This window comes from Perissodus microlepis, chromosome 5 (assembly GCF_051167445.1).
Source record: "Perissodus microlepis isolate ML-2025 ecotype Zambia chromosome 5, ASM5116744v1, whole genome shotgun sequence".
Lineage (NCBI taxonomy): Eukaryota > Metazoa > Chordata > Actinopteri > Cichliformes > Cichlidae > Perissodus > Perissodus microlepis.
Genome location: NC_140465.1, coordinates 3,884,146 through 4,460,861, shown reverse-complemented (window position 1 = coordinate 4,460,861; position 576,716 = coordinate 3,884,146). Strand labels below are relative to the sequence as shown.

The 576,716-nt window shown below is 41.0% G+C and overlaps 11 protein-coding genes across 23 annotated transcripts; 4 read left to right on the top strand and 7 right to left on the bottom strand.

Annotated features, from left to right (window-relative positions):
• Nucleotides 1-76,380: 76,380 nt before the first annotated feature.
• cldn19 (claudin 19) lies at nucleotides 76,381-89,426 on the bottom strand. Of its 2 annotated transcripts, none has more exons than XM_084927456.1 (5): nucleotides 88,640-89,426; nucleotides 82,330-82,494; nucleotides 81,232-81,316; nucleotides 79,892-80,038; nucleotides 76,381-77,792 (listed from the first exon to the last, which is right to left on the bottom strand). In XM_084927456.1, the coding sequence occupies exons 1-5, from the start codon at nucleotides 88,860-88,862 to the stop codon at nucleotides 77,756-77,758; spliced, it is 657 nt and encodes a 218-aa protein (XP_084783582.1). In that variant the 5' UTR covers nucleotides 88,863-89,426; the 3' UTR covers nucleotides 76,381-77,755. The 2 variants fall into 2 exon arrangements, with proteins under 2 accessions (XP_084783582.1, XP_084783581.1); XM_084927455.1 differs by having other exon boundaries at nucleotides 76,381-77,301; nucleotides 88,640-89,425.
• Nucleotides 89,427-109,269: 19,843 nt separating this feature from the next.
• p3h1 (prolyl 3-hydroxylase 1) lies at nucleotides 109,270-121,925 on the bottom strand. The gene is made up of 15 exons (XM_084927453.1): nucleotides 121,315-121,925; nucleotides 119,004-119,156; nucleotides 118,377-118,566; nucleotides 118,088-118,219; nucleotides 116,626-116,765; nucleotides 115,723-115,812; nucleotides 115,564-115,616; nucleotides 115,341-115,468; nucleotides 115,123-115,250; nucleotides 114,888-114,983; nucleotides 113,842-113,992; nucleotides 112,536-112,653; nucleotides 112,338-112,413; nucleotides 110,583-110,723; nucleotides 109,270-109,828 (listed from the first exon to the last, which is right to left on the bottom strand). Exons 1-15 carry the CDS (start codon nucleotides 121,777-121,779, stop codon nucleotides 109,349-109,351), a joined length of 2,541 nt encoding a protein of 846 aa, XP_084783579.1. The 5' UTR covers nucleotides 121,780-121,925; the 3' UTR covers nucleotides 109,270-109,348.
• A 1,218-nt stretch (nucleotides 121,926-123,143) lies between these two features.
• c5h1orf50 (chromosome 5 C1orf50 homolog) lies at nucleotides 123,144-126,884 on the top strand. Its single transcript, XM_084927454.1, has 5 exons — nucleotides 123,144-123,358; nucleotides 124,327-124,442; nucleotides 124,543-124,629; nucleotides 124,708-124,839; nucleotides 125,654-126,884. The coding sequence occupies exons 1-5, from the start codon at nucleotides 123,310-123,312 to the stop codon at nucleotides 125,837-125,839; spliced, it is 570 nt and encodes a 189-aa protein (XP_084783580.1). The 5' UTR covers nucleotides 123,144-123,309; the 3' UTR covers nucleotides 125,840-126,884.
• On the bottom strand, nucleotides 126,581-131,981 carry ap5b1 (adaptor related protein complex 5 subunit beta 1). Its single transcript, XM_084927452.1, has 3 exons — nucleotides 131,269-131,981; nucleotides 130,114-130,908; nucleotides 126,581-128,978 (listed from the first exon to the last, which is right to left on the bottom strand). The coding sequence occupies exons 1-3, from the start codon at nucleotides 131,404-131,406 to the stop codon at nucleotides 127,080-127,082; spliced, it is 2,832 nt and encodes a 943-aa protein (XP_084783578.1). The 5' UTR covers nucleotides 131,407-131,981; the 3' UTR covers nucleotides 126,581-127,079.
• Nucleotides 131,982-132,329: 348 nt separating this feature from the next.
• On the top strand, nucleotides 132,330-144,616 carry nuf2 (UF2 component of NDC80 kinetochore complex). Its single transcript, XM_084927451.1, has 13 exons — nucleotides 132,330-132,551; nucleotides 137,109-137,183; nucleotides 137,610-137,686; nucleotides 139,853-139,914; nucleotides 140,094-140,191; nucleotides 140,527-140,600; nucleotides 141,193-141,286; nucleotides 141,372-141,434; nucleotides 141,521-141,658; nucleotides 141,743-141,883; nucleotides 143,852-144,027; nucleotides 144,157-144,292; nucleotides 144,364-144,616. The coding sequence occupies exons 1-13, from the start codon at nucleotides 132,429-132,431 to the stop codon at nucleotides 144,469-144,471; spliced, it is 1,365 nt and encodes a 454-aa protein (XP_084783577.1). The 5' UTR covers nucleotides 132,330-132,428; the 3' UTR covers nucleotides 144,472-144,616.
• A 2,178-nt stretch (nucleotides 144,617-146,794) lies between these two features.
• Nucleotides 146,795-159,391, bottom strand: cfap57 (cilia and flagella associated protein 57). Its single transcript, XM_084927449.1, has 21 exons — nucleotides 159,098-159,391; nucleotides 158,639-158,952; nucleotides 158,298-158,551; nucleotides 157,592-157,766; nucleotides 157,365-157,517; nucleotides 156,252-156,391; nucleotides 155,945-156,110; nucleotides 155,552-155,665; nucleotides 155,259-155,471; nucleotides 154,939-155,112; nucleotides 154,584-154,745; nucleotides 153,058-153,213; nucleotides 152,801-152,894; nucleotides 152,527-152,717; nucleotides 152,270-152,443; nucleotides 151,972-152,130; nucleotides 148,641-148,784; nucleotides 148,249-148,365; nucleotides 147,544-147,678; nucleotides 147,313-147,456; nucleotides 146,795-147,153 (listed from the first exon to the last, which is right to left on the bottom strand). The coding sequence occupies exons 1-21, from the start codon at nucleotides 159,252-159,254 to the stop codon at nucleotides 146,980-146,982; spliced, it is 3,510 nt and encodes a 1,169-aa protein (XP_084783575.1). The 5' UTR covers nucleotides 159,255-159,391; the 3' UTR covers nucleotides 146,795-146,979.
• A 3,185-nt stretch (nucleotides 159,392-162,576) lies between these two features.
• On the bottom strand, nucleotides 162,577-181,949 carry efcc1 (EF-hand and coiled-coil domain containing 1). Its single transcript, XM_084927448.1, has 8 exons — nucleotides 180,973-181,949; nucleotides 179,085-179,500; nucleotides 168,148-168,296; nucleotides 167,539-167,674; nucleotides 167,004-167,160; nucleotides 164,052-164,210; nucleotides 163,503-163,572; nucleotides 162,577-163,341 (listed from the first exon to the last, which is right to left on the bottom strand). The coding sequence occupies exons 1-8, from the start codon at nucleotides 181,648-181,650 to the stop codon at nucleotides 163,208-163,210; spliced, it is 1,899 nt and encodes a 632-aa protein (XP_084783574.1). The 5' UTR covers nucleotides 181,651-181,949; the 3' UTR covers nucleotides 162,577-163,207.
• A 1,448-nt stretch (nucleotides 181,950-183,397) lies between these two features.
• On the top strand, nucleotides 183,398-202,634 carry cfap92 (cilia and flagella associated protein 92 (putative)). 3 transcript variants are annotated; one of them, XM_084927446.1, is made up of 17 exons: nucleotides 183,398-183,477; nucleotides 183,566-183,658; nucleotides 186,053-186,292; nucleotides 186,446-186,627; nucleotides 186,804-187,020; nucleotides 187,547-187,666; nucleotides 187,759-187,854; nucleotides 187,962-188,146; nucleotides 188,282-189,117; nucleotides 189,239-189,433; nucleotides 190,044-190,308; nucleotides 190,390-190,554; nucleotides 191,132-191,314; nucleotides 191,624-191,774; nucleotides 200,495-200,712; nucleotides 202,297-202,448; nucleotides 202,544-202,634. In XM_084927446.1, coding segments are annotated over exons 2-17 (3,297 nt in total). In that variant the 5' UTR covers nucleotides 183,398-183,477; nucleotides 183,566-183,657. The 3 variants fall into 3 exon arrangements, with proteins under 3 accessions (XP_084783572.1, XP_084783570.1, XP_084783571.1); XM_084927444.1 differs by lacking the exons at nucleotides 202,297-202,448; nucleotides 202,544-202,634 and having other exon boundaries at nucleotides 183,566-183,653; nucleotides 200,495-200,935; XM_084927445.1 differs by lacking the exons at nucleotides 183,398-183,477; nucleotides 202,297-202,448; nucleotides 202,544-202,634 and having other exon boundaries at nucleotides 183,487-183,653; nucleotides 200,495-200,935.
• acad9 (acyl-CoA dehydrogenase family, member 9) lies at nucleotides 201,002-215,815 on the bottom strand. Its single transcript, XM_084927447.1, has 18 exons — nucleotides 215,517-215,815; nucleotides 214,393-214,486; nucleotides 214,165-214,266; nucleotides 210,791-210,897; nucleotides 210,608-210,708; nucleotides 209,083-209,161; nucleotides 208,826-208,997; nucleotides 208,665-208,738; nucleotides 208,509-208,584; nucleotides 208,350-208,420; nucleotides 208,143-208,262; nucleotides 207,933-208,061; nucleotides 206,482-206,561; nucleotides 206,203-206,329; nucleotides 206,051-206,128; nucleotides 205,028-205,156; nucleotides 203,346-203,418; nucleotides 201,002-203,052 (listed from the first exon to the last, which is right to left on the bottom strand). The coding sequence occupies exons 1-18, from the start codon at nucleotides 215,694-215,696 to the stop codon at nucleotides 202,952-202,954; spliced, it is 1,893 nt and encodes a 630-aa protein (XP_084783573.1). The 5' UTR covers nucleotides 215,697-215,815; the 3' UTR covers nucleotides 201,002-202,951.
• Nucleotides 215,816-219,989: 4,174 nt separating this feature from the next.
• iqsec1b (IQ motif and Sec7 domain ArfGEF 1b) lies at nucleotides 219,990-452,000 on the bottom strand. Of its 10 annotated transcripts, XM_084927433.1 has the most exons (17): nucleotides 451,420-452,000; nucleotides 396,384-396,413; nucleotides 372,084-372,191; nucleotides 326,378-326,431; nucleotides 240,267-240,546; nucleotides 236,837-238,098; nucleotides 236,170-236,331; nucleotides 235,155-235,277; nucleotides 232,049-232,215; nucleotides 231,418-231,557; nucleotides 230,819-230,848; nucleotides 230,531-230,656; nucleotides 230,338-230,437; nucleotides 229,297-229,458; nucleotides 229,007-229,183; nucleotides 227,882-227,931; nucleotides 219,990-225,796 (listed from the first exon to the last, which is right to left on the bottom strand). In XM_084927433.1, exons 1-17 carry the CDS (start codon nucleotides 451,698-451,700, stop codon nucleotides 225,242-225,244), a joined length of 3,807 nt encoding a protein of 1,268 aa, XP_084783559.1. In that variant the 5' UTR covers nucleotides 451,701-452,000; the 3' UTR covers nucleotides 219,990-225,241. The 10 variants fall into 10 exon arrangements, with proteins under 10 accessions (XP_084783559.1, XP_084783560.1, XP_084783561.1 ...); XM_084927434.1 differs by lacking the exon at nucleotides 396,384-396,413; XM_084927435.1 differs by lacking the exon at nucleotides 372,084-372,191 and having other exon boundaries at nucleotides 451,420-451,999.
• A 64,510-nt stretch (nucleotides 452,001-516,510) lies between these two features.
• Nucleotides 516,511-574,746, top strand: hdac11 (histone deacetylase 11). Its single transcript, XM_084927432.1, has 11 exons — nucleotides 516,511-516,748; nucleotides 517,214-517,273; nucleotides 517,381-517,529; nucleotides 522,950-523,050; nucleotides 529,207-529,323; nucleotides 532,285-532,327; nucleotides 543,108-543,184; nucleotides 543,519-543,581; nucleotides 555,347-555,443; nucleotides 559,123-559,301; nucleotides 572,708-574,746. Exons 2-11 carry the CDS (start codon nucleotides 517,239-517,241, stop codon nucleotides 572,948-572,950), a joined length of 1,104 nt encoding a protein of 367 aa, XP_084783558.1. The 5' UTR covers nucleotides 516,511-516,748; nucleotides 517,214-517,238; the 3' UTR covers nucleotides 572,951-574,746.
• Nucleotides 574,747-576,716: the final 1,970 nt, after the last annotated feature.

The window sequence follows — 576,716 nt, the reverse complement described above, 5'->3', positions numbered from 1 at the left end:
TGTGTGCGTGCGTGTGTGTGTTTTATTTCTTTTTTTTCTTTTAAATGATCTGTACTCACTGAAGGTCAGGGTACACCAGGTCATGGTCAAAGAGTGGAACAGTCCATGTTCACAGTCTCTGTTGGTTACCTCCAAGAAGACTGTAGGTATCAGATCTTAGTTACACGGTCAGTGTTTGGATGATTGGAAACTGGGAGAATCGCTACCTTGTTGAGGGAAAATGGTAAAAATAAAAAGTGTCTATGATCAAATATGTCCCAGCTTTAATAGCTACAAGTGTTTTCAGTGCTGTAGCCACAGCACTCAAATATTTTCACCTTTTAAAGTAATGTGGTTAATGGGTTCACAGTTGTGTTTCTGAGCACCTGACAAAAGACTAGTAGTCACCGTCAAGAGCACTTCGCTCTCGCGAGTATTTAAAAGTAGAATGGGAGGCAGAGCCTTCAGTTTTCAGGCCCCTCTTCTGTGGAACCAGCTTCCAGTTTGGATTCGGGAGACAGACACTATCTCTACTTTTAAGATTAGGCTTCAAACTTTCCTTTTTGGTAAAGCATATAGTTAGGGCTGGACCAGGTGACCCTGAATCCTCCACCTATTGCAGCCTACACCTATGCTGCAATAAGTGTAGGCTGCTGGGGGATTCCCATGATGCATTGAGTGTTTCTTCTTCAGTCACCTTTCTCACTCACTATGTGTCAATAGACCTGATCATGACCATGAATGTCATGGCAATTTGGACTTTCAATGATTGTTTGAACAGTTTTTTGTTGTTGTTGTTGTTTATTTGTGTTTTGTTTTTGTTCCAGCATGAAATGATTGCACAGCATACAATTGTAATTATTAAAAAATAAAGAAAAAAACTTTGTCTTGTCCAACCATAAATCTTTTCTCCAGAAGCCATGTGGTTTGTTCATGTGGGCAAATGCAAATTTCAGTCAGGTTTGAAGGTGTTGATTTGGGGTGAGGCTTCTTTCTTGGTTGGTACCCTCTGAGTCCACGGCAAAGTATTCCATTCAGTTCAGTTTTATTTATCTAGCACTAAATTCCTCAAGGTTGACTCAACGTGCTTTTATAATGTAAGTTAAAGACCCTCCAATAATACAAAGTAAAGAGAGAAAACCCTAACAACCATGTCACTCCCTATGAGCAAAGATAAAACTCCCTTTTAACAAGAAGAAACTTCCAGCAGAATAGTCTTAGGAGGTCAGGTATCCAAAAAATTTGTATTTGCATACAGTGGTACACTGATAATTTTGGAATCTGCAGTTTCTCCATGTGTAAATTTACAATTCTCATTCTTAGATAGTCACCGAGTTCCTTCCACTGTTCTGAGTACTGGTCAGTCCAGTGAATGCTTTCAAACAAATCCTTTTTATGCTGGTAAAGAGAAACTACCAGTTGTACTCAGTCATGATCTGGTCAAAAAAAAGTTAACAGGCTTTGGCCTTGTCAAGTTAAACGTCATTACAGAACTTATTAAAACATTTAACTGAGTGTAAGTTACTACTAAAATACATATTTGGTCAATTGTTACCAAGGATATTTGCTGTGGTTGTTATTTTTTTATTAATATTAATGCTGAGTGGCTCTTAGCTAGGAGGAGTTCAGGGATAGTGTGATTTGGAAGTAGTTGCTAATAACATGCACCACCTACCTTTATGAGGTTCATGTTACCAACAGAACATTTTATAATGCTCAAGTCATGGCAGCTGCAATGTAAAGATTTAATGTTGTTACACACAAGGAAATGACCTAAATATTCATAATCAGCAGTCTCAGCCCAACTTCAAATCTTTTGGGTAATCGCAGCTTTTCAGATTTCCACAGAATCTTATTAGTGGAGTGTCAGACAGAGTGGGAAGGACTGAAGAGCTAATAAATGAAAAGGAAGAGACCAGTTTTAGTCCACCACACTACTGTTGCGAAATAAACAAAAAACAAATTCGGACATTGTTTTATTTCCACAAATAAGAGTGGTAGCCATTCCATTAGCTGTAACAGCACTTTAATTAAATGCCTGGTGGCAGCCATTTACCAACGATGACCTGGGGTCTTGATGCCTTAAGTGGAGGAGCAGAGGTGTGACAGTAGCTCATAGCAGTTCGTGGCAGGTCATAACAGGTATTGGTTTGATGCTAATTGGGGCGGCATTGCAGTGGGCAAATAAGGTAGTGCTAATTGGTGGTCAGGGACACATTTCAAGGACACTTCAAATAGAGGCATCTGCGCACTCACGAGCAATTGCAAACAAACACATACACACACACACGTACGTGCACAGTCCCTGGACAAACAGTGGCATCTGTGCTTCTCTGCGGCAGTCTGAGGCTGAGCAGAATGCCTGCTTGTTTTCTGCAACAAGATACACTTTCTTTCTAAAGGGATTCCACATTCACTCTTGATCCGCTCTGTAGAGATGGTAACTTTATAAGGGCATTTGGGTGCACGTATGTTTGCATCATTCCAGTCCTGCATGCCACAGATGAGCCGTTGTCAGTGAAAGGGAAAGTTCCAGACATGCGAAGGGCAAACTCATCAAGCTCAGAAACCCAGCAGGATAGAAAAACACAAAAGCCTCCATCTCTCCTCCAGACTGCTAAGAGCAGGATTAGGCCTTCTTACCACAGAACAATGGGCAGACTGTTGAGCTGATAACATAAAGTTAATCACTTATATTTTTTTCTATTGGCATGGGCTTCATGCTTGCTGTTAACTCTTTGAGAAACATTAGCCGTACCCATGCCATCATCACGTGATGCGATACACTACTGTAACAGATGGTAAGCCCAGCAGGCTCCAGAGGGCCACAAATTCCTTTTACCATGTCATTGAAAAGCACAGGTACCAGAGGGTAGGCCTAGACTGTTGGCATTGATGAATGGGATGAAATAATTTTATATATTAATTTTAGACTAACTACTGATTAATCTTCTGACATATACATTGTCATTGGCTAGGACCAGTGATCTTTTCAAGATTAGCCATACATAGTTAGGGTTAAGTTTAGCACCAGCGACATTAGACAGTTGTGTGTACTATGCCAAACATTTTTATTATATATGTAGCACTTGGTAGCTGTGGATCAGGAGGCAGAGTGGGTTGTCGACCTGTTGGGACTCCTAGGTCCTGCAGCTTGCGTGAAAAGGTTACTAAATAATTGACAGTAGCTAAAGTGTTTGCATCTTTATTGTTTCCAATCAAATTTCATTAAACATTAGTGGCTCATTGGTGGCAAGCATGTGAGGGATCCTGCTGGCATCAACCTTAGTTTGTGAAACTCCTGACAGGTGAAAAGGAAGCAGCTGGTGACTCAATGGGGGAGGAATCTCTGCCATGCACAGTGGGGGCCATCGCATAATGTCGGGTCACTTGGAAAAGATAGAACTAGTCAATGTGCAGATCGAAGATAGACTAATTTATTATGAAAATTTGATGAGTTGCTCTTTCTGAGATTTTCTTCATCCAGATAAAGGGCAGGGAGTATATTGCATACCATGCTCTGGAGCCTTGTGATTTGTAATACTGAGTTACATAAATAAAAAGTATTCAGCTTGAGGTCCGTTTACACTGAGTTAAAATGGTTCTGACCCACCCATGGGCTCAACAACATTTCTAATGATGCCTTGTGGCTGATCTAAGCAGCAGATCCTTTAAGGTCTGTAAGTTGCAACGAAATCAGACTTGTTCCAGCAACAACCCAAAACCCTTTGGGATCGTGGGCTCAGTATTTACCTACCCTCAGACTGCTCTCAGTACACACAACTGCTAAGTAGAAGCACCCCATAAACTCACAATTGTAAAATTGTTCTGATCCACGTGTTTGGCCAGAATCAATCTCAATCCGAGCTAGGGTCATATTCTCAATTTTTATTTCTCTCACATCCTATACAAGTGAGATAACCTGCCACAGCACAGAACTGCCTATTTTAAAAGAGCAGAAGTACATTTGTTCCATATATGGGTATTTTCCTTTTTTCTCTTTCAGATTCTATTTTTGTGCTTTTATTTGTGCAGACTCAAAAAGAAAGTCGGCACAAATGTGCAGTGTAGGCAGTTGTTGCCAATGCTGGAATAGCAACTTTTTCCACAACTGAATTAGGCTAACTACCATCTGAGGGGATGTGCAAGCACGTCTGTATTTGTAGAACACCTGCACAGGCTAGATTTTCAAAAGCCTGAAAGCCGATCCAAGGGGGGGAACAAAGCTCAGATTTATTTTTTATTTATTTTTTTGGTCAGACTGCTTAATTGCAATATGCTAAAAGTTTATAGTGAAATTATTTTCTAACGATGAAATGCTTAAATTAATAGAAATAAAAACTTCAACCTAAGCTTCAAGATTTAATGAGTGAACTGGGGAGCATTTTTGGCTTTTCACAAGGTCATAAATAACAGAAACCAACACTGACTGAGGGAGGTTCTGGTGATGATTATCACTCCACTTTCTCTTCTTCCTGTTTGAATCTGTAAGTTTGAGGATTTTCTAAAATCACACACAGTGTTGTTTGTCTTGAGAGAACATGTCTTTGATGCACTGCTGCTGTTTCTCCTTTTATCACCAAAGGATGTCAGAAACAGGAAGGACTGCACTGTTTGAAAATATTCAGTCTAGTATGAGTAAAGAAATCATTGACAATCCCCCCCCAAAAAAAAAAATTCGACATTCAAAAGTCGACTTCTAGAAAATGTATCTGCCTTCAAACCTCGAGCTGAACTCTTGCTGAGTTCTTCAAAATGCACCGCAGTTTGAACTGTGGTGGAACTCATCCTATTTATACTGTCTGTATGTGGTGAATGCCATACATTACAGAGCCACAGACTTCAGTGGTCTGACAGTTGAACTTGTTCTCTGCGTGGTAGTTGCAGGTCAGAAAGGTCTTGCAGTGCTGCGTGTCTGAATGGGACCATTGCATGACTGATTTTTCCAGTCTGAAAAACGTGTGTGTGTTTGTGTGTGAGTCTGTGTGTGCTCTCACCAACTGGTCAACTTACTCCAGTCTCTTCTCTCCTCTTTGACTGCACGCCTCACTGGGCTAACACTGTCTGGAGCTCCTCCTGAGTGTGTGTGCGCATGTGTGTGTGTGTGTGTGTGTGTGTGTGTGTGTGTGTGTGTGTGTGTGTGTGTGTGTGTGTAAGAGCGAGAGAGAAAGAGAGAGAGAGAAAGAGAGAGGGAGAAAGAGGCAAAGTGTGTGTATGTATTATAGAGAGAGAGACGGAAAGAAAGACAGCCAGCCCCTGGGAAGTAGGATGGTGTGATAACACTCAGAAATGATAGTTTAGCCCTGGAGAGCACTTGACACGCAATATCTCCTTCCTCAGATCGACACACACACTCACACACACACTCACAGCTGTCACAGTGAAGGGTAAACAAGCAGTGCCAAGGGCTTTGAGAGCAGGCAGGGAAAGGAGACTCAGCCTCATCTGTATGTGTGCGTGCTAGCGTCGGCGTGTGGGTGGGAGTGGCGTCTGTGTGTATGCCTGTGTGAAACATAAGTAAAGTGGACCAAATTGACTATATTGCCACTCAAACAATAGACAGTGTGAGACTAGAGAGAGAGAGAAAAAAGTAAGGAGTCTACGTGAAAATTCAGCTTCCAAATCTCATCTCACCTTCTGTCTGACTTTTCCCAATTCCCACCCCTGCCTTCACCTGCCGACAGTGTGATGGAACGCAAAAATGTCCAGCATAGTATAGACACTTCGGGTGATATGGAAGTGTATAAGTCTCACTATATGCAGCAGCAGGACTTTTGGTCTGAAATTGCCAGGTGATGCCCTAAAATGTTGTGAAATTAGCAGGGTGTTTTTAAGAGCAAACAAGAGCTCTGCGCACAGGAATCAGTTTTCTCACTGTGACACCATTATGTGAAGGAGGGCTGAGAATGATCTAATTACCACACTGGCAGAATGTTTGCCTGCGTGAAGTGAAATAACTCCTAATCATTGAATCTGTGACAAAATGATGTGTTAAACAAGGTGCTTTCTGCTGCTCGATTTTGGATTCATTACTTCTAATACAGCCTGAAAGGGGTTAGGGTTAGATATGGTTAAACATGTGTAAATCACGTGGTTTAGATATACAGGGAGTGCAGAATTATTAGGCAAATGAGTATTTTGTCCACACCATCCTCTGCATGCATGTTGTCTTACTCCAAGCTGTATAGGCTCGAAAGCCTACTACCAATTAAGCATATTAGGTGATGTGCATCTCTGTAATGAGAAGGGGTGTGGTCTAATGACATCAACACCGTATATCAGGTGTGCATAATTATTAGGCAACGTCCTTTCCTTTGGCAAAATGGGTCAAAAGAAGGACTTGACAGGCTCAGAAAAGTCAAAAATAGTGAGATATCTTGCAGAGGGATGCAGCAGTCTCAAAATTGCAAAGCTTCTGAAGCGTGATCATCGAACAATCAAGCGTTTCATTCAAAATAGTCAACAGGGTCGCAAGAAGCGTGTGGAAAAACCAAGGCGCCAAATAACTGCCCATGAACTGAGAAAAGTCAAGCGTGCAGCTGCCAAGATGCCACTTGCCACCAGTTTGGCCATATTTCAGAGCTGCAACATCACTGGAGTGCCCAAAAGCACAAGGTGTGCAATACTCAGAGACATGGCCAAGGTAAGAAAGGCTGAAAGACGACCACCACTGAACAAGACACACAAGCTGAAACGTCAAGACTGGGCCAAGAAATATCTCAAGACTGATTTTTCTAAGGTTTTATGGACTGATGAAATGAGAGTGAGTCTTGATGGGCCAGATGGATGGGCCCGTGGCTGGATTGGTAAAGGGCAGAGAGCTCCAGTCCAACTCAGACGCCAGCAAGGTGGAGGTGGAGTACTGGTTTGGGCTGGTATCATCAAAGATGAGCTTGTGGGGCCTTTTCGGGTTGAGGATGGAGTCAAGCTCAACTCCCAGTCCTACTGCCAGTTTCTGGAAGACACCTTCTTCAAGCAGTGGTACAGGAAGAAGTCTGCATCCTTCAAGAAAAACATGATTTTCATGCAGGACAATGATCCATCACACACGTCCAAGTACTCCACAGCGTGGCTGGCAAGAAAGGGTATAAAAGAAGAAAAACTAATGACATGGCCTCCTTGTTCACCTGATCTGAACCCCATTGAGAACCTGTGGTCCATCATCAAATGTGAGATTTACAAGGAGGGAAAACAGTACACCTCTCTGAACAGTGTCTGGGAGGCTGTGGTTGCTGCTGCACGCAATGTTGATGGTGAACAGATCAAAACACTGACAGAATCCATGGATGGCAGGCTTTTGAGTGTCCTTGAAAAGAAAGGTGGCTATATTGGTCGCTGATTTGTTTTTGTTTTGTTTTTGAATGTCAGAAATGTATATTTGTGAATGTGGAGATGTTATATTTGTTTCATAGGTAAAAATAAATCATTGAAATGGGTATATATTTGTTTTTTGTTAAGTTGCCTAATAATTGTGCACAGTAATAGTCACCTGCACACACAGATATCCCCCTAAAATAGCTAAAACTAAAAACAAACGAAAAACTACTTCCAAAAACATTCAGCTTTGATATTAATGAGTTTTGTGGGTTCATTGAGAACATGGTTGTTGTTCAATAATAAAATTATTCCTCAAAAATACAACTTGCCTAATAATTCTGCACTCCCTGTAGTGCTGGTGCCCTGGTGGCAGACCCGTTTTACAAAGTATTTTAAAATGACTGTAACTCTGTTACTGTTTGTGACAAAATTCTAATGGTCTTGGGAAGAAAAGAAGATGAGCTTTATGGACATATCTGTATTGTGGCTGCACAGAGCATTCACAAGATACTGCTGTCTGAACAGAGGCAAAAAAAAATCAGCTTCATCTAGATTTTACCATGTGCACTTCCCATTACCGTAGCCCCTCAACCAGTGTGGGTTGAAGGGAAAATTCAAATGGTTCCTAAAAGGTGAGAATTATTTTGGAAATTTACAGCCAAAATAACCAAACAAGACCAGCCGACCTGTATGATACTTGGGCGATAACGGGTTTTAACCATTGCACTTCAAGAACCCACTGAATTGGTCATAATTTGACTACTAATGTTGTGCATAGAGAAGTGCTATTGGTGTTTTGGTAGATAGCTTTAGAGCAGCTACAGTAGAACAACAATGCACCACAGCCCCAACATACAACATTGCACATTTCACTACACTGCATTTAAGGCTTAGTTTTTGATATTTGTAACTTAGAATGATTATTGTTTTTATACCTTGATTGAAAAAAAAAACTGGGAGAACAATTTTTAAAAAGAACAAAAATATTGCATGTCCTAATAGCCTAGGGTTAAGGTCAGTGATGGGAATAACAGCGTTACAAGTAACGGCGTTACTAATGGCGTTCCGTTTTTCAGTAACGAGTAATCTAACTAATGACTATTCCTATCGTTACAACGCCATTACCGTTACTAACAAGACCGCGGTGCGGTCGCGTTACTATTGTTCAACAAACAGACGGTTGAAGCTGTGTTCAGCTTACTGCATCTTATATCAGTTGCACGGAAGTAGCTGTAAGTAATCTGGGCGCTTTAAGCAGCTGCGCGCTCCCGCGGATGGCAATCACTTTCTGATAGACAAATCACTTTTTGGCACAACACCTGGAGGTCAGGGGAAAACAATTGCATGAGTGCTGCTGTTTGACTGAGGAAGAATAAAGTAGTCGTGGTAAGCCAATCACATGACCACTTTAAGATGACAAAGCAACAAGGTGATATATATACAAGTTTTTAAATTGTGTTGATAGGCCACGTAAACCCAGAGACATGATAAACAATATACACGTGTGTTTTTTTCTCAATGGTTTTGTCACGTTTACTGTCTAAGGACAGCGCAGCGAGCACTCTCTGCTTATGAGCAAAAAAACAAAATAAAACAAAAAACAGCCCGTTCGTGTTGGTGGAAAAATGTACCATGTCGACCAATCAAAAAATAATATGGCAACATGACATTTGGTTGTTTGGCAAGAGGGGGAAGTTTTAGGAGTGATGGAGAGAGAGAGAGAGAGAGAGAGAGAGAGAGAGAGAGAGAGAGAGAAAGAAAGACAGGAGAAAAAGAGAGAGAAAGAGCGAATTTTGAGATGTGAGAGATTTGTGACGTTTAGCGTGTTTGGAGTGTGTAGTTAATGTGTTGTCTTGTGTAGTTAGTGTGTAGTGTTGTGAATAGTGTTGTGTTGTGTGTCAGAACAATGAGAACAATGGGTTTTTTTTGGAGTGGCACAAATAATTTGTGTGGCATCTTGTTGAATGCAGAACAGCTGATTGTTATGTAAATAGTTTGAAATGGTTATTTGAAAAAGGGTAAAAGGTAAATGGATGCAAATAACTTTGTTGTTTGCAAAACTTGTGCATATGATTTTAAATTGACAATTTATATTTGCATTTAAAGTTCTGAAATATGATTCAATAAACATGTTTGTGGTTGTTACAGTAAAAAATTTAATTTTCTACTCTGATTTTATGTTTTTTGTCTGATTTTAGATCAATTGTGTTAATACAGTCAAAATGATAACATAAGTGTAAACTCAGACACGTGAGGTTGTGCTGAAAAGGATGATACCAAACAAGCAAATAAACAGTTTTTAAAGGTGAAATGTGAAGGAAACATCAAAAGTGGTTAAAATGGCCAATTATACCCTGGACCCCAGAGGGTTAAAAAACTTTTTTAAAGCAACGCAATAGTTACTTTTCAAGTAATTAATTACTTTTAGAGTCTTGTAACTCAGTTACTAACTTTTTTGAAGAAGTAACTAGTAACTATAATTAATTACTTTTTCAAAGTAACTTGCCCTACACTGGTTAGGGTAATCACAGATGATTTAGACCTCAGAGGTTTAATCAGACTAAGTTGATGAAGTTATTTTAAGCTCAGTTCAAGCTCAGTTTTGGCACCAAACAGAACCAAAAGCCGAAAGACAGACCAAACACTTTAGAACAGCGTGGGCTAGATGTGTCCCAGAGATTAGCCATTCTTGAGTTAGGATACAACAAATGTTGGACGGGCCAAATTTGGCTCAAATGTTTCAAATTTACCTTACATCTTGTCATCTTGAACTGCAATCTGGACCCAAAGCGTACACTCAGACTACCGCTAGTAGTTTTATTGAAAGATGAAGTACTCATTGAACTGGTCAGTGGCTCGGGAGGAAGTAAGTGGGGCTGAAGTTTGTATCGAAGAGGAGAAGAAACATCAAGAGTGGCCAAGATAAACCTGGAAAGAGCTTTCAAAGTATGCAGTATGTTTCAGGGGCCTTACTTGTTGTTTTCCTGAAGAGATGATATGAAGGGGCAACAAGGAGAGAGGTGATTAACAAATGATTTAGTGGAGACTAAGGAGATTGGAAAGAAAAGCATCTGGACTTCTTTAAGTTGCTTGAAGACGTGACCTGGATGACTGAGGACCTTCACAGACATTTAGTGGAGAGCATGGACAGGCGAGTTAAAAGAACTGATTCTTACATAACTTGGGGTTAGTATTTTGACCAGCAATTTTTGGGATGCAGACTAGAGCAGCTGGAGATCGAACCACCAATCTTCCAATCACTGGATGCCCCATTCTACCATCTGAGCTACACCCAGCCCTTGTTTTTGTAATTACAGTGGCAGGCTGTTGGTCTCGGGCATGTTAAAATGGATGTTTTTGTCAAACTCCTTGGAGAAATGCAGATAAGTCAACTTGGAAGTTTCACACCAGCTTCAGGCAGCTAGAGAACAAACAAGAATCGTAAATTAAAGGACAAAATGTATAAGACCTTGGAATTAATAAAGCGGTGCTACAACCATGATGGTGACAATAATATAACAGACAGTAGCAGCGCAAGCCAATCTCCCAAAGTGAGTTGTAGACACATGCAGGATCCTATGAAACAAGTAGACTGGTTGATAGTGGCTTTTTGCACCTCTTATTCTCATGTGTTGAATACCTATTCTCTGTGTCATTCCACTTTATTAGACATAACTTCATTTATGGACTGTTTTGATTTCTTTGTATAAGCGGATTATTTCGGTTGTGTGGAGATCAGGGAAATATTTTACTGCTACTATTCATAACCATTATCATTAACCATTGCATTAATTCTTATTCTCATCAAAAACATTGATTGAAGCTGTTGGCATTATGTTATAATTTGTATTACTGGTGTTATCATAATCACGTACTAACCTTTTCATTACAGGTGTAGTTGTAATCATTTTATATACACTTTGCATTTCTGTGCTTATTTAAAGAGTTGAAGCTCAGTCAGGTAGTTGAAGGTCGTGAACTTTGTTTGGCGCTATGATCAGACAATACATGGTGTAAGGGATGTTGAGCTATGGAAAGAACACGCTTACACAACACATATTTTACATTCTTTTATTAAGCCTTGAGTAGGGGCATTTTGGTAAAACATTTATTCAATAGATCACACATACTTTTAGTTAAGATTATTACACATACCACTGAGAGCTTCTGTCTGGGAAAAGGTTAGAAGCGTCAACGGGCGGGGTGAGGCTGAGTGCGTTGGAGGTCGACACACACACACACACACAGACAACAGTTGGGCTCATGTTTAGGCTAGGAGTTCGAATAACAGTTTGCAAATGCCTGTAGCTGCAAAAGTATGCTCCAGGAGATAAGTGAGAGTCGGCACCTGGCCTCGAGACGGAGAGAAGGCTCTTTCCATATATGTCGAAAGTCGTCAATATTATTGTATGTGAATTGTATCTGTTTGACGCATGAGGGGGCATCATAAACCAAACCCTGATGGTATAAAACAACCGTTTGTGTATCATTGGGCGGAGATCGATGCTGTCTGCGGGCAGTGTTCATCTCCCCACGCGTGTGTTCATTAAAATCATTGTTTGATCGAAGCTCTTCTGGACCATTATTGTTTTTGTGCTCACCCTCAATATCTGAACCCGTAACATTTGTTACCTGCATATGATGAAAATTTCACTTTAAAGAGTCCAGGTTTCCCTCGCTTGTCCAAAGTAATTTTTCTCAAGGGAGACATTAATCTAATCTAATCTAGAAATATATTTAATGAGAAAAATGTCGATGCATTTAATAATTACTTTACCTAATGTATCTTCATGGAAACATAAGATTTAAGACAAAAAGCACATTGATTGTGTGGGTCAATTCATTCAAAGGAATCGTTTTTGAAGAGAGGCAGATCTCCCACGGGTGTGTCGTGGGGCTGGGGTCCTTTGCCTGTCAGCCAAATGGCAATTCTGGTCTGCAGTTCTAAGAAGGACTGCCTTAGGCTGAGCTAAAGGAACAACCACTTCTTCTCCTTGGACTGGGAACAATGGAGGCTGGGAAACCTATAGTGGCTTCAAAAGATGAAAGACTAGTTGAAGATGAAGTTAAGGTATTATGTGCATATTATATCCAGGGCAGATGGGAGCTTCAAGAGGCAGGACAAGATGACACTAAATAGCATAAAGGTTGCATGTAGCTCTTTATTCACTCTGTTTGTCAAATGGATTGTGGGTGGAAACTTCAAAGTAAGCTGAATTTTGCTGTTTTGCATTTTGCGTCATAAAATGCTCTCCAAACTGGTGAAATAAACTAAGACCATCTGACAAAATACAGAGTAAAAGGTAATAATATATGTACAAGTGATTTTAGCTGTGACTCACTCACCAGTATTCCCACTGGAGGCCACTGAAGCTTTTGGCCACATTAGACAAGAAACACCAAAATGCCCGGGCTGATCCCAATAATAAGCTTCAATCCTCTGCTGCTGTTCCTCTGGCGAGAGTTTCACCCACATGATTTTCATTTGTTTCTACTGATTGTAAGGTGAGGAGTTTGAAATGCTGGTGCTAGAACCGGTGTTATGTTAACCTAGTCAGTTATCTGTAGACTCCAATAGCAAAAGGCACTAATTCATCAAATGATTTTAGTTCATCTTGAGATCTCTATTGATCTTTTAATTGGCTGTTCAATGAATGACAGAATGATGGAGCTGTGGAGTCCTACCTGGTTTATTTACTGATTATTTACTTCTGATTTATTCCCATGATGCTTTATTTTCTATATACAGGAAAAATGAGCCAACAAATGGTGCAGCCTTTGGCCAAAGCTATATAAAATAGAAAACAGCAGGTCTTACATTAAAAGCTGCCCTTAAGATTACTTAATTAGTAGTAAAGTAGTAAATGAAAAGATGCAAATGCCATTAATTTTTTAATATGTAGCTAATTTGAAAAACAATTAAGTTAGTTTTTTTGGTAAGATGTGAGGATTTGCTGCATATTCTGAAGGTTAAAACACACAGTTACATAAAATCTGCTATTATAATTACAGATGTAAAGGTAACCATAAATAATGGGGGATGAAAGAAACAGAAGGTGAGGAGTTGGTGTCAGTGTACTAAAGGTAAACTCTTTAAGTGTTCAGTGAAGGATGTCTGGTAGAAATGAAAAAAATGAAAGGACTTTTAAAAGCGTTCTATTACATTTGTCAAATTATGCTCCTCCAAGGACAAGTGCCTCTCTGCAAGCAGCAAAGCAGAAAATCACCCAGAAAACAGAAACAGTTATGTCTGGCAGAAGTCATACATCTCCTTGCCTTTCATTGTCTGAGTACTGAAAATGTATGAGGTGAAAACTGAAAGTGATCAAGAGCACTGTCAGCCTCATAACATGCTCTCTCAGTTACTCCATCACACCAGGTGCTTTCGTTTTTATAGTGTTTTATGGAAGCTCATTAAAGAGGCATGTCAGATACGAACATTTCTACACCCCAATGCAGAGGTTACATGGAAGAACAAGCCTTGTAAAGTGGAGGCTAAGCTTGACATAACTAAGATCTTTATGTTTGGGATTCCCACTGAAAGTTGAGCCTTCAAAGTTCAATCAAAGATCATTAATTTCACTCAGAATCAGAACTGAAGGATTCCTTTATCTGCATGATAACATACAGAACTGATGAGAGAAATAAAAATCTAACATGTAATTAAACTGTTATTATCTACCACGCGTTTGTCTTTATGAAATGAGACCCTTTGTTTTACCCATATGTGATGTAAGATAAGGGAAGTAACTGAATGTAGTAGCATCACAGCCATAGTCATGTGCATCATTCAACTATTGTTAATTTTAATTGAAATTATTGTAAAATATCTTCTATTAATGCAAGCCTGAATTGGTTGTGGAAGCGATTTTGAGCCAAGGTGGAGGAGTGGGCTGCTGCCTATGCATAACAACAGGGGAACCATAGCCAGAGCAAAGCAGGTGAGCTGGACAGGTTTTTGACCTGAGGAGAAGAGCTAAGGAGGGTTCTGACAAAGGCAGAGCAGTGTGGATGGTGGATGAGAGGTTACAGGTCCAGTGAGCATAGGCTGATGTGGACGGTGTGATAAACTTTTACTGTTTTACTTTTACAACAGTTATAAATAGTAAGATGTCCTAGCTTTATGGAGAGCAACAAGTTACTTTTCCAAGCCAGTAAAAAGTTTCTAAATTAGTAAAATGCCATTTCTTCTCCAGCTTACAAATTATCTGCATTAAGGCATGGCAATCCATGCCTTAATGCAGATAATTATGGTGAATTATGGCAAGAGGTCAAACATTTGATGCTTCCTTTCATATGCACTCATCAAATGATGATTTGCAACAGTTTGATGGTCTGGAGAATTTATTGTGCGTTAAAGCACTGTCATTGTCTTCCCAGGAGTGTATATCCCAGCAAAATCACCACGAGGACAGACATGCAATGCTTAGAGAAAATGCAAAAAATGCAAGAGCTACATCTCAGACTCTTTAAACCTCAATTAGCATGTTAAATGTTAAGGTTCATGACAATATAATTTAAAAAAAAAAAAGACTGAATAGGTATAGAAAAGCTTTATCTTGTGTCTGAACTCAAGACTTCTAAAAAAAAAACGTCCTTTGGACAGATTAAGCCAAAATGGAGATTGTTGGTCATAATGCACGCATCATATTGTGGAAAACAACAAAGCAAAAAACAAACACTTTTATGCCAACTGTCAAGCACGGTGAATGAGAGGTAATGTTTTGGATTTGTTTTGCAGCCATGAGATCTTGGCATCTTTTACTCATTGAATTGTCCATGAACTTATAGTCAAATGTTAGGCCATCTGTCTGACAAATAAAGCTTACCCAAAACTGGGTCATGCAGCTGAACAATGATCACCAGCACACCAAAAAAAACCTACAACCAAATGCCTTAAAAACAAGAATCAAGGTGTTGCAGTGGCCCAGTCGAAGTCCAGACCTCAGCCAGACTTAAATGCCGTTGTGTGACCCTATGAGAGGTGTGGATAAATGAATGCCTCAATGAACTGCAGCACTGTGATGATGAGTGGACCAAAGTCTTTCCACAATGATGTGACAGAGGAATGAAGTTATAAAGAAAATGACCAGTACAAGTTATTACTGCTAAAAATGGATCTAGAAGCTACTACATGGGGTGTACTGTACTTAGTTTTTCACAGGACTGCATAAAGTTCTGTGAAAACTTTCTTTTTGTCATGGACATGATTGTCCATGAGCAACTAGTATTGTAATAACCACTGAAACAAATAATGGTAAGCAACACAAAGATAAAAGATCAACTTTAAATACAGGCAGTGCTGTGAATTGTATTTCATTGTGTAATTTGTTTCTTCTTTGTAGTGAAGTAGACAATAGAACTTGAATAACTGGCTGTAACAAAATAATCTGTATCTAAACCAAGTGAGGAATAGTAACGGCCAACCACATAGGGAGACTGATTGAATGACTGAACTCAGGTGAGGCGCAAAACCAGGAAACAAACAGAAAGCAAAACAAACCAGAATGCATGAAAGAGAGAAATTTTGCAATGCAGCAGGAAATAACTCGGCCGACAGTCATAGCAAAATCCAAAACCACAGCAGCAGGCCTACGTATTAAAATCAGTTGGCCCAGAAAACACGTGGTCCACACAGTCCAGTGGACCACAATCAATTTTCTTAGAGAAGTTAAAGAGTATTTCCAAAACATACAGATTTGCTTCACAGCCATGTAATTCACCACAGCATGGGAGCACCTGGAAATTGGTATCATGGCAGGGTGCACATCTCCCCTCTAGCATTCGCTATTGCAATGGAGGAAATCATTAGGCCACCAAAATGGGTTGTGGGTGTAGAAAGCCAGCAAGTAGGAATTTACCCCTACCCAACGGGGCAATTCTAAATAACATGTCGACCAGCTACTAGAATAGCAACCTGCACAAAAAAGCTCCTTGCCAAACAGCTTCTCATTTTGAAACTAAAATGAAAAGTGAAGCTATTAATATGAAACTAAGCTCCTGCTAAAAAGAACGTGCTAAAACGAGTTTCTATACAGCTCATAATGCAACTACTGGTAGTAAATCTCGTTGTATGACCTGTTTTCCTCTGTAAACTGTTTCTAGAAATAATAAAGTATTGTTTTGTTAATGTTTTAATCTTTCTTACCCTGGCTACAGTTACATATGGGGAAGTTGTGTTGTCTAGTTTGAATTCACGATAGCAGTATTCTTTCAATATGAAACAAAAATAGACAAAGAAACACTACGAAGGAGGAATCTGTTTCTAATGTGATAATTCACTCTTTATAATGTATTTATTATAAGAATAAATATCAAGCTGTACATGATGAGGTGGATTATTTGTTCAGAATTATATCATTTCAAATGCACATCCCCCACCTAGACTCAGCATCACTGCCCTACTATTAAAAAAAAAATCAGATAGGGGCGACATCATGTTGGGAGTGTCCTCCTTGATTAGAAAAAGTCATTTAGCACTGCCAGCTATGTCAGCTTACCATTGTCTAAAATTAGTTGTTCTATACAAGGAATTGATTGGCCAAGCAAACTCTAGATTCCGGAAAAAGGGAATGTGTGTTCCCCACGGATCAATCCCGAGCCAGTTGCTTTTCATTTTATTTATATATGACCTGCCTGCCAATTGCCCAAAGGCTAGCTTCCACATTCTTGCAGTGGATGCTGTCAGGTGATCCTGTACAGGCTTATAAAATCAAATAAGATAACATCCTCTTTAAGTGGAAGAGCAGTCAAGATACCATCCAATTACTGCCCGAAGTAACATTTCACAGAGTTAAACTTATGCTGCTGTTGTAAGTGCAGAATTAGCTATAACGTGCTGCCACTTGTCATTTGTAGTTATTTTCTGATGCTGTTGTTCCCTGCTCCTCAAATCCTCCACAATTTCCTGATGGCATAGGGATCAGTCATTGGTTGTTTACATATAATTTTATATCCTTTCTTTCTAACTTTTTCCCTACCTACTGTAACTTAACCATCCTGCTCCCTATTCCACCTCATTATCTTTATTATCCAAAGAATCTCAGTCAAAGTTTCAATCATCCAATTGCTCTCTTCATCCCACCGAGGCAGTGAATCACATATCATCTTCCATCTTTATTAGGAGTATGTACTTTGAGATGGTTCTCATTTAGTCCTATATCCTAAACACTGCTGACTCCCCACCACACAACTTTCATAAAGCCACAGGGAGCAGTTGAATATTCAGAGATAACAGTTGAGCAACGTTGTCCAAGGAATGGAGAGAATGGAGGGTTGATTGAGAAATAGGTGTGGCAACTGACCTCCGGAGGCAGTTGTTGTAGCCACTCCTAAAGGATGCCTCCAATCCATAGAGAGTCCAGAAAGAAATGTTAGAGAAAGAGGGAGAGACTCTGCCAGCTACCACCATGACAGACATGACACTTGTAAAATATCAAATTGTCATTCAGAAGACAGGCCCGGCCTAGATCATACCGTTTTACCCTGCTCATGCTTGACTTGTTGACACAAAATGGGGCCATAATTCATGAAACGAATATAAGGTTTCATTCAGTAAGACTTGAAACTAGTGACTGGGAACATACACTCATCGGGACAGTGCTTACTAAGATTAGAGCTTTAAAGGAGCCAAGGATGATTTCTCACTGACTTCTATACATTTGGCATATTAATTTGGCAAACCTCCTGTTCACAATTAAAAACAAAGCATCTTCACATTAACTTAATTTTTGACCAAGAAGTATTTTCTTTTTTTATACAAGCAACCAATCTAGGGTTAAGGGTATGGTTTTGGTCAGCATGGTATGTTGTAGAGGAAAACAAATAACATAACTTTTTATTGAATTAATGACTATTTGAATTGCCCAGATTGAAAAAGATTTACTAGAAAAGTTGCAATGCCAAGATTAATGCAGGAGACCTTATCTGGAACAGGAAATCTGCTATCTCTTCTACTTGCCTATTTAGCATGTGACTAAAGCAAACCCAAACTTAGCGCTAACTTTAGGTGACAGCTAGCTGATATTAAGAATTCAATCCTTGGGTAAAGGCATTACCTCTAAGATTTATCATTTATTGCAAGAACGGTCAGCTGACCCTCTCCTTAAAGTTAAGGGCTATTGGGCCCAGGACATGGCATTGGACATATCTTCAGTTGAATGGGATTCATGTTTTCATAATGTTAACACTATGTATAAAGAAACGGGTAGTAGATTTATCCAACTTAAGATAATCCATAGGTGGCATCGAACACCGCAACAACTGTATACATGGAACTTGGCCCCCACGGACGATTGTTGAAGATGTGATGGTCGAAACGCTTCGATTTTACATATCTTATGGAGCTGTTCGGCCCTTCGGGATTGGTGGGAAAACATAATGGAGGTAATTTTCAGTGTTTTGAAAAGGAGATTTGGTATCTCACCAAAACTGTCCATACTTGGTATAACCACAGAACTTTCTGATGGAGAGTTTTCCAGTTATACAAATAGATGGATTATTCTGGCTCTTACTACGGCCAAAAAGAACCCCCCTCCATATGAAGAGTGGCTAATGACGATGGCTAAGTTGGCGTCTTACGAAAAAGTGACTTATGGTTTATTAGATAAATTGCATCAATATGATTGTATTTGGTCCCCCTTTACAAGCTGGATTTCTGTAACTTGAAGAATAGGAGTAATGAGAGAGTGGTGATGTGGGGATTAGTGTGCGAACAAAGAATAGGATAACCTCCCATTGTCTTTATTTGTTTGTTTGTTTGTTTTTTTTAATTATTTATTTATGTATTTATTTTTCAGTTCTGTTATCGAAGTTTAAAATGAAATAAAAATTGTTGATGACAAAAAAAAGAGTTCAAGGTGACTGTGGCTCATAAAGTAGATCCACCAACTGAAAGGTCAACAGTTGACCCCTGACTTCTCTAGTCTGCATATCAAAATATGCTTGGGCAAGATGTTGAACCCCTAATTGCCCCAATGGATCCATCACAGTGTGAATGTATGTGATAGTTAGAACACATAAAGCCACAGAAATAGGGCTTGTATTAATGTATGAGTATTAATGAAGGCAGCACATAACAAAATAGTGCCAAGTTAGAGTACCAGTCGATACACCATTTAATTGTCCAAAATACCCTATATGTCAGTCTCAGCTTCACAGAAATTATGAAGGTCTCAGTACATGAGCATAGTCTTGAACATGTAATCAAGTCACTGACGTGCATCAGCCTTGGGGTGACAAATGGAGCTTTATTGTTGCTGCCAGCTGATTGTCTTCAACACCAACACAGCTGGAAAGTGCTGCAGAAATTCACCACGGGGAGAGAAGTTTTATATCTTCTACCCTTCGTGTGGTAGTGAGTAGCTGGTGTGTTGTGAACACTAAACGTTATGAACTTTTCACGGGCCACAAGATGACAGAACATTTTGCTGAATCTGCAGCCCACAGATCACAGCAGGGAGAGAAAAAGTCCTTCGGTGTTGACGGCCCACAGCCGCAATCACCATCGCCCACAGCTAATGTCACACAACCTCTACAAGGGAAGGAATTTTTCATCACAGCGCTTACTTTAGTTTGTGTCAGAGCTGTGTCCCAAGGCTAGAGATGAAATGGTCTTCATAAAATTGTATCAACAAGAAAACACACACACATGCATGCTTGGATGCGTTCAAATGGCAGTTCCCACCATCAAACTGTTCTCGAGGGTGATCAGAAGGAATTTGCATATATCCTTAAATGTAAACACTGAACTCTGTAATTATGTGAAGCACTGAGCGTGTGTGATAGACTGCACCCATAATTGTTTGTATATGGGAAGAGGAGGCATGTTTTCAGCAGCAGTGAAAGGGGAGGTGCCCTTATTGAATACAGACCCTCTGGCAGCTGTCTTAGACAGCTGTAGCAATTCATAAACGATACACTTACACACACACACACACACACACACACACACACACACACACACACACACTGTGTTAAAACTGAGAAGGCCTCCTGGGGATGATACCTTCCTCCTCATGTTTCTGTGACACAGGCAATGATAATTAGACTAATTCAAAGTCTCCTCAGAGTGAGGGATGGAGATGAAGAGAAAGCAGCTAGGTAGGCACAGAGGCTCAGGGTTGACTGAGAGTTCATTCAGCAAACTACCATACTGTAGCATAACATTATTGCACCAGGAGATCCATACCCCATTGCAAGCAGGAACCAGGAGTAACCAGGGGCTAAACTGGGATTGGAGCTGCAGGGGGCCTTTAGACTATGACCAAAGAAAAAAAGGCTAGAGGGTGAAAGAACAGATAACACTGTCCCCTGAAGAGATGAAGCTTGGCCTCACTGAATAGTTCCTAAAACTCAAAAGTTCAAAAGCTTGTCTTGTGACCACATGTTTTAGATTTTTAAACACACAGCTTTTTTGCTAATTATGACATCTTTCAGTGTTAGAGCAAACTTTAAATTAACAGACCATTAAAGCAAAATCATTAAGTGGAACATTAATAGCTGCGCAAGGGGACTAAAACTGAGTGAGAGAGAGCCACACCAGGAAACAGGAGGTCGCTGAATAAGCTAAAAATCTTGACTATTAGACATGACGACAAAACACATCCTAGATTATATGTAAGCGGGGATATATGTTCAAACATTCATACATATACACCAGTCAGGTATAATATTTGACCGCTGGCAGATGAGGTGAATAACATTTGATCATTTCTTCATCATGGCACCTGTTTGTGGGTGGAATGGAGCAAGAGAAAGATTTGGCCTTCAACGTTAATGTGTTTGGGGCAGTAACCATGGGCCAAAATATGACAAGGGCCAAATTGTGATGTCAGAGCATGTCCAAAACTGCAGATGGCCAGTATCTATCAAAAGTGGTTTTAGGAAGGAACTGTGGTGAACCAGCTACAGGGTCATGAGCCCCCAAGGCTCACTGATGCACATGGGGAGTAAATGCTGGCTAATGTAGCCGATCCAACAGATGACCCACTGTAGCTCAAATTTCATAGATAGATAGATAGATAGATAGATAGATAGATAGATAGATAGATAGATAGATAGATAGATAGATAGATAGATAGATAGATAGATAGATAGATAGATAGATAGTGTTTTTTAAATTCATTAACTGCTTTGATGTCGTAGAGATTCTTTATACAAAATGAAGACAAAACACTATGGAAGGTTACAGGGAGCATCACAGTGTTTGTACAATGACAACACTGATGTACAGTAAATACTGCTTGAGGCTTGTTCATCTGTTGTAGCACAAAATAACTGAAGCCTCTTCTAATGGGGCATTACACTCATCTAAACAGCCCTGCTGAGACTCATAAACCTCCACTGCCCATGTTTGTCACTACTGTAGGCTACTAGTGTGCTGCAGTCTGTTGTTGCAGCCAGCTTCATTTAATTGTAAAAGTCATGTTTTTAATTTCAACAACTCTGGGAGGCTTGTTTAACATTCCTCCTGTTCTGTTTGTATTTTTAGTTTTAAAATGTGTTTCCACTGGTTAGGAAGGTAGATTGCAATTAACAATAGTCTCACATCCCATGATAGAAAACTTCATTTAATCTGTGTCTGAGGCATAAACTCAGAGCCCATTTGTTTTCAACATACCATGCTGAAAATTCAAAACCTACTCAAAACTAACTGGACCTGTAGGTTCATATCTGATGTTAACATACATTTCATTGGGGCTTTACAGGCTGGAGAAAACCTGCTGGACTGTATGGACAGGGCAGACCTTCATCAGATCATATTAGACAACACCTCTGGTTTGACTGGTTCATATGTAAGTTTCAATAACAATTCAATGTTATGCCGCCCTGAACCTGTCTTTGGGGCTGTAATGACACAAACTGGTGACACAATGAGCTCCAAGCTCATCTGAATTCAGCCATTCAAGTCTGATAAAACTCTTGGATTTTAACTATATGTCAAATCTGACTAAAGTGCAATAAATTTAGGTCAATTGTCATTAACGCAGACAATCTCAAGCTGTGGTATCAAGCCGCGTAATCAAAGAAATGTTAATGTTAAGGAAAATTATTTATTTTGTAATCACATTTTTCTACATGAAAGGACTTTTTTGAGTAGAACACAAAAATTGACAGAAAAAAAGTTTAGCTTACTGTGAATATGCTTATTTTTATTCTTACCAAGATTTTGCATTAAGTAAGGAGAAATAGTCTGAAAGAGTAGGATGGCTGTTGTGCTAATTAGCTGGAGTTGGAACTGTTGGTTGACCATAAAGTACCCCAACTAGCTGTTCCTCCCTGTTTCCAGTCTTTACACAAAGCTAGGGTAGGCCCGTTCAGCTCTTTAAGTTACAACCAAAATGCATCCTCTGGTGCTGACAAATTTAGCCAATGCAGGTGCAAGGAGCTGCAGCCACAAGGTGTTTGGTGTCTGTCATGGTGGTAATCCTTAATCCAGGTGCTGGACACCAGAGGCAAAGGGAGATACCAAACTTTCCTGTCTGACACTGTAGCAATCGGACCCAAAAGGTTTGTTTTTCGCAAGTGGACCATTATGTCCCCAAGCCCGCTGCGGACCCACCCAGGAGCAGAATGGCTAGGAAGCCAGTAGCCTACATCCGCCGGCACAGGTGGACTTCAACTGTAGATATAGTCAGGCGGTGGAAGGAATACTTCAAGGACCTCCTTAACCCCATTGACGCGTCTTTTGTAGAGGAAGCAGAGGCTTCTCAGTACTAAAAAAACTGAAATAAACCAAACAAAAACATTATCTATATCTCTTAGAAATGATCTAAGCATCTCATGTTTAACTTCCACGGTGTGGCGAACTCGTGGGGTGTTTGAAAACAATGTGCTGGGAGTCAGGCGTTCTCGCCGGCTCTAGTGAGCCTCGACCTCCTGGTCAACTATCAAGCTGGTGGTGTAACAGATATCTCTGAAAATGTGGGAGCACTTTTGCAAGTAGGTGATTTCTTGGTAAATCAAGCAGATATTTGAAGTTTACACATCTACATTCTCGTCTGAATGTTTTCCTATTTATTTTTGTGAGACAGGAAGAGTAATATTTCAAACTTTACTTGCAGTTTTAGCTGCTCTCTTTTGCTATTGCCTCATTTTAATATTGGATGAAATGCATTCTAGCATATTTGGCTGCACCAAGTCCACACATGTCACCACCAATGCATGCTCAATAGAATGGGCAGAGCAAGAACACATTCGGGCATTTTGTGTGTACTTGAGTTGATGTGTACTTTGAATTGGAACAGTACTTGGGCTGTGACTGATGATGTCCACGAGAACACAAGTACACACAAGTATGCGTGTTGAAAAACAACCAGAGTCAAGGTATGAGGGAGACGACTTGCCCATCACTGGGGGTAAGATCACTGAGCTAGTTAAACAACTGCTTGGTGGCCGAGCCCCAGAGGTGGACGAGGTTCACCCTGAGTTCCAAAAGGCTCTAGATGTTGTAAGGCTGTGCTCATTGAAGTGCCTCTGAAACATTGTGTGGTGATCCGGGGCAGTGCATCTGAATTGTCAGACAGAGGTGGTGGTTACCATATTTAAGAAGATGGACTGGAGGGTGTACGGGTCAATCTATGCCCCTACCATCACCTACGGTTAAATCAGTGGGTAGTGTCCGAAAGAACAAGATTGCAGATACTAGCAGCAGAAATGTGCTTTCTCCGAAGGGTGGCTGGCCTCTCCCTTAGGGATAGGGTGAGGGGTTTATTCATTTAAAAGGGGCTGAGAGTAGAGCCACTACTCCTCTATGTCGAAGGAGCCAATTGAGTTGGTTCGGGCATCTGATTTGGATGCCTCCTGGGAGAGGTGTTCCGAGCATGTCCCACCACAAGGAGGCCCTGGGGCAGACCCAGCACACACTGAGGGATTACATAGTCTTGGCATTCTGCCATAAAAGCTGAAGGATGTGGCTGGAGAGGGGGAGGTCTGGGAACTCTCTGCTTAGGCTGCTGCTCATGCGACCCGGGTTCAGGTGAGTGGAAGAAAATGGATGGATGGATGGATGGATGGATAGATGGATGGATGGAAAATGGATGGATGGAAAGTCATTTGTCTGACCATCTTCAGCAGCTCTTTCATAGAGTTTATAGTTCTCTCCTTCCTGATGTGTCTTCTGTCTTTTTCCATCTTTCCAGTGGGATAGTTGCCTCTCTCTCTAACTTTGATGCAGTCTCTCACCTTGGTGAATTTTGAATTCTACCCTTTTCATTGAGTTAACATCACAGTTACAGATATATCTGACTGCTCAGGTGGAGGCTGGATTTCAACCAGGTGAGAGGTGTTTTATAGCAAGCTATTCCATCATGCAAACCTAAAATCTGTATTAAAGCTGACCTGTACAATGTGCAGAAAAACACACAATTATGTACAATCAGATCGCAACGTATGTGCATGTGGGATTTATACAGTAACTGTGTCACATGTTTAAATGCACACAACATGACTGTTTTTCTGTTTCCATGTAACTCTATTTTTTCGCCTGAGAACTGGAATATTAAGACACTTCCGATCGTTCTAATTCCCATTAATGGTAGCAAATGACAGACATTTCATTGTTGTTTTATAAAGATATGAGAAAAGAATAAAAACAAACTACATGAAAGTGATTTGTGGGATTGCAGAGCTGTGTGACTGCTCTTGTGTTCATTATGGATGGATTTTTACAATATGACTACAATTCACTGCATATCTATCTGCTCACTTAAAAAAATATCTTGATTGCCTGAATGTGTTTTGTATTGTGGCTCCCCTGCAGGTTCTCAAAGGGAATCTAAATACATATTTAGTGAGGTCATCTGCAATAATAACTGTGTCCATGGGCCAGATTTACTAATGCTCTCCACAACGGCAAAGCCATCTTTTGGCATGAAAAAGCTGTTGCTGGAATGGAATGATGAGGTGCAGCATCAGTTTTGAGACTGAAAGGCGTGAACACAGCAGGTATTTTGTTGACTGGCAATGTTATCAGAAAACTGTGTAGATGTGATGGATGGCTCAAAGCTCAGAGTACAGTGGTAAAACTTTGGCTCAGTCCTATAACTCACTCAGTCCTCATCTTTATAACAGAGAGTCCCTTTCTGTGCTTCATTAATATGACTATTATTTTATTGAAAGCCAGCATAAGTGTTTTTACTGACATTTCTGCACATAGAACAGTACATAATTTAAACGTCTCTGTACGTCTTTTCTCAGCAGTGCACACACAGCGATTTTTTTTAACTTCTCTCTATCAGTTATACTGAAACGTCCATCAAAATGCAGCTGTTGATGTGACTGTGTTAGTGTGTCACACTTTATATTAAGTACTTGCAGCCCCACGCAGCTTGCAGAAAAACAAGAGCGATGAACATTTGCAAACACAATAACAGTATTTTTATGAACACATCCATCCTTATCTTTATCATTAGGGGCCTGAACCCTATACCAACTGTCACAGGGCGAGAGGCGGGGTGCACGCTGGACAGGTTGCCAGTCTGTCGCAGGGCTTTCATGAACACAAAAACACTAAATAATGTTTGAGGCTCTCCTTCATGTTGCATAGGTGAGCTGTTAGACACAGATTTCAGGTTCTTGTGGTGGAATAGTTTGTCAGATAGTGGTCATCCGTATAAATCCTGCACTCCACCTAGTACTCAGTCCTCTGGATCCCAAACACAGTTCCAGAAATTTCTAAAAGACCATTTCAATTTATATAGCATTTATATACAATTTATATATGGTAGACTGGCTTCCCCTGGTTGGGTCCGGGGCGGGCGTGGGGTTCTGGGGATGCTCCGTCTCCAGGCTGGGGCCCTCGCTGGGCCTTGGGGGCTTGGGTCCTGGTTGGTGTGTCGCTGGGGTTGAGGGCGGGTGGGTGTATGGGGGCTCAGCCCTGGCACAGGGTGCCGCCAGTGCATCGAGCCACCTGGGGGGCTCTTCAACTGGTGGGGGAGGCTGTTACATCTTGCAGGAGGTCTCCTCTCTCCAGGAACTCACTCTGCAGGTGGGGGAGATATAGGAGAGGTGGAGGAAGAACTCAGCCTGGGTGTCTATGGTCTTGTGTAGTCTGGAAGATGAGTGGATGACGGGGTGGGTGGAATTTTCTCTGTGGTGGGGTAGGGTAGGCTGTCCCGGGCTCTGTGGGGCCAGGTGGCGCTGCTGAACTGGGCCCCGGTCCGGATGGGCCTGGGTCCCCTTGCCCTGGTGGGTTGCAGAGTATGGGGGTGCCTACTGGGGTCAGCGAGGGAGCTGGCCCCAGGGAAGGACCACTTGCCCCTCCCTTCCTTCCCTCCCCATCTCCAGCTGCCTCCCTCTTCCTGCTCCACCACAATCACCCACACATGCAGGGCCTTGGAGTAAAGGTGTGTCACCAGGCATAATAACTCAAAATGTTAGAAATATTCCAGTGTTAGAAAATCAGCACTGCTCAGTGTTAGTCTTTGTTAATCTTCAAAACTGACTAGGTTACTTTTAAACATATAACACTGTCAAAAGTGTTAATTTAACACTCAACAGTGTTGTATTTAACACTCAGAGGAGTGGACCCATATAGACACTCTCTCATACACCAGGAAACGCTGTGTAGTAAAGTCCTAAAAACAGAGTAATGATCACTGTAATGCAGACCGTAAATTTTATCTGAGCTAAAGGTTTAAATCACCGTCAATTTCAGTCTTTTATGTGGGAAATAGATTCAGAGTTTGCCGACATTCCTTATGATACAGCAGACCTTCCCAAAGTGTGGGGCCCGCCCTCTAGGGGGCGCGCAGAGCCATTGCAGGGGGGGCGCGGCATGAAAAGGGAAAAAAACAAAAAAAAAAAGTGCTTGGACACTGCTAGCACGGGGCGCCTACACAAACGCAAAGCAGGAAATGAAGCATCGCTGAATATGTTTCCAAATCAACTTCATTCTAAGCCAAAGACTAGAAAATATGGTGAAGCATATCTTCCCTTTGGTTTCACCTGCACAAGTGCCGAGGTAGGTCTCCCCTGCAAAATTGGTTTTCCCTTCGTCAGGAGCAGCGCTGGGCTGTTCAAATCATGGACAAACAGCATCCCAAATTCTTGAGTTTTAGTTCACAAACACTTGTTGTAATGACTAACTACTCCTGACATTTTGGAGATGTTTGCTCTTTATACAGTAAAGTTACAGCGGGATACAAATAACATGAGGCTGATCCTGCCACGATTTGTTCCCCCGGTTCAAATCACGGACAAACAGTATCCCACAGCTGTTTATGTTTTTAAACCCATTTTGCACAGAGAGGCATTTTTTTTTTAAAAAAAAAAGTATTTATAGCAATGTTGAATATTATTACACAGGAAAAAAACAACTACTTGTAAAATAATTACACCGGGATGCCTCTGCCTTTGTAAATAGAGGGACAGTAACTGCGTGGTTATATGTACGTGTGTAAAACCTGAAGATAGAGACAAAATACTGTTAATCTGACTGCCATTCTGCAATTCATCTCCTGTAAGCAATAACGTGGCGCACAGCTGACGTGAAAAAAGGCACATATCTTTAACGTTGTATGATGAACTCTGTATTCCTCATCACACATAAACGCAAAAAATGAGTTTTAAAAGATCTCCGTTTTCGGTGATTCGAAACGCCGTTTACGTGTGGACGAAACAGCTGCGTTTTCAAAAATACCCGTGTAGGTGCGGATGTAGCGTAAAAGAGTTAGTAGTTTATTTCCTTACTACCTGTAATTTATTGCAGATTACTTGTATTTGCTTAATTGTTTACTAAATGTTTGAGGTGTGAAATAAACCGCAATTGAGCAAAATATGGGTGTGTGTGTGGTTGGAGGATGTGTTAGTGCGTGCGTGTATGTGTGCGTGCGCGCGCGCGAGGGGGGGGCGAACATTTTTCTGTAAAACAGAAAAATGTTTCTGTATGACCTCTGTCATACAGAGGTCCGTTGGCTGAGTTGGGGGAAAGTTCTCAATAGAGTTTTTGAGCTCAGCAAGGAAATCTGTCAGTTCATGGACATGGCATGTATGATGCGGTGAAGGCATTTCAAGTGAAGCTGTCACAAATGTTGCCAAGTAATGTTGAACAAAGTCAGCGCACTTTGCTCCGTCTACTTGCGGCTCGAACCTTGTGTATGCTTTCTTTTTTTTTTTCTGGGGTTTTTGGCAGCATGTTCATATTTCTAACTTGATTATTTTTGTTATATTTTTATGGAGAGCAAAATATTTAAAGTTTAAGTTTATTTTTTTAAGTTTATTTATTCTGGAATAATATTCCTGTCTGTTTTTATTCATATTTATGTTTAAAAAAAACATTGTTTTAGTGTGTTCAAAAAAATCTTGTTTGGCCCACGACCTAAAGTGTGCCTTGAGTTTTGGCCCCCCGTGCAACTGAGTTTGACACCCCTGCTCTAGCAGATCATGACATGAAGGAACCTTTTAAATACAAGCGCGCTCATGCTCACAGGTGTACACACGGGTGCTCACACACACAAACGACACCCTTTTTGGCTCCTACCTCAAAGCACACTGTGCGCTGTCGATCCTACGTGCTGCACAATAATATTCAATATTTAGTATTTACTGTTATATTCACATAGATCATCGCGATGATGTTGTTTATTATATTGCTCTCTTTTTTTTTTGCTTGTTTTCTCTTTTTTCTTTCTCAACAGCTGATCCAGGTGATTGATATGTATTTTTTGTCTGTTTGTTTTGTTGGTTTTTGTTTTTTGCCCTTTATCACCATTCCTCTCCCCCACTGTTTTTCTTTCCCTCTTTTCTTTTCCCCAGTCATGTCTGTCCCGTGTTTAGCAATTGAAAATAAAATACAATAAAATTGTCATGTTTCGGCTGTGTGGCAGGCAGGGATTGAACCCAAATGCAAACTCACGGGGACAGAACTTGAACTCAAAAGCACAGCTTTATTGCTGGAAAATAGAACACAAGCAATACAAAACTAAACTGGGAAAAGCTAATTATAACACATACCAGAAGACACGGGGAGAATCACACACAGCATGAGGGACGACGCGACACTGACTCAGAGAAACACAGGGTTTAAATACACTGGGAAATAACGAGGGGAATGAGACACAGAAGGAGGGCACAGCTGGGAGAAATCAGGACCGATGAGACAAGCAAAGCAGGACACATTCCCATAAGACACGGACCTTCAAAGTAAAACAGGAAGGATCACACACAAGTACAATAATACAAAAATCACAAAGAACTAAAAACGCTGGGTCAGGAGACCCAGGACCGTGACAAAAATAAACAATAAAAGGCAGCGGCGGCGGCGAAGGAGACGACGGAGCAGGTCAGGGGGCCGGCCGCGCGGAAGGCAACGGCGGCGGTGAAGGAGACGATGGAGCAGTTCAGGGGGCCGGCCGCGCGGAAGGCAACGGCGGCGGCGACACAAGTCCGGAGGCCGGCCATAACGACGATGACGCCCAACAAGCGGCCCGGCAGATGACCGCCGATGTCGAGGCGGCAGTTTGGGACCTGAAGGCTGCGTGGCCCCCGCAGCACCAGGTGAGACGGAGGCTGGACCAAGCGAGGCTGAAGCAGAGGCTGGACCAGGCGACGCCGAGGATGCCGAAGCCGGACCAGGCGACGCCGAGGATGCCGAAGCTGGACCAGGCGACGCCGAGGATGCCGAAGCCGGACCAGGCGAAGCCGAAGCCGGACCAGGCGAAGATGAAGCCGGACCAGGCGAAAATGATGAAGCCGGACCAGGCGAAAATGATGAAGCCGGACCAGGCGAAGATGAAGCCGGACCAGGCGAAGATGATGAAGCTGCAGCAGGCGAGGAGGAAGCTGCTGCTGCTGCCGGCGGCGTGGTTGAAGCTGCTGTTGCTGCCGGCGGCGTGGATGAAGCTGCAGCCGGTGAGGATGATGAGGCTGCAGCTGGCGGCTGGATGGGCTCCTCGGGCCCTCCAGCTGACGAGGCAGGAAGCTGGCTAGGTTCCCCTGAACCTCCAGCTGACGAGTCTTGGGGCTGGACGGGCTCCTCGGCCCCTCCAGCTGACGAGGCAGGAAGCTGGCTAGGTTCCCCTGAACCTCCAGCTGACGAGTCAGGAGGCTGGACGGGCTCCTCGGGCCCTCCAGCTGGCGAAACAGGAGGCTGGACGGGCTCCTCGGGCCCTCCAGCTGACGAGGCAGGAGGCTGGACGGGCTCCTCGGGCCCTCCAGCGGAGACAGGCGGCTGGACGGGCCCCTCGGACCCTCCAGCTGACGAGGCAGGAAGCTGGCTAGGTTCCCCTGAACCTCCAGCTGACGAGTCAGGAGGCTGGACGGGCTCCTCGGGCCCTCCAGCTGGCGAAGCAGGAGGCTGGACGGGCTCCTCGGGCCCTCCAGCTGACGAGGCAGGAGGCTGGACGGGCTCCTCGGGCCCTCCAGCGGAGACAGGCGGCTGGACGGGCCCCTCGGACCCTCCAGCGGAGACAGGCGGCTGGACGGGCCCCTCGGACCTTCCGGCGGAGACAGGAAAGTGCTGGCCGGGCTCTCCAGAACCCCCAGCGGAAATAGTCACTGAACCAGGGGGCACAGGGGCCCCTGGCACACGCAGGGCTGAACCAGCAGGCACACGGGCCTCTGGAAAACACAGATCAGAACCGGTAGGCGCACGGGCCTCTGGCAGGAACGGATCAGAACCAGCAGGCGCACGGACCTCTGGCAGGGACAGAACAGAACCAGCAGGCGCACGGGCCTCTGGCAGGGACAGAACAGAACCAGCAGGCGCACGGGCCTCTGGCAGGAACGGATCAGAACCAGCAGGCGCACGGGCCTCTGGCAGGAACAAATCAGAACCAGCAGGCACGGTGGCCTCTGGCAGGGACAGATCAGAACCAGCAGGCACACGGGCCTCTGGCAGGGACGCAACAGAACCAGCAGGCACACGGGCCTCTGGCAGGGATGGAACAGAACCAGCAGGCACACGGGCCTCTGGCAGGGACGGAACAGAACCAGCAGGCACACGGGCCTCTGGCAAACACAAAGCAGACTGCAGCTGCACTGAGCAGTGACTCAGCTCAGGCAGCGACAGTCCGGTGCAGTCCTCAGCTGGCTTCTTAACCTCCAGGGGTCCAGAGTCAGCTGGGGGCTGAAACCCAGCCTCTGGGGAGGCCCTGGAGTGCATCTCAGTCTCAGAACTGGCCAGCTCTTGAGGAATGTTTCCATTGTTATTGGGTTTGTCTCTCTGCTTAGGGTAAGAAGTTGTTGAACTGTCCTTTATGGGTTGAACTGACATAGTTTGCTGTACAGGAGGAGTAGGTGAAGGTGATGGCTGAACAGGTGGTGGAGCTAATGGCTGACCTGCAACCTGAGCTGGTAACTGAGCTAAGGGCAAGTGAGCAGCAGATGCTGGGGACTGAGCTCGGAACTTAACAGGCACATGAGCAAAGGACTGAATGGGTAATTGAGCTATGGATTGCACAAGTGGCCGAACTAAGGGTTGAACCGAACAATGAATAGCAGACTGGGCTAAAGGCAACGTAGGAGGCTGGAGTGATAGCTGAGGTGAGAATGGAGCTAGCGGGGACACAGGAGACGAAGCTTCAGGAGGCTGGGCAGCTAAGTGAGCTTCAGGCTGGGCAGTTTTTGGAAAAACAGTCTCTGAATTAATAGTCTCTGACCGAACACCCTCTGAGCTAGCAGACACAGAGTTAATTAGTCCAGGCTCAAACAGAACAGAATTACCACAGTTCTTTGCATTGCTATGGCTAGGAGGAGCATGAGAAGAACAGTCTTTTAGGTTGCCTAAATGGAAAATATTGGTCTCAGAGGAAACAGTCTTTTTCTTCTCAGCCACAACATAAGCAGACCTTGGGCCTTCAGACCCAGTAAACTGTACAGTTCCACTTGCACACGCCACAGGCGTTTGCACTGGTGAAGTCCTGGGTTCCGGCGGTGGCACTTTTTGTTGCCTGTGCTGCCGCCGCTTCCCCCTGGAAATGGGAGCGGAGGTAGTGGTGGTTGCCGGTAATGGCAGAGAGGGTGAATCTGACTCCTCCTCCTCTGACCACATCGCTGCGAGGAAAGAGGCAGGTGAGCGGTGGTCAGAGCTGGACGTGGAGGGTGAAGAATTCCGCGGCATCCATGCACACCCCCTTCCGCTTTAATGGCCACTGCTGCGTTGCAGAGAGCTCCACCTGATGCCGCAGCGGTGGTGGTTTCGGCACTGAATACCGGGAGCGGGCGAGAATGGCTAACTCTCGGGCTTGCAGTACCTCCCGGGCATCGCGTATCATATTTATTGCGTCCATAAATCCTCTGAGTTGACCAAAGTGGGGGTTCCTCTCGAGGATGGCTTCAATGGCTTTGATTCCCACGGTTACAGCCCGAACATCATCAGTGTGGGAAATCCGCTCTACCAGACCTTGGATGCGGGCCAAATCAATTTCCCGGGCGGAGCCTGCTGAGTCCATGTCTGGTCGCGTCGTTCTGTCATGTTTCGGCTGTGTGGCAGGCAGGGATTGGACCCAAATGCAAACTCACGGGGACAGAACTTGAACTCAAAAGCACAGCTTTATTGCTGGAAAATAGAACACAAGCAATACAAAACTAAACTGGGAAAAGCTAATTATAACACATACCAGAAGACACGGGGAGAATCACACACAGCATGAGGGACGACGCGACACTGACTCAGAGAAACACAGGGTTTAAATACACTGGGAAATAACGAGGGGAATGAGACACAGAAGGAGGGCACAGCTGGGAGAAATCAGGACCGATGAGACAAGCAAAGCAGGACACATTCCCATAAGACACGGACCTTCAAAGTAAAACAGGAAGGATCACACACAAGTACAATAATACAAAAATCACAAAGAACTAAAAACGCTGGGTCAGGAGACCCAGGACCGTGACAAAAATAAACAATAAAAGCAAAGGTGAATCAAATAGACCAATACGGCAAGACCGGGATGGTCCATTTGGTAAAGTAAATCTGTTGGGCATCTTTCTTTGCCTTTAGACAATAATTCTGATGGCAAAAGAACGAACAGGCGGGAAAGAAAAAAAAAAAAAAAGATCGTACAATAACAGATACAGAGAAAAACCCAACAATCATATGACCCCCTATGAGCAAGCACTTTGGCGACAGTGGGAAGGAAAAACTCCCTTTTAACAGGAAGAAACCTCCAACAGAACCAGGCTCAGGGAGGGGCGGGGCCATCTGCTGCAACCGGTTGGGGTGAGAGAAGGAAGACAGGATAAAGACATGCTGTGGAAGAGAGACAGAGGTTAATAACAGGTATGATTCAATGCAGAGAGGTCTATTAACACATAGTGAGTGAGAAAGGTGACTGAAAAGGAAAAACTCAATGCATCATGGGAATCCCCCAGCAGCCTACGTCTATTGCAGCATAACTAAGGGAGGATTCAGGGTCACCTGGTCCAGCCCTAACTATATGCTTTAGCAAAAAGGAAAGTTTGAAGCCTAATCTTAAAAGTAGAGATAGTGTCTGTCTCCTGAATCCAAACTGGAAGCTGGTTCCACAGAAGAGGGGCCTGAAAACTGAAGGCTCTGCCTCCCATTCTACTTTTAAATACTCTAGGAAGATATGATGGGGCCTGATTATTTAAGACCTTGTATGTGAGGAGCAGGATTTTGAATTCAATTCTGGATTTAACAGGAAGCCAATGAAGGGAAGCCAAAACAGGAGAAATCTGCTCTCTCTTTCTAGTCCCTGTCAGGACTCTTGCTGCAGCATTTTGGATTAGCTGAAGGCTTTTCAGCGAGGTTTTAGGACATCCTGATAATAATGAATTACAGTAGTCCAGCCTGGAAGTAATAAATGCATGAACTAGTTTTTCAGCGTCACTAAGAGACAGGATATTTCTAACTTTAGAGATGTTGCACAAATGGAAGAAAGCAGTCTTACATATTTGTTTAATATGTGCGTTGAAGTCCTGGTCAAAAATGACTCCAAGGTTCCTCACAGTATAACTGGAGGCCAAGGTAATGCCATCCAGAGTAAGAATCTGGTTAGATACCATATTTCTAAGATTTTCAGGGCCGAGTACAATAACCTCAGTTTCATCCGAGTTAAGAAGCAGAAAGTCTTTATGTCTTTAAGACATTCCTGCAGTTTAACTAATTGGTGTGTGTTATCTGACTTCATAGATAGATAGAGTTGGGTGTCATCTGCATAGCAGTGAAAATGTATGCTATGTCTTCTAATGATGCTGCCTAAGGGAAGCATGTATAATGTAAACAGAATTGGTCCTAGCACTGAACCCTGTGGAACTCCATAATTCACCTCAGTGTGTGAAGAGGACTCTCCATTTACATGTACAAATTGGAGTCTATTAGATAGATATGATACAAACCACTGCAGCACAGTACCTGTAATACCTACAGCATGTTCTAATCGCTCTAATTATTATGGTCGACTGTATCGAACGCTGCACTGAGGTCTAACAGGACAAGCACAGAGATGAGTCCACTGTCAGAGGCCATAAGAAGATCATTTGTAACCTTCACTAAAGCTGTTTCTGTGCTGTGATGAGCTCTGAAACCTGACTGAAACTCTTCAAATAAGCCATTCCTCTGCAGATGATCTGTTAGCTGTTTGACAACTACTCTTTCAAGGATGTTTGATATGAAAGGAAGGTTGGAGATTGGCCTATAATTAGCTAAGACTGCCGGGTCTAGAGATGGCTTTTTGAGTAAAGGTTTAACTACAGCCAGCTTGAAGGCCTGTGGTACATAGCCGATTATTAGAGATGAGTTGATCAGATTTAAGATTGAAGCATTAATTAATGGCAGGATTTCACCCTCATAGAAAACCGTACTGATTATTCTTTAACCTCCCCTCATTGATCTTTTTTTTTTTTTTTTTGTGTGTCCCGTTTGGATCTTTAGCCATCAGAATTGTTGTCTTAAGGCCAAGAAAGATGCCAAGCGGATTTATTTTACCAAGTGGATCATCATGGCCTTGCCATATTGGTCCATTTGATTGACCTTTATTATAATTATGAATTTATTTTATTTTCGGTTGCTACAAATGGGACAGACATGACTGGGGGATAGGACAGGGAGAAAGAATGAAAGAAAGAGAGGGAGAGAAAGAAAACCAAAGGGGAGAAGAGACGGTGAGAAGGGGGGGAAGAAAGGAAAAAACAAACAAACAAACAAACAAAACACCTGGATCACCTGTATGGAGAAAAAAAAACAGAAGAGAAAGCAAACAACAAAGAGCAACATAATAAAAAAAAACAGCACCATCACAATAAACTAGCTAGCAGTAGATAACAGTAGATACTAAATAATAAACTATATTGTGCAGCACGCAAGATAGACAGCGCACAATGTGCTTTGAGGCAGCAGCCAAGAAAGGTGTAGTCCGCGTCTGTGAACACCCGTGTGTACACCTGTGTGCACACCTGTGTGGATCAGCATGCTTGTATTCCAAAGGTTTCTCCATGTAACGATCTGCTAGGGAGTGTGGGGAGCCATAGCCCCGTCCACCAGGGTATGAAGCAGGTATGGAGGAGATCCAGGCCCCAGATATCCAGAGGCCCCAGAGTACAAGGACCCGAGGAGGACCACCAAAGGGGGGGGGGACCGTGCCACCCTCCTGGGAAGAGCTGAGTAGAGCCCCAAACAAGAGGTCACCCCGCAGCTACAGAGCAGAGGCCAGAGGGGGTTGCAGTGGCGTGCCCGCGGGCTCTGCCGGCAGCCAGCTGTGCCAGAGAGGACCGAGCTTCAGGCCCAGAGGCCAGAGGCCTGAGGGCATCCCACCCCCCGGAAGGAGCCCAGCCGGGCCGCAGGCGCCCGGCCCCGCCAATCGGCCACCAGGAGTGAGCCGGTACATACATGAGCGCCCAGCCCCAGACGACAAGGACCACCAACACACCAACATCTGAGGGCATCAGCCACCGGCAGGAAGTGTGGTGAGGGGAGATAGGCCTCCGTACTTTGGAGGGCCTGAGATGTACCCAGAGAGGTTGAGTCTAAGACCCAACCTGACATATAGACACAGACAAACAGGCACACGCGGACACAGACGTGCATTCCCACTCCCATATGCACAACCAAATACTCGGCACTCACCCAACGTGTAGACAGACACAAATAGACACTGCACAGACAGTCGCACTCCCCAAACATACTCTATATCCCAGGTCCAGGTACCCCCGCCCCCAGAGGGGCAAGCCGCACCTAGACCCAGGAGATGTAACCCTTCTCTCTGGGGTGGAGGCAAGCGGACCACCTCCTTATCTGCAGTAGCAGGGAGGCCCCGCATCCCAGACCCCAGTCTGACGGCCAGCACCTCCTCCCAGCCCCCCAGCCCTGACGGCTAACAGAACCGGGGTGAGTGAAGACCTCAAACCTCCCTACGCCCGCTCATATGTAGTGTTGCTGTGTGCTGTTCTAAAGTGCATTTAAAACTCAGGAGAGCATGGTACTAGCTTCCTCTCAGAGAGCAGCACGGCTCCTCCCGAAAACCCTTAGTGTCTAAATGCATTTAAAATTGAGGGTAGGGCACCAGCGCCAGAGGTGGGTTGGAGTACACCGACCATCCTCTGGATGCTGTAAAACGTGCCCACCCCCAAGGCCCTATATGTATGTGTTATGTGAGAGTGTGAGTAATGTGGATGTCTAGGTTGCAGAATAAAATTGAGGCACAGGCGGCCAGAAGGGGACAGAGGGGGAGTGCCTCCCCTGCACCCTGGTGACATACCTGCACCCCAAGCCCTGCGTGTGTGGGTGGGTGTGGTAGAGCGGGAATAGGGAGGCAGCTGAGGATGGGGAGGGAAGAAAGGGAGGGGCAAGCGGCCCCTCCCTGGGGCCAGCTCCCCCGCTGACCCCAGTAGGCACCCCCACACTCTGGAACCCACCAGGGCAAGGGGGCCCCGGCCCATCCGGACCGGGGCCCGCAGCAGCAGCACCGCCCAGCCCCACAGAGTCCGGGGCAGCCCACCTGACTCCACCCCAGAGAAAACTGCACCCACCCCATCATCCAATCATCTCCCAAACTACACAAGACAATAGACACCCAGGTTGAGTTCCTTCTCCACCTCTCCTATATCTCTCCCCCCACCTGCAGAGTGAGCTCCTGTGGTGAGGAGACCACCTGCAAAGATATAACAACCTCCCCACCAGTTAGAGAGCCCCCTAGTTGGGCCGATGCACCAGAGGTCCCCTGCACTGGGGCTGAGCCCCCCTGCACCCACCCGCCCACTGCTCCGGCGACACAACAGCCAGGACCCAAGCCCCCAAGGCCCGGCCAGCACCCCAGACCGGGGGGCGGAGCACCCCCAGACCCCCAAGCCTCCACGCCCGTCCCGGACCCTCCCAGGGGCAGCCAGGCTACCAGGCCAGTAACCAACGTCCGCCAGCACAGACCCTCCCCCATCTCTGCTGTACGCAGCCACAAGGAAAGCCGATCAAAGGAGCCCATAGGGATTGCTCAAATGTGATGGCAGAGGTTGTATCAAGATCAAGATCAAGATTAATGTGATCTATTACAGCGGTCGCCAACCCCCGGGCCTCGGACCAGTACCGGTCCGTGAGTCGTTTGGTACCGGGCCGCGAGAGTTGAGGCTCAGGTGTGAAATGTATGGTTTTCAGGGTTTTTATCGTTTTTATCGTTAACTCGGTTTTCCTTGGTCTTTTCACGTGTGTTATGAATAAATCTTCTTTTTTTCGGTACCGGTACTAGTTTTATTTTGTTGTATTTATCCGCGACACCTCAAAGGCCGGTCCGTGAAAATATTGTCGGGCACGAACCGGTCCGTCGCGCAAAAAAGGTTGGGGACCACTGATCTATTAGATGGTTTTTATATTGGTTAGAATTAAGATTATTTTTATTTTTCCAGTTAATGAGGACCATTTTCTTGGCAATGCATAGGGCCGTAAAAACAACGTGGGCTGTGTTTATTTCTGCAGTGACCTCATCCAAGTTGCCCAGCAAGCATACTAAAGGGGAGGCTGGAATGTTACATTTCAGACACTTTGATAAGTCTTCACATATCTCACGCCAAAATTTCTGAACTGGTGGACAGAACCAAAGAGCGTGGATGTAATTGTCCGGTGTATTTGCTGTGCAGTGTGAGCAGTTGTTGGAAGGCGTATAGCCCATCTTGAACATCCTATGACCAGCATAGTGCACTCTGTGTAATATTTTGTATTGTATTAATTGCAAACTGGGATTTCTGATCCATTGAAAGGTTTTTAAGCATATCTGAGACCAAAGGTTTGGGTCTAAGTTGATTGATAAATCTGCTTCACATTTTGCAATAGGAAGGGATATTGATTCATCTATTTTAGAAAGTGTTCTGTATATTTTAGACAATAATTTGGGGGGTTTTAGACTAAAAAATTGTACCACACTTGGTGGTGTTTGTAATTCAGCTTCACTGGGATTAAATTTCTTTTTTAATTTGTTGATATTCCAAAAATCGTTTCTTGTTGATCCCATATTGTGTAACTAGTCCCTCATTGATCTTAACGGCCACGCTGTTTCCAGAGAGAAACGTGTATAAAAGCTGTGATTACATGTGATGACATGCCTCACACTCCATCATCAGCTGCATCCATTTCTCATTGCTCACCTGCGCAGCTTTTTGAAATTAACTGACTGCATCTTTGTATATGAATTAGTGCACTGTCGATCATGCAAAGGACTTTGCACTCCTATGGGAGCCTTGTTCCAAATGCATCATCACACTAATTTCACTACAGCTTTTTGTCACAAACGTGATACTGTTTTATACACCCTGACATCAAAAGAGGATTTCATGCTGGCATAGACCATTACTATGATAATAGCTTTGACCATTCATTTTAACTTTTTGTATGAAATACTCCTAAAGTTACATCTGAATTTCAACCAGGACGACCTGGACGTTTCGAAAGTGTTTGTGCTTTTGCATTTTTTAGAAAATTAAGTGACAAATGAGAATGGGATGCTAACTGTCCGAGATCTCTGTGCTTCAGTTTTGGTGATTTACATTCCAGTATTTTATTAGCACGTTACTTAGGACAAGCAAGCAATTGTGTGTATTAGACCCATTGAGTTTATGAAAGCTGTTTGCTAACAAAGTTTGCAAGCTGGGCTGATAAGCTAGCCCTTCTCCATCTTGTCCAAATATGGTCAATTATGGTACGTGGCTTCAATGCTAAAATGTCTAAAACCAAACAATGTTATTAACTTTCATTAACTTTTCTCTCTTAGCAAGCGAGCACATTTAGCAAACCACTTAAGTTAATTCAAGCTCCAAATATTGATGTCCATGTTAATGGGCTTTCACAGACTGCGCAGAGCAATAGTGGACCCAAATGCAGGACACGGAGGGAGACAAAACTGAGTTTAAACAAAAAGCAAGCCTTTTAATATGGCTGATCACAAAAACCAGGTAAAGTGAACAGGGACGAAAACTAAACTAAGACCTAAACTGGGAAACACTAAACTATGACACTATGACAAAGACATGAACATGATTCAGGGCAGGTACATGCGAGAAACTATGCAGGAAGAACATGAGCCTGAAACATGAGCAAGACCTGCACTGAATCATGAAAATATATGAGTTTGACATTATATGGTGGACAACCTGACAAAACCTCAATGAAAACACATAGGCTGTCTCCCAATTCAGGGTCTGCAGCCTTAAAGTACGCAGCCTCAACGATCCTCAAGGGCCGCGTACTCAAAGACCGCTAAGGCCGGAAGTGCGAGGCTTGTGTAATGGGACGGTCTAGCCTCCGTTGCGCTGATACTGTTGTTTGTCAATAAAGTTAAAAAAAAAAAAAAAAGCCTCCGTTGCGCTGCCCAGGTTGCCTAGCAACCATGATACTAACCACTGGAAACGTGTCATAGCTTTGTTTGACAGAAATGGAGAAAATCTTTTGTTCATTTGTTTGTTTGTTTCTACACGAGCTTTGATCATTCTCTGTAAGATTAAGCTCAGCTATTGAACGGCGTATATTTTAAAGTAAAGGCTTTAAAACCAAGTTAGTACAAACGTCACTAATGTCACATAACTTTGCCGACATGTGGCCAACAGGAATGTTTTAATGTTCTTCGTTATTAAACATTTGCACATAAATAAGTGACATAATATTCAGTACTTAAAGTTTACTCTTCGGCCGCCCCTCATCCGCCGTTTTTTTCGGCAAAATTATCCACACCCACCGCCGCGCTATGCATTCTGGGATATGTTGGGCCACGAAGTCTACACTGCCACAGCCTTAAAATTCAGGGAAATGAAGGATGCATTTCAGGGCCGCATTTCGAGCAGCCTTTGAATTGGGACAGCCTTCGGCGCGCCGCTGTGACGTAATTGGCCTTGAAGTCCGTACTTTAAGGCTGCAGACCCTGAATTGGGAGACAGCCATAGACTAAATACACACAGGTGATCAGGGGATGTGGAAACACATGGGTAAACAGCTGACACAAATTAACATAACAATGTCACAGGGGAAGGGTAAAACTACAAATACTGAACAAAGAAACGCAAGACTTTCAAAATAAAACAGGAAATATGGAGAGACGTAGACATGACAACGCGACCTTGACCACATGAAACACGCAAACAGGAAACACATGACATACTGACACAGAGGAAAACAACAGACTCACACAAGGGGACATAGATGGAAACCTAAACTAGAATAAAACTCAACTAAATCCTAACTGATAATGGCAACACAAGAACTAAGCATATATTCAATATAATATAAGAAATCAAAAAATACAAAATGAACTCAGAATTCTGGGTCACAGACCCAGCCCCTGACATGGGCATTGTAAAAAGTCTTTGAATGTTACCTACATTCTTGCAGAAGTTCAATATGTAGTCCAGAACATAGCAGGAGTCATAGAGAAAGAAAAAGACAGTCCCAGGAAAATAAAACTGTACCCAACCTTAATGTTAGGTCTCTGCATACTCCTCTCTTTTTTTTTGTCATGGCTGTGGCAATATTGTTTGAGCTGGGGGAGTTTTCATTCATGTGAACAGGGCACGATCAGAGGGCTTGTCATTCACCTTGGATGGAGCCGGTGTTTAGGGCTACCGATAGCCATAATCATACCAATCCACACAAACCCCCCTCTGCCTGGGCTCTCTGCTGCCAAGGGCACAGATTACCACAAAAAAAAAAAAACAATTTGGAGGGGCCGGGGCGTGCTGCGACCATTGGTGTCAGAACGGATATGAAAGGCAGGTTCTTTGTTCTCTCTGATATTTATCTGGCAGAGGCCGAGCAGGAGAAGAGATGTGGCCACAAAGACAGGTCTCCCAGGTCGACCGTGTGGTATTAAACTGATCTATGCATGCATCCAAGGGAGATAACACCACACACTGCAAATCTGCTCAAAAGAGAAAAAGTGGTGCCCAGATATACATTGAGTGGAAGGTCTGCCAAAGACAGCACTTCTTAATAAAGGATGTATTCAAGGACTCTTCTAAATAAATAGATAAATGTTTCTTATAAAAAAGGAAAGACTCCAACAATAATTAAATAAACACGTTACTGCATTTACATTTCATTAGTGTAATTCATGAACTAATAATACCTTCTAGATTTTATTGTCTCAAGGCAAATCTTTGCCTTTTAGTGTTCATCTGAAGCCTTGCACATTAATTAAACTTTAAAAAAAAAAAGTTTTCAAAGACTTGTATGGCTGTACAAAAGTTTGCACTAGACCAGGCTGTTTGTGAAGCAGATTACCCTTGACTGGCTGCCTGTAAGTCTGGACAGACTGCAGTCCCAGCCTCACTGGCACCAACGCAGAGAGGGAGCATGTCAGCAGCAAGGTGAAAAAGTAGCACTTACATAAAAGAGAGCAAGCCAGAGCGAGCCTCTCCATGCTTCTCCCATTCTCTGCCTCCTCTGGGTTAAACCTACGAGATCAATCCACAGCTGTGAAGTAGGTAGGGCACCTTGAAAATGCTGCTATTTATTTGTTTGAAATGTTCCTTTCCTTTCTAGTCCTCTTAAGGCCACTGGGGATTCCGCCATTGATTTCCACTTCAATAACTTGACCCCTGACCTCCAGAAGGGACGTGACGTCCCTCAGCTGACTACTCACAGCCAGGTGTAGTGAGGGAAATCTCCAATCTTCTGTTGTACAGTCTCATTCATTTACAGAATTTAAAGAGCTTTTTCACTTAGGTTAATTACAATCTCTATTTGAGTCCACAGTAAGAGTGTAGCGGGCTGGCGGAGACTCACAGCTGTTTCATGTTTTTCCAAACGCTCAAAAGGCCAGTGACCTCTATTTCAGCTGTGAACCCTGGATAAGGGGAAAAGAAAATTGAAACATTTACATGCATCTTGTAGACTGAGATAATCTTAGCCGCATATCTCTTCTGACGTGCATCTGTTTCAGTCTGCAGTCTCATCTTGCTACGTGTAAATGCTGTTTGAGGAGTCTTTTGCTGTTTACAGATGGACTCCCTGTCTGTAATGAAGTCCGCACCACCTGGAGGGAGGCTGTCAGCCACAGGGATCACCCAGCTCTGCAATCTTTGAAAATTGTGTTAGCGCACACGGAAGTCAAGATCAGTGCAGAATACAGAGGTTGGGCTGTATAACGCATCAATCAATATTGTCTTAATTATGCAGAGCTCACATAGCTCTGCTATTGTGGGATCACACTCAGAAAGAAGAACATTAATTTGCACAAGTTATTGTTGTTTCTTCAGGGAGTTGAGACAGCAGAGTTTAATAATGGCACAGCAAAGGCATCGTACATGTATTGTTTGTATCAATGGTTCACTCTCAAAAGACAAGAAAGGTAGAGGAGCAACAAATCAACAACACTGATGCCTCTGTGGGGTGAAGAAATTGAACCAACTTAATGAAATTAAGTTTGTTTCATAATTTATTGAAAAAGCACATTGACAATAAAGGCAAGTAATACTTAACAATGTGCTGAAATGGTTTTAATTTTTGTTTAATTTCTTTATAAATTATCTTTCGATTTCATTTGATAAATTAAGAAAGAAATTTTTCAACATCTACAGTTTAGATGATGGCAGTTATGGGGATGTGTGCTCATGTTACAAAGTGCAAACCATTTGTTTATGCAAACGGTTGAAGCAGGAAATGCACTTTGACCTGATCTACGGCGAAAAGAGCCACTGGTGTGCAAATGTGAACACAGCAAAACAAATTAAATTCAGAATGCATGCATTAGAATCCATTGTTTTGTTTTTGATAAATTAATTGTATCTTGAAGAGGAGAGGCTCCTGTTTTTAAAATGTTTTACTCTATAGTACACAGCATTTAGGAAGCTTTTTCCTTAAACGATGATGGCTATGTATCCTGTTTGTTATTATAGCCAAATAAGTTACCCAAGTTATGCATACCTAATGTGTATACTGTAGCTGATACTGCAATGCCATTAAAAACTCTGTCAGCACCTAAAAAACCATTCTTGTCATCAGTCTGCACGTATAATTTTACAATCCTGGAATAGAACAGGATGGTAATAATAACTGAAGGAGCTGTAGTAGTTTTCTCTCACAACTAAATTATTCTCTTCAGTGAAGAGTGTGAGTAGAAAGAAACAGAATGAAAAATTCAGGGATAAATTGAGCGTTATTCTAAACCTAATACTTTTATACTTAGTCTTCCATGAGGTTTTTGTATTTTTATGAGTTTAAATCCAGTACAGTGACATTTTTTACTGATCATTAAAAAAAGTCTGCAAAAGGGAAAAAAGTGTGCTTCCATTTGTTAAGATAATGATGAATTCTCTACATTTAATTCCACTACTTGCAGACTCTGTCTTTCATGCCCTCAGTGTTTGTGGAATAATTCGTGATTTTTTTTATCTGCCAAATAAAAGTGCACATAAAGACAATAACTGACTGCCAGAAATATTAGTTTTAGATTCACATTTACAAACATACCAATGGGATACAAGAATATCCAGATGCGCCAGACCAGAAAAGCGTCAGGAGGCTCGAACACAAGCTGTGTGTTGAGGTGAGTCCAACTATATCCAGCTGTTATCTCTTAAGCACTAGCTCAGGCTGTGGTTGGGAAGGATCCCAACCCTTCACCATGCAACACACATTACAGTGCCCCCTGCAGGTATTCAGACTGGGCCCCATGGGATGTCTAGTGATCTTCCTCAAGTTCCCTCGCCAAGCTTGTTGGGACCTATTTCCAGGCAGGGTAAACTGGTCCCTTGTTCTCTTTTCTGTAGGGGTTGTCTGAGTTGTTCTGCATCTGACCACTCACCCAGGACCAATTTTGCCTTGGGAGACCTTACACGGGCAAAAAGCCCTGACATTGATCACTGGCACACAAAACCCTTTAATAAAGTAAGGTGGCTATCCTTGTATCCCCTCAGTTTGCTGCATTGGAATTTTTATCAGTGGACAAGAGGATTGCTTTATGTGTTTGGGGTGCTTATTGTTGTTACTGGGTGCATTCAGTTCTTTATTACTGTATTTCTGATGTATACTTCCAATCCAGCTAAAATATTTTGGTTAATTATGATTCTGATGGCTGACGCTCAGGCACTGGATGGAACAGCTTTGGATGTGCTTTAGTGCAAGGACAGCCTGCAGAGTGTAGCTACGCTAAACCGAAGCACTTGTGTTTTTGTATTTGCAGGTGAGCACAAGTAGTGTGAGGATGTATAGGCAGAGCGATGTAGATGTATAAGAAATGTATTAGAGTAAGGTACTGTCATTAATGTAAACACAATGCTCATGTCGGATTTTGTGGTTTACATAATATACCTGAATTTGTGTGAAACGGGATATTACTTCGCAGATGGTTAATACGGGGATTGAGAGAGTAGTCTCCAGTTGCTACGTTACTAGTTGGGTGAGCATGCGAGTGTGCAGAATATTGTAATATGAACATTGGCAGGGAAATAATGAGTAAATGAGTACTTTAGCACATGTTCAGTAGTTACGTGAAAAGTTATCCTGTGTGTTTTAGTGCAGGGACAGCCTGCAGGGTGCAGCTACGCTAAACAGAAGTGCTTGTGTTTTTGTATTTGCAGAGCAAATGAACAAGTAAAGAGAAACGATTCTAAACTCATGCACGCCTGGAAGTGTCGTCTGTCCAAGTGTGCAACAACAAGCTGTCTGAAAATGGAATATTTAGACAACTTAACTGTATGAAATACAATACATGCACCTAGACTAGCAATAGCCAGTGGTTGGCTTAGTTCACCAACATGTATGTCTTGAATTATCAAATTTTAAGAAAAATAATTCTGTTTTTGTTTATCCAGTGAAAAATAGCACAGAAAACAGAAGTAACACTCCTAAGGTCACTTTCTCTCGCTACTGCCGAAATTTCCTCATCATACAGCCAATAGAGGCTCACACAATTTGAATGAATGAAGCAAAATTATTAGTTTATTAAAAGAATGCAACACTGTGTTTTTAGTTATAAATTCAGTTGAATAATCTGTCTTAATCTTAAAAAACAAAGGTGGATTTTACTGCTATTTAGGAGAGTCTATATAGATTCATCGCTGTGGTCTACAACCAAATATCTCTATGATTTACCATAATGGCTTTAGTGGTTTTACTGCACTGCTTCCTGTGCAATTGAATGGATTTCCCTTAAAATGTCTCTGCTATTTGTCAAACCTCCTGGAGCTGTCTGGTCCAAGAGGCTTTATTGGAAATACAGTACAATTATTGCAACAGTAAAAGCTTCAAATTTCACACTAACTTAGGCTACATCTATACTAATCGAGATAAATTTGAAAACAGCGTTTTCTGTCTAAAAACGCTCTGTGTCTTTTTCAAGGGTTTCTGACCAGTTGTTCATCCAAACTGAAATGATCGAAAATGCTACATTCCTGTATTGCGCATGGGTGAACTTTCAGACGATTCGACCTGCATTATTTCTGTCTGAAATTTATTTACTTTCCAGCTCTTTGAAATATCGTGGCAAAATGTCGAGGAAAAGCACCAAGTTTTTTAAATGGACTAACAATGAGGTGGAGTTGTTGCTGCGAGTAACACGAAAGTACAAAGCTGTAAAAGCGAGTGAGAATTAAAGAATTTGAAGAAAAGCTATCTGGAGCAGGTACAAACTGATATTAATCTTTAATAGGGCTGTCAAAATCGAGAGCAAAGAAAACAACTGCTGTATAATGCCCTCTGCTATCTTAGTTTAATTGGTCACATGACTGCATCATATGACTAAAACACGTCATCATTTTAAAAAGTCTCTGTTTACGCAGTCTACACTGCACCGCGAAAACAGTGTTTTCAAATGTATCCGCCGTGGAGAGCGTTTCCAAAAAGCTCCATTTGCCTTGACCAAAAACGCCGTCTCAGTGTGGACAGAAGGCCAAAACGGGGAGAAAAAGATGCGTTTTCAAACTAAAACGTATTAGTGTTGGACATGGCCTTAGATCCTGTTTGGCTTATCATGAGAAGTATTCAGTCTTGTTTGCAAGCACTGCTGGGGAAACAAAAGGCTTTTAGCTTTTTATTCAGATCACATACGTGTGGAGGTGCCCAGGAGAGAAGACAGTGAGCCTGGTTATTCAATCAGATAGTAAATGGATGGAATATTATTTATATAACACGTTTTCTAAAAGGCTCATTCACACCTACATTACTGCATTGGGGACAATTTGGTATTCAGTCTCTTGCCCAAAGATACTTCGACATACAGACTGTAGTCGCCAGGGATTGAACCACCAACCACCCAAACATCTACCACCTGAGTCTAAGGAGCTTGGAAAGAAAACGTCTGGACTTCTTTAAGTTTCTTGAAGACGTTTCACCTCTCATCCGAGGAGGTTCTTAAGTTATAGGAGCAACTGGTGGAGTGTCCCAGATTTTAAGAACTATGGGAGTTTCCCCCCCAAGAGGGTCATGGACCACCTATTGATCCTTTAACTAATCACACAAGCCAAGGTGTGAAAACGGGGTCACAATTAGCCATGGTTTCAGGTGAACACACTGTGAAATCTAGCCCCACCCTATCATGTGACTTATTGAGGTCAAATGGCCCAGGATGTGAGTGGGCGTTAAGGCGTCTGGGAAGGATCTCAAAACTGGATTATAGGTATCATAACCACCACCTCTGTTCAAAGATGGTTGTTCACAGTAGATATAGGCTCATTGGGCCCAACACTCTAAAGGCACACCATAGAAAAGCCACCTCGACAGAACAAGACTCCATCTGCATGTAAAGGAGAAAGTTCGCTCTTTCAAGGACGCTAATGTTCACATTAGCGTCCTTGAAATGTCTTCTTGACAGAGAAGACAGATGGTTTGAAAGAGGATTGAAAGAAGTCATCTATGTCCACTGGAACTTTCCAAAGCAGTAATTTAATGACTGCTGACATGCTTGTGACACAATTAATTGACATCTCTAAATTGTGGTGTACACTGCTGTAGTGGAGTGGGAATACATATACTTCATCGTATGTGTTCTGTGTGTGGAGAACTGACGCCTGCATAGCTGGCTTTGCTGTCTAACACTACTGGCACCAAATACAGTGTTCAGTAGAACAATGGATGATTTGACCAGTGTCCAGAAGGTCAGAGGAGACAATGGCATGCTATCGGCAACAGTTTCACATCTGGAAAAGCTTGGCTGTTACAGCACACCCCACCTCCCTTCATTTCTTATTGTGGGCATACAAAGCAGTGGACCAAAATAGGGTGTAATTGTGAGTGAGAGGGATGGGCATGTTATTTTAGCAGAGTCATACAGTAGACACCTGCTTTTTCTCTCCAAAATACACTGGCTCTGTCCCATCTGGCTTCAGGCTTTGAGTGGTTTACTGAACAAATACAGAGAGAAATAAAATCCTACCTTTCTGCGCCTCACCCCCGCCCCCAACCCCCACCACCCCCCACCCATATTCCCAAATCACCCCAGCTGTCCATCTCGTAGCAGAACGTTCTACCTCGTCTAGATCTAGCCTGACCTAGATCCAGTCTGGAAGGTGCGGCTATATTTCATTTCTCATCACCTTCTGTTGTCAGTTAATAACCTGCAACCTGGGAGGAAGCATTGCGCCGTGGCAGATAGATAGTGCCAACTCACTGTCATGTACATTCAATACAGAGCTGGGGATCAATTTTTTTTTCTGATTGAGCCTTTTAAGTGTTTCGCCAGGCAGGAAAACTGTCCAGGGAGACTTAATTTTCCCAACGAGATCTGTGTCCGGAACATGAAACGTTTACCTGGACGCAAAATCATTTTTACATCACCGAGGAGGCAGAGAGAGAGGGGGGGCAGGGGTAAATGACACGTGTGTGTCTCGGGGCTGATACAACGTATGATAGAGTATGATGAAGGGGTGATGAGTAGGTGTTCACGATGATGGCACGAGATGGATCGCAGAGAGAAAAGTGACATCCGTAACCTCAATAATCATGTCAGTGGCACAGCAGGGGAGCAGAATTCAGCTGGCTCACTGAATAGACAGCCTAATCGCCCAAATAAAAATCACTTACCGCGGCCCTCCACGCCTGTGCTAAAAGGATTGGGAAAGGAGAAATGAGGTAACCCGCCACTTCATTGTACCGACCACGCCTTCAACCTCCGCTCCATCCACCCGCGGTCTAACCACTTGAATACCATCTGCTTGTTGGCGCACTAGAGAGGGGTCAGAGCTGGGGCATCTGAGCAGCCAATTTTGGCACTTTAAAATCTCTGCAAGTACCAGCACTCTTTCTCAGTCACATCTCACGCGCACACAGGCGAGGTAAGTGAAAACTGCTAATCACCGTAGCAGGGTGCTCACTTTAAAAGCCAGGCGAGGATGCCTGTCAGTCGGAGGGGCAAGCGAGTGGGGGCCGGTCTCAAAGTCGAGAGGAAATGAGTCGATGAGTCTGCCCCTGTGTTTTTCCCCATCAGCCCCAGTTAAGGTTTGAAGGGTCAATCAGCTGTCCTCCAATCTTTTCTGAGCCTCTCCTCTTAAATTCTGTGATGGCTGCTGTTTGAAACATGAACACAGAAAATGTTGAGCACATCAAAGGCTTCGCTCTCTCCCTTTTTCTCTATCTCACATCATCTGCCTCTCTGATGTGTGCGAGAATGAGTGTGTGCATGCGAATGTGTGCGTGCGTCTGTCTACGCAGAGACAACCCGAGAGGAGGGCTGTTGCCCCTGGGGTTCAGATCTGATCAAAGCGGAGTCTGTCAGTTTGCAGGTACACAAACAGCCAGTCTGTACACACTCTGCACAGAACAGAGAGGGAGAGAGAGTAGGCGAGAGACACCAGCACAGAGCGGGAGAAAGAGGTTTGGGTAGAGCTGCAAAGATCAGAAAGCATCACTCTGTCTTAAATCGGGGTTATGTGGAGGTCAGAAAGCCTCAGTGAGCACTGCTCCTCACTCGCATCCCTATGCAAGAGCAACCAAAGGGGACTGAGTTCAAGTCTGGACTCTGTCAACAGGGACAAACTGTTGCTTGGCTAAAAAAGACGAGACTTTCTCATCTCAGCCTTAAAAATTACCCTGAGGTTTGTAGGTGACGAGGTGTCCAGCCAGTCACGGTTGTGTGGTTCACTGCTGCATGATATATTTTATTTGAAGTTAATTTAGCTCTGATCCAGTACTGTCAAGAAACATATCAATGTCCTGGATGGCTATCAGAGGAAAAATGGAGCATTTCATTCACTCGGGCATTCCTAAAACTTGCTCAGAAGGAATACCAAAAATAGGAACTCATCCAATGTTAGTCAGAGTTTAGCAGCTTATAAGAGAGGGGAAATGACACCAAGTTTAAAGTGACAGAAAACATTTACTCTGACAGAGGTCGTGGCCTTCCAGTAAAGTCAGTACAAACCATATAAAACAGTTTATTCCTTGTGGTGTGGAAGATATACAAACGAAAATACCACAAGAAAAACTTTATTTTTGCCCCCTGTTGAGTAAAAACTGGCTTCCTGTTCTTTTAGCTTGCTTTTGAAATATTGGCTGTTTCAGTCTCTATGTGATCACCAGCCAGCTGCTAACTTTGCTGGATAGGCATTAAACAGACCATTATCAGACCTTTCTCGTTATTGGGAGTCAGGAGAGTCAATCGACAGTTGTGGGCTGTGGTACAAAATACATTAAAATAAACTACGTTTGCACTAAAACACCCCACGTAGCTAAATAAAAGTAAGTTGAGCTCTTTTCTCTCTTTTTTTCTGGCTTCTTATTACAGAAAACCACTTTCCTACTATAGTGATTCAAACTAGAGAATGCTTTAAACGATTGTTAGTGCAGTGTTAACTGCTATTGTAATTTTATGTGTTAATTTTATCATCAAGACAGAGAAGGCATGGGCATGAGTTAAATGGTGAACACATAGGATATCAAGTAAGGTAAATGATGAAGAAGAAAGCATATTTAACAGTTCATGTTCATGATGGGAAAATGCAGGTGAATTGGTGAGGGGAACTGACAAGGTGTTTTGTGTGTCCTCCGGACAGAAGAAAGGAGACCAGGAGACTTGGTGGTGGAATGAAGAAGAACAGGAAAGTATTCAAAGGAAGACATTAACAAAGAAAAATGGTAGGCAATGAGTACTGGGAGATAGTAGGAAAGATAAAGGAATTATCATAGATAATTGGCAAACCTGGTCTTGTTAGGAGAGACGGCATCCATCCCACTTTGGATGGAGCAGCTCTCATTTCTAGAAATATGGACACATTTATTAAACCCCCCAAAATATGGCTATCCAGAATTGAGACCAGGAAGCAGAGTTGCAGTCTTACACGCCTCTCTGCAGCTTCTCTCCTCCTGCTACCCCCCCCAGCCCCAAAAAAAAAAAAAACATCTCCAATGAGACTGTGTCAGCTCCCATACAGACAAAAAACAAGCTAAAACCCAGCAACAAAAAACTTAAACATAAACAATTACAAAGAAAGAACAATACAGTATCCACATCTGAACCAAAGAGTAAAACAGTGAAATGTGGATTATTAAACATTAGGTCTCTCTCCTCCAAGTCTCTGTTAGTACATGACTTAATAATTGATCAACAAATCGATTTACTCTGCCTTACAGAAACCTGGTTGCAGCAGGATGATTATGTTAGTTTAAATGAATCAACAATGAGTCATTCTAAGTACCAGAAAGCACAGGCCGAGGGGGTGGTGTGGCAGCAATTTTTCACACCAGCCTGTCAATCAACCAAAGACCCAGACAGACTTTTAATTCATTTGAAAGCCTGATGCTTAGCCTTGTCCACCCCAGCTGTAAAACTCAGAAACCAGTCTTACTTGTTATCATCTATTGCCCACCTGGGCCTTACACAGAGTTTCTGTCTGATTTAGTTCTCAGCTCAGATAAAATAATTATTGTGGGTGATTTTAACATCCATGTAGATGCTAAAAATGACAGCCTCAACATGGCATTTAATCTGTTATTAGACTCAATTGGCTTCTCTCAAAATGTAAAAGAACCCACCCACCACTTTAATCACACTCTAGATCTTGTTTTAACATATGGCATAGAAACTGAACATTTAACAGTGTTTCCTGAAAACCCTCTGCTGTCTGATCATTTCCTGATAACATTTACATTTACAATAATTGATTACACAGCAGTGGAGAGTAGACTTTATCACAGTAGATGTCTTTCTGAAAGAGCTGTAACTAAGTTTAAGAATGTAATCCACCCACTGTTATTATCTTCAATGCCCTCTACCAACATTGAGCAGAGCAGCTATCTGAACGCTACTCCAACAGAGGTTGATTATCTTGTTAATAATTTCACCTCCTCACTACGTACGACTCTGGATACTGTAGCTCCGGTGAAAACTAAGGTCTCTAATCAGAAGTACCTGACTCCATGGTATAATTCTCAAACACGTACCCTAAAGCAGATGACTCGTAAGCTGGAGAGGAAATGGCGTGTCACAAATTTAGAGGATCATCATTTAGCCTGCAGAAATAGTTTGTTGCTTTATAAGAAAGCCCTCCGCAAAGCCAGAACATCTTACTATTCATCACTGATTGAAGAAAATAAGAACAACCCCAGGTTTCTCTTCAGCACTGTAGCCAGGCTGACAAAAAGTCAGAGCGAGGCTGCCATATCGCGCCATCGGCCCCTCTGGCCAACACCAGTAGGCGCCCAAGGACACAACGACCAGGACAGAGAGCCCAGGGATCGAACCGGCAACCTGCTTTTTCTCTCCAAAATACACTGGCTCTGTCCCATCTGGCTTCAGGCTTTGAGTGGTTTACTGAACAAATACAGAGAGAAATAAAATCCTACCTTTCTGCGCCTCACCCCCGGCAACCAAGTCTTAGCTAATTATAGGCCAATCTCCAACCTTCCTTTCATATCAAAAATCCTTGAAAGAGTAGTTGTCAAACAGCTAACAGATCATCTGCAGAGGAATGGCTTATTTGAAGAGTTTCAGTCAGGTTTCAGAGCTCATCACAGCACAGAAACAGCTTTAGTGAAGGTTACAAATGATCTTCTTATGGCCTCTGACAGTGGACTCATCTCTGTGCTTGTCCTGCTAGACCTTAGTGCAGCATTCGATACTGTCGACCATAATATCCTATTAGAGCGATTAGAACATGCTGTAGGTATTACAGGTACTGCACTGCAGTGGTTTGTATCATATCTATCTAACAGATTTGTGCATGTAAATGGAGAGTCCTCTTCACACACTGAGGTGAATTATGGAGTTCCACAGGGTTCAGTGCTAGGACCAATTCTGTTTACATTATACATGCTTCCCTTAGGCAGCATCATTATAAGACATAGCATACATTTTCACTGCTATGCTGATGACACCCAGCTCTATCTGTCCATGAAGCCAGGTAACACACACCAATTAGTTAAACTGCAGGAATGTCTTAACGACATAAAGACCTGGATGGCTGCTAACTTTCTGCTTCTTAATTCAGATAAAACTGAGGTTATTGTACTCGGCCCTGAAAATCTTAGAAATATGGTATCTAACCAGATTCTTACTCTGGATGGCATTACCTTGGCCTCCAGTAACGCTGTGAGGAACCTTGGAGTCATTTTTGACCAGGACATGTCCTTCAATGCACATATTAAACAAATATGTAAGACTGTTTTCTTCCATTTGTGCAACATCTCTAAAGTTAGAAATATCCTGTCTCAGAGTGATGCTGAAAAACTAGTTCATGCATTTATTACTTCCAGGCTGGACGACTGTAATTCATTATTATCAGGATGTCCTAAAACCTCCCTGAAAAGCCTTCAGCTAATCCAAAATGCTGCAGCAAGAGTCCTGACAGGGACTAGAAAGAGAGAGCAGATTTCTCCTGTTTTGGCTTCCCTTCATTGGCTTCCTGTTAAATCCAGAATTGAATTCAAAATCCTGCTCCTCACATACAAGGTCTTAAATAATCAGGCCCCATCTTATCTTAATGACCTTGTAGTACCATATCAGCCTATTAGAGCACTTTGCTCTCACACTGCAGGCTTACTTGTTGTTCCTAGAGTATTTAAAAGTAGAATGGGAGGGAGAGCCTTCAGTTTTCAGGCCCCTCTTCTGTGGAACCAGCTTCCAGTTTGGATTCGGGAGACAGACACTATCTCTACTTTTAAGATTAGGCTTAAAACTTTCCTTTTTGGTAAAGCTTATAGTTAGGGCTGGACCAGGTGACCCTGAATCATCCCTTAGTTATGCTGCAATAGACGTAGGCTGCTGGGGGATTCCCATGATGCATTGAGTTTTTCCTTTTCAGTCACCTTGTGTTATTAGACCTCTCTGCATTGAATCATATCTGTTATTAACCTCTGTCTCTCTTCCACAGCATGTCTTTATCCTGTCTTCCTTCTCTCACCCCAACCGGTCGCAGCAGATGGCCCCGCCCCTCCCTGAGCCTGGTTCTGCTGGAGGTTTCTTCCTGTTAAAAGGGAGTTTTTCCTTCCCACTGTTGCCAAAGTGCTTGCTCATAGGGGGTCATATGATTGTTGGGTTTTCTCTGTATCTATTATTGTACGATCTACTGTACAATATAAAGTGCCTTGAGGCGACTGTTGTTATGATTTGGCGCTATATAAATAAAATTGAATTGAATTGAATTGAATTGAATAAGGGAAAAAAATTGTAGTGAGCAGTGTGTGAGTCTGGACAATAAGGAAGGTGACTTGTATCATTTAGCTAGACAGAGAGATCGAGCTGGAAAGGATGTGCAGCAGTTTAGGGTGATGGGATAGTGATGGAGATATACTAACGGGTGAATTGAGTGTATTTAGAAGGTGAAAGGAATACTTTGAAGAGCTGAGAAAAGGAGATTTAGGAGGCTGGATAGAGGACAGTAAGGCTACGTTCACACTGCAGGCGAAAGCGCATCAAATCAGACTTTTTTTACCCTATGCGACCCATATCCGATCATGGTATGACAGTCTGAACAGCACAAATCCGATATCTTCAAATCCGACCTGGGTCACTTTCGTATGTGGTACTGAATCCGATACATATCTGATGTTTTAGAAAGCGACTGCTGTTTGAATGGTCAGGTCGCATTAAATCCGTCTTTTACGTCACTGACACGAGACAGACGTCAATTATCAGCACTGGAGAAGCGCCTGAGAAGACATCATGAACGCTTCCTGGCCATCCAGTGTAGATGTCAGTGAAACTGTTGGGAGGACAACGTGGGAGAAACGTGAACATTTTATTTTTACTGTATAATTTGCAGATTCTGACAGAAATCTGCAACTATCCTTTGAAGCACCGCTAAAACAGCAATGAGGATCATTATTAGGCCATATGTAAATAACAAAATAACGTTATAACTTAAAGTAAAATTTGATTGAATTGAGCATTAAGACCTGCAGTGTGAACGTAGCCTTAGTGAATCAGCAAGTGCAGTGAATTAGTAAGGAAGCACCGATGGCAGCTTTGAAGAGGATAACGAATGGAAGGCAGTTGGTCCAGATTACATACCTATGGAGGTATGGTGATGTCGAGGAGTGAGGACAGTGGACCACAGTCTTGGAGGATACCTGAGGAATGAAGAAGTAGAGCAGTTGTATTGATTTTCAAGACCAAGGGTGATGTGCAGAGCTGTAATGATCACAGAGGGATAATGAGCTATACCATGAAGGTATTGGAGAGAGTTGTTGAAAGACAGTTGACAATCAATGAGCAGCAATACAGATCCATGCAGACATAAAACACACTACAGCTATGATGTTTGATTTGATCGAGAAGTATAGAGGTCCAAAGGACTTATTCTGTCCCTCTTTGGATCTAGTGATATATAATAGGATGCCAAGACAGGAATTGTGGCACTGAATCAGGAGTGGCAGCATGTGAGGCCAGTGCAGGACATGCCCATCACTGTGATAGTATGTGCTAGGGAAAAGCACTATTGGTAAACTTTAGCATGTTTTTAGAAGGCTGTGTTCTAAATCTCAGTACCAATTTCAAAATATACAAATGTGCACATACATAATGACAAGAAACATTTTGAATAATGAGTGCTTTGGTTTTTTGTTATTTTCCTTTTTATACAGCATCACAGTGAACTTGAAATCAAATAATCAATATATGATCAAAGACTTTTAGCTTAAATTCAAGGGTTTTAGCAAAGGTTTTGTATTAAGAAGTCTTTACTCAGGCTCAAAACTAATTGGATAAAGCATAATTTTGTTTTTAATACTTGTTTGAAATTCCTTTGCAGTCATTGATTGCCTGAAGTCTAGAACCCGTGGACATCACCAAATGCCAGAAACATTTTTTAAGAACTCTGCAGACACTTTAGATGTTTTCTGTGAAATTCTAACCTGCCACGCTGTTCTTTACTGTAACCAGTGGTTTACACCTTGTTGTAAACCTTCTGTTTTTGCATTCATGAAGACATCTCTTTAATGTAGACACACATACTGTTGATAGTCTTCTTGATTTGGTTCGATGTATGTTTTTCTTAAGAATGAAAAACTTTTTATATTTAAAAATTTTAATTTTTATTGTTTTTTCAACCTAAAGATGGCCTCGGTCGGCTACATCATCATCTCATATTGAGAATCCAAATGAAAAGATACCAAATATAAATTCAACAGTATGAATAAAGTCCAGATAATATAATTTAATTCATTGTGAAATACCGAGGGAACAGGCCTCACCTGGCCACGAAACCTGACATAGTTGTCATTCAGTCGTTCAATTACTTTTTGTAAAAAAAAAAAACAATTCATGCAATATTTGTCATGGTTCTGGGTCCGTTGGACCCAGTATTTTGAGTTTATTATGTTTTGGTTTAATTTTGCATCATGGATTGTTTTCTTGTTCTCTTGTTGTGGTTGTGATGATTATTATTAGAGTTTCATGTTTCTGTTATCCATGTTTTAGGAATTGTGGTTTCATGTATAGTTCAGTTCCATGTGTCATTTTCTGTCTCTCTGTGTTGAGTCCGTGTCTCTGAGTTGTGATTCATGTTTCCTGTTTTATTGTGAAAGTCTTTGTCTTATGTTAGTGTGTGCAGCTTTGTTCCCCATGTCTCGTTAGCCCTGATCTCTCCCGGCTGTGTCTCCCTCCTGTTGCCGATTCCCCCGTTACTACCCTGTGTATATAAGCCCTGTGTTTTCCCATGCTCGGTGTCGTGTCGTACCCTCAGATCCTGCCTGTGTGTTCCAGTTAGTGTTTTCATGTTTGGTTTCTGTTTTGTTGGTGCCAGCAATAAAGCTGTGGTTTTCAGTTATATTTCCGTCTCAGAGTCCTGCACTTGGATCCACATCTCCACCTGACAATATTTTTGTTAAACTCCTTGAATTAATGTCAAATGTACTCAGTATCTTATTTATTAATGGAAATTATGTCTTTAATTTTGAAGGATACATTGGAAACCAGGATTTTTCAGATCTTGCGATATCCATGCCTAACATTTATAGTCTTGTAATACAGACATATGAACTAAAGGTTTTACATTAATCTGTCCCACATCCTACAGTATAGCACACTGTATATGCAGTTAATCGCTCCCCTGTTTTTCTACTCTTTGTATCTGGCCATTGACGCATCACTGACTTCATCAGCTCCAATGTCATTGCAGACGCATCTTCAGCAGCGAGACCGGTACGTCAATACTCCCAAAACGACGCACACACTGACTTTGCTCAGACGTACGAAGTAGCATTACATTTGGTGTGAGGCTAAAAGGTTGTTTAGATGAATTAAAGCGTCTAGCATTCCCAGCACGTAGCTGACAGCTATGTGTTTCTCAAAAGAGAAAAAGGGAAGGGTAAAAAAATGTAAGTTAAGGAACCAGAGGGGAGAAAATAGAGCACGTCAATTGGCTGGGAAAATGAGAAAGTTTGTCCCTGACGCCCCTGTCAGAATGAACGATTAAGATATCTAATATGATGTTTAAAGCTGTGGGGCAGGCGAACTGATAACGGCTCGATAAGGCCCCTCTCTTCGCTCATCCTCGCACGCTAATTAGCTTCTTGCATCTTTTCTGTTGGGGCGGATGGGGGTGCAGGAGGGGGTGCAGGAGGGGTATCTATTTAAAAAGCTTTTGAAGGAAGAAACAGGCACCTGCATCAATCATAATTATTTTACTCTTACTAAAATTAGCAAGAGACGAGGAACATGGTCTCCTTCAGAAAGAAGCAACGCAGAAAGAATGAGTGTAGGGGAGAGACAGAACGAAAGAGGGGGATGAGGTGAATCGATAAATATCACTCCGGCTGATTGGACCTAATTAGAGACACAGAGAGGCATTCTGGACGAGACTGGCTGGAATTGAGTTGGCCAAGTTGTCAGAGCCAATTAGGCCACGGTATTATTGCAGCAGAAAGAAAACACACAGATTAGATTAAGTTTTGTGTGCTTGTGTGTGTGGGGGAATGTGTGTGTGTGTGTGTGTCTGTGTGTATCACAATGACGATGCTTCCAGGGAAACATAGCCAGGTGAATGTAACCATCCTCCTGCAGTGTGATAAACTATCATACAACAATAATAATAATCTCTTGCAGCTTATCACACTCACATGGGCACGCATCAACCCAACACTGCAGCTGTCAGCTGCTGGGCGTGCAGCTGTGTAGATCTCCCAAACACACACTTTTACCAGGAACTTTGATTTATTGTGGCTTCAACTGTGCTTGCATTTCTGAATATGCTTGTATGCGTGACTGTGTGTTGTGCGCACGTCTGTACACGAGTTCTGTGCCAGTGTTTGATTCTGATGATTGCAGCTAAAAGTAATCACTTAATATCATGATGGAATCCTCAGAGTTTCCACTAACGCTGCTACAGTAAATCTGAAGGAGGATGAGAAAAGCTGTCCCAAGTTCAGCCAACTAAGCAGCACACAGCTCAGGTTTTGGCAGCAGGTAACATTTGTGTGTGAAAATATTGCTTTACAATCTTGTGTTTTAGGTGGAACAGAGGAGTGTGTTGGTTCAGCCTGACAAGTGGAGGCAAATTTAGGCAATTATTCCCAAATCCTCAAGCTGTTTTGGATTGTCTGGTGCAATGTAGCATGGTAGCACAACTCTGCCTTCAGCCTTCTGCGTTTTTAAAAAAAGAAGATTTAGATCTTGGGGAAATCTCCAAGCAGAAACAGCAGTATGATTTAAAAAAAAGGGGGGGGGGGGGGCATGAAATTCACTGCTAGTGTCTCTCAATGGAAAAACTTCAGACAACAGAACAGATGCAAAGACGGCTTTATTTGTGATGCTGCCTGTGGCAACGCTGCCACAAGCACTGTTTAAATCATCAAAGTCTGAAGGACTTTCTCATTTTTACCCTTCAGCTGTAAAGTTGATGGGGTAGTGTTGTCCACCCCACTGGGGTTGGACACCCAAGTTTGTGAATGCGATAACTTGGAACAAGGCAACGTGGGATTTTGAAATTCATACCATAAGTGCGTCTACTAAAAATCTCAGATGAGTTTCGGTCTCCGTGACCACAAACGCAAGGTCAAGAAAACAGCAGCAAACTGAAAAATGCAAAAGCACACAAAACAAAATGGAAGTTGAATAAAACACAATGGAAATAAACAAAAGCTCAAAAAATGTTTTTGGGGAGACAATCAGGTGATTGAACAGCTGTGGAAGCTAACCGTAAACTGCTAATAGCAAACATGTTCACTAGTCAAAAGTTTGGACACACCTTTGTTATCGTGAAATCCCCAGTCGAAACACTTCATCTTTTAGTGTATTTATCAAAGCATTGGATGATCAAAAATGAGCATTTACATGGAGACGTTTTGTTCAGGTAACCGCAGTCTCCAAAGAGTTAGCTGCAGCCAACTTTACAAAAGAGATTAATCTAGTTACATATAGTTTAATATGAGCGTGTACATCTATCTGATTGGTTAAAACAGGTGAGGAGAAGTTATAGTTCCCAAATCCCATTCCTAATCCCAGGTAAAAATCAAACCCAACACCTCATTTACTGTTTTTTTTTTTTGTTGGTTTTTTATTTTATTTTATTCTATTTATTTTATTTTATTTTTTTCCATTTTTTAGAGTCTCACTGAAGGCATCAAAACTATGAATTAACACATATTGAATTATGTAGGGGAAAAAAATAACTCAAAGCATGTTTTATATTTTATATTTCCAACATAGCCACCCTTAGCTTTTATTACTGCTTTGCACACTCTTGGGATTCTCTCGATGAACTTCATGAGGTCGTCACCTGAAATGGTTTTCCAACAGTCTTGAAGGAGGTCCCAGAGATGCTGCATCTCATCCCAAACCATCTCGGTTGAGTTTAGGTCAGGTGACTGTGGAGGGACCATGAATCTAGGGACCATCTGTTCACCTTTTCTGCGTCGCACAAAGACCAAAGCACAGATTTCCACTGGTCTAATGTCCACTCCTTGTGTTTCTTGGCCCAGACAAATCTCTTCTGTTTGTTGTTTTTCCTTATTAGTGGTTTCTTAGCAGCTATTTGACCATAAAGGCCTGAATGGCACAGTCTCCTCTGAACAGTTGGTGTGTCTGCTACTGGAACTCTGTGTAGCATTTATCAGGGCTCTAATCTGAGGTGCTGTTAACTTGTGATTTCTGAGGCTGGTGACTCAGATGAATTTATCCTCAGCAGCAGAGGTGATTCTTGGTCACGTAAGCCAGTTTCATATAGTGCTTGATGGTTTTTGCGACTGCACTGTCATTTCTCTTTACTTACCTGATTGGTTCTTGCCATAATATAAGTTCTAACAGTTGTCAAATAGGGCTGTCAGCTGTGTACCAACCTGACTTGTGCACAACACAACTGACGGTCCCAACCCCGTTAAGAAGGCAAGAAATTCCACAAATGAACCCTGACAAGGCACACCTCCGTCCATCCATCTTCTTCCGCTTATCCGGGTCTCAGGGGCAGCAGCCTAAGCAGAGAAGCCCAGACCTCCCTCTCCCCAGCCACCTCCTCTAGCTTGTCCAGGAAAGCACCAAGGTGTTCCCAGGTCAGCCGAGAGATATAATCTCCCCAGCGTGTCCTGGGTCTGCCCCAGAGCCTCCTCCTCCCAGTGGGACATGCCCGGAACACCTCACCCAGGAGGCGCCCAGGAGGCATCCTTGTCAGATGCCTGAACCACCTCAACTGGCTCCTTTCGATGTTGAGGAGCAGCAGCTCTACTCTGAGTCCCTCCTGGATGGCTGAACTTCTCACCCTATTTCTAAGGGAGAGGCCAGCCACCCTCATTTCCTCCACTTGTATCCGCGATTTCGTTCTTTCGGTTACTACCCACAGCTCGTGACCATAGGTGAGGGTAGGGGCATAGATCAACCAGTAAATCAAGAGCTTCACTTTTACACTCAGCTCTCTCTTCCCCACAACGGACCGGTACAACGTCCGCATCACTGCAGCTGCAGCACCAGTCCATCTGTCGATCTCCCACTCCCTTCTCCCGCAACTTGTGACCCAGAGTGGGCACTCCACCCAATGTATGTATAAGGATCGAATGGCCCGTAGCTATGGGGTGTTTGGCCCATCGCTACGTCTTTTAAGTTAGTTAAAACTTAACTTGAATTGGCTAGATGCTGATATACCACAATCACAACTTTACTGACATCTGAATGCATGAACATATGACAGAGAGGGTGAGAACGTGCTGACTTAGGTGCTTCTCTGGCTGCAGCATGTTTAAAAATGAACTTGCTTGACAGTATTTTGTATTTGACTGATTTAAACTATCATAACAGTTACCCTCAAGCCTAAAACTGATGTTACTGTGACCAGTGGCAACACCAGGTTCATAATTTGCAGTTTGGTGTAAAAAATGAGACGTGAGCAATGTTTTAGAGATTGGAGTCACCCATTGGAATATACAGAAGCAAGGGTATTGTCAGCTCTTGCTAGGTCATGTTTTTGTCTTTTTTCTTTGATACTTCAAACAAAATGTTGACAACAATGAACTCTACCATAATTACACAGGCTAATTCAGAGTAATTCAAATACAAAGAACATGGACTTTAATCATAAGGCAGCTGAATTTAATTTTAATTACCTTGTGCTTGTAGCCACAGGTCCAGCATGTCACAATAAGGCTGATTACAGATCCACTGAACAGACCCGGACAGCAGCAGGCTTTCTCTGATGATTTATTAATAAAAAAAAACAGCAAGAGATGGGAGCCAGTGAGGGGGTACCAGGGAAACTCTGCAGGTCCACAGATTTGCACAGGTGATCAGAGGGAAATGGACAAAATGTGGTTAATTTAACTGTCTTACTTGAGAAAGAAAGAAAGGTGGTTTGAGGTTCTGGGTGAAAGTTCTTCAGAGATTTCAGAGATGTTTGGGTCCGAGAGTGGGCAGGCTGGTGAGCAGGTGAGTCATTACTTGGCTGGCAAATGACTAGAAGAAGAGAAGAGAAGCGAAGATGCTCACAGCAAACATTTAAAAGTTCTGGAAATACTTCAGCCCAGAGTTCACCATATGGCAATGACAATCTGGCAGGGGACCACTGAAACTTCCAACCTTCATATGTGCAGTGTGCTTGACTGAGGAATGAGAAACAGGTGTGGAAAGGTCTTACACCGGGAAAGCACATCCCAGTAATCTCAAGTAACCTCAGGTAACAGACACATCTCAACATTAACTGCTTGGAGAAGATGGCATACATCAGGCCTTCGTGATGGACCTGATGCAAACAAACTACTACAGAGAGATACCAATTAGAAGGGGAGCATATATCTGTGATTGATGAAGTTCTGCATCAGATAACCTAGCCTTCACAATTTCCTGCTCAAACCCCAACTGACATAGTCTGGAAAGCAGAGTGGATAGCCAACATATGCTACAGGCATAATGCAGCAAAGCATTATGCCTCGATGCTGGAAAACTATTCTAGTTGGGTAGCTCATAATGCAGCTAAGAGAATAAATGATCAGTTATGAACAGTGTTGGGACTAACGCGTTATTAAATAACGCGTTACAGTAACTACGTTATTATTGTGGTAACGAGCACGGTAACTAGTTATTATGCCAAAACCAGGAACGCGTTAATCGTTACTGGGATTTACAGCTGCCTCTTCTCCTCTCATTCTCTCCCCTCCCTCTCCTGTTTCTACTTCAATCATTTAACTGATCAATGATCAGCTGATCGGCTTTTCTCTCTTGTTTGTTTATCGCCCACTTCGCGCCAGAAAGAGGAAACCAGCGGATGTCGCACTAAACAACAGCAGCAGGTTTAAGCTTGATCAGCTGTTGTTAGAGTTTATTTAATATTACTTTCTAGTATCAGCTGATGTTTGCTGGAGCCACAGCTGTAAAGCTGCTGGTCATGATGTCGGTTTGGTTATCTGGTGAGAGGGAAACATGAAGATGAAACCAGGAGATGTCCTTACTGAATCATCAGAGCTGAACAGGTGATGGAGAAACAGGTTTACCTTTTAGGTGACATGAATGAGTTGAAGGGAAGTTATGAACTGTTTCTGAGAGACAAATAACACCAGGATTTTTATGTAGCTGACAGCTGGTAACTGTGCAGTGTTGCCAGGGGGGCCAGGTAGGGCATTAACAGGGAAAGGAGGGCACAAAGAAATACTTTTCTTTCTTATTCTCATTTAAAATGTCTAGCTTTTAAAAAATAATTATCTGAGTCTTACAACAAACGATTGATAGATTGATACATATATACCATCAGAACAGTGTACATCACTGTCACAACAGTGTTTGTTTTCATTCAAAGGCTTTATGATTTTTCCTATAACGGTGGGCCGGTCTCTAGTCAAAACGCCCGGGATGATTTTTTGTCCCAGTCCAGCCATGTATGCAGCTCATCTGCAGTCTGGTGTTGCCTACATCTTCCTATTGAGAAGGCAGAATTTCCGAGTTCTGAGTACAATTGAAAGCACCACGACTGCAGTTTTTGTGTTGGCTGTAAAAAGCACACATGACGCTGTGACGTAGGCTAGAATCATGGCGGCGGTCAACGACGGTCCAGGCGTGGGATTTCTCTCGTGGAAATATGCACATTATCTTTTCCTTTCTATTGGTAGGTGGCACACTGCACTTGTGGCAAGTAAGGAAGCTAGAAGACTGGCACTCTTGCTGGGTATCCAATTACGGAAGCAACACATTAACAAGATAATTTTGAGTAAAACCAAAGTTACTTTCCCTAGTAACTCGTTACTTTGAAAGTAACGAGTAACTTGAAGTAACTGAGTTACTTTTGATAGAAGTAACTAGTAATGTAACTAAGTTACTAAATTAAAGTAACTTACCCAACACTGGTTATGAAATACTTTTATTAACAGTGATGGCTACTTAAGAAAGAAATCTGGAAATGATCAAGCACTTGTTCACTTCTGAGTTCTGTGCCATTCATTACAAAAGTGAATAATATCTCTCTTGTGAAAAAATGTTTGGTGGTATTATCCACACTGTTATTAGCATTTATTCAAAATAGCTTTTAATGGCACCTACTGTGCAACATTTCCTGTTGTGTGAGCGGGATCCCCACCACATCTGGTATGACTTGGACTGCCAAAACTACTAATTAGTATTTCATTTGTGGAGATGTGACCAGCGAGTGGCTGGAGAATTTTGCATCATTTGGGTAAATCTAGGCCGGGTCAGGCTGTGGGTGAGTTACACAGAAAAAGGTTTTTAATAACCAAAATAATTTTGGGAAACAGGCAAGAAGTCCAAAATAATGGCTGTGAGTTTCTTTAGTGCCCTAGAAGGCAGTCATATTAGGTTTTGGGTTTTTTTGTTTTTTTAATGAGACTTAATAAAATTTTACCTTCAAGATTTTATCTTTAAGAATTCATTTTTATCATTACAAGAGCTAAAACATAAGATTTTTATTTATTTACTTTTTTAAAACTTTGTACAGCACAGTCAACCTGTGTGTTTTTTTTAAATATGCTTATAAATAAATTAATTTAACTCATTGTTATTAGATTACTCCATAAGAATTCCAAAAGAAATCAGCACTCTAAATATCAAATTTTTCCATTATTAACATATTAACCCTCCTTCAGTATATGCATAGCTCATTAATGGCTGTACATTTAAGTTTTCCAGGCCAGAAGTCATGCAGCACAGGAAGACCAAACTTTGACTGACTGAAAAAAAGCTTGATTTAAAAAAGAAGAAGAAGAAAAGAACTACTAGCACAGTCTGTTAGTTAGCAAGAACATATTAATATATCATTTATATAATAAGGAATATATCAGAAAGTAAGTCACCACCACAGTGTAGTAAGTGCACAGTTTGGACTTGGCTGGACCACACAGGGCTTGGTGGAAGGAGAAGTAAAGTGTGAGTCTTTGGTGGTTCAGTCGCTCATCTACCCTGTTCCTAACCCTCTCCCCTGCCTCCTCTTTGGATCATATATTCCCTGCTCACTGTATCTGTCAACTCTACATCAGTGTCTGCTTCTTTGTTCTTTTCTTTTCTTCTTCATCTGCTTCCACCACTATTCTCCCTCGACCCTGCCTCATCCCGTTCCTCCTCACTTGAGCCTAATCTCATAAACTGAAATCTAAGCTCTAACATAGGAAAATGAGCATAAACATGAATAAATTCTTTAGTCTGAATATTCATGTTTTTATTTCTTGTTTTTCTTTAGTGAAGTTAAAGGTGCAGTTGTTGTTTGGTTACAACATGTTAGTTTCACTGTAGTGCAGCATTTGACAATTAAAAGCTACACTTTAGCTATTAGCAGGGGCTCACGCTCAAAGTAGCCATTGTTTTTACTTGAATTCTTAAATCTCTCTCTGCATCTATTCTCTTATGATGTTAGTTACACCTTCCTGCTTCTTTTCCTCACTCTCTTGTTAGGGTTGTTGTTCCTTCTGCCATTTTCTATGCCTCCTGCTAGCAACAGCAGCTCCTTTTGACTGTGAATGCTCATTATTAGTTGTTGCTATTTGTTCCTACTATTAATGGTGACGCTGCAGCGGCAGCCCCGACAGCTGGCATTGAATAATATTTCCATTACATTTTGCTGCATCTATGTCAAGTTCCTTTTTCTATTTCTATTTCTTAGCGTCTCAGCGCCAATGTTTCACTTTTTTTTTTGCCCATCTTTATCACCCACTTCTTCCACACTGAACTCTGTTAAGTTCTGTGTTTCTGAGTTTGCTTATATTTCCAGTTTATGTTTTCTTGTCTGTTAGGTTGCTCTTGTGCTCTGTGTCACTTGTGAGAGTCTGTTGTATTATCTGTGTGTTCTTCTCCCTTGCACTCTGTGTGTCCCTCACTATCCACGTCTTAGTCGTGTCTCGTTTCTTTCCCTTACCTGTTCCCCCGTTCCTCTGCTTTGTCTCCCTGTTTGTTTATCCCCATTGCTGTGCTGTTTCCTGTTTTAGTCTGACAGCCACTCTTTCTGTGTTCAGTGTGTTCAGTTTTGCTTCCCTGTCTCTTTATGTATAATCCATTCCGGCTGTGTTTCTGCTGTGTTCCCACTTCCCTCGTTACCCTCACATGTGTGTATGGTGTCTGTTTTCCTTGTGTCCCTTGTCGGGTCTTCTGCTTTCCTCGTTTCATGTTCTGAATTTCCTGTTCCGTGTTCCATGTTCAGTATTTACTGTTTAGTTTTAGTTCGACCAGTTTAGTTTTATTAGTTAAGTCCCCGTTCCTGTTTTCCCTCTTGTTTTTATTTTTCGTTCAGCCTCTAATAAACGGGTCGCCTTTTGTTAAAACCACTCTTGCCTTCAAGTGTCCACATTTGGGTCCTCATCCTCTCTCCTCACAATCTGCCATTGCAGATTGTTACAGTATGTTTGTAGTATCCAGATCATCTTTCCCCGTGGGCAGTGGCTGATCAGGTCTCATGAGGGAGAAAAAGAGGCATGCCGGCGAAGGGTATACAGTTTAGTACGTTCCTGGTCCCAGTATGCTGGGCCATTGCCAACCTGGCTAAAGAACTTTTCCACCAGTCTCCATCCACCATCCCTGCAAAAGGAAGATCACACTGCCAGCTCCCCAGATTCGACGTCGCCACTCAGCTCACCCGCCTCAACACAGCTGTTCTGCCCACCGGGGGTCCCGCTGGCCGGACTGCCAGAGGTTCTGCCATCCAGCCCACCAGCTCCCTCCTCTTGAAGGAAGCATTGCTCCTACCATCAGCACGCCATCCCTCAGCTAGACTCCTGTGGACTCACCCAGGCACAATCGTTTTATCAGTTCCTGGGAATAACGGTCACATCCAGTCAGAGGCCATTCTGCGTCCCAGCACAGCCTTGCCGTGGTGAGGGAATCAGACTCCGCTTTTCCTGTGCATTCTGTTGCTGAGAGCTAAGCCCAGCGATAATAAATCCTGTGATTACTGTTGATAAAAGGCAACAGTACTGACTCAGCAGGGGTTGAGCTAAGGACTTCGGATTTGTCTGGAAATAAAGTGTCAATGTTTTTGGAATCTGTGGGTAAAGAGATAGCAGTTGATTTTTCTAAGCCAGCAACTGCTTACATTTTTGGTCCTGCCTTTGCCAGTTTGGTTGATCCCAAACACTACAGTAAGAAATGTTTTGTTTCGGACTTGAAAGAAACTCATCATTCCAAGCCATATGTTCCTCACCAGGTGAGTCATGGGTTTCAATGAATACGACTGTCACGAACTGTAACCAAGGTACTCTGAGAAAGGTCTGCCCCATTGGTGCTAATTCTGTGTGTGTTGGTTCAGTTCACTGTGTTCAGCCGGCCATTTCAAACACCTGAAATAAAAGTGACTGGTGATCCCGCTGAGACTGCTAACTTTTGTGGCCCTTTGTCGGTACCTGTAAAGAAAAGAAGTTGCTTTTCCTAAAGACTGTTTGGCTCTCCAGACTGTTTGGTCTAGGGCTGTCACTTCAAACCATCCCTGAAGTGCCTCCACTTCCTGTTTCCACTCCCAGGGCAAAGTGGACCCAGCCTTCCCTTGCACCCATTTCTGTTCCCCAGGTGAGGTTGGCCGGGCTCCAGCCGGTCCCTGTTCATTATCCCAGGGCAGCTAAGTTCCAGCCTATCCCTGCCAACTTACCAATACCTGTTATGGGGGTGGCTAGGGCTCAGTGGGTCCCTCTCTCAGTTCCCAGGCCAGCTGTCATCCCATCCACTTGGGTGGAGGTGCTATAGGTCCAGCAGGTGCTACTGTGTCCATTAGGGGCTCCGCTGAGCCTGCCCAGCCTCCTGAAGCAAAGCCAGTGGGTCTCTCTCGACCTGAACCCAAGGGGCATGAAGCAGCGGAACCTGCTGCAAGCGCTGCGCTGCCTCAGCCAGAGGTCTTCGCACTGTCTGGCCCAGCCACGTCTCAGCCAGAGGTCGTTGAGTTGTCTGTTACTGCTCAGCCCAAGTCAGAGGTCAGCACACCTGCTAGGCCTGCCACGCCACATCCTGCACCCTCCAGGCATGCCACACCCCTCATACACCTGCCAGGGCTGCCACTCCACATCCTAGACTGCCAGGCCTGCCATGCCACGTCCTGCACCACCTGTACCAGCCATGCAGTAAATAGAAGTAGATACCATACAGTAGCTGAGGAAAAGATATGACAAGCTATCCTTAATTCATGTTGATTATCAGAGCAGGTGCATTTTTTATTCTAAATTAATTGTGTCTTATTTACATTAATTAAAATATAGGAACTTACCAGCCATCCCGGCCTCTTTGAGAAACACAGTGAATGAAAAGAACAGAAATTGGTATTTCTGCATTATATTGTACACTTTGTATGAAAAAAAGTCATGCACACTTTGTTCATAAACGCTTCTGGGAAAATTGGGTTCAATTGTTTTTGTGGAATGGTGTTTTTACTAAGCTTATTTCACGTTTTCAGTACCTAATAGTGAGATCTACTCTTACCTATGGCAGTTTATGAAGGGCAACAGTCCCAGTTGCTGATGTGGCTCCTTTGAAATATTAATTGCCAACCACTGGTCTGATTGGACTTAAAATATCAGACTGCGTCTGATATGTTTCACAGATAATGTCTACACATTTCCACTTTCTATAGGGATTTACATGACATGCTAAATAGTTAGACTCTAGGTAAAGGATTGGGTGTCATTAGTCACAAATAGATGGCATGAAATGATATATGAACAGAAAGTCTGTTATAATAACAGCTAAATGACTTTAGGAAATTTTGCGTATTATTCATACACTGTTTTATGACACCAGGCTGCAAAAGTTATCCGAGACACATTTGTAGATCCATCATTTTCTCTGTGTGCATTGGATTGCACAGACATACACTGCAGGTCCTAAAGCACACAGTATTTATTTAAACTAGTGTGTGTTTGGGAATTTAACTCTCAACTTTCCATTTATAAAAGGAAGAGCAATTGTTTCTTGTTTTTAAGTAGCACAGAAGGACTTTACATCAACTAATCAGTTATATGATGGCCACAGACACACTCTAAACAGCAAAAAGTGCAAATACACGGCTTGGTGAAAGAAAAACCTGAAAAATTTCTATTTCTATGTGGTGTTGACACAGCGTGCACACATTTGGAGTGTGAAGAAGCTCCAGCCGGTTTGCTCTGCTGGCACTGCCTGTGGAAACGGCTGTCTCTTGGAGCAAGTCTCTGATCAAAGGGGATCAATTCCTCTGACCTTGTTTGAATCAAAGCGATGGACCTGTTCAGCTCTGCCTCAGCCTCCCATTTAGATGAGGCCTCATACACAAGGCAAACAGTGGTAATGATGATGAAGAATCAATAAGTGATTATGAGGCTTTAAGCCATATTGTTAGGAGATAGAGTAGGGTTGTGCAGGGAGAAGATTGGAACGAGGGAGCTGAAAGTGCCTGAAATAATACACACAAACACACACACACATGCACAGAAATTACCATGCAAAACCATGTTTGCGAAAACACACAATACAGCCAATATTCACACATATTCGCACAAGGACAAAAACTGTCAATATTCACAAGCACACGCACACACACACACAAATGATTACTTACATTTAAACTTACATTTAAACAGGGGAGTAAACACACACACACACACACACACACACACATACAGCTGGTTAACACTCAGTCTCTATGTTCAACTCCATTGCTAATGACCAGCCCAGCAGAAACTCTTGCAACCAAATCCTTGCATTTTTATTAAAGTGCATATTATCTTCTATATGTATAAGACCTGAACTAATCTTTGTAAATTCTCTTTTTTTCACTTTTAATTATTGTGAAACCTATTAATTCTCATATTAATATGCAAAGAGCTTTCTAGATTCAGTATACATCACTGAAAGTAATTATGGATGAGAGTTTTTCTTTTCGTTTTTTTCTCAAATGCCTAACAACTTAAATCCTCCCACTAAGGTGCAGTGTGGTAGGAAGACAAACACTGCCCTCTTCAGCTCGTCTACAACAGCTCCGAGGGGGCAGCTGGCATCCAGCCTGCTGTCATTTTCACTCGGCAATAATCCATCTGAACATTTCAATATTGCTCTGTCTGTTTCTTTTGTCTCGCACACGATCTGCTTTCTCCCTGCTGCATTTGAATGTTTTCCTTTTTATCTTGTCATCTCAAAACAAATATCTCCCCACCACATCTGAGCACTATTAAATGGTAGAAAATGTCCTAAAATGAGACAGATTTTCTCTCTGTTTGAGGGGATAAGTATCTTTTTCCCCCACCTCTCAAGGCAGAGTTGAGACGAACAGGCAGTAGAACTTCACAAAGGATAAACAGAGAGGACAGCACAATAGAAAGTCAGTTGTGAAGGTCATGCGTGGTTAATGCATTTAGATTCTTAATTTCAGCCCTTTGCCAAACCTCACTGACACGAGCCCACACCACTTAATTTAGGAATGACCGAGGGCAAAGACACACAGTTGTATGCACACTGTAGCGCTCTGCTTTTGCACTACGTTTCTCCCATTTTGCTCTTTTCTGGAAACGAACACAGAAACAGTCACTCTGAGAATCAGTCAGTGCTTTTCTGTGAGGTAAGGTTTTTTTTCTTTTTCAGTAGTTTCACACCACTGTTCATTACCCTCATGACAGCTGCAAGATTACTGTGATGTTTCTTTCCCCAAGATATATAAGGAAAGGCTGTTCCAAGACACAGGGAGATCATTTTAACAGTTGAAGAAATTTTGCTCATTAAAAGATAATGTAACTTCTTTCAAAACAGTGACTTACAATGTTCAGTGCTTATGGAAGTTTTCAAAGCACTCTTGAAATCTTTTTTCTTGTTCTTCCATCTTTGCTAAATTATAGTTATGTATTATCTAAAGCTTAGAATAGCTTTTAAAAGGTCGTAATCATGTGCACTCGACTTTATTCATTGTTTAAAATTCATTGCTCACTGTAGAAAGAGATGTGTACTTCTGTGCTATTTTTATTCATCTGATAATTGGTGGTTAGTTTTATATATAACTATATATAGTGGGGATATATTGGTTGGTATACTACCTTAGATATAGTTATAGTTTGAACTCCAAACAGACACCAAAGAATAAAACTGCCATTGTAGAAATAATAAGAACAGCTAGCAGTTTTTTTATGAACGGCGATGGGGGGGAAAAATTGCAATTATTTAACATTTGCAAAGTCACTTTTCTTTGGATTATTTTGATGATAAAAGTTGTTGCATTTTTTCTGCCAGCTAACCACAGGCGAATGTGGGGCTGCTCATAGCATTGGCGAGCCTGCTGCTGCTAATCGCTGCTGCTGGAAAGGACTGTTGGAGGGCAGGAACACGCAACGCAGGCTGTTGGCACCAGGCTGCACTACTGACAAACTCTGAGACAATGTTATTGAACGTCACATGTCTTGTGTTACTATTTGCAGTTTCATAACTTTTCCTTTGGTTAAGAAAGGATCTAAAGAGGCACTTACCTCATTGGTCTTTGGGGAAAGTGTGTTGGACTACATGGATAACCTGCCAGGCACACGTGATGCTGTTTTGCTCTTGTTTCAGGATCTTTGCAGGCATATCTAATCCAAAAGAAAAAAGAAAAAGGAGACTTTACTGCTCGTGAAGCTCAGGTACAGTTACAACAGCTGCTCTGGCAAAGTTCCAGAATAGATGTTACAAAGGCTCCAACAACATTAAAGTCATTAGTTGTTAGCAGGGATCTCCTGCTATGTGACTTTTTCCTCTCTTTTTCTCACAGTTGACATGATAGTGATGAGATTAGCATTGGTGGGGATGTGCGTGTTGACTTTGGCCTCTGTCCCGACCATGATACCCCGCTTGAAGTGCACTACACTGATTCCTGGTGTGCCAGATCGGCGCAGGCTGCTGCAGGTCTCTGGCACCCTCTGTCTGTTTGGAGGCTAGTACTGCAGACACTCTGCCCTTGAAAAACACTCCTAATCAGATCCAGCCAGAAGCAGTTTGAGTTAGTTTTCTCTTCTGATAGTCTGAACTGAAATCTGTGGATTGGTTTGGCATGTATGGGTGTGTTTCTCTCGGGTGCTAGTGGTACAGGGAGCCTGTTGTGGCATGGAGCGGATATTTACACCAAATACAGACAGGAAGTAGGTGTCATCACACGGTCACACTATAGGATTTTATCAGGGTTTTCAACTTTAACAATCACTTGCATTACAAGTGTAAATGTACTTAACCCCCACACTTTGGAGATGCACCTACGAATCCTGTAAAATCATAAAGCTGAAAGTTTCGTCTACTGAGGATTGCCTCATTCACCTATTCTGCTAATATTGCCATTCACAAAGGCCGAGAATATCATCTGTTATTACAAACAGTTCTCCCATCTTAAAAACTACAGCATATATTGCACTAAATATAAAAGTGCCCAAAAACATCACTTTTTGGGCACTAAACTAACAAATGCATCTCTTTGACTTGAGCTCACGCTGTAATAGGAGCATTGTGAATTATTAAACCGGTCCTCAGCTCCTGGGTCTGTGTCATTCCCAGTGTGCTTTGCTGCCAGACACAAAGTGAAGCTCACAGACAGACCTGCCAAGTCAAGCTAAAAGAACTTGAAAGCGCTTTGGTCCAGTTAGAGACTGAGCTCGCAGGCGGATGAATTCACAGAAAAGGGTTTCATAGAGGCTGAGAATACCAGCCGGTAGCATGAGTTTAATGGTGCTAACAAACGATTGTTTAAGAAATCCAGACTCAAGGTAGGGTGTTCCTTTGAAACAGCGGTTTCCATTTTTCCTTGCACATCCTGAATTTATGATAATGCCATCACTGAAAGAAATGGGGAGGATCATAGAAAAAACTTTTTTTTCAATCCCGTAAGGCATATTCAAACATTTATAGTCTACTTTATCTCCTGATTGATTGGTGGCCTTGCAGAGGCCTTGAATAACTTTTCAGCTTGGACTCTCGTAGTGGTTGATGGTGGGAAGTGTGGTATTGCTGTCTGACTTCACCCATAGTCATATACTTATATCAGAGACTCCCTTAACCAGAAAACAACATGTCATCTTCACACTACAACGACAAGACTTAAATTTAACCCTGGAGAACCCATGGGGTCAAATTTGACCCCATGGGTTCTCCAGGGTTAAAGATGCAAACCTTATTGTGATTAACAACCTCTTCATGAGCGCTCTACCTGTCTACAAACATTCACTGGAACTGTTGTTGAACACCCCGCTGCTGCTCAGTCAAGTATTGATATCCACTTTTATCTTCTTCCTCGGTATGAATGGTGAGGCTCACGATGAAAACATGTTTTATTGTTGCAATGATGTTTGCAGTTAGGCAGTTAAAGAGATAGTTTCCATTTTCACATTCCTGAATTACCACATTTTTCAAGTCCCAATCAAACACATGTGTGAGGCACCATCCATCATTCAGAGTGGGAAAACGCATTCCTGTGTTTACTATAATTCTTTGGTTATTACTGCAAACATCAGTTCATTGGGTTCATCATGTAACCTCTGTATTGTGCTTAAATTAATAAGTAGGTCAGTGAAGATTTATGTCAGATAAGAAGCAGACAATAAGTCATCTCATAAACTTAGCAGAAAAATGCCAAACACGCACAGTTATACACGTGTTTATTGTGAGTTTTATGAACGTGCTATAACTCACATAAAACTGCTCCTGTACATACACAGCTGAGGCAAATGTTTCTGTGTGTTTTTGCATGTTGTGAATGGGATACAGACCGCACAGCCGCAGGTAGTGTTGGTGCATCCGTAAATGCCAGGCACGTGTTAGATTTCACGTTCTGCTCTCACCACTTCTCTCCTCAGTGTGTGTGTTTTACCTCAAACTGCACTATTCTGGTTCCGTACAAAAGCTCATGATCCAGCTGTCGTTCTGCAGCTTTAACAAAAGAATGTCATCTTTTACTAGCCTGTCACTGCTTAAGGGGTTCAGTTGTTCTGCATTGTTCTTGTTGTTGTAGGTCTCTGCATGTCATTTTACACATGCACAAGTTTGTTCAAAAAAGTACATTTCCTACTTAATAACAACCTCACATCCATGCATGTGTGGAAGGTTTATGGCCATTTCAACCCTTTGAGGTCATCATTGTGCCAACATGAAAGTTGCGGGAAAAAAGTCACTCCCCATAGAATCCTTTTTTTAAATAACCAAAATTTTTAGCAAAAAATATTTTTAGCAAATGTTTACAACTTCTTACAAAAGTACTGGTTGTGTAGGTAATTCCCCCAATCATAATGGTTTGAATGATTTAACTTTTATCTTGGGAACTGCAAGGCTCAAAGTTGCGGGACACAGCAGATAGTCAGGTGTCTTTCAAAATATCACCTCTGCTTTCTGGAGTGACTGAGCTGAACTTCTCTGTCACAATTGCTGACAGCAGCTTTAGGGAGAATTTGAAAAAACTATCTGACTATCAGTAGGGTTTGCTATGAGATACAGAGTCCAAGAAGTTTCTTCTTTTGGTGAGAGAAAGTTTTGTATTCTATTAGCTCTTAGTATTTAGTATTCTAAATAAGTTGTCTTTGGTTTGCACTTAAACTTGTCAAGTTTATGGATTACCTTGCTAACAAAGCTTGCTAAAGTTAGCTGATAGTTAAACTGAATTTTGGTCCCAATATATATGGAGTATAGTTTACTACTAGTATTTTAATCAGAGAAGGTATTAGACTCTTTGAAATCCATGCTTACAGAACTGGACATAAAATAAATTGTTTTGATAATTGGTAGCTACTTTTATATTGAAATGTAAAGGTATCATATTATTCTGAATGACTGCAATTGTATGAAAAATCCTCTTTGTAACAATTTCTTCTGTTAAACAGTTACCTCATATTCTGTTTGAGGCCAATTAAGGATCTCTGCCTAAACTTAATGTTATTTAATTTAATTAAACCTAATCAAACCTTGACTTTTTTAGATCACAAGAGTTGGATATTTAATTTTTCATCAGTGGATTGTATTGGACATCTCCACAGTCTTCTCTATGGAGAATTAGTTTTAACTGGTGTGTTAAGTTAGAAAAATGCTTTTGTTCTTAACAAAAATCAGATCAAGGTATTGTTGATTTACCTTTTCTTTTATCAGATTTATGTTTTTCAGTCTTTTGTGTCAAGGGTTTCCTCTTTTTACCCTATGCAGCTTGGCAAGAAAACAAGATTGACCAAAACATGAACAAAGGCTATTACACAGTTTAGCTCTCCTCTGTTACCTCTGTGAATGACTTCACTGGTCACGAGTAATATCCAAAGCCATCCTTTGGGGCCAGTACAAGAACTGCAGATCAGGTTGGGATGGTGGATGGGCATGAAGCACACAGGATTTAATGTTGTCTGATCACCACCATTACATTCACAGATTGACTTTTTATTATTAACGACCAAAAAAGCGTAACAATTTTTCAGTACTGAAAACCATAATCTTTCTATAAGTTTACCGTACCATGCTGGCTCCTTGCAGATACTCCATCATCCAGATAATGACTGATTGTTAGACCTCTCTGCATTGAATCATACTTGTTATTAATCTCTGGCTGTCTTCCACAGCATGTCTTTTATCCTGTCTTCCTTCTCTCTCCCCAACCGGTTGCAGCAGATGGCCCCGCCCCTCCCTGAGCCTGGTTCTGCCGGAGGTTTCTTCCTGTTAAAAGGGAGTTTTTCCTTCTCACTGTCGTCAAAGTGCTTGCTCATAGGGGGTCATATGATTGTTGGGTTTTTCTCTGTATCTATGAAGCGCCTTGAGGGGACTGTTGTTGGGATTTGGCACTGTATAAATGACATTGAATTGAATTGAATTGAATTGAATTGAATTGAATTGAATTGAATTGAATTGAATTGTTAGCATTCCTGTCTGGTGATTTGGTTGAAAGAGACAAACTTTGGAAGGCTGCCATTTGGATATTCTAGCCCAGAGAGACAAAATCTTGTATGAGCTTTGGCTAAACTTTAGCAGGTCTATTTCTCCAATATCATAACTGTGAAGTTTGTACCTTCTGTTTACGAAAACACTTAATCTTCATAGAAAGCAAAATAAACAATAACAAAAAACAGAACAATTAGTAATGTTTACAGACATGTGCATATCGTATTAAAATAGTACTTGAAAAAGCACGACCCTCGCTCTTATCCTGTTTAAGTCATTTAAAAATGAGTAATTCTAGCCAAGATCACAATTTAAAATGTTTTCTAGCTCAAACTCTACAACACCAGACATTCTCAAAGGTGGACTCGCAAGGTTAACTTGCTCAGCACAGCGCCAACAAGGCTTCAGTCCAGTGGAGCAGAAGTGGAATTCCACATCTGCAATTATTGAACAACAGGGTGCAAAAGAAGGATTTGAGTTGGAATGGAGGAATGAGTGGGGGGAGTGGGCAAAAAGTCAGGCAAGGGTGAAAAGTAGGGAAACAACTGATAAAGTACTGAGTCATAGCCAAATCCATTTTTCCATCTCTGTTTACTTCATTCTAAAGGAAACAGACGGGTATACAGGTAAATGAGATGATACACGACATGAAGGAGGTAAATATTAGAGAAAAAGAAAGGCATGGTAAATAAATGCAGGCATTTTACTCTCAGCAAACTGGCATTCCTTAGTACAGGAGACAGCACACAATACAGTACGTCCTTAAGAGTCAATAATACGACGACTCTTCCATTCACACAAAATCATATTGGCACCTGACGATACACAATGGATGCACTTGGTATATCCTCAGTCCAGACTACTTGGAAACAGGCACAGAGTTTACAGTGGCATAAGGCAACACGTGGCAGATCTATCATGTATTTGTCCTTTTTGTTCATAAGTGGTACTGTAGAGTAGCTTCACATTCGTTTTTGGAACTCCAACAATAGAAACAAAGGGAAACACAAGTCCTTGCAGAGTAGCTGTGGACACACATCCCTCAGATGGGATGGAAAACAGAGAATTCACATACATGTGTGCAAACATGTGTTATAAGGCACTGTAGTAAAACATTATATGTAGTAAAAAAAAAAAAAGGAGTAAAGTTGGTGGTATATACACCTGGGTTTTTTAACATGTTATAGAAAACATACCCTGAATGACTGTCTCTCCCAAAGTCAACAACACAGATGAGGATGTCAAACCCCCCTAAGTACATCTAATTCATAAAACATTTCCCCAAACAATTTCATTAATCTCAACAAAGATTAATATATGTTGTTGCAATATGCTTGAGTGTTTGCTGTTCATAAATTCATTCTTGTCTGTTTTGAATTTCTCAGTGAAAGGGTTTTGTCTGTTGACAGAATTTAAACCATGGTAGGGCCAGAAGACTCTCCCAAACTACAAGTACTGCTCCCTTTTCTCTGGTGGGGTACTTTTAACATTTGGTCTGCAATTCAAAAGGGAAAAAAGACACGTTTCAGTCACAGCGACAAGAAAAAAACCTCACATTTACAAAAACACCCAGAGGTCATAGGCTATAAGTGAAACTACGAATCAGCACAACAGTATGTTTCAGTGTATTGTTAACTTTGCACCAATATTTGGACAGAAGGGGGAACAGGAGGTGTAGCAGAGGGTTGATATCTTATTTCTTAAAGAAAACGTCTGACCACATGAGTCCATATTTACAGAGACGGCTCAGAGACGGAGAGGGGGTCGGAAGAAGACAGTACACCTTGGTTCCCATTAAAAGTGATAAGGTGCAGATGTATTATTGAGAAAAAGGAAATCATCTACAAGAGGTCCAAATTGGGAGGTAAAGAGGTAACAGGAAATGAAGGGGGGATGGGGAGACAGTGGTGGGACAGTCGGAAAGTCCTCGATAAAAAGGCGGGGGCTGATCAGTCAGGGAAACTAGTTTCACTCAACAACTCTGCCCTGAATTAGAGGAGAGAAGAAGACAGTCAGGATAAGACACATCAAGAACTCTCAGATTCCCACCATGTTAGAGAGCCAGAGGGATGACTGAGATGTTAGCCGACAGGTTTCAGAATCAGTGTTACATGGAAGCTGGCTAGCACTGTTCGGGTTAAAATAAAACATTTACCCTACAGAATGACTAATAAAGGTGGGCAGAAGTATATAGAGTCAATGAACAGCTATACTGTTGTCTGGGGTGATGTGGAACTGCCTTAAACCTGCGTTCTTTGCCACAAGAGACATACTCGAAGCTGCAAAAAAATAAAAGTCTTCCCTCCATAGAGGTGTCTGGGAAAAGGGCTTTCAGACTTGACCTCTGTAAACACTTGTCTGTTGGCTTTATAGGCCTAGTTGCTCATTTCCAGTCATATAGAAATGGGGAGATGTCACAGTCGCTACGACAGCAGAGCAGAGATGCTTGACATCCCATTGACATCTCATTTTATTTAGTACAAGTACAAAGAATTTCCTATAGACCTTCACCGTCCACCTGCCAAGTTTGAGAATAATAGAGCTCCCTACAAATAAGTCTCTTCTAAGAAGAGAAGCCATGTAACTTGGAAATGGGGCAACTGGGACCTATTCTAAGAAAAGTTAATGGCTTTTTTATGTGGAACAGTGATGGACCAACTCTTTTAGAAACATAAATGGGGGCAAAGTGATGTGGGAGCATGAAGGGAGAACTCAAGAGCCAATTTAGCAGCAGCTGAGTTTTAAAGGGTCTAATGTGGCGATAGTTGCAAGTATCTATTGTGCCTCACCTTCAATGAGTAGTCAGTGGGTTGAAGACCACCTGTTTTTTCTATTTTTTCTACAGTGGAGTTAAATATAACACTTCATCATGCTAAATTATATAAAGATAATATAAAGATAATAGTATGCTGACATCTTTTAGCTTCTCAGTAAGATTATTCATGTGTGTGAAATAGCTTAGATCTTAGGCACTGGTTTAGTTATACAACAGCTTATGAGATGAGGGAGTGTATGAATCTGGAATGATGGTGTTAGTAAATGGAGCGTGATGATATGTGTCGATGACAGTCTCCTCTTTCTCCGCGTGTTAAGTATAATGGAAGAGCGATAATCAGCAGCAGTCATACTCATTACACATCTAAACAGACACCTTTAACTAACAATTCACCCTCCACTGCTGCAGTTCAGATTGTGTCTGCATGTGCGATCTTCATCAAGTCCTTGTGGTGTAAAAAAGGACTGTGTAGTTTTATCATATGTGAGAAATTTTCTCAGCTGTTAATAAGATGGTTGTCCAGGGGCTTCGTCACTTAGGAGGACACCAGACACGCCTGCTTCTTTACTGTCATTCATTATGTTTGTTTGAATAACACTCGGCAGCTTAAATAAATAAATTAAGAACGTAGAAATTCTTTGTTTTATTTTGAATTCTATATAAAGATAGAAAAGGTTTGGTGGTTTAGAGCTCTAAACTCTGGGAGTTACAAATTTAAATCCTTTTTTTCTCATTTGCACACAGGGTCAGGCCTTGTCCCCTTACACACTTAACTGCAACAGTAGACTGTGAACATACGTGGCAATTTGGAGGTAAAACACCAATGCAGCTCCAACCAGGAAGCACAGGACATGCTAGTAAAAGTTCAGCAAGTTTTGCAGGACTTCCTCAGATAAGAAATGCCCTTTAATTTGCTGTGTAATTTGCTCCAAACGATGTTTTTCTGTACCGTGCTTAAAGTTGTGTTCATCGTATCGCTGTAATTACCTCTTAAAGTACATTAAATCATGACAAGCAGGAGATGTCAACTCACAATACAAGCTTAACACTTTCTACGTATAAGTTTGTACTTCTTTAGGTTCATAGTCACATACATCCTACTGGTAGATAATATGCTCATGTATGTACAACTTCATGTGTCGTGTATTGCTGTGTAAGATAAGAAGTGTCTTTGAGCTAAATGATTGCATGTGTGTATGCATGATAGTCTTTTTGTTAGATTTACAAGGGGAAAAAAGAAGGTGGTGCCAAGCGTGTCCTCTGCTCTCTGTTTGGGTGACTGCTGGAAGGGGTTGGGGTTTACACGTACTCCCTTGCTGTGGAAGGCTGTGATTGGCGGTAATATTGCTGTCCTCGCATATCTTCTTTGGAGCAGGAGCAGCACAGCAAAGAGCCACCCAGAACAGTCAGACTGGCTGCTGCCCATCCGACAAACAAGGCTGAGCCAAACTCATACCTGCACAGGAAATAAGGTATAAACAAGGCATAAGGTGTAAATGCTGACATAAAAAGACATACACAAAAATAAAGGATAAATGGATATTGAAGTGTGGGCGATATAAAATGTATTGTTTTAATTATTAGATATTCAAGACTAACCATTAGCATACACATTAGTCATAAGAGGAGCTTTACAGCTGTAATACTTGATAAAAGTAACAACTACTAGTATTAAATGATTTGTTTTGTTGTTTTTTCTTTTTTTCATAACTGGGAACTATTAGCATCGCACATTGATCATATTTTTTTCTAAGCCAAAAGTAAGCCAAATATTTGGAAATGATGTTGCTAAATTAATCAATGGTTTTTCCCTTACCAACCAAATGTTTGCAGCTAACTAGCTATTATTGTTTGCGATAATTTGTGATTTGTATCACCAACTGGTCATATTTTTCAGCCATTATTAGCAACTATTGGCGACAGATGTTGCCTATTTTAGTAATAACTACAGTTTACAGCTAAACTCATTTATCTTTTTAACAGCAACCAGTAACATTGGCTATTTTAGACGTGTATGTCATACAGATATTAGCAGCTGAAAACAGTCGTGTCTGCAACTAGTCCTAATTATTTTTATTTGCCACATCTAGGTGGTTTTTGTAAACAGAACACATTAAGTTTAACAGTAATTTGACTGCAGAATCTTTGTCACTGGCTGTAGTTCCAGTTTATCACATCATGTTAATTGTCCCTCAAACCTTTGAGATGAAGTCTGCTTACTTATGCCTGTTTCTTCTATGTACAACAAAACCTCTTGACTAGTCTAAAATATGACATTTTCAAATATACAAACAAACAAAAAAATAAGAAGACTGAGCACAAAAACAACAGAGTGATAACTGAAAACAGTGTTAGACCAGTGAAAACAGTATCACTGTCAGGTATCTTTTATTCAGGCTATTTAGTGTTTCCCACCTCTGCATTTTTTCTTTTCAACAACATTTTAAAGAAATATTAAACTATTGCAAACATTGCAATCTCATTATATGATATTGTGATATTTATTCGAGATCTGATACTTCCAGGTTTTGAGGACACTGACAGTATTGTAGCAGTCGCAACTTGATTATGGTGCTTTTTGCTCTTTAATGAAGAGATTAAACCCTCAGCTCAAACAGAAAGGAGTGTATCACAATATGATTCACATACCTGGCATTGGGTGGTGTGTTTGGGTTAAAGAACTGATAGGACACCTGAGTGGCATACCAGGACACAGACACCAGTGTGCATAAACCTGTGGAGGGAGAAACAGGTGAGGACCATGCTACCTGCAGAACGTTTCTGATGACACTACAGGAACTGGAGTAGAGGGAGCGGGCAAGGTGCTTTGCAGAGTGGTCTGGCAGAAATCACCTCTTTCTGAATGTCAGTGAGACAAAGGAATTTTTTTCTTCTAGGGGAAAAAACTACAACTAAGCCCAGGAGGTGTCTCATGGGTGAGGAGGTTGAAACAACGGATAGCTACAGGTTCTTAGGTGTTCACCTGAAGGAAAGACTGGAATGAAGGATCAACAGCGATGCTGTGTACAAGAATGGGGTGGAATGTGTGGAAGCTCAGATCCTTCAGTGTAAACAGCAAGATGTTCTTCTCCCAGTCTGTGGAAGCAGATGTGATTTACTTGCTGTTGTCTGCTGAAGGCAGCATCAGTGCAAGAGATGGTTGCAGAAACGAATTCACAAGTCTGGAATCATCGTTGTCCAAAATGTGGACATGTTGAGTCAATGAGGGATAAGAGGTGAGTGAACACAGTGTTTTTCCATCATTCTTTGGAAATGATGTATGTATATATGTATATATATATACACATAAGAGTGTGTGTGTGTGTGTGTGTGTGTGTATGTGTCCGTGTGTGTGTGTGTGTGTGTGTGTGTGTGCGTACGTGTGTGTGTGTGGAGAGAGATGCACATACACAGCTTACATACACAGAAATTTCTGTCATTTTTTTTCTAATGTTTTATTTTATTTTATCTATCAGTTTACTACACTAATTAATTCTGTTGCTACAACAACACCAATGGCTTGGCTTAGTAAATACTTGTTTAGTTTAATTTCTTTCCTTGGGATTGTGGTCTGAGGTCAAGAGCTAATGCCTCGAAAATGACCACTTCCTGTTTACAGCAGGGACTCTAATTACCCAGAAGACCCCTACTGCAAGAAAAATGCCAGACCACTCTTGCTAAATGCATTGAATGCCAGAAATACAGCGTCTTTTTATGCTGGTAAATGAAGCAAAACAACAGTTGCACCTGCAAGCAGAAAGAGTGCTCCTCCAGTCATAGCGATGCGGGACTTGGTGGCTGGGTTGTTATCTCCCACCTTGGTACACTTCATGCCCACCACGCTGACAATGATCCCAATAAAGCCCAGCAGTACTGACACCACCATAAGGGCCCGGCATGTCTGGATGTGGACTAGAGAAAAAAGAGGGGAGGAAAGAGATAAAACATGAAGTAGAGGATGTAGAAGTGGTGAGGAGATGAGAAAACAGAAAAGAAAAGAGTCTTTCAGCCCATCATTTGGAAAGACACAAATATTTCTAAACATGAAAGTGAAAACTGAGGGGAATGAAGCTATACATGCCATGCAGGGTTGATGGGAGACCACATGCATTTGTGACAGCAGATCATTAGGGAGAGTCCACCACTGTCCTACTTTTCCAAGCAGGGTAGTTCCAGAGGTGACTTTACTGGCCAAACTCTGGAACCGTAAATGATCCTTCAAATCTTCTCCACATCATTCCACTGTGGTTTTGCCGTCTCTAAAATCGAATCCTCTACCCACACAGGCCTCAGCACACACATAACTTAGTGGGAGGAACATATTTACACATATTTACTCACATATGTGTAAGAGCACAATATGAGCACAGACACATTGACTGTAGGTGGAACAGACTCAGATGAAAGTCTCTCTCTGGCTCACACTGACTGTAGGAGGCCCCACTTTACATGTTTCAAACAGTGGGATTAGTGTGGCTTTGTCACAAAGAAAGATTGTTTTCGCGGGGCCGTCACCACAGCGATGTGAGTGTACTGCCTCAACAACAGCCACTCAAAGACACGTTAAAGGCAAAGCAATGCTGAGCGCCTAATAATACTGTCAAAATACTGATGGAGCGTGCCTTATTTACAGCAAGCGAGGGGATTGTTGAAATCCCAGCGGCGGTAGAAAACATGGAAATTCCAGCATCTCGATTGTGATATCTGACAAAGCTGACAAATATGGTAATTAAAGTAAACAGGGGGATTTTTCATAGAGGTTTCACAGCCAAGATCACAGGCATCACTTTCAAAAAACGGCAGCCGGTGTTGTGTTTGCATGTCCCAGGAAACACGCTGAACAGAAAACAATTCAATAGAGTCAGCAAACTCATTTTTTTAGTGTTGCCCCTCTGTTAGCTTTTACAGCTCCAGGACACATTAAAAAAAAATCCCATTATGCACTCATTATATTCCAGGACCTTTGGAATATATCATTTTATTTATCTCCTGAAAACATTGTGGATGTTACTAGGTAAAAAAGAAGAAGAAGAAGAAGAAGAAGAAGAAGAAGAAGAAGAAGGACTGTTGGTTATTACTAAATGATAAATTGGTAGTTTTTTTTATTGTGAACCAACAATATAATGATAATTTATAATAGTAGGTCAGTGGTACATGTGAGGACATTGTCTGGTGGTAGCTGTAAAGTGTCTGCTGATGATATTGGTTTGTAAATGGTTACTAAGTATTTAGTTTCCTTTTATTCTTAGACAGTCTTGACATGCTTTGGTTCACCATACAGCCAAAGTCAGGGGTGTTGGTCTCACTATTCCCACCCCAGGAATGAGAACAGGTCAGAAATTAAACCTTTATCATAAAATTGTTGATTATGGTATAGCATAAAAAATGTAAATGCAAGGATTTAATTGTTATATAATTGTCATAATCTCTAGCACATTAAGGCAACTGTTGCTGTGATTTGTCGCTCTATAAATAAAACTGAAGTGAATCTTGTCAGCTGCAGTACGATACACAATACAATACAATATACCATATGTTAAAATTAATTAAAAAATTTTATTATACAAATTATAATGTTACAAATAAACATAATGTAGAACTTTAATAATGACTTGTAAATATTATCAGTTATCATTTCAGTATTTCTTAACATTAACATTAACATTAACTTTGACATTTTAAATGTGCCCTTATTACACTGTGGTTAACATTGTAAGTTCTTACTGAATAGTTTGGTGTGTAGTAAGGATTTCAAGAACTGTGTCAGAAAAAGTGTTTGTTGACTTGTTCTACTGTTAACAAATGCTCAGGTAGAGATGTTCCTTGCTCTGTGACTCAAGTAGCAAAAAAACTAATTCCTCCTACGAGCAACTTTTGCCCCTCAGCAGCCAACACTATCTTTCAGGGCATTGATCATTGGGACTAAAAAAAGTGCATGTTTAAAATTGCCAGTCAAATCTGATTAAATAAATGTCTTTTCCCAAAACAAGGTATTAATTTTTTTTCTTTGCTGCAGTGCTTCTATGATTTTTACCAATATCCTTGCTGTTGCAGAATCCTCTCAAAGATTTCGTATCACGATTCTCTGAGTTCTGTACCCCATTCGCTGAATGAACTGTAAGTTCAAAAGGAGCAGTCGAGTATCAGCCTGAGATGGAAGCTAAAGTCACCGTTTGTCATTGTGACAGAAATACACACACCATCATTCATGGTGCAGCAGTGAAGCAGCATTTCAAAAGCTGATCTGAAGGGACTTGAAGGGGGAACAATCTTTGAAGTCTGATTTATGGCTCCATCGCTCCTTTTGATGGAGTATCTGAATGGTCTTCCAGAGAGAGGGATTTGAAAATTTTTTGCTGTTGTTTTTCATTCACTGTAGACATTCCTGGTGTGCGGGGGTTTAGGCTAATGACTCCACTGACCGGTTTTCCTTGGTGAGACTAGAAGAAGGGATTGAAAGTGAGAAAGAGAGTTGGTTGAAGGCTGGCTCACCCACCCACTAGGTTCTCTTTTTCCACTGCTAAGATTGGCAGTACCAGCCACAACCTTTCAGTGAGTGTGTGTGTGTGTGTGTGTGTGTGTGTGTGTGTGTGTGTGTGTGTGTGTGTGTGTGTGTGTGTGTGTGTGTGTGTGTGTGTGTGTGGGCTCTGTAAGGTCCCATTGTGAGGTCACTTGAGTCTATTTTGTACAGACTGGCTCTCTGCCTGCTCGGTGCCTTACACTTACAGTTTAGTCCTCCAATGCAATTTCAACTCAAAGAATAAACTTCTGTTTCTCTTGACCCTTTAGTCATTTCTTTTCAGTGTATACCAGTTAAAGGACCCATATTAACTTGTCAAAGCCAAAAATAAATTGCACAAGAATTGCACATTTGTTGTAGGTAAATATCAATATTAGTGTCTGTGTGAGTCCACACACACTGCAAGACCTCATTGGCTGTTTTGGATGCATACTAAATATTTGAAATATTTGTCCTATAAAACCATTTTTTACCATGTCTGACTCTCAGCTTGTTTTTTTCTTCTAAACAGTGTGAACCTGTGTAAACCATGATATTGTTTTTACTCAGCATAGATTACTGTAGCTTAAGACAACTGCTAATTACATCTGCATGACTTATCTGATACCGCCCTTACATGTGCATACAAGTTAAGCATAAGGTGTGAAGGGCAGAAGCAAGACCCCAGCTCAGATCAGAGGAGGCATCAATGACAACCCTTGTGAGTAAGTCAGATAAAGTATCAAAAGAAGAGCTAACATGGAGGTGGGTTGCAAAGTAGCTTGCTTTGCAGAATTTTAATTCCGTTCCATTCAGCAGTATTTATATAGCACCAGATCCCAATAACAGATGTCTTAAGTTGCTTAATATTGTAAGGTAAAAACCCTACAATAATACAGAGAAACCCCAACTATCAGACAGCCACCTATGAGCAATCACTTTGACGACAGTGGGAAGGAAAATAGTTTAAAAGGAGGAAACCTCTGGCAGAACCAGGCTCAGGGAGGTGCGGGGCCATCTGCCACGACCAGTTGGGGGTGTGTTAGGTTGAAGCAGCTCTCATAGGATTTTCCAAATGGATGTGTAGAATAGTATCAGCTGAGCCATCAGCTGATGTGGGCTGATGTAGTAATCAGCTGATTTGCCAGAATCGCTACTGAGCTGAGCTGACTTTGTGGCTTACCAGAACTTACACAAACAGAAAGTGGAAAGGAAAGTAGCTCCCACCTGGATGTCAAACTAGTGTCCTGACTGACAGTTTTATTATGGACATTTTAGCCTTTTTACAACACATGTATTTGTGTTTTTAAAGACATAGGTCAAGAATCGTGGAGGGGGCAAAGCATGGGGACAAAGACTGACAGATGGGTATAAATGTCAAATAGTTTGGAGGGACACGTTGTTGGCTTTGATCTTAAAAGAAATACAAGAATCTAATACAAGAACATTTCTACCTAACTGGCCATTGATAAAGTAGGTTTGGCTGACCAAATGTGCATACATTTCAAGATGTATTTTATAATAGAAACTATTTTACTATGAATGTCTTCAGAAACTCATTCTCAAGTTCGATTTATAAAGCAGACTTAACCTTTTACATGAATGTCTGGCATCCACAGGAAACAACTATGCCTTTTATGTCAAATGCGCAAGAGGTTGCTATTTAGTGCGACATACAGATTGGCAGAGGCAGGTTGATATGTCTTCAATGTCACACTCAGATTTTACTGGATGCAAAGAGCTGTCCTTTCAGCACCACCATCCTCCTTCACCTCATCTGGCAAATAACAGCCATCTGTTATTTTGACCACCGTCTTCTTCTTGAGCAAAATGCTCAGTAAACCTGCAGCACTTTCCACCACATTTGCTTGGCCACATCAGCACAGTCTAGTGAACAATTATACCCGCCGTCACATGCTGCTCCTGCTGCTCCTGCTGCGAACATACCCAGGCGAGAGGAGCTCCTTCAGACCTATTTGTGCCTGATCAAACCAATACCCGAGATTCCGACCTGATCCGGGACATGCGATTAAATCAGTTCTGTTTCGTAATGTGTCTGGGCAAAATCTAAACAAAGCAGGGATTGTTCAAGAACGTTTTATTCTGTAATCATTGGGTATGTTATCCTAGTCCTAACCCTGACCCCTGTTTTCTAGATGAATTTCTGGTAATTTGTTAACATCTATAGAGTTGTATAAATGTATCACCTGTTTATAAGATTTAAATGGAAAAGCTTGGAACATAAAATCAGTCATGCCAAATGACTGTATAGTCTTTATTTGAAAGGTAACATCTTCTAGTTTCGGAATAATTGTCCATCTAGCAAAATCCAACAATAACTCGAGGAGACTCGATGGATGTTAAGAGGTTAACGGACAAGTGGAACAATGTGCTCGTGTGGGGACGGTAGAGCACATTCTGGGAATATCTCTGGACTTTAGCTCAACAACTACCCTTTTCTTCTCCTAACAGCCTCTATTCATGCCCAAAGACAATACACTGTTCTTATTGCTGCAAGGAACCAAAGGAGATGGGAGATCAGCTCGGACGCCCCATCACAACGATCGCCATCAGAAAGTGTGTTGATAGGAGGACTCACAGAACCGCCAAAATGTTTGCAAAGTGCCTCATTTGTTGTTCCAAGGAAAGCGTGCCACAGCAGTAACCACAGAGAAAAACAAATGAATTGTATTGTGAAAGTGCCTTCTGACCAAGCCTCCCCCCCCCTTAACACCCGCTAGTCTTTCATTAGAATCTCTAATAGGATAATTTAAGCAGACAGTAGATGGATGGATTCATATAATCTGTGTGCCTTTAATTATGACTCACTAGGTCCAGCTCACAGATTGGAGATGACAGGAGACTCGTATTCTGAGCTAATTTACGTCCGAACCCCACATTCCTCACCCCCTCCTACTCATCACACTCTACGCATGGTGTTTTGGAGTTCTAATAAAGAAACTAAGCTGTAATAAAGATGTGAACAGCAGCATTTGAAGTAAGATTTATAGCTTGCATGTTTATTGCATCCCAGTTAGCATTTAGCACTCAGGGAGTTGTTTTTCTTCTGTTTTTGCTGCTGATTAATGGCAAAAGTCGGCACACATGAATGGGCCATACTATAATAGCTGTTGTCACGTGTAGTGTACCACAAAAGATGTTTCTTGGGAAAATTTTGTATAACAAAGCAGAACAAAAGGTTGACAAATGTTACGGTAATTAAAAATATAAAATAAAAGAAGGAAAGTAGTTTGAAAGAAAGGAAGGAGTGTGATTGGAAAGTGAAAAAAGTTTATCAGCACATTAGCAGTTTAATTGAATTTTACTCGTGCCCTTTTGTCATCTGAGTAATTATACATTGAATATAACTTCACAGTAACTTCACATCCAACAGAATCAATCCTTTACAATGAACATGCACTCCAAACAGAAGTGATACCTAACATCGATCATAATGGATTTCGTTAAAGACAGGGACATCATTGTGAGTAGGAAAAGTGCACTGCTACAAGTTAGAGATCCTTGGGTTTTAGGAGCAAATTCAAATGTGGTACTCACTGTCCAGCGAGAGCATGGAGTCAAAGATCTTGCACTGCACCTGTCCCGTACTCTGTGAGGCACAGCTCATCCACAGCCCCTCGTACAGACCCACAGCCGTGATGATGGCATCGCCGGCGTACGATGACTGCTTCCACTGGGGCAAGGCAGTTGTGGAGATGATGCCAATCCAGCCACCCAACGCCAGAAAGTAACCCAACAACTGTAGACCTGAGTTAGCCATCCTTCTCTAACACTGTCTCTCTGTTTTCTGTCTTGTCTTGTTCTTTCTCTCCCTGCTTGACTCGCAACAGCTTCTAACTCCTCCTAATGCGTCGCCCTTTCTTTGAGCAGTCTCTGTGGGCACACTTGCTACTTGTCTTGCTTTTCTTGCCACTATCTGGTCCCTCTGAGCATCTCCTTGTGCTCCTCTGCTCCAATTCGCATTTGTAGAACTCTCCTCTGTCTCCTTGTCTCTAATGCTCTCTTTTTCCTCTCCACGTCCTTGCCTGGTTTTTCTGCCCCTCAGTGAAGACAACGAGTTGATCTCTTCAGATCAGGAATCTCTCGTCTGATTTCTTGATCCCTGTGAGGTTCAGTCAAAGTGAAGAAAGAACTGGTCAGCAGTTCAGTTCATCAAGCATTGCCGCTGGGCTGCCTCACACTCTGCATGACTTCCTCCAGTCTCTCTCTCTCTGTCTTTCTCTCGGTTGCTTGCTAACTTTCGCTCCACTACAGTCTTTCTCACTACTCCAGGCTCATGTGGCACAATGAGGGGTAGAAGGAAAAAATGGGAAAAAAGAAAAAAGAAACATGTGGACACAACAAGCTGGACATGGAGGGATGAATAAATGGGTTGGTTTCTGATTGGACTGTGTTGTAGCAACGCCTACTGGGAGGGAGGAGGAAAGGGTTGATAGAGGAGAGTAAGAGCCGTTTCAAACAGAGAGGGAAAGGAAAAGCAAAAAGATCTGGCTTTGGAGGGAAAACACCATAGGTGGAGACAGAATTAGGCAATTCTTATAAGACTGTGCTAATCCAACCGGGGAATTCCAAAGAATCAGTGCATGGTACATGTGCTGATTCTTTAAAAGTCTACCCCCTCTGTTGGAGGTGTGGGGAAGGTTGTGATGAAGCGCAACAAATGTACATAAATCAGCTCCAAACAATGCCGAGCCTGTAAAGAGCATGTCACATCCAGACAGGCTCTCTGCAAATTATGGGCCGCCAAGGCAAGCCTCCCCTTATCACCATGGCAACCCCAACAAATGAAGAGAGAGAAAGAGAGCGCGAGAGAGTTCAGCCAACTGTACATCCTTACCAGCTGTAAATGGAAGACACACTCCGGCCCTTTGTGTGTGTGTGGAGGGTGCAGGAACCCGTTTTTCCCATAGCTGCATGCCCTATCAGCTGTCCTTCAACTCGCCTCATTAAATTACCTTTAGTTCACTCCAGACTAACTCAATAATTCTATTCTGCCAATTAGAGTGTCGACACACTGAGAGACATGGCCAGTTTCTCACATCTATAAGAGACATGTCTCACCCCCACCCTGCTCTCACACTCACACACACACATGCACTGTCTACATAGTAAACATGTTCTGGTCAGTATCCTCAAAGTTGTTTTGGGGTGGACACCAAAGAACAAAGAGTAGATTGCAAGATGTTCTACTTTAATGAAAATTGCCTTTTCTTCACATGCTCTCCAGCTTGTCTTTTTGTCTGTCACATCTACCTCTCCTACCAAGTCAGCCTTGAACTTGAGCAACAACAACATCAAAAACATGTGAACATGCATGTGACCTAACTAAAACCACTGACCTTTTCTGAACACCTGCACAGACCCTTACACAGAGAGCTACAACCTTCCCCACTTCTTATCATCGCTATTTGTGTAGATCTGGCTGTGCGTACATGACTGTGACTGTTGTGTGTTTTAATGAGAGGTTTCACATATGAGGGTGAGTTCTGGCTTCTTGAGATGAAAGAGAGGCAAAACAAGTGCTCAGGGTCATGTGTAGTGGGGTGGTAAAGAGGGGGCTTTAGTGAGGCTTTGAAGACCCTTCTGATTTTGAGTCATAACAACAGACTGTTGCTGGTGAGGTTACAGAAGTACAAATAAAACTGAAAGTCGGCTGAGCATTGTTTGAATTTGAAACATATTGCTTTGAGAATTCACAACAGTGTGCCAAGTACATGTTTAAGCAGAGGATACTACACCAGCATATTCACTACACAGTCAAAACAAATGAAAAAAAATGTCACAGACTCAAATATATATGGACTGTCTTTAGCTTTTATTACTGCACGCATTTACCATGACATTGTGTCCATTAGTTCACAACATGTATTTCTGTCCATGTATTTTGTCACAAGCTTGTAGTGATGATGCGAAAGTCACATGTCTGCATTAATTCTTCTCTAGCACATCCCAAAGATGCTGAATGAGTTCAAGGTCTGGAGCCGTCATGTCCCATGGTCCCTGAACTACTCATGGCAGTGTCATTCTGGAATATTGACCAACAAATCAATCAAGAAGTTTATTGTCTTATAAACTGCTAAACTAAACTAAACTAACTAGTTTAGATGAACTAAAAGTAAAGAATAATAAGCATAGCAACAGTGAACTTGATGATAGAGGCATTGCTCTGGAAGTGGATGCAGTTGTAGGTGAGGAGGATGCACAGGAGTGGACTGAGCCTGGTGTCCCTGAGCTCACTGTTCTTGTGCATAATGTCCTGGTATCAGCTGCCATCAGCTTTTATATATATATATACCATTAATGAAAAAAAACTAGTAATTCAGTATATTCAAGTAGTCACCTGACCTCATTTTTTGAAAAACTACCCCAGACCATAATACTGCCTTTGTGCCGTAAATGTGAAGGCATGATGGGTGCATTACAACCTTTCTTACCTTACCGCAATGCACTGATCATTCTGCAGCACGGTAAATCTAGACTCTGACCAGATGACCTTTTACTTTAGAGTTCAATACTTCCAAGCAAATTAAAGCTTTTTGTGCAACTGTTACTGTCACTGTTAACTTTCTATACAGTTTTTTAGCTTAATTGAGTTATTTTGTGTTTTTAAGATATCAGTGCTATTTCATGTAATGATGCACGAGTGGAGCCGAAGAACTAGATGGAACAAAGACCACTGGTAGTTGATTTTTCTGCATCAGTCATGTCCTTTCACTGCAGGTTGAAACACTCATGAGCTGCTCTAAGAAATAAATTATTAAAACATGAGATTATGCTGATATTAGTGAATGTGTTGCGAAACAAACAAAGTCCATTACCCAGTCTTATTTCACCTCAGGATCCCTGTACCATCAGTATGACCTCTAGCCCCCATCACTGTGGACAGACCCCTTCACTGCTCTCTGCTCTTACCTCTTTGATGCGACTCTCCCTAAACACGAAACCACCAAACGTGGTTAACAACCCACGCACACACAATTAAAAGATCAGGGGCCAATCAGATTAGCCAGTGTTACCATGGCTGTGTGAAGCACATGTGGACATGTAAACAGTATTGGAGGAGAATTAGGCAAATCAACGGGCAGGTCATGGATTACTGTATTTGAGAAAAGTCATTGTTCAGTGAAGCAGACTCTCTTTGATGTCACATAAAGGAAAGTTATATGTCAAGAAAATACTACAAAACTGGGAATACTTGGGATGCGAGCTTGTGCACGAATTAGAAGTATTCCCAGAGAGCCTGTAGTCCTCTCCAGTACTCTGTAATTACAGAATGTCAAACCTTTCCTGTTAATGGTTTTTACTCAGAGCCCACATGAGAGGGTGGTGCCTGAATGAATGCTAACTAAGCACACAAATGAATAATGTATGCTTATGCCCCAAGGAGAGCTCCTCTGGTCAAACTCAAGTATCCCTGAAGAGACTGTTGGCTCTCCTCATTAGGAGTTGAACAGGGCGTCTTCTCCACAAAGCAGACAGCAGTTTCAAGTGCTGTGATACACAAAGAATCAACAGTGACAATGCAGTAGAGACAGGCCTGTTGACTGATGGCCTAATTACACTGATTATGTCATTTTGGGTGTCTACACCCTAAAAAGACACCCCTTTACACCCTGTGAGAGGTTTATGGGAGCATTTTGAATGAATGTTCCACTGTCTTAAACATTGAATTCTTTTCGTCCTGCTGTTTCCTAAACTCACTGTGGTTAACCCTCGTCTCACTGACTGACTGGATTGGGAGGAATGGAAGACACTCTTCATTTGGCCATGCTCTTCTTCCATTTACCTTCCATTCTGCTTATCCCACATCACCTTAATGTCTCTCCATCTGTACCCTCTCCTTCCTGCCTCCATCCTCAACAGAGGATACATGGTTCAGTGGGTGCCATCAGTCTCTCTGTCCTCTCCACCTCTCTCCCTCTCCACAAACATCTACAGCTCTAAGCTGAGCTTAAGAGTCAGCTGAGCTGATCAAAGACTGTAGCCATGTAGTGGCTAACAAGAGGCGAGAGTTCCCAACGACACAGGACCTCCCAGGGGTTTCCAATGACATAGACCTACTGTAAGTAGAATCAAAGTAGAGGGACCTGCACTGATTTTACACTCTTCCTGTGTGGCGTGCGTGAGTAGCCATGTACACAAACACAAATGTCTGTCTGTTTTCAGTGGAAAAAAGGAAACTATTCATGCAGAAGCTGATTTCAAGTCTATTTGATGTTGTGCTGGTCCACTCTAGTGATTTTATGTCTGCAACAAGAGCCACCTTCCATCGCCTGTCATGCCCCTAGTGTGGGCAAGGCCCTGGTCATGTTCCCACCACTTGCGTTTTTCCTCAGCCCCTCCTTCTTCTCCATTTACCTCTCTTCTTGTCACGTTGACCCCTTACAGTTGCCTCTACATGCTCAGGCCCACTATTATCAATCTAATTAGCCCTAGCAGGCTCCACTTCCTACTCCCCCTTTCCCCCAGTTTCTTCTTTTGTCCTTTATGACATGTGTCCTCTATGTACAGTTGCCTCACATTAGGGTTGCTGGTTGATCCCAACAGGAATGAAACTACAGTCCTCTGGAGTAATAGGTATTCATACATGTTAGTAACTCTTCTACAAGAAAAGTCACTTTCCATGCTGGTAAATTTTGTGTCAGATTGTCCCACTGTTCAAATACTGTAGCTAACTGTCTAGTGCATTCACCACTAATAAGTGAGCATCATGTATGTGTGATGCATGCGTGCATCGTGTCTTGCCTTTCCAGGTCTTTTAGTCATATCTCATAGTTGGGGAAGGAGACACAAATCCCTTTGCAGTTTCATCAAGAAGAGTATCTTAAAAACACGACCAAATTAAACATGTGGAGCTTCCTGCTGTGGTAACCCTTTGTGAATAAATGAGAAGCTGAAAGCAGCTTCCACACTGAATAAAAAGACAGGAGCCATGTAGTGTAGTGTGGTAGCTGATGAGAGTGGAGTCTAATAAGCTGGAGTTACACTGATCCTCTGAGGAAAACTCCACCTTGCTGATGAAGCTGCTGTTAAAAGTTAATTAAATGGAGCTGCTCTTTAGCAAAATCATCAGGAAGACTAAGATTTAAGATTTTAAGCATGAACAAACATGGTGTGAATAGAAAGGGTTCTCTTTTTAGTAACAATGCTTCTCTGCTCTCTTTACCCTGCTCTTTATCCACACAACAAATATAAATTAAGCTGCCTACACTTCCTCACGTCTTCGGCTTCTTCCGTCACTCCCTTCCTGTCCTCCACCTCCTGGCACCTTATTACCCTCCTCCTTCTGTACCATACCATTGCTGGAACCAAATCTCTTGCACCTGCATGTTCAGACTCTATCCGCTTCCTTAAATTCCTGCAACCACTGTGCTGATCTGGCCCTTGAAGAAAAACAGGGTTGTGAAGGAGAGGGCAAAAGAAAAAAGGGGGGAAGCAGAAAGGAGAGCAGTAAACCTTTTAGAAATGGTGGTGGTGCTGGGGAGGGTTCCTCTTATGAGTATGCATTTATCTGCAGCCGGAAGGAGCTTTATTGTAACCAGGATGCTGAAAAATGCCTGCTTTTAACAGGGCCCTCTGAAAAAAGGCTTTCTAGTCTGGAGTGGCGCCTCTAAGTTCTTCTTCCTGTTCTTCAGTAGCACTACAGCTCCCTCTCATCATGGAGTAGGCTCTTTACAGGTATATAAAGTCTGACATTTAGGAACGTCTAATACAGGTTTGAGTCTAAGAATCTTTAATGTTTTGTGTGTCTTGTGAAATATTACAAATCAAAGATTTTTTTAAGTGATTGTAAATGCAAAATTTGCAAAAGAAGGAATATGGTACAGAGATACCATGACAAGTAATAAATTACCCTTAGAAAATTAAAGATGAATATGACGATGTTGCACAAAAATTTAAAGACAGACATTTCAATCTTAAAGTTCAGTTTACTTGATTTAAACCAAATATTAAAAATAAAACTGTTAAATTTCATGTTTCAAGCCTGTGTCTGTTTTTTTCAACTCACCCTATGTTGATATGAAATCCTGTTGTTCAGTCATAACACAGTTTCACTGAATCTCTAAGACCTGAAAGAGTTGTGCCAGCTATTCACATGCAAACTAAACTACATTAGGGTACAACCTGGATAGATCTTCAATCTGTCACAGGCTAACACAGAGACAGACAACCATTTGCACGTTCACATTTATGGGTGTCCAGTGTTGTTCGAGTTACTTGAAAAAAGTAATTACTTACTGATTACTGATTACTTCTCCAAAAAAGTAGTCCTGTTACTTTACTGATTACTTATTTTCAAAAGTAATTAGTTACTTATTTCTGAGTTACTTTTTAAAAACTTGATACACAACCTGAATAAGTAATAAAGCAACAGACTTTTCAGCCCAATTCTATGTTCTTCTGCATAACCCATCATATAAAACTTAATCAAATGGAAAGCCTCTTTTTTTAAAAAGGCTTTATTAGTTTTAATCTTTTAACTTTATGCACATTGCATCAAGTAAAATTAAATTATATTCAACAGTGTTTGACTGGAAGAAATGTGTTTAACATTTCAACCTATTTTCTGCATATTCCAGCATATACATTTTTTTACACTCTCTCTTTCAAATAGATGCAAGTAAAACACAGCAAAAAATAAATAAAAGCAAAGATTCTGCGGCACTGAGTCCTGTGACTCTTAAATCTATTTTCACCTGTTTAGCAGGAGTGGGGCGGGTGGAGGTTTGCCCGGTGCCACAGCGGTCATGTCAGTGGGAGGATCCGGGGGTTTCTCTGTGAATGTCACATTCCCGTGGCAGCGTGCTCGGAGCTCGCTCAGATCTGAAGTTTAATAATCACTCCATATTTTCCATTGTTGATCTGCACACATCTCTTGCTGCCATGGACGTCACACGTCATTGTCATGAGACACTCTCACAAACAAAATCACAACGGTTTAGTAACGCAGTAAAGCAGCGTGCTTATGGGAAAGTAACAGTAATCTAATTACTTTTTTTGCAAAGGTAATTCCTTACATTACTTGTTACTTGAAAAAAGTTGGATCTCTGTGGGTGCCTGCATGTCTTTGGACTGTGGGAGGAAGCTGTGTACCTGGAGTGCCCTGGCTAGATGGCATAGTCAAACTCGTGACCTTCTTGCTGTGAGGCATCAATGCTAACCACTCTGCACCTGCGCCATCCTAAAACATCCTAAACTATAACCTGGAAATGTGTGCCTCCCTGCAGCACTGGGCTCTGTAACTGTTATGTCAACATAGCAATAATGTACAAAAGTAAACTTGATATGTTAGCCTCTAAAAAAAAAATAAAAAGAAAGGAAACAGACCACAAAAAAGAGCAGGGACGCAAGAGAGAAACATTTTCAGCATTTTATTTGATTCTGGTGTGGCTGGCACTGAAACACAGGTACATGGAGTCTAATTACTAACAATAATAAACTAACAATGCTAGTTTGTTGTCCCATTGTGCTGTCCGTGTGCAGGCCCAGAACACAAACATGCACTTTTTAGTTCATTATTTCAATGGATGTAATGCAGTGTAGACATACACCCTCTGAAATGATTCTGTATTCGGACACACACTAGTGTTAATTGTTGCTGTTGAAATGCTGAATGTCATGATTACATAATGAAAGAGTTATTGCAGAGGTACTGGGTTACATTGTGTTTCACTATGCCTATTATGGAGGCTGCCTTTTTAACTGTGTATAATTACTGTCAACAAAATTAGTGGGAATATATCTGGTCTTTAGTGCATTTGCTTCCTCAGTGTTCCTCAGCACGTGGCTCTGGAGTGACGGTAGTTTAAGGTTTGCGTTTACTCTTTTCAAGTTTGTCACTAGGAACACAGAAGCAAATTTACTCTTCTTAAGAGTAAGATGTGGAATAGCCATCTCCCCATCACGTTTTCATCTTTTCATACATAGCACTAACCAGTGGTATGAACCAGACGTGGGAACCAACAGCCCTCCAATTAGTAGATAACGTTTTTCACCTCCTCCTCCTCCAGTATACAATTTAGCATTGTCTTCCTGAAGTATGCACACGTTGGTCTAAAACTTGGATAGACTTTTGTCACAAGGGCAACCTATAGCAGCAGCCAGAGGATGCATGTGCAATTCAAATGATTTGGTCAGTAAAATTGGAAAAGTTCTCCTATTTTAATAAAGTTTTGCTCCTTTGAAACCAGGAAAAAGGCATTCAAAAACAAAGACTGTACAAGTTAGCAGAAAATATGGAAAGAAGGGGGTTTTGGCCATGCCTCACCATCAGGTTCACGGTCACATACCGTGAACCTGATGGTGAGAACTTTGCAGTTCACAGTGTTTTCAAATTTTTGCATTCCTGTTGTGTTTATAACATCAGAACAAAGCCAATGGCCTTATTTATAGTTATGATCAAACAGTTACATACACTCTTCATGGGCATGATTGTGACATAATCTTGGGCTCTTAAGGATTTCTTTAAGCTGTTCTGTGGCCAGGGTGGGATGATGATTTTAAATAACAAGAATCATGTGCACAAGTTTGAATTTATTTTGGATTTTCTCTAATTCACACAGGGTCAAAAGTATGCATAGAGGCTCCAGTATATGCATATGCCACCACTAGTATTTGATTCAATGTCCCTTTGCAATTCAAAGCTTTTAAATGTAGTCCACAAACCTTTGATTGGATTGAGTTTGGGGCTTTGGGAAGGCCATTCCAGAAGCTTGCTTTATCCGTTCCAAAACCAGCTTTGATGGAGATCATTGTCGTGTTGGAACACCTATTTGTGTCCCAGTTTCAACCACCTGGCTGTTGATTTGAGGTGAAGTTGAAGAATTTGGAGGTAGTCCTTCTTCATTATTCCATCCAATTAGCGCAGAGTACCTGTACCACTGTCGGCAAATAGAGCCCCAGAGCATGATGCTACTACCAACGTACATGACAGTACAATGTTATTAGGTTTGAAAGCCTCACCTTTACTCCTCCAAACATGTCTCTTGTAATTGTAGCCACATAACTCAATCTTTGTCTCATCAGCTCATTGGAGCTAGAGGACTGCTGCCTCAGAGCAAGAAGGTCCTGGGTTTGATTCCACCATTTGGCCAGGGCAAACCGTGGAAACCAACCAGTTTAACTGAACTCTGCCAATTCTGACAAGCCAGAACCTGATTTATATTATCTGGGGGAAGTACTTTCAAAAGCCAAAATACACATGTTGAGAATCAGTTATCAGTTATCAGGTTAGAATCAGTCTAACTGCTCAGTTAGAGCTGACGGGTTAGAGTTTGGATACTTGTCATCTTATTAAATTTTAGGTTTTCAGGTTAATCACATGTTTCTCATTGCCCCATCTTCCTTGATATCAACGCATGAGCTCCTGACATAGATGAGACTTAGGTTGTGATAATTCTGAATTATTCTTGAGAGAAGTTCATTTTTTTGTTTCTCACTGGACTTCAACGTTATCTTTCCTCAACAACTATCAGCAGCTGTTTCAGATCTTTCTGATCTGAGATTCAAGCTCTAGACCCAATGTGAGAAATTAAATGTGCATGTATCACACTACACGATCAAAGGGGTGAGTATACGAGTACAGTGGGGTCGTTAAGATGACCTGTGAGTGAGGGGGTTTTCTGTAGTTATGATGTGTGTGAGTGTGCACATTGTATGTCAATCCAACATCAACAGACAGATAGTGGGAGGCAGAGGAGCAAAGGCCTGAGGGTGAACAGCTGAGTGTGACTATAGAGAGATTAAAAAGGGAATGTGGGTCTTAATCCACTATTGTATCGCAGTCCTCTGAGCCTCCACTCGCTGAGAGGGGCAAAGAAAAGGCCAGCATTCCTCCCAGTCCTCACTACACAGCACACAGACCAGGGGCTACAGACGCCATTCTCCAGCCATCTGGCCTTAACCAAACACTGAACAGCCCCTCAATTCTGGTCCGCTCCGGCCCTCCTCCCCTACCTCCACGCGCAATCCATCTCCTTCACCCTCTCACCCCCAGTTACACAGCTATGTCACAAGCAGGTTGTTACTACACTAGCCATATTGAACAAAGTGGAGGTGCATAGCTTTATTTTTCTTTTTTTTTTCACTTCAGTTTTATGTATATGCTACCAAATTGCAACAATAGTTAACTCAAGGAGCCTACAATAATACAGAGAAAACAATCTAACAATCTAACAACCCCCTGGAGCAACCAGGAGCAACAGTGGGAAGGAAAAACTCCCTTTTGACAGGAAGACACGTCTGGCACAACCAGGCTCAGGGAGGGGCGGGATAAAAGACACGTTTCTTTTACCAGGTGCAAATTTATCTTGGTACAATAAAAATACACAAATTAAAGATATGTCTTTGATTAATCGATAAATATTGTTCAAAAGGATTTTTTATACATGATCTCTTCAGTAATGGGGGAAAAGTTATGTCTGATTTTTACATCAAACATGCACAGGGTGACCATGAACACTTGACATCAAGTTAATGAGTCATTCAGTGCCTTTTTCCTGTATCACAGCTTTTGCTAAGAACAATGCCGTCCTCAGCATGAATACTGAAGTAAAATATCTGAAGTATCATACAAATATAGTACAAGCAGCTCGAGATAAATGATTAGGGCATCATCACCTTGCCATATCACTAAATCGCTTCCTTCCAGATGCCGACTTTCTGCCCTTTCCCATCGTAAGAGAAGTAGGTCAAATTCCTCGCTGCTCATATTCAAACATCTACCTCCTGCCTGAAAGTGTGAAGCAAACAGTGCTGGGTTTCAATATATTTGCGCAGCAAGCCTGTGGTTTTGATCTAATGGGAATATTCTGTATTTTTGCAACTAATAAAGAGGAATTTTATTTAGACAAAAAAGAGAACATAGTTTTGTATTTGTTTAGTTGAAAAACACAGGACAGGGTTATATTTCAAGAGCTGAAATGAGACTAAATGAAAACATCATGGAGGAATGACAGTGATTGGCACTGCTGCAGGTGAAATATGTAATGGAAAGAAAAACTGTGACTGATTCCATTGCACTGTGGCAAACATGGATTGAGCAAAGATAAGCCTTAGGATCTCCACATTTGACAGAAATCTTTCATTTTTAAGGCCCAAAATTGAAAGAGTACAAAATGTTTGAAGTGTCACTAAATCAGTGCAAAGTACCTTGTAAAATTAAAGATTATTGCCATTAAAAAGTAATGTGTTACACAACATTATTGCCTTTCATTCCCTTCCTGCAAAAGGTACAGTTCTGTGCAAAAGTCTTGAGCCACACCGTTTCTTTGTATTTTGTTTCCAAGGAGCCAGACTTGTAATTCTTTTGAAGTGATCTGAAGCCGTCTAGTTCTTCAGGCTCTCTGAAGGATTTTCTATGGCTGTCTTTTCAGTCTAGTCCTTCAGACTGAAAATTTCAGATGAATGCTTTTTTCTTTGTTAAGCCACTTAACACTGACTTATGAATGCTTCAAACATAAAAAGGCACCTAACTAAAGTGATGAACCGGTGTTGTTTCTGCACATAACAGACAACTTTGCAAAAACCCCATTTCAACTTTTGTCTTCAGGCACTTTGTCACAGACACATAATTTGTTCCTGTGTCTTTAGTTGAATCTGCAAAAAGGCCACAGGCAGCAAAGTTTGATGGGCATAAACAGTATTTTGCAGCAACAAGGCGATTTCCAAAGAGCACACCACAGAGTAAACTGCACACCAGAGACATGGTGTACATTGTGCCCTTAAAAATTCGGAGGAAACTGGACAAGCACAAGACAATATACAGCAGATGAAAAGTATCTGAAAGTCATGTCCTTAAGAAATTGGGGGGAAAACATGCAGTGAATATCTGACCTGCCCTTCAGTTAATCCATCTACTGCTCACCAAAGCCTCATTGGTCTCAGAGGAAGCTGTCTAGAATCAAGGAAGAGAAACCGGGGAAAAAGACTGAGGTATGTGAAATTTACACAAGAAATTCCAAGTTTTGAGTTTTTCTGAGTTTACCTCTCTCCTACCCCCTGTTGTCTACAGCTGTGTGTAAAACATGCCCAAGGCTCTGTCATGATTTGGGTCTGCATTTTAACCAGTGGGGATCTTGTCAAAATTGATGGAATTATGAATGCAGAAAAATAGTGTCAGTTTGATTCACCATGCAGTGCCATCTGGAATGTACCTGACTGGCAAAAGCTTCATTTTCCAGCATGTTGATGATCCCAAACAAGCATCAGTGCAGGAAAATGGAAGACTATGGAACTCTGTCAATCGTGCATTGGCCATTCAGCACATTTCAGTCACACATAAACACAATTTTACCATCACTGGGGAACGTGATTATTTGTTTCATATAGCTCCTGACCTCCTGACCTCCTGCACTGACCACACATTTGTGTGGTCAGTGCATAACTCCAGTAAAGTGAGCTCAGCTCGTTAGAGTGGTTCTTGTAATCAACTACTCTGTTTTTTGTTTATTCGTTTAAACTATTAGCACATTTGTTTCTAGGAACATTCCTGCTTAACAGACTAAATGACTGTTCCAAGCTTGATGCATGATATTGTAACAGATTCTTACTTTCAGGAATATGTGCAGGTATAATCTGACTTCCCAGAGAAGGCCTGATCTTAATATTCTCATGAAACACCATCCCTCAGTAACTATGTACCTTTTTTAAGGAAAAATGAAAAATGGCCTCTTTTTGGATTGAAACAGCAGCTTTCATCATAAGGTGACAGAGCTGCTGTGGTAAAACCATCAAAATAAATAGAGAAATGTTTAAATAACCACAAGGATGGCAGAAGCACCAGTTAAAGAAAGTTAGCACAGGGTTTCAACTAGTGTCTACAAAACAGTTTTTACTGTCTTTGGCACCTTTTTATTGGCTGCTATTCCAAAAATTTGCCATGTACCTGCTGTCTCATGAAGGAGAATCACTCGTTCCTCTGTCTCTTTCATTTCCCCTTTTTGCTCTCTTTCCCACTTATTTATGTATTTTCAGTCACATTTACATGTAAAAATATTTGCTCCTCATGTGCTGTGTCCTGTTGTCTGACCCCATAACACCTTCTTCCACCACATTTTCATGTCTCCTTTACTCGCTCCCACCAACTTTATTCTCCCATCTGTCTTCTTGTAAGTGGGTGGCAGTGAGCCAAGTACTGACCAACTTGCTTTCACCATAACAACCAGCTACAACATCTTGATTTGATGGGACTGAAGGTTATCCAAGAATCACTGCCATTCCTGAAAGCTGGGGGTGCTACACCCAGCCTTCAGGAATGAGTAGTTTAGGAAGAAGGTACAGGTAGGAAATGGCAGTTATACATCACTGTGGTGTTAAACCTCCCTGAAATACTACATGGAACTCCCTAAAGAGTAGCTCATCCTATCTCACAGGGCAAAATGTAATAGATCCGTGTACTTTGCACATACAGACACACACACACAAGCAAGCTACTGCCACTCTGCTTTTAGATGCAGTGAAATGGTGCGTTTGTGTGATAATGTGGAGTGTGTGGAATTCATAAAAAGTCATTATTTCCACATCCTATTTTAAGAGCTCCGATAAAAATGTCATTAGCCGAATAGTGCTATAGTTTATTCAGGCCCATTAACTCCTCCACACTGTGCTAAACAAACAGTCAGAAACACTAAGTCAGCCAGATCCTGCCAAACACGAGACTCAAACATGCAAGCATTAATAACATTACTACATCAAGACAGTCACCAGACAAAGAAAAAGTAAAACTGAACATAAAAAACATAACAAGACTTTGATCTATGACCTTGTAAAAAAAAAAAAAAAAACAGGGCAACATGAGATATAGTAGTACTACTTAACCTCCTAAGACCCGAACTCTTCCACGGCATGCACTTTTAATTTCTCTTTGATATTTGGACATATTGGGGCCCGATGAATGTAAAAACAAAGAATTACCAGATTTTTTTTTTTACCTTATTTTTGTTTCTAAGAAAAATAAGAGCCACATATGAGGATATTCGATTAAAATTTCGATAGAACAGTAGCAGTATAATGTCCTCGTAAATAGACATCATTTGTAGAGCAAAATTGAGTATTTTGGTCTAAATAACCCAAAATGTGATGTCCACATATGTGGATGCCAGGACCTAGGAGGTTAAAGCAGATTTTGCTAAGAAATACAGTGGAAACCAAAGCTTTTGGGGGCATTAAGCTAGACAAACAGTGAAATCAAACTAGATCTTTTTGCACACACTGTACAGACTTACCAAAATAAACAGTGGATGTACTGTCATGTATTTGTGTTGACTGTGTGCATTATTTCTCTTGTTTCTGTGTTATAAAAAATATAGAAAATTATATGAACCATTGCATGCAAATATAAGCTATACTTCTATAATGTAATCACAAGCCCAATTCCAAATATGCTGTGATACTGTGTAAATTATAGCTGAGACATTTAATTGTTTCATGAAAATATTAGCTGAGTTTCATCAAAGCATCTTAAAAAAATTGGGAGGGGACAACAAAAGGCTGGAAAAAGGATATTTTAAAAAACAGGCGCATGAACATTATGCAGCTGGTTAGCTTAACTGGTAACAGGGCAGTAACATGACTGTGTATAAAAAGAGCATCTTAGAGAGTCAGAGTTTCTCAGAAGTACATCTAGGCAGAGGTTCACCAATCAGCATAAAAGTACTACGAGAAACTGTGAGAAAATTTCAGAATAATGCTTCTTAACATAAAATTTCAAAGACTTTGAATATTTGATGACAGTATCATCAACAGGTTCACAGAATCCAGAGAAATCCACATGCAGATTAATCAAAATTAGAAACATGGCTGCCGTGTCCTCTTGGCTAAAGAAGCAAGGAACCATCCAGCTTGTTATCAGCACTCAGTTCAAAAAGCCTGTATCTCTGATCGTATGGTGGTGCATTAATACCTATGCACTTCTGGGAATGCCCCATCGATGCTGAAAGGTACATACAGATTTTAGAGCAACATTCAGGAAAGGTCTTCCATATTGCAGCAAGACGATGCTCCAAACAACATGGCTACGTAACATGGGAGTTAGAATGCTGAACTGGCCCGCCTGTAGTCCACACCTTTCACCAACTGAAAATATTTGGTAGATCCTGAAATGTTAAATATGAGAAAGAAGACCCAGGACTGTTCAGCTAGTACTGCTGGGATGTTGTGTGATTTGCAGATGTTTGCATTATAGTTTTTTTTTTGTTTGTTTGTTTGTGTTTTTTTACATATTTTACACAGCGTCCCAACATTTTTTGAAATTAGGGTTTTAAGCTGACAGCTGGATTCTTTTATCTATTTTTTGTTTAGATTTCTTATATTTACATTCTAATTTATCCAAAAGACAACACGATAATAATATATTTGTAGATTAGTAAATCATTAGTGGCCCAGATCAGAGGAAATCAAGTGAAATGGTGCAAATAAATTGTAAAATTAATAGACTACAAATTGAAAATAGAAAAAAGCTAATTTCCCTGTCACCCCGTGGCAGTCCCAATCTATAGATCCCTCTCAGCTGTGGTACCATGCCCAGACCCGCACAGTTGTGATCGCAGTCCTATAGAGGAATAAGGAGACAGTTCATGGTGGAGCTGAAGTCATCGGCAAGGCATCCACCAGAACAACCACCAAAACAAAGCATCCCTGTGTCCCTCTAACACAAGATTGATTTTAAACAAGAGGCCGGACTGGCAGCAGCAATGGAACTAACAGATACAGTTTGACCTTGTTTGCTCTGTACTCTCATCACTGTTTGATGATCATTGGTATCTCTGCAGGTCAATTAGCTAAACATTCCCACTGAAAACTGTAATATTATGGGCCAAAATGAAAAAATCTCCAGAAAAAGAACAGCCACAGGAATGTACCGTGGCTGTACACGAGTTCTCGGTTAAGGGACAATACCACACACACACACATCTCCCAGAGCGCTGAGCAAGGCTTTATAGAGATAAGCAAGAGGCTGATCTTGAAAGTTGCAGCCAAAGCACTGGACTATAGAAAGTTTCCTTTGGATGTGGCGCCCGTCGCCCCGAGGAGCACAGAGACGGAGGTCATGTCCGCCCTTGATAGCCTGCTGTTTTATTCTCCTCTCTCCAGAGTCACAGTCACAGTTAATCTCAGCTCAGCGCCCCGCTGTGCCCGACCCCAACCTGCCACCACCGTCTCCGTGCCCGCCACATCACCATGGCAACAGGGACAGGCTGTGTGGCAAGCTCGTGCACGAAGGCACACACACACACACACACACACACACTTAAAGAGTAAAAATTAAAGATGTTCTGAGTTGCAATACACATGAAAATATACTGAATCTCTCTGAACAGTCAGAGATGGCTGTACCAAACACGGACTAGACTTCTGTAGTCTACTGTACTGTAGACCCCTCCTCTCTCCCACTCGCTTTTGGAGAGACAATGGTCAAATCAATAGGCCACAAATACACACAGAAAAACAAAGTGGCCTGTGTTACGTCCCTCCTGCTTTCAAATAAACAAGAGTAAGAAAACACAAAGAAGGCACTGACACCACACACACACACACACACCCACATGCACACACTGCAGTGGAGCAGAGGGCTCCTGTTCATTTATTCTATGTTGTAGGAGTTTGGGAGCTGGTTTATGCATGGCAGCCGAGTGCATCTGCCCTTCACATTAATCACACTGCAAACTCAATCTAACTAAACTGAAGCATTTTCAATCAATGTTTTCTTGCTAAATCTTTAGCAAGATCCTTACATGCCCACATATCTGTATGTCTGAAGAAAATACAGTATGTGGGTTAGAAAGAGTGTGTGTGTGTGTGTGTGTGTGTGTGTGTGTGTGTGTGTGTGTGTGTGTGTGTGTGTAACTGTTGAAAACCTATTAGCATTCTGTGAATGATGCTACAATATTTATTAACTTATTATCGGGACTGCCATACTTTCACCATCTTTGTGTGTGTGTGTGTGTGTGTGTGTGTATACAGATGGCCTTTCTGTGTTGGTATGACATCATCCACATGCTAAACCTACACAGACATCACATCACATATTCCAGAGTCATAGCTGCCTACGCTCAACACAGAAGCACATCAGATAAAAGAGACATTTCTAAAAGGACCTGTGTTCTACAGCGAAATAAAAGAACCAAATGTGGTTATTCAAGAAATAATGTGAGCTTGATTGGGTGCCACTACACTACGTTGCATTTGAGTTTTAATATGCTGCTGATAATTCAGCCCTTTGTCTTATCGTGTGTGAGCATTACTTCCCAACATGGAAGCTAAAAAACACACAGAAGGTCAAAAGCTTAACTATATGCTGATTAGGTCATCTAAGGAGGCCCTACTGTGCTTATTTGAAGCTCTTTCTTAGTGTTTTTGAACACTACTATTGTAGTTTAGTATACTTTACAGTTTAAAATAATCTCTATTTATCCTTGATGCTGCCACTCAGTTCACACATTGTCTGAAACAAATTTCCACCCCTTTTACCCTCCCTTTAAGCTAGCTTACTTCTGATTGGCTGCCTTTGTATACAGAAAACAGCAGGTGGGTGGGGCTTCTGTGCTCAAAGCCAAAGCTGTGGTCCTGACCCTATTAGGGATACCCACACTCTATGACATCATACAGAGTCAAGAGCAGAAAAAACTGTGTGAAGTGGTGTGTTTGGAGCAGTCTGAGCTGGCCTCAGTGTTTACAACTGTGTTTATTACATTTTGGTCCACTTTCACAACTCACTGTTTTCAGAGTAAAATCTCTAAGGAGAAGCTCAGTGATTAACACTAAAGAACAGAGAAATAAAGTTAGTTAACTGGAAAAAAAACATAATGCTGCATTTAGCAGGTAAATTTTCCTATTAACTGTTAGGCTGACTTGACCTGACAGATAACATAATTTCATACAGGCGATATCAAAGTGTTTACACTGTAAATGTAGAGAAAGTGTTTGCTGGGATTATTACCAAATCCACAATCAGTTCTGCTGCCTCAAATTGGCCAAGGAAGATTGAAACAAACAAAAAAGAAGATAGGAACACCTGATTTACCAGTGATGAACTCACCTGCCTCGGAAAAACTGGATCGGTATTTTAGAATGGACACTTATTACTGTATTCAAGACAATTTAATGAGGAGGTTTCACAAGAATTTGTGAATATGACGCTGCTGATGGCAGCCTAGCATAAGAAAGCAAACCAACCCTGTCCAAAGCAAGTTACACAGTTCACTTACCAGCATTTCTAAAGCTCAGGATGTGTCATGTAATATTTCTAAAATAGAGAATGGAAGAAGTTGGCTGGAGCATATTCGAACAGAGGTAATCTAAGCTAGCCATCTCTTGGCTATATGACTTTATAATTTAACAAATAAACACTAGAGTGGTATCAGCATAATTAGCAGAAACTAGAACAAGCATGTTTCCCCAAAAGTGTTTTCAGAATTCATCTGTACATGACTAAAAAGTCTGCTCTGGAGCTACAATCTCTAACGTGACGCGAAATCTCTGGTCAGACTGACTCCACTTCATGTTCATGTTCAATTCAGGATTGTTGTGACTGATATTTATCTTGCTGTACTAAAGCTGCAATAATTTGCATGTTTACAGTTTTTGTCTGTAATTAAATTGAGAGAAAAATGAGTTCTGAAAAATGTGTTGTAAAACACAATTAAGACATAAAAGTCAAAAAAAAAAAAAAGTCTGTTGTGATTGTTCCTACACTGCCTACATTAAAGAGTGTCTCTTCTATTCTCATCTCAGTCTGGGTTTGGGGCTTCAGGCTTCCAGCAGATAAAGCAGACTCTGGCTCCTGGCTCTGTGCACCGTTAACAGAACAGCTGTGGACCCACCAATTCAAACATGCTTCATTCTAAGTCATGTGTTCTTAATTATTCCAGGGTATACTAAATTGGAGTAGGGTATAAATCCGGTAGAGCATTTCTAGCAAAAATTCCTTGAAATAATATTCTGTGAAGTAGTTGTAGAAGTGCAACACATTGTCTTAGCTAAGTAACTGCTTTGTGTGTTATCTGTTTCTACTAAGTATTTTATCTTTTGTTGTTGTTTATTTGTGTATTGGGATCCTCTTTAGGTTCCACCACAGCAGTTGCTAGTCTTTCAAACCATAAACCAAGAAACAGCAGTGACTTAGGCAGCACTGAGTTGCATGTGTGTGTAGAGATGCAGCTTTGTGAGGCGGTTTACCTCAGTTTGAATTATGCTTTGAAAACGGTCTTAAATTACTAAACTGAAGTTGCATGTAGGATAATTCAGTACTTGACATGGATACTGGAGCTGATTGGCTAATGGCCGATGATAACATTGCTTTCATTTAGCACAAAAGTAAACCACAATATGGTTTAACTATATTGCCTTGATCCATTTGATAAGGATCCTACATGGAGTTTTGTTGACTGAAGATGTCCCGGTGCCTTCTCTCTGTTCCCTCTCTTGGACGTTTAAGCTTCACTATCCAGGACAATGCACCGTTCATACACTGCAATACAGTTTTAACGTGTTTTTGCTAAACACAGAATGTTTCTTTGAACTCACCTGAACTTGGAAAAGCAATAACATTCAGCATGTTTGGGGGAGTTCTTTCAGGTTGCAGTTTTCCCTGCTGGTTTATAAAGACGCAGGAGAGAAATCTGCTGAACTTCAGGAGGTGCAAAACAAATTACAGTAGTGATTCTGTGGAACTCTCTTACTCAAAGTGAAACTGCTGCAGCTCAGTGTACACTTAGTGAGCGTCAAATTACTCAAGAATGCGTCTGTGCTGCCATCCAGTGTCTGTCCGGAGTACTGCAACAAGGATATATTGTAAACATCACTTATTATTTGAGCAGTTGATATGAAGGTTTTTCACACCTATGCCAGGTTTCATATCATGACATCACCAGTCAAGTAAAACAGAGAGACATGGGTGTTTAAAGAGAGACGATTCAGAGCTAGGGCCAAATACACATGTTTAGAGAGTGATTGTGGGCACATGTGAAGATTGTCCATCAATGTATTTCCTCTGCTTATCTACTTCAGGGTCACAGGGTGCTGGAGCCTATCACAGCTGTCACAGGGCAAAAGGAATCACAGAGGGCAGATTGTCAGCAACCACATACTTAGAAAAAAATAGCGAACAATTTAAGTGACATCCAAAATAATGAATGTATTTAAAGAAAAATAACATTTTGTAACACAGCTTTTTATTTAACCACCCACAGAGAAGATCTTGTAGACAGTAGCTGGCCCCACATGACAACAGTGGCACGTGTTGTTTGATCACAATTCATCCTTGTTGCTCTGAGAGTCTGGTGCTGAGGTGGAGTCCTTCTTAACTGCTTTTACTGTCTTTTTTGCGGCTGGTTTTGTTTTCTGTTTATCACCCTGCTTTGCTTTTGTTTTTGCTGTCTGTTTTCCATCTTTTGCAGCAGCAGCTTTAACTTTGCCTGTCGTCTTTGCCTTCGTTTGATCTCCAGTTTTAGGCTTTGTTTTTGGTGCAGCTTTGGTTTTAGTGGTTCCTTTACTGGCTGTTTTCGCCTCCCCCGCATCCTTCAGCAGGTCAGTCTGTGCATCGCCCAATGTGTTCAGCTTGAGCTTCTGCTCTCCTACTTCTTTTTTTCTGGCTGCCTCCTGGTCAGCCTGTGCGGGAGCTTTTGGTGGAAGCGGTTGAGACTCGGTTTCCATGGCCTCATTTTTACTGAACTCTGCATCCACTGGTGTAGAAAACATCTTCAGCAAATCCTGAGCCTGGATTCTTTCCTATGGGACAAAAGAAGAAAATGTTTGGGAGACTGCAAAATGAAACAAGGAACAGGTATGAATCACAAATTTTCTTTGAAGTTGTGCTGGCAGTCAGAAAACATAACATCATTATCAAGAGCTGAGTTTCATATTCCTGCACAGCAATAACTGACTGTGTGCACTGTTTTCAACTTAGGCTGTCTTTATAACTTTGTGGAAATAGTCTGATGCACTATGTAGTTCTTCTTCACTCACTTTTTTTTAACTCCCTATGTGTTCATACATCATTCTACATTTAATCATTAGTTATTATTAATCTCTGTCTCTCTTCCACAGCGTGTCTTTGTCCTGTCTTCCTCCCCCGACCCCAACCAGTCAAGGCAGATGGCCCCGTCCCTCCCTGAGCCTGGTTCTGCTGGAGGTTTCTTCCTGTTAAAAGGGAGTTTTTCCTTCCCACTGTCGCCAGAGTGCTTGCCCATAGGGGTCATCTGATTGTTGGGGTTTTCTCTATTTTCTCTGTATTATTGTAGAGTCTTTACCTTACAATATAAAGTCCCTAGGGGTAACTGTTGTTGAGATTTGGCACTATATAAAAAAAAATGGAACTGAACTGAATTCAAGGTGTTAGAAAAAAGGATCATTTGAACAATTCATGCTAAATCCTGACCCATCTTTCTCCATTTTGGAAGAAGTTATTGTTTAAAAGGATTGCACACAGACCCAAACCTAAAGCCTATGCATGCTCACATCTGGTTACAGTGGTTTTCCTTACCTTTTCCTCGTGAGCAGGATCCAAGGTGAACCACAGAGCAACAGCACACCTCTGACCCCGGGTGACAGCTTTGACACCGTGGGGGTTTTCTTTCCCTGCTCCAAAACCGACCACGCGACCACACTTTGGATGCACCTCCGCCTTGAGAAGACACACACCACGCAACACAATCAACAGCGATGTGGTTAAAAATGCATTTTTGTTAAATGCACAGTGGCTTTAAAAAGTATTCAGACTCTGTCAGTCAAACCCTGTGGATAAACTTAGCAGTTTGTCCACATGTACACTTAATAATCTATAACAGGAACCTCATTAAAATTCAAAAACTAAACTCTAACAGTTTAGATATCTGTGCAGGTGTTCCACAGGGTTTAATTCCTGCCTTTTAGTTGGGCCCCTTAAGGAAAGTCAAACATCTGCCGTGAAGCAACTCCAGTGCTGTCATGACTATTTGATTAGGGTCATTAAAGTGCTGAAAAGTAAACTCTGACCCCATTCTCTGATCTCTGCCTTCTAGAGCAACTTCAGGTGTCTATAGTTAGAGCAATAGTTAATGTCAGTGGTTTTAAGTGCATATTTAAACCACTTTACATCAAATTTAATACTAAATTTGCAAAGGACGTGCACATCAAGTGCTCCTTAAAAGTAAGCACATTAATGTGAGTTCAAAATGTGCACCCTACATGATCCAGATGTGTTTATTAATGTGAAAGGCCTTGTAATTGTCTCATATATGCCATTTTCACATATAATTATAGGTCTAAATTAACCACTTGCCGGTCCTACGCATCAGGGATTTTTGTATTTTTAGGTGCAACTGTTAATAAAGCTAATGAATCTAATTAGAATCCTATTACCATGTTTACACAAACTATAGAAAAGCCAAAACAACCAGGCAAATCTAAAATAATGTAGAGGGGGGAAAATAGCAAGATTATGTGCTGAAATTCCCGTGGTGACCCATCCAAACTGAATTTTAGACAAATTCATACTTTTATTAAATGTGCGAGACTTTTCATTGTGACTCACGCCACAGTGAGGTTTTCTTAAAGGACATCTTTTTGTTTTACAGCATTCCTCGCTTCAGCCCACTGTCATTTTCCGTAACAGCGAGAGACAATCCCATCACAAGGAATCGTGATAGCTTTAAGATTTAAATGCCGTTAGCAAAATACAGCCGGACTGCCAACTCTATAAAGAGTCCAAGTGGTCCCAAACTTTTAAATTTCACAAAAACTGAGACCACCCAACACTTTACCCTTTCCAAAGGTCTACAGAGAGTTCCTTGGACTTCATGGCTTGGCTTTGCTCCGGGCATAAAGAGTTATTTGTGGGACTTTTACTCCTTATGGAAACACAGCACAAGCTTACAGTTAAAGCATATTTACAGCCTGGGACAAACACATGTTTGATCCCTATGGATAGTTTCCCCATCTAGGATAGGGTTAGAGACAGGATAAGGATAAGCAGTAGAGAATGATTGAAACAACTCTGACTGGGGTGATTTTTTTCCATCCATAGCCAGTTATTAAACTCCAGTCAGAGTTTGTTTTACTAGTGTTTTATTCAGCACTAAATTTCAGATATACATACAGTTTATGGATGCTGCTTGCTAACCATTAACTTAACTTAGCATTAACATCAAATCAAAAAACAAATAAATAAAAACATTTGGAGGCAGCTAAAATAAAGCAGTCTGAAAGAAAACTTTACAGTTTTAAAAAAGAAAGGAAAAAACATCAGATATATATTTACCGTCACTGTTTTGGCATCAAGCTCTGTGAAAATGAACTCTCCTCCCTCAAAGTCCTCATTCAAATAAAGGATGGCACTGCAGGAGTGAGACACCAGGAGGTCAGCCGGGTCCTTGTCATCAGGGTGGGTTGTGTAGACAGAATTTTAAGTGTGTGTGTGTGTGTGTGTGTGTGTGTGTGTGTGTGTGTGTAACCATACCTGTAGTCTCTGTAAGTGTATGCAGGAGGTTCCTTTACACACTCGTTGACCTCAGAAACCAGCACACAGTTGTCGACGTGGACAGGGTGACTCATGTCCTTACGGTCATCCTGCTTCTCTGAACAAACAGGAGCACAGAGAGAACATTTGGACAATTTAGGCCCAAAAACAAAGCTAGCTGAGAATTCAACAGCTAAATATGTTTATTTGTGTATTTATTGTCAGGAGGTAGTGGAGACCAAAATGGTACTGAATTCAGTATATTTTACTGTACTAACTTCAGTTATTACATCACAGTTACAATTTTGTTGCAAGCACCGTGAGGCAACTGTTATTGTGATTTTGTGTTACATAAATAAAACTGAATTTTACTTGTGTTCTAAGGTTCTTCTCTACAAAGTTATCTGCATGCTGGGTAGATAGCAAGAAAAAAATAAAAATCAAACAAACATGCGTTTTTCTTCCTGCCACTCGTGCTGCAGTCTGCTGATTTTATGTCTTGATGCATGCACAATCACCTAAGTAAGGAAAATCCCAAAAGGTTTCTGTTCATCTGGATGTACCCATATGGAAAAGAAATAGTAAAAACATATATGATTTACTCATGAAAGTGGCCATTTTCTCATTACTTTCATATTTTTTTTTAGTAAGTATACAAAACATACAAGTTTCATTATATAATTTTTCAAGGGATCTTATATCTGTTTTCACTCTTGTATGCTTTTCATACAAGTTTCATACAAGACAGATAAAAACTTTATAAGATTTATATATATCTTTTCCATATGGGTAGCAATTTCAGTGGAAGAAACATTTCGTCACTCATCCAAGTGACTTCTTCAGTCCAGGACTTTGAAGTAATACACTAACTCTCTGTTTGTCTGTCTGCCAGCTCTACGATGAGGAGTTGAGCAACCAAACACATGGCACAGGTACATCTTAGACCCCTGAAGGTTGTTATCTATGTAACACATTATGATGTTACCATGTTGCCTAGCAACCACCAACCAACTGCCATTTACCTGTCTAACCATCGTAGGATTTTTATTTCACAACAGTAACATCTAGTTTATATTGACAAAAATCAACTATTATTAGATATACGATATGTTACAATGGCATCACGTTACTTGGCAACCACCTAACAATGGTCTACAATGACATTTATATTGTAGCGCGGGGCAGGACGGGCATGTCCTAGCAGATCTAACAGATAAACGAGATCATTTAGGAGTCATGTCTGAACCAACTCCTAGACACAAAATCAGGATGGGGAAAAATGACACACTGTCAGTGGTTAGCTTACCATCGATGGCAGAGCGACAGACCAGGTGGGAGTATGTGAAATAGAGTGGAGTGTCCAGATGGAAGTAGGACTCTAAGACCTTCCTCACTTTCTCACTGAGGTCAAAGAACAGACGAGCGCTCTTCAGAGGGACCTTCCCCTCCTGGCCAAGCTGTGAGAAGCAGAAAAACCATGTAAAAGCTGGGACAAGGAGGAAAACAATGTTGAGTCTGTTTTTATATAGAACTATAAATACAAAAGTGTTCCAGGAAAGAGCATCTTCCGTCTAAAGAGAACATGTCTTAGGTTTGCAAAGCTTCAGGTTCTTTGGACAGACAAGACCAAAGTGGAGATCTTTGGCTAGAATTCCCAGCGACATGTTGGGAGAAAACCAAACACTGGCTATCAGCACAAGCACATCGTACAAAGTGTCAAGCACGGTGGTGAAGGGGTGATGATTGGTCCATGCTGTGAATAAACGAATGCCTGCAGACCTCAATCAACTGAAGCAATACTATAAAGAAGAGTCGGTCAAAATTCCTCCACAATCATGTGAGATGCTGATAAAATAATACATCAAACAATTACTTCAAGTTATTGTGGCTAAATATAATTCTACAAGCTACTGAATCAACACAGTTTTTCACAGGACTGCATTATGTCTTGGAAAAGTGATATACTGTCAGGTTCTAAGTGATCGTTCCTCTCTGTGTAGACAATAACTGACGTGTTGAGTCACACGTGTCGTTTTGGATCCTACGAGGCTGCAACTATTTAATTACCTCAAACAGCTGGAAGCAATAAGCATCAGGTGAGCCTCTAGATTAACCTGCTGCAAACATGTTTATTCTCATCCGCCAACTCGAGCACATAACCTATATGCTGCATGTTCTGTTGTTTTGATGCTGAAATGTGGAAAAAGTCTGCTGTTAGACTAAAAAACGTATTTTCTGTTTCCACATAAAGAACTAGCTGTGATCTTTCCCCTAGCTATGATTAAAGGTAAACGTTTGTGCTTGTGTTGGCATCTCTTATTTTGAATTTTTCTGTTAGTCTGCTTTATAGACCTTGACAGCCTTCAGGACGGTGACTCCCTGGTACATCTCGCTGGGGGAATGTGGGGATGGTCGTCCTCTATAGCCATCGCCTTTTAGAGCAGCTGTCTGTGAAATAAATGCAACATTAAGCAACTCCTATAACAGCCGAGCTGAAAAACATACATACGGGACACGATCAGAATGCAGGTGATGTGAGGAAATCTTTGCTGACACGGACTGAACTTTATTCCTTGGGGCTACTCACATTGGAGAGACGGTGCAGCTCCCTGCACTCCTCATCTGTGATCACACCATCCAGCAAAACCCGCTGGGAGCCATTCAGCTGCTTGGATGTCATGGTCACCTTGATGTCACTGTACAGCAGAGCACCATCTACAAGATAAGGTCACAGTTAAAGACATGAGGATAAAGACTGGTTGTACAAGACTGACATTTTATAGCCCGGTTCTCTGAAACATTCACCTTCCTGTGGCACTATCATCTTGGTCATTTCTGAAGAATCCTTCTTCTTTTCCTCAACCAGATTCTCAATCTCCTTCATCAGGTTTCCTATCTCCTCTGTGATCCTCGCTGCAGTCTCTCTCTCAGCCCTGAGACACAGCAACACACACGCAGATAACAACACTGACTTTAAGTGCACCTTCATGCTCGACCTGCACACGTGTGGTGGTGCTCTTAGTCTTACTTCTGTTTCTCTCTCAGTTTCTTAGGCATGACATTGTTGGGGGTCCACAAGTCCTTTAAGCAAAAATAACAGAGAATTCAAAGATCACATTTATTTATATCCCAGCACTTCATAAGTAGTGCAGAATGTGGTGAGATGTAAAAGGAGTTATACACTTACCGGATCTACAAAAGTGATTCCAAAGGCTTCATAACCAAAGTAGAGGAGCTCTTTCTCCAGGAGCGACTGCTGAATGTACTGTTTCACCACCTAGGGATTACAAGTCAGCAGCAGCCTGTAACATAGCTCCTAAAATCATATTCAACAATCACAAAGCCTGCGCTATAAAGACAGTCGTTATATCTCTGGTTCCTTAGCTCCAGTTGGAGCTGTCTTCTCCTTTATTTTAGTAGGAACAAATTGGTCTGGGTTTTTTTTTTTACAGTGATTCTGACGGACGCATGTTAGTGGTGATGTATGCATTCAGAGAGCAAATCTGTGTTGTGCTTGTTCAGCTTCTGTTTTATCTCCTGTGCTTTTGTAGCATTTTTTGATTTGCGGGTGTTTTCTTAGGTTGCAGTGTGTTTGAGCTCATGCAGCTCTGCTCTCATGGTGCATACACACCGTCAGGCTGTGGATACAGATGTCTGGACAACAGATGCAGGTGTAATAATACATCTGCATCTACCTTTGGAGCCTTTATATTCTAAAACACAGGCCACAGGCCAGAAACCTCCACCTGGGAAATAATCACTTAGTCATTAGTAGTGATGGATAACCATAATAACCCACTTTAAATAGTGTGTTATGTGGACATTTAGGGCCCAGGGCAGCTCAAATCTTTTTTAAGAATCAGCAAATATACTTAATTATGTGCTTAGATCACCACCAGAGCCTTTTTTTAATGTGCTCCTGAGTACACGTGAGTGCTGATGAAGACCATTTTTCTGCCACCACACTTTGTTCAGGCTAATTTACTGCTGATCACTAAGGATTAAGATAACACACTGCTAAGAATAACTGCACTCACGGTGAGGTTGAAGTAGAGGTTGAAAGCCTCTGTTAAACACAGTGTAACTGTACCTGTCGGGCTGATATGGCTGCTGCTTTGTCCTCGCCCAGCACGGCAGAGTAATAGTTCAGGTTCTGGTTCATCACCTCATCCTCAGGGTGGAACAGCAGGTAGGTCTTAGCACACTCTATGGCCTTCTCGTACTTCTCACCTGGAAAGAAAAGACAAAAATCCATGGAATCATGGATGTGAACAAAAAGGATGTTGTTGGATTTACAGCATATATCCTTGTTCTTAAACACCAGTGACTATTTCATAACAAACATCCTGTACCTACAGGGGACCCTAAAGTTACAGCACGGAAGAATTTTAGCTTAAACTTGTTGTTAAACATTCAAAAAATGAAATCAAATTATGAAGAAAGTGTGAAAAATAAAAAAAAAAAGTATGAAAATATTTAAAAGACCTTCATTGTGTTACTGCTATATGAAGTTAGTATGCTAAGTTTGGAACAACCACATGGAATAACTTATAACAAAAAAACAATGTAAAAATGATTAACATGACATCTTATAGTTTCAGAATATTTGCCTCTTTGGCAGGTGGCTAAAACAAAACCTGGTCTTATGCTGAGACTGGTCAGTGGTCACCTGGTGATTCAATTCAATTCAGTTTTATTTATACAACAACAGTCGCCTCAAGGTGCTTCATATTGTAAGGTAGACCCTACAATAAAAACAGAGAAAGGACTTTGGTGACAGAGAGAAGGAAAAACTCTCCTTTAACAGGAAGAAACCTGCGGCAGTTCAGAGGTTAAGAGCCTAAACTCTTACAGGACAGGGTTATTTTTCATATTGCTCTTTTAAAGGCTGCCACTGGGGAGAAGTAAAATATAATAATATGAAATTTTACATAAAACGCTGCAATTCTTTTGGTTAATTTTGAAGAAATACATTATAAATACATGTAGTACAAGAGAATTTTCTCTTTTTTATTTACTATATAAATAGTTAAAGTATTTAACATATGTACCAAAAAGCTCTTTAAGTCTACAGTCACACAGCACAGTTTTAAAAAATGTGGCATGACCAAAATTATTGCAATTAGTTGCAGTGAGTTGGGCTCTTCAAAGCAAGTTTGGTGCATAAAGACAATGATAAAACAGCAATCACTCTACTGTAAATGTTGACAATTATGTGCGATAATCTTTTAATCTGTGAGCAACTGTAACAAATGGGCAAAAACTGCAAATCAATTGAAAACTAAATACAAAGAAATTCACATGAATTACTTCCATTCAGAGTCCAGCAATAAATGCTGATCTATTATCATATAATATTTGGCTTATTTAAGAGGTAATCTCGTTCATGTTAGGTGCAGGTCTGTGTTTTTGCTATTAAAGTCGTCAAACAGATGATCCGTGTATATGAGACCATAGCTGTTCATTTCTGTGTTTAGACTTCTTTTCTACATTGTTGCTAAGGACAGTGGATACAGGCACACCTGACTTATAGAAAGCACTGTGAAACTCACTGTTGTAGTAGGAGAACTGCAGGTAGTTGAAGTGTGAAGGCAGGAAGTCCTCAAAGGGCTTGTCTCTGCCAGCAGTTAAGGCCAGCTCCACAGCACAGTGCTGCTTACAGCTCAGCACCTGCAGGTAGTGGTCTGAGGGACACAGACACATTTATACAAGTATTTATAGCACATGCAGCCTATTTTTCATATTTGCCATACAAATGTCTCCCTTGCATGCAGCTTCACATCAAATTCTCAGCTCTATTGGAATCTTTAGTGCTCACAAGCAAAGGATATGCTGCCTCACCACTCATACTCTGGAACAGGTCTGCACTGTACTCCATGTAGTTGTATCCATCATAGTTGTAGGCTCCCTCACACAGAACTCTGCACTCCTTATCAGCTATCAAGTACTCATCTACAGCTGATTCAAAGTGTTCAGCCGCTAGGATGAAGGAGTCGTCACTGTAGGAGCTCTTTCCCAGCAGAAACTGGGCCTGAAGAGAGAGGGCACATCACAGCTACTGCAACAGTCAGCTTCATCTGTTCAAGGTCAGTCAGGTCAGGCAGACAAAGGAGTTTAAATCTTTCTGCTTGAATCATCGTTAGAGACTGCATCATGTGGCAACATGTAAAGAAAAATGCCCTCCTTTCTTCTCTTCTGTTTTCCCCTCCAGCTGATTATGATAGATTGCCTTCTCTCCCTGAGCCTGGTCCTGCTGGAAGTCACTTCCTGTTAAAAGAGAGTTCTTCCTTCTCGTTGTCACCAAGTGCTAGTTCACAGGGGATCATCTGACTGTTCCTTAATTTGACTTAACTGACCAAACTAATGAAATGTCAATAAAAATAAACTGTAGATAAATTATAGACATGCCTCCAGAGGATGAGGCTACAAGAACATAACAGCATTATCAAAGACGGAGTTTGCTTTCACCATGTGTGGCTTGGCCTCCAGATCTTTGAAGTCGTCCACCTGTACTCCTGCCATCATCCTGTAGTAGTCCAGATTCTGTCTCATCTCCATGTGATCTGGGTTGGCCAGGAAAAACGTGTTGGCAGCTGCTACTGCTTTGGCCAGCTTATTGATCTGAAAGGAAGAAAAACACACATACACAAGCTTATTTTCTGTTCTATTTAATTCAACTGGAAAACTCGTGCAAGCTAACTTGGTATCAAAATATCTCATGTAGGCACAGATACATTAACAGTTAGTTAATGTAGTAGTGGAATACATTTAATCTACTCTGATTTTACCTTTGTTTTGGTGCACTAAGCCCAGTAGTTGCTCTTTACTTTCCAAATGTTAGCTAACTATATACACCGGCCAATATTGATCCTGACATACTCATATTGAGACGTCAGTAATGTACACAGGCTATTATTTTAACTAATTATGTTACATGTTACATATTTATGTTTAATCGTTCTTATTGTATGTTTTTGTACAGGTACATCAGACTGTGTCTGTCAACTTTCACTCACTTTTATTTTGGGGGTAATTAATCTGCTATAAATGATTTTTGATGCAATATCATTTTAAATGTACACATTTTTGGTCTGGTAACCCATACGGGCCAAACTGTTATCTTTACATTTTCTGGGGTGGATTTCAGTTTACTCTTTACTATCTGAAACGCTAACGTTTAGGCAGCTCAGTAGGTAGAAAGACTTAAAAGATTTTTTGGCAAGACTGAAGCCCAGGTTTCCCCCGATGCATCCATCACAGTGTAACTTTGATCATGGTAGGTTAAAAGTATCTAGGCATAGGAAAAATATCCTTGTATAAACAGAGACTGAGACTTTTAGTAGGAAAGGGCTTTGATTGCTGAGAGTAGTAAAGCAATATAGTACCAGTCCTATTTCTCAGATTTTAAAATATTTCAAAAGTTCAGAATATATATTACAATGAAATCACAAGTAAGTGAATCGTACTAATGTAAGGCCAGACTGAACTGCCCAAGTTGCAGTTGTGTGGATTTAGTGGGTCACAAAATAGTCTAACATCCTAACAACATCCTAAAAACAACCGAACTTGAAAACAGTAAGCCATTTTTCTGGTTTTCCTGCAGTGGTACATCATACTCATAGGTAAGCATAATACAGCACTGTGCAATAGTCCTGAGCTATCCCTCATTTCTTTATGAGGCTTTTTTGAAGTGGTTTTGAGCAATAGGTCTCCAGACAAGGTTTTCTTTAGACATTGGCTGCTTTTTCACACATTTATTCCCACTTGTTTAGTTGAATCTACAAAAAAATGGCAACAATAACACAGTTTGACAGGTGTAAAAATAGTATTTTGCACCAACAAGGTTAATTCCCCAAAAAGATGAAAACCTAGTAGGCACGGTTTTTAGGGTACCCTCAAAAAACTGATGAATGTTCCTGAAGAGGCCCGGAGAACTAATCCTGAAAACTACTTAAAGATATGATTTAAAAAAAAACTCCCCAAGAGAGTTCAGGCTCTGTGGTAGAATAAAGATGGTCATACTAAATACTGAATTTCAAATTACACAAACTCTGTTTTTACATTATATACCGCTTTTCCTTATATGTTTGCACAGCTCACTGAATAACTGCACCTACTTCTTCCTTGAAGTATATGAAGAAATGAGTCGTGGCTTGAGACTTTTGCACAGTACTGTATGAGTTATGACAGCTCTATGACTTTTTGATAAAAACTAACTTTAACATTTTCTTCAGCCTGAGCTTTTAGGGGCCAACTTCCTGTTTGACGTTTGTCCCGCACACCTCTGCCATGTCACACACAGTTTCATAGAAAATATTTTCATCAGAGCAGAAAATAAATCCTTATTTTCACACTAACCCATTCATCTTTACGCCCCCTAACTTGCTTAGTTGGAAAAATATCTTGTTAAAAACGAATTTAAGTCTACAAAAAAATTAATAAAAGAAATAATTGTTAGCCCCTACTTATTTCACAGATGACGCGTTTGTGGTTTGCCAGCAGGAGCTTTTGAAAATAAAATTTTAGGCCTTTAAAGCGCTCAATTTCACGTCCTAAAGTCACACCCCGCAGAAGCTGACTCCACCTTAAGACGTGGCATGGTTGTCTTGGTTTTGGGGGGTTGGGGCAAAACAGTAATGTGCTCCACATCAGCTCTAACTTACAGGCTAAAAAAGAATCAGTGCTAAAGTTTTTACTGTTCTAGCTCGCCTAGAGCAAAGCGAGCGTGTGTGTGCAGTGAGAGACAGGCCACACTGTAGCTGCCAGCATCCTCTTCTACCTTAAAATACGCCACTTGTAGGTAATTATATGGGCTCCTCTTCTTGAACTCCAGCTCTATTTCCTCGCTGACGAGATGCAAACTTGGTGCGCCGACTTTCTCAGTTTCGCAGGAGTTCACACAGTCGGCCCGCTTCAGGATTTTCTGGAAGAAGCCCAGGTCCTCCACAGAGCCGGTCCCCGGTATGGGAACTCCCAACCCGGCCAAAGGCTCGCCGAAAGCGGTCTGGTTGGCGCAGCTCTGGCGGCACTGAGCTTTAACTTTGCGCAAAGTGGCTTTGTTTTTGAGAGCCTTCTCCATGTTCAGAATCACCGATAACCAGTCCCCCTTATAGTAAGCTTCCACCGCCGTGTCGAAGAGGAAATCATAAGGCTCCAAAACAAAGTGGCTGCTCACTTCAGTGTCCGATGTGCACGCAGGCACCACGACAACACAGAGGAATGTGAGCGCATAACGGAGCTCCATGGTGGCAAAGTGTCAGGGCTCTGCAGCGGGACCTGAGCCTGGACCTGTGGCCGACGACGAGCCGGTACGCAGAGAGAATTGTTACTACTCCTTCCTCCACCAGGAGCTTGACTGGAGGTGGGATTTGAGCGGCGGAGCCCCCCTCGGCAACACCCCTCATCCTTATGCATATGCATACGCATCAGCCGTATGCAACATGATTCCATATAGTGCGAGTTGATTTAGTGCTTCAGAGCTTCAGAGCAAAATATTTTCACTAGTTGAATAAACACAAAATGACACAGATTTCTTTAAAGGTCTGGTTAAAATGTATGAAAGTTTATTGACAAAAGTCCGAGAAAAGGCAACTAACCAATGAAAACTGTACTTTTAACTGTTTGCTTTTTTCTACTGATGGATCTGTTTGGAATTGTCCTCATTCACACTTTCACAGGCTCCCAAATACAGCTGTTGGTGCGTAGGAACACAGCAGTGAGGTTCTGGTGAGGCAAGGAGAAGACACGGCACCCAAAGAAACCTGAAGTCTGTGGAGAAACTCGTATTATAGGCCACTGATAGAGCCCATCAATGGCATAAAAATGTACTTTTTAAAAGTTTTCAACGTGTCTGACTGAAGCTGTTAATGAAGTTGTACTGCTGTGATGCTGGATGTTGGAAGAGAATTCCCAAACAGCATGATGGGCAGTACATCTGAAATGTGTCACAGTATATTGTAAAGCTTAACATTCTTCTATTTAATCAAGATCGCTGTTCCACCGCTTTAAGCTGGTCAAAGAATATCATCGAATCGTGCAGACGATGTGTAATTTTATTTTTGTTGTGTTTATTTATAACTTTGCGCAAATAGTAAAATAATAAAGACAAAACAGAGGATTTTAATTTTGTCACAATAGAAAAAAACTTACCAAAAAATTGTTCACTTACCAAAAAAATGAAACTAAGCACGCAATGTATTATGGGGAACGTAGTATGCGCGAGGAAGATAGAGCGAAAACAATAAAAATACATCTTTTAGTGAAAGTGTCAGCTTTAATGTGAGCTTTAGCTAGGAGCTTTTAAGTGCAGTCTGACTCAGTGAAAAGTGGAGCACAGCTTCCGTTTTATGTGTATTAAACAACTTCGTATATTTCTTAACATTGACATATCTTCATGTTTAAATGCTCTGTCTCGTGTCGACCTGCTATTTGAGAGCCTGAAAGAACAAGCGTAAATGTAGTGAAGTACGAAATACAGAATATAAAAGTTTATATCATTATTAATCCCAATACATAATTATATTAAAACAAAACAAATTCATAATCACAAGTAAGCTAAAATTAACTGTATAATTAAATGTATTTTTAAAAGGCATAAATACGGACAACTATTTTGAGCAGAACGGGGCGGAGATTAGGACCCAGTGATCCCTACAGTATTTTTAGTTGAATACGAGTTGGTTGCAAAACAGGCAAGTGGACAGTCTACAGATAGGTTGTGGTTATTGATATTACTCGAGAGAGGAGTTTATAGTAAAACTTCAAGGAAGACAACATGGACAGGACGGTCAGCCTGCCTAACCAGCCCGAGAAAACCACAACAGGTAACACATGTACACACTTGATCAAAAATCTCATGTGAATCCTTTTTTTTTTTGTCGCACAACTTTTTTCTCGGTTATCTGACTGTACGCACTGTCACACGAGCTGACCCTCTGTTTAAGTAAAAACTGAACTGTACTCGCAACTAGACACTCAAGTTCATGCTGAGCGTGTGGGTTGGCATTTTCTAGAGTTACATTACATGCGTAACCAGTGCAGTCTGCGAGGCGGGGGACCGTGTGCATTTAAAATAATTTGGTGTTAGTGTTTTAATAACATTATTGTGTCACATGTGAGGAAGTGTTCAGAGGTAGGACTCCTGTAGCTTTTCGTATAGAAGCTGCTCCCAGCAGGTTAACCCCGTCTCTACATCTAGTTTAAAACTTTAGACGTTAGAAAGTTGTAATAAATGTGCTGAGACAAAGGTTGTTTGATCTTAAAGGTACTGCAATTCTGAAATGATAATTATTATTTTTCTATGAACCTCTGTAATACCAGTCATCATTATTAGGGAGGAGAAAATGTGATATATCAGTAAGACTGAAGACTGAAGAACAAGTTTCCCCCGATACATATACACACACACACACACACACACACACACACACACACACATATATATATATATATATATATATATATATATATATATATATATATGTGTGTGTGTGTGTGTGTGTGTGTGTGTGTGTGTGTGTGTGTATATATATATATATATATATATATATACACACACACACACACACACATGAATGAAACGTTTAGGTAGTAAATACTAATTTACAATAGATATATTGGCTATATGTGTTTACATAAAGTGTGTAAGCTATGCTGGGGGAAAAAAATAAAATAAAAAACAATGAATTCTTTATTTAGCAGATTTTCAAATGTGCCATGAAGGCACCACCATATTTAAGAAACAATTTACTATTTAGTTTTTCATTTTTATTTTATTTTTATTTTTTTGCAGTGACTCTGGTTGAGAGCAGCAGTGCTCCCAGTGGGCTGGAACTGGTTAGTTCCTACCAGACCAACAGAGTTGGAGACCCCATGAATCTGGTTGCTCTTGCAGAGCAAGTCCAGAAGGTGTGGATTGGACTCAGTTTTTGTTATTTTTTAACTTTCAGGTTATTCTCATAATGAATATGTGTTATATCTGAATATGTGTTTTGTTTTCCCCCCCCAGGGAGATGAGTTTGTAAAAGCCAATGCCTGCAACAAACTGACAGTCATTGCAGACCAGATCAGATACCTGCAGGAGCAGGCGAGGAAGGTAAGAGCCGTGCACGCTGGATGAGCTGCATGGTCACGTTGCTCTGATCTAAAGGCAACATATTTGCTTCTCTGCTAGGCTTTGGAAGAAGCCAAAAGAGACTCTGAACTGCACCACGCTGCCTGTAACATTGTGAAAAAGCCAGGCAACATCTACTACCTCTATCAGAGGCCATCGGGACAGAAATACTTCTCCATCCTCTCTCCTATGGTAGGCACCAGCCTTGTTCATGTTATGTCAGCCCAGACTGACAGCAGTTACAAAACTCCAGTACAGCAGCTGTTACAAAACTCCAGTACAGCAGCTGTTACATCACACACGTGAATACTCAACGTGACGCTGCACGTCTGTGTGTTAGTGTTCAAAGGTTGTGCAGCCAGAAGGGAGCTGATAAATCAGATGATCAGGTTGCTCAGGTTGGATGTGGCTGGTTACGCTGCAGCTGTGGATGGTTTTGGAAGCACAAACTGGTTTTAAGGAGATTAACTTTTTCAATTGTAAATGTAAAACATTTGTTAAAAAAATGTAGCAGGATAAGCTTTTTAGAATTTTATCCAATTTGGATAAAACTCCTAAGTTTTTTGTTTGTTTGTGAATTAGAGATACCGCCAATGCTACTCTTTTTCTTTCTTATTCGATTCCTTAGCTCCTGGTTTCTGCCCGTACCAAATACTGATCTGATACCAGCGTTACACCAATAAACTGTAACCCGAAACTAGAAATCATTATGTGTAAAGCAGCATGTGGCTAATAAATGACAACAGGACTAAAAAAAAAAAAAAAAAAAAAAGTGAATCTGACAGAATCGTGATCAGAGCTTTTCTGTTACTTCACCTCACTGGACTGTAGTTTGTATTTACGTGAAATCGTTTTACAAACATAAAGAAAAGCTGTCGGTATTGCAGACTTTGATGTGCTGAACGTTAGCAAACTAAAGGACAATGAAGAGAGTTTCCTTCATGGTGGATTTTTGATCTCAAAACATATTCTATTTATTATGACAGTCCTCTCCTCTCCTCCACAGGAATGGGGTCCAAGCTCCCCTCACCCATTTCTTGGTGCATTCAAACTTCAACACGACATGTCGTGGACCCCCTTCGACGAGGTGGAGAAGAGAGACGCGGAGCTTGCCATCATGGACAAACTCGTCAGCCAGCAGACAGCCTTACCTACGTACACAGGACCCAACTTCAGAGGCCTCACTGAATAAAGAACAGACTGCTCCAACTTGTACACACTGGGCTTTTCAAGGACATGAGCCAGATGCTAACGCTAGTCTTAAAGGATTCCAGAACTGCTCGTGTCAGTCACAAAAGCTTCACCGACTTTCTTATGTTGCCTTAAGGACACAACTTGTTAAGTTTATGTTTGTACACACACACACAAATCTTTTCTAAAAGTGAAAATCTCTGATAGACTGTGTCTGGACACTTTTACTGTATAAGAGCATTTATTAGAACTCGTGTAGCAGAATATTCCACCAACATTCAGCACAAGGATCAGATATAAAGCTGCACCACAGAGCTCATCCAAAAACACAAGAAGCTGACATCCAGCTTTTCTCACCAAAAGGAATTGTACTTCTGCGTCTCATGTTAGTACAGCATCAGTCTGCAATTTATCAGCAGAACCACTCCGAAAGGTTTAGCTTTTTAGCACCATTAGTGGTGAAACAAGGCACCTTATCCAGCTGTATTCTTGAAACTTGGGCTCTTGATTAAAGCCCAACTGTAAGACAATATTGATATATGGTGATTAAAAAAAATCCAATATTTTTTTTCATGCACACAAAAGAGATTTCCCAAATGTGCTATGTGTAGTTATTTATGAGTGAGGACTAGGATAATGTGACAACTTACTTGTTTATGGTCTGACTGCACGAGTCAGCTGGTTGTCGTCCCTGTGGCATTTCCATCAGTGCCCTCTAGTGGACAAACTACAATGTCAACACTTGTGGTTGAAGCATGTTTCTCCGGTGTCTTTATTTTTTCTAGCTTTTCAGCCAAAAGAGAGAAGACTACTACCAATATTTAGACCAATGGCTAATACATGGCAGGGTTCGGGATGTTCCTAATGATTAGTTTACTGTTTAACATCACTGTACAGTAATCAAATATGGCCACTGTTAATATAAACAATTGCATTACTGGTACAGAAGTGAGGGCAACAATGGTTAATTATCTGGTTGATGAGTTTGCACACTCGTAAGTTATAAATTGCCTTTTCTTAAAAATAAAATAAAAGTGTAAAGATGAGATTTTTTTGTCTCCAGAAAATAAACTGTCATTTCATGTTTGTTTAATTGCATATCAACAAAATCAAAGTGCTTTTTCTTCATTTTAAATCAACTGTCCCCAGTCAGTCCCATTTACATCTTACTTTGAAAAATATGGATGTTAAAAGTGCATTTCCATTTTTAAAAGAAATCAGCCCACTATTGTCCATCACAGTCAGCTGAGCGTGTCTTCCTGTAATGATGTAATTTTTAGAAGGTAAGAGTTAATATGTGACAGAAGCTCCCAGTTATCCGTGGCAATGTTGAAGTGCACGGCATCCTCCTCTGAGCTTACCTTCAACAGGATGTGAGAGCGTGGTGGGAGGAAGAAGAGCACTTTGAATTCTTCTTTATGTGACGCGTCTGATATGAGGAAGGGGAGGAAGTGCTTTTCCACCAGTGTATTTAGAGCTGTTTCCTTCAGCTGGCAGCAGAATAGGCTCATAGCACTGTCTCCGCTCTCTGAGCAGATTTCATCCCACAAACCCTCGAACACGCTCAGTGTGCCGCCTCGTCCCCAGTTTGAGGGGACAGGCAGAGGCAGGAAAGTTTGCTGGAAAGCCACATGGATGTCAGGTAGGGTGGTGTGCCATGTATGGCCATCTGGAGCGGTGAAGATGGCGCTGGCGTGGAGGCTGGTAGGGTAAGGCTTCCTGGGCTTCAGTGTTAGCTGAACTATGGCCGACGGCCTCTCTCTGAGAAGACATGGGACGCTGATGTCACCCAGCTCCTCATAGTGATGGTCTGTGAGGCTGAAGTGAAGGCGGATGCTAAAGAGTTGATCAAAGTGAGAGTCATGAGAGTTGATGTGGACCAGCTGGTACTGTAAGGTGATCTCTGAAGCAAAGCTGGAGTCACTGAATTGATCTCTGTAGGCCTCCACCGATGCACTCGCTTCCCCCGGGCCTTTCTGTACTTCATTTGAATTTATGTCTCCTGCTCGTGGCTCAGGAGGGGCCTCGATCAGCCTGAATACAGCTCTCTCTGTCTGCTGGATGGTCAGTGTGCTCGTCAGCCCCTCACCTATGAGGCAGGACAGTGACTGCTTTTTGTCCTGACGCCCTCCCTCTTCCATGCCCTGTGCCAACACCCCAGCCAGCTTCTCCCTTGACAGCGTGGTCAGGAGGGTGTAGTAGAGACGGGCGTGGTCCTGGATCTCCATGTCTGCGTAGTGGCAGACGAGGAGCTGCAGGACGTCAGCCAGAGGAGTCAGCAGCGAGTCCAGACTTGGGTGGACGAGCAGATGGCGGCAGACCCTGAGGATGTCGTTTCCCAGACGCCAATCACCACCTGTGCACAACGAGGATGACGAGGGAGTGATGATGCTGGAGAGGAAGGTGAGGGTGCTTTGCTGGATGATCTCTCCTTCCTCCGCCACTCGGGCCAGCATCTTGAGGTGCCGGCTGAGGTCGTGTGAGGTGAGCTGGGTTAGCGGAGCCTCAGTAATGACCCTCTGCAGAGCTTTGAGGAGCCCCACAGACCAGCTGGACTCAGACAGTCTGTCCTGGGTCTGGTCAGCCAGGTTGATGAAATGTGGAGCCAGCTTGGTGTGGTTGAGGTAGAGCTGACACAGCTGCTTGGTCAGGTCGTTGGAGTAACGCTCCACGTGGCAGAAATAATACAGGAAAAGGAAGGCCGCTCTGAAGAAGGTGACGACGAGCTCTCTGCTACACCCGTTCTCCACCATGCTCAGCAGCGAGCTCAGGTGCTCGTAGAGGTAGGCCAGCCCCTGGCCTCCCTGGCCTTCCTCCCCCTCCTCCAGGTACACCAGGGATAGCATGTTGAACCGGGCGAGCAGGGTGGTGCTGTCATTAAACACGGTGGGAACCAGAGCTGAAGCGAGCTGCGGCGTGAGGAGCACAGGGAGGGTCTCGTCACCGTCGCCGCAGCTGATGGGCCGGTTCTCCGGGAAGTGCAGGATGCAGTCCATGTAGAAGAGTTTCTCAGGCGTGCTCAGGAGCAGGTGCTGGGAGAGCACCACTAGCCGTTTGAGGATGAAGGCTTCGTCTTCAGAGCTGAACAGGCTGTCTGTGAAGGCACACTTCAGCAGCAGAGTGGCATGAAGGAGGCTCACCTGACGGCATGAAAAACACCAAAACAATCAGACTCATCACATCCCAAAACTTACCAAAGGGAAAGACAATTTGTTTTATTAAAAAGAAAAACAGAAAACACATATTTGGCAGTAATCAATAACAAGTTTTTAGAATAAATCATGTTTTGAATTGAAACGATCAGACTGAAACAGAAAAATGTCTTCTTTTAACAATAGCCCATTACTCCACACAATGAGGCCTGTGGATATTCCACGCACCTCAGTTCTGTTTTGTTAACCTTTAATTCAAGTATGTAATCTCATTACGGTGGCTGCTGTAGAACACGTTTTAGTCAAGAGAGATCAAAACCATGAAATATAAGCTGTGTCCCATAACGGCCGCGGCAGGCTGGCGTTATGTGGTGTTTGTGTAAAAAGCACATTTTTGTATACACTATATATTAACATATATGAATAGTAACACTTGGAAATAAATTAGGTCATAAAATGTAAATGACTTCAATTCAGAACATGAGGCTCGAGGCGAGGAGAAAGAGGGTGTCGTTTCATTATGATAGTGGTGGTTTTGTCGCTTTGTGTTGTGTTTTCTGTGTCTTTGCTGGAGGGGACCCCTTCTCTGACGATAAAACATGTAAGGTGCTTCATATAATGAGTCTGAAGGTGCAGGAATAAATTGAAATGTTCCTCCACAACATGCAAACAACTACTACTTCTCTTCTCCTCCGCCTTTGACGTCTTACGTATGTGACTGGTCTCTAGGCAAACAGGCAAAACTTGATTTGTTCAAAATATGGCGTGGGATCAGGGTGGTTTCCTCATCAAATTGTTGGAAGATGTAATTACACACTAATCAATATATATTGATGAGTATAATATTCTTTTTTTCCCCCTATTAAATAACTTTAAAATTGACTGACGGTACCTTCAAAGTTGAGGACAGACACCAACATATTTTATCTTGTAGAACAAGACATGCAAATGCTGAAAGACTTTTAACCACACACTTTCAGCCGTCTAACCAAAAACCCAGTCAGATTATAAACAAGGAACTAGAAGTGCAAAAACGCCAACTAATTTCCTGCTTTAAGGAATCACAGCACTTCATCCTTTACTGATTCCCCTCCCCCTTCAATTCATTCCATGTAACACAAACCTCACTAGTGCCCAGGAGCCGCAGCAGGTGAGTCCTGAATATAGCTGGAGGGACTCCAGGCACCATGGCAACCACCTCTGTCAGTCTATGTAATAGTGTAGCCTGACACAGAGGAGTGAGCAGGTAGGACTCATCCAGGAGGGTGGAGAGGACTGATCGCAGCTCCTTACAGTCAGGGCCGGTGTGCAGAGTTGGTACTGTACCCATGGGTCCCAGGATGAGAGAAGACAGTATGGCTGAGTCCTTGCTGCTTGCCAGGCCTGACTCCTGGTCTGCTTCCCATGCAGCTGATGTGTTCCCTCCCAGAAGGGCTTTAAGGTGCTCAGCACCAGCTCCTGTTTCCTGGGTGAGCTGATAGATGGCATTTCTTAACACCAGAGTGTAAAGCTCTGCGTAAGCCTGGTGGAGCCTCGATGTTTCCTGCTGCCAGAGCCCACCCAAGAGCTCAAGGCGCTGGGAGAGGAGGCCGGGGCAGCAGGCCTCCAGTTCCCGCAGGCACTCGCAGGCTATTGCCCGAAGAGGACGCTGGCTGCCATCCGTATGGATGTCGCTGGTGTCCTGGGCTATTTGAAGGAGCACATCCAGAAAGTCTAGAGATGCACGGGAGTGGCTCTTCACACAGGAAGTGCAGATGAGGACGGAGGTGAGAGCCAGGAGGAGGTGACAACGAAACTGGACAGACTTAGGAGGACACTGGGCGAACACTGACATGAGCTCCAGGGCTGTCTCCTCACCCACAGAGTCCGAACAACACAGCAGGGTGGGGTGCTCACACAGCGGCGATAGCAGGAGGATCTGCGAGTGGGAAACACATAGAAGATAAGAACACTGCACACAAAAACATTAGCTTGCCTGGCCTTCCGCCAGGTTACTGCCACAAATCCTTAAAAAAAACAGCAAGTCTGTAAGTACAGTCACATATATGTTACTGCTTTACATTTTCAAACTTCTCCGTATCCCATAGCTACCAAACAACACAGTTTGCTCGTTGCTGTCTTGCGAATGTAGAGAGTCAAACACGGCTAATTTAGTGTCAGTGGCTAAGGTACACACGTCCCAGAGCGAAATAAGGGAACAGACAATGAATATGACACACTGCACTGTACATGTTTGCCAGCTGACACAATACCGACGCTTTCTGTTCACTATATTTACCTTAACGCTGTAAGTGGCTCTGTCATCGCGGAGCTCGCGGAGCAACTCCGCCAGGAAAGCCTCCGCGGTGGTCCCGGAGAGGAAGCCGGACGGTCTGCGGGAGAAAGCAGAAATCCTCTCGGCCCAGTTCGCCGCCATTGTCTCTCAAATCCAAAACTTTATCGGCTTGCAAGTTATCATTTCAGGAACTGTTACTGAAATCCGCTGCTAGCAAAGTTGTCTTTGAGAATTAAAGAAACCAGGCTTCGCAAACATCCAGCATCCACTGTTGATAGTTGCCGTTTCCGTATTGTGTCACGCGCACATTTAATACTTGCAGTGCTATATTTACCGCCCCCTGCTGCTTTGGAGGATATATCCAAAGGAAAAAAAAAATTAAAACCAAGGCATATCTCTAAAGAGCGACTGGCTGTGTCCAAATTCAGGGGTAGCATGCTTCGAAGGATCCACCCTACCCCTGAATTTGCTACCCTCGAATTAGGACACAGCCACTGAATGTAGAATCCCAGTCAACTAAGCTCAGTGCCTCAGTTCCTTGAAAGAGTATAGTCAGAAGTGCATCAGAAGCTCAGGAAACAGCATGGTCCTCATTAAAAAATGTAACATGTCATGATTCTGTGTGATAAAGTGAGATTTCATTTTTCATATGAAAAACCCGAGCATAAAACAGCGAGGGAAACTTTTAAATTTTAGTCTCGCCACCACATTGACAACATCTTAACTACAGGGTTCTTGTTTGTATCTTTGTTTGTTTTTTGTTGTTGTATTTTTCTGAAGGAACTCATCATATAAATACACAGAAAATAATAATAATAATAATAATTATTATTATTATTATAATAATAATTATTATTATTATTATCATTGTTGTTGTTGTTATATCATTGTTATTATTATTATTATCATTATTATTATTATAGTTGTAAATTTGCTACTGTTTAATTTTCTTAATTGTCACCCGAATCAAAACAGTCACTTGGTTTAAGCGCTAGATGGCGCTAGTACATAAAGTAATATTTTACTCACAACAGAAGAATGACGTTAACCAATCAGATCTACCGACTGCAAATAAATAAGGAAGGCGCCAATTTCTTCCGTTGGCTGGAGTTGACGTTTTCAGTTCTTTGCAGTCTCTTTATTTTTCCAATTTATTTGCGACAATGGCTGAAAACACTTTTCCTGTATACACAGCGGATGCGATAGTGAACTTTTATCGAACTGAAGTTCTCACTGGTCAAGAAGCAAAACACTTTACAAAGAGCGACTTGACTCCTCATCCAAAGGTAAGGTCCGCTTGGTGTTACAGATTCTACCTACAAAATGTTCCGCGGTTTAGAAAAAAAGGTAAAGCCAGGAAAGGCAAATTACATAATGAGCTGGAAAGGCTCATTGTTATTTCATTTTAGATTTGGTATTACGGGCCAAATTAATATGTATGTTCCATTATTTGTGTGTGTGTGTGTGTGTGTGTGTGTGTGTGTGTAAGCCAAAAGAAGATTGGCTTAAAGTAAGGGAAGTTAACTTAATAGAACCTGGGACCATTTCGTGGCCTTTGCGTTTTCTAATTCCACGCCATTTTCACTGTGTTTAATGGAATATAGCCAAATTTTCAAAAATGTATATTTTTTTTTCATTTTATTTTAAAATTTCAGTCTGAGTTTCTTAAATGAGCTTAAATGGCTGAGCTACAGACATACATCCACTATCGAACCTCGTGGCCGATTTCTGCCCCATTGAAACCCATTATAAACGCTATTTTTCATACCACCATTATTTTAACAATGGTTAATGTGATTCTCGCAGTTATGGTGCCATTTTGGAGTCCGGGCCTTAAAATTGTGTTTTTTTTTTCATTTGTCCACCAGATGGCGCCATTTACCCACATTTAACGCCTGCAGGAAAATCCCACATTTACAGCAGTGTCCTCCTGTTCAAATGATAAGCGTGGGTCACTGGCACTGTTGGATAAAGGCATGTGTTTCTTTAAAAAAAAGGTGTGTGTGTGTCTAACCTCAGAAAAGAGTGTGATTCTAACTTCAAAACATTTTTTCCTCCACTGTAATGCAAACAAATCAAATATAAAACCAAGGATCAAAACCAAGTTTCACTTTGTTTTGTCTGCAAGCTCGGGTTGTTTACGCAGCTGCACTAAAGCCGTGGTTATAAGTAGGAGATGTAGCGCGGGAGTAGTTCTTTTTCACAATGGCACGGTACTATACCACTAACGAGGTTTTGGAAATGGTGCTTGACCCTGATCGCGAGGATGGCTCCGCGTCTTCATCGGAGGATGGCTCCGCGTCTTCATCGGAGGATGGCTCCGCGTCTTCATCGGAGGATGGCTCCGCGTCTTCATCGGAGGATGGCTCCGCGTCTTCATCGGAGGATTCTGGAGATGAAGCAGAAAATGTATCGGAGGTGGAAACGGAGGAGCTGGATTCCAGTTCATCTGGAGGAGTGTCGTCCGAAAATGAGAGTGGAGAGGGAGACGAAGAGCCAGCAGAGTGGACGTCTAAAAACAGAAGTATTGTGTGGGCTCCCACAAATTCCCAGACGTTCCGTTATGTCCCAGTAGCCACGGGACTCATCCCAGGGCCCACACATTACGCTACTGCGCGAATTAGCGACCCAAAGTCCAGCTTTGCGCTGTTTCTCACAGACGAAATGGTGACGATCATAGCGTCGATGACAAATCTTCAAGGACGACGCACGATCGAAGATTGGAGAGACGTGGACGCAGATGAAACAAGAGCTTATGTGGGATTGCTGATTTTGTCCGGTGTGTACCGTTCACGAAACGAGTCATCGCACAGCCTCTTTAGTGAGAAAACCAGACGGCGGATTTTTCGGGCCACCATGTCAGTAAAAAGATTTCATCACATCACCAGGGCGTTGCGCTTTGATGATAAACTTTCCCGACCTCGACGCCGTGGTGACAAACTCGCTCCAATACGCAGAGTTTGGGACATGTGGGTGCACCGGCTCCAGATGCTATTCTGCCCGGATACAGACGTGTACGTGTGTGTGTGTGTGTGGGTGTGTGGACGAGCAGCTTGTGCCATTCAAAGGCAGGTGCGGATTTAGGCAGTACATGCCAAAAAAGCCTGCAAAGTACGGCCTGAAAGTTTGGGCACTATGCGATGTAAAGACGTCATACGCCTGGAAAGTGCAAGTATACACAGGCGGAGATCAATCAGGGAATGAGAGTAGTGCTGGAGATGACAGATGGGCTCAAGGGACACACCGTCACTTGCGACAATTTCTTCACCTCCTTTCCTCTGGCAGATGCGCTACTAAAGAGTAAGATGGCCCTGGTTGGCACAACTAGAAAAAATAAGCCAGAGCTTCTGCCAGTTTTGCTCCAGACAAGAGGGAGAGAGGTGCACTCCTCAATCTTCGCCTTCAAGAAGAAGCACACCCTGGTATCTTACGTCCCCCGACGTGGAAAAAACGTCGTCCTCCTGAGCACAAAGCACCGCTCTCCATCCATAACCGATGACAAGAGAAAGCCAAAAATAATAACTGAGTACAACAAATGTAAAGGAGGTGTCGACAACCTTGATAAGGTAGGTGTTACCACACTTCTGATAACCAGTTGTCTGCTTGACATTTATTCAGCTGTGTAAAAACTATAACTTTAATCTCAGCCAAACCAATTTACTCAGGAACAAATAAAATACTGAAAAAAGCCAAACAATAACATTTTTAAGTTATCTAAGTGACTTATGTATGTTTAACCTGAGTAGCAAAAGACCGCGGTGGGTTTGAAAACGATTTGCCGGGAGTCCGGTGTTCTCACGGGCTCTAGTGAGCCTGTAACCCCAGCTAGCTATCGAGTTAGTGGGTAACAGACGTCTCCGAAAACGTCGGAGCGCTTTTGAAAATATGTGGTGTCTTGATAAACTGAGCAGATATTTGAGGTTTACACAGCTACATTCTCGCCTAAAAATATTTTAGACGTTTATTTTGTGACCCAGAAAGAATAATAAGAGTAACATTAAAACTAACTAGCTGCCGCCATTGTTGGAAACTGAGCTGGGCTGCGCTATGAATTCTGGGACAGAGCTACTTCTTCTTCTTCTTCGGGGTTTAACGGCAGCTGGCATCCTTGTACATGCAGTGCTGCCATCTTCTGTTTCAGTCCGTTATTACACTCTTAAATCCTACTACTTATTCCTGCGTCTTTTGTGATCTTACAAAGCTTCAAACGATGCGTCGACTATTAAATCAGTCGTCGACAATTTTGATAGTCGACGTAATCGTGGCAGCCCTACATAGGTTTAATGTATTTTGGTGGTTTTGGTTTTTTTGTTAGGCTGTCGGCACCTACTCATGCAGGAGGCGCACGGGACGGTGGCCATTGACCCTATTCCACCACCTGCTTGATGTTCCCCTCTATAATGGCTACGTCTTGTGGAACGAAATCGACCCATCATGGCATCGGGCCAAAACGCACAGGAGGAGGCTATACATCGAGGAGGTGGGCGAGATGTTAGTCCAGCCATGGATCGCGAAGAGAGGGTACCTTCCCCGCGCATCGCTCGCAGCAGATTTGGTGAGAAGTGCGCAGACTGCTGCTGCTGCTGCTGCAGGCCCCTCTTCAGGCACTCAAACGAAAAGCAGGAGACAATGCCAGTTTTCCGACAAAAGAAGAAGAGTTGTGACCGCCTGCTGCCACTGTGGAAAAGTCACATGCCGAGACCACAGTCTTTCCATTTGCAGCATCTGCTCCACCTGAGCAGGACTGTCACGCCCCCGCCTCCCTGCCCGCCCCTTCCCTGCGCCTCCCTGCCCGCCCCTTCCCTGCGCCTCCCTGCCCGCCCCTTCCCTCTCTCTTTTTTTACTCATTCTTTCTCTCATACCTTTCCCCATTCCCAGCAGTATATATGTTCATGTTCATTGTTCCAAAATAAATGTTTTTCTGTTTCAAAGTGAACTTGTATTTTTATTTTCATACACAACAAGGTAATAAGCATTTGGTGGTAATAAGCAATAAGTAAGTAATTTACTGTGCTCCTGCAAAAAAATAGTAATTGATCAAAACAAATGTTGGTGCAAATATTTGACCCATCTAAAGGCCTAATTATAATAACAATCAAATATTACTTCCAATGTATCTTATGGAAAATTTTTTATGTTTTTTCTGTTTAAAAAAAGTGCCCTCATGTACCCAAACTGGGATTTAAAGGGTTAAAACAATGAAAATATAATTAAAACTTGATATGGATATTTTAAGTAGAAGTAGTTTTGAAAGACTAACTCATTTAAAGTGGAAAAAAATATTGATATATAATAGTTTTAGAGCACTTTTTGGGGCGGGACCATTTTTGGTCCCGAGGACCACGAAAGGATGGATTTTGAGGTTCTACCAAGGGTTAAAATAGCTTGTTTCAGATAGAAGATAAATTGAGGGACTTCAGCAAGGTCCAGTATAGGATAAATAAGCATTATTTTGCATTTTGAATCATTCAAAGAATTGCGCTCAATTTTTTTTCTCAATCGACCCCTCTAACCAAATTTGTAAAACAGTAAACTATTCTGGTCTCAGTCACATTTACAAAGAAGTCAAATAATGAAAATACTCTTTATTCAGAGCCCTGACCCCAGGTCATTACTTCTGCACAGAACAAACTTTGCCCTTTGTTTCTTAAACTGAAATCATGTCTCAAAGAGAGACAAGATTTCAGGGGTAGCAGGAGGACCTCTTCTTGCACTCTTGGACACTGAAGAGTGAATGTAAGCCTCGGTCTGTTTGTCTTTTAGACATTCAGGTGGAAACATAGTGTCGAATATGATAAAGGATGAGAAAAAGATCATTAACAGAGCACTTTCCTCTCTTACAGCCAGAAGCAGTTCAGACCTTATACATGAGAGTGCTGCATCTCCTGTATCGTTTCAGGCCTGAGTGTCACTCCATGGTGAGTGTTAAATATCAAATTCCGCTTCTGCTCTAAAATGCTCAGACAGTGAATGTTCCTTCTCTTAGTTGGCTTGATGATGACGTCTTTTCTGCAGATCTGTGACCTTTTTGCAAGCTTGTATTTTAGTTCACAGTGAAGGAACGTGTTCAAATATGACACACAGCATCCAAGCCTTTATGTCTGCAGTGCTGTAGTTGAATTGATATGTGTGATCTGTCTTCATAGCAGTGAAAATGCTATCACTGACAGAAACATTTGAGTTTCTTTGACCGATCGGTCCGATACTGACCCACATTTTGAGTTTTCGAGAACCTTTTGAGTGTATGAATGTCAATTTCTGATGTGAGAGCAAATGCAACATGTTCAGTTTGCAGCTGATGTTTCTTTTGTCTGTGGCCTGGATTTGTAATTTGTTTTCCACAGGTTCCGCTTCTGGAGAACATTCAGTATCCAGCCTATCACGAAGGGGCAACTGCTATCATGAGTGTCTACACACGCATGTGAGTTTACCCATTTTCTGTCTGGGATATCAGGCCGCTTGGTTATAGCAGAAATTCCAATCACGATGACTGTGATGAGTGACAGTAACCTTGATTATTCAACACAGTTATTGAGACTGATGACACAGTGTGATCCTGTAGGCCACAGGTGTCGAACGCCAGGCCTCGAGGGCCGGTATCCTGCAGGTTTTAGATGTGTCCTTGATCCAACACAGCTGATTTAAATGGCTAAATGACCTCCTCAACATGTCTTGAAGTTCTCCAGAAGCCTGGTAATGAACTAATCATTTCATTCAGGTGTGTTGACCCACGGTGATATCTAAAACCTGCAGGACACCGGCCCTCGAGGCCTGGAGTTCGACACCCCTGCTGTAGGCAGTTAGGCCCTGGCTAGACTATGGTATATCATATGACTTCCTCCTATTACATTATTATCAGTTCACTGGGGCCAAATATCAATATTTCTATTACAAGTCCAACTCAGTAGAAGGTGGGAAGCTGTATAAAATGTAGATAAAAACTAGAGATGGACCGATCGGTCCGATACTGACCCAAATTACTGGATCGGATATCGGCGAGAAATAAAAAATGTAATCCGATCCATTAAATATCAAAAAAGCACCTCACAAAACTTGCTACACGGCGTAACTCGGCTCATAACCGTAGCACGTCGCAGCAGTATGCATCACGTGATAGAGCAGCTGTGTGTATTTGTAGCTTCACTACCAAACCAGCATTTCATCTCCGAGGAAGTTTTCCCAGAGAGAAGTAAAGCAAGTGTATAAGTTCATCTCTGAATGTTTGTAAAGCATTTTAGCGTTGAGCTTAACAACCGATATATGGAGCGACTGCCTCTCTCTCTCTCTCTCCTGCTGCTACTTCAATCGTGAAACTGCTTAATGATCAGCTGATCGGCTTTTCTGTCGTGAGTCCGTTTCTCGTCTTAGTTTTTGGCCCACTTCTCACCAGAAAGAGGAAACCAGCGGTTGAACAACAGCAGCACTATTAAGCTTGATAAGCTGTTGTTAGAATTTATTTAATATTACTTTCTACACCAGGATCTTTTTCTACGTAGCTGGTAACTGTGCAGGGGCGGATCTAGCAAAGTTTAGCCAGGGGGGCCGATAGGGCATGAACAGGGAAAAGGGGGCACAAAGACATACTTTTCTTTCTTATTCTCATTTAAAATGTCTAGCTTTTAATAAATAATTATCTGAATCTTACACCCAAAGTTTTAATCTGATGTAAAATATATAGTAGTCCATTACTGTATATAGTAACTGTTAAGTCTAATATACCCTAGTAAGCTATACTACTTTTTCCTTTGGGAAGATACCATCTGTGCAGTCTGCAATTCTGTTGAAGAAAGATGTTGAATCTATTTAATTATTCTTGAAAAAGAATTTATTTCTGTGCATTTTTCCCCCTGCATCAAATTAAATTTGATTACATCGATTAAGCATCATGAGGTGGAGGGTGGTTCCCTATTTTTTTTTTGCTGGGAGTTTGCAACCCTATTAGTTAGGTTGCTTAATATTTCTGCTAAGTACTCTTTAAAATACCAGAATAGGGAGGATGGAGTAGGTTTAAGTTTATTAGATTGATTGATTGGTTTTGCTGAACTATGAAATATTTTGGGCGCAGTGTATTTTTTACATACAGGTATAACAGAATAGCTTTAGTGTTGTTATTTATTTAAACTTGAGTGTAAACTTATACAAAATGCAGCAAGATATTAAAAAAACGTTTTATTGATTAAAAAACACACTATATCGGATTCATATCGGTATCGGCAGATATCCAAATTTATGATATCGGTATCGGACATAAAAAAGTGGTATCGTGCCATCTCTAATAAAAACAGAATGAATGAATCTGCAAATCTCATAAACCCATATTTTGTTCACATGGAACTTTATTGGGAACTTAACTGATGCATAACTATAATTGAATAATAATAATAAATGCACACCAACACTATAGTGAAGTAAAATGGAGAAATAAATGATTGTGCTGCAGCCTGCACCCTGAAATAAAGCAGAGAGGTTCAAACTGTAGATATTTTTGCATGTATGAGGGAACAAAGTGTAGAGTACACTGCTGGTTTTGTCTAATCTTAGTTTACAACTGTGAAATGTTTTTTGTGTGTTTATCGTTTCTTTCTAGGCGGCAGTTTCTGCCTATGTGTTTGGTGTTTGATTTTTCACTCAATGATCTGCTGGCTCCAAGTAAGTCTCACTGATTTCATTCAATAGTTTGTGGTTTGTATCTTGCATAAAATACCCCTCACACATTCAAATGTCTTTTTGTTTTTTATCAGCAGTCTAGATCTCCCAAATATTCAAATTTAGAGATTGTGTTTAATGTACAATTTCCTTTGATGATGATCTTGGCCTGATTTCTCCAGAAAAACAGAGGACTCTAACCATTCTGAGCGCCATCATGAACTTTCTCCACTTCAGAAAGCAGAGGATGGAGGTCGTCTTGGAGAAGCAGACTAAATTTGTATGTTTTCTTGGGGAACATAGAGAATTGTGTGGAATGGAGAGCAAAATAAAGGATGAACCTCTCCTCTGTAATACTGAACTAGCTTGGATAATTTTGCTGAGGGACAATTTTCAAGGCAGTCTTTTAAACGCAACATTTTGTTCTCATAAATGACTCCGATATGCATAACTGTACCCGTTTACTAAGACTTTAGACGACATGTTGCAAATCACTTTTAATCATGAGAGTAGAATATATTGCAAGAAGGTTCAGTACACTGGATTATTATTTTATATACCATTCCAATGTGTTTGTTAGCCTCGCAGTAATACTGTTGCTCTGTGTGTTTTCAGCGGGCAGACATGGACAGACTGCAGGCTTATACTAAAGGCATCAGGGAGGCAGAGAAGAAGATTGAGATGCTGACGTAAGTGGAGGAACGATTCTGTGACTTTTGTCGGTGTTGTTTGGTGTATGGCTGGAAAAACATGCCATCCCTGAAACAATCCAGGCCACAACCATTTAATAACATTTTTATGCTCATTAGTGGAGACAGCTGCTAATTTTTCCAGAAAGAAGAGCTAATCCAAGGCTGTCTGCTCCATCAGAACGCTTTCCTTTTGCTTAGGTTCAAAATGAGAAACTACAGACTGAATTTTTGTTTGTCTCACTCACAAGAAAAGATAACTCTGATCCCCGTGTGCCACTATAGGCAGATATTTAAGGTAAGGGATCCCTTACATTTCAACACAAGGTGATCCCTGTGTTAAAATGTGTCCCTGTCCAACAGGAATCTCCCACACAGTTTATGTGGCTGAGCTTCTACATGGAAAAGTAATGACATATGTTATATTTCCCGATCTCACTGTCTGGGAATGCACGATGTATGACCTTTTTTTTTTTTTTTTTATTATTTAAAGCAACAGAATGATTGACTAATAATCTATCAATTGTCTCTATTATGAGTAAATGAACAGTTATGCAGGCTAAGCACTGCACTTTGTCTTGTCCTTACTCAGGACCATCCCACCAGAGCAACAGGCTGAGGCTGATGAGCTGGCAGCCGCTCTCTCTGAGCTACAGGCCACCACCATGCATGAATACCAGGAAGTGGTAGGGGGTGATGAAGCATGCTCAGTGTAGTAAAAGGTATTGTGTGTGCCATCAGTAAATAAAAAAACAAAACACTTATTTTCAGAATGCCAAAAACGACAGCATCACAGAGTGGAAAGCTACGATAGCAGAGAAGACCCAGAAACTGGTAAACTGTCCGAGCACTTTACACTGTTGTCTGTGTGCACTCGGAGCTTTGAATGGCAAATATAAGTGCGAGTTTGTGTGCATCAGGCCCAGGTGAAGCTAGATGTCAGCAACCTGAAGGAAGACATCAGCAAACTGAAGTCTCAGATCGTGGAGTCTCCAGAGGAGCTGAAGAGCCAGATGGAGAAGATGAGGGAGAATGTGAAGAACATGAAGAACTCCATCGTGAGTGGAAAACGTCTTTGACTCCAAAAGCTGCTGCGTTGAGTTGATGTGTTTGTGATCCACGTGTATGATGGCTGTTTTCAGGAAGAAACAGACGAGCGTGTGGTGGAGCTGCAGAACATGGTGCAGGGTGTGACTCACACCGAGGCTGAGATCCAGCAGATGTGCAGCCTTCTGCAGGACCTGGAGAGCAGCATGAGCAACACCAAGCAGCGGCTGGAAGAGGTACAATGTCAGAGCAGCTGCTCTCTTCTTTATCTATACACACATAGACCGGATGTACAAAGTGGGACACCTGGAAGAAAATTATGTAATGTCTGTTTGATATTTTCTTTTCTATTCCTGAAGCTTTTGCTCACTGCCTATGAGCTTTTTTTTTTTATACACTGCGCTGTTGCAGTATATTGTTCTATTTAATTTAACATCAGACATATTTATTATCAGCATGGAGACGGTAAGTAGTTGTATACACACTTAAACGTTTGGGTATTGAGATTTGAAGAACTTGTCGGCCCAGCTGTGACTGACGGGAAGTTCTCTTCTTGTCAGAAGTTCATTAAAAGAAAGCAGCACAAAAACAATCAGCCTGTTAATCCAGTAACAAGCTGCCGAGCTGCAATGCTTGAGTAAATTGTTTTTGCTTTAAACAAATTGAAAGTCAAAGTAATACAGGGAGTGCAGAATTATTAGGCAAATGAGTATTTTGTCCACATCATCCTCTTCATGCATGTTGTCTTACTCCAAGCTGTATAGGCTCGAAAGCCTACTACCAATTAAGCATATTAGGTGATGTGCATCTCTGTAATAAGAAGGGGTGTGGTCTAATGACATCAACACCCTGTATCAGGTGTGCATAATTATTAGGCAACTTCCTTTCCTTTGGCAAAATGGGTCAAAAGAAGGACTTGACAGGCTCAGAAAAGTCAAAAATAATGAGATATCTTGCAGAGGGATGCAGCAATCTCAAAATTGCAAAGCTTCTGAAGCGTGATCATCGAACAATCAAGCGTTTCATTCAAAATAGTCAACAGGGTCGCAAGAAGCGTGTGGAAAAACCAAGGCGCAAAATAACTGCCCATGAACTGAGAAAAGTCAAGCGTGCAGCTGCCAAGATGCCACTTGCCACCAGTTTGGCCATATTTCAGAGCTGCAACATCACTGGGGTGCCCAAACGCACAAGGTGTGCAATACTCAGAGACATGGCCAAGGTAAGAAAGGCTGAAAGACGACCACCACTGAACAAGACACACAAGCTGAAACGTCAAGACTGGGCCAAGAAATATCTCAAGACTGATTTTTCTAAGGTTTTATGGACTGATGAAATGAGAGTGAGTCTTGATGGGCCCGTGGCTGGATTGGTAAAGGGCAGAGAGCTCCAATCCGACTCAAACGCCAGCAAGGTGGAGGTGGAGTACTGGTTTGGGCTGGTATCATCAAAGATGAGCTTGTGGGGCCTTTTCGGGTTGAGGATGGAGTCAAGCTCAACTCCCAGTCCTACTGCCAGTTTCTGGAAGACACCTTCTTCAAGCAGTGGTACAGGAAGAAGTCTGCATCCTTCAAGAAAAACACGATTTTCATGCAGGACAATGCTCCATCACACGCGTCCAAGTACTCCACAGCGTGGCTGGCAAGAAAGGGTATAAAAGAAGAAAAACTAATGACATGGCCTCCTTGTTCACCTGATCTGAACCCCATTGAGAACCTGTGGTCCATCATCAAATGTGAGATTTACAAGGAGGGAAAACAGTACACCTCTCTGAACAGTGTCTGGGAGGCTGTGGTTGCTGCTGCACGCAATGTTGATGGTGAACAGATCAAAACACTGACAGAATCCATGGATGGCAGGCTTTTGAGTGTCCTTGCAAAGAAAGGTGGCTATATTGGTCGCTGATTTGTTTTTGTTTTGTTTTTGAATGTCAGAAATGTATATTTGTGAATGTGGAGATGTTATATTGGTTTCACTGGTAAAAATAAATAATTGAAATGGGTATATATTTGTTTTTTGTTAAGTTGCCTAATAATTATGCACAGTAATAGTCACCTGCACACACAGATGTCCCCCTAAAATAGCTAAAACTAAAAACAAACTGAAAACTACTTCCAAAAACATTCAGCTTTGATATTAATGAGTTTGGGTTCATTGAGAACATGGTTGTTGATTTGTGTATCCATGTGGTTTGTGTGAATGAGTAGCACCAGGAGCTGATGGCTCAGTATGAGAAGAAGCAGAAGGAGCTGAAGAACCTGTGCATGGAGGAAGGCCAGCTGAAGCGAGCTTTGGGCATGAAGCAGGATAAGGAGTGCAAACAGAACATCCGCAGGCAGAAGAAGAGAGAGATGAAGGAGCAGCACGTTCAGGAAGTGTTGGGGTATTAACTTTAGTGGAGTTAATAAACGGCAAGATTCCTGATGCGGTAGATTCACAAGAGCATTGTATTTCCGAAAGACTTAAATGTGATAAACTGACATATTAAAAACCAAACTTAACTTTTCTGCAGGCAGTGTGACCAAATCCACCAGAAGCGTGAGGACATGGCTGACAAAATCCAAGAGATCTCCGCTGAGACGCAGAAGCTGAAGACCAGCATTAAGAGCCTGAGAGACGTGTGCAGCAAAGAGACAGAGAAGGCTCAGGTACAGGCAGCTCCCGTCTGCTCGCTGTTCATTCATAGTTTGAGAGTAACACGATCCCCTTCTGTGTCCAGGCTCTCTATGACACACTGTCCACATCCATGGATGAGCTCCACAAGAGGATTGAGATGCACACCATGGACCTGAAACTCAATCTAACAAAGATGTCTGCAAACTTCTAATCTCTCTCTTTTTTCTTTTTTTTTCTTTTTTTTTTTTTTTTGAAAACCTGTATTTACTAATCTGTCGGGTGTTTTTGTTTTTTTACTCTTGACTTTGTCTTTCTGAGTGTTTAAATTCTATAAATAAAGTTTGTACATTAATGAACTTGAATTTTGTCACGTTTTGACACATAAATAAAACCAGTCCAGGAAGACGACTGATGTCAAACATCAACCGACTAGTACAATACAACCTCACACAGCTGGACTGGCCATCAGCCCACCGGTGATTTTTCGTTTTTATGGGGCAATGTTGTTTGTAACGGTATGAACAATGAAAGGTGGTGGACTGGACAACTGGTTAATCAACTCTGGGCTGGACCAATTACAGCCGAGGTCAGATGCACCCTCCCCCTTGCTTGGGCAACGGTCCTGAAAGCAATTTCATCACAGACAAACAGAAGAAAACGGTACTGAGATGAAAAGGAATGCGATTTCTCCCATACTTAGCCTAGAATGCGTCTTTACGCTGGACAGCTGCCTCTTCTCCTCTCCCCCTCCCCCTCCTGACAGGGACTAGAAGGAGAGAGCATATTTCTCCTGTTTTGGCTTCCCTTCATTGGCTTCCTGTTAAGTCCAGAATTGAATTCAAAATCCTGCTCCTCACATACAAGGTCTTAAATAATCAGGCCCCATCTTATCTTAATGACCTTGTAGTACCATATCACCCTATTAGAGCACTTCGCTCTCGCTCTGCAGGCCTACTTGTTCCTAGAGTATTTAAAAGTAGAATGGGAGGCAGAGCCTTCAGTTTTCAGGCCCCTCTTCTGTGGAACCAGCTTCCAGTTTGGATTCGGGAGACAGACACTATCTCTACTTTTAAGATTAGGCTTAAAACTTTCCTTTTTGCTAAAGCATATAGTTAGGGCTGGACCAGGTGACCTCCCTTAGTTATGCTGCAATAGACGTAGGCTGCCGGGGGATTCCCATGATGCATTGAGTTTTTCCTTTCCAGTCACCTTTCTCACTCACTATGCATTAATAGACCTCTCTGCATTGAATCATATCTGTTATTAACCTCTGTCTCTCTTCCACAGCATGTCTTTTATCCTGTCTTCCTTCTCTCACCCCAACCGGTCGCAGCAGATGGCCGCCCCTCCCTGAGCCTGGTTCTGCCGGAGGTTTCTTCCTGTTAAAAGGGAGTTTTTCCTTCCCACTGTCGCCAAAGTGCTTGCTCATAGGGGGTCATATGATTGTTGGGTTTTTCTCTGTATCTATGAAGCGCCTTGAGGCGACTTTTGTTGTGATTTGGCGCTATATAAATAAAATTGAATTGAATTGAACTGTTGCTACTTCAATCATGAAACTGATCAATGATCAGCTGATCGGCTTTTCTGTCGCAAGTCCCGTCTCTCGTTTGTTTATCGCCCACTTTGCGCCAGAAAGAGGAAACCAGTGGATGTCAGGTAGGGCATAAACAGGGAAAGACGGGCACAAAGGAATACTTTTCTTTCTTATTCTCATTTAAAATGTCTAGCTTTTAATAAATAATTATCTGAATCTTACAAATAAAGTTTTTATCTGATGTAAAATGTATAGAAGTCACATCACCTTACCATTGATTTCATATGTGCAAAATACGCAGAGCTGATGTAGATGCTGCATAAGCAAGACCAACAGCACGTGTATGTTTTAACTAAAATAACACGTGTGGTGCTGGGACACCATGGAGGGACTAGCTTTAACAGTGGATCTGTTTAGAAATGTAGCCTTATCCATTGAAGTGTTAATTCCAGAATGTAAATATTGTGTGGCTGTTGGGAATTTCTGTGGTTGAGGAACATTAATGAATACACAAATAATTTCTTAAGTGCTCACCAATAGGAGGGGAGAAGTTGCAAAGTGCAGAGAAATGACGATTTGTAAACCATCTGAACATGTGGATGGTTACTGTGAGGCTGCAGCAGATCTATAGATGGTTAAGAAATTATTTTAGAAACAATATCTGCATGGCTGCTGATGTTTATGATACCTGTTTTAAAGAGCACACAAGTAGGTAGGATGGTAGGAATGACAAGACCCTGGAGATATTGGTTTGTGTCCTTTCACTCAACATTCAATTTTGTTTTTATTTTCCCTTTTCTCTGGTTTAGACACTAGAACTACATGTTTAGGCTAAAAATGAAAATGATATATATATATTGCAGTTGTGACATGAGGAATAAGACTCGCCTCACTACACAGGGCCACTGCTAAAGGACATCTTTTGTATACATTGGAGACACCAGCGTCTTTGGCTAAACATCAGTATTTGACTTCCTGGAAATGACAACAGGTTCACTGGTCAGTGATCAAACCTTTATCAATATGATTGGTTTCTGCAGTAAATTGCTATGGTAACATACAAATCCACACGTTCATTATCAAAGTGAATACAACAATCTTACTAACAACTTTCTTCTTATATGATTTTCATGTGTATCTGCTGCTGTGTGTTAGTTGCAGAGCTATTGCTGAGGTAAAAGACGATCAGCTGACTCCTAGCTGTTTGGGCTCCTGGTAGGCTGCTTCTTCTAAGATGGGCTGTGACTTCTTGGGCTTCTTTAAGAGAGCCAGCTGAGCTCTGACGTCTTTAGCCTGAGTCCTGGCCAAATGCAGCTCCTTCCGCAGTTCGTTGATTTCAGCTATCAGAGTCATGTTTTCCTGCAAAGTCCAAAGTCGTGGCTAGATAACTATCAATTCAGCAGGTCTTTACTCCACATTACACTTTCACACTCTGTCATACAGGATATGTTAAGACTTCAGAGTTGCATTGTTAATGACTAATGCCAATGTACTGTTGTGATCTGGGTAATGACTAACCTTCATGATTTTGGTGTAGACCTTTTCGTGCTCCTCTGCAGATTTGACCAGCCTCATTTTGAGGCCATTTACTGTCTTCTCCTGTCGATCACACTGGTGACGCAGCGCCTTCTGAACAGTATCATCTGCATTGGTTCTCTCCACCTTTCAAACGGGACATACTCTTGACAGTTTGATTTCAAGCCCTCCCAGCATCCAGGCAGCTCTTGGGGTATTTCTTAGCATACTTACCCTTTCAGTCTGCTGGACATATCGAGCGTATATCATCTGTATGTTGTCCTTCAGAGTTTTAGGCTCCTGGATGAAGCCGACACAGTTGTGCAGGTCTGATTTCAATCGCTGGAGATGCGTCTCCAAATCTTTGACCTGACAACAAAAAACAAGAGAAGCCCATTCTTATATTAAAAAAGGAATGATTTTTATTACACTTTTATCCTCAAAGCTTAAAGAGGATCTATTCTGCTCACTTCCAGCTTCATATTTTTATTCCTCGATTTTACTACAGTACATGTAGCCCAGTAGATTCACAGTTAAAAACAATCATCATTTACCTTATACTTGGCCTTCATGCAGCTGTTCACCTTGTGTCTGAAACAGGTTTTAGTTTCCGCCACCCTACATTTCCTCTGATTGGCTGCCACTTGTAAGCAAGAGCTTTTGGGTGGAGCCAAAGTCCTTCTAGGACCTAATCTTGCCACTTGGCATTAATGTTAGCAGTACCTCAAATCTGATTTAAAAAAGAGTTGCTGATTTTGATTCTGGCCCAGTGGGTTTAAAAAGTTTTCTTTGCAGATTTCTCCATTAGACTTCAATTCAAGATTCTCTGAATGCCACTTCTTTCTCAAAAGAGTTAGGTCCACAATTATTTGCACAATGACACAGATTATGTAGTTTTGCCTCTTTACTTTAAAAAGGAAGCGTTGTTTGTTTACTGACCTTCTGACTCTCTTTGCACATCTCTTTGTCTCTGGTCTTCAGTTTGAGCTTCAGCTCAGAGACGGTGAGCTTCAGCTGAGCATTGCTCTTGTCGGTTTGTATCAGCTCTTCCTCCAGCTGCCGAACACGAGAAATAGCACGACACTGTAACTGTAGTGTTGACACTGTTTTAACTTGACTGCTAATGCAGTCCTATCAGATCGATTAAAACAAGGTCAACCAAGCACAGCAAACTTTATTTCTGTCTAACTTTTTAACTCAACACTATTCAAATGGCAAGAAAATGTACAGGAACCCTTATGAATCATCTACATTTATGTATTCAACAATCTCCACATATGTTTTCTAACCATGCGTTAACACAGTGCTAAGCTTTTTCATCTTTCACATACCTGACTGATCCGCTCCTTCTTCACACTGATGTCATGTTGCAGAGGCTCAGTTTTCTGCTTTAACTCATTCAGCTGGAATTCAAGAACAAACTTTAACTTCTCCAGTTCCTGATTCTTTCTCTTCAAGCACGAGATAATGTGATCCTGTGAGAACATGAACAGGTTGAACGGTTTTAGAGTTCAAAGGTTTTCATACATGAATTCTGAACAATGTCAAGAGAATCTGGTCCAGATCAGTCTCCATATGTCATGTAGTCAAACTGAATTAGACAGTACAATTTTACAGCTAATGTAGAGAAGAGCTCAGAGTTGAAGTGCATGTAGGAAAACTTGTCTGTCTTTCAGTAACCCAACGCTTTAAAATATGCTTATATTATACTTATATGCTTATAATATGCTCATATTCCCATAAATGTATGCACAGTAACACAGCACTTAAGCTTCGCTGAGAAATCTACACTGCACCTGCATCACAACTGCAACCCCTCTGACACCCTACAACATAACCTGACGCACTCCTTTGTAGAGCCAGAAGACATATCAACGCAGCCCACAGCTGTTGTGACTGGCCTGTTCGTCCTGTGTATTTCTGGCTATTTTTCAACGCAATCATCATCTCATCTATAATGACTCATAAATGTCAGCAAATTCCTGGAAGGAGATCTGTGAAGCTATTAGGATGGTCATGAAGGAAAGTACAAAGAAGCAGAAAAACTTGAGGAACAAATAAGTGAGCACTGAGCACAACAAAGAGCAGGAACTCGGGGGGCGAGAAGTCCCCAAATCTTATTTGTTTCTATCAGCTGGGTGTCAAAACTCATCATTAAAATGTCACTTTATGCTTTATAGAGTTAAAGCTAGTGTTAAATTATAACTGTCGTCACTTCTGGCGTGGCGTGTCACAAATTTAGAGGATCATCATTTAGCCTGGAGAAATAGTTTGCTGCTTTATAAGAAAGCCCTCCGCAAAGCCAGAACATCTTACTATTCATCACTGATTGAAGAAAATAAGAACAACCCCAGGTTTCTCTTCAGCACTGTAGCCAGGCTGACAAAGAGTCAGAGCTCTGTTGAGCCAACCATCCCTTTAACGTTAACTAGTAATGACTTCATGAACTTCTTCACAAATAAAATTTTTATCATTAGAGAAAAAATTACCAGTAATCATCCCACAGATGTAATATTATCTACAGCTACTCTTAGTACCATTGATGTTAAGTTAGACTCTTTTTCTCCAATTGATCTTTCTGAGTTAACTTCAATAATTACTTCCTCCAAACCATCAACGTGTCTTTTAGACCCCATTCCTACAAAACTGCTCAAAGAAGTCCTGCCATTGATTAATTCTTCGATCTTAAATATGATCAACCTATCTCTAATGGTCGGCTATGTACCACAGGCCTTCAAGCTGGCTGTGGTTAAACCTTTACTCAAAAAGCCATCTCTAGACCCAGCAGTCTTAGCTAATTATAGGCCAATCTCCAACCTTCCTTTCATATCAAAAATCCTTGAAAGAGTAGTTGTCAAACAGCTAACAGATCATCTGCAGAGGAATGGTTTATTTGAAGAGTTTCAGTCAGGTTTCAGAGCTCATCACAGCACAGAAACAGCTTTAGTGAAGGTTACAAATGATCTTCTTATGGCCTCTGACAGTGGACTCATCTCTGTGCTTGTCCTGCTAGACCTCAGTGCAGCGTTCGATACTGTTGACCATAATATCCTATTAGAGCGATTAGAACATGCTGTAGGTATTACAGGTACTGCACTGCAGTGGTTTGTATCATATCTATCTAATAGACTCCAATTTGTGCATGTAAATGGAGAGTCCTCTTCACACACTGAGGTTAATTATGGAGTTCCACAGGGTTCAGTGCTAGGACCAATTCTGTTTACATTATACATGCTTCCCTTAGGCAGCATCATTAGAAGACATAGCATACATTTTCACTGCTATGCAGATGACACCCAGCTCTATCTGTCCATGAAGCCAGATAACACACACCAATTAGTTAAACTGCAGGAATGTCTTAAAGACATAAAGACCTGGATGGCCGCTAACTTTCTGCTTCTTAATTCAGATAAAACTGAGGTTATTGTACTCGGCCCTGAAAATCTTAGAAATATGGTATCTAACCAGATTCATACTCTGGATGGCATTACCTTGGCCTCCAGTAACGCTGTGAGGAACCTTGGAGTCATTTTTGACCAGGACATGTCCTTCAACGCACATATTAAACAAATATGTAAGACTGCTTTCTTCCATTTGCGCAACATCTCTAAAGTTAGAAATATCCTGTCTCAGAGTGACGCTGAAAAACTAGTTCATGCATTTATTACTTCCAGGCTGGACGACTGTAATTCATTATTATTAGGATGTCCAAAAAACTCACTGAAAAGCCTTCAGCTAATCCAAAATGCTGCAGCAAGAGTACTGACAGGGACTAGAAGGAGAGAGCATATTTCTCCTGTTTTGGCTTCCCTTCATTGGCTTCCTGTTAAATCCAGAATTGAATTCAAAATCCTGCTCCTCACATACAAGGTCTTAAATAATCAGGCCCCATCTTATCTTAATGACCTTGTAGTACCATATCACCCTATTAGAGCACTTCGCTCTCGCTCTGCAGGCCTACTTGTTGTTCCTAGAGTATTTAAAAGTAGAATGGGAGGCAGAGCCTTCAGTTTTCAGGCCCCTCTTCTGTGGAACCAGCTTCCAGTTTGGATTCGGGAGACAGAAACTATCTCTACTTTTAAGATTAGGCTTAAAACTTTCCTTTTTGCTAAAGCATATAGTTAGGGCTGGACCAGGTGACCCTGAATCCTCCCTTAGTTATGCTGCAATAGACGTAGGCTGCCGGGGGATTCCCATGATGCATTGAGTTTTTCCTTTCCAGCCACCTTTCTCACTCACTATGTATTAATAGACCTCTCTGCATTGAATCATATCTGTTATTAACCTCTGTCTCTCTTCCACAGCATGTCTTTTATCCTGTCTTCCTTCTCTCACCCCAACCGGTCGCAGCAGATGGCCGCCCCTCCCTGAGCCTGGTTCTGCCGGAGGTTTCTTCCTGTTAAAAGGGAGTTTTTCCTTCCCACTGTCGCCAAAGTGCTTGCTCATAGGGGGTCATATGATTGTTGGGTTTTTCTCTGTATCTATGAAGCGCCTTGAGGCGACTTTTGTTGTGATTTGGCGCTATATAAATAAAATTGAATTGAATTGAATTGAATTCTGACTCCATATGTGTAATGTCGAGGCTTCAAAATGTAAAACTGTTTAAAATTCTTTTAAGTGGACGTTTGGTTGACAGGAAATGACAGCTCTGATCTTGGTCACCTTGTCCTGACTGGTCTTTTCATGTCCAGAGATCTGCCTCTTCAGGTCTTCAATGTCACTCTCCAGGGAGCGGATCAGCCCAAGCAGCCTCTGCCGCTCTTGCTTCAGTTTGTTTATATCAGCGCTCCTGTCATCAATCTGCTTCTGTAGACTGATAAACTGTGAACACACCAGCGTCCAACCAACCAAAGAGGAGACACACAGAGAACAGCAGCTGATGTGAGCAGACAGACAGGAGACAGAGCTGATGCTCTGCAACAGAACCAAACATTCAGTGAATAACAGAAGCTTTGTTCACCTTTTGTGCCATGATGCTATTTTTTCCCTTCAGATTTGTATTGGTCTGTTTCTCAGTTTTCATTTTCTTCTCATAATTGGTCTGGATCTCGAGAATCTTCCTCTCCTCGTCCTCTTCAGCCTGCTTTATGATTGCTTTAAAAACACTAATCTTCTGTTCGGTGTCCTCCTGACACTAAACGAAAGATTACCGGTTTCATTCAACTTCTGCACCATTTAACTTACCACCACCTCCTCTTCCTGCTCCTTATTACTGACCTGAGCGAGGAGCTCGGCCTTCTCCTGTAGCTTGGCCTCGTACATCTTTGTGAGCTCCTCCACCGCTTGGATTTTTCTGTCCTCTGCAGACTTGAGCTGCTTCTCATAGTCTTCCTGCATTCTTTGATGTTTTTGCTGAAGATCCTGGTACTTCTCGTGCTCCACAATCAGCTTCTGGCTGTATGATAGCTCTGTGTGTGATTAAAAGAGTATGAACACCAAACACTTACAAAAATAAAGATAACAGATTGTGCTGATCCTGTTCTCCTGTTACCTAAATCCTTCAGTTCTTTCGAATGCTTCATAATAAGCTCTGCAGAATTCTGCTGATTCTCACATTCCTGCTTTTCCATCTCTGTCTTCATGGCCTGCAGTAAAAGCAGGATACCTGATTCATCAAGGGCAGCAGCTACTGACTCAATTAATCAACGTCAAAAGTCACCCACTGATGATTGCTAGTCTTGGGAAGACATTTTGACCTTTAAGTTGTAAATCTATGTGAAGCTGAGCTCTCGTGTAACAGAGGCACACCTGTTGGGATGTTTTCAGAGATTCTATCTGCTGGACAAAGTTGTCAGACAGCTCTCTGAGCTTCTCGTTGTAGTTCATGTCCTTCAGGCGGAGCTGGTACTCATTCTCCATCTGCAGCTCCTCCAGCCGCATCTTCATCTCCAGCATGTGCTGGGTCTGAAAGTAGACGCAGGAACATACATTCAATACCTCTTCTTTTAACCATAACATGACAGTTGTCACCTTGTTGCAATTCTTTTAGCTTTCTTCTAAAGTGTCGTACATAAATAACTTAAACCAGACACATAAACACATGAAGTGTACCTCATACTACTTGGAAAGAACAGATTGCTGTAGCGTCTGCAGTAATGTGAACCCCAGACTCTGCTTCGTGTGAAAGCGAGGCTGTCGATTTACTGGCTCACCTACATTCCCACCCTGACCTACAGCCACAAGTTGTGTGTAGTGGTTGAAGACCATGGATACAAGCAGTGCAAATGAGCTTCCTCCAAAGGCTCGGTGAGGAGCCTGTTCATGTAGGAGGAAGTCAAAGTAGAGCCTCTACTTCATCACATCAAAAGGAGTGAGCTCAGGTGGTTCAGGCATCTGACCAGGAGGCCTCCTAAACGAGGTGTTTCAGGCGTGTACTAAAGAGAGAAAGGCTGAAGAGAGATGCTGGAGAAGTTACATCTGGTTTGGGAACACCTCAAGGTCCCCGAAAGACCAGGATTAGTGGTGAGAGTGAGGTCTCTGCTGAGATGCTGCCCCAGCAACCAGGACCTTAGCTTGGTCCTGGTTGCTGGGGCATCATAAGAAGCCGAAAATGGTCGTATGTACAGAGCTGGGAAGTGACAAAGTACAAATACTTTGTTACAAAGTACAAATACTTTGTTACAAAGTACAAATACTTTGTTACTGTACTTGAAAAGAATTTTCAGGTATCTATACTTTACTTGAGTAGGTATTTTTCTGACAGCTGTTTACTTTTACTCCCTACATTTTAATCAAATATCTTTACATTCTACTCCTCACATTTTTAAAACAGGCTTTTTTGATACTAGTATCTGTACTTAAGTACGAAATATCCGTACTTTTGTCACCTCTGTATCTATGTGTGTATATAAGTATGCATGGATGGATGCATGCTAGCCATGTATAGGGAGGCTTCATCTGGCAAAAAAAACCTCACATGCAGTACAGCACTAAGGATTGTTCCTTCTAGGAACTAGAAGTAGAGGCTTCAGCTTTCGGAGACCCTGTCTACTTTTACGATCAGGCTTAAAAATTTTCTTTTAGATGAAATATACATATACACATACATATAGTTAGGGCTGGATCAGGTGACCCTGAATCCTTAGTTATGCTGAAATAGGCCTAGGCTGCTGGAGACTTCCCATGATGCACTGAGTGTTGCACTGAGTGATGCTCCAAAGCTATAACATTACAAACACATAACTGACCACTTGCACTGATGGTCCAGGATCAAGAACTTACAATGCTTTAGGAACAAGACCAACAGGGGGGTGTCACACTATGCACTTACTCACCTTCTCCTCCAGGTCTGACTTGGTGATAAGGATCTCTTCCGTGTGGACTATGTGTTTGTTGCTCTTTAGACCTCTGCCTTCCTTATCGATGATTTTCCAAATCAGCAGACAGCCGTCTTCAGACACTGTCAGCAGGAACTGATCATCATACGTGATCACCATCTGAGGACACACATGTTTTAGTGGGTGGACTCTTTGCTTCTTAATGATCAGCATCATAGTAAATCGATTTTTTCATACACGATGTGAGATTGTGTGTGTATCAATCTCACATCACATTAATACACATAATTTCCCCTAGGGACCAATAAAGTATTCTGATCAGTTTAATGAGCAAATCAGTGCTTCTGCTCACCTTGGTGACAGGCCCAGAGTGAGCCTGGTATGTCATCCATTCCTTCTGGATAGGTAATGGGTATTTAATGGCCCTTACAGTCCCACTGGAGGTCCCGGTGAAGACCACTCTACCAGAATGGGACACTGCAAGAGCAGTGTGAGCTGTTTCATCAGCTGGAACCTCCCTCAGTACCTGTGGATAGGATACAATAATAAACCCAGTTTTTAAAAGAAAAAAAGAAAAAGAAAGAAAAAACAAACATTGCTGCTGCTTGAGATGTTTTGTTGATTTGCAGCAACTTAAAAGAACAAATCCAGGAGTCAGCTGTGCCTGCTAACCTGACAGTCTTGGATCTCCTTCAGAGTGAGGTCTGTTCCCACAGCCAGGATGGTCTTACAGTCTGAGGAGAAGGCCACACCTGTATAACTGCAGGACTTTAGGACGCTTTCTGACTCCCGCTTGCCACTCTGCGTGTTCCACTCGTACACTGCCCCATCCACCCCACAAGACACGACCCGGCTGTCGTCCAGGCTCCATTCAATCCGACACACCTGTTAATTGAAATACCAGTAAATAAGAATGACAAATAAGCACTGGGACTCCTCTGTAACACATACTCCAGCTGACTCACCTTTCCATTGTGGCCCTTCAGATTAAGGATATTGTCAAAAGAGGTGACAGAATAGATTTGAATGATGTTTCCATTGACAGCTGCAAACATGTGGCCACCGTTGCTAAAAGCACACTGAAAAGAGAAGGAGACAAAGACAGAGTCCAAGCACAAAAGTTTTGAGTGGAAAATGTGATAATGCTCCACTTTAAGATGAATTATCAAATATCGCAGTAAATACTGAAAACGCTAACCCAGGATTCAGTATTTACGGATTCACAGAACACAGCTGGATGAGACACAACAGAAGGGGGTAAAGATCAATCATTTCACCCTTGAATTTAGTAATACTCTGATTATTTCAGTATTGGCTGTTCAGATTTACTGCAAACACAAATGCAAAGCAACCTCTACCTCTTTACAGCTGCGCACAGTGAACTCCTTGAAGGTGCGGATGTCATCAATAAGCAGGTTCATCAGCCTGAGTCTGTCTGAAAACCCCACAAGGATGAAGAGGCCTGTGGGATGTAGTGCCACACTGTACGCCTCCTCCTGGAACTCCTTGCACAGCTCCAACACTCTAGTGACAAAACAGAGAGAACAGCAAGAGCTCAGAAACATGACATGTCATTCTGTTATGCAGTTTTATATTGTATCAACCTGACAAAAACTGATTGATATATATCTATAAAAGGAATTGTGTACTGTGTATGTGTTTTACTTTGTCTCGTAGTTCCAGATGCGGACAGAGCGGTCCAGAGAGCAGGTGGCTACGAGGGGCTTGCGTATGCAGATGGACAAACCAGTGATGGAGCTGGAGTGGAAGGACTGGGACAGGAACTCAAAGTGTAGTTTATCTTCCTAATGGAGTTGCAAAGAAAACATCAACTTTAAACATCTAAAGAGAACTCTGATGCCTTAAACAAGTGGAGAAAAAAAGAAAGTGGAGGTAGACAACAGAAAGAAGACAATGAAGGAAGAGAAGGAGAAAACAACAACAAAAAATATTTTTTTTTACCCTTTTTCTCTAGAGAATGGATGGGCAATTAACTTTTCAAGGGGCCACATGAGAAACTGGCACTGTTGTGGAGGGCCATGCTACATCAGAATTGAGTTCAGCCTATAATCTCGACTCAATTCTGATGGGGAGTTTATCAAAGGGTGCAATGTCTTTACATTTAAATCCTAATCTACCACTGACCTCATGTGGGCCACATCTACTCTAGATGATGTCAAAGAGAGGGAATATCTGTAAAAAGGTTACCTTAGAGAACTAACTTAAAGGCAGAGAAGCTTGTTTCAGATAAAAAATTAACTGAGGGGATGTATCGAGGCCGAGTATAAGACAACTACTCTAACAAAGTCCGTGAATAAAAATATGAAGCTGCAAATAAAGACAAAATTATTTTTTGCTGGATTATTTGAACTGTTTTCCATGTTTCTTGGATTGACCTTTTTCTTTTCATTCACAAGACTTCGCTACTGTTTTCTTTGCTACAGCATACAAAGACTGTTAAAAATATCCAACTGGAAATGAGCACAATTGGTCCACCAAAAAAAAGAAGAGGAAGTGAGATCATACATAGAAGAAAAAGTAAAACAGCAAAATAATATGTATGTATTTCTGACTGCCGACCAGCTACTATAGTAATGTTTCAAGCACAGAAGAGGTCAGTGTGAGAATGGATGTAGCAAACAGCTCTACATAATCTGAATTGATGGGGGCATGTGGAAGAAAATAAAATACCAGCTAGGACAGTTGAAGCAGTAATTTCACTTATACAAATGATGAACCCCGTCATTGGTGGTGCTGGTAGGTGTAACTGTAGAGCACCTTGTTCATGTCCACAGAGGACAGGCTGACACTGTACAGCTGTCCTCGGTTTGTGCTGATGGCCAAAGTCTCCTCTGCTGGACTGATGCATATGGTGTCAATCTGCTGGTATTCTGCCAAGGTCACACCGCTGCAGTATGCATCTAGAGGGATCTGACACAAACATACCCATGTGCACACAAAGACTACACTTTCCACCTTTTCTGAAATAAAGCTTGAACATTTACCTTTATCTCCCTGGTCTTTCTGTAACCATTCTCATCTGTCTGCTCAAACAGAAAAACGGTGCCAGGACCTCTAGAGCATGCAAAGCCTTTGGAGTAGGACAGGATTGCTGTGATGGAAGGGACAGAGGGACCTTCATTCACATTAGCATCTTTGATCTTCTTTACCTCCACCTGCCTGTGCAGAGTGAAGCGGTTATAAGCAAGAACATCACTCATCAAAGATGGATCGCTGCAGTGACCACAGTGAACCCATTCATCTGGTCTGAGATCAGCTGGTTATCATTTGTTATACGCATTTCCATTCCATGTTTCAACATGTCTGCCAACTTTTCCACTACTTTTTTTAATCATTGCCACACGTTATGAGTGATACTAGCTGCTCAGACATTTAAAGTCTTTATTTAATCCATCGGCGTGTATTTGTTGGACAACAATGAAGTTAGACACCAGGAATTTATATTTGCCCATCTGCCCAGATTAGCAGGTGCTTTTGGTAGCCATGAAAAGCTCTATGCTAGATATTTTTGGGGTACAACCGACAGAATTCAATAAAATTAGTTGGTTTTGAGGTCAGATTATTCACCATTATGATTATGGACTTGACCCTGATTGGGTCAAAAATGGCAGGAACAGCATGGGGTGGAGATGAGTTACAGAGGCTGCTTCATGTAAAATAGCACCACTTCATGTGGTCCAGCTTTCTCACCTGGCAGGCTGGCCCTGCACACAAGTCATGCTGATCTCTCTTCGCAGGTCTCCAGACTCAAACACCAGCAGCCTGCCAGTGTCTGTGCCAGCGATCACCCTGTGCTCTGACATCCAGGTGTGGCACAGGAAATTGATGGACTCAACCTTTGCAACACTGCTTGGTTTCAGGGCCCCCTCTGAGTAGCGGAACAGCTTGAAAACACCGGTTCCGCTCACACAGAGCTGTGTGTTGTTGTAAGGGTTGAAGCTGACCTGATGAGAAACAGTTACTATAATAATAACGTGTTCAGCATGTGTTGCATTTATACAAGCTTCACTGATGCAGCACAGATGACTCACCTGGGTGACAGGATTATTTGTGTTTGTTGTCTTCAGTGTTGCCAGGAGTTTGTGTTTCTCCCAAAGCCAGAGGATCAGCATCCACTCTGGGCTCCCTGTCAGGCCTATCAGGTACTTGGAATCAGGAGAGAAAGCAATGCAGATAAACTCTTGAACAGACATGTCTCCTGCACTCAAAACCTTTCTCTTTCTGCCCTGCTCATGCTGCAGGTCAAACACAGTGACGGTGGCTCTCTCTCCATAATCTGACACTGCCAGGTAGCGTCTGTTGGAGCTGATGGTCATAGCACGCATTCCCTTACTTCTCTCTGAGCCTGGAGAGACGACACCAACAGAAATAAATGCTGTTAAATACTAAAAAAAACCAACTTTCGTACTTATATCAAGAGCACCGCCAGGGTAGAAATTTAGTTACTTATGTTAGTTAGTTATGACTTAGACATCTAAAAATGAGCGCACCTGAAATGAACCGCTGCCATCGTTGGACAGTGTTGAAACACACGCAGCTGTTTCCGCTGGGGAAGACGACGGTTTGCTCGTCAAAGAAACACAAATTGTTCCTCACACCAGTCCGTACACCGAAAATGAAATGGGACTGAGCAACTACAAAAGACATTTTTAGATGTCACTAAAAAAAAAATAATGATATGCCAGCAGACTTGAAAACTGAAGAGTGTCTCTGCGCATAACAAACACTTCCAGAAAACATTAATACTTCTGAAAGCCAGAAAAGCCCTCGCGGAACCGATTGAGAGTCACGTCGCTAGGCAACGCTGGGAAATCCCGCGAGACCACGAGAACTCGTAAGGTGTTTTCCAGACCGTTGTTTCTAGTGATGTGCATACCACTGATTTCCTTTCCGATCCGATACCAGCTAAAATTCAGAGTGGTATCGACGATACTGATTCGATATGGGCTCAAATTGTTGTCATAAATATTTGAGCCCATAGAATCTTTCAATTTTTTTCCTATGTCCTCCCTAGAATAAAAACAAATGTCCATAAAAGAGGACATAAATAAATCGGCCAGTTCTAACAAGGATATTGCCTCTATTGTTTTAGGATTTTTTCTTTCTGGATTCGTTGTTGTAACAATCCCTTTTCGTTCAGAAGGAGGTGCTGTATACGAAATATGCAGCAAAATATAAAGCAGGGAGGTAACGATTTAACACCATAGCTTCCTGAGAACCAACCTAATTAATTAATACCAACACTAGCTGGTAACAAATGAGGAACATGAAAGCTGTGACAGTCTGATTGCATAAGAATAGCAGCAGAAATGTGAAAAAGGAGGCTGAAATTCACAATGAAAAAGTAATGTTACAGTGTAATTACAGCAAATCAATACATTTTTTTGTTAGAAACTCAAGAAGAAAAGAGACTGAGAGATAAGATCTTTACATTCAGACAGATTCAAATGTCTGTGTTTCTTTACGCTTGTGCTTCAGTTTATAGGTAAAAATAAAATGAGAACATATATAGGGGTGGCTGTAGCTCAGGCGGTAGAGCAGGTCATCTACTGATAGGAAGGTTGCCAGGTTTCCTGGCTTCCCCTAGTCTGCATGCCAAATATCCTTGGGCAAGATATTAACCCCAAATTGCTTTTCAATGCATCCATCGGAGTATGAATGTGTGTGAATGCTTCTTAGAAAGCACTTAGAACACTTAGAACAATGTGCTTGTGCGAATGGGTGAATGCACAAGTTGTGTAAAGTGCTTTGAGTGCTCAGAAGAGTAGAAAAGCGCTATATAAGAACCAGTCCATTTACCATATAAGAGAAGGATTAAAAATGTCTATTGGTTTCTCCAGTTTTGCTTTATTGTGCATTTTTATGTAGCCAAGACTGGTTTAGTGAACTGTTGAATGAAAAATGAACAAATGTAATTTTTTTTGTGAATAAGTGTATAAATAATCTGGACACACACATATACATTTTTGTTTCTCTGTGTCATTATTAGCAGAGCTAAGTCGAGATCTTTTATTTGTCTTCACTGTCAGAGATCTGATTATATTTCCTGTGTCGTGTGTGCTTCCAGGTTTGGAGTAAAAAGGAAGGTGAGAAAAAGGTTTTTTGCTTTGAAATGGGCCGTTTGATACTTTTGCAGTTTGGTGCATGTACGGCTACTTTGTAAACAGAATAAAATCTTATCCAGGTTTGTTTTAGCTGGATGTGATGCATGTTCTAGCAAACAAATTGAAGAGTGTGGATTCTAATCTAAATATATACATTATGTGAAGGTGTGCCTTTTTTATGATTATTTACAGATAGCAATAAGAGGCGACAAAGAATTCACAAGGTCATCTTAGATGAGAAGAACCAGGCTTGCTGAACCAGCAAAGCAAATTGTGTCCAGTGATGCCCTCATCCAGACCAACATTTGGCCCTGGCAGAGCACAAGTGAATGTAAGCTCTTCATTTATAAATATTTCAAATGTATCCTGTTTAAACAAATTCCCAGTATCTGAGCAGCAGTTGGATGTTCTGTTCTTGAATGATAATATGCTATTATGTTTTCCCTTCTGATGTTGATAAACTGTAGCTGCTGCAGACCTCCAGACAAAGAGAAAGGTCTTCGAGAAGGTGATGGCTGTGAGGTGCCTGAGAGAGGAGGAGATGATCGTTTGCAGGCAGATGCAGCATCACTGGACAGTGTTGTGAGTGCGATCTGTGGTGTTGGGGACAATCTCCTCAGACTGTAAGCACATCTATTATTTATTTATGTATTTATTTTATTTTTTTGGATGAATTGATTGAAAATAACAGCAGATGCTAAAGGATCCTAAATCCTTGTGTTTATAAGGTGAGTTATTTTGTTACTTTACTCATATTTATTGGTTTTGTTCTTTTTACAGCCTCCCTTTTTGGCATGTCGGAGGATGCACAGAAGGGACTGTCATTACAATGTAATGATTACAGGACATCAGACTACTTGTTCTTATTGTTTAATTACGAAAAATTGTCATATAGAAATAAAAAACCTGAAGTTGTTAATTGATGCTATTTGAACACTATATCTTGTCATTTAACATGTATATACTTGCCTGGAAATTTCAACAGCTTTTCATGTGTTTTGAAACTGGGTTTTTGGAGACCTCAAATGTGACATGTTCTGTCTCTAAAGCACACAAAGATGTTTGGACATTTTTCATAGTGCATGTTTGAGGATTATTTTTTCCAGAGAAATAATTAACACAGTTCAGCAGGCTACATACTGAACTTAAAAAGCAAAGTATTGATACAATTGTGCTAGTATTGATCCGATACCAATTCTAGAGTTGTTATCCATACTATCCATATTTGGATCGATCCGCCCACCTCTAGTTGGTTCATTTCTGTTGACCTTCCAGTTATTTTTTTAAACTGCATTAAAAATTATGTCACTGACCAGGTTGTTGGTTAGTTTCAGAGTAGGCTACAAAATCCTTTAAATAGTGAAATGTAAAAAAATTTTAGCAGAGTGCATTTTATTCACCAAATTTTGTTCTCATACTCAACAGTTAACTTGTGCATCACTCATCACTGTTACTTGAGAGCACAATAAATATGAGCCTGAATGAAAAATCTTATTCCCTTTTAATCAAAAGTGGTATGGTGAGTATTATTTACTTCTTAGAAAATAAAGTTTGCCAAAATAAGTTGTTGATAGCTTGTTTTTGTTATATAGTCCATGATTGCATGTAGGCTACTAATAGTTGATGTTACAAGAAATACTTAAAATGATTTCAGTAGAAGAGGCAAAGATGGTGAATTCCAGATTAAATAGTGCGCTCATGAGATACAGCGTTAAGATGTGGCAGGATAAGTATGTGTTGTCAGCAGCTAGAAGACAACCAGTGCCATTAGCTCTGTACAATTTGTCAGGTGGTTAGTAATGCTGATGAAGACTGTGTTGTGTTCAAAAAGTGAGTAAGAGGAACTTGAGTAAGTTGAGCAGAAATACATTTTCTATCCAAATTTTTATTTATCGCTTAATAGTCACAGATGACCATGTCAACACAGTTAGATACAAAGTGGCTAATGATCCCACATTATCTCCCAACGCGGAGGCATCCTAAGGGCTGCAAAATAAAAGCATGTGTGGTCTCCTGAGATGGTAAAATACACTGTAGATTGCATATTTCTCTACAGTTTGTGTAGCCTATCATCTTTTCAGCTTATTTCATCTTAGAAAGCAGATGTGGAATGGTTATGTCAGAGGTTGAGGTTGACCAGCAGAGGTTGAGCACTATGTCCTGTTAAAGTTAAACTCACTTCTGAATTTTCACATTTACGTATCTTTTGTGGAAAAGTTCAAATGAAACAATTTTTTTTTGCATCCTGAAAGTTTATGTGCAATAAAAGCTTTTAAAGAAATCTGTGAGCATGTATTTCAGTTATATGTAATAAAGCTCTTTGCTACAATAATTCTAGATTAACATCCCTTTATAGATACAGGGCAAGAGGCTTATAATCGCCATAATATAATACACTATACACATCAATCAGCTTCATATATCAAAACTATTGAGCTTTCAGTGTCCTCCAAAAAGACGCTTGCATTTTCCAAGGCCAGCAGGAGGCAGTCTTGTTTAGCAGGAGATGATGAGGGCATCAAGAGACTGCTGACTGTGTGTCTTTTCCAAAGGTCTACCAGAAGACAGAATCTCACAAGCAGTAAGTTCATGATAGAGGGCATTGAGCACCTCCAGAATATGGGCCTTGCCTGTGTTAAAAACAGAACAGATGTGATATTTCTGAGGAAGTCACATGACAGGCCATTCAGTTTATTTCCATTTAACTCCCTCCCACAAGTAACTGTAAATTTTCATGGTTTCATTTCACAAGAGTTGTATTGATTTCATTGGGTGTGTGAGGTCTACTAACCGTGCTGCGGGTTGCTGCAAGACTCCAGAGTGCTGAGCAAGATTTTCCCGAGAGACCTCCGTGAGACGTTCTGAAATCAGCAGAGAGCCAGATGACAGAATCAGGTGCTTAGCAGCCACTTTCATGAGAAAACTGCATCTTGTAACTGCAAATCTTTCACATATGTTTGACAAGGGATAGTGCAAACACAAAAGAATGTATAAAAACCTCAACAGCACAAAGCTGCCTTTTATTTTGAAAACATTCCCAAGTTAATGTCCATGTGGAGAATTTGCCTGTAGCAAGGAAAATGCTTTCTGTTTGTTTTCCTATTTGATATCTGACCAGAAAAAAGTAATTCCAGTGCGCCATCAGTGGATGTCTCTCAACTATCAACCCTGCAAATGATTTTCATTACTTTGAAATTCAGTTCACATGATGGATTGAATGCTTGTTTGCAAGATTTTCCTGCCTTAAAATGATTTAAAAATATTTGAATATCCTTACAAAGTCAAAACGTCCTTTCTAAATTTATCTCAACAATTAAAAAACCAAAACCTTGTGACTAACCAGGTCTCTGAGCTGCTGGAGAAGCTGCAGGATGTCCACGAGCTTCTCCTCCACCAGAGACAGACGGACCCTCTCTGTCTCCAGCATCTGCAGCTCCATCTGAAGCAGCTCAGTCTCCTCAGCCTTCTGCTGCAGCTCCTGCATCAGGGAGTCCTTCATCTGGAAGACATGGCACAAGAACCAGTTACTCCTGGCATCAGAATCAAGAATCACATTGTGAGTTCATCTTAGAAGAACATCTGGTCTTTGAAGACATCCTTAAATATAAGGACTTTCATTAACACAGATTTGGTATTAAAGCATTTTCAATGGCAAGACAACGAATGGAAAAATTGCAGTTAAGATTATTATATATTACAAGTAATGAATGAACATGTCACCCAGTACAACAATGAGGCTAACTAACAACTTTTTATTTTAGGTCTGTAGACCTCCAGTGCTTTTGATCCACAAGATGTGAGACCACTTCTTTGTTGGTTTTGGACTTTTCTTTGGGTTTGTTAAAAGAAAAGATACCAACCTAACCACGAAAAAAAACAAGTTCGGAACTTTTAAAGTGCCTGTCAAAAGTTTGCAGACACTTACCATTATCAAAAGTATCATAGCTCCTCATAGCTATCAACAATTTCTTTGAGTAATTCTTTATATAGAAAATTGCTATACTACACTAATTTCTACTAAAAAGTTTTATTTTATTTAAAATTTTCCTAAGCAGGTCTTTAAAAACCTTACTATTAGCTCAGCCTGTTTAATTCATTTCAAAACCAGTCTGTCTGTGGTCCTGTGTAGATGCCAGCTGTATCAAAGTTTCAGGCACCTTCCTGATGGTTTGAGAATAGGCTGAAGAATCCAATTGAGTCTAATTTATTGGAGGTTTGGTCTCAGTGCATTCTTGTCATCTGAAAGTGACATTTGGTTCCTACTTCAAACCCTGGGACAGTAGCTACATCTCCCACTTACTTTGATTGTGAGGTTGTTTGAATTGATAATCTCGAAATCTACAACTGTTAAAATAGGCTGTAAATCTATTATTGTTGTTGTTGTTGCTGCTGCTAGTTTTACAAGCATAGAACTTTTGCATGTCACCTTCAGAAACAAAATTATCCTGCTAGACCTGGATCAGCGTTAAACACTGTTAACCATAATATCCTATTAGAGCGATTAAAGCATGCTGTAGGTATTACTGGTACTGCATTGCAGTGGTTTATATCTTTCTCCTTCTCTCCCTCTTCACACAAGATGTGAGACCACTTCTTTGTTGGTTTTGTACTTAATTAATTATGTCCAAAACCAACAAAGAACTAAGGCTAATTATGGAGTTCCACAGGGTTCAGTGTTAGGACCAATTCTGTTTACATTATACATGCTTCCCTTAGGCAGCATCATTAGAAGACATAGCATACATTTTCACTGCTATGCAGATGACACCCAGCTCTATCTGTCCATGAAGCCAGGTAACACACACCAATCAGTTAAACTGCAGGAATGTCTTAAAGACATAAAGACCTGGATGACCTCTGATTTTCTGCTTCTTAATTCAGATAAAACTGAGGTTATTGTACTCGGCCCTGAAAATCTTAGAAATATGGTATCTAACCAGATTCATACTCTGGATGGCATTACCTTGGCCTCCAGTAACACTGTGAGGAACCTTGGAGTCATTTTTGACCAGGACATGTCCTTCAACGCACATATTAAACAAAAATGTAAGACTGCTTTCTTCCATTTGCGCAACATCTCTAAAGTTAGAAATATCCTGTCTCAGAGTGACGCTGAAAAACTAGCTCATGCACTTATTACTTCCAGGCTGGACGACTATAATTCATTATTATCAGGATGTCCTAAAAACTCCCTGAAAAGCCTTCAGTTAATCCAAAATGCTGCAGCAAGAGTCCTGACAGGGACTAGAAAGAGAGAGCAGATTTCTCCTGTTTTGGCTTCCCTTCATTGGCTTCCTGTTAAATTGAATTAAAAATCTTGCTCCTCACATACAAGGTCTTGAATAATCAGGTCCAATAATGACCTTATAGTACCATTTCACCCCATTACAGCACTTTACAGTATTTAAAAGTAGAATGGGAGGCAGAGCATTCAGTTTTCTATGGAACCAGCTTTCAGTTTGGATTCAGGAGACAGACACCATCTCTACTTTCAAGATTAGGCTTTAGCATTTCTTCTTCAGCCACCTTTCTCACTCACTATGTGCTAATACACTTCTCTGCATTGAATCATACTTGTTATTAATCTCTGGCTCTCTTCCACAGCATGTCTGGTGTCCTACAACTGTAACTGTAAATACATTAAAATTCAACCCATTTTGTAGGTTTCTGTAAAAATGTTAGTCCCTGCAGTGCACCTTTACGTCATGGTGTATTGAAGGACAAAGGTCTCACCCCACACATCCTGCTCATAAACAAAGCCTCGCTGTCAGGACTTTGTTTGGTTTGAACTTTTCCTCTCTGAGTGCTGAGATGTTCTGGGAACACATTACATCACGGTTCCCCTTCTGCCTGTCTTCCTGTGTTGTGAAAATACCACTCGACTGTGACAAGAGGGCTTTAAATTCATTATATTTTTTTAAGTGTCATGGAGCAACAAAGAGGGGAGTGTTTCTGTGGTCGGCTCCAGTGGCAAACAGCTGCAAACACACCCACACCCAGAAAGAGGGAGGCGTGTCTGTGTGTGGGGCGGCCTGGTGGTTTGGTTAGGTGGAAGTTGAAGGATTGTAGCATTAGCTGTGGTTTAGCCTATGAAGACCTCCACTTTCAGAAGAACCTTTAGCAGTCATCTCTAATCTAGTTTCACACCGTGCAGAGCCACAAAAAGGCTTGGGATTAAAGGCAAGCAGAACAATATCAATAACAGAATCTTTCATAGAAATAGATCCAACAGAGGGCAGGTGGCACCACAGAAACCCACCCTAGGGTGAGGAATGACAGAGTTGGGTTGTACCTGGTCCATGTTTATCTCAGCCTGGCTCTCCTTCAGCTCCAGCTGCTTATGCAACCTGGTCACTCTCTCAAGGAGCTCCAACACAGCACTGCAGCTCTCTTCGCTTCTCGAGCTCCCGAAATTAGACATTAACTTTTTGAATGCCTTGTCCTCGCACCTTATTAAGGAACATATAATAGAAGATGGAAAGTCAGTCAGACCGACCCACAAACTGTATACAAGAGACGGACATGGACACTGTGACATCACCTTTTGGATTGTGGACCTTTTTTTTTTAGCATTGCCATGATTGAATAAGGTTGGATTTTCCTGAAAACTCCAGAGGAGCATTTACTGTCAATTACAATATAACTATGACGTTGTTTTAACTGTCTGTTTAATTTAAATAGAACCAAACAGAAAATCATTCATTTGTGATGAATAGAAAGTAGTGACTAGCAATGTTTCCTGAGGTAATAGATTAAGACTTAATAATCTAACTTATTCCTGCAATCAGATATATGATATATTATATGATAACATGAACATGCAATACCTTTCCCCACAGCAGGATAGCCTGGCTAAGATCCTCTTCACCTCATCCACTTGTCTCTGTTGATCTCCAGTCCACTTGTCATCTTCTTCGTCAGAGGCTGCCTGGCCCTCCACTGACCGAAACAGCTGCTCCTCCACTGGACAATACATACAGTACATAACTGTTATCATCATCATCACCAACTGTTATTGCGATCATTGCAAAGGGTATTAGCCACAGGTCTTCATTAACAAAAATTAATTGTACAGTGCCCCCCCCCTTTCTGGTTAAAAGAGAGTTCTTTCTCCCCACTCTTAGCAAGTACTTGCCAGCAGTAGACTGTGAGGGTTCTCTCTCTAATATTGTAGAGTTAAGCTTCCAGTATAAATATATATGTTCGTTGGTGCTACAAGTACAAGTGAATTAAAATGTGGTATAGTTTGTTGCCTCAAAACAACATAGGCGTGTATAAGCATATTTAATGAATATGACGACCACTTCAAAATGGGGTAAGTATAACCTTACCTGCAAGCTCAGTATTTATTTTGCTTAGACTTGCATTGAAGCTCATACATGAGTGGCTAGTATCAGAAAATACATTCTGTACTTTAATATTCAATATTGTCTTACTCTTGTCTGGAGTCGTTACAGCACATCCTGTCGGGGAACAGCGGTCGTGCTGGGTATCCAGGCAGCATCTCTGTCCTGGCCTGCTGCCGACACTCAGCTGCTGCTCTGCACTGGTGCTGCCTGGGAGTTGTAGTTTCGACACTTCTGACCTGAAAGAAAGCACTGCGAGTTCAGCATTTTTTTTTGCAAATATAGTCACATGTGCTGCTGCATGTAAGCTGACAGTGGCCAAAGGGGCTAAAACCGCTCGTCACATTTGCACAGATGAGAAAAGTTCCGTCCAAACCAATTGCCAACATCAAAGAGAACATATCATGTAACACAAGGGAGTGTGTATTACGCCACATCTACAACCGCCATGATAATTTTATGGAGGCCTGTGATGCTGTACGCCAAATCTGGGTGGGGTAATTGAAGCCAGACATTGTATCTTTAAGGCATTTTTACAGTAAAGTGGGTCAGTGGTAGAGAGCCACTCTAAGTGTGCAGGAGTTAGCAGGAGTTTGCAAGATGTGAGGTAAAGCATGCAAGACTTTTAAGTGCAACGTTTCTTTTGATCTGCAGAGGAGAAGATGTGTAAGACCTTTAGTGTATATTTCACATATTTCCTCACGTCATGATCACATTCAAACATTCCCTCCTGAAAAAAAAAAGACTGAGGCTGAGTTTGGGCGGATCAATCGTTCTGTAATGGTTTGAATTTTCTAGGCTTCTTCTGCTGTCTGCTCTTTTGTGTTGGGGGAAATCCGATAGGGGGCCTTCATAAATCACAGAATAAGTGTTTCCAGATGATGATGTCTTGCCCAAGAAAAAAAAAGCAGAGAGAAAATCTCGGAAAGAGTTTCAGCAGCCTAACTCTCTGAAAAAACAATTAATTTTTTTTAAGAGTCACAGAGAACTCATGCTTATATCCTGTTGGCACAAGGCAAACCCTGCTGTAAGATGACATTATGCTCTGCATCTGTGGATTACTCTAGCTTTGTGCAACACTGGAGAGAAACCACTGAAGTCACTTGTTAACTTTAGCAAGATTTCAGGCAATCAATCAGAGAGTCGTGTTTAAGTTATAGAGGGCGCCACGTTGGAAGAAAGAAGGAGCAGCTGTAGTCACACCAGCACAGACAAGAACACACACAAAATTCAACTGGTTGCTGTGGAGACACTTGGACTCTTAAGCAAAACGGTGGAAGGCTTTTTCAAATACAGGCTTCATGTGACTGATTGCACTTTAATTGGCAACGGTTAAAGGGAGGCTAACAGTAGGCCACAGCCGCAGGATCAGGACTTTGATGTTAATATAGTCAGCTAGCAGGCTGCATCCACAAACTACCCATATAAGATGCACCAACATCAATATCTCCTATTTAAGTAACTAAGTAACATAGTAACAGGCTGATACTAGTGGAGGTAAGGCTTAACAGGCAGCTAGCTGCAACTGCTTGTGAGGACATTTGTCAATAAAAGGAGACACCCTACACTCCATCTGAATTGAGTTACTAAAAAAATATATATACTATAGTACTACCACATTAGCTTCCTTTTTCAACTCTGGAGGTTACTGCCTTGTTTCCCAACATTAAGGTTGTCTGCTGTGTCCTGACTGTTCGTCTGTCCCTCTTGTCTGTTCCCCCAACTTTTGTTTACTTCACTTAGTTTGCATCTGCATCTGCGTGTGCCTTTTCAGGCGATTTATTCTGTTTAAAGAAAGCTTCCATCACATGTTTTGACAGTGTTTGGTGGTGGCAGTGCTGAATGTGGGAATTCCAACTGGATGAGTAGAGACACCTGAAAGGAGTCCAGGCAGACATCCCGGATAGTGGTTAGTCTGTGGGATGCAGCAGACATAGTCAAAATTTGATCAGCAATTATTCTTGTCAATCTGCCAGCATGGATGTGTCTGACCTGCCAAAATGAAAAATAACTATTAATGTGTTTTGTTGAGAGGCAGAGAAGGAAAAAAAGATGCTGCAGATTTTATTATACAGCACTGTGCGAAAGTTTTGAGGCATTTTTTTTTTAATTTCTTCAGACTTTATTGGGATTTTTTTCTTAAGCAGTACTTCTCCAGACTTTCTGAAGCTGTTTCAGAGTTTTTCTTTTGACACCGTTTTTCACTCATTTCAGTCAATTGCTCTGAAAATGGTGAGGTACAATGTTTTTTTTTTTTTTTACTTCTGTTTTGTTAAGCCACTTAACACTGATCTGTCCATCATTAAAACATAAAAAGGTAAGAAAGTCAAAGGATGAATCAGTGTTGTATCTACTCATAAAAGAAAACTGTTAATGGCCTGTCACAAAACACATCATTTGTTTCCATTTCTTTAGTTGAATCAATAAAACATGCCAAAGACAACACAGTTAGACAGAAATAACATGGTTTGGACCAACAAGGTGATTCTCAAAGAGCTATTAGTTGAAAATTTGGAATCTCTCAATATGGTGTGCACCGTCCTTATAAGAATACAGTGTGGATAACAATAGAAGGCCAAGAAGAAGCATCAGCACTAAAAAACAAACAAACAAAAAAACAAAAACTATCTACAGTAGATCAACAATATCCAAAAGTCTTGTCTGTAAGAAGTAGCAACAAACACCTGATACAGGAACCGAGAGACACATTTGGCCCTTTGGTTGATCCATCTACTGTTCACTGAAGCCTCACTGTGGTCTCAGTGACAGTTAAGAAACAAAGAGAAGAGCTGAGGTATACAAAACTGCACAAGGACTGGACTGAAAATCAGCTGTAACCAATTTTATAGCGTAATGAACTCATATTTGAAATTTTTGGTTCAAATCATCGTCATCAGTATGGCTGGAGTAGGTCAGGAGAGAGTGTCTACAGGCATCTATAAAGCTTGACGGTCATGATTTGGAGCTGCAGTTGAGCCAGAGGTGTTAGGAACCTTGTCAAAATTGATAGAATCATCAATGCAGAAGCATCTGGATAGAAGAGCACACTACGGAACATCATGGTGATGGATCGACCTCCCCAGAGCCAGACATCAAAAGTGCAGCAGTTTGAGAACATTCAAACGTCAGCCAAAAAAGAGCTTTGAGTGTCCTTCAAGAAGTCTGGAGAACTATTCCTGAAGACTACAGAAATTAGAAGAACTTTTACTAGCAAAATATATCAGTATTTGGTATGACCACCTTTATTCATCAACACAGCCTGAACTCTATTGCTAGAGTTCAGGCTGTGTTGATGAATAAAGGTGGTCATACCAAATACTGATGTATTTTGCTAGTAAAAATTTTCCTAGTAAAATAAAAAACAATAAGTGGTAACGTGCTCAAGATGTGTGAACAGTATTGCATGTGGGGAAATTCCAGTGTTTGAAAAAATAATTTCACCTCATATATTTATTTCATCTTAAGAAATATTATTGGGCTGGCAGTGATGGTCAGTAACAATTTCAAAAAGCATTACTGTTGTTTACTATAACTAAACTAATCTACAGTATGTTCTTGGCAGTGAAAAGGCTGACCATTTACTACTGCACCGGTACCCAACAGCAGGAAGCAAATGTGCAAACTGACAGTGCATGGCACCTACATTCATGTCAAACCAAGACACCTCTCCCACTTGCTGTTCAAAATGTAGCTTTATAAGAGGCAGCAAGTCAAATGAAAGTTGGCTTAAATGGAGTGGAAAGTGGTGTGTTGCAGACAGAGGATGAATTGAGGGCCTGTACCAAGGCCCAGTCAAACACAATAAGGATTAATTTGAACTATCAATCACACAAAGCTGCTCTAGAAGGACAAAAATCTGGGGCACATGTCCCCTTTAAGAATAGCTTTTTTGTCACTTCACAAGAAAAAAGGAGAAAACAGAAACAAACTGAGGTCGTGGGTATGGTATAAATCAGCTGGAGAATCAAGGCAGAATTTAGTCATGTACATCTGCTGGAAACGTAAAACAGACTTTATCATTTTGGAGGAAGTACTCTACGAGTGGGACCGATAGAGAGGCTGATCAATTTCTCCTTCTCACTCTCTTTTACCAGATTCATGTATCAAAAAGCACTTTCTGGTTGATCTCTAGCCAAAATGAAATTTAGACCTGGAACGAGCTCATGTTAATGTGGGAAATTCAATAAAGTACATGTATGTGCCAGGAGCAACAAATGCATTTATAGAGCTACATGTATTATTGATTTGATATTGACAGTGAAAAATGCTATTTTGTTGGAATATAATATACCCTAATTATCACTGATCCCTAAAGACACACACACACACACACCTAAATGTACATATGAAGAGTTTTACTGTGCTATGTCATGACTTTTGTAATTAATAGCATCCTGCACTGTATTAGAAAAAGCTGAAAGCCATTCTTTCGGCTGGTGGGAGGTAGTCCAGCTGTTTGTTGTTAGAGCCAGGACACCCAGAGTCCTCCCTGTGTTTATTACAGCATGGCGCTGAAGTGAACTTTTCATCAACATAACCTCCCCTCCCCCATCATCGTCGACCTGCCTCCACTCCCACGAGAGCAGTTTCCCTTTTTCAGGTGTCATCAGTCAATGACAGTCCGCTTTCCCTGCAGGTTAAAACTGAGGGCACACTGTAAACCTGAGCTTGCACTTGAAGTTTGCCAGTTGTCGATGCCCTGCAGCTTGACAGGGACAGGCGAGAGGGCTTTGTTTACATAGCTGACGGTTATTAATCAAGTCCTCTTGGGCTGCCCAACAATGTGCTGGTTTCTGGGATACAAATAAAGCACTTCTAGGGATCGGATTATTGTTTTGCTCTAGCTGAGAACTTAATCCAAAAACTAATGGCTGTAACATTTACAGAGGGTGGTTAAACTTTCCTTAGCAAGAAAAGTGCAAAGAAACCTCTAAAGTCAAACAAACGACGGTATTAAAAGCAGAGGGAAGTTTTAAAGGGAGAGAAGTCCAGTGAGGGTGGGTGGTGCACGCCTATAAGATATTTTGTGTGCCATGTTTTTCTGCTGATGTCAGCATACCTCCAAACCAGAGAGAACAGGGCAGCACTTCAGCGTGAAAATGAGTCCACTTGGCAGCGTGGGGCTTTGAAGGCTGCTCAAGAACTACAGCGAGATAGCAGCAGCAGAATGCCACGGGTCCCAGACATCCCCAAGTGTGTTTTCCACATTATTTAAAGGGTAGGAAAGCCATGGCAGCACCTGCTCCCCACAATGTTGCAGCTCTAGAGCTGAGGCAGATAAATGGTATGCTAGACCCTCCTCTTCTTTCTGCTCTCAGGCACCATACAGAGAGCATGAAAGGGCCAGGAGATTATGCCTCCCTTGGGGCCTGGCTTCAGATGGCCTGAGGTTAGAAGAAGCCAGCAAATGAAAGTGAGTGAGTTTTAAACTTGCGCATGTAGTACGCATGTGCTTGGTATGCTTGCTAGAAATCCCTGGACTTTATAAAGTGAGACACCTGGATCTACATGAATATTAAAAGTCAAGAATTTTTGAATAAAAAGCAGCCAAAGTTCACTTTTAATGACTTATTTGCACTCTCTGCTTCATGTCTTTTCTCTGGGACTCGAAACTAATGAACACATCTGTCCCTCTCGCTTTCGTCCCTTGCAAAAGATGTCCGTCATTTCATGAACAAACAGCTGAGTGTTTGCTTCTTCCTCCAGATGGTAAGCTTTCCTCCCCCCCCTCATCTCATTTTGTTCCTCTCGCTGTGCTTCCCATTGTCTAGTATGTCTGGCCCACAGAGCTCTACACACTGCAGTGACTGATTTAAGCTCAGTTTGACTCCTGGAACTAAAGAGCACAAACTGAACCAAAAGTAACAAATTTATATCATTGCAGCTGCACCAAGACTTCTCCAGAGATGTGCTTGATCAAGTCCTCCTGAGGGTGTGGTTCCCACTTGAATCTCAGCCTCTGCTCTGTTCTCACATTCAATCCAAAGTAATGGCAGACATGTTATGCAACAACACCCACGTAACGATGAGCACATTGGACCTCTGCTGGGATACTGATGGAAAGTTGAGAAGGGATTTTTCTAGAAAAGAAACTTGTATATCACTGAATGCTAAAAAAAGAACACATGAAGGAAAAGTTATAAGAAAGCCTAATAAAGGAAAAGGCTACTTTTTCTGAAATGCGTATTGGCTTCGTTACCATGGATAATATTAGAAAGACTGGTATTCGCTCTCATGACCATTCACTGCATAAAGTACCCCAGAGATAACTAAGCTCAGCATAGCATGCAAAACAAAATGTAACGTATTGGCTAATATGTTGCTGTGTTTCCCACAGATTGTTAGCATTAAACAGCTAGCGGTAAGCTTACGACATTGTTGATGTTTATTGTACTAATATATGTTTATTGTATTAAAATAGTATCTATATTATAATATTAAAACAAAATTATATATTTTTTTAGATATTTCCCTCTGTGTACACTGGTTACCCTTTGCTAAGCTAACTTGCACTTGGTTTCATGCCATTGTTCTAAAGCTAGACAGTAACTTTAATATAATCACAAGTATTTTTGAGAGCAGCAATTTCTTTAATGGCTTTTGGTAGAAAACTGAAAGAAAATAGATTTCTTTCTTTGGTAATTGTCATCACTGATAATAACAAGCAGCTATTTCTGGTTTGATTTTACCACACTTATAATAAGGTCCATTATAAACGTAGTGGTTTTGAAAGAGATGCCATCAAGCATGCCCTATTGGTTTTAAATCTATAACTGGCCAGTGACTATTCATTAGTATATTTCTACCATTTTCTAGGAAAAAAAAACAATCACAGTCACTGTAAAACCCAACAACGAAAACCCCCCAAAAACCAAAACTGACATGACAAAAAAATAAATAACAATTGTTAAACTACTGAAAAAGTGTATTTATTTTAGCTCATTTCTCTATTAAGGACTTCCTCCAGAACGCTGCCTAAAGGAATGGCAGCAAATTCTGATAAAAGTAAATAAACACAGGTGTAATTAGTATGTAAAAAGAATGTGCAGAGTCAATCAAGGATGAAGAATTGATGAATTAGTGGAACAATTTATTATTACTTATTATCTTTGACTGTGGAAAGCTGGTAGTCTTAGTTGGTCAAACGTTTTTAAAAAATTGGTGGATTAATGCTTAGAAGGATGTGTTCCGTATAATATTTTACATTTTCTCAGGTAAATTTCCTGCTTATTATACAATATATGGCTGATCTACCATTTCAGCTGATCAGACTGTAAACCCATCTTACTATGAGAAGTGGAACTTCTCATAGTAAAATCTCCTCAAATATCCTCATCTTTATAAGCTGGAAAACAGTACTGATCTTCTCAGCTTTCTTCAAACTCAAAGCAGTCTAAAAAAAATCAGTTGTTGCCCTGTCAAGTTAAGGTGAACACTATAAGGATTCATCATCATAAGGATGTGTGATTATCTGGTTCTAAATTGCTTCTGCTGTACCTTTCCTACGGCTCTGTGGCAGAATCTCTGAAAATCCAGCAGCGTCACAGCTAATCTTATTACTTGTCACAGCATTTTAGAAATAAGCCGTGGGGATAAAGTTATAGTCAATCATTTCAAAGACCTATTTTGCCTGTCAAAACATATCATCTGTGATATTTCAGACAGCAAATTGAAAGAACCATGATTTTATTTTAAAGAAACATCATTTTGATGAAAGACATAAAAGAGCACCAGAAAGTTCTCACATGTTTCGTCTTACTGTGTCCTTGGATATATTGTGAGCGAGCAAGCTTTGAGGCTTTCGGTGAGAATAGGGGCTTGGTTGCTAAGTTCCATAGGTTGGGGGTGCCTATGTGCTATTGCTCATGTGGGAGCAGAGTGAAAGAAGTGAACAAAGATTGATGAGAACGGTCAGTCTGTTCAGGTTCTTACTCAATGGAACTCTCTCTCGCCTTTGTGTTATTGAATTATTTGCCATTAGGGCATCAATGGAGGGGCAGTGAAAAGCCTTTGAAACACAGTGTGCATATATTAGCAGTGTTTAGGGTTAAAAAAGGAAGGGCACCATGGCTGCTAAAAGTGTTTTTACCTATATATGCAGGTAGGAGTGAAGACTTAAATCATACAGCTCTGGTTGTCCATGACGCTATAATAGCAGCATTATGTAGACATTACAAGCATTTAGAGACATCTGCCAGACCTGCAGACTTGATTACATGGTTGCAGTGGGGACAACAGACCCAGAGATAAACATTAAACCGAAGGCTTTGTACTTTAAAAGTGCAATTACACCCTTACTTCCACCAAAATGAATAGTTCCCAACAGTAGCGGAGCTCAGGCAAGACTGACCTGCCACACACGAAGCCTCATTCAATAAACTCAAACACAACAAGACTGAAAATTGGAATAGTAAGGCCACATCAAGCCTTTATAAACAGCATGGGAGAGCTTTCCAGGCATGAAGCCAGAGGTAAATAGAGTCATTTCAACCTACTGTAGGAGGAATTATAATTCGTTATGGTTGATTCTCGCCACAAAGGCCTTTCTAATGCAATAACGTGCCAAAACAAGCCCTTGCTTCTCATGACACTTGCTATGCTGGGGGTTTAACAGCTGGTTGAACCTAGCAGAGAGGCTTATGTCTAGTCTACGCGCTCTCTCTATAAACGTGTAGTGTCATCTAGTGTATCAACCCAATCCTTTATATAAAAGGTACAAAGATACACTGAGTCATTTCTAGTTAAAAAAAAAAAAAACAAGAGAATTTGACTGGCTGTTAAATCTTGACCATCCAGCTCAGAACAACAATGCATTAAATGACATGCATTTTTGTTTTGGCAGATTTTCTGGAAATATATTTATGTTTGTATGATAATCATCAGTTTACCCTCCACAATAAATCTAATAAACTTGTGCCAATTGGTGACGCCAACCATGGTGAAACTGCTTTTCTAATCTCCTGGTGGATGTGCTTACCAGCTTGTGAGCGATGCTACTAATTTTCTTCATCACTAATGTCATTTCAAAAAGATGGAAAAAAAAAAAACTTCTGTAACTCGATTACATTGTGTGTGTTTTTTTTTGTTTGTTTTTTTAAACAGTGGACTGCCATTAAAGAAAACTTTTCCAAATAAATGACACAGACTGCAAACACGGTTGAGGTTTTTTTTCTTTCCATCTATTAAGAATCTGTGAAGGTTTTGTATGTGATGGAACCACAATGAGCAAAACTGCATTGTGCAGGTAAATCTAATGAGGGGTATGCATGAATGTAGTTAGCCATTGTAGAAGCAAACTCAGACCTTATGTTTTTGCTTCCCCTGTTCTAATGACTGCCAAGAAATGAAGCAATGACAAAGAAAAAGGCCACCAAGAAAATGTAAATGCAGGATATGAGAAATTAAAGATGCGGCAAATGTTTTATAAAGGAATAAATGTCATTAAGATGTTTGTTACAGACTGAAGACTGCGTTCTGGTAAAAAATAGAACTAGTGTTTGGGAATAACAGTACGTCAGAAAGTAAGTTAATTCAATTCAATTCAATTCAATTTTATTTATATAGCGCCAAATCACAACAAAAGTCGCCTCAAGGCGCTTCATAGATACAGAGAAAAACCCAACAATCATATGACCCCCTATGAGCAAGCACTTTGGCGACAGTGGGAAGGAAAAACTCCCTTTTAACAGGAAGAAACCTCCGGCAGAACCAGGCTCAGGGAGGGGCGGCCATCTGCTGCGACCGGTTGGGGTGAGAGAAGGAAGACAGGATAAAAGACATGCTGTGGAAGAGAGACAGAGGTTAATAACAGATATGATTCAATGCAGAGAGGTCTATTAATACATAGTGAGTGAGAAAGGTGACTGGAAAGGAAAAACTCAATGCATCTTGGGAATCCCCCGGCAGCCTACGTCTATTGCAGCATAACTAAGGGAGGATTCAGGGTCACCTGGTCCAGCCCTAACTATATGCTTTAGCAAAAAGGAAAGTTTTAAGCCTAATCTTAAAAGTAGAGATAGTTTCTGTCTCCCGAATCCAAACTGGAAGCTGGTTCCACAGAAGAGGGGCCTGAAAACTGAAGGCTCTGCCTCCCATTCTACTTTTAAATACTCTAGGAACAACAAGTAGGCCTGCAGAGCGAGAGCGAAGTGCTCTAATAGGGTGATACGTTACTACAAGGTCATTAAGATAAGATGGGGCCTGATTATTTAAGACCTTGTATGTGAGGAGCAGGATTTTGAATTCAATTCTGGACTTAACAGGAAGCCAATGAAGGGAAGCCAAAACAGGAGAAATATGCTCTCTCCTTCTAGTCCCTGTCAGTACTCTTGCTGCAGCATTTTGGATTAGCTGAAGGCTTTTCAGGGAGTTTTTAGGACATCCTGATAATAATGAATTACAGTAGTCCAGCCTGGAAGTAATAAATGCATGAACTAGTTTTTCAGCGTCACTCTGAGACAGGATATTTCTAATTTTAGAGATGTTGCGCAAATGGAAGAAAGCAGTCTTACATATTTGTTTAATACGTGCGTTGAAGGACATGTCCTGGTCAAAAATGACTCCAAGGTTCCTCACAGCGTTACTGGAGGCCAAGGTAATGCCATCCAGAGTATGAATCTGGTTAGATACCATATTTCTAAGATTTTCAGGGCCGAGTACAATAACCTCAGTTTTATCTGAATTAAGAAGCAGAAAGTTAGCGGCCATCCAGGTCTTTATGTCTTTAAGACATTCCTGCAGTTTAACTGATTGGTGTGTGTTATCTGGCTTCATGGACAGATAGAGCTGGGTGTCATCTGCATAGCAGTGAAAATGTATGCTATGTCTTCTAATGATGCTGCCTAAGGGACTTAACTGTTCCAAGCAACTGCTATCACTACAATAAGTAGTTAATATAAAAAACAATAGCAGTTCAGTCAACATGGCGCAGGATCGAGTCTTGACAAAATTCTATACTCCAACCCAAACATTAAAATACTGCTGTTTGCTCAGACTTAAATGCTACATGTGAAGCTGAGAGTTTTCACCTGTAGTAGAGGAGCTCTGATTCCAGCTGAAGGATGTGTCTCTGCAGTGCTGATACATGATTTGCCTTTGCCTCCAGTTCCTTCACTTTACCCAGTCCGCTGAGCAGCGCCTGCCGGGCCTCCTCCACCTTCCTTCTCATGGCCACCTGCTCCCTCTTCAGTGCCCTGTTGCAGTCCTCCAACGCAGCCACAGTCTCTTTAGAGCTCCACAGTTCCTGCTCCAGTCTCTGATTACAACGCATGGCTTCCTCCACCTGCCGATCTTGCGAGCTACGCAGCAGCTCTATTTCGTGGATTATGTTCTGTAAGCTTTTCAGGTTGGTGTTGGCCATTTTTTTCTGCATGGCTTGCTTCTGGCGAGCGACAAAACAGCCTTCGTCTGCTTTGTGTTTGGAGTGGCTTTTCCACAGTCCGACCTGAATCGAAACAAGTGAAATAACTCAGATATTCCCTTAACTTACTAAAACATGACTAAGCAGGTCTTGCATTTGTAGGAAACCATAAAGAAGTGTTGTTTTAATAGATTACGAAAATGAATAACTCCTTTGGGCTGCGAGGCTGTGAAAAACATCTCTTGGTGTTAAGGTGTCAGTTAAGATATCAAATCAGCAATCATATATCTAAAAACAACTTGCTCTTGTGCTGTATGTGCTATCAGAATATGAAATATGTGGGTTTTGGAAATTGTTTTTCCAAGTCTCCCCAATCCCTGTACCAATAAACAAACATTTTAACTGGCACATATCAAAAAAAAACAAAAAACAGGAATCTAATGTTTCTCTTGAAAACTAGTATCAGGATTACATCTCATCGTGATTTGTTGACAGCTGTTTATGAGTTTCTCACCCTTTATAAAGGGTTGCTAAGCTTGAATTCATTTCTTAATGAATAAATGAGATGTGAAATTGTATAAGCTATAGGTTGCCAAGTTGGTCTCTTTTCCCCTGTGGCAGAGTGTTGCCCATCCCTGACTGATTTTTTTGAAGGAGGTCTCTTCCTGTTAAACAGTTGTTTAAACCTCTGGTTATGGATTGTCTGATCATTGCAGTTCTCTCTCTAATGTTGTAGGGTCTTTACAATTTAAACAGTGACAACTGTTGCTGTGAAGTGGTACTCTATAAATATAAATGAATTTATTTTAAACTTGACTAGCTTTTTAACTTCGTCTAGCAAACATTTTAGTTTAATGCCTAAAAGTCTAAGAGTTTTGCTTCTCATTAAAACCTTATGAATGCTTACAACTGCAGAGGAGCTGCTTGAACCTGTTAGGAGGTCCAGATTGAACCCCTCCTATGACCATCTGAATATGAACCCTTTCTCCAGCCCTGCCAAGTCCTCATAAGCCCTGTGCAAACAAGCCTGTAAAGCTGAAACAACATGTGTCTTAGCTGGTGCTAATTCATAAAGTCTGACAATGGACCCATCCACAACACCGGCCAGGAAACAAACTCACAATTTAGGACTCAGTCGACATTTACTGGTCACTGTTCCTAATGAATGAAATTGTCCAAATTAACGAAGGGGGCTGAGTCTGTGGCTTTTTGGGGGGTTTTCTGGGGAGTGAGACCACAGGATACATGTTCATATTTCCTGCAGGAGAAACCAGAAAAATGGGATCTGCTTTCTTGTCAGTAATTAGTGGTTAGAAATTATGTATTAACAATTTAAAAGTCACGAATAACTACTTCCTAGCGTTGGTGACGGCTTTGTTGGTTGCCCCCATCCCCTCAGTAAAGCTTGGGCCCCAGCAGCACTCCTGTTCTTTTACATAAAGCCTATGGACGCATATTGCATATTTTTATGGGCTTGGAAGACCCAAGTGAAAGATATTACATCCTAAAAATTACACTATATGGACAGACAGAGTATTTAAAATCCCGCTTCTCACCTGCAGAGCCAAACAGCGGGCATCACTGCTCTGAAGTGCGGCTCGCATGTCCTCGATCAACTCCCTCAAACTCGCATTCTCATCCTCCAGTTTGGCTATTCGATCCTCCGCTTCCTCCAGGGCCACGATCTCCTCGTAGCACTCTCGGGTGCAGGAGCCAAGCCTGCAGCCGGAGGCGTGCCGCCCCTCCGGGAGAGGAGAGGGGCCGCTGCTCGCTCCCACAGACAACAGCTTCTCTCGGCGCTTCAGCGGGCTCCTCAAGCGGATCTGAGTCTCTATATGCTCGCTGTCCATCCCGACCAGCAGCCGGCCGTTCTCATACTGGCAGCCAGCCTTAGTGCTGAAGTACCCGCACAGTTTGGCGTGGAACTGTCTGAAGGTGAGCTCGCTGGGCAAATTGTCCAAAACGTCGACGCATTCTGTGTCCTCTGAGTCTTTGTCCAGTCCCAAAACTTCACACAGGATGTTAAACTCCTCCACGGGGATTTTGCCTGCACCTTGATAGTCCATGTGGTGGAAAATCTCCTGCAGATACTGATCCAACCCGGTGGCCAAAACAATAATCTCGTTCTCCACTCCCCGGTCCAGTCCGTAATGGTAAGCCAGGGTGCTGACTATCCATTGTGTCCTGCGCGCTGGTCGGCTGTATGGATCAACGGAGTCTATCGCATCCATCATTTCTACTGAGCAAAGTCATATTTCCTCGAACTGAACTGGAGTTGCTGTGTTTCTCCTCGCAGCATCCCGTGTGCGTTTCGTTTCTCGCTCTGCGCGAAAACCTGGAGCACAGTGGCGCAGCTCGAAACGAGGCGTGTGTTGAGCCCGAGCAGATTTGAATTTAGCACTGCCCCCAAAATCCACAACAAGGGGTCCCAAACAGCGCTCAGCAATACAGCTCCAACACTCCGCGTATATATAACGGCCTCCAACTGCCGTGCGTCTGACTGTAATTGGCACCAGGTGTGTAAACTTTGCTCATTCACTTGGGTTAGACTTTGTTAAGATGTAAGGCGCCCCAGAGACTTACAGCCCGTGCAGCATAATGTCTTTTATTTTAAGCTGAAGAAAATTCCACTCCATGGTCTGTGTGCAGGGAAAACACACTCTTCTATGGGGGGTTTGTACTTTTTGCACCTTGCTTTGTGCATGATGTAATGCGTGAGCTCGGTCTGTGGAGTTACATTTTTGTTCTGTAGTTATCTTCTGTACTTTTCCCTGTTGATTTTCATTTTATTTTAAGTGCTGGTACCCTGAAAAATCTCATCTACTTACATGTAAGCCTGTTGATCCTCCCAATAAGTGAGCTATTAATATATTTAATGTCCACCAAGTCACCCAGCATCAAAGGTTAGAGCTAGGGACGGGACTTGAGGTTCGGTAAACACTTGCCTCTTCTTCTAATCCCAAATTTAAAAGCTTGTAACAAAATAAATAAATAAATAAATACTGTAATGGCAAAGTGTGTGAGACTCAATTTGAAAGGCCGAGCGTATTAGCAAAATTTAGCAATATCCACAATTTTATCATTTAATCGGAAAGAGAGCTTGATAAACTATTAGAAAAAAACATACTGATCAAGCTCAGAATGTTATGCTATAACATTTTTCATATTTTTCATGGGTTTTTTGCACGTTTTCCAGTAACATACTTAAAATGCTGAATATTCTGTACAGGAAATGAATATGAATGGCAGTAATTTACAGGATTCCCACCACTGAAACATGGCTGAACAGGATGGCTGCCACTACTTTCATGTGATGGACTACAAAGTTGTTCTCCACTCCTGAAACTGAGATACATAATGCCGAGTCTGCATAATAAAGGGAGGGTTTGTAGTGTATGAATTCAAAAACTTCGATATAAAAAAACCCTCTGTTGCTAGTTTGCTCAGTAAATAGTTCTGTGGAGTGGTAGGGTGATTTTCCAGTTTCTGCGATTAAGAGAGTGAAATAATGCTGTGCATGTTTCTCATCTTATCTGCTTTGCCACAAATAGTTCTTTAACCTCTTTAATGACTGAGCCATTTCGCCTTGGGGTCGATAACTAAAGGCTCCACCCTAAAACGGGTGGATTAAATTGAAATCTCTGATTATTCACTCAGACCAAGACATATTCTTAGACACCACAACCGGTTATCCAAATAACTCAGTTGCTTTTGAAGGTATCATTAATGTTTATCCAGTTGAATTGAGGTTTGTAAATGTGAAAAGGGTTGATTACGATTGCAAACAGCATATTCCCTAAATATCAATTACAAGGCACTGCCTGCATGATATTATTATTGGGCGCTGAGCCCCCCTAAAACTTTGAACCTAGGATATTTTGGACTTGTCATTAAACTGGGGAAAGAAACAAAAAAAAGGAAAGAAAGAAAGCGAGGGAAAAGACGCTGCCTCCTTATCTGAACGGCGCGTGAGGGCAGGGGTGCACCTGACGTCCTTCACTACAGCCGTTGCCATGGACAACCGCTGCGTTGTCACCATGCGTTGCACTCCTGAAAATCACGTAGGTTGAACTTTTTATGTCGTTTCGTTGTGTAATTTATATAAACTGAGATATAATGTAAACTCTTGTCATGGTCACGGGTTTACAGTGAGTGACGCTGAAGTTAATGGACTCTAAAGGCTGCAGAAAGCTGTAAGCTAACCTTCATCTGAGACGAAAGAGACAGAGCGAAGGCGGTAAAGTATGCTAATAATTAATTTGTAATATTTATAGGCCTGTTACACATTTTGGGGAAATTGCCGTGCAAAACTGAAATCAAATTTTTGTACTCAAATTTGAGCCGGCTGCCTTTCATGAATAATTGGGACTAAATGCTGGCTGTTTCTGGGTACGAACCTGAGCCAGAAAGACCTACGGTACTCTGGCAGAGGCGGGGTGGGGGCGGCGGGCATTGTCCTGCTGAAACAGCCACATGGCAGGGCGATGGCACACCACCTCTCTCCAGTTAGATTTCCTTCAAGAACAATTAGATAAGTAATTAATCCCTTGTGTATCTTGACATTTGACAATGCAACTCAGTTGCTTACTTACTGTGCTTTTGTTTAATAAGGATATCTCTCAGTAATCTCTGATTTGTTTGTGGGGCTGTGATAATTCTGAAACCAACACCACAAACTGCAAGAAAAACATCAGTTATATCATCTCCCAATTCCAGCTGCACATACCACACTGATATCTGTGTCAGGGTGTACTGGTCAGGTGAATAGTTTTCTCAAAAATGATTTAGGTATTTAGTGAACTGAAAATATGTACGTAACAGTAACAATTAAGGAGTCTATTTTTTTGTTCATGTTCCATGTCATAATCAAGGGATCAAGCTTGTAAGAAAAAGTTTCATTCATTCATTAATTCATCTACTTCAGTGCGAACCAAAACATATTTTCTTTGGAAATTGTTACACTCGTATTAGTGTTTCAAATCTGCTTATTAAAGGTTATTGAGATCAAGGTATTGCTTAGCTTTTGTTTCTGTTACTTAAAATTAGTGTCATTAAGATGTAGTCAAGCATCTTGCTCTAGATTGTTTGCTTGGCATTTTTTTCAGGGAATAAATAAGTAAGAATATTTTTAGTTTTATACCTGTTTCATAAACATGTGTCAAAGGACAAATTCATGATACGCAATGATACACAAAGGACAGTGTATCATTAAAGTGTTGGGCCATCTTTCCATGAACACATCAGGCCTGTATATTGATTCTCTGCTTTTCCTCTGTGCTACTTGAAGGCTGAAAACCATTCTAACAAAGGATATTCTCTCATTTGGTTGTCTGATGAGGGTAGTGGAGAGCTCTATCTAAAACCTTCCATCTTGCTTTAGATCTGTGAATCATATTGTCCTCATCAAACCATTCAGTGAGCCTCTGTGCACTGTGGATGAGGCATTTTCATCAGGATAGAAATGTTACATCACCAGAGATGGGCAGTAACGCGTTACTGTAATCCGATTACTTTTTTTCAAGTAACGAGTAAAGTAAGGGATTACTATCGCAAAAACGGTAATTAGATTACCGTTACTTTCCCGTAGGAACGCTGCGTTACTGCGTTACTAAAACCGTGATTTTTTTTTTGCGAGAATGTCTCATGACAGTGACGTAAGCGAGTGCGACGTTTGTGACAACAGCTGTGCGCAGATCAACAATGGATAATATATCGAGTGCAGGAGAGAGTATGAGCATGCAGCGTTTAAAGCGTGGAAGTACTGACCTTACTTTGAGTTTGATTCCATAAAAAGTGACAAAAACAGTGCGCTACCACGTAATGGGAAATTCACAGAGAAACTCACGGATTCTTCCACTGACCGCTGCGGCACACCTGCACCAGGATAAACCTCCGCCTACCCTACTCCTGCTTTACAGGTGAAAATAGAGCAAAAGGACCGCTAGTCTTTGACTTTATTTATTTTCTGCTGTGTTTTACTTGCATCTATTTGAAAGAGTGAGTGTAAACACAAAAAAAAAAATATTTTATGTGCTGGAATGTGCAGAAAATAGGTTTAAATATTAAACAAATTTCTTCCAGTCAGAGAAACAAGTTTTAAAAAGGGACTTTTCCATTTGATTACATTTTGTATGATGGATTATGTAGAAAAAGTAGAATTGGGCTGAAAGATCTATTGCTTTATCACCTATTCAGGTTGTAAATCGTGTTTTTAAAAAGTAACTAAGTAATTAATTACTTTTGAAAATAAGTAATCAGTAAAGTAACGGGATTACTTTTTTGGGGAGGTAATCAGTAATTAGTTACTGATTACTTTTTTCAAGTAACTTGACCAACACTGTACATCACAGGATAAACTTGATTACACAGAACAGTTTGGATTTGCAGCAACTCTTTCTTTCAAAGAGACAAGTGGAGCCAGACCTTGGTGTCAAACCCCCTGCATAAGAAAACTGCCTGATCCACTCAGCATAGCGGTCAAGCAAGGGATTGGGCTAGGATTGTGATAAGCTGCTTCCTCACAATTACACATTTCCACGTAAAATGTATCATCATTTGTCTTGATGCATGCTCAATCATCCAGGTAAGAAAATCCCAAAAGGTTTTGGCGTAGCTTCATTTGCTGTTTTCTTTCAGTGTTTTCCAGGGAAACTATTCCAGCAAAGTCTGACCCAAAAGGCAACATGTCAGAGAAGAGTGTTTGTAACCCAACCTGTGATGACGAAAACATTTCAGAGAAAGAACAGGAAGAAGTCCTCGTCTTTGAGACTGAACTGTTGTCCAGCACCGATTCATATGAGGATATTAAAGTGCAAACAGATGACAGTGCCTCCTACGTCACATGGACAGTTTACATAGCTCTAGCTGTTCCACAGGGTAAGATGGTCCACAGAACATATAAACAATTATTATTAGCTCTGTTTAGATGGTCAGAGTGAGACGGTTGAATTTGACAGGCTCTACATATCTGCTGTAATGTAATAGTGTTTTGATTCTAAATCTCATTCCTGCACATTTGGCCTCTTGCAGGGGAAGTCAGTGCTCCTGAAGATTCTGAGAAAGCAATGAAAACAAAGAATGTGTCGGTCCACAAAGCTCAGAGCTGCTATCATATTGAATACAAATTGTTGCCAGGTGATACTGAGACGGTTAAAGTGGACATACTAGTATTTGGGCCGGCAGCAAAAATATACAGAGAAGACGAGTGCAAGGTAAATAGGATCCTCTTTGTTTGTGTATGTGTGTGTGTGACATTAATGAACAATTCATGAACATCATAAGTGGAGGGAAGTATCTCGTGGTGTAGAGTTACGGTAAATAGTTGACTGCTCAGGCTGCTGTTGAATACGACTTTGAGTTTGTCTAATGCAAAAATAAATGTGAACAGATTCTAAGAACGTGGCTTGAGGGAGATCAGATTTGGGTTGGCTGGGCCCAGAAGTTTAATATTGGACTCAACAGGGATGTGCTCATCAGTCTTCTACCTCATAAGATCAGGCTTCAGATTTGGAACACTAAGGATAAACTGTGCAGCCAAGCCCGCTACGAAAGAGTCAGAGCCTTCAGACTGTCACAGGAGCTGTCTGAGGATGACACAGAGTGCGGTGAGCATCCATTTCCAATTTTCTTAAAAATGATCAAAATATTACACCTATTCAGCATAAAAAGAGTTTTCAGCTTTCTGTCTGAACCATGAAGTAATCGCCAGAAAATTCTATCCATTCATTTTCTTCCGCTTATCCTTATTGGGGTCGCAGGGGGCTGGAGCCTACCTCAGCTATCATAGATCGAGAGGCAGGGTACAGCCTGGACAGATTTGCTGTCTCTAGCACAAAGAGACTGGCAACCATTCACACCCATTGGCAATTTATAAACACAAAAACTTGTGTATCAAATATGACACACTTGTCTTTAGAGGGATAGAAATGCTTTAACCAGTTTGATTTACAAGGGCTTCAATTGACTCAAGAATCAAATGGCCAGAAATTACAGGGGACTACAGAGACGTCTGTTAAGTAAGGAAACACAGTCTCTGTGATTAGTCACCATCCAAAGCCCGGAAACCCGGTGTGAGCCAGGAAAAACCCTCCTATTGTGTTATGGAATTATGAACCTTATATTTTTACTCAGGTTGCATTGAGACAATGGTGAACAAGCTGAGGAGCCTGTGTGAAAATAAGACACACACATCTAAAAGACAAAGAAGCAATTTTTGTGTTGATCTCAGTCCAGATGTGGGACCAGAAACAAGTATGTGCATTACAACAATGAATATTTTATGTATATCAGTGTGTCATACTTTTATACTTCTTAATGAATACATTTTTTCAAACTTAAAACAGGTTTTGAAAAAACCACGAGTGATTATCATGACCTCGATGCCATCAGGGATAGTGGCACTGCATCATTTGAAATCAGCCCTGTTTGTTTGTTGGCAGGTGAGTCAATCTCATAATCACGGGCACAGCCTGGACCGGTGCTGGTCAGCTGAAAACAAAGCACTGTTCCTATTTTCTTATGTAAGCTTGTATTTTCTGACTGTCAGGTGAGAACTCACTGACTGAGAACATCCCAGTCTGTTCTTCTGGGGTTTTTGAGATAATCTTCAACATTTCTCTGGATGAACCACTGATGTCAGACCAACTGAAGGCTGAACTCAATCCACTTGTTATCACAATTTTGTCAGCCACTTCACTGCCTTCATCGTCAGTGCCTTTTCACATCCTACAGGTGGGATGTACACATCGTTTTAGTTTTGACACCTTTCTATGTGTTCAATTCATTTCTTACTCAGTCTGCCCTTTCTGATAGTGGGCAGTGGTTTCAACTTTCAGCTCTGAGTCATTTTCTGGATTTCTTTTTCAGGAGAAATGTATGCCCGTTTATTGCCAGTATAAGTTCCATAATTTAAATGAACACAGGACAAACTATCACAAGCAGGACACCAACATCTACTTCAGAGATGTGAATGTAATCTTGACTGGTTTGATGAGTCGTAAAGAGCTGTACGAGTTCCTATCCGGTCCACCGCTGGAGATAGAGGTTCATGATCGTGACCAGAAATCGGAAGCGCTGAAAACGCAGACACTTGGGACTGCGTCAGAGCACGACATCCAGTTCGGTGGATCGGTATTACAGCAGAAGTCTTCAGCCATTAATCCTCATGGTATTGCAAAACTAAACCTCTCTGAGCTACTGCTGGGGAAGAAAAGTCTAAAGGTGTGCTTGCCAGTTAAATGCAGCCCTTTGCTACTGGACAGGGAGCGAAGCCCACACAAGAGGAAGATGTCAGAGAAGCCAATGCCACAAGGCCATTATTACGCTGCCAATTCTCAACTCAAAGTCAAAGTCGAGATAACTTGCCCATTCAGTGTTCAGAATGACAGCTGTGATGAGGACTCCTGTAAGGGTCCGTTTGGCCGCATTGTCTACCTCTTTGGATACAGCAACTCCTCTGCGATGACCAAGCTGAGGTCGGAGATACTGCAAATCAATGCGGCAGCTTTCCATCTGGGCTCACGCTCAGTGGAAAACATAGAGACAGCCCTGTCAAATTACCAAATGAATTTCGAGCACAGTGAGACCAAGGATCTGGATTTTGTTTCAGGGTTTCATGTGATAGATAAGAAGACCCACATCTTTGTCCTTGAAGGGCTCAAACAAAAAACAGTGAAGAGACTCTGGGAAGCCATTCCTATGAAGTAAGCCAACCCGTGCTGTCTTGTCCCAACAGCCGGTGTTAACAATTTTCACCTGTGCTGCCTGCTGGATAAAGTGTTGAGATTCCATTGAGGGTGCTGTAGTTTGTGTGATGTTTTGCAGGCTACGTGGGAGTGAGGAGAAGCAGGTGACAGTGCTATATAATTCAAACCTGGTTTTCTTCAGACGCATCTATGACTCACTAGACATGAGCCTGAGTCCTATCCATCTGAGTCAGTCACTAGAGACCATCATGAAAAAGTCTCAGATCTATGTTAGAGGCACGATCCCCCAACCCTGCTTTCAGGCTTTGTCAAGGTAGCTGAATTAGACATATTGCTACATTGCTACTTGGTGTGTGTAACTCCAAAGCTCAGTCCCTTTTTAAATATGATTTGGTCTTCACCAGCTTCTATTTATATCCAGCCCTTAAGTTAAAGTTAACTGCTGTTCTCTATTCATCAGGTAGCCCCCAACTGTTTTGTTCTACAATCTGGAGCCTACATTTAATAAAGTAAAGGGTTGCCAGTACAGACAACCGCTGCACCTGAAAATCAGAGTTAATGGGAGTAAACAGAAAAAGAGCAAAGAAAGGTGCAAGCTGTTAAACCAGAACAATGAGCTGACAGCTAGCAAAAATTTGCATATGTCTTATTGAGAGGTTCACATTGACTGACTGCTTCCACCTTATACTGGATATTTGGCATTGTTTTGTTGTTTTGTTTTACATTTTATGTATACAGTGACTGTGTGGTGTGCTCAGTTTCAGAGTCAGATTCACTTCTTGCTAACCAAGTTGATCTGAAAAGACTCTAGTCTTTGGTTAGTTGGCTAGTAAAGGACCCTTGGATCAAAATGAATATGTCAAATATAAAACAAACAATTCGGTATAAAATGTATAAATTCTGTAATTTATCCTTTTTCTTAGGTTAAGCCAGCTTTGTCAAGTGAAGCAGCTTAAAGAGGTGGTGGAGTACAACCTGTTCCCCTCAGCTGACATGATTCTCAGCTTGAGCAGTGTATTTGGTTTATATGCTGAGAAGAGGGAGCAAAAGGTTCGGGCAAACACTGAAGGGAGCATTCCCACTCTGCCTATCAGGATGAAAAGACATGGGCCCATCAGCACACATAACACAGAGTACATCACATGGAAACAGAACAGGCCTCTCCAGCAGCTGAAAGACTTTGTTCAGGTTTGTGATATCCTATAGTACTATACACTTACTTGAAGCGTTTTATTAACAGATCCAGTCATGTGTATCATTATATTCCAGGAAAATATTAAAAAGGTGCAAGAGCAGAGAGAGCAGTTGCAGAAGCCAGAGGCTGCAGTGTTAAGGATAGACATGGCTGCAGGAGGAGCAGCACACAACTACAGCATCCAGACCTTCAACTCAAATGAGCGAGCTAGGGAACTGCTCTGCAAAGAGATGGCCAAGGTGTGTGTAGCATGCTGTCTCTAACATATCAGAGTATAGTATGGTACCAAGAAAGTACCATTGTAAGGTGTTCTTACAATGCCATTGTAAGAAAGCCCTCTGTCTGTACAATCTCATGGATTTGACCAGCTTTTCCAATCACATCACAAAGACATAAAATATTGTCATTAAAATTGGGTTTTTCTCTTCTTCCACCACTGCTCTCTCGTTAAAAGAGTCATTTAAAAATAACTTATGAGGTGTGCTACACATGTGGCTGATTATTAGCCGTATACATAAAATGTGATTAGGCGGAATCGTGCTATCCACCTCGGCCGCTGTATTCCAGATGGCGGGGATCCAACCGCCACCTGCGCCTGTGTATTTTTAATGGAATAAATGTAATTACACACAAACCTAATCAATGTATATTTATGAGTACAACATTTTTTTTTCTATTAAATAACCTCAAGAATGACTTCATGTATCTTTAAATGTATTTTTCAACCTTTTCTGACACACGGTGTCATTCTAGCTTGTAGAATAGTCTATACATAATGAACATAATGAAGCTAAGTAATTTTTCTGACTGCCTCAGGTGCCTGGGCGCAGGTTTACCTACAGTCAACGGTATAACAGTGCAACAGTGGACCCGGGAGACATTCCATGGAAAACCAATGCTAGATCTTCTTCTACATCTACATTTTGGAATATTAGCACGAGCAAGTCCAAAGTGCACCCAAACCACCCAGATGAAGCTCGTGTGGAAGAGCTGAGAAAGGTAAAGTTCATTTGCAAGTACTGTGCAACAGAAGAGAAATACTAGGTTTATTGGTATTACTATGAATACACATGGGACAAGGATGACCATGACCATGAGCCAGTATGTTTAGGTTAGGTATAGAATAGCATGTAATATGACATGACTAATAATATTAGCCCTTCTGTTGCTTGAGTTGTCGTGAGCACACAATTATTTATTATCCAATGGCAGTAAGAAAACATTTGTAAGTTCTTTGAAACATCTGCCCAATCTTCAAAAGTTATGTGATGATAGTGTTTTGTAGTTGATAATTCAGTGTGCTTCCAGCCGTGGAGGGAGAACATCCTACATGCCAACACACTGAAACCCACACTTTCACGCGACACATGGCCCTGGACTCAACACTCGGAGGACTTTGAGCTCTACAGGAAACCTCCCCGGTTCTTCAGCACCTCTCCCGTGACCATCTACCTGGCTGGTATGGACACAATTAAGGAACTTAAATTACTTAATAGCTGAAGTGCAGGATCTTTAAGTGCCTTCAAATGCTTATTTACCCTCTGAAGAGTCCAAAGCACAACAAGGTTCCTCTGAATGTCTGAACTTTTCCTGCAGTCCCAGTATCATTAAATCTTTCTCCATCATTAAGACCATACACGAACAAACTTAATGTGTTGGCAGATGTGGTATTTAAAAATGACAGGAGAAAAAAATCTAGCATATTTGACCAATCACTGTAGATTCAGTGCATCATCAGAGTTCCTGAACTCTTGGAAAGCACAACCTCACTGTACACACTTTCGTGTGTGGCAAGTCTATGTGAATCTTTTTGTTTAGACTCTGGTTCCTCAAATGGAAATCCAGATTTACTAAAGTGTAAAACCAACGTTTAGGGTTGAACATTTATTGTCAGGATTTACTAAAGAGGCGCTGTGTCAAGTTTGTAAATGAAAAGCATGGACAGAGGTGTGTTTGTGGCTGGCCTCACTGTCTTTATTGCAGATGTGTCTTCAGAGAAGTGGCACTTAATGTACATTTCTTACTCTTTTCTGTAGTACTATATCTGTTACACAGTACTGTGCAAAAGTCTTGAGCTGCTTGAGAAGCAAAACATGTTCAAATATACATGGAAATACTTTATATGAGGCAAAAACAGACATTTCTGGAAGTCAGTATTTTGTATGACCACCTTTATTCTTCAGCACAGCCTGAACTCTGTGAGGCAAAGTATTGTAGACAATATTAAGATGTATGTAAATTTTAGCAATTAAAAGGACAGATCTGAAGTGTGTAGATTAATGACTGAATCTTACTAAAAATGTAATATGCAGCCTCACGTGGCATATCAGACAAACAACATTCAAAAAAGTAAAAAGCTGCCCCAACCCTCTAAGACCACATACAGTTGCTGATATTTCAAATGAAAGACTTTATCTTTATATGAAAACACAAATTGTCCTTTAGCTCGCACTGTTATGAAATGCTTTGCTGCAGGATGGTAGAAATGAATGAATGGTCATAATTGAAACGATGTGGTTACATCTGTGTTTTATTCGATGACTGCAGCATCATCTGGAACTTAGTGTTCGTACCTGAGGATTTTTATTGCATTCATCTTACTAGTATTGTGGAGTTCATCGAGAAACAGACAAGCTGCACTAAAGTAGTTACAGTTGCAAGAAAAAGCTCACAAACCCCTCAGCAATTGTGTAAATATAGAATTTCCAAGTAGAGATAATTATACTTGTTCCTTTTTTCAAGTATAACTGGGATAGCTGTAGCAGCAGGTCATCTATTAATTGAGCGGTTGATGGTTCAATCCCTGGAAGTACTTCAGACCCCCAAGTTGCTCTTTGATGTGTCAGCTTTAGAGAGACAGGGCTTAAGCATAGAAAGAATGGGCGAATGAGACAGGTAGAGCACTATATAAGAACTAGTCCATTCATCATTCCTGTTATTTCTCAACACTTCTCTTTGATTAAGGTCACACCTTTAATTTGGACGTTCCAAAACATTATCTTCATTTTTCTTTGACCGTTCTTGTGTATTAGTCTGGGATAGGGCTGTGCGATATGACCAAAATCTCATATCCCAATATAAGACATCTATCTTCCCGATAACAATATAAATCACAAAATGTAACATTTTCTGTAAATTCTGTGAATCTCGGGCAGCTCGACTTGCCTGAAGTGTTTCCAGCTGGGCGTCGTGTACTTGGAGCAGTGTTTTAACCGATGCATGAAACTATACATTTTTAGACAAAAGTTGTAACGGCCGCAGTTTTCTTTGTGAGTATTTATTACACGGCGTGCTGCGGGGAAAAGCCTGTTCTAACGTTTGAGTCTAAGGTTTATTTTTTAGCACCTGGCGGCATTTTTTTGCTTCTCATCCATAAACACGGCATACTCTTTCACGTAATTCAGTTTATTTTGAAAAGTCTCAACAGGATCTTGAGCTTTATTGTGAAAGGCTTATGTGGAATATAAACAAGCGGACACGGGATGGTTTTACAGTCGTTGTTGCTAACGACAACGCATAAAAACAGTCGCTTATCCACCGAAGTGTGGTTATATTAAATATAAGAGAAAGAGAGAACTTTAAGAAATTAATGTAACCACTACAGTGACCATCAAAACGATGAAAAAATATTGCCGTAAACAGTTTATTTTGCGACAGCACGAAACAAACAATAGTGTAAAATGAAACGATAGATGTTTTTATATCGTTATATCGATATATATCCTTATATCGAACAGCCCTAATATGAACTTATTTAGAACTTACCAGAATGAAAATGTCTGTAGCACAACAACAGATATCTGTGGATGGTAGAGAACTGGATATCAGCTCGTCTCACAGCACATCCAGGCTAGATGCCTTCTTTTGGTAACATCCGATACGTAAGCTCCCTCACGTTGCTTTCAGGCTGGGAAAGAATAAAAAGAGAGCCAATTTTCAAGCTTATTCCCTCCCCGATCGTGCGATCTAACATTACAACTCACAACACAGCAAGGCCAACCACTGCTGATGCATTCGGTCCTTAAGCCCTTTGTTTGGCCTGCTAAAATGGCGTCCCGGCGGCCACGCCCCCTCCCGTGACATCACGCTCCGAAGCCCACACAATCCGGTTGTTCAGTGATGACGTGACGAATCCTACTTCCGGGTCTAAAGTAGTCTGCGTTTAATATGGCTTTTGTGTTGTTAACATGTTTAATGTTATGTATTTTCTTCTATTTGATCTCAAAAAGCTCCTAAAACAGTCAGTGATCACTGCTGACCTCCCTGGCTTTTATTACCGCTAATCATTTATTTAAGCTCAGTTTTTAAAACCTTAGGATGTAACTACAGCCCAGCCCATGCAGCAGTATATGAATGACTAACCTCGTATTGTGGATGGATTATCTCAGTTGTTCTCCTGGCTGAAGTTCTTTTTACAGCATCCTGCCATGCGATTACATTTGTTCCTGACCACCGAGAACACTCACGTTAACTTTTATCAAGTGGAAAAAAAGTTAGCTTGTTCATATTATGCTAACATAGCTGTGTCGCTAGCGGTCACGTAGCACATCATTATATACCAGCTAGCCAAACTTCAGTAACCCTACAAACGTCACTGCTGTTTCGTTTTCTGTCTTCATTTATGTTGGAAGTGATAACAGAGCTGTACGTTTGAATTTGTTTCCAAAACCCCGCAGTCAGGACATGCTATATTGTATTTAGATAGAAGCTAGCGAGCTAACTCCCTGCTAACTTCTAACTCCGTTAAATGTCATAAATTCCGTTTTCATGGATGCCTGGATGTTAAACTCAATTGTTACACCTGGTAGAGCAGAACGCTGATCATTTTATTAAAGATGAAAGACTTTAGACAGTTTTTCAACTCTCAGTAATGCCATAGTGATCGTTTGATATATGGACCTGCAGCGGAGTTTAGACCCAGACACGGCTAGTGACGTCAGACTGAACAATCGGATAACACCGAATTTAAAAAAAAAAAAAAGAATGTTACTGTTCAACACCTAGTTGAGAAAATGGACGTTACGACCTCGAGTGATACCAAAACCTTTGAAAACACTCCAAAATACAACAAGAGGCCAGGACAAGCACCAGTGACACAGAGCAGCCAAAAAAGTTATGCGCCAAGGACTATTCAACACCTAGTTGAGAAAATGGACGTTACGACCTCGAGTGATACCAAAACCTTCGTAAACACTCCAAAATACAACAAGAGGCCAGGACAAGCAGCAGTGCCACAGAGCAGCCAAAAAAGTTGTTCGCCAAGGACTATCTGACTACTAGTTCAGAAAATGAACGATATGACCTTGAGTGAAACCTCTGAAAACACACCAAACACACCAAAAGACAACAAGAGGCCAGAAGAAGCAGCAGTGACACAAAGCATCCAAAAAAGTTCTTCTTCAAGGAATATTCAACTCGTACTTCAGAAAATGAACAATATGAGCTTGAGCAATAACAAAACCTGTGAAAACACACCGAAAGACAACAAGAGGCCAGAAGACCAGAGAGAAACAAACTCATTTTTCTTTTCCTCTGCCTCTCACCCCCCAACCAGTCATGACAGATGGCTGCCCCTTTCTTAGCCTGGTTCTGTCAAAGGTTTCTCCCTTTTTATAAGGGAGTTTTTCCTTTCCACCGTTGCCCAGCGCTTGCTATTAAAGGGGATCATTTGATTGTTGAGGTTGATAGTTTAGAATCTAAACTAAACTAATAAACATAAGACTTCAGGTGAGGGATTCACATAGTAGGGAGCACTACATAAATTACAAATAAAAACATGTAATTGGTGGCAAAATAAAATAAAAAACATCTCTTACTGCTCTGTTTATTTCCTTAAATAAACACTTGTACTTTTTGTCATAGAAGAATAAGAATATTAATATGAATATGAACACCAAGGTGTTTCCAGGCCAGCCAAGAGATATAATCTCTCCAGCCTGACTTGGGTCTGCCCTGGGGCCAAATGTCTGGTGGCACCCTTGCCTCCATGGGCACCTTAACTCATCACTTTTGGCGCAGAGAATTATTTTATGAACTAATATTAGTAGGCTGAAGCCTTTTACTTCTACTTACTTCTACTTTTACTATATATAAATATGCTTTTTTAAGGATCAAGATGTGGGTTTGTTTTTCCAGCTCCATTAACAGTTGTTTTTTCAGAGATCAGATCTTCAGCAGTAACGTTAATCCATATTGCACAGATAAAGAAAATCATCAAAATTATTGGTTTTACTTTTGATATTTTGCCGGTAAAACAGTTTTATGTCTCCTGAGGTCTTTTCATTGTTTTATTGTCTTGCTAAAGTAAAAGAAAAAAATCCTTGCCATTCCTCATTGTTAGCTAATCATAAATCCATCACTGGATCACACCCAATTGCTAGCACAATAATCATGTTTAAGGTTGTGAGCTGGTGTCTGATTTGAAAACTAAGTGTCTGATGCTAAAATACCACATATGTTCCCTCCTATATAAACACTCTGCATACTCTTTCACGTAATTCAGTTTATTTTGAAAAGTCTCAACAGGATCTTGAGCTTCATTGCGTAAGGTTTATGTGGAAAATAAACAAGCGGACACGGGATGGTTTTACCGTTGTTGTTGCTAACGACAACGCATAAAAACAGTCGCTTATCCGTCCGTAATGTGGTTATATTAAATATAAGAGAAAGAGAGAACTTTAAGAAATTAATTTAGCCACTACAGTGACCATCAAAACGATGAAAAAATATTGCAGTAAATAGTTTATTTTGCGACACCACGAAACAAACCACAGCGTAAAATGAAACGATAGACGTTTTTATATCGTCATCCGATATATATCGTTATATCGAACAGCCCTAGTCTGGGACATTCTATTCAGACTCCCTTGGTCCAGAGAAATATCACCCTGACTTTAACTAGTTAGAATAGAATAGAATAGAATAGAAAGTGAAATTTCGGTGTTACACAGCTCTTATAGCAAGGGGAATATAAAATATAAAAGGAAGACACAAAGTGGTCCTATATACATAAGCAACTGAAGTTCGTATATACAGGTAACAATGTACAGAAATATGTATAGAAAAATTGTACAGGGATATGTATAAAATGTACAGTGAACAAACAGCTGGTGAGTAAGATGACCAAAGGATGTTAAACTGTGTTATAGAGTCTGACAGCTGCTGGTAAGAATGACCTGCGGTAGCGCTCCTTCCTACACTGTGGGTGTAAAAGTCTACTGCTGAACGAGCTGCTCGGTGCTTGTACAGTCTCACATGATGGATGTTAGCTTAGACAACATCCTCTCCTCCCCAACCTGCTCGATGGACTTCAGCGGACAGTCCAGGACAGAGCTGGCCCTCTTGACCAGTTTGTTGAGTTTCCCCCTGTCCCTCTCTGCCATTCCACTACTCCAGCAGACCACAGCATAAAAGATAGCAGATGCCACCCCAGTGTCGTAAAATGCCCTTAGAGGTGTCCTGTTCACTCCGAAGGATCTCAGCCGCCGTAGCAGGTGGAGACGACTTAGACCCTTCTTGTAAAGTGCATTTGTGTTCGTGGACCAGTCCAGTTTGTTATTGAGGTGAACACCCAGGTATTTGTACTCCACCACCGTTTCAGTGTCCAAACCCTGGATGTTCACTGGTGTAATAGCGGGTGGTTATGATGTAGTTACAATGTGTAAGCATGTTTGCAAATCCTTCTGCAAGTCATCATGTCAGTCTCAATAATTCACTTCAATCATAGCGCTGAATTGATGCTTTTGACCTTTATTACACGGAATGCCAACTCTTAATGAGCACAATTGCAAAATGTGTATAAAAATCACAAAAAATTGCTTTATTTAATCATTTTATTCTAGCAATTGTTTCTTCTCTTGAGATTCAGTTCACAGACACATGTCCTGATATGTTTCTTTACAATTTACAATCAGGATAATTTGCAATGAACTGCTCCATCAATAACAGCAACACTTACACCGCTATTTTTTAGTCACCTAAATTCTTTCTATCACATTCTTACTCAGCTGAACAGAACAGAACTTTGGATTCAGCATCTTGCCCAAGAATATTTGGCAGACTGGAGCAGCAAAGAGTTGAACCACCATCTCTCTGATTAGCAGATGACCTGTTCTACCTCCTGAGCTACAGCCTCCCCACAACACATCAGTTTGTTGTGCATGGGGCCGCAGAGCAGTCAGGGTGCCCACGCTGAATCTTGTAACAATGGGCATGTGAGGATCAGAACTGGACCACGGAGCAATGGAAGAAGGTGTCCTGGTGTGATTAATTGTGTTTTCTTTCGTATCACGTGGATGGCTGGGTGCATGTGCGTTGGTTACTTGGGTAACACCTGGCACGATAGGAAGAAAGCAAGTCAATGGAGGCAGTGTGATGCTTTGGACAATGTTCTGCTGGGAAACCTCGGGTCCTCCTTCACCCATGTGGATGCTACTTTAACATGTGTCGCCTACCTAAGCATTGCTGCAGACCATAATCCACCCTGCCACAAAGAAAAAAATGATTCAGGAATAGTTTTTGAGTCACAACAATGAGTTTGAGCTCCTGACTTAACCTTCCCCAGATCCTTTGCGAACATCTTGGCTCAGATACCACAGCACACCTTCAAGTGTGTGATGGATTTGATGATGGGTCAGCAAAAGGGGGGGACCAACACAATACAAGGCAGGTGCTCATAATGTTGTGCCTGACTGGTATCTGACCGAGAGTAGTTTATCTATTTTATTTGTGTAAGAGGGTCCTTTTTGATCTTTCAGAAAGGTGAAAAATCCCACAATTCTTTAGTTCACAAGTGATGCAGACACTAACTCAGTATACAAGCATGTCTTGAAACCACAAGGTTTCATTTAAAGCTGTACTGCTGACGTAGTGCTACATTGATTTTCCTGATTCTGATCAAAACAAAGCACCCAAGAATTAGTTTAAGGAAAAAAGTATGTAGTAAGTGACGAATTTATATGAACATAATAATGATTAAATATTAATTTTTTTTATATTAGTTGGAAATTAGACACAGTGGTTCCAGTGGATGATGTATCCCGGCCTGCCAGCAGGTTGTCAGACAGAAATAAACAAACGCCAAATGAAAGCAGTTAACAAAAACCACAACACAGCACTCCAATAAGGTTTTAAACATTCACAAAAGAGGGCAACATCTTTAATGCATTTTCAATAGACAGTTTTCCTTTCAGATGTAACTCCACCATGGAACTATTTTCCTGTGGCACAAAGGCAGATCTGTGATCTGTCCAACTAACAAAAAACACATTTCTTAGATTTCAGCACTATGAGATGAGTTATGATCTCGAGTGAGTTACATGTTTGGTAACATTTAATGAGACATACGGTGTGCTTACATTTCATGTATGTGTTTTGTTCAGGGACACTGTGAATTAGATATGTAAGTGCAGATCAGGGATAGGTCTCCTACTTCAAATACATATGTCCAAAAATGCCTTAATATTAAGTGAGACAGAGAAACACATTGTCAGAAGACCATATGAAGTTTAGTTGAATTCACAAAAGTGCATGTAATAATGTCACAGTTTGGGCCTCTTGTTGTAATTCTGATGGGGTTGAAATGTTGTCTTTTTCAGTCTGTCAAGTCTTCAGTGGAGCTGTGATGCACTTTTACTTTTCTCCACTCATGAACTGTTTGTCTGCAACTTTATTGCAGTTTGTCTGCAACTTCATGAGAAGACTAGGCTCAGCTTCATTTTTAAAAGCAGACAAAACTGGACAAAAACATGGGAGCATACATCATGTGACAGTTACAGCCTATAGTCTCAAAGCCAACATCTAGCAAAGCACAGAATATCTAAGAGTGGATTTTCCTATGTCTGTCTACGCTGCAAGCTTTTTCACTGTACTAAAGGCCAGTATTGATCCATTTTGATTGAAGCTCCAGATGGCAGATATTTAAGCCAGTAGAAGTCTTTGCTGCTGAGTAACACACTCCCAGACTGAGCTGGAGAATAAATTTGGTCAGGCAGAAGCTTAATTGATCTCAGCAGTGTACAGAGTTACTCGTTAATGTGTGCCATGTTATATTTTTCCAACTCTGTTGTAAGCTAAAACCACACCACGCCTGTTAAGTTTATCAGCTGTATGAAGTTTACAGGATGAACTCTTTGGAGTTGTTGATCCACAGAGTTAAGCGTGTGCGCTGTTGATCCTCAGGAGATTGTCTACAGCAGGAGCAGCTCCAAGCAGCCAGAGCTCAGTACAGCCGCTGGAAGAAGCAGCTGCTTCCTGACGGCAGCAACGTTAACTCAGCAGACAACAGCCCCGTCCAACAATTCAAGTGTCACATGAAAGGAAACCTGGAGAGAACTCAGGATATACTGAAAGATCTGCCAAAGAAATATTCACTGAGGAAACCAGGCATGATGCTTAAGGTACAGCATTTCCACTCATTCCAAGTGGCACTCAGAATTCAGTACAAAAGAGTACAGCTCAACAACATGAAAAGCCTTCAGAATAACCATGCAGACAACTAAAACTGATCATTAAGGGAAAGTTAAGGTCAGAACTCTTGTATGTGACTGGATTAGCTTAAGCTAGAGGCACTTAACAAACGAGCAGCTAGGTGTGTTTATTCATGACTATAAAGTGTTTTATTTATTTCACAAACCTGCATTTGTGTGTTTATTCAAGGGTTACAATAATACTCACATGACAAATGGCTTGATAATCAAGATTTTTTTTTTATTATTATTGGATAAATCTTTCATATTTTACATGGTTCAGTTTCAAATAGCATAGGCTGTATATAAAACTGTGAAGTCACCTGTGTCAAAGATGCATTTTTTGTTTTTTTTTGTGGGACCCTGAAGTCACCATACCAGACAAGAGGGTGAGATTATCAGTTAATGCTTGGTCAGCAACACAAAACTGTACAGGTGTAATACATGAACACTCAATGAATCCAATATTAATAAAATACTACTTTTAATATTTAATATAATTCCTAGAGTATTTAAAAGTAGAATGGGAGGCAGAGCCTTCAGTTTTCAGGCCCCTCTTCTATGGAACCAGCTTCCAGTTTGGAATTAAGGTATTTTTTAACTTTTAAGTTTAGGCTTAAAACTTTCCTTTTTGCTAAAGCATATAGTTTGGGCTGGATCAGGTGACCCTATAGGTGTATCTTGCTGGGGGATTCCCACAATGCATTGAGTATTTCTTCTTCAGTCACCTTTCTCACTCACTGTGTGTCTATTGACACATAGTCTCTTCCTGTTAAAAGGGAGTTTTTCCTTCCCACTGTCACCAAAGTGCTTGCTCCTAGGGGCTCATAGGATTGTTGGGTTTTTCTCTGTATGTATTATTGTAGGGTCTACCTTGCAATACCTTGAAGCAACTTTTGTGATTTCACGCTGTATAAATAAAATTGAATAATTTCACTCTCCAAATTTGGAGCACAAACTTGCTAGATTAGACAATTATGGACTAGAGGTCTGGTTCACTCCCTTAAATTAGCAAAGGTGGTACCTCAGTGAAGTCCAGAAGCTAGCGCTTCTTGTTTAGGAGGTTGCTATGGAAGGAGAAACTAGCCATAGTGACAAAATAGTGATGGCGCTGGCACGGCTGGCAGCCTTAACCCAATTTCCCTCGGGATGAATAAAGTATGATCAATCAATCAATCAAAAACACATTAAGCCTAGATTATAATCCACTGCGGACGCAGACAGCTGGGGATCCGATGGCCAGGTCCTGTCACGCTACTTTGATGTCCACTTGAAGTCCACCACTTGCGGAGCATGAGTAGTTGGTGCAATCTCATGTAAGATAACAGTTTCCCATGCATTTTTTTCCAGCTACAGCAGTTCACAAAAGTGTTAACAAAAATGCAACTTTAAAGGCCATTTATCCTACACATGTTTAGTTTACATCTTGTATACTTGTTTTTCTTTTATCGTCATGGCTGTTCTTGCACCTAACTGAGGAAATCTTTGAGCCAAGAGCTGCATTTTGTGTCACAGCCTTTTCCTCAACTGTCCGTGATGAACACTGCTGACGACAAAGCAGAGGAACAGGAGAGAGTGCCTCTGACTCCAGGCCCATGCATGGCCTGCAGCCTGGGAAGAAACGCCTTTCCCAGACACAACTCTCAGTACAGCAAGTACCACTACAAGTGAGCTCAAGTGCTGTTTGAAAAGGCAAATGCTGGAGAAATGAAAGAAAGATTTCTGAAGTAATATATGCTTTTTTTTCTGTTGCCTCTTACAGTGGATTCTGTGAGCAGCATTCATTTTTGTACAAGCGGACTGCCCTGCCTCTGACAGACAGGGAGAGGAGCATCTTCAGGTTTCAAAAGTAGCATTAAACAACAGTAAAGGTCAGCCATTCAGGAAAACCTGGTGTCCAAACAGGCTCATTAAAACTGCTATCCTGCAAAATTATTCATTATAGCATTAAAGTGAAAGAGCACTTAGGATTGAGTTTCATGTAATGCCATCAGAGTAGAAGTCTGACCCACTGAAGTTATTATTAATATAAAACAGCTAATATTAATCTCTTCATGTTTTACTGAATGTAAAAACAACCACTAATACAAGATTGGAGACGCATCATTGGGACTGGTCAAAATAGTCCAATCAGAATACAGGAAACAGTATTATGGTCTCAGTGGAGAGCTCAGTAAGTTCTTTCGAGAGGGTGAGAGCAGATGTAGGCTCTGTTCTCCAGGACCTGTTTGGCAATCTTCTTGATGTTGGCATCGTTGTTCTCAGGAGAGTCTGAAACGAATTGAGACAAGAATCACAAACCACGCCACACACTCCGATCAGACGTAAACACAGCACTTGATCATAGCGCTGGTTAGCTCTGCATTACTTAGAGGTCATTAAAAAAAAGTGCACGGTGTGAAAATGAAAAGCAGCGGGTGGTTCCAGTGTTGGTATGTGCTGTTTGGTGGGGAAATTCCACAACACATGCAAGTCTTTTGTACTAAGATGTTGCTGAAAGAAGAAAAAAAAGTCCCACACGGATCACGGTGCTGTTCTCAATTACCGTTTTGTGTTGTACTTACGTTTTTGCAGCTGAACCATCCAGTAATTGTTCTTAAAGAAGGCATCGTTGCAGAATGTGTTTGCAAGCAGCACCTAAAAAAGCAACACCAGTAAACATTTGGCACCTCTATCTGCAAATATTGTACACGTAATTACTGAAAACCAAAGGTGTATTACGTGCACCCTCACATTTATGGCTTTTAACTACAGTGCAGAGACAGCACAGCGCTGCCCATCTGAAACACAGAGGATAATATGAAGCATTCGCTGCCCTCTTTAAAGGCTTTCTTTCTTAAAGTCTTTGTGTTGAGGTTTTGTTTTGCATTGCTGTTTCTCATTACGAACAGGACTCTTTTTCAGTCGTCTTTACACTCCATCGTCCTGCCCTTCACCTAAATCTGCTCCAGGAACAACCGCAGTTCAAATAAAGGTAGTGTGCTACAGCTTTTACCTCGATCAAATAGTAAAGTGAAAGTAATAAAAGTGACGGCGGGTTTTATTTAACAAGTCTAAACACAAGCTGATCAAAAGCCTAATTAAACACGTCAGCAAGTGAAAAAAAGAAAAGAAAAAAACCCCACACAAATAGAGAATAACAGACGTGGAGCTGTTTTAATTGTTTGCAGAAGGAACCGCTGTCCTGCAGTAAGTGAAAACAGCCAAAACACACCCCACCAGATAAGATTATACGATTTAATGAGGAATAAAAATCACATTCAAATTCTCCGTGGGGACTTTGATTATGAGCCGTAATGCTGGAACCATCCAAAGTAAACTTCACACGAGCTGCTAGACTCTGAAATGTGTGAATGATGACATGTGCTCCTGTAGAAACCTCATCTGTGTGATGTCAAAGAACTAGTCTACCCACAAACATCAGTTTGGGTGGTATCAATAACTAGGGTAGACTTTTGTGTACACACACACACACGCACACCAGCAGAGTGTGACTGCACTGCATGTTGGGGAGGTTCTGCATCTTACTAATAAATCAGGAAGTTCTACATCCGGTCCACTTCATGTGTACGTGGCATGTGTGTTACTGGGGACCTGAGTAAGTGCTTTGCTGAATGTGATTCGTCATACGTTGACAAAGTTTGTCCGGTTAGGCCCCTCCAATGAGCCGTTCAAGGGAAACACTGCCAAAAGAAACAACTTGTAACCAAAGTGTCCTCATGCTGATGGTCGAAAACTCAAAGTGGGTCCTACAGAGACAGCTGGACAAGTGAACACGATTTGATCTGAATCTTTTTGTCTTTAGTTTCTTACGATAAATGTGGATGAGCAGTTCTCTAGCATTCGTGTTGAAATGCTGTCCAGAAGTGGTTGGCATGGCTCAAAATTTCACCTGCTGCATTTTCCTCCAACACTAAGACGCAAGCTGAAATTACAGTTGTGTAAACTCCAATTCTTTACAGACTCCTCACGCACGTGAAGACATTAACTCAGCCGCTGTAGGTGTGAGCTGGGCTGCTGCAGGCTCTGCAGTGAACATACCGATGCTTATAGTGTGGGCTAAGTGAGGCAGCTGTTTACTGTCAGCCTTAAACAGCGTAAACACAGAGGAAGTGATGTGTACAGAAATCCTATGAGATCGATGGAAAACGGCTCTCGTTGTGGCAAACAAACAAGTTCAATATGAATATTTATTCTGCGTGTGCGAGACCTCTAAACTGTGTGAGTGTGCACAGAGCGTACAAACCTCGTGGTCGTGATTCCTGAGGCCGATGCTAATGGAGCGGCTCGCTCTGGACAGGACGGCTGTCATAGCGTACATGTGGATCAGCACGTCTGCCACCCTCTTCAGGACGAGCTGTTCGTCCACTATGGTCTGACATCATCAGGGGAGAGGAGGAGAGACATGTGAGGGACAGTTACCTCAACTTTAGCTTTTGTATTTTAGTGACAAAAACCTAGTCAAGTCCCTGTGCAAGTACTGAAGAAGCACACGGTTAACTAGCATCGAGTTTTATTGTTGTCCTGTTGCCATGGGTAAAACATGTGAGTAAAACTAATGAAATGAATAAACTGACATAGTTTCCATTTCCATCTAGATTTCAGAGTGAAATAGCAGCTTGGGGCTGATGGGCAGTTAACACGTAGAGCTAAGGAATGAGTTTTCCCTGCATTGTAACACTACAGATAATCAGTCCTGTAATGACACTGACTCAGCATTACTGGACAATTACAGCATGAGCTGTTAGAGCACGGCTTTGATCCATAGCAACAATTTTCTACTTAAATGCATCAGTTCCTCCACCCTGCCGCCAATGAGACCATCTTTAATAGCTTTGTCCCAATTTCCTGAAAATATCATTAAAGAGAAGAAGAAATGATTTGCATGTGCTGTTAGCCTTTAAACTTTTCACTGCTTATTTTCTTACATGTAAGCAGCCTGAACCTCGATATTCAAACTCTTGGCAAACATTTAAGTCCTCTGAGGAAAGATTGTGCGTGCTGGATCTAAACCAGTCAAATGATACAGGAACTGAGAATCTGGAAAACTATCCGGCTACCAAAAGGTTTAAAGCTTCTTTGGGTAAAGCTGTGATTACAAAAGCACAGTTGCAAAACACAATTTGAAGCAGCTGTGTAACAGACAAACACCACCGCTCATTATGAAACAACTTTTATATTTACATGATGAATGGGAAATTTGCTCATAGAAACTGGAAAGCTTTGAGCGGGAAAATCCCACAGCTGCTTTTCCAGAATCAAACGCTACCTTTCCATATCTGTAGAGCAGGCTCTCCACAGTCGACCCAAACAGGCTGACGTTCTGCTCCAGCTTCTTTGCACTGTCCTGCAAACGGAAACAGAAGATTGAAGAGCCTCGACAAAAAACACTTCACTCATCTAACACCACAATTCTCTTACTTCCAAGCTGGGATGCACCACTCCATCTTTCCCCGTCAGGCCGAGGTCTACTGAAGCTCCAAGCGAGGTCCTCAGTTTCTTGCTGACCATGCTTATCGCAAGACCTATATTTCCTTTCTTCATCTCCCTGAGGGCACAAACAACCACGTGCCTCTAAGCACAGGCAAACAGCTCCATATTTTTCTTAGGAAGTGTGAATACAACACAACTAACAGAAGGGGCGATGTAGGACTTAAAAGCAAAAACCTTCAAACCTCAACAACACCTTCAGATTCTTACTTTATTTTCCCTGTGAGGATTTTGCCAGCGTACTGCATTCCAGTGAGAGCGATGTACATCCTCAGGATTTCATTGGTACCCTGTGAGCAAACAGTGGAATTAGACTTAAGTTAAGAGTTTTCTGTGTCACGGGAAGTGGCTCTCTGATGGTTGAACAGAGAACTCGGTTGTGAGCAGGCAATGTTTTGCTTTCAAAATCAGCTGGAAACGTGACGGTTTAACAATTTTTCTTTTATTTACTGCATGTCTTAAGTGAAATGCTGATTCTCTGCTGGGGGAGCACGTTTTATTCGTGCAGGCTGTTAGGCTGTACTCACATCACAAATGAAGCCCAGCTGTAAAGTTACATGTACTGATTTGGTGATGCAGAAAATGTTTATACACTTGATTCTAATCACAGAACACACAAACCAAGCGGACCTCAGCTGCACAGTTAATAACCACCAAAGTGAAACCTGCTATCTCTGACTAACGAAGAATGGATGGCTGCGTTGAACTTCCCTCGCACTGTACCCCGCAGGTGTGCGTGTATGAGTGTGTGGGATTCTCTGCTGTAGGAAAGCAGGAAATTTTGCTACATTGCATTTTCAAATTTTAAACTTTCTATCAGTAACAGTGAGTGTGACTGACTGACACAGTGAGGGGTTTTGATAATGATGGGTCTGGAGCTTTCTATGTAAAGTGCCCGAAGATGATGTGTTTCACCTCAAAATTAACTGTTTACTTCAATTTCATCTATTAAGAGCTTTGTTTCAACAGTAAAATATGCCACCTGGTGGTTGCTGACAGAATGAACCATCTCAACAGTCCAGTATCTTTCACACAAGGATTTTAAATTTGGCAGCACAGTGGTTGGCACTGTTGCCTCACAGCAAGGACGTCCTGAGTTCAATTCCAGTTCCAGTTCTGGGGCCTTTCTGTGTAGAGTTTGCATGTTCTTCCCATATTTGTATGGGTTCTCTCCGGGTACTCTGGCTTCCTCCCACAGTCCAAAGACATGCAGTTAGTGGGGTTAGGATAATAGGTGTGAATGTGAGTGCAAATGTTTGTTTGTCTCTATGTGTTGTTAGCCCTGTAACAGACTGGTGACCTGTCCAGGGTGTACCCTGCCTCTCGTCCTAAGACAGCTGGGATCGGCTCCAGCGACCCTGACAAGGTTAAGCAGAAGATTCAAATTCCCAATGACCAGAAAAATACTGGGATTTGATACAGTGTAGCGGCAGCATTACAGTTTGGAAGACAAGGTTTAACAAATGAACTGTTAACAGTTTTTTGATGTGTGTCATGGAGAGGAGAGGGGGGCACAGAGTTCATCTTAACTATGGCTGGGCAAAACCTGAAGGGCAGGCAAGATTCGTTTTTTGAAAAGGAAACAAATACATACGGTTTCACTCTAGCACAAACCAAGACTATATCTAGCCCTCAGAGTTTAAACACTTATGTATGAGTACCTCAAAGATGGGCAGGATGCGGCAGTCCCTGACGAAGCGCTCAAAGGGATAGTTCTTGGTATAACCCAGACCTCCGAGCACCTGAAGAGCCTCGCTCACACAAATCCAGCCTCCCTCCGAGCTGAACACCTGTACCGAAGATGAGGAACACACACCGTGAGTAGTTTCATAAAAGTTTCACCTGAACACAGACGACAGAGCAAGTGGTACCTTGACCATGGCTGCCTCCAGAGAACAGTCTGGAACGCCCGGTCTGTCCATCATCCCTGCTGTCAGGTATGCCATGCTCTCCATCACAAAGGCATTGAGGGCCATCATTGCAAACTTCTCCTACAGAAAGCATAGAAATCACAATATTTAGTCACTTCTGATCAGACTGGAAGGTGTCACAAGCTTCCAAGTGAGGGGAGAGCATACCTGGATCATACCAAACTCACTCAGGCTTTTGCTAAACTGCTTCCTGGTAGCGGCATACTCAGATGTCAGCTCTACAGAAGGCCAGACAGAGAAGCCAGACTTAATAAACTTAAAACACTCACAACTGCTACCCAGTTAAAACAACAGCTGAGTGCTTACCGATCAGCTTTTTAATCATTCCAGCACAGGAGCTGCCCATACTGAACCTCCCCGAGTTCAGGATGTTCATGGCGATCTGTCCGACACGCAGCACATGTTTACAAATATTACAGAATCTCTGTTGTGTAGACAGATGAAGCTGGCTTCAGAGCTTACCTTAAATCCACCCCCAATTTCTCCGATCACGTTCTCTACTGGTACTGGGACATTATCGAAGGACAGCTCACAGGCTGAAAGGTTACAGCGTTGAAACATAAATGACATGGAAATGGCCCAGCGTCTATCAAACTGCCTTTAAGTGTTGATGAAAGGCTTACTGTTGGATCCCCTGATGCCCAGTTTGTCCTCAGGCTTGCCACTGGCGATCCCTCCAAAAGCCCTCTCCACGATGAATGCAGATATCTTGTCTTTCTTTACACCATCTACTTCCACCTCAGTCCTGGCGAACACGGTCATGATGTCCGCCATGCCTCCGTTTGAAATCCAGATCTGACAACATGATTCAAGTCAGGAGCTTCAGTCAGAGGCTGAGTTGAAGTCTGAATTAAAACTTGGTGGAAACGGTTCCTCTCACCTTGGAGCCGTTGATCAGGTAATGTTTTCCATCTTCAGACAGGGTTGCACGGGTCTGAATGGAGGCTGCGTCACTGCCACTGTAACGGACAGGCTGAGTGTCAGTGGAGCAAAGACAGCTACATGCTCAGGCACATGGCGTAGATGCCATCATTACTGTGTTAACGCTGGCTGATGCATCAAATTGGGTTTTCAATGATGACTTTGGCTCGCAGTGATTTGAAAACAACCTCACTGTTTAGTTCACTTCAAGCAAATAACACAATGAGCCTTTATCACCAAGTACTAATCAGAGGAAGGAAAAGTGGGAACACGGGTTCTGTGGGTGTTTCTGTGGAGTCCAATCCAAACAGCTAATGGTCTCTATAAATACATAGTATTTCTAAAGTCATTGGGAAGTGATTCAACATCTGTGACATCAGTTTTTATCTTGATTAAATAATGTCCTGATTAAGATTTAGGCTGTAATCATGGTGCTCTGTACAGTGTCCTGAATCCTGTAACTGCCATCTTTAACCACCGTTTGGTGCCCTGTGGGCGTTAACGCTGAGCAGTGACTGAGAATGAACCTGCAGATACAATCAGCTGAGACGCTTATTTTCAGGTTGCTGGGTTTAAAATGTAAACTGCAGCCAGTTACCTGGATGGATCCTGACGCACACTGACTGTTTTCATGCTGGGAAACTACTGGCAGTTGCCAGGCTACCCCACAGCCTCCTAGTAGATGCAACTGTAGAATAAATGTGATTTTTAGGAAAGCTGACATCTGATTTTGAGGTCAAGATCTCCAGGATCACTGCTTGTCTGAGATTTTCAGTAGCTGTACCTACGTCACCTCGTTCTCAGGTTATCTTTTTCAAAAATTAGAGGGGCCACACCGCCTACCTCAGATGTTTTACCAGTCTTGTCCTGTCCAGCTTTGTTAAACCTGTGTGAAATGTAGCTTCAGCTTTCTGTTTCTTAGCTCACAGGAGGGACGCACTGGTTTTCTGCTGTTGTACAACATCTGCTTCAAGGTTCAAAATGTTGTGTGTTCATAGAGGGTTCATAGAGCTATGTTCTTCTGCATAGTGAGTGTTTGTTTGAGTTACTGTTGCCTTCCTTTTAGCTCACAGCAATTTGGCGACTCTTCTCTGACATTTTCTCGCAGACAGCTGTCACTCACTGGATAGATTCTCTTTCTGACTAAACCCTACAGATGGCTGTATGAGACAACCCTAGTAGTTTCTGAGATAGAAGAACCAGGCCACATTCAAAGCCACTAAAACCACCCTTCTTCCCCACTCTGATGCTGGGTTTGAACGAGTTTATACGCCTAAATGACTGATAGTGAGTTGCTGCCTTGTGACTGGACGATCAGATATTTGTTCTAATAAGTAGTTCAACAGGTGTACCTAATGAAGTGGCCAGTGGGTGGAGAGATAACCTGTTATTTGTGTTCATCAGACTGTGCTTCACTGCTGTATGAGCAGAGTTGGAGCCACAGAGGAGAACGCTGCGGATGACATGTGCATGGTGTTCTTTACCTTCCGGGCTCTGTCAGACAGAAAGCTGCGATGTGCTCCCCTGAGGCCAGCTTGGGAAGATACTTTTTCTTCTGGGCTTCATTGCCTGCTATCAGGATCCCCTGAGAGCCCACAAATGTGTTAGCAAATCCTCCAGATTGTCCACATTGCAGACACAACTCCGTAAGAGTATTGTATTTTTACCTTCAGTCCAATGGCTTGATGAGCAGCCAGTGTGACGGCGATGGAGCCGTCTAAGGCGATGATCTCATTCAGTCGTGCATAAATGGTGTGGGATAATCCAAGACCCCCTGGGATTGAAAAACAAATGATAAACAATAAAAACAGAAACTGCCCCACTGCAAGGCACATCTAGCATGGATGTGTCGGAGAGACAGCTGTGGAGCCATGATGAAGTCAGGATCGTAGTGATGTTTCAGGGAAACCCCACTATGGTCGATATGTAGCTTTGACTTGAATCTGTACGTGTAGAAGCTGCACTGAGGCAGGAACCATATCTAAATCTAACAGCATGCCACCTGTTCATTAAAGCATTTATGCGCTGAGCTCAGACAGAGTACCATTTAGATGTCAAGTGTGAGAGCTTAATTGAACCTCTTGTGCCATAAAATACACCCAAATATACTGACCTGATACTTGAAACGCTGCTGATTAACAGCAGATAACATACTAATATACTCATAAAGTAATGACGTTAAATGTTTAAAGTCCATTCAAACAGTATTTCAGTATTTTAAACTGCGCTCTGGGATTCATGTCTCCATGTGTAAAACAAAGCTGTTTGTAGAGTCTGTGATCTTCTTCTGTCTTCTGTTTATCCTCAACACCAGACCTGCCATAGCAGATGGCTGCCATCACTGAGCCTGAATATGCCAATTAAAACGTAGTTCTTCCTCCCCACAGTTGCAAAGTGCTTGATTACAGGGGATTGCTGGGCTTCTCTCTAATACCATACAGTTGTCATCAGCAGTGCAACGAGATGAATGCTTTGTTTTAAACTGACATACATTAAAAAAATGTTCTGGGAAGTTAAATCCCTGCAGTGGGTGCAGCTACATATTTGATTTGGCACAGATATGATGCCAGATGTAGTTCCTGATGCAACCCTTCCATTATCCAGTCTTGGCTGGCACTAAGTGAACACTAGCTTGCAACCTCCTGAGGCTGGGCTTATAACCAGATGTAATACCATCTGGAAAGCATCTGATTGACAACTGCCTCATTTTTTAGCATGATAATGAATCCAAACACAGTAGCAGCGCAGTAAAGCCATACCTGGATAGACAAACACGCAGTGCACACTATCGGTCATGCACTGGCCTCCCCAGAGCCCAGACCCCAACATTATCGAGATCATCAACACAGGACAGAACAAAAGGCAGCCGACATCCAAACAAGAGCTTTGAATATCATCCAAACAGCCTGGAGAGATATTCCTGAAGAATACTTAAACAAAGCTGCCTGAGATAGTTCAGACTGTTCAAGAATAAAGACGGTCATACGAATATGGAGTTCCAACATTATTGGAATTGTACAAACTGTGTCTGTTATGTTTACACATTTCAACAAATCTCTCCGTGTATTTCCCATTTTCTGAGCAGAACGTAAAGACATGAAGGACAGCTCCAGCACATTAGTGTAAATCACTAGCTTGAAACCATAGATTATATATAAAATATGGATCCAGCCACTGTGACGTCATGCTCAGTACTTTGAATGTTGCCATCTTGGTTTTCTGAAACCAGCTGTTATGAGCTAAATGTGGGTCTGACTGAGAAACCAAAGGTCATACTGTTGGTGGTTGTGGTTTGTATCATATCCAATTACACACCAAGTTTAATTATGGAGTTCCACAGGATTCAGAGCTAGGACCAATTCTGTTTACATTATACATGCTTCCATTAGGAAGTATCATCAGAAGGCATCGCATACATTTTCACTGCTATGCATGAAGCCAGATAACACACACCAATTAGTTAAACTGCAGGAATGTCTTAAAGACATAAAGACCTGGATGGCCGCTAACTTTCTGCTTCTTAATTCAGATCAAACTGAGGTTATTGTACTCGGCCCTGAAAATCTTAGAAATATGGTATCTAACCAGATTCTTACTCTGGATGGCATTACCTTGGCCTCCAGTAACGCTGTGAGGAACCTTGGAGTCATTTTTGACCAGGACATGTCCTTCAATGCACATATTAAACAAATATGTAAGACTGCTTTCTTCCATTTGCGCAACATCTCTAAAGTTAGAAATATCCTGTCTCAGAGTGACGCTGAAAAACTAGTTCATGCACTTATTACTTCCAGGCTGGACGACTGTAATTCATTATTATCAGGATGTCCTAAAAACTCCCTGAAAAGCCTTCAGCTAATCCAAAACAAGAGTCCTGACAGGGACTAGAAAGAGAGAGCAGATTTCCCCTGTTTTGGCTTCCCTTCATTGGCTTCCTGTTAAATGCAGAACTGAATTCAAAATCCTGCTCCTCACATACAAGGTCTTAAACATCTTATCTTAATGACCTTGTAGTACCATATCACCCTCTTCTGTGGAAGCAACTTCCAGTTTGGATTCAGGAGACAGACACTATCTCTACTTTCAAGATTAGGCTTCAAACTTTCCTTTTTGCTAAAGCATATAGTTAGGGCTGGACCAGGTGACCCTGACTCCTTCATTAATTATGCTGCAATAGACGTAGGCTGATGCATTGAGTTTTTCTTCTTCAGTCATCTTTCTCACTCACTATGTGTTAATAGACCTCTCTGCATTGAATCATACTTGTTGTTAATCTCTGTCTCTCTTCCACAGCATGTCTTTATCCTGTCTTCCTTCTCTCACCCCAACCGGTCGCAGCAGATGGCCGCCCCTCCCTGAGCCTGGTTCTGCCGGAGGTTTCTTCCTGTTAAAAAGGAGTTTTTCCTTCCCACTGTTGCCAAAGTGCTTACTCATAGGGGATCATGATTGCTGGGTTTTTCTCTGTATGTATTATTGTAGGGTCTGCCATTATAAAATACCTTGAGGTGACTGTTCTTGTGATTTGGTGCTGTATAAATATATAAATAAATAAAAGTGAGTTGAAATAAATGCCACTAGGTGTGTCCACACAATCAGACTTCTTTTCTGCAACCACAGGAGGAAGTTGCCCTCTGCTGGCCAATGAAAAGAGTGCAAGTTTCAGGCACTGCTTCACCGGCTTTGCTTTTCAGAAAGAAGGAGCTGCATCCATCTGTTATGTATAGTGCAATGTTGAAACTAACTAGTAGCCTTAGAAGAGTTGTGTATAAAAGCTACATAGTCACACAAATTATATGAGGGAGGTGTCATCCTTAAAAAATACCCTAAATAAAAGAATGTAAAAATAAGTAACAACACAGATCAAAGTATTAGTATAACGTCCAGAACATTGCTCTTAACTTCTAACTTCACTTTGGGGCAAAGTCGGGTGGAGTTAAAGTTCATCTCAAAAATGCTTTGAAATCAATTTTCACTCATATTTTCAGATGGATCCCGAGACACGAGACTAGCTTTTAGAAGGGCTTTGTTAAAATCATCTCACCATATTCTTCAGGAATCATGATTCCAAACAGCCCGAGATCCTTCAACCCCTGCAGAGTCTCCAGGGGAATTGTGGCCTCTCTGTCAATTTTTGCTGAGTCAACTGGCAAAGAAACCCCAAAACAAAAACAAACAAAATCCAGCAATTCCAATGTTAGTCATTTAATTCCTCTGATAAATCATATCGGAAAGTCATTAATCACGTGCATGTACTCAATTCCCACCTCACCATCATCACTGAAGAACTTCTCTACCGGTGCAACAAGCTGCTTTATCTCCTCCACCTCATCATTTCCAATTTCTGGATAAGGGAAGACCTCAGCCTGGAGAACAAAACAGGCCTTTTTAGAGATCGTAACAGGGTTATGCATCTATGTTAACGTCTAAGTCATATTTTTGTGTTATATAGTTATATGCTTCTAATCCATCATGTGGTGACAGTGTGAAGCATGAAATCCTGCAGATAAAGCTGATGTTCATATTAACTATGAGAAAGGAGAAAAAGGTCATGTCTGTAATTCTGACTGTGGCCTGGGCTGGTTTTAAATGATTCTGAACCAGCTCACCTGCCCATCAGTCTCCAGGGTTTACTCAGAATGGTGCAGAAACCACGCAGTGAGTGGCAGGTACAGAACTGTAAGACTGCAGGCAGCAGAAACGTGACTGAAAAGTAAAAGCTGGTGTGGTGAATCCCTGTTCTGATTGGAGAATCAAGAGCATGATTCCCCTGTGCTGACCTGCCCTGTGCCAAAAGTAAAGACTGATGTTGCTGTGTAGGGAATCTTTTCTCTCCACACTCTGAGATCCTTGAAGCAATCACAGCACTGTAAGGGTTGTTGGTAACCATGTGCATCCCTTTATCGCCATGATTTACCCTCTTTTAATGGCCTTTTCCAGACTCCAGAAACAAAACCTGCAGAGAGGCCTTGGGATGTGTTACAGAGGGAGACTGAAAGCGTGAACATGCTGCAGGAACGGTGTGATGATTCATGTCAACATGGAGGAATCTAAAGTAAGACGTTTCCACTGTGTGAGATAAACCGACCTTCCTACACGGTAGCTGGTTTTACTTTGGGTAGACATTTAAAGTCTCTTTCACCATTTACTCCAAACAGGTGTGACAGTGCCTCAGCCTCAGTTTTTTCAAGCTTCCCTGCATTTTATGCGTCTTATTTTTCTGGTGTTGCGTCTAAAGCCCTTTGTTTCTTAAACGATACTTCTTTCAAAGCTAGAACGCTGGTGATTGTTAGCTTTGAATATAGTTATCATCTAAAGTACAAAGTCTTTTCTGAGACGACTTCCTCCGCCCGTCACTAACTTTGGTGAGGCTTTCTGGCAGCTCTTTTCCTTTACCTTGTTCACTTGACCGAGGAACAGATCCTTCGCATACGCCAGGTGTCTGCAGTGCGTTTTAATGCTCCTGCGCTGCTGTAGTCTCAGCTCTTCTTGCCCAGCATGCCTCGCATGACAGCCAAGCAACCGCTGTCCGATTCGAAAGGTTCGAGAGACGATTAATCTGTTCATGTTCATCATTCTATTAGCAAAAATCTCTACTTCATATAGCCATCGGTCTGCTCCCGAACCCAAGCAGCAAAGTACCTTTCACCCGTTTCTGTCCCGTGCTGATGACGTAAGAGATATGTTCGAGAGGCGTTCTCTGACCCATGTAAACTATAGACTTACAAATGTGAACGGTCTTCTAACACATACATACCGAGCTTACTGGTAGTGTAACTTTGAATAAAAATTATGTTTTGTTTTGTTTGTGTTTACAAAAAAAAATCTAAATCAATATCTTTGTAAAAAATAACAAAATAACAAATAACAATTTTATTTTTCACGTGTTCTTTACAGAAGACCGCGGTCATAAAGATTGTGACTTTTAAAAAGTGTTTGTTGAATATTATTTTATTTTATTTACCATGTTATCTGTATATAATGTATATGTTCACTCATGTTTTATTACTAAAAATATGCAATTCGTATTTGTAGCTTTCAAGTAGAGCAATCCCAGGAAAAAAACAAAAACAAACCCATACGTGAGTCCATGATCCTCCGTCTCGCTGACTATAAGCCCTCGAATTTAAAGTTGGAAAGCACAAGACCTTTAAAGAAATTAAATTTCGTGTACGTCATGAATACTAGTGCCATTGGTTTTACGAAATTTCCGACGGTACTTGAACATATCATAGCAATACCTGCAGGACTCCACTAGATGACGTATTATGCAAAGAAACCACTCAGCCCTAGAGTAGAGAGGGCTCTGCTTCTGACTTGTGCTGGAAACTGGACCTAAATTATGGACAATAACTTTTTTTCTTTTCTTTATCCACATGTGTGTAGAATAATTTTCACCACCAACTAAGATATTTAAAAGCTGTATAAATAAAAGAAATAAAAGAAAAATATGCACACACCCTACTGACAGAAATAAAAACCTGGAGCTGGTTTGCTTCTGTATCATTGAATGTGTACTTGTCTAATACATGCTGTTCTTTGCTGGCAGAGGAAATGAAGCCCTGTACTTGGTCCCTCCCGGCCGCATGATGACGTTGTCCTGCTGACATTACGGATGTGGCCCTCATTGCTGGAATCTATTTTTAGATCCAGCCTCAAGGGCCAGACAGACAAACAGGGCAAACTGTCACTCAGACCACCTGCCACAGTTAGGCAAGTAGCCAAGGCATGCTGGCTGTGCGAGACTGAAAAAAAGAATAAGAGTACTGCAGTTGTGACCTTCATCAGAGGCTTCAACTTCCTGAGAATTTTGTTTCGGTTGATAGAAATATCTCAGCGTCCCTGGTGACCTCTGTATTGTTGGAGCTACGTGAAGGGGAGGAAAATAGAAACACATATGTATCACTCATGGGCAGGACAGTATAGCTGCAGCCGAGGACAGTGGATATCATATCCTCACTATTGTTTCATGGAATGTAGGGATTTAACGGGGAGTTCCACAAAATTCACACATAAAGGTCATTTTATTTGTCACAAGGTAGTACTCGCCCTGTTGGAGTACTTGTACAATGTTTTCTGTGCTGCTGAATTTAAAGCTGAAAATAAAATCTAGATGATGTTGTCAGGTCAAAGTGAGGATGTGGAGTTTCAGGTTTGCATGAAAGTTCATGACCAATACAAGATAATACATAAATGCACGAATACATGCATAGTGTGCACTAAATCTAATAATGGAAACACTCTAAGAAGACCAATTCTGAGCTAATCTAGTCTCAGTTACTGTAGATAGTCCTGTCCTTGCACACTCTGTTTCAGGAGCCAGTGGTTAACTAACAGGGTTAATAGTTTTAACCCCTGCCCACCCTGCTCTTGAGCAAGACGTTGATCCCCAAAGTGTAAACACTGGCAGTGCTAGATATTTCAAAGCACTTTATCCTGCTAGAGTAGACTGTGTACTGTCACACTGGTTGTAGGCTGAGTATACAAAAGCCAAAAAAAAGTCTGGTTCCACAACTATGCAGTCTATTTTAATTCAAGAAAATCTACATAAGGGACACTAGGCATGAACTGAGAAAAGTCAAGCGTGCAGCTGCCAAGATGCCACTTGCCACCAGTTTGGCCATATTTCAGAGCTGCAACATCACTGGAGTGCCCAAAAGCACAAGCTGTGCAATACTCAGAGACATGGCCAAGGTAAGAAAGGCTGAAAGACGACCACCACTGAACAAGACACACAAGCTGAAACGTCAAGACTGGGCCAAGAAATATCTCAAGACTGATTTTTCTAAGGTTTTATGGACTGATGAAATGAGAGTGAGTCTTGATGGGCCAGATGGATGGGCCCGTGGCTGGATTGGTAAAGGGCAGAGAGCTCCAGTCCGACTCAGACGCCAGCAAGGTGGAGGTGGAGTACTGGTTTGGGCTGGTATCATCAAAGATGAGCTTGTGGGGCCTTTTTGGGTTGAGGATGGAGTCAAGCTCAACTCCCAGTCCTACTGCCAGTTTCTGGAAGACACCTTCTTCAAGCAGTGGTACAGGAAGAAGTCTGCATCCTTCAAGAAAAACATGATTTTCATGCAGGACAATGCTCCATCACACGCGTCCAAGTACTCCACAGCGTGGCTGGCAAGAAAGGGTATAAAAGAAGAAAAACTAATGACATGGCCTCCTTGTTCACCTGATCTGAACCCCATTGAGAACCTGTGGTCCATCATCAAATGTGAGATTTACAAGGAGGGAAAACAGTACACCTCTCTGAACAGTGTCTGGGAGGCTGTGGTTGCTGCTGCACGCAATGTTGATGGTGAACAGATCAAAACACTGACAGAATCCATGGATGGCAGGCTTTTGAGTGTCCTTGCAAAGAAAGGTGGCTATATTGGTCGCTGATTTGTTTTTGTTTTGTTTTTGAATGTCAGAAATGTATATTTGTGAATGTGGAGCTGTTATATTTGTTTCATAGGTAAAAATAAATCATTGAAATGGGTATATATTTGTTTTTTGTTAAGTTGCCTAATAATTATGCACAGTAATAGTCACCTGCACACACAGATATCCCCCTAAAATAGCTAAAACTAAAAACAAACTAAAAACTACTTCCAAAAACATTCAGCTTTGATATTAATGAGTTTTGTGGGTTCATTGAGAACATGGTTGTTGTTCAATAATAAAATTATTCCTCAAAAATACAACTTGCCTAATAATTCTGCACTCCCTGTAGAGTTCCCAGATTCTCAGCCACCACACCATGTTTGAGGTTAGGAAAAACCTTCTCAATTCCCGGCACAGAACCCTTTGAAGTAGAAAAGCCTGGTGTATTTATTTTCAATTGTTGGCACCTGATAGAGTCCAAAGTGGCCACTTTGACATGTTTTGTCTGGACGGGCTTTAGTTTCTTATATTTTCCTCTTTTTTTGGTAACCTTTTGCTCTCAGTCTCAGGTGGAGTTGTTGGACTGGCATTAAGTCTCGTGGTGGTGATTGTCCTTGCTGTGGTTGTCTGTAATCTCCTGTGCCTGTGTAATGCTCTTTCTCTGTGAACAAGAGAAACATGCTGCCTGCAAGTGACACACTCCTGAAGACTGTGAGCACCATCAGCCACTTTTCTCAGCTCTGGCATGCCAGCGTAGTCACCCTCAAAGGACTAACCTCCTCTCCACCTGCTTGCCAGCTCTCCACCCATCCCCTCTCAGCAACTAGCTAACCAAGTATACCTCCTGAGTTCTGAGTAAGACACTTGAAAACTCTCACTCTTACCAGTATCCGTCTTGCTGCACTTCAATAAACATCTAAGCCTGCCAGCGTCTGCTCTTTGTTGGTTGTTCAAACCAGCTTAAGACACAGTAACAGGTGAGAAATCATATTTCATTACAGAATGAGTATGGACATTAAAGGGAGTGGTAAAGCAAATATACAGAGAGCTCATAAGGCACATCTATCTGCACAGCTGAGGCTATTAGATCATATCTGCCTAACTCTGGTTCTAATGTATACACCACAGATCTGCAGTGAAAGACCTGCAGTCAAAACAGTAACCTGCAATACTGCAAGACTGAGCTGACCTGGGAAATGCTTGCAGGTGAGACTGATCTGGAAGACTATGCCAGTTCAGTTCTGGGATGCAGACACTTTTGCATTACAAAAAAAGGACAATACAGCTGTACAGCAAAGTAGGAATGCAGCCTTCAGGTCAGGGTACAGAGGAGCCTACAGCACAGCCATATTTACTTCCTCCTCTCCATCTGCTTTCACGCATTCACTCATTTAGGGATCTGAATTCAGCCTAAAAGAAGTGTAGCTCCTTGATCTTCCCAGTCATTCATCTGACACCAAGAAATACCAAGCAGGATGCAAACAGGCAGACAACTGCTCCGATTTGACTGTATATCATTTTATTTTGCGTTCTCAACATTGTCACAGTACTAGTTTTACATCAATGGGTATTTTTCTACTTAGAAACAGAATGCATAATAAAATAAGAGCACTCCTCTCTTCCCTTTGACTTCAGAAGTCTGGCTGTGAGTGTGAGAAAACAGAAGCATCTCAGGAAAGACGACAGAAACGGTGTTAACCGTGTAACAATTGGCTGTTCATCTCTAGATCCTATGATAATTCAGTCCTGTCGGAGGCAGAGAGAAGCAGTTTGATTATGTAAAGATCACAAGGGAGCAGGAATGCACCTTCAATGTAACTGTAGACACTGAATAGTAATAATAACAATAATTAATAACAATAATTTACAGACTATTTACATATGTTACTCATTCTTTATTACCAGCTTGCCATTAAAATATTTCCTCCATGTCCAGCCCTCTTTACTTTTACTTCAAGTCACATTAGATTCCATATTTACACTCAGCAGTACGCTGCCAGGTCTTTATACTCTACAGTGGAAATATGGGTGAAATGCATGCCGGAGGAGAATGATGCACAAACAAAAAGACACACTAGCAGGCCAAAACTCGTCTAGATGTAAACAAGCACAAGTCAGGGAAGTCGTAGCTATGCTGGAAGGTTAAGTTCTAGTCAAGCACGCCGCTTGACAGAGCAACGGTTGAAAAAACAAAAACAAACAAAACCAAAAAAGGAGAGTAGAAGAAAGAAACAGTAGGCATCAATGGCATGCAGCAAAGCACCTCACATGGAATCTGGACAGGTTTCACAATAGATCAGTGCTCTGAAGGAACTGGAAGGTTGTAGGGTAATAAAAGTAACTCGGGCTCTTTTTTTGGTATCTGCCAGTACCTTTACTCTCTAATAGCCTGTTGGTGTTCGAATCCTGGTCTGAAGACAAACTTTGTGATTGGTCGGGTACAGCGTTGGGTTTTAAATACAGCTCCCAGTAGATTTCATGTTAAACTGATTTTAACAACGCAATATTGGCACTTTCCTGACACTGTAGCACAGAAACTGCAGCCAACTATAAGGTGTGAAAGATACAGGAGCCTACAGTGCACGGACACAACAAAATCTATTTTAAAGGTACTTTTTGTAAGGACATATTGCAAATTGTACACATGCGTTAATAAAACTTTCACCACCAGGAGGCAGTGGTGTGTTGAAATGTTTACGGAGGTGTCGTTCTTTTCATTTTTTATGTTTTTTATTGTGTTGCCTTTTGCAGGCTACCATTGCAAATAGAAATGTTTTCGCAATGATTTACCTGATTTACAAGTTATAAAGTTACATTTATTTCAGCACCATCTTGTGGAACAAATGTGCATTGCATGAAAGTACGGCTGGGCCTTATTTTAACTTAACCCTGTAACGCCAAGTATATCATAATTGATACATGAGATTTTTAGACCCTTACATTATCAGTGTGATTTATTTTTTCCTGAAAAACCTGAATAAACTGCACAATAAAATTTTAAGCAATAAATTGCATAAAAATGCCAGTTGTAGCAATAAATTAAAACTCATATATGCAAATTGATATTTCACTTCTTTTTTGTAAAAAATGAAAAGTACGGTTGAATAAACACTCAAAACATTTGAATTTTCTGGCAGTTATTTCTTGGTTCAGGCTTTTCAGGGTTAATCCCATACAGAGATGACGTCGATGAAGTCATAGTATTTGGTTTTTTCCCCCACATTATTTGATGGCTTCAGTTCATTTCAGAAGTTTTTTATTCTAATGGCATGGATTTTAAATACGTACCTTTAAATAAAATTTTACTTTTTCTAAAAAAAAAGAAAAAAGATAAAGAATCTAATTGTTTTTTTTTTAAACATTATTAAATGCTTTACAAAATCAGTAATAAAACTTTAAGAAGCACAAGCTCTGGGTTGCCAGGTTGTAAGGTCTTGGCAAATCTACATCCTCACTGAACATTTCCAGGAAATATTGAAGGAGTTCTCATAGTTTTTGTATCTTATTTGCTTGGAGTATCACCTCAATAAGAGGCAGGTTATACTGTTTTATGTGAGAGTTAGCACATGTGGAGGGGAAACTGTGCCAAGTGTGGAACCTGCTTTGTATATCAACGAATATCACTTGAAACTGCCCTATGGACTTGTACACAAACTCTAAATTCTGCTTGCACACGTGGGAGGTTTTACTTGTTTATATATGCTTTCCAAACCAGAGTGGAATCATATAAAATTGCTTATTAAACCTACTAATGTTTGGAAACTCAACAGAGTACCTTAATCCTGTGGAAAAGCTTTGAAAACTACATTTGAAAATCTATATACTGATAACATTGTGCAGCCAATCAGAAACTAAATGGCTTAAAAAGAAGGAGAACAGAGCTGTAACTGCTTGTTTCAGACAGCGCTAACCTGAGTATGTAATGGATTATTCTGAACAGTGAAAAGCATGCAAAGCTACCGCAATAAAAGCAGAGAGCTAAAAAACAGTGTAACAAATACCATTTATAATAATCAGTCAGCTGCAGACTATGGATTCCTGGGAAAAAAAAGCTACTTTTGGCTGCTCTTTGCCAAAGCAGTTAGCGCCTCATGTTTGATGCCCGTCCTTACACAAACACCAAGGGATCTGTGTCTCTTCTCTGGATTGAAGAGGGGATGTTTGGCTTGTTGGGTGAATGTGTAAACTACTAGACTGTTAGAGAGAAACCTTAAAAACGTGTAATTTATAGTATATCATAAAAATGTGTAATTTCCTGTATAACTGGGTAAACATTAGGCCACAAGACACTTTCCAGAACTTGGCAACCCAAAAGTTGTCTTATAATGAATACAAAGAGAACTTTTAAGCGTATTAATCAATCAAACATTATGAAGCAAGTATAAATTCAATTCAATTCAATTCAATTTTATTTATATAGCGCCAAATCACAACAAAAGTCGCCTCAAGGCGCTTCATAGATACAGAGAAAAACCCAACAATCATATGACCCCCTATGAGCAAGCACTTTGGCGACAGTGGGAAGGAAAAACTCCCTTTTAACAGGAAGAAACCTCCGGCAGAACCAGGCTCAGGGAGGGGCGGCCATCTGCTGCGACCGGTTGGGGTGAATAATAAATAAAGCGTGGCTTTAATTGAGGGCATATATATTTAAGAATACTGATCTACTGGACACCACTTGAAAATGGTAACGTGTGCGCCGCTGACAGACAGAGAGAAAATGTGAAGATAAAAGTTTCCTTTTTAAATAATTGATTATCACTCTGATTTTCAAATGACAGAATACACAGAGCTTCCCCGTTACAGCTTTGATCAGGTCCTGCTTTAACTACAGTTGAACACTAACGATCCAGTTTAACTACTGTACTGCATGTGGATCGGGTTAAAATACAGATTTGGTTACTTATCGTCTGGAGTGACATGAACACATCACTGACTTCGGTTAGCTGTATTTGAAGAAGTCAAAACTATTCTACCATTCTTTTTTTTTTTAAACAACTGTCAACTGTAACACTGATATAGTTTGGGAGTACACAGTTTGAAAATAGCCTCAAGATATAACGTTACATGCAGTTCTTTTCTGTGACACTCTGTATCAGTGTGAAAGGTCCAGTTCCTCCAAATCCATGTGGATACTTGCACTTCACTGAAACACTGAGAAAGAAATGCCAGAGGACGCCAGAGGAAGAAAGTAAAGGGCGAAACTAACAGAACGACCAACAGATTGAACTTGTTCTTCGACAAAAACAAACAACAACAACAACAAAAAACAGTAAATACATATTGCACTAGTTTAAAAAATGCATCTCACAGTCTTTAAGCAGATACAGACTAACTCCTGCCATTGATATCAGCTATGTAGAATGAGCGCTGCATCTGTCGCTTTCAGAAACAGAAAATATGCTCCAGGACAGCAGCCCCCCCTGCCTCTGCTCCACACACACACCACAGATACTGTGCACGGGATGACCGGGAGGTACAACCAGCCATCCCATAATATGTCAGAAAGATGATTGATATAAAACCGCTCTCCGTAATGAGTCAAGCATAAGGGCGCTGTCACCATCACAGAATGATAATTATTGATTTTTGCTCTGTGGTGTCCATCCCAGGGAAAAAACCTCAAAACAAAACAAAACAGTCAGTTACGGCACGCTCGCCGTTCCAGCAGACACACGGGGAAACCGAAGAGGGAGAGGGCACGCTCAGCCAGCTGAGAGCTTCCACAGTGGGACATGTTTCCCTGCTGCACAGTTTCTCCCTCAGTTTCCACATGAAAAACATCCAGCGTCCTCCTCCTCCCCCTGCAGGACAGACTTGCAGAGTCCCACCAGGCTGCAGGACAGCCTTTATATATTCGTATTGTTCATTGGATTCTAAAAAAATAGTTAAAAAAATAAAAGGAGGGCAGGCAAGCAGCGAGTGCCGCTGGCTTCCTTTGCTTTCCAGAGCAGGAGAGAGAGAGAGCTCCGGCCCGGAGACACGTGCAGTGGATGAGACTGTAGGTGGGCTGGAGTGCAGCAGCCCTCAACAATCTAACTTCTAGCTCAAAGGCAACCATTCACAGCAGTACTCTTGCGTCCGACTGCCTAACTAAGAAAAGCTTTGATTGGTTTCTTAACAGTGAAACTACGCCATCTATGTGCAAGTATAATACTGAGAGTTTTCATCGATGCTGTTTGTTCTGTAGTAATAACTATAATAATAACGTTTGATATTATTATTTTACAAAATACTATGCACAATATACATAAAGCAATCTGTGTGACTAAATTAGTAAATGCTTTAATAATTGGCACATTTACCACTGCTAACAGAGATATCACAGTGCACTGTGAGCTACTGCTACATTAAATACTTGCACAGCCACGGCTGAGGCTGAGCTGTCGTCTTCGTGTCTGTTCAGCCAAACCGTCTTGACAACGTTTAAAGTTACTGTGTGAAGATTAATATGTACTTCTTGTGTAAAATACTAGTAAGCGAGTTCCGGTAGTTTACTGAGAAACAAACAGTAGTAGTGGTCTTTGTGCATGCTCTTGTCTGTTGCTCCTGAAGCGTGTAGACATGTCTTATGTCCTGAAAAAAAAAAAGACAGAAGCGGCTCTAAAAGAAAGGAAAAAAATCTGAAGGAGGCACAACGGGATCTCGTCTGGCTTCGTAGCCCCAGACCGGCGATGCACAGTGCCACCATCATGTCAGCCCAGGAGGAAAAAGTTCAGCTGCAGGGTCCAGAGAGGACGCCCTGCCCCTCACACCACTGTGCTGATGCCGCTGTGCTTGGGCTTGGTGCTGCTGGGTCCCTGGGAGGATGGTGGCTGCACGCCGTGGTGGTGGGGAGGGCCGTGAGTGGGGTGGGTGGAGGAGTGCGGTGGGTGGCTCCCGTGCCCATGGGGCCCGTGAGGATGAGCCGGGTACGGCTGCTGCTGGCTGTGAGACGGGGGAGGGTGGTACTGGTGCGGTGGGTGCTGCAAGTGGGCCGGCGGGTGGTAGTGGTGATGGTGGTGATAAGGGGGTGGGTTCTGGGTCATGTGGCAGAACTGGGCGTGGTGTGGGTGCATGGGCACCGGTCCTTCCGTCTCCACGCGGGCTGTGTGGTGCAGGTTGGCTGGGTGCGGGGTGTGGGAGATGAGAGTAGGGTGCAGCTGGGGCTGAGGGGTGGGGCTGGGCGACTTCACACGCCTGGTGCCGAACAACGATCCGAGCAACGAGGAAGAGTTGGGCAGGGACTGGGCGCTGTGATGGGATGGGCAGTCTCGGCTGGGCGGGGCTCTCCGCCGCATGTGAGGACTGCTAATGATGGACCCCTGCAAGAGAGAAGGCTGTCAGATCACACAGACAATCACGAGATCCACAGCAGACAAACGCACACCTGCACTTTCGTATGCTCTGCAGCGTGCACAGCCTCGCTCAATTCTTTTCACAGCGGCACCGACCACATGACCAGCTACAGCTGATCTCAAATCTCCCATGATTGCTTGTGCTGCCTTGTGGAAAAGCATCTCCATTTCCTTTTCCAGTTCACTGCCTTTGTTTGTCTATCCATGCTAACATCTCACGCTCCACTCTCCCTAAATGGTCTGGAGGCTCAGCTTGCCGAGCCTGTCAGAGCCTGCAGTGTCTGCGCTGTCATGAGTAGACACACAGCTTGTACGTCTTCAGCTCTGACAGCAGATGCTTTTGTGAGTTTTCATCACTCCTACCTCTGGTTTCTGAGCTCTCTAAATACATGTAAAATCACTTATGGATCTGTGGACAACAATCTGACACTGCAGACCTGAATAAGGTTTTTTTCCATTTGCATGCAGCTCATACTTTTAGATTTACTGTCTTTAACCCAAGCCTGGTGAAGAAGTAATTTGTACATTTTCTTTACATTTTCATAGCACAAAACACAAATAAATATAACATAAGATAAATACAACACAGGCTAACCAAAATTAATAAAGCCATGCATAAAGTGCACAATGAACTAATAATAGATGATCTTCAAAATCCAAAAACTCAGCCTTTAATTATGATCTATACGTGTTTTTATACATGAATACTGCTAAATTAACAGAGTTGCATAATATTCAGAATGATTTGCGATAGTGTCAGCGTGCTTTGAAGGTAGTGCATTTTATTTAAATGACAAGGAAGGGTAGTTGTGAACTGTTTTTAAAAGTTAAACACTTTGAGCTGGAACTAATTGACTTGTGATGTTGGTTTATAGTGCTGAAGGAATTTAAATCAATCTATTTATACGGCGTCAAATCACAACAACAGTCACCTCAAAGTACGATATAATGTACGGTAAAGACTGCAAAAATACAGAGAAAACTCCAATAATCAGATGACCCCTATGCGGAAGCCCTTGGTGACAATAGGAAGGAAAAACTCCCTTTTAACAGGAAGAAACCCCCAGCACAGCTTGGGGGAGAAGGGATGGAGTAAACTCAAAGTAAATGTGTTTTAAAGCCTTTAATATTTCTGTGTTCTGTTCTACAACATAAAATACATTTAAAAAAATAGTAACGTAGCGATCATGCTTCAGTCCCAGTGATTCTGAATCTAGTCTGAAGTTTTTCAGAAATGGAGAAATAGTAAGTTGCGGTATCTCTTCATGGGACTTGTGTAGTAATAGTTAGATTCAAGCTAGCATTGAAGTAAACTAAAAATGTATGCTAGTCTCAAATCATTAAATCAAGTTAACTCTGTCAGCCATATATAAAACAGACCAGGTCATGTTCTCATTACTTTATAATTTACAGTATCATTTTTTTATTTTTGAATTACTCATCTGAATCTGCTAACATAAGTTATCAATACAAACAATAGGGTAAAGACTTCCATATTATCCTGTAATACAAAGGTAATGCAGAACACTGGACTGGAGCACAAACTGGAGGAAGTTCAGAACAGTCCCACTCTGAGTAGGTAGAACATATCATCCTCTATGTTGGATAAGTACAACAGTGAAAAGGGAAAGGACAGGACTTTCTTGTTGATGTCAGAGGTCTGTAAAAGAAACTTCAAACCGTGTCAGCATGCAGTAGAACTGTCAGGATCATCCTGAGTGATCAAAAAAAGGACAACATTCGGGTAATGGCTAAAAACTGTTCCCACTACAAAAGCCAAGATAACTCAAACGTAAGAGCCGATCATCAATGGAGCTGTCAGGACTTTATTAGTCGTGCCATGCTGTGTATGTGAAGGGTTAACATGCTAGATGCAACATCATTCCCGTTCTACTCAAAACATGCACAGCAGCCAATATGCTCACGACTAAAACACAGACACTCAAAAAAAGAATGAAAAACACTACAAAGAAACAATGAAACAGAAACTTGTGATCACAGTGAGCAACGTAAAGTCGGAGGACAGCTCAGCATCAGTTGATCCAAACTTACTTCCATATTGCTGTCTAGTGATCCTGCACTGCTGCGTCTCCCACGCTTGCCTGCCCAGAACATGTAACATGACAGATAAGACATGCCTGGTTAAAATATGGAGTTGCACATATTTCTTGTCTGCGACGGCAGGATGCTAACACGCTAAAGTGGTACACGGCTAGCTGGTGGCAGACTAGCGTGGCAGAGGGAGGCGAATAATAACTAAAGGAAATGGGAAAGGAACAAGACACTGCTCCGAAACAAGGTCAGAGATAAATCTGTGCAGTCAACTTGAGTCACTGCTGGCAGGAAACCTTCCCATCAGCAAAACAACTGATCTGACTGCAAGAAAATGATGCTCATGTCCATTAAGATGAAAGACTCCCAAGGGACAGTTCTAAAAAAGACTGGGTGAAATCAGGGGCTAAAATATGCAATTATAAGCAATATTCAGTGTTTTAAACTCAATGTCACTAACTAAGGAATGTCAATGAATGTTACTGACTCAGGCTGATGGTCTAAAATTCGCAAAGGAACTATGGCACCCACAAAACTGTGGCTCTCCTCATAACTGGTACTTGTAGATGTGTAGAGCTCCCCTTTAAAGATAGAGAAAGTTCCTCAAGAACATCTAGACTTCCGAAATCCAGATATTGATCATTCTTTTAAAGGCTGTCCCCTCATTTACCAAAAAGACACACTGATAAAAAACGACAGCTCACTTCAGTCTTCGAGGTTGCTTCCTCACTTTGAGGTCATTGAGTGTGCCTGTGCAGAGCCGACTGTCTACACCCCGCCTGAATGGTAACATTAATTCCTCTTACTGCTAAGACTCTCAAATTGATCGCACTGACCTACATAGCACTGCCTCCTCCCCCTTGCGATGCAGGATTATTAGTTGATAGCCTCTGGTAAATTATACGTAGGCCCATTAGCAAACACACCCATCTCTATCTCCTTGCTTCACTGGCTCAGACACTCTGTGCCGGCAGGATGGCCGCCATGCCGTATTCCAAGTTTCTAAATCGATTAACATCCAGAAGGAGTAAAGAGTGTCATGCCAGCATCTAGCACAGGTACACAATCTACTCAGCCTAGATGAGGGATGAGACAGCATGTTACTATGGCAACCCCTGACTTTACCTGCATCTGAGAGATCGCGTAGGGAGCTGCTGAGGGCGCTTCTCTTCAGACCTTCACCGATGGCATAGCTGTCGTCGAGGCTTGCTCGGCTCAGGTTTCCGTTTCCTGCATCCTTCTTTAACCCGGAGCTCTGGGACATGCTAGGCCTCACCACGCCCTTCTGTTTTTCTAGCTCAGCTGTGCAAAGGAGAAAATACAAATGTGCCATATACTCCTGGCTTCCACATATTTTCTACTGATGCGAGACAGCTGCTGATATCGTCTATAAAAAATGGGAACAATTTACTCACATTCTATCCGGTACTTCTCCATCTCTTGGACTTCTGCAATAGATTCTCGCAAATCATCAGTGAACTTTTTGCGGTCCTGAGGATTGGGTGCATTGAAGTTGATGAGGACTTTGATATCAGCTCCAGGAATGGCTGAAGTCAGGCGAACGCCATTGGGATAGTCTAAAGAATGATGAAAATTACATTTTAGACATTATACTATTATACTATTGAAGTCTATTAGAGTTAGGACTGATGTTACCAGTAGGACATAATAGGATCTGAAACCAGCTGCGGGATATCAGAACTACCATCAGAGACAACAGATTTAGGATATTAAAGTATGTGTATGTGGAGTATGTGACTTTGGATTATAGATATAATTCAAAGTTCAAAGTTTCCATGATGGCAAGCTCTGAGGTTGGCTGTTATCCATCAAAAAGGAACTTTCCAATAGACTTTCCCATTGGGATTTCTGTTAAAGGAACCATGTTCTGACTTAAGTTTAAGTGCGAGAGTTTAACCTTCAAACAGTCCTTGTTTAGGAGGTTCTGTTGATGGAACATTTGGGATCTTTGACTTTGTTAATTTGTATTCTTGTATTTTCCCACTAGTGTCCATTGGCCATTTATAAGAACCTGCAACTGCAAACAGTTATTTTTTGTGCCCGCTTAGCTTTGAAAAGTCATGGAGCTACAGAGGAAGTCCTGAACTGTCTAGGAATTTTTTGCATAGAAAGGCATCAAACCGGATTTTCAAGCATGACTTTTGTTGGTGCTATATAAATAAAAACGAATCGAATGAAATGAAATGTGACACAACAGCCTACAATGAGAAAGTCAGCTTTAACATTTGTAATAATAATTTGTAATAAAGATGCAGTTTAAAAGTAATAGTTTCTTAAAATGTCCGCTAATCAATTTGCATTATGAGATCAGACCAAAAACAGGGCTAAAGAAACTTGTGGTTCCCTAACATTAGTTCCTAGAACTAAGGGGTCTGGGGACTCTCAGTGGACACACATCTATAACACAGTGAGTGCTTCATGCAAATACTACTTACACTGATTCTCAAAGAGGAGGACTTGCATGCCATAAAGAGAGAAGGACTGTCGAAAGCTGTATGTCACAGAATTCTTTTTCTTCTGGAAGATTTTTGTAACCTGTGAAAAAAGCAAAGCACACACTCTTTTTAAGACTCTTTCACTCTAAAACAGAGTTTGTTCTCTTTTTACTGAAAGTAACATCTGCCGTACCACTAGCAAGTCATTGAAAAGGAAGATCTCCCTTTGGTGCAGGCCCAACTTTTGAGGTTTGTTGGGGTCGGGCACTTCAAAAAGTCTGCAGTAACAGACCAGTCTCCGGTGGGGTAGAGATAGTACCTGCACAATACAATACAGTATAATTTCTTATTCTGTCTCTTGGTGCTTCGCAGAGAGCTTTCAAACATGCTGCTTCAAACTTTATGCCTCATACAGCCTTGAGGAATAACAGAAAAATCCCACTCAGTGCTAATATGAAAATAATTGAAAGGAAATACTTACACAGCCAAGACCATGATGTAAAGAGCCAATCTAAGGAGTAAGAAATCAAACAAAACACATTTCAGAGCTTGAGGGACACATGTAAAAATGTATGCAACAAGAATGATAAGAAGTTTCAAGCAATGTTTAAGACCAAATTAAAAACCAAAATAGTTTTACGGATGACAGAACCACGCTGCAAGAATCCTTCACTTTCCTCTTTTCCGACTCCGTCCCCCATAATGGTCATGACATCATAAGGATCATTTCTCAGGTATCGACTCACAGAAGGAGTAGTTTTCAAATAAATGGCTTCAAGATCATTATGAGCGAGGCTGTTTATCTCATTTTTACACAGCTTGTTAGCTCAGACTTTTCTTGTGGTTGGTACTCAGGGCAAACAACATACTGCAGTAATTCACAATGGTATAGTAGCCCTGAAGAGTCACACGGTAAAGAAAGTTGGCCATGAATTAACCAGCACACTATAGCAGCTCAGAGGCACACTGGGTAATTTAGTGTTAATGCTCCTGCTTGGATTCAGCTCTTGAGTGGAGGTTTTGTAAAAGAAAAGGAGTTACACTTCACATGTAGCTGTCCAAGGTCAAACTCCAACTTACTGGCTTTTTTCCAACGATTAGCTTTTCCACTTTCTGAACCTGGGAAACGTGGTCTTCATTAGTCTTGAGCTCCCGCTTGCGAATCCGTTCGTATATCCCTACGAGCATCTCTCGGGGGATGTCCTCCCCATCATCGACTCCTGCCGGGGGATAAGAGGAAAAGAGAAATAGAGAAAAAAAGAGGGATTAATGATTAAATTGCAGATTTATGCAAGCCAAACCTCTAAATATACTTACTTGCTGCATTGCTTATGTATCTCAAAATACATACAGAAACGTCCTTCAAAGCTCTTTGTGGACAAGCATTTTCTCCTCCATTCAATACTGTACTTTAATTACAGACACTTCAATAGGCAGAAAAATTATTCAGTCATGCCATAAAGCCATTTCCTAATACCCTCAAAATCTGTTGAGGACAACTAAAAAGTACTTTGCTTCGACAGGAAAGCTTTCTTGGCCATGACCAAAAAAATAAATACCTTATTGACATGGCCATTAATCAAGGCAATGTGCATGCACAAAACTCAATTTTAAGATGAATATTTATCCTCAGAGAAACAGTGATGTGTCAGGGGAATACTGGTTTTGTGACAGAAAGTCGGATGTGGTGCAGTGAGGGAGAACAAAGTACCTCTAAGGTTCTTAACAAAGTCCTCCAGCTTCATCTTCCTCTCAGGCTTGACGTTGGGGCTGTACATGTCAGTGTTGAGGAGGATGATTGCAAAGGCAAGGATGAAGATGGTGTCGGGGTTCCTGAATTGTCGCACCACACCGGGGTTGCAGATGCAGTAACGCTGGCTGGGAAGAATATGTAAGGAGTAGAAACTGAATGCAAAAATCATTGTTCTGATAAAAACAATATGTGTGTAAATTAATATTTTTGGGTCATTAATCCACCTATATTTACCCCTAACAGACAAAAGCAAAACTATTTACTAGCACAACTGTGCTATCAAAGTATAGCCATTGCTAACTTTAGCTAGATAAATTAATATATTAACAGAGCTATTGTATGTATTATAAGAATTTACTATGATGTCTTTACATACAGGGAGTGCAGAATTATTAGGCAAGTTATATTTTTGAGGAATAATTTTATTATTGAACAACAACCATGTTCTCAATGAACCCAAAAAACTCATTAATATCAAAGCTGAATGTTTTTGGAAGTAGTTTTTAGTTTGTTTTTAGTTTTAGCTATTTTAGGGGGATATCTGTGTGTGCAGGTGACTATTACTGTGCATAATTATTAGGCAACTTAACAAAAAACAAATATATACCCATTTCAATCATTTATTTTTACCAGTGAAACCAATATAACATCTCCACATTCACAAATATACGTTTCTGACATTCAAAAACAAAACAAAAACAAATCAGCGACCAATATAGCCACCTTTCTTTGCAAGGACACTCAAAAGCCTGCCATCCATGGATTCTGTCAGTGTTTTGATCTGTTCACCATCAACATTGCGTGCAGCAGCAACCACAGCCTCCCAGACACTGTTCAGAGAGGTGTACTGTTTTCCCTCCTTGTAAATCTCACATTTGATGATGGACCACAGGTTCTCAATGGGGTTCAGATCAGGTGAACAAGGAGGCCATGTCATTAGTTTTTCTTCTTTTATACCCTTTCTTGCCAGCCACGCTGTGGAGTACTTGGACGCGTGTGATGGAGCATTGTCCTGCATGAAAATCATGTTTTTCTTGAAGGATGCAGACTTCTTCCTGTACCACTGCTTGAAGAAGGTGTCTTCCAGAAACTGGCAGTAGGACTGGGAGTTGAGCTTGACTCCATCCTCAACCCGAAAAGGCCCCACAAGCTCATCTTTGATGATACCAGCCCAAACCAGTACTCCACCTCCACCTTGCTGGCGTCTGAGTCGGACTGGAGCTCTCTGCCCTTTACCAATCCAGCCACGGGCCCATCCATCTGGCCCATCAAGACTCACTCTCATTTCATCAGTCCATAAAACCTTAGAAAAATCAGTCTTGAGATATTTCTTGGCCCAGTCTTGACGTTTCAGCTTGTGTGTCTTGTTCAGTGGTGGTCGTCTTTCAGCCTTTCTTACCTTGGCCATGTCTCTGAGTATTGCACACCTTGTGCTTTTGGGCACTCCAGTGATGTTGCAGCTCTGAAATATGGCCAAACTGGTGGCAAGTGGCATCTTGGCAGCTGCACGCTTGACTTTTCTCAGTTCATGGGCAGTTATTTTGCACCTTGGTTTTTCCACACGCTTCTTGCGACCCTGTTGACTATTTTGAATGAAACGCTTGATTGTTCGATGATCACGCTTCAGAAGCTTTGCAATTTTGAGACTGCTGCATCCCTCTGCAAGATATCTCACTATTTTTGACTTTTCTGAGCCTGTCAAGTCCTTCTTTTGACCCATTTTGCCAAAGGAAAGGAAGTTGCCTAATAATTATGCACACCTGATATAGGGTGTTGATGTCATTAGACCACACCCCTTCTCATTACAGAGTTGCACATCACCTAATATGCTTAATTGGTAGTAGGCTTTCGAGCCTATACAGCTTGGAGTAAGACAACATGCATGAAGAGGATGATGTGGACAAAATACTCATTTGCCTAATAATTCTGCACTCCCTGTAGTCTACATCTAAATATAAGCATTACATTAAAGGCATCAGTACTGACTAACGTACAGTAGGTGACAATATGCTAAAATTAGCACGCTAGACTAATTAGCTCATTTAGACTACCCAAAGACTTGAGACCTGAGCCAGTTTCTAAAAATGACCTTAATGCTACTGAAATAACACAACTAATATTACATCAGTTTCACTTTGACTTATGTTAGATGCATTCTGGATGCAATGCTTTGCTTGAACATGGGAGCTAGTTGATAAGAAGGCATCAGTAAGACAACTTACTGGCAAAGTAAAGGTGTAAGCTTCCCTGTAAGCGATTAGTTCGGGGCATAGGTATCAATGCTTCACCTGATATTAATATTGAGCTCTCTGCTATCTGTTCTGCAGTCAAAGAAATAATGTGCAAGTACAGTAACATCTGTCAATACAGGCTCCAGGTATTACACGGGCGATTTCTGAACCACCACAAAGGGAGTTCGTACTCATATCTGGATATGGCTGCAGGTGAGCACCAGATGAGCAGTCATCACTATCTCCCCTGTAACTGTGCTGTTTACTGAGGCCGAAATGTCCTTGCTCACTGCTGATCGAAGCGAATTCTCTATGCACACGAGGGCACTTTTTCTGCTGGAAGTTTTGGAAAAGTAAATGAGGCACAAACAACATCTATCAGCAGCCCTGAGGGAGGTATTCCTTCACTCTTTGAACTAATTTTCTCTAAATCCTTTTCTACAATGCCTTGGTCGAACAAAAGTCTGGATTTGAAATGGCTTTGCACCGCTCTATTGCTTTCTGCTCGCGACCGTTACATTTAGACTTTTTGGTGTCACCTTTGTTTTAGAGGATAATGGTGTTGTTGAAATGGAGCAAAGCTGGTTTGTGCTATCCATTAATCATACACGCTATGTTGGTGGTAAATACTAGACACGGCAATGAACCCCATAATGACCATCCTGTCACATAATCAGTTAGTCTAAATTGATATATGACCCTATTTGCAAAAACATCATTTTACACCTCCTTTCTACAGAAAGGCACATGAAATTGTTTAGATTTAAGCTACCTACATTGGTTTGGGAACTAAAGCCATGTTTTTGCACCCAACTTTTAAAAGCATGCCTTACCTGAAGGCCTCTATCAGTCGCTCTACCTTCTGTGCTTCCCCTTGGACTCTGATGTGTGCCTGGAATTTCCTGAGCGCTTCATCCAGCTCCATAGCTGAGAAGTCCATTTCATCCACTACGCAGCTGGTGAAAAACACACGAGTTCACAGTGAGCAGGAAGTTTGGGAGTGTAACAAGCACCTGCCAGTTCAACTGAGAATATTTTAGAAGTTGTTGGGGTTTTTTTTGGCCACGTAGGTGAAGAACAGTTGCAGAAGTTTAAGATTAAGGATGACTACAAACTTGGCTGTTGTCAGTGAGTAAGCTGATCTGCTGTTGATTTTTCAGATTATATGCAGGACATGAAAGGGAGCAAGAGTTTTTCTGCTCACTTGACACTTACTTAAGTAAAGGAAATGTTCAGTTCTTCCTCTGCTGAGAAGAGGATTGTGACTCAGCACTCCGGAGCAGTGATACCTTGCATGTCTGGATTTATAGACATTTTCTCAAGGAGCCCTTTAGTTATGCCTGTCAAACTGACACCAGCGGACCTTTTCTGGCCTTATCCTCCAATGAATCTCAATAGGCTCTGACAGAGCTGGTGTATTTCAAGTGGGTCTAAGATAAGTCTGTGCAATCTAAAGCACGAGGCACTATTTGAATGATACAAAGGAGTGGAGAGTAGACAATCTATACGACTGCTCTCTCATATCAAAAAACCTGGGAACTACAAAGAGGATCTGTATGTTTATCTGAGCATCATGGCAATTTTCTGAGTGGATTCCATTTCTGCTTATTTCCTGCATGTAACTTGAGTCATTATATAGTCCTTAGACAGTGTGAATGAGGGTAAATTACAAACTGCCAACCTTATGTGCAACTAAATGATGATTTATATTTATGTTCCCAGGAGGCAAATAAACTAACATTCTGTGCACTGGCATAGTTGGCAACTTAAATCAAAAGCCTGAAATGATTCATCCTCAAATACAAATATTCCAAAAGAGTACACCGGCATGATCTGCTGCAGACTCACTCGAGGACATCCCGGTTGAACTGTTTCTGCCGATTACCCAGGAACTCGCCAATCATCTGCCTACTCAAGCCTTTCCTCTGGAGCAGGAAGTGGGCCACACCCACCGGAGTGTCTGGAACAAAGTTTCGCTCTATCAGATACTGAATGCCTTTTTCTGGTTTCCTAGAGACACAGGAAAGAGTAGAGAAAGAGAGACCAAAAAAGAGAGAGGCAAAATGAGAGTGGGTGAGGACACATTCCAAATCTGTGATTATCCCGTTGCGCTCCTAACCCCGGCCAAATGTGTGTCGTATGAGGGACAGGACGTGGGGAAGCCAGGAGAGAGTTACAACTCTCTACGGTGTTGATCACAAATGATTAAAAGGCATTTTATAGCAGGCTCAGAAAGAAACCAAATCCACAATCAGCAATGATTAAACAGAATCAGCTGGGCTCAAACGAACTGGAGCAGAATGAGTTTGAAGCTTGTTTGCACTTTACGCAGAACAGGCAGAGATAGTTCTTGTTCCAAACAACTTCATTGCATTTTAATGTGAGGTTCATTTCGAGTTTCTAAGACAAAAAAACAAACAAAAAAAGTCATGTGAAATGAACTGCATCTAATTTGAACAAGCCAAAGTGTGTGAATGTATCATGTGTTAAGTGATGTTCTATCGTGTGGACGTACTTGTTGAAGAGATTTAGGCCAATGCGGTAATGCCTCTTGCGAATGATGTCATTGCTGAATGCAGGTGAGTCCCAGCTGTTGCGAGTTTCTTTGTGGTACGTCTGCTTGCTGAGCGTCTGTTCACGCAGGCTGTCCCTGGACGAGGATTCAGAACTACAATTGATGGTATCGTTGGAGTTCGATGTGCTGTTGATGCTGTCATTGTCGCCATCTGAGAAATCCGACTCTGACTTGCTCTGCCGGTTTGCTGTACCATTGATTGCCAGATGGGCCTCCAGCTGTCGCGATCGATGTCGGGAAGTGTCTTCTTCTCTGGAAGGCCCTCGAGGTGGCAGGCTGTGGCTGACTTGTTTAGGGCTACTCTGCTGGTTGCTGATGCTTCGTTCGTAGGCATTCTGTCTCTTTAAAGAGCTGCGGTCAGAACGATCACTCAGCTCCACTGAGCTATCACTGGGAGGCTCTATGGTCAATAAGGGTAGGTGATCTACCCGTAGACGTTGCTCTTGGCATTCCAAGGAAGGTGTACTGCGGCAGCTGGTATCGGTGTCCCCTTTTTCATCCTTATGAGCAAGAGACCAATAATCTTGTGAGGAGTTGAGCGAACGCTGGCGCAAGTCTGATTCTGTGCTTGAGGGCCGGTCTACAGACTGAGAAAGAGGGAGGGGTGGTGATAACTCCTCTTCGTCGATGTACAGGGTGACATCGCTGTAAGACGCCGTCATCTCATCGAGTTTACGGTGTTCTGATGCGCTGTGGGAGGGTTTCACCTGACAGGTTACCTCTCTGTCCATATCCTGGAGGCCTCTCCCTGGCTCTGACTGACTGTCTTCACCATGTAGGCTGCGGCAGTTCAGAGCATCATCTATGGACTCGGCTAGAGATTTCACCTGCCTTGAAAAGGCATCTTCTAGTTCTGTGATGGCATCTGTGAAGTCGCTCTGTGTGGTGGGGGTCTTGGCCTGCACACCCATCTCCCCGCCATGGTCTGACTGCCTTAGTGCGCCAATTTTAGTGCCATCATCTGTTAGAGAGACCTGCTTTCCCTCGAAGTAGGAGCTATGGACTTTTTCAGGTCCTTCAAAGGAAAACTGCATTCTCATATTGGATAGGACGATCCGTCTGGACATACGGTTCTCAGACATAGAGCTTCTAAGACGCTCAAAGTTTTTGTTCATCTGGTATTGGCGGAAAGCTGTCTGTATGGTGCGGGCAGCATGCCGGGTTATGAAACGCCCACCATATTTGCGCTCTAGCATCTCCACCTGTAGGGAAAGGAGGGAAATTTGAGAGAAATGAAAACGTATTGGAAACATGGGAACACTTTCCTCAATAGTCCCTTTAGACGTGTTCTTACGAGACTTGAGACTTGCAAAAGCATCCTACAATGGTACAACCGAAGCAAAAAACAAAAAACTAAACAAAAATAAGAAAACCCAGAAAGCTACATTCCTGAGCTCTCTGGCAAAAGATATTTGTCTGACACACAAAAAACATCGTTATGATAAAGATGGTTCATCTATGATCACACAGTCCAATTAAAGAGACTTGACCACATTATTTTTAAGAGATGTTAACACCAATAACTAAACAAGCTTTGTTCACTGAATGAAGCCTTGGGAGTAACAGCTGAAAGCTCTGAAAAAACTAGCAAGCATTCTAATCATTCTGTCCAAAACACAACAAAATGTGTGTCTGTACGCCACAGCCTGTAAGCACAATAGGTACAGGTGGCTTGTTTTATGAGAAAGAGTACATTTTCTAACTGTATGACCACTTTAGTTCATTAACATAAATGTAAGATAACCAGAAACTGCTTTTTTCTCTGAAACCGAAAAGAACAAATCCTACTGAATCATTGCAGTGCTTGAGAGAAACAGTATCCCGTCTTGTATTCTGTATATGACTATACTGAAAAGTCTCAAACTATATGCCTATAATTAAAATAATGTCAGGGCTGAATTGCATTGTCCCCCTCTCATTCCTGTACCGCTTACATTGACCTGGTTTCCACCTATGGACTCATAGGGGTAAAAAATGACACTAAATCTATACCACTTCTGTATGGGACGGCCAAGGAGGCGAGTGGGTTTATACTTGCCACAAATGGAACATGACAGGAAGTTTCAATGCAAGAGGTTAAGCAGTGACAAAAGGATTAAGCGTTGATATCATTTCCTATCGATAATGTATTACTAATATAGATGTCATACAGATGCTATTTATTATTGAAACACTATTATTTTGAAACAATGACAGTTTGACGTGTCATGTGATAAATAACTCAGAAGAGCATTTAGCTACATTTGACAGTGTGCTTAGTAACTCTGGTCTTTCTGGTTCATTCTAAGTTCTTAGTGCTTTCCTGTGGGCTTCAGCTATGTGAAACTATAGAAGTAATAAATAAATGCAAACAGACTCTAGATACTCTATATAAACAAACTATGCTGTGAGTCTGTTTGGTTGGCACACAAACAGAGCTAAGGAGGGAATGATGCTCTCTACTGGGGTCACCAAAGTCACTAGATGATCTTTTATGTAGTTCTTCTAAAGGCCATGCACATATTTTCCTGTCATGTCCTTATACAAGAGTCTCAAATTCTACTCAGCAATACACTTTAATGCCTAGTTGCCTGCTTTTTCTTTGGGCTTGCTTACAGATAATATGCTATATGGTTTCCACTACCCGTAGTCCTCTCCATGTTGTGGTCAAGCCACAACCTCTGAGGCGGAACAATGAAGTCGACTTTAAAATGCCAAAAACTTCAGTTCCTCTAATGAGTACTTGAGGATGGTAGCAAATCTCAATATACACTCAACTTACTCCTATTTAAGTCACTGAACAGGACCCTTTGACTGTGTTGATGCCTAATTTTGCTGCTAATTAAGTTATTGGTGTCCTCTGGAAAAAATGGAGGGATTCACTGTCATGTGGACCCTTAGTACTTGGCTGAAGACCAAGCAAACCATCCATGCCTACTACTGCTGGAAAAAGAAATGACTCTGACTATGAATTTTTTATGTGTTGAAAGCCTGTAACAGTCTGCACGGCCCTAAATACACATTACAAACTAACTGGACTTCCAAACTAGAAGGACTTGATGCACCACATCAGATATCATGGGGTGTAAAGCTAATAGATAATGGTGGGCAGCAAACTAATGAAAACATTATAAGAATACAATACAACAGGTTGCAATTTTTTTTAATGTTGACAGAAGTTTTGTTTTTATACTTTCAGAATAAATCAGTCAGAAAGTGAAAAATGGAAAAACCTTGGCAAGGAACTGCAGTTTTGGCTAATAATTCTCCTTTGATGTGCCACGAAAAACTCGGATCTACTACACATCTGCTCATAATGCCTCTGTGTTCAAGCTACTCATGACTCTAAGTTTTAACAAATGTAAGTTAGTGTGGCCCTTTCCCGTCTCACCTGCTTGTCCTGTAGGTCAGATGAGAGCTCATAGCTCTCTGACAGCGAGCGGGAGCGCTTGATTGCCTCCTCTTCTGCTTGCTTGCGGAGGATGGACTGAGAGTGCTGAAGCTTGGGCCGTCTGGGCCGTGGGTGGCCTGGCAGCAAGATGTGCCCGTAGAGCTGGCTGTCCAGGTGGTCGGGGCCGAGCCCGCCGCTGTGGGTCACTGGGACACAACTGTAGCCACCACTAGGGTCCACAGAAGCTCCCACTTCAGTTCCTGGAGCATCACCTTCCACACTGCGGCACACAAACACACAGAGAGCACGCCAAGTTAGTCTGCTTAGTCATTTTCCTGAGTGCACACACTCCCTTGTGTGTGTCAGCACAGAGCACGTGACAGATGGAAAAAGTGAACTATGATACTGCTGGCAGGGTATAAATGCGAGCGAGTGAATTTATAGCAGCAGTCAGTGTGCAGCCTGTCGTCTTTACACATTCTCTTTACAGAGCAGGAAAAACCTCAGGCTATCCCAAGCAGCCGTACGAGCGAGGCACTATGTCTTAATTAAAACAAATGAAATGACTGTGAATAAAAGCTGACTGTTAAAGACACACTTTAACTCCACCGATGCTGAAATTACCACAACATTATCAGAAACCCAATCTCTTACTATAAACAAAGGGACACCATGTCAGAACCGATTAAAGCATGTGAATTAGTGCCTTGAATATTGAGATCAATACAGACCTTTGTTCAAACATCAGTTTGGATAAACTGGCAATGACCGACCGGCTCGCTCCAGACTATAGAACTGTTCTCCCAGCATACAGCTGGTCTCCACACATCTTACACTGTTGTGATTTCCTACCATATATTTGGTTCTCAAAGACAGCTCCATAAGTGTTCCTGTAAAGAATCAAAGATTCTGCCTTACAGGACTGATCTGACTGCTTTTTGAATGTTTGACGTAATGAGATCTCCCTCTCCACTGACGAATGTTTGATTTAAGAAACTTTTTCTTTGTACAAGACTGGATGTCAATGTAAGGACATTAAATGCTTATGAGACTGCAGATAAACATTTTAGTCAAAAGTGTGAAATTCCATGAAAAAGGAAGGAAGCTGAAATGAGGATTGCTGACAATAGAAAAAAAAAGATGGCAACTGAATCTATCATAAATCAAAGTGAATATGCACTTCCTCCCTCCCACTAGTTGCAAATCATTTTTTGCTCATTTACAGCTTATACTATCCACTGCTATCTACACACTTAAAAACACAAAGCATAGAGTTGCAGGTGACAGCAGCGTGTCGGTCATACAGCTGGACAGCTGTGTGGCCCACTTTAAAGTTGCTATCGGCAGGCTTCCTTTTACTTCTCTCTTTACTTCGTCATTTTGAAATAAATGTTCATTTCACAATGTAGTGGCTATAATAATGAGAACATGCGTGTTCCCTATCAGTCACACATTTACTATGCAATTCTGTTTATCACCTTGTATGATGATGATGGCTACCAAAACAGGAAGAGCATATCTACTGGGAACTTACCATAAGGAGCTGAAATACTAATGGCAGAGACAAAATTAAAGGAAACCTGTTAGCCTAATACAGGTGTTTAAAAAAGACGTTTGTCTAGCTTTGATGGGTATTCTAATGACTTACAGCTGGGAGACATGACTTTAGGTCCACGACATGAATCATCCTTTAAACTCTACATCCTTTAAACAAGCATTACTACTTAAGCATTACTGCAACTACTAAAGGTTCATTATCTTGCATGCCCCTTTGCAATCCCCCTCCACCCCAGCTCCTCCTTTCATGCCATCATGTCACTGATTCCTGCTCTGTTCTGCACTGGGTCTTGCTGATGCTCTTACTCTATGGTGTTCCATGTATGCACATGTGTGGAGGTCCCAGAACAGAGCTACACAGCCAAATATAAATGACAGCAGATGAAATAGCTGCCTCTCTTTAAATGCCGTGGTTTTGATTGAACTGCAAATACAGTCCAACAAAAGGTGACTGCTGATATGTTCACAGTGGAATGTTTGTCATGCATGCAGTTGGCAGGACTGAAGAGTTTGCTTTCTGCACATGCTATTTTTCCGTGAATGTAGTCATGGAATTATTTGTTGCAAAAACAACAAGAAGGAGATCACACTGAAGCAATTGGTGAACACCTCAGGTTGGTGGCCTCTTAATATGCAGTGAGGTGGGGATAATAATCATGGTGCACAACTACACTTGTATCTTTTGTTGTAGTTCTCACATATGAGTCTGAGTTGCTCTTCAGTACTAATCATTTAGACAGCAACCACTGGAGACAGCTTAACTGAATTTTTGTGTCTACATTGTTTTGTGAAAGACATCAATCAACACTACAAGAACAGGTATAATATAGCACAACTCCAATTGCTACTTCCTATTAGTGCATCCCGTCAACTGCAGTCGAGCTCACTTCTAAATTAGGCAGAACACTACATTAAATTGCTAATCAACAAAAAAAAAAGACAAGCCTATCATTAAGGCTGGCTGCAAACCCCTCTGTTCACCACCACCATCTAAGAACCACATGTGGTATATATCATGACTTTTTTTGGGTTTATTTGGTGAGGTCTCACTTTGGGGAGGCCTGAAAAATAGATTAGCCTAGAGCGTGGCCTCTGACCATTGATGTGTTTTGGCTCAAGTGGGGTACTTAAAGGACAGCCCAGCTGCTTATACATAGTGTGTAGGCATATTTCTGTATGTGGAGAACTGCTGTTTAAGAAACTCTGTGGTATCAGTGCAGAAGAATGGGATGTAACATTTGTTCACCCATTCTTGATATTTTGTAACATACATCCATGGTTGTTACTCTTCATCTGCATCTCCTAAACAATTATTTCTGCATGACACACTCTCTTTTTCGGCCCTCAGGAAGCAAATTTACGAGTCCACCAGCAACCAGCAACCAGGCTGAGACATCACTCAAATCAGAAAGTTGCCAATAGCTTCATGTGCAATCGTGATTTGTAAAAGATCACACCAACTACTGCACTGGCATGAGGAGTGAGACATCCAGAAACACTTAGCAGATATGCTTTTCATTATCAATTCATTTCACACAGCAGTACACAACGGCAATGTCAGAAAAAACAAGACATCCATGTTGCAGGATGTTGGCCTATTGTTGGCTGTGTACCATCTGACCTGAACAGTCAGTCAGAGACAGAAATGTGTCAGTGCTTCATCAAGCCAGGACGTGATGGGGTCTGACTTTAAAAACAATGCATAATCAGTTTGACCAGATTTCAGCAGTTTTCTCTTAAAACAAAAATGTTCCTTTTGTCATCAGTATGATGGGTGAGGTGGAAAGGCTCATCTCTGTGGGAGAATGTGTCAAAATTAGATAATAAAGGGTGAAGTAAAAGTTTGAACAGGAAAGAGATTTGACATCCAGGATAGGGTCAAAGCGGTAGACTAATGATTCCTGTCATCATTCTGAAGAGGGTGATATTTAAATGGGCCTACATTCACATAAGTTAGACTTCTGCTGAGAAATATGACATATCAAAGCAAAACAGCTACATTTTTTTATTGGTGGTGTTCTGAGATAAATCTGAAAAATGATTCATTTGTTCAAATGCTCAAAAGATCCGCACCGGGAGGTGTCCAGAGGTGTCCGCTCTACTCTGACCCACACAATCTGAGAAGTCCATTTCTAACATTTGTTTGTGCAATTTTATTCTTTCAGTCTAGTCTTTGGACAAGTTCCAATTTGGTTCCAATTATGCTTCGCTGACATGGAAACCTTTCTACTCCTGTCCTTGCATGGTTAGTATGGAGTTTAAACAACTCTGAAAAACAGCTGTGGTGTAACTTCTCCTGAAACCACAAACTATTGTGTTCCTGTTTTGCTCTGTGTAAAACATTTAAACAAAAAAAAAAAGAAGGGTTGTGTTAGTTTGTGAACTTTGAGATGAGTGAGTCGACAGATATTTAAACACTGAGAGGAGCTACGTTAACTATTTCTCCCTTCTTCGAATCTTTAAGCTCAAGTTTCTACTGGGGAAAAAATGTGCCTAAAATTAACAATAGCTTAGCCATAGTAGTGGAATTTAGAACAAATTTGGAAGGCCACACATTCCTGTGGGATACTTTGCAATAATGTTTATTTGGCCAAGTCACTGTAATGAACGACAGTTTCTCTGTCACGTGATAACATCTCTCATTAGGGAAAACGTCCCCGCTCGCCAAGCTGGACACTCGTGCTCATTTTAAAACCACTTTCAGCATTTTCATTCCCTTCCCTGTGCACCCTCAACACATTTTTAATTTTTAAAGGAACTAATCTAATCAGACAGAGAGAGCCCTTTAATTAGACTGAAGGGCGGGCCATAATACATCTGCTCCAGCAGAGGAAGTTTAATTGGAAATATCAATTCCGTTAGATGGAAGAAGAGCTTGGCATGCTCGAAACGTGGCACCAAACTCAAACCACTTACAGCATGCTGATGTCTTCAGTTAGCTGGTTATGTTGCATGAGAATGACTGAAGAGTATGTTGCTTATATTTCAACATATATGAAGTAGTACCCCAGCAGTCAGAGAGGGAGAGAGAGATTTGTTCAGAGCAGGAAGAATGAGTGTGACAGATTTTAGAAAACACTAAAGGATCTCCTTCCTAGATAGCTCCAGTTTTCATACTGTAGTACTGTATAGGTGCATATTAATTAGAGGTTATGCATGTAGCCAATTAACTAGCAAACTTCTAAAATATAGAAGTTGCTAAAGAGATATCATAAAGATGCTGGAAGAACTGGGATTGGCACCTCCAATGTTTGAGATGCTGATGGAGGTAATTCCACTACCTCAGTTTGGTACGTGTTTGGATCAGTGCTGGACCACAAACTGAGGTGCAGCAGTGACTGTGGGGAGCATGACTGAAGCAGGAAGTACCCGGATCACTGATATTTGTTTAAGCTAAGTGTATCAGTGTTACCGTGTTGGGACTCCACTTGTGTTAACTATAATCTGGCTTCAACCTAACACACTGCTACAGCTTCCAAAATGTCAGCCAGTTGAATAATTGAACTGCTTTCATAAGAGTAGCTCTTTCTATTTCACTTATCCTGTTAGCAGTGGAACATTTCAGCCTTACGTCTGAACACCCCGCTCATATTTCAGTGATTGACAGCCATCTTATTACTACATTAGACCGAGTAACATTTCTGAATGAGTTTCAGTGCAGAACAAACACGAATGCAGTTGACAACTGACAAACGCCACGTGACATAATCCTAGAGCCTAATCCTTAGCAGAATTCCCCCAGGAGGACTCTTTGTACGGCAGGCATTTGTTTATTTGCATTGATTATTTTAGAAATTAGTTTAAGAATACTTAGTTTGAATTATATATCCATCCAACCTCTTTTCTACTATGTGTTAATAATAAATCTGATTCAACAAACAGCTGCATCTGAGTGCAGATATTTCACTGTTACTATGACAGACATGTATAATTCAGTTCCATTCAATTTTCTTTATATAATGGCAAATCACAGCAGCAGTCACCTCAAGGCACTTTCTATTGTAAGGTAAAGAGCCTATTATAATACAGAGAAAACCCCAACAATCAAACTTGGCGACTGTGGGAAGCAAAAACTCCCTTTTAACAGGAAGAAACAGGGCAAAAGACACACTAATTATTGATAACTAACGATTAAAGGGAGAGTGTGAAAAGAGGTAAGCAAAGAAGAAAGACTCAGTGCATCATGAGGTCTGTAAGATTAGTTGGGGCTGATTACTCAAGACCTTGTATGTGACGAGAAGGATTTAAAACTTAATTTTGAATTTAACAGGGAGCCAATAAAGAGAATCCCCTATGGGAGAAATGTGCTGTCTCTTTCCCTGCCAGTACTCTCAACTGAAGCCTTTTAAGGGAGGTTTTAGGACAGCCTGATAATAATTATTTACAATAATCCAGCCTAGAAATAATACATGCATGAAGCAGTTTTTCAGCATCACTCTGAGACAAGACATTGCACGTCACAGTATTTACATTTCTGTGGAAAGAAATGTAAAGAAAGTGTAATTTCCTCTTATGTCAGGGAGTCAGATACATAATACTGGGCCTTACTGCCAGATTTCACTTGGAAACAGTCAGTTTGACTGCAAATACATGCAGAAATTGGTCTGATGCCGAGATCAGAGAACTACTCTCCCTTCATGTCAAGGATAAGATAACGAGTGTTTAACAGGACTGCAAAGGTCTTACACGTAATACCCAACTTCCTGCACCGCCTGGTCTAAATTAGATGCCAAAGTTCTCTGAAATCCTCAGCATGTCTGTAACAAGCTGTAAGGAAGCATTAACATAACAGCCACCCACGTGTGTATAACACAAATCCAAACCAATAATATTGCGACAACCCCAGAAAATCACGTAAGGGCCTCGGAGTTGTTTTCTTCCCTGTCTGGAAAGTCCATCTGAGAAATGGTCCAAAGCGAACGATTTATTTACAGAGTGGCTGAATCGGTGAGACGCTCTGCACATTAGACCCGCCCTGTTTTATAAACAGCCGCTTCTTCCGCTTTCCATGATAAAACTTCAGTCTCCTGGTTCAAGCTAACATTACTCCAATGACGTCACAAATCTCAGGTTTCAGAAAACTCCACTGGAGCCACTGAAGACATTACGCAACTCTTTTCACCATTTCAAAATATTAACCTCTTCCTGACGTTTAGAGGTCCTGCCGTCCAGCAGAGGTGCCAGATGTGGTGTTAAAACGTGAAGTCTTAACACAAACAATCACACCCACATTTCCTCCAGGGTGCACCTTCCCTCTTGTTTCATTACAGCTGCCGTTTCGAATCAGAAACCCACAAAGTGCCTCAGAGTCCCATGACAGTGCATAAATTGCCGCCTGATAGAATTTTAATGATGTGTTGGTAGCGGGCGCTGGTGTGTCAGAGCAAGTGGAGGGGGAGGGAGGGCAGGTGATGCGAGGACAGTGCTGGTGTCACCACCTCCCCTGGAGACATCCTCCCTGTGCTGCTGTGTGACTTCTTCAAAAACCAGACTCTTCTCACTGTGTCACTCTGCAGTGATGAATTAATTACTGCGACCTGCCACTCACACGTTTGCCGTGCATCCACGCTGACTTGTACGTTTCATCGTGAGCTGATTAAGCCTAACTTGATGAAACCTGAGTTAGAGGGCACTGAGTTGGGAACAGTAAAAGTCAGCTGCATTCACTTGCTTGGCACTCAGTGGGAAAATCAAAGGCTTTCATGCAAAGCGGGCTTCTTCATCAGCAGCTACACCCTGGCACAAAAATCTACTTCATTAAATGCAATTCATCTAATAAGCAGTACCAGCAGTTTTGTTGGACATTTATTAATGCTTTTTCAATTGAGCTGGCAGTGGCCCCTAAATACAGCAGCTGCCATTAGTGAAATGTTCAAGCTGCATCACGAGACCCGTTCAGAGCCAAATCAGAAGCTAAGTACGTGTCCAGCAGCTATTAAAAGACTCAGAGCAAGCACGCACGCACTTACCAGCTGTATGACTCCAGCTCCAGTAAGGACTGAGTCCTGTCAGAGGCACACTGCAGACACCACATCTTACCCTGCGAGCCCCTACTCTAGACCCATCACCGCCCTGACCTCGCTTACTCCATCCCTGGGCTAAATGTTCATTTGCTGGCTGACTGTGCTGTGTTCTGACAGAGGACGGCTCCCCTCTCCTTCAACTCTTCTCCACTAAAGCTCTGGCCTCCCTTCTCGGCTTGTGAGGAGGGGCGTTCGCAGGAAGAGGGAGGGAATTCCTCCAGAGGAAAACTGGGTCGTGTGGCAGCGGGGGCACTGGTGTCCCATGGATCTGGAGGGTCTTTAGCAGGAAGGGGCAAGAAGTTAAAACTGGACAGAGAGGGAGAAAACTCTGGTGGTGAGAGAGAACTGCAGTAAGGATGAGGCCCGGGAAAACCCCCTGGATATAGCGTTTTAGCTGGAGTTTGGACTGCATTAATATCAGTTCACCTCAGTAGATCTGCCCAACGTTCAGCTTTAATCAGCACCTGATAATCAGCTCTCTAGGACTGCTGATCAAAGGCCTTGAAAGTGTGCATTAGAAGATAGTATCACAGCCACAGCTTTCCAGCCAACATTACCCAAGGAACAGCTGCTCAGCCAGCTGACTGGCTCAACCATCCTTTAAACAAATAATCCGAGTTTAGAGGGAATGTTTGACTCACAACTCTTTGCATCTTTGTGCTGATGATGTTCCCACCTCAACCACATAAACCAAAGCCCCGAGGAGGGCCCCTCCACTTCCGGTTCATGACATCATTACCTCCCCCACCAAAAAAGATGGGTGTGGACCAAAGATTATATCAACCACATATAGTAAAGCAGTGTGATAAGACAGCTAACAGTGGTAGATGTCTAACCAGGCCTCTCTGGTTACACATCTTATATCCTATTTCCCCTCAAGAAAACAAAGAATAATGGAAAATAATCCTGAATACAATAAGTCAAAGGTAAAATAAAAATAGAGTATGAGGTGAATAAGCCATTACAGAACTTAGAAAAGAGGGCAAAACGTCTCCCGTATGGAGGTTTTATATATGGTGCAGCAGAGTGCAGTGATAAGAGTTTAGCATTCATTACTGCTACCTGTGGTACACAAGGGAAGCTCAGCTAGTAGCAGAAATGTTTTCACAGCAGAAGAATATTGAACTAAAACGGGTCTGAACTGAGCTCAAGTGATGCAAAAACCTGGATAAGATCTGAAAATCCCGCAAAGTCCCCGTCACTGGCTGGGTCATTATTTATTAATTAAAGTATTCACCCCCACTGAACATCGCCGGGGGAATCTGGTTCTCCTTTAGCTTTAATCATGACTGCGCAGCTTAAGGTAGAGCAGCAGCATTTAACACTCACTCTGCTTGAATGCAGAGAGGGACAGTTGGAGCCAGCTGCCTTTGATCAGACCTTGGGTTATTTTGGTCTCTCTCATCTCTATCGTGACAGCGATTACAGTACAATAGTTAACAGAGATGGGATGTATTCTTACCTCCCAGATGAGTTTGAGACAGTGCGATAAGCTGACATGGAAGGACTCGTAAACACACTGCAGCTTGGTAAAAACGTTAAAATAATCTTAAGTGTTGCCTGCTCCATATAAAAGCAAAGTTGCTGATTGCCTCTCATTTTTCAGTTATGGAAATATGGTTCCAGCTGGATCCCTAATCTAAAACGTTAACTAATGTGAATTTCTGTGTATGGAGACGCAACAAATTTGCAATCAATGGCAAGAGATATTCACAGCTATATCACACCTAATCACTGTATTATCGCAGGCGGATTGGTACAGCTTTTGTTTTATTGCAGTCTCGATGCACCAAAGACGGTTTGAAGATGTTTGACCGTGAGTGGTTGCAGACACTATTTTAGCTGGTGTGACTATAGCATTGCTGGACCTTCAAGCTATTTCCAAGGTTGAACCATTGCTCACTTTAAGCTAACCAATTTACATCTTGATATAGTTTTCACATACTCTCTAAATTTAGCAACAAGGACATACATATAATTTTTATATTAAAATTTCAGCACAACTAAGAGACAATCAATAGTTTGTGAAATAAAATAAAATTCAAAATTTAGTACTCACTGTGTGAGCCATTAAAATACGTATGACACAACAGATCTTATTATTCATCCAGTGCTATCTACTTCTCCCCCACACCACCTTACATCAGGTTCCCCCTGTGACCTTTGAGCTACGTGAGCAGAATCACATCATCTGAATGTCTGTATGTGACAGGAATAACTCAAAACATTAATATTACAAATGTGTTGATTTACAGACATGTTGTCAGTTTTTTAAGGTAAGCTAGCTTTTCTGTGCTTACAGTTAACTCCCATTTTTCACTGCACTGGTATGTGCGTCCTCGTGTGTTTACCCTTTATTGATCCGACACAAAGGCACACGGAGGAATTCATAAAGCAGCTGGTCTTTTTCAAACAGCCGAACAGTTTCAATTGAGTGCATTCAAAGCGAGTTTAAAGAGTGACAACTCATCACAGGATTGCTCTTTTAAGGGCTTGAGTTACACACACACCTGTCACACTCTGTCTAGACTCCAAAGTGGGAACAGCAGTGCTCCTTGTACTTGTATTAATCCCTATATCACTTCCAGTTCCTCAGCGCTGAGGACGGAGGCTGTGACAGCTCTGGTCCAACTATAACGACCAGATCTTACTCTCGTCTTACACACACTTCAGTCTCCGTCTACGGCGGGCAAACCTTAGCTCTTCTCACTACCGACACCTCCTTATACAGCCAGGATGACAACATGCCACACCCACAGCTGTGACACATTTCACATACTGCACGAGACACCAGCGGGGGCAAAAATAGAGTCATTGACAGACACTACATTTTCTGCTTCACTTGGTAAGTAAATTGAGCAGTCTGTGTGAGTCGGGTACCTGGAGACAAATGTGTCTGCATGTCCACCTTCCCCAGATGCTCTGATCTGTGGTTTAAAACAACAGCAGCACTGATTAGAAGCACAGGGAGCTTACCCGGATTCAGTAGGCAGAGTCTCAGAGGAGAGCCGTTTTTCACAGGGAGAGGTGATGAATAAGTGGCATCAAATAATGAGATCATCAGCTTTAAAGATCTGGGGGCCTGATGCTTTTCCCTGTGTTAGATCATTGCTAGTTAAATAACCTGGCAGTTAGATAACCCGCATAGCAGGGAAACATTTTTACGAACACATCTGAAAAACGTAAGGAAGCTTGGTCACAGCCATGGAGCTGCTATTTTTAGTTTCTGTTTACTTCCTGTAAGTTCTATTCTGATGAGTTGCGCTTTTGCACAGAGAAAAAATAACAGATTCTGTTTCAAACAGACTCAAATGTTGCATCACTGGTTATGAGAGCTGGGCCTCCAGCTACGATTGGGTTGAAGGGCCCAAGGTTTCCAGGCCGGATAGTGGCTGAATGTTCAGAGAGTGCATCTTCTTTTTGTCTGACATTCACCAAGAATTCATCTTCTAGGGTGAGACTGTCAATGTTGAGCTCTACTGTAATTTCTGAGAACACAGAGCAGTGCCACAGTGCACTTGTGTGCTGGCTTAGAGCTTTTCAGGAGATTTCTAGCCAAACCAACACAATCCCGGCAAATCACCAGATCACTTGCCACACTTGAGTGCCTGAAAGTTGAGGCATTGTTTTGACACACTCGAGGTGATTCAGCAGGAACCATAGAGGTATGGTAGAAATAACAGCTCTTCCATTGAATGTGATTCGTGAGAATACGATCTTGAATAAGATCATACTGAATAAGAGATCTTCTAAAAATATTTTCTTTTCATTTTATCAGCAGCTGACCTCATTCGGTTACAGCAACGAATCACCTTTTTCCCCATTTTTTTCTACCAAGCTGTTTTCATACATGTAAAAATGTTTGAAGAAAATAAGTTAAAATCAAATCCTGGTGTTTCAGAGCTGCAGGGTGGGGGAGAAAGAAGGAAAACTCACTTTTCAAGGTGCTTGGAAGATTTCACAAAGAGTAAAACACAACCTTGTTTGCAGTTGCTATACAATAAGCATGGTCTGCGGTGCACTCCCTCCCCCCCGTTACCACCACAACAAAGTCTAATTCTATGGGAAACACTGATGTGACTCAGGAAGTAAAAATATTTTCAGAGTTGAGAATGTCTTTGTTATAGTTAGAAATATGAGATTATATTTGAACTGATTCTTTTTACAAGCCACTTCACTTTAATTATGGGTCAGAACTAAACGTACACAAACAGGCACCATTTCAAAAATTCAGTGGAGCCATAAAAGCTGTTTTTCCATTAACCTACACCGACTTGGAGCAGAAGCTGTAGCATATTTTCACAAGTACCAGCTCATTCCTAATTATCTCCTGTTTACAGACGCTAGGGAATACGTTCATTTAGAAGTGAAAACAAAGATCCAGGCCCTTGTGCTCTGTTGGAGCTGGTCACACCACCCACAACCCAAACTGAGCGCTCCTCAGGCCCAACCCAGAAAGCAGACAGGGCGTCTGGCTGCCCGTTCTAAAGCTGTTTGGCTCCACTTCAGCCCTGTAATCCCTGAGCACAGAACCCACCCACGTGTGGCCTTCACGGGGAGGCGGTGGCCCTGCCCTCTCAGCCTCAAGCCTCTTCATGTGAGAGAGAGACAGAGAGCGAGAGAGGGAGGATTAACTTAACTAACCGCTGGTTCTCATGCTCTGTGCTGGTCATGTTGCTCCTAGCCAGCAACAGAGCACATGCAGTGCACAGCCCACATTACTTAAAAACAAATAACATCCACATGCAAGCATCACCCATTAAAAGCAATGAAACACACACAAATACTGCAGATACAAGAGCTGGCAGATGAAAACATACTTGATGGTTTGTTGGTGTCCTTATGGAATAATATCTGTTCACGTTTATGCTCTGCTGTTGTAGCTCCTCCGACCACCACGCAGTTATTTAGCTTATCTCCTCTAATCCTCAAGCCATAACTCTTCCTCCATCCTGTATCTGAGCTGCCCATGAGCTCTAATACCAAACCGTTAACTCACAGCAGCACAGGGAGAAGTAAATATTGAGCAGCATCACAGGACGTTATTACAACCCGAGTCTTATCATGTATCGTTTCACTTTTAAGAGCTATGAACACAGTGATGGATGCTGGATCAGTGGTTCTGCAGCACTCACCAGGATACAATGTAGGCCTCTCTTAGAGAATAAAAGAAATATTCTCTTACTTTTCTCTTATGTAGAAAACAAATTAATATATTTCTCAAAAACAGTCGACGTCAGTTTTACTCAGTTTGGGATCTTCCTTGCAGAGGTCACATAATTCAATTTGATTCAATTCAATTTTATTTATACAGCGCCAAATCACAACAACAGTCACTTCAAGGTGCTTTATATTGTAAGGTAGACCCTACAGTAACACATACAGAGAAGAACCCAACAATCCTGATCCCCTATGAGCAAGCACTTTGGTGACAGTGGGAAGGAAAAACTCCCTTTTAACAGGAAGAAACCTTCGGCAGAACCAGGCTCTGGGAGGCTGCCCAGTCGTGGCAGATAGCCGATCACATAAATTCACAGTGATATGCTTGCACTTGCAACAACTTGCTGATGTTACTTTCTACATTAACAAATAAGACTTTTTAATGTAATATGACATTTAAGGGCACTGTAAAGGTTTAATCTGTAAAGTGTTTATAGTAAATGTCAAGATTATTTGACCCTGGTTGATTTATTTTTATTTTCTCATGAGTAGAAGTTTGACTAAGTTACCAATCCAACTATATTTTAAAATCTTTTCAAAGGTTTCCAGTATTACTTAAATAAAACCAAAGTTTTAATAAACCACACATATCTGTTAATCAAGCCAGACAGATTTATTCCCAGCTCTAGTAAACAAGATTTATCGCTGCCTCGGATTCTAAAATCAATCAGTGTCACTCTCGGGTATAAGTCCGTGCATGGTGTTAACTTCTACTTTATGTATGTGCGTTCCAAAACAGGGCTGAGCTTTTAGAACCGCATCCTATCTTCAGTATTTGTTGTTGTAATGTCTGTGCATTCAATCCACCCAAACCATGATGCTATCAGGTGATTCAAGACAGGAAGTATTTTTCAGATGTCCCCCACAGATGGTGATGCTGCCTCGTCATTCTTTCTTACAGATTTTTTTCCATTAAGAAAAACAAAAGAAAAAACAATCAGATTTCATCCAACCAAATGATAGTAGATAACATTTACCGAAGCTCATCGTGTCGGTGTCTCACACAGAACACATGGCAGATCCTGACACGTTTAGTTTGCAGTAAAAACAGATGAGCATCTTGCAGTAGCGTCAACCTGAGGCACTCTCTGTAAAGCTGCTGCTGCTTCATTAGTATTCATAAACATTTTTCTATTCCAGGCAGAGCGGCTGGCTGAGTGTGCTCAGTCTGAGAATGGCTGGACACTGGCTATGCGTGACGCGAAAATGCAAAAGTACCAAGGGGAATAAAAAAAACAAGGCGCACTGACTTCAGATAAACTGAAACAGGATAGGAACGCGGTTCACAACAAGGACGCTGAAACACTCAGTCCGCACTTTACTGGGACAATTTTGACTTTCCAGATCTTTCCTCATTTGCCTTGTGCATAAAAGCAAATTTTATTTCTTCCAAAATTTTTACCCAATCCAGTTATTGTTCATTGGTCAGTTCACAGCAAATCAAAGTGTAACTACTAACAACCAGTGGTGTGCCTATCATCATTATTAACTGTGCTTCTTTTTGAAATTCTTATCTAAAGTTCTGATGTCAGGTAGCATACTCACACAAGTTTCAACCTATAAAAAGTTGCTGCATATGAAACTAACATCTGCTACCTTGTTCCACTAAAGCCTTGCATTTTTTGTATGTTATGATAATGTTGTTTTAAAATGAACAAGTCTTGGAAGAAGAGAGAAGAGGGAAAGTCAAAGTTTCAACCCACTGTGGTTTGGTATTACCCACCTTAAAGGTTCTAACACTAACTATCAAATGGCTTGAGACTGTATAAAATCGAAAGCAACAACGGCTAAGCAAACACCCTAGAAGTGATTCAGTAGACTGAGCTTTGGTATTCAGTAACCTCTGAATGTGAAAGTTGCTTCCTGGCACCAGGTGCGTCAAACTAGTGAAATGGGATTTAATTCTAGGTGGAGCAGAGACGCGCTGCCAAGTTTCCTTTTCCCTGAGGCTTCCACACACTTATGAAGAAGCTGTGTCCTTCTGTTGCAACTTTTAACTTAGCTTTTATAGACTGCACATTTACACCCTTTACAGGCAAATTAAATATCAGTTTGCATACAGGTAATAAACACTGATAAGTGAAATTCTGAAAAACTGCATTGTAGTGTCTGCAGAATTTGACTGGTTGGTGTGAATGCTGTTGGGATAAAGGGCATAAAGGGCAACAGACATGGATGGATGGCTAAAACAAAGGACGTCACATACAAGACTGACTTTCAAGTCTTTTCCCATTTTCAGTCGTTCTTTGGTTAGTTTTAGGCAATAGAACTACAAAGTCAAGTTTAGTAAAAGGTTATGGTTTAGATTTTACAAACTGAAGACAAACTTCTTTGCTTTCTGCCAGGCCACAGGAAATGAGAGAAACTGATGACGGCTGAATGCCCTTCACGGGTCCCCCAGATCACCTCCCCTTTCTCTTTATGTCCCTTCTCTACTATCCATTGCTCATCGCTGGCACCGAGTGGGCAGCACTGCTGCCAAAGTGACTGATGGGCAGCACCCTCCGCTGTCTGCTCTGAGCAGGACCATCAGGCCAAAACTATGCAGTCTGAGATCCTGGCTGAGCGGTCATGACAGGTTATGGATTTGCCTGCTGCCCCTGCTGGTTTCAAGGGCATTTTATCCAAGGGAAACGATTCAGAGGCTCAGGAGAAGCACCTGTACATCATCTGCTGCAAGACACAAATGATGGAGGTGGTAGTGGTGGAGTGGGGGTGTGTGGGTGCTCTATTATCAACCAGGAGAAGAGACGAAACCCATCTGGTTCAGGCCTAACAGGATAGTTCCCAAAATGTCACAGAGTATACAGGACAAGAAATGGAAATAATAAGGACCTTAAACTAACAAAGAAATGAAATGTCATTCCGTGTTAAAGACAGAAAATGAAAACAGAAGAGAAAATACGTTCTCTGTGAAGCACGCATGCTGTACGACTGTTGACACGAAGAAAACCAAAGACACCAGAGGTTTAAAGACAAACTCCAGCCACGGCAAGATTACGCTGAGAACATGAACCTACCTTCATTGGAGAGAAGCAGGACAGAGGCCTGTCTCAACCTAGGGTGACCCAGCTAGACTGTTCATTGACAAGTCCAGACAGCCTGTGGCAGCAGGGCACCGGCTGACGCTACTACTACTCTACACCGACAGACTTCCAGAGAAGCACGGCTCTAGTTCTGGTTAGTGTGAGTGGTAGACGGCTCCTTTCCCGCCCCCTTTTCTGTGATGTAGAACATACACACACATACACACACTGAGGCTGTGAAGGACAGGCAGCACCTCTGTCTATACACGCTGGCTTTGGGCGCTGCTGATGTTGGCATCTGCAATAAAGACCGCCTTTCTCTTTGCTGTGCACTCCTGCCTTCCCGCTGGAGTTTTCACCTCTGCCAAGGAGAGCTGCAAGGCTGAAATGGAAGAAAGGTTGTATGACGGCATTGTGCCGCCTGTGTGTGCCTGCCTGTCAGGGGAAGGGAGTGGCAGCCTGGTGTGACACACTCAATTACACTGGCTGATTGGGGATTATTTTTGGCTTCTACTGGCACCCTAATAAAAGCGAAACACTATACTGCGTTTTCTCCTATAATTACCTCTTCCACTCGTTGCATTAGTTGACCATCATTCATCTGACATCAAATTACCCTGTTTTATTTAGAGGAAAACATGCTATCACATAACCAATCTTTTTAAAGTGCAACATATGACACCAAGAGTCCCCTTTGCCTCCTGTCAACTGACACCCTGTGCGAACTTCAAGAAACAGGGAAGTAGTTCAGTAGGAGTGGCAGTAAGTTAGAGTTATCAGCATTTCTGGAACAGCACATGGTAACTTGCGTGGTTTGCGAGTAATAATGGAGTTTCCATTCTTAATCTAATTGCAGATAATTAAGTATTGATAATCAGTGGGGCGAGCCACAAAATAGCTTCACGGCTTATCCATCTGGAATGCCCTAAAAGTACTTAGACAGAAAAAAAACACGGCTGATTACTACCATATTTTGCCAGAAGACAACAAAATCCTAAATCCACACTAACTACCGAAAAGTTGCTTCTAGCATTTTACTGACCTGAGTAGACTTTTCATTTTTTTAAAGATCAGGCTTGAAAAAGCTGGGACGGCCTTTTCTTTTAGAATGAAGAAAGTCCCACGTAAAGATGGTTTAACACAAAGATTAAGACATTACAAGCTGCACTGCAATGGGATGAAATTGTACATACTTCCTGTATCTTCAGTAGGCACAGCTGGAAGTCTTGTAAACATTACATGGATAGAATAAAACAAAATTGAGTTGTGTACTGTATGCTGTTATCAGTAGAGGTAAATGGGTTTTATAGGCGTCCTTGTACTATACTGTATTTTTGATTTTTGGAAGCGATATGTGCGTTCATGTCCAGTTTGAATTGAATAGACAGAAGAATCTGCCACTAGTCTACTGAAGGGGCAGGGAAGTGGCAAAATCCACCAGACACAGATCAAGTGCAACCTGAAGAAAACAAAGAAAACCAATGCACACGTTCATAAAAGTTCCTAAAACTGCAGTTACTCTTTTGGCCACTGGAGGCTGGCACTAAAAAAAGCCAACCCGATTCGAGTACCCAAATGCCCAACTTTACAAATTCATAAAAATGCAATGTTAAGGGATTTCTTACCTGTTTGATTTTGTTAAAGATTAATCAGACAGATAAGTTGATTACTAGGTCTCTTTCTCATTGGGACCGCTTGACTGCATTTGTCATGTTGGTACCTTTAGTTGTTCTTTTAATGGGATAAACTTGAGAATTTCCTGTGTGGTGCAGGCCATTCAAGAAGTCTGTTCTTTCAGTTTCAGTGAAATGCTAGTATATTATTGGTCTGTTACTTAGTACTATCTACTTCTATGTGCTGTAGCTAACTAACTAAGCTTGCTAGCATTGAGTCCAGAAACTAAATGCTATTTTCATCATTTATATGCAGTTTATGACACAGATATATGCAGTGACTTTAAGATACAATGTTTTGTTTTTCAACCATTGTCTATATCCGACCGTGACCCCTTTAGAAAATGTTTCACGATATCTTGTTGTTGTTTTTTTGCTGAATGCTGGTGAGCTAGCATGTGATTTAGTTAGCTGTTAGATTAAATGAGGTCCAAAGAATGCAGAATGAGTTTTATTACTGCCTACCAATAAAAGTAATGTGTTTTACTTTTACAACTGACCCCACCTCTGTCAAGTAGACTAGCCAACTCTAAATCCTCCACACACACCTTGTATCTTGCATTTAACCTGTGTAGAAACAGAAAACAAGATTCTAGATTAACAGTCAGGCAGCTATCCAGTTTGGATGAGTGACCACCAAGTTCAAATAGAGCTAAGTGACTTCTGAATGTTCTCAGAGCTTTGGTTAGCAAGCCAGCGAAGAACATAACAATGTTTACATAAGACAACTCCAGATTTAAAGATGCAGCTACAACATCAGCAGCAATTCCAACTAGCATCAACAGCTACGTTCACTGAAAATAGCATTAATCGTCTGTATGTCTAATATTAACATCTGTTTGATGATCTGAAGCATCTAAGTGGGAGAAATAGCACTTTCGTATTGTACTGACCCAAATATATGTGTATTTTTTTAATTTTCTGATTTGCATTGAATACATGTGTGTGGTCTTTACACAAAGACCTTCAAATAAAGCTAGGTGAATTCTCAAGGTACTCAGACCTGTTAAAATGTTAGCTAGCCAGCTAAAAGCATAAACATCAGTTCCACCAACAGTCAGCAGCCATGTTCAGTCAAAACAAGTGTAATAAATCCTCAGACAAAACAGCTACAAGAAATATACAGTACAGTAAAAGACCCTCATTCTTTTTTTCTGTTCTCCAGACAGAAACTGAGCTTATACACCATCAGCCACTCTACACTCATTTAAAACTATTGCTGCAGTTCAATCATATAACTCCCATTCACTGCCTCAGCTATAGCCTAATCCGTAATACTTCAAAAAGCAATCCACCATATGTTAAAGTCAATCAGTATAATTTATTTCCCATTAATTTGCTGATACAGGCTTTGAAATGGCTACTTTCAATCATGCTCTGCGGCATGTACTTGTTGTTAAGCCTTTAAACATTTCATTTGCATTCGTGATGTATGTTGCCAGGCGCATTTTGTCCTGTACATTTGTGTAGCATAAGTAATTGGCCAGCTGGCCGAGCTGTCGATATTAGTTTTAATGAGCAGGACAAAGAGGTCCAACATGCATACCAACATATACACTGCCAGTTAGGTAACAGAGGCAAGCGCAAATTTATTTTAATGCCATTCAAGACAGCACATGCTGAAAAGACTCAGCCAAGCAGAGGTCAACCAGGGGCCGCTGAAAATGCTTACTCTTTCCCAAATAGATCCATACACTGATGAAAGGATTTTTGGTTCACTCCTTCTCCCCGAGAGATCCATTCTCCTCACCTTGAACGCTTCCTCTTCAAATGGGAACGCTGCTAACCTTTTGAACCAGCACTTCCTCTACAAATCTACACGCCAAGGGGCCCCTTTTCCACAGTTCGCTCTTACTCTAGCATGTCTGAAAAGGAAACCTGAAACACTTCAAAACATGACAAATCTGAGCAGGCAGACTGGGTGGTGTTAAAACATGCAAGTACTATACTACTGGTGACATACAAGTACAAAAAAATCACTGTAGAATAAATTTCAGTGAAATATGATTTGGACAGTTAGAAGTTATTTCCCTAAGCTAAACAAAATATGGATGTCATGAAAAGGAAGGAGATGGAATTGTTTTTAAGAATGAGAAGGTGAACAGCACGATATATCAAAAAGAAGAGGAAGGAACATTTTTTGTATTCTCTTCCACTCATCATTTCCTACACTGTTGTGGGCCTCAATCTCAAGAACTATCAAAAGCTTTTTAGTGAAGTGAGCATCACGTGTCCCTAGAAACGATTTGTCAACTAGTGTTCTGAAGTGTTTGGTGGAAAAAACAGACTGTGAGGTACCGATGACTAGTGGCTGTTTTCTAAAAAAAATCCTACTGAGGTGGATTCCCAGCAGCAAGAATTCCCAGAAGACAATCATCTTTGTCTGTCTCCTGAGACTATGAATACACCATTTGAATATCTTTCCAAGCAGGCAACTGAATGGCCTGATAAGACCTGTAGGTTTGAACACGAGGAATCTATTTGAAAATCCATATTCAATGAAGGTCACCTACTTGATGTAGAGCACAAAGCACATGGCTGAAATTATTTGCCTATCTGACCTCAGTCTGCCTTAAGAATCACATCAAGCCTCATTTGAGAAATAACAAAAATTAGTCTGCAAATGAGCCGCTATTTGCTTATCATGAAATTCCAACAGCTCTAATAAGTCTTTCTTTTAAGCATTACATCCAGCGGTACATCCTCTCTCTTCACATTCCAGCAATTGGAAGCTGACTAACTGCACCTCTGGAAGTGTTTTCCTTGAGTAGAAATGTGGAAAATCCAGCTGCCAAGCCACAGTCACCATGGCCAATCTGGTGCAGACCTAGAGTACAAATGGAAAAAAAACAGTTCCAACTTTTCACACCACATGCTGTAGACTCAGGATACACTGTACTTTATAACTCAACAATAACATTTCAACTAACTCAGAGAAATGACAGGGTGCAAGGGGACAGAGAACATGAGATATTACAATTCATGATCAGTGCATTAATTCCCAGAGGGCCAGTAAGTTACTTCAGCTTAAGCATCTGTTTATTGAATGTTTGGTTTTTGTTTATGTGGACAAATGAACCGGGATAGAACCACATGGTTCACACTGACACAGGGATAGATAATCTTAAGCAGCACACAAAGCGTGTGAGGAGATTTTCCACTGATCCTAAATGCAAAGCACACAATCGTATTCCCATTTTCCTTGGCGAGAGTACAGGAAAAGTATGCCCGCTATGAAAGCTCCATTCACTTTATGTTTGTAACAACACAGAGGTACAGTGTGGATTTATTTGAACCATTAAACAGTCACAAAAACAAGCTTCATTTGTATGTCTTTACAGTGTGTTTGCACATTTTGAAAGCCACGAACAGAAGAAGTTTATGAATGTCTTTTGTTTTGTTCTTTTTGTTTGTTTTTTGTGCCATATATGAGTTTAGGTTCATTTAGGTTTGGGTAAACAAACACCCAAGTTTTATTTTTAATATTTGCTGTTTTATTTTTCCCACGCTTTTCTGGACTTTGATGAACAGTTTTCCTAAGACAATTTACACTTTCATGTAGGGTTAGGATTAGAACTAGGGTTAGGGATTAAGGGAGACTTAGACCACGAGCATATCAAAAACAGATCAAATGGAGGAATCTCCTTTGCAAGGTTACACACCCAACAAGAAAAACACAGTCATATGAAGAAGAAAGTTTACACAGGAGTCTGCATGGTCCGCAGAAACCTAAGCATACTGTTACTGCTTTCATTTCTCAACATGACTGAAATGCTGTGTCAGGACCATAAGAGAGCTGTGCATGTACAAATCCCTGCAAATGTCAATGAACTGAAGCAACATGGCAAAAACAAGATTGCTCCATAGTGAGGTAGAGAAAATGATACAGAACAATGGGATATACTATATTTTTCACAGGACGACACAGAGTAGGGTAAAAACTTTCTTTTTCACTTGATTGTCACTCCCCCCCACCCCTTAAACCACCCTTTATTTAAAGGCCTGATTTCATCCCACAGGAAACTGTCAGCCTGTTACAGCATGCAGAATACTCATTCCTGTAGTGGATTTGCCATTCTGCATCAAAAATGCGTTGTAACTAACGACACTGCTTGTTGCAGTAGTGAAACTAAATCACTATGACACACAATCGTTCACAATTTAGAGCATCTCAAGAACCCCTGTTATAGCTGCTGACAGTAATTGTGGTAATAATAGGAAGAGACGAGGTGAGCACCAGCATAATAATCCCCTGCAGCCTTTCCCTGCCACATGTTATTGGGCTTTATGGCAGCCTGTTGACACCAATCCTAGAGACTCAGTGGACCAATGCTGGGCAGGCATAAACAGGCTGTAATCTCTATGGCAGACTGGCTGGAACCATACGTCTTATCACTGGGCATTTGAGAGGTGGAGAATTGTGTGTATACAAAGACTTGTACTTTCGTCTAAACAGTAATGCCCACATCCTCAGGTATAACGTAGAGGCAATCAATTAGTAACACAACAATCTGAAGTGCACGGCCACCATAAGGCCATTTGTGTGCCTGTTCTCTAGAACCATGCAGGGGTCAAAAGTCACGAGTGGTCGTCAAGCACGGCAATAAAAAAGACAACAAGAATGGGAAATTGTGGTGGTTCCAAAACATGACGGCTTGGACTTGAACAAGTTTGGGCTGAAATGTTCCCTTCACAGTGAGCCTGCACCAGTTTGGAGTGAAAGGCCTGTCTCACCCTGTGCATCACGCTCCACCACTGAAGGACATCTTGTGTGCATAAACTGGCAGACCACATGCTTTGACCAAATGGTCAATGACACTCTGCGAATGAGAAAGGTTGGACTGTGCATATGCAAAAATGTAAAGAGTAACTATAATCTAAAAAAAATCTCTCAACATTTCTATTCAGGATTCTTTGAGTGATATCACTCTAGCATTCTTGCTGCACATAATTCACTTGACCAAACACAAAGAGGGCAACTCAAATTTAAAGATGAGAACAAATGTGGCTCTGATGACTCTGTGCATCAGATTTTGGATTCCATTCAACCTCAGCAAACTCCAATCAGAATCATTATCCTGGAGTGGAGTCTCCTTGGAGTGATAATGACTGATGGGCCAGCAGAGTGAGCCTCTGTCCGGCCGGCTGGGCCCATACCTAATGCCTTTCAAATCATATGCAAGATGAGTCATCAGGAGCTTGTCAAAGCTTCCTGGCTCCTTTTCACCTCCTTTGATTCGTCCTCCTCCTTCTGATGAGCCTGTGATTTATCGAGCACTCGCTGATGTAGTTTGCATTAAAAAACAGCCTAAACCCTTCTGCGTGCTTCACTCTTGGAGTGATTTGGATGCGTTCTCTTCTCAGAACACTTATGGCACCATCCGCTTTATTTTCTGCACCCGAGCTGCAGATTCAAAGCAGGCAGGAAATGTCTTCCTAAACGTTGGATAAGGCAACAAATTTCCTGTTTAGCAACAGCTGTGATGCACTGAATCTAAACCCTAAAAAAAGTGTAGAGTCACAAACATTCTCATGAGTGCAACACAACGGCAGAGCTCAACCCATTTTAATTCATAACCCTAGAGGATTTCATCATTGTAGAATTATCTGATACCAAGCAGCTTAATGCTGCATAATCTACCCAACCTGAAAATCCTGCCCCTGAGGACAGAAACCAAGAACCGAAAAAACAGTTCTGGCCTCAGAGCCTGAAAGCCCTGGATGTGGGCTGTCAGGCTACATACAGGAAAAAAAAAAATCACACAAGTTAGACGTAATCCTGTGCTGCGGGCCAAAGCAGGATGAATTAATATTGAATTAATATTATTAAACCGTATTAAGACATGCAAGCCAATGAGTACTGGTACAAGGCAGAGGGGAGTGACTGCTGAGGACCCTCCATCTCATTTGCAGTAATGGTTAGTATGGCACAGGAGCCTGTCCACTTTGTACACTGAATGCTGTCTAGGTCAGCAGAGAGAAGCCTGATGTAATGAACTATTCCTGGGTCTGTTTAAATGATCAATAGGAATTCATCACACGGACGCCTGCGCTCAGCAAAAGTAGAACCGGGATGCAGCAGAGTTAAAGACAACACCAAAGAGAAAAAACATCAACAACAAGTGCACAACCCCTGGTTTGCAAGGCTGCTCGGAGGACACATCTGCCTCTGCATAGAGGGAGAGCAGATGGGGGGGAGAGAGAGAGAGAGATAAAGGACAACAACAGTCCAGGCGCTGTCTGAGAAGTTGGACTGTCCCTTCAACCCCAGTTTGCTACAGCGAGCAGCAGGCAGCAAACATCAGCTGCCATGACATCAGACTATTCGAGAGAGATGGGAAGAGGGAGTGATGAGCGAGAGTGGAAGTGGTGGGGCGTAGGGTGGGGGGTGGGCACAGTGCATTTGCAGCTGCTGCAGTCATCCCTGCCAGACACCTGCTCAGGCAGCGGGTGTAAACAAGATCATACGTAGCCCGCAAGCACTCTCTTTCTCCGTCTCTGCTCTCACCTCACACACACTCCAAAGATTAGAAAAGAAGAAAAAGCAGTCACAGCCAGGCCAATATGCAGGTATGACATGACAGAAAATGAAAATAACAGAAGCACGAGGAGAAGCAGCCCTACCGGCAGGGAGAGACAGCGAGCAGCCCGGCATATGGTCGACACTGGCAGCGTGAAGGCAGGGGACCATCCTTCCACATTCACCTCCAGCTTCAGAGAGAGAGAGAGAGACAGCTCGGGCCCTGCTGTACTCTGAGTCCCCTCAACACCACCACCACTTTCTGTCACTCTCTCAGCATAGCCCCTCCTCTATTCCCTTTCTCTAACTCTCTGTTTCTCTCTCTCTAACCCCCACTCACTCCCTCCCTCTCAGTGGAGTTGTGTGTCCAGCCTGACGCAGCCCGGCAAGTCCTTGCCGCTCGCTGGCAGCACAGCAAGGTCAAGGTTTTTCTCTGCACCTAGTCCTTCACACTGACAGAGAGCGAGAGAGAGGGAGGCAGCACTGAGACCTGAGTGCGTGCAGCCTTTTCATGCACCGGCTTATTCTCCTCTCTGGGCGAATGTGCGGTAATTAATGAGATGAACTGCTCTGAGTTTGATTGCAGGGAAACATGCAGACAGCAAAGTGGGAAATAAAGAGGCGTAAACATCAGTGATTCTTCTGGGAAAATGGTGAATTTTATCCCCATGTCTGAACAAGAAATGATCTGTTTTTGCTGAGTAAGCCTCTGAGTTTGATATTGTGAAGATTTTAGACTGACAGTGATGCCAATAACTGATAGCTTGCTTGGAGAAAAAAAGTGTATATTTACTCCATTGAGCCAAAACAAAAAAAATATTACCTCCATGTTGTATGTGGGATCAATCAGCAGGTATAAAGATATGACTGAAAAAGGCAGGACCCAAACTGCAAAGTTCACATGATGGTAACGACAGTAGAGAGACCACATTCTGACGGTGGTGTGACTTACCATCAACAGCAGCAGGATGTTGGAGGAAGTGTTGGAATAAGTCTCATCCCATTCTAAGTCACAGCTTACATGACCTATAGGATGTGCTGCTAATGTCTTGGCACCAGATACATAGAGGAATCTTCGAGGCCTGGACTCTAGGAGACCTGTGATCGGTTAGAGGTAATTTGGCTGCATGCAAAGACTGACAGCATATTAGCTACTTAGGTGGTCAGGATGCTTTGGCACATTGGTAACCTTTTGTGATTTGACCAATTTTAAATGCTTTTATTTAAGAACTTTGACTATTTGTGGATTGGAATGAAGTGGTACTTAAAAAGCCATATTACCTTTTTCACATGCATTTGTGAATCCACGCACTTGAGCAATTTATCTACCTTGTATTACACTCATGGCAAATTTTGAATTACCAGATAACGTAACAACTTAACTGTGGAAACTCACAGAGAAACACACAGAAAGGCCCTCACCTACCAGGAGGTTTGAACCAGCTGCCTTCTAGCTGTGAGATAATGCTACTTTTTGGATAATAACCCAAAGTATCTGAATTGAAAATACCTCCAAATCATTACTAAAGTTAAGTACTACCATTAGTACTGACTTTGAGCTCTACTTGGTTTCTATGCTTAGCTGAAACCCATTACTACAACACCACCACCATCAACAACAATAACACAGCAGCATGGCATTAAGCCAATGGTCTAAATTTAGCTAAAACTGTGAGGTGATAAGCACTGCTGAAGCTGACAAAACTGGCTGAAAGGTGGTGATGAAGCACGCAGTCCTGTATCTGACAGACGATGGAAGTCAATTAAACAGACTAACAGAGAGAAGCTTTCTTTTTTTAAATGAAGGAGCTTCTAAGAGTGTACGACTCACTGTTTCGACAACGAACTGCAGCTGGCATGGAACGGCATTAATATCCTGAGCTCGTTTCTCTGTCCACTTGCTGAAAGTTTGCCAGGGGTCATGCCCTCTTCCAAGACTGGCACTCACAGGCTTGTGGCCACTACTGTTTATACAGCGAGGCCACGAGAAGTAGACACAAGGAGAGAGTGGAGACTACTTACTGTGCTCCTATCACTGGGCCTATAGGATTACTAGTAATGGGATTTCCCACTAATGGCTCCTCCTGACAGGTGGCGTCCCAGTTTAGATCACATCACCTAGGTTTAAATATTTCTCTTCCATGTGCTGCCAAAAAAAAGAATCTGCCTTAGCTGTTTACACCAGCGTGTTCCCTGCAGCGAGAATAAAAATAACTACTAGTAATTCAAATAATTCATTCTGCAAACAAGTGACACCGACATGACAGCACCTTGAAGAAAGCCAGATTACTGAATCAAATCATGTTTTTAGTTTGCTTTTTCTAAAAGATAAAACTCAAGACAGCAAAAACAGAAAGACAGGGCAAAAGGGTGGATTTGGAGTACATAGACCTACCTATGTAGTGCTAACAGGCTAATATAATGCTAGGATTTTAGTCAGAAAACCTGAAGCATGGATGAGTTTAACCCCACAGCAGGTCAAATTATTTCCACTAAAATGCTCCAAAAGCCACAAACAGCATTACACAAGAGAGAGGTCGAGTTCAGAGAGGTATTAGCTGAGCTAACAAAAACCTAGCAGGATCCCATCTGACACTCAACGGAGCTCGAATATAATAATGCACAAATTCGAGCCTGAACAAGTTTAAGAATAACCCCTATGAGCTTTCTGTGGGGAATGATGCAGTCAGCCTCACAGCAGCTATTTCAACTTCCACACTAGCTTCATTTCTCAGTCTTAGAAGTTGCTGTTCAGTTAGGGAAACACTGTATGTGCTCTCATATTAGCTTTAACAACACTAACTGAATTCCACCAGTCACAAGCACAGACTGCATAAAAAGATATGGAATAAGCTCTGGGTCAGAAACATTGATTTGATTTTACATGTCCATCTAATGTATATCAGAATATCTGTTTTAAAGAGACACTCATGAGTTGCTTTTAGCACCTTTCTCTTGAGCAAATGTAGTTTTTGTGTTTCCACCATTTCTAGTGGGACAGAGTTGTAGCAGGCAGCCCTGAGATTTCCTCGACAATGTTATGCTTTCCTCACGTGTCTCTTCTGCAGACAAAGTTAACTAAGATACACCTTGTCTGGCTGGTTGTGTCTCAGGCAGGGAAGGGAAGGAGAGGGAAGGAAAACAAAGGGGAGACGGAGAAAGTCAACAATAGCTAGAGGCTACGTCATAATGTAATGGCGCTAATGAGGATAAAGGAGCTTGTTATCGTTTCTCCATAAGCCTCTGAAAGCAGGACAGCCTGTGACATCACAGGCATCAGCAGCAGCGTTTCAAATGTTGCAGAGCAAACCAGAGGAAGAGCACGAAGAAAGCCACAGAGATCTTTCAGCCTTTTAAATCTAGCTGGAAAAGGCTGATAATTTTAAAAAAGTGCAATTTTTAAAAAGTATATTTTTTTAGTATATGGTAACACTTTCCAGTTTGAATCCAGTTTAAGTTTCTATGTGCAAGAAAGAGGCTCCTATTTATGTGTTTTATGTATAAAAAAAATAATGTAGCTCTGACTTCAGATAGAAGAGATTCTTGGATGAGTCGCTATTGTTCCTTGTCCTATTTGCCAGTTTGAGGAAAAATTCAGAGCCAGTGCCTGATCTGGGACCACAAGATGGTAGCGAGACCTGCTATGGTGTGTGGTTCAGAGATGGTGGAACTAACAAAAAGTCATGGGGCTGAGCTGGAGGTGGCAGAGCTGAAGAGGTTAAGATGTTCAGGTTTCCAATCAGAATGACCAAGACCCCTGAAGGGAGCAGGTGAAAAAAGTAGAAGCAAAAGTAGAAGAAGAAAGGAGGAAGAAGAAACCTGATCTGAAACCACTCCACCAAGTCTTGACTATCTAAGTACTGCATCATTTTAGAGCAGCTTCACTTACAGTTTATAAATCTCAACAAACAGTGCCCCCAGAGTGTCAAGTCACTATATGCAGCAGCAAGTGCTCAGTGGCTAAGTTCTGGGTCTGGGCTGTAAGACTAGTTACATGAAAATTAACCATATGGCAGTTATACATATTTGGTTTTACAGCTCTGTTCAAAGACTTCCACACCTATCCAATTTCATACCCTGAAGGCCAAAATACAGGGAGATAAGCAACAAAACTCCCTTTAAAAATAGAGCAGATATCAACAACCACACAGCAAAATCTCCAGTGTTAAATTAACACTAGAGAGTGTCTATACGGGTCCACACCTCTGAGTGTTAAATACAACACTGTTGAGTGTTAAATTAACACTTTTGACAGTGTTATATGTTTAAAAGTAACCTAGTCAGTTTTGAAGATTAACAAAGACTAACACTGAGCAGTGCTGATTTTCTAACACTGGAAAATAACTCAAAATGTTAGAAATATTCCAGTGTTAGAAAATCAGCACTGCTCAGTGTTAGTCTTTGTTAATCTTCAAAACTGACTAGGTTACTTTTAAACATATAACACTGTCAAAAGTGTTAATTTAACACTCAACAGTGTTGTATTTAACACTCAGAGGTGTGGACCCATATAGACACTCTCTAGTGTTAATTTAACACTGGAGATTTTGCTGTGCATGATATGACATAGCATGAATAATATAAAGGGTTGAGGTGGGTTGCAAAGCACCTTGGAGTGACAGCAGCCACCGTGCTAAACTGGCCTGAAGCAGCCAGCACTACGCTTCATATGAAATTAGCCAATCATCATTTTTGCACAGTAAGACTCATGATCACAGGTTTGTGATGAATAAATCCAAACATTAGCCGATTAGCAACGCGCTGATTTTTTACATTTTATTTGATATATTTTGTGTAATATTTTCGGATTTCTAAACTTTGGATTGAATTAAAGAAAAGAAATGTGAATGCATCATCTCAGAGTTGAGAACAGAATTACTGCAGGCATTTATTGAATACAAAGATTAATCCAGACACAAATAGGCAGGTTAAAGTTTATGTTGGCCGACCATTTTTAAGCTTAGTGTGAATGTGTTTAAGTGGAAGGCATTTACACAGAAAATGAGAGTTTATTGTATCCAGCCGACTTCTGAAAAACGGCCTTGAATGCATGACAACTAATGTGCGGACACAGAGTGATCTCAGAAACACGCGAGAGAGTGGAATAGAAGTAAAGTCAGTGCCATACAGAAGAAGATCAAGGAAAAGTTTTAGGCGTGACATCCTTGAGACAGCTCAGACGGGGTTTGTAATTAGAGCTGGGCAGATGTAGGAGTTACATAACAGAGGTACAGCCTTGAGAAATAGTTGATGTAACAGAGCGTTTTAAATGATCAAGACTGGTTTCTCTGAAGCTCCGGGTTCACACTATGGTAACAGTGCTTCGGAACATAGTAGCACAGTGTAGTCCACTGAAGCGTACACTGCAAGTACTTTTGTGTGGTTTTCAATTAATATTTTCACACTGGGCAAACAATCCAGAGCAAAAGAAGCTGCAATTTCATCCTGATGAAGGCTGAGGTAGAAGAACTTTTACCATTTTCTGCCATCCATCTATTGTTAAGGTGAAAGGCAGGGGCCACCCCGGACAGGTCACCAATCTTTCACGAGGCTCCGATACACTCAGAGATCAATATAATAAACACTCTCTGACTCTGAATGTGTATGATAATCAACTATAACCACAGTAAATGTAAAATGTTTGTAGATTCATAGGTTTTTGTGGAGAAATTCATATATGAACCACTAACCTAAGAAAGGAATTTTATTGGACGCTAACTTACTGCTTGTGCATCATTGGTGTTTTAAAAATCAGCTTCTAAAGATAACAGAGAGCAAAAGAACCCAGCAGCTCATTTTTGGCCCCCAAGCAGCAATTTAATTTGGCTGTGCAACTGATGGACTAAATGACTAATAAATATGGATGATCAACAGAATCAACACACCAGGCCTTTTAATTTATTTAAGCATCCATTTTTCTTCTTGCTAATACTTTAGCACACTTTGCATAAGAATTTAGTTTGTTTCCGCACATTTTGTATCCACGTAATGTGATGTGTGCACACAATTTGGTGAGCCAAATGACACTAGTACACTGTTCTTCCTGCAAACCCTGGATCTTGGCACACGTGGGTGTGCTACTGTGACACCAGAATGCTTAAATACATTTTTAAAATCCAAAATATGTCTTTGAATAATGTTGCCACAAGCTTGCTTTGATAAAGAGAACCGAAACACAAAGATTTCATGTCATAATTGCCTGAGCTTCACGCCCTGAGCAGTTATCAAGCCTCTGCTTTGAGCTGCATTCACACACACACTGAACACTGTCCAGACGTGTCTCATAGCAACAATATGAGAAATGGCTTGCTCCACCTCTTAAACTACAGCCATGCCTTTATTAGAATTAATAAAAAAATAAAAACATTTCACTGTGTTTCCCTCTGGATCCTTTGGTGGTTGAGCTGAGCTAACATGTACCACGGTCCCCTGTTGATTTTGTTTCCCTCTGTTGGCTGTGTTGCTAACTGAGCAGTAGAGGGCGTCATTATTCCAGTCATCGCGCCCTTTAGTACATCAGGAGCACGAAGAGCACTTTGACATTAAGAGCCAACAGTGTGATTAAAACTAGGTGAAAAAGCAGCATTCATTTGGCACATCAGAGTCTCCCATCTTCCAAAACGAACACCTGACTCTGCTCGCGTCACCCATGTCTTTCTCCTCGGGCTCAGGACATACTGGACGACGTAAACCTCGGGCCTTTGCCAGAAATTATAATTGGGGTGAGAGGACCTGCTTTCACATGAGGCAGAAATAGATTTTTCTTTTACTTTTTGTCTCACTCACTTTAAACAAAGCTTTGTCTCTTGTTAGTGTGAAGTCCCTCTTTTTTTCTCCCACAAATTAGAGGCGAGCACGCTGAGCGAGGGGGAGGAGAGAGGACGGGCCATCTCCATCGGCCTGCTTACCACTCAGGGGAGCTCATTAGAGGCACCCGCAGCCCAGCGGCTTGGTGTTGTGCTGGCACTACTTCTGACACCACATCAGTACTGTCGGCTTCAACGCCACGAAGAGAAACGAGTCGGCGTAAGAAAGCAAGACACCGTCTCCTGACAGCCTGTCACAACATTAAGGTGTCCAGATGTAGCACGCTACTAAAGACAGCGCTCACAGCATGTCTGCTTTCTCACAGCGGCCTCCTGGAACCACAAATTGAATCGTGGATTTTTCTTTTTGTGGTACAATGAATAAAGCAGCTCAAGCTGATAACGGCTGCACAAATCTAAGCAGACACTTCACACAGACCAGGTTGATGTTATCACTCTGATAGAAATGATAAGTCACTTCCTCAGAAAAGCACCTCTGTACAGGAAACAGAATCTGAGGAGAATCCTCGAAAATGAAACCAGGCCTTGCCCCACAGCCTGCGATGTCAGGACGGACGGCGTCTGCAGAAAGGCAGCGAGGGCCTGGGTTGTGCTGCGTCAGGGCTTCTGTCAGAGCATTTAAACATCCGTCCACGCACATGTGAGCAAGCAGCAGGCTCTGCGCAGGATCCGGGATTCCCTCTAACACACAGCGGACCCGCTTCACGCCACGAGGAGGCGGCTGCTTTGTTTTGGTACCAGGATCGGCTGGCATTGTGTGCACTGAAATACGGTGCGCAGAAAGGCATGCTACGGTGCCTGCTGGATGGGGTCCATTGAGTCACCACGGCAACAGACGGCAGATGTTTGTGTGTTCTGGCAGAGCTGGAATTAATGAGTGTTTACCGTCAGGCAGCTGAGTGCCACCTCATGGCCCGACGCCATGCATCACTTTAAAGATAAATCTGATGTAGTACGAGAGTTCAATAAGAAGCGTACTGTTGCTGGATTTGTGAGAGAAACGTCTTCAATATAACAGTTTGGATGCTAACAAACCACAAATGCAGATGTACTGCTACTGACTGTAGGGAGGGGTTTTCATGAGACGATCTGATCATTTAAAAGCAGAGCCAGAGTGGGACAATGGCAGAATCATTCTTTGGAAAGAGTCTCCAAGTCTTTCTATAAGATATGAGAAGACTAGAAGCCAATCCCCCCCCTACCAATCCCCACTTCCCCGAATATTTCAGGCCTCTTTTTTTTCCTCTTCATCCTGAACTGAAAGGAGCATCTCAGTTTTATGCTCTCTCTCTCTCTCTCTCTCTCTCTCTCATACCCATTTACACGCACAGACACGCAAATCACAATCTGTCTGTGTAGAAGAAAAGAACTCTCACACTGTGCAGCTTATCTGGGATTGTTTTTGGGTGCACTGCGTATGCCCCTCTCGCATGACTTATAAATTAATCAATGTGTTCATGCGGCAATTTTTAATGCTGCTGCATAGACGCAGTGCTTGAGTGTTCCTTGCATATTAGCGACCACAACAGACGTGCACTGTGTCCATTCCAACTGGTCCGTGTCTGAGCAAGCGTGTTCTGACACACTAGGGTATGCTAAAGACACGCAAGCCACGTGAACCTTAGGGATCAGTGGATTGCCCAGTGGGCTAATACGACATATTCTTATGGCAGGTTTTCATGAAATGCAGTTTAATCAGATGCTACCTGCTTCTTTTCATTATGAAGAAGGCATTCTTTAGCATTGGTGCCTTGATGTTGGTTATTGAGAGATTTTAGTCCTGAGATCAAGTCTGCAATTGAACATGTGCAATGCATGTGTGCATTCATTCCATAAATTTAAACATTTAAAAGTTTTCCCCATATACAAAAAAAACCTCTGTGGGGAGATTAAAGCACTCAAATCTACTCTGACAGAGTAGATTTAGGACAAGATCTTGATTTGGGGTAAAATATGCCTCATCACAATAGCGGTCCTGCATGCAGAAAAAAGGTGAGCTGGGAGTGACAGATATGTCTCACTAATAGCATAAACTGGTGCATCATGCACTGCTGCTAAAGGATACCTTGTGCAAAACAGACATGCCAGTGACTTTCACTTAATTGATGCCCCTTGAAGACATCCATGGATTGCATCATAAACAGCATCAACCAAGCAAGTGACTAATTGATGATCGCTGTGGTTGCTGTGACTCTGTGAAAAGTCAGAGCAGGCTGTTTGAAAGACGAGTCCGTGGAGGATACACGGACAAATTTATCGTTTTAAAGGAAATATGTTTCTGCTTCTTTATTATTTTGAATGGTACACCTTGGAAAGTTCACGGGCAACAGGATTCTGATACATTGGCCTAATCCAGGGATGTCAAACATAAGGCCCAGGAGCCAGAGTCAGCCCCAGTCAATGTGGCTCATTGGATGGCTTTGACAAATGTGAAGTAGGACATAAATTCTGGACTTTTCACTCTATTTTTTACAAGTTTTATAGCTTTTCCTAGTGACAAAGATGTCCCCCATGGCCATTCGTACTACACCAAATTGTGTAATTAGTTCTTAATTTTACACATTTACTTCTAACAATTTAAGCCCAAAGAGGGGTGCTGACAGAGCAGAGCATTTTTTTTTTATCATGTAGAAAAACTGAGACTCAATGTTGAAACTTCACTTCTTTTTCTCATATCAAGCTATCTCTAACCCTAACTCACATAAGATCAAAGTGGGCTGTACGTGGCCTGCAATGTAAAATGACTTTGACATTGTCTTAAGTTAGAAACAAATCAAGGTATGTAAGTGTTTAGAAAAACCTCTTTGACCCCATGTTTCAGGTTTAAACAGGTCAGCAAATGGGCTACTGAATCATGTGCAAATGTATTAAAGCTAAACTTGTAAGACTAAAGACTTGGACAGGAATTTCCTTTGAGCTTTAGTGTTCACCTGCCACGATCAGTTTGGCGGCCATTTATATTTAACAAGTATGCAGGATGGACCATAACAGCTGAACACATTTCACACAGCACACACACACAGCTACAGCTGAGTGGCAATCAAACAGCCCAGGAAAAACCCACTACCTTTAGGTCCTGGCTGCTTTGCACAGCCAGATATTAAATGCATGTGTGGCATGCTTCTGGACTGTCACTACAAAGCATCTTTCCAAAGTGCTGTCTCTGGTGAAAAATGATGATTCAGCGACATCTGTGACGAGGTTTTAGTCAAACAGTGAAAACAAACCTTTGAAAAAAGAACAAATAGAATACAACAAAAAGTCCACAAATTGTTTGCATGGACTTCCTTCAAAGACAACTCGTATTGATGCAGCATGAGAGCTCATTTCTGCAAGAGAGCTCTTGTCACCGTGACTTGATAGAGGCGATCGGATGAAAGCTGCCGGCGCGAAGCACAAGCAGAACGATACGATTGTTAGCGACTCTTTGAAGAATTGTTGTTTTCAAAAATGAGAGTGGTAAAGTCACAAAAAGGAAACAATATCACAGAAAGTGGTGGAAAATGCCAACGACAGCCATTATGTCTCTGATGTCCATTTTCATTTGAGCTGTGTGGATAATCTGCTATGAATTTCTAATGGGCCCGAGCTCTCCTGTGTCATCAAATACTTTATCTGTACAATCCATCAAAGGGACACCTCTGCGGGCTGAAATGGAGACTAGGAAGAAACCATAAAAGGCTGCACATAAACATGCAACCGCACACTTATGAAAACATTACTGACCTCCGGTGTAATTATACCTCCGCCTGCATCCCTCGGCTCTTCAATCAAAAATGACAAACTGCCAGCGCGCAGGCCCATTTTCCTAGACTCTAATAAAAGTCTCCAGACCACACCCACTCCCGCAGAGTGACATTAAAAGCTAATCAGATATTAAAAGGCTTTTCATTAGGGTCCAGAAGAAGACAGACTGGTGTGTTGGGACCACTAACTGAGCAGCAGGGCTTTCCAGTAATTACCACTGGTCCACCACCTGCACCCTGCACCCTCCCTCCCCAGTCACACTACCATCTCATCCTGCTGCTCATAAAGCATGCTTCCACACAGCTGTGCACATCTACTAGCCATAGACCCTATCTGAGACAATGGACCCCTGGAAACGTCACATTGAGGGCTGTTTGCAGTCAGTTTGAATCTCTGAGTGGTGGTTTCACAGCTGTTTTCATGTTTTGTTCATTTGTGATGTTTTTTGTGCATTTCTGTGGAAATGTTGTACTTGTTTATATCCCTTACTCTGTGCTTTTATTATTTTGTGTAGCATTGCTGGAAAACTCATTGTGCAATAAACTTGGTCATTTACACTGGAGAGTGTATGACTACATTCAAACAGTGCATACACAAATACAGGATTTCTTTTGTTATCTGAAATCTCATTAAAAACATTATTGAACCATCACCACTCCCAAGGAAACTTTGCCTTTTGTGACTTCCTTCTTGGACCCTATTATGTCAGTTTCTATAGTCACAGAAGTCACACATTTGAATCCTGTAACACCATGAAAGTTGGGGACTGGTGGTGTTTGCAATAGCAGATTGAAAGTTTGACTTAAAATTATTCTGATTCATTAACATACATGCTGGTTAATAGTAAGCAGCCAATGCACGGGTTTCACTAATCTAATTTTGCTTGTAGACTTGTTTTGTGAAGTCGAAGGGAAAAGGACCCAATCGCAGGCACTGACGATGCAATGAGTGAGCTTTATTGACATGAGGTAATAACACAGACAGAGCTGAGATGGGACAGACGGAAGATAAGAACAAACCTAAACTGGGACAATCTAACCAACAAATCTAAAACCATAACTCACAGGAAACCATAAAGAGTGGAACACAGGATGACACATGGAGGTAACACAGACAGACCAGTAACAAGCAGACAAAAACACAGGGCTTACATACACACAGGAGCAATCAGGGAATGGGAGACAGGAGGGAAACACAGCTGGGAGAAATCAGAGCTGACGAGACAAGAGGAAGCAAAACCAGGCACACTACACACAGGACAGGGACTATCAAAGTAAAACAGGAAGTACAACAGGCACGCACAGACACGAGACATAAGACATGGCAACAGGAAGGAAACACAGAGACACAGAACAAAAGGAGCTCAAAATACAAAACAGAAACCAAACCTAGGAACAAGAAAATCTTAACATGAATTAACTTTAAACATAAGATAATAATCCAAACCAAAACCACCAAGTCCACAGGCTCAGGACAAGTGTAGGAACACTTCAGGCATTTCTAAGTGATAATGATTTCAGCTGTAATCACCTTTCAACATTTTCTTTTTTCTTTTTCTGGCTTGATTTTAAATGAGCCAAAAATGCGAGAGCATAATTTGCAGTCATTAGCGGTTTCAGCACTGCAGAAAATGTGCTTATCTTTGTTGCAAGAAGTTTGGCACAAAAGGCCCAAACAGTTTTCTGCATCACACTCCACTGAAGAGAAATGTCATGCAAAATAAATTAATTAATTTAAAAAAAATGAAGGATGTCCTTGAGCAAATTCTGACATTGTGGACAGTTTGTCCTTGGGGGACAGTTACCAACACGGGCTGCTCGAGTTTACTTTTGTGACGACGTTCAGAACATACGCAATATATATTTACTTCTCCATAGCAGTGCATTCACTGACTGTCATATGGACAGAACTGTAAAGCGTCTGTCGCCAAGTCCAGCTTCACTTCTTTACTGTTGGGCCTACTGTACAAAGCAAGCATGGCCCGCTACACTGATGATTAGTGATGTCTGGATGAGCAGCAGGCGATAAGGCAAAGACTCTCCCACCCCCTTCCACTCCCCCACCCCCAGAATCCCCCCATCCCCCACCCCTCAATCTCCTCCGCATTAATTATGACATTGGTAATAAAGGAAAGTGTTTAACGGGCAGGAATTGCAAATGAGTGGGAATTGATTGGGCCTTCTCTCATACTAATTGATTGCAGACTTCAACCAGAAATAATAAAAGCGGATGAAGAGGAGGAGATGAGGGAAAGAGAATGAAAGCTGGGTGGGGTGAGTTAGGGGATGGGGGGTTTATTTAAAGGGCGGGTGGCAAGCAGGAGGTGGAAGTGGGAGGAGAACAGGCGTAAAGAGGTCAGAAAGAGTAAACACAATTGATGCAGCAGCTTACAAATAAGGAAAGTGTGTCTCTAATTACTGTTATTATTCTATTGTAAAAGTGCATTTCTCAGATTTGCACAATTAATCAGTGCGATGCAAAACACATGGGGTGACAACATGCAGTCCAAACATATAATAAAACACTCAGTTCCTGCAGCCTTTGCAAATGCACCACACCATTAACAACATGCATTTCCTCAAGCAGTAATAGCACTAATGTCCATCCTCTGTCGACACACTGCCGCTCCTGGCATATGCTACACAACAGTGAAAACAAAAACCCCGAGCTGCCAGTGAACGATACTCTCCCATAATACAAGCCGAAGGGTGTGGGCACGAAGCCGGAGGTGTTCCAGGAACCATTAGCCCCCTATTGATTAGCTACGTAACATTATAAACTATGCTGCAGTCATATTAACTAAGCTGTTCATGAAGTGAATAGCCGAGAGCTTAACCTCTCTCTTTTATTCATTCATAGCTTTGCTCCTTTGTTTTTATGAGATGAAAACTGAAACAAAAAGCTCAATCGCACATTCCAGGTGAAGGCGAATTCAGACTTTTTAAACGAGAGAGCAATATTTGAAATTCTGTTTAATAAGCCGCTTAAGTTTCCTTCTCAAAACCTTCTACTTGACTACCCAGAGGTTTGGGGCGATAACTCGACTCAAACAATTGCAAATGCATAATATGTGACTAGCCTGATGTTAGCAGGGTGTTCACACTGGTAAATGCTGGTGAGTGCCACTTCCAGCTGGAACCTAGCAATCCTTTCTGAGTATACAAAGATGGAGCCGGAGCCCTTCCTGAGGATAATGGCCTGGCTCACACCATACTGGGAAAAGCACTTTGGAAGGGAAAGGTCCTGGTGAACATGGTTAGCATTCAATAGTTTAGATTTTAATTGGTTATGGGATACTATGAGAGCACTGCCGAGCTTTTAATTCATCAGAGGGCCGTGACCAAGTGGCACATTGCTGTTACCAGAGTCGGAGTGAATTTAGGCTTCACGGGGCAGCTAGGGCCGGGTCGGGAGTACCTCTCCTGGACCACTGACAGCTCAGGGTCATAGTCTAGCTGACGGAGGTCGAGCGATCCAAGCTTTGGCCATTAATGTTTGATGAGCTTGGCCTCACTGGCATGTATAAAAGATGGAGGAGGACCCCAGGTGGCAGTGGCGTCCCCCTCCCCCCAAGAGCAACTATCCGATCATTATTGAACGGGCCATCGGCCACCGCTAGTGGCACCTGATAGTGATTAAAAAGGGACTCAGAGCGCAGCAGTTTTCTGAGCTACAGTGACACGCCATTATTTTTGAGAGATTTATTCTTGATTATGGCAATTTAAATCCATCATACTTTCATCCAAGCATGTACTGAGATCATTAGAAGGAGATCTTGTCTAACTGAAATATTATGGTTTATCTCCTCACCTGCTGTGTTTCAAAGAAGGTTTCAAATGCAACATTAACATTATTCCCTCTTTTCTCCTACAGAACTGTAAGCTAAACATTCAGATGCTCTCTGTTTCAGTAGGGGCAGGAACATGTGACATCTACCAACAGAATGTGTCCATGTTTAACCTCTATTGTCATTTAACTGGGACAGCACTCACTCATGTAAATGAAGTAGACTTATTTTATAACGCGTTTTCATGTACATTACAGTAACTGTACAATCTGAATACACATACAATGTTCCTGAGAAAAACTTTTTCACTTGATCTTTATTACTAATCATTTAAACATATTTAGGTAAACAATGAAATGAATGCTACACGTGTATATATCATCATAAATCAAAATATTGTGTAAAGTATATCAAAAAGGTTTCAAAATTTTTTATTTCACTACAAACCTCTGGAAATACTTTTCAAAAGAATACAGGAAAGTTTGAGCTCTTGAAGTACTTATTGTATTATAATATGGTTCTTTGCTCAGATTTCTCACCAGTGAAACTGATTTCTAAACTTTATTAAACAGGAAAATGATGATATTTGGGATTAGCCTATACCTCACCAGCTGGAGCGTTTAACCACTTTTTGTTTTATATAGACTAGGCATAGGAGTAAAGGTGAGGGGGAACTAGAGCTAATGTTGAGTTAGCACTGCCAATACCCTTAGGCTGGTTCATTTAAAATAAATGAATTACACAAACTATGAAATATTTAAAAGGTAAATTAGTACTGACTTGTCATTTTTTGCCTCTGATAATGTCTTGGGCTGAGTCCTGTAGCTCACTTTATCAATCAGGATCCAGGTGAACACATTTGGATTAAATATGATAAAATTTTTAAACACACGAGAGAGAAAAAACATTAAACAAACACAGAGTCCAAACAGGAGTCCAGGAAAGAAGACCTGGATCAAATTACAGACGGCAATAAGACACTGTAGTGTTAAATTATTTATAACACAATATTGGCATGCAGTCCAACAACAAGCAGCTTATTAAGGGACAAATGTGCACTTATGCATTATCCTGACGTTCGACTTCTTCAAAAGTGACGACAGAAACAGCTAAACACAACACTGTGTCTAGTTGCAGAGATATAGGCTATAGCTAGTTTCTGTATCGTAAGTGTGGCATCGGTCGTCAGTGACACCACAGTGAGTCAAACACGCCTAATCAGGATGAAAAGAATTCCTTCCACATTAAGGACAAAAAGTGTGAAATTGCTGAGGAATGGCAAAAGTACAGTGACACAGTAATGCAGACACACGTCAGTTATACCGACTGACATCCCAGCACACACAAAGCACAAGAACATAAAATGCAGTTTTATCATCATGTGACATTATTCTAGGGTGCAGACCAGCAAACATCTATTAACATCTGCATTTCTTTAAACAATCCGTTCAGCAGACCACCAGTGAATTAGACCCACACTCACCATACGCCTCCTCCTAGGTGCTCTGTCTGTCTCTCGGTTGTGTTAAAAGCTCGTCTGCCTCCCGCCTGCCTGCCTGCCTCAGGTGTTCGACGGCAGAAAGCTCCTGAGATACTGCAGCTGCTCTTCACCAGTGACAGGGCAGAGGGAGTTTCTGTCAGACAGTGAATGGCCAACAGCTCACTGACTCCGCTCCGTACTCTTTACACAAGGCCCTCTACACCACCACTCCCCGCTTAAGGCAGAAATGACTTTACCATTAAAGTGCAGCCTTTATGGAAGACCAGGTGGGTATCGATTCACAACACAGGCGCACATCTGCTTGTAGACAACTCTCAACTGCCGTGTTTACACGCATGCCAGGAAGCTGCGCAGAGCTACAGTAATTGTCCAGACAGCTGAGGGTTTGTTGTCCAGTTCAGGAGGGAAACCGTATTTCCTCTCGTCGGGGAGACTAGGAGCACAGGAAGCAAACACACAGACACGTACTCCACTGTAGGTCACCTCAAACAGGCTGCAGCTCCAGTCTGAGTCCCCAAGTTAAATAAATAATGTCTGCACTCCTAGCAGATCAGGTTTGCTAGCTTCTACTATTTCACTGGCAAACCTTTTTAAATGGGCTGCATGAACACAGTCTTTGAACTAAACACGGTCTGCTAAGAGTTCAAACAAAGATTGGGACAGCCTCTGCTGTGCAGTCAGGCTCTTTACAGGGAATATATTACAAAAGCAGGTTAAAATTCACTACAGAGAGTGAATACCTGGGGGGACCACTCTCACACTCACAGATGGGGTTGGTATGCAGACAGACATTCAGGAGAAGAATCAGAGAAACAGGGTGAGGACCTGCATGTGAGCACGTGAGTTATTGAGCTATGACTTCTGTCCTCAGGAATGTTCTGCAGACATGCTGCTCTACCATCAGCTCAGAGAGAGGAGGGCTACAAAAGGTCACTCTGCCAGAGACAGCAATAACACTGCAAAAGGTTTTAATTATGCAAAACAACCCAAGAACGCCAAAAAATCCTGTGTCAACTACTTGTAATTTTCACATATTTATTGAACTGAAAGTCCACCTCATCATTCCCCGTACAGAGATTTTGTGGATGTGGGTAAAAGAAGACGAAGCACCACGACAATGCTGGAAAGCAGAAAACGTTGATCTTCTTAAATGTTGTGCTAGAATTTTCTTCTGCTGCCACTGTTACTATCAAAAAAGTGGCAAAAAAAAAAGACTCTAGCGTAAATATAGACCAGGCTAATTAAAGTCAGCTATTTAAAAACACCACACATTTGCCTCCAGATCATGTGTGTATGTGTGAGTAAATGTGCGGTCAATTTTAGCAGAGCAGACAGAAGGGACTCCAAGCCAAGAGGAAAAAGCATGTAACTGTGGCATTCATGAGAAATCGGCACGGACGGAAAATGTCTGATGGCCAAGTTACACAGGGCTGTTTGCGTGCGCAGAACCAGACAGAGATCAGAAATTCAATATAACGCCTGGACTTGCTGAGAATCCCAGGAGGAACATTTGTGTTGTGGCCGGCAGACCCAAGGAGACTGGAATTACAGGCCGTAGCAGTTTATGAATGGTGATTGTCTACTGCTGAGTCAGGCTGCTCTAGCCACAGTGGCCACTAATTTTAGCCTTGCTGTGGTGAAACCACTGTGAGGAACCATTAATGCTTCAGCCCATCCCCTGCAGCATCTTCAGTATGTTTAATACGACAACACAGATGGAGGGCACTGCATGGAACGAAGCATAGTAAGTCTTCTTCCAGTCATCTCCAAAGAAACAACAGTTTTTCTAAACTACTGCTGAAACACTTTGCCCATTAAGTCATCAAATTATACGACTAATTTAATAATCAATACTTTCAGTAAGTGGTTCCTGATAGGGGTCATTATGGGTCCAGTTGGTTCAGAGGAATCGAGACCTGACCTGATTGTACCTGCGTCGTACTGGGACCATATTCTACATTAACTGCTCTGGTCTAATAAAGTTGGGTAGGGTTTCATTTTCCTGACACAGATCTAATTATCTTTGTATTAGAGTTGGGTCTTGCTGAGCTTGGATCACCCCTTTGGACACATCTCAGATTAAGAAGTCCAAAACTCGGCGTAATTGAAAGACCTCTAGTTTTAAATCCCAGACAGCACTGGAGGGTCACAGCATGGATAATATAATTCTGTTTATTTTTGGAAGATGAACATGATTAAAAAAATCATAGCTGTTAAGAAACTGGTAGATACTCAATCAGTGACATGGGGTCACAAAAAGGTCACAGGGACCACTCACATGCTCAGCAGCCATTTTTCAAAGAAAAGTATTTACTGGATCAACACTAAGCTAATTAAACGAGTACTTTCAATCTGAAGTACCATACATTTGGATGTTTGGGCTCTTGTATAAAAATGAGTTGTTTCAAGATGGATGTTTTCACTATTCTGTAACATTTGATGGACTAAATGTTGAAAACAAAGGATTTAAATGATTTAAAACAGAGAAAAAAAAACAAGAAATCAACTAAACAACCTTTGATCTTAAGTCATCTGATGATTTATTACATACCACAGCTTTAAAAGTTTGTTTTAAAACTTGTGGTAAACCATACAGTCTCATATTGCAGCCTAACTCATTTTGCAATAATCTATTTAAAAAAGAAAAGGCTAACTTACCACCCCTGATCTACAGGTGTCCAATTTTATTAAAAAGCGTTACCCCGGGGAAGGAACCAGCATGAGCCCGAATGCTTTCCCAGCCACACACCAACACCACACTTTTGAGCTCTGGAGTAAGAGGATCCCCCTACCTTATCGTGCGCACTGAAATGCAGTATTTCCACATTAGATTCCACATGCCCCTGACATCGTCAGGACAGATTTGGCTTGTTTAAGTTCTTGAGTGAGAGACCCAAATGTTTTTAGGCAACTCAGAGCTGGGAAAAGCCTGCCTCAGGAGAAGCAGCATCCACCCATGCCACTCCTTCTCTCTCTCTTCACTTGACCACAAAACATGTACTAGTCTTTGCTCGCTCCTGAGAAAAAATGACTAATTCTCCGTCCTGTAGGCTGGGTTTTTTCAGTCACTGCTCCTTTCTGAGTTCCTCTTTTTTCATTTCTTTATTCTACATTTGCAAAAGTAGACACAAGCTGTTCTTGTCTGAGGAGAGCAGAGCAGAGACTTATCCAGCATTACCAAGTAAGGCCAGCTTCTAAGTGGACCAGACAGGGAGGAAAATCCCTTCTTGCCTTAGTGTGTAACACTAGTGAGTGTTCACATTCCACTAGCTGGCTGCAGCCCCTTTCCTCAGTAGCTTATCTTTTATTGCTGCCACGCCATTCCTCCTCTAAATCATCCCACTGGCTGAGTACGGGATGTGCAAAGGTTCAGGTATTGTTTTCTCCTGTGGTGTCAAGTCTCACTGTTTTTCACAAACTCTCAATAGATGGTATCTGACCTAAGGGTCGTGAAACATGCTGCAGCTGAATAAGATTATTTTGGTCATGCTACAGTGGGTGTGATGCGTCAGCTATCTTTAAACAGCAGTAAGAGGAAAATAAAACATCCAAGTCAACATGCTGAGTCAGTGAATGTAAAGAAAAAGTAAAAAAACTCTTTGCTGTCTGGTGTTTATCATCCGTCTCATGAGAGACAATGCACCCAGTGTGTAACGCGTGAGGGTTTACGGTTCAGTTAAGCAACTGAGTTAACTGGACCAAGTATTTACTTTCCTGTTTTTATATTTTTAATAGCTGATTTTCTGTAAAGACTGTTGCTTTGAGTGCAGTCTGGGATTAGGTTGCAGCTTTTTAAGCATCACTTCTTAAACTGCCATGTCTGGCAGTAATCTTGTTCATGCTTCAAGAGCATTTAAAAAGCAAGATAAGGACAGGCTAGATGGAGAGAATGAAAAATGTCACGTAATGGTGCTATTAAATAAGAAGTAGAAAAACCAGTGTTAATGCATTCACACACTCTTCTACTGTAATGATACTAATGCATAAATATCACCAGGTCTGAGGTCTAAGATCTTTCTTCTGTAGAAAAGTCAGCAGCTTTTCCACACATGACACTGACACCTTCAATTGCAATCAGAGTAAGACTTGCATGTCTGGAAGGGGCTTTAGCTGCGAACAGCTGTGCAGTCTGAAAATCCTTCAGCTACAAAGAATGACAGAAAGGAGGAGAGGTGCTCCGTGTTCCAGCAAAGGAAACTTGAACTTTGAATGCAGGGTAACTCGTGATGCAGACAAAGACTTGAAAGAAGCTCAACTGAACTCATGGGGAGAGTTACAAAAAACTAGCCTCCATCAGTACGTGTTTAAATGTTGACACCGGTTATTAGCTCTTTCTCCCAAAGCTCATCTTTCTACTACTGATTACTTGGAATTTATTTTTTATTTTTGCACTGAGTGAGGACTGTAGATGTTGCCCTCAGTGTAGACTGGAGTCTCCATCTGAATGGATCTTTTTCACACAGTATGAACAGTAGTGACATTTTCAGGTGTATGTACAAGCTGGTATTCATACATGTTGTTTTTATCCTAGACTTGAAAACATAAAACCACCCTTGGACATTAATCATCATTACTACCTGTTTGTTTATCAGAATATAATGGATTAAAAATCATTTTATTTTAAATATCAGTTCTTAAAAACACATCTATAATCTATCCTTTGTTACAGGTACAAACTTTTGAAATGTTTTGGAAAGTTAAATAAGATACCTTGATTTCTTATGTTTGTATATACAGTGTATTTGAGTGATTCATATATTATAAGGTAAAGAAGTGATTAGAATTTACTTTTTGTAGGTAGCATCTACACTAGAGTATTATAGTGTAGTGACCTAAATAACCATAACAGCTAGGCATATCAACTGCTCCAAACAAGCTTCAGCTGCATGTAAACGATATGCTGACACATAGTAAAGGAAATCCTTACAGTGACCATCTGAGACCTTTGCCTTTGTTATTTTAGATGTTTAAGAATAACCAAGTATTTCCATTGCCTGCTGGTCTCTGTGTCTTCCTGTATGAGCAGCTGCCAAACATTTCTCTGTCTATCTTTGACCTCCACTCTCATGGCTGGGTCAGCTACTAAGAGATAGAATGAATGCTGATACTAATGCTACAGTATAAAAATGTCAGTGTGAATTATCTGCTTGATAAAGACTCACAATATTTTCACAATATTTCAATTCAATGAAGAAACAAGAGCAGAAACAGATGAAAAATGGCAGATATAATTAATATGTAATGCAAGCTAATCAACAAAAGGGAGAATCGGTGGCCACAGGCAACAGAGCTGTGAACCACAGTGATTGCAGCTCCAGGCTTGCACTGCCACACTCTGTACACATTCACACAGCAGATTGATTTGACAGGGGCTTCGTACTTTGATGTTTCCATTTCATGCCATGAAGAAAATCACAGAAAGAGTGACTGATATCAAACTGACCGCTACGAGCCATATCTGCTACTGGGTGGTGCAGTCTGGGCGAACAAGCTGCTAGTGTATCAGCTACAAAATGTTCACTCCAATGATGGTTCACTTGCAGGCCAGACAACACCAGAATGTCCACACTGTAATTTCTTTAACAAAGTTGCATGGTCAGTCAGTACAGACTGGCTGAGGAACACTTACAGACCCCCTTTGAGTAAGCAGAGGATCATTGGATGTAATATTATGTAACCTGTAATTACACGGCAGTAATTTGGTGCACATGGCTCGACTAACTCATTAATCTTGAATGATATTTACATGTTTGGGTGGAATATACAGTATACTGCCATCCAGTGAAAGGTCTTGCTTTTTTCAGCAAGATAATGTCAAACCACATTCTGCATTTATTCCACCAACATGGCTCACTAAAACGTCTGGGTGCTAAACTGGCCTGTCTGCAGGCTCATTTTGAAACGAAACATGACAAATGAGGCGTTGAACTGCCGAGTAGCCGAAATCTTGTATCAAACAAACGTGTTTTGCTTTTAAAATGACAGCAATTGGTCAGTTTTTGCTGATTGTGATTAAAAAAGGTGATCCAACACATTAGGAAACACATTTCTGAAAAGTGTGGCTGGCATCAAATTGAAATGAGCATATATTTTAACACACTAACATTAATGCAACTTTAAGTTATATTAACTCTCTTTCTAATGTAACCTATATTATATAGTGAGTGTTAAACAGTTTGCTTATTTTTTTTGTACATCTAAATAAAAAACAAATAAAAAAAAAAAAACACTCCAATCACTTGTGTGAGTAGGTAAGAATCTGAAAAGCATCTGGAGATTTATCAGGATTCATCGGTGTCTGCGAGGACTTTGGGCAAACTCTACTGGGATCTGTCTTAGAAGGACCACAGAACTGCCTGATGCCTTTAGGATGGCTTTTGATGTCATGCATTTAGTGAAACCCTCTCAATCCAGGCCACAGTGAATGTGCAATATTAAAAAGCCACTGCTCTGCCTGCTAACTTCAGATAGAAACACTGTAATCTGATGAATCCTTTAGGAAAAAGCCAAAGTCTCAGTCTTTGTACGGGCGAATTGAGATGCATAAAGGAGCCACTTATATGAACATTTATTCTGTTAGGACTTGGCAGCTGTACATGTTGGGGCTCAGGTCACATCCACATGAGGAAAAATGGATGAGGAAGTCAAGTCAGTGTGAATGATGAAAGAGGTGGGGGAAGGCTTGTGTGTGTGCATGTGTGCGTGTGTGTGTGTGTGTTGGGGGGGGGGGGCTTCAGCGCTGATGAACTGCCATGTTTGGACAATTTCATGTGCACCAGTGACCCACAGCAGCTGACAGGGTAGAGCTCGATTGAAGAGTTTTTCACCTCACTGTTTTATATCTATTTCTCAGTACGGCACAATCACAGGTTTTCCGGTCCCATCAACACAACACCCGTTATTGTGGTCCGTCCATAGCTATTAAAACACAGATAAATCCATTAGCAGACACTGGGCAAGAGTTGAAATATTATCAGTAAGGTCACCGATCTACTGGAATCACAGGCAAAGCACAGAGGCTAAAACACAGAAACCTGAAATCAGAGGTTAAGTTTTAATTTAAAGGCTCCTTAAGGCTCTATTTCACTTTCTTCAGATTAAAGATATGCATTGAATTTTCTACACATAAGTGAAAACTCTGAGGAACAGCAAACAGACAGATACAGCATATTGCTGATTGTTCCATTTGAACAGACTGAACAGTGTTCTTTGTATACAACCTCTTATTGACCCAAGCAAAGAACTGCAACTCATTACTGTCTGGCTCCCAAACAGAGCTCAGAAGCCTAGAGCAAATGAAGATTTTCCATTTACACCACACTCCAAAACAACACTGCTGTTGAGTTTGGCTCATCCTCAAGCATAATGAAATGTGTCTCCACCAGCCAATCACTGACTTGTACTTCAATGGAAAACATTAGAGTATTAAGTCATGTTATCAGGAGGGGGTTATGTTATTTTTTTGTGGACTCAAAAACAATTATAGATATAAAGATAGCCTTGGGGTGTGTGACAGTTCATCCTTTTAGATGATCAACTCCACATCACATATTCCCCTTTTTTCTTTTCACTTGACCCGACCCACAGGGCAGTCTTTCTCATTACTTTTACAAAATGAAATAAAACACAAGCCAGAAAACAAACAAACAACAAAATTAGCTTTGAAGCAAACATGTCAGTGATTTTGGCTGTATTATCACACAGTGTAAAATTCATTTCATTTCTTGCATTAAAAAGTATCCTGCTGGTGTAATAGATCATTAGTAACCATACTAAAAGCCAACAGCTAAGTTTTTGACAGAAAAGTCATCATCATTAATTTTGTATTAGCTTAAACATACACATCTTTAACATGCTGTAAGTATTTTGGGGTAAATAGCAGCCCTCTCACAGAAGATAACATTGTAACCAATATGCTTTGGACCAATGATTAAAACAAGTTGTTAATGTTAATATGTTATCTGCAAGGTCTCATATTGTGCTGATTTATTCGAACATAATTGAAACACATTACGTGTTCAGGTTCCCAAACGAAAGTTGAAAAACACAAACAGCTACAGGACAGGGTTAGGGTTTAGCTATTTAGCTAATGTGTATAAACTGCGACATAGGGCCCTGGAACATGGATAAAAACAAAGAAACAAAACACCACCAACAACAAACTTTTCCGAACAGCTTGACTTTGTATTGTATTGGAGCTGAAGCAGTTATAAGAAGTGTATTTCAACGATGATGTTGCTAATTTAAAAAAAACAACTCTCTCTCTCTACACGCAGATGTTTTATATATTTATTTATAGCAATAGAGAGAGAGGTCCAACAGGACTTAAAGGCATCATGGAAACAAATAATTGGCATAAAGAAATAGTTTTTTCTTCATAATGTAGACATTAAACTAAAGCAAAAAATAGTGATCAAAATAATCTGATTGTATTCTTTTAATTCAATAGCTCTATAAAGCTGTTTTCCACACTGTAGCCTCCAGGGTGTGATATGGATTTCCAGCGGAGTACTACAGCTTCCCAGGTTGACTGTACAGCCGCTGATGTGTGAATTCTCTAAAATTCTACTTTAACCAGCAGGAATTAATAAGTGTTTTTGTACAAACTCTTTAAAATGTGTTTATATAAAGTACATATAGGTAAACATGGATATTGTTGTACAAACTCAGAAAAAATATAAACAACAACAAACAACAACAAAAGACCCCCATCTGGATGCAATACTGGGGCTGGACAAAGGACCACAGAGCACGTGCCTCCTCATGCTGCCTGAGCCGATAACTATGAGTGGGACCACACATACAATGGACTGAATACTGCGCTGGAGCTTGTCCGAGGCAAACCACAACAATAGCTCTTCCATTCAGAGCAGCTGACCTCGCTGACACGTGGGTCCTTTGTCCCCGTTTCATCCTCTCTCGACATAAAAAAAGCAGAGAGGGTGAAAAGTGTCCGCTGTCTGTCAGCCACGACTGGGTCAAACATGACACTTTGTGTTCATGTGGGAATTAAAATGGGAACTAAAAGACTACATATATGATTGTATTTCCGCAAGAGGAACTGACGTGATGTGACAAAACATTCTTTCTTTTAGCAAGCTGGCTTTTTCCCTAGTCATGGAAAATGTGAAATTCTAAAGTCTCTTAATGAACACAGCGAGCATCTTACCTTTTATAGAAACCGTGCAGAGGCTGTAGACACAGGAACTGCCAGTAGTCCAAACAAAAAGCTTTGAACTTCAACATTTTGTCAGCCAGTTAAAAAGGCTTAGATTAAAAATGTCATTCTGCATGGAAAAAAAGAACTTGCTTAAAAAGAATGGCTTACATTTAGAGGAACAAAACAAATCATGCACAGTTCAGACTGCATGTCAAAAACACTGACACCCCACATGGTACAATCCCATCTCAGCGTCTGCCTGTGTGTATCTGGGCCACATGGAGGGGGTTGAACCTGCATCCCTCTGCTGCTGCTGCCTTTGTTAACGCTGAGCGGTCGCCTGCAGTCCTGTGCTATATGTCCAGTTATAAGCTCCTTTTGGTGTGATAGAGATGTCAAAGACCAGACACCGTGGATCTGTCTGGGGTTCCTGAGCAAAAGGTTCACCTTGGCAATCTTATGGTGGATTCAACCTACTCCTTCCCACCATGCTCAATCTTTTCAAGTTAATCAATAGCAGAGATGGTCTCAGTTTCCATCATTGCTGCTCCTCAGAGTTGAGTTACAGCTGCTCCTATTGTCTAAGCAGCCACACTGACAAGGTCTGACTCTGCTGCGCCTCGCTGGGCCAACAAAGCACACAAAGGCCTCCCTCGGCGGCCGTATCAATTAGGCTTTATCAGATGCTGCACAGCCTGCACCAGCCCAGCCTGCTCAGGGAGAGGCTAATCAGCAGCAGCACATGGTGCGCAGAGGGGCGAGGCAAGTACCCATGAGGGCCAACCTCAATCACGTTTTGTACATATAAAGCCTGAGCTGGTTGCCAAGACAACTCCAAACACAGGATTTACAGAAAGTAATGGACCCTTGATGTGAATCTTTCTCACTGAATGAAGATGAGAGGTGGGGGTCAATTTCAAAAGTTCTCAGAAGCCTTCCAAGAACAAAAATCCCCAACCAAACAAAACATGCTCCAACATCAAAAACGTCTTACATACAAATTATTAAAATGATGCCAAAAAAAGAGAACAGACGATTCACGTGCATGAATGAATTAATGACGAATAAAGGAACACCGTCACTAGCTTATCATAACGTGTTCTTCCAAGTACAAATCTACAACCTGCAACGGATCATGGTGTTCACATATCACCATTTTTACTCCACAAGTTTTACTTGGAAAAAGAAAAACATGTTACAACATGTCTTTGATTCTTGTCTTCACCAAGGAAGAATACTTTCATAATAATCAAAGAGATGATAAGTGAATCAGTTTTATCGTAACCAGTGTAAACAAGTCCCATGATCGCTCTCTGTTTAATACAGATATCCCTGTTGGATGGGCGGTGTTGCTCTCTGCCATGATGATTCAGCTGTCAGTAGCATCCTGTCAGCCAGGTTTAAGACAATCACTGCTACAGCTTTCAGCTCCATCGGCTCACAGAGCCACAGAGTGGGCTGGGTGGGGAGCCACACGGAACGATACGGCAATTATTCAGCCGGGCAAACAGCTTTGAAGTGAGAACAGACAGCATTTTGTAAAAGGCTGCGAGTCATGAAAAGAGCAGAGAAAAGTTTACAGTAATGAACAGTACACTGAAGTATGATGCTGCAAACTCAAAATGCAATCCTATTCTGTGTGTTATGTGGATGAGCCAGTTGTTAAAGGCCTACACTAATAACACTAATGACTTATATGAAGTCTTTGGTAATTATACAGCATTATACTAGAATAGAAGCACCAAGTGAACAGCTAAGCTTGACAGAAATGTTAAAGGGGCTCCCCAGTGAATTTCTTCCTCTCTTTAATAAAACTGAGAGATTTACAAGTGATTAAATAAGAACTTCATGACATCCAGGCTTTGGACAAATTTAACTTTTACGCAGATGCCTATGGTGTCATCACCCTCCTGAATTTTGACTGTTTTCAGTGCACTACTGTAAACATAATTTTACATGTTAATTAATAAAAATAATATGCACTGAAAGCCTTTTAAAAAATGAAATCCCCTTCATATGGCTCCCAGTAATTTGGCCCACTGCCTACCATTCACTGACTTGTTCACTTTGCAAAGGTAAACTAAAAGCATTTTGTTAACTTCGCTACCTTACTGTTGAATGTTTTGTGTTACTGCATATTGTTAACCAGCAAGCATGTCCGTGTGAGCCCACAGTGGGCAGGTGTTAGGCTGTGTGGAGCACAGCTCCTATGGGCAAATCCATAATTGGTTTGCCAACAGAATGTGGCACCGATTTTGGGTCCATGTGAGGCTCATGAGCCAATGCAGTTTTGTCTTTATGGGGCCTAATGGGGGAATTCTGTGGGCCCTACACTATGGTTCTTCACAGAACCTCACAGAAAACCCATGTGGGGATAATGCAGGCTACCTCATGTGGGGCCTATAGCAGTTTTGCCCATTTGGGTCGTGAAGTGGGAATTTTGTTGGTAGGATTACTCACAGAAAAAATGTGTGGCGCCAATGAAGGCAACCTTATAAGGGGCCCACAGCAGTTTTGCCATTTTGAGCCTCTGTGCCAATCTGTGGGCACACCACACTTGTCCTTAATTAGACCTGCCCACACAAAATCCACACGAGCCCCTATGGGCTTGCATGAATCTCGTTAAATCATCAGTGGCCTACACATGATCGACTCCTTTAAAAGTTCATTTTTAAAGCCCCTTACAGCTTCATCTTTGTGGCAGTACCAGCCAATTGGAATATTAAGATACTATCTTCCATCACCATAGTGACAGATATAAAACAGCTTTACAAAACGCTGAACCTGATGTGTTAGTTTTCAAAAGTCTACATTCAAACTGCAATGTGCTATCTGAAATGCGTGTTTGAATTCAGGCGCTAACAACACTGCAGTAAATGTCCCTGTTTTATTCAATGCCACCAGAGGTCAGGTTATGGACTGAGCCACACACGTTCCTCTCAGCTTATTAAGGAGCAGTGAGGGGGGTGGTGGGTGGGGGTATGGGAGCAGCACATTATTGAGAGGTGTGATGCAGTCAGATGGGAGCTCATCTATCATGTGGTTTCTAGAGCCTGAAGTGTGTAAGCAGACAAAGTGAGATGTCACAATGACCATTCACCTCTCACAAGGCGTAGACAAAAGAAATCCCACACCAGCGTTCGTAATTATTCATACATAGTATGTAAAAATACAGACTTCTGTATAACTCATGTTTTTGGATATGTGATGCTAATCTCACAGCCTGACATCTTCTATCAGTGAATATGTTCCAGTAGTGAAGGATAGAAAGTAGATTCTGCTGCATTAGCTTAACTGGTTGCCGCTCTTCCTGAACCCAGCAGTAAGCTGGAGTAAAATGAGCTGGAGGAAAGCATTATGGTAATAACTGCAGATTCCATTTGGCACCTGGGGAAGGACAAGCCCTTCACTCCAGCTGAGCTTCTTTAGTTCAAAGGCTTCAGCTGTCTCGGAAACAACAAACCCAACGCAACAACAGTACCTCCGGCAGGCCATGAACAACAAGCAATATGGGTATCCTATTCACTGTGTAATGTACATAAAGACTGCCACAATACACTTCAAATTCATGGAAACCATGGAGTAAAACGCACAGTGGCTAATGTCACACTTTTAAAAGGAAATTCTGGTAGTTGTCCACCAAATTCATGATTTCAAAAGCATTCTATGACTAATTTGGTCTGAGGGTTTTTGAAATGACACACTACAAAGTAGTTTCTTTTTTATTTTGTGTCCACAACCAAATCCAATATCATGACTACCTCCAAGAAAAGACAAGTGTGAGGTGTTTTCCCCTTTTACTGACAGGCTTTTCATCCCAGCTTAAAGAGTGACTCTATGCAACACATCTACCCACTTCTGGACTCAGATGTACTGTATAAACCATAAAATAGCATCCCCCCACTTTTAATGTACAGTATGTAAAATCTCATTTTCATACCCCCTCTCAAATTAAGTTCATAATCCTAGCTACAGTGGCCACTATAGGACAAACAACTGTGGCTGCCATCCATGTGTAGGCTGTCCACTGTTTACTGTTCACTGTTTAATGTGGCTGTGGTGGCAATATGCAGAGTGTCCACATCTATTTGTGAAAATTGAAGTTTGATATGAGTCAATGAGCCAGTGAAGCTCATTTCTGACCAAGTAAAGTGATGCTGAGGTGAGTTGTTGAGGATAGCTTGAACTTTTCTGTTGGTACGTGCTGCTGTTTTTGCCACTGTTAGCTGCTGTTAACAGGCATTAGTGAAACATTGTTGGACTGAATACTAAGTAGGATTTCTTGAATTGCTTAAAGATTGGAAATCATGTTTTGAAAAGTCATCCAAACTGAAAGTAAAAATCACTTTTTGTCTTTTACCAACGTGCATAGCAATGCAGCTCTGCTCGCTGTTCTGCAAAGCTGATTTCTAATTGAATCTGACAATATTAGAAAGATTGGGGGTTTGTCCTCTAGGTTCTCTTTCCACATGAATAAAAGTATTTTTATTTCAAACTGCAATCCCTGCTGGATAGAACGTCATGGCAACAAAACTCTAAAGCATTAGTTCAAAGTGGCAACCACATGATGCCTACAGAAAAACGAAACATAACAGGAGTAAGACGTTTTATTCAGCACCTCCCCGGCCAGTGAAAAGCTTGTTAGGCTGCTGCTTGATGAGTGCTTTAAGCTCTTCCCCAAGAAATATCACTATTGAAATTCTGTCAACATTACACAGAAGAAGGCTGAGAAAGGCAACGAAGAAAGACAAAGTCACAGTTTGTCGAATCTGTTGCCCTGCCACTCCAGCAAGAGCTGGGTATTGGAAAAATACAGTAGTTTTTATTTCTTTAAAAAACAACAACAACAACAACAAAAAAAACCTCTGGCAAAAAAACCCTCTCCTAGCTGTCATACTATTCTGCTCACTCATTTGGCAGAACAGATCCTATTATCTTGTTTATCCTCATGGAAATTTAACGGTTTACCACGTGGTGTACATTTTCTCAGCAAATGCAGGTCTGAGACAGCCAGTGAGAAGTGCTGCGGGTGACTTTAGAGGGAGTCTGAAATTTGCACGATATGATCAAAATACGAGTTTGATGCCTTGTTCCCCCTGCATGAGAGGAAACATCTTTACAGGCATGACTGAGGAAGCATGAGGGGGAAAAGCCACATTTGTGCCATTATTTCAGGGCAGCACCTCAACTCTGACCTGCTCTCCTCGAAGTTCATTAAAGAAGTCATTTGCTGGCATAATAGGATTCCTTATCCGATACGAGGTTTCCTCCCCGTTCACCCGCTGTGCTCGAATGCTGTGATAATTCCTCAGTAAGAACACGCAGCTCTCTCTACAGAGTGATAAACAGTCAACACTGGCATTATCATTACCTCTACGATCTGACACCAACAAAGGTGGCCCACGGCGTCCCTGCTCGGCCATAACAACCCTCGCGAGCCTGTCGGTACCCAGGGGACCGCTGCCTGTGTAATTGCAGCTATTGTGAGGCCAGCTGAGGTCTGAGAAGGAGTGATGAGCAGAAAGATGAGAAGGTTATGTTGTGAAGGCAGATTACCTTCACGCGTGGCTCTCACTAGGCACTGATTGATGGCTATTTGCCTCAGCTTTAGCACAGGATCTGCCCACAGGATAAAGCTCTTTTCCTTATGACTTCTAGGACTGACTGAACAAAGCTTTGGATGACACTCTTTCTTGAGTATGGCTTGAAATCCTGATACAATCCATTATATATCACATGCAACAAAGAAAGCAAAGTTCAGAACTATCTAAACCGCCACACTAAAACATCTCTGGAATAGAAAACATTCAGATTCTATCTAGCACAGAAAGTCTTGTTTGCCTTTATCAATAATGGCTAGGCCAAATATTACGAGGTTATATCAAATAAAAGTTCTAGCTAGCAAGTAAATCCTGCAGCTGTCGCTTGATGTTGTTTGACATTTCAAGCTCAATAGAAAAGGCTGACTCATTTCATCCCATTTCCATCCTGACACCAGGGTTAACCCTGTGAGCACTCCAACTGATTGCAGTGAAGATGGGGTTACATGTTTTTATTTCTGCTTTAATGCAATTTCTATAATGTAATTACATTTCCAGCTTATTATTCTAAATCACATTGATTGATATTGCATACTGTGGTTAGCACTGTTGAATCACAACATGAAGGTCTTACTAAGTTTGCATGTTCTCCTCTTGGCGAGGTGGGTTGGGTTAATTAGTGAGTCTAAATTGCTTGTAGGTGTGAACGTTAATGGTTCTATAGACAGACTAGCGACCTGTCCAGGGTGTATCCTGCCTCCCACCTCATGCCAACTGAGAGACTCCAGCTCCCCCAAGAGCCTCAACTGAAGAAGCAGAATAAGATGGATGGACATAGTATAATTTTTTTTTTGTATTTGAATTTTATTCACTATTGGTAATATATGAGCATCTCCAACATTGTATAATGGAGACCTGTAAACAGCTGCTGAAGGATAAGCTTAGAAAGTCTCAGCAGCTACAACATTAAATATGAAAGTGAACATATGAATTATAAGAGTTAAAAGTACCAAGACTGATTTCTACAAGCTCTAAATAATAAACTTGAGTGAAACAGAGATTTTTAAGGTATTTATTTTAGATATTGCAGAGGATTACCCAAAGGCAGACTGCACTATCTGTATTTTTTAGCTATTGTATGGCAGTTTCTTTTTTGGGTGAAGAAAAAGGGAGAAATCCCACAGAGACAAGAGCGAGGGAATTGGCTATGAGCAATATCTAAAGCTGGAAGCCTGACAAAAAGAGTGTCTCTGTGAAGTCAGAGTAGTGTGTTCCTGGTGTGTGGGACCCCCCCTGAGCAGCTCAGTTACCACTCCAGGTGATACATAACACTCAAAGGATGCTTGTATAGTGGTGCTTCAGGATTTCAGAGCTATTAATTAGGAAAATATTGTTTGTGAAACTAAAATGCCACAGAGCATGTGGACCTGGCATCAGTGTAGTAGTTCATATCTTCAACAAGTGAAACATCTCAGAAACAATGCTTTTATCTAACCTTACATTACACGTGATGGGCTTGTTGGGAAAGAAAACAAAACTTGGTTCCTTGTTGTGAATTGCTGGTTTAGACCACAAGTCAGTTAATGTAACATGTAACTGTATGGAAATGATTTGCTGTCATCTCCCAGAGTCCAAGACACCTTGAAAACTCAACCCTCACCCTGGCTCCTCCAACAGAAAGACCAACACCAAAAAAACAGCTCTTCATCTGATGCAGTGGCGAAGATGGAACTGTACAAATGTCTTTGAAGCTCCTGTCTCCCTTCTCTTTCCCCAACCGGTCGCAGCTCCCGCCCCTCCCTGAGCCTGGTTCTGCTGGAGGTTTCTTCCTGTTAAAAGAGAGTTTTTCCTTCCCACTGTCGCCAAAGTGCTTGCTCATAGGGGGTCATGTGAGTGTTGGGTTTTGCATGTATTATTATAGGGTCTACCTTACAATATAAAGCGCCTTGAGGCGACTGTTGTTTTGACTTGGCGCTGGATAAATAAAATTGAATTGAATGTTTCAAAAGAAATAGCACTTTATTTTATTTTTTACCCCAAACAGGTCATAGTTCCTAAAAAGTGACAGCAGACATTTTATAAGAGTAGAAAAAAAGATGTAAATAATGAAAATAATTACTGTTACACTCGAACAGAACAGATGACGTGTTAATTACAGCAGAAATACACCAGCTTTTACAACTTACAGCCAAAATGTCTGCTTTGATAAAAGCCTTTTCAAATTAGCTTCTTATCAATGCTTCATTATCTTTTGTATTCAATATCAACATGGTTATCAAGCGACAACTAAATGCTAAATTAATGTACTGAAGAGCAGAGTCTGATGTTTGACGGTGAATGTTTACTGGCCAAATAAAGTATAATTAAAATACACAGCTCCTAGTCTATATTAGGGTCAGTTTGCCATAATTAAATGATCAGACTGTTTTCACACCCATCTTTCAAGCACAAATAATACAAATATATAAAAACATAAATTACGCTACATGTTTGAAAACTGGAAATCTGACTGAGTGTATTTTCCAAACGCTTCAGGAGGAAACTGGCTAATCTCACTTGTTGTTTAGCCAACTGTGTCCTGAAGCTCTGTGTGTTTGCTACCTTTTATGCCTTTGGGTATCTAGCTCCGGGATTACACAACTTTGGTTTAGCACCACAAATAAATATACTGGGAAGATGCAACCTTTAAAGATCTAACTCTACACTCCTCAAGACTCTTTTAATCAGTAAGTGGAGCAGATAACACTGTTAATGCCTGAGGCAGTCCTCAGTCAGCATTAGGGAGCATCTGTGGCTCTCTCCCAGACTGTCCTTATCTCCATCGACCGCTGCAGCTTCCCAGTCCTCTGGACTGGGGATTAATATGCTCTCGGGTGAACATTAGCAAAGCCTTAGAGCTGTGCTCCATCTAGTGGATTCCTGCCCTAAAGACTTACACTGGTGGGTAAACATCAACAGAGGTGTCCTCACACATGCTAGTGTGTTTCACCTCATGTGAGCTTACTTGACTGAGATGTGGCTGCTAAAAATCACAGACAGACTGTTTCCTCATACGAATGCGCCTTGCTTGAATGATGGCATTAACTCATAATTATACTGTAATTAAGAGTAAGTGACACATGAGCAGTACAATCATTGGATACAGGGTGGTTAAATATACAGTGTTATTGCGTTTTTTGGGGTCAAACCTTGCATGACTATACATGTTATAGCCCTTGTTTCCATTTTTATTAATTAAAAGTGTGTATCTTTTGTTTGTGTACAGCAGTGCAGTAGTTAAGTAGTCATTACAGTCACCTCATAACAAGAAGGTTCTGGGCTCAAATGTTTTCCCTCTTATTGCATGAATTCTCGTAGACTTCGTCCTACAGTGCAAAGACATCCATGTTCGGGTAATGCGCGACGCTAAATTGGCCAGGTGTGACAGTGAGCATGAATACTTGTCTGTCTGCGTTAGCCATGTGATGGACTGGTGAGCGGCCAGTGGTCCAGTGTGTCCCCTGCATCTCGCCCTGTGGCAGCAGGGATATGCTTCATTCTCCTGAAACCCTGAACTGAACAAGCTGTTAAGAAAAGTCTCGTCCAGTAGAGCACAATGTTCATATTGTTCAATATCAAGTAAAAAGATGATCTAAACATAATGATAAAGATCTCAAGATGTTTCGATTTTGCTTAGAAAATTCAAAATGTTACTTTTTTTATAATCAGCAAAGTAAAAAATAAATAAAACATTTCCATGCTTCAACATATTAAAGGATAATTCTGTTATTTCTCAGGTTGATTTATCCCTGTGCTAACTTTTCACTCTTCCCCTCTCTTAGCTATTTGGGAAAATTAGGAGTTGCACAAAACAAACATAGAAAAAACAACACAGAACAGTGTATATTGGGACAACAAGGACAAAGCCCCAGTGGTTTAAAAAATGTTTTTGAGTCTAACTAAAAATAAACACAGGAATTAGACTTCTTGTCGAGCCATTTGCTCACTGCATTAGGGATCTCCATCTGGGGATATTTGCCTCATGATCTAATCACCGCACATATCCATCCATGCATGACAGTTTGTTTACATGTGAGAATGACTTTCTGGAGAATTAATGACTGTAGGTAATGGTCAATTACCATGTGGAGCATTTCGAGGCCGGTCACAGGTCATTTCAGTTTAATGGACGACTGTGTTTATTTGGAGACAGAAGTAAGAAGACAGCAGGATGCCCCGAAACACAGTGTAGATCAGTATAGTGCTCACGGTCTGGGAAGAGACAGAACAACTTGTACAAAAAAGTGATGCTGTGACTGAACTTGCTATTGCACTTCATGCACAAGGACGAAAAGACTCAGACTGTAACACTGGAATATAACCACACTTGGTATTGGCTCTCACTGCTGTATCATATCACTTCCTGTTGTGGTCTACATATGCCTTATCAAAGCACACCTTCTTCTGCAGGGGTGCACATAAGTGGTGCGGACCACTTATGTGCACTTAGGTGCGCATTCACTGTCAAAATAAAAGACGCGCACCAGATAAGAAGTTGCAATGTGCGTTCACGTACATGTAAAAGGCACTGTTTTTGTCCGCTAGAGTGGGATTTTCACGGCATATTCTGCACCACATCTCATCTGCACCGTTCATCATTTGTTTGAAGCCAGCTCACCTCCTGCAACCACTTTTCCGAGAATACGCGCTTCTTTTGCTGTTCGGTCTCCTTCTGACATTTCTTTGGAGGTGGAGGAACACCAAAGTAACTGCTTAAAGGAGCTTGCTTCTTCGACATCTTTAAGATTTCTAAACAAATGTCCTCCAGAAAATCTTATGTACACAAACGCACGTAAACAAAGAAAGTAGGAGTGACCCCAGCTTTCTTTTCAGGACTGCAGCCAGGCTGACAGAGTCAAAGCCCTGTTGAGCTTTAAACACTAATGGCTGTGTGGATTTCTTCAGAAATAACATTTCAAACATTAGAGAAAAAAATATTCACAGCATTCCCACAAAAGTATCACTATGTACATCAACTGTTTCTCTCCTATCAATCTTTATGAATTAACTTAACCACAGGCTTTAAAGGTGGCAGTAAGTAAGTAACCATAACTTAGCTCCTTATTTCAGCTGGTCTCTTTAGGGGTTGCAGTGGTGCATTACCTACCTCCATGTCCCCTATCCCTAGCATCCTCCTCTGTCACACCAACTCTCTACGTATCCCTGTACGTACCACCCTGCCCTAAACCCATAATACAGAAATGTATGAATTTACATTAGTAATAAAAACCAAAGAAAAGTAAAAATGAAGTTAGTTAAAAACAGTCATGTAATATGTGTGTAAGAAAGGAGTACAAACTGCATTAATAAATAGTATGTACACTATGCATGAAGATATAATACAAAATATGTTTGGGATCTCAAAATAAAGAGTTGTTATACAGCTTTATAGAGAATGGTAGTAAAAAAAAAGTGCAGAAACAGCACTGGTGAAGGTTATGAATGATCTTCTTAGACTCATCTTTGTGCTTGTCTTGGTCGACTTTAGTGCGGATGATCTGATATCGTTGTGTTGGTGTTGTTCCCACATCATCATAATAAATGTTGTTCCAGGTTCAACATTGCAAGTGTCCAATCACATTGTTGTGACGTCATACTTTTGCAAGCCAAGCGATTCATTCATTTATGAAATTCCAGTGTTGCAAGGACAATATGTATAATGCTTACCGTTTATTAAAGAACAGTATCCTGAAATGCAAAGAACTCAAACTGCTGGATCGGTGGACAGAGGCGGTTTCTCGCAAGTTAAGTAGATTTTTTTTTGCAACGTTTTTTTCCGAAGTTGCAAAAGTATGATATCAGTATGATATCAGATCGCAGCATTCCATACTGCTGACCACAACATTTTAGTACAGAGATTAGGACACAGTTGGTGATGAAGACAATGGGGAGTCTTCATCACACATGTCACAGAGTTTTACACTGGGACCACTAGCATTTACAATATATGCTTTTTTCACAGGAGCTTTTTTCCCCGAAGTGTTTCCTATCTAACATTCACACTCTGTTTTAGTTTTTTGTTATTTTGCGTCTGTCCTGTGTGCACACCTGTGTGGATGAGTGCATTTGTATTAAAAAGGTTTCTTCATGTAACGATCTGCTAGAGGGTGCAGGGAGCCACAGCCCCGTCCCCCAGGGCACGAAGCAGGCATGGAGGAGATCCAGGCCCCAGAGTACGAGAGCCCAAGGAGGACCACCGGAGGGGCATCCATGCCATCCTCCTGGGAAGAGCTGAGGAGAGCCCCAGATGAGGGGTCACCCAGCAGCCACGGAGCAGAAGCCAGAGGGGGCTGCAGTGGCGTGCCCGCGGGCTCTGCAGGCAGCCAGCTGTGCCAGAGAGAACCGAGCCGCAGGCCCAGAGGCCTGAGGGCCCCCCACCCCCCCGGAGGAGGCCCAACTGAGCCACGGGCACCCGGCACCGCCAAACAGCCACTGGGAGTGAGCCGGTACATACGTGAGCGCCCAGCCCGGACACCAGTTTATTCTCCACCTCTCCTATGTCTCACCCCCACCTGCAGAGTGAACTTCTGCAAGCATGTAACACCTCCCTACCAGTTGAAGCATCCCAGAACCCCACGCCCCTCACGGGTTTAAATTTCTCTTTTACTATGGATTTAATTTGTTGATATTCTAGAAATCTTTTCTTGTTGATCATATATTGTATAACTACTCTGTCAAACGGAATAAAGTCTGTTCCTTCTAATATATGTTCCAAGTATTTCATTTCTTTACAATTTTCCAATCTGGAAAATTAATCATGTTATTGTTTTGTAATATGTCAGGGTTATTCCAGATAGGTGCACACCGCTTTCCAAATTGTGTTTAAGTGTCATAAAGATTAAATAAGTTGTTTTTCATTCAAAACCATGGATGGAATCGTGTCTCATGACTCTTTGTATCACTGAAATCAATCTCGGAAACCTATGATCACTAGTTTGCCAGGTGAGCCCAATTAAAGGAAAAACTACTAAAGAAGGATGTTTCACATTATTAAGCAGACCACCATTTTCAAGCAATATAGGAAGGAAAAAAGGATCTTTCTGCTGCTGAAAAGCGTGAAATAGTTGAATGCCTTGGACATGCAATGAAAACCTTAGATATTTCACGAAAATTTAAGCGTGATCACCATAATGTTAAGAGATTTGTGGCTGAGTCAGAGCACACACGTGTTCGTGCAGATAAAGGCACAATGATGAAGGTTTCTGCCAGACCAATACATCAGATTAAGAGAGGAGCTGCTAAAAGGCCATAACAAAGCAGCAAACAGATATTTGAAGCTGCTGGTGCCTCTGGAGCCCTGCGAACATCAAGGTGTAGGATCCTCCAGAGACTTGCAGTTGTGCATAAACCTTCTATTCGGCCACCCCTAACCAATGCTCACAAGCAGAAACAGCTGCAGTGGACCCAGAACTACATGAAGACTAATTTTCAAACAGTCTTGTTAACTGATGAGTGCAGTGCAACCCTGGATGGTCCAGATGGATGCAGTGGAGTCATGTTTTGAGCCGGAATCACGGGGAGAGAGCTGGTCGTCCCCTTTAGGGTCCCTGAAGGTGTGAAAAGTACCATCTGAAAGATGTAATTGTGGGAAAAATCTATTTCCTGCTGGTGAGAATAGTGGAGTATGTGGAGTTTCTGACTGACCACTTTCTTTCATTGGTAGAAAGAGAAGAATTGTGCCTTCTGCAACACAACCATCTTCATGCAAGACAATGCACCATCTCATGCTACAAGGAATACCTCTACATCATTGGCTGCTATCGGGGTACAAGGAGAGGAACTCATGGTGTGGTCCCCATTCTTCCCTGACTTCAATCCTATTGGGAATCTTTGGAACATCCTCAAGCAAACAAATAAGAGGGTGGGAGGCAGTTCACATCCAAACAGCAGCTCTGGGAGGCTATTCTGACATCCTGCAAAGACATTTAAGTAGAAACTTTCCAAAAACTTACAAGTTCCATGGATGCAAGAATTGTAAAACTGCTTTCAAATAAGGGGTCCTATGTTAATATATAACTTGGATTGAAATAGCTTTTGATTTCAGTGAAATTGATCTACTAATGCTGCAAATTCAACAAATGACCATTTTCAATTCTCTACAACCTATAAAATCTTTTGAAACTCTGTGTGCGTAATAATTTGGAACAGTGCATTTTAAGTTTTTTATTTTTGAAAAACATTGGGGGTTTTGTTCAGTAACATTTGAATTGTACTCTAATGGTAGATGACTCGAAAATTATGCCGACTGTCATTTGAATCGACTATTTAGGAAAAACAGAGAAAAATATAATTTGCATAATAATTTGGAATGCAGTGTACGTTTGCATGAGATTAATGAAGACTCCGTAATTTTTAGAAACTCCCACCATGCTGTCAGAGAAGAACTGATGTTAGTGCTTTTAAAGCATTCATGTCGTTTGACGTTTAAGCTGATAAATGGTAGGTCTGAAATCTCTAGATTATTGCATAGTGCCTGTTCTACATCTAACCAAGGCTCATCTAAGGGTGTATGTTTTAACCATCCTGAGATGAACTGAAGCCTGCTGGCTAAGAAGTATTGTTGAAAGTTATCCTTGGTCTTTTGTAGCATTTTCACACTGTTTAATACATCAGAGAGTAACGGGGTTCAGTATCCAGTCCAAGGCAGACTGTAGCTGCCAGGGATCAAACCACCATCCTTCCAATTAGTGCCGAACTGCTCTTCCTCCTGAGCTACAGCCACCCCAGGTGGGTCAAAGGTTGCAATAACTGCTTTGACAAGTAGCTCAAGTAGAATGGAAAAAACTCTATATAAGAACCACTTCATTTACAATTTACCAAGTAAAATGTTTTTAAAAAATACTTCATACATTTTCAGTGCTACGCAGATGATACCCAAGTTTATTTACCCACAAAGCCAGAGAACTAGTTAAACTACAGGCATGTCTCAGAGACATAAAGGCCAGAATGAGCTCTAATTTCCTGCTTTTAAATTGAACCAAAAATGATATTCTTTCATTCTGCCCAAAAAATCTTTGAAACATGGTGTTTAACATTCTAACTTGCTGTGCATAACATTACTTTGACTTCCAGTAACACTGTGAAGAATCTTAGAGTCATTCAACCACACATTACCAGTTCAGCCCAGGAAGACTGATGAGTAGGTGCCAAGGAGGACGACAGCCAAAGACAGATGGAAGGGTCCCACACACTGTTCCTGGAGGGCTGCACTGAGCGATGCTAACTTTTTGGACTGTCCATGTCCCACGTCTACAGAGCTTGGGACTTGGGCCTTCTTTTTAAAAGAAAACTTAAGATTTTCTTTTTTTTTCTATTTTAAATAGAAAATGAGGGAGTAAAAATGTGATATAGGAAATTAACAATGAATTCATAGCATCATCTATAGATTTATATTACAATATTAATGTATGTTTGCCATAAAATGCTATGTTAGACCTGGAATTCTCTACAGGCATTCCAGGGTGTCTCAGCATGTCATTTGAGATTCACTGCTAAGGCTGCTATATCAGGCTGCAGATCACATCATTTTTATCAATTTGGATGAAAATGAGCTATGAAATTGTGTTCCGAGCAGAGATAAAGTAAGCATCTGGCGTGACTCGCTGCGTTTTTGTTGCCTCAGGCAGGTAGAACTGGGGCCTCGGCAGTCTTTGAAGTATTTGTGTGTGGCAAGTGTGTCAGTGCATTGCCACAAACAAGATGAAAGGTGAAGCAAAATGTCAGCAGTGCCAGTATTCACACTGTCATTAGTTTAATACTGCACTGTACTTGTTAAATCTTAAAAGCGTGACACTTAAAAAAAAATTACACATAATGGATTAGATCAGGTTTATTACAGTAAGATTCATGCTAAGAGGTTTTTTGCTCCTTTAACAGTACCAGTTAAATTTATATGGAAAAACTCATTAATTTGTACTATTTAATTATTGCCTTTTAAAGACTGCTCAGAATAACCTTTGAGTGGTTACTTTTCTCACAAATTTCTTCTCAGCATTGTCAGCAATTGTTTTACTAATCTATATTGTACCAAGAACCACTTGGCAGTTATCAGATGTTATCAGTCTAGTCCAGAAAATGTCAAGTTCTTTATAAGTCCTCTTTCAGAAACCAACAAATGCTCTGATAACATTGCCTTCCCATATTTATTTTACATAGAGTTCAGATAGAACATACATGTCAGCTGCTAGAAATCTGTGAGAATTAAGCCTTCTAATGGACTTTTTGGAGTTAACGCTGGTATTTATAAAGATTTCTATATTTTCAAGAGGAGCACAAATGGTCAGATCTGATGAAGCCTTAGGGAGTGACGACCGGCTTTGTCATTGAGTGTTTTGTCATTAGAATAAGTGCAAAAGGCAGCTGGTTGTCCAGAGTGCAAAGGTATACTATCGTCCTTATTTGAAAGGTAAAGGTAAAAGGCCAACATTAAGATTTATATTTCAACATGTTATTCACTGATATTCCATCTGAGTGTACACTAATATTATCAAAAGTTTTTGCTCATTTACCTTCACACTAATATGAACCTGAGTGGTCTCCCATGCTTAATCCATTGGGTTTAACATGATTCTGGCCCGCACTTTGCAGCTATAATGGCTTCAGCTCTTCTGGGAAAGCTTTCCACGAGGTTTAGAAGCGTGTTTATAGGAATATGAATGCCTGTCTTGTCATCTCTGCTCTCATTCATTCCAAATGTGTTCTATTTAGTTGTCAAGTTCTTCCACACTAAAGACATCATCCATGTCTTTATGGACCTTACTTTGTGCACTAGTGGGCAGACATGTTGGAACAGAAAGGGCCCATCCCAAAATTGTTCCCACAAAAGTTGGGAGCATGAATCATTCCATAATGTCTTGGTGTGCTGAAGCAGTAAGAGCTCATTTCACTGGAACTGAGGGTCGAAGCCCAACTCCTGAAAAACAACCCCACACCATAATAACCCCCCCATCTTTTTTACTTGGGGCAATGCAGTCAGAAGAGTGACGTTCTCCTGGAAAGTGCCAAGGAGACATCAGAGCAGGGTCAGCCCTGAATGAGTGACTGTTGTTCCCAATTACTTCCACTTTGTTATAATACAGTTGACTGTGGAATATTTAGTAGCGAGGAAGTTTTACGACTGGACTTGTCGCGCAGGTGGCATCCTATCACAGTACAACACTGGAAATCACTGAGCTCCTGAGAGCGATCTGTTTTTTCATTAATGTTCCTGATTGCTCAGAATCACACATCATGAAGACTAGCATGAAGTCCTCTTAACATCTTTTCTGTTACTTTAGTCATTCAAGACTGAAAAATGTTTATTGTCATTGTAAAAGAAATATGCACTTGAGAGCTGTACTCAATAAACTTAAAAAATAGGATTTTTAGACCTTTTATTAGTGTTTATTATTTAAGAAACCGGGATCCTTAATTTAGCAAATTACCAATGCTATAAATAGACACAATAGCTTTGTTTGAGGATGAGGATGACTTTAAACTGACACACTAACCATTTTTCAGTGGTGGTACATTTATTTTTTAAAATGGAAATAATGGAAAAAATGATGGGTGCAGCATTGATCTTGTAAAAGACTTCCTGATTAAACGATGGCAGCTGTTTGCCATAAAAGCTCAGCAACGGTTGTTATTTGACGCAATTATGTTATGCAATCATTTATGTCCGCAAGTCAAGTTCATGAGTACTTTTCACATTGATTTTAAACAGTGTTTTACAAAGGTGCAGGAAAAAAGGGTAAAAAGAATTATTGACCTCAGCCATATTTTATGCTGTTGAAAGAGACTCAATAAACTGATCTGATGGACTCTCTAAAGCTGGTGTTGGACAGGCAGATGTTATCTTAGTTAAGAACCCCCCCCCCATTCCACTCCATGACGTACTGGGCAGTCACAGGAGCATTTACAGTGAAAGACTGAGATTACACAAATGCACCACTGAATGATCATTCCTGCCTGTGGCCATCTCTCCGTCCAAATCCTCCATCTAGAGCATAAGTACACACTGCAGTAGTTGCACACCGTTAATATTGGCACATCAGAGAAAAGAGCAAAGCCAGTTTGATAAGAAGGTACCTGAATTTCAACTTTATCTACATGCAGTTTTGTGTAATATGTTGGGATATTTGTATATTAGAGCTATTTGGACAGGAGTAAGCGATGAGGTAAAATGCTGTAGAACCACAAAGTTTGCCTAAAGACCTCTACACATTGGTTCAGCATGTGTGAAAGTTCATTGCAAGTCTGCATAGACCACTCAGGTCAATGAAAGGATATCTATCGGTTAGTAGACTGGTTCCTGCTGCCAGCAGTCACACTGATAATTGAACGATTTATCTTAATACTAAATGTTCCACAGTAAAAAAACAGCAGCTAGAGGCTTTAGCTCTCAGAGCCCTCTCCTGTGGAACCAGCTCTGAGTTTGAGTTGAGGATGCAGACACTCTCTCCTCCACAAAATTGTGTTAAGACTCAATCTTAAGAAACGTATAAGACTGCAGTTTGATTAGGTGGCCTTAAACAGTCCTGTAGTTCTATAACTCTATGCCAAGACTGCTGGAGGACCTCTGCACTGGACTACAAACATGCTCAGGGTGAGACTCGCATCTCATTTCCGCCCTAATTTGGATAAAATTAAGAAAATCGATGTATGCTGCGGAATATTATGTGTTGCGCTCAGTTCCTTTCTTCTATCAGCTTTTGTTCTCCATTTTTTGCTGTTAAATATTATTCATTGGGTGGCTTCTTGTGGCTCCTGTCAAGAAGCCTGTGCCAAGTGCTGCTTGTGTCTTTCTGCAAATATCTATTTCTGTGGATCTGTAGCTACTGATGCTCTGCTTGCTCAATGTTAAATATCTGTTATTTCTAAAATTTCTTTCTTTTTCTTTCTTTTTTCAACCTCCACAACTAATTCTGCTTCTTTTAGTGCTAATGGAGACTTTATCCTCTCCACTGTGCCAAGTGCTGCTTCTCTCTGTAACACTACAAAGTCTTAACCCCAAAATGTAAAGTGCCCCAAAATGACTCATGTTATGGTTTGCTATAAAAGCTCAATTGGGATTGAACTGAATTAAATTGACCTTAACCACCAATTTATTACTGTAATCTGTAATAACGACAAAGGTCCTCTATTTAAAACTAAATACAAATGATTCCCTCGAACTGAAAGGGCTGTTTTTGAGCCTAAAGCTATCATAACAAAATGACCAGCAAGGCATAAAAGGCATAGATCTCCTGCCTGTGCGTTGCGTTCATATCAGAGGACTGGTTTGTTTAACTCACCTGAAAGAAAAAGTTTCAGTGTTTCACTGCAGACAATGAATGCTGTCTTCGCAGTCTAACTGTCTAACACAGTGGCTCCCAAATTGTTTTTCTAGGCCCCCATTTGTTTTGCAAGAAAATCTTTCTGTAATTATTTTACGTGTAGTTTTTTTTTTTTTTACTGTAAGAATATTCAACATTGCTATCAATACATTTTTCAAAAAATCCCTCTCTGTCCAAAATGAGTTTAAAAAACATAAACAACTGTCGGATACTGTTTGTCTGTGATTTGGACAGCCCAGCGCTGCTCCCGACGCAGGAGAAACAAATTCTGTCTGGGATACCCACCTTGGCACCACCGTTGTGGAGGTAAAGCCAAAGGCAAGATATGCTTCATCATATTTTCTAGTCTTTGGCTTGGAAGGAAGTTGGTTTGGAAACATATTTGGCGATACTTCCTCTTCTGCTTTGTGTTTGTGTAGGAGCCCCGTCAAAAAAGAAGAAGTTACCTGGCTGCATAGTAATAACTTTTACAAAATGTATTACAGACACACATACTCTCACACACACAGTTACAATACTTAAAGGCTGCCTGTATAACAGCCATGTTATAGGAGCCTGGTCTGTGTATGACAGTGAACTGAGATAAACAACTCTACCCATCATTTTAAATGACATAAAAATGACAGCTCCAGCCTGACTGCAATCACATAACCATGACAACCTCCTACAGTTCAGTTCATGCAACGTATCTTTGACAGACTCAAAATAGGTTAGCGAAACTTGGCACTCTTGAGTTAAGGTCACCTAATTTAGCATTTTTTAAATTATAAACAACTCTTACAGTGCAGTGTATCTAGTGGGTTAAATTTTATGAGGTGCCGTAAGGGACATTATTACGGAAACGCTCTCACACACACTACTGAAACGCTCTCACACACACTACTGAAATTTTAGCTCTCACACACACAACTGAAACGCTCTCACACACACTACTGAAACGCTCTCACACACACTACTGAAATTTTAGCTCTCACGCACACTACTGAAACGCTCTCACACACACTACTGAAATTTTAGCTCTCACACACACTACTGAAACGCTCTCACACACACTACTGAAAAACCAAGGCATTTCAGTTAAACAGGAAGGCGTTTCAGTTGAACAGGAAGGCGTTTCAGTTAAACAGGAAGGCGTTTCAGTTAAACAGGAAGGCATTTCAGTTGAACAGGAAGTTAATTCTTGACAAGGAAACTGAAGGAAAAAGTGGTAGATTTCAAACAAACCACTACACAGATGTCTACTCAGCAACCTGCTAGTTAGGGGTGGGTTTTTATAATCGATTAAAATCGATTCTAGCTTGGATAACGTGAAATCGATTCATTAAAATCCTGAATCGATTTTTTTAATATAAATTTATTTTGCCCGAAATGCCAGAATCTCAGGTGAAACCTCACAAAATTTCAACAACCACCAAACAGCTAAGACAGTAAATGAGAGCAGGTACACGGATTCTGCACAAAGACGTAAACACACAGCGCGGACCCGCGGATCAGAATCAGTGAGATGTCGCCTTTCTCCCCCGACGGCACGGAAATGGTCGGGGCTGAAAGCCGACAGCTAGCTGATTCTGATCTGTCGAGGGTACGGCTTTGTTTTCACGCCGTTTTTGCGCCGATTCTAAAGCTGTTAGTTTTATCTCTCTCCAAACAATATTGACCGAACCAGCAGCAAAAGAAGATCCAAACTGAGCTTCACATAAACATCGTCATGAATTCCCTCTGACGTTTACTGTTTTGCTTCCACCACAATAAAATCACACTTCATGTACAGCTCTCTCTCTCTCTCTTTCTCCGTACTTCAAGAACAGTTTCCCGTCTAAAAATCTGTTTTCTGCATTATTCGTGTTGCGGGAATTGCCGTCTTGTGTGTGACTGGGTGCAGTAAGGAGTGTATGTGATGTGTGTGAGCATGCGCGTGAAGAAAACGCGGGGAGCGAAAAAGGAAAAAGAGAGAGAGAGTGTGTCATGGGTAGAGAAGGCGACCGGGAGCAGCGTTCTAACGGGCTACAGCCTAGGCAGTGTGTTTTTCGAAGTGTGCAGTACTGTTATTAAAGCCTCATCTCTTCAGTACTCTCCGGTGCCTCGGCTGATTTCTGTCTGCCTCACTACTCCACAAAAGTGAAGGGAGTTAACCCCGAAGGAGGACAAACTTCGGCCCTGGAGGAAGCATCTCCCCTCGCGTCTCCCGACCACGGTCAGGGGACTGACGGCGAGGAATGGTTAACACTGGCGACCACGAAGGGACCCTCTCACGTTGTTAAAGGAGTGGTGAGCACTGAGAAAAACCGACAGGCTAAAGCGGCTAACGATAAAGCCGAGTGACCGTAATTACAAGTGTATTAGCCCGTAGCTAAGCTAACTCGCGATGGCTGCTGCTCGCCATTCACGTGAAAACTACGGACTCGAGACCAATTATTCCAACCCGTTCATGTCGCTGACCAGTGTCTCCGAGGGTGCCGCGAGCATTAGGGAAGCTAACAGAGACAGAGCTGTGACTAAATGTGAACATATGAACCCATTCCTGTGTGGCGAAAGTTGTGCTAACACACACGCTAATGGAGAGGGTGTATTCGCGCCGCCCGATGGTCCTGCCCAGCCGCAGTTTTCCCGCACGAATCCCTTCGTTGATGCTGAATGCCGCAGCTACGGCCGTGAGAGAAACACAGGCAGCAGCATGAACTATTATCCAGCTCCTACTCCCCAAATGAAAATCCACTATCCAGACTCAAACCCATTTTCCTCCGCTCACATGGATAGTTTTGTACACAGCACACCGGCTCAATTTAACGCAATGTTAAATACACCCATGCAATGTATGCCTTCCAGTAGCCTTAATGAAGCCATAAGCTATGGGCGAACCACTGCACAGCATAAACCCCGCTCCAAACCAGGCAAGACCCGCTGTGTGCCCCGTCAGCCCCCATCTGACAGTGAAGAGGACGGTGATCCTAGAGAGAGAGTCCCCACCCTACATCCGGGCCAATATGACGGCACCACACCGTGGAAGGAATTTCTGCACAGGTTTGAGAGCTGCGCTGAAGCCAACTATTGGTCAGAAAAAACAATGACAACTCAGCTTAAATTCTGCCTAGTTGGAGCAGCAGGGGCCATTATCCACAGAAATCCCCGCTCATCCAAATGGGATTACCGCCGCCTGGTGGACGAACTGGAAACTGCATATGGCCCTTCTTCTGACCATGCAGCCGCTGTTGCTGTAGAACTGAGGCAGCGAGTGCGTAAACCTGGTGAGCCCCTGCATGTTTTCAGAGATGACATTTATGGGAAAGTGGCTGTTGCATATGGTGATAGAGCAGAGATTGAACAAGACTCTATAGCTGTTGAAGTTTTCACCAATGGGCTGGGTGATGCAGAAATAGTACAGAAGTTGCTAGAGAGGCACCCAGCCACACTTGCCTGTGCATACGAAATAGCCCACCGACACGAAACCACTAAAAGGGCTGCATCTTATGTAACCAGTGCCATGCAGCAAGGAGCCCGTAACGCAGCTGAACGCCGGCCCCGAGCTGCCGTCGTCAGAGAAAAAGACAAAGATGAGACTGTTGCTGAGCATGCACCTGCAGCTAGCCCCTCACCGAATCGTTTTGTCCCACACACACCCTCAACTACACCGAACAATCACCGAAACTTTAAAAGGAGTGGGGTTCACTGCCATAACTGTCAAGGTTGGGGCCATGTCCAAAAGCAGTGCCCTTCCCCTCACAAAACCACCAAGGCCTTAACATTGAACAGTAGCCCTTGGGACAGCCCAAAACCCACCGTGCTCCACCTTAAGTGCCAAAGCCAAGAAATGAGTATCCCCATGCGCCTCTACGAAGTGGAGGTATGTGCTGTTTTGGACAGTGGGGCCCGGAGGAGCGTGCTGCCGCTGCCCTACTACAACTCCATCCACCCAGACGTGAGGCCACCACTACAGCCCTCAGTTGTTGAGACCTTGCTTGGTGTGGGACCTGGGGACGTGCCGGTGCTAGGTGAAGCCCAGATACCTGCCAATATCAACAATCGACAGGTGGATGTTGACTTCCTGGTGGCAGATATAGCAGGAAATGAGGTGCTGCTTGGGCATCCCTTCCTCACTCAAGCTGAAGCACGTCTTGATTTCGGCAAACGCCGCATCATTCTGTTCGGTGAAGAGGTGCTCTACTACCAAACCGAAGCCAGTACAAAGTCACACGCAGTGAGAATAGCTAGAACTGTGGTGGTGGAACCGGGGCAAGAGTATATGGGGAAAGGCAATGTGCATCCTGGTGCAGCAGCTCGAGGTGACATGATGCTTAGTCCCACCAAAGGTTTTGTTGAGAAGCATAAAGTACTTATCGCCAGAGTCCTAGTCAACGCACAGCCTTCCAAAGCTGTCCCACTTCGCCTTTTTAACCTTGGCAATAAAGCAGTAACAATTAAGGAAGGATCCATTGCCGGGCTCCTCCAGCCAGCTGAGGCCGTGGAACCCTCCATGGTCTCCCCAGCTGCAGACTCTCTGACCAGCCCTCCTGTGGTTCCTCTGCATCTGCAGGAGCTCTATGCCCAGAGCTCCACAGACCTCAATGACTATGAACAGCTCCAACTGAAACGCTTGCTTTGCACTTATGGACATGTGTTTTCTACAGGGCCTGCTGACCTGGGCCGAACCAGCCTTGTGCAGCATGACATCATAACCCGTCCTGGTGCCCCAGTCAAACAAAATCCACGAAGAATGGCAGGGGAAAAGCAGCAAAATGCTGATCAGCAGATCTACGACAGTCTACAGAGCGGTCTCGCCCAACGCAGCTGCAGCAGTTGGGCCTCGCCCATCGTTATGGTGCGTAAGAAAGATGGGACATACCGCCTCTGCATTGACTACAGGGCTCTCAACGACCGCACCATAACAGACGCCTACCCGCTGCCCCGCATCCAGGACACGCTGGACACACTCTCAACTGCCAGATGGTTCAGCACATTAGACCTCGCATCAGGCTACTGGCAGGTTGAGCTGACGCCTAGAGCACGCAGGGCCGCCGCTTTCTGCACTAGGACAGGCCTCTTTGAGTGGAACGTCATGCCATTTGGACTATGCAATGCCCCGGCGACGTTCCAGCGGCTGATGGACCGCGTCCTGGCTGGCATGCAGTGGGAGACCTGCCTGGTCTACTTGGACGACATCATCGTGCTGGCTAAGGACGTGTCGGGGATGCTGCAACGGCTTGGCCAGGTATTTTATAGACTTCAACAAGCTAACTTGAAACTGAAACCTGCCAAATGCTGCCTCTTTCGCCGCGAAGTTGCTTATCTTGGCCATGTGGTATCCGAGCATGGTGTGGCTACCGACCCCAGCAAAGTTCAAAAAGTTCAGATGTGGCCCACACCTACGTCCATCCAGGAGGTCAGACGCTTCATCGGCCTGGCCTCATATTATCGCCGGTTCGTGAAAGATTTTGCCTCTATAGCCGAACCCCTGCACAACCTGACCAAGAAGAACGCACATTTTCAGTGGCATGCTGAGCACCAAGCAGCTTTCGACAAGCTGAAGTGTCGACTCACCTCTGCCCCTGTTCTTGGCTATCCACTTGACCATGGAGAAATGACACTAGACACTGATGCCAGCGACACTGGCATCGGCGCGGTGCTGTCACAGATGCAACAGGGCGTGGAACGTGTGCTGGCATATGGCAGTCGTAAGCTATCAAGAACTGAACAAAACTACTGCACCACACGACGTGAACTACTAGCCGTCGTGGATTTCATGTCCCATTTTCGCCAGTACCTCCTCGGACGGCCTTTCAAAGTGCGCACAGACCACAGCAGCCTGCGCTGGCTAACAAAAATGAAAGAGCCAGAAGGACAGTTAGCGCGATGGCTCAAGAAGCTTGCCGAGTACAACTTTGAGATCATCCACCGTCCAGGTCGAGTGCACACCAATGCTGATAGCCTCTCCAGAAGACCCTGTCGCCAGTCCTGTCCATGCAGAGTGCAGGACCCCCCCAAGCATCTCGGGGGGACCAGTCATCGGGCAGTCCAATGCGAGTTGGACTCTGACACCAGCTCCCTGTTGCTGAGTCCGGTGAGGGTGGAGGGACAACCGGCTACTACAGCGGTGTGTCTAGTGGGGGTAAGTCATAACACCACTACACCAGAAACAAAGACTTTAGACCAAACTGCTCTTACAAAGTCAGACATTTTATGTCAAAACACTCCTACACACACAGACATCTCAGAACAGATAATTCACACTAGAACAGACATATCACACCAGAACATTTCCACTAATACACACACTGTAAAGCTGACTGAGAAAGTATATGTGGCTAAAATCCTTGATACTGCTTCTCTGTTTCACGGCTGGACCATGGGGGAGCTGAGCCAAGCCCAGGACGCTGATGCAGACATTGCACCCATACGCGCCTGGATGGAGGCCAGCAGTGAGCGCCCCCCATGGACTATTGTTTCACCATGCAGCCCAGCCACTAAGACATACTGGGCTCAATGGAAACGGCTCTACTTCAGAGATGGAGTTCTGGTCCGTCGCTTCTACTGCCTTGACGAGACCCAGTTCTATCCCCAAATCGTACTGCCACGCAAGCTACAACCAGAAGTGATGGGCCAGATGCACGAAGGGCCAGTGGGTGGACATTTTGGTGTCGAGAGGACTGTGGCCAGACTACGAACCCGATTCTATTGGTATCACATGAGGGAAGACGTCGCTCTTTGGTGCCGTACTTGTACCAGCTGTGCATCCAGGGCCCGACCCCAGAAGACACCGCAAGCTCCGATGGGAACTGTCCGGGTAGGAGCCCCAATGGAGCGCGTTGCGCTGGACATTATGGGACCACTGAATGAGACGGAGCGCAGAAACCGATATGTGCTTGTGATACAAGACTATTTTACAAAGTGGACTGAAGCCTTTCCTATCCCAGATGAACGGGCTGCAACCGTTGCCGAGGTCGTTGCATCTGAGTGGGTGTGCCGCTACGGGATACCTCAAGCACTGCACAGTGACCAGGGACGCAATTTTGAATCTGATGTGTTCCAGGGGGTGTGCAGTTTGTTTGGCATAGACAAGACTCATACAACGCCATTCCGACCCCAGTCAGATGGCCAGGTTGAACGTTTCAATGCCACTCTCCAGAAGATCCTGGCCTCCACAGCAGAGCGTTGCCATTGGGACTGGGACCTGATGATCCCGTACGCTGTTATGGCCTACAGGGCGACCAAACACAGTGCTACAGGTTTCACCCCAAACTTCATGATGTTTGGCCGAGAACTGAGTGAGCCGGTGGACCTTGTCGCAGGTCTACCTCCTGATCCAGACAACCAACCCTCAGCTCCAGAGTATGTGCAGCAAATGCGTGAGCGGCTGGAGCTGGCCCACCTCATCGCCAGGGAAGCCCTGGGTGAGTCAGTCAAGCGCGCAAAAAGGCAATATGACAAGAACTGTTGCCACACACAGTATAAGACTGGAGATCCTGTGTGGTATCTCATCAAAGGAACACGTCACATCAAGAACAAGGTCAGAAAGTTCCTCCCATCGTATGAAGGACCATTCTTTGTCCTGGGGCAATTGGATGACCTAGTTTATCGGATCCAGAAGAACCCAAGGTCTAAAGTGAAAGTTGTCCACCATGACCAGCTAAAGCATTATCGCTGCCGCGAACCACTGGACAATACCTGGGTCCTTGATCAAGCTCATCAGTGGTCACCTACAGAGGTCCCACCACCAGCTTTAGAGGATGACCCAGCAGACCGTGATCTGGGTCTGCACAGTCTGTTCTCTACTGCAACTGGCAATGGCCCCAGCTCCTCTCAGCCTTCCGTCTCAGTTGCAGCTGATCCCGCTCTGGTTGTGGTTGTCCCATCGTCCCCTTCCCATGTAGACCATGAGAATGGTGGGGGTGTGGTGGGTGAGCCAGACCACCTGGGCCAGCAGTTTCAGCGACCAACTCGTCGGCGCAGAGCTCCAGACCGGTATGGAGTGTGGATCACTTAGCTTGGTTTACCTACCATGGACAGTTCCAAGTAGGACTGAAGATTCAGTTCAAGTTTAAATCGTTTCAGCCTCCTACACTGTTAGCTACAATGGTTTAAGAGAGCTATATTTTTCATTGTTCCAGTGTTTACATTTAAAAAAAAAAAAGTGAGTAAAGTATCTGAAGGACCTACGGGGTTATCTACATGCACTTATCCATTTGTATTTGTGCCTTCCTAGATGCTAGGATAAGTTAGTTATTCCCGGTCGCCATGTAATAGTTACAATTGTGTAATTTCTTTTCTACTTAACAACCCTTGAAATGCTTTATTTTGCACATGTATGTACACCTTACTAGAGTCAACGTCTTTGTCACTGAAGTGCACTAGTTGATACTATACCTCACCTTATATGCAGTAATGGCTAACACTTTTATCTCCTGTAGGCTCCAAGTGGTAAAGGGGATTGTGTACCAGTTTTATGCATTACAATGCTGGAGTGGAATTATCGTTTAATTGCCATCCAGAGTGGGGGTAGTGTTGCGGGAATTCTCGTCTTGTGTGTGACTGGGTGCAGTAAGGAGTGTATGTGATGTGTGTGAGCATGCGCGTGAAGAAAACGCGGGGAGCGAAAAAGGAAAAAGAGAGAGAGAGTGTGTCATGGGTAGAGAAGGCGACCGGGAGCAGCGTTCTAACGGGCTACAGCCTAGGCAGTGTGTTTTTCGAAGTGTGCAGTACTGTTATTAAAGCCTCATCTCTTCAGTACTCTCCGGTGCCTCGGCTGATTTCTGTCTGCCTCACTACTCCACAAAAGTGAAGGGAGTTAACCCCGAAGGAGGACAAACTTCGGCCCTGGAGGAAGCATCTCCCCTCGCGTCTCCCGACCACGGTCAGGGGACTGACGGCGAGGAATGGTTAACATTCGCTTGCTTGTTACGCACAAGTCTACCGTTGTTTACAGCGCTGTCGGCCGATGTTTTTTTTTTTTTTTCATTTTACATACTTCCGAAAAGAAAACCTAATTTCTGCCGTTCAATACTGAACAAATTTAAACTTTTTAAAATTATGCAAAATGCAAAACGCTTAGCCGTGTCTCTAATAAAACCGCTGGAACGTCAGAGGTAACGTTCATATGTTGATTAATGGTTTTGTTTCGTTTTTGATGTACTGCAGAATATTTTTTATAAAATCCCAGGCCAGGAAAAATCACCTTCATGTTTTTCTGTGTTTTATCTTCAGCTACTTTTACACAAAGGCATCTGCTGTGACGCTTATACCTTTGATAAAGTCTTGCGTGTGTCAGCTTCCTTTTTTTAGATACAAAAATATGTAAATGTACTGATCTGAATTATAATATTTCTGACTGTCAAAATTTCCCAGAATCAAATCGAATTGAATTGAATCGAATCGAATTCAATCGAATCGTGGAACAAATCGATTCTGGACCTTAGTGAGACAGCTGCATTACTTAACAATATATTAACCTCAGCATAAGTCAAAATTTAGAATAGCAGGAGACGGGCATTATCCTGGTTATTTTTTTGGCATATGTGCTTTTTGTCTTTTTTAGCAAAGAAAAAAATATCTTAAAATCATCAATAAAACCAGGGAGAGAAGGCTTAGCGTTCCTCCATTTAGCACAATGGATATGATATTTACTCAAAAGTATGATGATGTTAATAATGTCTGGGACACCCAATGCTAGATGATCCATATAAAAAAAAATTATGATGTAATTCAAATACTGGCACATCATTAATATTTAGGGAAATCCAATTTTTTAAGTTGCACCAAATACATTGTGTGATAGGGCATAGGAAAAAAAAGATGTTCTAGGGTTTCATTTTCATCAGTACAAAAAGAACACTGATCCACCTCAAAGCCAAATCTCTTTTTTTTTTAGAAATTCTGCCACAGGATTAATTTTGTTTAAAGTGTGTTTCTTTAACTTTAGGTAGAATAGGCTATTTCATAAATTTTTAGTATGCTTTATCCAGTGTATATGAAATAACTAAATTAGAACCATGCAATGTAACCATTCTGTTGTAACTATGAAATATTTTGCCTTTGAAGAAACTACTAACAAATTTCTTATTGCATTTTTATCAAACAGCTGACATTGCCCTAGCAATAACTTTGGGAGCACTGATGAGAAATTATTGTATATCATAAAAATTTTAATCAAATGAAGCAGAGGCAGTGGGACCAGTTCACAAAAATTTGTTATATTCACTTTGAGAACAGTTTAGACAATATTTTACGTGGCGCAAAAAAGGTTGGGGACTGCTATACTAGCAGGTTGCTGAGTAGACATCCTTGTAGTGTTTTGAAATATACCACTTTTTCCATCAGTTTCCTTGTCAGGAAACAACTTCCTGTTCAGCGGAAATGCCTCTGGTTTCAGTGGAGTGTGTGAGAGCATTTCAGTTGTGTGTGTGAGAGCTAAAATTTCAGTAGTGTGTGTGAGAGCGTTTCAGTTGTGTGTGTGAGAGCTAAAATTTCAGTAGTGTGTGTGAGAGCGTTTCAGTAGTGTGCGTGAGAGCGTTTCAGTTGTGTGTGTGAGAGCTAAAATTTCAGTAGTGTGTGTGAGAGCGTTTCAGTAGTGTGCGTGAGAGCGTTTCAGTTGTGTGTGTGAGAGCTAAAATTTCAGTAGTGTGCGTGAGAGCGTTTCAGTTGTGTGTGTGAGAGCTAAAATTTCAGTAGTGTGTGTGAGAGCGTTTCAGTAGTGTGCGTGAGAGCGTTTCAGTTGTGTGTGTGAGAGCGTTTCAGTAGTGTGTGTGAGAGCTAAAATTTCAGTAGTGTGTGTGAGAGCGTTTCAGTAGTGTGCGTGAGAGCGTTTCAGTTGTGTGTGTGAGAGCTAAAATTTCAGTAGTGTGCGTGAGAGCGTTTCAGTTGTGTGTGTGAGAGCTAAAATTTCAGTAGTGTGTGTGAGAGCGTTTCAGTAGTGTGCGTGAGAGCTAAAATTTCAGTAGTGTGTGTGAGAGCTAAAATTTCAGTAGTGTGCGTGAGAGCGTTTCAGTTGTGTGTGTGAGAGCGTTTCAGTTGTGTGTGTGAGAGCTAAAATTTCAGTAGTGTGTGTGAGAGCGTTTCAGTTGTGTGTGTGTGAGAGCTAAAATTTCAGTAGTGTGTGTGAGAGCGTTTCAGTAGTGTGTGTGAGAGCGTTTCAGTTGTGTGTGTGAGAGCTAAAATTTCAGTAGTGTGTGTGAGAGCATTTCAGTAGTGTGTGTGAGAGCGTTTCAGTAGTGTGTGTGAGAGCGTTTCAGTAGTGTGTGTGAGAGCGTTTCAGTAGTGTGTGTGAGAGCGTTTCAGTAGTGTGTGTGAGAGCGTTTCAGTAGTGTGCGTGAGAGCGTTTCAGTAGTGTGCGTGAGAGCGTTTCAGTAGTGTGTGTGAGAGCGTTTCAGTAGTGTGTGTGAGAGCGTTTCAGTAGTGTGTGTGAGAGCGTTTCAGTAGTGTGTGTGAGAGCGTTTCAGTAGTGTGCGTGAGAGCGTTTCAGTAGTGTGCGTGAGAGCGTTTCAGTAGTGTGCGTGAGAGCGTTTCAGTAGTGTGCGTGAGAGCATTTCAGTAGTGTGTGTGAGAGCGTTTCAGTAGTGTGTGTGAGAGCGTTTCAGTAGTGTGTGTGAGAGCGTTTCAGTAGTGTGTGTGAGAGCATTTCAGTAGTGTGTGTGAGAGCGTTTCAGTAGTGTGTGTGAGAGCGTTTCAGTAGTGTGTGTGAGAGCATTTCAGTAGTGTGTGTGAGAGCGTTTCAGTAGTGTGCGTGAGAGCATTTCAGTAGTGTGTGTGAGAGCGTTTCAGTAGTGTGTGTGAGAGCATTTCAGTAGTGTGCGTGAGAGCATTTCAGTAGTGTGTGTGAGAGCGTTTCAGTAGTGTGCGTGAGAGCGTTTCAGTAATAATGTCCCTTACGGCACCTCATAAAATTTACTCAATGCAGATTTATGACAGAGTAAGTCTTTGATCTCTAATACTCCACAGCACTGCCATGAGAGAGACTTTACAATTACATCAGTTTGGCACAAACACCCGTGACAAGAGAACCAGTAAAATATCAAATCCATTTATAGCTTCTCCATGCATGATGACAATACATATATGAAGTTATGCTTAATTAGCTGAAGTGTCTGATTTGATGCACCATTGGACAATTTCCATTTTTAATTAATATTGCCTACTAAAAACAGGCATGGCTCATTGTGGCGAAGAGCTCTTATATATCTATGGCCAACAGCAACAGCAACACTGCTGCACATTACGTAGATACACACAGCTTTCCCTCTACAATACAGTGAGGGTGTCAAAATCAATTCATAAATGCTCATTGCCTAAAACAACAGGTAGAAAGGGAACTGGAAGACAGTACTGCTTAGGATTACTTTACTACCTTATCATTTAGCCATATTCCTAAACTGTTTGAAGTAATGCAAAAAGGCCATGCGACACAGCTACAGCTAACTTTCAAGATGTAAAGCTGCAATACTGAGACACACATTAAAGTTTAACCACTGGCTCCTTAAATATTTCAGTGGTCCATCATTATAGACCTGTGGATAGATTTACCTTTGCAATAAATGGAAATAGGGAACAATACTGATGCCCAAAGATCCTGTTGAAAGCTCTGTGGAGAAATGCTGAACATTCTGGTAAAGACCAATTAATTTAAAACCCTGTGTTGCAGCTCTACCTGCTTGATTTGATTATTGTAAGGAAAAATAATATGACCTAAGTATGCTACAGTACATAGACGGGTAAGGCAGACAAGTGTAATTTCTATAATGCAGTAATCAATCTTTTACATTAAGAATAGATTAAAAAGTGTCCTGTAAAAGGCATCACTCATAGTACGAAACTCCAAAAGAAAGAACTCTTTTCACAGCTGATATTTTGGCCTTGCAGAGCCATAAAAACACAAGCACAATTGGTAATGGTAAAGAAAACAGCAGCCAGTTTAGGTGATCCACTTCTATGGTGATGTGGCATAACTGAAAACACGGACTTGCAATCAGTTTTCAGTAAGACATGCTTGCCTCATTCACACAAGCACCTTTTTCTAGGGTTTTTCTATATAAGTGCTTTCTATCTAACATTCACACACTTTCAAACTCTGATGGATGCATCAGGGAGCAACTTGGGGTTAGTATCTTCCTCAAGGATATTTAGCATGCAGACTGGAGCAGCCAGGGCTAGAACCACCAACCATCCGATTAGCAGATGACCTGACTGCTCTACTTCCTGAGCTACAGCTACCCCCAGTCAGAAGGATCCTGGCTTGACTGATCTGTGTTGGTATGGTATACATTGACTTTTAAATGTCCCCCATTCCTAATGGCAATTTCAAGAACGCTAGTCTGTCATTTTTCACTTCCTCCTTGGTGAACTTGATATGTTTGTCCATCGAGTTAATTTGATCTGTGAATTGTGGTGAATGTAATTTTCATACAGGTGTCATCACATACCCGAACCAATGACTCAGTGATATTCCAAGAGAGGACAACAGAGCCATGTCCTCCATATCAAAGTCAGCCACAATAGATGAAGCTGGGGAATCCATGGGGCACACACATTTCTGCCTGTAGCACTGGTCCTTGTGTATGAAATATGTTATTGTAGTTCTAAGAACAGACACACGTGGTCAGTGTTGAGCGCGGTCCTATTGTCATGGGTGGGGTCACCCTACAATCTCTTACAAACTAATCTAATCTATTACCTTTTTCCTGTATTCGCCACCAGGTTCTCATTTCGAGGGCTCATAAGAACTTTTGTCACTAGGAAGAGAAAATTTTCTCATGACAGTCTGTCTGGTCTAGTAATAGCATGCACCTACCCTCTTCTGCCGGAAGGATGATAATGTTGTCCTCACAGAGCGATGTCAGTGTCTTCCTCACCACAATGCTAAAATTCTACGGTAAAGAAATCAGTATTTAAGATTTGACTCTCATCATCCAGTGGCGAACAAACTGGGTGTCATCAGGATTCTACAACACAGAGCGAACACTATGCCTGCAGACACAATGGTCAGGGAAGCAAGACAACATCGTATCAAAAAGGCTTCGAGTAAATGTGGTTAGCCCACTCCATTTCAAAAATTGGTCCAACCTAAGGATCAAGTGTCCATAGGTTGTCCTTAGAACAAACAGAGTAATAGTATAATAGTGTATTGTTGTGAATTATACCAATCGACCAGCTCTCTAAAAAGAAAACTTTAAACCCATAAAATGGAGATGAAAGGGCAATTCACTGATTCAGAAGACCGTTGATTGGCCCAGAAAACAGGTCTTTGCTCTATAAAAACAATCCTTCCCTAAAGCAAGAAGATCGTAGAATTCCTCACTGAAAGACGACAGCAAGAATAATCCCAGATTTCTTCTAAGCGCTCTAGCCTAGGTCTGTTGATTTGAGGATTCCCCTCACTTTAGCTAGTAATGACTTCATGAATTGCTTCACAATAAAATTGTAACAAAAAAACCCCAAAAACATTTATATATGTACCTTTTAGACCCTATTTCTGTCAGACTGCTCAAATAGTATTTAATACTTAAATCTTAAATGTGATGAATTTTTATTAATGGTTACGTACCTTACTGTGCTTGTCTTGTTAGAACTCAGTGCCACATTTAGTACCATTAACCACAAGATTTTACCAGAGAGATTAGAACGTACCTTTGGTATTAAATGAATTTTGCCACTGTAGTTTGAATCATATCTATTTCATAGACTCCAGTAGGGATGGGAATCTGAGCAGTCCAATTCCTTGCCCTACAGATGATTTCAGTTTTTGTGTCAGAGAAGGAAAACAGTCTACACTGTCGATATGGACATTACTTTTTAACTGCGCAAAACAATGAGAATGCAATGGTAAAGTGCTGCTCATGCAACTTTGGCTCTTTGCAAACATCTGCATATACAGCAAGAACCCAGCCATGAACTTAGAGTGATATTAAAGCTGAGTGAATGCTGAACCGAGCCCATCAGCCAGACTCTGAACTTGAACAGGTAACAAACTGATGGTAAGGCTGTGGCCTCTGTTTCTAGCTGTTCGTGTTTCTTTCGTAGAATCACTGTGGTGATCCCTTTAAAGCCCCTTTGTGCTATTTTTTTTTATCTTTGCCTGCTCTGTGTACTACTAATAGAAAGATCATATGTGTATCCTCTTTAGGGTAGGGATTTGTGTTGGTGTGTAGGACTGTATCCTATAGGTTTATACTGTTGAATGGTAATTATCAGACAGTGCCTTTTAGGTCATTTTGAAGAGTAACATGAAAGTAATGTATTACAACAAGTTCTTTTCCCCTGGGAATAATTAAGTAATGTAATGCATTACTTTTAAGAAAAGTTTTATGTGTAATATGCGTAATGATCCCAATGCTGATCACAGGCAAGGGGAAATACATCCAGCATCCACAAACTTTTGACCACACAACATGTAATTAATTTGCACTAATTTAATGTCTTTGATACACTGCTTAGAGATGATGGTGACTCTCAAAGTGGACCCAATGAGAAACCAACGAGAATTGATAAGGAATCGAATCAATAAGTGATATCGATAATGGAATCGGTATTGCTAAATTCTTATCAATTCCCATCCAATTTGTTCATGTAAATGGGGAGTCTTTTTCACAAAATTAGTTCTAAAAGATTCTGTGCTGGGACCACTTCTTTTTACATTACGTAAAAATGTAAAAAGCTTTCCTAAGGCAATATTAACTTACATTTTCATTGCTATGTAGATGATACCATGGTTTATCTATCCAAGAGGACAGATGACACACACCAATCTTAAAGACATAAAGGCCTGGATGACCTGCGGCAGACCCCTCCCTGACCCTGGTTCTGCTCGCGGATTCTTCCTGTAAAAAAGGAGGTTTTCTTTTCAAAATGACACCAAGTGTCTCCTTAAATGGTCATGTTGAAACTGTACCATTTATAAGGTTAGGCAAAACTGCAGTCAATTGAGATTGAAAAAGTGACTTGTATGAATGACATAAAACTGATTCTGTTCATCTGGCTGTAGCATTTTCAGAGGGAACTCAGAAAATGTTACAACTAGATGAACAGTATCAGTTTTGTAGGATCCACTACTAAATCCTCTTTCTGCTTGAAAAACTTAAGCTGATTTGAAATTCATAAATCATAGGTGCAAATTGCAAATGGGATTCTTAGTAACTCTTTAAACTAGGTCTTTTATGCTAATTTTTAATACATTATTTGAATGTAAGTGCAACATCAGCAATTGCAGTGGCACTGCCTGTACCATCCCATTGAAAAAAATCACAGAAACACACCTGACCACGAAGAATTATGTCGAAAATATAATAAATCTAATTAAAATAGTTTTCTTCCTTTGCTCTATGATTGATGATGACTTTATTGGCTAAATTCCTATTTTAATCCCAAGTTTAATCCTGAGAGTAAAACAAAGTGTGTAAACTATAGTCACTGATAAAGTACCAATGTCGGCAATTATCCACTTTCTTACTCTATTATATTAATTATCCTTTAGAGATCGATAGCCAGTGAGGATGAGATGGCTGCTGTTTCAAAGTCAAGTCCAATCATTGGTTTTCACATCCACCTTCAAAACACCAAGTAAAATCATACTCAGTTCAAGGCTTCACAACAGTACTGTGTATCTTTGCCTAACAAGGACTACAGCAGCCTATGTCAGGCCATCTGTCAGTCACAAATATTCACACCATGAATTTACTATAATGGATTAGGCATAGCCACCTAATCTATTCTTTGTTTATCATTTAAATTTGGTAGTTGTTGGTCATTGGTAAAGTATAAGGAGTGGCTCACTGGAGTCAACCTCAAGTGGCCAGGAGTAGTACTGCAGTTTTTCGCACTTCTCCATGAGCTTCATTTTTCAGCACCTGGTGCTTTCCGTTTGGCACTCTAATGTCCCATCTATCATTATACTTCAAGTTGAATATGCTGAGCACTCAGCGTGGCCTTCCATTTTTAAGGTAATTCAGGGCAGCAGTATATTACACAGATGGACTTCATTATAATAGAGCCATCAGCTTTTTCACACCTGCATCTACTTAGTGCATGTAAGGTCATGGAAGTAGGTTTACTTATTCTCTAACACTAAAGCAGACAAGAAAGCCCATGTTTCTCAGCTGGACACGTGAAGGGTATGTTTAGCTGGGGAACTTCAGGAAATCTAGTGACCTTGAGCTTGGTCAGGTCACATGATCATCCATCACAGACGAACAGCTTTGCTGCTGTGCCTTGCTCTAGTGGGAGGGGGGAGGCAGCTTTGGTGTGATAATAAGATGAAAAGTCTGCTCAGTGCAGACAAGCCAGCCCTGGGTGGAACAGATGGAAGCTCCTTCTTTCTTATGCAATCCAGCACTAGTGAGGCAGAAATGATGACTTTTATGTGACTCCCTGGATGTCGGAGAAAACAAAACGCCTAATGAAGATCATGGGACTAACAGATGAGATTTGTAGGCAGATGGGTAGTGGGAATAACACGAGGTCAACACTACCCCACCGCATCTCCCATCATGCCTGCTGGCTGCAAGCACTGAGAGTAATATGCAGTCCGTCACTTTAAATGATAAACAACACGTATCATGTAATTATGAAACCACACTGGAAATTCTTCCGTACAGTAAGTTGACTGTGTGTATATGTGTGTGTGTGTTGCCTGACAAACTTTGCTTTGTGAAAGCAATCAGTGGCTCATAGATTCTCTAAATTGACCAAAACAATGAGATTAAACGCGCTGAGGGAGGAGCATGCACATGCGAAGGGCTCTGAATAGTAATAATGTTCCAGGAAATGTGCAGGAAAGAAGAAGGAGAGGAAGAAAAAACCCCCACCAGTTTTCCTCAGACCATTTTCTAAAAATAGCTCTTCTGGTGTGACATCATCAGCGCTACGTAAATAAAGTCCACCTTTACTTCTGTAGTGCAGCAGAAAAATGTTGAAGCCACTTTTTAGCCTCCAGGAGAAGCGCTGGTTGTTTTTGTTGCTGACAATATGCACACACAACATATGCACAGATCAGCATACAACAGTAAAAAGTGCACTGTGTGTTTCCTCCTTATTTCTTCCTTCATATGAAGAAATAAGAAACTAGATGAATTGCTAGGACTTAGCATTCCAAGCACACATTTTCCCTTCTCTTGATTGGATGTTTTTTGCTTCACAGCTTTAACACTTCAGCACATGGACATAAAATTCCCATATGTACAACATTCAAATAATTACTCACGAGTGATGGTGGCGTCTGTGAATCATTACGGAGCTGGGGACCTCTGTGTCTGGTCTGGGGGGAACAGGAAAGCAGAAAGCTTAGGTACACAGCGACTACCACACAGTTAAATCTCCTACCCACTCCTTACACACACACACACACTGAATTAGTGTGCCACTCATTCAAGTTCAGCAGCAGTTGAGATGATGGCTCACGTACAGCTGACTGGTGATATAACTGCTGCTACACATCGCACCACAAATTCTCCACTTAATTTATATTCATGCAAATAGACTAGAAATGTTTAAAGGACTAGATCCTGTCTATGTAGTCAACATCAGGTCACTGAGGTGCTGACAGAGGATTGGCGTGCTGGTCAATATGAGGGTTGGTCCACACTTCTGATTCAGAGCTGATGAGTCCCGTTACAGTGAAATGACTGTGCAGGTACAGACCTTAATCTCAGTTAATGTGGCTACAGTGAGAGAGTGCTGCATCAAGGAAAAACTAGAAAACATAAATATAGCATTTAATTTATTAGTAGACTCAATTTGCTTCTCTCAAATGTAAATGACCCACTCACTGTTTTGATCCCACTCGATCTTGTCCGAACGTATGGACATAATTTCCTAAGGGATTATGAAAGTAGTCTGATTCTAATGATATAGTAACATTTAACAGTATTCTATAAAAATCCTCTTTTGCCTGTTCATTTTTGAAAATAAAATGTTAGAATAATTATGCAAAAAAAATAAAAAATACTCCGAAATACTTTTTCATTACAGTACATGCCTCTCCCTACTATAGGTCGCCTTCTTTTCTGTCTTTGCTCTGCTCTTTCCACTCACTCCTAACAGGTCCTAAAGAACGCCCGCCGCTCCCTGAGCCTGGCTCTGCTGGAGGATGCTTCCTGTTAATAGAGAGTTTTTTATTCTCACCTTCGCCAAGTGCTTGTTCATACGGGGTCATGTGATTGCGCTATATAAATAAAATTGAAGTGATGTAGGTGATTAACACTATGTTTGCAGTCCCTTTGTTTTTTCTTATAGGTATCTTACTGAATATAGACTGCACAGGAGTATTCATTACAAAAGACACTGAGTAATTCCCTTCTGGCTGTGTGATGCATTTGGACTCTCTTGGCAATGTTTTTGTCTTTTCCAAAGTTTTTATGAACTTGTTTTCTTCACATGACATTTTGAAACTCTAGGTCAAGGAAAAGTGTTCCGAAAAATGCAAAAGATGTATGTTTCCACTGACTCTTCACAAGTGCCATAGGCAACCAGCACCGATGACTGCAGCAAAGTTTTACTTCCCAGTTGAAATGCATCAGTTTTAAGTTGCATTTCTGACAAATGCATAACTGAGCCAGGTATGCTTTAATTTGAGATTGAACCCTGACTGCAGCGGTTGGGAAAAAAAAAGAGTTACCTATGTATAATCCATCCAACCAGCTGGTTACATCTTGTAACCTGCTAAACAAAAGATTATCAAGGTAAAGGAATCAGAATGACACAACAGAGTAAGCCTGGGTAGAAATGGTTCCACACCTTTCTTGTGTGCTGCCCCTTTTCTCGTCGAGTCGGGTTAAAAGCTTTCAAGAAAGCAGGCGAGGAAACGCTGGTTTTAGCAGGAATGAGGTGACTGCTTCTCAGTGACACCTTCCATTAAAGAGTAGAGCAAGAGTGAAGTTGTGTAACATTGTGGAAGATATATGCCCCAATCACAGAGTGGGAAAGGGGGGAGTGAAGACAGTCACAGAAGGCTGGAAATAGGCAGGGGAGGCAGGTAAATTGCTTAACAACAAAATAAAAAGCTGTACTATCACTCAGCTGATAACAGAACTGCTGAATATGCTTTGTATGTATCACATGCCGCTGTGCTCGGCTGCACATCTCTCACAGGAATACACAATGTGCAGGAATGACTGAACTTCTCTGACATGACAAGAGGCAAGGTAGAAAGAAGCAGTGAAACATCAATCACAGATGAGGCATTTAAAGCAGTTGTCATGACAATAGCAATGGCTCAAAGCAAAGATCCTTTTCTTTCCCTCTCTGGAGACTTAGTGACATTCAAATAGCAGACATTGCTGAAAGTCCAACAGCCACGCCTCGCTTGGTGAACTGTGTAGTTTTAGCAAATGTGTCCGATTCAGGTTGGAAATGTTTTCAGTCTGCTCGGTCAGAAGGAAGGTGGGGGTATAGGTCGGGGTGCGTTTATCACTTTGATGGATTGCGACAGATCAGTAACAGCACGTTTTCATTGGTGCACATCTGATTCACTACTAAAACCCACAGACACAGACAATCCACAGCATTCTCTGTGGGCTACATCACTGCTTTTGTTTATCATCAGGAAACAACAACTGCAGAACTGGAAGGGTTATTATTATTATGATTAAATTCTTTACTTAAACAGATCTCAGTCTCACTGAGATTGAGACCTGTGTGCAAAAAAGCATACACAACAATTGAGACAGACAGCTACATAATAAATGACACATTACACTTGATCACAAATTAAGAAAACAAGAGTAAGAGTCGTTCCAGACAGAGAAATACAGAGAAATACAAGTCTTTAAAAAAATCAAAAGAATTCAGCTTCATTGTTTTTTGTAGTTCACTTTAGTTATAGGCAACAAAATATTTAAAGCCAGTTTTATCCAGGTCCAGTGGGGAAAAAGAGGTAAACTAAAGTCAAAATGTCCTGCAGCCTGAAATTGTAAGCACTGTGTTTAAACTCAGTCAAGGAGTGGAGGTAAGCAATCAAGCAATTTTAGGGGCTTCTGTTCTGATGTGTCCACTCGGTGCCTTTGGAGGTACAATCTTGTCTTGAATATATACAACTGCAAACCTAACTACAGACGAGTCTTTGGTTATATGAACGCTGATCTCGAGTTTGAAAATTGAGTACTTTGTCCACCACTCAGTGCATTCACAGACTGTATAAAAAATGGACATAGGCACCGTGATGTCACTTAGTGAATCACTTTGTGAAGATTTGAGCTGTCACCTTACGCCACAATCAAACAGGGGATCTGGCTGACAAACAGAGAAACTTGCATGCTTAAAGAACGCAACTATTCACTTACAAGTTAGGATTGTCTTAAAGCATGCCCTCCTTTATTGTGCTTTTTGGCTTCATTAGGGACCATTATTTAATAAAATTAACCCTATATTGTATTTCAGGTTTGAAACTAGCAATTGCGATCACATCTCATTAGCAAAGTGTTTATGGACATCATGCATTAAGGGAGTCGAGGGCTGTTTTCCTACACTTACTTTCAGCTTACCAAGGGGTCACCACAGTGCATGAATCTGCATGTTTGATTTAGTCTAGGCTAAATAAAACATTAATTAATGACAATATAAAAGATTCAAACAATAGATGATGCATTGGAGGTGGCTGTGACTCAGGCTGTAGCACAGGTCAGTGGTTCACTTCCTAGCTGCTCCAGCATGTCAAAATATCCTTGGTCAAGACACTGAACCCCAATGTGCTGATCACTGTGTGTGCACAAATGTTAGACAGGCTGCTTGGGTATAGGGAAAACACAGAAAATATATAGTTGAACGGTACTTGTAGTAAAAAGGGCTTTGAATACTCAGCTAGAGTAGAAAAGTGGTTTTCCTTTAAGGCAGAATTGTGTCAGGGGATGACATAATCATTTGGTTCTGATACTGAGAGCAGCAAACATAGATATGTGGCTGTGAAGCATTCCAAAGTGATTCAGGATGACAGGAGAACAATCAAACCGTGCACATGGGAAGGCCAGTTTGGCCTTCTGTCTTGTGCCGAGATTCCTCAACTGATTCTAATCAGAAATAACATTACTCTGTGCAGAAATAACCTACCATTATATAGCAGGAAGAGACATTTATGATTAATATGCCTTCTGGGATACGGCCAGGTCTTCTTCTGGTCAGTTGATTAAACAATAACAAGAGTAAACAATAACAAACATCAAAAGAAGGTTGCAATATCAATTCAAGAGCTACACAGAAAACATGACATAGAATCTTAATGTCTTATTTTTTTCCATTCTTATTTCTATAGCTTATTTTTACACTAGTCTTATCAGAAGGAGTTCTTAGTCCAGTTTATCTAAATTCCATATGGTTGGTACTAGGGACACGATGCATTAGAGTCATACTGCTAGGCGAGCATTAGGGCCCAGACATGAGGCCCCTTCCTGATCAGAGAAAAAAGCCTGGGGCTCACAACAGCAACAACATCACACAAACACATAATTCCAGTTACTGCAGTACCCTGCTGGGAGTCAGGAGAACACGAAGCAGGATGGGAAAGAGGCTGTGAAGAGGAAGCTCAATCATGAGGTTCTTTAGTGCAGTAGATGATATGGCAGTTTACTGAGCACAAGCTTTTCTGTGGGAAAAACATTTTGCAGATTGTGTCATTGTTTTGCTAATCACTTCAAGGCAGTAGCAGGAAGGATGGGAGTGAATGCACGGCAATAATGAACTCTGTGTTTGTGTATGAGCACGTGTGCACGAGCATATTCTGGGTGTGAAGGAAAGTTAGGAGCTAAGAGGCAGTTCCATCTCTGCAGTCACTGTCTCCCTCCTCCGGCTGTCTTGCCTCACATCTAGATCAGAGCCCAATCAAAGCTTCCCTACCCAGGATCACATGACCCTTTTACTGTGACTTTAATATCATCAGACAAAGTCATTTTTTGTGTGGTGACCCAGCATACAAAATACAACACCGTACAAAAGTAAATGTAACACAACAGGAGAAATAGCCAAGCAATACTATAAAAATGATTAAAACTAACACCTTCTGGAAAGCACCACAGTTTGGAAAACACAATGACACAATAAATAAAACACAATATAGAATAGTTGGCAAAGCCTGGCGACATAATGTAGTTTCATAAAATCTGTAATTAATATATTAATGCCTTTAGGCCTGTTACTACAGCTTCACACACATTTCCCTCAATGACGTTGCCAATACAACATGTCAAGTATTTGTTGTGTAACACCAAGTGAGAAGATGGAAGAGATGGCGTGAAATAAATCTGTTGGCTCTGTTAGTAAGCAGTCAACTACAGTTTTTTACCCCTCAGTTGTAAAAGGCTGAATATTGCTGTCACCCTGCTGGGCTGGTGTCCGAGTGTGGGGGCAGTGTGGACACTGAAGTTTCCGACTGCAATAACTTGAGAATGAGGTGACAAAGCTCAGTGACCTTGATCTAAAGGTCAGAGGTCTAAGTTCAAGTTTTCTGAAAATCTTGTGAATGCGATAACTCCAGAAGGAAGTCAGCTAGAACTTTGAAATCAATAGCATAGGTGTAGCTACTACCAACCTTGGACGAGTTCTTATCTCAGTGACCGCGGCCTCAGTCAGAGGTTATGTTTTCTGCAAATCTTGTGAATGCGGTAACTTGAGAACAAGATAAAGTTGGATTTTGAAATCAATATCTGAGTCATTGAAGACTGAGGGGTAGCACAGGCAGTCAGCAGCATTTATCTAAAGATGTAAAACTGTTGCCTCAGGTCTTAATTTTAATAGAATCAGTTTAGTTCAGCTGGGTCTCAAAGATTTAGAGACAGGGAAAGTTTATCTTAATCATGTGCAAAGCTCTTGACAAAGCGCCAATCATCCTTAAACACAGATTAAAATACTTTATTTAATGTTAAAAGTGTCATTCACACCAGAGAGACTGACTGCTCATCTTTTGGGTTTTGCAGCCAACTACTTAAATGGTTTGGCTCATTCTAAATTCTTTTATGAGTCTTGTTTAGGGCTGCCACGATTAGTCCACTAGTCATGATTATGTCAGCTATCAAAATCGTCGACGACTAATTTAATAGTCGACGTGCCGTTTGAAGCTTTGTAAGATCCTGAAAGACGCAGGAATAAGCAGTAGGATTTAACAGTGTAATAATGGACTGAAACAGAAGATGGCAGCCATACATGTACAAGGATGCCAGCTGCCGTTAAACGCCGAAGAAGAAGAAGAAGCAGGGTCCGGTATCGTAGCTGTGTCCAAATTCAGGGGCCGCATCCTTTGGAGGCCACATTTGTAGGCCGACTACGTTACAGCGACGCTACAAAGGCTGTCCAAATTTGAAGACTCCTCCAAATGCAGTTGACAAATGCTTCCTCCTTTTCCCCAGAATTGAAGGATGGGTCGGGTTTATCCTTCGTGGCCCAACCTATCCCAGAATTCATAGCGCGGCCTAGCCAATTCCAGTTTTCAACAATGGCGGCAGCTACTTAGTTTTAATATTACACTTTCTGGGTCACAAAATAAAGTTTTCAGATATTTTCAGGTGAGAATGTAGCTTCAAATATCTGCTTGGTTTATGAAGACATCACATATTTGGAAAAGTGCTCCGACGTTTTCGGAGACATCTGTTAACCACCAGCTCGATAGCTAGCCGGGGGTTCAAGGAGAACAGCGAACTCCCCCACCTCCACACACACACACACACACACACACACACACACACACACTCAGATGTATAAGTCAATTTATTCAGGAACAAATAAAACACTGAGAAAAGCCGAACAATAACATTTTTAAGTTATTGTTTGGCTTTTCTCAGTGTTTTATTTGTTCCTGAATAAATAGTTTTGGCTGAGATTAAAGTTATATAGTTTTTACACGGCTTGAATAAACGTCAAGCAGAAAACTGATTAAACAAAAGTGTGAGATGCTCCAGAATTTACTCCAGTGTCCTGTTATATTTTAGATAACAAGGAGCAGACGGCTGAGTTTATTAAACTCCACTGAGACAATCTGCAAATTTCATTAAAAGTTTAATAAACTATCATCTTGTCTTTATTTTTAGTTAGCACATACCCTAAACACTTCAAGCTGTAAGCTAATGATAGTTATGCAGTGCAGTAAGCTGTGCGTTTTACGTCCAATGGATGCATGATCTGATTAGTCGACTAATCGCAAAATAATCGGTGACTAGTCGACTATCAAAATAATCGTTTGTGTCAGCCCTAGTCTTGTTTCCAGCAGCTGCAGCATTACGGTATGCTACCTGCCCAGCACCAATCAGCAGACACTGTAAGTGCTCACTGAACAGTCACTTCTTATAGTAAGAGTGTTGGAAGTAGGAACAGAATATGTTGTTGTAAAGACTTAAGCGTCTTCCACAAAAGCAAAATCTGTTACGGATGAATGACCGGGTCACCGACTGACATCACTGAAATGCCAATGACAAACAATGCTGAGTACCTACTCAGAAACCACGTGACAGGCTTTTAGTAGATTCAGGGGAACAAGTTTTATATGTGCTGGCTGGAACTCACAACTTGAAGGATCTGCTGATAAAACCTTTTGACCAGATATTTACCGGCCATCTTTACAGCTGAGGGCTTTGTTGGTGAGGGGTGTTTTTGGGAGCATGCAAACAAGCACCAAATTACGTTAGGCAACTTTAAAGTTTTGTCTGTTTTGTCTGTAACAAGAACATTAATTAAGCCTTAAAAGCATCAGTAAAAGTTGATGAAGAGTTTGTGTTTAGAATGAAATCCTAAATTCTAACAGCCCTGACTCAAAAGACATGGTGCCAGTCAGTCCTGTTGCCAGATTTTTGGCAAATAAAGTCCCTAAAATGATGTTGCTCCCTCCTCTTTGCTGACACTTTGGGGCTGTGCGAGATCACACAGTTGCACATGTTTTATTAACTTCATGAGACAGCCAAGCCGAAAGCAGTGACAAGGAGCATAAGTGCCCTGTTTCTTGTTACAAAGATGGTTAATTTCACCATGGTGACCCTCCGATGTCACTGATATCATCTGAGAAAATGGCTACAAAGTTTTAATAATGGTATGACTAAGTCAGAGTTGTGAGGCTTCACTGTGTGTGTGTGTGTGTGTGTGTGTCTTGCTGAGTGTGTGTGGAGTCACTAAAACTGATTGGCCCAACAGATGGCAGTGTGTTTTCACTGATTGAAGCTTGTCCCACATGTCCCACTGGACCTCTGCTTCAGAGCAAAAGGGTAGTGTCGGCACATTGTTAATCTAAAATCTACTTTCATCATGCCTCACATTAGGCCAACGGCACACCTGAATAATTTATTTTCTATCTCTAGCCATGGAAATGGACCTGTCTTCACACTACTCTTACCTCAAGATACCATCAACTCTGATTTAGCTACAGCAGACTGGTTTAGTTGTCTGATTGGAAGCAACTCAAAGACTGTGTGTGTGCCAATATCAGTCCAGAAACATTAGTACTATATGTATTATTTATATGTGTTGATGGAGTGTAACCTTTAAAAATAAAAGCAGATGTAGACACTGACCCATATCAGAAACTTCAGCTGCCTATACTATACTTGCAACTTGTGGGACTAAAAAGTGAAGGCAACGTGGAAGTGCTAAAAACAGCAGTTCCACTAATAGCCACTGGAGACAGAAGCTAGTCAATCCCATAGACCAGTGGTTCCCAAAGTGGGCGGAATGGAAAAGAAAAAAAAAAAAAAGTATGCTTGGACACTGCTAGCATAATGGAAATGCAAAGCAAAGCAGAGGTTGAAGCATTGCTAGATATGCTTCCAAGCCAAAGACTAGAACATAAGATGAAGCATATCTTGCCACTGGATTCACCTCCACGACAGCTGCCATGCCAAGGTAGGGATCCCTGACAGAATTTCCCCTGCATCGGGAGCACACGCTGGGATCTCCAAACAAACAGTATCCCACATTCTTGATTTTTAGTTCACAAACATTTCTTATAACGACTAAGGTTTTAGCTCTTTATACAGGAAAGTTATAGGAGGATAAAAATAATTATCAGGTAAAAAGCCCTTCGTTTATTAAAATAACCCTGTCCAATACCATGTGAGAACAATAAATATATAATTTTTTGTTGTAACCCTCAAACTGAATGGTAATGTAACGACACTCACTTTTCACAAAACTAAAACATCACTGCTTCCACGCCCAATCTGTAATGGAGGTGGAGTAAACTGGATCCGCACTACATGCCTAGCGAATGCTCCCTAAGTGTGGGGAGCGGGTTTTGTCGGGGATGCCTACCTTGGCACAACACTGATCCTGCCACAATTTGTATTCCCGGTTCAAGTCACGGACAAACTGTATCCCACAGTTGTTTATGTTTTTAAACCCATTTTGCACATTTTTTAAAAAATGTATTGATGACAATGTTGAATATTATTACATAGTGAAAAAAAACAAAAACAAAAGAAACCCAACAACTATACCTAGCAAAAAAAGTTTGGAAACTACTGCCATAGACTATCATGTTGAAATTCTTAACTCTGCAGCAGCAGTAAGCATACTCCGAGTCTGGTACAAAAGCAGGTTCCCTCTTCCCAACAACTCCACAGTGGGTCATTTTTTTATAACTCTGTTATACTATTGTTTGAAAATTAGGGGCTTGGCCTTTTGGATATTCAGGTCTGCAAAAACAGGGACATAAATCCTCTTGTTATCTGCTAGGCTTTACCTCCAGTAAATGGAATCATTGAACTACACCATGATTGTAGTATTGATGTATTTTAAGGTATTTTTCTAGAAATTATCTTAAAAAATAATATGACATGCTGTCAGTTACTGTATAGCCCATCCTGTGAGCAAGCACTATCCTGTGCATTCTGTGGATGCAGTTTGCTAACTAAGCCTGCTAGCCTAACTTGCTGGCACTTCTTCTAATCAAACTATGGTCACTTTTGGCACCAGAACATAAGGCTTCACAATGCATGTCCAAAAACAAACAGGTAATATCTCAGATGTCCATCTTTTATATACAGAGATGTCACAGTTTAATAAAGTAAAAGAAAACAGAGAAGTTTCTCATTAACACGGTAAAGATTTCATCCATCCATCCATTTTCTTCCGCTTATCCGGGGCCGGGTCGCGGGGGCAGTAGCCCAAGCAGAGAAGCCCAGACCTCCCTCTCCCCAGCCACCTCCTCCAGCTTGTCCGGGGGAACACCAAGGTGTTCCCAGGCCAGCCGAGAGATATAACCTCTCCAGCGTGTCCTGGGTCTGCCCCGGGGCCTCCTCCCTGTGGGACATGTCCGGAAAATCTCACCCAGGAGGCGTCCAGGAGGCATCCTTGTCAGATGCCCGAACCACCTCAACTGACTCCTTTTGATGTGGATGAGCAGCGGCTCTGAGCCCCTCCTGAATGGCTGAACTTCTCACCCTATCTCTAAGGGAGAGGCCAGCCACCCTTCGGAGGAAGCCCATTTCCACTGCTTGTATTCGCGATCTCGTTCTTTCGGTCACTACCAACAGCTCGTGACCATAGGTGAGGATAGGAGCGTAGATCGACCGGTAAATTGAGAGCTTCGGTTTTACACTTAGCTCTCTCTTCACCACAACAGACCGGTACAGCATCCGCATCACTGCGGCCGCTGCACCAATCTGTCTGTCGATCTCCCGCTCCCTTCTCCTATCACTCGTGAACAAGACCCCGAGATACTTAAACTCCTCCACTTGGGGCAGGAACTCGTCCCTGACCCGGAGTGGACACGCCACCCTTTTCCGGCTGAGGGCCATTGCCTCAGATTTGGAGGTGCTGATCCTCATTCCCGCTGCTTCACACTCGGCTGTGAACCGTTCCAGTGCGAGCTGGAGGCCATCACCCGATGAAGCCAACAGAACCACATCATCTGCAAAAAGCAGAGATGAGATCCTGAGACCACCCAAGTGAAAGCCTTCCGCCACTTTGCTACGCCTAGAAATTCTGTCCATAAAAATTATGAACAGAATCGGTGACAAAGGGCAGCCCTGGCAGAGCCCATCACCCACCAGGAATGAGTCCGACTTATTGCCGGCTATGCGAACCAAGCTCTTGCAACGGTTGTATAAGGATTGAATGGCCCATAGCAATGGGCCAGACGCCACATACTCCCGGAGCACCCCCCACAGGACCCCCGGTTGCATGCCTTCTCCAAGTCTACAAAACACATGTAGACTGGTTGGGCAAACTCCCATGCACCCTCAAGTATCCTTGAGAGGATAAGAGCTGATCCAGTGTTCCACGACCAGGAACAGGAGTGTTCCTCCTATATCCGAGGTTTGACTAACGGACGGACTCTCCTCTCCAGCACCCTGGCATAGACTTTCCCAGGGAGGCTGAGGAGTGTGATTCCCCTGTAGTTGGAACACACCCTCCGGTCTCCTTTCTTAAAGATGGGGACCACCACCCCGGTCTGCCAGTCCAGGGGTACTGCCCCTGATCTCCATGCAACATTGTAGAGACATGTCAACCAAGACAGCCCTACAACATCAAGAGCCTTCAGGAACTCGGGGCGGACCTCGGCCACCCCAGGGGCTCTGCCACCAAGGAGTTCTTTAACTGCCTCAGTGACCTCGCTCCCAGAGATTGGCGGGTCATCCCCTTCGTCCCCAGACTCTGCTTCCGCCACAGAAGACGTACCAGGGGGATTAAGGAGGTCCTCGAAGTATTCCTTCCACCGCCCAACAATTTTCTCAGTCAAAGTCAGCAGCGCTCCACCCGCACTATACACAGTGCAGGTAGAGCACCGCTTTCCTCTCCTGAGTCGCCTGACGGTTTGCCAGAATCTCTTCGAGGCAGTCCGAAAGTCTTTTTCCATGGCCTCTCCAAACTCCTCCCACACCCGAGCTTTTGCTTCAGCCACCGCCCGCGCCGCATTCCGCTTGGCCTGTCGGTACCTATCAGCTGCCTCCGGAGTCCCACAGGCTAACCAAGCCCGGTAGGACTCCTTCTTCAGCTTGGTGGCTCCCCTCACCACTGTGTCCACCATTTGGTTTGGGGATTACCACCACGACAGGCACCAACTACCTTGTGGCCGCAGCTCAGTGCAGCGGCTTCAGCAATGGAGGTGCTGAACATGGTCCATTTGGACTCAATGCCTCCCCAGCCTCCCCGGGTTTCTCTAAAAAATGTGCGTGGCTTCTCATGTAATGCTGGTGATATCTAAACTGTTGGCTGCTAATTACCAGGCAGATAAGGCCTTAATGTATATAACTGCATCCAGTGGTTTTTAAAATGCATGGAGAGAAATTCTAATTTATTAAATCAGTGCAGCCATTGAAGACAAACACTTTCACTGAAGTGTGAAAGAAGGTGCTGAGATGTGTATGCCAGGGTTAGATACCCTTAAGCAGTGCACTCACTCAATTACAAAACACTTTTCAAAGGCAAAACAAAATCTAGCATGCCTGAAACATTATATTTTAACCTGCAAAACACAATGATCCATAACGGAAATGATTTGATAGTGATGAGTAGAGCTGTTCTGAAGCATGCAAAGCTGAAAGCTGGTACTCTCCGGCCTGTTGAGCCAATGCCATTGCCCTCCCTATATACACACTATCACCACATCCTATTAACATCATGTCACAGCCAGACAACAATGTAATGATGATTAAAATGATACTAATCGAAACAGCAAAAGGCGACCATTATCATTACAGTTAATTATCTCCCATTCCAGTGCACGCAAAGTGTGACAGCGAGCTGTTTCATCCAAGCGAACAAAGAGTAGAGCAATCACCTGAGTCAGAACAATAGAGACTACGACTCCACAGGAGGTGTATGTGAATATTTCCCTGTGATTCTCACAGTTGGGGGTTTGCAGAAATCCGACTCAACATTTCTGGGATCCTTTAATGTGCGGGAATAATTTGAGGCAGAGACATTCACAGCCGCAATGAGATTTGGTTGTTTAAGATTTTGCAATATGAAAACGGCTTTATCTGACAATCAGATTAGGAGCAGGGTAATATTCACAATGTAAGCCAGTGTTGCAGGAAAGATCCATTACTAGTGTGACAGAGGCAGACGAGGGATGCGTTTGTCATTGTGTTTACAGTGATCAGTCAACTGGTTGTATGGGCTTCAAATTGAATCACAATTGAACAATTTCCAAGGTCAACACCAAGAACAACTTCATCTTCAAAGGATGTAATCCAATTTGCCTTGACTTCTACCCTTTGGCACTTGTAAAATCTTAGTGAGAGAAGGCAAGCATCATTACTCCCCCAGTAACCCAGTCAAACTATCAATCTGGCCTTGGACCTGCGTCTTACCCATTTGTGTCCTTCAATAACAGATTGAGGGCAGACTCTGAGAACAAACAGTGATCTCTTTCCCTGCTGTCATCCATCCATGGATGTAGCCTAATCCCTCTGCACTGAGACAGGCCCCGGGGTAAGTAAACAAATGAGACTATACAAAATGCGACAAAGTATCAGTATGACTGCCTGCACCAATAAACTGCTTCCCTAAAACACAGCAATCAGAAATTCTCCAATAATTGCTCATAAATAATTAGGCATCACTGGTCTGTCAAGCTTTCCATTTCTCTAGACACACTGCCCATGATTGGGTTAGGTTAATGTTTTACAGCAGATATACAGATATATACAAAGTTATACAGATATACTCTCACAAATCATCTCATTAAGTACACCTTGATAGTACTGGTTGAACCTGCTTTTGCCTTCGGAAGTGCCATAAGTCTTTATGGCATCCGATGAAGGTGACACTTTACTGATGAAGTTTTCAGGTTTAATGGCAATAAACCCTCAATCTCACTGTAAGAGCTGGCAATGTATATACAAAAACAGCATGCAAGTAGAAAATCCACTCTTACAATCTTAAACCTTTACAACACAAACTAACCTTCTACATAAAATTTAACAAATGTAACCTCTGTCACAGAAAACATGTCCTTATCTTCGTCATAAACATACCTTGCGCCTCTATCAAGGGGGCTGCTAATGACAAAATAAATCTCCATGGGCTCCGTTAAACCAGTTTTACAGGGAGTCGTCCCTTCAAAATAATAGCTTCAAAACTCAAACAGAAAGCTCATAGTAGATAAAGGCAATAAGTGGCAAAATAAGGTGCAAGGAACTAAATAGTAGTATTTAGGGTTATTTACAAATAGATTTAACAAAGTGCTGACTGTGCTGGAAACATTTCTCAGAGATATTGGTTCATAGTGACAGCATCATACAGTTAATACAGATTTGTCATCTGCGCATCAATGAAGCAAATCTCCAAGCCTGCACATCCTACTCTATTGAATTGAGATCAGGTGACTGTAAAAGCAATTTAAGTGCAGTAAAGTTACTGTCATGTTCATGAAACCAGTCTGAGATAATGATGGTCTACACTGAGTTGCTGCCAAGTGATTGGCTGGTTAGATATCCGTGTTAACGAGCCGATTTACCTAACAAAAAGTGTTTAATGTCTGTGGATTTTTTTAAAGGTCTTACAAACACAAAATCTACAGAAAACAAAAACTTCTTTCCACATGGGCTGAATCTTTACTCAAGCAAAACGAGGTCACACACAACACACAACATCTCAGCTACACTGCTGATCAAAACAAGTGATTTGGAAGTAGGCTAATGAATGCAGAACATTAGAAACAGTTTCCTCTGTTCCACTCAGCATTACTATAGATGTTAGAGGAGTGCTGAGTGAAATACACACAAAATCATTTTGTTTCTTCCTTGCTGCGCAAACAGAAACACACCAATTGATTAATCTGCTCTGAATCATTATTAATTTTATACACTGCTAAACACGGCAATGAACAGTCATATATCTTTGGGTAATTTCCGCGTTTGCCTTCTTACCCAGGTCTAAGTAATCATACAAAGTAGCTGATGTAAAATGTAATGTAGCCATCCATGCCTATAACACATAGCAGTTTAAATTAAGGATAGATACTTATTAAAATAAAACAAGATTACTAAACTTAAAGTGAGCAACAAAATATCAACTATGATGGTTACAGCATGAATCTAAACATATGTAAGAGAGTGATACGTCCCTAATATATTGCTCTAAAAAAGTCTTTTGTCAGGGGATTAGAAATAAAACGTATTAATATCAGCTATCTGGGAGAAACCAGTCAGTGCCAGTGAAACCAGTGCTGCCCACCGCTGGATTAGGTCAATGAAGACCACCATGAATTTGGTTCTAGTCAAAGTGATACTCCTACTGACAGTTAGTCAGACTATACATCTGTCCACTGGTCAGCGCATAAGGTAAACAATGTGTTCCTGATGTCCGTTCCCTTAATGATCCTCAAGCTATTTGTGTCCACCCCAGGGCCTCATGCCAGCTGTACTTGCCAACAAACCATTAAGTATTCAGTGTTTTACACACTGGACATGTAAAATCTGTGAACATTTCGGTAGTTAAAAATATTTTTCTGACTCACGTAATTTTGCAGGATGAATTTGCACCATTGATTTTGTGGCTCAATTTGGAATTTTTAGATTTTCACATGTGAATAAACAAATCTAATCCACATCTACCCCTTTATCTTGCATTTTCACATAATGGCAGAGTAAAACTGTGAAGCCAAAATGCATGTAAGAAACTTCATTTAAAAGGTAACATGTTCGAATTTCTCTAACAGTGCTTGTTTAGCATGTTTCTAAAATGGAACTCTAACCTTGGAAGCAAACTAAAATATTTATTGTTTTTCAAGTTTAGCAAGGATATGATCTGAATGACAATGGTGACGTTTGCATATCTCTGTCTTGCAACAGAGCACAGCCTAGTTGTGCCCAAGAGTGTAGCTTGTGGCTCAGAAACCTATTGACTGTGTGCGATGTTCACACACACACACACACACACACACACACACACACACACACACACACACACACCTCCTCAGTGGACACATCTCACTTAAAGCTGCTTAACTAAGTCTGCTGCACTGAAGCTTACATCCTGTCAGACTACTTTAAGAGAACTTAGACTGTGTTTTTCCTTTTAAAAAGGAGATGATCCAAGTCTCACATGTTCATATCCTACATTTCTATTTAATTTCACAGTGGCTGACAACATCTTTCATTTGGAAAGCTAAGGCAGGATTATACATGTTATTGAATTACAGTGCCATGGCAATTCAGTTTTTGGTCCTCACAATGAATGGATCCACTTTATGCCCTTGCTGTGTAGATGACTCAGTGCACTGCACAAATCTATCATCACATCCTCTGCATTCAGTGCAGAAAAGTGGAGCAAATGAGAGCTTAGATGTTGGTAAAGAAAGAAGAGGGAGGGAGATAAAGAGAGCATGCAGCACTTTCTTCTTCTGCAGCAGTGGCAGCAGCACCCCAGCAACAAAGCTGAAATGATCACTTTTCTCCTTCCTTTTAATATATAGTGAACAAGGAAAAAAGCTGTCAAACTGCCAACAAGTGGGATTTTTCTTTGTCACAAAGCGGTGACACCTTCAACCTATAGATGAGACCTTGGTTAAACAGGATATGGGAAAGATCCAAATGTTAGATCGTGTTGCCCAGAGACAGTGAAAGACTACAGTATGTTTGGCAGAGTGTGAAAATAGAGCTGTGGCTTTAATGCTGACACTTGTTAGCAGTTACAGTATATGAACTTACAGCAGAGTCAACCATTACCCTACGACAGCAGAGACCACCCGAGATATCTGAAAGTTTGAGCTGGCTGGGCTGCTGCTGCTATTATTGTCCAATAAGAAACCAGCATAGCTTGAAGCTGAAGCCAATGTAGTATTTTAAAGTGCTCAATGCTAGCATTTAGTGGGGGCCATTCAATAAAACTGCCTGTTGGGGATGTGAGGTATCATTTTCTAAAACTAGAGATTCTAATGTACTTGTCTTTTTGCTCTGTTGAGCACCTCTGTTAGAGCCATTTAGCACTGTTCTGTATACTCTGTACAAACTGCTCTGGAACAGCCTTTCACCTCTTCGAACATGAACACTATGACAAGTTTCAGAAAACATCCTAAATTTGAGTTAATGGGGCATGTGTGCAAAAAGTCACCCCCTGCATTCCTTATGCTGGACCAGGTAAGATTCTGGCTGCAAATGTAAATCTATGAATAACAACAACGTGTAAGTATCACATTTAAATTGGTTTCATCTGGGTTACATTAACTCAGCTCTTATTTAGTAACACTAGCCACTCAGACCATATGGATCATTTACCCCGCAGTGTAGTCATATCATGTGTTTTAAAGTGTAGTAACAATCCAGTATAACTATAATGTTGTATTGGCACTGTTCAGACCTAAACCAGGATATAAGAGGGGAAAGAAGAGACAAGTAAGGTAATCTGGAGCTTGTGGATGATAGCAATGATTAAAGAAGACAGGAAGTGAGCCATGTGCACAGAAAGAAGAACAAGTCTAAGAGAATTACAGCTGCAGGCATGACACAAGACTTAATGTGCCTATTATCCTGGTCTCAAGAAAAAAAAAGTGAAATAGAGATGAACACCCATATCTTTAGTGTGGATGGCACACTGAAAACGAAAGAGCAGAGCTCCTCAAGCTTTGGCTGCCTGGTCTGAGCTGACCTTGGGTTCCAGGCAGGAATGATCCACAGCAATGGAAGCTGTGAAAATAATTATTTAGCTGAAAAGCTCAGTCTCACTCACATTTTTCACTTTTGCTCAATCGTATAGTCTCTTTCTTTTCATTTTTTGATGCTTTACTGAAGGACTTCTATCATTATCTCATTGTTTTTCCTCAACTTTATTTTCCCTCTCTATCCTTGAGCTCAAACTGCCTTAAACACTCCTCTTCTGTAACCATGGCTACAACTGATCAAATACCCCAAACGGGCGGTGATGGAGTTTAAATCACTCTCAGCAGCAGTGCTCAAGGCATTCGGTGGAGGCTTTGCATGAATTTGGAAGACTGAGAAGACCCCATTTAATGTTATAGCCTACAGTAGCGCCACATTTGCAATGGAAAAGCTTCAGATTGTGTTTGTGTTATCCAATTTGGATGTTTACACACCAATGCATCTTCTGTCTCTCACATGTACTTACTACAGGGTAACCAAGGAAAATGTTTCAAAAGATTTCTGGCAACATCCAATAAAGCCCATGTGGATATTCCATGTTGCACTTGATTATAGAAGTCAGACCACAGATGGTTTCTTCTATTACTGTTTATTACTCGCTTAATTCAGTTTTATTTATATAGCACCAAATCACGACAGTCACCTAAATGCGGTTTATACTGTAAGGAAAAGACCCTAAAACAATACAGAGAGGCAGCCTCCAACAACTCAGGAGGCAGAATAAAAAACAGAATCAAAACAAAAACCAAAGTCTAGCCATATACCAAAAACTCGCTACAACAAATCATTGGTGAATAATCACTAAAAGAAACGAAAACTTAAAATAAAACAAGAATAAAGAACAAGAATTAAATAAGAATCTACAACTCTGAAACATAATCCAACCTTAAGACCATGATAGTCTATCTTTTATGTACAGTCTTTGCTAAAACATTACAATTTTAATTTAGACTGCTTAATTTAATAAGACTGCTATGAGATAATATGATGTGAAGGACAGATTGGTTAACTGCCATATGAAATATAGAGCATTGAGTTGAAGAGATGAGCTTCTACTCTAAATAAACTGAAATAAGTCAGGCTTCTACAAATTATGCTTACAATAGAAAAAGAACATCAGTCTTGCATCAGCTGATGCAAAAATACGGAGCATTGTGACATCCCAAAACGGAAGTAATTATCAAATAATAACATTCATTTAAAAAAACAAAAAACAAAACATGCATCTCCAAAATGTAATTATGTGCTTTGCTCAGCCAAATTAGTAGAATATGAATTGGCACAATTTTTCTTTTTAATCAAAAGCAAATTGTTGATTGTATGCACAAACAGAATGATCAGTTAAACAGTGGCTGGAAATATATGAATATGTCTAGATGAATAAATGAAACAGTAGGAAATGCTAAGAGATGGAATGCAAACCAAGAAGCATCCATTTACCACGACTCACCGTGGCCTTGAGTGGCCATAAGTAAACCTCACATACTGACAAAGAAGAAAAGAAGATGTGACTGACTTTGTTTGAAAGTCTGACTTTGATTGGAAGGAAACTGAAAATGTTTACACACCAACTTCCAGAGACAGTACAGTCGAGACTAGACCTTCCCGTTGGGCCGATAAATGAGATTTGCTTCTATGTGATTCAAGCCATGCATCTTAAAAATCACAGAACGATGCTTTTCTACTACAACTCTGGTTGTTCTGTCTCCAAACATCTGCTGTTGCTTCACCGGCCAGTGCAAAGAGTTGTTACAACCAGGAATAATGCAAGCTGAGTAACATCAGCCGACAATCCTAAGGATGGGCATGCTTTGATACCATAATCACTGGCAAGTATTCTTAGATGAATGCACCCTGTTCTCCTATCACCCATTAAATGATGATGAATATTTGTAGTAGACTCACAACCAGTCATGGCTGCTGTATCCTGGGCCTGGTTCTGCCAGAGGTTTCTTCCTGTTAAACGAGAGTTCTTCCTTCCCGCTCTCTTATAGGTGATTGGATGATTGTTGGGGTTTTCTCTCTGATATTGTAGGGGGTTTAACTTACAATAAAAAGTGACTTGTGACAGTTGTTGTGATTTGGAGCTACATAATGTGTATCAGTTACAAGGGTTATTTATTGTTCCATGCAAGGTTTCTGAAACCAAACATTAAACTATCTTCACTTCCTATTAGAGCTAGCTAGCCCAGTTGTGATCTCGTTACACACAAATACAACGAAGCTCATGGAACAATTTCCCAAAACGCAAACTTTAGCCATCTGTGAAGCATGTGAGTGAAATGAAATACTGATGAAATAAAAGGGTACTTGCTTTAAATATGGCGCCTAGTCATTTGAATTAAATATGCATGCCTGGCACACGATGCAAAAATGTTTTCTAGTCCAAGTTTTCCTGCATTGTGTGGCCCACTGAACCTGGCAGTTCTTCCTTCCATCTAATTTTGATCTGTATGACAAAAGACACTCATGTATATCAGGAGTCGATAGTGCTGTCATATTATGCTTTTGCTTGTTTACAGTCAAATGTCCTTTTCCTTCATAATCACCAAAGTTTGAAATAATGAGGTCAGAGTTCAGATTCCTCTAAACTCTCAATTTTGGACAGTTTTTTCTACTCCTAGCTCTTCATGATGTCACAGAGAGAGATTAATATTAATATGCCCATTGAGCCCCAAGTCACATGCTGATTGAATTTTTTTTTTTGCAAGAGTAACCAATCAGAACGGTGCTGTCTTTATCTGGTTCTTTAGCCAAGAAGCAGATAAACCATTAGGTTTACAAATATGCTTTAACAAAAGAGCGGGTAAACTATGAGCCAACTGGAATGTTAGGGTTAAATAAGCAAAGCTAAAGTATGTATATACCTGTAAATACACACACACTTTTTAAGAACATTTCTAAATCCAATAAAATAAATCAGCCTCAGGAAAAATCTGACTTGTTAGTCCTGTGGATCATGGGTGCAGCAAACATGTGACCCTGCATGTTGACGGTCAGTGATTAGTTGATTACAACTGCACCAGATAATCTGACTGATGCCATGCTGGGCCACTACCCCCTTTGGCATGAATTAACCTCTAGATTGGTGGCCAGAGGACCAGATCAATATGCAGTTGCACACAATCACTCTGATTACAAGGAATAATAAAAGAAAGGCATACTATGCAGCATTGTGAATCTGTTTCAGAGCCCATCTCTAGGTTCCATCCGGCAGTCCCAGCATCTTGCTGCATGTGTGCATAGCTGTGTATGATTACTGAAAGTGCAAGAAAAGGGTGGGTAGTGCTTCCATTTAGTCACTAGAGGGTGAACTATCAATCTATCAATTACAGTTCAACACAACCCTTTCTCTCTTTCCAGAGGGCACAATGAGGCACACTTTAACGAGATCAATGTCCCTCTCCCGGAGATCTGACATGGAGGCTCCATGCAGGGCTGCTGGTTTAAAATGCCTCCTGCAAACATGAGACGGGTGGAGAGCCCACTGCTGCTGTAATATGCACATCAATAAAGAAGGGCAACACGGCTGCTTAACACCAATGATATTGGCCTTCAAGGCAAAACAAAAAGTGAAATGTGGAACACACTGTTTCTCCTCCCTTTGAAATACATGGAATACATATATATCTATAGCTTTCATTTGAACAAAGCATTGCTTAAACGACCACTGCTTACTCTATCTGCCGCCACTTAACCTTATAGTTGCATTTATTAATGAAAACTGACTTGTCAGCCACTGAATGAACTGCAGTGTTGTAACTGAATGCAATCTTGCATGTAGCTATCATCAGTTAAAACAGTACATACTGCATGTCCGTATGAGATCACCGTATATAGCAGTTGAGTGTTGTTGTGGCAAGGTAGGCCAGAAGAAAAAATGAATTAAAAAATAACCTAATTTCACAACTAGCTGACCAACCTTAATCGGCTTGCTTGCTGGAGTTGTCTCTAGCAAAATATTACCTGAAGGTTTTCAGCCCAGTGTGGAGTTTTTGTAGGAGTATGTGCCACAGACACTAGGCGTTAGTGGACTTATTAATGGACATGTCAGGATTACCATTATGAAATGCAAAAGAAAACACTGATGTCAAAGCAAAGTGAGAACAAGCATCACACAGAAAATTCGTCCGTCTTTATCATCATCAGTCCCAGCTGTTAAAGACAAACAAGAACGTAAGGGTAGCTTTTCAGACACTGGCAATGAAAATCATCTAATACAACGACAAAAAATGAAAGCTGCATAGTGCGTATGGCTCTGTAATATTCTTGTAATCCATTACTAGTTTCAGTCCAGAGGCCATCAGAAAGAAGCACATGAACAGTAACTCTCAGCTGAGTGCTTATATTTTTTCAATCTGTAGAAATGTTTCCTGTGGGCACCGGGTCATGGCATCCTCTGTCCTGAAGGCTAGCTAGGCATGGCTCTCCATGTGACCAATACTTTGGCATGCACTTACTGCCTCCCAGTCAACTCTCCAGCTTATACCTCATCCCCCATCATCCATCAAATGCACATGGCTAAAGGAAGATGCACTGCGGCTTCACCTACTGGCTTCCTTGAGGGTGAAGAGCCAGAGGGCTGCCCTTTGAGTCTTCGCCTCGTGAGGGAATGTGAGTAAAATCCAGCCATCATGTTAAGTGGCCGCAGATAGACAGAGCACTTTATTAATCCCAAAGGGAAATTGCAGTTTTAGGGTGAGTAAGCAAGTGAGAGAGGGCAAGTGGCATTCTTCCAGGCCCAGAAAGTTACATAACATGGAGAGAAATAGATTTGCTATTGTACAACATCATGGGTAAATCCCTGCTCATGGTAATCTCTTTCCTTTTAATGAAGCAAAGCAGGACTACCAGTTTAGATTTGCAGGGAAATTGCTTCTTTCATCAGCTGATGTGAGGCTGTGCCTCGTACAAGAGAGCCACAAAGGTTCAAATCAAGGGGTAATAAAAACTGTTGAACAAATGCCAAATGGTTCTTATTCACCCCCGTTTCTCCCCGTCTAAAGAAAGAAAAGAAATTCTCAGGTTTTGTAAAAAGAAAAAAACTTTTTAAATTTTGAAAACTTCTTAGAACAGCCAAAAGACAAACGAGAGGTGGATTGAGTTGTTCGGCCGTGGGGAAAAGGTCATTTTTGTCAGTGGCTGAGTCTGATGTCACATTTCATATTCCGAATCTTGTTCGAAGTGAGAAAAAGAATTTCACTTTAATTCACAATGTGCCGCGATGTGTTAAATTGCTCCCATGTCAGAAAATAACAGCCCTTCACACTGCAACACACGCCCTTGTCATTAGGGGGGAGGCTCGTGCTGCACCCGGCAGCAGAGGGGATGTGTGGCTGCGTGTTTAGGTGAGTGGGAGTGTTAGTGGGTGGGGTCGCAATTCACGCTGAGCTGTTTCAGAAACCCATCACTAATTACTTTTGACACAAAGCCGGTGACAGCCATGGTGGGGATATGATTGAGCTGTGCAGAGAAGGTTTGTATTACTGTGGTTTCAGTAGAGTACTCCCTGCATGCAGCCAAGTATGACCTGCAAGTGTAGTAATAGGTTCAGGCTGACCTTTTGTCACAAAGGCCAGACAGCAGAGCAGCATCAGTAATGCTATTAACCTCAGATCATCTAATGAACATATCCACATTGATTTTACCTTCATCCCAGCTGCTTCCTTCAGGCTTTTCTAAGGACACCAATCAAGCTTTTTTTGCTAAGTACTAGTCCTGCATAACACCTGCTGCTACCTCAGGCATCAAACCATAGTATGTAGCTTTGTGTCGCTTGAATGCATCACGTAGCAACGCTGGTGTCAAATTAATTCGGTTCTTTCTTGGCTTTGGGATAACTCCCGACTCACACTGTTGTGGTTTGCAGAAGAATGTGAAGTGGCCAGGATGAGAATTAGTACCTAAAAGTATGAGACTATATTTCTCATTGGGAAAAGGGAATGCCCACTCTGGGTTGGAAACGTATCGCTGTTTCAAGTGAAGTATCTGAGGATACTGTTGAAGGTGTGAAGGTGAAGCTATTGATTTACTTGTCAATCTACATATCTATCTATGGCAATGACAGTGGGTAGTGACCAAAAAAAATAAGATCTTGGATGGAAATGAAAGACAGGACTTTTCTTTAAGGGGACAATAGGCTCACCCAGATGTGCTGCAGAAGGTGATGTGGAGAGGGAAATCTGGGAATCTCTGCTCATACTGCAACTAGGCCTGGATTAGCAGCAGAAAAAGGATGGTTTGGGGGCTGGGCTGAACTGAGACGGAGGGATGGTGTGCAAGTTTTAATTGGTGATGATATGCCAACCATTTGATTAAAGAAATAAACAAGCGTTATAGATTAGATCATTCTTCCAGAATGCAAACAATAACCGTACTGTAACCTGGTACCTCATCTTCTGACATTCACAGCAATGATAAATACATTTTAGTCCTGGTTGGATTGAAACTAACAATTTTACTACTTTTTTCTACAGCAACTTTGTTTCTGTCTTAAGTACTCTTAAAGTTCCTGACTCCCACTGTACATGCTCTGAGGTGGTCATTCACTTTAGGGCCAGAGTTCTATTTAGCTGGACTTTGGCCATAGATCCTGGCAGTAAATCAAGGCAGTATGTGCTGCCATTGGTCATACGGCTGTCTAGGAGAGCACAGCTGCTCCCTCCACTGGTGTTCAGACCAAGGCTTCATAGTTTTCTCTTTTTTTTGTTTTCCCCCAGGAGCACAGAAAGAAACTTTAGTGGTACAATAAAAATGTATCAAAACCTAACTCTTGGAGATACAAGCTGTTATCTGCAAGCAGAATAATTAAATTTATATGAATGCAAAATATTTGTTTTATTGTTTCAACACTGGACAGCATTTATTTAATGTCCAATGTTCATTTTTAGTTTAAAGGCTATAAATGGTGGCTGTAGCTCAGGGGATAGAGGAGGTCGTCTGCTAATTGGAAGATTGGTTATTCAATTCTAGTCTGCTCGAGTCTGCATGCCAAAGCAAGATACTGATCAGAGTATGAATGCTAGTTTTGAAAGCATTTAGGCATAGAAAAGTGCTTGTGTGTGAATGAAGCTTGTAATATAAAGTGCTTTGACTGCTCAAGTAGAAAAGCACTATGTAAGAAGTCTCTGGGTTTTTGAAAGGGCTGCAGAAGGGCAGCGGTTCTTTCGTGTTATCAGGTTGTATCTACAGGGCAGCTGTGGCTACAAATGTAACTTGAGGAATTCAGCAGGTCATGCTATTAATGGAATATGCTACTATAAAGTAAAATGCAATAAACTTCCAATAATGCTAATAATAAGTATAAATTCTGACATGAAAACACTGATAGTTTAGTAAGACAAGAAAAATAACAAAAAAAACCCCTCATGTCAGTCAGCTTCAGTCAGCTTCTGTCTAGAAAACAGGCCACCACACAACACCATATCAACATTGATTTAGAATTGACAGCTAACCTAACAAACATATTTTTGGACAATGCAAGGATTGAATCTGATCTGTGTTTTATATGGACACCAAACTGAGGTGCAGGCATTTCACTCACTTTTACAGGACTTCAGACACATGATGTCCAACCAGATACTTACTCTGGATGGTATTACTTTGGCCTGCAGTAACACTGTGAGGAATTTTGACCAGGATATCTCTTTCAATGTGAATATTAAACAAACATGTTGGAGTGTTTTCTTGCATTTGCATATTATTTTTAAATGTAGAAACATCTTGTCACAGAGTGATGCTGAAACACCTAGATAGTGATTTTTCACTCTACTCTCAAGCGCTCTATGAAACACCCCTCAATCACCTATTTATACAAGCACTTTTTTCTACACTTATTCATACTCCAGGAACAAGAGAAACTTGTGGTTCAAAATCTTTCCCAAGGCATGCAAACTGGAAACGGTTGCAGCCAGGAATTGAACCACTAACCTTCCGATTAGTAGATGCCTTGCACTAAGGCTACGTTCACACTGCAGGTCTTAATGCTCAATTCCAAGTTTTTGATCAAATCCGATTTTCTTTGTCTGGTGGTTCACACTACAAATAAAATGTGACAGCAAATGCGCTCTAGTGTGAACGGTTCACGGCCCTCAAAGCAGCCCGCATTTGCAAAAGAAGACGTCACACACAACGCACTCTGTTTACAGAAGTAACAATGGCAGCTACAGAGCTAGTTGGTGTTGTTGCAGCAGTCTATCAATTTCTACACAGTTGTAACCGACAGAATTTTGACAAATTAATTAGAGAAAGAAGGACACTGAGAAAAAAGAGAGCCCGTGCTTTAACAACGGCCGCCATGCTTTCTCGTTTGTCTTCTCCGGCGCTGATAATTGGCATCTGTCTTGTGTCGGTGACGTAAAAGATGGATTTGATGCGACATGACTGTTCAAACACCAGCTGCTTTCTAAAACATCAGATATGTATTGAATTCAGTACCACATACGAAAGTGACCTAGATAGGATTTGAAAATATCGGATTTGTGTCGTTCAAACTGTCATACCATGATCGGATATGGGTCGCATAGGGTCAAAAAAGTCAGATTTGATGTGCTTTCACCTGCAGTGTGAACGTAGCCTTAGTCCTGAACTACAGCCACCCCATTCAAATTTGAGACTGGGCTAATTATAATTTGTTATCGTCAGACTCTCCTTAAAATTCCTCAAAAGCCTTCACTTGATCCAAAATGCTGCAGCAAGAGTGCTGGCAGGGACTAGAAAGAGAGAGCATATTTCTCCTAAACTGGCTTCTCTTCATTGGCTCCCTGTTAAATCCAGAATCAAATTTAAAAACATTCTCCATCTTAACTCGGACCTCATAGTACCATTTCCATCCAACAGAACACTTTGGTCTCAGACTGCTGGTTTACTTGTGGCTCCTAAGATATTTAAGAGTAGAATGGGAGGCAGAGCCTTCAGTTTTAAGGCCCCTATACTGTGGAATCAAGCTCCCAGTTTGGATTTGGGAGACAGACACCCTCTCTACCTTTAAGAATATGTTTAAAATTTTAAAAAAAGATTATAGTTAGGGCTGGATCAGGTGACTGGAAATCCTCCCATAGATATGCTGCAATAGGCCTAGGCTGCTGGCGGCTTCCCATGATGCACTGAGTGTTTCTTCTTCAGTCACCTCTGGTCACTCTCTATGTAGTTATCATTAATCTCTGGCTCTCTTCCACAGCATGTCTTTTGTCCTGTTTTCCACCCCTCATCCCCAACCAGTCGTGACAAATGGCCCCTCCCCTCCCTGAGCCTGGTTCTGCTGGAGGTTTCTTCCTGTTAAAAGGGAGTTTTTCCTTCCCACTGTTGCCAAAACACTTGCTCATAGAGGGTTGTCTGATTGTTGGAGGGTTCTTTCTATTTTTTAGGGTCCTTACCTTACAATATAAAGTGTCCCAAGGTGACTGCTCTTTTTCTTTTGTGCTATATAAATAAAACTGAATTGAACTTTGGTGTTCTCCAGTGATGCCAGTGCAGTGATGTCAGAGGACATCTTGGATGTATCTCTATGATAGCAGCAGTTTCTACAACAGCTATGTTTGACAAACAGTGAACAAAATGCACTGATAACCATAAACTAAACAAAAAGTAGTTCATACCTGAGCTGCAAGTTTGCATTTTGTCAGATTACACATCTGGATGACTGAGGAACATTTTCATCGCTTATAGCACTAAACATGCTTCTGTTGCTGAGGAGAAAGGGTGCAGTTCATCATAGCTGCTGATAAACACAGCTCTCCTCTGCCTCAGGTTGAAAGCAATGATTAATACATGAGAGGATAGTGTACTCAGACATATTCCAGCATAACCCTTAAGTATTTCTAAACGCTATTATAGATAGCAAGATTTCACTTTGTGAAATCTTAATGAAAGGCAATATTAATTCCATTATGAAGGAACACACGAGCTAAATATAATATAACAAGTGATTGTGAAAATAGCAAGTGAAAACAGAAAGCTCCTTCCGAAAGCTCAATCCGTTTGTGGTGCCTGAGCGCATGATTACACACAAGACAAATACCCAGAAACTTTCTCAATCAAATAATGTGTGTGTTCAGTACAGACTGAAATACCCCGTGGTCTTTGTGATCAAATTGAGTATCTTGAAACACATATTGCCTTGTCCATGGCGTGCGCGCGCACACACACACACACACACACACACACAAAAATCACTTGAAAACACCATTAAGGCAATCAATAGCTAATTGCTGTGGTCTTGAGTTTTCTTTTGTGAGAAACAATCAAGCATTTGGACTCTGTCAAAGATGAGTATATCAAAGTACTCTTTTATGCAGTACTTAAAGATACTATTAAAATTACATCCCCTTCTGTTCATCAGTGACTTTCAGAAACTACCTGATTTAGGCCACAATTTCATTTGCTAAAGAGGATACGTGCTGTTTTTCTTCAAATTAAAACCACTTACACAAGGGAGGTTGCTGCTTAAAAGACATTACACTTCTAAATTAAGAAACCAGCTTTATTCTCAGCATTGGACACTTTTTCCACTGAGCATGCTCCAAATTCTTGTCATTTTTTTTCCAAGTGCATCTACAATAGGGCAGTTAAACCTTGTTACAGTGAATGTTAGCTTTCCTCTGTTCTCTCTGTGTCCCTCTCTCTCTCTCTCTGTTCCTTTGTCTCTCACCCTCGTTCTGTTTCTTTCTAGTCTTGTCTCTGTCGCCTTCCTTCATTCCATGTATTTAGTCATTGAGTTCAGTGTGTGTTTCCCATGTTTTCCTGTGGCTGGTCTCTGTCTGTTTCCTGTTTTACTGTGACAGTCTTGCATGCGTTATGTTTAGTTTTTGCTTCCCCTGTTTCGTTGGTTGGATCCTCAGTTTGTCTCTGTTCGTCGTCATGTCGCTGTCATTCCCTCCTTGTGTGTGTGTGTGCCCTGTTTACTCAGTCATGTAAGTTCTAGATTCCAGTTTAGGCTGTTTGTTTCTCTTGTTTTGAATCTACCTCTGAGTCTGCAATCTGGATCCGCTAACTGCAAACCACACACTCACACATGACACTCCAGGAGGTGGTCATGTCACCCCTTTACTTCAGTTCTTACACAACCCAGTGTAGTGGCTCCACAGTGTAGTTTTAACACATTCACCTAAAATACCAAAAACATTGCCATTCCAAGACCAGGAGGAGGCATAAATTCCAGGGAAGTATGCACCAAGAAGGACATCTTGCAGAAAATCCTGTGCCAATTCAAGTATGTGATCCATTGGCTGTGGTGACCCCGTTGCAAATAAGGGAGCAGCTGGTTTCATGTGAATTATCTAAAGTCTAAAAGGGTTGTTGATAGATCTTGTATTGTCCATAATTACCAATGAGAAGTTTACCATAATTTTCCTGTCTAGCCAGCCCAGCACCCAAGTCTCCTCGTCTGCCTCCCACGTTAAGACGTAAGGCCGCTGGGGGCGGGATCGGGGTGTCAGCCAGTGACTTCAGTCACCTCTGGCCATCTGGCTTCAGCCTCTGCTACCCAACCTTTGAGCCCCACCGTCGCCCAGCCAGGCCCGTCAGAGGTCAGTTCAAGAAATGTGTTAATATTATGACTGCCCTATGCTATGACTGAATGGAGTCACACTGCCAACTTAACATATTTATCAAAGTTAACTGAAACAAACACGAACTGTGTAAGTTAATTTCAAGAGTGTAAAGCTGTATCATGTGAGGTCCTTCCTGTATATGTGGAACAAAACCAAAGCAAACACATAAAGAGCCACAAGGCGAATGCTAATGCCTACCAGGGCTGCTAGCATAACTGTAGGGTCTTGTAGAGTTAATTTTCAATGTTTAATTAATTAATTAATTAGTCTTAGCTATTTCAGTTCAATTGACTTAAATGTTATAGCGTCAAATCACATCAACAATCCCTTTACAGTGCTAACCTGACGTCCAGTTGTGTACTGTGGAATCCCTGTGTTTGGGTACTCAAACCATTTTCCTCTTTGGCCATTGGTAAAGTTAATTAATATGATTCAGTCATTACTAATAACTAGGTGGATGAGCTAATGAAGAGATAAAAAAAAGGTTTGACACTTTGACAGTAGGAAAAACCAAGTAAAACCTGGCTTTACAGAGACACGAAAGCTGTCTTGTTTTCAATAATTGAACTAATGAGTCCCAATAACACGGTAATGATTTGTTGATGCTGAAACGTGACATGTCACACTGTAATGAACGTCTTAAATTGAAGCTGATGCCGGCACCTGTTGTCACTTACAATGTAGGTGCCACCATGGAAGCAATTATCCTCGCTTTGTTATTTATGTTTGTAGAAGAGCTGACAGGTTTTACAGTAACACCCTCATTCACATTCATTAATTTCAAAACTTGCAAGAGTTTGGCATCACTTGAAGCGCAGCCAATACCTCTCATAGGAAGAGCTGGCAGGGATGCAGCTAATGACCACTATAAAGGAGAACAAAGCTTCTAATCAGTGCAACTGTATTGCTTTGTGGTTCAGTGGAGTCAGAGCGAAGAAAGGAGGCATTAGACGGGACTTGTGCTAGTATATCAAGCTGACCACTGGTTCATTGAGCGCTGCTGGACATTATAAATTTTACATGTTGCGGCCGTTGTCGATGCTGACCGCACTCGCTCTCTCACTCACAGAAAATAACACACCAACACGCCTGCAGAAAAATCCAATATGCTGCTCTGTTACAAAAGCTGGGCTGAAACTGAGTAAGTGAATGCGCTCGGATTACATTTCACCCTCTTCCCTCCCAGATGGCCCCTAATCTCAAATTACAAACCATTTCAGGAAAGCCGGAGAAATGGAAAAATCCTGGACCACGGGGTATTGTTGTGGATTGTTCTCCACAAACACACCGACACACACGTAGAGGTGCTTCCTGAAAAATATTTGCTAATAAAAACACGATGATGCATAACTAACAGCAGATCAATTACAACAGGAAAACAATCAATCAGTGCAGTCATGCAGGCACCGCCTCTCCTGTTGTGAGCACAGAAAGAGAAAAAAAGGAAAACAGTCAGAAAATGTAGAAATATGTAAAATCTCATATTCTCATCGCTTCTGCACACCATTAATCAGTAGGAGTTTTTTAAAAAGGCTCACACTTGACTAAATAAGAAAAAACAACAACAACAAAATAATAAAAAAGGAGGAAAAAGTAAAATTTTCTGATACATTACCTTCTCACCAGGCTAACAGTTTTTGAACTAAAAATGTGCACACTGATGAATTAAACAGGAGGAAACTACCAGTTTGTTTCTCTGGGAAACTGCTTCTGCGTGGGAGGTGAACATATTGTGTCTGTGACACCAGTTGGCTGTTTGTTAAAAGTCCAGCAAGTGCCACATTGTGGTGTCTGATTTCATGCAGCTCTTTTGATGTGGAGAAGTTTTTATGTCATCTGGTTGAGGCTAACGAAGAGAAAGCAGAGGGATCAATGTCGCTGTTACTGCTGGCCAGAAGCACGGCTCACTCTGAAAACACCCTCTCAGCAGTGCCGAGCCTCGGTCCAAAGAGTCTATTTCAATGGTAAGAACTCCCGAGAGGAGAGCAGAAAAACTATCCGGCAGAGCCCAATTCACAATTGATTGCTTTTAGAGATCGAGAGAGAGGGGAAAAAGAAGTAGAGGCGGGAGGTAGTTATTGGGCCTGACTGAAAAAGATGATCACAGTGATAAAGTGAAAGGGACTGAATCTATTCTGCACATATCTATACAGACAGGAGGGTCATTTCAGTGTAAAGTAAAGCATAATCTCTCCACACACTTTCATCTCCTCTGAGCGCGCTTGTGAAGTTGGAGTGATGGCTGTCATCGAATGAGCTCTTTATTTGGAGCGTGTGAATCTCTGAACTATGGAACACTTCAGTGAGCGTCTGTAGTGATATTATGCATTACTACACTGCTGTGGTGCATGCAAAAAACATAAATAAATGAAAGGAAACATAGGATTAATAGGAGCATTTATTAAACAGACATTCAGCTGTGTGGAGGTTATTGCAAAAGACTAAAATATTGATTGTATTGTTTATTTGACAACTGGTGGTTTCCCCATCCATCAGTAGTCATCAGCCCACGATGAGGTATGTGGTAAAATCACAGATTGCACAGTAAGTGGTCAGAATGGGAGTGATTAAGAATAGCAGATGTGCTGGAAAGTCTCTAGACGATAATCTTGAACACGAGATCAGCCAAGTTTAAGTTGTATACACTCAACATATGATTCTTTGAAAAATGAGGCAATAATTTTGAGTAAAATGGAACAGAAATATATAAAATCAAAGGTTGCTCTTTAAGGAAAATGTTATAAACTGAATCAAGTAAATTTGACCAGATTCCATTAAATTAGAGTTTTCACATTTCAGTTATGTGACAACATTAGATAGAAAAATTACATGTAGTCAGATTACCTGAAGTCAGCATTTTTGACATAAAGCGTAAGGTGTTGATTTTATTAGATTTTTTATTTTATTGAATTTGTATGGAACTTTTGATTACATCCCATGTTAAATAATTATAGAAAGGTGTGATTGTTACTTATCTTTTGTCTGAAATGTTTTGAGAGTTCTTACAAGCAAGTACAGTCGCATCAATATCGAAAAATGTAAGAAGTTTTGAACCATCAGAACCTTCCCTGCGTTTTCTTTTTTGGATTGGTTAGACTGAGTCACCAAAGAGGTCATCATGAACCAACAGCTGCTCCCCGGGAATAATAGTAGAAATCCAGATGTGCAAAGTCTTTAGTTTTTAAACTATGCACTTTGAACACCTGAAACAGCAGCTTTAAAACAGCTGATAAAATTACAATGAAAAACCTAAACACTTTAAAATCTTGTTTGAAACATGACAAAGTGCAAAATGCAAAGGTGCTATCTGAAGCTAATGTATTGCAAGTAAGTTCAACACATGAGAGAGAAAAAATAGATCCAACAGCAACTCCACAGCAAACACCGTCCACTGGCTTTCTTTGAAAGGTTGTGAGATCAGCTCAAAGCAAGCATTATAAACAGCTTCAGCTTGGTCTTGTACATCAGCGTCATAAACTGTAAATCTTCCATCTAAGTACCAAATAAAATTGAGCAGCACATGTCTGAGGGTTTTTTAACAGAAGCACTTAAATGCTGTACTATAAAGAAGGATCTCAAAAGAAGACTCAATGAAACAACTATTATTTAAAGTATTTATGGGCAAGAATCGACCTCCAAACTAAAAGAGTGGCAGCATGTCCTAAAGAAACTTTAAGGGTGGTTCCTGCAAGTGAGCGCAACCTCCGAGCAGGGCTGAGGATTGGACCTCACATATTCACACTCCACAAGCTGCATCCAGGCCTCTCACCAGCGCTCACACACACTCATGCATCCTCTCACAGCTGATGGAAAGTTAATTAACTGCCTTTTTGAGGCGGCAGGTCTGTGATAGCCCAGCCACTGATGCGGCCCCATTACGCAGCCTTTAGCAGTGATGAATTATTGCTCCTTCTCTCCTGCCTACCCCCCCATATAAGTGGCGACTTGAGCCCAGGGGAAAGATTGCTGTAGTTCACTCTAGTATGTTGTTCACCAGGTAGAGCCAAGAGAGGTGGCAGATTGCAGTTCTTGTAGAAGAGGAGGAAAGGGAAAGGTACAGACAATAAGCCAAAACAATAATTATACTAAAAAATCCATTAATGGAAATTGAAGATTATTACTTTCTTTTACCTTGAGAGAGGAAATAAGCAGCCTTTTCCCTGCTTTCCCATTGTTTCTGAGCAGATAATGATGGTATAGCTGTAACACATATGGCTCCTGTTTTATTCTGCCAGAGATCAATTATAGCAATATGCTAACCTCACAATAATATATTGCAATACACTACCGGTCAAAAGTTTTAGAACGCCCCAATTTTTCCAGTTATTGATTGCAGTTGAAACCATTCAAGTCCAATGAATAGCTTTAATGGTACAAACGTAAGTGGTGATATAAAAAAGGCAAGGTTACCCAAAACTGAAAAATAATGTACATTTCAGAATTATACAAAAGGGCCTTTTTCAGGAAACAGACAATGGGTTAAAAATTTAAAACTGTTCTGCACTATGCACTAATTCCTACAAGTGTTCCAACGTTTCTGGATTATTTACAACCCCCGCTGTCTGCATAAAAGCAGTGTTGGAACACACTGTGGTACCATATCCTCGTGAGCATCAGTTGAACAGTACTGTACTGCAGAAAGTAGTGTGTTGCTACAAAATGGCAAAAAAAGGCAATGAACAATAGAAGAGACACAGACCATCATAATACTTAAAAATGTAGGTCTTTCCTACAGAAAAATTGCAAAGAAAGTCAAGGTGTCAGTGAGTACAGTTTCCTTCACCATCAAAAAGCACTCAGAAACAAACTCTGACAGGAAGAGGTCTGGCAGACCCAAAGCCACAACTGAATCAGAGGACAAGTTTCTGAGAGTTAACAGCTTGCGTGATAGGCGACAGGACAACAGCTTCAAGCACAGCTTAACCTCTTAAGCCCCAAGCCTAACTGATCTCCTGCCTTTTGCCCCCGTATCAGGGGGCGTTGGGGCTTAAGAGGTTAATAGTGGTCGTAGTAGCAAGTCTCAGTTTCAACTGTGAAGAGAAGACTTTGAGCTGCAGGTTTGACAGGATGAGTTGGAGCAAGAAAGCCAGATGTCAGAGTAAGACAAAGAGGCTTGTCTGGGCCACGAAACACCGGAGTACAGTGACTGGAAGACTGGAAGAAGGTATTATGCAAAGATGAATCAAAATTTCATCACGCAGGATCTTTGTACACCGTCGAGTAGGTGGAAGGATGGTCCACAGTGTGTGGCATCAACTGTCAAACATGGAGGAGGAAGTGTGATAATCTGGGTCTGTTTTGCTGGATCCCGGGTCGGTGACTTGTGCAGAGTGAGGCACTCTGAACCAAAACAGCTACCACAGCATTCTGCAGCACCATGCAGAACCCTCTGGTATGTGCCTAGTCAGTCAGGGGTTCATCCTATAGCAAGATAAGGACCAAAACATAAGTCCAAGCTATGCCAGAACTACCTCAGGAAAAGAGAACAAGATGGTAAGCTTTAAAACATGGAGTGGCAGCACAGTCTCCAGACTTAAACCGCATCAAACTGGTTTGGGACGAACTGGACAGAAGAGTGAAAGCAAAGCAACCTACAAGTGCCACATTTATGGGAACTTCTGCTACAGATATGGGAAGAACTTTCTAAAGAATATTTGATTTCTATTGCAGAAAAAATGCCGCAGGTGTGTTCAGCTGTTATAACTGCCATATATCATACATCTGCCAAAAGTTTAGAATACATTTTGGTCTATAGATTGATTCCATGATTTGTTTTGTTTTTTTTTTATCTCCACTTGTTTATTTGTACTATGCTTTCATTTTAGAGTGCAATGAGACAGTAAACTGTGTAATTTTCAATAGAAAACTGGAAAAATTGGGTTGTTGCAAAACTTTCTGTTGTTTTCCAGAAGATCCTTGATAATACCTAATTAAATGCAGTTTTGGGAAGGTTACTTTTAAAATGTATTCCACTACAGATTACAGAATACATGCCCCAAAATGTAGTTTGTAACGTATTCCGTTACGTTACTCAATGAGAGTAGCGTATTCTGAATACTCTGGATTACTTAATATATTTTTTTTACAACTACATGAAGGTACTATTGCTGTGTGATTTATTTCTATTACTGGTTACTCGCAATACCAATACCAACTAGATTTTTAAATCTTAATATAAATGAGTAACAGTAGGTGGACATTAGGTAAGGCTGCACTTTAAGCAGCGATCTCGTATAGAAAACTATTCCGCGCGTATATAAAACAGGTCCACGGCTCCGAACCGTAGTAAAGGGACCTCTGGCTAATACGTCGGGTTCGTGTCGGGCTCGTAGCCAAAAAATAGCTTTACTTTGTTGTCTGGGTCAACTTTGCTAGTGAGAGACAGAGAGAGGCGTTGAAAGGCTGCTCCCAAGGAACTTATTGTTTCAGAGGAAAACACGAACACAGTGTACAGTCGAGTCTTAATAGCTTACTTACAACTGGGCTAAACTGCCCATGAGGCTACATTCTTTAGGGATATGCCTGTAACACTCTGCCTATTCCCTTCATATTAAATCATTTTTTGAATAATAATTTTTAAAAATATTTCTTCACGTCAACTTGCGGGCCGCAAGTAGAGGTGACATGGGCAGCGAGATTGAGACACAGGCATTAGAGCCTCTTAATGCGTGTTTTGTTTGGGTTTCCACCGGCGTGGAATTACCAATTACCAATAGAGATGGCATAGCCTAACATATGAGACAGGAAAAGACCGCTGTGTAATCCATTTATTTCAACAAAGTAACTGTATTCTGAATACCACCCTTTTAAACGGTAACTGTAACAGAATACAGTTACGTATTTAAAATACAAAATATGAGTAACGCTGGTACATGTATTCCGTTACTCCCCAACACTGATTAAATGTTCAAAAACACCAATAAAAACGGTCAGTCACATTCAGATGCAAATAACAGTTTACATACTGGGGTGACTGTAGCTCAGTAGGTAGAGAAGGTCATTAGCTAATTTGGTTGGTGGTTTGATCCCTGGCTGCTCCTATCCTAGGGCAAGATAGTGAACTCCAAGTTGCTCTCTGATGTGTTCATTAGAGTTTGAATGTTTCACTAAAAGATCTTTGGTGTAGAAAACATGGGAGAATGTTGTATAAAATGCTTTGGGTTTAAAAGTGCTATTTACTCAAAAAACCTTGACAAAGTCGTCATCCATTTCATACAATAGAATAAGACCGTGCCTATAAAGAGAAACATTTGGTTTCTGGAGCCAGGAGGTTTTTCCTCACTGAGCCTAGACCCAAGCAACTCAGCTGGTTCCTTTGGCAGATCCAAATCTCGTACCAAGTCATTTAACTCTGGTTGGGTGAATAACTCGGGGACAGATGGGCAGCTAGAAAATGGAGCTTCAAAGTCCTCATCACTAGAATGTTATGTATCTATAGACAAACAGTACTATCATCAGACTCTTCTCTCTCATTAAGTTAGCCAGTAAAAATGAGAGGTGGTATTTCATCTGAATGCGGTATAGCTCTCATTGCTGAGGGCAGGTTAGGGGAACCGGTAGATGATTTCGTTTTGAAACTGTAAAAGGAAAAAAATTATTCTCAAAGTGCTTCCTACAACATGCCTCATCCACAGAAGCACTTTTTACTACACTGAAGTGGTTTCCATTAAACATTTACACACATCTCAAGTTGTTCACTGATAAATGCATCAGAGAGCAACTTTGGCATGCAGACTGAGCAGCCAGGGATCAAACCACCAACTTTCCCATTAGCAGATGACGTACTCTAACTCCTAAGCCATAGCCACTCCTGGATCCAGAAATATTGACTAACGAGAAGAAGCAGTCATCAAAGTGATTCTGTGGCTCTTTGCATACTGCTGGATGTCAGGGTTCCTGGGTCGTTGACCCAGTGTTTTCTGTTCTTCACTTTTTATTTCCTACATGTTCCATTTCCTGTTTCATTATCTTCAGCCGTGTACTCACCTGTTGCCAATTGTTGTCATCGTCCAGTCTGTGTATTTAAGTTCCTCAGTTTTACCAGTTCACTGTCATGTCATTGTCGCTGTTAGGTTGTCCTATGTTCAGTTCCGTCAGTCAGTCAGTCATTCAGTCATTCAGCCATTCAGCCAGCCATTTCCTGCTTCTGTTCTGTTCGTTCACTCCGTCTACCATAAACACCAACCTTCACCTACCTGTGAGTCCAGCGTTTGGGTCCTCCTTCCCTCATCCACACTGCAACCCCTGACACTGGAATACCAAAACCCAAGTTCCTTTTTTTCCCTTCGTCCATGCTGGGAGGTTTTCGACAGACGCCTGAACTGGATGAGGCAGGGTTGTGGCTCGTGTTAGTCACTCGGTTTAATACCCAATAAGCAAAGTATGCCTCTATGCCTCTTCTCTCAACTGCTGATTGTGAAAAACATGATGTGACATTATGGATACTTTAATAGATATTGTTTGTAAAAAAAAAAAAAAAATCAGCAACTTGAAATTTGTAAAGAATTGATTGATTTAGGCCTGGACCATTTCATGCTTGCTATCGCTCTGTGTCTTAGTGGGAAGAATTATTTCTTTAGTGGACACTGAAACCTTCATAGGCTGGAAAACATGAAACTCTCTCCTGCTGTTGAAGGAAGAATGCTTAAAGAATGGGGTGCTGCTTGTGCTGAAGGTGCATTCGATTTACACTAAGCTGCAGTATTCTTTGGGGATGAACATGTTGTACAATATCACCACACTGCACACAACTTTGAGGGGAACTAAAGGAATTTAGTATTACGCTGGGACAAAGCTGAGAGACTTGCAAGAGACAGAGTTTAAAAGAATAGTTAAAATCAAAGCAGCCGATGAAGAGTTATTCTCTCAGTCTCTAAAATAACTTCAGCCCAGAAACACTGCAATTCCCATAATGTGATATAACTCACATTGTGAGCAGTGCTGGGTTACTCCAGTAATGCGATAAGTCAATTATTACATATCACTCATTGTGTAGCACAACAGGGAAACAACTAAGGAACTTATGATGATTAACATGTCCAACGATGAAGCTGCTTTCTCAGCTGGAGAAAGACAGACGGCCGACTCTAGGTTGGGAATCAGTAATTGCTTCAAGTGAAGAAGTTCATATATCTGTTGTTTGGAAGTGGGAGAAGAAAAGAGTAGGAATTGGCAGAGTGGATTGTAAAGCTGTTGTATACTGGTTGGTCTGTGTTCCCATCCTCACCTATGGCCACAAGCTGCAGGTAGAGATCCAAACAGCTGATTTGGCAAATACTAGCTTTAAGAACTTGAATTTAGTCAAAAGTGATATCAAAGCTCACTTAACTTCAGGTAAGGCAAAAAGGAGAAACCCAGTTTATTAAGGTAAATAAAAGAAATATAATGTCTGTATATAATGTAATGTCTCATAGTACTCTAAAAATAATATGTTATGTAGACGAGTCCTTCAAACTCAATCTTTTTATTTTTAAAAACGCAGTTCACTAATGGAAGGGTACTACAGGCAGAATAGTACTTCTGGCCATTTAAAGTTATCTAAGTGTTATTCTCACATTGCTCAGAATAGAAAATAGTGTTATAACTCACGGGGACTAACAGCAAAACAGACACAAGGTAATTTAACAGCACTAAATGTGTGTTCAGCAAACACCAGAGAATGTATTTCTACCGACGCCCGCTTGCGTTCAGATGAATGTAACTGGGACAGAACATTCACAGAAATCTATAAATATTCCCACAGCTCCAGTGACAGGCATTGTGGTTATTTATAAATCCCATTCAGCTGAATGTGCCGAACGCTGCGTCACAAATCCCAAACAATCACACAGATGCAAAGAGTGATCTGCAACTCCCCACCACAAGCATCAGCGCCATGCAGAAAATTGAACACATTTTTAATTACAAACAAAACAATAGATGTTTCCAAGACAGAGCGGAGACGGCGGCTCCACAATCAGGCAGTGTAGTTGCAGAGACGACTAAATCCCCAAGCGCTATTGTGAGTGACTTCAACACAGCTAGCCGGAAATAAAAAAGAAAAAACAAAAAAACATTTATTCGAGTAGATGTGTGACAATGTGTGGTGCAGTAGAGATGAAGCAGAATAGAAACATGAGTAAGCAACAGGTTTAATGATGTAGGGCAGCAATTTAGGAGGGGACGGACGCATCAGTACGAAAGTTGACATCAAAGTGAGCCTGGATGAAATGAAGACGCAGCTGACTGAGTGGGGTAAGGCTAACTTTGCCTGCATGCCGATCACACACACACGCAGCCACTCCCATCGCAACTTCAGAGGCACCGAGGAGCACAGCCATTTGTCAAGGGTATTGTAGCTTAACTAAACCAGCCGCTCACTTAACATCTCAGCACAGCATAACAAAATTCATATTTTGTAGCATCAGGCAGTCTGTCATGAATTAAGCAACTTAGCATCTGATGGGAGGATTGTTGTCTTATAACAGAAACAAAAGCACAAAAAGACAAGACTATTTCTTACCTCACCAAGCTAAAGACATAAAAACATAGCATGCATTGCAAACTTGATTTTTTTTGCTATTCAAATGACCTCCAGTTGAGATTAAACATTTACTACGTTGAGTTAAATATAAAATGGAAAACGCTTAAACCAGGGCAGATTGTAAAGATGCTAAAATATAATCTAATTTCACTAGCAATTACTGACTATTATACAGTGGCTTGCAAAAGTATTCGGCCCCCTTGAACTTTTCCACATTTTGTCACATTACAGCCACAAACATGAATCAATTTTATTGGAATTCCACGTGAAAGACCAACACAAAGTGGTGTACACGTGAGAAGTGGAACGAAAATCATACATGATTCCAAACATTTTTTACAAATAAATAACTGCAAAGTGGGGTGTGTGTAATTATTCAGCCCCCTGAGTCAATACTTTGTAGAACCACCTTTTGCTGCAATTCCAGCTGCCAGTCTTTTAGGGTCTGTCTCTACCAGCTTTGCACATCTAGAGACTGAAATCCTTGCCCATTCTTCTTTGCAAAACAGCTCCACCTCAGTCAGATTAGATGGACAGCGTTTGTGAACAGCAGTTTTCAGATCTTGCCACAGATTCTCGATTGGATTTAGATCTGGACTTTGACTGGGCCATTCTAACACATGGATATGTTTTGTTTTAAACCATTCCATTGTTGCCCTGGCTTTATGTTTAGGGTCGTTGATGCTGGAAGGTGAACCTCCGCCCCAGTCTCAAGTCTTTTGCAGACTCCAAGAGGTTTTCTTCCAAGATTGCCCTGTATTTGGCTCCATCCATCTTCCCATCAACTCTGACCAGCTTCCCTGTCCCTGCTGAAGAGAAGCACCCCCAGAGCATGATGCTGCCACCACCATATTTGACAGTGGGGATGGTGTGTTCAGAGTGATGTGCAGTGTTAGTTTTCCGCCACACATAGCGTTTTGCATTTTAGCCAAAAAGTTCCATTTTGGTCTCATGTGACCAGAGCACCTTCTTCCACATGTTTGCTGTGTCCCCACATGGCTTGTGGCAAACTGCAAACGGGACTTCTTATGGTTTTCTGTTAACAATGGCCTTCTTCTTGCCACTCTTCCATAAAGGCCAACTCTGTGCAGTGCAGGACTAATAGTTGTCCTATGGACAGATTCCCCCACCTGAGCTGTAGATCTCTGCAGCTCGTCCAGAGTCACCATGGGCCTCTTGGCTGCATTTCTGATCAGCGCTCTCCTTGTTCGGCCTGTGAGTTTAGGTGGACGGCCTTGTCTTGGTAGGTTTACAGTTGTGCCATACTCCTTCCATTTCTGAATGATTGCTTGAACAGTGCTCCGTGGGATGTTCAAGGCTTGGGAAATCTTTTTGTAGCCTAAGCCTGCTTTAAATTTCTCAATAACTTTATCCCTGACCTGTCTGGTGTCTAAATCCAATCGAGAATCTGTGGCAAGATCTGAAAACTGCTGTTCACAAACGCTGTCCATCTAATCTGACTGAGGTGGAGCTGTTTTGCAAAGAAGAATGGGCAAAGATTTCAGTCTGTAGATGTGCAAAGCTGGTAGAGACAGACCCTAAAAGACTGGCAGCTGTAATTGCAGCAAAAGGTGGTTCTACAAAGTATTGACTCAGGGGGCTGAATAATTACGCACACCCCACTTTGCAGTTATTTATTTGTAAAAAATGTTTGGAATCATGTATGATTTTCGTTCCTCTTCTCACGTGTGCACCACTTTGTGTTGGTCTTTCACGTGGAATTCCAATAAAATTGATTCATGTTTGTGGCTGTAATGTGACAAAATGTGGAAAAGTTCAAGGGGGCCGAATACTTTTGCAAGCCACTGTAAGACAACTGCATTTAATGCAACAATTTATCAGCCTACCTAACAAGGAGCCAACCTATCAGCAAATTAGATGACTAATATAATAACAGTCACTGGTGTGTATCCTCAGTTTCACATCAATTTTATGTTGCTTAATGCATGAAAAATATTTATGAAAAAAACCACAGTGGAAATGTTGTTCTAAACGTTGGTATCAGTATCTGTTCATCCCATTCAAGCTCAGTATTGTGACTACCCGGAGCAACACAGACGTGGTCAACATTAGCTCTGATTAATCCTCCACTCAACGGCAAAAAGAGGCATGGGAACAAATTATCATTTAAAGTCAAAGATAAGAATGTTGCTTGAAGTGCAGAGAAATATGTTAGTGGGGTGGTGGTGATATACCTGCTTAACACTCTGGAAATCAATCTCACTCTCTTGGCAATTTTAAATGAAAAATTCTTAACATGTTTTGAAAAAACAAAAGTACTTCTTGTTTGACTTCAAACCATAGGGTCAGGGTTCAGGGTTGGGGTCATCGTTGATCAGAACGGTTATGTTTTAGCAAGTAAAAACAATTATGTTGTTACTTGCGTTACAAAGGTTCTTCAGTTATCTGTGCGGCAGGCAGAACGAAAGGAAAAAATTAATCAGACAAATGTGTATTTATCTTCCTGCGCACTCGAGCTACAATCAGCTGATTTGAGTTCATGTGCAGGAGGAGGAAAATAGTGGAGCGATCTACAGCAGGTCGAGGCAGACGGCCCCGCCCCTCCCTGAGCCTGGTTCTGCTGGAAGTTTCTTCCTGTTAAAAGGGAGTTTTTCCTTCCCACTGTCACCAAGGTGCTTGCTCATAGGGGATCATGAATGTTGGGTTTTTCTCTGTATGTATTATTGTAGGGTCTCCTTTGCAATATAAAGCGCATTGAGGCGACTGTTGTTGTGATTTGGCACTGTATAAATAAAACTGGATTGAAATTGAACTGTAACAAAATCAATGACGGGTCAGGTTTGTAGCCTCCATTTCTATCTGTTCATGTTTCTGCAGTGATGATCGCTTTGAAGTTTCTTTGGGTAGGTTATAAGCTTAGCTTTGTGTTGCTGGCCGTGTGTTCATACATGAATAGTAAAAGAAAGCTTGTATGTGTGTCCTCATTAGGACAGGGATGTGTGTTGGTGTGTGGAACTGTAGTTTATATTGTTAACTGGTAATTAGGTGACGGTGCACTTCCAGTAAGACATGTTCAGAGTAACGAGAAAGTAATGCTGAGTAGTGTAAGAAATTACTTTCTCTGGTGAGCAATTAACAAATAGTGCACAACCATCACTATCACCAACAACACATTTAGATGGTTTGGTATTGTTTGTTACAGTATTCTGTGATTCTCACCGCATACTTCATAATAGTAGGGCTGAGACTAAATCACCAACAAAATTTGACCTGGTGTTACAAAGGCCCCACTTGAAAATCACAGAATCTAGAGGCACTAATTTACAGTTTCGATTAGCTTGTAAATAGTCTGTCTTTTTTAGAACAGGAACAACTTCCTCTGATTCTCATTGTTTTTCACATTTATCCATTTTTTTTGATGCAAAGAACTTAGTTTCTTCACTAGCTAATGGAAATATTGGAACACTTTTAATGCAATCAGCACACCATGTTCACGGTGTATAGTGCACGCACGCACGCACACACACACACACACACACACACACACACACAAATAAATAAATTAAAAAAACACATCAGGCTTCAATGAATCAAAATGGATGCTGACTCGTGCATATGTTGCGATGATAAGAGCAGAGCACAAAGTGAGAAAATGAATCTTAACCTAGACCAGGCATACTCTTTTGTTGGATCTCTGCTTGAAGGCCATACATAATAAAAACATGACGCCATCACCAGTTCATCAGCAGTTCTCAATGTAAATGGGTTTTACATTGATAAAACCCTACAGAGGGACATCAGGTTCCAACTGTGCCTTCTGGAGAGTGCAGATAGAAGAGAAGGAAAAGATGAAGTGGATACTGAGGTTTACAGAAAACCATTTACACAGATCACTACCTGCTGTCAGATTCACATCATCTGATGGAGCTCAAACTGGAAGTAATCTGGACCCAACTCCACTGGCAGTGACCGTATCAACAAAAATAACAGTTGCCTAAAACTCAAGTAACATCCAGCTTTGCAAGCCTGGAGTTACACTCACTGAGCTTTCATTAAAAAGCATAAAGCATCCAAAAGGAGCTGGAGAAAAATAAACAAGACAAAGCAGACCATAGTGAGACACGAACATATTGTCTTTCAGTATGTGGCTCTGTGGATTTGGGCTTTTTCCCAAATGCAAAATTACTATGTTTTTACAGAATTGGCAATATGTTGAGATAAAGCCTGCTTAAACATTACCAAGGAGGGGACACCTGCACAATAGTGAGTCTGAACAGAACACCCACAAACAAATGCAATTCTAGCCAGACATTTGCACTAATGAACACAATCCAGCACATTTACAGCTGCAAGGTCTCAAATAAAAGAGCAAACTGAAGCTGGTGGTCAGTCGTGCTGACCCATGGACCCTTCAGTTCCCCTATGCTAAGCTTCTACTACTGACTCAGATGCAGTTCATACAGGTTGTACATCAAAGTTCCCCAAAATACTTTTTATATCAGAAATTATTTTAAAAAATGCTATTCTACACAGAAGTAAATTCAGGAACAAAGATTGGGAACATTTTGATGATGTATCCTGTACTTTGGGGCATGTACCAGTTTTGCATTCAATGAAATCATTTTCCTTTTCCTTCTTTGAATTTCTTCCTTGGCTAGATAAATGTAGTCGTGTGCTGTGTGCGCTCAGGTGTTTGGAGCTGACCAATAGGAGCAGCTTTAGCAGGTAAATTTGCAGGATGTGTTGCTGATCTGAACTGTGGAGCAAAACCGGTTCGAGGGCTGAGGTAAGAATATCAGGGATACTGAGAAGAGCAGGTCTGTCTTAGATTCCTAGTTTAAGCATAATTTCGAGAACACAACTTTGGCCATCTTTGTTGAAATTCAGTACTGTGTGTTCTGCACTACACAGTATGAAAGCAGTTCTCTGTGTGATTTCACAGTTTGAATCGTAATAATCTTTTATTAAACAATTTCAGTTTTATTATTATTTGCTTGAAAATGCAATAATGGAGAGGAAAGAGCAGAATCACAGCGATTCTGCAAGACTACCAAAGTCCAAAAGAAGGGAGTAATCTTATCTCTAGCTGTTACCTTTTCCTGCTGCTGACACCCTTAATCTTATTTCCACCAAATATAAAAGCCAATAATCGGTCTCTAAAGCTGATCCACTATATGGCTGCATATTGCTTCACAGTGTGATTTCTACCTGCAGCAGTGTGTCACCATGTCTCTCTGTAATTTTAACATAATTGCATTCATTAAACAGTCTGCACACCTACGTCTTATTGTAAGCTCCAGCTTGACCCAAACTTCATTTGGAGCACAACTCCCTGGGCAATTGTAATTGATGTGCACTTGCTCTTCGTGTTCCTCGGCAAACACTTGTTAATAGAGCAGGACAGCTCAAGACCTCGCTGTAATCACAAGTGTTTAGCGCTCATTCTTTGTACTCACTTCATCACCATGCCTAATTAGAATCAATAAACATGGTGAGCAAACATTAATCATCAGGGCTTTCGCTATTTCCTTTTACAGACCAAAGCCCAGAGGGTGAGGTGTCTTAACCTCATCTTTGCCACCGTCCCACTAACCTGCCTTTAGAACCGCTCTCGAGCACAGTGCTGGATATTCCATAGATATAGCTGGGGTGCTGTCAGGAATAAAAACCCTTTGAAATTGCCATGAAGCTTTTGAAGCCCGTGTCCCACTGCTCAGCTCGCTGAGGGTTTTCATCTCTCCCCATCTCTCCTCATTTGCAGAGCTCTCAGGGCCTCACTGAGCAGCTGTAATGAACTCCAAGGGAAAAAAAATGAAAAGAATCCATAGAGGGGAGGACTGTAATGGACAGCCAGTCAGTCATGCACTGTATATGCTGGAGGTTGCTTTATGCAAACAAGCTGCTTGTAATAATCTACAAATCTGTTTTAGAACAGCAGGGTTTGTTACTCATTTTCAAACATATTGTTCAATACTGAAGGGGAGAGGCATCGGAAAGGGGAGATGCGTACCCTCTTTATCCTGCAAAGGAATGCACTACCCCACTAAGCTTCAGCTTCGCAGCTCTGGTCGTAATGGGTGTTGTTCATTTTTTTATCTGAGCGGATTTGAGGAGGCCACCCATAAGCTAGCTCACAGCAGGCGATGGAAGCTTTCACCAGCAAACGGAAATGAGTGACAAACACTGAAAAGCAGAATGGGGAATGGGAAGATCAGAAATGAGATGTTTTATCAGGCTGATAAAAACTGTATGGACTACCACCAGGACAGAAATAGCTGTAATGGAGACAGACTGTCAGAAAATGGGCTTACAAATTCTTGGGCTGATGAATAGTTAAAAGAACAAAAGCAAAACCCTTCAATTTACCCAAAAGATGCAGACTTCCATTTGCGACAGGGGTAACTCCTTCTACATGGAGGGGCAAAAAGGTTTAGAGGGATCTCAGAGACTTCTACGGGCAATGAGGCGTGCCGCCTGCAACATAAAAAGAGAGAGGCATGTTGAAGTGGTTCATAATGCACATTTTGTGAAGTTCAAGAAATTATAGCAGCACATTTTCACTCAGAACCAGACAGCAAGTGATGCATGGGCGATGACATGTTGCAGCATGAACTGTGGTGTACTGTATAGCAAGAAGGGCAGCCCGCTCACTCCCACCAAGCTGAATGTTGTGCTTGGCAGAAAGAGAGATTACTTCAGTCCACTGCCTGCAGCATTTTAATGCCTTCGAATCAGAGCTGAGAACTCGCATATATGCACAGTGGGCTGAATCAGCACACAGAGCTCTGAGCCAGGTAGAGAGCAGAGAGAGAGGAAGAAGAGGAGGAGGAGGGAGGCAGGAGCTGAGGCGTGATCGAAATGTACCAGGCTGAGAGTAACGTGAGACGATACCAGAGGACAGGAAGGAAGAAGAAGACAAGAGGAAGCGGTTCAATTACTCTCTATTATCTACACTGTTAGCATCAATGACCTTCATAGCTCCAATCTGAAGTGTCAGTTACTGTCTATAGTAATTACCAATTTTGTCATATTTTAAGAAAATGATTTAAAGGTGCTGCACGTAATACAGAAACCCGAGGAGTTGTGGAGTGTGGTATTTAAATTAGAATCACTTTCATATCCACTGTACAAAGTCATCATCTGTGGCTATTTTCTCCAAGAACATCTTTGTACGTCTTGTATAAACCCGCTGTATCGCTCTCACACACACACACACACACACACACACACACACACACACACACACACACACACACACACACACACACACAAAGCTGCTCATTTTATAAATAAATGATGATTGTTTCAGTTCTTTCCAGGAGCCTGTGCCTAAAGTACAGAGGAGGAAGTTCACCTTCAGGATTTCTAACGCATGTAAATAGAAAAGATGAACAGATCCACTGTGGCATCATGCATTGCTTAGTGAAATCCTGTCGTTAAGCCACGAGCTGAGTGGCTTTTTTGGCTGTCACCATCTTCGAGTTTTCACACCACACATGACAAGCAAGGTTTGGATCAGACAGGGAAACTCTGACGGAAGATTTAAAACTAGCAACTGAGACCATAAAATCATCAAGAAAGTGTTTGCTTAGATTACTTATCTCTTCCTAAATGTAACCAGGCAGGTTTTGATTCCTAAACTAAACCAAAATGTGTCTGAAAAGTAAAATGAACAAAAAACAACTCACCAGCAAAATCGAAATATAATAAATCACGATAACCTCACATTTTACACAAGACATGAACTCCAGTCTTCTCTTTGGCCCATTGGTCTACTATGTTTTCCTCCCCATGTGGGTGTTAATGCTAACATGTTTCTTTAAGTCATCATAACAAGCAAACTACCCAGTACCTGAACCGTTTGACCTGGTTTACAAAAAATGCTAGCGAGGGACAAATGCAGGATGGCACTGATATGACTGAAATTTATCAGAATCAGAATCAGAATCAGAATACTTTATTAATCCCTGGGGGAAATTATTTTTTGTTACAGTGCTCCATTATAAACCAACATTAAGACAAGACAGACAATACGCTAACTAAGAATAGTACAATATATACATATATATACATACATAAGTCACTCAGAAATAAATAGCTGGAAAAGAAACATGTGTAGTTGTAGCAGTAACCAGTGTGTTAAGTGGATGCGTTGTACAGGGAGATGTCCACAGGCAGGAAAGATTTCCTGTGTCGTTCAGTGGTGCTTTTCGGTAATCTCAGTCTCTCACTGAACGAGCTCCTGTGACTGACCAGCATGTCATGGAGTGGGTGGGAGGTGTTATCCAACATTGTCTTTATCTTGGACAGCATCCGCCTCTCCGACACCACCTTGAGGGAGTCCAGCTCCATCCCCACAACATTACTGGCCTTACGGATTAGTTTATTAAGTCTGTTGGCATCTGCGACCCTCAGCCTGCTCCCCCAGCATGCAACAGCATAGAGGATCGCACTGGCCACAACAGACTCATAGAAAATCCTGAGCATTTTCTGGCAGATGTTGAAGGACCTCAGTCGCCTCAAAAAATAGAGACGACTCTGGCCCTTCCTGTAAAGTGCTGTGGTGTTTTTAGCCCAGTCCAGTTTATTGTCAATGTGTACTCCAAGGTATTTATAGTCCTCCACAATGTCAACACTAACCCCCTGGATTGAAACAGGGGTCAAGTGTTTCCTGGTCTTCCTGAAGTCCACGATCAATTCCTTGGTCTTTGCCACGTTGAGCTGCAGATGATTCTGCTCACACCACGTGACAAAGGAGTCGACCACAGCCCGGTGCTCTGTCTCATCATCCCTGCTGATGCATCCAACCACCGCAGAGTCATCAGAAAACTTCTGAAGATGGCAGGTCTCTGTGCAGTGGCTGAAGTCTGTGGTGTAGAGGGTGAAGAGGAAGGGGGAGAGGACAGTCCCCTGTGGTGCCCCTGTGTTGCTGATCACCTTGTCAGACACACACTGTGGGAGACGTACATATTGTGGTCTTCCTGTCAGGTAATCAACAATCCAGGACACCAGAGAAGCATCCACCTGCATCGCTGCTAACTTATCACCCAGGAGGGTCGGCCTGATGGTATTGAAAGCACTAGAAAAGTCAAAAAACATGACCCTCACAGTGCTCGCCGGCTGGTCCAGATGGGTGTAGACACAATTGAGCAGGTAGATGATGGCGTCCTCAGTTCCAAGACGAGGCTGATAAGCGGATCCAGATGTGGTCTTACTATGGGTCGCAGCTGGTCCAGGATGAGCCTTTCCAGGGTCTTCATGATGTGGGAGGTCAGTGCCACGGGCCTGTAATCCTGGGGGCCACTGGGACGTGGCGTCTTTGGTACAGGGACGAGGCATGATGTCTTCCACATCACTGGGACCCTCTGCAGACTCAGACTCAGCATAAACAGTTTATGAAAGACTCCACACAGCTGGGGGGCACAGGTCTTGAGGACGAGGGGACTCACTCCGTCTGGTCCAGCAGACTTGCCTGAGTGAAGTCTCCTCATTTGCATCTCAACCTGGTATTGAGTGAAGGTGATGGGTGGGGGAGGGGTGTCAGGAATCTCACAGGAGGCAACAGCGCCATGTGAAGAGAGAGGCTGGCACAGTGGTGTGGCTCTGGATTCCAGGCTGACTGCAGGTGAGGTTGTGGGGGTGGGAGCAGACACTGTGGTGTCGAATCTATTGAAAAACAGATTCAACTCGTTAGCTCTATTCTCACCTCCCCTGCTGTTGGTTGGCCTGAATCCAGTGATGGTCTTCATGCCCCTCCACACCTCTCTCATGCTGTTCTGCTGGAGTTTCCACTCCAGCTTCCTCCTGTAATTGTCCTTAGCCTCTCTGATCTTGTCCTTTAGTAACACCTGGACCTTCCTCACCTCCTCTTTATTGCCCCCTCTGAAAGCCCTCTTCTGAAATTCACCAAGCAACGATGACATCATAGAGCGAGGACACTTTGGGCGGCATGGTGTTGTGCGGATTAGCACAATCATCTTAACAACAGTGTTCTCTCTGTGCTTGTTTCTTTTACATGCAGCTCTGGTGTGCAGGTTAGATTAACTGGGGATTCTAAATTATTCGTAGGTGTGGATGCAAAACAGATAAAGTGCTGTTTGATTGTATAATGTGGCCTGAAGTATAGAGCACTCTGAATGGCCAGTAACACTAGAAAAGTGTTATTTACATGTCTTTCATTTCAAAGAGCATACACTTGTTCATAGAGCATGTTGTTCACAAAATGTTTTTGTGCAAATAACCTCGCAGGATCCCAGAGAGTCAAGTCAAGGCTTTGCTAAACAACGAGGAGTGAGGAGGCAAGGTGGGATCAGGAACCAGCCATCGGGGCGAATACTATACTGCCCATAAATAAACCAGCTATACATCTCCCCTCGGTGTCTAATTGCCGCACCTAGCTGAGAAATGGAAGCAGTAGACACTTGTCATTGAATCCCTTACAGTGAGGACTGATGCCAACTGGTCCACTAGATAATGTGCTGCTATCGGATGCTGAGGACGTGCTGGTCTGCTGACAGTACTGAGCCTGTTCACACTGTACGCTCACAAGTCCTGACCTCCAAACGTAGCAAATGTACTTTCAAGGGAGGTTTACCTCACAGGGGGATTTTAAAGACTTTCCCAAGTTCTGAGAATAAAATGTGCTATGTTCTTTTTTTTAAAGTCCTTGCAAAGTCATTCTTTGGGGACTGATATTTTCCTGTCTCTCTACCCTGTGTGATACTCCCACATGCATCAATCACACAGAAAGAGAACATTTTCTGGTGTCAGAAGAACTCTGTAAGCAGCAGTGCAAACGCAGAACTGATGCTTAAATGGAATGCAGCAAATTAGATTGGGCTTGATGAACTTGTAAACCTTTGAGCTTAGGCAGAATTAACTTCAAGAGGTATTTCTGTAAGGCTGATACATAAACAAGCATAAAAAAATTTGCTTTGATCAGCTTGATATAAGCACAAGACTGTATGTGAGGAATACCAATAATGGTTTAACATGGAAAGGATGACGATTTTCAATAGGATTCCTAAATAAAGCTAAATAAATATTTGTCTTGATGCATGCTCAATCATCCAGGTAAGCAAATCTCCCAAAGTTGATTCTGTTCATCTGGACGTAGTGTTTCATCATCATCCAAGTGACTTCTTCAGTCTCAGCTGACTGCAGGTTCCCCCAACCTTATAAACAGTACATTTGCACAATGACTGAAACTAGCACCACTGAATGAACAATTGGCTGGGAGGTCAGTTCCTTGATCATTAATATGATCATAAACAGATATTCCACTGTGGTAGATTCCTACACATCTAACTTAGAAAGTCAGCTTCTGCAAATCTCCCTACAGGGAAGGAGGCAACCTTGTTCATTCACTGAGATCAGCAGCACACTTTCCAGTTGGAGAGTTAAAAAATGACTCTGTAATGTTTTACAGTATCAGGAACTGCAAGTTCTAACTTGTGAATGATGCAGTGAGGGTTCTTCTTTTTTTTTAATGCAGCTGCACTGTCACACAAAGGCATCAAACTGTGCACATAATTTCTTCAAAGCTTTGCTTTGCAGCAAGAGTTTCTGCATGATGTCTCAGGCAGAGACCCCAGTGCAAAGCTGCAATTCAATAAGATGAAATACCCAGCTGCACATGTCACCACTGTTGGGAATTCTGAGGTCAATTATGCAGTATTCCAACGTTCTGAATCCGGTTTGTCTTTTATTTAGGTGTCACTCTGAAATGTTAGTGCTTTGGCTTAATGCAAAGCTGGAACATCCATACACACAGAGCACTGAAAGTGAAAGTTTGTGATTTGTGGTGTAGATTGTTTCAAGATACCAGGCTGAAAAATATTTGTTTAATGATTTGAAACACAAGTATAACAGATATCTGAAAAACTAAGAAATCAAATGCTTCATTACTTCAGTGTACATATACACAGTGCTTAACAACTTTATCAGGAGAAAACACATAGAAATGTGTCAAAAACTTGTTTGGAAATACAATTTAATATTAATTTTTTAGACTTAAATTTGAGCTGGCACATCAGAATCATCTGAGAACTCAGAAATGAATCAAGGACAGCATTCAAACACTAAAGCTAATATTTTTAATAGTCCCAATTCAAAGCATTCTCATTATTCTAATAAGCAGATAATTTCTGGTTTGACAGTGTTCAGTCTGATGTGTTCTCTTCACCTTGGTGAAAAAAGTAAAAGTAAATGTAAATCCTCTGAAGGCACTGCACTTGTGATTGGAAGACCCTGTGTAAAATGTGAAGCAGCACAGTAGTGTGCTGTCTGGATAAACATGCCCTACAGGACAAATGGGTTGTGGTCTTCTGTGACCTGGAGCTGCCAGTAATAATCTCTCCTCCGTGGAGGTTAAGTCCTGGAGGAAGATTTCCCACTGCCTCCCACATAAGCCTTCTGTTATCACAGGAATGCAGGTTCTGCAATCGCTAAACACTTCCTCCCAAAACCTGTAAACTACAAAGTCTTACAAAGTGGTTTCAAGGACTAATTGAGCGCAGTAATTGGGGGATATGCTAGATAATCATTTACAGACCCACACAATCATAATCAATACATACATATTTATTTTTTATCCTCAGTAGGAATAAAATTTCCCAAAACACCACAAACTGATTGACAATATTGAACAGTCTAAAATGAAAATAACAACTAAATCATAAAATGACTGTCAGCTTCATTCAACTTTTAAATTCACATTAAGCCAAAGCTTGATGTGAATGTTACTGTTTTAGAGTGAAAAAAATCCCCGAACTCCTAGAAACATTCCTACTGTGCCAACCACATGCCTATTCTTTGACATCAGAATTCCCTGCAAATGTAAAATCTTCAGCTTATTCTTTCATTTTATTAAATTGCAGCTATGCACTGGGCTGCTCCCTGCAGCATCCTGCAGTTATAAGAAGCACCACTGGAGAAACTACAAACACGGGTTGTTGGCTTTACAAACAGTAGTGCTGCTGCGGTGCTGGGTCCATATAGCGGAGTAGGCACGCTCCAATGTGAAAATATCAACCATAACCACACCAATTATTCACTTGATCACTCAGAAATGAGAACTTAGAGTCCAAGAATTTGTAGAAGAAATTTACAGAGCTTACAGAGATGTTTTCACACATTATTAACTCAAACTGGAAGTCAGTCTAAATCTGACATGTAGATGTCTACTGTGGCAGAATATTTATTTATTCTTTCATAAATTATATAAGTACAAAGTGAGGCTGAACATCACTGCCTACTACGTAAGGGTTGGTTGCTGGCTGCTGTCATCTGTCATAAAGAAGTAAAATGAGATAATAAGACGTGTTTTGTTAAAGGCTACTCACTGTCGTGGCACAAAATGGTGAATAGACTGTAAAATAATGAAATAATGTTTTTTGTAAAAGTTAAACTGCCTAAAAGTCAGTTATCTAAATTCTGTGGACCCCTAAACTGTTTAACATCAGGCAAATAAAGACATAACTGGGAAAAAAATCAATGAATCAATTGGTCAATGAAATCTCTATGATATTGGTGAATCTAATAATAATAACAATATATAATGGAGAGGTTAAAGTTGCCTGAAATGATCTGGAACAGTGTTCTGTCACCTTCAGTCAATGAGCAATAAAACTGACAGACATTTGATGTATATTACTGTAATGATCTTTTTTTCATGATGGCATGGAGATACTTTGCTCAGAGATAAAAAAAAATAAAATAAAAGCATCTCATGACCCACTTACACTCTCAACAGATCCTTTTTTTCTTTTTATCCCTGTGATGTGTTCATGGTACAGATTTAAAGCTACAGCTGGTGTTTCATCAACCAGTTAATGCTACTATAGAGGAGCGAGCGAGTAACATATTCTTAAGTTGCAGGTAATTTCAAACACTTTTCAAGCAGCTGAAGAAATATTACTAAACACAAAAACTGTTTCTGTGCAGTTTTTCACTAGCTAGTGTGCAGTTGCTGTGTTACACAGGGAGAGAAAAAACAGATGAATGTGTAACACAGAGATGGAGAAAGTTGTAAAAGTGGGATAGGCTATTGCAAAGATAAGCACTGCTCAGCAGATGAAATTTAGCAAACGCGAAATTTAAATCTTACCGTCCTAATTTATTTTAAAGGTTTTAAATCAAAAACTGATACTTTCTGCTGAATTATGTTTCGTAAAACATCTTGCAAAAAATAAATAAAATTGTTATTCAAACTGCATCAAACCTTTATAGTACAGTGTAGTCCAAAGCACTCTGGTTAGCTTGCAGGTGAAGTTTACAATGACACACCATATTTTGGGCTGCTACACACCAGACATGGTTTTCATGGTCAGGCTTAGGTTAGAGTGTAGCAAACATCTATTAAAATATAAGTTGATGATGATGATTAGATTCACTCATTGACTTCTCCCACTGACCACATGCAGTGTGTCTGTATTATAAAACAGGCACACTGCATTATTACATTTGTCTGTAAATGCAATGTATTATTGTTACTAATCACTATACAGCTACAACCACGATATTTTGTGAGCCCACCGTGTTTTCTATACAGTCTAAGGTCTCCAAACACGGGTGGAGCATGTTACAGCAGTTGCATATTTTGAAAGTGACCTGTCCCATCCCCCACTGTAGAGGCAACGAGCACTGGTCAGTGAGTTATTTACTTTCAGGGTCATGCATCACTGCAGCCACACTGACTGTACAAAAAAACAATCATCTGCATTTGGTTTCCTGAGGGAGAAGAGAGCAGGGAGAGGAGGAGGGTGCGGGAGGTTGGGGGTCAGGTTCCACTGGTAATGGTGTCGGTGAGGAGTCAATACTGTATGCTCCCTCTCTTAATCAGCACAGTACAACAAGGTCAGCTCCTCTGGAAACACTGCTGCACCGTGGCCGATCCAGCACCATCTGTGGTGGTGTCTGAGCCCTGCTGCAGCACACGGGACACAAGAACTTTATCATGGGCGTGTGACGGCACAGTCTTCAGGAAAAAAAACAACAACAATAACAAAAAAACCCCACTGTGACTTCTTAACTTGTTCCTGTTGGATGAGTAACATCCGCTAGTTATGTAACACAGAGTCTGCTGTTTGCTGTGCTACTCAAACAACAGGTTTAAGCGGTTTTCCTTTACATAATACCAAAATCCAAATCTTTTTCTTTCCTCTAGATGAGCCGTAAGCATGCTTACTAATGGTATTACTCAAACAAGAGGGCCACAGCTCTCTAATGTCAGATATCCTGATATTCTTTTAGTCTATGGGTTTGTGTTTTCTAAGGCAAATGCTCTTACACAACAGGGAACTCATGTCCTGATAGATTTAAAATATTGACGTGTGCTGATTATGACAAGATCAGATTGTTTTTGCTAAAAGTGAAATTTGTAAAAATGGTGATTAATCTGACAGAGTGAAATATTGAAGGAATCCAATTAACCTTTCCTGATTCAGCGTGAGGCTTTTGGAAATCGGCTTTGCTGTGGTGTGCCTCCCACTATCGTTCTCACCATCTCTTTTCTCTCATCAGCTTTGCATCACTGGAGTCCAGAGGGAGAGACATTTATAAGCCTCAGTAGTAAATACAAAGAGTTAATTATTCATGGAGCCTACTACCCAGTTATTACCATGTAAGGAGGAAGGGGAAAAAAGGAGGAAAACCTCTCAATTAATTATTGTAGTTTATGGCACTTTCGAGCATGAGTGTCTGGAATCTGTGTTACAGGGGAATCTTTGTTTACAACTGGGCCACTCGGCTGTGTCGTTCATCATCACCACAGGCTCAAAGAATCGCTTCATGGTGCATTCACTGCCTATATCTCCTTATCCCCCAGGAGCAGATCAAGGAACGGAAAAATAAACAGAGGCCTCGTAACACATAAGCACAATTAGGAATGCCGGCCCGTCAGGCAGCGCAGTTCATGAAGGATAACATACAACTTTCAGGGGAACGCCGAACAAAAAACGGAATGTGTCAAAGAGTCAGGCCTTTACAATTTATCATCCTCTGTCAAACACATTAGCAGGGCTGTATGTTGCTGTTCCTGTGGACGTGAGAACTTGCATCCACAGTTTCTCTGAGGAAAACAGTCCTAGTTGCTTCAGAAGTCCATTCCTGCCCTGAGTCAAGCTGTTGTATGTCTCTGCATATTTAGTGCCATAATGACGATTCAAATTTTAAGCAATCTAACAAAGGCAAGAAGCCTAAAAACACTGTTTAAAAAGTAACTTGTTATGGTAGCTTTACAAAAGTTGACATTTCTCATGACAGTATGAATGTCAATACTTTGGTGTTACCAGTGAGTGCCTTTAGTGTAAGAGGGCTGTTTTTAGAGAAGTTAGACAGAGCAGAGCTGAACACGGTCATGGCCGTGGGAAATTTCCTCACACAGGTGTGTTGATGCCACGTGATAGTCCATAACCACTTCTACAGCCAAGTTATCCTTGGGGTGCTTCTTATACAATGCAATGTCAGCATACAAAACAGTGGATTTCTGCCAGCAGAGCAACTTTTCAGCTGGAATAATATGTAGTGCATCAACCCCATGTGACCTGGTGTGTCAAAGAAGTTAAAAATGGTTCATCCTGCTCTCACCCCAGGGACGAAGGAGACAGCAGGAGGTCAAAGGAAGAAGAGAAGGTTAAAAGTAGACCTGCTGACAGACCTGACTTCTGCTAATTGACACCCTTGGAACACCAGAGGGTTCTGTTGTACTCAGGCTATTGAGAACTACAATACTGTGGAAACACAGGTCAGGTTCCTGATATATAGTATCTCACAAAAGTGAGTACACTCCTCACATTTTTGTAAATATTTTGTTCTATTTTTTCATGGGACAACACTGAAGTTATGACACTCTGATACAATGTAGAGTAGTCAGTGTACAGCCTGTACAACAGTGTAAATTTGCTGTCACCTCTAAATAACTCAACATACATCCATTAACGTCTAAGCTGCTGGCGACAAAAGTGAGTACACCCCTAAGTGAAAATGTCCAAACTGTGCTCAAAGTGTCATTTTTTTGTGTGGCAACCATTATTTTCCAACACTGCCTTAACTCTGTTGATCATGGAGTTCACTAGAGCTTCACAGGGTGCCACTGGAATCCTCTTCCACTCCTCCATGATGACATCACAGAGCTGGTGGATGTTAGAGACCCTGCGGTCCTCCACCTTCCATTTGAGGATGCCCCACAGATGTTCAATAGGGTTTAAGTCTGGAGACATGCTTGGCCAGTCAAGTACCTTTACCCTCAGTTTATTTAGCAGGGCACTGGTCTTTTTGGAGGTGCGTTTGGAGTTGTTATCATGTTGGAATATTGTCCTGTTGCCCAGTTTCTGAAGGGAGGGGATCATGCTCTGCTTCAGTATGTCACAGTACATGTTGGCATTCATGGTTCCCTCAATTAACTGTAGCTCCCTGCACCAGCAGCACTCATGCAGCCCCAAACAATGACATCCCACCACCATGCTTGACTGTAGGCAAGACACACTTGTCTTTGTACTCCTCACCGGGTTGTCACCACACACCCCTGACACTATCTGAACCAAATAAGTTTATCTTGGTCTCATCAGACCACAGGTAATCCATGTCCTTAGTCTGCTTGTCTTCAGCAAACTGTTCTGTTCTTTCTTGTACATTATCTTTGTAACGTGGGACCCAAGAAACATACGCTGGAGCGAATATGATGACAGCAGAACTTTTATTTAATACTGTGGTTTGTTTACTGGGACACAGACACTCCCGCTCTCTCTCTGCTGTCACGTCCGCTTCTCCCCTCCGACTGTCACTGCCAACATATAAAGAGACACAATCACTGTCAGATCCCAGCACACCTGTTCACCCCGCCCCTGCGCTGCCCCGGGAGCTCACTGCGTCACCCCTCCTCTGCAGCTGGCCAGAGACCACACCCACGCCACAATCTTTAGACGAGGCTTCCTTCTGGGACGACAGCCATGTGATGCAGTGTGTGGCGTATGGTCTGAGCATTGACAGGCTGACCCTCCACGCCTTCTGCAGCAATGCTGGCAGCACTCATACATCTGTTTTCAAAAGACAACCTCTGGATATGACGCTGAGCACGTGCGCTCAACTTCTTTGTTCGACCATGGTGAGATTTGTTCTGAGTGGAACCTGTCCTGTTAAACCGCTGTATGGTCTTGACCACCGTGCTGCAGCTCAGTCTCAGGGTGTTGAGTATATTCTTATAGCCTAGGCCATCTTTATGTAGAGAAACATTTCTCTTTTTCACATCCTCAGAGAATTCTTTGCCATGATGTGCCATGTTAGACTTCCAGTGACCAGTATGAGAGAGTGTGAGAGCAATAACACCAGATTCAACACATCTTCTCTGCACTGGAGACTTTGTAACACTAACGAGTCACATGACAACAGGAAGGGAAATTGGGCACAGTTTGGACATTTTCACTTAGGGGTGTACTCACTTTTGTTGCCAGCAGTTTAGACATTAATGGCTGTGTGTTGAGTTATTTAGAGGGGACAGCAAATTGACACTGTTGTACAGGCTGTACAACCTGACTACTTTACATTGTATCAAAGTGTCATATCTTCAGTGTTATAGAACAAAATATTTACAAAAATGTGAGGAGTGTACTGACGTTTGTGAGATGCTGTATATACATATATATGTATGCACGCCTGTGTGTGTAAAAATCATCAGTAACATTAACCATCTTAGCCAAGTTAGCTCGAAAGGTAATTAACTCTAACAAGGTTTTTCATGAACATTTCCAACGAACCACAAGATATGTATTAAGTCGTATTTGTCAGAAAGCTCACTTGAAGTCTGAGTACAATGTCAGTGATTTATGCTGTGCTGTAATTTAAGTAGACACCAGAAAGACGAATATATCGAGTGTTCAGATCGTATATTTGCTTATTATTGAAAGAAGTCGTTTTTGATAGATTGTGCGCAGTGTTATTTCAGTCAGTTGTCATTCACAGCCATTCACAGTGAGTGAGAGGATGGGTGGCATTGACATTCATCAGTTTCCTGGACAGCTGTAGAAAAGAAAAAGAATCTGAGAGCACTGAGGAACGAGAAGCTGTCAGATGAGAGAAGTAGACTATATAGTAGTGAAAGAGATGAGTCAGTGTTTCCTGATTTAATAATCATTGTCATTCAGGTCAGAAATAGAGAATAATCCATTCCTGAACATCATGAAGAAAAACACCACTTGTTTACTGATATTCTTTTATGCTCAGCGTGGTGGAGTGCTTGAGTAATGAGAGAAGGAGAGAGAAAACCATGAAGCTGCTGACAGGGCAGAGAGAGTAGGTGACACAAGTGAGAGCGAGAAAAGCAGCGAATATTGAAGGTTAAGATTATATAAAGGCAAAAAAGAGAAAAGCGAATAGAGCAATGCAATACAATGGAGAGATATATGTCTGAATAAACATGAATAAATAAATAAATTCAACCTATTTGTAATTTAAAGCTGAATGACATGAAACTATGAAAAACAAACCTCTGGAGTCCACATCTAAAAAAAATGCTGGTGACTGCTTGCCTACCAAAATATCTCCTTTGGTAGTTCATGCAACAACAGACATCTCTAGGATCATAAAACCATTCACATAGACACACACACACGCTCAGTCACAAGGTAAAAAACATATCATGCTTTCACATCTGGTAAAAACTGGAAATACAGGGCTTTAAATGAAGGCCCCACATCCTTCCTATTAGCAGTTTGAAATCAGAGATAAAGGACAAAAAAGTTAAAAAGCACAAGAAATGAAATCCATCACACTATCTGGGTAGCTTTAATTTCATGGATATTACCATCTGTTGCAGACAAAAGGCAGTGTGGTACGGCAATTAGACGAAAGGAAGCTGAGGCTGAAAAGCTGGTGTGCCATATATTATTGTTACAAAATAATCTCCGGGATAACTCTGACTACAAATCCATTTCTTAACCTCAGCATGTTAAAACACTGAGGGTGTTAGAACACTCGTGGATTTCACTTCAGGTCATACTCACATTATTAGTGAGCGTCACAATTTTACCTTCCCAACAAAGGCAACAAACAAAATTTGAGTTTGTTACTCGGGGCGCTCATTAAATTGTCATGTAGAGGCAGCAGGGGGTTTGGAGAGACCTTCATGAAAGCAATAAGAAAGGAAGATTGGTATCAACAGTAAAATGAAGGAATATGAAGCAGTCTCATTTCCATATACTGCATTAAAGAAATGAGGTGATGTTGAAACCATTACTATTTATATCACTTCTCTATCATGGCAAAAGAGTGATAGACCAGAAACTGAGCAAGGAAAGGGAAATTCTAGCATAGTACATTCAAAAAAGTTGCCAAGTACCATAGCAGAGCAATGAGAACAACATAGCAGCGCTACAATGGCATGGTCAGGAGCCATGCACAGGAAGGGCCACTGAGGCACAGTGACTGTTCTCATAAATGAGTAAGTAAACAGGCTAATTGGTCATTTTAAATTCCCCGAAGGTGTGAAATGTGAGTGTCAATGGTTGTCTGTGTCCATGTGTTGGCCCTGCGACACACTGGCAACCTGTCCACCCTGAGACTGCTGTGGCCCCACAGCAATCTGGTTTGTTACATATTAAATAAAATAAAAAATCATATCAGAAGTGGTTCGAGAATGCTGCTGGTGGCTGACATGGAATTCTGTTGTAAATACTGATTGGATGACTGCATAGTTTCAATGAATTTACAGTTTGATCATTTCAATGATACATGTCACACTTACATACATATATATTAGGGGTGCAACGATACTCGTATCGATACGGTGCTTTCGGTTCGGTACGCATATGTATCGAACAATACTAAATTTTTAATTTATTTTATCAACTTTTCTTCTGACGATGCTGTCTGTGTTGAGCGCTCAGTGGATCTGCCTTCGACTACTCCGCCTAGGCTGCACTGTCGAGCGCAGATCCACTGAGCGCAGCGCAAGCTAGCAAGACAGAAGCTGAGCTCGTTGCAACATGGCAAATTGAACCTCCCCCACCCTCATTCAGATCTGGCCTTTGGAACTATTTTGGTCTTCATGTGAAGTATGACCCTGAAGGTAAGCGCGTCATGGACAAAAGTAAAACAGTATGTCGGATGTGCCACGCAATGCTCAATTACATGGGTGGGAACTACTGCGTTAGCGCAGTTAGCTTGTTAACGTGTTGACGCCGTCCAGCCCCACGCACGGGGCGATCCGCGGTAGCTTGTTAACGGAGATTTGCCGTGTTGTGGCGTTAACGTCATTTCAGATTAACGCTGACAGCACTAGTGGGAACAAAATGAATATGACTGCACATTTACGCCGACATCATCCTAGTGCAAAGACAAGTGGAAGCAGACAAAAACAACAAGCACGCCTGCTACAAACTTTACCCGAGTCATTTAGACAGCCGTTAGCACATGACTCTCCTTATGGGGGACCTGATATGTTTAATATGCTGCTGAGAATATAGCCCAGAAGAAGCGTATAGTATAGCTTTTATTTTGGAAAGAGCCATTTCTCTGTAATAAACTCTCTTTTCCAAAGATGAGTGATTTCTCGATCAGATAGATTTATTTTTTCTTACTTTGTTGTTTCAGCAACATTAAATTTAAAAACTGTACATTTGAGTTAAAATATATATTTATAATTTTAATAAATGACAAATTAAAAAAGCATGAACATTTTTTTGTATCGAAAAAATATCGAACCGTGACACCAAAGTATCGAACCGAACCGTAAATTTTGTGTATCGTTGCACCCCTAATATATATATATTTTTAGATATTCATATAGATTTTACTTTGATAAAAATCTTCAGCCTTTTCTCTAACATTACTCCTCGATACCTTAATTTCGTGTTAAAACAGTCTCTTCTTAAGATCACTTAGAAGGATGCTTAGCCAGCAGCATGTATACAGAGGGCATTTTGCTTCTTTTCAAAACATTGATTTGAAGTTAATTTGAAGTGTGAATCCATCAAAACAAGGTGTTAGTAGTTATAGCAGCATTACAGTACAATAGTAGTAACACAGCTTTATATACAATGCATAAGTCAAATATAAGCATAGGAGCAGAATAGATAATTGTGTTTTGCTAGGAGATGTAAATGTAAAGTAAAAGTACATCATAACTACTTAAAACTTAAGTTTAAGCAGTAAAGAAACCTATGGAAACACAAGCAATCAATCAAGCCAAGATTCTGACTGGGTTGGAGGTATGCAAATACTTAATGTCATTGGCAAATCGATTGATAACTTTTATGCCATGTGTTTGTTTTTCCCTGGACTTCTGGTTAATATTCTGTCTCTCTCCAATAAAATGAGACTACTACAAAAATTAAGACTCTTTTCTTTGGAAGTGAATTTGTAATTCAGCAGAGGATCAAATAATTATCTCTCCCTACTGTATCTGTGGGCAATTTAGCAAACTTCCAAAAAAAGAGATTTTTCTTCTCTGTTAGATAATGCTTAAAAATGACTACTCGAATAAGTGCAGAGGTGTATTTGTTTGGTTTCTTTCTGAAAGAAAGTCCATGGGACTCACAAAGAATTCATTATGTGGGTTTTATGAGTATTTTCCACAAGCTGCACTCCTCTGCCAGAAGTTAGGGATCTCCCTGCTGCCAAATCCGACCTTGAGTTCTGGATACACACCATATTTTCTCTCACTCTGTCCAATGTCTTGGTTTAGCTATTGTCATAGCTATCCTGAATCAATGGCACAGTCATAAACAAATAAATAAAATGACACTATTAACAGTTAACCTTCTGCAGCAATTCTGACCCTTCAATTTTATAAGGTGACATGGGAATACATGGGGTATGCTAATGTCCTTTAACTTTCTTGGACTGCCATCAGGCAAATTAGAAGAACGTGTCTTCAATTGTTTACTGATCTATGTATTTTTGATCTCCTTGATGTGGCACGGCATGAGCTGGTATCAGTTATAATTAGCTTTGGACCTCTCAATCTGAATCTCAGATTTCTTATTCAGTTCAAACTGATCTCTCTTTGGATTGTTTGATGGCAACTTCTTCATCTCTGACAGTTGGTGAGTGGATAGAGCTGTGTTGGGAGAAATAAAATGTCAAATTTGCCAACAAAACTAGCCAATTCGATTCATGAAAATGAGCATCGGCAAAATGCTTTGATGAGATTATCAGGCTACTGGCACATTGTCTAGGGTTGTGGGTAGAGTTTGTTTTAGGTCATTTGCAAATGGAAAAAAATGTAAAAATAAAATAGTTTGTCAAAATGCATTCAGGAAATTTCCCTGCAATTGTAACATACCCTAGTTTTCCAGTCGTTTCCTCACATGGGTTGCCAGTGACATGATTGATGTTAAGAGATTAACACAGTGCTAGTTATTGGATAACTCACAAAAATAAATAAATATCAATATTTAAAATCATCCACTAACTGGAAGGTTGGAAGATTAGTGATAACTGGGTGCTCCAGTCTCTGTGCCAAAGTATGCTTGGGCAAGCTACTGAACCTGAAGTTGCTCACAGTTGCAGTTCAGATAGAAAGCAGCTGAATGAGGCATGTTAAAAAGTGCTTTGAGTGCTCAAATAGAGTAGAAAAGCATTATATAAGAATCAGTGCATGACTCTAACCCTAACACTTTGCTATTAAAACACTATATAAAAAATTATTTTTGGTGGCGCAGTGATTAGCACTGTAGCAAAAAACCCCCCCAAAAAAACCAACAACTCTATTCTCATAAGTTTCAACAATCAGGAAACAAAGAACGACTCCATAACATAGGTTTAAGATTTTGAGTTTTGAGCTAGTGTTGGGGGTTGTCACCAGGGATGACACAGTGGACATGCGACACTTGTGTGACACTTCTCCTTGAGAAAAGATCTATCCCTCCAAATCCAAGAGGACCTGGTTGCAGCCACTGTGAAGCTCCACAGTAGGCAGAAACACGTTACCTCCACAGTATAGTTAGGGTTCCATGTTGGGTTTTTTGGCCTTTTTATGACTTTATTTGAAAGGGTACAGTGAACACATGCGGCAAAGGGCCATGGGTCGGATTCAAACCGGCCGCTCTCAGCCATGCAGCATATTGGGCATCTATGCGGCATCTATATGAAGGACTCTGTCCAAGCCTTTATGATCCACTTGACAGTTTCCACTGAATCTATGCAGGTCACGTGTTTCCACCTGCTGTCGAGGTCACGTGTTTCTGCTTACTGTGGAGCTCCACAGTGGCTGCAGCCAGACCCTTCTCTCCAAATCTAGTAAAAAAACAAACAAAACATTTTCTCATGTCCGACTCCTTTGAGACTAATATAAAATACAAAGCTCAGATTAAAAGAAAAGAGTGAAAAGCCCTTGTTTGGGGAGTAAATATTTGCATTCCAGCTGCTAGATCTGAAAAATAATCATCAAATATATTCATTACTTTCACTCCACTGCAAATTTAATAACAGAGACAACAGACACTGGAGCTTTACTATCATCCATCTGCTGTTAAAATTTTGAATGTACACCCTGAACACCTTCACTCCCACCTCTGTTCCACTCTGCTGCATAGTTAAAACCTAGCTCATATAGCTTCCAAGAGTGGAGTGGCAGGTCTATTGGTAATTTGCTAACCTCTGTGGTCAATGGACAAAAAGTAATTTTCCTGTCAGCGGAGTGAATCTGAACCACCACTTTGGAGTCATCAGTATGGTGTCCTACCGTTTCATCAAAACGCCACTGCAGCTAACGCAGCCACATGCAGGATCTTGCAATAAGACACTGCTGACAGTTTTTAAGTCCCACAGTGGAGACGTGAAGTGGAACAGTACAGCTGACAGTCATCTCTCAGGAGCTGGTGATGATTTCTGTAAGCCACCACACACAAAGACCCCCTGTCTTCTGCTAAAGTGGGGCTACTGCTTACAGCTGAGGTAATTCCATTTTCCTGGAATGAGGTTCTGTTAGTGCACTGAAGGCTGTTACAAAGCTTCAATATCCTTCCCAAGCATAAGCTCATGAGAGTTTATGCTTGACCCGATAAAGAGAGAGGCTTTACTCTGTCAACAATTCAGTCCTGTAAGTCTTTGCCTTTTTACAGGCTGATGAAATCCTTTTCCACTTTCACCATACCTGCAGCTTCACCGAACTGTGATATCAGAAACATGTCTGGATGGCCAACTGCATAATGTATCAAGCCAATTCCAAACTTTAATGTATTCAGAATGGGGCCAGTAACATATAAAAAAAAAAAATAACCCATGAGCTGTGACTGTATGCTTCATCAGGTGTTAGCAATCCTTTCCAACAGAAGTGAGAATGCTTCCCTGCTCAAGCACAATATCTAATACTATAAAGATTTTCATCATAACTCTCATGTACAGTATTAGAGGCTCTAACAGGCTCTCCTCCACACAGTCCTCATTTAGAAAGCGCTTTACAAACCCCAACATTACAGCTATGTGGATTTTCCTGTCAGTGCAGCTAGCCAAACTACTAAGAACCACTTAGTGAAAGTGGGCAGCATATCCATGGTTTGAACATAAAACTCGTGGTATATCAGCCAGGGCCAGCACATAAGTGACCCCCTGAGACTGATTCTCCTGAATTAGTGGTTCTGTTTATAGCTAGCTAACATAAACTAATGTAAGTCTATTGATGACAACCATCCAACCAACCCGGTGACAAAACATTCCATACTGACAGAAGATGACATTAAACATGTTTTTAAAACCTTAACTTTAAGCACTTATTTCTTAAATCCAGCTTCACAGTTATATGTGTCACTAGAGGTCCAGTGGAGACACAACACACTTGTCAAAGTAGCCATGCTCATAATTTTAAGCCCTACGAGTATCCAGTTGAGTTATTTAAGAATAATCCTACACAGCTGTTATTAAGAGGGGAAAAAAACTATACACAGTCTTCTGTAGCAGGTTATAAACATGATTCTTAATATTGTTAATTTAAACATTTTAACATTGCTATTGGAGCCAGTCTCAAGTGCAACTGCAGATCAAAATAAATCGGACAGACGTAAGGAAAAAAAACCCTCCCTAATTAGCTGAAGTTGGTACAGTCCATATAGCTGTATTTCATCACAGAAACTTTACTTCAAGAGGATAAACAAGCACACAGCAGCTGGTGAAAGACAATCACAAGTCCTCTAATTTTTAATCAATGTGATGTTGTCAGCCTATAACCACAGAAAAAAGCCACTTACATCAAGTAGTGTGTCATTCATGTTGGCCTCAAATGTCATGACCTAAATTAGCAGTATAATAACGCCTATAACCTATTTTATTCTCTAAGCAGTCTAAGTGCAAAGACAAACTCTAAGCCTGTCTAAGCAAAATCTAGTGTCATTCCTTCGATGCATTTACCTATAAATTCCTTAATTTCTACGTTGATGCAGAGCGATTTACAGATGGTCCTGCAACAACCACATTAAACGAAATTCTTTCTTAGCTTTTTGAGCAAAGGGCTGAGGGCTGATGTTGAATACAGACTTTAAGAATCATTCTTATATTTTCTAAAATATTTTGCTCTTGCTGATGCAGCAAACTGATGGTGGTTCTTAAAAGGATGTGAGATCACTATTCTCATTTTCCACCACATTACCACAAAACCCAAAATAGAACACAAACACAAAACCAATTTCAAGGTCAGGAAATGTCCAAACAGTCAGAGTGGTTCTTTTGCAGCCGTTCTCAGAATGCAACTGATAATCGGATGCAGTGAGTCCCGTGTTGCCTGCTGCACTGTTTGTGCATTTGGAGGTCCAAGGTGCTGTTTGGAGCAAACTTACTTCTTGTCAGCCTTTTTTTTTCTCCTGTCTCAGAAACTATTACATCTGCTTTGCTTCAAACCTGGCACATGTATTGCAGGACAGACAAATAAGTGTAGTGTTCAATTTGATGTAATTTAAATGAGTGGTTCTCATATTTCAGTTAAAGGTTTTACCAGTGTTTCCCTTAAAGTGACTGCTGGCTGGTCAACCCTGTGTGTAGGGTAAAGGACCTAACCTTACCCTAACCATGAAAAATGAATGTCTAACCCTAAATCTAACCATAACTTAATTGTAACCCTGTCACTAAAGCCACATTTCGAGTCTCAAAAATGCCTTCAAACTTGTGGGGACCAGGATTTTGTTAAAAATAAACAGCATACTTCAGTGGCAACAGAGTAACAGAGTAGTTTTCACTCATCGTGTTCATATTTATATAGTGCATGTCATGCTGTAGTTTCTGTTTTCTCCTGTTTGTTGGCCATTGTTTCTCTATGTTTCTCTTCACTTTGGCCTGACGTTTCAACAGTTTGTAGTGCCAGAAAATTATCAGGAAATTTTGAGTTTTTTCACACTGTTTTCCTTCTTTCGTTCTTTTTTTCCCCGCAGTGCTCCCAAGTTATTTACTCTGCAGATGACAACAATCATCTCGGGGTATTGAAAATTAAATTAAAAAGTACAAAGTAAATAGCAGTCTCATACTGTAACAGTGACCCAGTAAACACTGCTGCTTACGTCCATTGTAGTCACTAGGGCTGGGCGATATGGCCTAAAATCCATATCGCGATATAATTTGAAGCACGTGCGGTAACGATATATATCACGATATATTCTTTTCCTCTATATAACGTATTTTCCACACTATAAGGCGCACTTAAAATCCTTTAATTTTCTCAAAAATCGAGAGTGTGCCTTATGTATGAATTCTGGTTGTGCTTACTGACCTCGAACTGATTTTGGCGTGCAGAAATCTGTTAAAAAGTGTTTTAGAACAACTTTGGTAAGCTGCACTGCTTGATGGATTCTCAGAACATTACGGCTGCCGTAGTGAGGAGCTTCGCTGAGTAATCTGGGTCCAAAACTCCGTCCCTTCAGGTCCCAAAGTCAAACGAACACTGAGAGCTAAAAACTGTCTAAATTCTTTCATCTTTAATAAAATCATCAGCGTTGCTGCTTTATCGGGTGTAACGATTAAGTTTAACATCCAGGCATCCATGAAAACAGAATTTATTAAATTTAACGGAGTTACAAGTTAACAGGAAGTTAGCTCGCTAGTTTCCACCTAAACATGACATACCATGTTCTGACTGAGAGATTTTTGAAACTAATTTAAACGTTTTTGGCTTTCCCCATATTTCAAAAGTGCTTCATCTCTTTGCTATGACTGTCGCCCGGCATAATTTGCAGATGATAATGGTTTTAGCCGCTGCGATGCTTTTGACCAAAACAGGCGCAGCTTGATGATATCATCAACATGCGCTATCGCGATAGAGCGGTATAGTCAAAATCTCTATCGGTGGCCAAATTTATATGGTTTATATCGTTTATATCGCCCACCCCTAGTAGTCACAGTAGCACTATTAAATCAGACAAATGGTATGTATATGTATATATGTACACACAATAATAGGGGGATAGGGTTTACGATAAACAAACTATATGCAATTAAAGATTTCAGTGGTACTATAGTACAATAGTAACTGGCTGATGCGTTGACAAACTGGTGCATCTACAACTTTCCATTTATATCCCAGGTAACTCCAGTTCTATCTGCCATCAGAACTACAGGCACATATTACAGAGCCACAGCCTCATCCAGCCGGAGCATCTATAGCTGTGATGAAAGTGTTGTGCTGCCCTGTGATTAACTTGGAACGTTGTCTGATTCCTCCGTCTCTTAGGGACAGGCCTTCAATTCATCCCCACACAGACACGCTACTTTGTTTCAGGACACTGTGGAGTTCCAGAAGCACTGAGAGCCATCAACATCACTAGCAGTATGCCAGTTAATAATGAGTTGTCTTGGGGAAAAATCATTGGTGTTTTTGCAGGCTGAAAGGGATTTGGACATGCAGTTCTCAGTGTCCATGTTCATTGTAAAGACTTTACATTTGGCACAAGCACATAGATGAGCTGAGAATGACATATGATCGTACTAATGACCAGAGATGGGCAGTAGCGTTACTGTAATCCGATGACTTTTTTCAAGTAACGAGTAAAGTAAGTGAATACTATTGCAAAAAAGGTAATTAGATTACTGTTACTTTCCCATAAGCACACTGCGTTACTGAAATCGTGATTTTTTTTGTGAGAGTGTCTCATGACAATGATGTAAGCGAGTGCAACGTTCGTGGCAACAGCTGTGTGCAGATCAACAATAGGTAATATATAATATATCGAGTGCTGGAGAGAGTTTGACCGTGCAGCGTTTAAAGCGTGGAAGTACTGACCTTACTTTGAGTTTGATTCCGTAAAAAGTGACAAAAACATTAGCGTCCGCTGTTCACTGTGTGGGAAGAAAACTTCTTTTTACAGAGAAAAAACCCCTAAACTTCCGAGCAAGCACTGAGTACGCTGCAACAATAGTGTAAAATTCACAGAGAAACTGTCTTCCACTGATTTTACTTATTTTCTGCTGTGTTTTACTTGCATCTATTTGAAAGAGTGAGTGTAAACACAAAAAACTATTTTATTTTATATGCTGGAATGTGCAGAAAATAGGTTTAGATGTTACATTTCTTCCAGTCAGAGAACGTTGCATATAATTTAATGTTTGCTTGATGCATAAAGCTAAAAGATTAAAACTAATGAAACAAGTTTTAAATAGAGACTTTTTCATTTGATTACATTTTATATGATGGATTATGCAGAAAAGGTAGAATTGGGATGAAAGATCTATCGCTTTATTACCTATTTAGGGTGTAAATCATGTTTTTAAAAGTAACTAAGTAACTAATTACTTTTGAAAATAAGTCATCAGTAAAGTAACTAATTACTGATTACTTTTTTGGGAAGTAATCAGTAATTAGTTACTGATTACTTTTTTCAAGTAACTTGACCAACACTGCTAATGACACACCCCAGTCCATTTTGGCCTGTCTAGAACACCTACATGTAAAACCTTAACAGATTATTTAAAAACATAACCATGGGCTGGGGTTAGCTTGTGGATGCTAAGAAGTTACGTTCATTGTGCTGTTGATGTTGAAACTACGTTATCCAAATCAACATCTAACATCAGCTGAAAGCAGAGCCTTGTCATTGACATTTTTATAGCTAAGCACATCCTATGATGAAAATCTTACCAGCATATTATTAGCTAGGATTTTGGAATGAGATGGTCAGTCATATACAGCCGTTCATGTGTGTGAACCTAATATATTCCAGCCAGGACAGCTGTAGTCAAAGGAACACTCATATAGCCACAGAAACAGCATTAAAGAAGGAGCTGGGGTGGAGGTGGTTTACAAAGCATTTTGCAGATATGCAGTAACTGCAGCCATGCTAAAGCAGCCTAAAGAGCATGAAGGGAATCAGGTGAAGTGGACTAGCATTAAAATCAGTGAATCTGTTAGGACTAGCTTAACTTGAGTTAATAAGCTTGCTTTATCTATCTAGTTTATACAATTCTCCTCTTAAACCAGTCATAGAGTGTACAAAGTCCTTGATACGAAACGTAAATGTGTTTTTTTTTTTTAAGTACAAAACAAAACAGTCCTGGAGGAATAAATCTATCGATGGAAAAGAAGAATCAGAGAGAAAACACAGCAGGAAGCACTATGATATCACTGCTTCCCCGAGGATAGCAGTATAGTTATATGGGTAGGGTAGTGCTGATAAGTGAGAGTGCACAGCAGCAGAAGTCTAGAAGGGCATAAGAAAAGAATGACAGCGTATGTACAGCGAGCCGGGCACCACATACCTGACGCGTCTCGGACTTTCACTTTCAGATCTGCAAATGACAAAAACATCAATCAGGAAAATCTTGGAATAGCGACATACTCAAAAAAATAAAAGAAAAAATGGTTGCATTTGTTTTGCAGCTTGCAAAGACTGATAATAGCAACTTCATCTGAAGCCAAAAACCAAGATAATGCACTTCTGACCAGGTCAAAATGAACAATGAAAGTTCATAAAGGGAAAGCAGCCATATTTGGCTGGATTTCTGTATCATACATATCTGAAGGCAGTTCAGTGAAACATTATGGTGTCAATTAAAAAAGTAAAACTGCCTTCTTTGCTTTTTCCAGACCAGCAGGTCTACGACAGTTAAATCCCACAGGCCAGAAAAACAAGAACACCAACCATATCTTCTACATCCAGTCTGATTTTGTAGCTTTGCTTAATACTTATTTACAAGCAGTGTAAATTATGCATGAGGTTTACTTTAGCTGTACCTCAGCACTGTCAAAATATTCTTCTGATACCTCAGAGCTGCTTTAGCCTAGATCAAACCACAAACATTGCAGGGAACTTGTTTTTCCTTGGTTCAACATTTTACTCTAATCATAGTCTGGCTCAGAGGATTTTTTATGTGAAATTAACAAGAGCTGGCAGATGCCTTTTTCTGCATTTTTGTCTCAGTGCAGCTGATGGTCAGAAATGGGCACGTAAACTAAAGCTTAAAGCACGCAGGAAATTACAAGCAAAATGTCCTAAATTATAAAGGAACATGACATATTTGGTTTTTTGACCTTGGCCAGATGTGCGGGTAGGCATGTGTGTAATGACAGATGCCAGCATGACTTTTGCTCCCCACAGATTCCAAAGGATGTCATGTCAGAGCCGGTGGTCACATAAAGGGACAGATCCTTTCAAAGACAGAGGAGGAAAGTTCCATCGTTAAAAAGGCTCTGAAAGGATGAGGGTGTCGTTAACGTCCATCAGCCTCACTCTGGAAAATGATAGGGACTCTTCTATTTCACCGCTTTTGGACCAGTTGAGGGAGCATAAGACCAGCCAGACGTGTGTGGTTTGAAGGACTCCTTCATTATACACAGGTTGTCTTTCTCAGCACATCCTGCTAATAGGGCTCTTGTCTTCTTCACTCTCCCTTCAGTAGAAAAACTGTCAGCCTTTTTGGCTCCTGGTGCTCAACACTCAGCTAATGAGTGTGATCTGTATTGAATTCCACTGTAGTGAATTCCACTCTATAGAGATAGGTGAAACAAATGTTGGCAGAGGTGGTAGTGCTTTGACACCTTCATCCATGCCATGTTTTTCCCCGAGACAAAGTCACTGAAGCGTAGCAAATCCTTTACTAATGGCATAATGGTACGCTGCCTGTACAAAGCTGCTTTGATGAGACACTTCTGAACTTTAGATGTTCTACTTTGTCACTACTGTTTTCAGATGACATGGAGAGCGAGTGCAGCAAGGGGAGTGTCGGAAGGAGGCTGGGAGTGGGGACGATAGGAGGGGAACAGAAAGAACAAAGTAAGCGAGAACTGATGATGTGCACAAAGGAAATCATGATCTGTCAGTGTGAGACCAACAAAAAGATTCACCTGTCCTCTGTCAAAAGCAAAATGAACGGCAAATTGTAAACAAGGCAACTGCAGCAGGGAGACCTCCGACTGCAAGTGTGGGTCCCCTGTTTGCTGTGGGGGAACGTGACACTCCCCCTTAAACTAACTGGTAACTGGCAAGGATGAGATAGAAGAAGGCAGATAAAACCCACTTAATGATCTCATCTAAGGATGCCAGATAGCCAAGCTTTTCTTAGAATTTGCATCCAATACCAGACAGAAGAGCAGGCTTTCATGTCTTCCAAACTGCTCTTCGTTCAGAGCCTTTTATCTTAGCCTAATTTAACAATTGTGAGTTGTTGGTGTGTGGAGAAACAATTTTGCATTCAGTGTTCTCATAAAAACCTTAATTTTTATGCATTTACTAATACTAGGAACAACATACATGGGGTTTATAAATGGGTATTATTTTAGCCAAATCTTCATTTTACAGTTTATAGCTTTACATTTTCATATTTGTAGCCTTTTCTCTCTTTGTTTCTTCACTTTTTCTCAGTGCAATTACTCAGTTCCCCATCTCTCTGCCTCTCTGTGGACCTGGCCTATATCATTGCACTTACAACCCTCTCCTTTCACATAATTGCATGACCGTAGTCTGTCTTTGCTTGTGATTTGCCACATGTTGTGCCCATCAAAATAAAGTCCTGGCCCTACCTGCATGGACTTGCGGCAATGCTGAGAACGAGTGACTGAAGATTCTGCTTGGAAGTAAGTAAGGACCCAGAATGCAGACAGAGAGGACGGTGGAGTTGATCAAAAGGCGAGTCTTTCATTTGATTTTTGTCCGATATACAAAATCAAACGGGAAAAAAAAGTCCAAGAGAAGAGCAACTAAAAACTGTGGCTAGGACACACTAGGACAGCGGTCCCCAACCCCCGGGCCTCGGACCGGTACCGGTCCGTGAGTCGTTTGGTACCGGGCCGCGAGAGTTGAGGCTCAGGTGTGAAATGTACAGTTTTCAGGGTTTTTATCGGTTTTCAGCGTTATTTTGTTATCGTTTTTATCGTTTACTCGGTTTTCCTTGGTCTTTTCACGTGTGTTATGAATAAATTTTCTTTTTTTCGGTACCGGTACTAGTTTTATTTTGTTGTATTTATCCGCGACACCTTAAAGGCCGGTCCATGAAAATATTGTCGGGCATAAACCGGTCCGTGGCGCAAAAAAGGTTGGAGACCGCTGCACTAGGACACAGAGAACTGGAACTCAAACAGGGACTGAAACAGGGACTTAACAGTGTGAAGTTAACAGTATGCTCTGACAACAGCAGGAAGGAAGACAGCACTATACATACACAGAGGGGAGCTCGGAACAGAGAGGAAACATCTGGGAACAAAACAAGACACAGGTGACAAAAATCTAACTGCTGAGACAGAGACAAGCAACGCTGAACACACACAAGGTTAGAAAATAAAACAGGAAACCAGGACTAAGACCCATGAATCTAACACAACACTATAAACCAGGCACGGACCAAAAGTAAATAAACACAATGACAAGGCCAACTACACTTAGAAACTAGGAGAGAGGTAACATAAAAGGGGACTAACACCATTTTATTAAGAACTAAGAATTAGAAACATAAATAACAAAAACTCAAGAGACACTATGAAATAAAACAAATTTAAAAGACCAAATACTAAAGGACTGCTTCACAAATCCAGAATAAAATGTGAACCAACCAAATCTCAAAATCCAATGTCATCGACTCACAGACCCTGATAATGATTGACAGCATTTGCTACTTTGTTAACATAATAACTGCTGTTATGAACAAACAGCATACTACTCTATTGTTGAGGTAACTGTGCTTGATATTTAAAGTTTTAACAAACATCCACAGCAGACCAGCCTTAGAGAGCCAGTTTAGTTGAGACAGACAAAGTTATCAGTTTATTCCTCAAACACAGTTAATACTCACAAGGGGGGGAAATGCATACTCATAAGATATATCAGATAATGTGAATAGTATGGTGCTAATGGTCCAGTCAGGTAGGATGAACTTATTGCACAGATGATGTATATTTTGTAAGTAAATAAAAAAATAAATAAAACAGTTTTTGCTACGCTGTAAAACTGACAAGTCACTAACCTATGAGCAAAATACTAAGCTGCAGTCTTCACAACGTTGAAGATACCACAGTTAGTGCCACACTGGCTACTTCCATATTTTATATATGACATATGGTGGTAGATTTAATCAACCATGGGGACACTTTGCTGTGATTGATTATTGTTATGTCTATATTAGGGCTGCCACAAACGATTATTTTGATAGTCGACTAGTCACCGATTATTTTTGCGATTAGTCAACTAATCAGATCATCATCCATTGGATGTAAAACGTACAGCTTATTGCACCAGCAGCATCTGCTCTTATATAACTATCATTAGCTTACAGCTTTAAGTGTTTAAGGTCTGTGCTAACTAAAAATAAAGACAAGATGATAGTTTATTAAATTTTAATGAAATTTGCAGATTGTTTAGGTGAAGTTTAATAAACTCAGCCGTCTGCTCCTTGATATCTAACATATAACGGGACACCAGAGTAAATTCTGGAGCATCTCACACTTCTGATAATCAGCTGTCTGCTTGACGTTTATTCAGCTGTGTAAAAACTATAACTTTGATCTCAGCCAAACCGATTTACTCAGGAACAAATAAAATACTAAAAAAAAGCCAAACAATAACAACAAATTATCTAAGTGACTTATATATGTTTAACCTGAGTAGCGAAAGACGGAGGTGGGTTTGAAGCTGGGAGTCCGGTGTTCTCACGGCTCTAGTGAGCCTTGCCCCCGGCTAGCTATCGAGCTAGTGGGTAACAGACGTCTCTGAAAACGTCGGAGCGCTTTTGAAAATATGTGGTGTCTTGATAAACTGAGCAGATATTTGAGGTTTACACAGTTACATTCTCGCCTGAAAATATGTTAAACGTTTATTTTGTGACCCAGAAAGAATAATAAGAGTAACATTAAAACTAACTAGCTGCCGCCATTGTTGGAAACTGAGCTGGGCTGCGCTATGAATTCTGGGACACAGCTTCTTCTTCTTCGGGGTTTAACGGCAGCTGGCATCCTTGTACATGCAGTGCTGCCATCTTCTGTTTAAGTCCGTTATTACACTCTTAAATCCTACTACTTATTCCTGCGTCTTTTGTGATCTTACAAAGCTTCAAACGATGCGTCGACTATTAAATTAGTCGTCGACGATTTTGATAGTCGACGTAATCGTGACTAGTCGACTAATCGTGGCAGCCCTAGTCTATATTAACAAAACCCTCGCCTGGTCTTATATTAAAGGTAACAAAATGAAGACAAGGACAAGAGCCTTGAAAACAAGCATTGCTGAGCTGAAATATTTGTAAAACAATGCTTCATGGTCACAACTTTTTAAATGTGGAAAAGCTACTTTCCTCTTCAGTAATTACAGTAATTTAGAGTTTCAGGCTGTTGGCTCTGATATCCACTTTGACAAAGCAAGCACTATGATATCGTCACTTTCAGAGATTGTTAAGCTTTTTTTCAGTTCCCCATCAGCAGAAAGTGACTTTGAAAAAAACATTAAACATGCAATTTAGCCACATACACAAGTAAAATATGAGCAACAGAACCAATCATAGCCACTAGATGAAATACGCAGTGACAGGAGTTCTTCTGTTTCATCCAATCTAGCACCAACTATTTAAAAATCAACCAGATGATAAATGGAAATAGGCTCAGTTCCATGCCTTATGGTTCATTTGCTCATTTTTGACCACAGTGAAATCCCCAACAGATCCATCTCAGCTTCTCACTTTCTATGTTTATAACCTTAAAATATACTGAGCCTGCTTCTCCTGTAATCAACACTGTGTCAAAAACACCAACATTCCTGCTGTATCCTCCTTCTAGATTGATGGGTCCTAATTGCATGACCCTCTTTGTTCAAACAAAATAAAAGGAGCATAAAAAGGGCAGCTGGTAGACTGCATAAAAGCACAGGATGTGACAGAAAACATGCACAATGCCTGACTAATTGAAAGGAAAAAGAGGCATGGTGCCAAAGCAGATGGTTTTTAATAGAAGCACATTAAGAAGTCTGATGAGGAGTATTTACACACGGGGTTTATGGTACCTGCCAATCATCTTTTTAACTTGGGTCTAGCTGTTTGAATTGTATGATGTGGCTGAGCAGCATACAAGAAACAAAAAGTTAAGATCAGTATAGCACTGAACCACCACGAACAAAACCTCATTTAGGGAATTTGTATTAACTGTTTACCTGCTTGCTCATTAAACAATGTGATTATGTAATGAGCCAATCACATGGTAGCAAATTAATACATTTAGGCATGAAAACATGGTAAAGATGACCTACTGAAGTTCAGATTGAGCATGAGAATGGAGAAAAAAAAAACCATTTAATTGACTGTGAACATGGCATGGTGTCGAACAGGCTGGTATTTCAGCAGCCGCTGATCTGCTGGGATTTTCCCACACAAGTTTATGGAGAATCACAAAACAGGAAATATCCAATGAGTGTATAAACAGGTAGCCTTTCCTTTATTCATTAGGAGTCGTGCTTTTGGCCAGCTCACAATGTTTCGTATTTATAAGTTTTATAAAACTTTAATGGCTCCGCAGAAAACAGGTTTTAAATGAGCAAAGACTTTAGCTATTAGCTATCTGATGATAAAGCCACCCAAAATGTTGAAAATAATCCCTCAGTTTCAGTGATTACAATAAAAATGCTTTAAAAAAAATGGAGACCTCATAAAACACGGCCTCGTTAAAGTCACCGAAATAATGTGCCCGGAAAAAGTGCAGGACTTCAACAACGTCAGCATGTCCAGAAATCCAGTTGTGCGACGCATTGAAGACTCGGCAGCCAACATTAAACTGCACAGCTGCTAATTTTTTTTTTTTTTTTTGCGGGGAGTGGATGAGAGCCCGAGCACTTTAGGTGAGTAAAAAATATATTCCGCAGTACCCGTGTGTTAATAAGCATGCATGTGCAGGTACACATGCTTCAAATATCAATAATGCGCATCAATTCTGTCACTACCCTGCTTTTGCGCACCACTTTCTTATATGCGTTTTTCTTGTTAACACACAGAGTACACACCGCTGTGCACAGCGCAAAGTCAGCTGATCTCAGCTGATGTTTTTTCTCTGTGCTGTAAATTTTCTGTCTAAGAAGAAATCTGAGGCTGCTGTTCTGAGAAGCTAAAGCTTTTTCTGAATAAATCAATAAAGATCCATTTATGGAAAGCTGTGATGAAGGCAGTTTTGTCTTTAATTATTTTCAACAATATAACATATTTGACCACTTTTAAGTGATTTTTCTAACTTTAATACACTAAGGTTAAGGTTATATACCTAACTTCTAGTAAGTGGCCCAGCCCCTCCTATATTTTTATGTATGTGGCCCTCAGTGAAAAAGTTTGGACACCCCTGCTGTAGGCAAACCTCCTGCTCTAGGCTCAAGTACCTCACCTGCTCAAGTCTGCCCACCCTGTTGTCTCATCCCACCCCACAGCAAAAAGTGCTAGTAGTATTTAAACAAAGAAATAATGTGCAAATAGGAAACTAAAACTGCCTTCTGTCTATAAATATCGCTTCAAATGAAATCAAAACAGATTTATTTTACAATCCAAAATAACAAGTTTCCCAGTTTAAAGATGATTCAGTTCAAGAATTCACGATCGCAGTAGACATGCTCTGGAGTGAGGCTTGCTCTTATCTGTTAGATGATGTTCCCAGGTATCAATGCGACGCACTAACTTAACTCACTAAAACTGATCCATTCAGTGCTGACGTCACAGCTCTGTGCTGCCGGCGTTTTAAATGCCCGAGCACTGCAACAGTGCCGTGCATTAAACTTTGTTTTCTGTTAAATGCTTTCACACTTTTTAAAATCTCAGCTTACATTTTCTTCCCTCCTCCTGTTTTACCGGTAGCGCTACGCTCTTCTTCGTTAGTATTGAGAGAAGTCTTGGCAGATGATATAGGCAATACTGCCCCCATAGTTTGATGTAGTGTATTGCAGTTCCAACAACACATTTACGTGTTATTAGTATACATCGCATCGACCAATTTTTATAGTCGACATATCATCGATTATGTCAACAAATCATTTAAAACAGCCCCAGAAACAGGTAGGTTTACCAACATTACATCAGTACTTTTACTAAGCAAATCACTGACGTTGGAAAAACTGCATTATTCATAAAGACCTGGCAAAATAAGACAAGTTACAATTTCTTTTTAATTATGATTATAACATAGTTACAACCAAGAACTGGCCATCACAAGAACTAAATGTTTCACCTCTATTTGACTAATGTCCATTAAAAAAGATTTACCCAGAGCAACAAAAATATTGCTGAGGTCATTGTTAGAATACTTTTCCCTCTTCCACTGGCACACACAAATCAATACATCCAGTCCTAATGAGGTGAAAAAAACATCCTGATTAGGAAGAACTGTCTAAATAAAAAAGCTGCTGCACCAGTATATTATGGGAACTGTTCCTCCCTAACAATCAACTTTGCTCCAGCAGCTGTCAGTCCAATCACAGCAAGGATTAGGATAATTAACATTTTCTACCCACAGAGTTTTCTAATCAAGTATAAAGTTTGAATAGTCACAGATGAATGGTGCTGCAGGGAATTGTGCGTCACACATGTTCAAGCTTCCCCACAGCACCTTCACCTTCCATCTGGAAATATATTTAATCTGGGTGAAAATTACCTATATTCAGTTCTCTGCTGATTTCAAGTAAAATCTAAAAAATAAAATAAAATAATTCAAGACCTGATTCTGAGCCAAGCTATCAAAGTCACACTCAAATGTAGAGATTTCCCATATTTACTGAGGGAATGGCAGGAATCCTACATTGTAATGTGGGCAAATGTAATCCAGGCATCTTGTAATGAACTGGCAGGGGGCCACAGCCAAGCCAATTAAATGATATGAGCCTGGCAATAAGTGCTTTTTATTTCATGACCCCAAGAAACCTGCTGCAACTAAATTTCATCATCTCACAATGCACTAGTTGTAGGAAACCTTCATGCCTTCACACCAAAAAAATAGATTACTCTTCTCATTACAACTTTCAACTGGCACTTTCAAAGATTTTGTAATGTCTAAGGTGTAAGAACTAAAGTGCCTTTCCAAATTTCAACTGCTATCTCAGTTTCATGTGCCCTCAAAGCTGGACCTGGGATAATACAATTTAGCTTTGAAAAGTGTGAAAAGCTAATAAATGTGATTTCTCCCATATTTCATTTCTTTTAAAGCACTGCAGCCTTCTTGCTGGAAGTCCCCTTGTGTTGACAAAGCCTCATGCCAAGTTTTCTTTTTTTCTGTTGTGTCAGTTGCATCCTTGTATAAGCAAACAGGCTAATGAAATTAACCTTTCCACATGCCGGGCACTACATCACGGCCAAGAAAGACAAGCAGTCCTGGGAGGGGAGCACAGGCAGACTGTCAGCATCAGCCCTGGGAAACCAGGATGGATGAAATTTAACCTGCAGACCCACAACATACTGCATGAAGTCAAAATATGATGAAATTTGATTATTATTATTATTATTTATTAATATCAGTTTTTGTAATGATTTGATCCAAATAGTCATCATGCTAATAATTAAATAAGAAAAAAAAGGTTTCCAAAATAAAGTAGTTTAAGTACTTTTAAAATCTTGGATGAAACCTAGCTGTGCCTCTAAAAGTTTCATAAAATGTTTGTGCCAGCAAATAGTAATTATTCACATTCTTGGCATGTGGAGTTCTGGGCTTCCAAACATGTACTTGTGTTTTGGAACAAACACTAGCTGGTGTTTTGAAGCTAACTTAATGGTATTAACTGCAGCCAGCCTTTCAAGAGATGGGAAATAAAGGCTGAGAAGCCTCTGTGCCAGCGATAAAGCAGGGTTATTATTCAATTGTTGCAGACAGTGGGATATTACTTCCTTACAAAGATGTCAGAACTGTCCTCTAATTAGCAACTTTACAATGTCAGTTTGGAAACTGTGATGCTAGTTTGGCTAAGCTGTCCAACCTCTTCTAAAGCTAAACTGGCTTCAAGTAACTACAGAGAACACTGGTGGTTCAAATAGTCAAATGATGTAATTATGACATAAACTATTAAAACATAGCTGTATGCAAAGAAGCTTTTTACATTAAGAGCAGTTTACACTAATGCAAATGAGGGATAAAAAACTATATAAAACTGGACAACAAAGCTACGGTCTTTATTCAGTGCTAGGCTACCTTGTTTCATGACTTTTCTAAAAAAAAAAAACCAGACATGATATTGGTGTCTGGCTTTGTTTTCATTGTTATTGGTAACAACAGTTTGTCTTTGGATGCTTGCACAAAGTTTTTGACTTAAGTCCAGACTGTTGGCAAGTAGTGATAGAGCTCTGATGATGATGATGCTTTCTCTTGATCTCTCTCCCAGCACTTGTTGGGACTATTTTTATTGCAATCATAGTAACATAATGTGTCCCTATGAACTCCATTATTTTATTGCTTTTTACTTTTTTCTCATCAGCTCGCCTCCACGTGCCATGTGGTTGTGGGTGAGGCCCTGCACTCACAGTGCGTGCAGAGAAAGCACAAACTAACATGACCATAAGTGACAGCAGGAAAGAATCTCAGACTGAGATAAAATCAAACTAGTGTAAATATTTCATTTATTTATTTTGTTTATCTTCTGTTGTAATTTATTAAATGAAGGAATCTTGTTGAGTGTATTTATTTCTAACATTATTAAAGCAAGAAGAGCCTGATATTTGCCTTACACGTAAAGAGTAATTCCAAGTTTCTCCCTCAGAGTAGCATGACCACAAATGGCAGCATAAATGCTGACCTGTGAGCACACGTCCCACTAAAGGATGTCAGGACCTCATGTCACCCTTATTGAGTCTGATTCTGACATAGATGAGTAGCCAGCTGGAGGTGATTTGTAGGGCTATGGCAGTGCTCCTCCTTTTCCTCTTCACACAAAGGAGCAGATCCCAGTCCTGCTGCTGGGTTGATGTATTTCTACAGCCCTGCCCGGTTTGACTCATGTTTCAGCCACTTCCTGACTTAGTGTTTTACCGTAATGATGGTTTTGCTGAGTGTATTTCATGTTTTTTTTCTTATTGGAGATTGACATGGTGTCACTTCAGACTGTGATGTGTCTCTTTTTATATGCGCAATGTCCCAACTACCTGCTTTGAAACCCAAGTGAGAAAAAAGTACAGTTTTACATATAATCCATTAATTCATTGGTTTTAGTTCTGCTAAAAGGACATGATCCCTCACTGACTTCCTGCTCATGAACAGCTGGTAATTGCTCTTGATGGAGCACTTGGTCAAGTTGGATGAGACTGCAAATGGGATTTTAGTGGTGCTATAAGCACTGACATTATGCTTAAACCCAATGGGGAATTTACTTATGCTACCTCTACAGTCTGTATAGTCTCTGTATGATACTTGTCTGTATCGGGCTCACGATTGTAATGAGGTTGATGCACTGTGAGTGGATTTAGTGAACTTGGCTTGAAACATATGAGTATTCATACAAAGTCTGTGTCCTCACAAGTGTTTTTGTCTTTTATTTTTTAAGACTCACTCTGAATGTGACCTTCATTGTACTTTATACTGTGAGGGAACGAAAACATTAGTTAGCTTGTTAGTGCACTGGGGAGCCCACAAATAGACTTAACAAAAAGAGCAGTCCCTACACGAGCGCATATCCTCCCACCATAGTGCTTTTACTTCCCAGGATATTAATAGAAACAACAGGCCTTCTCTAACAATAACGTGAATCCTTCACTGACATTCAGCAATATTTATTTGAGGGATAAGAGACATGGCAGATTCTTAAGTACAAGAAAACTGATTAGTTCTTTTGTATATTTCCAAATCGAGTCATGAAATTAACCTGAAATGAAATTACTTGTGAGAGACAATGAGCGGTGCAGGAATAAGATTGATATAGAAGAAGTAAATAGAGCATTTGATGGAAGGTAATGCCATCAATATTAGCCCCACACTGGCCTCAATTTGGTCTCTACATGATGGAATAAAAATGAACCCTCAGTGTTATTGGAAGATAGTATCATTCCCTCTGTGAGTAGAGTACTAAACAGCAATACTGGGAGTCTGCCAGCAGGTAGAGGAGGTGTGTGTGTGTGTGTGTGTGTGTGTGTGTGTGTGTGTGTGTGTGTGTGCGCGCGCGTGCGCGCATCCTAGAGAGAGGCAGAAAAAGAGAGGTTGAAAGAGAAGATGGGGGGAAGCGGAGATCTGGAGACAGTTACACAGAGGTGTACTCAAGCTGAACTCTGTGGGTCAGCTTGGGCCAGGCAAATATGTTTTTAGAGTGGATGACTTATGCACCCTGGTCCTCCTGAGTAAAGTGGAGGCCACTTCAGGTGCTCTTCTGCAGACCTGGCTCGCCCTCTTGGTTCAATCTCTCAATAGCTAGCACACTAATCTTCTTACAGTAGATGTATGTTGCTGGATGAGAATCAAGTGGAGGCAAAGTCACCAAAAAAAGGATATACCAGGATGTACAGAAGCCCTCAATGTCTCCTCTCACAATTGCTATTAAAAGCTGTAATCTGGAGATAACAAAGCTCGTTTTCTCACGATAACAGGTTAAATTATCTCATTACCTGAAAAGCTAATGGCTTATTTCTCAGAGAAATTGCATCTTTATCACACAAAGCTGTCTTTTGTTTTCTCTAGATCATTGGAGGACTTGTAAGCCATGAAAAGCATTCTCTCTTTTTTCTTTTCTACAGTTCGGCGTATGATTTGCACCAATTTGAATGCTGGCTCTACCACAAAGACACAATGCAATTTCAGCTCGTCACAGCATCGACTTCATTCTAATCAGATAAGCTGATCAATAACTCCTGCATCTCAGTGTTTCAAATGTGCATCTTGCACCAAGTAGGCAGAGAGAATGGTGAAATGAGAATGTACTTGTTTGCAGTGATAACTAAATATTAATTTATAATGACAAAATATGATTTGTAGGATTTTACAAGGTAGCCAGAGAAATTAACTTAACTGATAATACCATTATACCTGAACAAATGACTAGCAGCTGTGCACGATGACCAGTTCATCCGACTTTCAGGTATCTAAACTTTGGAAGAAAGACAGAACAGCTGATGGAAACAGAACAGTCAAAACCATGTAAGGTCCACACACAGAGAGACTTTGGGCTGTGAGGTGACACTAAACTCCCACTTGTGTATTTGAGTACGTTTCACTTAAAGACCCTTCCTCACTCTGAACATAGTGATCAAATTAAATAACATCCTAGAAACCTTAGCCTTGCATTCCATTGCAATTTAAATGAAACTAATCTTCTAGTTATGAGGAGCTCTCTTTTAAACCAAAGTCACATGTTTTGTCACCACAGTTATGCTAATGTCTAGAGAATAAGACTATTACTACTACACATGACGCAATACAGTGGCTGTCCTCATTTACTCTGAGTGCTGGAAAGCACTCCTTTAAATTTTAATTAAATAAATCATCTAAAAAAACATATTAGGAGAATAAATAACATAAGTTTAATAGAAACATTAGGAAAAGTAGGTGGGTGATTAAAAAATTGTCACTTATTTTGGACAAGACTTATGTAGGAAACAACAGAGGAAAATGTGCATCTTTCATTTGAAGGTGAGAAGAGCTGATAGGAGGCCAACGTAAGAGACCTGTATATAAAATAGAGCTGTAATAAAGGATCAGTGAACTGGTTCTTCTTTTATACAACACATCTCATTTGCATACATGTTCATACAAGCATTTTTACTGTATCTAAGTCTAACACTCATATTCACACTTCAATGAATGCAACGGGAGCAACTCTGAGGTCAGTGTCTTGCCCAAGCATGCTTTGGCATGCAGACTGGAGCAATCATCAACCTTCCGATTAGTATATGACCTGCTCTTCGTCCTGAGCCACAGACACTCCTAATATACTGTGGAGGTGAATCACAGAAGGTGTTAAAAACAAATAATCTACCCATTTTCTTGACTGCTTATCCAGCTCAGGGTTGCAGGAATGCTGGAAAATATCCCAGATTCCAGAGGGCAGAAGTGGGATACATCCTGGACAGGTCGCCCGGTCTCTAAAATGTGGACGGGTTGAACCCAGAGGAAACCCATGAGGCACAGGGAGAGCACATGAACACAGAATGAGAATCCAGCCAAATGTGAGGTTAGAGCTCAGAATCTTCTTGCTGTGGGACCGATTTTTTAAAATCAGCTTAGATGCACTGGTAGAAACCAGTGCATCTAAGCTGATTTTAAAAAATCGGTCCGATTGGAGCAGCCAGCGATCAAACTGTGAACCTTCTGATTAGTATATGACCTGCTTTACCTCCTGGTAGCCGGGTAAACTGAGACAAAACGGGAGTTGCTGTCTTTTCTTTGCTCCAGAAGTCAACAGCTGCATTACGAAGCATTTGCAATCGGGTCAGTTGAGCCTCTGGCGCTGGAGTACAGATGAGGATCTGTGCAATGTAATAGGTTAAAGGAATTGCCCGGACTTGTATGGAAAAATAGATACATAAATTTGCAAATTCACTGAATTTCAAGTCTACTACCATCCTCCCCACGGTCATCAAAGACTTGCTCTGTCACTGTTGGGGTTTTCGCTCTAATATTGTACAGTCATTACTTTACAATATTAAGCAGCTTGAGCTGACTATTGTTTGGCACTATATAAAAAACTGAACTGAGTTGATGAAAAGACCCACCAATTTATCTTACTGCATAAATATGAATATATTCAGAAACAGCAGGCGAGGCAGAGGAAAAGACAACAAGACAGCAATGTGTAGTCAGAAGTCTCTGAGTCAGTCTTTTGTTGTTTTTTAAATAAAAGGCAGAATGATTATTGAAATCGTCAACATTCATTCATGTTAATAGTGGAGCAGAAGTGACTAAGCACTTAATTGGTGCATTTATTGGGGTAATCAAGTGAAACCTACTGTTACTTTCACAGCCACACTGATTTGAATGCACTTTCTGTTGTATCTTATCAGAGAGCTGTTTGGAGTTCACTCACTTCATTCATTACATTTACTGTACCAGTGAGTTGAAAAAGGTCTATATTCCAATAACACCCCAGTTCTAGCAGAAATATGTAACTTGGGGAGATCAGACAAACTGAAAGTACAGACAATGATGCAAAAATCTTTGGCTTGTGCCCACGTATGCACACACTGTCATTTAAAGTCAGATTCCTGACATGCCAGGCCACAACACAAACTGACTGGTGGCCATCTGTGCTTTTTCTGTGGCACATTAGCCAGATGACTCTCAGCATGTTGACAGAGAATCTGCATTGGAGGAAGTCTGTGAGACTGAGCTGTCTGGCTGCTCATTCGAGCAAATCAGCGATTTCAGACCCCATAGCGCAGCTTTTCTTTATTTTTAACCTCTTTCTTCTTCCACAATCAAAGGACCACATGCTGATAATGTCTGTGCAAACCCAAACTTCACAGTGCCTGGTGCCACTTTTATCACACATAGTCTGTTCCAGCACACAGCAAGGTCACAGTGTAGTGGAAGCAACATCACCACCGTCGCAATATGAGGAGTTACAAATACATTGTAGGGATTATCTGGTTAACATATGAAAGCATTTACCAGGAGTATTAGTGTTGTTTAGAAAGTAACATATGTGCCACATCTGCATAAAAGATTGTGACACAAGCAATCCAAACATCTATGGGTATATAGCCAAACTGTCCTACCAGTTAAAATTTCACTTTTTTTCCTGAGCAGCGCGATAAGCACTGGTCATAGAAACAACAAGGAATACTGTATTTCACCGTTCATTGACTTGTCTAACGCATCCGATGCTTTGAACCATCATTTTTTTAATCTACTTGGATTAATTGGCCTTAACATGAATGTGCAATGGTAGAACTTAAGGAATAGTTGCAGATGATCATCAACCCGATTTTCTTGAAGTCACACAAGGTGTCCACAGGGCTCACTACTTGGCCCTGTCCTATTCACTTTATGCTACTGGATTGTAGTCATCAACAGTCTCTGTTGAAAAACCAGGTCACCCAATGCAATATTCTGATAGCAATGTGAGATTGCATCCTACATGGACCAAACGCTGGAATATATTAAAAAAAAAAAAAGCCTAGCTTACAGTTTGTCATTTGTGCAGAAAATGAAGAAGGGATTTGAGGACTCCTCTTATTTGTGAAAGATGTGTTTGGGCGATGTGAAAGTGGGAGACTGGGACAAGAAATGTGATATCTCATCAAAAGGGTGATCTGGTGAAATTGTATTTTTGATAATCTAAGTGTCTGCCTATGAAGAGGGAACTCCACATGATTACGATGATGAGATTATTTTTGGTTCTACGCAGTTGATTTAAAATGTTATAAAATGTAATATGCATGCAGCAATGCACTAACACTGAACACGCAGTGGAGGCAAATCAAAGAGGTTGTTAATGGCCAAACACATAAATGCTGATTGCACATGCCGTATACAGTGTAGCTGCACTTCCACGTTCCTCAGGATGATTGAGTACCAGCTATAATACTGCACTGTGAGCACACAGAGGTGATGAGTCACTTAATGCCTGATATTAATGGCTGTTGTGTTTTAATTCTCTGTGGTATAATAAGTGCCACAGGCAAGATTTCCACAGCACATTGTGACTATGGTTTGAGGTGTGAGCACTAATGCCTTTAAGTCCTCTGGAGATTATTAAATATGTGCCAACATGCTGCAAAGATATTATTCCTTATTACATCTATGACCACAGGGAAGTCATAACTACAAGACAGAAAAAAAAGAAGTGTGTGGCTAATAGCTTCTTCATTAAAGAACATGGATTATAAAAGAAGGTGGCTGATCTAAATCTATCACCTCCTTGACCAGAGATGACAGAGTCAGACGTATCAACGTCAACTTGCCAGCAACGGCAGCAGCTTTACAGAGCAGAAGGCACACGACACATCATTTACCTTCTGGGTCTATTTTAAAGTGCTTTGTAAAAAGAGGCCAGAGAGCAATGATGTTTGCAGTCCCTTTTTTTTTTTTTTTTTGACAATTTTAGCTATGAATCACTTTGCACATGCAATCCTCTCTCCATCCATTGAGTCAGTGGCAATTATTCCCAGCAGACGTGTTCATCTGAGAGGAGACACATCTGAGGGAATATTTAGTAGCCATCATACACATGCCATTCCTGCTACATTCCAAGGATCACTTAGTCCAAAACAGCCATAACACACACTGCAGTGTACTTTAAATGAGATGCGAGTTTATTACAACATTCTTTCCAGGAGAAACAGAGAGTGAAATCAATACACAATTCCTATACATCTGGGAATATTCCATTAAGTAATTGGAGCACCCAACAGTAGGATAATGGATTTATGTAATGTCTTGATATGGAATATGCTTGTGCTACATGGCAAAAGTCAATTCAATACATCAGTGAAATGTTTAACGGCAGTGCGCAATCAATTCAATCTATTTAAGAAGAACAATAGTTTAGACAAACGACTTAAAGGGGGCAATGCGGAGCATTTTCACATCAATAAGTAATTTGGATAAATTAGTATAATTAGCAGAAACAAATGAGGCCACCGCTGCGAGAGGGTCTGGCAGACTCCCTGCCTTTTCACTTTTGTGTGCCACCACATCCCATTTGGCTAGAAATCTGCTGGTTTGCTTTAGAGCACAAAAAGAGTTCAAGGAATTGCTGTTGTGCCAGTGCAGATGGAACAGAAGCTATCAAAGTTTTCTGCCAGGGGCAGATGGAGTAAGGAGTGAGAGGCAAACTGAAAAGTGACTTCCAACATGTTTATCCCCGTCTGTAAAGCCAAAGAGAAAAACCTGTGACTCTAAAAGTAACATCCTGTGTACCAGGAAGCAACACGGACTGAATGGAATGTTGTTTCATCAAGTTCATAAAAAGAAAGTGTAGGAAAGAAAGCTGTAGATAATGCGAGGTACATAATTAAAGAGCACTGAAGAGCAAAAAAATAGAACATCTGCTGATGGATATAGATTCTGGGTGTGAAAATCCAGTGGTGAAGTGACTTAAACCTGGATTATTTTTAATATCCGGTAGGGGAAGATACCTGTGGCTACAAAAACATTTTTGATCTAATAAATTTGGAATAAGTATAGTACTGTGCAAATGTCACGGATAACCCCTCATTTATTTATCTTTTGCTTCAAAAAACTCAGACTTTCTTGTATTTTTTTAAAGTGGACATTGTCTGCTTTTTCATTCATTTTTGTCCAGGAATTGTACCTGACCGACACCAACGTATAGTGAATTACAGTAATCCAATTGAGTTAAGACGAACGGATGGATTGCTCGTTCCAAGTTTTTAAAGGATAAAAATGATCTCACCTTGGATAGGAGCCTTAATTTAAAAAAGGACCGCTGAACATCTGAATTAATTTGTTTCTCAAATGCAAGTTTGTTATCCAAGAAAACCCCCAGATTTTTTACATGTGTTTTAACAGCAGATGTTAAGTTACATAAGTCCAAATCTGGGGCACTGAAATTGCAGCTTGGTCCAAAAATAATTATTTCAGTTTTATCCTCATTGAAGGTAAGAAAATGTGAGGCCATCTGGGTTTTAACATTTGAATAGCGATTCCATGGGAGTGGAGGTGTTTCTATTAAACCGAAGATAAATATGGGTGTCATCGGCATAGGAGTGAAAGCAGATGTTATGCTTCCTAAAGATCAGGCCTAGGGGTAACATATAGATTGAAAAGAGAATTGGGCCTAATACGGAACCCTGCGGGACACCACAAGTAAAAGGAGCTGGGGAAGAAATAAAATCATCAAGGCTCCTCTCGGAGAGGTAAGACCTAAACCATTCCAAAGGGATACCTTTGATACCACATTGCTCCAAACGGGAGATCAGAATGCTGCGGTCAACAGTATCAAAGGCTGCAGTTACGTCTAGAAGCAGGAGCACAGCTGAGTCTCCTGAGTTGGTGATTAATAAAATATCATATTAATACATAGAAGTATTTTTAGGAGGGCAGTTTCTGTACTGTGGTGGGTTTTGAAGCCCGACTGGAACTTCTCGCTGTACCTACAAGCTAGCCAAGCTCTGTAGAAATAAATAAAAACATAACAAAGTATAGCAAAAAAAAAAAAAAAAAAAAGCGACTGGGCTTCTTTAAGTTTCTTGAAGACGTTTCACCTCTCATACAAGAAGCTTCTTCAGTTATAAGACCAATTGGTGGCGAGTCCTAGATTGGCATAATATAGAAGAGCCACCCCGACAGGACAAGACTCAGCCATACATCTGTAGCTAAAGAATGGGGCTTTGAGTTGAGTTGGTTCATGTGATAAGGCACATGATCAATAGTGAGTCAATGACCCTCTTAAAGGACAACTCCCACTAAGCTTAAAATCTGGGACTCTCCACCATTTGGTGTTAGAACTGAAGAATATAAGACCCTTTCCTTTCCAAGCTCCTTAGAATATAGGCTAAAGTCTTTAAATGTTAAATAATTATGTTGAAATAGGATACTAAAGTCTAGATTGCTTAGACAGCACCATGATGTCCTGAAATTGGACCTGCTACCTGAAAATATGAGACAAATTGTGAAAATAGGGTCTGAATTAATTTTGCATCTGCTGTTTGCCAACAGTTGAAGAATTATGTTCACAAGGTTCTGCCTACTGTATCATTACAGAGTACCCAACCATGAAAGCATATCTTTATATGACACCAACAGCAAATGCATTTTTCATTCATTATTTACTCTTTTAGGTACAAACCAAATAATTCATGTTGCATACTACTTAAAAAAAAAAAAAAAGCAATTTAGTATCTTCAAATGGAGCTATTGCAACAACTTCCAACAACAACTTGTTATTTCAACCTTTAGCCGGAACAATTTTCATGCATCTTTTACTTGTTTTGCCAGTTGATGCAAAACACACCATCAGGTACAACCAGCCTGCGAACCAGCTGTTAGGATGCTAACAGCTAGTGATGTGAGACCCAAATGTACACAAATGACTGCTGCTGGAGCACTCACTAGTTACACACAATATGACAGAAAGCACAAATGATGGATGCAGTGGTCAGTATGTATCAAAAGTCCAAGGAAGGAACAGTGCTGAACCAGTAACTGGGTCTATCAGAACCTGCATAGCCGCAAAACAGTCATGATGCCTAATAGTGACCCCTGTCCACCAGCGACAGCAGCAACATTCGGGACCAGGAGGCACTATGTGAAGAAGGCCAGTCAGCAGAGGCAGTGCGATGCAGAAGCAATGTTCTGCTAGGAAACCTTGGGTCCTGCTATCTACGTGGATGTTACTTTGACACATACTCTATAAAAGGTAGGTAAGTGCTATGTATACCCTTGTACACCCTGGTATTCCATGATGGCTAATATCCTAATATTAGGATATTAAAATATATGGTAAAACATATTTATGCTTCCGTGATGCATATATGCTGCTGCCTCAAAGCATCAATAAAATGCTGTTAGGTAATTTTTTACCCTATATTGTTAGAAGGTTTGGTACAAATTTCTGGTTATATGTATGTATTTGTAGTAGTTGGATATTTGAAGGATACTATAACAACAAAAAACTTTAATATCTAACAACGCTGGATGAAACAGAAACAGTGTCCTGTTTACTGTCCTCCTGTTTTCAGACGAGAGTAATTATGGACATGAGTGGGAAAGTTACACTGCCAAATCCAAAATTGATCCGAAGAGATGTGATGCTGACACCCTTTCATCTTGTCAGCTCTGTATTCCATTCCAACTCTGTAATCCTGTGTTCAAATAAAAAATGTTGCTGGGCTCAATGTGGTTCCCGAAACGCTATAACATACAAACAACACTGATGCTTTTTATTGACCTGCAGTTTTTACCTTGTACTCACAAAATTATGGTTATTAAACTTAGGGAATTTCTCTTAATTTTCCCTGACTGACGTCTTTGCATGTGTGGATTGGATGGCTTATATCAACATCTGGTGAGAATATAATGTCAATAGCACCTTTGAAATAGATATCTATCTATCTATCTATCTATCTATCTATCTATCTAGACATAATTTTTATATATATATATATATATACATATATATATATATATAAAAATTATGTCTAGATAGATAGATAGATAGATAGATATCTATCTATCTATCTATCTATCTATCTATCTATCTATACACACACACACACACACACACACACACACACACACGTATACACACACACACATATACTTACATATTTATATTATTTTTTTATATTATTTTTTTGGGCAACTGTAATTTCAATAGAAAAGACTGTGCGGGAGGCAAAGTTGTTTTAACACACAGTGAACAGGGTTGAAAAGGCAGCCATGAATGCCCAAACCATTACACAAGCACTGCCAAGTTTGACAGATGAGGTGCTTTGGGTCATGAGCCAATCCTTTTTTCTCCACACTTTCTTCTTCCCATCGTTTTGTTTTGAGTGGTTGATTCTTGTTTCATCAGTCCACAGAAAGTTGTTTCACAGTGTCCCCAGTTTCTTTTTGTAGGTCTTTTAACTGCAGCCTAGGCTCTATGTTTCTGACTCTTTCCATGGCTTTTATAGACTTTATGCTGAATCTTCTGAAGTTCTGCTCATGAACAGTAATCTCCATAGCTGACAGGGAAACTTACATACTTGTTATATATGCTCACTGTGAGTTTGAGCCAGAGGTATGTTTACCACTATGTTGCATCATGTCTTCTATTAACAACATTCTTTAAATGTTCAGGAACTTACGAAACCAATAGCAACAAATTGAAAGTGAAATGGTTTGTCACTTTTGCTTGATGTAGAGTTTTGGTTGCTCAACAGTTCAAGGCCTCCGTTCTATTTTTAATTTAATAATGCACTAAATGTGGACTAGATCTTGGATTTTTGTCTGCATGGAAGGAATGTAGCTCCAGAACTTGAATGGACGATATCATTCAACACAACTGAACCCAGCTGTTGATTTAATTAAGCAAGTCAACATGTTTGAGATTTTCAAGACATGAATTTCACGCTGACCTCTTTACGCTCACTTGTGTGTGAAGTATGAAGGGGGTGAATATACATTATTGTACGGTTTTCACTAAGCTAACTACCTTTAATTTAGTAAACGCCCACCGTAAGGGTGTGTTTTAACTGATGAAACTGTGTCGTACTCAGGCTCGGACATCTGATTGCTGCCTTTTACAAGCTTTATTGCACAAGCATAAGCTAACACCAGTACAGTAACCGTGCCTTTACAGAAGCCAGGTAATCAACTGAAAGACACAAAATAAACAACCATACAACATTAACAAAGCAACACTATTGGCAGTAATTAATGGCAGTACAGTTTGGTAATAGTCATATTTATAGCTTTAACACGTTATTTAGTCAACACAGAAACTCAGCTCGACCTCATCAGTCATAACAACAATAACAATGAAAAGAAGATGCGGCAGGTAGGATCTATGAGCGGCTGTTAACACAAACCATCCCAGACTTACACAAACCACTCCGTCTTAAATAAATTTGTCACTTAAAGCAAATATGGGTTAGGTTGATAATAAATCACAACAAAATAAACTGGCATGGTAGAAATATGGGGAAAAAAACCACACAATTATGGTCTGGACTGTGAAGTGTACTGAAAGAATAACTGTTAAAGACGGCAAATCACATATGACAGCATTGTAAAATGTTGCATAACAAATATGCACAAAACAATTTCCCAAACATGACTTGTCATTTACAGCTACAGCTCCTTATTATAATCCTATACAATTGGCACTGTATGACGCCTTCAGTAAATATAGTCTTGATACCAGAAACCAGAGGACTGTTTAATAATGTATGAAGGGTGTGACTCCTTTGGAGAATGTCATTCAAAGACCTTTGTCTCTTTCCCTTGGCTCCCAGTATGGATGATACAAGTCAGAGTTGAGGCAGGATTTTCAAAGCACTGTCTTCCGGTTGCCTTATCTCCACCTCCTCTGTGTTCCTGCCATTCAGACCCTCTTTCAAAACCATGCTGCAGTTCTGACCTCACTTCCTCAACCATTTCCTGCCTTTTACTTGAACCCTGCTGTTTCTACACCAGCACAAATGACACACTTGTACAATATCATTGTGCAGAAGCTTCATTTAATTTAGCCCATATGTTCTACAGTACTGTATTTCATTTTCTCCTTGACGTTCAGTCAGTGAGGGGCTGAGGTAAAAAATGTCACTGATACTAATTGGCCTTCTTTCAGCTTCTGACAAATATGTTTACTGCCTCTGTCCATCTGTTAGACAGACTGTGAATCTGATGTCATATTCATGCCACACAATCACAAACAGACATGAAAAAGGGTCAGAAAGCTCAATTTAATTGGACTTTGTTTTTGTAAACTCAATAACTTTATATGCTGTCTTTCTTCCACATAATGTGCAGCTGAATAAATGTGTCAGGCTCTGCACAACCATAAACAATTGACTGTCTATAACCACTCAGTGTTATTACAGTAGGTTTTAGGAAAATGGTAATAAACCGGTGTTAGCAACTTAATAAAACAAAAACTGGAAAAGATGGTAGCCACATAGAAAAAGCAGACACCCTTATAAACATCTGGGTCATTTACTGCTAAATTCTTCATCAACTTCCTAACACTGTCTGCAGTTTAATGCTAAGCAGATTTGGTATGAACGTTTTTAGCAAGTTACTTTAAAATGAGGGGGAAATATAAAGACACCTTGACTGTGATAGCCAATGAGCTGTGGGAGTCGAACCAAAGACACTAAAGACAGAACTCAAGCGCATAGCTAGCACACCCATAAGTCCTGAGGAGTCACAGGATAAAGATCAGGCCTGGATGAAAAGACTAGTTCATGAAAGAATCAATGGGTCACAGCTAGCTCAGACACACCATTTATAAAAAAAAGAAGAGAGACGAGCAGATGCTGTAGAAAATATTAGATTTAAGAGATAAAAACAAATTGAAAAATGACATTGGAAGAGAGCTGGGTGAGTTTAATGAAAATGGATGAAACCTAGTTGCAATATCTTTAGTACCTGAACTGCTGCAGGTAAACCCTATAGTTTTTCTTCGGCAAGAGGGGAGGGAGACTTAGATTTCATACCGAACTTCAGCTGAAGATTAATGGGGTAGATAAAAGTGCTGTAACTCCATCCTTAGCCATTGTACAAGGAGGTTAAAGACTACGTTCAACATCCTTGGAGGATCTGAAGCTTAACATTTGTGGACTGATTCAAGAGAGAAGAAGATTAAAAAACATCACAAACCACCATCTTGCCACAAATTCAAGACTTGCTTGACAACTTGGGTGGCAACAAATGGTGCTCCATATTATATCAAGGAAGAGTGAACCACCAAGGGTTTGTCAGTGAGGAATCCAGACATCTCACAGCCTTTAGCACACTGTGGGCTCTTTATGAATTCACTTGGATTCCCTTTGACTTGACAAATGCACCTGCGGCATTTCAGAGGTGTATTGAGGAAGTGCTGGAAGGTATTAGACGTAAGTGCTGCGCCCCACAGCGGTGTTATTCCACATCCTTTGAAAACCATGTAAACCACCGTAGACAAACCCTTAGCCCTTATGAGAGAACATGAAATTAAACTGAAACCCACAAAGTGTAAGTTGTTCAAAAGAGACGCTCACTATCTTCGGCGTTTGGTGTCAGGAGATGGAGTTAAGACTGACCCACAAAGGGAAGTCTGAAAAAGTTGACAATCAATACGTGAGAAATGGAAATAAAAGCAGAGCAAAGCACAAAGCTAAAGGAAAGATGTCATCAAAATACCCAATACTTGATAGTAGAGCACAAGACTGTTGTAGCTCCACTTGTGGATATGCTGTGTAATCCACTCATCCTACACAAGCTACACGTCATCAAATATGGCTCAAGAACACTGATACCTGCTGAGAGAAATTACCACCTTCTCTCTGGTAATCTTAAGTTCTTGGAACTCAAGTGGGCCATCTGTGATACTTTTCAAGACTATTTGTATCATGACCCAACATTCACAGTGTACACTAATATCAAGCCTTTAATATATGTCCCTAGGACTGCTAGACTAAGTGCTGTTGAGCACAGGCGGGTTGGTGACTTCCATTTAAATATTAAAATAATATTTAATATTAAGTACAGAGCACAAAACATGAATACAGATGCAAACACTGTCAAGGCACCTATTAAAACTTCAGGAGAGAATGACAGAACATACAGACACCATGTCACCAGAAGTTATATCTTCAGTATGACAAGAAGGCAAAGCAGTGCAAGAAAATGGGTGGGAACTTTGTAGGTGAATGGTGGAAATGCAGAGGCTTTGCCACCTGAGAATATTTCCAGTAGTGCAACTTGAAATATTCATGTAGCATAGCAAGATGACAGCTCATTCTCCCTGAAAAGTTAATGTCCCTGGTGACATGGGCACTAACATGTTAGCACTGATAAAGTAACACCTCTTACCTGACAAAGGTTTATTGGCCCAACGTGCAGCACGACATTAGACGACTATGTTAACAAAAGATCTGCCTGTATGAAATCCTCTTCTAACACATCTCTTGATCTCCCACAGAAGGCTCCTGTGGAACACATCACCAACAGTAGTGCTTTCAAGTTTCTTTGTATTAATTGCCGACACCTTGAGCACAGTCAAGACTATGGGTTATTTCTTGTCCTTGCATAACGTTTAACACGCTTTGCCTAAGGATACCCAAACAAGGAATAAATTCAGGAAAACAGCAGCTGACAAAATATTCCATGACTTTATCACTCACTTTGGATAGCCTGTGAATAGTTTGTTCAGCAGGCTACAGAAGCTGTCTGGTATTGGTCATTCATGAATGATGTATTATCATCTGCAAAATAACCCAGTGAGGAGATGTAACCATGGCCTCCTCCAGATGCTGCACACCTTGGAAGAGGAGAAACAGAGCCAGTGCAAAGACTGTCTTGCTCATGTTGTGCATGACTATAATTAGACAAGCATGAGCATCATAAACTCATTTTGTTTAATATTTCTCACTCACTTTCTAAACAAACCCTGACCACCTCTTTTATACGCCCTATAATGGCTCAAACTGCTCCCCAATTTTCAGTCGCTTTGCTACATCTCCTTTAGCCACCTTTAATGAAAGTTCTCCTCATCGCAATAACCCAGATGAGCTCCTTGCATGCTTTAGTTCAGCTTGCACCAACATTATGGACTCCTCTCAGATGTAGACGCCATAAATTAAAACACAGCCTTGGTTAAATAATGTCACTCGTGCCGTCAGACAGGAATGTAAGAAAGCAGAGCGAAAATGGAAGAAAGATAAGCTCCATGTTTCTTACCAAGTGTTTAGAGATTCTTTGAATAACTATCAAGGCAGAAAGAGCAAAATATTTCTCCAAGATCATTACAAAGAATTCTGGTGATCCTAAATTCCTATTTAACACAGTCAATTCTGTCCTGCATCCCAGCACTACAGCCATATCTGAGACTACTTCACACAGTGGTGAGGATTTTCAAAGGTTCTTTACTGAAAAACTCGATAATCTCAGAGCACATATTCTGCTCCCATCCCAAGACCCTTCTGAACCACTAATATGTTCATCTTTTCTCACCCATTTCAAACCAGTTTCATTATTTTCTCTTACTGATATAATCATGCACACAAAACCAACTACTTGCTATCTGGATGTGTTACCTACGCCATCTCTGAGCTGCCATTTGTGTCTAAGGTTCTGGAGAAAGTCGTCTTCCACCAATTGTCCTCATTTTTCTGGATTCTGGATAAATGTCAGTTTGGTTTCAGAGCTTTCCACAGCTCACAGTCTGCTCTACTGAAGGTGCTCAATGATGTGCTTTTAGCTGCTGACTCTGGAAAAAGTACGGAGTGCAGCATTTGACACTGTTGATCACACAATCCTATTAAAACGTTTGAAGAGATGAGTTGGTATTTAAGGTTCTGCTCTAAAATGGTTAGCCTCTCACTTAGAGAGCAGAACATTCTCCGTGATGTTGTGAAACAAATACTCTTCCTCTGCTACGCCTACCTGTGGAATACCTCAAGGCTCTATTCTGGGCCCTCTTTTATTCTCCCTATACATGCTCCCATTAGGCTTAATTTTTCAGAAACATGCAGATGACACACAGTTCTGTCTCTGTCTAAAGCTAGGTGTTGATAGTACGTTGCAGAAGGTTTCAGATTGTCTTAGCGAATAAACTGCTGGATGTCTTTGAACTTTCTCAAACTAAACCACGACAAAACTGACATTATGTTAGTGTCATAAGAAATTACTTACCACTATCGGCTGATGTACATCCCCACATTAAAAACCCTTGGTTTCACTTTTGATTCTACTCTCAAGCTGGACAAACAAATAAACTCAGTTGTTTGTGGCAGTTTTTTCCAGCTCAGTAACATTGAACTAGCTTGTCATATAAGGATCTGGAAGCAGTTATCCATGCTTTCATTTCATCACGTCTTGATTACTGAAACTCTCTATTTAGACATCTGTCAGTCAAGCCTGTCCTACTTGTAGCTTGTTCAAATTGCAGGTGTGAGGCTCCTGACAGGTAACAAAAAGAGAGAGAGTATTACTCCAATACTTGCACCTTTACATTAGCTGCCAGTTAAATACAGAATCCATTTCAAGGTTCTATTATTTGCTTTGAAAGCCCTCCAAGACTTGGCTCCAGGTTACATTTCAGATCTCCTAAGCCTGCACTGGGAAATTTGACTCCATCGGCCATTTTCTTAAGTTTTAAACATGTGGATTTGTGTTGAAGGGACAAATCCTCTCAAACCTGTAATAACTACAGTGAAACTCTTAACAAGTTTAGTGTATAATTTTAATAACTTACAAGCCTTATCCTTAGACGCATCATATCAAATAGATGTATAAGATTTTCTGAGTGTTAAATCAGGAAATGCATCTATGTGTCAGGGGAGTAATGCATGCTGTCATTTAATTTGTAGAATGAGTAGAAAAGTATTGATTAGACATTTTTCAACACTTTTCTGTGACATGAGTCCAGTCCAGGCCGTAAAAGCTGAGAGGATTGAGTTTATTTTATTTGTATAGTGAATAATTATAAGAAGTATCCAAAATCCACAATTACCTATAAGGGAAATTATCAGTTACAATGCAGCGGCCTAAGCAGAGATGTTCAGACGTCCTTCTCCCTAAATACAGCCTCCAACTCTTCTGGGAGGACACAGAGGAGTTCCTAAGCCATCAATCTCTCCAGCCTGTCCCGGGTCAGCTCCAGGGTCTCCTTCTGGCTCAATATTGCAGAAAAACCTACCCTAGGAGTCAGACGGCACTTCTGAATGACTGAGCTCCTCACCCTCCCTTCAAGGATGACTTTAGGCACCCTTTGGAGAAACCTGCCATTTGCATCCATCATCTTCTTCCTTCTGTCACTTCCCTCAGTTTGTAGCCACAGGTGAATGTACAGACATAGATCAACCAATAAATTAATGATCACAGCTTGCCCCCCAAACCCTGAGCGATGCACTTTAGCTAGTCTATGATAGAAAGAAGCCCACTTTTTTTCAAACAGACAATTTGTGCAATAAAGTACTTGCAGACAAGTCTTTTAAGTTTTGACTTAAAAGTAATAAATTGTTTTTAGAGTGGAATAATTCAGTCTTATGATTGAGCCATTTGGGACACAGCTTAAAGCAGCTTCAATGGATGTTCTCACTTATGTGCTGGGAGGGATCATGTGTCCAAATGAGTGTGTATCTTTATGTTCTGCCTCTCAAGCCAAGGTTGTGCTTGCTGGCAAGACCTGACTGCTCTTTGGGTGCCCCGCATCGGGAAGATGGGGGAGGGCTGGAGGTCACAGCACCATCATTAGCAAATATTCCAAGCAGACAGACAGTCCCAGCTTGATGCTTTCCCTAGAAGCCTCAGATGAAATGGCACAAATAATGAGGCACATTATCAATCACAGGTAGGGGGCAACTGGTTCACTACACACACACTTCATCCTTCTCTACCACTGACTTACATTCACACACAGAGCCTGTGGCAAAGAGAGTGGAGCGGACAAAAGACACAGTAGCTGAGCCTGGAGATCATCTCCAGAGCAGCAGTTCTATTCAGTTCATGGCAGACTGGAAGATTGTAATCATATGGTGTACACCCAGCAGAGAAAAAAGCACGTAAAGGTAAATGTCACCTGAATAAATACAGGTTTCTGCTCCCAATTGTAGCTGAGTCGGGTCAAAATGCAATGAAAACAGCAACAACTACAACAATCCAGATTTTTTTGGTTTTTTGTAATTGTGCAAAATGTGGCAATTCAAAGAAATCTCTTTCCTTCCTTTTTTCTCTTGCAACAGCTTTATACCGATCCAAACCAATCTTAAGAAAAGTCCTGATTGTCTTTGTGTCTACATAGGACAGCCTGACTGTCTGTATCGTTTCAATATTTGAACAGTTGGCTAAAGATTTTCCCCAACCGAGGCACCATTTTCCTGTCACACACCCATCAGTCAAGGCCAGAATCCCAGAGAACTATCAGTTCAGTTACATCACCTCCTCAGCTATGCAGGACTCTTAGTATCAAATTTTAATTCTCTGATTAAGGCCCCTTTCACACTATTTTGGGCATACAGCCTATAAACAAAAATACTATCATGTTATGTAGTGAACCACGGGCAATTGTATGCTTCCAAACACTTGTCAACGTCACTAGCTAGCTCGTAAATTATCATAAATATCTGTGGGGTCATTCCCTATATACAGTGCCTTTCACATCAGCTATTACTATTTAAGACATTGTTGTTTCAAAAACAGTTATTAGTGCTGCTTTAATGCTTTATACTTTACTCTGATTTGCTTTAATGGCTTAGCTATGTGAATAAAAACAGAATAGCAACCTTATAGTAAGTGACCACCAAAAATTCAATATGTCATTTTTGAGCTGGTCATGACATTGTAACAACAACAACCATTCCGTATTATGCAACTGTAGCTGTAGGAGCTGCTATAATCTCCTCCCTCTGACAACAAGTGCCTAAATCTGGAGCAGCAGCCTGGATTTATAAGTTTATTGCAGTTCAGATTGGCAAAAGCAGCCGGCCTGGGGTGCGGTGTGAGAACCTGCGTGATTAAAGCCATAGCAGAAATAACGCCAGCTACAGTGACTGCACATCTGTGACCAGCCATCAGCGGAGTGGCCAGAGATTGAATAATACCCCTCTTCATCCTGACGTCAGGACATATCAAGAGATTATAGGAAATACCTCTGTGTTCTTTCATTTCCTCTGCAGGGTGAAGCACATGAACATCCTTCCGCAGCTCAGCAGTAATATCAAGGCTATGCAGTTTGTCCTCAGTGTTACAAGCATACATGGAAAATGAATTAAAACACTGCGGTCACATAGTCCTCCCTGCAACACATTTGTAATCGCATTAGCAATTTAAAAATGAGACGAAAGAAATGTGCTTTTCCTTTAAATGGTTGACCAGATGTTTTACTGAGAATTTTAAACAGCTGTCCATCCTGTTGTGTAATTTTTAAGTCTCTAGTTTGCTGATGAAATGCCCTATAAATAAAAGAACTGTGAAAACAGTTAAATGGTGGCTAAATTGTTATGTAACTATATCGACTCATATGCAAATGAGTGATAATAATGTTTGCCAGATAGCGATGTCCATGATGTCCTTTACCTAAAAGCTGGTTATACACAAGTTATGTCTTAAGCCTACTTTGAAGATTCAGGTAAATATACATAAAATAAAAAGACCGCACTTAAAGTTCTACTCCAATATGTTTCCAGACCTGCAACACTCAAAGGGGACCAGGCATGGGATCTGACTGCCTCCTGTAACACAGTAACAATTCCAGAGTGAATCCCTAAGAAGAGCCTGAGGATGCTGTGGGTAGTAAATGAGGTCATGTGAACAGAATGTTAACTTGTGTGGGACAGGGAGTAACGGCTTGTTTCACTGCTCGTTTTAAAGCTTGAAATTTGTGCCATTGTTATTGTAGGACACAAAAAGGATGTGTGCATATCACCCTCTAGAGAAGGAATTTTTCACTCCTGTCACACGATCAAGATCTGAATTGCACGTCTGTAATAACGTGAACAAGCCCTGAATTCTCTGTCTTGTACTGAATATTGGCATATTATCAAAAATGAAACTATCCATAGAGCCCCAAAAATTTAAATTTTAACATGACAGCCTAAAGATATCGACTCACTGGCTCATGTAGCTATTCCAGAAATCTTTTTTTTTTTTTTTTTAAATAGTAAATCCAGAATGCAAGAATTCCTGTCTTCCTCCTCTCACCTCAACCAGTCGCAGCAGACGGCCCCGCCCCTCCCTGAGCCTGGTTCTGCCGGAGGTTTCTTCCTGTAAAAGGGGAGTTTTTCCTTCCCAATGTCCATAAAGAGCTTCCTCATAGGGGTCATATGATCTTTTGGGGTTTTCTCTGTGTGTATTATTGTAGGGTCTACCTTACAATATAAAGCACCTGTTGTTGTGATTTGGTGCTGTATCAATAAAATAAAATTGAACTGAATAAATGAACTGACTCAGCTTCAAATACTGGACAGAGATTATGCTGTCAAATTATCGTCAATCTGTGCTCATGTTTGCAACAAATAAATAATGAACAAACAAAATGCGGCTTATACGCAATCCCAGCCCATCACATCACATCTCCCCCAATCACCGGTGAATAAATTGCCCATGGAGATCTTCATCACTCTAAACTGTTCTATCCAAATTATACTCATTAATCAAAGGCTAATTACTCACTGGCAAAAACCCTCCGGCGTGGGAAATGGCCAGGATATTGGGAGGCTGACGCCTAACTGGTTTCCACTATTCTCAGCTCAGGCCCGTTGTTGGATAGACTCCTGGGACAAACTTTGATGTCCTCGCTCCTTAACATTTGGCTTTATGAGGATACCACTGGTTTAGTTCATCCCTGCAAGCTAAAGTTAATCATCTGAGGTGGGAACCTGAGACAAGATAAAACTAAAGAAAATTCAGTTCCCGGCCTTGTGGGTAAGCCCTGTATTTACTCTTTCGCTTACACTCTGTTTATATTGTAGAAAGCATTAAAAGTTGATGAATGCAATCCTTACTGCAGAGCCAAAGTCCTGCATCGTTTGCCCATCATTTTTCAGTGTGTGACTTAAGGTTAAGGTTAGGTGATGCAACTCAACTGCAAATGGTGTCATCCGCAAATGATTCAAAAATGAATCAGGGAGTAAATACTTGATGTAAAACGGTTTATTTTTTAATTTGACTTATTTATTTAAAATCTCTGTTTTTCCGTGAGTGCAGCTCACTTACATTCACAGTGTGTCTGATTGCAGAAGTAAGAGACTTTAGAGGTTAAAAGACAAAGAAACAGTTTTTCATGTGGGTCTGTTACACTGATGCCCAGTCTGCTTAATTAGGTTGGATGGGTATCCAAATTAAGCATTCCACATTAAACTAAGTATATACTTCTGCCTACTCCTTTTCAAACAACTGTATGGAATGATTTTATGAAACGTTGGTGAATGTATATGTTTGAAATAAAAAAGAACTGAACTGAACTGAAACTCGACTTAAGAGTATCCCACAATGGGAACTTGGGAACCCTAAAAAAGTAGGCCAAAACTCAACACTAGAAAAGAAAAAAAGAATTTTTTTATTGTATTAAATATTACCTGGTGACAGGTGAGTAAATAAAATTAAACTGTCTAAAACTAAAAAAAAAAAAAGGGTTTTGGGCTAAAGTGACGCTTCATACATGTTTTGCTATTCAGGGGCTAAACATGCCAAACCGAATGATATCTCAGTTAAGACTGGATCATGAATAAACCCTGTTATCTGATTCATGACCAGCCTTCATCAGACTAACATGCTTTAATTAGCCATTAACAGCTCTATATGGTTAGCTAGCATAAGCTATATTATAATATTTAAATTCTATTTTATTTGATTATACTTTATTTACTTAGTTACTTTACTTAGCAGGGACAATTCACAGATATACAGATACAGATATAAGCTCATTTTCATCTGCAGTGGCTGTGCATATATGAATAAAAGCTAGCAATCATTTGTGGAAAATCTAAGCCTGACAAATAAAAGTATGCAATTAGTATATCTGCAGTTAATGCACATTACCAAGCCAGTTCTCAGCTGCTATTACTTGATCCATATTTCCACACATACTGTTTACACCAACATGAAACAGGCTCTGAATCAAAATATAATAGTATTGTCCATTAAATAGCTACTGCAATAAAAATGTCCCTGTTTCTGTGCTGTGGCTGTCACATCATATTCCTCATCATAAATCACTGTTTTGTATGTACTCACATTCAATTAAAAGATCAACAAATTCAAATAAAAACGGCTCCATAAGCTGCATTTTTCTATATGTACACATACAGAGGAGCTTTTTGAATCTTGCTCAAAAGCTCCTTTTTCGAATATTCATAATTTCCCTGAATCATTAGAGAGTAAAGTGCACCTATTATAGGTACAGGTATTAACCGCAGCTTTTCATCACTGAGATTTAATTGGAAGGTAGGCAGTCGCACAGCAAAGTGGAGATGAGTCATAGCGATCTGGCATCCAGTGAAAAAAAATATCCAATAGGGGTTCATCTGTCACAGAAAACTGTGAGGAGACCGCTGCCAATACATGGCATTCATTATTCTGAGATCACATTCAAGACCTCTTCACCTACAAAGAAACTGGAAAAGAAACGTGCTCTCTTGATGCCGGGGGGGTGGGGGAGCAGCTGGCAAATACAGGACTACGGAAGTGAGCAAATAGGTGTAGATGCAGATGCTTGCTATAATAAAGTCTTCATCATCGGCTGCTTTAGAATATGCCAATTATAACTCTTTAAAGGATGAAAACAACCATTCTGCTGACAGTTGCTATTTAGCATTCGAGTGAAGAATTTTTGTATAAGGCTATAAGTGCCTTTGCTCACAGCACAACTTTGTTGAAAAAAAAAAGATACTGCTTGATCTATTTTAGATCATTCTAAGGCAAAGCTGGTTGTTAAGAGGCAGATTGGACAGCCTTAAAGAGAAAAAGACAATCTTGGAATCTTTAATCAATAGCAGAGTCCTTGGACTTGATGAGTGTGTGAAACGGTCAGTCAGCTGCCTGCATGTTTAGGAGGCATGTTGGATCTTACCTTTAGGCAGGGTAATGCCAGGTCACATTTATACCAAATCAGTTTGCAGAGAAGCTTTTCTTATTAGCCCAACTGCCACATACTGCACCATGTGTCCTAATCATGAGTTTAGGGAAGTAGCAGAGCAACAGTGGAACTCCAATCACATGTTTAAGGTCTGAAAAGGATGCAAATTTGAAAAAGCACCTCCGCATCCATATTGTAACCACTGTAGATGCAGATTTAAAAAAACAAATTCCACAGTCATCTACTCATTGGAGATCTTAACACTTAGACTAAACAGCAGTGAAGTGTCTTCACGAGGTGACGTAGGGTCTTTCTGTGTGTGCTATTTATAGTCAAAATAAAAATGCAACCTTGTCTACCTCGTCTAAATCACGTTTTAATGGGTTTATTCTACCTTATATAGCACCAGCTGTATAAACTGTATAACATTCCCATTGTCCAACTGAGTTTGATGAACTTGGCATACTTAACTGTCTATTTTCATACATAAGGTGAAGTAAAGTGTTGTTGAATAGGTTTGGGTGCATCTCAAGAGAAATGGATCATGCTGTATCTGTTACAGGTCTGTGGCGGCAGACCCTGTATTTATTTAAGAGGAACGAAGGCAAAATAGCTTGAAGATAAACTAAAAACCTAAACTGGGGGAAAACTAAGCAAGCTCTAAACAGAAGGAACGTGGGAAAACTATAGAAAACAAACATGGAGAGATGCACAGAAGACCTGACAATGAACAAAGGAAGACAGAGGATTTAAAGACACAGAAGGGCAATGAGGGAAGTGGAAACACATGGGGAACACAGCTGAGACAAATGAACCTGACGCCACAGGGGAAGCAAAAACAAACACACTGGCATTGACCACCCGACTATCAAAATAAAACAGGAAATACTGAAACGTAGACACATGAGCTTGACACAGGAGGAAAGGCAGATGAGAGAGGGAGCGAGAGAGCACAGGAGAGAGAGCGACATGGCGGGCTGGGGAAACATGGAATGACACACAGGAAGGGGAGAAGAGACATCTCGACAGGAAAACAGCAAATCTGGAAATATAACTGAACAATAAAGAGAACTCAAAAATTGAAAACCCAAATATTCCAACACACAAAAAAAACACCATAAACTTAAAAGGCGGGGTCACATGACCCAGAACCATGACAGTATCTGACATAATCAGTGTCTTATCTTTTGCCATTGACTCGAGTTTAGTTTTATTGAAATATCAGTCGTCTTTTAGCTACACTGACTGAAAACAGAACTGAAGAGAACTGTAGAGATCTTTGAATTAAAGCCTAAATATGCTATGAATGTGGTTGTTAAGAAATACCCATGATTCCAGTACTTGATTCCATGGTTGAACATTCAGCTATGGCTGGATCACAGCTTCAATGTCCAGTCCCAGTTGATCTAATTCAGCAGCCGAGTAACAATATTTCTGTCCTTACAAATTAGTTCATAATCCCAAACAGAAAACCTCATCCTCAAAAAAACAAAACACATTAGTGATTGATATCGCAGCCCAAAAGCATTCAGCAATTACTCAGGTAAACATGCTTTCATCAAATGTAATTGGGACCTGACCTGAACAAAATATTGCTTTAACCTTGTTATCTTGCAAAGTGTACTGCACATGGATAGAGAACTGGGGCAACACTTTAATACAACCAATTTTAAAAAGCCATGTGATTTAGCCTAAAGCCATGTAGCAGGATTTCCTCAGAGTTGTGTTTCTACACAGCACAGATCTGTGTGGGGTGGCTTATAAACCATCAATGACCCCCCCAGTCCACAATGACACATGAGGAGTATTTAACATTGTGGTGAAAAATTCCCATGTAGCAATTTATCAGATTATATGTTGCCATTTTTTATTTTGCTTATTGTATGCATCTTCACAGGTTGTTATTTCTAACAAAAGTCATTCACTGCTTAATGCTATTAAAAATACACCTTTCAGCCATATCAAGCTGTGTCCTTGTGCCAGATGGGACAAACTGGCAGGAGGGTAGGACATACAAACACTTGTCAGACAGAACAGAGCCAAGTTTGGATCTCAGTACTCTTTTGGCCAGTGGGCATTTCTTCGACTCCTCTGCCAGAACAGCAGTTAGAAATCCCCAGGGCCTTTGTTTACTGACCTAGTACAGAACTAGCATGTGAGCAGTTTGCAGAACCATCCTGCAAAATCACAAAACTGTCACCAGCTCCAACAACATTTACAATAACGTTCCCCTTCAAACCAGCTTTGTGAACAATGCACAGAGATACTCTGATCAGTTTTACCCAGATTTAAGTGAAATAAGAGCAGCAGTTATCACAACTTTATACATGTTGGCTGGATTGTGCAAACTAAAATATATGATTCGGTGAAGAACAGGTATTTTAGGTATTTAGGTGTCCATTAGTGCTTATGTAATTGGGAGCCTATACGTCCCAGTTACAGGCCCCATCAAGGTATATACAGGTTAAAAAGCAACATGTGCTTCCATCCAGAATACGTCTTTTTCAGGGAAGGCCCTGCAAATTTCACTAAGACTAAACTCCAAACTGTATCTATCACAGCAGCATGACTTCACTGTAGACGAGTCCAAAGGTTTGCAGTTTGTTTTTGATCTGTTTTCTATGACATTTGCAGTAAAGATGTCACAATGTGACATTACAAACCCTGCAGGTTTGCATGCATTGGTACTGATTTTTTTTTTTTTACTGCTGCCATCAAGTTGCTTGGGCCATTTTTATGTTCCTATGCTTTTGTTCTTTTTTTAAACAAACTGATTGTCACATCTTTATTTTGAATTCCTCAGTAGAAAACCAGAACACTTTTAGAAACATTGCTGCTCATGTACTTAAAAGGTAGATCTGAATTCCCAAGACTCATTTATTGGCATTTCATACTTTTTATTATTTATTACATATCAGGTTTTATCTCATAAATGAAATATGACAGATGTCATGTGCTAATGTCAGTTATATTTTTTTAAACTATCAAGTGAGCTACAAAACATTTTAATGTGTCAGATTAAAATCCAAACATATTTAAAGTATTTCTTGTATCTCTGATTGATTTTTTATTTCAAATTAACTAAAATTACTTATGTCAACACTATCAGATATTTAGTATTGCTGAAATCGTCTGTCTGAGCATTACAACATTCAAAATAAAACAAAAGTTTAAGTAAGCATATTTCTAAAATTATACAACTCCATACTAGGTAAACTAACAACTACATAAGTATATTATACAGACAACCCACTACTGACCACTTTTCTGCATTTTAAACTCAGTGTTTGCTTACTCTCTGGAAATTCTTCCTTGGTGCACAACTTACAGTTTCAAACCACACAAGCAACTGGACCATACAACCAGATTTTACCAGTGCACCAGAGATATGTAATTATATAACCACAGGGACTGGAATGTAGCTGTGAAATAAAGGCTGACAAACCAAGAAGAGCTCTTCCGTGACCTGCCGTGACCTTTGGACTGTTCAAGACAACGAAAAAAATTATGTCACAAGAACTGGAGATTAGGTTGGCATAGCCAGGCTCAGGGTGAAGACTGCAGCAATTTGGAACATCATCAATGTTGTGCTACAGTTTAGTGAAATAAATAGTATGGGCAGTGTGGGCTCCCATCATAGTTCCTGAAAAAAACTGCCACACATGTTTGGAATATCTAATCTTACCACTTTGAAAATACCTCTCAGGGTTTCATTTTCTTTATGATGCACAAGGTTAATGAAAACAAGTTTGTGGCAAGGCTAGAGGTGAGGCTGCTAGGTCGCCACCAGCCACATGTGTCGACTGAAATTACTCAAATACCAGGAGACAAATCATCAGAGAAATCCATAGACTGTATATAAAAGATGGATGCAGTCACCTATTCACTTCTCGACATTTTGAAGTTGATGAGAGTAAAGTGATCAGGTAGCTACATCACTAAAACACATACAGACAGACACAGTGTGAAGTAACAAGCTAAAGAAATGGCAGAATTTCACTCACTAAAACTGAAAAACTGCATCACAGAGAAGCTTATAATTTATCAGATAACTCAAATAAAAATGATCAAAAAGTCCCAACAGCACAACCATAGCAGACACCTAACAATACCACTGTCTATGTTGGCACACTTGTCAATCGAAGCAGTCAAGCCTTAATGTTTCCAAATGGATGAGAAGGGTTTGCATTTAAACTCGAGATACAATCTGATTTTACTTTGGTATGCACATACCAAAATATCACAGTGCTGCTGTTGAGATATCATCACTGCAGCTACACGTTGCTTCTATCAGGCTTTCTGAGTTAACAGGGATGGGTAACAAGAATAAGATAGCCTTTGAACTTCTGGAACTGATTTTATTTTCGCACTATATTCATGCTGCGCAGAACTGCATTAACACCCGATTGAGATCCCGGTTCTGTTTGTATGAACATGAATGTTCTATTAATAACAAGGTGTAAATGGGGTTTTTATCTTCTGCCATTACCAGGTCAAGACTTTTTCCTCATACAGAACCATTAGACGCTAGGTGAGAATGCTCTTTCAGAGAGTTACTGGCACGACTTTAGACTCTGCTCCTGTTTTTGAGGATGTCTAATCACTTAATTTTATGTTTTTCCAAAACCAGCTCCATCCAGTGCTATTGTCAGTCATCTATTCATCCCTCTATGCATTTTGTAAATGCTTATTTAACTCTGGGTCACACTGGCATTTGAGATTGTCCGAGCTGACAGTAGGCGAGAGGCAGTGTACAACCCAGACAAGCATGTTCTTTCACTGATACCAAAGAGGTTTTTATATATTTGGTATCTCATATTAGTTTCACACCACCACTACAATTTTTTTTAAATTACACTTTACTTTTATAGTGTTTTTGGATTACCTCTTAACTGCCTTAAAATCATATTAAAATGTAAATAATTTCAAAACACAACTGTTTTTGCATGGGTTCTCTCTGGGTACTCCAGCTTCCTCCCACAGTCCAAAGACATGTTATGCTAGGTTAACTGGTGATTCTAAATTGTTTGAAAGTGAGTGTGAATGGTTGTCTCTTTCTGCGTTAGCCCAGATAGGCGACCTGTCCAGGGTGGTCCCTGCCTCTTGCCTATGGTAGCGGGATGTCACATTTGATACTGTTCTAATAAAACATACCAATATGTGTGATGAAGCACTGGTATTAGTTTGGTTTCTGTCCATAAAAACAGGAAGGAGAGAGCAAAACAAATTCCAAATCTAAGTATTTCTAATATTTTTGTATTCATTTCATTAATAAATTACTTAATCTGAGCTATTTAACATTTAGGAATTGATAGTTTGGTCATTACAGTTGAGAACTGGCATGGATATGTTATCATTTAACTATGTGCATGGCTCTGAAAGTTAAAGTTGTCATTAACACTAACCGTTAGTCAACTCCACACTGAACCTCCGATAACTGCTGAGAAAACCTGCAGCATTCAATAATAAGCTGAGTGGAAAATCTGTGCTTCCAGAGCAGCTCAAGTATTCAGTCTTCTGGGGGATGTGAAATCAAATAGAACTCACCTCAATGCTGTCAACAGATCCATATCGGCTGCCTGGCCCTGAAGGACATGTCTGACCCCAAGCACAGACTGGGTAGATACCACAGTAATATCATAAATACATTTTAGCTACAGTCAACATCTGTGAAGCTTTTACTTTGTCATGAACAGGTAGAGGGTGGCTCAAAAACCAATACAGGTCAAGACTGCAGAGTCAACATTTCAGCTGAAAAGAAAAAGGCAAATATATTTGGAGAGTTTTTTCACTTAAAATCTCACCATGTGGTTTCATGAGATAACAGCTGTCTTGGGTTGTTGTATTTCATGAAGATTACTGAAGCCACACATTATCATGACCAACACAGCTCATTCCAGTACAAATATATAAGATTATCTGAATAAACAAAGGTGGCAAGAAACAGCTGAACACATCACCATCATACCATTTATGAAACTCGACGACTTTATGTTTTCATGCCCCTTTTTTTAAGTTCTGAACCATATTCAACAAAAGAGTTTCAAACCGACATCAGACTGAACCTCTAAACTGTTCTGACCGAAAATGTCAAGATGACATCTCACATAGGAATTTAACAAAGTAGCTCTGTGAGTGGATCTTTCACAGAGCTCATTTATACTCACACCTGACCTTTAGATATTCTGCCCTCAGAGGAGGATAACAAATATTTGATCATGGACTGAAAAATACACATTTTATGTTTGATGGACAGGAACGATATGTAGATTAGGAATAAATTAATGGGACAATGCCCCATTTCAAGGTGATCCTGCCTCTCATGTCATACTTTATTTTTAGTTAAAGTTTGCTTTATCTAAAAATCTCTAAATCTCTGCGTTCTTTATGTTGTGATCTAAATTTTAGACCACAACAGAAACAATGACTTTTGTAGTTTGTTGTATCACTGACACCTCTGGATATTTCCAAAAAGCATGCAGCTTGCTAGATTGTGCCAGTTGAAGTTTCCTTACGTCTGTGATTCTGTAAAACATTAATAAGCGATAGTCCATGGTCATAAAAGATGCATGAGAAGGCAAGAGCAATGCACAACATACACAGCAACAGTCACAATAGTATCATAATAGTATAGGGACTTATATTAGACCTTGGGGTAATACAGAAAAAACCCAATGACCAGATGGCCCTCGATGAACAAACACTTGGCGACAGTGGGAAAGAAAAACTCCCTTTTAACAGGAATAAGCCTCCAGCAGAACCAGTTTAAGGGAGAGGCAGCCATACACAGAGACCAGCAGGAGGTGTCTAATTAGACTAATGTTACTAACAGACAGTGATCAGTGCCACTGAACTAATTTGCCAGTACAAATAAAACAATAACTATAGCTACAGTGTAAAGCCAATGTGCAACTACCTTACAGCACAATGACTGACTGGATCTTAAAAGCATAACATTTTCTCTAAAAACACAATTCTTTTTCAGCATGTCATTATAGTCCCACTCACTCAGTTCTTGAAATAATCTAACAGTACTTGTTTGTGACTTTCTGTCTGTCTTCTAATTAAGAGCAAGGAAACTGCTAACACTGACAGATGCAATCAAACAGTGGGGCTATACTTGAATGCATTTGTCTTATTTAATATTGCCCTTTTATATAGAGATTCCTATGTCCATCTTTCCATCATCTTGGTCCTTGTGGACAACAAAGCCAAACCACAGAAGGGTCATTCTGCCTTCTGCATTCCTGATAATAAGCCATGAAATAAAAACAGTCAGCTCATGTTCCCTCTCTAATTTTTTTAAATTGTTGTCTGGGAGAAACAGACACATCGATTTGTTACCAGATGGACAAGTCTTTGAACTACCTGTAATAACAGATGGAGTGTGGGTGGCTGCTGAAAGGTGTGTTCGCACGGGGAATGGGAGTTCATCCACAGCTGGTGTAACCAGCCAGAACTGTAAAAATCCTCAGAAGCTAGCAATAAGCCAGTTGTCATACAAATATTTCATGTAGATAAGTTCACCAACATATCCAGCAAACACAACTCAAATGCCTTATGTTCAACCACCATTGAAATGAATGGAATCCAGGAGTGTTATCCAAAATCACTCTTTTAGTCATCAGCCAACCAATATTTCATAAAAATACTGAACAAAGATCAGCTAACCGATAAATCAAATGGTTAATAAATATATGGGACCTCTCTATTAAAACCAAAGGTCTTTTAGGGTCGTAGAAAATGTTCCTTTGTTCCCGAGACTAAATACATGAAACAGCTACTTGTAAATTTTAATTTAGATATATTGAGTTTGTCCTAAGAATCCTGTAAAACAACTATCCACCTGAGGCCAGCACACCTGGATATAAAGTATTTTGAAAGGGTGCAAGGCTGAGGGTAGAAGAGGAGGGGCGCTGTTTCATATTAAATGTGTTCTCCAGAAAGCATCCCCTGCAGCTATTGTTAAACTAGTGACTGAATACGAAACAGTAGAGGAGAGTGGAATCAAGCTGACAAATCCTCATACCATGCTAAACTTTAACATAACCTACATGTATGCTAGCACGCAACTTCCTGCCTAATAGCTGACAAGGTTAGTGACTTAAAGTTACAATTCCAGCTCATTTTTGCACTTTGGGCGTACAATAATGCAACAGATGAGCAGTCTACATGATAGGTCCTTCAGCTGGCAGAGAAATGGATTCACCTCAATGATAGATGGCCTCCATTCGCACACCTGATAAAATCCTACTGAAAAATGTTATCATCTCCTCTGAAGTGGATGGTGCCAGGGTAGATCAATTTAATGTCATCTCTTTGACTAAATTCCAGGACTGCTGTACATAATAGATTTTCCATAAAAACAGAAAAGAAGACGGAAAAGCATGAGGACATTTCTCAGTGAGTAATGTCTCAGACTCCTGAAATATGTCTTGCAAATCAAAAATGGCCACGTGGAAACTGCCTCCTTTGTTAAAATTGCCATCTTTTTAACATTAGGAATGTTTACAGCCTGTTACTAAACAGGGTTAAACCTCTATGGACAGCTTCCCCCCTTGAATGGTTCTATGGGTCAATTCTTTATAAGTCATCTTTTTGGATACTTGAGTTAAGGATATGACCAGTTACAACTGTAGCGAGTTTGTGTGTATAAGCCTCACGTTCACTCAGTGGAGAAATGATGTCGTTCGTGTCTTCTGATTTCTGTTTCTGTTTTGCTGAATGTAATTCTAGTATTTCATGAATTTCTTACTTTGCACTAGCAGGTATGTGTCTTTGTGTGCTGCACACGTTTCTTAACCAACCGGAAACGACTTTTTCAAGTAACTGCAAGTTACTAAAACTGCAAACTATAAGTAACTGTAAGTAAACTGTAAGTAACTGTAAGTTACTAAAAATGTGTGAGCTATTAAAATCCACAAAATTGGTGTAAATAAATTCACCACAATGCAGGAAAGTAGGTGCCTATTGTTTAATGGAGTGCAATCAGTGAGTAAATAGGTAGAAATTGGTGACATCAATCATAAAAGGTTCATTTCTTGGACATTTTTGGACAATTTTCCCCATCCTCCAACAAGCTGTGCAGATTCCATGCCTTTGGTTCCAGACTTTTCCCTTTCCTGTTCACGCAACCTGCACAATATATGATCATTACCATATTCAATGACCATTAAATGGCTGAAATTTTGAGCACTTCACTGAAATACTTTGAAAAGAAAAGTGCATATCTGTTTTGCAAGCAAGTTCTTTTGATTGTAGCACAGTGTGAGTAAAGACATTCACATCATAAAGAATACAACCCATAAAATATTAGAGCAGGTTCACAACAGTTCTCTGACAACAGTCACGTGGAAATCTGCTGACTGAGATGACAGTTATTGGGGCTAAAGTGCTGTCAAAGGCAGACAGGCGCTAACAGAAAGGACCGCTGAAAGCTAACGCGAACAACAGAGCTTTCTAAACCTTCAAAAGGAACTTTACAGGTGTTTTATGAGTGAAGGTTTGTTTGGTCTTAAACCAATTGCCATGATTAATGACGAATGCAAATAAAGCTGTCTCTTAACACTCTGGGCATCTTTACACTGGTACCTCATACATCAAACATTTCTTGGCAAAAACTCAGGAAAAAAAATCTAATTTGTACCGTTCTGTTCCAGTAAACATTATGTGCTCCTGCACTGCCATGAGATTATCGATAAGCATGACTCAACACAGAGCTCCCAGAGGGGTCCGATTTATTTCAAGGAAACAGTCACAGCTGATTTGAATCTTAATACGAATTCTTAAAAGAGTCTTTCGTGACAGTTCAACTGCATTCAAAGCACCATCTTTATGCTAATTGCTACTAAAAAAGTTGATGCAAAGGTGATGCAATGGACGATCAACCTCATAACTCTCATATCTGCTATCGTATGCATTATGCATTTCATACATTGGCGCTAGAAGAGCTGACTAGTAGTCATCCAGGATTAAATGAGAGTGTAATTCATTACGGTACTATGATAATGAATCACACACTCCAAGGAGTAACACATTACCGTTTTAAAAAGTAACAAGTAATGAGTAATGACACTGGAGCCTGAACAAGAACACAAAGAGGCTGAACAATCTGAAAATTCAACTGTTCAACCCCAGCAGTCGTACTGGAGCTTTTTATGGTATTACAGTATTTTAAAAATATGTTATTGTCTTATTATCTGTTATATATTACTAAAACTCATTTTAAAAACTGAATCTAAGGTCAGATCATTACCTTTCAGACAGCACTAAGTATACACTTTGCATAAATAATGCCATTTATTTCTTTTGTGTTTGCAGTAATTTTTCTTTAAATTTTTCACATGAACTTGGTTCAATCAGGATCAGCCCAACTAAACCCAAACAGAACAATCAAAGGCTGCTATCAATAAAATTCCTCATTACCATCACCAGGCCATGATATGATATTATATGCAAAATAATTTACATTTTTACTTCTGTCCAATCAGTTATCCTTTTAACAATGAGTCACGGGTCAGTGTTATTGAATCAGTTCTAAATATACGCAACAGCAATTCAGCTAACTTTGTTAATGATCACACCATAAGGTGGCCTCTTTATTAGGCAGAAACCTGCAGGGCTGAAAAACAAAGACAAACCGAATAGCCACACGACTCAATCCCCACAGCCTCCTGTGTCAAAATGACCATAAATAATCAGCTGTTACAAAAATAAACATAATCAACTACATACAACTGTGGATAAGTACAGATTTGGTAATCTACATCCATCAGAGGTGACTAAAATGAATAACCAGTCAGTGTGTACTTTTGCTAAAACAATGTAGCTCTCTGATACTACCAGTAGTGATATGTTCTGCTGCACGTGCTCCTGAAACCACTGACGGTGTCCAGAAAAGGACATTGGTTTCATACATAATTAGAAAACCTTCTGGGAAAACCTGATCTTATCAGGAGAGATGGCATCCATCATACTTTAGATGGAGCTAAAGTAGTTCTAGAAATGTGAACAAATGTATTAAACACCCCGAAACACGACTATCCAGAGTTGGGACCAGGAAGCAGAATTACAGTCTGATATGCCGCTCTTCAGTTCCTCTCCTCCTGTCTTCTCCCCAAAACTTCACTCCGGAGAGTGTGTGTGTGTGCTCACAGACCACCAAATCAAAAACCAATAACCAGCAAAGAACAATTTAAGTACATGAGTATAGTAACTCCACCAAAGGGGCTGCTCTAACATGAGCTAGCTAGCTGTAATTGATTAATATATAGGGAAATGAAGTTAGATGAAAGATGAAGAATTACTGCAGGGCTGAAAGAGACACAAACAGGGTGCTGAGCCAGGTCAGAGCAGTGTTTAATGGAACGTGTGAAAAAATGGACAGGTTGCTGGCGGTGTAGAGCAGCAGGGAAGCATAGCTGAACTGAACACAGAGTCACAGAGTGTGGAGAACTAATCCAAGAAAAGTAAAGTGAAAATCTGTAGCGGAGCTGCAGAATCGGATGGGTTTCAGGCTTGAGGAGAAGAGCTGATGAGGTGAAGGGCTGTGAACTGAGTCGCAGCAGTGAGAGAAAGGCTGCACGTGAAGCACAAATGAATTCATTAAAATGTGCTTCCTATGCTGTTGGAGCCAACTGTGCGATCAGTTTTAAAATGCAGGCAATAAGTTGTTCACAATGACACTCCTTTTTTAACACCTTTTCTATTTTTGTGCAACCGAATGTGATCCAAAATTAATTTGAACTTCGTAAAACTAGTAAAATCCCCCCAAAATTAATCTTAAATACTTGTTTGTATCAAATTCTATTTAAAATTACAAATTTTAGAAGAAACTTAAGTAATAACTTCGTCAAGAAACAGCTTATTTGTCGCTCAGTCTGGCCAGTGTTTTGGAATTCTGGTGCCTCTAATGTCAAAATCCTCACAGTTATAATAATAATAATAATAATAATAATAATAATAATCTTTAAAGACCCTCAAGGTCACCTTAAACTAGAAAAGCAAAATAAAAACATATGCACAAAAAGTAAACAAATAAAACCACAACTATAAAACTAATCTAGGTAACAATCCACTACGGCCAAGTAATAATGACGGCTGAGGTGATTTAAAAGTAGAAAGAGAATTTATAAACCAGAGATCTGGTAGAAGTGCATTCCACAGTCTTGGGGCAGAGCAACTACAGGCTCTGAGTCTCGTGGACTTATTATTATGCCAATAGAGCTTTCAGACTGCAGGCTTACTTGTGGTTCCTAGGAGGGAGAGCCTTTGGCTATCAGAGCCCTCTACTATGTTAACAGATACTGTCTGGTGCCAGTACAGGAGCCTCCAGGGTGAAAACCATTACAGTCTATTATCAAATTTTTCATATAGCTCGACATAAGCTTTGTGCTATATTCTGTTGTTCCAAGAGTTGAAAACAAGCCTTATTGTATTGTTACTTATGGTTACATAGAAACTCTGTTGCAGTTATTGTGTGAAAGCGTGTATAGCTAATAAGCATCTCTTTCAGCTCACGTCACAGCTGCAGAATAATGCATTGTAAATGGATATACTAACCATCTGACTAACCATCAACAACAAGACAAACTGGAATTGGACCACATTAAGGTTTAAAGTTTCATCATTTAATGCTGGCGATTTTATCTTATGTTAGATATTTTGAGCTGTGCACTGACATCTTCACCTTTCTGCACCACTTTCTATCTGAAAAATTGTAAAATATAATTGTATCTATAGTTACGATCAAAGAGGCTCCGTTCAGTTGTTCCCTTATTGATGAGGGTCCAGTCCATTTGATTTGGCACATTTGTGATGCTGGATGTCCTTGGTGACCCAACCCCAAAGGAATCTGCAACACCAAAACTTGTAACCAGCCTAACACACCTACCATAGTGCGAGAAGCAGCATACACAGGTTGCTAGTCTTTTGCGAGGCTAACACAGAGAGATGGTCTTGGAGAGAAAAACAGCTGATTGCACATTCATTCTAAACAGTGATTTTTTTTATAGATGCCAATTGATCTCACAGCTTATCTAGCAAGTTGGTGCCCCTTGAGTCTCCTGTAAAAGACCTTAGGTTTATCCACAATGCACATGTGCAAACAACCAAAATAAGCTACTGGGCTTCTTGACAACCTTAATGGGCCACAGACACTTTGGCGTGTATTAATCTAGTTTTAGACTTCACTTGTCAAGCACTGCTGCCGTGCTTACAGAACACCACAGATCCTGTTGTAGCTCCACAACAAGAGGAGTCATTGTAAAAAAAAAAAAAAAAAAAGCCCTGACGTGACACAGTTTGGTTACTGTTATTATCCACAAAAATATGTTTTAATTGGAAATTATATCTGGTTGACACCAACACAGACAATAAAGACCTTTCAAGGAGGAATAAAAAAGAAGGTTAATTAACTTTTCAATCTCATACAGTGATCAGACCCCACAGGGTAAGAGGAACATCATGGGAAAAGATTTGGTATATTAGAGGAAATAGTCTCTCAACTTTGATTGAATGCAGTCCTGGAGTTTGTGTTCACCAAGTTAGAGTTTATTTCTCCCCTTTGGGTCTGGCAATCTATCAATTTCTCATTACCATCTGCCTTCTAATGCCTGTCCTGATTGTGTGATAAATCACCACATTTTGCACTTCTGATGTGCAGGGTTGCAGGGTTTTTTTTATGTTTTTCTATTAACTCTTTTAAAAGTTTACCCACATCATAACAACAGAGGGTGTAACATACTGAGAATAAACATTAACAGAATCATATAAAGCAGAAGGTCTCTTCTACCTCCAAAACAGTCTCCATGAATATTTCACTGCAAAATGTGTTCTCTCCTTTTGAAACTTTATTTATTCTTCTCATCTTCTGCATTCAAATGGCAGCCTGTCAAGACCACCCTCGGGGTTCAAAATCCACACTGTTCTCTGTGTGAAATGTATTTCAGCTTTGGCTTTAAATCAAATAAATAAATATATATTTTTTAAAAGAACAGCTCATATTTCACAGCTCTCCCACAGCATCTGTGGCATATGTGCTTACTCATAAAGTCAAAACGATGTTGTATTCCGGACCAATTTTCATATGTCTTCTGGCAGGGAACAATTCTGACTCGCGATTTGCTGTGAAATCTGAGCTGCTGACCAGCGAGATGTTATTCCCTGCAGCGCTGCGCACACACATGTAAACACACTGAGTGATAAAGCCTCGAGTCAAACTTTGAAATAAACACCCTTTCAAAAGAACAGCTCTTGGGATGGGTGAAGGACGTCCAGGGGATTGTTCATTCTCCGGTCCCTTTGAGGGAACGCAATGTGACACAGAGCTGGCTGAATAAACCCTATTAAGTATAATGCTTTAAAGCATGTTATACAGCAGCTACTGCTCTATATGCTGCAGAGGACATGCTCATAAATGGTCTAGAAATCATATTTTTAAGGAAATATTAGATTAATTCCTTCATTATTATCATATTAAAACTTGGGTTGCAATTTGAACTCACAGAAATACCGAAATATAGCGATTAAGGAAGGACAAAATTTCAGCTGTAGGGACTCCAAAATTCATAATTAATAATTAGTTAATAATTAATTTTCTTATTACCTACTCGTGTGGTTATTTTTTGCCAGTTTCCCAGATCAAGGCTAAAGTAGTCAAATGTCTTTTCCATACTCAAACTGAGATGACATTAAAGCAAAAGCAACTAAGCAAATAATTCCCAACAGCTGATCGACTTAATACCCCTTACAGCCGGATTAGTTACAATCACTTTGTTCTGACCTGTAAAAAAACCCAAAAAACCAAATGATAGTAACGATCCACCCCTTAAGAAGGACGTCTTCAAATTCTTCTTGTGAACAAATGCAAAAGAAAAATGAGTGCGATGTGAACCGTCTACCGTCTGTTCATCGAAGTCTGATATACTTGATTCTTCTTGGCTTTTAAGTCTGCTCACGTACTTGCATCCAAAAACTATTAAAAACACATTACTGCGCAGATCCAAATGTGTATTAATTTACAGCTGAAACCCAGAATATTAACAGAATTCTCTCTGTTTGAAACAAGTTTGTTCACGTGGGCCTTATTTAGCCATTGTTACGAACTTCTAAGTGAAGGCCTGTAAATGGCCTGTATTTGTATAGTGCTTTACTAGTTCCTAAGGACCCCAAAGCGCTTTACACATTCAGTCATCCACCCATTCACACACACATTCACACACTGGTGATGGCAGCTACATTGTAGCCACAGCCGCCCTGGGGCGCACTGACAGAGGCGAGGCTGCCGGACACTGGCGCCACCGGGCCCTCTGACCACCACCAGTAGGCAACGGGTGAAGTATCTTGCCCAAGGACACAACGACCGAGACTGTCCGAGCCAGGGCTCAAACCGGCAACCTTCCGATTACAAGGCGAACTCCCAACTCTTGAGCCACGATCGCCCCAGTGATGAAACAGAAACTCACATTTGCACACGTGAGGTCTGTGTGCATTCATTTATCTGCTGATTTCTTGTAGTAATGACAGTTCCAGGCAGCTTCACAGACCCTAAGATGATGTCTTCAAATATCTTTTTTGTCCAGACCAGCCAAAGCCAGAAAAACTGCAGATTTTTTGTTGTTTTGTTTTGAAGAATTCTAAGTGATTAGCCAGTTTAGTCAGCTTTACGAGTCAGTTTATTTGAATGCAGGTTTATTTGAAAGGGATACTGCCCAAAGTGTCGCTGAATGTATCAGAAATCTGTGCGCGCAAAATATTTCCAATTTATAAAAGCTATTCAAATTTGACAGATCCTTGTAAACTAAGGACAGGCTGAAATCCTGACTTTCAGCAATAGAGAGGAAATGTGTTATTATTATTAACATATGCATATGCATTGCTCTGTCTGTTGATGTAAAAGATAAATGACAGTACATGCAACTGTGCAGCTAGTCTTGTGTATAATCACTGATTTCTCTGCTGTATATAATGTTTGAGCATGAGCTGTGTGCAAATGCAAAATACACTGGAATTCACTTAATGAATGTGGATTATTAAATACCCTTAAAACCTCAAATCCCTTTATCGACTTTCACTGCAATTCAAAAACGATGAGCCAAAACTGTATGTGTAGCCCTCCATTAAAGCATCCAAAAGTATCTTGAACACCTCAAAAGGTAAAATGACCCTGCCTAGAAACATTATATATTGTTCTTTATATCACTGATCCTTCTTAAAAACTTAGCAATGGACATGAAAACTGTAATGTCAAAAGAATCTTCTACACACTTCTGTTCCAGATCCCACAACACATCACATGTGACCTTGATAAGAGCTGGGTGACCTTGTGTCCTATGTAAACTTTAAACATTTAAGCGTAAACAGGGGAAAGCAGCCCTTCCACAGAGGATTAGCTCATAGGGAGTAAAGTTGAGAATAACAAGATCCCACTGTAGCAAAACACAAACAGACTCTGAAGCAGCTCTTACTTCACTGACTACCCGGAGTAACAGGGTGACCCATCTGTGTGGTGACAGACTAACATTATGCACTCCGTGTCTGTGTGTTTGTGTGTAGACGTCTGTCAGAGGGCCCACGAGGAACAGAGCTCTCCCATTGGTCCTCCAGTCAAGGCCAGGACTATATGCTGACTGTGGTCAGCACAAAAAGAACAGCTGACGTGGCCCAACTGTGGACAGAACACAGGGGACAGGACTCCCTGTCAGCTGTGTGTGTTTGTGCATAAAAGAAGTGATTTTGACCAAACTCTTATGTAATACAGTTTTACAAAATTTCGGGAGAATTCAGAGGCATATCTTCCCCACTTGGAAACTTAAAAAGCCATAATAGGATGGAAAATCCCAGGAGGTGAAACGAGCTGCCATCATCTGTGTCCCACCAAGAGCTATTTATAGTCCCATACAAGTGGTAAGCAAGTAAATATGATAATGATGTCATAGGTGAAAAAGGGCTTTATTGCATCACGCACTGCAAACAGCCAGGTTATTGCAGCAGAAGCAGCTTTTCTGAGCAGAACTACTTTTTGTGAAGGCAGCATTTTGAGCAGTAGCTGCAGCATAACTGTTGGTGTCTGAACTTGTGCAGGGATCATTAAACGAGCCATTAGACTGTAGAGCTGATCATTCACCACTGGAGATGCTGTAGTTTCACATTTACATTAAAAGCACATAGGAGGATGTAGGACGTGAAGGAAACCATGACAGTGCTGTAATCAGAGATTTTATCACATCGTATCTAATATCCCCTCAGGCAACGTTATCAATACTTTCACGGCAGCAAAAAAGCTCATCTCGAGGCTTCAAACCCAGCCTTCACTACCCAGTGAGTGAAGTCACGGTAACAACCAGAGATGGGCAGTAACGCGTTACTTGTAAAGCGTTACTGTAATCTGATTACTTTTTTCAAGTAACGAGTAAAGTAAGGGATTACTATTGCAAAAACGGTAATTAGATTACCGTTACTTTCCCGTAGGAACGCTGCGTTACTGCGTTACTAAAACCGTGATTTTTTGCAAGAATGTCTCATGACAGTGACGTAAGCGAGTGCGACGTTTGTGACAACAGCTGTGTGCAGATCAACAATGGATCATATATCGAGTGCGGGAGAGAGTATGAGCGTGCAGCGTTTAAAGCGTGGAAGTACTGACTTTGAGTTTGATTCCATAAAAAGTGACAAAAACATTAGTGTCTGTTGTGCGTGGGAAGAAAACTTCTTTTTACACCGAAAAAAACCCTAAACAAGCTCCGAGTGCGCAACGACGTAATGGGAAATTCACAGAGAAACTCGCGGATTCTTCCACTGACCGCTGCGCCACACCTGCACCAGAGCACACCTCTGCCTACCCCACTCCTGCTTTACAGGTGAAAATAGAGCAACAGGACCGCTAGTCTTTGATTTTATTTACTTTCTGCTGTGTTTTACTTGCATCTATTTGAAAGACTGAGTGTAAACACAAAAAATATTTTATTTTATGTGCTGGAATGTGCAGAAAATAGGTTTAAATGTTAAACTAATTTCTTCAAGTCAGAGAATGGTGCATATAATTAAATTTTTGCTTGATGCATAAAGTTAAAAGATTAAAACTGATAAAACAAGTTTAAAAAAAGACTTTTCCATTTGATTACATTTTGTATGATGGATTATGCAGAAAAAGTAGAATTGGGTTGACAGATCTATCGCTTTATCACCTATTCAGGTTGTAAATCGTGTTTTTAAAAAGTAACTAAGTAATTAATTACTTTTGAAAATAAGTCATCAGTAAAGTAACGGGATTACTTTTTTGGGGAAGTAATCAGTAATTAGTTACTGATTACTTTTTTCAAGTAACTTGACCAACACTGGTAACAACATTCATTTTTTATATTGTCTATGTGCAATATAAAAGTCCAAAAAGTCAGGACAATGTTTTTACAAAATTAGTCTAAATTTATACCCTTAAAAACATTTCAAAATGTTCCTAAGTCAGTCGGAACAGTTGCCGGATGGTAGAAGTTATTTCAAACTAACACCACAAATGCAAATTAACAGTGAGTAGATTTCCATAATTTGCAAGGAGCAGTCAAACCACCACTGAAAGAAAGGAGGAGAAATTATCCATAGAAACTATGACAAAGCCCATTTTAATGCACAGGTCTGATTTTCTCTTTGTGGTCAGCAGTCCGGCAGCTTGTACATTAAAGGCAAATGTAATGTAAAAATGATAAATGTAATCGATGCAGACAGCATCTGACAAAACTGCATTATTTTACAAAGCCAGTAGATATTTTGGCTGACAATCACAAAACATGTCAGAATATTGCAGCCTCAGCTGCTTCATTTTCAAATTGTTCTTAAAGTTTAGTGCTTAAACTTCAAAAGATAACTTCAAGGTGTTTCATTCACTGGACAGGCTTTAAACAGAGATCATACTCTCCATAAAGTATTATATTTTTAAATGCAGCTGTATTTAGTCAGTTCCCAGCAGCTTTGATAATAAAATAATTGCTGTAGTCATTTATCACTTTCTGCTATTCTCTGTTTTATGTTTTCACACTTTATAGTTCAAGCAATTCACCACAAAACAAATTTTCAGATGACTCCAGAAAGAAATCCTTTAATGCGGGGCTGTATGCTGTGTATCTTATATCTCCTGGAAGTCAAACGTCTCAGTCAAAGCTTCGTTCATAACAGTGAGCGGGTTTGTGACAGAAGGGATATTGAAAAAGCTAAGTCACTTGATGATAGCAAGTGTTTCAAGTAATGTGCAAGCAACTTGAAAGAATCACAAAATAAATCCAAATGGTCTTTTTCATTAAAAGTTTATGCAAAGAATGCCCATGAAGTGGTTACTGCCCAGTTGAAGGCTACCATCTTTTATTTCACAAGGTCTGAATGAACATGTTTGTGTAACTGTGTTGTATTCCATGTTACTTCAGTTTGGCGATGGTAGGAAGGAAAAAGTCCCTTTCAACAGGAAGGAACCTCCTTGGCTCCATATTTTCATTGTTGATCAAACACAGCTGCTTGCCTATGAATTGTGCTTATTGGTTCCAATTGCACTTGCACTACAATCACAATTTCAGTTTGTTTGCTGGAGGAGGAAAATAGTGGCACAGTCTACAGCGTGGTTATGGATATTGCTTTTAATTTTATTGCACAAAAGGATGAGAGTGCGATGGTGAAGTGCAAACTGCGTACAGAACAGAAACAAACGCATTATGCTGCTAACAAAACTTCAGCTCTTTGCAAGGGTCTGCACACGAAGCATGCTAAGGCTAAGCTAACCAAGAATCCAGATTGATGATGAAGCTGAGTGAGTGCTGACCCCAGCCCAGCAGCCTGAACTTCAACAGGTAGCAAACTGATGAGCAGTCAGTTTGCATCCTCTGTTTCCGCCTGTTCAACTGTCTATAGCACGATCTCTGTGGTGACCACTTTGAAGTCTGCATGTGCTGCTTATTATTTTTATTTTGTACTGTTGCTTTGTGCTCATAACTAAATACTAAAGAATTGAGAACCGATAAGAGAACTGATAAGGAACCTGCGTAGGGTAACTGCTCAAACTGTGAAATCAAACAAGGATGTATATGGCCCATGAAGTACATGAACAAGTAGACTGTAACATTGCTATATTGGTGATCAATGTCTCATGTTAACTTTGCATTTCATGTATTGATTGCATAGATTCATGGAAAATTAATCAACAGTACAACATTTCTGAAAGCGAGCAGCTTGAGCACTCTGCAGTAGTCCTGGATGGACCTGCTTTTTCAGACATTTCCTTTCCGTGTCCAATTTGAGATAAGTGTCTCAAAGTGTGTGAAATGATATAGATTTTTGAGTGAGAATTAATAAAAACTTTTTTTTATATGTCCATCATATTCAAACATAATGAAAAAGTACAAATAAGTAATCTCATCAGCAGAGAGCAGTGTCCTGAATGTGTAAAGCTGCTTGTTTTTGTCAATAACACAGTGCACAATAAATCCATGGGGAATCCTTGTTTAGATGCAATACCACAAGAGTATCACAGCCTGATTTTGTACTTCCATCTGCTAAGCAGTTAACCCAGCATGTTTAGGCAGCTTTGATTGAACATTTCTCTCCTGATAGTGGCACTCGGCTGCTCTCCAACACAACTACGTCTTTTCCAATTGTAAAAGCCCTTCACTTTGGTGAGGAGTCAAAGTCAAATTCAAGGTGTTTGCATACATTAATTCCTCATCTCACTGAGAGCTCCTGGCACAGGAAATGTATGACACACAGCATCTGACCACTCGCCTGGGGTTGAACTCTTAACTAAGCAAAGGACGCGTAAACTTGTTTCCTCACAACGCAACTACAGACGGGTCGCGCTTTTCTCTCCTGCGAAAATACAAAGAAAGTCACACCCACTGATTCAGACTTCGACCACCATGATCCGATACAGTTTGAGCTCCACACAATATCATTTTCATGGGGTTGCATATCTATTGAGCGGTGCGCCTGACGGGATCCATTACGCAATACGCGTGCACAGCTCGCACAGGCTTGTGTAAGCCTGAAATAATCCCTGACAGTGTGCACGTTACACGGACAATTAAAGAGCTGATCCGTGACAAAGTGGCGAAGAACTGGGAATTTGGTTTGGTTGTTGAGATGAAACAGACACACAACATATCTCTCCAGCCGCGGAGCGAATAACAAGATGAGGAAAATAAACTTTGACAGCCAAACCAAGCACCACCCAATGCCAGATAACTTACTTTTCCTGCATGACATTCTCTTTGATGGCTCCCAGGGCGGAGTGGTTGCCCTGTTGGAGCCTGCAGGTGGCCAGGTGCCGTTGGTGCTGATCTTTTAGACAGACGTTTTCCTTGCAAAGATCCGTCACCTGGAGCTCCAGCTCCTCAATCCGGACCCTCTGCTTCTCCAGCAGCCCCTGCTGGGTCTCGATGATCTTATTCAGCTCCTTCAGATACTCCGCCGCCTTGCTGGGGTTCTCTGCCGGGTTCTCCATCTCGTAAAAGCCCCGTTGCCCGTCCATGAAGGCGATATCCACAGAAAGCAAAAGAGCAGCCCTCTCCTTGTCTCTCTCTTTCACTCCTCTCTCTCTCTCTCCCTGTCGCTCTCTCTCTCACACGCGCGCACACACGCTCGCTAGTAGTAGGACCGCGCGCAGTCAGATCCACAGAGTCTCCTTCGCTCCAACATGGCGTGTTTATTGTGCAGTAGTGGCGGCTTTGTGGCGAAGTTGGCCGCGTTCGGTGCGCTGCTGTACGCCGCTACTCCCGCCGCGTCCACGAGCTCTGCACCGCAACACTCTCTAACCTCCAGCTTGCCGCTCCGCACACGGAAAACTCTTTAACCCCTTCACGGCCGGCGGCTAAGCGCTCCGCCTGCGCTCAGCTGTCTCGCTCACACTCTCTCTCACACAGTCACACACACCAAGTTTGGGTTTTGCACGTGGGTCTAATCAACAGGTAGAGCGTCGCTGCTCCTTCACACAGGTGCAAACCCACGTCACTGCATAACTGATGTTTATTCAGGTAAAAGCGGCAGCTTCTACATCAGTCCACCTCTGTGCGATCCCAGGGGTTAGTCTGATTGCAGTCTACAATCAAGATATGCTGTTCGTTTCAATAAAACAGTGAATTCAATTAAAATTAATGGTGTGGTATCATCATCTTGTTTTGTTTTTACCAAAAAATTACCAAATAACTTCCTGGCTAACTTCAGGATCCACCATAGATTGTACGGCTGATTGTCCATCCATCCATCCATCCATCCATCCATTATAGTAAAATTATATATTTTTTAAGTCACAAAGACTTCTTAGACAATATGCTAGTTTTATTACACAGTAAGGCATATTATTTGCCAGATAGTTACAAGACCCCGAGAAGAGGGGAATTGGCAAGCTTGGTTGTGTGATCAAGATGCTACCAATATGAACTCATCCAGTACTTAATGATGCAGAGTACACTCAGAAGTAAATGTTCTCAGACGTAATATGTGCAAGATAATTGTAAAGGGGGTGTTTACTCATGATAAAAGTACTCTTAAATGGCAGTAATCTTGTAACATTCACTAACTTTAAAAGCAATATTGCTCCAGAAGCCAAACATTAAACTGATATCTGCAACGGAGTTGCCAGCATTAACCTGTGTTAAAACACAGGTCTTTGTATTATGAGCTACACATTTTAGTGCACAGCTGCTTTGCTTTTTAATGCTACATTAGACTTTATTAAAGGTGGGCTATAATATAGACATTATGCTGTCTTCAGCATTAGAATATTCCTTTTAAGAGGAATCTTCCAGCACGAGTACAGGTGTTAGAGGGAAGAGAGCTCATTAGAAGAAAACCAGAATCTATTAAGAAAAGAGATCTTTTCAAAATGCTGAACTATCGTCTCTGGAGAAAGGGCACGAAAGGGGAACGCTGTTGGTACTGTAACTGCAGTGTCTCAAATAGCAATGAAATTACCATTGTTATATATAAAGCCCTCATCCCCCCCCTGAGGCTCTGCAGCCAATCACATGCACATGCAGCTGCTGCTGGTGCATTTTTTCCTAACCTTCTTCAATACCCCACACACCTGACCTTTGGTTGGTAAATTGCTATTCTGGATGCCATGCACCACTTGGTTGGGCCTCCTCATCCAAGCATTACCATATATGAACGTGGAAGAACAGTCATGTCAAGAGCAGCCAAGCCTGCTCTGCTTTAGTAGAACCAACTGCTGCTCACTGTAGCAGGTCACACTGCTACAGTGGATGGATAACTTGTGTAACAGTGTGACTTCTCAGCTTGTCAGTATTTATTTATTTATTTATTTATTTATTTATTTTGCCTGTCCCGTTTGGATCTTTAGCCATCAGAATTGTTGTCTGAAGGCCAAGAAAGATGCCAAGTGGATTTACTTTACCAAGTGGATCATCATGGCCTTGCCATATTGGTCCATTTGATTGACCTTTATTATAATTATGTATTTATTTTATTTTCATTTTTTAAAGACGGGACAGACACGACTGGGGGATAGGACAGGGAGAAAGAATGAAAGAAAGAGAGGGAGAGAAAGAAAAATAGAGGGGAGAGGAGATGGTGAGAAAGGGGGGAAGAAAAAAAAATAAAAACAAACAAAACACCTGGATCACATGTATGGAGTTAAAAAACCAGAAGAGAAAACAAACAACAAATAGAAGAGCAACATAATAAAAACAACACCATCACAATAAACTAGCTAACAATAGATAACAGTATATACTTTTTTAATTTCCCCTTGTTGAGAATGAAAAATGAAAACCAGCAGAAGAAAACGAGAGCAATATAATAAACAACATCATCGCGATGATCTATGTGAATATAACAGTAAATACTAAATATTAAACATTATTGTGCAGCATGTTAGATCGACAGCGCACAGTGTGCTTTGAGGTAGCAGCCAAAAAGGGTGTAGTTTGTGTGTGTGAGCACCCGTGTGTACACCTGTGAGCATGGACGCGCTTGTTTTTAAAAGGTTCCTTCATGTAATGATCTGCTAGAGGGTGTGGGGGGGCCACAGCCCCGTCCACCAGGGCATGAAGCAGGTATGGAGGAGATCAAAACTCCAGACATCCAGAGGCCCCCAGAACACAAGAGACCAAGGAAGACCAACAGAGGGGCAGCCGCGCCACTATCCCAGAAAGAGCTGAGGAGAGTCCCAGATGAGGGGTCACTCAGCAGCCGCGGAGCAGAAGCCAGGGGGGGTTGCAGTGACGTGCCCGTGAGCTCCGCCGGCAGCCAGCTTATCAGTATTGCACTTTATGGCCTAAGGGATGTATTGAAAATGCAATCAAAAGGTCAAGCAGTAATAGCAAAAAAGGTCAGCTGAGTGCAGTTGTAAAGAGTAATGAAATCTGAAAAATTCAAAAATTATTAGTAGACATACTTCTTTGTTTTTAATTGTAAAAGATGTTTTTTTTTTTTTTTTTTTCAGTTTTACTTGTTGCACTGTATGTGAGAAATGACCAAAAGAGTACATTTATATTTTTACATCACCTGGAGTTAAAGTGGTTATTCTGCCTTTACTTTATTTGCTCATATTAGACATGACTATAGTTTCAGATGGTGTATGTGAAGTAATCTCTGAGCCAAAAACTCGAGCTTCAACCTTCTCAAAACATTTTTTTAATACACTAGAGACAGGATGTCCCTAATATGGTCGTCTAAGGCACAGTGCTTTGGTTGTGAGTGCAGATGCTCAACCCAACTGCTGTTCAAACCTCCACTCTGCATGGGCACTCAATCAAAAGACAGTTGGAGGGGAACTGTTTCAGACACCGAGCCCCAGTGTAAGATAATTATTATTTTTAACAGTGAATCACATAAAGTTTCTTCCTACAATAAAAAAAATAATGCTTGCTAATCAAACAAATAAATTAAACCAGTACTCATTTTAAAATTAATCCTGTCAAATAAATGTCAAATAAATGCAATAATTAATGGTTTATGATCCAGGGTAAGCGAAAGCCCTCTCTCCTCAATAGGAGAACAGTATTTTCTCCGATGTGTGCAGGCTGCTGCAGTGTGCACATCTTTTAGATTAACTACACCTTACATCACGGTGCATCACAGCCTATGAGTTAATAAAGCCATTTATCTTGTTTTTCGCTATATTGCAGCAACATAAGCAGATGCAACCTTCATCTCATATTGGTGCTGAAACCACACCGTAGCGCATAATATAGATCTTAAACTGCAACCTTAATTGTCTTGTTTCGGCACTTTTGGGATATAATATAGAAGAAAACAAAACAAACAAACGTGAAGCTTGTCATTACCTCTGATACTCACATGCTGGAACTGCTGAGTGGTTGTTTCACACACTGATTGCCCTCTAGTGGTTTGCTGGGGTCAGGACACATACATTCACCAGTGACAGGGTAAGTGACATTTGACAACCTTTGCTCGTTCTGTGCATGGCCAGTAATGCACAAAAATCACACTAAGTCAGAACATACAAACAAAATAAAATTCTTGGATTTGCAGGACTCACAAACACGGTACAGCAAGCCAAATCCTCTCTGCCATCACCTGCCAGCCACTTTGATGCATTGCACCACAGCTCTGATGAGAAAGCGTGGAATGATAATGTGCATAATTCACCAAAAAAGATCCTGTGATCATTCGCTTGTAGAAATCTTCAAAGCATGGAGGAGAGTGGAGACAGAGTGCATTGTAGAAAAAAAGAGATTTTTTTCCCTCCTCTTTTTCACAAGTTATATTTAGACACCCGTGGTATTCTTTGCTGTCTGATGATGAAATAAGTTCAGTCTTGTATCGGAGCTCCATGGTCACAGTGCATGCTCACGAAGAGAATATTTTCTTGATCTCTGGCTCACGGTGAATCTTTAGCTTCATTTCATAGAAGGCCATCGTGCCAAAGGTTGCTACAGTAACAGTGACAGAAGTGGCTGTAACGCCAGAACCCATGTGACCCCTGAAAGAAATACAGACTGAAGTGGCTGAAGCGTGAGCCTCATATTCTCCTCCTCAGACGTCGATAAGGAGGAACCTGTGTTGGGTGGCAAATTGGAAAACACACATGGGAGTGTGTGTTATTCTTGTCAAGCTCACAGCTTGCAATTTAATTCAGCTGTGGAGAGATGCTATCCTTCTTTCTGCTTTAAGACGGAGAGATGGCCTTTTTACAAAAACCTCAGTGGACCGTTTCCTTCCTTCACTGCAGAGAGGAGATGGTTTTGTGCCAGTGATGGATGATGAAGATATGATTTTATAGCCTCTTATTAATTCTTATGACTTCAAGCAGGTAGTTAGGGTATTGTATCCACTCCATCAGCTGCTTCATCTAGTTTTGATGAAAAACAAACTGACCCCTTGGGAAAATTTGTGAAGGATTGAGGTTTCCAGGTTAATGACTATTTTGTCAGTGAATATTCTAAATCTGATTGTTGAGAAAACAATAAATAAAGATTAGGTATTTGTTGAAAATTAACAATTGATTGTGGGAAAAAAGTCTCTCTCCCAAATTCTGAATACAAAGCTGTGGATTTACCAGAAAAAAAATTTAATTGTAGGGTGAGATGTAAGTCCGGCTGTTTCCCAGAAAACATTTCAACACTGACTAACAGCAGGCAGTCTTTTCTCAAAAACTAGTCATGGTTGTAGTTGTACCAACATCAAGATATGAATTTGCTGTTGACGTGTGTGGTGTACATCATTCGCTGATGTCCTTCCACTTTCCGGCAAAAGAAAGTTCATATTCAAGAACTATCTAATAACATGGATTAGCTAAATCACCTAGCTTAAAATTACATTTAAAAATTGCTGAGGCATTGAGCATGGTGAAATCTGTGATGAAATACACAAATATAAAATACATTTTTATGGAAGAGATGTAAATGGCCCTTGACCTTTTAGCCTGCATTGCCCAATTCCAATCTGGCCCCTTCACCCTCTCACTTTGTGAAGAGTCTAACTCCATGTGGAGTCCTTTGAAGCCACCGAATTGATCTTTAATGTAAGGATAGGATAGAAATATGGAGATGAGCATTGGGACACCCTCACTCTTCTTTAAAATAAACTAGTACATGTAATCATCATCTTCACAGATGTATCTGTCCTTGTATCTGACCAGGATTGTAATAGATGATTTTTTAAAAATGAATCGTTTATCATTTAAAAGGCACCTAACTCAGTGGATGAACCAAATTTAAATTCATCACAAAAATACCCAGTTTGTTCTCATGTCTTTAGCAGAATGTGAAAAAATTCCAAAGATAAAAAGTTTGACAGACATGAAATGGTATGTCAACAAAGTCATTGCCAAAGAACTATTAGTAGAAAACTTAGCATGTCTCAGCATGGTGTGCAGTTTATCTTTAATCTCCTTGGACCTGGCATCCACATATGTGGACATCACATTTTGGGTTGCCTAGACCACAATACTAAATTTTACTCTACAAGGATCTGGTATCCATTTCTCAGAAACTACATCGGGTAAAAAGATCATTTTCTGTTTTTACGTTCATCAGGTCCCAATCAGCCCAAATAGCAAAGAGAAATTAAAAATGCATGCCATGAAAGAGTTCGGGTCTTAGGTGTCACGGCCTGGAGGTTCAGCTGGTCGCTGATCAGCTGTTTCTCTCTATCGCTCTGGTTCTCTCTCTCTCTCTCTCTCTCTCTCTCTCCCCAGGGCGGAACTCATTATGGGTTCACGCCCTTGGCCCACGCCCTCGGAGGAGGAAACACCTGTGCCTCATCAGATCTACAGTTTTGTCCACACTGGCTGCTCCTTTACTGAATGTGTAAAGAATTGAGAAAAAGTGAACTAATAAATGCTTGATGCAAATTATAAATACTGTTTACACATTAGTGCCATTTGCTTGTCCTTAGTGAACAAAAAAGAAAGTAACTGACTAATCCGCCATCTTAGTCAGTTCAGTTGCATTGATTAAAAAAAACAAAAACAAATAAGAAGCACAGTTGTAATAAATGCTCCCAGCATCACCACCACCATTACACATCGGATATATAAGCATATTTAAACAGCCATATCATCAATCCATCACATGTTTACAACGAGCAGCAATGATATTTCAGCTATCATCAGTAATGCTTTGGTTTATGGGAGTCCACAAAGTGTTTCCCTAATGAAAAGAAAATTAACAGCAATTTAGATAAATGAACAACAGAACCCCCCCCCCCCCAAAAAAAGAAAAGCCTAATTGGAAATAAACAAAATGAGCACCTAAAGCAATTTACCTTGTAATAATCACTCCATTCTAAGAGGCACTCATAAGCCCTTTTGTAGTTTTAACTGATCTGGAGATTTCGAGATCAGTTTAAAGGTGAATGCAAATGTAGACCAAAAATACTGAGTTAAAAAAGTGACCTTTATTTAAAAAACTAATAAAGGTGACCAAATCCAAACAGAAAAAACCAACAGAGTAGCACAGATGGACAGGAGTATTTATGCAATGAGGACTAAAGCAGGATTCAGGTCTATAGCTGTGCAGAGTGAAGAATTTTGGGTATGAAACCTACAAAAATATGCTTGTGTGCAATTTGCCTGATTGAGATGATGGTATATGTAGGTTGAATGCTGATTGGTTAAGAAGCAGGCCTGAACAGGAAAAGTGGTGACAGTGGAGTTTAACATAAAGGGGAAAGGTTAAGAAAAAACAAAAGAAAATTTTTTTAAAAAGCTCAGAAAATATCTTTGCACAGTTTTCATAGTTTTTAGCACTTGTTTTTGTATAACTTTGGTTTTCTTTGCAGCTGACTGAAGGGCCAGTGACACACAGGGAAACACTGAGGAATTACCTTGACTTGGACCTAAACACTGTAATACTGAAACTCGTAACTAGAATAACTTAATAGTAAAATCTGGAACCAATCACTATATAATCAATCAATAATAGCATAACAAGAAATGAAACTCACAACTCACAAAACATGAACACAAGTGCAATGCTGAAACCCTAAGCTACGTAGGGTTTCAGCATTGCACTCTGGTTACCATTTTTTTGTTCTCTTAATTATGTCTTCGATTATAGCAAACATCACTGTAGATTCTCTGAGTGGGTTGTGTTAATCACAGAAAATGCACAGTATCCCAACACACACAGTCATACAGTGTTCACCTAACCAATGAACAACTGGTGAGAGTTTTGTGCTAATTTGGTCAATTTTTAGCTGGATATTTTTCTCTTTAGCCACACAGACACGTACGATCATTCCAAGATAGCAGCCATTCTCTATTCTTTGTATGTCTGCACATGAAGTTTAGGAATGAATGTTTCTATGTATGACATTTAAACCCGAGTGAGTAGCACCTGAAAGAACAACAAGTCCTCTTAGTTTGGAATCTGCAGATTACCTCTGAACTCTGAAACTATTGGAGTCTTCCCACTGGAGTTTACATGTAGCCCCTAAAAGGGCAATAGCAGCACTCTATGGATGTGGATCACATCTGTTTCTCTTCAATTCTGGTTCTCATGGCCTTGTAGCAAACTACGAGGATGAATCGTTTTTAGGGAGAGAGTGCTCTTCCTGGTCTGCTGATGTGACTGTTCAGGTTAAATTTATATACTTCTGTTTCCAACAAAACACACTGAAGCCATCATTGTGTATTTATGTATATTTAAATGTACTCAAGGATAATGGAGAGAGTGATTTCACCCTACATTCAGACAGCAACATCATCCCATTACATCAGTTAATCAGCCCATTTTATCCACTGAAGACTTAAAAAAAAAGTACAAATTAACAACATTTTGTATCTTCAGAAATTCAAACTGTTTAACAGTGTTAATATTTTTTTTTCTACCAGAGGTTGTTCAGCCAATATCTACCATTTCAAAGGGCTTGTTTATGTGAGTTAAGGAGGTGAACTAACCATATATGTCAAATCCTTACTGGTTTTGTAACCTTACTGGTTTTGTAACCTTACTGGTTTTGTAACTCTGTTATTAAAGAAAAACCTTAAAGCCAATAAATTCAGTATGTCACAGGATTCTTATATTCATGTGGTTACAGACCTCGTTTTCCTCCAAGGATGCTCTTAAATCTATTTCAGATATTTTACATAAATTGAATTAATCTGAATTTATCCTTATGGTTGCATTTACATTGGGACTCACTTTAAGGGACCTCAGATTGTTTTAAAGACCTGTGCAACTTCTTAAACCTTGTGCAAAGTATAAATGCTCCTACAAGGCCAAATCCCAAGGTACACAAAAATCTGCCTGCTACTGTTCATAAATTTATATGAACTGGGATATTTTGCAACAATATTACTGTTCATTGTGTAACTGCATGTGTACAGAACACAAAAATCCCTAAGGTAAAAATCCTGTTGTGTTTTAAAAAAATACATTTTAGCTTCAATGAGCAGGCTTTCCTGCCTGATGTGTGATACAGTGATCTTAACAGAGTTAGTCTGATTCCACATGTTAATCTGCCCTTAGATTATCTTCATTTCTAATGAACAAACTTCTGTTAAGACATTTAAGATTAATTGTTCAATAGCCTTTATTCATAAGCTATTAAATTCATTGGTACAACCGATGTTTAGATGCAGAAAAAATCAGTTTAGCTTTAATTCATTGACTTGTTCAATTCTTTAAATCCAAATAAATGTAAAATACATGACTGAAACTTAAAGTGCAGGGTACAGAGCTGGAGACATAAACTGCACCTACATGGATGCAGCTATAAAGACATTCCCTGTTATATAGTGAAGCCCTGTTATAACAATTTAGCTGAGTGTTTTCACTGCTGCAACTAATGATTTGTGACGGACAGTTAGTCAAAATAAATTTCCTATTTTATTTATTATAACACAAAACGAGCATTTTTCCTTCATGGGTCATATGGCCAGGGTTTGGCAGAGTTTGAATGGACTCTCAGACTTGTTTGCACTCAGGTGTAGGAGGTGCAGCTTTTAACAAAACTGCTGACGGATGATGAGAGTCTGTCTTTTTGTCAGAATTTTGACATTTTGTTGATGCACCTAGGCGTTTTGTGTTACTGTTTGTTGATGACCCTGCGTTAGGTGTCTCACATGGGATTTGTTAATACACACAAAAAATCCCAGTATGTAGAAACAGACACGGGCAGCTGTTAATATGCAGCACGCTCTCTCCCTCTCCCTTGTTATTCAGGTTGAACGATCGGTAGACTGAAGGTTGAGAAAAGCTTACTTTCAAGCTCCCCTGCTGTTTGGGGTGTTTTATTTAGAATGATTGGGCCTTGCAACATCTGAGTTTTGTCCTTGCGCAATATCTGAATGTAACCCTTTGATTACATGAGAGGCACGGCATTTCAGTCTTCTATTTTGTTTCTTGGAACAGGAATTTAAAAAGCTTCTTTCCCACAGCTGAAGCAAGAATAAATGAGAATTTCTTCATCTGCTGCCAAGAAGATGCTGCATTTCTTTTCAGCTGGACACACATGCATTGCATGTCCCAACACGTATCCATGTAAATGTAGTAATAGTTGAAAAGGATCCACAGTAGTGCAGCAAACAAGACTGGGATATTGATTTTTCTACAACTATCGGATATCTTTAGATATATGATGGTGTGGACAATACAATGCCCACTGAAAATGCATGCATTCTGTGCCTCTTTGTCTGGCAAACAAAGCTATCCTCAGCTGAATGCAGGGAATTTCGACAGCCTGCCTGGATGCTCAATACTCAGACCCATCAGTGGCCACCAACCAGTGAGTTTTATTTTTCTGTTTCCAGAACCATATCAGCACTTTTCATCGTCTGTCTCTGATAGGATGAGCAGCGAGTTGGAGCCAGCAATGTGACCACAGATATGCTATCTGGCATCTGACATCTGTGGTGGTTTGTCAAAATGATCGACAGGAAAGCAGCTTTAGACTGTGCACCAAAACATAATATGTATCATTGCTTTTTCTATTCAATTTGGTCCCCAAAGCAAAAATACAAAAGCTGATGTGTAGAGAGAGCTCAGGTGAAACTAGAATGTCTGGGATGCAGTGCAGCAGTAAGAAAACCGAATTCCAAAACTTCTCTGCCATCTATGTTGACAGCATACAGAACACAACGTTATGTTGATATTGTGGTTAGATGGTATATTTTAAATTTCATAAATATTGGGCTTTATTCAGCATTTGTTTTGTGCTAGTTTCACTTACAAACATCATAAACTCTTGACTGATGGTTAAAAAACGACTTTATTGCCAGTCCGTAGAGGAGAATTTTTGGTCCATGTAAGGTTTCTAATCGTAAAATGTTGCCATTTTTATTCGTATGAAATCATCTCATTTTAAAGTCTATGAAGCGGTAACATGTGACTGGAGCCATTGGAGGAAATACTGGTGTGCATGGGTCGATGGTTGCACAACGTGAAAGCAAACCTGGAATCTAAAAAGTGAGGAATTTTAACGTCAGAGTGGGAGCCGTTGTTTAAAAACTAGATTACATAAAACATTTAGCCAATTTACACTATACTATACTATATCTTGCCTTCAGTCACAGTTACATTACGCCTTTAATCCAAAATGGATTCAATTCATTTTGGATTAATTCATTCATTTTCACTTCAGAATTCTGCACACGATATCCCAAAATGACAAAAAAAAAGTTAAAAATGTTTTAAAATGAAAAAAAAAATATATATAATGGGCTACAATGTTGAGCATGTGGGAGTCAGAATCAAATATTACCAGAACATTAATACACTGATAATTTTTATGATGCATTTACTGAATGGAGTTAGTAGATGGGTTAAGTCTATTGCTCCAGGGGTGTCTGGTATTCCTGCAATGCCATGGAATACCCCATAGCATGTTACTCTGCAATTAGTCATCATAAGGGAATTTATTAAACTGTCTTTGCAGCTGGAAACAGCTGAAAAGTTATTCATCACTCTCTTCATATTTACTTGGTCTCTGAAGAGTAGCTGTCTTTTGAAGGCACAGGTTGTAATAACTTAGAGCAGGTTATTACATATGTTAATGACATATGTGGAATTCTGTGGCACCAGAAATTTAAGTTGTTCTGTCATTATTGGCTACATCACAAAAAATAAAAAAAAACTTCCTGCTTCTGGTAGATTAAATATTTTAATTAGAATAAATATTTAATGGGAGTACATGGGTATAAATACATGAATTTAATAGTCATTTAATTCTTTGAAGAAAAATTCAGGTATGGAAATATTGAAAAATCACTATTTCTGGACCATGTTTGTATCTGACTTCTTGCATGATGAAGCTTTAACCTGAATGTGGATGGCATGGTGAACTGTTTTCACACACAGTGATTACTGCGGTGAAATAATTTAATTGCATCTTAATTCATTTCATTTCAGATCTAATGTTGTGGTATACAGGATCAAAATTATATATAAAATGTGCCAATTTCCACAATCTTCTGAACCCAACTATATAATTTTACTTTGGCATACAAATGAACGTATATCTAAACAAGTCTAGAACAAAATCAAAGAAATCAAGAAGGGTTTGACATAGGACTGAATGCCAGAAATGTATTAGTATGGGTTGCTGGTTTAGCTCAGTGCATTGAAAGGGCGACCACATATCATACGGCTGAGAGCGGCCGGCGCACGTTTGAGTCCGACCTGCAGCCCTTCTCTCTCTCTGCCCCTGCTTTCCTGTCCTTTAGCCACTGCATCTGTCAAATAAAAGCTGAAAAAGGTCAAAACAAAAAATATTAGAAATCTGTACCACGGAGGTAAAATACTGACAGGTAGTTCAAATTCACACTGACCTTACTGACATTTGTTTTAAAGCAGATTTGATCAAATTGCTTCCCTTTTTTCTGTTTCAGGGAACTGCAAAAGTCTTGTGTGCCTGACACCAGCTATCATTTTGACAAATATTTTGTCACTAACTTTCTGCCGTCCAAAAAAAGATTTTTAAAAAATGGTCACCATCAGGTAGGAATGTCTCAGAGAGAGGCAAATAACAATGCCCAAAAGCCGACACGAGCACTTTTTTTCTTTAAATACTGCTAGTAGGAAAATAAATGGCAACATTTGATCTTTACACTGATTAATCAACTAATCATTTCGCTTTGGTTTCACAGTTCCTGGGGAAATAATGAAGCTGACATATATTATAGCAGTCAGCAGGGGTCCAATAAACAGATTTTAACCCAGGGGTTAAAAAGGTCATGGTATTTATCTGGTTGTGGGTATCAACCATGTTGGGTTTTTTCATGTTGTGTAAGGAAGCAATTTTATATTCCATCTTCATATGTATACAAAATCAAAAGTAAATGCATGCAGATTACGGGCATTCTTTTTTCTTTTAATAAAATACCGACAGATGCTATTACCTGAGCTAGAATATGTGTTTATACCAATACTGATGCTTTTGCTGGGAATAAAATTGTCACTTTAAAAAATTTCTTTACTGTCAGCAGAGTTAAATACATGTTTTGCTGCTTGCAGACCCACATAATGAGAGAGGAGAAATAAATGTAACACTTAAAAGCGATTCAAACACATTTCAGCAAAATGGCACTTTGCAGTTTTGTAAACACTAGCAGTGATTAAAAATGAATCAAAACAAGGGTCTCTTATCAAAATAGCACTGAAAGAGCAGACAAAGCTTTAAGGAGGAAACTGCCAGATGTCATATTCCTCCCTAACAAATAGAAAAAAGGAAGACTATGTGTCAAACACTTTGTCTTGTTATTCCAAAGATAACCACAGCCCACTCAAAATAGTTATAGGTCCATCAGTATGTTGGCTTCTTTCACTCTCATCAGGGATTGATATTGGCGTGATGCTTAGTCACCTGCTCAGGTATCTGATTTAAGTAAAGGTACTGATTGAGCATTGTTCATTTGGTTTATATGCATTCTTATTATTAGAACTATCAAAGCTTGGAAAAGCGGCACAGACCCAAAACCACTGCTGCCTGGCTCTATCCTCATTGTCAGTACTAGTGTGCTAGCTATTTCTCACAGAGGAGGAAGCATGTACTCTTCTTGATGTGTGCAATAAATCAGTCCCTGAGCTGACAGTCAGCACAGGGCTGATCAGAATAAGAGTGGTGGTTGCAGTAGGTAACCCAGTAGAACTGAAAATGCAAACGATGTATCCATTTCTGCATTTACTTTATACATCACACCCTTAAATCATTTTTCTGCTGGCTTCTGGTGATAATATCATCGTATTATATTTCATTGTAATGCAAAGTGCTTTAGCTTTCCATCAGGTTCTGAATAAGGTATTTTCTTTGCTGTTACAGAAAGGTTACTGTTAAGTCTGGAAGCAGAAAATGACACTCTTTACTCTTGTTAAAGTAGTTTTAATGCCCAAGGTCATGTGGCGTTCTTGGCCAAAATTAAACACATTCTTTAATGTGGTTTCCTGTCTTTAAGAGCACATTCAGGAGCACCTCTAAAGTAAGAATATTAAATCACAACTATAGGACAAGCTGTAGTAAATAGTACAAATTCAGTGCATTAATTTAACATCAGTTTGTGTCGTTTTTGAATTTTTACCCTTTTTAAAAGTTTTAACAGGATGTACAAAAACCAGGTACATCTTTACTGCTGCCATGGGAATTAATAGGGTAAGTAGCAGCCAGGTGCTGCTAATCAAACGCACTCACTTAGTTTATTTTCAGCAGGTGTGACCACCTCCATAACAGCAGAAGGTTTGTCGGTTTGTCAGAGCATTATGATACACTGTGTGCAAACACAATATCACAATATCCTTAAGTGTGGATGCAAGAGTAATTTCAACCAAAGGTCAGACCTACATCTCAAACTCCACAGGCCTCACTAAGCATATTAAATGTTAAAATCCATGACAGTACAATCAGAAAAAGACTGAGTATGACTTATTCGTAGAAAAATAGAGAGAGAGGTTCACTCTGAAAAGAGCATGAACATAATATCATGGCTTGGGTTTGCAAAGTTGCAGCTGAACAAATGAGAAGAAACAATGTTCTGAAACAATGTTTTTTGGACAGAAGAGAGCAAAGTATTCTCTACTTTGGTCTCTTCTGCACAACGCCATGTTTGGCACAGCACCATCTTATGTAGCCGTATGTTTGAGTCAACTAACGTTTCTTTGTTTTCTTTCAGGAGTCGGGTGGCATCATCATTGGCGGGGAATGAGGCAAGACCATCATTAATGTAAAAGTTCTTTAGAACGAATTGTTTTGCCTCTGTGCTATGTTCTTCCTGTCCTTGCAGAGCTGCCCTTCTCAAGCCGTATATGGCAACAGCGGGAGAGAGGCTATTGGGGAATAAATGCACATTCATCCTGTACGCCGCAATTTCTTTGGTGGGGTCATTGTCCTTGAACCAGGGGAAACGTAGGAAGTCCTGGTGATCCTGGGAGACCATGGAAAAATAGAACAACTGTTCTACATCGGCTGCCACTGCCAGAGTTTCCTTACGGAAGTGAGTGAGGACACCTAAAAGTGTATTATTTAAGTTAGGGCAACATAGCAGGATGTCATTAAGGGAGACACCATCATTCTTAAGGTTGAGCACTGCCCATACTTGACCTGGTTAACTTGGATGATACACTCCAAAGATACAAATACCAGCACTCTTGTTCACCAGTGGGTAGTGGCACTGGTTCAGCAGAGCTTCTTCATAAAGGCAATCATATGTTCTTTCATGTCTGCCCTCTTTTACAGCATGTGCCGTAACATCAAAGGATGGTTGACTGCTTGGGCTCAATTGTTGGTGAGTTTGTGCCTTGGTTGCCTGAAGGGTAGTGGTGCCACCCAACTATGTGAGTCATTCGTGAAAGCCTCCTTGTCCATTATTTCCAGAAAGACTTTGTCTTCCACAAACATAGCAGGCTTGTTGTCATGTGGTGTTTACTGGAAGACCCCTTTACCAAGGCTGTCTTTCCAATCAAACAGGTTTTCCAGTGTGTTAGCACCTGGAAACTGAAGCTGATGCACTGGAGTGTCAAACTATTCTTTGATGTGGACACTGTTAGTGCAAGGGTCAAACAAAGATGTACGTCCACAGCCTCTTAATCATCTGCATGCGGCGCTCGATCCAGTCCTGCAGTTCTTCCTGCTGTCGCTGTCGCCACCTGCTCCCTCCACGTGGCCACCATCTCGGCCACCATTTGGGCCAGCTCCTCCCCTGGTTCACCCGGTACTCGGTCTGCCGTGCCCTCATCCTGGGTTTCGGCACCACTGTGACAGACCCAACCACTCGTTCATGCTTTTCAGCATACTTTTTTTTAACTACGGTTGCTTTTACACACAACTTTAGCTCTGCAGCTCACTGACGGACACATACCAACAACAACAACAAACATTCAGTCAGCACAGACTTTAAGCCGGCGAGGTGTGATTGCGGATGCCATGCAGGTGCGTCCGCCTCCCCTTCAGTGGCACCGCAGACCATGCCCCACCACACTCTTACTGTCTTACTATTGCAGCATGGTTTGGGAGAGACATCTTGCAACTTTCACTACTGTCGATCAGTCTGGAGTACAAAAAGTATTTGAGTTGAGAGGATTACCATATCTAGCAATTCAAAATGCTGAAGTCTGTACAGGACACATGTGGAACATGACCCAAACAGTAGACCAACAAATTGAATTAAAACACAGGAGATTCTCAGGTTCACACAACAAAGCTTTAACAAATTAAGATGGAAGAGGAAAACTAAAAGATGACAGCTCTCAACCAACACTGGCAAGGGAGATGGTTCACTTGGGAAGCTGTGACCAACAGGGTCATAACATGGGCTGATATCTAGAAGATGCCTCAGTCAAAGAGGAGTTTCCTGATCAGAGTCACATTTCATACGCTTCCAAGTCCCTGGAAATCTGCCAACTCCAGCTCCACCTGTCCAACCCTGAGACACATCCTCGCTGTTTGAAAGGCAGCACTGAGGCAGGGCTAAATACAGATGGCAACCTGGCCAGGTCCTCGGCAAACAAGCCAAAATATTGGAGTCACACAGGCTGGAAACAAATATTGCTAGCCCAGATACGTGACAGCAGCTCATCCAGTTCAACAGCGATGTCCCAGAGAGGACACTCCTATCATTGGGAGGTTATTGGCAGTAACGGCCGACCTTGGCACAACAACAATCACAACAACACCACTACGTCCAGATATTGTGTTCAAGTCATCATTTTGCCTTGGAACTCATAGATGCCATTTTTGCTCAGTCACTTGATTATTGCTAAATAATGAACCATGAACTTAACTAATGCAAGTGAGGCCTTCAGTTCTTTTTTGTTGTGATCCTCTGGATAAGTCATTGATGTGGTCTTGGAGTAATTTTGGTAGGCCAGCCATTCCTGGAAAGGTTCACCACTGATCCAAGTTTTCTGTTTGTGGATAATGGCTCTCACTGTGGTTCACTGGAGTCCCAAACCATAGAAATGATTCTGTAACACTGTCCACGCTGATCGATGTCAGTGACTTTGTATGTCATCTATTCTTGAGTTTCTTTAGATCGTAGCACGATGCATTGCTTTTTTTTCTTTTAGTCTATTTCATTTTAACAGTGATTTCTTGATTTAATAGGTTTAGCACTAATCAGGCATGGGTGGAGCTAGTGAAATAGAAACTGTGGTTAATCATAGTTAATTCATGATTTAACAAGATGAAGAAATATTGTTTCACATAGGGCAAGGTAGGTATGGAAAGTTTTGTTTTATCACTTAATAAATCAAATCATCATTTAAAAATCTAATCTAATCCTTACTAGGGTTTTCTTTTCTGACTACATGGTTCTTTCAATCTAAAGTTCAATTTGTCTTGAACATTTCCTATTGCTCAGTTTTTTCAGTGGGAAAATAACAAAATTACTTCTTTGGAGCCCCCTAATGCTTTGCACTCTGTGCTTTGTTTACTCTCCAATAAACATTATTCGTTGGATGACTTCTCTGTAATGGGACTTATTCAGGTGGATTGACTAAAGCCTGTAATTCACTGCATTCAAGGTATAATGCCTGTGGTTGTGTTAAGAGATGCAGGTGTTTAATAAATCCACAACAACAGCCACATACAGTGTATACACTCCTGCTGAGTTGCTGTCTTCATGCTGCCACCATAAGTTCAAAATACAATAGAGGGCAATTAGGAGATTATAAAGCTAATAGTCACATGGGAAGTCGCAGTTAAAGCCAGACAGGAAATGATGGTTATCACAAAATATATAATGTAAATTTTCTTGAGCGTTTTCTAAACAACATAGCTGTATTTCTGTTAAACATAAGGAGGCAGGTGAGTTGTCATGGACAGTTTTTTTTGCCTGTCCCATTTGGTTCTTTAGCCGTCAGAATTGTTGTCTGAGGACCAACAAGGATACCCAATGGATTTACTTTGCCAAATGGATCATCACGGCCTTGCCGTATTGGTCCATTTGATCGACCTTTGTTGTTATTATTTATTTTATTTTATTTTCAGTTGTTACAGATGGGACAGACATGACTGAGGGATAGGAAAGGGAGAAAGAAAGATGAAGGAAAAGAAAAACAGAAGGGAAGAGTGACAGTGAGAAAGGGCACTTAAAAAGAGAAAGAGAGAGAAAAAAAACCTCCTGGATCACCTGTTGAGAGAAAAAGAAGAGAAAACAAGCAAAAAAAAAAAAAACCCAGAGCAACATACTAAACACAATACCATCGCGTTAATCTACCTAAGTGTAAACAGCAGTAAATACTAAATAACGAATGTTGTTGTGTAGCAAGCAGGACCGACAGTGCACAATGTGCTTGGAAATAGCAGCCAAGAAAGGTGTAGTTTATGTCTATGAACAGTGAACACCCGTGTGCACACCTGTGTGGATCAGTGCGCTTGTATTCAAAAGGTTTCCCCATGTAATGGTCTGCTAGAGGGTGTAGAGAGCCATAGCCTCGCCCCCCAGGGCATGAAGCAGGCATGGAGGAGATCCAGGCCCCAGACATCCAGAGGCCCCAGAGTGCGAGAGCCCAGGGAGGACCGCCGGAGGGGCATCCATGCCACCCTCCTGGGAAGAGCTGAGGAGAGCCCCAGATGAGGGGTCACCCAGTAGCCATGGAGCAGAAGCCAGAGGGGGCTGCACTGGCGTGCCCGTGGGCTCTGCCGGCAGCCAGCTGTGCCAGAGTGAACCGAGCCGCAGGCCCAGAGGCCGGAGGCCCGAGGGCCCCCTTCGCCCCGGAAGAGGCCTGACCGAGCAGCAGGCGCCAGGCCCCGCCAAGTAGCCACCGGGAGTGAGCTGGTACATACCTGAGCGCCCAGCCCCGGACACCAAGAACCACCAACGCACCGACCCCTGAGGGCATCAGTCACCGGCAGGGAGTGTGGTGAGGGGAGATAGGCCTTTGGAGGGCCTGGGAGTTCCCAGAGAGGTGGAGTGTAAGACCCGACCTGACATATAGACACAGACAAACAGGCACACACAGACACAAACATGCATTCCCACCCTCATGCACACATATACAAATACTCAGCACTCACCCAACGTAGGGATAGACATACATGGACACTGTACACACAATCACACTCCCCAAACATACTCTATACCCCGGGTCCAGGTACCCTCGCCCCCAGAGGGGGAAACGGCACCTAGACCCAGGAGATGTTACCCTTTCCCCCGGGGTGGAGGCAAGCAGACCGCCCCAGGCTCCGCAGCAGCAGGGAGGCCCCGCATCCCAGATCCCAATCGGACGGCCAACACCTCCTCCCAGCCCCCCCGCCCCAATGGCCAGAAGAGAACAGGGGTGTGTGAAGACCCCAAACCTCCCTCCTCTCGCTCATGTGTAGTGTCGATGCCTCCCCTGCACCCTGGTGACACACCCGCACCCCAAGGCCCTACTTGTGTGGGTGGGTGTGTTGGAGCGGGAAGAGGGAGTCAGCCGGGGATGGGGAGGAAAAGAAGCCTGGGGCCAGCTCCCCCGCTGACCCCAGTAGGCACCCCTGTCCTTCGGCACCCACCAAGGCAAGGGAGCCCAGGCCCATCCAGACCGGGGCCTACGGCAGCAGCACCGCCAGTCCTCCTTGAGCAATCTTATCTTAATGACCTTGTAGTACCATATCACCCTATTAGAGCACTTCGCTCTCGCACTGCAGGCCTACTTGTTGTTCCTAGAGTATTTAAAAGTAGAATGGGAGGCAGAGCCTTCAGTTTTCCGGCCCCTCTTCTGTGGAACCAGCTTCCAGTTTGGATTCAGGAGACAGACACTATCTCTACTTTTAAGATTAGGCTTCAGACTTTCCTTTTTGCTAAAGCTTATAGTTAGGGCTGGACCAGGTGACCCTGCATCCTCCCTTAGTTATGCTGCAATAGCTGTAGGCTGCTGGGGATTCCCATGATGCATTGAGTATTTCCTTTCCAGTCACCTGAACGCACTCAACATGTGTTAATAGACCTCTCTGCATTGAATCGTGGCTCTCTTCCACAGCATGTCTTCATCCTGTCTTCCTTCTCTCACCCCAAATGGTCGCAGCAGATGGCCCCGCCCCTCCCTGAGCCTGGTTCTGTCGAAGGTTTCTTCCTGTTAAAAGGGAGTTTTTCGTTCCCACTGTTGCCAAAGTGCTTGCTCATAGAGGGTCATATGATTGTTGGGTTTTTTTCTCCTGATGAGTGGATAATTGATCTTAGCTGCTTTCTTCATATATGGTGATGTACTAGCATTGATACTCATACAAAAAATGCATGTTTATGTAATTATGTTCAAAGTCCTTAAGACAAGTCTTTTCACCTTAGTATTGCTAATGAATGAATCAATCAAATGATGATCTAATAATAAGGGAGCAGGGATAAAGTCAACAGAGCAATTACCAGGATATCGTTACCTGACTATGTCTAACAAACAGGGGCTGAACCAGATCATGACAAGGAGACATTCTCCACCATGACTATAGAGCAAATTGTCAGGATCCTGCTCTCAGAATCATATTGATGGTTTACATTGTGTTGTTTGATTGTAAAGCATACATCATTCATGAAAACACAAGAAGTGGGTGCACAAGTTTAAAATTATTAATGTAGTTAATATGACTATGTCTGATAAACAGGGTCCGAAACTAATCAAAAACAGCAGGACACAAAGGGAATATGAAGGGGTCAATAACAACAGGTACAGAGTGCATAAGACCACGCTGCAAGCTTCAGGAATCAATGAAATCCAAACAGAATGTAAATTTTAGTCACAGCGAAACAGTTTACATGTACTTTTTCCTGTTATCCAACTCAAACCTGTCAACTCATCTTAATACAGGGATTCATGTTTAATAAAATATTCAGATATTTGTAAGTATCACCAGCAATATTTCTAAACAACATTAAGATTGAACAAGAACCTCTAGCACAGTGAATTTATTTGTATCATTATATTTTGCCCCTGTTGGAGGAAGATGGGCATACTCTTGTCCAGGCTTTCATGTCACTGAAAAGGTATGTTTTAAAATGTAATGGTACAAGTCTCTTCTTTAATTTAAACATTCAACAATTATTCCATAATATTAACATGTGAGCCTTGTGAGCCTTAACTAAGGGAAAATCTGACAGGAAGCAGCAATTGCAAAAAAGAGGTTATAAAGCTTGGTGGTTCACTCCTCATCGTGGTAAGTGCTGTTTGCCATTCAACTTTGTTATGACCTTTTCTGACCTGTATTGTCTTTAGGGAGGCATCCTAACTTGTTAAGACACCATATGAAGAGGAGTTTTGAAAGTTAGGCTGAACAGAAGGCATCCTGGCAACTACCCTTAACCTCAAGCACCTTCTTTCATCTGCTGACACTTTGGTTTTAACAGACAAGGTGGAGATGTGTTTAAATGGTTGCCTGCTTGTTGAGAGTGAGGGCCAAAAAGCACAACTGAGTGATAAACCACATCAGTACAGCAACAACAACAAGCCGGTTTTAATTATTTTAACATAAGTACTGATGAAACCAGGAGACATATTTAGCATGCACCTAGAGTCATTGTTTATGATCTACATGTCTAACTGACACCTCTGTTTAGAGAGAACTACAGGTAATAGATTTATAGGTTTTAATTATCACAAATATTACGGGATCTTGGTTAACGCTCATAGAACAAGAATGCTAGTAGTTGGTTTAAACTGGGCAAACTTATTATGAGCTACATGCACCATCATACTAATGTCAACCATAAATATACTGGATTCACTGGATCTAATTTGATCTGTTTCACTGTGTTACTGAACAACATTTGTCAGCTCAAACAGTAGCTGATAGGAATATAAAACATTGTAAATGTCATGGTGCAACCAGTTTCTTAAATATCCCTCGCATTCATCCTCTGAGGACCATGAATGTCTGTACAAAACTCCATGGCTATACAGCAAAAACTTGTTGAAATCTTTCAGTCTGAGCCAAAATTTATGCTTCTTGTGTAAACTGATTACATAAACTCTGGCTCTAGCACCTCATTAACATTCCTTTTCATGACACGGCTTGGCAGAAATCATTGAAAATGTAAGTTTTCTTCATTGTATTTATTTATGTTCTTTTTAGTCATTTTTATCTCATATGTTGATGGCTTTGATGAATAAACTAATTTTATTTTGTTTTATGTTGTATTTCTTGCTAAGACATCATTGTTAGGTAATTAGTGCTGCAGTAGGTATAACTGCTGGCGACAGGAGGTGTGTGGGACCAAAGATAAACATGTCTCCATTTCCAGACAAGAGAATGAAGTGAATACCAAGAGAGTGAAGAATATGACATATGACCTTGTAATAAATATATTAGCGGGTTACCTAGGCAAGTGAAGCCTGAAATGTCTGCAAGCAACCGGCCATCAACTTCAAGCTGATGTGCGATGGGCTAATTGCTTCCAATCTGGATGTAGCTTTAGGCGCCACATGTTTTTAGCCACCACATTTAATTCAGTTCATTTCAGTTTTATTTATACAGCATCAAATCACAGCAGTCACCTCAAAGCTCTTTATATTGTAAGGTAGACGTTACAATAATACAACAGAAAAAACCTCAACAATCATATGATCCTGTGGCGGGGTGTGGCTTGGGCGGAGCTGCAGGGGAGGCTGAGACACACCGGAGCTCCATTAGCTCATCCATCATGCCTCCCTGCATAAAAGAGCGTGCCGGGACCTGAGGTTGTTGTTGTTGTTGTTGTGTGGCTGTAGCTGGAAAGCTGCAGCCGAGTGTTGTGAGAACAGCAACCGGAAATATAAAGTATTGAATGTATGAACTATGTGGTCGGGTCCGTCATTCCTGTTACAGACCCCCTGTGAGCAAGCACTTTGGCAACAGTGTGAAGGAAAAACTCCCTTTTAACAGGAAGAAACCTCCAGCAGAACCAGGCTCAGGGAGGGGTGATCATCTGCTGCCACCCGTTGGGGTGAGGGAAGGAAGACAGTGACAGTTTGTTTATTTAAAGTGATTAACAATATGCAAAACAGTTCCAACAAAGACGTGATTTCCTCCACAGTGAAGAATCCCAGCTCCTGGTGCAATAATCTGTCTTTGGATACATGATCTCCTCAGTCCCCACAGAAATATTTACTAAGGTTTGAGAGTTTTCTCCAACGAGGTGTGAGTGGCTTGGAGTGGGAACTTTGCCAAGGTCCCGATGTAGCACAAAGGTGAGAATACATACACTCACACAACACAGAAAACGGAGAGATAGGGGCTCGGGACAGAGGGAAAACAACAACCACAAAATGGCAGGTCATCCCAGCGAGAACCGGGGGATCATGACAACCTAAGTGAACAAAATAGAGTCTGAATCAGTGCTTGTCGTTTTAAAAGTTCAAGTGTTCCTGTTTAGTCATATGATTTTTCAAATGTTCTATTGAACAAACCAATTCAGACAAAAACATGATTTTTCAATGTTGTCACTTAAATGTAAACTGAATTTCCAAATGTTTTACTCAGCTTTTGATGAGTCTGCCAACACTCAGTCACAGAAGTCATGAGAGCGTTCACATTTATGCCAAGCAGATGAGGTGAAGAACTTCTGATCATAAAGTGAAAAGCTCAGGCAGAAATACTGATGTAACCCCACTGCATCATACTTCAAGAGGATAAGCTACTGTACTAGTTATTGCATCATATTTCAGGAGGATGAGAAATGCAAATATGATGAAAGCCTGTAATTACAAAAGCTGATGTGATGATTTGTCATCAGCTACTTTTATCACCGCCTCACCAAGTACCATAAATTTTATGAATAAAAACAACAACCAAACAAAAAATGACAAAACAGTAAGAGTTTGTTTCCCATTGCACCATAAATGTTTCTATAAAAGTTACAACGCTATTAGCTGTAGCTAACGAATCAAATGCATCAGTCTTTTTTTATTTTTTATGAAACATTCTAGATAGACACAATACATCGGCTGAGATTTGCAGTGCCCTACACTGTAAAAACAACATTAAAGGTGCATGACAGATTGCAGTAGAAATAGCTCTGCTCTTGTGCTACATATTCTACACTCATTGGCACATTTTTTTAACCAGTGTTGCTTCACTAAACAACCACTAAGATCCAGTATTTAGAACAACTTTGGATAGAATAACATTAGCTTCCCAACTTGCAAGCAGTCTGACATGTTAATGTTTAACAGCTTTATGCTGACACTCAAGACCATTTGCACGCTAACACTTAAACAAATGAGAACAGTCGTTATTTTTCTTGGACTTTAGAGGCTCCTGTGAAGTCTGAAGGAGGAATGGCAATGGGTAAAAATAATTGGTCTACATATGATGCTGTAAGGGGATTCTGTCTTTTTAGTGATGTCTTTTGATTGAACATTGCACCTGTGCAACTGGCTGTTGGAATATGGGTTTTAGTTTAGTTTGAGTTTGGAGCTTTGCATTGCCCCAGATGAGGCTTCAAGCTGTTTGACAAAAAGCAGCAGTTGGTGACCATGTATATCCACGGAAACAAGTGGTTATCACAGTAGGTTCACTCCTTTTCCCGGGGCTAGGGAAACAAGCTGACAAGAAGTGATGATGAGTAGCGAGGAAGGGGCATAAATGGAGGGGAAAAGGACCCATCAGAGCATTTGAAGTTTATTGTCATTAATCGCTGACAAGAGAAAGATGGCATAGAGGAAAATAAATGACAGCAGCAATAATCTGATGGCATAAAGCAGAGGAGGTGACTATATCATAAATTTAAGACTGCACTTGCTTGGCATCAGGAATTACACTATTTACACTGTGTTTCTGTTTCAACCATGTGGCTGAGGCTGCTGCTGCTTTTCTCCTTTAACTAAAAAAGGCATCCGGAGGGTGCAACAAGCTATTTACAGGTTTTTGCATCCTGCATTTTGAAGCATCAGAGTTAGCATTTTGCTGTAAAAGACAAAAGTAGGGTGGCTGTAGCTGAAGGAACAGAGCAGGTCATCTACCAATCTGAAATTTGGTGGTTCAATCCTTGAGTGCTCCAGTCTGCATGCCCAAGTATCCTTGGGCAAGATACTGAACCCCAAGTGCTGTGATGTGTTAATCAGAGTGTGGATGTTAGGTAGGAAGCACTTAGACATAGAAACAAGTGCTTGTATCAAATGGTATAAAGAGCTTTGAGTGCTCAAGTACAGTAGAAGTGCTATATAAGAACCAGTCCATTTACCACTCAGGCTTTTAGGGATTCTAGGTATCTCTCTCTCTCGCTCTCTCTCTCTCTCTCTATATATATATATTACTAATTCTTACACTTTGCTTATCATTCTCTCTAACTGCTCTCTAGCTGATACAACTACTATTATTTTATGTCTATTTTTTCCCTCTGTCTGTTACACTGTCATGAACCGAGGTTCATACAAGAGCTGGACCCAAAAGCAGACTCAATGCACTCACTGAGAACTATGTACAAGACTTTATTTACAGAGGGAACGGGAGCAAAACGAGGATAAGTGAAGCTAACTGCTCTCTAGCTGATACAACTATTATTGTTTTATGTCTATTTTTTAAGAGTGAAGCAGGAGCCGGAGGGACCGGCACAGCTCATAAGGAAGGCTGTCCTGAGAGGCCGCGATCAGGACCCTGGGAGCTCTGTAACAGAGGGAGAAGTTACTGGCAGGTAAGGGAGCAGATGAGTAAGGAGAATCTGACAAAGTTGCTATTGGCTTACATGCAGGGCCAGGCTGAAGAGCTTTGGCGAGGATTTCTGTGGGACAATCCAGAGAAGGGAGGAATGGTTCCCTGAGTTGTCAAGAGCGTCTGGGCTGGCAGGAGGACAGGCAGGTGAAGTGACTGGAGGATGATTTCCTTAATAAGAACTGACAGCGGAGGTGGAACGAGGAAGCCAGTGCTGGAGGAAATGAACAACAGGTGGTGAGTCCAGTTGTGCAATAGTGCAGAGACCTATGCACAAGTTAAACTCGAAGAGCGGAGCGTAGACAACGCCTAGTTACCACAGTAGGTGAGTAAACAAACTAGGGATGAGTCCGGCTGTAACTGACAGTGGGTGGGGGTCGGGTGCGACACAGGTGGCTCCGCCCAGGAGAGTAGCTATTGAACCATCCTGATAACAAAATGCAAAAAAAACATAATCTGCTCCCATGGACCATGACAGCAACCCCCCTCCCCTCAAGGGTTGCTTCCTGGTGGCCGTCCAGACCGGAGCCTGCGGAGAGAAGCGCGAAAATCGGTGATCAGACAGGGATCCAGAATAAATGACTGTGGAACCCAGGAACGCTCCTCCGGACCATAACCCTCCCAGTCCACCAGATACTGCCTCCCTCGTCTGGCTTAAATTGGGAAATGTGGAACCTCGGAGGAATTCTCCAGGATGCAGGAAGCTTTAGCCACACTGGCGCTGGACTGATGATGGTGTCAATCTCATACGGACCGACAAAGCGGGGGGCCAACTTGCGGGAAGGCAGCCCTAGAGGAATGTCCCTGGTGGGTAACCATACCTTTTGCCCCGGTATGCCCCAGTTTTTGGCATGTCATTTTCCAGGGTGTTGCTGCTTGACATGAACTCACCACAGCCAAAAATAATATTTGGGATGACAAGAACACCGGTGTAAAGGTGACTACTTATTTCAACATTCATTTTCACCTTGCCACATTTGAGCAACATTGTGTAGGTGTGCAGTTTTAAGCAACAAAACACTTCAGTGATCAACTATGATACCAATGTCACAGTCTTCTGTTCATTACTGAAACCCATGAACCATGCATGCAGTTGCAGATTAATTGAGATGTAGACGGGATGGTTCCCATCCAGCATTGAGGGGGTGCAGTGAGTGTCATACAGCACTATTAAATCTTTCACTAAAACACTAAAAGCTTAAATCAGGGCTATTTAATCCCATTGTAAAGAATTTTTTAACACCCTGTCAGGCTCGGGAGAGGCACAGGATTAGATGACGCTTATAGGAGGAAATCACACAGTTCTTTGCAGAACACAATAGAAGTGAATTACATAGCCACACAAAGTGAACAATAACACTGAGAGGAAAAAGGGTTAAGGAGGTGGATCACATTTATATCATATACTTTTTATATATCCCCTCATTTTTGCCAACATCTCTACATACTATCAGGGAAAGTGCCTATCAGCAGTAACCTTGTGTAAGCTCTTACAGAGTTTGTTCATTGACAGGGTCCATTTCCTGCAGTCAACTGATCCTATGAGGCATCTGATAAAAAATTCATAGGCCTTCTGATTTAAGATCTAAAATAACAGACTACCTTAATATGTTGGAATCACTGCCTCAGGGCTGAAGCAGCGTGGAAACATTACCATATGGAGCTGTCAGCAGCCACAGCTTGTGGAATACATTTTGTGGAGGCTAAAATCACTTTTTCTTTCCAAATGCTTCTTTGTTAGATACAGCGTAAGTACTGATTTAGCTTGTAAAATAACTCAAATCTGAGCTTTAAGATGATGAGAACAATGAGAGAAATGAGCTATGGGCTTCTTTGATGCTCGACACATAAATCTCAATTTAAGTGTCATATAAAAAAATTGTGTTTTGAGGTAATACGGTTGTCAAGTAGTAATAAAAGGACAAGTTCTGCATAGTTTTGGCCATTAATAAAAAAAGTGAAATCACATCCAAGTTGCTAGACCATAAAATAGATATTTTAAAACAAATATTATGCACTCCACTTTAAAAGGGCACTCCACTGACTTATGGGCCCAGTTTTTCCAGTGTTCATCTGATATTTCTACTCTCACTCCAAGCTGGTTGAAGGCAACAGCAGGCCAGAATCTGGATATTCCTTCCTTGTAAGTTGAACTAAAAAATACATTTATTGTTGATTTTCTTCATGTGGCCAGTTTGTTTACCTTTGAATTAAAAGCACATTATTATCAGTCTTTAAGTCGGGCATTAAGCAAGGTGACACAATTAAACCAACAAAAGCAGTTTATATGAAATGACTGCAAGTTTATAGGATCAATCATTGAAAAACTAAATGGCACAACCCTTTTCAATTCACTGCCCACCTGTTAAAAAGCGCTTGCAGCAACACTGATCACTAGTTTCCATTGTTGTTTCCATTCCAAAACACTTAAATTAAATGCCTTTGTTTAATTTAACTAGAGTCACTTGTTTTTGAAGTAATTAAGATAAAAGTGAATTCTCTTTGCTCACTTCTCACCTCTTCTCTTCTATCTCCTTCTCCAAGGTCTTCTGACTAAAAGTTTCCCCAAAACCTCCCAACACCAATTTAAGTTTCTGGGAGATACCAAGTAGGAATTCAACGAGGGGTATTAGTTTAAATTTACTATTATTTTAAGTAATGCATAAAGTGACTCACAGTAATAATAAAACTTCAAGTTTCAAAGTGTTGAACATTTTTATACATTTTATATATATGAAGTTCTGATGAGATGCAGGGTTAGACTTCTCTCTACTTTTTTAGTGGTTGAGGTCAGAAGAGATTATACAATGTAACCAGTTTCTAGAAGGCTCACAAACTGTGTGTAGGCTACACCATTAGTATTCAGAACCACTGTTATGTGTTATGTATGTGTTCACTGTTGGATATTCTGCATGTCACCTGTGGCTTAAGCCTCCTACACTGAGTGTCTAATTGCTAAATAGCCAGATTTTACAAAACAATGATTAGGAGAAAATCAGAGTGAATAAATACTTAACAAACTTCCTGTATGAAATTCAAGGCTGAAAAAATGCAAAAACAATTTGTTGTTTAGTTTTTATTCTTTCTCCAGCCCGCATTTTGCCCCCCTTTTGAGGAGTGTTGATTTATAATTATTTATTATATATTAATGTGTCATTACTCTGTAAATGTACTGCATTAAATGAATAACTGTGTATATTACAATTTATGAAAGAAATAATCTTGTAATATGATAGTAATATGATATCATAGTATGATACAGTTATGATACAGTGAATGATCAAGAATAATATACGGGGTTGTAATCTCACCTAATTAAATGAAAAAAACACTCCATGTTTCATGTTCTCAGAACACACAGTAATCCTTGATAACCAACATCAGATCCATTTTAATAATAAAAACATGAAAAGTAACAAAATGATGATGACGTTGAGGAAGAATATCAGATTATAGTATTATGGTATACCACCACACCTAGAAGAGCAACATGTACATCGAATCTGTTGTTATTGTTATTACTGCAAAACAAATCATAATAATTATGATATATCTTAATAGTAATAATTTATTGATATATGTATGAAGTAGATGCTGACTATTAGACAGTAGGAAACAATTGGTAATGGTAAATGGCCTGCATTTGTATAGCGCTTTTCTAGTCCCTAAGGACCCCAAAGCGCTTCACACTACATTCAGTCATTCACCCATTCACACACACATTCACACACTGGTGATGGCAAGCTACATTGTGGCCACAGCTGCCCTGGGGCGCACTGACAGAGGTGAGGCTGCCGGACACTGGCGCCACCGGGCCCTCTGACCACCACCAGTAGGCAAACATGGGGTTAGTATCTTGCCCAAGGACATTTGGCATGCAGCCAGGAGGCAGCCTGGGATCGAACCTTTTTTCAAACAGTTCATATTTTTGTGTGCCTATGTATGCATGTATGTATTTGTACATATGTGTATTTGTCTATGCAGTGCCATGAAAACTGTTTGCCCTCTTTCTGATTTATATTTGTCACAATTAAATGTATTAATGTTAACAATGTAAATAGTTTAACATAACGTAAAACCATTCATGTGGGTCGACCAACGTATTCAGTGTTTCCCACGATGTACTAAAGATCAGCTCTTATACCAACTGAAGATTGGGTGCACTGAATGCAAGCGTTTGTTAATGACTGCTGAGGAAGGTGGAAGGTGTTTTTACTCTCAGTGTCCACACATATTAAATGCACGGAAGATATTCTCTGCTGGTGTGGATCAATTAGCATTCTCAGATACACAATAGGGGACACCATTAGAGTCGGTGTAATCCAATAAAGGCAGTCAACAAAGGGCCTCCAGGGGAGAGCAGAAATGAAAATGGGTCTGATTTGCCATTACGTTCCCAGCTGATAGCAACACATAAATACACATGTACCACACACAGAGGCTCATTTAATTCATTACTAGAGCCTCAACATAGACCAGAGTCTCAGGCTGCATTTGCAATAGTGTTGTGTTGTTTAATGGTGTTGAACTGAGCCTTGGTACAATGTACAAACAGCTAATGGGTAAATCAGCATGCAGTCCTCTAAATTGTGATCACATAAAAGATTGAATTTCTACTTGTGTTGCATTCTAATTTCAGGATACTTTGGTAGAATATCTGGTACATACCTGCTAGACATGTACTGGTAATGTGTTCTAGTATTGTTCAGATTTTACTAAGAAACAGATGTTCATTCATTCAGAAAAGTATCTAAACTGTGATTAGAAGTAAGGTTACAAACATTGCATTGTGAAGGTGCAATCATCTCTCAGCTTGTATCCCAGTATACTCTTTCTGAACAGCTCCTACAGAGGCTTTGCTCCCGTCGAATACTGCCTCTCGCTACATTGCATTAGGCCTGTGACAGAGTAATGTATGTGGTTTAGTCTAAGTTTTTATTTAAACCTTGCTGCTCTCACAGATATTTTATATTCTGCTAAATAGACAGGGCTTGTGCTTAAACACTGTTCTGTGATTGGTAAGCGGGAAAGGATGTTTTTCAGGGAGAGAGGATGTCTCACATGGTAAAGTTATACTCAACACAGGTGGTCCACAGTTTTTTATTTGTTTGTTTTTTTGCTTTTTCATTTAAGACCTGATGTATTATAAACAAAAAACTTAATAACCACTGTTCTCAACATAACCTGACTCCAAAAAACCCCAACCAGTTCAACAAAGTTTGATGAAAGGGGTCTAATTATTTTTTATTTAATTAACTGATTTGTTCGTTTGGAAGTATGGATAATCAAAATACTATTGGGCCTAACACAGAACCCTTTGGAACTCCAATGCTAACTTTTTTGTATTAAGAAGACTCATTGTTCATATTAACCAAGTGCAATCTATCACAAAGTACAACTTAAGTCAGCACTGCTCAGTTCCTTTACTTACAGTTATGTATTCTATTAAAACGTTCCAATCAACAGTTTTGAACACTGAGGTCTTGCAGGACAAACACAGAAGCCAATCCCCTGCCATAGGCCAGTGCTGTCTGTGCTATGATGAACTCTTTAGCTACACATATCTATTACCGTTCCTCCTCAACTTACCACACAGCTGATTTACAACATTGCTTCTTGACATGATGGTTAGATTGCAAATTGGTGTACAATTGGCAAAGACAGCTGACTCGAATGAAGGCTTTTTAAATAATACTTTATTATAACAGCATTAAGAGACCCATTAATAAAGATAAATTGATCATGTTTAATATTGGGGGTTTAATTAATGGTAAGACATCTTTGAACTGTCTTGTAGGAATAAACATGCTGATGATTTGGAGGAAGCAATTATTGAGGTTAGCACTGTGGTTAGCTACTGTGATGATACATCTGTGGGAAGGCTGTGATTATTGTTTTTGCATTCATGGTTAAATAGTTGTCATGAAGTGTACAAAGGCTGATTAGTAAAGTCAACTTTGAAATGATTTGTAATCACCCAGGCTCAAAATTTCACTGACCCTTAACTGTTGTCATAAAACTCTATTCTTGCAGACAACACAGCACAAAGCAGACGAAGCCTTCTGCTGTTGACTCTCCAAGCTAAAAACCATCAACAATCAGTCTGTTCTTCCACATTACCTGCTTACACTTTTAGTCAGCTAAACTTTAACAACAAATATGATGTGAAGAAGGAAACACAGCTGTGTCTGATTACATCTGTAATTAGTCAGTTTTTATTAACTGTATCACAACAAATGTGTTGATACTAATTAAAGAAGTTCAGTGACAGGTGATTTTTATAATCTGTCTGTGTATTATTTACTTGTAATGACTACAGAATTTTTCACCCGTTTAGGGTTTATGTTACACCGTCAGATCTTCTCTTACTGTAATGGAAAGATTATGGTTCAATTTCACACAGAAAAAGGTCCACAATGACTTGGACACAACACGTGTTACATTTGTTTAGAACCAATATTTTTTTATTGAACCTTATCCAAAATGCTTTTGTGAACTACTGTGGTGTATTACAGGAAGCAGGCCTAGTGAAAACTGAGTTTATTAACTTTCACATTAGGGGATTTTCTGAATGAGAGGAACCTGAGAACAAACAATCTAACCAACATTTTATTTTATTTACTTTTTAAGTTTCTCCATATGTCATCTCTCATGCTGAGCCTTGAAGCAGCTGATGATATGTGATGTCCTTTTCTCATTCACCCAATTATTGTTCTTTTTATTGTTATTGTTATTATTATTATTATTATTATTATTATTATTATTATTATTATTATTATGTTGTTGTTGTTGTTGTTGTTGTTGTTAATTTCTATAACCATCAATGATGGAAAGGGATTCTAAGATCCAAATTAAAGATGCTATCATTCCCCGATGATCTAAGTTACAGAACTTGCCATTTTCTATCACACTCTTATTTACCTGAACAATCTTCTCCAGCTTTTACATCTCTAAAGTTATGCACCACAGGTATGGCCTCAGGCCCGAACATATTCCATCATAAATTGTTAATACAATTAATATGACAAAAAGACAAAGGTATACAACAGTCACAGTCCTATAGACTTTATATTTCATGTTCAGATGTTTTCTAGTGCACTTTATTCTCATGGGATTGCACTAACACGAAAATATATATTTTTAAATAGCATTTGTTTTTATCAAGGATACAATTCTATCAAATGGACAATTAATTCAAAAATAGTTTCATAGAAAGCTGTGTGCAATTCCTCTTGAAATTCATCGTCGATTAAGCAGGTAGGAATCCGAAGTGCTGCTGTCATCTGACAATATTTGATTGAAAGACAGCTCACAAGTGAAACACGCTGTCCTTAATGATCGCTGTCCTGAGTGATAGCAGGAACATTAGTGTGGTCCAACAGTTTGTGCATTGTAAGGGGAAAAATGACACTGTGGGCCTCAATAGCATTTACAGGCCTGGCTGTACACTGAAAGCAAAAGTGATGGATGATTGCAGTGGTGATTTTCAGTGTCTTATTTACCCTGACGACTTTTTACTCCAGATGGACACTCGGCCTGAGGTCAATTATCTGTCCGTCAGGATGCAGGGGAAGTCTGTGAAGAGCAAAGGTGATTATGTCTGGGATTATCATATGTGTGTGTGTGTGTGTGTGTGTGTGTGTGTGTGTGTGTGTGTGTGTGTGTGTGTATGTAAAATAAATGCTTTCCTGATAATAGATAAAGAAAGTCAGTGTAAACTTATGAACACAAAATATATTCTCCCTCCATCATTTGTGTTCCTTTAGTCTTGTAATATTCCACTGACACCTCCTCTACTGTATGTCACAGAAAACCAAGTTAGCCCAACAGTTATTCATTGTTCAGTGGACACTTTGTAGTTTATGTTGTTGCTAAAACAATAATTTAGACAATAATGAAATATGATATTTAGGTCTCATTGGTGGTGGTGCAATGGATTGAAATGTGTTTTAAAATTCTGTTTCATTTTTGTAAGTAAAATAACAATAAAAAGACAAAAATGAAGGAAAAAAAAGCAAAACATAAGGCAGGCCAAAAAAATAATTGGACTAGACCAGTGAAGTCACCAATGAGCTTGACAGCGTGGGAAAGTGGAAGTGATGTAAAGCATAGTTAGAGACCAAACTCCTGGGAAGCAGTTCAATTCAATTCAATTCAATTCAATTTTATTTATACAGCGCCAAATCACAACAACAGTCGCCTCAAGGCGCTTTATATTGTAAGGTAGACTCTACAATAATACATACAGAGAAAAACCCAACAATCTGATGACCCTCTACGAGCAAGAACTTTGGCAACATTGGAAAGGAAAAACTCCCTTTTAACAGGAAGAAACCTCCGGCAGAACCAGGCTCAGGGAGGGGCGGGGCCATCTGCTGCGACTGGTTGTGGAAGAGAGCCAGAGATTAATAACAAGTATGATTCAATGCAGAGAGGTCTATTAACACATAGTGAGTGAGAAAGGTGACTGAACAAGAAACATTCAATGCATCATGGGAATCCCCCAGCAGCCTACACCTACTGAATACAGATCTTCCTTATTGAACTTATGCATAACCTTTGAAATGAAATAAAAATAAAAACTAATGAGAAACTATAAGAACTCTAGAGTGATTCAACATATTAGAAGAAAGGAAAGAAACAGAATGAAGCCAAAGTTTGCATAAGTGTTGAAAAAACTTCCCCAAAGGGGAAAAAGAGCAATCTTTCTCATGGGTAGTTCAATCAGACACTGCAGATATATTTGATTTGCTACTAATTAAGGTGATGTGAAAAAACAACAACGGTAATGTGCTCAAATGACACGTCAGGTCAATCACATTATGTAGCAATAAATTAAGTCCAATAGCAAATCAATTATTTAACATCCATATGACACATATTTACCACACCCAGAGAGCTTATTTGTATACAGCTTGATCCAAAGTGCTTTGTAAATACGGACTATAATACCCACTAAGATAAAGCACAGGCAGATTAGTCACACACTATGCCTCTGGCAGTTAATGACATTAAGAAGGGTCATTCAGTTGTCATTAAACTGGGACAAGAGGCTTTTCACTCCCACTAACTGCAACAAATATAGTGGGCTTTTCTTTGAAACAAATAAATTAGACAAAAGACAATAAAAATAACCCATGCAGATGTACGTGTGAAAGGTCATTATTTTACCCCAACACGTTAGAAGGAGCCTGTAGCAGCAATTGAAATGACAATGTTTAATTTATCAACACTAGGCCAATAAATCAAGTCAGTTTGAGTTATTGGAGAACAAAGTTTACATGCACACATTTGGATGATAGAAGCAAATGCTAAAAAGCCAGCAGGTTTGGTTTATGTGAAAAGAAAAAAGATTAGCTCTTCTGAGTGTCCTTACCTTAAAAATAAAGAATGAAATTGAAATATGTTATTAAAACTAATTCCCAACGCTTACCCCAAATTACCCCAAATCTTGAAACACAACAAACAAAAACAGAACAAAAACATTAATTACTAAAACCATTCATGGAAATGGTTCTATTATTGAGCTCTGTAATAGGATTTTTGACACTGACTTTCTAATAATAACATTCAGAGCCAGAACCACAACCCCAGGCAACATTTACTGACAAAGAAGACATGAATAATAATGGTTAGATGGAAGTGGTAGCCTGATGGTTCTTTGGTGTTCCCAGTTGTGTTTAAATGAATGTTTGTTGGCTTTCCTGAAGATGATCTACTAAAGTCCAGCTGAAAAGTTCCTCACTGAATTTCAAACTCACCCAGAGCCTTCGAGTACCAGTCATCTCCATCCATGCTAATGTACCTGAAACTGGATACGCCATGATCAAATACAGCCCTGTGACTGACTGGTGACCTGTCCAGTGTATGAAACTGTATTGAAAGCCAAAATTGACAGGAAAGCCTTGCACACCCAGACACATCTGTGATGTGACACGTGTGTCATGTCAGTTATACATGGGTGTGGAACATGAAGCTATGGCTTTTCAGATGTAATACATTATGAATCTTAGCACATCAATGATACTAATGCAATACATCAATGAGGAGTCTAAGGAGCCTGGAAAGAAAAGCATCCGGACTTCTTTAAGTTTCCTTGAAGACGTTTCGCCTCTCATCCGAGAAGCTTTCTTGTTGTTAATAGCTCACTTTAATTATGTTACAGTTACATCCACTTGGATTTACAACCCATCGTAATCTGTCAAATCCCCGGTGTGCATTCTGAGGCATATTACCTAAGTTCCTGACTTAATGATACTGAGGTCTTATCCGAGGAGACTGCACACAGAAACGCTGTCATAAATGTACACCAGAGTCTTTAGTGAGTTTCGCTGTGGAGCAATTAAACGAGGAGAGAAGGAGGGGAAACAGTCAATATTCTTACTGAGAAGAGAGCACAGTGAATTAAGCTCCAGCTTCTGGCTTCTCATTAGCATTTTATTATACTGCTCCATCACCATGCATGTAGCAACAAGGCCAAAAACCTCACCAAGACCTTGAGCTGCACTATTTTTCATGGTGGGTTATGTAACACTCATGACACCGTGTGTTCTGCTCAGCTTGGTGAGAGGCAGAGTAAGCACAGAGGACAATCCATCAAAAATAATTTTCTTAAAACCCCTGCAAGTAGAATTTAAACCCTTAAATGGACCTGCCTCTAAAGCTTGTGCATACTAAAATGTTAATGTTAGAAACTTGTCTCCAAATGTTGTGTGGTGGTCAGACATGCTTTGGCATGCTAGGTCTCAGATTAGACAGCTTTACTGCTTTTAAAGTAGTCAGCAGGACAAAGTCACCTTCAATTATCAAGCTCAAGAAAAGATTCTGGAGAAAATAACACCTCATTTCCCACTGATATCTGTTTCTCCACTTATAACTAACTTTGCCTGCTCTGCTAAAAAAGACATGCAATCTACTGTTTACCCTATAAGTAAACTATAGATACATCGCAGAGTATTGCCCAAATATTCTTGACTTTAACTGTAGGGCTAAACTGTAATCTCAAAATCAATACAGCTTTTAAAGCCATGAAATCTAGCTGAGGAAATAATGGTATTGGAAGACAAGCATCAAGAGCACAAAGCATTCTTGGAAGCTCCTTGTGTGAATGTTTGACTTTGATGCTGAAGAAATCTTAAAACCACTTCAAGGTCATCTCCTCCTCCACTTCAGGGCTGTTTCTACTACTCCTACTTTATTTCGATTAACCCTAAAAGTCAATTACATCTGGTGAACAGGTTGGATGGTGAGCAAATGATGAATGTTGATGATTAAATTCCAGTTGGTCACACAGCACCATGGAGGAAATATTCATCGTGTAAATGTCAACAAAAGTCTTACTTCTGACATCATGTGCGGTTTGTTTGGATAAAAGAGTGATGCCTGTTCTCTTCACATATCTTTAGGCCTGCAGTTTCAGCATTTCAAATTGCAGAATGTTATATAGACAATTTGCAGCAGCTGTGTAACTCTCCATGAATTGGGACAAAGTGCGACTACTTCAGAAATGTCCCAAAAATCCCATTTTTTTTTTTTAGATTTCTTCACCATCACTGGCGCATGAGTAAAAGTACTGACAATTAATATATTGTCAAGCTTTATTGTAAATAATTAGTTTATAAAACAGCAGTGATTACACTGCAAGTGAAATCGATGGTGGCAATTGCTTCCACACTTGGCTGCTTAGTTTTAGATTTATGGAATTCATGAGCAAGGACTTATGATGAGCAAGTGGAAATGAAGTTGTTACATAAAAGATCAAATGTTTGTGTGACTGTTTTATGGCACAGAATTCAAATACCAAACGTTTCTCCCTCTGAAAAACAGAATCAACTTTCTTGGGTTTGTAATATGCTCTGTGTCATGAGCTGTTCGTTCCTTCTCCATATTTTTCCCTTCCTCTCACACTGGTGAGAGGATATATATATCTATATCTCTATATCTCTATAGATATAGATATAGATATATATATGGACCATATAATGATGTCCATATATTACGGAGCCCCGCAGGGGACGTGGGAGAAAAAAAATTAAGATGGACTTTTGCGAGATCTCGCAAAAGTTTTGCGAGATCTTGCAAAAGTAACTCGGGATCTCGCAAAAGTTTTGCGAGATCTCGCAAAAGTTTTAGCCGCATTCTTCGGCCTTCGACCTCCCGTTAGCTCAAAGCTAACGGGTGGTCGCAAAAGTTTTGCGAGATCCCGAGTTTGTTTTGAGAGATCTCGCAAAAGTTTTGCGAGATCCCGAGTTTGTTTTGCGAGATCTCGCAAAAGTTTTGCGAGATCCCGAGTTAGTTTCTCCCATGTCCCCTGCAGGGCTCCGTAATATATACACATATATTCATATATTTTATGGACATCATTATATGGACAGATCATAACAATCTAGCATAGCTACACTCAATCAGCAGGATCACAAGACCTGGTTGTCTCTAACAGACTCTCCTGAACAACCTGAGCCCATCACCCTCCCTCATTTATTATGGGTGCCCTTACTTCCGTTATGCCCAGATAGATGAGCCTGAACCAGGAGATTAACTAGCCAACTATTCAATAGTTTGTTCCTATATCAGCCCATTCAAAGGATATCACAAGAGCTCACACAACAAAATTCACCCGGCACCCCTTGAAGAAGACTTTGACCATGTATGATGCTGCTATAAAGGTTGGAGGGCCACTGAAAGACATCACAATTTGGCCAAAAACCTTGTGCTTGCCTATTTTTTCTACTTCTGACAAATCAACTTTGAGAACAATACATGTACTTGCTCCTTCATATGTCACAGGTGCCATTGCTCCTTTTGTCATGGTGTTGTTCCTCTCCTGCATATTTCCTGGTGTCTGCTAACTTTTTGAATTTGGTCTTGTTTGAGTTTTTGTATCAACTTTGGAGATTTGATCAGCTCAATAAAGGCTTGCCTTTTGTTTCAAATTCTGCCAGCAATGTTGTACATTTCCATGTTATTGTGTCATTTGACACATTAACTGTGTCAGACAGGGCCTTACCGTGTTCCAACATGTCTTGTCAACACCAATTATGAAATGTACTTAACTGAAGAAAAAAAAAATCTAGTGGTTCATGTAAACGCTTTGCCGTCATGCTGCATTCTTTAATGTTCCTTTTGCGTTACAGAATGAGATCAAAAAGAATATTAAAATATATAAAATGACCAGAATGCGATATACAATTACCACAAAGCAAAGCGACATGACCACAAAATAGGAATACATTTACAGACAGAATGGGCAAGAAAACACAGATACAGAATTACCACAAAGAAATGAAAATCGACTACCTGAGTGGTCATTCTTTGTCTCTTTGTGCTCGTCTTCCATTCCTAAGAGACGCACAATGACCACAAACAAATGCAGCACAAGTACAAAGATAGTGATTTAAAAGAGAAATCCTGACTATAAACTAAATACAAAATGACAGTTATGTAATTTAAATTACTACAAGTGGATGCACAAGGCCATAGAGAGATGCAGAAGGATCATAGGCACAGAATGGAATTGCAAATAAAGACATTACAGGGACTCAGAATGACCACAGCGATGAGGATGACGAAATGAAGCTATATATCTGAATCACATTGCATTTTGAAAATGATGTATGCATGCATATAAATATCAAAAATGTGTGTTTTTTTTTAATTTATATTTCTCAGTGTGCCCTTTTATTATTTTGCTATAATACAAGTGTAGCAAGTGTGGGCTTGTTTAACAGCTAACATAGCCTCTGGAGCTGAAAAATGAAGCTAATGTGCATGTGTCAAAAGTTTTCCTTAGGAGGCCACTGGAGGCTGTAGCTGAAAGTAATACAGCCTGCAGAGATTCATACTAAAGTGTTCAACTTTTCTGTAAAAAATAAGAATATATTCAACCTGGAACAAAAACAGCTTTGCTCTGTAGTTCATCTATTAAGGATTAGAGTCAGGGGTGTGACTGCTTTGACGAATGTGCCGATGTAAGCACCTGTAGCTGATAGCTGTCACTGAGCTGTACATATCAGAGAAAAACCATAATCCCCCTACCAAGTCTGTGCACTACTTTTTGGAGTGTGGATAGAGCACAGACTATTTTAAGTTTTGTTAAACATGTTTTTAAGGATGTCAGACTCTGCTTATGATTTATTGTATGATGCCTGATAGCTATGATCTTCTTTGTGTGCTTTCTAAACCTACAGTATGTGACTGGATCACATAACTCACATGGAAAATATAGGTTTTAAAAATAACCAGACAAACAACAACAAACGCTGTGCTTCCTTTTTAAATGATCCAGAAGAAAAAAGAACATTTGCACATTGCATGTGAGGAAATGTGCTATGCTGAGAGGAGTCAAGTCTTTGTTCAAGTACATGTGCCTTCTTTTTGTGTGTTTAATTAAAATGTTACTTGATTATTATGTTTGTTTTTCCCCCTGAACATCATCTGTCCAAGTTCTAGCACAGGCTGTTACTTCCTGCCCAAGGGTGCCTTTCAATTGCTATCTCTGTCTTTCTGGTCTGCCCTCATCTCTCCTCACCCTCCATAGCTTAATCTTCACTGCCCTTTTCACAGTTACATCCATAAGCATTTGAAGGATGTGGAACATTTTGTGTGACTTTCCTTCATGACACTACCAGAGTAGATTTTAGATCAAACAATGAAAATGTGACTGAAGTCCACATGTTCAGCTTTAATTAAAACAGTTTAACAATAGTATTGTACTAACTGTTTAGGAATTACCATTTTTATAAATAGTTCATTAATTATTTACAAGGAATTGCACAATTGACTGAGAGGCAGTTTCATGTCCAAGTGAAGCGTGATCCACCAGAGATGCCTCCACGGCTATAGAGACAAAGGGTTAGGTGCAAACAAAGTTATACTGAAGAATAAGAAGGTCAGATTATATATATATATATAAAGTGGGAGCCACTTTCTGACATTCATGACATGTTTTGCAGTAGTCAACCACATCTTTGTACAATCCTGGCCAGTAAAAACGTTGAGCAACACGATTATAAGTCTTTGCCTGTCCCAAATGTCCTGACCATGGTACAGTGTGGCCCAAATGCAGAATTACTGATCGGTACTCTTTTGGTACAACAAGTCTGGGTTTCTCCATGTCTGCTAGATACAGAAGTTTATCCTTTATTATGAAAGGTTCTCCAGTTACACTTTTAAGCCCTACAGCATTTTCTTTTCCATCGTCCACGTTGCATGCTTTCTTAAAGAGAGGTTTTAAAGATGGATCATTTTCCTGTCTTTCTCTAAAATTATTGGGAAACTCCCACTGAAGATCAATAGGTGGAGACATTGGTAAGGTTGGTTCCGGAAGTTTTGCCCTACCCCTATTGTTATTTTTCTCCTGCCTGCGTTGTCGTTTTGTTTTCCTTATTTTACTCCTTACTTCAAATAAGTCATCATCTACATCTGGCAGTGGTTCTAAACCCCTTTTCATTGAACGAGTGACAACAGCACAAGAATAGGCTTCAGAGTTATTGTGAACCAAACTGTCTAAGATTATTAAGTCTTCTCCCAGAATGACATCATATGCTAACTGATCCAACACTCCTACAGTTAACATAAATGCTTGGCCCTCAAGTTCAATAGTGACATCTGCTGTTGGATAATCTTTTTGACACCCATGAACACAAGTAATATTTACAGGTTTGTTAAAGTTAGGTAATACATTGCTCAACATAGAAGATTTAACCAAGGTTTGTGAGCTACCAGTGTCAGCAAGAGCCTTTACTGTTTGGCCATTTATTGAAACATCTACCACATGCGTATGCGGCACTAAACCATCACCAGTTAGTTCACCCTCAAGACCTGTGGAGGGAACTACACACAACTCTACTGACTTTGGTTTCTTAGGGGACATAAAGAAGCTTTATGACCAGGCTGCTGACAGTAATAGCAAATGAGGTTGTACCTTTGACTGCAATGTATAGGCTTCTTACCACCCCTAGTGTCCAAGCTTTCAACACTAGTCACCCCTGGAGGTTTTACCTCCACAAACCTTGGTCTCCCCACAGTCATCTTTGACTTAAAGGTTCACGATGAGCAGCTAGGTAACATTCAGCCAGATCTGCAGCTTCCTCTCCTGTCTTTGGGTTGTTCTCCTTCACCCATGTGCGGACGTCTGGCTGCAGCGTGCGAAGAAACTGGTCCAAAATAATGGTTTCACCAATCTCTTCTTTGCTCCGACTGTCAGGACGCATCCATCGCTTATAGAGTCCCTTTATCCGATTGTAGGTTTCACGCACACTCTCTCCCACTGGTACACTGGTGCTCCGGAACCGGTATCTGTAGGTCTCCTCTGTTACATTAAACTTGGATAACACTGCAGCTTTAATGGCATCATCCATGCCAGCATAAGCTTCAAGGGCTTTTCCAGTCAATAACGTGACCACTCTAGCTGCCCATTCAACTTGTGGCCATCCCCACGTTTTAGCTATGCGTTTGAATCGTACAAAGAAACTTTCAGGATCCTCACCTTCCCTGAAGTCAAGTATTCTTGGCTCACCTCCACTGTGTTTTTCTGCTCTCTGCACTGGAGCAGGTTGAACAACATGCATTTGAGGCTGTGCATGCAGTGGTTGAGATGGAGGAGGCAGCTCAGCTTGGTGCTCAGTGGCTCCGTGAGGTGGCTGCACAGCTGATAGTGGAGCCAGTTGCCCAGCCTCTTGCTTTGGGAAAACAGCTGCTGTAGAAATGTCACTCTGGACAGAAGGCTGAAGTTCAGAATGTACATCATGTTGCAGCCTTGGTATATTGTCACTCAGTTGTTTAATCTGTTCAAACAGTATTGCTTCTGTTCTTTTGGAATGCCGCATAAATTCTCCAATTTCATCAAAGATATCCGGTTCAGAAAGTTCTTCACTCACGACACCAACTGCAGTCTGCTTAGGTCGTACTACTGGTTCAAAATCATCCTCATCAGCCATTGCTCCTTCAGGTGGTGGACCTGGCTCAGTTGTTTGTCCACCTTCTCTTTCTTCCATGTCCCACGGTTTCTTCCACGTCCTACACCCCTCATTCAGCGTGTTCTCTCCCTCATTCACAGGCGTAACCAAATCCCACTCCTGACACCACTGTTACGCAGAGAGGTGTGGTGAGGGAAACATCAGTCTTCACTCTATCTTAACTGAAGTAATTGCTTTATTGTCTCTTGCCAATATCATGCACATACAGACAGCATCTTCTCAAAATGGCCCCCAATCCATTTCCTGCCCATTTTAAATAGTCTTCAAGAGGCAACAAACTTGTTTACAGAGAACTGGTAACCAACTAAAGGTGATTACAACTGAAATTGAAAGAGCAGGATTACTTTGGTTTGTAGGCTGAAAAGTTTCAATTTCTTTAAACTTGTCTCAGAGCAGCTCCAACTGTACCACTGATTCTGTGTGCAGCATGCATAGAGTACACATGACATTCGTCCACTGAACGGTGCGCACACATTTCACTTCATCAGTCACACAGCAGGCACAAAGTATAAACACAATCAATCACAACACAGGCCCAGCCCAAATGGTTAGTGACTGATGAATGAAAGAGAAGGCTGTTAGCTGGAAGCTATGCCACATTATGGATTAGTTTGAATGAACACGAACAGCTCGCACCCATCGGAAGGTTCCTCCACGGTGATTATCGTTAGTGTGATTGATTTTCCTTGTGAAATACGAATCAGGTTTATGATACACTGAAGTCCCATGGCTTCGTAGATTCTCAAAACATAGGATTGCAACACAAACTCTCACTGATCCCGTTCAGCTCACACAGAGAGAAAAATCACACACGCACGCACACACATGAACACACTCAATGTATATTTTCATTAGCACTTCCCACTGTGCTAAGATCAGGCCTGACTGCATGACTCACAGATCACAAAATGACCATTTGGCACATTTTTCATATAATCATTATTCTATTTAGCTTCGTGTTCAAGCCTTTCACACCAAATTTAAAAAAGTAATTAAATGCCAAGAACTGAAGCACTTCAGTGTAAGTGTGTAATGAGAATCATTTACATTAAGAGAGAACATTTTTTTATTATTGTTTTATTATCAAATTGCTTGTGTAGTCACTCAATAATTGAATCACCCAGCGCTGTTATCTATTTTGAATAAAGTAAAATATCTTTATTGTTTTGCAGGAGAGATAACTAAATTCAGTTTCCAGCAGAGTCCATTAACCACTTTTGGCTGGAGTACTGTACTGTCTTTATTAGGCCACATTAAATTTAGTGGCATCTCTTCCGTTTTATGAGTCAGTGGAACAAGTCATTTGTCACACTTTCCTGTTTCAGATTTATAAAAAAAAACCTGTAATATTAGACAAAGGTAACTCAACTAAACACAAAATACAGTTTTCAAATGATGATATTTTATTTAAGGAAAAAAGACCTATCCAAAGCTAGCTGACCCTATGTGAAAAACCAATTGCCCATTAAACGTAATAAGTGGTTGTGCCACCTTTGGCAACAAGAACTGCAAACAAGTGTTTGTGATAGCTGGCTATGAGTGTTTCACATCACTGCGGTGGAATCTTGGTCTGCTCTTCTTTGCACAACTGCAAGCAGGATAAAGTAGCAAAATAAAGAATAAAGCTAGTGTAGGCTACATTGTTAAAACCACAGGCCACGGTGAAAGCCTTATAATGTGAGGTATTCCAACAGATTTTTTTTTATATAAACTAAGTTAAAGTAAAATAGAAAATAAAACTTACTGTCCATAATGGAGAGCAGTTTATTCAGTGACCTTCGACCCCTTGTTCACTCAAATGCCTCCAAATTCTGGCCAATGAAGATCCTGCACACTTCAATGGGGAATTGTTTTGGCAAACTGGATTTGCAAAGAGTAAAACCTCCAGATAAGGGCAAGATTTGGGGCACTTTTTATGGTATTCGGTTGCAGTCATTAAAAAGCATCATATCAAAAACACAGGCTTCTTACTGACAGGATGGCCTGACCTGCCAAATAAAACCAAATGCTTTTCTTTAATCAGTGACATTTCTTTCCAATGACAACAGACTGATTGGATGTACAAAGCAAACATATTGAGGAGCTGTATTTTTCTCATCTCATCTCAGTCTGTTATACTGTATTGGTATATCTTTACACTAAATAAAAGGAAAACAGTCGTTTTGTGTAATTCTTACTATACGATGGTTTGACTGGTCAGGTCTGATTGGGCTGAGCTAACTTAAATGAAGTAAAATCAGTCTGACAACCAGGTCACCAACATTTAGTTTAATTCTCTTTTTTCAGTCTTTTTCATTACTGTGCACTGCTCACCATTCATCAAAATTTCAGTTTAAGCTAAAGAAAACCCCCAAAGCTTAATGCTGCCACCACCATGCTTCACCATTGGCAGGTTGCTCTTTTGGTGATGTGTAGAAATGTTTTTGCTCCGTTGCTCCTAGTATACCATTTGGAATTATAGCCCCCAAAATTAACCTGAACATATTTGCTGCTTTTAAAAGACTTGATGTGTAGCTTTGTGTGGTTTAGTTGGGTATGGATGTTTTGCTTCCATCTTGAAACCCTAAAATACTGAGACTGCTGTCACATGTAGGCCTTTGGGTACCTTCCCTGAACAGGTTTAGTCTTTTCTTTTCATCAGTTTTGGAGGGATGTCTAGTTCTTCACTTGTGGATTACTGTAAAACCATGTTCCATGGTATATCTATAACGCATTGAAAAATCTTCATTACCCTTCTCCTCACCTCCTTGAGAGGACTTTTTTAGATCCACTGTATGTGTATCTGCCTTATTATGCTTCGCTGGCTCCATGCAGCATCAAATTTATTTGCCACCTTTTGTGAGAATAGTTTTTCTTGCTATTTCAGTACCAGTCAACATGCCTTGTCCTTTGGCATCCTGTTTTTGTCTGCATTTGGTTTTTCCCATTGAACATGAACTCCAGCGTGAAAATAAAAAATAAAAAATAGTTCTAACCAAGATTCATGGTTAGAATCAAGATTTGGGGACTGAAGAGCTGAATGCCCACTAGTGTCATTAATAATTGGTAATCCATCTTTCCAGTTTAATGGCCATCACAGATAATTGGCTACACTTGCTGGTTCCCATGTTTGATTACAACTCAAGGCTCAACATCATGCATCACTGTGTAAAGCAAAAGAAAACATCCTTAAAACAACAGTTACACATGCACAGTCAACGTGAAAAGCAAACTGTTATGTCTCAAGACCTATTTTAATCAAAACCGAGTGCTCTATGAAATATCTGGAACTACTGGAAACAACAGAAATGAAGTTAACCATGAAGTAAGACGGCAAGTTTGTATGTTTCATTTGTTTTTTCAGTTCCCGCAACGCATCAAGACCTGTTATAAGCAACCAGCAGTTTTTCCCTCCCTGTGCATCAGTTCACTATTAAAAAGCAGTTTATACCATGTACACCTTCCTTGTCAAATACTTGCGTTACAGTAATGTCAAAGCTGTAAATGTTTTTTTCTTCCCCCACACCAGAAGGAATGTTTTAAATGTTACAGTGCAAATGTCACAATTACATCAAAATAATATAATGATTAATGGCTGAAATCCACACGGCTATTTTAGTTTCAGGGGCTATAGCTCACGTCTCGCTGTCATGCTGTAATGGATTGCAGGGACATTTGAACAGAACAGAGCCATTGTTAATGTTATTAGTAACAGCTGTGCTTTTCATAAGGACAGGTTTTTGCTTTTGGAATAGAGTATTTCATCTAAATTCAACTCCAAGTACAAGAAGAATAGCATCTATTCCAGTATTTATTATATGATACAACAAAATGTCTCTTCCATTTTTACAAAGCCCAATTTAAATAATAAATGAACATCTTTAGGTCAGCCATCCAAAGGACTAATGAGCTCATCCCAAGGTGAAGTGTCCACTGTCCATCAGATCATTTGTCGACAGTTCACAAGAATCACTGATTCTTCTGCATCACTGGTCAGAATTTAATCAAACGTACACACAAAGATCACTAATGGGTCTTCATCCCATTCGTGATCAAGGTCAAGATCATATTTGTTGTTTTACAGGTGCCTTTCCCTTTTACATGAATCTGTATTCCTGAGAGTATTGATTTGAACTGAACATCTACATGAAATGACTACGTGTGCCCACCTGCCACCTATTCATTAATACCATCATTAGGTTTATTTATGGTATAGCTGCTAAACTTATTGGTGTGATAGCTTCAAACATTATGACCTTATCCGCGACCATGGAGGGAATAGTCTATTAAATAATAATTGTTTGACTCCTACAATACGACGGTATGGTTGGGGTCTTCATATCAACTTCATGCTAAAATGCCTAATATGGTCAATGCAGTGACATGCTGATGCTTTTACATATGCTCATGTTTGCATATTTGTGCATTTAGAACCATCATGTTCTAAATGTGTTCATTTATTGAAATTATAAACTGCATGTTGTATATTTGTACAGTGATTCAGTGAAGTTTGCATCCTGTTGCAGTCTTTGAATATTTCTTGGTTTATGTTTTCAGTTCCATCTTTCCCTCCTAACTTGTACTCGCTTGTCTGTTTGTCAGTGATACTTTTCTTTCAGTTATACGGAGTTGAAAAGCTTCTCCTCTGTTTGATTGCAGTTTATACTCGCTTGCCTTTGTTCTGCTTCCACATTTCCTGATTGTTTGTTCACACCATATGTCTGTTTTCCCAGTAAGCTCACTGTGTATATCCAGCCATGTTCTCGCCAGACTGCTAGACTGTCCGCTCACTCATTAACTGTCTGTGTTTATAACTTGAGTTACATTTAGTCTACATTAAGTCTTCAGCCTTTGTGTGCAGTACAGGTTTTTTATTTATCTCGTAGCTTGATTTCTGTCCATGTTTAGTTTTTTAGATGGTGGTGTAATTAGGTACTCGAACCTCAATACATAAGCAGTAAATTAGCTGTAATGTAAATGCAATGTAAAGCGCCCTGACCAGAGTACTCAAGTTCTGATCTGGCGTTTTATAAATAATTATAATAATAATTAATTAAATAAAAGTATAATATAACCTGGTAGATAAGGTTAGGGTTAGGGTAGGCTGGTGATTCTCTGCTTGTCTGGGTGGAGTCTTTCTTTCCTGGGTTTTGTTCCTCTGTAACCTGTTCTACATTGTTTATTGACACATGGTGTTAAGGAACAAGGCTCACTCTGACACATATCGTACTGTGCTTATGGCTACGTTCACACTGCAGGTCTTGATGCTCAATTCCGATTTTTTGATCAAATCCGATTTTTTTGTCTGCTCGTTCACACTACAAATAAAATGCGACAGCAAACGCGCTCTAGTGTGAACCCTCAAAGCGGCCCGCATGCGCAAAAGAAGATGTCACACACAACGCGCTCTGTTTAGACCCAGAGCAAACAATATTGTTTGACTGATGGCCGTTAATATAAAGACTTCGGACTTCACGTTTCCCAATTTTTGCTTTAAGTTATTTTGTTATTTACATAATAATGTAAATAACAAAATAATGATCCTTATTGCTGTTTTAAAGAGGAGCGATGCTTCAAAGGATAGTTGCAGATTCCTGTCAAAATCTGCAGATTATACAGTAGAAATAAAATGTTCACGTTTCTCCAACGTTGTCTTCCCAACAGTTTCACTGACATCTACACGGGATGACCAGGAAGCATTCGCGATGTCTTCTCGGGCGCTTCTCCGGCGCTGATAATTGGCGTCTGTCTTGTGTCAGTGACGTAAAAGACGGATTTAATGCGACATGACCATTAAACAGCAGTCGCTTTCTAAAACATCGGATATGTATCGGATTCAGTACCACATACGAAAGTGACCCAGATCGGATTTGAAAATATCGGATTTGTGCCGTTCACACTGTCATACCATGATCGGATATGGGTCTCATAGGTTCAAACAAATCGGATTTGATGCGCTTTTGCCTGCAGTGTGAACATAGCCTAAGTCTCAGTTTTAAAAAGTATTTAACTAGTTAAATGAGAAACAGGTGTAGCAATTTATTCAAACATCTGCAGATATACACAGAATATAGTAAAAATAGACAAAACAAGCTTGAAAGTCGATATTTGGCATAACTACCTTCAACACCCAGAACCATGTTTTAGCTATGTACTGCCACCAGGAGTCAGCATCAAATATTTGGAAGAACATGTAAAATGGGCTCCTCTTGTTTGACCTCTGTGACCACTTTCCTGAGGACTCACTGGACATTACAGGCGCAGTTGTCCATTTTGTGAATGTTGGTTATTCTAAATGTCCGCTAACAAAAACAATCCAGAGTATGCTCTTGCCAATCAGTGTGCAGTTTGTGGTCACCCTTTTTTCATCCAGGACTACATGCAAGCATTTGTGTGGAGGCAATCGTGCACTCCCATTATCGTCTGCCTACTCAAAGAGAGACACAAAGGCAGTACTATAAGTTCTGCTAAGAAAATTTCCCAGAAACATCCATTATTGTAATTCTTCTATTCATGTTGGCATTTTTTTTGTACATGGCAACTATTTACTACTCTAGGTAGTAAATAGTTTAATACACAACCTTCAGCTGTTTATTATATTTAGCAAAAACCCCCAAAGAAAACTTCCTTTAAGCTTCTTTACTTTTTTATTGCACACTTTTATTAAATCACAATTCATATTTGTTTGTTAGTTTTTGTTGTTGTTTTGTTTGGGCCAGAGGATCACTGCCTTACACATCTTTAATTCTGTTTGATGAAGAAAGATAATTCTGCCGCAGGTCAAAATATGATCCATGCTGCAGCTATGATGAAACACACTGCCTGAACTCTTGTCTGAAGAAAACCCTACAGAGTGGCGTCTCTTTGTATTGCGCTCCTCTCCTGTCAGGAATGAGAGTGTTGTGGTGACGTGGGAGCAGCTGTCAGATGTGTGGCTGGATAAGAGGAAATTGGGTGCACGCTGTGACAGCGCATTGATGTCCGTGCTGTGGGGGTCTACCACTCCCTCCCGTGGCTCCACAGCATATTCTCTGTCAGGACCATTGTGCTGTGAGTGGCAGTGGTCAAGGCTCCTGCGGGAGGCATGGGTACATGCTAGGGCACACAATTTAAATCCTAGGACAGTGACAGTGCGCCGCCATGAACAGAATGCTGTGAGCTGGTTTAAAACTAAATGATATTCAAAGTCAGTTGTTTCTCAAAGCTGCACAAGAACAACCAACTGTTACAGATCACTGCCACAAAACATCTCAAAAACCTTGGTGGTGACTAAATCTTATTCAAGTTAGGTTGATTAAAATATGGACTAATTAATTTAATGCTAAAATAATTTGACCTGAGTTAGCCAAGTAATATGGTATCTAAGACTGATGTTACCATGGTAATCATCATTGAAATTGTCTTTAACAAGGATAAATGAACAAAAAAACAAAAAGAGGGAAACATTGTTCATCATTTGTGGCTTTTGCTAACACCATCATGTTTATTATAATGAGAAGGGAAAGAGCCTCAGTTCTTCACTAGGAAATATACAGTGAGTGAGGACAGTGAGGACATCAGCCACTGTTGTTAGCTCAGGAAAAGTTCCAAAGTCTGACTGAAGAATTCATCTCTTAACATCAACCACGTTCTTACAGCTAAACCACACTGAGTTACACTTTGGCTCCATTTTATTCACAAGCTAAACAAGCATAGTTTAATCATTAATGACTTTGTCATCTGGAGTGAACTCAACTACCTCCACATCAGCACCAGTAAGAAGACCAATGAGAAGGAGATGGTGATTGACTTCTTGAGGAAACCACCACCCAGGAATTTCATATCATCAGTAGTCAGACTGGACAACATCCACACATAAACAATACTGTTTAAAAATACTTGCATATTAGTATCACACTACTGCACTTTATGTACATATAAAAAAGAAAAAAATCTTGGTCCATTTTGTGCTGCTGTAACACGTGTTCTCTATCACATCAAGACTACCTCTCCACTTCCTTACTGCCACTTGGTCGTGGCATCATACCCCGTCTCTCATTCAGAGAACCAAGGTGATGATGTAACCATATGATTTTTCCCAGTGTGGGATCAAATTAAGTCTGTCTATGTCTAGCTGACTATTTGATATGCAGAAACAGTCATTCACAGGAAACAGGGTGCTAGCCTTTGCTTGTCCTTACCGTGCTCAGATTTATTACTTATTGTGCAAAATATCTCCAAACTGTCCATGGTATTAGTGTGGTCTTTAGAAAATCAATATACCAAACAGTATACCAGAATCTTGAGCCAAAGATGTGTGTTGGAGCAATTCCTTACACAGGGATTCTTGCTCCAAGAAAGACTTTTGTAAATAGCCCATATCTTTATAGATTTGAGTAAGTTCACCTCTCTTTAGCCCAGTGAAATGTCATTAGTCCACTGTATTTGCATATATTATTTTCTGATGTGCAGCAGCAACACTAATGGGAACAAGAAGTGCTCCGAGAGCACAAACTGAAGTGGCTCAGGCTCTGGGCAGTACTTACTTCAAAGGGAATTTTTAAGGGTATTGTATTTTATATCTATTAATTTAGTTTTCTTTGTTCTTCTGAAATGCACTTTAGGGAAGTTTGTAGTGCAGTAAAATAAGCGTAGCATGACAGATGTTTGCTTTGATTAAACAAATATTATTAGATGTAGATAATGGATGAGATGTACTGATTTGTAAATGACTGGGAATGAATAACTTGAGCTTAGTATATAATATTACACCACAGAATATTTCTACCTCTTTCTTTCTTTTGACAACAGTTTTTTTTAGAGATATAAAACATTTTGAAGGCAACTTGACTGAAAACAGATGTGAAATATAACAAAATGAGCTTAGAGGTCAAATGTCAACGACATTATTGGATGCAAACCATAATGTGATATTTAGAATCCCCATATATCAGTATCATTTCCTAAATGTTGGCAACACAAACAAAGGCAGAGTTTTAAGCATAGTGTTAAAGATAAAAGACATTTTATGAAAGCTTGACTTTATTTGACCTTGAAGAAGTGGAATATTTGGATGTTACACTTCAATATTACACTCCTACAAAGTTTGATCAGAATTCATTAAAACTTTTTGAGCCTTGATGCTTACAAACAGAAAGAATGACATGCATGCACACAAACACTGCCAAAAACATAACCTCTTTGGCAGAGGTAATAACGTCTGCTCTATGAGGCACACAAACAAATCAAGTCAAGCTGAGTGAAAACTCTGAGACCACTTCAAAAATGTGTTATATTATCAAGCAAATATAGAAATAACTTACAAATCTGAAGAGTTAGAAACATTCCAGAGAAAACTGTGAGATATTAAAAGGAAAAGACATATTTTGCATTTCTCATTGTGTAGATCTAACGATGCTGATTGTGGAAACACATGTGTAGCAAAGGTCAGATTTCAATGAAGCGCTTCTTCCCATTGAAGCGATGTTTGCTCAACAAAATAAACCTGAGGGGTAAGTTCGACATAGCTGTTAGGAGTTGGGTTCTGGTTATGTGGTGTTTTTGTCTGTATGTGTTTTTGGTGCCTCCCTTTTTGTATAGGTAGGCGGGGCAGTGAGTCACTGAACCTGGCACACCTGTTACTCATCATTCTTCAGAAGTGTTCTTTAGGAGCTACCTGACAGAAGACTAGTGTCGGAGTATTGACGTTTTTGGAGAGTCTGTAATTCTGCCCCTGCCTGCTGGAGCCGTTGGATTATTTCTGGTGATCGTAAGGAGTTTTGTTTCCTCCCCAGGATTTCGCCCCGTCTGGTTTGTTTCCGTCTGGAGGTTTTGGCAATAAACAGTACCAAATCGAGTGCACTACCTGTGTGTGTTTCCGTCACCTGCACGTCCTGGCTCCGCGTCCTCATTCATATGCTATTGTACATACTTTGTCCTTGTAAAACCTCCCCATCACTGTAAATAAACTGTCTTCACCGCAACTCTGCCTCCGTGCGTTCTGCTCCCTGGGTCCATCTGCATTTGCCATAACAATAGCAAGGCTTTCTTTGCATGAGCTGGCTTAACGAAACCTAAAGCCACAATCAGATAATGGCTGTCATCGCAGCAGTTATCAGGTCTCTTTGTTAACCCTCCCTCTGTGCATGCTGATATAAAGGGTGTAATTGACATGTCATTTGAGCCTTCGTGGAGCACTTCGCCTACTTCAGTAAAGTGGTTTAAATGAACAGCTATAAACAATATTTTAAAACAAAATAGCAAATGCAACAATGTTGGTGTAAATAGTACAGAACAGAGATGTTGGGAAATGAATGGAAACTGTGTAAATGTATAAGGACATCTGTGTCTGAAGTAGATACTATGGTTTTACCTGAGCTTGTCCCCCATACAGACATAAGAGTCCTGTGCACTTATCAGTGTTTGCTCATGTGCTTCACCCACCAATGCATATCTCCAATCATTCTTCAGACAGAGATCAATGCAGAGAAGTCATTCTCTGTCATGACTTAATTGTGTTCACGGTGACCAAAAATGGTAAAGAAAATGTGCAGTTTTCTACTGAGCATTTTAAGGTGATTATCACTGATTCAGACCAGACCAGATGGTGTAAGCATCTTCTGCAAGAGGGTCGTAGAGATGGAAAATATAAAGCGAGATCTAGAGAGTAAAAGAGTGAAATCAGATCCAGAGCATGAAAATATGGCATTACTATATCACCATATGCACTATTAATGACAGGGGCATCCTTAGTCCCCCAGCAGGCAGGGGGATTTGTGTTAGAATTTAATCAAATAAAATTCCTTCTGTTTTTCACACCTCATTGAAACCACTGACCCAGGCACGACCCAAGACAGGCCATCTGACATAGCTCCTTGTGACTATTAATTGGTGATCGCGGGTTAATTTCATAAGTAAAACATTGATGCAAAAATATGAGTGAGGGAAACGTAACTCCCTGAGCTTATTACCAGTGTCAAAGTACTGCAACAAAGATGGTGAGGAATTTCAATATATCTGAGAAATGTGTGATTTGGCAAAGTCTATGCAGCAGTTTGTGTGCATGCAGGTGATGTGCAACTGATCACCTGACCAAAACTACTAGAAATCGTTTTACCTGAATCACAGAATTATATCCTAACACTATGTATATGTCTATAGTCTCTGAAACTGGATTCAACAAATAAGTGTTTAAACTGAATGATTTTAGAGCATGTTTAAAGCCACCATGTGCCAGTACAGAACGTGACCTCACTGGGTTGACGTCCCACACGTGGGAAATCTTTTGGTTACGGCAGAAAATACAAAGTTAAGAGCAGCAAAAATCAAGAAAAATAATGGAATAGAATAAGATAAAATAGAATAACTTTCACTTTCACTCTGTCTCTTTAGCTGTAGGTGGTTCTTCGTAGTTGGCTAGTTGAACTGAAAAGGGAAGATTCACCTATTAGCTATAATGTTCTGGTTTTTAGAGCACTTTATGAATGAGGAGTGTGAAGCTGCAAACTGACACTGATGATTTTTCCTTGCTGGTTGGGTGTACTGAGCGCCACAATCAGCTACTCTCTGCAAGATACAATCAGCAGTATTTTATGCAATAAATGATCTTGTTTCCCAATTACATCCAAACAATTTGCAACATAACAAGTTACTACATGTGTGTCACACCTCAAACACAAGTATGTTTCTTACCAAAGCAACATCCACATTACAGTCTCCTTCACTTACACTTGGGCTTCACTTTTCTTCACTCAGTGAGTCAGTGTGAGATCGGATTTTCTAAACCAAAATAAGGAAAGCAGGTTTCCAAAAGTAAAGCATCTCTTCCTCAGAGGCTCCTGTGTTTATTTTGTTTTGTTTGTCAGCATATGATAATACATAGATGTTAGGATGCTAGCTGGATTTATGTTTTCTGTTAAAAGTTTTTCTTTATGTCCTGTTTTATAGCCAGACACCATTTGTGATCTACAATTTATCCACTGATGATTTGCATATTGCATGAGGTTTGGTTTGGCGAGTGAAAGAACCACAACAGAGGGCTGGCAGGATAGCAAGGCAAACACCCATAAAGGCAGTGTTTCATGATTCATCACTGCCTGACTTTGAGAATCAGATGATGTTTACAGCAGCCTGGATGGACAGAAAGGCATTGTTTGACTGAATATAAATTGTGCTCTGTCTCTGCTCTCTCAACTAAAAGTCCAAGAAAAAAATCTCAAGCTGTATTATAGCACAGTACTGTCCCACTGTCAATTAAAATAGTTTGAGATATAAAACATTACATCTCCTTTACAATATGAGCAAAGTTATATGTTGTACTTTTATCACAACAACAGAAGTGATCTGAATTTCACTGTCCTTTTCCCTGCAGTCAAATTATTGTTTAAGTGAAGGCAGTAAGCAAAACAAATGATGTGTGATGCTTCTCAAAACCAAATATTTACAACAAGTATACAAGTATTCCTTGTGGAGAAACTGACTCACAAAACAAGAGATTTTCCTAATGAAATTCAAGAGCAGTAATAATGTTCACTCATATATTCAGAGCAGGCTGAAAGCATCGGTCTACAAAGAGTGCTGGTGTCATCAGGTTTTCGCATGATGTCACCCACTGGTTTGAGGACTTTAGTTAATATGAATGGCAGCTTTCATGGCTTACATATTACCAGTAACAATGAGCAAAAGATGTGCAGACAAAACAACAAAATTAAAATATTAAGGCTACAACGTTTCTCCTGAGATTAGTTTCAAGCCTTCACTCTAATCCAAACCATTTCCTGCATGTCATTCCCCTTTCTCTGTAGAAAACGGGGAGACCTCTTCACACACCGAGGTTAATTTTAGAGTTCCATAGGGCAGTGTTTCCCAACCTTTTGGAGCCACAGCACATATTTCACACTAGAAAAATTACACGACACACTACCAAACAAAAATGTCACACAAAGCATATGGATAATTTTTCCCTGTGCACCAGCCATAGTGGAATAGGCTCAGTTTGTCCCCTGTATACCTTTCTTCTGATCACCACTCATGCTAGGGCCTTCATCTGGGTCCGAATTTTCTCCAGGACCCAGGTCAGACTGACTACTTTTTTTTTTCAAATATTTATCTATTGCTGCATCGTTTCACAGCATGACTATTATGTAATTTCTTCTTCGTCTTCTGTTTTACTGGCAGTTGGCAACCCATTTAATTAGATCAGGTACTGCCCTCTAGTGGAAGAGAATGTAATTGTTCTGACCGTTACTCACGCCAATCGCTTAGAGCAGCGGTCCCCAACCTTTTTTGCCCCACGGACCGGTTTATGCCTGACAATATTTTCACGGACCGGCCTTTAAGGTGTCGCGGATAAATACAACAAAATAAAACTAGTGCCGGTACCGAAAAAAAGAAGATTTATTCATAACACACGTGAAAAGACCCAGGAAAACCGAGTTAACGATAAAAAACGATAACAAAATAACGCTGAAAACTGATAAAAACCCTGAAAACCATGCATTTCACACCTGAGCCTCAACTCTCGCGGCCTGGTACCAAACAACTCACGGACCGGTACCGGTCCGAGGCCCGGGGGTTGGGGACCGCTGGCTTAGAGTACTAATCAGGTGGAACCTGATGATCTCCCATGGCACACCTGATCATTTCTCACGGCACACCTATGTGCCGCAGCACAGTGGTTGGGAAACACTGGCATAGGTTTCCAAGCTTGGACCATCTGATTGTTGGGGTTTTCTGTTTTCTTTGTATTATTGCTGGGTCTTTACCTTACAATATGAAGCACGTTGAGGCAACTTTCCTTGTGATTATATAATTGAATTTAAAGCATGTAGAGTCCAAAGTTAAGACGTTAAATATATCATTAGTAACATGTGAAACGTTGCTGTGTAAGTAACACAAGAACTAAAACAAATATCAAACAACCTGGAGAAGAACCCAGCATGATTGTTGGGGTTCACATATACCTTCAGATGACCAAAAAACCCCGGTGACACACATTTCTCTGAATAAGCCACGCCCCTAATCAAAGCAGCCACAAAAACGTGGAAGTTGAATTAAAGGCCAAGAAACTATTGGAATAGTATTTCATTTTGACTCAAGTAAACAAACAATGGACCAAATTGGAAGGATGAAAGCAATGTTCATTTTGACGGCAAATTTTAATCTAGTTTTATTTCTAGTCTTTTCTTAGTCTTTTGACTAAAACTTTTTAGTTTAGTTTTTGTTAAAAGGCTAAATTCATCATAATCTAGGCATTTACATTCTTTTTAGTAAAGTAAAAAGTATAAAAAGTACTGACCAAAACATTCTGTGAGCTAGCAGACAAAAGCTGAGCTTTCTTAAAGGTTTGAATCCCGTGACATGTGGCATCAAACTAAAACATTCAATTCAATTCAATTTTATTTATATAGCGCCAAATAACAACAGTCGCCTCAAGGTGCTTTATATTGTAAGGTAGACCCTACAATAATACATTCAGAGAAAAACCCAACAATCATATGAGCAAGCACTTTGGCGACAGCAGGAAGGAAAAACTCCCTTTAACAGGAAGAAACGTCCAGCAGGACCAGGCTCAGGGAGGGGCGGGGCCATCTGCTGCAACCGGCTGGGGCGAGAGAAGGAAGACAGGATGAAGACATGCTGTGGAAGAGAGACAGAGATTAATAACATGTATGATTCAGTGCAGAGAGGTCTATTAACACATAGTGAATGAGAAAGGTGACTGAAGAAGAAATACTCAGTGCATCATGGGAATCCCCCAGCAGCCTACACCTATTGCAGCATAACTAACGGAGGGCTCAGGGTCACCTGATCCAGCCCTAAATATATGCTGAAGAAGGTGTTGGTACATTTCATTACAGAGTTTGTCCTTGTTCACTAGTTTTATTTAGTTATCATCTTGTTTTCGTCAGAAGTATAACAAGTATGATGAAAATTATTGGTCATGGAAATCGACACTGGACAAAAGGTACAAATTTTATAGAGTTCACATTTAGAAGATATAGATGAATGGATCAACAAAACATCTCCCTTTAACACAAGAATCCGCTGTTTGTTTTTTGAAGAATGACCAGTCTCAACCTTTTCTGTACTGCTGTGTTTCCCAGCGTTTTGGCCACAAAGGTACTGCAGGTGGACGGCAGTGTTCAGGTTGACATTACTCAAAAGTATGTACAATTAGATATTTTGTGAATTAAAGTGAATTAAAATGGTAATAGGAAGGGGTTTGTTAGTGATGTTATTCATGACTCTGACCTTTATCGCTCTGTATTGAAGTTTAAGTCCCAGTGGACTGTGGGTCCAGCATTGGTCTTAAAACTTTGCATATGACTGGGTAGCATCAGCAATATATAGCCAAGAGACTATGTGTATGTTTGTTTGTTTTTTGTTGTTGTTTTCTTTTCTTTTCCTTTTTTTAAAATAAAGTTTTCTCTTGTATTTTGTCTAGAGTGGAGATTTAAGATTGGGTGGGCCCTGTGGGGGCTTCTGGTTTTTAAGCCAGCTGCTGCAGTCATGACTTTGGGAACGACTGCTTTACTGTATGTATTCTCTAAATAACTTTAAACCTTAATAACATCTTTCTTTCTAATCAGACAACAAGACTAACAAGTTCAGGAGGGAAGGTCCCATGCCGAAAACCTGTTAATGAACTAAAAGTGTTGTCCCTTGAAACACTGGCTGAACATTACACAAATTTGCTCTAACTTGAGTATTTATTTTGGATATAAATGAGACCAAACAAATGTTGACAAGATTCATTTATCTCTGCTAATTGTTAACTGCCTGCCTGCATTTTTTACAACCAAAAACTAGTCTAATAAGCAAAACAGATGATGTGTGATTCCTCTCAAAGAATAGGATTTATTGAGTACACACTATAAAGAAATTCACCAAGCCAAGTAATACTGAGGGTGTGACTTTCTCATATCATGTGAAAGGAAGCTACTCATCCATTTTCTTCTCTAAAAATAGAATAATGGTCATAATAACAAATGTGAGGAATGTCAAAAGTGACATTTTTTTACTCTTTAAATTTTTACACTTTAAATTAATAAATAAAGGATGAGTGACCAATCTGTGATGAACGCAAAACCTTAGATGGTTTGATGATCTTGACCATCAGAATTGATAATTGAATCGAGTCCCAACCTTCTACAAATTATAATATGCTTTCTGCTTCCACTTCCTGGTCCTCCTTGCCTTCCTCTTTCAATTCCGGCTTTCCAGTTTCCTCAGTAGGTTCCTTGGAGGAGTCGATGCAGGATAACCAAGCAAAACCGATCACAGGTAGAGGGAGAGGATCAAACAAGGCTTTTCATTTGTCTTAGCAACCCTAGACGTTTTGTCTCAACTTGTTCAGTCCAGCCAAAAACCAGAGCCTACCAGTAAAAAATGCCACTGCCAGCTAGTAATAAATAGGTAGATAACTATAGTAGTAATAAAATTTTAAAATTCTACAGCCAGAAGGTAGCGAAGAGAAGCAAAGGTATCCAGGAAAGGTGCAGCAAGACGCTGTCAGAATGGTATGTTTTAAACTGGTCTAAAGACTTAAGGAAGCTTTATTTTTATATTGCTTAATTATTGAAGGGGGCAAGAGGGGTATACTGTGCACTACTGCTTTTTACAGTCAAATTGTAACTTCAGAATTTACTACATTTTTATGGTGGAAGTGACCTATGGAGCAACAACAGCCATACTGAGTGGACATACTGTATACTGAGGTAAGGATTTAGTGCCTCTAAAGTGACCACGACTATTTGCAAAATCTCTGCCTCTACACTGTTTAGCTTTGGGTAACTTTTAATCAAAATGTAACATTTCTCCCAATAGTGGGCACTTTTGTCACTTTTGTAAGGCTAATCTGAACAATCCAAAAAAGAATAGTTTATTTTGGTTGATTGTTGTTATTATACTGCATTTAACTGAATGGGTAGATGTGTTAAATGTTTAACCAGGTGCATGTACAATAACCTTTTGAAGAAAGCCTACTTGGTATAGTAACTTATAAAGAGATATATTAAAATTAATGTAATGACAAACTATTGTAAGGTTGTAAAACTCTAGCCCTGTATCTCTGTGTGTGTGTCTTTTTTAAGACGTGCGTGCAAATTAATGACTGTCTTATCTGAAATAGGACACACTTTAATGTACATATGATTTTGAATGAACAGAATCCTGTTTTCAGCAACATTAATGTTCTTCTGAGTCACTTTGTAAGTTTGTTTTTGCTGCCTCAGTAGAAGTGATTGACAGTCTGAATCCCAGATCTGACATGAATTAGACAGCCTGTTTTGGGCAATAAACACCTCGCCAACAATACTGAGCACTATGGGTTACCATGGCAACTGTCAAAGCTGATATTACAGCCACCCCTTCTAGCCAAAATGAAAAAATAAATGTGACGCAGAGATGCTGATGGTATATACAAAGCAATAATGTAACAGTAGCATCTATACGATGATGTCATAGATCTTCCTGTATGTGTTTATAGTGAGCTTGCAGTCGCTCCATATGGTTGCACGTGTCACTCAGGGCTGTTTTGGAGATGAATGAGAAAGGAGCTTCTCAAAGTCTGCAGGGAGGTATTCTTGGATCAAAACACACCGTTACCATCTGCACAACCAAAGCCAGAAGGAGCAATTATCTCACACATGGACAGGATATTTTCACAACACCCATTCTCATATAATTTTTTACCAAGCCCATAATGATTATGTAAAGCAGTCAAGTGTGCTGGAAATGCCTTTAGACATTGTACTTCATTAGAGGAGACAGGCAGGTAAGATTATAGCAAGCTGTAACTGTTTTTAAAACCTGATTTCTGATATCAAACAGATTCAGGTGGTCATCCACTTGAATGGCTTTCAGGTAACAGATGGACTTTTGTCCATCTTAACTGGATGGATATTCTGCCTTCTTAATGTGTTGGAGGTAGCTAGTTGTGTTGTGTCAAAGACTATTTGTTTAGAGCCCTTTTCTACTGATCTAATTTATATTATGAAGAAAAAAAAAAGGGGGGGGGGGGGGGGGGGGAAGCATTTAAGCCATGAAGGTCAGTTGGGTAAAAAGAATACCAAAACTTATCTCTGATGCAGATTAGGTAATCCAAGGATTACCAAACATGTAAATGAGCTGTAAACTTTACCTCAGAATAGATCTTATGTCATGTATGAGATGCATTTTCAACATCAACTGAAGGCACTTTTCTGAATTAGGCTGGCAATGTTGAAATACAGCAAAGGAAGTGCTACATGAATTCAAAGATTCAGGGTTTTGGTTCAGTATTTTGTCAGTGTGTGTGTGTAGACTTTTGACTATTGTTGTATATAAAAGGGATGCAAAACTCTAACCTGCGAACTCCACATTCAGTACTTCCAGTATAATGACAAAGTATATTATGTTTATTTCACAAAAATGTGTTTAGTTTATATGAATTAAAATGAAGGAATACATGAAGGAAAGGAAAGCTGTAGATGAGGTGGGAAGGAGAGGTGTGGTGGTAGAAGAAGGACGAGAATAGGTTTGGGGTAAGCAGTGTATACTTGAATTTAAGTCAGGGAAACATCAGACAAATTGCCATGCTGATATTTATGTGTTCAGAGTCCAGCTCTGCTCACAAAAAACAAAATGCATTTTCATATCACAGAACAGGAAATGACAAGTAAAGGTCATTCACAGGTGTTAATGTGTAAACCATACTGAATGTGAAAAATACCTTTAAATTAGGTCCACATACACATTTAATGGTCTGAAATGTATATTTATCTTATCGTTAAACTGCATGCATATATTAAGTTGCATTTTCAAAAATATAAACAAACATGAGAAGATCCAGTGTCTCCTGGATTTAATCCCTGCTGACCTTGCTCTTCTTCTCTCACTCCTTGAAATTGTGGTAGCTGATATAAAGAGATTGCTGTATATCTGTCAATTCAGATAATCAGCATAACTATTTCTGGGTTTAACCAGTGACTCTGTATGCAAACAGCAGGCTCTTGTAATAACACTCTGAACAGCTCCTACTCCATATACAACCATCTAGTAACCAAATAAACTGTCAATCACACATCAACAACTACAAAAAAAACATGCACTTAATTCCTTCTTTGCAATAATGTGATGAATATTTCTCATTTTCTGGGACAGTCTGAAGAGATATCTTTTCTGCTTAAAACAGTATCAATGTTTGTTCACATTTTGCCGTCAGGTTCGACATAGAAGATAAAATCTCTGTTCTAGCCATGTTTGCAGAGAGATAACTGAAACATGTCTCTAGAGATTGCATATAAACGTCACTATATCCACTAAAGGGAATAAACATGAACTAAAAATACACCACAGGCCACAATAAGGTAATTGTAATCGAGTATCACAAGCGTGTGTGACTGAATGTTTTCAGACTGCTGACCCAGAAGGGGGACCACAGCTCTCCTTGCATCAGAAGCAAAAAATCTCTATCTCTAAATCTCTGTATTGGTTCACAGGTATTAACATACAATTTGACCCATTCCTGATTTCTTAGGTTTTTGCACATTTGTCACACGTTTCACATCATCAAAGATGTTTTAATATCAGATGGAGGTGAATTTTTAAACGTTTTTTTAAAAGTTTATAAATGACGATTTCATGTATTAAGGGGGGACAGCGATCCAGAACTACCTTTTTTACTACCTATGTGAAAAAGTAAAATCATGAATTAACTGCGATTAGCCACATTTTTTGGAAAGCTGATTTCAATTGTACTACATTCAGACCTGATTACTGGCAGAGCTGCTGAATCAAGAAATCACTAAAATAAAAGATGTCTGACAAACTGAAGTAGGCTGAAAGATCTCATAAAGCAACACACTGTGTCTCAATCTAATGAAGCTAAAGAACAGAACAGAAACAAAGCCACTGACATTCATCAAACTGGAAAGGGTTACAAAGCTATTTCTAAGGCTTTGACACTGCAGTGAACCACAGTGAGAGTTAGCATTGACAACTCATCCACGTGTTAACAAAACAACCCAGAACAACATCTGAAGAACTGCAGACTCAGTGTTTATGATTCAACAACAAGAAAGAGAGTTTGCAAAACTTGTATTCATGCGAGAGTTCCCACGCGAAAACCACCACTGACCAAAACATTCCGTGAGCTAGCAGACAAAAGCTGAGCTTTCTTAAAGGTTTGAATCCCGTTACATGTGGCATCAAACTAAAAACATCATTTCATGAAAAGAACATCATACCAGCAATCAGTCATGGTAGTGTTAGTGTGATGGTCTGGGTCTGCTTTGCTGCTTCAGGACCTGAACGACTTGCTGTAAATGATGGAACCATGAACTCTGCCCCACACCAGAAAATCCTGAAGGAGAGTGCTCATCAGTTCATCAATTCATGCCCTGAAGCACAAACTCACTTGAGTTACGCAGCAGGACAAAGATATGAAACACAGCAGCAAGTTCAGCTATGGATGGGTCACAAACAAAACACATGAAACTACATGAAGGTTTTGGAGTGACCTAATCAAAGTGGAAGATGTAAAAGAGTCATTACCAGTTACTGCAACAGCTTGTCTGCAGTTCTTGTGCCAAGGGTGGCACAACCAGCAATTAAGTTTAAGAGCGATTACTTTTTCACAAAGGCCAGGTGGGCTTGGATTACTTTGTAAATGATCATTGGATTTGCATTATGAAATGCAAACGTGACAAATATGCAACAAACAAGACATCAGGAAGAGGCCAAATACTTTTTGATTGCACTGCCTCTTCAGCTGCCAAATGGCAGAATCACAGTTCACTGCAACTGCAGGTAACACTGCCAGCCACCGCCTCCATTGCAGTGGTGAAAACTGTGAGTATGTGAACTCATGATTGCTCTGTGGCAACACAGAGATACCAGCAGCATTTCAGGGGAATTATTATGAGGAACTGCACATTATCACACGCACTGAGCTCAGATAAGATAAAAATGTCATTGATCCCTATGGTTGCAATGCACACCCCGTGGTGCAGTTGTGAAATGAAAGGATTTGGTTTTTCTTGTTCCCTTGTTGCACAGTTTGACGAGGTAAAACTTTGTAAATGCAGCTGGGAAAGATACTCATTAGAGTGGTCTGTGAAAGTACAATAATTGTGGATGGCAAAAGAAATTAGTATAAAGGTTAGTTAATTAGGAAGCTGGCTGTTACAGCATATGCTCTATGACTTAATGCATATTAGTCACCTATATGCAAATATGTCCTGCACTGTTCATAGCTGGAAGGCATGTGTGAAAAGGGCTCTGTGTATACATCATTCAACATACAAAGAAAATTAACTGGATCAAATGAGCTTGATACAGCTAATACCTGAATTGAATCCTATGCTGCTTCTCTTCTATTATATGTGTACTTTTCTTCCTAGCAAAACTTAAAATAGCTCCAGTTCATTGAAGATTCAAATTCAAATTCATTCTGTGGCACACAGCCTAAAAAATACAAATAAAAAAAAATCAGTAGCCCTGTTGTGTAGAATCAAAGTCTCTGTTATCTTCTAGTCATAAAGCCACTGTGCCTGGCATTCACTACACTCATCATCATGCTGTCTCATCAATGCTCCAGTGGTTAAACCCTTTATATAATGATGCAGTATTGTCTCAAAAGGTTGGATGGACTTGTATTATACAGTGATGATGAAATAGGAGCCACCTGATTTATTTCCAAAGCTTTCCTGCCAAGGCTTTAAGAGTACTTCACATCTCATCTCCATTTATATTATCAACAGGAACGTACAAGTCTTGGGAAAAAACACCAAGTGCACTATTCACTGCTGTTAGGATCAAACTGCTGTTAGAGGCCTACAGTTAGTATTTAGACTTGTTCTGCCTCAGTATGCTATTTGAAGAGTTTTCACATTCATTCGGGAATTTAACAAAAATATAAAGAACACTAATTCCAAAACAGATTACACAACAGGGCAATAAAGTGTCCCTGCTCACTGTAGATCTCAGTGGACCTGCTAAAGGTTTCACATCTTTCTTTGATACTTTTTAAAATTTTCAACACATTATCTGTTTATGTGATATTGTTGAGACATTGAAAAATATATCAAAAGGACACGTTTTACATTTAAAACACATTAAATGAAACAAATAAAAAAAAAACATAATTACAAAAATAGGCGCAGCAGGAAACTTGTTTCCCTTTCATTGAGTTCAAAAACGGGCCTTTAAAGACAGACCTCAACCACAACATAAGGTTATCTTTCAAAATAAAAGCAAAACAAAATCATCCGCACTGAAAAATGCACAACAAAGTTTACGGTGCCTCTTTGTGAAAACGTTAAGTTGAGCTGACAATTAGGCAGATAATACTCCGAGAAGCTCCCGCACATTACGAACACGTTTCTTCTTTAAATCTCCGCTAACAGCGTAACTGTACGTCAGTTACGCGGGTTTGGAGCTCGCGCGTAGTCGACGCACGTACGTGGAGCTGGAACAGAAATTAAGCGAACTGTCCAAGAAACACTGAAGAAAAACGTTTTCTTTCGTTTCGTTCACTCAATTCTGACAACAGCCCCGCTTAAACACCGTCATCAGGGACAGAGAGTCTCCGTCTCTTTACATCCAGCTGCTGTTTGGTGGCCTGCGTTATTCCACAGAACAGCAGCAGGTGAGTCACATCGGGTTGTTGCTAGTTTCTGTTCTCTGAAACGGTTCCAGGCTGTTATGCCATATACAGCGTCTCTGGTGCTGTTTTTTGTCCTCCACGATGAAAACAAACAAACATAAAAATGATTCGTGTTTATCGTTGAAAACGGGCAGCACTCAAACAGGTTTGGCGGCTGTGTTTACGGCAGGAACATTTCCTTGTCCCCTTGCGTCTTTGTAATATGTATACAAATCACTGCGCATGCGCGAGACACGAGCCCCTTTTTTTTGACAAGCTAAAGCTTAGGTCCTCGTGTACCTAATGACGACAGTTGGTTACAGTGTGACACAAAGACATTTTGAAGACATTTCAAGCTCTTAGTCTTCTTTTAAAATAGATAAATCGTGTCCTGAGACTTCCTGTGCATATTTACGGCAGTCACAAGTTTATGAAATTTTTTATCTCATTTCTTTTTTTTTCAATTAGATGAAAGAAGCAATGCCTGAAAAACATGTCTCACAAAGAAGATAACGAGGAGAAGAGGCGGTAAGGAGTACAAACAAACAGCATGACACTTTCAATAGCCCTTATTAACGCACTGGGGAAATCACTGCATGTAAATGAAATACACACTTTTGACTTTCCTCTTTCAGCTGCCACCGCACTGATTTGTATGCCAGCATCCCTCGAACATGTCTGCCTATTGTGTACCACCCAGACTACAACATCACTTTTATGGGCCTTGAAAAGCTTCATCCGTTTGATGCGGGAAAGTGGGGGAAAGTCATCCGCTTCTTGAAAGGTAAGCGAGTGAAGAACAGAGTGGCAGATGGGGAGGATATCTCCCTGAGCTGATGAACACTGAATCACTCAGACTGAGGTCATAAAGGCGAAAAGAGCCGGAGAACAAAGCAGAAACAGTGGAAGAGGTAGTTGTAGTTGAAGAAGAGGGAGTAGGGGAGGCAGAGCAATAGAGCCCAGATAATTAGAGAAAAGTCCCTGTGGGAGTTTGTGCAGGTATAGTAGATGAAGGCCAGTGTGGTTTTGGAGGCTGAGGGAAAACAGTTGCTGGATAACTGGCATGACTTCACACCGAGCTGTTGTCAGGCTGCACGGCGGATCATCTGTGCTGTTAAACGTGTCGCACGCAGCTTAATTAATTCACAAAACTTTCAGAAGTTAAGAGTGCAAATAAAGAGCTGAGCTTGTGCTGACAGAGGAAAACCTTGTTTTTTCTAAATTTAGCCATGCAGTAATTGGAAGAAAACTGGATGATATTGCAGAATTACTCAGCATATTTAGAGAGTGATACAAAGGAACTGGTTGTGCACTGGGTTTTTAATGAGCCCTCTGTGTTACGTCCGGAGTTGGAAGCCAATTTTGGACCACCGCGTTTCAGCAGTCTAAGGGAATAACATGTAAAATGGCCCACAATTGACCGGCTGGTGCTCATCAAAAATAACGTACGCTTCTTGATATAGTGACATTAATTTATAATGAAACTAAAAATTTAAACTCCACGCTTTTAAGCAGCTACTTTGGGACTGTTTCTGCCTGATTTTACAAACCTCTCTTTAATGCTTTATAACTTCTTATGCAAACACTACAGCTCCATGGCTTCATGGTTAACGGTTTAAATTTTAGCATTAAATAAAAAGCACAAGTTGCCTAAAATATTTATCTCTAAGAATTAAATGAATCCAAAAAACATTTTTGTGGCGCACTTTCTTTGAAGGTACAGTACTTAACAAGTATTGTACTTATCAGTTCAAAATTGATTCAGAGAGGTTAGCTGGCCTGTCTGTTCAGGTCTGTGTTTTCACCAATCGCAGCTATGAATTCAAATTCAAATTCAAATTTTATTTGTCACACACACAACCATACACAGTATGACATGAGGTGAAATGCTTGTAGCTGTGCAATGCAATGCCCGACCATTAAATAACAGTGGTTTTACAGTATTTACAATTTACAGGTTATACAAAATTTACAGATTTAACTTAGAAATTTACAGTAAAAAATGTGCAAATAGCAGAAAGAGATTATAAATTATAGGAAGTGTGCATGAAGAAAAACCAGTGTGTGTGGAGATGTGATGTGTGTGGGAGAGTCCAGTCCTACACCTGGTTCAGGGCCCGAATAGCCTGGGGGAAGAAGCTCCTCCTCATTCTCTCTGTTTTGGCCTTAAAGGAGCGGAAGCGCTTCCCAGATCTCAACAATGAGAAGAGTCCATTGTTGGGATGGGAGAGGTCCATCATAATCTTCCTAGCTTTGGTCTTGCACCGCTTGGTGTAGATGGACAGCAGGTCAGGGAGCTCTGATTGAATGATGCGTTCGGCCGAGCGCACCACTCTTTGCAGATCTCGTCTGTCCTGATTGGTGCTGTTCCCAAACCAGGTGCAGATGTTTCCCGTCAGGGTGCTCTCGATGGTGCAGGAGAAAAAGTTCTTGAGCACCTTCAGTGGCAGATGGAAGTCTCTAAGTCTTCTGAGGAAGAAGAGACGCTGACGGGCTTTCTTAACCAGGGTGTTGATGTGACAGGACCATGACAGGTCCTGAGTGATGTGGACACCCAGGTATTGGAAACTGTCCACTCTCTCCACTGGCGTGCCACTGATGATGAGGGGCTTGTAATTCCTTGCCTGCTTTGTAGTGAAGTCCACGATCAGCTCCTTAGTCTTGCTGACTTTAAGGAGGAGGTTATTCTTCTGGCACCAGGTCTCCAGGTTCCTATTGTCCTCTAGGTAGGACGTCTTGATGTTGTCGGAGATCAGGCCCACAACAACAGTGTTGTCAGCAAACTTGACAATGGAGGTACTGGACGGTAGTCATTGTGGCAAGCGGGCTGTTGTTTCTTTGGAACAGGGACAATGATGGACTGTTTGAAGCATGTGGGAACCACTGCTTGGGCCAGGGAGAGGTTGAAGATCTCCGTGAACACCGATGCTAGCTGGTCAGTGCAGGCTCTCAGGACCCGGCCAGGGATTGCATCTGGTCCTGCTGCCTTCCTGGTGTTCACCCTCCTGAAGGTGTTCCTCACGGCACGCTCTGTGATGATGAATGCATTGTGTTCACTGGTGCACTCCGAGCGCGCGCAGCCGTTTGTTGTTTTAATTGCTGCGGTGTCGAAGCGAGCGTAAAACGTGTTCAGCTTATCAGCCAGTGAAGCGTCGGCATTCATTATTGAAGAAGATGGTCGTTTATAGTCCGTTATTGTCCGCTGTCTGCCTTTCTGACCGCGCTGCACACGTTGTAAGACGCAGCCTTGTATAGGTCCATATTACCGGAGACGAGCCCTTCATTGTAGGCAGCGGTGCGTGATCTCAGAGCGTCACGGATGTTTTTATCCACCCACGGCTTCTGGTTGGGAAACGTTCGGATGATGGGTCTTTCTGCTGTGTCGTCCGCTAGTTTCCCGATAAATCCCACAACCGCTTCTGTAAACATGCTGATGTCATCAGAACTGTTGAGTTTTCGACAGTTCTTTTTTTTTATTGCAATTATTGAAATAAAAATTCAGTCTTAGTGGCGAACAAACCATAGACCATGTGCTTTCTCATGTAATCTCTTAAAAGAATATACGTGCATTTGTATGTATAAACAATGTATATAGTGCAACACTGAGGTTCTGGATGCAAAAGTCCCATTCATATTCTCCATAGAAATTTTGATTATTAGCCATAATGTAACCATATAATGTAAACTTAGCATGAAAGATCGTGAAATGATGGTATGTGCTCCTGTAGAAAACACATATCTGTATTATTTCAACCTTACTTTACCAAAAAAGCATTTTACTTGCAATACCAAGGAAAAAAACTACTCTGCCCATAATCCTGTATTGAAACGGCAATGCCTCTGCTTGGTGGAGGTTACTGTTACCATGGAGATGTTTAAACCTATGAAGATCAGGTCAGTTAGTGAGAGCAAAATTTCAGAAATGGCGAGACTGGTGACTCCACTCAGGAATGAAGGACTGTACCATACAATAATGTCCTCATACATGGATCTCATTTGTCTAAGAAACAAAAATTAGGTAAAAAAAAAAAAAAAATCTGGTAAATCTTTGTTTTTATATTCTTCAGGTCCCAATCAGCCCAAATAGCAAAGAAAAATTTAAAATGCATGCCATGAAAGAGTTCGGGTCTTAGGAGGTTAAGGCATTATGGGAGGCATACTGTTTACACATTTGCCTAACAAGCAAACATTCATGAGTCAATGAGCCCTTCTGAATAAAAGAGCAACCAACAACAGCATCTATGTACACGGTCCTGTACCTTCAACTTTTTCTTTTTTCAGTTTTTATTTTATTTTTTTGATCCACATCAAATCTTTTTTTGCTCATGATTCACCCTGTAGCTTGTAGGTTTGGTTCAAGGCTTAAAATTTTTTATGTAACGATATTCTGAAATGTCACACGAATGGGGAATTCACTTCTGAAACCAGAGCCCTTAAAGTGGGTTGTCACCGTTGCCGTCTACAATTCAGCCCAAGCGGCCTGTGTTTATCTCAGTAATGAACTGATAACCCAACAGCAGTTAAGATGATGGTGTTGAGTTGTAATTAACACGTCAGTAGTCAGTGAGAGGGCACCCTATCATGGCACCATACTGGAATTCACTGAGATACTGAGAACAACCTATTGTTTCACAAATGTTTGTAGAAGAAATCCACATGCCTACGTGCTTGATTTTATACAGATGTAGCTCAGGTGGTAGAGCGGGTCACCTACTAACTGGAAGGTTGGAGGTTTGATCCCAGTCTGCTCCAGTCTGTATTCCAACCCCATGTTGCCCCATTGCATTGGTGAATGCATCCATCTCCAATGGATTGTATGAATGCTAGTAGTAAGCACTTGGAAACAGCATAGAGTAAAAAATAAAATGGCTTGTAAAGCGCTTTGAGTGCTCAGAGTAGAAAAACACTATATAAGAACCACTCCGTTTACCATTTGCCATCTGGCTATGAAAGCGATTGGATGAATACCTGATTGAGTGAATATCTTCGGCAATATAGTGTCATAAACATAGACTTACATTTGTTTATGTAACAGAACTGATAACTCACTGGAAAACAAAGGGGTTAAACCTAAGAAAGCTGTCTAAGGTGCTTCTAAGGCCACTTTTGTACCCCTGGCTGCAGCAATGATGTTAAGAAACCAAGGATGTACTATCCACTTTCACACTGTCTGTCTTTAAGCTGTCATTGTTTCCGGGAAAATCCACCTGTTAGCTATACTGTTTGGGTTTGTAAAGCACCTTATAAATGAGGACTGTCAGGGGTGACCCAAAGGGTCTGGGGGAAGATGCATATTTTTGAACTTTTAACTGTATATTTATAAGTTTTAGTAACTACTTTTGTGTTTTAGCCACACAAAACTAGTTAAAAAAAAAAAACAATTAAATTATAGAAAAGTTCCCGTTTTTCATTGTCTGCTATAGAAATTTCAGTTTAAAAAAAAAAAAAAAAAGAATTTTAAACAAGTAACTGATACTTGTTTTTATAAATATGGGGCAGTCTGGGCAATGAGCCACCAGCACTTTTTCTGTAATTTTACACATTTATCATGTAGAAAAACTGAGGTGGACTGTTGAAATTATGCTTTTTAAAAAATTTTATATTAATATATCTCTGGGATTAAATGTGTAGTTAAATGTCTTTATACGGACAGAAAGGGGAGTTTCACTTGTCCAGCTCACTTTGATGTAAAGTGGGCTGGGCAAGTGAAACTCTCCTTTCTGTGGCCCTCATTGTAAAATGATATTCTGAACTCTAGATGCTCAGAAAATCTTTTTCATACCAAGTGTCTTAAAATTGTGGTCCTCAACATGGTCCTCTCATACTGCATTGTATTTTCAAGAGAACTGTTTCTGTTATATAGTCCACTCTCTTTAGAATAGAAACTCCTGTTGCTATAATGCAATAAGCACCACATACTGCAGCCTCATAATTCCTGTGCAGTTTAATAACAATCGGCTTTGAAAAACTAAATATTACAGCTTTCATAAATGTAGGATTTGTTACATTCTTCTGTTTCTGCATGCAAATTAGTCTGGTTACTCATAAGAGTTTCAATGAATGCTGACATTTTGGTTCAGATATTGTATTTTAGTAAAACATACTAAATACCAAACTAATTCCTACAAACTGAGGAGCACAAAAGCTCCCCCTCTAGCATCCAGTGTTTTGTAACTGTGCTTCCTCCCTCTGTATGTGTTGCAGAGGAGCAGTTTATCAATGATGGGAACCTTGTGGAAGCTCGTGAAGCTGCTGAGGAGGATCTGCTGATCGTTCACACCAAACGCTACCTCAACAGATTAAAGGTAGCCTTGCTTGCTTTATCTCACCCATAGTGCAGCATCTATCACTTTGACTGGCATCATTTTTCTTCCATCTTTCCTGCCGTAACACATGAATTTAATCAAATTCATTTGACATGGAGTGTCACCTCACTGGAGTGGATGAAGTCTGAACCTGTATGCGAGGTTAAGACATAGTGACTGATGTAATCGGGCTCACCTCAACGCATAGCTTGGATTCTGAGACGAATCTCCTGAACATGTTTTAAACTTTATACAAAACTGGAGTTACCTGCAGTGAGAGGTTGCAGACAGGGCTGGGTACACTTGCGTTCCTATGACTCGGTGCTGGTATGTTGGGTTTTTTTCCCCTTGTTGTATGAGAGTGCTGCTCCCCTATAATCAGCGCCTGCTCCCCTACCCGTACTGTGCTCCGTGCTGACTGTCATCTGTGGCAGTTCAGACGGCTATTCTCAAGTGCACATGGCACCAGGATGCTCTAGGTTGTAGGTTGATGGATTTTGTAATCAAATTGTCAGATTTGCAGGTGAAGGTGGGAGCAGAGCTGTCAGCTGATTACCACCTGGTGATGAGTTGGATCAGATGGAAGTGAAGGCGTTGGGAACATTGTGATGTTCCTGGGGTTTGTGGGATTTGCCCAGAGTTCCTTAAGGCTCTGGATGCTGTAGCTCCGTCTTAGATGATGTACCTCTGCAACACGTGGAAGCTGGGGACAGTGCCTCTGAATTGGCAGACTTGGGTGACGATTCCCCTCTTCAAGACAGGGAATCAGAGGGTGTGCACAAACTTTAAGGGGGATCAGTCTCCCCTTTGAGATGGTTCAGGCGTCTTACTAGGATGTCTCCTGGAGGTCTGGGTATAGTGTTTCAGGTGTGTTCTACTGGGAAGAGGGCCTGCTTGGATAAACTGTAGAGATTACGTCTTTCAGCTGGCTTGGGGATGTCTAGCTTTCCACTGCATGTGAACTAGAGGAGATTGCCCAGGAGATGGAGGTCTAGCCTCTACTTTGACTGCTGCCCCTATAATCTTTTCACCCTAACCTGCTGCACATTAGAGCAGGGCGATATGACCAAAAATATTTATTACGATATACATTTGAAAATTTGCGATAACGATATAACTGACGATGTAATTGACACTAGACAAAATACTTTACAACTCCACAACTTTATTAGTGCAAAAAAAAAAATCTATGTATTTTCACTTAAACAAGCAGCTGTTTTTTATGTGCATTAAAGTTATATAAAAATTTAACAGTGCAAATTCCTTGCTGACAGTTTGACCAAAAGGCATTTCCAGTGGAAATTGGCCGACATATCCTCAGCATAACCATGTATAATATCAATTCAATTCAATTCAATTCAATTCAATTCAATTTTATTTATATAGCGCCAAATCACAACAAAAGTCGCCTCAAGGCGCTTCATAGATACAGAGAAAAACCCAACAATCATATGACCCCCTATGAGCAAGCACTTTGGCGACAGTGGGAAGGAAAAACTCCCTTTTAACAGGAAGAAACCTCCGGCAGAACCAGGCTCAGGGAGGGGCGGCCATCTGCTGCGACCGGTTGGGGTGAGAGAAGGAAGACAGGATAAAAGACATGCTGTGGAAGAGAGACAGAGGTTAATAACAGATATGATTCAATGCAGAGAGGTCTATTAATACATAGTGAGTGAGAAAGGTGACTGGAAAGGAAAAACTCAATGCATCATGGGAATCCCCCGGCAGCCTACGTCTATTGCAGCATAACTAAGGGAGGATTCAGGGTCACCTGGTCCAGCCCTAACTATATGCTTTAGCAAAAAGGAAAGTTTTAAGCCTAATCTTGAAAGTAGAGATAGTTTCTGTCTCCCGAATCCAAACTGGAAGCTGGTTCCACAGAAGAGGGGCCTGAAAACTGAAGGCTCTGCCTCCCATTCTACTTTTAAATACTCTAGGAACAACAAGTAGGCCTGCAGAGCGAGAGCGAAGTGCTCTAATAGGGTGATATGGTACTACAAGGTCATTAAGATAAGATGGGGCCTGATTATTTAAGACCTTGTATGTGAGGAGCAGGATTTTGAATTCAATTCTGGATTTAACAGGAAGCCAATGAAGGGAAGCCAAAACAGGAGAAATATGCTCTCTCCTTCTAGTCCCTGTCAGTACTCTTGCTGCAGCATTTTGGATTAGCTGAAGGCTTTTCAGTGAGTTTTTTGGACATCCTAATAATAATGAATTACAGTAGTCCAGCCTGGAAGTAATAAATGCATGAACTAGTTTTTCAGCGTCACTCTGAGACAGGATATTTCTAATTTTAGAGATGTTGCGCAAATGGAAGAAAGCAGTCTTACATATTTGTTTAATATGTGCGTTGAAGGACATGTCCTGGTCAAAAATGACTCCAAGGTTCCTCACAGCGTTACTGGAGGCCAAGGTAATGCCATCCAGAGTAAGAATCTGGTTAGATACCATATTTCTAAGATTTTCAGGGCCGAGTACAATAACCTCAGTTTTATCTGAATTAAGAAGCAGAAAGTTAGCGGCCATCCAGGTCTTTATGTCTTTAAGACATTCCTGCAGTTTAACTAATTGGTGTGTGTTATCTGGCTTCATGAACAGATAGAGCTGGGTGTCATCTGCATAGCAGTGTAAATGTATGCTATGTCTTCTAATGATGCTGCCTAAGGGAAGCATGTATAATGTAAACAGAATTGGTCCTAGCACTGAACCCTGTGGAACTCCATAATTAACCTCAGTGTGTGAAGAGGACTCTCCATTTACATGCACAAATTGGAGTCTATTAGATAGATATGATACAAACCACTGCAGTGCAGTACCTGTAATACCTACAGCATGTTCTAATCGCTCTAATAGGATATTATGGTCGACAGTATCGAACGCTGCACTGAGGTCTAGCAGGACAAGCACAGAGATGAGTCCACTGTCAGAGGCCATAAGAAGATCATTTGTAACCTTCACTAAAGCTGTTTCTGTGCTGTGATGAGCTCTGAAACCTGACTGAAACTCTTCAAATAAACCATTCCTCTGCAGATGATCTGTTAGCTGTTTGACAACTACTCTTTCAAGGATTTTTGATATGAAAGGAAGGTTGGAGATTGGCCTATAATTAGCTAAGACTGCTGGGTCTAGAGATGGCTTTTTGAGTAAAGGTTTAACTACAGCCAGCTTGAAGGCCTGTGGTACATAGCCGACCATTAGAGATAGGTTGATCATATTTAAGATCGAAGAATTAATCAATGGCAGGACTTCTTTGAGCAGTTTTGTAGGAATGGGGTCTAAAAGACACGTTGATGGTTTGGAGGAAGTAATTATTGAAGTTAACTCAGAAAGATCAATTGGAGAAAAAGAGTCTAACTTAACATCAATGGTACTAAGAGTAGCTGTAGATAATATTACATCTGTGGGATGATTACTGGTAATTTTTTCTCTAATGATAAAAATTTTATTTGTGAAGAAGTTCATGAAGTCATTACTAGTTAACGTTAAAGGGATGGTTGGCTCAACAGAGCTCTGACTTTTAGTCAGCCTGGCTACAGTGCTGAAGAGAAACCTGGGGTTGTTCTTATTTTCTTCAATCAGTGATGAATAGTAAGATGTTCTGGCTTTGCGGAGGGCTTTCTTATAAAGCAGCAAACTATTTCTCCAGGCTAAATGATGATCCTCTAAATTTGTGACACGCCATTTCCTCTCCAGATTACGAGTCATCTGCTTTAGGGTACGTGTTTGAGAATTATACCACGGAGTCAGGTACTTCTGATTAGAGACCTTAGTTTTCACTGGAGCTGCAGTATCCAGAGTCGTACGTAGTGAGGAGGTGAAATTATTAACAAGATAATCGACCTCTGTTGGGGTAGCGTTCAGATAGCTGCTCTGCTCTGTGTTGGTACAGGGCATTGAAGATGATAACAGTGGGTGGATTATATTCTTAAACTTAGTTACAGCGCTTTCAGAAAGACATCTACTTTGATAAAATCTACTCTCCACCGCTGTGTAATCAATTATTGTAAATGTAAATGTTATCAGGAAATGATCAGACAGGAGAGGGTTTTCAGGAAACACTGTTAAATGTTCAGTTTCTATGCCATATGTTAAAACAAGATCTAGAGTGTGATTAAAGTGGTGGGTGGGTTCTTTTACATTTTGAGAGAAGCCAATTGAGTCTAATAACAGACTAAATGCCATGTTGAGGCTGTCATTTTTAGCATCTACATGGATGTTAAAATCACCCACAATAATTATTTTATTTGAGCTCAGAACTAAATTAGATATAAAGTCTGAGAAATCAGACAGAAACTCTGTGTAAGGCCCAGGTGGACGATAGATGATAACAAGTAAGACTGGTTTCTGAGTTTCACAAAACTTAAAAAGAGGTTATACACACACAATACGGTAATATTATGTTGAAGCACAGTACGTATCACTCCGCCAGGCTCCTGCCTACGACAGCCGTAATGCTCCGACAATCCATCAAGCAGTGCGGCTTCGTCGCTTAGCAAAGTCGTACTAAAACATGTGACAGATTTTTGAGCGCCGTGTGCCACATAAAATCGTTTCAAGGTCAGTAAACACAACCAGAATTCATACATAAGGCACACGGGATTATAAGGGGCACTGTCGATTTTCAGAAAAATCAAAGGATTGATTTTAAGTGTGCAGTATTTTCCAAAAAACACGGTAATAACGACGGCCCGCTAGCATGCGCTACCAAAAATAGTGCTTTGTTGTGTATCTGACGGGCGAAAGCTAAACCAGTTCCACACCACTGAAGTTGCAGCATTTTTCGCCCTTCTCATTCTCCGTCACCGACATGCTTTTTCCGCCATGTGTGCATGAAAACAAAGGCACTGCACATGTGCGTTTTACCCATATTCTGTCGCGATATTTCATTTTCTTATTGTTGACCAACATTATACCGGTGTTACCATGAACGGTATGATATGGCCCAGCCCTACTGCACATCTTTTCCAGCTCGGTCTCTCTGCCTAACTAATCAATGCAAGCCCTTTTCCCTTCTTTGGCAACTCTTCTGTAACACCTGTTGCTTGTCTTAACTCTTTCCTGAACTCTATGCAACATTCTTTCTTCAACTTCCACCATTTAATCCTTGGCTTCTCCTCTTGCAGTCTGCTCTCTCTTTCACCTTCTGCATAAGATGTAGTCTCCTCCACTCTTATACATTACTCCTGTTTTATCCTTTTCACAAAATCAATCACTATTTTTCTATTATACTTTTTTTGTCTCTTTAACACCATACCTTCCCAGCACCTCCTCATTACTTCTGTTCATGTCCACTGAAGTCTGCTCAATTTGCAACTGTCACACAACCAGGTGGGTGACAGTCTCTAATAATAATAATAATAATAATAATAATAATGGATTGCATTTATAGAGCACTTTTCAGGGCCCTCAAAGCGCTTTACAATTCCACTATTCATTCACTCTCACATTCACACACTGGTGGAGGCAAACTACAGTTGTAGCCACAGCTGCCCTGGGGCAGACTGACAGAAGCGAGGCTGCCATATCGCGCCATCGGCCCCTCTCTATCACTTCATCCATCTTATTTCAGAATTTTTCTTTCTCTTTCTCTCCAGTCAGTTATCAGTCACCAATCAGTCCTCATCTGATTAATCCTTTGTCCTCAGGGAATATCATGTCACGCATATTAACAACATGGCAAATCTCCTTTGAGCTTTTGTAATTTTAATTTATCATCTAGAGGGACTGATTAGCGTCTACATTTATTTACCTTTCCCTGAGTGGATTTGGGAATTTTAAGCTGTCTGTGGATGTCAGGAATGCTGACGTTTCATTGTAAAGCTCTTCTAGTAGAGTGCCTGCTACAGAGGAAGCAAAGCTGATAACAGTATTTCTGTCACATTCAGAGGCTTTGTATTTATTCTGTTTTCCCTCAGCTGCCCAAGTGAGGTGCAATAGCTTTATTCTTTACTGTCGTTTTTTCATGAGAATTCAAGCTTCAGCCTAAACCCCCTGGCAACATTATTCTGTTTTTCTCCACCTTTATATCCACATCTTTTTTACCTTTCTTTTTTTGCTTTCAGTTGAGGGCAACTTAGTTTTGTTTGTCTTGTGACAGATGGCAAAGAAAAAAACATCTCTATACCGCTCTAATTATGTTCTGCTTCCATTTAGTGGTCTCTGGTGGTGGCAACCATCACAGAAATTCCACCTCTCCTGTTTCTGCCTAATTTCCTGGTGCAGCGGAAGGTGCTAAGGCCTTTGCGGACCCAGACAGGGGGAACAATAATGGTAGGTATCTGACACCCTCATTTCCTCTTCATGCTTGTGGCTGATAATGACATGTTATCTAGCCTCATTTGTCAGAAGTAGAAATAGACATGGTGTCCTGTAGTGTACCACCATCACATAATGATGAGATCCACTCTTGGCTCCGTTTACTTTTATCAACTAATACGAGTGCAGCAGAAACGTTACAGTTCACACCCACTGCACTCAGCATCCAGCCAGCACAATGAGGTTCTTCCACAACAAGGCCTTGAATTTTCAATGACCTTAAGTTGAACTCCAGTTGCCCACTTTAGTAGATAATCTGCATATGGTTTTAGTGTGTGTTTTACAAAAAACATCTAGATGCATGAAATAACTGTACAGTACTCAGCAGAAAATTCCAGGAGGAGGACAACACTGCCACATTCCAGCACACAGATCACTGTTCTGCAGTAAAGTGCAACGCTCTTTAAGTTTTTAGTTGTTTTTTCTTTTGTAAGGTTCTGGCCTGTTGCCGACCATATACTGCTTTATCTGGCATGGAAGACTGTGCTTACACAGGGCTATTTTTTATGTAGCTGCAGAATCTACAGATGACATTTAGTACTAACTACAGAACCTGAGATGTTCACATTGTTTTATTACCTTTAGAAACTTTACATTACCTTCATGTTCAAGCTCTGTGACAATTTTGTATTAACAAAAGGGTTCCTTGAAAAGACTTGTGCAGACTTTGCTTTAAATTGATGCTTTCTGTAAAAGTTGTGAATTCAAAGGAAATAAAGGTTCTTGTTTTGTTTAGTCTTGTGAGGGTGAATACTTCCAAGGGAAAGCAGCCTAATAGAAAACCTGTGTTAAATATATATATTTCATATATAAAAGCTAATCTCTGTGGCGACAGAGTTTTAGGGGGAAGATGGGTTTTCTTTGTTGAACATATCGTGTGTTTGCACTTTTAAATGGAAATACTCTTTCATGTGTTTTGGGGAATGGTTACTTAAGTTGTTTTAAGTAGGATGAACAGTCTATGTGACTTTATTTGAAACGTTTGTTGTGATTTACTTCTTTAAATCTGTAATGGTTATGTAGAAAGTTTCTTCTTTAAAATCCTGTTAGCTGTCTGTGTGAGGCAAATTGGTTTGAAAACATTAATATTTATATCCAAGTTTATCTGGAACGCATTCTTTCTGTCTGACAGGCACATAAAAGCTAAAACTCATATTGACACATTATTTCTCTTGGATTTATATCCTAATATTTTTGGCTGATCTGATTGTTAAGAAAATATTAAATTGAAAGGTGAGAGTCCAGTGGAAATCATAAATCCTATAAATTGATAGATTTTTCTCATGTAGTTTTTAGGGGAGCATAGGGAGAAACTGGAATCTGGGATCTGCCTTTTGGAGCGTTCTTATTGAAAATGGAGAAATAGAGAATAAGAAATAAATGGAGTACAAGAAGACCTAAATGAACCTGAACTATATGCCCACTGTAATGCAAACAACGCATATCATATGGTTTTCTCAGCATACGCTTGATAACAAATGTATTTTCTCTCAAAGACTGGTCATTCTGGGCCTGGTGGTCGATGGGACTGAGGAGAGTGGTGCACATGAGATTCGAGGGCTGTTGTAAAATATGCCTGCTACGCTCTGAAACAGAGTGTTCTTGTTTTCCCCAGACAGAGTGGAGTGTTACGCACACACTCTGTCCATGGCCAGACTGTGTGCATACATGCAAATTTGTGTTATTACTCATCCATCAGAGAACCATACTGGCATTTACACACAATCTCCCCAGGTCACATCTCCTCTCATCAGCTCTCACACATGCTGGTCTCTAGAAGAACATGGCAGAGCAGCCACTCTTGTCTTTTCCAAGAGAGAAATCGTGACCTACCACGGCCTTATCGTTGTTTAAAAAAAAAAAAAAAACGTCTAACTGACGACATTTTGACCGCCAATACTTGAGAAAATTTTGAGTTTGAAGATTGAAACTACTTTCCTAAGAATGCCCTTTATTTGTGAAGCGGCTTAGATAAATAAGCCTTTAGTATGTTTTTTACTAAAGGCTAAACCAGGAGTGCAACCAGGCCCAATTAATGTCTTCCTGAGGTGTAAGCAGGCACACCAGGAAGAAACTAATGAACTTGAAACGCTGCCTGTCTCACGTTTCTTAAGAAAGCTGCTCTCAGGAGTAGATTTGGATCAGTGAGGATCTGCAATGAAATCTCCAAAAGGAATTGTAAATATTCCTCTTACATTGGTATTCTGCTGAATAATTCTTGGCTTCAGATATATTAACTTTTAAAGATTTTAGGTTTTTGGAGGGTAGCACTCTTTAGTCCCACTTTCTTTATTTCTTTTTGTTTGACTTAAACTTATAATATCCTGCTGTACACCACAAGCTGGTCTGTGTGGCTTCGGGTTTTTGTTCCATGACACCGTGACAGGGCTCCCATGGACAAGTTGTTTGAAAACCTGTCACCTTTTAATTACACGTCACTGTTGAAGTCTCAGCAGAGCAGAGCGTTTCTCATGGGACAAAGTCGGAGCACTAAAGGAAAGAAAAGAAAAGAGCACGAGTCCACTTTATTTTTCCGGTTAACCCATTAACTTTGGCAGTAATTAAGTCTGTTGTTGTCCATATGCATATTTAGAAATAGTACATGTTTTACATAGTTAGAAGTCAGATTCACTAGTGGTACTTACTCGTTTTTAAATCCGTGCCATGCACAGAAAACCAGCATTAGAATGCATCACTTTGCACCTTTTATTTGTTGTTGTTTTTCAGTCAACATGAATCAGTTCATGGTGACTGCAGGAGCCACTTGAAGATTCCTGTTGCATTCTGTAGTTTTATTTTTTTAAAAGGTCATTTTCCTTTCAGGGGATTTTCTGTCTCTGTCAACCAGAAAGGATCATTTATACATTTTTATGGTCACATAAAGGCAACTGAACTGAAATATTGTCTCTTTCACAGGCAGGAAAACTTGCTGTTGAGCGAGGGTGGGCCATAAACGTAGGTGAGTTTGCAATATATGCACTGATCCATGCATCAATAATACGTCTATCTGCAATCAGCTGATATATGTTTAGCTTTGATATGGGAAACGGTTTACCCCACACTCTTCACCTCCCTATAGAGCCTAGCTATGGAGGTTTCCATGAGATAGTGGTGTCACATGCCAGGTTTCCAGTGTCTTCAGCATGCAACAAAAGCCTTCATTTCCCACAGTGGTATTTGTATGCAGTCTTTGCATATAGCTTAAATTAGGTGGTGAATTATTATTATTTTTTATTTATTTATTTATTTTAGTAAAAAAAGAAAACTAACAGCACCAGCTGCTAGAATGGGAAAAACTAAACAAAACAAACAAAAAAAACACCCAATTATTTTCATTGGTTTGGTTGCAAAAAGTTCCGTTTTCTATTTGGAATTTATTTATTATTTATTTGGACGCGATGTTTGGTTTCCGCCCTATTTTTTGTTTTTCTTTCCCCACTTAGCACAAATACGTTTTTGAATCATTTGCAAAGGGAATGCTCTGTGTTAACGAGATGCTATAAACTCTTCAACATCAGCGTCTGTTTCTAGTAGCTGTGAGTGAAACAGTGTTCAACGTAAAGTAGAACATGCTGATCAGTTTCCTTAGCTGCTTATCGCCTAGAGGAGGAGTGGCGCAAACATAACACTCGCCAGACATGGACTGTATTTTTCGCATCATAAGGCGCGTTAAGCAAAACAAAACAGTCAGACAAGTCAAATTTTATTCATCTCATTCTTCTTGCTTCCTCCACTTCCGTACCATTGATTCATTAATGCTGAATTCTCTTGCAGCTGCTCTATTCCCATGTTGCAGTTTATTAATGACTAACCTCGTATTGTTCTCCTGACTGAAATTTGGTCCGTTTACAGCATCCTGCCATGCGATTGCATTTGTCTCTAACCATCAGGAACTCTCTCGTTAACTTTTATCGAGTGGAAAAAAGTTGGCGTTCATCCTCCAGCTTCACTATGTTTATGTGATGCTAACATAGCTGTGTGCTAGCAATCATGTAGCACATCATTATATACCAGCTAGTCCAACTTCAGTAACCCTGCAAAAGTCACTGCTGTTTAGTTTTCTGTCTTCATTTATGTTGGAAGTGATAGCAGAGCTGTACGTTTGAATTTTTTCAAAAATCTCTGTCAGAACTAGAGATGGACCGATCTGATATTACGTATCAGTATCTGTCCGATACTGACCTAAATTACAGTATCAGATATCGGAGAGAAATAAAAAATGTAATCCGATCCATTAAATATCACAAAAGCACCTCACAAAACTTGCGACATAACGTATCCCAGCTCATAACCTTAGCACGTCGGAGCAGTATGCGTCTCGTGATAGAGCGGCTGTAGCGTGTGAGACCTGTCGGCAGTCTGGTTGAGCATTTGGAGCCTCGCTGCGTGCTTCCAAACTGGCATTTCATCTCCGAGAAAGCTATCCCAGAGAAATAAAGCAAGTGTGTAAGTTCATCTCTGAATGTTAGTAAAGCTTAACAACCGATATATGGAGCGACTGCCTCTTCTCTCTCCCTCCCTCTCCTGCTGCTACTTCAATCATGAAACTGATCAATGATCAGCTGATCGGCTTTTCTGTCGCGACTCCCGTCTCTCTTGTTTGTTTATCGCCCACTTCGCGCCAGAAAGAGGAAACCAGTGGATAAACAACAGCCGCACGTTTAAGCTTGATAAACTGTTGTTGGAATTTATTGAATATTACTTTCTACACCAGGATCCTTTTCTATGCAGCTGACGGCTGGTAACTGTGCAGGGGCGGATCTAGCAAAGTTTTGCCAGGGGGGCCGATAGGGCATGAACAGGGAAAAGGGGGCACAAAAACATACTTTTTTTTCTAATTGTCATGTCTAGCTTTTAATAAATAATTATCTGAATCTTACAACCAAAGTTTTCATCTGATGTAAAATGTATAGAAGTCCATTACTGTATATAGTAACTATTAAGTCAAATTTATAACCTAGAAAGCTACAGTACTTTTTCCTTTGCAATTCTGTTGAAGAAAGATGTTGAATCTATTTAATTATTGTAAAAAAAAAATTTGACTTCTGTGCATTTTTTTTTTTTTTTTCTTTTTACACATGCTTTAAATTAAAGTCGATTACGTCAATTAAGCATGAGTGTGGAGGGTGGGGGGTGGTTCCCTATTTTGTTTTGTTTTTGTTTTTGCTGGGAGTTTGCAACCCTATTAGTTAGGTTGTTTTATATTTCCACTAAGTACTCTTTAAAATACCAGAATAGGGAGGATGGTGCAGGTTTAAGTTTATTAGATTGATCAGTGTTGCTGAACTATGAAATATTTTGGGTGCAGTGTATTTTTGCATACAGGTGTAACAGAATAGCTTTAGTGTTGCTTTGTTTAAAACTTGAGTATGAACTTATACAAAATGCAGCAAGATATTTAAAAAAATACATAATTCATACATACGATGCACCGCTGTCGATTTTTGAGAAAATTAAAGGATTTTAAGCGCGCCTTATAGTGCGGAAAATACGTTAGCATTTTTACAAGTGCTACTGGTCTGCCATTTAAGCAGCAGCCAGCTAGAGTCAGGTATATGTACACATTGCTTTCCTGGATATTCTGTTTCACAGCAGCTAGTGTCTCAGCTTAAATAAATGCGTTTGTTTGACTCTGTGATGAAGTGTCAAACAAATAAATTGCTCAGTTAAGCGGCCACAATGTTTTCATTTGGGATTTTTTGTTGTAAACTTTGCTGCAGGCTCACAACAGAAACATGCCGAGTGTATGTATATAAAAGTCATTCATAAAGACAATGACATTAAAGTGGACATGAAATACTACATGGAGCCCTGGTTTTAAAAAACTTAAACTTAACCTCCTAGGATCTGGCGTCCACAAATGTGGACATCACATTTTGGGTTGTCTAGACCAAAATACTACATTTTTGCTCTACAAGGGCCTGATATCCACTTATGAGGACATTACACTGCCACTGTTCTATTGAAATTTTGAACAAATATGCTCATATGTGGATCTCATTTTTCTCAGAAACAAAAATGTGGTTTAAAAAACAAATCTGGTAATTCTTTGGCACCTGATGACTGTAAAAACAATCAGCCCAAATATAAGTAAGAGAAATAAGAGAAATTAAAAATGCATGCCGTGGAAGATTCCGGGTCTTAGGAGGTTAACATTCTCAGTGAAGCTGGATTTAAGAAATAAGTGCTTAAAATTTTTAGAACTGCATGTTGAAAAACCAAAGAAACCAACAGGTTTGAGCCTGTTTTGAGTGAGGTGACAGGTGGTTCACTGAAACAATAAGCTAGAGTCAAAAAAACTGGGATTTTTTTTCCCTCTTCTGGCCGTGTGTACCGTGCAGCACTATTTTATGCAATAAAACAGCATTTCTTTTCCCAAACACACCTGAACAGTTCACAAAATAATAGGTCAGCACATGTGCATCACACCACAACTATAACTAATACATAGAAGACCTGACTAAACTAGAAGTGATCATTTTAAAATCTGTTTAAAATGTATCTAATCAGAGCTGATTGTTAATTAAACCTACAAATCTGTAATATAAGCTTAAAAAATACATGTATGCAATTCTTAAATGAAATCAACTGATTTAAGCAGAAATCGTGAGACTCATCTGTATGAAGGAGCAATTTGAAAAGATAGGTTTGGAAGCATTTAGTATTGACTGTAGGACCTCTTAATAAATTTGAAAAGAAATAAAACTCTTAGGACTCTATATTAGCATTTTATTCAAGATCTTGTTATTCAAGATCTAATCTCATTTTTCGGTGGACCCTGGGGCCTTCTTTTTCTGTTTTAGGCCCACAGCCATGAGGAATCTTTTCCACGATGTATTCTTCTTTGTTTTTCCTGGGAGATTTTCTAATGGACCAGCAGCTTCCCCCAGGAGCTTGACGGCCTGTGATTCGGGGACAAGGTGTTCCTCCTGCTCTGAAACCTTCTCAGCAGTGTTGAGGCTGGATGCAATCAGCTCTTTGATTTGTGATCTTAATCTCTCCACCTCTCGGATAAGTGACCGCTCCTTCTCCGTGGTATCATTTTGCTGGGCTCGGAGCTCACATATTTGCTGTTCTAGGTGTTCCCTCGTGGCCCTCAGGTCTCTGATGAGGAACACATCTGTTAATGCGCTTTCTACGTGCAGTCTGTTCTCCTGGTTTAGATGATGTTGAATTTTCCCGAGTTCTTGTTGAAGAGCTGCGCTAGCTAGTAGCTCCCTGCTGTTATTCTTTTGCTGCTTCAATTTGTCACAGATCTTTTGCAACCTTTGTGCCTCTTTCTTTGCTTTCTTCTCTGCATTCATGTGCTTGTTCTTCAGACGTTTCTCCTGTTTTAGTTTATTTGTCGCCCTGTCCAGCTGTTGATGTAGCCGATCCGTCTTTTCAGTTGACTGTTTCATTGATGTATTCTGTGCCATCATGACGTTGATCTGACTGAGAAGTCTGTTACCGTGTCTCATAGCACTCTGCAAAGTCGTATCCTTTTCCTTCATCTGCCTTTGGAGGTGCTCTATTTGAGTTTTCTGTTCTTCCAGCTTGGCGGCCCCTTGAGCAGCCTTTACTTCTAGGCAAGCACACAGAGTCTCAGCACTTTGGAGTTGATTCTTCAGCTTTTCCACTTGTGAAGCGAGCTTCCTCTTCTGATTATCAGAGTCCTGTAGCAACTTGGCTAATTTATAGCCTGACAAAGAACTCCAGTGAGGTTTTAGTGACTTGTTCATTTTTCTTGTTGGATTAAATGTTGTCCTCTCTGATGAGCTGTGCTGTTTCAGACAGGGCTGCAACTGACAATAGTTTATTTATAAGTTGGCATCAGGGAAACTGTAAAGAATGGAACCGCGTCAGTTTGAAGACATAAACAAGCTCCACATTGCTGTACACACTTTTGCACCAACAGTTTTACAAAGCATGTTATGAAAAAATGTGCACTGTATTTACTTCTAAGATTAGAAAAGACTGCCTTATTCACCCAACCATATTGTTATATTACAATGACAACACTGAGAATATAGCATAAAACACACTTTTCCCTTTTTTTTCCTCATTGGACACACACCATTGCTGTTTCTGAAATTATTGCATGGTCATATTTTTATTACTTTCTTATAGGGCTGACACAAACGATTCTTTTGATAGTCGACTAGTCACCGATTATTTTTGCGATTAGTCGACTAATCAGATCATCATCCATTGGACGTACAACGTACAGCTTATTGCACCAACAGCATCTGCTCTTATATAACTATCATTAGCTTACAGCTTTAAGTGTTTAAGGTCTGTGCTAACTAAAAATAAAGACAAGATGATAGTTTATTAAATTTTAATGAAATTTGCAGATTGTTTCGGTGAAGTTTAATAAAGTCCTTGCTATCTAAAATATAACGGGACACCGGAGTATATTCTCGAGCATCTCACACTTCTGATAATCAGCTGTCTGCTTGACATTTATTCAGCTGTGTAAAAACTATAACTTTAATCTCAGCCAAACCGATTTACTCAGGAACAAATAAAAATACTAAAAAAAGCCAAACAATAACATTTTTAAGTTATCTAAGTGACTTATATATGTTTAACCTGAGTAGCGAAAGACGGCGGTGGGTTTGAAAATGATTTGCCGGGAGTCCGGTGTTCTCACAGGCTCTAGTGAGCCTTGCCCCCGGCTAGCTATCGAGCTAGTGGGTAACAGACGTCTCCGAAAACGTCGGAGCGATTTTGAAAGTATGTGGTGTCTTGATAAACTGAGCAGATATTTGAGGTTTACACAGCTACATTCCCGCCTGAAAATATGTTAAATGTTTATTTTGTGACCCAGAAAGAATAATAAGAGTAATATTAAAACTAACTAGCTGCCGCCATTGTTGGAAACTGAGCTGGGCTGCGCTATGAATTCTGGGACAGAGCTTCTTCTTCTTCGGGGTTTAACGGCAGCTGGCATCCTTGTACATGCAGTGCTGCCATCTTCTGTTTCAGTCCGTTATTACACTCTTAAATCCTACTACTTATTCCTGCGTCTTTTGTGATCTTACAAAGCTTCAAACGACGCGTCGACTATTAAATCAGTCGTCGACGATTTTGATAGTCGACGTAATCGTGACTAGTCGACTAGTCGTGGCAGCCCTACTTTCTTAATAAAAAGATGGTTACACTCTTCAGTGTGAGAGTTCAGCTTTTGATTTGTTGTTACTTAAGGTCATGTCAAGTTCTATCCTTTCGTATGTGCTTCCACTTTCTCTGGGTGTAAATCCACAGAAAGTCCATCCCCAAACATACAGAGCATATAAGAGGCAGGTGAAGTGAAAATAACTTTATTCAAGTTGAAAACAGTTCACTTACTGTAAGTGCAATAAAAGCTTCCCACCAAGTGAATCCATCTGAGATGTCAGAGAAGAATAGCTCTCTTTCAGACTTGTCTTTGGTAAAGAAGAGAAACTGATGGAACAAAAGCATCCACCTCTTGCTTCCACAGCCCACCTGCCCAGCTAAGGCGAAGGAAAAACCCATCCATCCGTCTGTGTAGCCGTCCCTTTCTACTACTTACTAGGGTCTTGTTCACTGGAGCAACACAGGTGCCCAGAATTTTCTCCCTGGGCAACTCTTCCAGCTGTCTTGGGGACACCAAGGCAGTCCCGGTCTAGCCAAGAGATGTGATCTCTGCAATGTGTCCTGGGTCAGCTGTGGGGCTTGTGTCAGAAAGATCTCACTTAAAAGGTTCCGGGGGGGATCCTGGTCATCCTGGTCACTGCCCACAGTTAATGAATGTAGGAATGTAGATCGACTGGGAAATCAACAGCTTTGCTTTCACATTAGGCTCTCTTGTCACCACAGCTGACTGGTGCAGTGTGCTCATCATTGCAGATGATTTTTACTTTTACTTTTAATGCATTTTCAGAGTTATTATTTTAGCATAAAGGGAATTTACTTTCCTTAAGTGGCAAGTAATTTCAAATGCAGCGTTTCTATCAGTTTAACAAACATCAGCAAACACACAAACTGTGTGCAGTTTGTCACACAGTGTGTTGCTAAAGGTCCAGCTGCTGTATTTCACAGGGAGAGAGAAAGAGAGCTAACTTCACTCAGGGATGGAGAACGATAAGAAAGACAGAATAGGAGAGGAAGAAGAGGTTAGATTAAAGGTAAGGACTGCTCAGTGGTGTTAAACTGTAAATGTAAAGCTTACATGTAAGTCCGCATGTTTTTAAATCAGATATTGGATCCATACATGTGACATTACGTTGTTGTTGTTGTTTTTTTGTGAAACATGCTGCAAAACAAACGGAGGCAGACTAACTTCTATTTAAAAGCTGCATGAAAATACTCTGCAGTGTAGTGCAGGATAAACAAGTTAGTTCAGTATCTACTGATATTATTTTATTGTTACAGTTGCGCTCATAAGTTTACATACCCTGGCAGATTTTATGATTTTTTTTTAACCATTTTTCAGAGAATGTGAATGATATGAAAAAAAATGTTTCTTTCACTCATGCATTTGGGCCAGAGCCTTCCCTGGGTCTGCCATGCCCGTGTCTGCCGTGCCCCAATCCCGGGTTTCGGCACCACTGTAAACGATCCATGATAGCATCGACCACATCCCAACACTTTTCAACATACACTTTTATTTCTGGTTGTCGTCTTAACACACACACACAGACGCTGCTTTTCAGCGGCATCCTGCACAGGTTGGCGAGACGTGATTGTGGATGCCGCTCAGGTGCGTCCGCCTCCCCAGCAGCTGCGCCGCAGACCACGCCCCGCCACAGTACTTTTCTCTTGTCCCCTTAGCTCCTAGCCTACTCGCTAGCAGCAATCAAATCAGGAGTGACATGTTTAGCCGCATGTTCTCCTTAAATTGCTATCTGTCTGAATAGTATCCAAAAAAACAATGGGCAGCTTTACTGACTGAGAAGATAAAGAGTCTCATTTAGCTGTTACTGATGTTAAAGGGGCCGTACACTGTATTAGGAACTGGGGTATGTAAACCTCAGATCAGGGTCGTTGGGGTAGTTTGTGTTGAGATTATGATTTAAAAAGAGTAAACACAATTGTTTGACAATAAATGTGTTCAGCCTTCCAGAAACCATGAATGAAAGTAAAGTTTTTGTGCTATCATTCATATTCTCTGAAAAATGGTTAAGAAATCATAAATTCTTCCAGGGTATATCAACTTATGAGAGCAACTGTATGTTAATATAGCACAACCTTCAGTTAGCTTTACACAAATATGGAAACATCTTTTCTCAACACCATGAGGATGAAGAACCCTTATAAAGGACTGTTTTTGAAAGCTAGGCAATAATGATCATCATATTTCACCAGCCACCACATATTTCTCTGTATTTTAATAGATAGATAAGTATTTATTGTCATTGTCAGAGAACAATGAAATTGCGTTTGGAGCTTCCGTACAACCCATAAATACAATAATAAAGAAAATAATAAATACCCCTTAAAACCCAAGTGTAAATATTTAACCCAGTGTGACTCCAGTGCAATAAGACAATCCTTAGCAACAACATGAGAACATGACAAGTAATGTTCATAAGAAATTCAGACAAAGACCTGAGAAACATGACAAAGTACAACAATGCAACCCATACAATATTATTATTGTACTGTGAGATATGATGTCAGATATGATAGTTATCTATTTAAGAAAGAGGGGTGGGGGACAGGAGGGGGAAAGAGAATAAAGATATGATGCACCAATGCAGACCAGTTCAGTGCTATTAAAGAGTTGGATATGGTTATTGTCCGTGAGAGGGGGGCAGAGAGTTCAGAAGCCTCACAGCCTGTGGATACAGGCTGTTGGCCAATCTGGATGTTCTGGCCTGTATAGACCTGTACCTTCTCCCTGAGGGCAGCAGGTGGAAAAGGTGGCGCGCAGGGTGATGTTGGTCCCGCAGGATACTATGCACCCTCCTCAGACAGCGAGTGGGGAAGATATTACTAATCTCTGGCAGACTTGTTCCAATAATTCTGCCAGCTTCTTTCACCACCCGCTGGAGTGCTTGCTGATCGGCCTTGGTGCAGCTGGGGAACCACACTAGAAATCCATACGTCAGAACACTGCTGATGGCACAGTTGTAGAAGTTCAACATCAGAGATCTGGGAATGTGTGCGCTCCGCAGTCTCCTCAGGTAGTAGAGGCGCTGTTGGGCCTTCCGTGCAACTGAGGTGATATGGTTGCCCCAGGACAGGTCCTCGGTCACAGTTACCCCCAAGAATTTAAAACTACTCACCCTCTCCACCGCCTCACTGCCAATGAAGAGAGGCAGATGGTTGTTATGACCCTTCCTCCGGAAATCTACAATGATCTCCTTGGTCTTTTTGGTGTTTAAGACCAAGTTATTGTCGTGGCACCATGACTCTAGTTGTTGCACCTCTGTCCTGTAGTTTGTCTCATCGTTGTTGGATATAAGTCCGAGCACTGTAGTGTCATCGGCAAACTTAACAATGAGATTGGACGCGCAGGAGGAAATACAGTCATGGGTGAAGAGAGTGTATAGCAGAGGGCTCAGGACACACCCCTGAGGGGCACCGGTGTTGACCACAAGGGTGGAAGAGGTGTTCTTACCCACTCTGACACTCTGTCTACGGTTAGTGAGGAAGTCCACAATCCAGTTGCACAGAGAGGAGTTAAGTCCCAGTTGGTGGAGTTTGGGACGGAGTTTGTATGGCCGGATGGTATTAAAAGCCGAGCTGTAGTCTACAAAGAGGAGCCGTGCATAGGTGTTCCTGTGTTCCAAGTGCTTCAGTAATGTGTGCAGCACTGTGGCGATCGCATCCTCGGTTGACCGGTTCTCCCTGTATGCAAACTGGTGCGAGTCCAGGGATGGTGGAAAAGCAGCTCTGATGTGTTTAATGACCAGTCTCTCCAGGCATTTGGCGGGAATGGGGGTGAGTGCCACAGGTCTGAAATCGTTCAGACATGTGACATTTGACTGTTTTGGGATGGGAACGATGGTTGCTGCTTTGAAACAGGATGGCACCAGTGAACAGGACAACGAGGTGTTATATATAGAGGTGAAGACGTCCGCCAGGTCCGCAGCACAGTCTTTTAGCACCCGGCCCAGCACTCCATCTGGCCCGGCCGCCTTCCTGGTGTTAATGCTCCGGAACACACGCCTCAGCTCATGAGTGCTCAGGACTGGAGCAGGGTCGGTTGAGGGGAGAGGGGACAGGACAGGGTCGGTGTTCTCCCTATCAAAACGGGCGTAAAAGAGATTTAGATCCTCAGCCAGAATAGAACTGTCGGCTGAGGGTGATGGTGTTCTCCTTTTGTAGTCCGTGATAGCCCTGATGCCCTCCCAGACCTGCCTTGGGTTTGTGTTGTTCTCAAACCTGGCCTTGATACGCCTCCTGTGCTGCTGCTTGGCAGTCTTACTCTGTATACTCTGTATTTTAATGAACGTGACCAAATCAGGTCAGAGGAGACTATATTTCTTAACCTGAACGAAGGCTTCTCATCCCAGTTGTTAAAAAGGTCTCTTCACACAGTGCTTTTCCCTGTAGACTGCTGCTGTCCTAGCATTACAGCAGCACTAGAACAGTCCCATTTGGTGTCAGTAGTCCCACTGTTATACCACATGGGAAAAGCAGCCACTTTTATCAGGTGCAATAAACTCAATAACAGCCCATTTTAAATCGGCATTTATAGCCATTTTGAATAATGGACTTCTTAGAAACCTGCTCAGTTAGTCTAATGGCCCTGAGACAGAGCCTGTGAATTTTCTGTTTCCCAGGAGGAGGCTTCCACCACTGCTCCAGCGACAGAGGAGGTGGATTTTGTGCCTATGCTGACATCACTTTGGCCATCAAGGTAAAACTGAATCAGACACTTTTTTTTTTTAGATTCCCCATTATTTAACACATTGACTTGACACTCATTGTTAAAACTGCCATTATTAAAAATCAAGGCATGAACCCAAACGCACAGTTGGAAAAAAGGAAAGTTTTCACTAGAATAGCCATAAAGTACAAACAGGAATCGCATGAAGCTCATTGTTCTTTATGGATGAGTTAAAAGATTAATTTGGGCATTGTGAACATTGTTCTGCTTGAGTTTTTAATGTAATTCCACGTGAGATGTAAAAGTTTTTCTCATGCTGGGGATGTGTGTTCAGAAAGCAAATATTTTCTGATTTATCTCTCAGTTTCTGTTTGAGAGAGTCGAAGGCATCTCCAGGGTGACCATCATCGATCTGGATGCTCATCAGGTGAGCCGATACATCACTTCTCTCCATGTCAAGTCACACCGCTGCTTAGCAGCCATCATTGATGACAAAATAGCCCCACTTTTACTGCCAGAGCCTCCCTGCAGGCAAATTTGGCCCTTACCATCAGATTCAGCAGAATGTATCTTAAAACGTCTCCGCTGACAAACAGCCGAATGCATACAGGCCTATGCAAACAGTAGGATGTCTTCAGCAATGTTAGGTACCTTGTTTGTTTGGGCTTTTTTCATATTGTGAAAAATGTGTCCTAACCATGATAAAGAATCACTTTTGATATATTTTTTAATTAAAACAATGGCTATTCTTACAACTACAGCTTAAAAATGTTTAAGGCCAATATTGATTAATTTCATTCTGATGTTTTTTCAATAATGTTGGAAAAAATAGAATGAATGCTGTTCTTGGACATTTCACCTTTGTTGTGGAGATTTGAGGAAAATGAGTGAAAAAACAGCATCCAGACATCATATTTCTGTATTCCTGCATGTTTCCAAAAACTGTTTGATATACTTTGTGAGAATTTTGCTAAATGCAGGGATCTCCATCCATCATGGGATACTTCCCCACTGACCTAATCCCCGTCTCACTCACTTGTTTGTTCGTGTGTCCCTCTGGGGACGGTCCTTCTGGGGACGTGGCGGGTGCCTCTTGCTATGTTAAGAGGTGGAGGGGTGTATTTGTTTGTGAATGCAAGTAGCTGTAATTTGGCATCTTAATCAAAAATAATAATGTTCTTTATTATTTTTCTTTGTTTTTGTTAAACAGTACATTTGTAAAAAAAAAAAAAAAGTAACAACAATAGTTTTATTTTAGAAATTAAAAATAAATTATGACTAAAGAGGTTGTACATACTGGTGGATTAACAATTAATTTGGTAATTACCAGTACTGTTAGTTTAAGGCAGCTTTGACATAAAACTTGCATTAGGTGGGCTGAACTCACTTAAGCTGTAGAAAACAATGACTCAACCTTTTTAAGACCCTGATTAACATATATTTGCCTTAAGATGTATTTTCAGCATAATGACTTGTATCCACCAATTAGGCTTAAGAATTATGCAAACACTGATGATGTCTTAACAACCCAGGTTCGAGGCTGTATTGTATTAATAGCCTGGCATTCATTTTTGAGACCAGTTTGCACGTAATAACCTACATCTATTGACAAATGGTAGTGATCAATATAGATGCTGAGTGAATTATTCATTAAGACCAAAGAATAAACCTACACTGCCCTCTTAGCAGATAATTGGGCTGAGAGAAAAGCAGTAACCTGTGGCTCAGGTGGTTGAGCAGGTCGGTGGATTGATCCCCGGTTTCTCCTGTCCATGTGTCGGAGTTGCCTCCAGTGCAACCATCCAGAGTGTTAGCATGTGTGTGAATATTGGATAGAAGTGCTGAGGTACAGAGAAAAAGCATTGTACAAATGTGTGTGTGTGACTGTGAATGTGACTTGTAGTTGAAAGCACTCTGTGTGCTCAAATTGAGTAGAAAGGCACTATATAAGTATCGGTCCATTTACTATGACATATAACGTTTTCTTGTGAGCAGTGTAATAGATTCTACAACGCTGTGATGCTTTTTCACAGCAAAGCAGTAATGATTTTTAGGTTGAGTTTATAAGACGCTTGCTTGGAGTCCAGCTCTGAGAGAATATTCTTATCTGTCTATTACGTTTATAAAGCATCACCTGTCTGTGATGCGAAACCCAAAATATGGATTTTATGATCTCAGATACATATATCTGTTGATCATTATATAGTCTATAATACTTAATGCTTAATAAAGGGGAACAGTTCATTATTTTCTGCAATATAAAGCAACACTGTGTCTGGAAGGAGAGAATCTGTTCAAACCTGACTTACCTGTACCAGGACAATCACTGATGCTTTCTAAAATCGTTTGCTATGATGACATCTCTGCAGTGTGTTTTTTCATAGCTCACTATTGCATCACAGGTTTCGTCACTTTGAATAAATGCTTGGGTGGGCCAGCTATATTAATGAAATATTTATGTATATTTTTTACCCAACCATCAATTTGGCCTAGGTCAGCTATAAAGGGCAAAAAGTGAGGTACACCCTGGAAAGGCGGCACAGGGCTAACACAGAGAGACAGACAATTACTCGTACTCGCATTCACAGTTAATCTAACATGCATGTCTTTGGACTGTGAGAAGTAGCTCAGGTAACCAGAGAAAGTCCACGCAGGAAGGCCCAAGCAGCGACACAAGGTCGCAGCCGCAGCATTTTACTGCATTGTATTTTGTACCAAATCATCATCAGTGGCTGACAAGTGGTGCTCGCTTTCAGACATGTCTGGGTTTGTGTTTTTGTTGTGTACACTAGTTCACAGCCCTCGTATTTAAGTAAGCATGGATGCGCCTTCTTTTTTCATGTACACATCTTTGCCTGCTGGCGATGTACCACTACAATACTTCAAACTGTTGAAATAAGTTGAAACTTTTTCACAAAGACCCTTGGGACTGTCAACCAGCTTTTAAGTTATCACCTTCATTCTCCAAGGAGTTCATTCCAAATCATCTCAACCAGGCTTAGACTGAATGATTACTGCTTTCTCGCTCTCACAAACACACACACTCACACAAACAAACATACACTATAAGCCAGTGTCAAGATTTCGCTGGCACAAAGTCCATTGCTTACATTTCTTGCCCTAAGATGTTATCCAATTTTTATTGGCCTCCCTCAGTACTGGTTTCTTTGCAGTAGTTTAGTCATGAAGTCTTTATCCACACAATTTCTTGTAACAGTTGATGTTGAGAAAGGCTCTAATGTGAGGTGAAGTTAGCTGGTAATTTAGGTGGCCAACACTAATGGACTCATTCTCTGCAGCAGAGAGAACTCTTGGTCTTCTGTTTTTTCAGGCAGTCCTCATTCTAGCATTTGAAGGTTTTGAAGATTGTATTCGAAACTTTTAATGTTTTAACTATACATTGATAAAACACAACTGATGCTGACAAATACATTCGTACAGTTAGAAATTCCAGGGACCGTTCACCATCACTGACATTCAACAATTTTATGATGATGGTGGGTAAAATAATCCCATTCTAGGAGATTAGGGGGTTAAGATGTTGCTTGTCAATATCTTGATAGTTTTTGTTTGCTCACTAATTTGTGTTTTTCTTTCTTAAAATTTAAAAGTTTTTTTCTGGAACGTAGATAATAGTTAGAATATTTTAATATAGAATACAAAGAAAGGGACAAATACTTATCTTATGCTTTATGAGTAGGGATGGGAAACAAGAACCAGTACTTCCATTACTTGGAATTTTTAGTCTGCTTATCGATTCAGCTTATTGGTTCCACTTTCACTTGCACCAGGACAGAAACAGCTGCATTATGTTGCTTACACAACTTTGGCTCTTTGCAAGCAGCTGCACAGACAGCATGCTAATGCTAAACTAGCCAAGAACCCAGAGTGATGGTAAAGCTGAGTGAACTTTGAACCCAGGCCAGCAGCCAGACTCTGAACAGTTAACAAACCGATGAGCAGTCAGTCTGCATCTTCCTTTTGTACCTGTTAATGTTTCTACAGTTGAATCACCACAGGGATCGCTTTAAAGTCTCTCTGTGCTGGTTTCCATCTTTGCTTTGTGCTGTCGCTTTGTGTTCATACCTTTCGTATGAATACCTTTTCGAGAAAAATCGTACGTGTGTCCTCATTAGACCAGAAATTTGTCTTTGTGTCTGTAGCCTGAGGATTATATTAACTTTTATAAATCTCTATTTGTGAGTGTGAAATGAAATGATGGGATATGCTATCACTATGTGGGTGAGCATGTATGAGAAGTGGTTTTCTAAACAGCTTCTCATTTTGAAATCAATGTTTCTTTTCCGTACTGAAACCTTGTTATTCTGTGTTCCAATTTTGACTTTAACTCTGTTTTATTGGCATTGAATTAAAACAGACATTAATTATAAATCACCAAAACTACAGTGTATGTGTATAAACAGTCAGCAGCCTAAAAAAATATTCTCTGCATCTCTGAGATGGAAAAAAGGGATTTTTCTTTAATACTCTTTGATTATGATTTGTTAAGCATTAATGGATGGTTCTTATATTTAATACAGATGTTCAAGCTTAGTTAGGGAGGATATGTTCCAAAGAACTGAGGGAAAAATCCTGTTTGAAGGCTTTCAGCTGACACTAACAAATGACAGTGAAACAGCAGTCTTTTATTGTACAGTACAGGATGTGAGGAAGGAGATAAGATGGACTGGAGGCAGCAGGAGCTCAGGCAGCATATGAGATGATTTATAGTCTCCGCATATCTTTTAGATTTAGAGGACAGGGCATTCACTTATGTAGTCATTTTCTAAAAGAAGTCAGTGTGACCCCTCAGTTCAGTATGTTGGTTTATTCATACAGTATAAAATACAACTACATGCAAAAGTTACAGTTGTCTATAACCTTAAGATGCATCCATGTCTTGATTGTTATTATGTGATGTCTACAATGCATCTCTAAAATAACCTAAGAGCAAATAAATATGTCTTGGCTGTTCTGGAGAAGCTTCAGGTGGGTCTTTCAAATTCTTTAACCTATGTGCTACATGCAGTCCCATTTCATCTCAAGTTCTCCAAACTATTAAAAAAGAGAGGAAAAAGAAAACAATCTGTGTGTATATCATTACATGTCCATCCAAGGTTACCAATTAAAATAGGATGTATTCTGCTTTTCTGTATTTCCTGTCATATATATATACTATTCTACAGAGTTTATTCAGTGAAACGTGTGGGATGTTGATGTGGTCAGTTAGGTAGCATAGGGTGTTGCTAATCAGTTTCAGCTGCTTTGCTGTTACTGAAATTAACAACTGATGCACTAAAGGGTCAACAATGAGACAATCCCCAAACTGGAATAGGTTTACAGTTGGACAGTTTTTCCCTCATCATTGTTTCTGACTGGATATGCAAAGAGGAACAGGATGGACATTGTACAGGGAGTGCAGAATTATTAGGCAAGTTGTATTTTTGAGGAATAATTTTATTATTGAACAACAACCATGTTCTCAATGAACCCACAAAACTCATTAATATCAAAGCTGAATGTTTTTGGAAGTAGTTTTTAGTTTGTTTTTAGTTTTAGCTATTTTAGGGGGATATCTGTGTGTGCAGGTGACTATTACTGTGCACAATTATTAGGCAACTTAACAAAAAACAAATATATACCCATTTCAATTATGTATTTTTACCTATGAAACAAATATAACATCTCCACATTCACAAATATACGTTTCTGACATTCAAAAACAAAACAAAAACAAATCAGCGACCAATATAGCCACCTTTCTTTGCAAGGACACTCAAAAGCCTGCCATCCATGGATTCTGTCAGTGTTTTGATCTGTTCACCATCAACATTGCGTGCAGCAGCAACCACAGCCTCCCAGACACTGTTCAGAGAGGTGTACTGTTTTCCCTCCTTGTAAATCTCACATTTGATGATGGACCACAGGTTCTCAATGGGGTTCAGATCAGGTGAACAAGGTGGCCATGTCATTAGTTTTTCTTCTTTTATACCCTTTCTTGCCAGCCACGCTGTGGAGTACTTGGACGCGTGTGATGGAGCATTGTCCTGCATGAAAATCATGTTTTTCTTGAAGGATGCAGACTTCTTCCTGTACCACTGCTTGAAGAAGGTGTCTTCCAGAAACTGGCAGTAGGACTGGGAGTTGAGCTTGACTCCATCCTCAACCCGAAAAGGCCCCACAAGCTCATCTTTGATGATACCAGCCCAAACCAGTACTCCACCTCCACCTTGCTGGCGTCTGAGTCGGACTGGAGCTCTCTGCCCTTTACCAATCCAGCCACGGGCCCATCCATCTGGCCCATCAAGACTCACTCTCATTTCATCAGTCCATAAAACCTTAGAAAAATCAGTCTTGAGATATTTCTTGGCCCAGTCTTGACGTTTCAGCTTGTGTGTCTTGTTCAGTGGTGGTCGTCTTTCAGCCTTTCTTACCTTGGCCATGTCTCTGAGTATTGCACACCTTGTGCTTTTGGGCACTCCAGTGATGTTGCAGCTCTGAAATATGGCCAAACTGGTGGCAAGTGGCATCTTGGCAGCTGCACGCTTGACTTTTCTCAGTTCATGGGCAGTTATTTTGCGCCTTGGTTTTTCCACACGCTTCTTGCGACCCTGTTGACTATTTTGAATGAAACGCTTGATTGTTCGATGATCACACTTCAGAAGCTTTGCAATTTTGAGATTGCTGCATCCCTCTGCAAGATATCTCACTATTTTTGACTTTTCTGAGCCTGTCAAGTCCTTCTTTTGACCCATTTTGCCAAAGGAAAGGACGTTGCCTAATAATTATGCACACCTGATATAGGGTGTTGATGTCATTAGACCACACCCCTTCTCATTACAGAGATGCACATCACCTAATATGCTTAATTGGTAGTAGGCTTTCGAGCCTATACAGCTTGGAGTAAGACAACATGCATTCAGAGGATGGTGTGGACAAAATACTCATTTGCCTAATAATTCTGCACTCCCTGTAGTGCCTACAAAATGCCCTCCAACACACCACTGGTGTGAATGTCTCTAACCAAACAATCAGAGACTGACTTCACTAGGGTGGGCTGAGGACCCAGTCTCCTCTAGTATAGGTCCTGTATATTTGGTATTTGCACCCTGTGATTTTCAGGGTCTGGAAAAGCTGTGGGGAACATTATCCTGCCTGTAACATTGGCCACCATGAGCAGTCTGGTGGTAAGTCTTTGAAGGCCTGTGAAGGCTTAACCATGCATGGACACAGAGACCTCCACAGACTAGGCAATGGCACCCTAGCTTCCATTAGGTATCAGTATGAAATCCTTGGACTCATTGTTGGACCCCGCAGTGGTACAATTGGTCAATTTAACTGACATCCCGTGATCTCTGCTTGCCACGTCACTACTACTGTCTTCCTGTTTTGATGCCTCTTTAATGTGGTTGTCTAAGGGACAGAGCTCGGTGGCTGTAAGGGGGCAATGTGACTTACCTTTCTCCAAACCGCATGTCGAAGTGTCCTTGGTGAATATGGCTTTTAGTATAGAAGCACTTTAAGTGCTCAGTAAGAGCAGAAAATTGCTGCATAAATACCTGTGATTTGCTATTTGCCACACCACTCTGGCTGAGCACTGTAGCCCCACCCACATGCTCTTCAAAACCTTTTGTTTTAGAGGGACAACCATGCATGATATTTTTGATTTCACTGTAAGAATAAAAACCCCCCAAAAATTTATGATTACGAATATATAGATTACTGGAGTCAACCATTTTTATTTGGTTTGATTAATCAATTCCAGTAATGGAGTGAAGTTTTTTATAACTGTATCTGTTGATTATTATGATACTCTTCTGTCCTCTCTGACCAGAGTAATAGGATCATAAAAAATGTCCTAGCACATCTCTAATATAGACTTTTTTCCCCCTCATTCAGAAGTTGTTTTCATTCACACACCTAAAGTTATCTGGGTTATATGTCTATATGGGCTGCTGATGGATGATGGGATAGCTGATTACAAATGGTTTAATAAAAATAAAAATAAATGTTTTCTTTTTTTTTTTTTCTTGGATTACCCGACAGCAAACCAGCTGTAATATATCTGCACGGCCTTGATAAAGTTGTTCATCAAAATTGACTTGGCTGCTTGGCTTGGTTTCCTCAATGAGAGGAAATTTATTATAAATCAAATTGTAATATTCATTGAAATACATTTTTTGCAAATTGAGACCAGAAAAAATCTAAAGGCTTAGTCCAAATTGACATTCAATGCTATAGGGGACAATCAAGTAAAAGAAAATGTGCCCTCTTTTAATTGGAGGTTTTATGCATCATCATCATATAATAAAAAGATCATCTGGTCCTTTGCAGGTCTTAAGATTTGGTAAATACAACCTCAACAACATGTAACATGTTAAACTGTTCCATTATTTATTCATGAAAAACTAAGCCTAAACATATTCTCAAACCCTCTTGTTGAATAATAATTGCTGTAATATTCAGTTTCACTCTCACTAAATAACTAGTACATCTAGTTTCTTCAGGATTTATAAGAATGTTTGTCAATATCGTTCATCTAAAAAAGTCATGTTTTCTACTAAGTTTAGCCTTCACATAAAGTGAAGTCAGAGTTTGGTATCAGGGAGTTTCATAATGTAATAATTAAATTAAAAGTAATTAATCATAAACAATCCAGCGGGAATACAGTTTGGGTTACAGACTCACAGTGTAGTTTATTGCTGCTCTTTTAGAAATTGTATGTTTGCCACTGCATATCCGTCATGCATGTCATGGAGTGGCATGACATGCATGACGGACATCATGGCATCAACCCACTGAAAGCGTTCCTTTTTTGACTGCAGCTGGGAGAGATTTACTTCTCACAAGCAAACCCACAGCGTCAGACTGAGCTGTTCACACAGTGAAGCTGTTGTTACATTGTGGAGTCAGCGTTCTGGAGACTGGTGATTCTTTATTTAATTGTCTGCCCTTGATGCAGCATCTGCCTTCTCTGCTTTCACAGCATTTGCGCTAATGTTGGCTCCTCGGTGACACTGTGCCCACCACTTTGTTCATTTGTCATTTTTGTCATTTGTTCATTTTTTTTTTTTTTTTTTTTTTTTTGTGTCCCGTTTGGATCTTTAGCCATCAGAATTGTTGTCTTAAGGCCAAGAAAGATGCCAAGCGGATTTATTTTACCAAGTGGATCATCATGGCCTTGCCATATTGGTCCATTTGATTGACCTTTATTATAATTATGTATTTATTTTATTTTCGGTTGCTACAAACGGGACAGACGTGACTGGGGGATAGGACAGGGAGAAAGAATGAAAGAAAGAGAGGGAGAGAAAGAAAACCAAAGGGGAGAAGAGACGGTGAGAAGGGGGGGAAGAAAGGAAAAAACAAACAAACAAACAAACAAAACGCCTGGATCACCTGTATGGAGAAAAAAAACAGAAGAGAAAGTAAACAACAAAGAGCAACATAATAAAAACAGCACCATCACAATAAACTAGCTAGCAGTAGATAACAGTAGATACTAAATAATAAACGATATTGTGCAGCACGCAAGATAGACAGCGCACAATGTGCTTTGAGGCAGCAGCCAAGAAAGGTGTAGTCCGCGTCTGTGAACACCCATGTGTACACCTGTGTGCACACCTGTGTGGATCAGCATGCTTGTATTCCAAAGGTTTCTCCATGTAACGATCTGCTAGGGAGTGTGGGGAGCCATAGCCCCGTCCACCAGGGTATGAAGCAGGTATGGAGGAGATCCAGGCCCCAGATATCCAGAGGCCCCAGAGTACAAGGACCCGAGGAGGACCACCAAAGGGGGGGGGAACCGTGCCACCCTCCTGGGAAGAGCTGAGTAGAGCCCCAAACGAGAGGTCACCCCGCAGCTACGGAGCAGAGGCCAGAGGGGGTTGCAGTGGCGTGCCCGCGGGCTCTGCCGGCAGCCAGCTGTGCCAGAGAGGACCGAGCTTCAGGCCCAGAGGCCAGAGGCCTGAGGGCATCCCACCCCCCGGAAGGAGCCCAGCCGGGCCACAGGCGCCCGGCCCCGCCAATCAGCCACCAGGAGTGAGCCGGTACATGCATGAGCGCCCAGCCCCAGATGACAAGGACCACCAACACACCAACGTCTAAGGGCATCAGCCACCGGCAGGGAGTGTGGTGAGGGGAGATAGGCCTCCGTACTTTAGAGGGCCTGAGATGTACCCAGAGAGGTTGAGTCTAAGACCCAACCTGACATATAGACACAGACAAACAGGCACACGCGGACACAGACGTGCATTCCCACCCCCATATGCACAACCAAATACTCGGCACTCACCCAACGTGTAGACAGACACAAATAGACACTGCACAGACAGTCGCACTCCCCAAACATACTCTATATCCCAGGTCCAGGTACCCCCGCCCCCAGAGGGGCAAGCCGCACCTAGACCCAGGAGATGTAACCCTTCTCTCTGGGGTGGAGGCAAGCGGACCACCTCCTTATCTGCAGTAGCAGGGAGGCCCCGCATCCCAGACCCCAGTCTGACGGCCAGCACCTCCTCCCAGCCCCCCAGCCCTGGCGGCTAACAGAACCGGGGTGAGTGAAGACCTCAAATCTCCCTACGCCCGCTCATATGTAATGTTGTTGTGTGCTGTTCTAAAGTGCATTTAAAACTCAGGAGAGCATGGTACTAGCTTCCTCTCAGAGAGCAGCACGGCTCCTCCCGAAAACCCTCAGTGTCTAAATGCATTTAAAATTGAGGGTAGGGCACCAGCGCCAGAGGTGGGTTGGAGCACAACGACCATCCTCTGGATGCTGTAAAACGTGCCCACCCCCAAGGCCCTATATGTATGTGTTATGTGAGAGTGTGAGTAATGTGGATGTCTAGGTTGCAGAATAAAATTGAGGCACAGGTGGCCAGAAGGGGACAGAGGGGGAGTGCCTCCCCTGCACCCTGGTGACATACCTGCACCCCCAGCCCTGCGTGTGTGGGTGGGTGTGGTAGAGCGGGAATAGGGAGGCAGCTGAGGATGGGGAGGGAAGAAAGGGAGGGGCAAGCGGCCCCTCCCTGGGGCCAGCTCCCCCGCTGACCCCAGTAGGCACCCCCACGCTCTGGAACCCACCAGGGCAAGGAGGCCCAGGCCCATCCGGACCGGGGCCCGCAGCAGCAGCACTGCCCAGCCCCACAGAGTCCGGGGCAGCCCACCCGACTCCACCCCAGAGAAAACTGCACCCACCCCATCATCCAATCATCTCCCAAACTACACAAGACAATAGACACCCAGGTTGAGTTCATTCTCCCCCTCTCCTATATCTGTCCCCCCACCTGCAGAGTGAGCTCCTGTAGTGAGGAGACCACCTGCAAAGATGTAACAACCTCCCCACCAGTTAGAGAGCCCCCTAGTTGGGCCGATGCACCAGAGGTCCCCTGCACTGGGGCTGAGCCCCCCTGCACCCACCCGCCCACTGCTCCGGCGACACAACAGCCAGGACCCAAGCCCCCAAGGCCCGACCATTGTTTTAGATTCATGCTATTTTTTTATATAAACATTATTATATTTAGTTCTGCATTTATCTGTGACATTTGTCATAAATGCAGTATTTAAGTTTAATGATGAATTTCTATAGATATTGCAGTCCTAAGCCCTGCTTTGCTCCACTCACTCACTTGATCTTGATGTCGTTGAACCAGACATGAGAGCCTATCAAGCAGCCATCTTTACCATTCATCATACAAAAATGCATTACACAGTCATTGAGCATAATGCTCAGCTGGTACAGAACAGTCCTTCACGTCCCATACATCCGCTATTCCATCCAGTACTACTAGACTTGGCACAAAGCCTAATCTCCTGACAGCAGCCAGACACTTTGAGTGACAAATGGAGGGGAGGGAATGAAAAGTGATGGAACAGCCGTGAGTTTTTTGAAAGCATTTTTAACATTTAATGCCTTCAGATGACAAGACTATTTATTCCTCATCTGCTGCTGTCAGTCAGCGCAGCATGTCTCGGGTAAACAAATGGGTCTGAGGGACACCTGTGTGGACCTCGGCACTTTCAGATGATGTACTGTAGCTGACTGTCAAAGACATCTTCAAGGGTGAAAAAGGCTTACTTGATTCAGTTTGTCAGTGCTTAATGATGTTTGGAGAAACAGCGACAGCATCAAAATGTTTTCATGTTGTTGTTTTTTTTTTTTTTTTAATGGCACGTGGTCCTGCTGTTTTACAGGGAAATGGACACGAGCGTGACTTTCTGGACGACAGGCGAGTGTTCATCATGGATATGTATAATCGCTACATTTATCCTGGAGACGAATATGCCAAAAGTGAGTGAAAAGCACCGTCGATTTTCCTCTCAAACTGCCTCTTTTGACCTTTCAATTCATAACAATTTTGAAATAATTCGTACCTTCAAACAGGTTTATGCCGTTCACATGTTCTGTAGGACTTAAATGCATGAGAAAAACAAACCCAACACTTCTCCAAATACCCCATCAAGGTTGAGGTAGTAGCAGTGGTTAGTTGCCTTCCCCCACTCCCATCCCTTAGATGTCACTGTGTTTTAATTATGCTGTGATTTCCCCGAGCACTACAACTCACTCTGTTAGCACTCAGTGGGAAATCTAGCACGCAGCAGTCCCTGCAACACCATAATCATGGCTTCTGCACAAATTAATCTGTCAATACATTGAAGCTCCTCTGACAGGGACCACATTCCTCTGTGTAGCCCGATTCTAACAATACTCTGCAGAGCAAATGTCGCAGTCTGCCTTTAAAAAATTCTCTCCGTCCTCCATCCAGTTATCTTGCTTTGCACAGTTAATTGAATTTAAGACATTTTATAATTGTCTGTCCCCTTAAGAGAGTAAAATAAATGTATATGCTGGCTTGTTTAAGATAAAAAAAAAAAAAACTGCAGTCGTATTCTTTTTCATATTTTTTCTCTGAGACACATTTATTTCGCTGTACCTTTAGAGCCCAAGCTTATGTTTTTTTTTCTTGAAAGTCTTGTAAAAACTACCAAGAACTTTTTGTTTGACTTTAATGTGCCGTTGCACTGGCTCGTCCTGCTTTTACAGCCTTATTCTGTTTAAAAACATTAAGGTTTTCTAATTAACCTTATTCATAATTTTCAAGTTTAATTAGTATAAATGGAGTTAAAGCACTTCTGCAGAATTGTAAAATTTTAGAATGAAGAAATCCAGTTACCTACATTGATATTCTATTAAAAAAAATCTGATGTTGTTTTAGTTTGATTTGTTAATCATGTTAGAAACAGAGTATTACTAAAGAAAGTCAATAAAATCTACTGTAAAATATACATGAAAAGGTCTCATAAACCAAAGTCGGAAGAGCTAAATCACACATTGGTCCGGCATCCTTACTTGATACTTGTTATAAATAATTAGCCATCTTCTCCAGTGTCCGTCATACACAAATACAGGTAAAGGGAACAATATTGACCATATTGTTACAGTTTAATGTATTGCTGGTTAAACATGTAATTGATGTGGGTGCTGCTTTTACATGTCACATCCACTGTGTTGAAGATCAGACACGTAACATCCAGCATCCTTGTTATAGAAGTTTGGTTAGTTTATTTTTATTTTTTTTTTAACTAGGAATGCTGAAGATGTATTTTAAGTTGTTTTTACACCTAAAGCCACTTTCACCTACTGACACAGCGCTTTATTCAATCAGTGATAATTTTGTCAACTTATAATTTTCATTAGTTTTCGTTGGCGACAAGAACGAATGCTTGAGGAAAAACACTAAATGGTAAATGGCCTGTATTTGTATAGCGCTTTTACTAGTCCCGCCTAGGGACCCCAAAGCGCTTTACACACCCAGTCATCCACCCATTCACACACACATTCACACACTGGTGGAGGCAAGCTACAGTTGTAGCCACAGCTGCCCTGGGGCAGACTGACAGAAGCGAGGCTGCCATATCGCGCCATCGGCCCTTCTGGCCAACACCAGTAGGCGGTAGGTGAAGTGTCTTGCCCAAGGACACAACGACCGAGACTGTCCGAGCCGGGGCTCGAACCGGCAACCTTCCGATTACAAAGCGAACTCCCAACTCTTGAGCCACGGTCGCCCGTGCTCCCATTAAAACACAACATAATGTGAATTCTTGGGAGGAAGAGAAGAGCAGACACATTTCGTGTTTGATGTTAAGGAAAATAATATTTTTGCAAACGGTGTGGAGAAACTCTCACCGGTAAAACATTTTAGTCAAAGGAATCTACTTCAGATTTTATCTATGATAATCTTATATTTTATCAACTGAAACTAAACTAAAATAAATCTGATGGCTAAATTATGAGTAAAACTAAATCAACATTTGCTGTAAAAATTAACACTGTATTCAGTACACTTTAAAGGTGCAATATGTAAGATTAATGTTCACAAGTGTAACTTTAGGTGTCTAACTCTGAAATAAGAAACAAAGAATTACAAGGAATTAGAAGCGTTTCCCATTAATAATACGTGGTCATATGCAGTGGTACAGACCAGGCATGCAACATGAATACACAGATGTCTAAACTGACAGCTGTTATTTTAGATTCTGCTAATAGTCTTAGCTAGCTCATAGTCTTCCAATGAACAGCAGCTCTCCCACTGAAAATGGCAACAGTAACTCAAATAAACGCATTATAACCATGGGAACAAAGAGGGCATCCTTACTGAACTTTGAAGAACCAAGAACAAGAAACTCAGGTTACACAGACTCACTAAACTAGGACGGCATAAGGCTGTAAAAATGTTGCCTGATCAGTGTTGATTTCAACATTTGAAAGGTAGGGTCAGGATTTGGTGTAAAATATATTAAGATATTTTCTTGGCACATATTGGATCACTTAGTACCCGGTGAGCATGATTTAAACACAACGTATATGTAGTATTGTATGACCAGAGTGTAGCCATCTTTTTATGGATGCTTCCACAGGAAGCAGCATGATTTCACAAAGCTGGCCTCCTTAGTAGCAGATCTCAATCCAACAGAGCACTCTTGGGATTTGGTGAAATTCAAAGCTGAAAAATCTCTATGTGATGCTATGGAACAAAATCTCTAAGGATTGTTTCCAGCGCTGTGTTGAGTCTGTTTTATGAAGAATTAAAGGAGTTCTGAAAGCAGAAAGGGCTCCAACCTGGGACCAGTAAGGTATCTATAAAGTATCCATATACAAACACAAAGACTCCAAAGTAGATATTCATTGTTATTGAATATCTTTTTCAATATCTTATTCATTGTCTTTTTACACCACCGTTTTTCAGGTGCAAGTGCTCTTTAGAATGAAAACTACGATTAGCATCCACGAGTAAATCGAATTAAAGTATCATTAATGCTTTATTTGCTCTGTCTGTAGCCCCACTCCTGTGTGACTTCTGTTAACCAAAAATATGGCGTGGGCCGTGTTTAAGCTTTACCCTTCCATTTCACTGATTTATACTTGGTGGTTAATGGTCTCACTCAGTGTCATACTATGTCAAACTGCTTGCACTTTTCAATAAAACTGTCTAACCTATTAATAAAAAGTTTTTCTAATATTAAAACAGGGGAAGTATAGACACAAATCTGAGGTTGGAAAGAGGATGGATACTTCCTGCTTTATCTAACAGTAGAAAGATTTTCAATTTACTTGGAAAAGTATCCATTTGGAAGCACATATTACAGATACGAGTCAGAAGTTTTACAATACCATCAATGGCTTCCTTCACTATTGCCATACCAGTTTTATTACAGTCAGTCGACGATTTATTCTTACACTTTCTCTTAATATTCATTTCTTTTATTGCTCTCAGAACTCTGCCAGTTCTAAAAGAAATCCTGTTGAAATACTGCAGCAATTCCTAGACCATGTATAAGTGATGTCTTTGGAATAAACTCCCCATAAATGCTTCTACTTTGTATCAGTTGGATTATTGAGTTGCTATGTTCGGTAGCTTCACTGTGTCTTATATGCACCAGTCTTGTATTCATTTTTTGTTCAACAACAGGAGCAATAAAAAGGAAGGTGGAGCTGGACTGGGGCACTGAAGACTCAGAGTACCTTCAGAAGGTTGAGCTCCACATGGAGGGAACACTGAATGAGGTCTTGCCTGATATCATCGTTTATAATGCAGGGACAGACATCTTGGATGGGGACCCACTTGGGGGACTCTCAATATCACCACAGGTACTGTCACTACTGATTATTTTATACAAGGGTTTCAGAGTAGCATTCATTTGCCATTTTTGAGCTGGCAAATGACCTCTGCTAATGACGGTCCAGATGTCTGGATCATCATCAGTGGAGTTTCCACTCATGCAATAAAAGTTTAGCAGTCCAGCAAACCTATAGTCAGGTAAAAAGAAAGTGCTTCTTAATTTGCTTTATGGGTCACCACAGGAGATGAACTTTCTCCATCTCACCCTATCCATATCCATAGTGTTCCATCACATCCATCCATGCATGTCCTCCTGCACTACATCCATGTATTTTTTTGTGGTCTTCCTCTTTTCCTCCTGCCTCGACGCTCCATCTTTAAAATCCTTTATCCAATGTATCCTCCGTCCCTCCTCCACACGTGTTCAAACTGCTCAACCTGAGCTGTCACTCTGATGTACTTATTTCTAACCTTGTCCATCCTGGTCACTCTCAATGAAAATCTTAACATCTTCAACTCTGTCACCGCGAGCTCAGGCTCCTGTTTTGTTTTGTTTTGTCTGCCTGCTCCTTGCATGATAACCTTTCCAGCTGTCTCCATCTCATTCATCCACATGTATTCTGTCCTGCTTCTACTAACTTCAGTTCGTCTTTTCTCCAGAGCATACCTGCACCCGTCCAGGCTCTTTATCACCTGCTCTCTACTCTCACTACAGATCACAGTGTCATCTGTCAACATAATTGTCCACTGAGACTCCTGCTTGACCTCATTAGTCAACCTGTACATCACCATCGCAAACAACATGGGGTGCAGAGCTGATCCCTGAACCCATATGTGACTCCTACCATATACCTCATCACTGTCTTGCTGTTCTCATACATGTCCTGTAACACCCTTACATGCTTCTCTGCCACTAGACTTCCTCGTGCCGTACCACAGTTTCTCTCTTGTGCCCTGTCATATGCTTTCTCTAGATCAGCAAAGAAGCAATGAAGCGCCTTCCGACCTCTATACTTCTCCATCAACACTCTGAAAGTATACATCGCATCTGCAGTGCTCTTCTGATTGTCATTTCTCTTCTAAACCTAACTTCAACTACTCTTTCCAATAGCTTCATGGTATAGCTCATCAGCTTTATCCCTCTGTACCTTCTGCACATAACCCATGTTCATGAAAATAGCTGCCAGTACAGTTCTTCTACTCCTCAGGCATCCTGTCAGTCTCCACAATCATGTTAAAAAGTCTGATAAAAATGCCCAGTGCCCTCTGTCCTCGACATCTGGATCCACTCTTCATATCTGCCCTCACTTCCTCCTTACTAATACTCTACACTTTGTGATTCACTAACTGTCCTTCATCTGTCCTCCTCTCTCTCATATTTTCTATTTTAATGAGTTTCACAAAGTGCTCTGTCCAACACACTCTCTTCAGTCTGTAGTACATTTCCATCTCTGTCTTTAATCACCCTAAGCTGCTGCGCATCCTTTTCAGTTGGATCTTCCTGTCTCACGCTGATATAATTCATTTTCTCCTTCCTTAGTGTCCAGCCTCACATACAACTCACTATAAATATTACGACTCATACGACATAATTTTTCTGCCTTATACCTTCCTACCCAACTCCTCCTCATCACCTCTGTTCCCTTCACCTACATGTCCTGTAGGACATATGCACTGACAATGTTTAATATCAGCCCTTTGACTTGCGGCCACAAACTCCTGTCTGACATTCTCTTCACCTCCACAACACTGTTCACATTCTCTTCCTTCAAGCTTACTCCTATTTTGTTTTGCCTCTTATCTATAACATAAGCATTGTACAGTCTGATCTTGGGATGAATTTGCTAGGACAACCACTCCTGGGAAAACTGACTGCTGGACTTAGAGGGTTATATAAGTTATATAACCCTCTAAGTCCATGTTAATCGACAGCAACTGGATAGTTGTCCATGTCTTTCTTCCTGGGAATTGTGTTAACATACATTTGGATTATCCATACCTGGATGATACTTAACCCTATTAATTCCTATGGAAGCCATAACAATGTACTTTGTTTTTCACACACTGCTTCTGTATTTTGGCTTTATTTTTGTGGTGGTATTTACCTCTTTTTAAAACCTGTTATGTACTAGATATGGACACACACACACACACACACACACACACACACACACACACACACACACACACACACACACACACACACAAACTGCTAAAAGCAACAATGGAGGACATTTAAAAACCAGAGAAATCCTATAACATATTACTGTTTTATCTGTTCTGACAATATCCATCCGTTTTTGTCAGCTAATCAAAATAAACCATTTATTGCTGTATCTGACCAAGGATAAATATGATACGGCACACTTCCTTTGGTTATATACACGTTACTTTTTCCATTCTCATTCTGTGTCACAGATTCAGCTCCGTATTTTAGCATGGAGTAGGGCTGTGCGATATGACCAAAATCTCATATCCTGATGTAAGACATCTGTCGTCCGATAACAATATAAATCACAAAAATTTTACATTTTCTGTAAATTCTGTGAATCTCGGGCAGCTCGACTTGCGTGAAGTGTTTCCAGCTGGGCGTGGTGTACCTTGAGTCAAGTGTTTTAACCGATGCATGAAACCAAGGGCGTAGATTTGGCATGGAAGGGACATGTCCCCACGAATATCCAGCGATTATTGAATTGTCCCCACCAATAATTTGATCTCTTCGAGTAAAGAAAAAAAAACCCGATAGAAAGAAAAAAAAAAAACGATCTGTCAATGACTCATTCACCCAGCGGTGCAGAAAGAGCTAAATTACGTTCTCTACTGGAGTCCTACCTCATGTGACAAATATGGCCAATGTGATTGGCTGAGCCTTTCAGGGAGCTCTGTTTAGTTTTAGTAGCGGCAAGCCTGCGCTGCGAGGACCTGCGAGGAGGATGGCAGCAAAAAGGAAGAACCTGGATATAAGAAAGTGTTTTTCAAAGAAACCTGTAAGTCACTTAAAGTCAAGTTCACTCATAAAATGTGTCCGTCACAATAACGTTACAGGCTATGCTAGGCTTTGGCCCACATCAGTCTAAAATTGTATGTAACCATAACGTGTTTTGATACTGCACAACATGCAGCACTATTAGTTATCTCAGTCTCCCAGAGGAGCATTTCTAATTTTGATTTTAACTGTCAGAGAAAACGGCAGCCTCGAGCAAGCCAGGATATTAGTTTACAGAGGCTGTTAAAATTATGTCTAACGTTAAAATGTTGGAGACACAATAATTTCATCCTAATGGTAATGATATTTTCATAGGGTTAATTTTTGAGACAAAATATCACAAAGTAGTCATGATTTTGCAAATATTCCACCTTGTAGTGCAGTTTGCACAAATTGTTTTTAAAATGCACTCACGCTACAAACATTACTGATGAGTCAAGATCTGCACAAACTGACAGAAACACTGAAGCAGCTACACATTTTATTCTTATTGTCATGTGTGTCCTATTTGTCAGGTGACAGAAGAACCAACACAAAGCTCAGAGATCAATGGTGATACAAGATCACAGGTGAAATTGGATGATGACTTGTTGGTTCATGACTGTATTTGAAGCACATGTGTGACTGCATGTATTTGGAATGTCTTACTGTTATTTATCAGGTGACAGAGGCAGCTCTGCCATGTTGTAGCTCGGACAGAGGTGAAGAGGCGAGGTCACAGGTGACTGACTGATGTTTTGGTGCTATAGATTAACGAGAGGAGAAGGCATGTGTTTGGCTCTTTCACATAGTGGACATTGAGTTGTTGTGTGGGGCACCAGTAGTCCATGTTGAGAATCAAAAATCCCAGCTCACTGAGTTGATCGGGGCAATAGTGCCTAAAATGTTGCATAATTTTGCTGAGAGATCTTTTACTTTGTGGTAATCTTAGATGAATAGTTTTATGGACAAAAGCCACCAGGTCATTCATGCCAAAATATAACAGATGTTGGTGTAGTATAACTGAACTAATGTTGTGAAGTCCTTAAAGTCATATTCTTTTATTGTCATAACTGTATTTGAAGCTATTTTTATTTTTGTATGATACCTGATTTATATGGAATATGGCTGAAGTAAACTAAAGCCTAAAATACTTAGTCAGTCATTTGTTTAATAGTAATTTAACATTATATAATTCACTTATAAAATTACGAATTGTAATTTTAAATGGTTAAAAAGCATGTAGAATAGCATATGTAGGCCAGTATATTTCTCCTTTTATCAAGAAGCAAAGACAAAAAGGAAAAAAAAAGAAACAGGGCAGCGTTCGGTGGTTGAATCATCTGTCCCCACCAATGTCTAAACCAAATCTACGCCCTTGCACGAAACTATACATTTTTAGACATAAGTTGTAACGGCCGCCGTTTTCTTTGTATTTATTACACGGCGTGCTGCGGGGAAAAGCCTGTTCTAACGTTTGAGTCTAAGGTTTATTTTTTAGCACCTGGCGGCTCTTTTTTGCTTCTCATCCGGAAATACTCTGCATACTCTTTCACGTGATTCTGTTTATTTTGAAAAGTCTCAACAGGATCTTGAGCTTTATTGTGAAAGGTTTATGTGGAAAATAAACAAGCGGACATGCGATGGTTTTACCGTTGTTGTTGCTAACGACAACGCATAAAAACAGGCGCTTGTCCGTCTGTAGTGTGGTTATATTAAATATAAGAGAAAAAGAGAACTTTAAGAAATTAATATAGCCACAGTGTTGGGAAGGTTACTTTTAAAATGTATTCCATTACAGAATACAGAATACATGCCCCAAAATGTATTCTGTAACGTATTCCGTTACGTTACTCAATGACAGTAACGTATTCTGAATACTTTGGAATACTTAATATATTATCATGCTTTTTACAATAATAATAATAATAAATTTTATTTATGAGCGCCTTTCAAGTCACCCAAGGACACTTTACAATAGGATAAAACAACAACAACGTGAATGTACTATTGCTGTGTGATTTATTACTATTACTGAAGGTCCGCGACTCCGAACTGTAGTAAAGGGACCTCTGACTAATACGGCGGGGTCCCTGTCGGCTCGTAGCCGAAAAATAGCTTTACTTTGTTGTGTGGGTCAACTTTTCCTGCGAGAGACAGAGAGAGGCGTTGAAAGACTGCTGCAACGGAACTTATTGTTTTCGGAGGAAAACACGAACACAGTGTACAGTCGAGTCTTAATAGCTTACTTACAGCTGGGCTCGTCAGGCTCTCTTCTTGGCTACAGTGGTTATTATTATATTTACATGCTTCCAGCTCCCGTTTTTGCTCGATGACAACTCGTACCTTTCCACTCCCCTTTTTCTCCCTCCTCGCGCTCACAGACCCATAACGTGTATGGCAGTCCATTCTCCCTGCAACACGGACTACACTGCCCATGATGCTACATTCTTTAGAGCTATGCTTGTAGCATTCTGCCTGTTAGCTTAGCACAACAACAACAACAACGAAAAGGCGCTCTCTCACCCAGGAAACACACAGTCGCAGAGAGAGAGAGAGCGTCGCCCTGTAACCATGGCAACTGCAACGCTGCCGCCTGGAACAACAGAACGTAGCTGTCAAACAAAACCCAAACAGTCCTGACCCGCGACAAAATGAAACAGGAAAGTACCGCAGTGTAATCCATTTATTTCAACCAAGTAACTGTATTCTGAATACCACCTTTTTAAACGGTAACTGTAACGCAATACAGTTACTCATATTTTGTATTTTAAATACGTAACGGCGGTACATGTATTCCGTTACTCCCCAACACTGTATAGCCACTACAGTGACCATCAAAACCATGAAAAAATATTGCCGTAAACAGTTTATTTTGCGACACCACGAAACAAACGATAGCGTAAAATGAAACGATAGATGTTTTTATATCGGCATCTGATATATATCATTACATCGAACAGCTCTAGCACTGAGGTCATAACATTGAGTTTTACCGAACTATATGTTATTATATTTAGCCCTGCTTCTAATACTTACCTCACATCCAGGTTTATTACTTTAGCGGTGTGGTCAATGTCCTGTACCCAATATTTATTGTAGTATGTAGTTTATAAACAGGAAGTATAAATACAGTGCAGTCTTGTAAGAACTTCACCACCTATGACTAGGCAGTCAGAGGATGATCAAACATTTGTCAGTGCTGGAAAAATGTATAAAGGTAAAGTTGATATGAAAGTTGTAATGTGTTATAGGTATACATGATGAATCGGGCACTGAGTAGGGATAGCTGATTCTGGAAGTGTTTTTAATTACTGTAAAAAGCTTAAATGTATGGAAGTGTGTTTATTGAAATCCCCAAAAGAGAAAACAGTGTCTGGTCCTAAATAATGTGACACATACGCTCAGCTCCTGTTGCCATGGAGAAGAGCCTAGGCAGAGAAAAATCTCTGTAGCTGTAGCAAATCTAGACCACATCATTGTTTCAGCTGGGGCCAAATCACTTCACCACAGCTGCTGAATTCATTCCTCACCTTAATCCTATAATAACATGTCTACAAAACATAATCTCTGGGCCTGCCCCAAAACTCATGTTTGTGACATTTGGAAGTTTTCAAATGTTTGCTTCGGTGACAGAGTGGTTCTCTGGAGGTTTATCGGAGCTCAGTGGGAGACATTTCTTTTAATGAGGACCACCTGCAGCTCAAAAGTCAATGCAAAACAGAGAATGAATGAAGCAGTTAAAAGATGTGAGGGTTAAAGCTAATAATCATATTCATCTGGGCGCAGCGTTTCTGTGTATCCCACAGTTTCTTAGAACCAGTTTTTTAGGCATGCAATTGGCAGCTGTATGCTCTATCAGATGATTTTGGGACATTACAGGACACACAGTGTTAAAAGTCTTTAGGCTCATAATCTTACGTTGTAATATTATGTCTTATTCAGACATTGCTTATCAGACAAACTGTGTAGGTTGCTTTATTAAATAAATAATAATAGCTCTAAACAGCTTTCCTATTCACCACAACTAAGCAAAAGCATGGTTGGGTTTGACACAATTAGGACAACATTCATTGGATACACTACGCAACTTGGAGGTGCAAATTTTTATACAGATTTTCAGCCACAAATATTTAAGTGTTACTTGCTCTCCCACCATCGGTCCTGTACACTGCCAGCCATAGCAGGGATTATTAGCTGAGACAACCATGACTTGGAGGGAAAACATCAGGATGTGATTAATTTGGGAACAAAAAACAATGAAGATTCAAGTTACTAAGATTTATTAAGGTCACTGAAACCAGTATATAAATTACAAGATGCAAAAACAAAAGGAAAGAAAGAAATTAAATATCTGATGTCATAGAATTTCAACAGCTTTCGTTTGTTTGTTAGGCTGATTTTGGTTTAAAATGGGAAACATACAAACTGTCTTATATGTGAAAAAAATGTGCCACTCAGTTCCTTCTCTCAAACAGGGTTTTCATTGAGCCTGGATAGTCAGAAGTGACTCTGAGTATGCACTACATTTCACTGAATCGAGTCTCTACTAAATATGCTCGACTATGCTGGCAGTTTAAGTGTATGGGGTGAAGACAAGAGAAGACTCAAGACTGGGCCTAGTCTGCTTTATTTATTTAAAATAACAATTATGTTTTGGTAAATAATTGTCACGTTAGTTATCCAACATGATTACTCATCAAGTAAATAAAAACGCAACGTAAAAGAATTGAATGGATGAAGAAAAAAGATGGAGGTGGAGGCATTGTGTTGTATTCCAGGTATTGCTATTGATGGCTGAATGGCTCTACCTTGCTAGAGAGTAAAACATTACCTGTTTTTCTGACTACTTCCACTGGAACATGGTCAACTCAAATGTGCCATCAATCTCAGTTCTGACATTAATAAACTGAGTGAGTTACAGCTTTGAGGGAGGGTTGAAAAAATGCACTGCTGAGAGAAAAAATGTGTACTTAAATTCTAAGACAAAACAACAAAAGCTTGGTAGTGAAATGATTGCAAACTAATAATCACATTATTCTGATTTCTACTGGCACTGGTCTCTAAACTGCTTGTGTAGGCGTGACAGAAACATCAGGCAGGCACTATGACCAGTAGCTGACTGAAGATATGAAAATATCCATCCATCTTCTTCCACTTAGCTCCTCCAGCTTGTCCGGGGAAACACCAACGCGTTCTCAGGCCAGCCGAGACATATAATGTCCTGGGTCTCCCCCGTGGCCTCCTCCTGATGGGACATGCCCATGACACCTCGCCCAGGAGCCATCCTTGTCAAATGCCCGAACAACCTCAACGGGCTCCTTTCGATGTGGAGAAGCAGCGGCTGAACTTCTTGCCCTACTTCCAAGGGAGAGGCCAGCCACCCTTCGGAGCAAGCCCATGTCTGCCGCTTGTATCCAAATTCTCGTTCTTTCGGTCACTGCCCACAGCTCGTGACCATAGGTGAGGGTAGGGATGTAGATCGACTGGTAAATTGAGAGCTTTGCTTTTACACTCAGCCCCTCCGCGAATTGCTACCTTATCGTGGTGGAGGGGTTTGTGTGTTCTGGGGTCTCCCATGGCAAATTGGTCCTGGGTGAGGGACCAGACAAATAGTGATTCAGAAGACCCCTATGGGAAGAACATAAAGGGAACAGTTCACCCTTCCCGGAGTGGAAGGGTGCCCGAGGGCGAGTGTCTGGTGGCCAGGCATTAGTTCATGAGGCCCGGCTGGGCACAGCCCAAAAAAGGGACATGGGCCCATCTTCCTGCAGGCCCACCACCCACAACAGGCACCGCAGGGGTCGGGTGCATTGTGAGCCGGGCAGCGGCCAGGAAAGGAAAGGCAACTTTAGCTGGACAATCTCTGACTGCATTAATGCATCATTAAGATATGAACACAGCCAAACATACTGTATGCATCCTGTAAATGCCTTATTGTGTTTCCCATACTGCAAATCCGTTGGAACAGATCCAACATAGACTGAAGCACACATCAAAGAATGAGAGCACGCTGTAGCTGCAGCTGATCACTGAGTATTGTACTTCATTTTGGCAGTCAGCAATTTGTTGTTTTGTTTTGTTTTTTTTCTTTTTTGTGTCCCGTTTGGATCTTTAGCCATCAGAATTGTTGTCTTAAGGCCAAGAAAGATGCCAAGCGGATTTATTTTACCAAGTGGATCATCATGGCCTTGCCATATTGGTCCATTTGATTGACCTTTATTATAATTATGAATTTATTTTATTTTCGGTTGCTACAAACGGGACAGACATGACTGGGGGATAGGACAGGGAGAAAGAAGGAGAGAAAGAAAGCCAAAGGGGAGAAGAGACGGTGAGAAGGGGGGGGAAGAAAGAAAAAACAAACAAACAAACAAACAAACAAACAAAACACCTGGATCACCTGTATGGAGAAAAGAAACAGAAGAGAAAGCAAACAACAAAGAGCAACATAATAAAAAAAACAGCACCATCACAATAAACTAGCTAGCAGTAGATAACAGTAGATACTAAATAATAAACGATATTGTGCAGCACGCAAGATAGACAGCGCACAATGTGCTTTGAGGCAGCAGCCAAGAAAGGTGTAGTCCGCGTCTGTGAACACCCGTGTGTACACCTGTGTGCACACCTGTGTGGATCAGCATGCTTGTATTCCAAAGGTTTCTCCATGTAACGATCTGCTAGGGAGTGTGGGGAGCCATAGCCCCGTCCACCAGGGTATGAAGCAGGTATGGAGGAGATCCAGGCCCCAGATATCCAGAGGCCCCAGAGTACAAGGACCCGAGGAGGACCACCAAAGGGGGGGGAACCGTGCCACCCTCCTGGGAAGAGCTGGGTAGAGCCCCAAACGAGAGGTCACCCCGCAGCTACGGAGCAGAGGCCAGAGGGGGTTGCAGTGGCGTGCCCGTGGGCTCTGCCGGCAGCCAGCTGTGCCAGAGAGGGCCGAGCTTCAGGCCCAGAGGCCTGAGGGCATCCCATCCCCCGGAAGGAGCCCAGCTGGGCCGCAGGCGCCCGGCCCCGCCAATCGGCCACCAGGAGTGAGCCGGTACATACATGAGCGCCCAGCCCCAGACGACAAGGACCACCAACACACCAACGTCTGAGGGCATCAGCCACCAGCAGGGAGTGTGGTGAGGGGAGATAGGCCTCGGTACTTTAGAGGGCCTGAGATGTACCCAGAGAGGTTGAGTCTAAGACCCAACCTGACATATAGACACAGACGAACAGGCACACGCGGACACAAATGTGCATTCCCACCCCATATGCACAACCAAATACTCGGCACTCACCCAACGTGTCGACAGACACAAATAGACACTGCACAGACAGTCGCACTCCCCAAACATACTCTATATCCCAGGTCCAGGTACCCCCGCCCTCAGAGGGGCAAGCCGCACCTAGACCCAGGAGATGTAACCCTTCTCTCTGGGGTGGAGGCAAGCGGACCACCTCCTTATCTGCAGTAGCAGGGAGGCCCCGCATCCCAGACCCCAGTCTGACGGCCAGCACCTCCTCCCAGCCCCCCAGCCCTGACGGCTAACAGAACCGGGGTGAGTGAAGACCTCAAACCTCCCTACGCCCGCTCATATGTAGTGTTGCTGTGTGCTGTTCTAAAGTGCCTTTAAAACTCAGGAGAGCATGGTACTAGCTTCCTCTCAGAGAGCAGCACAGCTCCTCCCGAAAACCCTTAGTGTCTAAATGCATTTAAAATTGAGGGTAGGGCACCAGCGCCAGAGGTGGGTTGGAGTACACCGACCATCCTCTGGATGCTGTAAAACGTGCCCACCCCCAAGGCCCTATATGTATGTGTTATGTGAGAGTGTGAGTAATGTGGATGTCTAGGTTGCAGAATAAAAAAAAATTCGGCAGTCAGCAATTTGAATTCATGTGCTTGATATTCGTTACATAGTGTATTAACTTTCCTAGAACCATTTCATTAGTGTATGTCATTAAATGTATGTACAGAGGCTTGTATAACTGTAAATCATTTGTTTTCACCACGATCAATTTTAAATGTAGATGGAAACCTTACTAATTTCCTCTAACTACTGAAATAAAAAACACGGTGTCAAGCATGTTTATTCAGTGCTAACTGGTTTATTATTTCTCCTGTCAGACCAGTATCAAGTGGTGTTTGAATGTGCGTGGGTGTAGACAGCAAGTGATTAATCAATTAATTAAAAACACGTTTTGGATAGACTGCATGTATTTGCATTTGTTTAAGCGCTTGCATTAAGTCATATTAGAGTAAATGGGGGGCCTGAGATACAAAACCAGCTGTTAACTGCTGTGCAGCCGTGTGAAGTTGAGCCGTGTAGCCTGAATCTAAGGTTTCACTGAAATGTATTTTGAAGCAAAGTAGTATTAACATGGTTAATACATGGTTAAACATTAAAGTCATTTGTATGTTTGTCACTTGCACACCATGATGTCAACAGTTGGGTTTTGAGCCCAACAATTTGAAGTTTTAGCGTTGGTGTTTTGGCTGCTGACATTAGCTAACATTAGCTAGTTAGCAGATGCATTCATAAATGGTGTGGGTGGCACCAATTAGTCAGTATCTATATAAAGAAGACTTAAATTGAATTGTCCAGGTGGGAGGCCAAAACAGGGTTTTACTTTTCTTGTGACATAACACATTGTTACAGAATTTGTTGTTTTGGCATTGGAGACCCCAGCATCTGTTCGCTTCCTTGTGTTCATTTTGCCTTTATGAATTTGCTATCTAACTATTGGAAAAAATGATATGCCCCTGATCCAGGGCTTGTTTAATCGTTTTTGATTTAAGATCTTGGTTTGCTAGTATCTTTTAAGTTAGGCCTTGTGTACTGTAAGGTATTTAATGTTATGGATGAGGTAAATCTGTTTGGTGCAATGCAGATGTTCTTTTGTGTTGAACTATAATATGCCCAGGCCTATGAATTCAGCCCATTTGTGTCTAATATTGAATGAATCTGCACTGCTTTAGTAGCAGGAAAGAAAAATGTGTAACTGGCAGGCTCAGCTGAATCAGGCCACATGGGCTCTTCATGTAACTAATTTATCAGGAAATTTCAAATTGTACTGAGAGCTGGTCAAAATGAGTCAAATTGGAATTTATTACTTACTGTGCAGAGATTTCTAGCCAGTGATCCTGTGAATCCCAGAAAGTAATTGGCGCAAATAAGGTAAATGTGCAGGATGTGTTAGTTGTGGTGGCACGCTCTTGTATGTTGCAGACCTATTTTGTTAATTTAAACTGGTAAATGTCCTTAAAAAAAAAAAAAAAAAAAAAAAAAAAAAAAAAAAAGCAGCGTGCAGCTTAAATAATTATTATTTGAAGTTCTGGCTGAACATGTGTTTCTGCCATGCTTAATAATGTTCCAAAATAAATGACAGTGTTGACACAAACTATTGACTATTTGAATCCCTCCACAGACATGCATGTGTGCTTCTTCCTCTAGCTGTTCCAGAGCTCAGTAACGCGGTGTAGTGGATTTCTTAGCCATGACTTTGTCCTTGGGTTCAGATCAGGACTCTGGACTAGACATGTCGATGTTTTCAGCATGTTTTATCAATGAGATGCACTGTCTTGCATAAAAAGTGGTAGCTGTTTGTTCCTATTCTAATAAACATTAGTGTTCTCTGTTGGGTAGCTAAACTTATAATCACAGTTATCCTGGTTAGCAGTTGTAATGTTGAACATTTAGCACAACTATTTGTTAACTTGAAAACCACCAAAGCAAGAGGACCTAGTTAAAATATTTGCACAAAAGTGCATTTTTTCACATTTATTCTGTTTTCATAATTGCTGGAAGCCAAAATTGTCACTCAAGTTTGCCTTTGAGATGTAATTGCCAAGTCCTTGCATGGGCATTTTTATGAGTATTTAAGTCGAACAAATCACATTTGCCACATTAATTTATTACAGTCATATACTAGAGTTCAAGTTTGGTGTCTAGGTTGATTACTCCTGGCAAATATGACACAGAAATTTAGGATTGATGAGTAAATATGAGTTGGGAGCTACAGGTGGAGGATGGGCAGCAGTGATGCAGGGCAGTGGCACAGGGAGATTTTATGGCTTATGTACACCTCCAAAGTGGGCGGGTGCTTTGGTACATGAAATGAGGCATATGTGTGACACAGTACTTCTTGAGTTCCATGCCTGCTCCATTAGTGCGATTGTTATGCTTCAATATTCTACAAATGAGGCTCTGGGACCTTCACCGTAACGTGTTGGCCTTTGTAAGATGCTTCCTGAAAGTGGCAACAGATGGGAGATTATCACCAATAACAAAAAACTCCACAAGTGTAGTTTTGTTTGCAGCTCTTTGTCTGTTCATGTTAGCGTGTGTTTTTGGGCCAGATCTTCCTGTTCTCTCAGGAGAAAAGAAGTCCAGAGAATCCAGAGAAGGTAGTGCTTGAAAGCATGGAGAGGCTGCCTCTTCTTCTACTTCTTACTTTCTTCTCCTTCTTCTCTGCCAGGGCATTATAAAGAGAGATGAGCTCGTGTTCAGGGCTGCGAAGCGTCGGGGGATCCCCGTACTCATGATGACATCCGGAGGATATCAGAAGAAAACAGCCCGCATAATCGCAGACTCCATCCTCAACCTGCACCGGCAAGGTCTAATAGAAGGCAACGCCGCGGAAGGAGAGGGATCGACACCGCTGACGACCCACATGACGTCCACCTCTGGATCGGCAGGGTCAACATCCACAGCTGTCTGAGGACCCTTAATCCTGGAGCTAACACTAACATACCTGACTTTAAAGCACTAAGTAACTTTATATTGTGCCGTGATCGTGTGACAGCTGTTGTAACATTCAACACTTGTCTGAACTCAGATTATGTAACAAGAAGTTTGCACATGTACACTTAAATATTCATAAGCTTTGGTAACATTTTCACATTTGTTATGCGCAGGTTGACACATACTCAGAGGGAAAAAGCTGTCTTTAAACAACCGTGTTTTCACAGCTACGACTTTCATATGGCACAAAAGAGCTTTTTAAATGTTTAATCAGTAGGAGAGTTATGGGTTTTATGTGTAATGTGTGATCAGGTCAGCATTTTGGCTAAAGGTAATCTTTAATCTCAGGAAATGCAAAACTAATAATAGCATATGAAGCATATGCTATATTAAGGCTTGATGTACTTAAATAATATACTTCCAATGTATGTGTAAATAATGTCTCAAGTTAAAACATATATAAAAACAAACATAACCGCACATGAAAGTGTAATTATCTTAATCAGAAGTAATCGTTGGGTGAATTTTAACATTGAAAGAAGATCACATCTATATATATATATATAAGTGAGTAGAGTCTTAATTGAGATGAGTTTTGTGCTTTGAATCCAATCTAATATGTACAGTTAATGTTTAAAGTTATTACAGGTACTAATTGTCCCTGTAATTGAAAAGATTTGAGACACTAAAACTTTTGACTGAGCACTTTAACTGCTTAAGAAACTCAAGTCCCCCAACATTTTAGACTCCTAAAATTCAGTCTGCTTGTTCCAGCGTTTTTCCACCATGTCTAGATTTAAGTCTAAAACCCAGAATGTTCAGTGATTAATGAGAAAGCCTGTACAGCAGGGTTTCCAGTGGCTTTCACTTTTGATTGGTTGTTTATAGTTAGACACAGAGCTTCCCTAATGATGTTTACACATGCAGAAACTTTGTAAAAGGAGCCACAAAAACACTAAGATCAATATGATTAATGCAGCAGCTGAAACAATATCACCGCTTCCAAAAGATACTAAAGACATCGTCTGACGCAGACTGAATACAAGCTGTGTGCTGGGGTGTAATGATCACTACTACATTTTACTATCAATCTCTGCCTAAAACATGCACGAACTGAGGTCACAGTGCATCACAAGCCTTTCTGTGAAACTGGCATTGTCCTTCTTTGCTAATATAAGCTGATATCAAATGACAGGGCATAGCGGTGGTCCCACGTGAACCTACACTGCAAAAACCCACCTCCTTAATACTAGATAAATACTTATTTTTGGTGAAGATTTGCTTAAAACAAGTGAAATTATCTGCCAGTGGGGTAAGTGTTTTTTTCTTATTAAGATTTCTTGAACTAAGAACAATATCTAGATTTAAATAAAGCTAAAAATAAGTCTTTTACACTTATTCCAGGCAACAAATCAGAACATTGAAACTTAAAATAAGCTTTAACCACTTATTCTAGTGAACAATTAGATAGTTAAATCTTAAAATAAGCCTTACACACTTATTCCAGGCAACCAATCATGGCAATTGAAACCTAAAATAAGCTTTAACCACTAGTTCTAAGCAAAATGTTGAAGAAAATAGGCATAAAACACTTACTCTAAGGAACAAATCAAGGCAAATAATCTAAAAACTAGTACATTAAATCATTTTAAATAAGTCTTCTCATCAGAAATTGATGCTTCTTTCCTGTGTGACAAAAAATAGGAGACAGATGTTTGTTTGTTGTTTGTTTGTTTTTTAAGTTAATTCCCAATAAAACTGTTTTATTGCTAACTACATTGCTGTCTGTATTATTGTTGAAGTCCTAAACGTCACCTTTTAAGTGTTTGTGCTAATAACATCATGCACAGTCAGACTGGAGAACAGCACTGAGAGGCTTTGAACAGATCACATAGTTCAATTCAACATATAATGCTTTAAAATCTATTTAATTTATCATCTGTGATATTATTATGTACAAGTCCAATGTATTTTGTTCATCTCCCTTAAATAAACAGGCAGCCTTAAAGTATGAAATATTCATATACAAATACACATATAAATGTGTGAACTGTCTCAGTGGCTGATTGTGCCCCACAGGCCTCAGTGTGAGCTTGAAGACATTTATAATGTTTAAGTAGTTTAATGTGCAGGTGCTGACGATAAACACATTTTGAATGAAAGCCGGGGAACTTTGGTAGCACAGAAACAAGTGGCTATTCTTTGTGACCATATGGATCACTCATATTACCATTATTTCAAATACTCAAAAAAGCTGGGGTCCAGGGTATAATTGGCCGTTTTTGACTACTTTTGATTTGGCCTCTATATTTCACCTTTAAAAACTGTTTATCTTGCCAATCTGTTATTTTCTCATTTTGACAAACTGTATCAGCACAATTTATCTAAATACAGACAAAATTTTACAAGTAGAAAGTGATATTTTTGACTGGAAAAACCACAAGCATGTTTAACGAATCATTTTCATAACTTGAAATGCAAATAGAAATTGTACATTTTTAAAAATATGCACAAGTTTTGCAAACAACAAAGTTATATGGTACTATTTACCTAAAAATGCAGCCAAGGCTCAGACGTTTTTTATATAACCATTTCAAACTATTTACAGAACAATCAGGTGTTCTGCATCAAATAAGAAGGCACAAAAATTATTTATGCAAGTCCAAAAATAGTTTGTGTCCACTATAACACAGATGAGAACAGCACAGGGATAAACCTGCAGGTCTGACAGCAGGTGTGCCACTCAGGGTTTACACTGCAATCTGCCTTTGGTGGCTTTTTTGCAGCAACTGTGACAATCACTAGTAGAACTGACACAAAACAAAACAACGACTACACTACACACTAACTACACAAGACAACACACTAACTTGAGACTCCAAACACGGTAAACCTCACAAATTTCTCATGCATCAAAACTGTCTCTCTCTCTCTTTCGCTCACTCCTAAAACTTCCCCCTCTACCCAAACAACCAGATGCCACATGTTGCCATATCATTTTTTTGATTGGGCGACGTGGTACATTTTTCCACCAATAGGGAAGGAGTGTTTTTTCTTTTTTCACCAATGACTGTTGTTTTTCACTCACAAGCAAAGCGTGTCTGCTAGCGCTCTCCTTAGAAAACGCTGTTTTTTCCGTTTCTTTCCAGAGTAAACGCCACTGTTTTATTAAAAACAAAAAACACCGGTTTTACGTGGCCTATCAACACAATTTAAAAACTGGTATATAGTTTGAAGTCCGCACGTTCGACCCAAGTTGAAATGGAGACTCTGGGTCCGTCGACCCCAGAGGGTTAACCAGAAAGCCTTAAGTTAGCTAGTTATGTGTCAGGCTAATGTTTAAAGCTTTCACTTGAGTAAATTAACTCATATCACTGCTAAGTAATGTTAGCCAAGTTCACAGCATAATAGCGCTGCCATACTGCATCACACTCAGTGCATTTCAATCATTTCTCCATTGAGTTTGATAGCAAAATAATAATCATAATTTTTTAAAAATAGCATGTGTAACGTACACGTACTGGAAAATTATTTACTAGGACTCGCCTATCATGCGACTGGAGAGCGCAAACTCCACCATTGTTGTTTTCCATCAAACACTCATTAAAACAGCAACCTACAGATATGTTAGCGCACTCATCCCCGACTGTCCGAGGGAGGGGCGTGGTCACACATTGAAACAGACAGAGGCGCAAGGCAGCCCAGGAGGGGAAGATTTGCCTCTACATTTTGCGACTCATTTT

Bases quoted from the DNA above. Each gene is read 5' to 3' on its own strand.
- cldn19 (XM_084927455.1), bottom strand. From the start codon at position 88,862: ATGGCTAACTCAGGTCTACAGTTGTTGGGTTACTTTCTGGCGTTGGGT. The intron at 81,317-82,329 runs GTGCAACTGTTG...CTCCCTCCACAG, and splicing joins AGCACTCTTTCTGCTTGCAG to GTTTATGCACACTGGTGTCT. The intron at 80,039-81,231 runs GTATGTGAATCA...TTTCCTGTGCAG, and splicing joins AACACACCACCCAATGCCAG to GTATGAGTTTGGCTCAGCCT.
- p3h1 (XM_084927453.1), bottom strand. From the start codon at position 121,779: ATGGAGCTCCGTTATGCGCTCACATTCCTCTGTGTTGTCGTGGTGCCT. The intron at 116,766-118,087 runs GTGAGTTTCACA...TTTTCTTTCCAG, and splicing joins GCAGTTCTCCTACTACAACA to GTGAGAAGTACGAGAAGGCC. The intron at 113,993-114,887 runs GTCTATAAAGCA...TGCTTCTCACAG, and splicing joins CCGTCCTGAAGGCTGTCAAG to CTTGGCCAGGAGGGGAAGGT.
- c5h1orf50 (XM_084927454.1), top strand. From the start codon at position 123,310: ATGGACAGGACGGTCAGCCTGCCTAACCAGCCCGAGAAAACCACAACA. The intron at 123,359-124,326 runs GTAACACATGTA...ATTTTTTTGCAG, and splicing joins GCCCGAGAAAACCACAACAG to TGACTCTGGTTGAGAGCAGC. The intron at 124,840-125,653 runs GTAGGCACCAGC...TCTCCTCCACAG, and splicing joins TCTCCATCCTCTCTCCTATG to GAATGGGGTCCAAGCTCCCC.
- ap5b1 (XM_084927452.1), bottom strand. From the start codon at position 131,406: ATGGCGGCGAACTGGGCCGAGAGGATTTCTGCTTTCTCCCGCAGACCG. The intron at 130,909-131,268 runs GTAAATATAGTG...TCCCACTCGCAG, and splicing joins GAGCCACTTACAGCGTTAAG to ATCCTCCTGCTATCGCCGCT. The intron at 128,979-130,113 runs GTTTGTGTTACA...TCATGCCGTCAG, and splicing joins GGCTCCTGGGCACTAGTGAG to GTGAGCCTCCTTCATGCCAC.
- nuf2 (XM_084927451.1), top strand. From the start codon at position 132,429: ATGGCTGAAAACACTTTTCCTGTATACACAGCGGATGCGATAGTGAAC. The intron at 137,687-139,852 runs GTGAGTTTACCC...GTTTCTTTCTAG, and splicing joins ATGAGTGTCTACACACGCAT to GCGGCAGTTTCTGCCTATGT. The intron at 140,601-141,192 runs GTAAGTGGAGGA...GTCCTTACTCAG, and splicing joins AAGAAGATTGAGATGCTGAC to GACCATCCCACCAGAGCAAC.
- cfap57 (XM_084927449.1), bottom strand. From the start codon at position 159,254: ATGTCTTTTGTAGTTGCTCAGTCCCATTTCATTTTCGGTGTACGGACT. The intron at 153,214-154,583 runs GTGAGTAAGTGC...GTCTACTTTCAG, and splicing joins AGTCAGACCTGGAGGAGAAG to ACCCAGCACATGCTGGAGAT. The intron at 148,366-148,640 runs GTATGTGAAAGA...CGTGTTCGGCAG, and splicing joins AGAAGGAGCGGATCAGTCAG to CTGGAGGAAGAGCTGATACA.
- efcc1 (XM_084927448.1), bottom strand. From the start codon at position 181,650: ATGATGGATGCGATAGACTCCGTTGATCCATACAGCCGACCAGCGCGC. The intron at 179,501-180,972 runs GTGAGAAGCGGG...GTTTCGATTCAG, and splicing joins CCCGCTGTTTGGCTCTGCAG to GTCGGACTGTGGAAAAGCCA. The intron at 167,161-167,538 runs GTATTGCATGTT...TTCCTTAATAAG, and splicing joins CTATCCTGCTGTGGGGAAAG to GTGCGAGGACAAGGCATTCA.
- cfap92 (XM_084927446.1), top strand. The intron at 190,309-190,389 runs GTTTGTGATATC...ATTATATTCCAG, and splicing joins AGCTGAAAGACTTTGTTCAG to GAAAATATTAAAAAGGTGCA. The intron at 191,315-191,623 runs GTAAAGTTCATT...GTGTGCTTCCAG, and splicing joins GTGTGGAAGAGCTGAGAAAG to CCGTGGAGGGAGAACATCCT.
- acad9 (XM_084927447.1), bottom strand. From the start codon at position 215,696: ATGATGAACATGAACAGATTAATCGTCTCTCGAACCTTTCGAATCGGA. The intron at 208,263-208,349 runs GTATGCTCTCCC...TGCTTTCTGTAG, and splicing joins GTGAGTTTGGTATGATCCAG to GAGAAGTTTGCAATGATGGC. The intron at 206,330-206,481 runs GTAAGAATCTGA...TTGTGCCCTCAG, and splicing joins ATCCTCACAGGGAAAATAAA to GGAGATGAAGAAAGGAAATA.
- iqsec1b (XM_084927433.1), bottom strand. From the start codon at position 451,700: ATGGACGGGCAACGGGGCTTTTACGAGATGGAGAACCCGGCAGAGAAC. The intron at 231,558-232,048 runs GTACTTTGTTCT...ATCCCCCGGCAG, and splicing joins CTTTGTTAAGAACCTTAGAG to GAGTCGATGATGGGGAGGAC. The intron at 230,849-231,417 runs GTAAGTTGGAGT...CTTACTCCTTAG, and splicing joins TAATCGTTGGAAAAAAGCCA to ATTGGCTCTTTACATCATGG.
- hdac11 (XM_084927432.1), top strand. From the start codon at position 517,239: ATGTCTCACAAAGAAGATAACGAGGAGAAGAGGCG. The intron at 517,530-522,949 runs GTAAGCGAGTGA...TATGTGTTGCAG, and splicing joins AGTCATCCGCTTCTTGAAAG to AGGAGCAGTTTATCAATGAT. The intron at 559,302-572,707 runs GTACTGTCACTA...CTTCTCTGCCAG, and splicing joins GACTCTCAATATCACCACAG to GGCATTATAAAGAGAGATGA.